General features: G+C 30.5%; 5 protein-coding genes across 5 annotated transcripts; 2 read left to right on the top strand and 3 right to left on the bottom strand.

Moving 5' to 3' along the window:
- Nucleotides 1-44,420: 44,420 nt before the first annotated feature.
- LOC129980906 (discoidin domain-containing receptor 2-like) lies at nucleotides 44,421-400,352 on the top strand. The gene is made up of 15 exons (XM_056091382.1): nucleotides 44,421-44,690; nucleotides 126,359-126,567; nucleotides 261,490-261,595; nucleotides 311,113-311,344; nucleotides 366,974-367,121; nucleotides 376,321-376,500; nucleotides 377,945-378,117; nucleotides 379,204-379,411; nucleotides 381,376-381,429; nucleotides 384,065-384,255; nucleotides 386,380-386,524; nucleotides 389,641-389,912; nucleotides 391,490-391,821; nucleotides 395,968-396,202; nucleotides 397,000-400,352. The coding sequence occupies exons 2-15, from the start codon at nucleotides 126,468-126,470 to the stop codon at nucleotides 397,297-397,299; spliced, it is 2,676 nt and encodes an 891-aa protein (XP_055947357.1). The 5' UTR covers nucleotides 44,421-44,690; nucleotides 126,359-126,467; the 3' UTR covers nucleotides 397,300-400,352.
- A 1,562-nt stretch (nucleotides 400,353-401,914) lies between these two features.
- Nucleotides 401,915-429,070, bottom strand: LOC129980907 (nicotinamide N-methyltransferase-like). Its single transcript, XM_056091383.1, has 3 exons — nucleotides 428,855-429,070; nucleotides 410,740-410,947; nucleotides 401,915-402,444 (listed from the first exon to the last, which is right to left on the bottom strand). Exons 1-3 carry the CDS (start codon nucleotides 429,003-429,005, stop codon nucleotides 402,012-402,014), a joined length of 792 nt encoding a protein of 263 aa, XP_055947358.1. The 5' UTR covers nucleotides 429,006-429,070; the 3' UTR covers nucleotides 401,915-402,011.
- A 3,651-nt stretch (nucleotides 429,071-432,721) lies between these two features.
- LOC129981819 (protein Flattop homolog) lies at nucleotides 432,722-439,628 on the bottom strand. The gene is made up of 4 exons (XM_056092844.1): nucleotides 439,505-439,628; nucleotides 437,363-437,425; nucleotides 436,823-436,958; nucleotides 432,722-432,874 (listed from the first exon to the last, which is right to left on the bottom strand). Exons 1-4 carry the CDS (start codon nucleotides 439,529-439,531, stop codon nucleotides 432,726-432,728), a joined length of 375 nt encoding a protein of 124 aa, XP_055948819.1. The 5' UTR covers nucleotides 439,532-439,628; the 3' UTR covers nucleotides 432,722-432,725.
- Nucleotides 439,629-439,873: 245 nt separating this feature from the next.
- LOC129981818 (BOS complex subunit TMEM147-like) lies at nucleotides 439,874-454,223 on the top strand. Its single transcript, XM_056092843.1, has 5 exons — nucleotides 439,874-440,112; nucleotides 440,382-440,520; nucleotides 449,058-449,279; nucleotides 452,040-452,161; nucleotides 453,677-454,223. Exons 1-5 carry the CDS (start codon nucleotides 440,036-440,038, stop codon nucleotides 453,807-453,809), a joined length of 693 nt encoding a protein of 230 aa, XP_055948818.1. The 5' UTR covers nucleotides 439,874-440,035; the 3' UTR covers nucleotides 453,810-454,223.
- Nucleotides 454,224-467,170: 12,947 nt separating this feature from the next.
- LOC129981563 (tetratricopeptide repeat protein 8-like) lies at nucleotides 467,171-491,548 on the bottom strand. Its single transcript, XM_056092457.1, has 12 exons — nucleotides 491,251-491,548; nucleotides 488,257-488,435; nucleotides 486,841-486,997; nucleotides 478,723-478,857; nucleotides 476,708-476,793; nucleotides 476,471-476,558; nucleotides 475,782-475,892; nucleotides 474,833-474,972; nucleotides 473,464-473,635; nucleotides 472,604-472,726; nucleotides 469,942-470,025; nucleotides 467,171-467,338 (listed from the first exon to the last, which is right to left on the bottom strand). The coding sequence occupies exons 1-12, from the start codon at nucleotides 491,350-491,352 to the stop codon at nucleotides 467,222-467,224; spliced, it is 1,494 nt and encodes a 497-aa protein (XP_055948432.1). The 5' UTR covers nucleotides 491,353-491,548; the 3' UTR covers nucleotides 467,171-467,221.
- Between the last annotated feature and the right edge of the window lie 22,284 nt (nucleotides 491,549-513,832).

Below are 513,832 nucleotides of genomic sequence, written 5' to 3'. Positions count from 1 at the left end.
TATTCGAGACGAGTGAAATATTTTTCTTCTGTGATTGTTAAATCAATGTTTATACAATTGCCGGTTTTTATGCAACAGCAGTATAAAAATTAATTGGAGCAAGCTTCATTTTCCTAAAAATTTGTACTTTCTTAAGGATTCCTTACCTGAAACGGACAGAAAACTTTTCAGCAGCTTTTGTTATGAAGCAATTGTTAGTCTTGATCACATGCACAGTATTTTTACTTAATTTGTATTTCAGCTGCTGTTAGATGAGGTCGAATGATGCAAGCTATCTGGTTGTCAAGTGTATGGAGAAAAATCAATTGGAGTGGTTCCAAAAATCTCTCCCATACTGTCTTATAAAGGTGTTATCACAGAGAACGCCTTGCATGGCATTGACATACGTTAGATACAAAATATTTACTTTTGGCATGAACGCGGCATTTTTATTGAATGTATAGAGTCATTCTTGGCGACTTATTTGGCGATCAATCCCTAGCATACAGTAAATAGTATCCGAAAAACGAAATTGTGTTTTAGGCGCGTTTTTCACAAATGATTGAAACAAAAATTTGACACAAAGCTATAATTGTAGCTACAAAATCACATACCAAAGTTCATATATTTAAGTTTTTGCATTTTTGAGTTATTGCGTCTTTATATTTCTTAAAGTACAGATAGACAGACGGTCAACCCTTTATTGGATTTGGCTGAAAGCTTTATAGATATCTACATCATAACTGTTAAATCTATGCACCAAATTTTATCTATTTAGCTCTTTTCTTTTTTTTCAGTTATCATGTTAACTTTTATTCGAATTTCTGGACAGACGGACTTCCGTTGAACGAATTTTCCTCACAATTTCATAGAAATCTACAAATTTGATCTGAAAATTTTATATCAAATTTTATCTATCTAGCTGAAATCTTTTTTGAGTTATCTTTATCACAGACAGGAAGACGGTCATTTTTCGAATTCAGGGTGTTCTAAAACGTGGAGATTCGTCAAAATCTCGAGCTCGAATTTTTTGACGATTACAATACATCCTTTATAGTTCATATATGAGAATGTAAAAAATGAATATCATTCCCAGGAGAAGGACTCGAAAATTTACCTTAAATCAGCAATTTCTATCCATGTGAGGAATATTTCTGGCTTCGTTGTCGTTGGAAAATTCAGTCTTTCAAGGTTCATTTATCAGCAAAAATAGTTTTGAATACTTTTCTTCCAAAATGGAAAAACTGTTCCAAATGAGAATTCAAACGTAATGTAATACAAACGTAAGATAGCACTTCGCGCATACAATTTTTTTGAACGAAATAGTAAAATGCATCCTCGAAACCAATACAGATCTTCACAGAGAATTATTTGGTACTGATGTGAGCGTTGATTCATTTATCAAACGACGAAGTTTTGTTAAAGCAGAAAGATGGAATAGAATACCAATTTAGCCACCGAGTGTCATCTCCATGAAACTTTCTCGCATACTTTTCGATAAATTTTTTATTCTGCACCCGTTGGATAAAATTGTGGACTTGGTTAAGGCCCGCGAATATCTTTCATGGCATTGGTGAACGATAGTTGCGAAATATAAATCTTTCTCGTGAATCTAACATTTTTACTGAATCCCTCGCGAGAATACGTATTTTGAATGCCGTTTTGTCTGCCAATTAACTCAAAATTTGGACTTAAAACGACAGTAGTAGCCACAAGAAGACATTCAGAATTACATCATTTTCATTCATTGTGCTAATAACTTAATGCATTTTTATGCATGCGAATGTACAGCCTGACAGACGCCCAACTATTTAATAATTTTGCCATAAAATGTAATAATTATCTATATTTTAAATGTTAAACCTATGCACGAAACCTTATTTACTTTGCTGTTGGTGTTTTGTAATAATCGAGTTCGCTTGTACTGGACTAACGGACAGACAGCTTTCATGTGAACAGACTTTGTTCATAATTTGACAAGTCTACAAGACGTACTGTCGTAGACGTACAGAAAGACATGATGACAAAAATAGATTTTTCTGAGTCAGGGATGTCTGAAACTTTGAGATTCATCGAATTCCCGAGTTAGAATATTTCGACGATTGTAATACTTTCTCTATACTTCTGTAGTGAATAGCATATAAGCTAGTTAACAACTACGCTACTCGGGCATTTGCTTTTGTATCATGGTCATGTTACTGAACTGCGAACCACAAGGTCCCAGGTTCTATCCTCGCACATCCCAATCCGCTACATTTGTGACCTCCGACGATAAACCTTCAACCTTCGTACATCTGTTGTGGCGCCATCTACCCGCAGCAAACCAAAGTCGTCAGATTCACTTGACGCAGCATCAGCAATCACTCACCCACACACGCTCGCCATAACGCTTGGCGCTACTCAAATGGGTACAGGCGCATTAGAATCAACAGCTAATACATCACCACTCAACAGCCATATCGTTCGTCTCACCTCCGACTCACTGGTGGGAGAGTTTGTAGTGAATAGCATATAAACCAGTTAACAACTTCTCTACCCGAGCAATTGCTTTTGTCCCATGGTTATGTTACTGGACTGCGAACCACAAGGTCCCAGGTTCTATCCTCGCTCAATTTCAATTCGCCACATTTCGTATTAGAGAAAGTACAAATAGTTATTGATACTTAAAATGGAAAGAAACATTTGTATCGGACCAGGGAAGATCAGTCACAGACTGTTCAATACAAGACTGGATTAAATGCGTATTCGGTGATAAACGACGGAACACAACAAGAGTTTACATCAACATCTATCAGACGAAGTGCTGAACAAGAGGTTATGGGTGCTTCAAGTTCCAGTCTAATAGGCCATCATAGACAAACAGTACCATGTTTATATCACTTTTTAAAGTCAAATTTGATGAGCGAGCGAAAAATAATCATATTATGACTATACAATTCAAAATGTTTCTGCAATACCATTGAATAAACTAATATTGCAAAATATAACTATCATTTAACATATATTGATGTAACTACGAAATATTCCTCTAAAGTATACTCTAAGGAATATTACTTAAAATGATATATCCTGTATTTACTATTACACAATTTACTATAGAACTTTAAACTACCATTGCATAATGGGAAAATTTTTATTTAGGACCTATAAATGTAAATGAATATATTGTAATTTTTCAAAAACTTCCATCTGGAAGATAGGATAGCTTATTTCAAATAGTATTACAGCTATTCCAAAAGTCGTAAGCTTGTTTATTCTAAAAACTTCTTAACTATTGACTTTTCTATCGAACTGTCAATTTAAATATGCCAGTTACAGTTAGGGAAGAATTCGTGAAATATTCCTGTCTGGATAGAATGCTTTATTTTTACTTATTCTTCTTCGAATAAACAATTTTTATGTTAGCTCCAGGTCATAATAAGGTAGGAGCTCTGGGGTTGGCAGACAGCCAGGAAGTTCTACACGCCCTTAAAATATACAATTTAAGATATTAAAATAACCCGAAAGAAGCGAAAAGCCATAAAAAAATTTCTCATTTCTTCATCTTGGATGGAATAAAAAAATTTTTTCGTAGATGTAGAAAGTATACTTTTATATTGCTACATCAAGAGAAAAGTTTTTTTTTAATTTAATTTTATAAGAACGTTGCATTTTAAGTTTTGTTAAATTTATTTACTTTTAACCTCGTTACCCTTTGGTGATGTATATATATATATATATAAAGCTTTAAGCTTATAATAAAATTCTGTAGCCAATTTATTATTTTATAATAATAAATTTTGATCTTCTATAATGTCTGCCATGCTCTGTCATAGTCGTTCCCAGCTTTTATTTCTTCCTGCACTCCTTGATTAGCTGTTTATACTTGAGTACTTTCATAACCTTCGTCCATCCCTTAGTGAAGGAAGTTTTTATTACTTATGCTAAAGACTTAAACTTAACAAGCATATCGAATAAATTCAGTAACGGAATAATGACAAAATTTATATTCTATTTGACATTTTAATCCATTTTTAATCCAATCTCATAAAAAAATATTATTGCATACTCTCTTATAAAATTGATATTCACCTTCTCCCGTATAGAATTATATGGCCGTATATGTCTTGCATTATATAGACAAACAATAATTACGAAATATTGATAATTGGCGTGAATTCAGTATTTTTACTGAATCTATCACGTGAATTCTGGGTGAATTTTTTTGAATGATTAACTCATGCCATGCGTTTTCTCAAGATTTAATTTCTTAACGATTAATTATTCTCGCTATACTTCGTGTACGAAAAAGAAAAACATTGAAGTTGAGTTTTACACAGCGAGTTCGCAAATTGTACAGACTAAGTCTATGGCAAAGGATATCGACGTGCTCTGATTGGTTTAAGCCTTGGCATCTTTTTGGCAATGTTTTGCCAAAAAGATGCCATACCGAAATATATTTTTATAAAAATAAATAAAATTTGTGAATTTATCCCCCCTTTCCCTATTTCTTACGGTTTACATGTAACATTACTCTGCAACACATATACAGCAGAAAACATCAAATCCTGAAACCTAAATTCAGGAAATATAAAAATTACAATTTATTAAAAATATTTTTTGTGTGTGTTTCTTCTTAATATTATTTTGAAATAACTAAAAAAATTAGCTACGAAATCACATATTCCGTTAAAGCTTACATATTTATACGTTTTGGGCATTCAGTAATCATCTCCCCATATGTCGTTGTTGGGAAAATAACAAACGTTCAGCAACAAGTTTCAATGACTGCATAAATTATCTAATAAAGGCACGAAAATCATAGAAAAATAAGAATTATTTAATTGCTGCATCATATGGTGAGTAATCACTTTCATTTAGTTTTTATACTTCTGTGCCTAAACAACATTAGTTACTTGTATTACTAGTATTATTCGTAATATTTATTATTATTAATAATAATTAGTATTAGTAGTATTACTAGTAATATTTAGAGAAAACAATTATATTAATAAAAATTAGATCGTGTGGATATTCACTCGTATCTTCCATAAAACTAATGAAAGGTACAAGATTTGAGCCAAATAAGCGCTATTATTATTAAATACACTATTATGAGTGCAAAACATTGCCAAAAAGATGCCAAGGCTTAAACCAATCAGAGCACGTCGGTATCCTTTGCCATAGACTTAGTCTGTACAATTTGCAAACTCGCTTTTACACATAGACTGAAACCAAATTATATCACCAAATTACACTTATAGACACAAAATCACATTTTCAAATATTAAAGCCATTGCGTATTTAATTTACCGCGTTTACGTGCGTGTGAAAATACAGATTGACAGATGATCAATCACTTGACGAATTTGATTTCAAAGTTGATAGGTATCTTGCATAATAGATGTTAAATATATGTATCAAATGTTGTCCTTCTAACTCTCTTTCTTTTTGTAGTAATTGTAGTAACTTATATTTGTACAGCCGGGCAGACAAACCTCTCCTACATATATTTTGCTTAAAATTTGTGGGAAATTTGCAAATTTGATGCGAAAACCATATTTTAAATTTCATTCGTCTAGCTGATATCATTTTTAAATGTCATTTCGCAGACAGATATAACATCAAAAATGTGTTTTCGTTTCAGTAGGTGGGTGGGTTCTAAGACGTTAAGATTCATAAAAATCTCGAAATTAAATCATTTGGCTACTAATTATTCTCTCTATATTTTGTGCACAAGAGAGAAAAAATGAGTACCTTCTTAAATACAGGGTGTTTATAAAGTCCCGGACTCATTTTGATGTTTAATAACTCATAAAATAATAAAGATATAAACAAACTTATGGCATTTATTGATGGAATAACTCATATATTTTCCTTTTCAGGTTTGAATATTTTTACTTTTGTAAATATCGTCTGCGCGTGTGGTTAATTTCAGATAATTTCATTTTCCAGTCTAAATATCTGTACTTTTCTAAATATCGTCTGCTTATTAATTGCATTTTTCTCTCTTTTGTTTTTGGCAACTATTGCAATGTTTTGTTTACTTTTGATGTGTTTGTTCTATGTAGTACTTTTGTATGTGATGTTTTATTCGAGCGGATATTAAGGAGAATGCATACACCACAAGAGAAAGCACAGATTTTATGGTGGTTCATAGAAACGAAATCGATAGTGCAAGCACAGAGAAATTTCAGAAGAATTTACCAAAAAGATCCTCCATCCAAAAACAGCATCTTGCGGTGGAAAAAGAATTTGCTAGAAATTGGAAGTATCGCAGATAAGGAACGTTCCGGACGTCCTTGCGAGGAGGATTGGGTGAGGAGGTCCAATTCCTTGGCCACCCAGATCACCTGACATAACGTCGCTGGACTTTTTCCTTTGGGGGTTTGTAAAAGACAACGTTTTCAGGAGGAGAGTGTCGAACATTGATGACCTAAAAGCCAGAATTACAACCGCAATAGGCTCTGTGGATGCCGACATGCTTGCCGCTACCTGGCGTGAAATTGACTATCGACTTGATATTCTCCGTGCGACGAAGGGGGCACACGTGGAAGTTCATTGACAAGGGTCATGAAACTTTTTGAGTCTATTTAACCATTTATGTTATTAATTTTAATCTATCTTTATTATTTTATGAGTTATTAAACATAAAAATGGGTCCGGGACTTAATAAACACCCTGTATAATATATAAAAATGAATTTTTGTTTGTTCGTGTTTTATACGCTTCCATACCATTCATATTCATCGGTAAACGTTGCAGTAAAACTTTAATAACTTACTGCTTGCACTTGCGCGAAAGTTATAGGCATAGTACAATTATTATATCGAAATTATTGAAAGGGATTTTTGTTTGTTCGTATTTTGCCGTGCCGTTCATCTGATGGCGATAAAACTTTGCCAACTTATTGCTTTGAACCTAGAAAATCCATGTTTTTAAAAGGTCCCTTATATGTTCGATGCTCAAGTATCGGACAGCCAAGAAATTTATTTGTTTTTTGCTGAAGACGGAAAAACAAAAAAAAAAATTTGTCTACTCTAAAGCACTTAAAGAATGAAGTCAAAAAATAGAATAAATATTATTTGGACTTCACCTTTATATATCATTCAATTTCAATGAATGTATTCATTGTCGACAAGAAATGTCGAAAACGACATTCTTCCTATCATTTCTAATTAAATAGGACAGCTATTTCAAATTTCAAACGATATTTCCAAAATTATTTCTTCTGCGGCAGCAACGCGCCGGGTACCAGCTAATTCTTAATAGAAACAGTTTATTCTTTAAAAGCAAAAGAATTCTCCTCTTCTGCATGGAATGCTTACTTACTTTTTGATATAAAATGGACTCGAATCGGAGCGAAGAACCATCTCTATTTTCCCAATAAACTGAATTGTGTCAGACAGAGTGCTACGACTTGATAAATGTTATCAATTCGGTAATGCACCAAATCCTTGACAGACCATCATTAGATTTCATCGATTAAGGTGACAAATGGCTCATTCCACTAAGTGAATTCCGCTGTATATTAGTGGGAAAATAACGAACCATTTTTTATTTACTAGAAATCTCTAAAAAAATTCAGAAACAGAATCGGATGTTGAGATTTGATTGTGATAATAGAGTACGATAATTTAAAATTTATGTTTTTAAAATTGTCACTGACCTTTTTTTGTTTTTGTTGTTGAAATTGCATTGATATCGGAACAAGAGATCACTATAATGAAAAGCAGAATGTACGAGACGTGATCCAAAAAAAAGTTTGCAAGCAACAGAATTTGGAAAGTAGAAATTGTGAATGGGAATATTGTTACCCAGAGTGGAGACAGATGGCCCTAGTTGTCTTAGCCCGGTCCTACGAGCAGATAGTGTTAGTACTGAGACCTGAAACAGCGGCAATAATGGAAGAGAGAGAGTGGTCTGGGGAAGTCTAGAGAAATGGTCTGCACAGAGGTACGAGCCGTGATACGATTTCTATGGGCCAAGAATGTGTCCAAGAGAACATTCACGGACAAATCGCTGAAGCGTACGGGAGTAGACAACAAGTGGTGTAATGATGTTATTCTTTTGAAGAGGGTAGAGAGATTGCTGGAAACGTCTAGGTGGGATGTCTGGAGCCACCCCCATAGAGCCCCGATTTGGCTCCCAGTGATTATTTCCTTTTCCCGGCATTGAAGAAACACTTATCCGAAACAAGGTTCATATCAGAAGGTGATGTTCAGAAAGGTGCCGAGAACTGGCTCAATAGTCAGGGATCTGATTATTACCAAAACGGGTTAAAAAAATGGGTCCAGCGGAGTGATAAATGCCTCAACAGGTTTGGTGATTATGTAGAGAAGTGACCTCCACATATGTCTCTTAATTACCATTTGTATCCTGTGCTTATTGTTGATAAAGCATTTTTCCTTTGTCTTGTAAACTTTTTTTTTATCACCTCTCGTAAGAAATAGCATATAATAGGACCTCTATTTTATGTTCCATTATTGATAAGGGCGACAGAGTTATAACTGCCTTTGTAATTACATTAATTTTATTTTTGTGACATTTGCAAAAATTTTCATATTAAGTTTTCTTTTAAAACTATTCGTTATAGACATTCCTTTTCTGGTATTTAGAACTATATAAATATTTTACCTTTTTAAAATCTCAATTTAAATTTAAAAAAATCAGAGTTTTTATCATTTCCTGTTAAACTCAAGGATAATGAGTGCCCATGAAAGAATGAAGACCAAATAGGAGAAGATGGGGATTCCTTGTTGCTTCCGTGATGGTAGAATTCACAGCTCATTATTAAATGCAGGAAGAATCAGAAATTGGCACTCTTCCAATCTTTCTTTCATTTTCTTTATACTAAACAGCTTTCTTTGACTTTAATTCCCAGTTCACAGTGTATTATTTTTTTGTCTTTTTCTATTACAAACCAATTATTTAGAAAAAGATTATTGTTTTCAAGACAGACATTGAATCATAACATAGAAAAAAATTATTAAACGTTTTTTGCTTTATTTTTACCTATAAAAATTATTTCTTTTACATGTAATATGCCAGTTAACAAAACATACAGTCCAATCTATAAAATATTGTTCGATATATATATATCGAACAACATATATATATATATATATATATATATATATAATGCAGTTTTGTACAATATTATGCAATAATGTAAATATTGTACGATAACATTCTATATTTTATATTATCCATATTCTACAAGGGACTGTTCGAATGCAGAAAGTTTTGATTTATAACATATAGGATTTCTGAAATGACGCGGTCATGATGTGTTCCTTCCTATACTGTTTACTTCGTACCCGTGGAACTAGAAACATTCAGATGTTTGATTAGTTGAATGAGTATAGAGTAGAAGAAACTTTTTCCTAAAATTGTTGCCTAATTAAAAATTGAAAAACATGTAAATTAAAAAGAAAAATATACAAAAACCATAATATTAATAATAAAAAAAATACAAAAAAAGTGTTAAGGGAAATTTTATTTCTTTTTTCGATTGATTTATTGAAGGATAGCATACAAATAGCATTATAAAGGATAGAAATAGCATAAATTCTATGTGAAATATAGGGAATCTGGGACATAGTCAGATAAAGGAATTTCATCTTGGAGTAATTTAATCTTCCATTCTTACGATTCTCGTAAAAAGGAGAAAATAGAATTCTGTCTCTTTTTATATCGTCTTGAGTATTCGGATTCTTAAACCTATTATAAATTGATATTTAAAATGATTAAATAACAAAGGAAAACTGAAAATTAAATACGGCATGAGAGATATGAATTCTAGAATTCTTCTTTCATGTCTTCAAATTGTTAATGATAATTCCTATTATTTCTTCCCTATAGAATTCTTCAATAAAATCAGTGCAAAAATGACTTTTACAAACTATTCATCAGTTGATATCACTATTAATGGTTGTGGTTAAACACATGATAAGCAATGCTTCAGAACTTTACCATGATTTTAATTGTGTTCAGGTGGAAAAGTAGATCAAAGGATCTTTAATACTAAGTTTAATTATGCAATATACTTACTTATGATTATTTAAACTATTCATTAGTTGGCACCTCTATCAGCAGTTATGGTTAACTATCTAATGAATAAAATTTTCACGATTTTGGAACTGTGCCATGGCTTTAGCTGTCTAAACAAACGACCACTCAAAGGATCTTTAGAAATAAATTTAGCCATGCAAGGGCTTTGCTGGTGAATTTTATCAACCACCCGTCAGTTGGCTTATCTATCAACAATTGTGGTTAACCACATGACAAATACACTTTCGGAATGTTGGAACTATGCCATGATTTTATCTATATCCAAACAAAACGTTCTCTCAAGAATATTTAGAATAAACTGTAGCCGTGCAAGGTTTTTGCTAGTGAATCTTATCGACCATTCGTTAATTGGCTTCACTGTCAATAGTTGTGGTTAAATACATGGTAAAGTTGTGGTTAAATACATGATAAGATGTTGGAAATATGGCATGATTTTATCTATATCCTAACAAAATGATCACTCAATTGATCCTTAGAATAAACTTTAGACGTGCAAGATTCTTACTGATGATTCCTAGCAACCATTCGTTAATTGGCCTCTCTATCAATAGTTGTGGTTAAACATATTGTAAATTCAATTTTAAGATGTTGGAAATATGGCATTATTTTATCTATGTCCTAACAAAATTATCACTTAATGGATCTTTACAATTAAATTTAGTCATGCAAGATTTTTGTTGGTGAATCTTATTAACCATTCGTTAGTTGGCATCTCTATCAATAGCTGTGGTTAACCACATGTTAATTACTGTTTTACGATTTTAGAACTATGCCATGATTTTATCTATATCCAAACAATTTGATCACTCAAAAGATCTTCAGAATAAAGTGTAGAGGTCCAAAATTGTTACTAATGATTATCGACCATTCGTTAATTGGCTTTACTATCAACAGTTGTGGTTAAACACATTGTAAATACGGTTTTACGATGTTGGAATTAAAGCTTTCACAAATTTGGAGCTGTGCCATAATTAAACTAAATTCAAACAAAACGGTCCTTAAAAGGATCATTAGAATAAAGTCTTGCCATTCGAGCTTTTGCTGGATTTTGTTGATTTTGACTCATAGCAAGTGTTCTTCAATTGGCATTTCTATCAGCTGTTTTGCTTGACATCTTGTTCATTAATAATTTAAAGACATTGGAACTATGCCATGGTTTTAAGTGTGTACAAAAAGAAAAAAAAGATCACTCAAATGATCTTTACTGTGAATTCTAACCATGCAAGATTCTTGTTGCTGATTCTTAGTATCTAAAAGTCCAATGCTTACTGACCAAACAGTAACTTCCATATCCCTTATGCTAGCAGAATTCGCATTGGAACTGCCAACATAAATTGGAATTGGAATTCTTTGTTTTCATAAAAGGAAATAAATTTCCTTAACGCTTAAGATATAATTAAGCCTTTAAGCTTTCGAAACGTTTTGTCTTATAACAGGCTCAGTAAAATTTTAGCCAATAAAAAGAAATTGTAAATGCAAAAAAATTCTTGAAACTACTGTTTTGAAGCTTTAAACAGACGAAAAGATAGTCAAGGCCTATTCAAGAAACACGGAACCCTTAATCAATGCGATTCCTTTAAGTTCCAATCTTTTTAGTTTTACGGCTTTTAATATCATATATATATATATTATTTTAACATAATTTTTGCATAAGAAGTTCTTAAGGGACAAAGATATATTATTAAGCCACTTAGATGAGAATCTAGAACATAAAATAATTTGAAAGTTCTAGGTAGTAAAAAAAATTATATAATTTTTTAAACTTAATTAAAAGTCTTTCGTACAAAGTTTGCTAGAGCTGTTATATGTGAATTAATCAGTCAGTTTCAAAAATAATCTGGCCACATTTATATGTAAGTAAATTTGATAAGAGTGATGCGGAGAATCCTGGTCTGAAATTTAAGCTATGCTTGAATTTAAATAAGTTCAACCACGTGATCTTTGTAATATAAAAAATAACAAATTTTATTGACATGAAAATCTGTCATGAAAAAAAAGTCTCAGTGTACTCATAATTTGATGATTTTTCTAGATAAGTTCTTTGTTTTCTCGCTATATTTCTCTCTGAAATTAGATAATTTCTTACTGCGTCCGCAGATAAAATTGTGAATTCTTGAAGGAAATATAGCTAACGAATTCTTCCTGATTGAAATTTAGTGCTGACATGTGAAATTTAGTGATTTCTTTGGCAAACAATATATTTACATCCGCAAAGAGTTGAAGGGATTTCATATTTTGGCTCAAGGTGATAATCAGATTTTTAAATTAATTGCCAAAATTCTGACGCTGGCACACGAACAAATATTTAATATTCTGCAACATAGAGCAAGAATCCAGAGCAAAAAGCTGGTATGTATTAGATTTTACTCGAAATCCAATCAGATTTTGAAATTAACAGCTGAAATTATTACTTTGACTTACTGTCAAGTATTTAATGAATTTCTTTGTCATAGAGTCTAGTATATTTCAAACAAAAGCTGAAGTTATGAATTTTCTTCGAATTAAATTTTCAGAATTTAACATTAACTGATGCAATTTATGGCCAATGAATTATTCACTCTTCTATAGATTTATTTTTCTCATTTGGAAAAATGAAAGCATCTTCAAATCGCTATCGTAAATAGTTTTACAAGAGTGTTGTCTAATCGCTCTTGTCTTGTTTTTAGTTAGTCTCGATTGCGGGTAGTCCCCCCCCCCTTATATATATGTATAAAACCCTAATCCCCACTCTGTGTGTGTTTGCGGGGACATTTCCGACGCGATCTTTAGAGCGTGGTCCCCTTCCTTTTTTTCTTCCTCAGGAGAAATGACCATCGGTCAAGCGAATCGACTCCATTACCGGGCCTGGCCGAAGAGACCACCTGTGACCCTAATCAATCGATTGGAGAGCGATCCATAGCACTCTTTATCTTGGCGCCCCAACCCTTGTTAGCGATCCCTGGTCGATGCATTTGGTTGGACTACCGAAAGAGAAATATTCTTTTTCATCTATTGCTGGGTGTATGTTTGGTTAGAAGACAAGTGTCTGGTGTCTTAAGCAAGTGTCGATCAATGAAAGGGGTCGACGAGGTTTAATTGCTCTTTAGTTATAAGTGCATTTGTATATGGCATTTGATTGTTTCTTGTAAAACTGTATTTTAGTTAGCATTAAATGCCAGGACATAAATCATCATTTATTTGATACAGTATAAGGTTCGAGTCGGTTTAGTTGCTGCTTCTGTTTTCGTGTTAAATTTCTCAGGAGTAGTTGGAATTAATATTGAATTGTTTAATGGTTGGTTTAACGTTAATATTAAAATGGTTTTGTTGGATATTAACTTTAACAAAACTTAATTTCACTTAATGGTTTGGTAAATTAAATTTGTTTTAATTTTCACTTAATATTAAAATGCTTTGTTTCGAAAGTGAGTTTGAGAAACGGTAAACTATCTTAACATAAATTTTTGTTTCTTTCTTACATTTATATTTTAAAGTTTTATCAAAGGACATTGATAAAATGTTAAGTAAATGCATTTTAATAAACATAAAGTATAAAAATTCTTTAATAGACAGGAAAGTCAACATTGCAAGAGAATATCACTGGACGCTAAAGGTGGCTAGCAATATGTGAAAGATGTCTTGGAATCATAGCATAACCTCGTCATAGACAGATTCCTGTCTCACAGAGAAAGAAAAATGTCCCAAGAAGAATATTTCTACTATCCCTGGTTTTCAAGCGTATAGATATCATTTGGATATTAGACCTGTATCAAATTTTAAACCCATTCATCAAAAGGTTAACCTTATGTCAATCTGTACATTTGTTTGTTAATCAATGCAATAATTCGAAGATGCAACTGCTTAGACAGATAAATTATATGAGGGTCTCTAGTCACCAAAATCGAACAATGATATCAAATTTAAAGTTTAAATAGGGGAACAAAAGATACCTAAAATCTATGCTCATCTCACTTCACTATACTATGAAGCACAAAGCGCATCATTTGTTAATTATACGAGAATGTTCTACAAAAAGTTTTACAATGCGAAACGCGATTTTAGTGTACGTGCAGTGTATAAAAGGCGTAGCGGATTGTTATGAGCGAGTATAGAACCTGGGACCTTGTGGTTCGCAGCCGAGTAACATGATAGAACAATACAAACGCAATTGTCCATGTAGAGTAGCTGTTAACTGGCTCATAAGCTTTCACTACAAAGGCAAAACCCCGCGTTATAAAAGGTTTACTATAATTATTATGGGAATAAATATATTAATCCTTGAGTCAAACTCAATGGGCAATATTTCTATTTAAAAACGACACAGAAATATTTCTTGCGTGGGTTTACACAGAGAAATATCGTTCATATTTTGAGATGGAACTTAAAGATAATTACAGTACATATTGAAATTGGATTAGCCAATGGGGATATAGATATTTTAACGCCCAAGGCAGTGTACATTATGAGGTTCATATTTCTATAAACTTATCTATTAAAGAGAGGCCTTCAATTCGTTTTTTAATTTCAACACATTTTTTAACTTGTTAATGATTAACTTGTTAATATATTCTTTTTGTCATATTAACTTCGTGAAAATGTCTTATTTATTAATCTATGGTATTTTCAATTTTACTTTATATGATTATTGCGCCAAATTTTACTTATGCTTTATAATTCATAGAATTAGTATTTTTAAATATTTCACAACTGGGAAAATATTGTTTTTTAATCGGTGTGCATGAAAGCCCTTTTCAGCCTGTCAACCCTAAAGATCTGCCTAGTTAGGAATCCAGCACTGGAATTGCTACTCGTTTTGCAAAAGGGAAATAAATGCAAGAGAGCGAAACACCGCCAATTGGCAGGGAAAAAAAATTGAAGAAACTTTTATCGACAATCAAAACTAGCATTTGGCATTGCAGTTAACAAAAAGTATTTATATTCGGAGGACAAATAGAATTTAAAAGCAGTTAATACCTTGTTAGTTCGTGGAATACAATATCTTTTTAATAATGATTCTTTGTAAAGAAGAATTTTTGGTCTATTTTTATTGAATTTCTTATCGATATTGGAGTGAAAATCTGGAAAGATTTAACGACTAAGAAAGAAAAAAAATCGTCTGAAAGATAAGAAGATTTAAAAGCTTCTGTATGAAATTCTTGCTTCGATACTTGTAGTAAAAGGAAGCACAAAATTAGACTTTTTATGGAAGTTAACATTAAGGGTAATATAATATGACTCCACGGACATCCCTAACTATATGAACGTCATAACCTACTTTACTATAAAATGATAATAATCATGTATACATTGAAACATATTCTTCTTGACTGAATAAATTTAATTTTTGATACAGGTTAGTAATTTTAATTTCAAGACCACACGTTAAAATTAATTTATCTAGTTTTATATTCTTTCATTTATCGTTCAAATGCACTCGAATAAATAGACCGTTAGGAGATAAACATTCAACGAATTTTTATTTAGATGCGTTAACTATTTCTGATACCATATGCAAAATTTCATTCATCTGATGGATATCTTCTGAATTAGATCGCTTCTGAATTGGATCGTTTCTGAATTAAAGTATTTTCATGTCCACGTATAATCGTGTAGAAGGGCCAGATTAAATCCTGAATGGATCCTTAGGCAATGTCAATTTTGAGGGTCCTTTATAATTTCCAAAACCAGGTAATTTTTGTTGATTTTAATTTAAAATCTAAATAGACAGTTTCTAAGAATAAAATAGTATAATTAATTGAAATAGCAAAAATTATACCTTCAAATGTCCCCATCAAGATAAATTTAAAAATAATTTAAAACAGAATCGTAAAAAAATAATTATGATTTTTAACATAATCTATATAATTTAATTTCAAATTTAAAAGAGCTGTTGACTTGGAGATCAGTCAACCAACTTCAAAAACGTTTTTATACCATTCTAGTCTTTATGCAAATTTGGCGGAGGGGGAATCTTAAGAATGGTTTTCTGTAACTGAAAGGGCTCTTGATTTTAATTTGAATGAATTTGACTGAATATGAACTTTTTAATCAAATGATAGCACAAAACTTTGAAAATACTGCAAAGAAAAAAATATTGGGGCATCTAGTACTCCTAAATTTACTAGCCCCTTAGGGAGCTGCTTATTTTGTCGATTTGATATTTCGGTCCTTCGGATAGGCAGATTTCTTGCTGAAGAATTTCATCCAAAATTAAAAGAAATGTACAATTTTGACATAAATATAACATATTGAATTTTATTCTTTCAGATCTAAATATTTTTTAGTTATTGTATTCAGAATATGTTACCTTATAGACAGCCCTACCTACAACAATCGGGATTGGTCTCTCCTAAAACTCTCTAATAAATAATGAATAAAACAAATAAATAATAAATCAATCTCTAATAAATGGTAAATAAAACTTCCTAATAAATAATGAATAAAACACTGAAATAAATAATAAATAAATCTCTAATAAATGGTAAATAAAACTCTCTAATAAATAATGAATAAAACACTTAAATAAATAATAAATAAATCTCTTATAAATGGTAAATAAAACTCTCTAATAAATAATGAATAAAACACTGAAATAAATAATAAATAAATCTCTAATAAATGGTAAATAAAACTCTCTAATAAATAATGAATAAAACACTTAAATAAATAATAAATAAATCTCTAATAAATGATAAATAAAACTCTCTAATAAATATTGAATAAAACACTGAAATAAATAATAAATAAATCTCTAATAAATGGTAAATACAACTCTCTAATAAATAATGAATAAAACACTTAAATAAATAATAAATAAATCTCTAATAAATGGTAAATAAAACTCTCTAATAAATAATGAATAAAACACTTAAATAAATAATAAATAAATCTCTAATAAATGGTAAATAAAACTCTCTAATAAATAATGAATAAAACACTTAAATAAATAATAAATAAATCTCTAATAAATACTTCCTAATAAATAATAATCAGTACGTTTACAAGCATATAAAAGTATTGACCGAGAGATGGTCAACTACAGATCGGATTTGATTCAAAAGTGCCTATTTTTCAGATACTAAATCTATGTATCAAATTTTATCTTCTTAGCTCTTTGCACTTAATAGCTGTCGTGTTCACTTGCACTTGAACATTCAATCAGACAGACTTTCTGTGAATAGAATTCATTCAAAATCTGATAAAAATCTACAAATTTGGTTATTATTCCATAAATAAAATTTCAGCATTCTCTCTCAAAGCGTTTTTGAATTATAGTGTTTACAGAACAGGTAGAGAGACAAACCGATAGACAGACTTAATGCCAAAGACAAATCTCGACTTCGAATATATTTGATGATTACATTTGATGATTTTTCTGTACATCGTATACAAGAAAGTAAAAACTCTTCTTTAGAAACTAAGGAGATGAAAAAAATTCCTCTCAGCAAACTGGAAGGCAAAGAGGGATTCTTTTACGTCTAAGTTACTATCTAACATTATAAATTGTTGATGGTAGAAACAACAAAATTAGGACTTGAAAATTCTTTTTCAGCCCCTAACTTCTAAGATATTGCAGCTATCGAAAAACTTTAAACACAAAAGTTGTCCGTTTTAATAAGGCGCTCATTTGGCTAATTGGATTTATTGTTATATCTTCAATATTAAGAAAGTTATAGCGAAATAAAAATTTCAGCTCCACTGCCTTTGAACTAGATGGACCATTTACGAACTCGTCCGAGATTTTTACATTTCTAGCAAAATAGCCAATTAAGCCAATTCAAAGCCAATTAAAATACAAACAAAATTTTTCTAGTTATTCTGTTCCCAAGATATATATATAAACTTTTGAACGAAAGGTAGTTTTGGGTTCTAGGAACCCTGATCGGTGAAGAACTGGAGAAATATTCCAGAAGTCTTGTCATGAGAACCATTGCAATAGGTAGTCTGCCTATAGGAATCTACCTAATAAAACGTAGAAATTACTCAAAATCTTCAGAGACCGAAATAAAAATTAATTATAAATTAATTTGAAATTCTTATAAAGGGCAAATTACTTCCATTTCTTTTAAAACTACGCCACTTTTCTAAGGAATACAATCACCTCATTCCATTATTATCTGTTTACTTCAAAATGTATTAAAATATATATATATATATATATATTCTCTTTTATAGAACTCAACTATCATTTGTTTCATCGAGTTGTTTGTGCTATGTGAGAAAACATTTTTTGAAATTCGTTACTCTAATCGCGGAAGTTTACTTTCCACAATTATCAAAGTGGAGACAGTCGAGACAGTTACGAGCAGTTTTTCTCACCGCTTTATTTTTTTCAATAAATTCATTATTTTTTACCCTGTAAGTACAAGATCGGACAGAGCTTAACTGTTTTTCGGCTGTCACATTTCATCTATCTTGCCCCTTTTGTTTATCTTTTTTATCTTTTCCTTGTACATCAGCGAAAGAAAATGGCGTTGAAACAGGAAAGCAAAAAAATGTAATGGTCGCCAACACTAGATTATGGGTATGTTGACAGATTCACTCAGATTTCCGAATATGTTTTTTTTTTTTTTTTTTTTTTGTTTTTTTATTAAAATAATGCCAGATTTAGAGAGCTTTTTTTTTTTCAATCTTAAGTCAAAGGTTTAATTAAAATTATCGTTTGCGTTTGGATGTTTTTCAGCTTTCAATGATAAAAAATGTAGTTTCGAACAAAAACTACATTCATGATTTTTTATGCTTTTATATATATTATTTATGTATTTACTTATTGCATTCTGAGGTTGAGAGAATTATTTTACCAATATTTAATTTCAGATGGCTGTTTTTTTTATTGCAACGGAAAAAGTATCACTTCATAGCGTTTGATATCGAACTGTTCCAGAAATTTCGAGTGTGATAGATCTTGTAATGTCTTGATCTAGATTGATCAAATAACGAAGCAGAATTTCCAGACAATTCTTTATTTTATTGCCCTATATATACAAAAGAACAACTGGTTCTAATCTTGGTTAAATAAATAGTTATTTACACCTGTAGTAGGAGATACAATAGTCAAAGTCGAAGGCTTTCTTGAAACTCAGTTGGTTCTCGGACTCCGAACTCGTGGGCGTAGTCCAACAGTCCGCCTGCAATTAGTTTCTTCTCTTCTCTTAAAATAAAAAAATCTCCGCACTTTATTTCGGCGAGAATCTCTTAATTTACATTGGTCATTTGAGTTATCTTTCGGCCAATCGGGGTTCAGCAATATGCTCTCTCAGCGGCGCCAGTGGGTCGTGGGAGGGTTCTTTCACAAAGAGAAACATCTGGCATCCAGATGTTTGGACACCTCTTTCTCTCTGAAGGTACTATCAATACCCCTTGGACGAGGAATTCCACTTGTGGTCTTTCACTGTAGTCGCTAATGAACAGATGCGAGACCATCCAGGTGAAAAGATCCACCATCTGGCTATCTCGAGGAGTTTAGTAATTAACAGCGACTACACAGCTGGCTGTAAATGTCTTATCAGTACTGGGAAACGGGGATGTTACAATCTCTTCCTTGGAATTATCAACAGAATCGAATACAATTTTTAAAATTAAATATGTATATGATACCTTAAAACCTGAAAGACGTTAATGTGCAGATTACTTATCTAATTTGCAGATTAGAAGATTTGTTCCGTTAAAGTGCAGACTTATGAGTTTTCCGCATTTTAAGTAGGTAATGTGCCCAATAATGGCTTTCGTATTGTTAAAGTTTAAAAGTTTGTTCTCTCATTTTCTTTTCCTATTCCTTCTCAAGCAGGGTTTCAAAAAATGTGACTCTAAATCTAAATGTACCACAAATAGTTGTTCTTATCGTAAACACCAATTGCTATGCGACAACTCAAAGTGTCACCAATCTTCAGACTGCACCAATAGGTAAGCATAACTATAACATGTTTCGCAAATTCATTTCCTTAATAGTAATAATACGTTAAACCATTTGAATTTTTGTATTATGGTTTTTCAATTGACTGATGATTGATTCTATCAACCAATTTGTTGTTTGCTTGATTCTATTAACGCGATTCCTTAGTTGTCAAAAAATAAATAAATAATATCAGATCAATTTTCTTAATTGCAATAATGTTTTAAACCGTTTGATTCTTTGTATTGAAGTTTTTCAATTGACTGATGATTGATTCTATCAAGTAATTTGTTGTTTGCTTGCTTCTATTAACGTGATTCCTTAGTTGTCAAAAAATAAATAAATAACATCATATCAATTTTCTTAATTGCAATAATGTTTTAAACCATTTGATTCTTTGTATTGAAGTTTTTCAATTGACTGATGATTGATTCTATCAACCAATTTGTTGTTTGCTTGATTCTATTAACGTGATTCCTTAGTTGTCAAAAAATAAATAAATAACATCAGATCAATTTTCTTAATTGCAATAATGTTTTAAACCGTTTGATTCTTTGTATTGAAGTTTTTCAATTGACTGATGATTGATTCTATCAACCAATTTGTTGTTTGCTTGATTCTATTAACGTGATTCCTTAGTTGTCAAAAAATAAATAAATAACATCATATCAATTTTCTTAATTGCAATAATGTTTTAAACCATTTGATTCTTTGTATTGAAGTTTTTCAATTGACTGATGATTGATTCTATCAACCAATTTGTTGTTTGCTTGATTCTATTAACGTGATTCCTTAGTTGTCAAAAAATAAATAAATAACATCAGATCAATTTTCTTAATTGCAATAATGTTTTAAACCGTTTGATTCTTTGTATTGAAGTTTTTCAATTGACTGATGATTGATTCTATCAACCAATTTGTTGTTTGCTTGATTCTATTAACGTGATTCCTTAGTTGTCAAAAAATAAATAAATAACATCATATCAATTTTCTTAATTGCAATAATGTTTTAAACCGTTTGATTCTTTGTATTGAAGTTTTTCAATTGACTGATGATTGATTCTATCAACCAATTTGTTGTTTGCTTGATTCTATTAACGTGATTCCTTAGTTGTCAAAAAATAAATAAATAACATCATATCAATTTTCTTAATTGCAATAATGTTTTAAACCGTTTGATTCTTTGTATTGAAGTTTTTCAATTGACTGATGATTAATTCTATCAACCAATTTGTTGTTTGCTTGATTCTATTAACGTGATTCCTTAGTTGTCAAAAAATAAATAAATAACATCATATCAATTTTCTTAATTGCAATAATGTTTTAAACCATTTGATTCTTTGTATTGAAGTTTTTCAATTGACTGATGATTGATTCTATCAACCAATTTGTTGTTTGCTTGATTCTATTAACGTGATTCCTTAGTTGTCAAAAAATAAATAAATAACATCAGATCATTTTTTAAAATTACAATAATATTTTAAACCGTTTGATTCTTTGTATTGAAGTTTTTCAATTGATTGATGATGTATTCTATCAATCAATGTGTTGATTATTCAACTGTCTTAATTTGATTCTTTATATATCAAAAAATAAATAAATAACATCATATCAATTTTCTTAATTGCAATAATGTTTTAAACCGTTTGATTCTTTGTATTGAAGTTTTTCAATTGACTGATGATTAATTCTATCAACCAATTTGTTGTTTGCTTGATTCTATTAACGTGATTCCTTAGTTGTCAAAAAATAAATAAATAACATCATATCAATTTTCTTAATTGCAATAATGTTTTAAACCATTTGATTCTTTGTATTGAAGTTTTTCAATTGACTGATGATTGATTCTATCAACCAATTTGTTGTTTGCTTGATTCTATTAACGTGATTCCTTAGTTGTCAAAAAATAAATAAATAACATCAGATCATTTTTTAAAATTACAATAATATTTTAAACCGTTTGATTCTTTGTATTGAAGTTTTTCAATTGATTGATGATGTATTCTATCAATCAATGTGTTGATTATTCAACTGTCTTAATTTGATTCTTTATATATCAAAAAATAAATAAATAACATTTAAATTAAGCGGCAGAAACGTTGCTGTTACTCCAGCAACGATCTAATTTTCACCTTAACGATTGTCTAATAGGTAATGTGCAGATTATCAAGGTAATTTGAGAAATGAAACAATTATCCGCACTTTAACTAATAACCCTAGTTAATGTGCAGATTAGCTAAGTAAACTGCAAATTAACTGATTTCTGCACTTAAACGGTAACATATATATAAAATTTGCTATTCATCGTTGGGGAACTTAGAGAATTCGCTGTTAAAACGATCTCTTCATGGTAAAGTTAATGGAAATTTTGATTTACACATTTTTTTTTTAATTTTTATTTACGGAAGAATGCACTAGGACTATCAGAAAATATTTCCAATTGTTCAATAGTCTCCTTGCTGTTATCAAGGATATTTCCAAGGAATTTAAGGATTTTCTTCACTATTTAATCATTTTGATCGCAATAAGGAAAAAGGTATTTACTAATTCGCAAGTACAATATCTAAACGCATTTTCTGAAGAATGAATATTTAACTGTGATTGATTCACGGAAAACATGATAGCTCAAAATGAATTCAATAAAATTTCGTGAAATTTGATATACATGTATCCAAACCTTTTTAGGGTGTGATAAACTGTGGATTTTAAAATAATTTCATTTAGACATGTTTTGCAGATACATCAAAACATAGACAAAATTTGACGAAAAAAAATCATTAACGGCAAATTTAAATGCTCATAAAATGTTTATTTATTAAAGTTAAATTTTTATCTTGTGATCTGTTAGATTTTATGTAGTTTGAGCTATGTATAGGTGAAATAAAAATTAAATATTTCTATTATTTTTTTTAACTTACTCTGTTTTGTTATTGAAATTTTTGTTAAATTTACATTAAATTAGCAGTTTTTCTTCCCCCAAACTAAAGGCAATGAGTGTATTTATTGTCTTCTAACAGGGATCTGTTTTAGCTGTTTGGTACAGTAAAAAATGTTTATGTATAATTCCTTTAAAAAATTTCATCTCTGAATCTAGTCTGATACCTTAATTGTTCAGCTCATCCCAATGTCAATTATATTTTGAATTTTCCTTTTAAAAAATTTAGAAGAAATAATGCATTTAATGTATGTAGAATTTGCTTATCAGGTGTTTATAAAATAATACTCTCCGCTTATTCCTTATTAATCGTTATATGTTTTGCATAAATTTTAAAAAATGCAACAGAAATAATATATGGAATTAATTTATTTATATATGCTTCTGAGATCTTCAAAATAAAAATCCCTGTGCGAAAAACATTGAGAAAGTTTGCCGCCGTTCTCTCCTTTCAGCGAAAATTTCAGTTTTTCCTCTGTTTTACGCCGCATTGAAACAAACAAAAATAAAATCTCAAACAAGTAAAAATTTACAAAGTATTTAAAACATTTAAAAGTTTTTAAATATAGAAAAACGCTTCAAGCGCTTTATGGCAGACTTGAAGAAGTTTCACTCGAACGCGCTAGATGCGTTACGGACAACGCAGAGGTTAACAAAAAAAAAAACACTTCTATTGTATGATATCGAACAATGAATTGATTTTTTTTTCCAGTGCAGAGAGGTAGATATTTTTTTTAAATAAAGTTAATCCTCTTTTTGTTGTACATTGGGATAGCCATACCCCCTCAGGGGAACGTCATGGACATCAAATGCTTTTTTAAAAATGTCAAAATCTGAATGAAAAAAAAAATCTTATACAAAAGTGAGCACGATTCTTTCGCAGTTCATATTCAATCTAGAGAAGTTGCGCTATTTTTAGAAATCGGTTCTCTCTCTATTTTTTGTTTCATTGTTCCTTTTCTCGCGTGGGAAAATCATAAATCAGTTCCCGATCTGACATCGTCCATCAAGAGTGAAGAAATTAGGTTTCAGCAGTCACAGTTACACACATAATCCCTTTTCTTCGTTGTTATCTCTTCATTCTTCCCCTATTAATGCCTTTCTTTGTGGAAGCCACCGGAGGACCTATTATCGCATTCCCATTCGTTCTTAAGCCAGTCACGTGACTACATTCGTCATCTCCGAAAAAGATGCCATTCTTAACACATCGCCCCACCTCCTCCCTCTCCGCCACTTCACACGAATTTCGGGCACGTGTCAAGCATTCATTTCCGGTTTTTCCTACACCCTCGATTCCGTTGCATCCCTCGTCGCGGCAACCAGCTTTTTTTCACTGTTCTCTCGCTTTTCAGATAAGAAATTCTTTGCTATTACCTCGCCCCCCCCCCTATCTACTCATTCCACTTTTGAAACTTTTAGCTGCTCGCTGCGATGCTTTTTATATATTTGTTTCTTTCCATTTCTTTTTATTATTTATTTCTTTTTTGTTTATTTCGTTCACTTCCGATTTCTTTCACTTTCGATATGAAAGTTTTTTTTTTTTTTTTTTTCCCAACTTGAAGTGTAATATTTTTATTTCTTTTTTGTTTTTTTTTCGGTGGCATCTGGATTGTGTACTTAAGGCTGAGGGAGAACTCGATGGTTTGGGAATCTAAATGAGAAATTTTCAACATTTTAGATGCGAGGGAGTTTCATGAATAACCTATATTGCGATAAGACGTAAGCCCCTCAGATGACTTTATATTATTACTTTAAGATGTTTAGCAATTCAGAAGTTGATGGTGGCTGAAGCTGTCGTAAAACTTAGATTGTTCGGCTGTCCTGATCTCTGCTTGTCTCGAGATTAGCAGCTATTGTAAGAGATATTCATTCATCCAGGCTTAAAACTTCAGACAGCTCAGCTATCTATATATCTACTTGTTGTCAGATTAGTAACTCTAATTAGTAAAAGGTATTCGTCATATTGTGACAACCTGCTAAAGATGATTATTAAAAAGTAACATTAACTGAATTTGCAATATTTGAATTATATTATGTCTTACATCCAAAAAATTTTAATGAAATGGATTGACAGATTTAGTTGTTGTAAACTTAGGCTGTTCAACTGTCTTCATCTCTGTCTTGATATTAGCTGCTATAGTAATACTTATTTATTCATTAACTAAATCGTGAAACTTCAGACAACTCTGTTATCTTCATATCTGTTTGTATTTAGATTAATAGCTACAACTAGTAGCAGGTATTCATCATTTTGTTAAAATCTGCTAACGGTGATTATTAAAAAGCAATTTTTAATTTTGCATCTGTTTTGAATATAGCATCTAAATATTGAATATAATATTTTAATTATAACATCTGTTACATCCAACATTTCTTAATTAAATAAATTTAATATGCTTAACAATTCTGACGTTGACCGTGCTTGAAGATGATCGTGGTGTTGACTTGCCTGAAACTGTCGTAAAACTTGGGCTGTTCGTTGCCCTGGTCACTGTCTTTAAATTAGTTTCTATAGTAACAAATATTCGTTTATTCAGTCTTAAAACATGAGACTGCTCAGCTATCTTCATTTCTACTTGTCTTCAGATTAGTAGCTATAATTAGAAACAGCTATTCATTAATTCCTGACAGTCTGCTAATGGTGATTATTAAAAAGTAACATTAACTGAATTTGCAATATTTGAAATAATACGTATTAGATCTAAAAATTTTAAATAAAATTCATTTAAGATATTTAGCAATTCTGATATTGAATTTGTCTGAAGCTGTTGTAAAACTTTTGCTGTTTGATTGTCCTCATCTGTGTATCGAGATCAGCTGATAAAGAAACAAATATTCATTTATTTATTATTATTTATTCATTATTATATTATATATTCATTTATTATTTATTCAGTCGCAAAAGATGAAACTGCTCTGCTATCTTCATATATATATATGTCTTGAGATTAGTAACTACAATTAGTAACAGGTATTCATTATTTTGTGACCTGCTAACGATGATTAGTTATTAAAAAGTGACAGTAACGGCATTTATAATATTTTAGTTATAATATTAATACATTAAAAATTTTTAAATGATATTAATTTAAAATGTTTATCAATTTTTATGTCGATTGTGCCTGAAGCTGTCACAAAACTTGGAGGAAAACTGTCATTTTAGCATTTCTTCAACGCTTTATGACAATTTACTAACGACGAGTAGATTTTAAAAGGTAACAGTAACTGAATTTGTGATATTTCACTTATAATATCGACTAGAACCTGACATTTAAAATGAAATAACTTTAAGATATTTAACAATTCTGACGTTGACTTTGCTTAAAGCTGTCGAAAAATTTGGCGCCCTTCTGTTGTCTATATATCTCAGGAAAATGCTAGAGTGATTATTCATTCATTAGTAACTATAATTATTAACACATATTCAATTATCTAGCATTTTATGACAACCTATTTCGTAAGATTGGACGTTGAATAGTAACAGTAATTGAATTTGTAATATTTAATTTATGATATTTACTACACCCAAATATTTTGGATAAATTAGCTTCAGAAATTTAGCAATTCCGTTGTTAACGGTGCATGAAGCTGTTTCAAATCTTGGGGCTGTTCTGTTATCTGTTTATCGGGAAATTCTAGAATAACAGGTATTTATTTATTCATTCATTAATAGCAATAATTAATAATATATATTCAATTATTTACCATTTTATGACAATTTACTTGCGTAAGATAAGATATTAAATAGAACAATAAATGAATTTGTGGTATCTCAATTATAATGTTACTACACCCAAACGGCATTTTTTTAAGGAAATTACTTGAAGATAATTTACAATTCTAATGTTAACTATACCAAAAGCTGTCTCAAAACTTGGACATCATTCGGCTATCTCCATCTTTACATGAGATTAGTTACTATAGCAACAGATATTCATTTATTCGGTATTGTATGGCAAACTAAAAGTGTTGGTTCAATATTAAAGGGCAACAGTAACTAAATATGTAATATTTTATTTATAATATTTATTACATTCAAAATTTATGAATGAAATTACTTTTAGAAGTTTCGCAATTCAAATGATGACGTGACTTAAGCTGACATAAAATGTAAAGTTGTTCTGCTTTTTTACATCTTTGCATATGTCGATATTAATTACTACGTAGCCGTAGCAGTTATTCTTTTTGGACTAATGACATTCTTTTTTTTTATTTTCTTGTATAAGAAGCATAAAAGAAGAAAATATTGTAATTATGAAAAAATTCAAATTCCAAATTTTGATGACCCCCCTCCCCCTTTTCACACTCGCTGAGTTTCAAAAACACATTTTTGAAATTATGTCTGTCTGTTTAAGAACACGATCATCCAAAAACGCTTTGAGCTATATGAAGGAAACTTAGTATATGAACTTAACACTTGATTTGTAGAATTTCTATGAAATTTTTAAACAAAATCCATTCTGAAGAAGTCTGTGCATCCAATTACCTGAGTGAAAGGAAACGTGATAACTATAAAATTTAAGGAATTAGAGAGCTAAAATATAGTTTACAGTTTTAGAATATAAAGAATAAATTATTATCGAGTTTTGAACCAAATCTATAAAAGGGTTAATTGGTCTGTATTTTGCAGCCATAATAACTCAAAAGCGCAATGAACGTTTAGTATATAATCTTGAAACTACAATTGTAGCTCGATGTAAAAGTTTGATTTCAACAAGTCTAGGGAATGCATGAAGAATGTTCTTGGTATTCGAGTTCCTGGTACTTTTGGATTAATTGCCAGAGTAAATCGACTCTCCCCTCCGCAAAAAAGCCAAAGATCCCATATTGGAATCAGTAAAAATGTGTAGATTCAGCCAAAACTATTGTCTGCTATTATACACAAGTGCAGGTTTTCTTTACCATTTAAGAAGCACACAACTCTCATGTGTGGGACTATGAAAATAAGAAATAAACACTCGTGGCGTTCAAGGAAATGCTGATGATTCAAAATTTTATGCTAGGGAAAAGGCATTTATTAATTAATGAAGAGAAAATTTAATAAAAACTAATCCCATTTTTTTTAAGTGAGTTTGTCCATTTTGCAAATTACGAAGACTTCCAATGGTTTAATTACTTTTTTTGCCAATCCTTTTTGTTGAATATTATAATGTAACTAGTTTTAACAATCCAATTTATAAATTTTTGCATTCGAATACGACCAACGTTTGGATAGAAATAACAAAAATAAATTCTCAACTGTAACTGTAATTGAACTCATTATTCCCAAATGTAACTGTAGTTGAAGTAATTAATCCTAACTGTAACAAATGTAACTGTAATTGAAACTGTTCAATGCTTTCTCTTAAAAATGATTTCATATTCCTCATCTACATCGTGATAAAATGATTTACCTTTTATATTTCTACTGTTTATAGAATTAATAGAATTGAAGTTATGATTCCGATCCAAATTTGGTAACAATTTCCGTTCAGATTTGGCGGCGTGATAATATCGAATTCCATTTTTATAAGACATCAAACTGAATTCGGATGGTTAAATAAATTATTTCAGCATTAAAAAAATGCAGTTTATTATTGCCTTTTCTTCTTTCTTTTTCGCATTTTACGGAAGATATTCAAATATTTTCCTTTGGTTTAACTAACTTTGACGACAAGCCTGCTAGCTCAGAATATCGGCGTTTCTTGCTGTTAAACTATTAATATAAAATGGATTTATTTAAAATGTCACCTAGATATTTGATAAGAATGAAAAACATTGATTTAATGGAATTAATTTCTATAAATTAAAAAAAATGTATTTACAATGAAATAAAAGTGGAGCCATAAATATAACTTCTAAATCCTAAGAAAACAAATATTTAATTTTATCACTGGCAGAATCACTCGATTAAAAAGTTTGATAGAACTTTAAAACTTATTTGAATTTACTCCTAACGATAAAAAAAAATCTTGTCACATAATTTGTATAAAATAAAGTTTTAAAAAAATTATGCAAATTATCTTGTTTAATTTTCAATCCGCTGTTGAACTTTGAAAACTTTATTGTGATGGTCTTGTCTTCAAAAGCACGTTTGCTAGTTCTCATCAAAATCGTAAAAACAAACATTTATGCTCACACAGCGAAATAATTCATTCAAAAGTTAATCCAAGAATTCTTATAAATTATTTACAGTAAGTCTTGGCGTAAAGCAAATTTTGTAGCCTGGCTTTGGATGGTGTGATGTAAAAATCATGTAGGTTTAGACGAATCTATTTTAATAAGTTAGGAGACGGAACTGAATGAAGGTTTACCAGGTTTGTTTTATTTCATTCTTTTATAATGCAAAATTCGCCAAATACGTGCTGAACAGAAATTAAATTCATCCTTAGCCAAATTCAAAGCAATTAAAATTATATATATATTTGATTGTTTCTTTGCAACCTGCTCAACGTTTCATACTTTCTTTCGCCCCCCTCACGACGAATGTACTTGTCTGTCTGGCGTCGATTATCCATCGCCAACTCGCCATATTTATACTATAGAAACAAATTAAATTTAAAGTAATCGATAATGACATCGGTGAGAAGAGGAATTTTATAATAACCATGTGGCAATATGAACTATAAATAAATAGTAACTTCATATTTGAAACAATAGCTGTTGAAATCCTAGAAAAATGGAAGTTTTAATTAAAATTTGTTTAAGAATCGACAGAAATAAAACTCAGAAAGTTTTTTTTCTATTATCTAAAACATCTTTTATCATTTCTTCATAGTTCTTTCGGAATTTTTTGAAATGCAGCAAGTCTCGTTAATTAATTCACTTCTGTATTTATGAATGACATAACGGCGCTATTTTATAACATTTGTTACAATGATGATAAGTCAACCATCTAACTCTCCGACCCGCCCTAAGGCACACGGATTTAAACCATAAAACTGAATGACCGGACCGCCGCAACAGCAATTGGCGGGAACTGTGGCTGAGTCCTAAGGGCCGCCACCGGCCACGGTACAACCCTCCCCGAAGGAAGTACGTCCCGTCATCGATGGGAGGAGCCAGATCCCCCACCTATTAGTGTACCCTCCAGGGTGGCGAGATCCAACCACCATGCCGGAAGCATCTCATCCTCATTTCGAGGTGCCCCCCCCCGAGGGTCTTACAATGATGATAAAAATTCAATTTTGAAATTGAAAAAAAAAAAATGTCAATAATCAGATCTTAAAATTTTTATTTTAAGAACCACATTTCCGCCAACACAATATTGTAATATTTTCAGAATTAGACGTCATCAGTCAAATATTGATTAATCAATAGATCAATATAATTGAATTGTGTTTCCAAATGTATAATCTCTGTTTCATATGATTTGAAGATATTAAAATACAATAAATATATTAAAGACTAAGAAGTAGAAATAAATGTTTTTAGAAAGCACTTTTATTAGTGCATCAAAAAAATAAAAAAATAATTTCTATCAAAAATATAGAAGTCAAAACAAAATCTTAAAACCATAAATTTCTAAAAAATTACTATAACGAAAAGTGGTCAGAAGGATTGTAATAACAAAGAAAACTCTTAAACATTCATCAAAAATTTAAATGCTGAAATTCGAATTTTGCTTACTGCATTTCAATCTGTGTCCGACACTTCTATGAATTTTTGTTTTCAAGGTTTTTGAGTTAAAAAACAAACAAACATATTTTCTACTTCTTTTTTACTTCATCAATAAGAAAGCGCCGTCCTTAGAATTTTTTATTGTTATTATCTATCTAAAAAGCGTTGACAAGATGCATAGCCTTAGTTTATCACTTGTTATTTTTCAAGCAACTAAGAAAAAATGTTATCGCTTTTGATTTTTGGATCAATCGTCATTACAAATAAAAATATTTAGTTCCTCATGCTTCATAAACATTTTAACTATACATTTTCAAGCAATTCAGTTTGCTTCATATAAGCGTTTTTTAAAAAGAAATATAAGTGTATTTTGCGAGTAGAGGAGACGTTGAATAACTTATGTGAAAGTTATCCATGTTCTGTGAAGAACAATTTACCTAAAACCATTATTATATTTAACCTTATTAAAATCTTTAGTAATGGCTAGTAGTAATCAACAATTACGAGCCATTTTTTTTTCTGCATATAAGATTATGTACTATAAAATTGAAATTTTATATCTTAGAGTTGAGCAAGATATTTAGAAGAGAAATGTCTAAAGCTCCATTTCCATAGCCCATGCATGCCGTGAGTCTGGTGCCTTTTTGCCTCTCTCCTCTCATTGGTATTTATCCGGGGTTCTTTGACGTCTGTTCATTTTTGCGACAGTTTGCGGGAAGCTTCCTACCGACGTCCACAGGTGAGAGTGGTCCTACAATGGTTCAGATGGCATATTTAAAAGGCAAAGGGCCATGGAAATGGGACTTAAGCAGGACTTTTTATTGACAGATGCACTCAACTGGTTAACAGTAGAAAACCAATAAATAGCTTGTAGCGGTATGGGCGTGAGTCATTTCCTCTCTATTGTTTACCCTCTCATTCCTCATAAGTATGAGCTCATACCTAAACGTTTAGGTACCTCAGGAAACAAATGTTTTTGTTTCTTTTCTAAAGATTAACAAAAATAAAAAAATCCTACCTCCTCTACAAAAACTGAATAACAACTGATGTTTTTGAGGAATTGATATACAAAGGTCTCCGTTTATAGATATTAAGCAAATTATGATGTTACATATTTTGAAAATTCATCGAAAATCTTCTTGTTCCCCAAACCCATTTTGACGATCATATCTAACGAACAAAGCACGCACCTCGGGTATTTAATCAATTATACTTAATAAAAGGGGGAATTTTGCACCGATCCTTTGTGATCCTCCTATGTAATAGCAATGGAGTGATAGTGTTTCGGATCATTCTAACTCTTGACCGATCTATTTTGTAGGATCATAAGTATTCGTATCAAGTCTATATCGTCCAAGGTTTCTCCACCACATTGAATGAATATTTAAAGAACATTACAAAAGATTTTCCTTCTACTTTTAAAATAAGAAAATATAATAACAGAGTATTGAAATCTTAAAAAAATTTTAATTCGAAAATTTGACAAATCTACAGGTTACAGATCTGCATAAACTTGGAAATTACATTTTTGGAATTGCATTTGTATGTCTATATGTAAAAACGACCAAAGCTTTAAACTAGACGAATGAAATTTAGTATTTGATACTTACACCATATTTTTAGATTTCTATCGAATTTTGTACAAATTCCATGTAAAGGAAATTTGTTTATTTGCCCAAATGCAAGTGAGAACGATAAATACTAAACTGCCAGGTCTAAACAAATAAAATTTGATACACAATTTCATCATTTAGAATGTAAATACATATTTAATTTTCAGTTTTCAATGGGATAATTATCTTTTAATCTATATTTTCACTTGCATACAAGGCCGCAGTGGTCTGGTGGTAAGGTCTCGGCTTGTCAACCGTAGGGTTTCAGGTTCGAGACCCGATTCCACCGAAGAACCGTCGTGTAAGGGGGTCTATTGCACGTTAAATCCGTCATGACCAAACGTCCTCCCGCTGGTGTAGTGTGGTGTGGAGAGGGGGGTGCCAGCTCAGGTGTTGTCCTCGTCATCTGACCGCGGTTCAAAATGACGAGGTCCGTCGCAAAATAGCCCTAGTGTTACTTTACAACGGGACGTTAATATAACTAAACTAAACTTTCACTTGCATGTAAACGCGATAATTCAAAAATAGATGAATGCAATTTTATATGTGATCTTGTGACTAGTTAAGTGTCTAATTTTGTTTTCAATCCTTTGACAAAAAGATGTCCAAAATGAAAAATAGTTTTTTTTCTTCTTATTATTATGTAATGCGCAAAATAATTGTCTGCGGGCCTGAAAGTGAAAATCTAACCGCTTATGGCCTTGCCCAAGATCCGCAGTTTTTATGAGACGGATGAGAAAACTTTAGCCGTTGCCATCTACTTATAGCCTAAATTTGGGTTGCGATAGCCTAGTGATAAAGTTTCAGGTTTGAAATTCGATTTTTCAGAAGAACCGTCGTGTAAGGTCTGGTGTAGGCTAAGTCCGTCGGGGCCAAACGTCCTCCCTCTGGTGTGGGGTGTAAGATAGGAAAGAGGGGTGCCAGCTCAGGTGCCGACTTCGTGATCTGACCGCGATTCAAAATGACGAGTTCTTTTCCAAAATAGCTCTAGTGTTGCTTTAAAACGGGATGATAATACAACTGAACTCAACATCATTTAAATTTGTTATAAACGTCTTCATTAAACATTAAGAAACTAAAAAAAAATGAAACGTTAAATCAGTGGCTTAAAATAACAGTTCGGATGGTGTCGGGATTGAGATAATCATTTTTTGAAGGCGATGAAAACCGTTACGTTATTTAAGAAGATTTAACGATGTCGCTCTTTGACTTTTCGAAACTTCTGGCAGTTTTACAATGTATGCATTACACGCGATCTAATATCGAAAACTGTGTATTAGTCAGAAATCTGATTTCACCCAGATCCACAGTTTATTTGGACATTTGATAAATATGTAAGATAAGCTGTGGTGGACGAACATTTCAGCTTGTGTGACTGTTTACATCATCATCTCTAAACATCCAGTTACAATGGTGGAATATGGGTACGCTTTCTACAATAAAGGATGTAAGTAGAAGGCTACAAAATTTCCTTGGTGATCATTCGTTTTCGCGTTGGATGAGGGATTGTTAATGACCATCTCAGGTATGTCAATTGTTAAAGCGACCATCTTTGAAGAAGTGATAAAGATTGTGCTTTGGAGGTTATACTCAGCCATTTATAAGATTCCAGTAAATTCACGCATGTGCTGAAAAAGCCTGTCGACAACAGCGTTCTTGTCTAGACGGCACAAGTACCTACTAGTTACTGTACAATTTCAGCACATGCGTGGTTTTAATACATGGATTGTAGCTGGTTGAATGTAAACCTTACTTAATGGTCTCTTACAAGATGAGAATTTGCGACGAGAGAGAAAGTCGGAACTTTCGGCAACTCTAGCAAAGACAGTTTTATTTCTTGCCAAACTGGATGTGTTTCAGTGATTCTTCCTTGTTATGAGCAGATATATTTTGCTTTTTTTAGTGATCTCAAAGTAAGTTAATTCATTAAATGAACTGTAATACATTCATAGATTCAGGTATTATGAGTACCTCTGTTGTTAAAACTTGCATCCAATACTTTACAGTATAATGTAGAAGACTTCAATACGAGGTTCGATTCGGTTCAGTCCAGTTATATTAACATCGTGCTTTAAAGAAGGGTTATTTCGGGACAGTCATCGTAATTTTTAACCTATTTAAGATGACAAGGATGACGCCTGAGCTGGTTCCTGCCGCTCACCATGCTTCTGGATCACACCAGCATGAAGGCGTTTGGCCTCGACGTATCTAACGTGCACCGGACCTGCTTACACGACGGTTTTTCACTGGAATCGCGTCTTGAACCTGAAATCCTCCAGTTCCGAAGCCCAGACCTTACCACCAGGCCACCACGGTACACAAGGTGCGGAGCAGATAGATTTGGAAACTGTTTGATATTTCAAAATCCGTTCCAAAAACTGTAATTCCAAAATGCTGTGTTATCCTAATAGTAAATCAAAACAGTTAAAAGCAAAGGTTTCAAACAAAAATGATTAGTCGATAAGATACATCGTTTTATAAATATAGGACAATCATTTCTTGTATTTACACAAAACCACACGCTGCACGACCGGACAATTCAATCGCGCAAATTTGCTGCCTTTCCTTCCGCCAAAGCCCCGTCGGTAAAAGAAGGCCATTCCCCATGAAATCGAGTTAATCCCATTCATAGCTGCTCGCTTTAATTCACCTTCTGGCATCGGGAGTGGGGCTTTTCCTTTTCCTGTTTAATGGATCGGGAGCGCTCGAAATAAGACGGTTTCTGACATCACACATCGCCCGGGATTACGGACGGATTACCCGACCCTTTGTCCCGCTCTAATTGCATTACTCGAGATGTAAGGCCTCCTCATTACAGGTTATTAGTGAACTTCAATCGGCGAAAGTTAAGTAGCGATTAAAGATGTAAGCGTCTATTTTTTCCCCCTTGAATTTGAAAAGAGACTTTCCGAGTGGGTGCATGGTTCAACTTAAGTATGTTAAAATTCTGAGGTTATTTCTAGATTTCTATCCAAAGTTTTTAATAGTTTATAAGTTAGTTTTGATTTAAATGATTTTTATTTCTAAGTTCGAGAGTTTTAGGGGTTCTTTTTTCGTGGGTTTGAAAAAAAATATTGAGTGGCTGTATGGTACAGTTTGAGTATGTTAAAATTCTGGCGTTGTTTCTAAATTTCTATCCAAAGTTTTTAAGAGTTTATAAGTTTGTTTTCGTTTATTATTTTTTTTATCAGATTTAAAGAGTTTATTGGATTTTTTTTTCTTGCATTTGAAAATGATTGTTCTAGTGGGTGTGTGGAACAATTGAAGTGCGTTATTTCTAGATTTCTATACAAAGTTTTTAAAAATTTCTGAGTTTATTTTCTTTTAAATGATTTTTATCTTAAAGTTAGAGAGTTTCGTGAGTTTGAAAATTGTTTTCTGAGTGGGTGTGTGGATCAGTTGAAATGCGTGGAAATTCTGGAGTTCTTCTTCGATTTCTATTAAAGAAAACTTGCAAGTTTCTCTTCAGGTTTCTCTATAGTTGAAGTTTTGTTATCTGTTGGACAGCTTTCTTAAAAATATTCATAGTTTGTTGTGATTCAAATGATTTTTTTTATAGATTGAAGCTGTAATTTGGGCTTTAATTTTGTGCATGTAAAAAATTGTGTAAGTTGGACCATTTATTTTTTTATTTTTGTAGATGTTAATAGAAGTTGATCGAATAAACGTGTAGCTTAGTTGGAGTGTATTAAAATTCATTAATTCTTTCCAAATTACGCTTGATATTCAAATGCATAGCGATGTAGATGTTGTTTTTAACAGATAGCGATGTAGATGTATGTTTAAAACCTCGAATCTCCTTACGTAGCAACCTTTGCATAGTGATTTTTTTTTAATTTTAATTTTATGGAAACTATTTTTTTTTTCCGATCGCAGCTAGAAACTTTGACATTTCTTTATTTCTTTTCTTTCTTTATCATTTTTATAATGTCTTTATTAGTAACAATTTTCACTGTTGAAGCGTATTTAAGTACAATTTCATTTCGCCGAGTGTTACGAATTACGATTATTTGTATAAAAAGCAATAAAAGCACACAGGAAAAATTGTTTTCGTATTGAAGCAAGGTAAGAGTAACGAATAATATTTATATTTTTGCATACACTGTTAATTTATGCAAGAAAAACGGGTTTTTTTTTTGTAATGTAAAATACATCAATATGCAAAACTCTGTTCTACGTTGTTTGTTTGTTTGTTTCTTATGGCACTTGCCACTGACAAGCCCGCTGTTACGAAGACAGCGATTTAAGCCTGAGGGGGAACGTCTCTTATTTTTTTTTTTATATAGCAGCGCCAACTAGGGCCAAGAGTACGACTTTGCCACTCACGCATTATTCATTCGCTTGCACAACCCCTTTTTACAGGAGGGCACATTCACACATCTCACAGATAGAACAACAGAAGAACAACCATGCCCAAACCGGGACTCGAACCCGGGACGCCCAGATCACGTGGAAGACGCGCTACCCCTATGCCAGGACGCCGGCCTGTTCTACGTAAATTCACTAAATCTAGAATGTGATCTCATACTTTCCCGTCTATGGGTGGATGAAAAGACGCCATTGTTCATTGGCCAACATTTTCAAACAGATTGAGATGTAAAATTCCACTATGTATATGTAATTCCATTGTAATGCCACACAGTGGTCATGTAGCAAATGCAATGTCCATTATATTTAAATGCTAAAAATAATTTCTTCATGAATTTTCATGTTTTGTAATGTAATGAGAGGTATTACTTATGTTCGAAATATTATATTATTGTACGCGGTACATTTGTAGAACTCAAGAAGTGAATGTTCATGATGATAAAGAGATGCATTGTTATGTTTTTTTTAATTAAAAAAGTCCTGTCTAAGGCTTTCTTTTTGTATTTTTCTATTAACTACACCCATTTCCCGATTGATTTTAAATTTTACTTCTTAAAAATCAAAATTCACGTATTTAAGAGTTAAAAGTTTATAAGACTTTCTTACTTTGTTTTAATTCAAATGATTTTTTTCCTTGATAGAAATTTTATTATTTAGTCTGTTTCTATAAAATTCTTTTTAGTTATATATTACCCTGAATTAACTATTTGGATTTTGAAATGAATGATTTTAATAATTTCGTAACGTGGAACATAAAAATAATTGTATAATATGATACCTAATCAATGGGATAATGAATCCGAGTTCATTTTATAGTAGTACAGGATCGTAGCGACGGAGTAAGCAGAGTGTACACAAATTAGTGAGAATGGTCTCCCCGAAACTTTCTCGCATATTCTCTAATAAACTTATCATTCCAGAGAAACGCCTTACATGGCATTGACGTACAATAGTTACGAAATGTTTTTTACTGAATCTATTGTGTCATCCTTGGCGAGAGTTTTGGCGATGAAACATGCGATTAATAGCATCCGAAAATCGAATTTGTGTTTCAGACACGTTTTCATCAGCTGATAGAAATCAAAATTTGATATAAAACTGGACTTGTTGTCACAAATTCACATACCAAATTTGATACATTTAAGTCATAACATTTTTGAATGATTGTGTTTACATGTTTCTGAAAGTACATACCGACAGACAGTTAACCCGCTCTTGATTTTGTCTCAAAATTTGATAAGTGTCTACATTATAGATGTTAAATATTTCCCGAATTTTATCTATCTAGCTTTCTTCGTTTTGTAATTATCGTGTTAACTTATGTTCGGACAGATGGACTTCCTTTGAACAGAATTTACTCAAAATTTGATAGAAATCAGAAAATTTACTGTAAAGACACAAAAACAAATTTCAACCGTGTTGTCAACCCATGTAACAAGTCAATCCCTTGTTTGATTTGGCTTAAAATTTGACAGGTATCTAATCTGTAGATGCTAACACTATGTACCAAATTTTATCAATTCATCTCTCTTCATTTTGTAATTATTATGTTAAATTATACACGAAATGTCTGACAGACAGACCACCTTTGAACAGATTTTACTCAAAATTTGACAGGAACCTGCAAAGTTGATATAAAATACTAAATTTGAACCATCTAGCTAAAAGTGTTTTTGTATTATGTATATCACAGAAAGACTGACTGACATTTTCTAAAAATGTGTTTTTCGAACTTGGGGACCTCAAACGTGGAAATTCATCAAAAAAACTGGAGTTCGAATTTTTTGACGATTACTATACTTTCTCTATACTAGTTTCTCTATACTAGATTCTAAGTTTTCCATCAATAATTGTTTTGTCATCCCAGCATTTATATGTATATTTCATTCATCCAGGAAACATTTTAGACATAATTTTATGTATAAATGTGATTTATTTTTAAGATTTTTACTCTTCATTACACATTCTACTCTGAATTTTGAATCATCCTGTAGATATTTAACCGAAATTCCTAAGGAGCCTCTGAAAGGTAAAATAATATCAGCATAATATAATATTTCAAATTGTAATGCCAAACAAAGAAATAGGGTATAAAAATAGAATGCTCCAGGCTCCACTTACCTTTGACATATTTATGCTTAAGCGCATATAAATGAGTAATGTAATATATAAAACTTATAAATCGTTCATTTAAACTAAGCGTATTAAATATAAATTCATTTCCCAGTTCAATACACACACATCTCTTAATACTTGTATTAATCAACAAAAAAATAGTCTTTTTGCATTAAAAAATCGAACTTTGTCATTATAATCATTTATTTATTTAATCATTATAATTGTTTCAGAAGTGTATTTATTTATTGATTGAGGCATAAAATGAAAAAAAAAAGTTTTTTCATTTAGTAGTAAATGCCTATCTCTAACAATATATATATATATATATATATATATATATATATATATATATATATATATATATATATATATATATATATATATTATTACTGAAAAAATCCGTAGGTTGTTGAATGCTAAAAAAGTCCACTGTACACTAACCAGAATCACCATCCAGTAAGGGATGACTGTGCTTTATTCGACGCGAATGAACGATATAAAATATAAGTGCAGCATACACAAGAGCAGCACTTGAGCAAACAGCAGCCTATAAGCAGCAAATCTTTATTAAGTAACCGTAATATTATTCTTACGTAGTTAGTTCTTAAGTATTAAGTTGACGTTATTTGTATCAGCACAAAATGCTGAGGAAGAATTTACTGAAGATCAACACCCCAAAGAGAGATTCTCTCAATTACTCTTTCTCTCTACTCGACGATTCAGCTACTGATTACAGCTCTGTTTCTCTTGTTTTTATAATCCCCGTGACAGGACAAAAAAAAGGAGTCGAAACTTTTTTCCTAATCGAGAAATCGTCGAAATTCGAACAGTGTTTAAAAATGTTCGTTATTAGACGCTAAAGGTTAGAAAAGGCTCATTGAATCTTTATCCATTCAGGAATGATCATAATATCTGTGAAATTCTTCCTTATCAAAATTTTTTTATCAAAGCAATATTACAAATTTATTTCTATTTTTCGAATATAAAAATTATTTTAAATATGTAGCATTAATCTTTTTGTGATCGCTTCTACACGAATATCTTCGATTATTTCAATTCCTTTATGACTATTGTGAAAGGTTACTTGTGAATTGAAATCAATTTAGGAGATACAGCTTTTTCAAAATTATCGATATCAATTCAAAAATTACGATTTGGGAGTCAAAGAAACATTGCGATTTATTGTGCGGGAAATGTGTAGAAAAATAAGTCTAAGATAATTGCTAACCCTTCCGGAATGTCTTGAAAAATATTGTGAGTGTTCAAAGAAACCATTCTACCATGACACTAAACCCAAAGGCTTTCATTTAATTAATAGTTCATGGAAAAAACTTTTAGCTAAAATTAGGATAATTATATGTTCCAAAAAGATATATATATTTTAGATTTTTAACTTTACCTAAGAAATGTAACTTGTAAGGATATTTTAACAGAAAAATTGTTCAGAAATTAAATTGAGTTGTCAAATATGTTGTATGTCATTTAGCGCTTCTTATTCTATTAGAAGTATATTTTATTTTTCTACAGTACAGGATTATGCACTCAAAGTAATGCCAAATATATAGCAAAACATCCTGGTATCACATATGTGTAAATCATTGTTGCATATTTAGATTTATTTTATATTGTAAATTAGCCAATAATATCAAAACTTCTATGATTGAAAGGAATGGAAATTTTCTTCAATTTAGCAATGATTGAATAGAATCGAAAATTTTTAACCTACAAATTGTTATAAACTTTCTTAACATTTCCAAAAAACATTTTAAAAGTTTTACAGGGGACGCTGTTAGATCAAGAATTACAAAACTTGGCACGTTTTTATGATAATACTGCTCAAAAAATTTTTTTTCAAAATAGAAATTACATATTTAAAAATTAATAAAAATTTTAAAGATTTTTTTCAACAATTTCGGAGTATATATATACATATAGTACCTTAAAATTCAAAACATAAGTTTTCAGGGAACCAATTTTATCTACATGCAATTTTTTCACCACTTTTTGTAATCCATTAATAATATTTTATAATACTTTTCTTTGTAGTAGTTACTAAACTTATAACACACACACATAAGCTACGAGGATATTATATTGCTTTACTTTACTATGGTTATGGCTGCTGTATAATTAAGAGCAAACTTTTAAAATGAAGTACACATCGATGAAATAAGACTAAAACATTGACATGCTGCATTATTTCGTACAAAAGATTTGAATCTCCTTTACGTGTTTTAGGTAACTATTATTTTTTTTTTGTCTTACATAAGTAAAAATTTAAAATAATATTAAATCTTTACTTATAATTAGGATGAATGTGTGTGTATTGGCGCTCAACAAGGTAGACCATTTGAGTTACAGCTTCCAAACTCGTTTGTGTGAATCTTTGGAGACCAGCTGTTTCACTAACAGTTTTATTTTAATTTAATTTCCATATAATCTCTTAGGTATCATTTGTTTTACATGATTCCTCAAAAAGATGTTTTTGAATATTAAATTATAAAAGACAGTAAAGCCATGCTATTTTAGTAGCTTTACAATTGTCCTATTTATTGCCTATATGAACCTTCTGAATAGTGTCGATTCCCATGACATCGAAATGCCATCAAAAGCTTTAGCATCTGCGTAATATGCCTTAAACTGCGCGTTATCATTTGCAGTAATGTAACTTCACTTTCTGATTCATCATGTAAATTATTTGTTGCTGTTGTTGTTTATAATGGCACTTGCCATGGACAAGTTCGCTGACAAAGGCAACGATTTTAAGCCAAGGGACCTTCTCTTGTTTTACTTGCGCCAACTGGGGCCAAGAGTACGTCTTAGTTACTCACGCATCACATTCGCTTGCACAACCCCTTTTTACAGGGGGGGCACATTCACACATCTCACAGATAGAACAGTTGAAGAACAACCATGCCCGAACCGGGACTAGAACCCAGGACGCCCAGGTCACGGGGAAGGCGCGCTACCCCTATGCCAGGACGCCGGCATGTAAATTATACAGATCATAAATGAAACATTTCTTCCTTAGCTTTCAACTACGGAGAAAAAAAAATAAGTCCATTTCATATATGATGAAACAATGAAAACGATTTGAATTTCATTGCAACGATGAAACATATTCTTGAATATATGCAAATAATTTTTATAATCAATTGCCAAAATTCAAGAAAGATCTTTATAACGCAGTGAGGCTGATATCATTAAAAAGACCGTTTGTTTAATAATTAAAATGAAGCAAAAATAAGTTTCGTACAATAACATTTTTTTAAGTTAACACACACAAAAAACATCCTTCGAAATCTGTTTGATTTTTATTTAATGAAAAAAATATTTGGGGGGGGGGGATTAAAGGGGAAAAACAATCTCTTCGACTTGCATATTCAGTCTACTTCAGCATAGGTATGATTCAAAATATATCTATGAAGAATTAATAGCTATAGATTAAATGGTCAATCCTGTTGACTGCCAACACACATACACTTTCTTCTTTATTATTAGTAGAAATTTCAATTTATCCCAGCACAAAATGTAAATTTATCAAGAATGGAAGATAGGAAATTTTAACTGCATCTTTTAAAAAGTCGTATCTGTTAAAATAAATTAAATGTTTTACTTTCTTTATATCCCCGAACAGTTAGAATTAGATTTAGAGAAATATGGGCTTAGTTATAAGATAAGGAATCTACTCCAAAACCACAGCTTAATTCTGATATTTTGACAAATCAATAGAAGTAAAAAAAAAAAATTCTAATTCTGCATTTTTCTAACTATTCTCAATATAATCTGTTCTGCATTGTTTTTTGGCTTATAGCAACAAATATAAACATGAAACTATACATTACGAATCCGTAATCATAACTGTCGGTTTCTAATAAAGCTGCATTTATATGAAATAAACAATTTCTGAAAAAAAATTATTCTTTCATGAATCATTCGAATTATTGCCCTATTATCATTTTGTCGAGTCAGATGTTTAAATTTGCTAATATTTTTATTTTGCTGGATATAATTTTCGAACTTATTTATTTATAAATGTTTTTTATTCCATTTCCTTTATATAGAACTTGTAATATTAGCAGTGCTTAGCAGAAACGATAAAACTTTAAGAATTTTAACTTCGATTGATTTTACCACGAAGCATAATTTTCGTACAAAGGAAAAACGATAAGAGATGCGTCAGTCTATCGATGCAAGAGCAAAATAGACGGAAATTTGTCCCTTCTTGGAGTCAGCAATTTTGTTAAGCGCATGTTAAAAATAATTAAATTTAAAAATGAGAAAAGGATCAGGAAATAAACGAACATTTTAGAATGAAGTTAACATGGGCTAAATTAAGATAAAAATTGCATAATTAATTAAGATTTTAATTGAATTTTAAAATATCAATATCTAGCTATCTATTTATGCGTATGTATGTATACAAATAAATAATAAGAAATATAAATAAAACAAAACTGAGGTTTACGTTATAAAACAGTAAAGATACAATATGTGCAAATCAAATAAGAAAAAACTCATTGATTACTACCGTTAAATAAATTCGTTATACGAGGAAAACCAAATCAAATAGTATACAAGCAATAAAAAAAGAATGTGAGCAAATTAAATAATATATGTGCGTAAATTAAATAATATAAGACGAAAATGATTGATTATTCTCGTTACATAAATTCGCTGTAAGCGGAAAATCAAAACAAACTGTATGCAAACAGTAAAGAAATAATATGCACAAATTAAATAATATAAGGAAAAAAACGCATTGATTACTACCGTTAAATAAATCCGCTATACGAGGGAAACCAAATCAAATAGAATACAAGCAATAAAAAAAGAACGTGAGCAAATTAAATAATATATGTGCGTAAATTAAATAATATAAGACGAAAATGATTGATTACTCTCGTTACATAAATTCGCTGTAAGTTGGAAATCAAATCAAACTATATGCAAACAGTAAAGAAATAATATGCGCAAATTAAATAATATAAGGAAAAAAACGCATTGATTACTACCGTTAAATAAATTCGTTATACGAGGGAAACAAAATCAAATAGAATACAAGCAATAAAAAAAGAATGTGAGCAAATTAAATAATATATGTGCGTAAATTAAATAATATAAGATGAAAATGATTGATTACTCTCGTTACATAAATTCGCTGTAAGCGGGAAATCAAATCAAACTGTATGCAAACAGTAAAGAAATAATATGCACAAATTAAATAATATAAGGAAAAAAACGCATTGATTACTACCGTTAAATAAATCCGCTATACGAGGGAAACCAAATCAAATAGAATACAAGCAATAAAAAAAGAACGTGAGCAAATTAAATAATATATGTGCGTAAATTAAATAATATAAGACGAAAATGATTGATTACTCTCGTTACATAAATTCGCTGTAAGTTGGAAATCAAATCAAACTGTATGCAATCAGTAAAGAAATAATATGCGCAAATTAAATAATATAAGGAAAAAAACGCATTGATTACTTCCGTTCAATAAGTTTGCTGTAAGAGGACAAACTAACCATACAAAGACGCACTAGGCGGACGGATTTCACTGAATGTTACTTAAATATTCAAACTGCTGAGCAAGGATGTTTACCGAATGAACATCTCATCAATTCACCCTCCCTTATTACCTACCTTTTAGCAAGTATAGCATTTCCTTTCTATTCTATTCTGAGAATGCATCCTTTCTGCATCCTATCGACGATATACATGCACGGGGGAGGGTGCAGGGGAGGGCCTAGTAGCTCTATTGATTGATTTCTATCAGGCCAAAGGCATGGCCTCCAGAGGGCGCGACGGAACAACCCCGAGACCATGCTTTCTCGCACGCCGGTCCTTTTCTCTATTCTATCACAGGCAGGGTCGGGATGCGGTTCGGATGCAAACGATTCTCCTTCTCCACAGGATATTTCTCTCGCTCTTCTGTGTCGTGCCGCCCACCCCCAACGGGCTCTTTGATGGATAGGATTTAAAACTTCTTCTCTACTGGTGTGGATATTATATACTTTAAAAAAAAATACCAAACGATTTTTTTTCGATGTATATGGATGAAGTGAAGTGTGTTTTGGAAAGAGGATATTTGTGAGTATATCTCTTCTCCTAACTTCTCGAGTGCACTTGTTGCTGAGGTTTCGGTGGTAAGTTTCGGATTTCTGCTACTTCTTTCTTTTATTTGCAGTTTGGTTTTAAATTTGTAATAACGAAAATTATTTTATTATGTTAAATGTACAAATCTTGAAGTATGCAAAATATTTAAAAATTTGTGTATTACGCAATGTAAAGTATTTTCTTGGAAAAATATCATGGGTGGCCTTTGTCAATTAAACCTTAAAAGAAGAAGAAAAAAAAAGAGATGGATTTTGCTTTATAGAGAGAAGGGATGATCAAATTATTTCCATATATTTAAAGAGAAAAAAAAAGGTGAAATAAAATGTAATATGCACGTTGTCTTCAAAATAATTTCTGCTATTAAAAACTTTAGTACTTAATTTTTCATAAAATCAATTTTCAATTAAATAAAATTTTTAGATAGAAGATTTTGAAATTCTGAAATATATTTCCGTTTTAAATCAATAATATCTTAAAAATACGAGTTTCGCTGGGCAGAATTTTCCCGCTTAAAATCGTGTGTTTTCGTAGAAAATTTTTAGGTACGAATCACATACTGATGATATATATGAATATGTTTCAATCTTATCTACATATGAACTGGCTATTTAAGTAAAAAAAAAAGCCATGATTGCACTTTGTTTAACATGTTATTCGAAACAATCTGCTATATTACAGTATTCATTTTACAGTTTATCTAACATTACTTATATTTTTGAATTTACACTCAGTTTTACCATGGTGAAATCGTGTTCGAAGTGGTGTTATATGACATTGTCAGCACGAGAGCAGACAGAAAAAAGCGGTAATATTTAGTCATAAGAAATTTTTTTTGTGTATAAAATTGCGTTTTTCATGAAGCACACAGAAGAATTGCTCGTTTATAATTATAAGATTATTGTTTGAACTATGAATATTTTTACATATTTAAACTTGAATATATTCTAGATTAAAACATACCCTAGCAAAACCACTCAAGATACATACGTCACACATAATTTTCTCTAATTCGAGACATCTGCAGCTAAAACTGATGAACTGAATAAAACAATTTGTTATACATATTGGTAAGGCCCACGTAAATTAATTCGCCTCCCCCCCCCAAAAAAAAATTGCCAAAAATCTTCCATTCAATATCTTGCGCCCGGGAAAGGTTTACACATTGAAATATTACTCCTTTACTAATCAATATTAGCGAATCTTAATGTTGATTAAACTGAAATTATTATCTGATTCCTTCATAATGACTGTCATTTATTTCTCTAAATGCATTTCTAATCATTCGAACATTGATGTAATTTTTTGTAATCCATTTTTCAATTCTCCGTTGTAATTATGGGCCAGTCCAATCCGATAGCCCCAAAATCTCTCTAATTTCTTTTTTAAATTTTGTTGCTAAAAATTTTTGAGGAATTCTTCTCTCTTTGTTTTTAAGCAGTTTGTAAATGAAATTTCATTTCACTGTTTTAAACATGGGAAGTTATTTTATAATCATCTTGGATATAAAACAAACAAACGCCAATCTGCTAGTGATAAATTTTGATACAATATTATATGTGTAATAAGAGCGATAAAATGTTGGTATTTTGTGACGAGTCTAAAATACTTATGTAGGAGTATTATGCGGTTTAAACTAATACGACTCAAAAAGAATAGAAAAAAATATCTCGCTTTCTTTTCGTGAAAAAAATTATTTAAGCGTATTTTATGTTTTTACTCATTATGAGTAGCACCTACTCATGGAAAATATTTTGCTGGTATGGATCATTTTTTGCTAAATTTTACAGTTTCAAAATATCGAAAATGTAAAGAGAACAGATATTTCTTTCTTTTGATTAATTTAGTTCAAAATTAAATACGAATCTGAACGTTGGATCTGTTGTTAAATTTCATTCTTCTTAGTCTATTGCATTTTTTGAATGATCTTATTCACATATGCACCGACAAACATATAAACATAGGCAACATTTTTTTTTAAAGAAAAGATCCTTGATATTGAAAGCGTGAAAATAGTTTAAAATCTCGAGATTAAAGATTTGGACAATAAAGTAATTTCTCAATATTTTTTCTATCTTTCTATTTCTATATTTTGCATTGATTTTCCATTTAAATTTAAATTTTACAGAACTTGGAATTATGCAGCAAACTTGTGAATTATACTGAAATTGGTTTCCAATTGAATGGTTGATTATTAAGAGCTTTAATCATTTCTTTAAACATAAATTAACGCGTAGTTATTTCAATGCCTTTTTCATTTCTAAAGACGTGAAATCAATACTTTTATAGAATTAGAATAAAATCTTAAATCAGGTCTTATAAATGTTATAAAGCTCATTTGAGTGATTTGATTATTTAGTTTATCTAAATCTTAATCATTATTTTTAAGTGCATTTTTGCTCAAAATTATGATTTGATGGAAGAGGGGAATGACATTAAACGATATGAAGAGAAAGAATAAAAAGGTTGATCGAAGAGTATGGGAGTAAAAAAAGTTGGGGATTGTTGATATTATAATATTAATGATAATTTTGGATGGTAAATATTATTATAAGATCCTAAAGAATGATTACCTCTAGAAATGAGAAATCGTGTTCGTGTTTTATGATCGTTTTTCGTGCTTATCGTATAATTTCAACTTAGAAGCAGAATTTAACAATTTAGTGAAAATAATGTAAAGATCAAAAATTTGACTTCCAAATTTCCTTTCAGAACTCTCTCTCCATCTCTCTCTCTCTCTCTCTCTTTCTCTCTCTCTCTCTCTCTCTCTCTCTCTCTCTATATATATATATATATATATATATATATATATATATATATATATATATATATAAAGAGAGAGAGAGAGAGTTTATTCGTGAACACTGTAATTCAAAAAACAATTTTTACTATACAGATGAAATTCAGTATATGTTCTTCATAGCAAATCTGCAGCGTTTTTTCAAATTTTGAAGGAAATCTTTCCAGAGGAAGTCTATCTGTTCGGCTAATTGAGTATAAGTGAACAAGAAAGCTGTCAAATATGAAAATTTATTATAGATATCTATCAAATTTTGAATGAAATCCATTTAGAGAACGTTTGTCTGTCCGGCTGCCAGAGTACAACTAAATATGATTACTACATAACATAAAAAGTTTGGTAAATAAATTTGGTATTGAATTTTAGCATCTAAAATGCATACATTCGTATTAAATTTTTTACCAAATCTGTCTAAGGATTAATCGCCTGTTGGTCAGTACTTCGCACACTATTGATCAAAAACATTTAAACACTTAAAAAATTAAATAAATAAAATTTCTATGTGATCTTGTGACCGCAATTGTAATTGTGTGTTAAAATTTGGTCGAAGAAAAAGTATGTAAAATACATATTCGATTTCCTGTTATTTGTGTATTAACCGCATGCCAGAGATTAATCAACAAAAGAATGCTAACGATCGGATTCCAAATTCAGTAGGTTCGCCCCTCAGATCGATGTTTCGTAATTATTTTTCGCCAATGTCATGCAATTAACATAACAGTTTTCTTTATTATGCCACAAAGCACATAAGTCTCTTACATGGGATACTGAAAATAAAAATCAGAGCACTGGCGACATTCACGGTCTTGCTCAAGGTCCACAATTTTATACGAGGAGAAGGGGATAACATATTTATCATAGAAAGTTTTAGAGAAGTCCTCTCCACTGGTTTAATAAGAAGTCGTCTTATCTTTCATGTAAGTCTTTGAATTAAATGAGACGCTGTACAAAAAAAAATCGATTTAACTTAACTTTTAGCATAAAATTATTTACGAATTATTTACAAAATTAATTGTTTGAATAAAATTGATTACGAATATTAACTTTTATCTTTGTTAGGCATTTGCTGATTCTTAATCACTTTTATTTTACTATGTTTTTTTCATGTTTATAAAATTGTAATTCGTGTTACTTTCTTGATCTAATATGCAGTTTGTAAATTTGTACGCCACTGTACTCTCCATGGTAATATGACATTTCAACATTTTCACTTAACTTCGAGACTCAGAGCATTTAATTATCTTAAAATCAGTAAATTTAATTTCATTTTGGAAAATAATAAGAGCTGTAAAAAATAAATAAATGATAAAATTATACCATTAGTAGTAAATTTACAAGAAAAAAATTGATTTTAAAATTCCCATGATATTTTTATTATTAAATAATAAATTGTATACTTAAAAGTAGATATTAATTAAAGTAAAAAAAAAATTACTTTATGTTACACTGTCGTTTATGAACAGATTTTATAAAATTTACTCTTGTTTAAATTTGCTGTTTCAATTTTTTATGCCGATTATTAATTGACACATACTTTCGTATTCATTATTTTAAAAAACACTAGTATGAAACCTTTTTAAAAGCATTAATTGGAATTAATTTGATTTAATCATTTTATTAATATGATAGTTTAGTAACTTTAATCACCATTAAGACTTGCATTACTTGAATGATATTATCTCACAGAAAGAAAAAGAAATCCTCGCATTTTTTTTTCTGGTGACCTTCTTCTCTTAATTTCAGCGAATTTTGTCATGATTCACTCATCTCTTCGTAAAACTTTGATTAGATATACTTCCATGTTGACAAGCAAACAAATTGTGATTGATATTTGATAGTAATTTAATAGCAATATTTTTCAAGTGATAATGCTTTAAGCTTGCATTTTTCTTAAACTGACTGATGGGCGGAACAAAGGTTCAAAACACTGTACACGTAAAAATGCTGCATTTTGTAAATTGTTCAAAATGCCCTAACATAAAAACGTTATGTAATATAAATTGTTCCAAACCCTGTACGCGTAAAAACGTTACATTATATAAACTGTACGAAATGATGTATATGTAAAAACGTTGTGTATTATAAATTGTTAAAAATCCTGTAAACGTAAAAAAAGTTGCATTTTATAAATTGTTCAAAATGCTGTAACATAAAAACGTTGTACATTATAAATTGTTCAAAATGCTGTAACATAAAAACGTTGTACATTATAAATTGTTCAAAACCCTGTACATGTAAAAACGTTGTATTTTATAAATTATTCAAAATGCTATTACATACAAACATTATATATTACAAATTGTTGAAAATCCTGTACACGTAGAAACGTTGCATTTTATAAATTGTACGAAATGCTGTGACATAAGAACGTTATATATTGTAAATTGTTAAAATCCTGTACATGTATAAACGCTGCATTTAATCAATTGTCCAAAATACCATATTCATGAAAAGGTTGCATGATAGTTGCAATGTTTTAATGAATAATAAATGCCTTAGTCAGTCGAATATTGGTTGATTAATAAATGCTCTAATCACACGAATTTTTCTTGTGTACTATAATAATATTTCTCATTTCAAATATAAACTATACAGAAAATAAAATAGAATCTTTCTTCCTTAACTATCAACAACAGAAAAATTCACACTATTAAATTTTCGTGAAGCAAGCAAATAATTTGAATTTCATTGCAATAATGAATATATTAAAAATTATGCAAAAATTTTTAAAAAGCTATAATTTAAGAATAAAATTGCATGACAATCGAATATATAACATTAAAAAAACTATTATAGCGATTTTTAAATTTAAAAATAGTGTAATTAGTTTTGTGCAATAATACTTTTTGGAGATATACACCAAATAAATTTTGAATTAAAAAGAAATTGAACATTAAATTAGACGCAATAAAATTTTTAATATATTATAAATACGCGAAATTCACGCTTACTATACAGTTTATTAAAATTTCAAAAAATCGTCCTGAGATTTACATTCTCACTCTTCAATGTATATATGTACCAAATTTGGTACTTCTAAGTGAGAAGAGTTTTCCTGTAAGTGCTGGCACACACACACACACACACACACACACACACACACATTCTTCTTTATAACTTACTGCAAATTTAGTTCAATTTAATTATGCTAAAATTCCATTTGGAATTTACACTAAAACTTAGGATGAATTTCGTGATTTTTAGTTCTTATTGAATGGTGAGGGTGGCACCCCTTCTTCCGTTTCCCACGTTGGACCGGTGAGTGTGTGGGAGGGGGGAGTAAACATTTGGCCATTGCAAATCTGACTCGCGATGAATCTTTATTATAATTGGACTTCGAACTTAGAATCCTGTGATTCCGAAGTCGAGACCTTTGCAGTAAATCACCGCGCCCGCCCCTTATTATTAGAAGAGATTTTTTTAAAAATTCAAATTGGATGTTTTAATGCTTATTCAAAGTTTTTATAAAGTGTCTCTATTTATAAGACAAAGTAATCAGATATACGTCTTTTTCATAAAATTTTTTTCTCAATTTATTACTAAGAATCAAATATCTAATTTTTAATGCTTCCGATTATGAGGTTTCATAATCTCCAACTTCTGTTTTATCAAATTTTAGACTAGTATCTATCGATTTCATTTAAGAAAATACTGCACTTTCCGCAGATTACCCGGGGTAATTTCATCTTTTGCCCGAATACAATATCCCAAAAACGCCCGGAATCAAAATAATCAGTGATGCGAAGGAAATTATTTCCAGATAAGGAGCTGCATATTATTAGTGCCCCTGAAAAAAAGTAAATTGAAATCATTTAAAATTTATTTTCCTTTCCAATAAACCACATATTTTTTCTGTCTAATTCTTTATTGATCTGTTTCCTCTGCTTCGGGCCCCTGAAGAATGATGTGCAAAAAATAACATTGATCCGTTACTCAATATTTCTTTCACATCCGCCAAGTGAAACTTCGATTTTCGCGTCATTTAGCGGTTTAATTAATGCGTTTTTCACTTCGCGAACTGATGTAGAAGATTCCTTTTTTTCTTTTTTCCTTTTATTTCTTCTTCCTTTTCTTGTCCTTTTTATTATTTTTTTCTTTCTGCCGGTGTTCTCCGATTGTTAATAAAGCCCGAGTAATGAGTTTAGTTGTCCGTCGGAAAAATCTTAATTGTTCTTTACAAGCTGTGTAAATAAAGTTGGAAATTATGAATCTCGTTCTGCGTCTGTGACGTGAAAGATAACAATTCGTTATAGGATAGTCATTTGTCATAATCATGGAAAGTTGGTGAAATATGGTTCTCTGCCATTGTTTGTCTTTTAATTCAGTTGACCATGATTCATGTTATCGGTTAAAGAGTGTCAGATTTCAGTAGTTTTTTTTTTAATTATTTACCAATAACATAATGATATAACCATTTATAATAAAAGAAAAGATGGCTATTGATTTTGTCTGAGCTTTCTAAATTTAGTCTTGCAAATTTAGCGCTTGATGAAAGGCATTATGAAATTTTCATATAGTTCAGTTTTGTTTATTAATTTATTCGATGATAATTCTTTTTTCAGGAATTTTTGCATCAGATTATTGCTTTCGGTTGATTTTTTTTTGTAAAATTTCTTCTTTTTTTTTTAGAAAATATTTTTATGCGAATCACAAACTGATTATAAATGAATATTTTTCAGTCTTCCCTACAAAATAACTGGTCATTTAAATAAAAAAAAATCATGAAAGAGTTTAGTTTAGCATGCTATTCGAATCAATTTGCTATATTACAGTATTCATTTTACAGTTTATCGATCCTTACTTATATTTTTGAGCTTACACTCAGTTTTACCCTGGTGAAATCGTGTTGGAGCTATATGATTAGTGAATCATGTTGGAGCTATATGATTAGTGAATCGTGTTGGACCTATATGATTAGTGAATCGTGTTGGACCTATATGATTAGTGAATCGTGTTGGAGCTATATGACATTGTCAGCATGACAACACATACAAAAAGGCTCTAATTGTTAGTTTAAAAAATGTTTTTCTTTTTTTGTGTGTGTGTGTATGAATTCGCGTTTTATATAGATAAAAAATATAGAAAGGCACTTATATAGATTTTATATAGAAAGGCACTTGTATAGATTTTATATAGAAAGGCACTTGTATAGATAAAACTTAAAAAGCAAAACCTTACTTAAATTTGATCCAAATCTTTAGAGCCGTTTCCGAGATACGCGAAGTAAATTTTTATATATATATATATATATATATATATATATATATATATATATATATATATATATATATATATATATATATATATATATGTATATATATATATATGTATATATATATATATATATATATATATATATATATATATATATATATATATATATATATATATATATATATATATATATATATATATATATATATATATATATATATACAAGCAAAGTTCGTTTTCCGGCGTCCTTGCATAGGGGTAGCCCATCTTCCCCGTGATCTGGGCGTCCCGGGTTCGAATCCCGGTTCGGACATGGTTGTTCTTCATCTGTGTTCTATCTGTCAGGTGTGTGAATGTGCCTCCCTGTAAAAAGGGGTTGTGCAAACTTCATTTTCATATAAGCTAGAAGTCAGAAGCCGTCGGGTGCTTAGGGGTCTTTACCCTCAGAAGCTATTGCATCACCTTTCCGTGGTAACGCGGACACGACATTATCATCAATAGCTAGTTAAAGTTATAAAATGACGAATCTGAACTGCAAAAATTAAATACTGTCTTAATTTGTGAGATAATATTGAAATTTTTTTATTCGAAAAAAATGATAAGTTTTAAAAATAATTAAAATTCTCTGTATTGTATATTATATCAGATTACAAAATTTTAACCTTATATTGTCACAATGTATGATAGTTTATTTTACATACATAAAAAAGAAATGTCTTTTTTTTTTTTTGAGTATTTGGTTGAATTTTAGTACTTGAATACTTCTACTCAGATTGAGTATTACAAAAAATCCTTTTATACCAGTACCAAAGGCGAAGCATTGAGACGAAAAAGAATTATGTAGTTAGCTACGATGACGATTTTGCATGCTTTCTAGAAAACTATCCGTTTTCTTAAGCTTCTGACTATATCTTGCAGAGCATCTTAAATTCTTACAACTAAAATAATACTCCAAGCAATTTAGAATTCCATCGTCTTGTTTATTCTTTCAACTTAACAGCATATATTACAAACATTGCCAGATTCCAGAAGGTTTACAGTTGATCATCAGCTATTATACAAGAAAATAAACGAAATAATATTAACAAAATATGTTTCTCAAAGAAAAAATCGTTTGCTTTTACTTTTTAATAATATTTTAACAAAATAAAAATGGTAGCAGTTATAAAATGTCTGAAAAGGAATCGTCTGCTAAATGTAAATTAACAGATTTAGATTATGATATTTACCGAACAGCTTAAGAGATGCAGGTAAAGTGAAGCATAAGTACTGATAAAGTTTTTAAGGTGGTTTCAGTGGGTGGTTCCATTTAATAGTAGCGTATGGATAGGAATATTTTACTGGGTGGTTTTGATCCTTGATGGCAGGGTTTTAACTGTCACTTAGTTTGCTAAAAAAATTCTTGGAAAGTACTTTAATGTGATGTAGTTGTATTCCTGAATCACGCAACAATAATAAAAATCAGTGCGAGTGTTCTTTTCAAAATCTTCTCACATACTCCCTAATAAAGGTGTTATTCAAGAGAACCTTTGCATGGTGTTGGGGCGCAATATATACGAAATATTAACCTTTGTATTTAATTTAACATTTTTACTGAATCCATCGCGTCATTCTTGGCGAGTTATTTGGCGATTAATCCAATCCATGCGGTTAATAGTATCCGAAAATCGAATTTGTGTTGAGACGCGTTTCACTCAACCGATTGAAACAAAAGTTTGACGCAGATTTACGATTGTAGTCACAAAATACCATACCAAATTCGATATATTTAAGTCATTGTGTCTTTGAGTAGTCATGTTTAGATGTTTCTTAAAGTACAGATCGTCAGTTGGTCAATCCCTTGATGGATTTGGCTCAGAATTTGAGATGTGTCTAGATTATAGATGTTAATTGTGTGTCTCGAATTTTGTCTCTCAAGCTCTTGTCGCTTTGCAGTTATCGTGTTAAATTATGTTCGAACAGTTCGGACAGACAGACTTTCTCTGATAGGATTTTACTCAAAATTTAATAGAAATCTACAAATTCGGTACAAAGACCATATACCAAATTTTTATCGTTTATCTCAAAGCATTAAGTTGTCTTTGTCACATACACACATTTTACAAAAATGTGTTTTTCGAACTCAGGGTGGTCTAAAACGTGGAGATTCGAAGTTCGAATTTTTTTGACGTTTACTACACTTTCTCTATACTACTTACACGAGAAAGTAAAAAGAAGTTAAATATGTACGAGCTCATATACTAGGCATTGGTTCAAACTAAAATATTTTAAAAAATTCTTATTTATAATGAAATATAATCGCATATTTGATATAAAATGTTATTAAATATCTTAAGAAAAATAACTAACTGTTGAAGCAAACGTAAACGTTTCTCTGGACCTAATGTAAAAATTTTTCACTTCTGCATCTTTCGTTGATTTTTATTCTCTCTCTATCGTATCGTATGCTTCCATCCTTAGACCACTATCTCTATTTTGTCTGTACTTTGAATCTTTTGGTATGAGTCTTGCAATCCCTGATATATCCCCCCCCCCTCCTTGTTTACCATTGCTACGGTAATAATAGCTGCCAATGAGGGTTAAGGGGTCAGGGGAAACACGTAGATTCTCTGGTATTCCATCTTCTGTCTGGACTGTAAGTTAAGCCATAACCTAAAGGTAGGTTTACGCTCAGCCAGTTATAAAATTCCATTAAGTCACGCATGCTCAGAAGAAAGATTGTGCATGCACTGAAAGAGTGGATAATTGCAAGTTCTTGTCACAATCGGATAAGTACTTGCTATTGTACAGTTTCTGAACAAGCTAGTCTTACTGGATGGATTGTAGCTGTCTGAACGCAAAACTTACTTTATGAATGAGCCTAAATTTGGAGCATTAACTTTGGCAACCATACTTTTATTATATGATGGTTTGTAATACCATAATCCAAAACCGTTCTTTCCTTTTTGTTGCTCATGTGTCTATAGGAGAATCACCCCCTACAGTTCCTTCTTTTTCTTTAAATTACAAATATTGTTTGGAAATTAAGAAGAAAGAAGAAAAGACAAGAAAGAAATTACAAAGGGAAAACTGTAACATTGAATGTCTGTACCTATAGTTATTCTAATGATGAAGCCCTGTAATTTCTGTGATTAGCTCTCGGTGACAGGGCTGGCCGTTACCCGATTGGACCAAGTGTTTCCAACTGTGTCCTTTGCTGAAATGACACCACACTAGAGCATTCTGTGCTCACAACTCAATTCAGTGATGTAACTAGGGCGAGACAAGCATATCAAGTATTAGAAGATGAAAAATTGTGATTTGGATTTTAAGAAATATACTTTCTCGCATATTCAGTAGATAATTGGTAAGTACCACAACAACTATAATCGTTAAAATTTAAAGCTCAGTAGAATTTAGAGCTTTTGATGTATCTCATTCCGACTCGGAGATTGGAATTTTAGAATTATATCTATCTATTTATGAACGCTGTAAATCATAAACGAAACAATTTAGAAGAATAGAATTTGATATGTGGTCACAAAACTAAAATGTTCAATTTCTATTAAACTTTGGATGAAATCCCTGAACGAATCATACATTTGAACACAATAGCTCAAGGGCCCAAAGATCTAGAGGGATTGAATTTACCATATGATTTTATTTAAGAAGTGTCGATGTTACTTATTTTTGATCAAATCCATCAAATAACACACTCTATGTTCTCGGAGTTGTATTTTTTTCATATGGTATGTGAGCACTTGAACACAAGATTGCAGGAAATTAGATAGTATACTATTCTTGTGGTCGAAATAAATCTGTATGAAATTTTGGACGTAAAAAGAAAAAAAGATATCTGATGTTTGCATATTTAGTTTGCTTTATCATACTGCGAAACATGACTTGTTCCGTGTTTTGTTAGTGTACTATTAGTGGAAGAAAAAATACTCGTGCTAATTTTTTTTTTTTGTTAATTTTGTATTATAAAATATTTGAAAACTAAAAAAAAAAAAAAAAAAGAGTTGAACAATTTTTTTTTTCTTCCTCGTACGTTTTAAGATCCGTATTTCTCAAAAAAAACATTACGATTCCCGATATTTGTTGCCATAACTGCCATATTTGTTTGTATTTTTGCTTAGAGAAAGTGATCTCGTGAGATATTAATTCGAAGTGATATATTGATATATATGCCTTGGGAATAAACTACAACAGACGCTCATTAATCTTTAACATTTTTGTCTTTTTTTGCTATCGAGTTGTTGTTTTACTGATTCAATTAAAAATCCGTTGAATACTAGATGTTTTTATGAATTCTGTGGGACTTTTGTTTCGGATTATAAGGTTTTGGAACGATTTTGTTTCAGTTATAATTTATTAACAAATATCCATAGAATATTTGATGCATTTGTGGATTGTGTGTAATTTTTGTTTCGGATTATACTATTTTTGAGTTATGTCTTTTAGTTTTAGATCAGTTTACAATTTAGAGAAGCGATAATTCGATGTCTATATTCGTACGTTTATAGTGATTAAGGAATTATATTATGAGACATTTTTTTAACTTGTCGTATTTTTCTCTTCTATCTAATTAGGTGACACCTTTTATTTCGGAAAGACTGTTTTTTTCTACTCAAATGCAATATTTGAAATATTTATTTGTGTCCAGCCAATATTTGAAATATTTATTTATTGTATCCAGGCAATATTTGAAATATTTATTTATCGTATCCAGGCAATATTTGAAATATTTATTTATCGTATCCAGGCAATATTACAAATATTTATTTATTGTATATAGGCAATATTACAAATATTTATTTATTGTATATAGGCAATATTACAAATATTTATTTATTGTATATAGGCAATATTACAAATATTTATTTATTGTATATAGGCAATATTACAAATATTTATTTATTGTATATAGGCAATATTACAAATATTTATTTATTGTATATAGGCAATATTACAAATATTTATTTATCGTATCCAGGCAATATTACAAATATTTATTTATCGTATCCAGGCAATATTACAAATATTTATTTATCGTATCCAGGCAATATTTGAAATATTTATTTATTGTATTTAGGTAACATTTGAAATATTTATATACTGAATCCATGCAGTATTTGAAATATTTATTCTTTTAAATATTTTTAAATTAATTTATAAAATTTGTGTATGACTTGATTACCTTAAAAAATAGATAAGCAAACAGATTAAGTGGTTAACACGTAATTCTCGAACTTATTTAACTTCTTAATTGGATGATATTTTATTTGGAATATACTTATTTCAGTATACTTAAGATGCTTAATCCCATGAAATGACAGTGGCAGCGGTGTCCTGGTGGTAAGGTCTCGGCTTGTGAGCCGTAGGGTTTCAGGCTTGAGACCCGATTCTACCAAAGAACTGTCGTGTAAAGGGGCCCGTTGCACGTTAAATCCGCTTTGCCAAACGTCCTCCCGCTGGTGTGGCGTGGTGTGGAGAGGGGGTTGCGAGCTCCGGTGTCGTTCTCGTCATCTGACCGCGGCTCAAAATGATGAGGTCCGTCTCAAAATAGCCCTAGTGTTGCTTTACAACGGGACATTAATATAACTAAACTAAACCCATGTATTTAAACTTTATCAAGTAAAAGTTAAGTATCACTTAACTTTTGATATTTAAACTTGAAATTTAAGTTAAAGTAACAATTATGTTAAAGGGACAAAAATTCCTTTAGAGTTTTCTGAGCATATCAAGTTTCTTTTCCTTTCTTATTTGCATGGAAATAATAAACATTCTGAAACAAGTATAGTGTCTAATAAGAAAATTTAAATAAATCCACATACTTCAAGACATTAGGCGTCTTTTTAATTAATACTAAACATGAATACTTAACATCAAGGTCATGGTGGGCTCTATTAGGCACTCTAGTGAATTATACACCAAGAGTTATGAAATTTTTTTTTATCCATACGTATTAAAATATAAATATGTCAAATATCTTTAAAAAAAATTTTTAACGAAATATATTACTTTTTAAAAAATAAGATATATAGTTTTTAAAAAATTTCAAAATATTTCCAGTGATTTAATTTTTTCTATTATTTTTATTATTTTATATAAACTTATTTGGAACAAAATTGTGTATGATTTTGCAATTCCAATTAAATGTTAATTTTGTAGAAATATTTTATGCAGACGCATTGAACTTTTCATAAGAATATAATGATTTTCTGATATTATGAACTAAAACTGACTTTTAATATCTAAAAAAATTTGAAACATAAAATACATACTGTTTTCTTTTAATGTTTAATAGAAATCTTTATTATCAATTAAATTTAATTTCTTCAAAAATTAAGACGCCTGGAGCATTTCAAATATATTTTAATCTTATTAAAATATTATTTTGAGAAAAGTCATTAATTATATTTCTTTTTTTTATATTCATTTTTTAAAAATATTTTTTCATTTTTTTAATATTTATTTCTTTTTTTAATGATCATTTTCTTGAGTAATACATTTCATAATACTATTTTAGTTGAATATAAACATATATTTTAGTGATGAAACAATAAAAAGAGAGTTTCACATTTTTTTTAGTCCATTTTTGCTTATTTCAAAGTCCATTGACCCTTTAAAGATGAATATCAAATTTTATTTAGTACTCAAGTGAATACGAGAAGATAATATCAAGATCATGAAAATAAACCGAAAAGTCTTATAAATTCCGAAATAATTTTAACAGCATTTCCTTCCCTTTCATTCGGATATAATTGCTAAATAAATAAACACAACTAGTTAATTCTAAGAGATCGCCAAAATCCATCTCCAGCTCGCCAACCATTCATATTTCACTCAGAGTCCATTCATCAACTTGCTGTATCATTTGGCGCGTTCGTGTCCATGCCGAGAGCAAAGAAAGTGTCGCGATAATGGAGCGGTGTCCTGTCTTTCGTCAGAGGCAGAACTCTTTCTTCCGCGATTAGCCACGGATCTAATTCATTCGGTGTCATTTTTTTCTTTCTTTTTGTTTAGTTGCTGGGTGATCCGTTGACGGATCACGTTACGGCACGACATCGGCGCTATTAACTGTCTCATCATCTGCTGTAGGCAGCAAGTGGCGACTTTTTTTTTCTCTAGCTAGGCCATTTATGCAATGAGGGCGATTGCTTGCTGTTCATACATTCATTTCCGACAGAGAAATGGATGAAATTTGGAGATGAGTCAGAATGTTACTTAGGTTTCGGGGTTAGAGCACCAATTAGTAATTATATATAGCTATTTAGATTCCAAACAACTGTTTTTGTGTGGTGGATCTCATGTAAAAAAAGGCTAAAAGATGGTTTTAAATAGCCTTGAGAAACAAAAAGGCTTTTCGAGCATGATATATACCAGGATATATTTTTATTGCATGTATTTAATTTTAGTTCATGTGATTTTAGACTAAGGCTCTATATATTATCATCATTATAAGTGGTAATTTCTGACTTGGTCATTGACCTGAAACAGGATAGGAAGGAGGGGGTTGCAAGGTCTATTTGGAAAATATTACCAGCCTAGAAATTAAATAAAAAATAAATGTAAAATATATAAACTCTATGTATTTAAAAATATTTCGTAATACAGGTATCACAATATTCAAATTAATAAACTAAAATTAAATGAAAGTCGCAGCAATTTGTTACAGAAATGAGGCCGAATCCACGAACATCTCAAACATTCTGTTGATTTTTAATTGAATTAATGAGATAGAATAATCCCAAAAAAGAAGATGGCATCTAATTAGATAATAAAAAAAACATTAAGGGGTTTATCACTTTGTCGAGTATAAGTTGCAAGACTTCTTCCTATTTCATTATATTGACTTAATTATGGTGGGTTTTTTTATAAATATCGAGCGTCTATTTAACTAATAATGTTTAGGAACTTGGATGTCACGCAGTCATACAGGTGTCGCCCTCGTTATCTGACCGGCGTCCAAAATGACGAAATCTGATGAAGAATAGCCTTAGTATTATTTTCAAATGGGACATACATATATTGTTACGAATCTGTAATGCTGCTTCCCAGCATATTTGGATCCACCTTCGGAAAGAATGTTTTACAGTCATCGGTATTGGACGGAGTCCGGTGTCGCGTCGGAGGGTCCCGGAGCTTGGCAACAAACTTGGCGACCATGTGGCGACTTGGCGACGAATTTGGCGACTTTGGCGCCAAAATAGATTATACCCGAAGCATCGAGAATTTTCCCGATCCATCCAGTAGTAACGGCGATACGCCTCGAACGTTCCTGATTGGTTGAGAGGCGTCTAGCCCCGCCTCCTGAGACCTATAAAAGGAAACGTCCGCAGCTGCTAGGGCAGAGTAGTCGGAATCGACAAAGAGAACTGGCCTTCCAGAGATTAGCGGAGCAGCGACGGAGTCAAGTGAGTGCTGAATTAAGTTGTGCGCTACGGTCTGCATTAGAGTCTGTTGTGTGCTGTTGTCTGCACGTCTCGGCTGAAGATAATTGTGTGCTGTATATAGTTGTCGTCTTTGTGTTGTCCTGTGTGTCTTCGTGTAAATAAACGTCGTTGTTTTATTTTCTACTGCCGACTGGTGATTGAGCGTTCTCCACACCATACAAATCGCACTATCCAAACGAACCCGGAAATTTCGCAACAATATATATAAATAAACTAGAATACTTTTGAAACTAAACTTTTAGAATATAGATGTGCTGAAATTATCAATCACGCGTGTACACGAACACATTATAATTTTATTTACATACAATTTTGTAATTCGTTTTTTATAATAAAACTCGTTCATTACTTATATGATATCTAGTATTGGTTTTCAATACTTTTCTAATTTCATATACTTTTCTTGTTTTTTCTGTTCATATATAGTCTTTCATATTTATATAGCATAGTTTCATATAAAATATTTACATATTCATATAAATTTATATATTCAAAAATTCAAGTATTTATATCCATGCAATTATTTTTTCGACTTTTACGTTTTTAGTAATAAAAGGAATAATGATAAAAAATCCTAAAATGTTTGTAGTGCTTTTTCAGATGTTTTTAATGCTTATAATTCATTGATAATGCTTATTATTCATAATTCGGTATTCAGTTAATAACAAGCATTATCAACACGCAATACCCCAGAGCTAACCAGTAAAAATTTCAGTTGTTTTCACAAATCAAATAAAAATCTGCAGATTTAATAATAGTGGAAAATTATTTTTCTGCCTGCCTTTTTTAGGTTGCATAAAAGTACAATTCCAGAGTTAATTTGTAAATTTTAAATTGAAAAAAAAATATGTAATTTCTAAATTTAATTATTGACAGATTTAATATGAAATTTTTTAGCATTGAAATCATTTGGATAAATCATGTTTAAAATTGGGAAGGCTTGTTTGTTGAATTTTATATATTATAGGCTTGTATTGTAAATCTGAGTAAAGAATTTCCGAATTATATCAGAGAAACCATAAAAAGTAATTTTATGCATTATTATTCACCTAAAACAAGGACTTGCTTATTGCACCGAAAGATAAATAATATGATTGTTTTAAGTTAAGTATCCCCGAAAAATTAATCTGCATCATCTTATCACTCTGTAGATACTTTTACGATTAAAATTAAAAACTAAATAAATAAAACAAAATGATGCGCAATCTTGAATGATGCCGGAGAGGAGTGATGATGATGTCGTATCCGCGTTAGAACGGAAAGGGGGTGCAGTAGCTTCTGAGGGTAAAGATCCCTGAGCACCCGAGGGCAGAAGTCTGACTTCTAGCTATCATGAAGATGAAACTCACACATTCGCTTGTACAACCCCTTTTTACAGGGGGGCACATTCACTCATCTGACAGATAGAACACAGATGAAGAACAGCCATGCCCGAACCGCGATTCGAACCCGGGACGCTCAGATCATGGGGAAGGTGCACTAACCCTATGCAAGGATGCCGGCGCCCGAGAGGAGTCATTCGGAAGTAAAGGATTAAACTTTAGAAATTCACATTTTTAAACATTTAATTTACACATTTTAATTTAATTCTTAAATTTTTAAACACTTATAAAAAAATATGTTTTCAGGGAAGATATAGTTTTGAATTAAATAACTAAAAAGTTTTCCAAAGTTTTTTTTTCTTTACTTATTGTGTTCTTAAGTTCTGATAGGAAGTCTATTTCTTGAAATAAAATTCTTAAAGTAAAATCGATTTATCATAGTCTTTGTAGCAAAAAATAAATAAATGAAAAAATAAAGAAAAATATTGTATAGATTTTAAAGTTATGCAATAGTGAAAATATATTCTGCTGTTGGTAAATCTTCTTATCTTCATTGATAAACTATATATAATGATTTCGTTCAAATCGCAATAATTAACTATAATTCTATTGGAGATTGCATATAAATAAAATTTTATTTGCTGCAAAAGATTCTAGACACTTTAAAACATTACATATAAATAATAACTATTAGAATTTACTCTCATTGGAGAATTAATTGTGCGCGAGATTTTAATTCATAATGATGCCAGTTTTTAATTAAAGATAAGATGACTTCAAATATATATTTATATACGCCTGTTATGCGATTAACACCATCTTTGACGCTCCATCTGCAAAATACTTTAAGTTGCTATTTGGATACAAAATTTGTCAATGGATCTATATACTTTTGTAACAAAGAGACTTGTTATTTATATGCAAGGCTATAAGAATTTTGCGCCAATGAATCCTGTCATTCTATCCTTTCAACTTGAGAAATATAAAGAATAGATCAGAAAATATACCAATTTCCGAAATCATGAATTTTCTATACTCACCTAATGGATTGAAAAAAAAAATGATGAACTTATCCAATTGCTTAACCAATAAATTTTTTATCAAGAATGTAGTAATCATTTTTATTTTCTCGTATACGCATTATAGAAAAAATATAGTAATTGTCGAAAAAAATTCGAGCTCCAGATTTTGACGAATCTCCAGGCCTTAGATCATCCTGAGTTCGAAAAACACATTTTTGGAAAATGTCTGTCTGTGACAAAGATAACTCAAACAAGATTTGAGCTAAATATTTGAAATTTCTTATACGACCGTTACACTAAATGTGCAGATTTCTACAAATTTTGAGTAAATTCCGTTTAGGGGAAGTCTGGCCGGCTATTTGAATGTAAGTTAACACGGGCCGGCGTCCTGGCATAGGGGTAACGCATCTTCCCAGTGATCTGGGCGTTCCGGGTTCGAGTCCCGGTTTGGACATGGTTGTTCTCCTACTTCTGTGTTCTATCTGTGAGGTGTGTGAATGTGCCTTCCTGTAAAAAGGGGTTGTGCAAGCGATGCGTGAGTAGTCAAGCCGTACTCTTGGCCCAAGTTGGCTCTACGATAAAAACAAGAGGCGCTCCTCCTCAGGCTTAAATCGGCTGTCTTCGAACAGCGGGCTTGTCCGTGGCAAGTGCCATAAGAAACAACAACAACAAGTTAACACGGTAACTGCAAAATGAAGTGAGCTAGATAGATGAAATTCGGTTCACAGATTTAAGATCTATAGAGCAGGCACCTGTCAAATTTTGAGTCAAATGTAACAAAGGGTTTGATTGTCTGTCGGTCTGTACGTTCAGAAATAAGTCAAAGAGATAATTATAAAAAGCAGTGACAAATGTATCAAATTTGATATGGGAATTTGTGATTATAAGTGCAGTTTTGTGTCAAATTTTTACTTCTATTTGTTGAGAAAAATATGTGTAAAACACAAATACGATTTTTGCATACTGTTAATGTATGCCAGGGATTAATTGCCTATTAATTGTCCAAGGATCACAAGATAGATTGAAAAATGCAAATTCACTCGAAACGTTAACACTTCATAGCTTTTGTATTCCAGTACAATATAAAGCGTTCTATAGCATGGCACGTTTATTAGTGAATATGCGAGAAAGTTTTGGAAAGACCAATTCCGCTGGTTTAAACAATTCCTTAATAATTAAGTGCTGGCCATATTTTTTTTTTTTTTCCGAAAGATGATAATGTTCTTGTCCAACTAATTTCAAGAGGTTTGCTTTCAGATGTGATTGAATTAATGCCTAAAGAACCACTCAAAGACTTGTCGAAGGTGACATTTTCCAGGGCCCCTTCAACTACCCGAAACCCTATCTTCACCATCTCTTTGCAATGCATTAAAAAGATATCAGCGTGGGAGAATATTGAAAAGGAAAAAAAAAAAAAAAAAACTATAAAAAAAATTTCACATTATGTCATAAACGTAAATTCATTCGTGCTCAAAAAGGCAATATCATTTATTTTACGCCTGATCTAAATTCCAGCCTAGCATACCACGTTATGAGAAACGGGAGGGGGGCGGAAAAGAAAGAAAGAAAGTCGGAAGATGTGACACAGATGACTGTACATGATGTTCTAACTCTCGAAAACAAATAGCCCGTGTAACGGGGGCTCTCGTTACAAGCCCCTTTTGAGCCTCCGTTACATTACGAGTATAACCCATGTGTCACGAGGCGGCACTGGAAAGAGCTCGACTTTTTCCCTTCTCTTCTCCCTCCCCCTTCCCCTTTTGGACTTTTCCATCCGTGCATCAATGATTTTGTTCTTCTGTATCTCCGGTTCAGATTTGAAATGAAACAGATCGGGTTTAGGTGATTCTTTTTTTCTTTTATTTGTTTCTTGTGCTCTCTCGTGAGCATTTTTTTTTTCGACCACACACGAGGATCCAGCCTCTCCTGACTAAACTGTTCTCTTTTTTGTTGCATGGTTAAGGGAATATTCCCTCTCTATTATTTCTCTTGTGTCATAAAAGATGTATAACTGAAAATAAATTGTTTAAGAAATTGAGGGAAGTGTCTAAACGTCGAGTTGGGTTAACCAACAAGACGTTGAGCTGTTAGACACGTGTTTACGCTGGGTAACGCTTACTTGAAGCAAGAGACGTTGCTGTTAATCTATGCTTATAAAAGGACGTGCGTATGTGCACGCGCATGTCGGGTTTTCACAGAGCAAACTATTAGATTTAAATCTACCAATACCTTATATATAATTCAGAAGGTCAAAATATACAGCTTGGAGTTAATTAATTAAAAAATTAAGTGGAATTATTATATTTTTCCTGCCATTTTTTTCGAAAAATGTTATAGCGCAAATTTAATTTTTGCATCATTTCAAAACTTAAGAATTTTTTTTTAATAATGTTTATTTGATTGCCAATTTAACCGTGCAAAATGACTACAGAACTAAACTACAAAGATAAAATTTGCTGTACATTTTAGTATCTAAAGTGTGTTCCATGTTAAAGTTTTGTTTCAAATCCGTTAGATGGCTGACCGCTCCATCTGTGTTCTCATGTATAAATAAAATCTGTAGCTAAAAATGATTTAAATAAATGTAGTTTAAATAATTTTGTATTTAATCTAGATATTGACATTGTAGAGCTTTTACGATATCTAGTTTTAATCGGTCGAAAAATAAAGCATCGAAAATGTGTGTTTTCTTCACTGTATTACGACACATAAAACGCTTATACTCGGAACTCTAAAAATAAAAATCTAAGCTCTCGTGATGTTCATGACTCTGCCTAAGGTTCGCAGTTTTATATTGTGGAAGAGAACGATAACATTTTTATTAAAGAATAAGCAAGAATGTTTGTGGGAGACCAATCTCGATAGTTTTATTAACATGCTAGTAATGATAAAGACGTATGAGGACGGACTTTGTTGTTTTTTTCGAAAAAAACGGCTGTCTCAACACGTTTAATCACTAGTCTTATATAACATTTGATTTCCGGCCACGTGTCGATTGAATACGTGTTGACCTTGGACAAGGGCAAAGGAGGTATCATTTTCACTTGATACGTAGAACTGATTGCGCAGTAATTTTTACACAGCTTTAGTTGTATTAAAAGTGGAATTGGATCAGGAAACAAGAGAATGAAATTACTATGGGCTAAATTAAGATAAAGCTTTGGAAATTAATTTGGTTTAAATTAGATATTAAAATATCATTGCATATATATACATATATATAATTTTACAGCTAACAGCTTATAAGTAGTGGCGGATTTCCGATTAGGCAGGGTTGCTTATCTGAGAGGGGCCCGCAATTGATCAATTAAAGAACTATAATTTCCTAGTTGCCGCATAATTAGGCTTGTAAAAATGCGAATTGCATTAATTGTAAAATATTTTTAAATTATTGCTTCATCAAATATGATAGGCCAAGTTCTTATAAGTTTTCTGTATTTTCCCTTTGCTTTCATTTAAAAAAATTTATAAACGTCACAAATTTTCTTCAATACTATGTACAAATTTGAATACCACGAAATTTGGAGTTATATTAGATAAATAAATAGAAATACATTTTCACGAAGTTAATAAAATAAATAGTTAACAAAAAAATAGAACATTTACTTATTAGAAATGTGTTGGAATATGACACTAAATTGACCAGATAATAAAAAGGAGGTCCACATAATGTATATTGTTTAGACTCTCAAATTATCTAAATCCAGACTATCCATACTAAAATCCTTTTTTTTTTATCTCTTCTTATTTCACTTTATTTTTTCCTATTTTAAAAAAGCAAGAAGAAAATAACATAAACAAGTTTATAATTGATTATAAACAACGTTTTCTTGCACAAGAATATAAAAATTTTAATTTAGTTTTATTAACATCCCGTTTTAAAGCAACACTAGGACTATTTTGCAACGGACCTCGTAGTTTTGAACCGCGGACAGATAACGAGGACAACACTTGAATTAGAAGACCCCCTTTCCAAACGGAAGAACATTTGGCCTTGATGTGGATTGAATTTAACGTTCACCAGACCCGTTTACTCGACGGCGCTTCGGTGGAATCAAGTCTCGAACCTGGAACCCCCGGTCCTGAAGACTAGACCTCATCACTAGAATATCACTGCCTACTTATGAATTTTAAATTAAATAAGAGATTATTAACAAGAACAGTATTTCCTAATGCTATTTACCTATCATATGCAATTTAAAGATGCCAGTTTTTTTTAAATATTGTTCTTTTTACCTGTCTCCTTTTCAAGGATAACTGTCAACCGGAAAGAAAGCATTACCTCCCAATCCTTGTCTCATAATTCACCTTAAAAAAGGGAATTACACGGTTAAATACCTTACCCTTAAATCTTCCACAATCAGATATTTGAATATGCTATCATTACTTACCGAATCATTATGTAACTTTCTCCCTTTCTTGTTTATATTTTAAATGCATAATTTTTATTTTACAAGACATGTCAATATGAAGAAATGTATGAATTATTTGTTCAAAACAGAGAAATAAACCGATTCTTATCTAAACACTTTGAAAGTTTGTGCAATTAAAGAATGTGGTGGTTAAAAAAATGTATGCAACTTTTTTTCTGTTGCTGAATTTTTTCTGAGTCAACCAGATAGTTATTTATATTATATGAATATGGAAAAAGAAAAAGGAAAGCTTTCGTTCTCTGTGAAAACATTTGCCTTCGCTAATTAAAAATAACAGCTAATAAATCTTCATGCTCTATATTATTTTTACGTAAAAATAATAGTTGTGTTGGCAGCGTGACATTTCATGGGATTCAGACTAAACTATTCGCTGAAAATAGGTTCCCTTTTATTTATGAAATGAATTATTAGCAAAATATCCCAATATAATATGTAAATTACTTTTTAGCAGATCTATGATTCTCCTTTCGAAATTCCAATATGCTGATTTAATATGGCTCATTTTGTATTTAATCTCCTCATATAGTGAAAAGAATTTACATTCATTTTGGAACTTCATCTCTTTGACCAAGTGGATTTATAATTTTTTTTATTTTTTTATATTAATTGCTTACAATGCAGTCTGAGAAACGCAACAGTGTAATTACAATGAAATGACCAAATTTCATTTAATCTGATTACACTGCTTATGTCGTGTTAACCTACTTACAATTTGGCAGTTTAACATACATTTTACCCATTAACAAATTTGGTCTAAATTATGATTTCGACCCACAATTCTAATAAAACCACATGCCAAATTTCCTTTATCAAGCTCGTTGGGTTTTTAAATTATTTTATTCACATACTTACAGATGTATAATCATATAAATATCGTGCGACAAATTTTGGTCAGAAATTAATATAAACCTACAATTCTGGAGTAATGTGAAATTTTATCTTTCTAGATTGTTATCATTTTCAATTATTATGCCTATGTCAGTACGACAGTCATAATGCAAAAATTCCTTTCTTGCATTTTTACCTTGTAGTTGTTTAATTACCATGTATGAATATGGTAATTAAAAAATCATAATGCATAAATATGGTAATTAAAAATTGCATGCATGAATAAGGTAATTAAAAAAATTGCATGCATAAATATGGTAATTTAAAAAATTGCATGCATAAATATGGTAATTAAAAAAATTACATGCATGCATGAATAAGGTAATTTAAAAAATTGAATGCATAAATATGGTAATGAAAAAAAATTGCATGCATGAGCATGGTAATTACCATGAACAAAAAATTAAAATTAATTAAATTAATAAATAAATTAAAAATTACCATGTTCATGGAAAGATATTTAAAAATATAGAGTGACATTGTAATAACCTTCCCACTTAAGAGACAATGCAACCAAATCTTATATACGTAATGATGCCTAATTTCATTCATAGATTTCTGAATGCACACAATAAATAAGATAAACAAATGAAAGATCAATAGTCGCCGAAGCAATATCTTATATTCAGGGAACCGCATTGAGAATGTTGAAAGATGGTTAGGGGAATACAATCCTGGTTAATAAAAGACTTTTTATTGTGAATTTCATTTCATATGCCATTTTTTTCTGTATATGCCTTTTTTTTTATCATGCAGACATTAATTAAATTCATTTCATTCAGACTTTTCAGCACAATTCATTTCTTGCGCAGACTTTGAAATTATCGGCTTATTTTTAGTTTCAAAAACGCCATGATATCTTCTACCTGCTATTATTATTATGGATTTCGTATCTTGTTTTCCACAGAGTAGATATGAGATTTGAATTCATCCGTTATCTTAGTTTTAGTTTTAGGTGCTCCAAAAGAAGGAAATATATTTTATTATCTTCCTTTAATATGTGTTTTTAGGGCTCATTAAAGGCTCAAAAAATGAAGATTCATCATTCAGTGAAGATTCAATGGAGATTTATCCGATCTTCAGACGATTAAAATGCTTTCTATACTTCCTATGATAGAGACTGAAAACGAATTCAAATATCGGTAAAAACGTCTGTGTTCCCTTACAACCTAAGATACCAAACAGTAATTTATCTTCTTTCACGATGTTCAGGAACACGGTTTAAGTAATAGTTTTACCATGACGCTTCGGAAAAGAATTGTTTAAGGGTGGTGCACGTCGTTCAAAGAACGGTCGATTAAATTTTAGAGTTATGGTTGCCCATTTTTCTAGAGCACTCAGTGCTTTCCGTGAATACATCGATCTAATATTGTTGCTTAGTGGAAAACATTACTGTCTTTTAAAACAAATGTATTTTCGGTTGTATATTTATGATATTCCCGGATGTTTTTGCATATGCTAATGTTTGCATAGCTTCAATAAAAAAAAAGAGAGAATTATAACTTTTTACATTTGGGCATGGGACTGAAGTACATAAAATACGTACGACGTGAAATATATCATTGCGTCCCATTACAACAATATTTTAATAAGTAGTATCGGTAGCTTTAAATTATTCAATTTGTTTAATCGCATACATAACTGGCCATTGCCTTTTAAGTTTTAAAAATGTGAACGTGGTATTCATATACTTAAAATAATGAAGGAAACCAAAGAAACAATCCCCCAGTCTTAAATATTGTACTAGTTTCGCTAATTTTTATTTAACATAAAAGATCATGAGTTCTAGACAAATCATCAAGGTGGCTTGTTTCTTACCAATCTTCCCCCATTTTCTAGAGAAATAACAAAGACACTACTTCACTATATATTCTCTTTGGGGAGGGGGGAGTTCTCCAACTGCAGTCACTGCTTCAATTTCGCCTATCTTTGTTTCATTGACTCTAAATCAGTCATCAATGGTTACCTTTCAATCACTATTCTATCAATTTTGTAAAAAAAAACTTGCAACTTCAACAACGAGAACGATTTCGCTAATTTTATTTGAAACTTTGCCCTCGTAATTAACTAGTCAGAATTCTCTATTTTTGCTTTGCAAATATAAATTGTTGCGATAAGATATTCATTAGAGCTGGTGGACACGACTAAATCAGTAATGCTAACCCTTTGTCCAGGAAAATAATTCGTTGCATAATTATTCATCTAAACAAGGAATTGTTTTCTGTTCCGAAATATATAATTTTAAAGTTGAATTTCTCAGAAAACTTAACCTACATTTTCTTACCACTTTGTAGGTACTTTTAACAATCAAAATTAAAACACAAATAAATAAAAGGACAAAATATGACGTACCGTCTTAAATGGTGCCTGAGATGAGGTATCTAAATTTGAAAGGTTAATATGATGGGTAAATAGCTGATCGCTTTGGACGGCTTGTTATTTTTTAAATAATAAGAATACAGATTTAATTTTAATTACTGATGCACTCATATTCCTTCAGCACCAATTCGTAAAGAGATCACGAATTTTATAACTTGAAAATGAGGAATACCATACTTATAAATTCAATAAATAAGAAATCGCTGGTTGAGGTTTTGGAAGAATATCAGGAGACTCGTTGGATTCACTAGCAGCAATCATTCGCTTATTTTTTCGGTAAATGTATCGATAAGATAAGTGAATGACTGTGACATTCACTTAACTTGTCGATAAGTGAATGTCGCAGTAATTTAACCTTTTGATCTCGGATGGTGACTCTCACTTTCCATTCAAGACGGTTCATTATTTTGACGTTTTATTTTATTTTTTAATTTTAATTGTTAAAAATACCTACAAATTGCAAAATAGCAAGAAGACGTGGAAAATAATTTGGAAATATATAATATATTACTATTTGGAGCAATGTACAAGTCCTTGTCTTAAGTGAATAAATATGCACCGAATTACTTTTCCAAGTGCAAAGGGCAATGACAGACGTCGATAAGAAAATATTTACTGCTAATTTAGCATAATATTGGATGCATAAAACTGACTCTTTAATAAAAAGTGGATTTAAAAGATAACATTAAGTGAAAATAGAAGATACAATTGTTTAAATGTTTGCTTTTTTGTTTCGACTACAGTGTAAAATTATCTGTATGTTTCTTGTGTGAAATTATCTGTATGCATCGAAGGATCTATTATTACGAGAAGTCACTTATGCTTATGAAATGAATATAAGCACATAATAGGTGATCCCCAGCAAAAATACAAATTTACAGTAAAAAGGACATAAACTTTAAAAGGAAACTAAAATGGCATGTATCTCTGTTAAATATGCTAGGATTCAAATTTTAAACTTTATTTTATTACAGCTCATAATCGAAAATATTTCAAAATTTATTGAGCCTTTCATGAAAAAGGGGGAAAAAATGGTATGGAAAATTTGAATAGTTCCCATGTTACCTTCTTGAAAAGGTAGTTTCCCTTTCTTTGGCTGAAAATTTCTCTCATTTATCCGGCCTATAATCTCGGGCACGAAAAACTTCCAACAAAAATCGGTTTCCGAGAGAAAAAAAAAGTATAAAACCCACCTTAGCCCCCATTACAAAAGAACGCGCCATTAAATACGAAACACACGAACTGAACATAAAAAAAAGTAAGAGAAAGCCACTGAAAGCAGAAAGAAGGCCTATCTCAAAATAAAAAAAAAGTGGAGAGAAAAAAAAAAGGGAAGAAATATGAAGGCGTAAAAGCAGATTATCCGTCATTATAACCAATAGCGCGGACACAATAGACGGTCTTAACCGAAGGTACTGGACGACAAAACGCCGCATGGGTTCTTCATTCATCGGACCACCCTTTTTGGAACATCTTTTGGAGCGTTCTCTTTGTTCCGATGCCCCCATGGGGAGGGTTAAAAAACTCAAGGCAGAAAAAAAAAGTTACTATTGGGCACTTTTCCAAAAGATTAATACATTGGCGATCTTTAGTTTTGTTTTACGTGAGATAGTTTACGGGAAATATTCTTTCCTGCAAAAGGAGTCTTGTTTTGTTATGGCCCATGAATGAACCATTTTAGAAGCCTTCCTTTTGTCCCCTTTTTTTTATTTATTGCTTTTATTTGTTTATTTACTGGAGTTCTTTTAGTTTTCTTTGAGATGGGAAAAGATCAAATGAAGTATCACTTCAGTTGCTGGAAGTAGATTATGGTGGCGCCCTTGGAGCGAGCAGGCAAATGGGCGATAGGGGCTTTCCCAGTTTGTTTAAGGAGCCCCGATGGGTATGATAAAGTGTAGTAGATTTCGCAAAGTTTCTCAACATAAAACAGAGCTATCTGGTATTGAAAAATTATTTTTTTAATCGTTGTTCTTTCATAATATTTTACATTTAAAACTCCTTCCGATAGAAAGTTGGTCTTAGAAGAAGCAGAGACAGACTAAAAACCAGTTTTAATAATAAATACATAAATAAAAATTGAAATCTGCCATCGGAAATTTCAACTTATGTGAGAACATTCATATATTTGCAATCGCCATTATTTAAAAACAGCGATGGTTTTTGACCATCTCAAAATCAATCGAGTTCTAAAATTTTTTCTTTTGTCCTGAAATTTGTTCAGTGAAAAACCAATTTAAGCCAGATAGGTTCAGAAAAACGATGGTTTTTTTTCATCTCAAAAGTATTCGAACTCCAAATTTTTTTTTCGAAACCAGACATTTTTGCGAAAATTCGGTTTAAACTGGTTTGGAAGGATCACGTATCTATTGTGTTGCGTAATCGTCAGTTTTTAGAAAAGCGATGTTTTTTCATCACAAATTCGTTCGAACTCCAAAAATTTTGCTAGCTAGAAAAATTAAAAATGAAAATTTAAAAAAAATTATATTATTTTTATTATATGTATATAATTTCCCGATGAAATTTGATAAAGAACCAGAATTTAGGTGATAACATGTAATAAATTTCATTTATCTTTTAGTTATTTCTACATTTTTTAAATGCTGTTTTCATAAATCTATGGTCAAACAACACAGATAGAAAGTTTTTTCAAACTTAGATTGGATTTGTTTTGAAATATGATACAATTATGATGCGAAATTTAATATTTCTAGCTACGCTTATTTTTGAATTTTCATATCCATACGTATTTTATGAGCTATCGCGTTAGGCCAAAAGATTTTTTTTCTGACTTAGGGAAGTCTAAATGTTAAGATACATCAAACTCTCGTGATCTGATTTATTGATGATAGTTGAATTTTTTTTTTTTTTTTCGCCTTAATAGTTTACAAAACAGAAAGTAACAGAAAAAAGTTCTCTTAAATTTTTAATTAATTTTTAATCTCTGAAAGCGACATCCGGAGAATTTGCTCAATATATCCCTAGTATATTAATAAATGAAATCCTGTATAAGATCTTGTGCTTAAATTTGTTTTCAGTATCAAATTTCCAATCATTTTTTTTCAATTGATGGAAAAAAAAATCATCAAAAATGCATATTCTGTTTTCTTTACTATATAACGAAGCCTAAAACTCTCATTTGGGGCACTCTGAAAATAAAAATGTGAGCTCTCATGACCTTCAAAGCTCTGCCTAAGGGCTCCAATTTTATGAGGAGAGGGGAAAGTCAGCCATCTGACTCTCCGACCCACCACGAAGGCACACGGATTTAAACCACAGAAACTGAATAACCGGACCGCCGCAACAGCAACATTGTCGGGAACTGTGGTTGAGTCCTAAGGGCCGTCACCGGCCACGGTACAACTCTCCCCGAAGGAAGTACGTCCCGTCATCGATGGGAGGAGTCAGATCCCCCACCTATTAGTGTACCCTCGAGGGTGGCGAGATCCAACCACCATGTCGGAAGTACTCCTCATCATTTCGAGGTGCCCCCCGGGGGTCTGCGGGGAGGGGAAAATATAACTTTTTTTTAATTAAAATATATGTAAGAATATTTTGAGAAGACCACTCCTGCTAGTTTTATTAACTTGCTACTCATGCCAAACGTGTCAGAACGGTCTTGGTTTTTTTTCTCGTAAAACACGGCCGCCTCAGCTCTTTTTTTTTCTTCTCCCCCCCCCCCTCCCATCTATTAGATACGATGGCATTTCTAGGTGTTTCCTTTTCTAAATATTATATGCAAAAAAACTGAAGTTAATCCAAATGAAAGATGATTTGAAAACTAACTGGTTATTCATAGCTAACAAGGTCATTATAACGTTTTCAAAGCCAGTGAAATAATTTTAATTTAACCCTTCAACCGGCTGGAACGTAGAAATTACCCCAATGAATTTCCTCTATATTGAAGCGAATGTAGAAAGCTGTTTTTCGATTATTATCTCAAAACTGGCTGAGACACAAAAAATCGTTTTTAAAAATTGTTCTAAGACCATTTCTGATGTAGAAAATCGCCTATGCTTTCCCTTTTTACGGAAAGGGCCATTTTACGAAAATTCAGATACTAGAGAATCGACAATCAATGAAATTAAATTAACTTATATAGCGTGCTTTGCCAACATTCCTTATTTCTTTATACATGCAAACATTTTTACAAAATCTGTTTTTAATTTTCTACGAGAAATTCAAATCTCGTTTTCATCCCTTCTTATTTAATTTTGTTCCTCCTTATTAAAAAAAAGTTGAAACAATTTAAAGAAAAATTCACAATTAATTAAATGTATGCATTTAATTTACAATTACAAATTTATTTAATTAAAACGCTAATTTTTTAAAATCATTCTTTAATACATATTTCTGCCCTTCATATTATTTCTGCCCATGAACTGGCCATGGAGAACGCCAGATATAGTCCACATATTTTTCTTTATTAGTATTAGATATTAGCACTTTAATACTAATAAAGACGGCACCTCAAAAATGACGATGAGAAGCTTCCAGCATGGTGGTTGGTTCTCGCTGCCCTTGTGGGTACACTAATAGGTCCGGGATCTGGCTCCTCCCATCGATGACGGGACGTACTTCCTTCGGGGAGGGTTGTACCGTGGCCGGTGACGGCCTTTAGGACTCAACCACAGTTCTCGCCAATGTTGCTGTTGCGGCGGTCCGGTCATTCAGTTTTATGGTTTAAATCCGTGTGCCTTCGGGCTGGTCAATGGTGGGGGTAGGCTACCTTATATCGATGATGGGACTTACTTTCCACTGGAAGGGTTGTGCAGTGCCAGTGATTGTCTTTAGGATTCAATCATAGTTCACACCAATGTTGCTGTTGCGGCTGTCCAGTGATTCAGATTTTTTCATGTGGGTCGGGGTAGCAGATTATGGTTATTAGTAATGGAGATAAATTTTTTTGTTTAATTAATAATTATAAGTACATAGTTGGGAAATTTTTATCAAAAAGAATGTTGCAGTTCACAGGACCGTAAAGATTGAATCAAGAATTCGGAGCCCTTATCTATATCCTAAAAAGCCCTCACAATGCAATAGAAAGAACAAGAAATTAAATACAAAGCAAGGAGGTGAATGAATCATAATCATATAATTCTCATTTGCTCACATCATATTATTAACTTTTTCAATAAAATTTGTATTACAATTATTTTAAAAAAATTATTCCCAATAATTACTGTATGCAATTATGAAGGTTATTTTTCACCGAGTCTCTCCATTCTCCTTTGCTCTCTTTCAATAAAATTTTATTACAAATATTTTAATAAAATTATCTCTAGTAATTACTGTATGCTGTTATGAAAGTTATTTTTCACCGAATCTCTCCACCCGTAACAGATTTCCTGACATATAATAACGAGAAGTTACCGTTTCAGAGAATAAATTCTTTCGTGCACGGAATTTTCAACCGTTTCTTCATCAGTCTCTCGGGTGTTCTCGTCTTCGCTGTAATTAACCCAAAAGGCTTAATTACCGATTTTTTTTTCCTTTACTTCTTTAAAACCCTTCATCTTAATGTAAACAAGGACGAAAATTTAATTAAACTTCACGTCGAAACAGAATAAACATTAATGCCTTTTTCCATCTAAAAACCTTCTCCGAATTCTCCTAGAAAGAATTTTTTGAAAAAAAAAAAGCACCCGGCTCTTTATCATTAAGATCAAATTACGCCATCGACTTTAATGCTTTATTTAGCGTTGGAATAAATATTTCTTTTTAAAAAAAATACATATTCCAACTATCTCAAACACTTCGAAAGAATGTTTGGAAACCACTTAAATTTTTTTTTCTTCTTCGCTCTAAAGAAAAAGAGGGTAAATTGATTTCTTCGTCGGTTTGAAAAAATGGTTGATTTAAGAGCTGAAGTTTAAGTATATGCTATAAATTATTTCGGGATATCTAAGCAGATGCTCTAGATTTTTGTTATTTCTTGAAGTCCTTGCAGTTTGATACTGTTCCTTCAATTTTAAACTTTGAAATAATATTAGGCTTGAAACTAAATTATTATTGAAAAATAAAGAAGGTAATATATATATATATTCATTTATTTTGAGAGTTTACATTAAAAAATAAATAGAAATAAATTATAAATTTTTCATTTTAGAAAAAGTTAACTTTTATATACAAGAAAATGCTTTCATAAGAGAATAAGGTCATTTCAATTTATGTTGTTGTTGTTGTTGTTGTTGTTGTTTATAATGGCACTTACCTCAATTTATGTTAAATGTATAGAAGTAAACTTAAAAACTTATCGATTTAAATTAACTCTAAAGTAGAGCCTATAAGAGAAGTAATTCGACTGAGCGCATTAAGTGGTTAATTGATTAATATTTGAAATTTCTGCTTTAAATACATAGTGTAACTTTTCTATATATTTGAAATATGAAAAATATCGAAATCTTTTTGCTATTTAACAATTATATTTGGAAAAAAAATGGCTAATTAAAAAAAAGAACACTTTATTTTAACCATTTAAAGGATTGATTGAAACGGACTCCATGGTTGAGTCCATTATATTAGAGATTTAGCAATATGTATATAATATATTCTGCCTATAATATTGAAATGTAAAAGAATTTCTCTTTTTTAATGCTTAAAAGTTATATAAGAAAAACTAAAGAACGTCAAGTTTTTTTTACCGACGTACCACATATTGAAGGTACACATAAATAAAATGCCTAAAAATATGTGTCAGATGCCTGAAATTCGGCATACATATTTATTATCAGAATTATGGATGTATTTTAAATTTTGATTCAAATCCATTTTCTGTCTACCTGACTTGTAGGTGTTTGTATCACAGATTCAGGTGTTACTTTCTGAAGCAAATGAATTTATATTTCGTTGATTAGAACGCAAGTGGTCGTATATCAAAAAATTAAAATTGGCTGTCATATGGGATGACTGTGATTCATATCTATTTTCTAATCAGGTGACTTCTTTTCTGCTACAAACGTTAAGAGACAGCAAGAAAAGCAGTCATCTTAGATGGACGGTTTGTATCATAGAGGTGAATAGTGGTAGAAAATGTATTATATTTGCTTGAAATGGAATAGATGATATATCTAAATATTTCTGAAGGATACCAAACCGCTAGTGGCATCTCTTTTTAGAGCATTGGCGGCTTGGCATACGTTGGCGATATAAAAGGGTACTTGCTAATAGATTTCAACTACATTTAAATTTAATATCGGATCTATCGCATTATGATTGGCGACGATATGCCCTATCAAGGCTAATGCGATGGAGAATATAATATCTTTAAAAAGCGAGAGTAATAATCTTTCCAATACTTTCTCGCATACCATCTAATAAAGGTTTGTTCCAGATAACGCTTTGCATGGTAATGGCGTACAATAGTTACGAAATATTGACCTTTGGAGTGAAATTATCATTTTTACAAAATCTATCGTCCGATTCTTGGCGAGATTTTTTGGCGATTAATCCGTGGCATGTAGTTAATAATATAAAATATCGAATTTGTGTTTCAATCGCGTTTTTCCCAACCGATTAAAATAAAAATTTGATACAAAAACTGCATTTGTATTCATAAAATCTCATACCAAATTTGACGTATTTAAGTAATTCATATACATATTCATGCACATAAGTAATTCATATACATATACACAAGTAATTTATATACATATTCATATACGCAAGTAATTCATGTACATATTCATATACGCAAGTAATTCATATACATATACACAAGTAATTTATATACATATTCATATACGCAAGTAATTCATGTACATATTCATATACGCAAGTAATTCATATACATATACACAAGTAATTTATATACATATTCATATACGCAAGTAATTCATGTACATATTCATATACGCAAGTAATTCATATACATATACACAAGTAATTTATATACATATTCATATACGCAAGTAATTCATATACATATACACAAGTAATTTATATACATATTCATATACACAAGTAATTCATGTACATATTCATATGCGCAAATAATTTATGTACATATTCATATACACAAGTAATTCATGTACATATACATATACACAGGTAATACATATACACAGGTAATTCATATACATATTCATATACACAAGTAATAATTCATGTACATATTCATATATACAAGTAATTCATATACATGTTCATATACACAAGTAACAATTCATATACACAAGTAATAATTCATATACATGTTCATATACACAAGTAACAATTCATATACGTATTCATATACACAAGTAATAATTCATATACGTATTCATATACACAAGTAATAATTCATATACATATTCATATATACAAGTAATTCATATACATGTTCATATACACAAGTACTAATTCATATACACAAGTAATAATTCATATAAGTATTCATATACATAAGTAATAATTCATATACATATTCATATATACAAATAATTCATATACATGTTCATATACACAAGTAATAATTCATATACGTATTCATATGCACAAGTAATAATACATATACGTATTCATATACACAAGTATTCATATACAAAAGTAATTCATATACATAAGTAATTCATATACACATACAATACATATTCCTGAAAGAACAGATCGACAGACGATCACCTTTTGTTCAATTTGGCTCAAATTTGATAGGTGTCTATAATACAGACATTAAATCTGTGTATTGAACTGTATACATCTAACCTCTTCGTTTAGTAGTTATCATGTTAACTTTTATTCGGACAGCCGGACTTCCTCAGAGAATCTGAAAATTTGATCTGAAGAACTGTATACCAATATTACCTGTCTAGCTCAAAGCTTTTTTGACAGGACAGGAGATCATTTTTCAAAAATGTGTTTTTTTTCAAATTCGGGGACGTGTAAAACTGGAGATTCGTCAAAATCTCGAGCTCATACTTTTTGACGATTACTGTACTTCCTCTCTGTAAAAAAATGATGAGTTATTGGAGAGTATTTAATTGGAGAAATTGCTCACAAGAAAGAGATTCTGTTAAAAAATGGATAATTAATTAAACTATAAAACAAGACTGAAACAAAATGAATACGCATCATATCTTAGAAATACACAAGAAAACTAAGAAAAGATTTTCTGAATATTTTTTTAAAGTAAGAACCTTTGTTAGTTTTTAACATTTTTTGCATTCTATAAAAAGCCCTCTTCTTAACGTAACTTCTCTTTTCTATGCGTTTACCAAAATCTTATTTTAGAAAGGATGATTCAATTCTGCATTTTCTTTGTCTGAGTATAACTTTGAAGCACTTCAAAGTGACCTTTGCAATCGTTATCAGCAGACAGGAATACGACTTCCTTTTCAAAACTTTTGTGTATAATTCAGAGTTCATTCTGGGGTGCCTTCCAGAATTCCTTTTCGCACCTTCTTGTTTCCGACGAGAGACGAGAGACATCCAGCCTTGAGGAAGATACTTTGTTATTAGAACAGTTTGGCTTTGAGACATTCCTTGGGGGAGGTTTAACGCGTAACAAGGTGAACGGACATTTATTAACGGTTGTTATTTTTAGAAGCATGGATCATAGGGATTGACTTAAGCGTGAGGTCTTAGCCACCTGTGGTCTCGTACCAAGAGAATTTAGGCCTGAAATAACCTTTGGTAATGGACTGTCGATAACATGAGTTTTCTTCACCTAATTAAATGTGGGAGGCACTTTGCTATTTTAAGGCAATTTTTTATAACAAGCCTTATTTTTCTTTCTAATTTTTGTTTACAGGACACTATTTTAATCCCCATTGCGTTTAACGAATTTTTGTTTTCAGCTTATTGAAAGATTGTTAATTCTTTCTCGTAGTTTACGAATTACACTTTTGCTAATTGATTTGGTTGTCCAGAAATTGATACCAAGAACTATGATAAATTTCATCTCAATATTGTTAATGAAGCCATGATGTCTTAAAATGCTGTCAATAATACTGTTCTATTGAGATACTATTTTAATCCTCGGTGCTCCTAACGAATTTTTGTTTTCAGCTGATTGATTTCATCCGCATGATTTACGAAGTGCACTTTTGCTGATTGATTTGGTTGTCCAGAAATTGATTCCAAGAAGTTTGGTAAATTTCTTTTGAATATTGTAAATGAATCCATGATGTCTTAAAATGCTGTCAATATTGCTATACTATTGAGATACTATTTTATTCTTCGGTGTTTTTATCGGATTTTTGTTTTCAGCTGATTGAAATATTGTTAATTCATTCGCATGGTTTACAAACTGGACTTTTGCTAATTGATTTGGTTGTCCAGAAATTGCTGCCAAGAAGTTTGGTAAATTTCATCTCAACGACTGAAAATGAATACTATGAGATATTAAAATGCTATCAAGGGGCAGTATTCGGAATTCGCCTTATTTTTTTTTCTCGGCATAAAACAATTTAGCAGTTGTATCGTGATATAGAAATTTCTTACTAAAACTTGAATTTTATTTATTTGCCTACAGTATTACATTTGATTTTTCGTCACGTAGCTACATGGAAATCGGATACATGGGATGTACATTTTTAAATGTCTAACTCTTTCACTACTGACCAGTTCAACCGGCCATGCAAATTCTCTCTTGGCAAGTCGGTTTCTGTTCAAACGAGGGGTGCAGATGTAAAGCAAGGGCATCTTTATTGATAATACGTTTATTGATAACCGGCCTGCCAAGGTAGAATCTGTATGGCCGGTTGGGCCGGGTCAGTAGTGAAAGGGTTAATCAAATGATAAGTGATTAAAGGGGTAATTGTAAATTAAATTCGAGATTAGTTGAATTTTTGGATTGATTTTGTTTTGCAATTTGTGTGATGAAATCTCTAACTTAACTTACTTATTTTTAACTTACAGTACTTTTTTCTTTAAAACATTTCATAGCTTGGAAGGTCAAAACTACATATTTCAACTAAACAATTTTTTTTGTAAATATTCAGATATAATATCTTTAAAAAGAAAACGAATATGACACACTTTCTATTTTCTCTGAATTTATGGAATCATTTTCCTTCTTAGCTTAGAATTTAAAGTATTCTGAACGCTGTCACACGTCTTCGAATTTCAAGGATTTAGATGATTATATCTTTTCTTTTCATTGAATTTACAGCACTTGAAACAAGTTTTATTTTTTCAAATTGACGTGAAGTTCGCATGCAAACAAAGGAAATCGCAAAATTATTTTCGAGTACATATTAAGATTGTCACGATGATAAAACTATAATAAATTCTATTGTATTTTTTTTTTCTTGGGCATTGTTCCTTCACAAGTATCTATTCTTTGCCAAAATAGCTAAATGAGTCTTCACGGGTTTTACATTTTGGTAAATAACATAAATTTGAAGGTTATGGTTTTAGAAAAAATATATGTATAAGAAATCTATTTAAGGTATATGAATACTTTTAGGGTGAATTTTTTGAAAAATATTGGAAAATAGTTATATTTTTTAATATTTGCATTAAAAAAATATTGAAAAAAAACATTCATGGTATCAAAATAAACCAGTTAACCCTTTAAAGGGCCAATTTTTTTTCTAGTCATATTATATTAAAATATATTTAGGCTTGAAATTAGAATAAGAAAAAGGATTCATTTAACTTATTAGATAAATTTAATTTGATTCATTACTTAATTTGGTTAATTAATAATTAAGTAACAAATCAAGACGCATCATTTTGTCTGAGATAAAGAACTGAAGCATCTAAGTGTCTGACTTACTAAAAATATTTGTCAGAACTTATGCCAATCTTCGTAATTTCATACAAAGATTGATAAATTTGGTGGGAAACATACTTCCCACGGCCCTAGAAAATGTTAAATGGCAAAAAGTTTTTTTTTCTTTTAATTTAAGAAAAAGGGGGGGGTTTTTTTTGGGGGGGGGAGGCTAAAAAAGTTCTAAAGCAAAAATCTTCCAATCTTTTGGATTATCAAATAATTGCTTAAAATTTTGTAGACAGCTCAAGAAATATATTTTCTAATTCATGAACTAAAAATTAAGCTATGCTTCTGTCTGTTCTTTAAATATAGGGGTTCGACTGATAAATAGCGATAAATTTTCACATTTATCGCGCTGTCTGTGACAAAGATAACTCAAAAACGCCTTGAGCTAAATGAATGAAATTTGTATATGGTCTTCATTCCAAATTTGTAGATTTCTTTCAAATTTTGAGTGCAATACAAAAAGGAATTGAACCTCTGTTGGTCTGTACCTTAAGAAACATGTAAACGATATCTCAAAAAGGCACTAACTTAAATATATGAAATTTGGTATGGAACTTTGCAAAAGTAGTTTTATGTCAAATTTTTGTTTCAATCGATTGGGAACACAAATTTCTATTTTTGGTTTGGTTATATTAACGTCCTGTTTGAAGCAACACTAGGGCTATTTTGGGACGGACCTCATAATTGTGAACCTCGGTCAGATGACGAGGACGACACCTGAGCTGGCACCCCGTCTCCACACCACACCACACCAGTGGGAGGACGTTTGGTCATGACGGATTTAACGTGCAACAGACCCCCTTACACGATGGTTCTTCGGTGGAATCGGGTCACGAATCTGAAACCCTCCGGTTCCGAAGCCGAGACCTTACCACCACAGGCCACCGCGGCCCTATTTTTGGCCTACATATTTTTGGTTACATTTGACTGCATAGCAGGTGTGAATCGCCAAACACTCCCAAGTATCACACGATAGATTCAGTAAAAATGCTAAATTCACCCTGTATTCGTAACTATTGCACGCCTATTACAATATTACTGAAATAATATCTTATATTATTGGCATTACTATATATTTATGGGATAATATCTTTGTTAGAGAGTAGGCGAGAATGTTTTGGGGAAATTATTTCCTCTGGTTTATTCACTGAGGTAAAATAGTTTTGAATCTGATGACATCATAGTAATTCCCAAGAAATAAATTTAATCGACATTTGCTTTGACAGAAATTTGAATGATTAAATTATTTTAATAATAAAGACTACATTGCAAAGACAATAGATGCAAATAATATCTTACGGCATACACTAATAATCTAACCCCCGGGGGGGCACCTCGAAATGAGGATGAGATGCTTCCGGCATGGTGGTTGGATCTCGCCATCCTGGAGGGCACACTAATAGGTAGGGGATCTGACTCCTCCCATCGATGACGGGACGTACTTCCTTCGGGGAGGATTGTACCGTGGCCGGTGATGGCCCTTAGGACTCGACCACAGTTCCCGCCAATGTTGTTGTTGCGGCGGTCCGGTCATTCAGTTTTTATGGTTTAAATCCGTGTGCCTTCGTGGCAGGTCGGAGAGTCAGATGGCTGACAACACAAATAATCTAGATCTTAACTACAAAATAGTTCAGAGAGTGGCGTATATTTTAAGCATTTTTCAATTACAAACACAAAATCTTTCCCATCATTATAAAAAATTTGCAATAATGAATAATAATGTAACAAACACATATCATATATACATTCTATTTTATTTTGTATTTTTTATTAGCTGAGATAAAATAGTTTTGAATCAGTTGACATCATCGTAGTTCCCACCAAATAAATTTTTTTCGACATTTCCTTTAAAAGACACTTTAACGATCAAATTATTTTGATATTAAAAATTACATTGCGAAGACCACAGATTCAAATAATAAATATCAAAATCAACCTAGAGTATTAAAGTTTGCCGTAATTTTTTATTACAAAATAACTCCCAGTGTGGCATACATCATAAGCATTTTTAAATTAGCAACACGAACTCTTTCCCATTATTATAAAGAAAATTACACAAAGAATATTAATGTAACAAACAGATATCATATATCTACTTCTTTTATTCGATCTTTTTTATTCACTGAGATAAAATAGTTTTGAATTTTATTTCATCATAGTAGTTCCCACCAAATAAACTTAGCTGACATTTCCTTTAAAAACAACTTTAAAGATTAAATTACTTTGATACAAAAAAACTATATTGCAAAAACAACAGACACAAACAGCAAATATCTAAATCAATCTAGATTTAGATATCAATCGCAATTTTTAACTACAAAATAACTCCCAGTGGGGCATACATCTTAAGGATTTTTCAGTTACCAACGGTAACTCTTTTCCATCATTATAGAAAAAATTATAATAAGGAATATTAACGTAACAAACAGATATATATCTAATAATTTTTTTCGACTTTTTTATTCACTGACATAAACTAGTTTTGAATCTGATATCATCATAGCAGTTCCCACCAAATAAACTTATTTGACATATCCTTTGAAAGAAACTTTAATGATTAAATTATTTTGATAAAAAAAAACTATATTGCAAATATAACAGACGCGAACAATAAATATCTAATTTAACCTACATTTAAATATCAACCGCAATTTTTAACTACAAAATAACTCCCACTACGGATTGCATCTTAAGCATTTTCCAATTTCAAACTCAAAATTTCCCGTCACTATAAAAAAAAATACAATAATGAATATTAATGTAACAAATAGAAATCGTATGTCTAATCCATTTTATTTTACCATTTTTATTCACTGAGATAAAATAGTTTTGAATCTGGTGACATCATAACAGTTCCCACCAAATAAACTTATTCAACATTTCTTCTGAAAGCAACTTCAATGATTAAATAGTTATGATGATAAACTGCATCGCAAAGACAACAGACCAAAGCGGCTATTGTCTAGATCGATCCATATCATTAGGATCTCCCACAATTTTTAACCACAAAATAACTCCTAGCGCAGGATGCATCTTAAGCACTTTTCAGTCTCCAACTCCAAACCTCTCCCACCCTCGGAAGGGGAAGAAAAAAAATGAAAGAATAACAATAAAAAAAAAGGAAGAAGAGTTCGTCCCAGCTGTTCTCGCCACGCTGCTGGTACAATAGCCTCAAACTTCAACTTTCTCCTCCAACGTATAACGACACTGTGTTATTGATCGTACTGAACCTGGAGAAAACAACCGGGAGAGCCGAGATATATACAGTGAGAAGAACCATGAAAAAAAAACTGGCAAAAACCAAGACAGAACGTATATATAAAAGAGGACTCCTCTTTTCAATGCTTGTCCTCACTTTTGCCCAAAATTCGATTTACAAAGGGCGAAAGGGGGAAAAACCGCAAAAGAAAGAATAACAATAAAAAAAAGATCTTTACGTAAACCTTTGTTCCGTTTGTTTGCTTATGAAATATCGGGATTAGTCTGGTACCGTATTACGATGCATGTGTTCCTTTTTTAGGGAATTTTTTGGCACGTTATTGTGTTCTTTGTGAGCGCTCCGGTGGACGCACGAGTTTTTGAAAGAGTCTGGCACAAAAGAATCATGGGAAGTGTTTTTCATCCGGCGCAAATTCAGAGCATTAGAAGGTGAGAGCCGTCATCCAATACAGATTTTGAAGAATAAAGCGCTTTCCGAGTTCGAAATGAAATACTTTATTTAATCTGAATGTGTGAAGAGATCTGATAATTTTCAGAATAAAGAAGCAAACCTTCTTAATAAGTAAACCTTGAATTTTGTTAGCAAGTTGTAATGTGGAATGAATTTAACATATTGAATGCCATGCTCATTTCACATGACTTTCTCATGTAGTCAGTAGGAATTTCTCATTATGCATTGAATTTTGTAGTGAACTATTAAATATAATAGACAAGTTAATGTTGTAATCATTCATAATGCATTTATTTTGCTGAGATTACCGATGATCCTCACTGCTCTGTAATGCCACATTATATTGCCGCAATGAAAAGAGTAAGCCGACTCTCCATGGCCAAATGGTCATAGCACTGGTCTCTTAATCAAGAGATGGTAAGTTCGAATCCCGCTAGAGACAATGCGATTCACAGTCTGTGTAAATATTTAATTCCTTGGTTTTATGTTTTCCTTCATTTCATGTTCCAGAAGATTCTGGACATTTCTTTAGGTTGGTTACCAGACAAGTGTTCTGGTTTTTTCTTACTGTTTCCAGAAAAGTATTCTGGATTTTTCTTACTGTCTCCAGAAAAGTATTCTGGAACTTTCCCTGCTAGTAGAAAAGCAGAAGATCTGTCAGTCACTGTGTTCTCAGTTCAGAGTTGAGTTAATAAATTGGCTAAGCTCTATTTCTTGTGTGTGTCATTGAGTTCCACACTAAAGAACCTACGTGACAATATAAATATGAATAAATGGTCTTTGTACCTTCTATATTGTATCAATTTCTTCACACTACTTTGGTAATGACTATGATATTGAAATAAATTAAAAACATTGAAAATTTAATCGAATTATTCGCCAGGTCCCGTGGTGTTAAGAATCAATTCAGTGCCGACCACCGGTGACCTTTATGGCAATCAACATGGTTAACGCATCATTTGCAATTTTCTGAAGTACTTAGTACTTCCTGACATATTTATGAAGTAGTGTATGCAGATTTCTGTACGTGAAGAGTTCTAATAATTTTCAGAATAAAAAGTTAACCTTCTTAATAACCAAGAGCAATCTTACTAATTATGTGCAATTGCAAACAGCATGGTTTAATTTTCATGTATTTAGCGTTTTCTGGATTAGAAATAAATAATGTATTTGGACTGTTGACCATGAAGAGTATTGGATGCGTTGAACAAAAGATAAATTTCATAAGTAAAGGCAATAGAAATTGAACCATCTGAATATATAAGAGGAATCTTAGTCTTATTGCAAGCAACATGGAAAGATTTTCATGTATTTTGCGTATTTTTGATTGGATATGATATAACGTATGCAGACCTTTTGAATATGAAGAGCGGTGGATATGTTGAACAAAATGATAAACTTCATTATATGTAAAGGCAATGAAAAGTTAACCTTCATAATACCAAATTTAGAGTCTTATTGCAAGCAAAATGAATGGATTTTCATGTATTAGTGTATTCTGGAATGGATATGATAAGACGTATGCAGAACTTTTGAATATGAAGAGAGTTTGAGGTTTTGAACAAAAAAAAAAAAAAAAAACCTTATGAGTAAAGGCAATAAAAACTTTGTTAATAAGTAAGCAATTTTTGAGTTATGGTAAGCAACATGGGCAGATTTTTCATATATTTAGCGATTTTTGGGGTTGGAAATGAAATAATGTATACAGAACTGTGAAATATGAAAATTTTTGGATGCTTTGAACATAAAGATAAACTTCATTATACGTAAAGGCAATGAAAAGTTAATGTTCTTAATAAGTAAGAGAAATCTTAGAGTATTAGTGCAAGCAAAATAAATGGATTTCCATATATTAAGAGTTTTCCTGTTTGGAAATGAAATAATGTAAGCGATATTGTTTGAATATGATGAGTGTTGGACACGTTGAACAAAAAGATAAATTTCTTAATACATAAAGACGATCATAAGTTTTATTAATATTGTGTATAAATTTAAATATAGTAGTTAGCATTTGTCGAGTTGGAAATGATACTGAGTGCATTCAGAATTGTTGATGAGTTCTAATCAGCACCAGGCTAAAAAGGTAATCTTCTTTTGAGTCTTGTTAACAAATAATGGTGAATTTTAATGCATTTGACATTTCCAACATTCAAAATATGCAGATTTACTGAATTTAAAGATTTCCATCAGTTTTCAAGATGAAAAAATAACTATTTTAATATGTTTCAACGATTTTGATGCTTTAAGAAATTAAAGTTTTATTAAATAAAGGCTATCCTGTACATTGCTGATGAATTTTACTGCTGTTGTTGTTTCTTATGGCACTTGCCATGGACAAACCCGTTGTTACAAAGACAGCTATTCAAGCCGGAGGGAGAGCGTCTCTTGTTTTTATAGTAGCGCCAACTAGGGCCAAGAGTACGACTTTGCCACTCACGCATCATTCATTCGCTTGCACAACCCCTTCTTACAGTAGAGCACATTAACACATCTCACAGATAGAACAACGGAAGAACAACCATGTCCAAACCGGGGTTCGAACTCGGGACGCCCAGATAACGGGCAAGACGCGCTACCCCTCTGCCAGAACGCCGGCTGAATTTTACTGACCTGGATGAATTTTATCGCATTTGGAGTTTACCCAGTTGAAGGTGAAATACTAAGCATATGCAAAATTTCTAAATACAAAAAGTACCGATTAGTTTTAAACTAAAAATAACTATCGTAATATGTTTTTTTAACGAAACTTTTCATTGTTTTAAATAATGCACTCCTATTCATGCATGCTATGAAAGTATAAAATACGTGTGTGTGTGTGTGTGTGTGTGTGTGTGTGTGTGTGTGTGTGTGTGTGTGTGTGTGTGTGTGTGTGTTTTAAAATGTAGAGAACGAAATCCATTTTTTTCCCATTCTATAATATTTTGGGCCAGAGGTTCAAATCTCCTTTTAACCCCCCACCTGGTAATATTTCCAAGTCCGGGATCACAAGTACCAAATCACAAACAATAGAACAGAAAGAACCTTAATTTATATCCTTACAGCTTGCTATATAAATCTCATTTGAAATCGCGGAAGCGGTTTACATACAATCTCATTTAACGAGCTGATTCAGGAATTGCCCCCCCCCACCGCTGCATTGGTGAATGCGTCTGTTTTCCCAACACCTTTCATCGATTCATTCTCTCCCCTTCCTCAGTAGGGGGTATCCAACACTTTTGTGTGATCGTTTGCTGAATTACCGCTCCAGATTTCACATCCAGGAAGAGAGGAATCAATATACAGGACAGGGAAAGAAAAAAAAAATCTTCTGGTAACATACGTAAAAATGTAACAGGCGGCTACTTTGTTTGATGACAATGGAAATGTGAGTTTTTTTTATACATTTTTTTTTGAAGTTCCACTGTTGAAAAAGATATTTTAATATACTAATAAAGAGCATTTGTGGTCTCAGATGTTTGAAATAAAACAGTTCGAAAGTTTCGATAGTTGAAAAAATTCTGTGAAATTTTCCTTCGAAAATCGTTTGGTTTTTTCTTGTTATGGTATATAAGCACAAGAATCAATGCTTATGTGATAATATTTATGTGAAATTCTAGTGTTTTATAGGCTGTATCTAGTACTGGCAGTGTTTTTTAAAGCGGAAAATAAGAATTTCAAAATGCCGCATACTTTAGTTTTAAAATAAAATATGTATTAATCAATTTTTTGCGTTATGATAATACTTAAATTAAGGATTTTAAAGGGAAATTTGTAACTAAAAAAATTATGGAAATTGAGGATTAAAAACACATTGATTGAAAAAGAAACAGAACTGTGCCTGGTGTGATTTATTTCTTGCAAAAATAAATAATAAAATTTGTCAATTTAAAATGCGATCAGTACTAAGGTATTATTATCCTGGTCATTATCAATCTCTAAAACTCAAAGGATTTTTTTTTCTTTAATATCTCTTTTTTTGTATTGCATTCCAATTTTTCAGGCCAGTATATATATTTTCTGCAAAGAGCACATAGATTATTGATGTTTTTTTACATATAAAATCAATTTTCTTGCTTTCATTGACTTTGTGTTTTTCCAGTTGATCGAGTGTTGTCATCTCGTTCAGAGGATTCCGTATTTGGGACCTAAGTTCACCAACAATTTTTCAAATAAGGGCGCCAAAAGATAGAAGAAATATTCTTTTAATAAATATGAAAAAAAAATTAATTTTAAAATCTTAATTCATGAAAAGACAGTAGATACTCACAAGAAACTAAAACAGAGAAACGTTTTGAATAAAAATTAGATATAATTATGAAAAGAAAAAAAAGACATATCTGTTGTAAAAAAAAGCATAAATTTCGTAATTTTCCATACAGTTAATGATAAAATAACCTATTACTTATCTAAGACCCAGAGAAAAAATTATTTGAATCTTTTTCCTAATTTATTCTCACCTCCTACTTTGTTATAGCTTGTCGATATGAAAAGCTATAACAAAGTATATTATCTACAAAGAGTACACAAATTATTGATAATAAAATACAATTTATTAGTTTTTATCGTCTATGCTGTATCATCTATGTTTTTTTTATCTTATATGTATGTCTTGATGGTCGAATTTTCCATGGAAGTCATAGGATAGAAAATTCGAAACCCTAATTCACAAATAATCCACCTTGCACAATACATTTTTTTCCACAACTGATACTAAATGATAAACAAATTTTTTTTATATATAAATTTTAAAATTTTTTACTTTTTTGTATACGTAGTATAAAGAAAGTATTGTAATCGTCAAAAAAAATTAGAACTCCAGATTTTAATGATGTTTAATGATGATGAGTAACAATGATTCCATGTTTTAGACCTTTCTGAGTTCGAAAAGCCTATTTCTGGAAAGTTGCTCGCCTGTCTGTGGCAAAGATAACTAAAAAACGCTTTGAGCTTGGAGGATACAATTTGTTATATGTCTTTACACTGAATTTTCATATTTCTATCAAATTTTGAGTAAAATCTGTTCAAAAGAAAGTCCGTCTGTCAGCTGGTTGGCATACAATAGATTATGAAACATTAACCTTTAACGCAAATTTAGAATTTTTATTATTGTGTCAGCCTTGGCGAGTTATTTGGCGATTAATCCCTGGCATGCGGTTAATAGCATCGGAAATTCGAATTTACATTTTAGCCATTTTTTTTTTTTTTTTGCAACCGATTAAAATATAAATTTGGCAGAGAACTATACTTATAATCACAAAATCACATTCCGAATTTAATGTGTTAAAATCATTGCGACTTTGAGATCGCTTTTACATGTTTCTACAGGTATAGATCGACAAACGATCGCTCCCTTCTTGGATTTAGCTCAAAATTTAACAGGAGTTTATATTATAGATTTTAAATTTGTGCATAGAATTTTGTCTATCTGGAATTTTATCTCAAAGTTTTAATGTTATCGGGTTAACTTATACTCGAATAGCAGGACATACAGTGGATAAATTTTGAACACATTTTGATAGAAACCTTTTAATTTAGTATGCATTTAATAATTTAGTTTGAAATTTGTTATACAGACTGTATAAAAAGTTGAGCTAAATGGATGAAATTTGTATTACAAATTTCATCCAACAGCTCAAAATATTTTTTTATTTATCTTTGTCACAGAGGGACATTTTCCAAAAATGTGATTTTCGAACCCCAGGGAGGTTTAAAACGTAGAGATTGGTGAGAATCTCGAGTCCGAACTTTTTGTTGATCACTGTGCTTTTTCTACACTACGTATACGAAAAGATAAAAAAAAAAAAAAAAAAAAAAAAAATGAAAATTCAGCCAACTCTAAGACACCATATTCTTAGTCGATATGAGCCTAGATAAAATCCTTTTTTTTTCTTCTTGTCACATTTTTGTTCTATCCCCCCCCCCTTTTTTTTGTCAATATGTAAAACAATAGCATTGACTATATTGTCTTCAAAGCGCATCCAAATGACTGATGATCACATATAAGAATCAATTTTCTCATTTTCATTGTCATCGAATGAGATTTAAAGATTGCGAGTTCTATACTCTGATTCATCAATAAAATATTTTGGTTAATGCTATCCTAAAATGCACACATAAAAAAAATTGTTAATCTAAATGCAGGCAGTGTTACTAAGAAGTTCTGAGAAATCAATAATTTGAAGACGTAGTTCGTAGAAAAAAACTGTTGCTTTGAACACGAAAATTTCAAGTCAAAAAGTAATTTTTAAACAATAGAATTATAACAATTTTTATTTCGCAATTGTTTTTGATTTTGTAGGATTGTTGAATTTGCTTTCTCAAATGTTTTAGCAAACTATAGCAAATTATGCATTTCATTAATACTCTTTTACGATTATGATTCTTATTTGAATTATGAATATATACCTTCCATATTGGAAAACTGCCCTAATGTTCATTTTATGAAGATGACTTGATGAATTCAAATGATTTTTCTCTGTGTAAATACAAAATACGGAGGGAAAAATATTTAACTACTTCATTGTGAATTAGGTCGGAATTGAGATATTTTCTCTAACGTTAAAACTTGTGCTTCTTTTAATTGCGTCGTTTTCTAAATAATTATCCTAAGTATATGATAATATTATTTATATTTACATCAATCCTTCTTTGTCGATATATCCCTGATTTCCTTTATTTCTTTCTGATTCCATGACTGTTCTTATTTCTAGTTGCTCGCTCTTATTTTTTTTTTTATTATTATTATTATTTCTCTCAATATTTTCAAGAAAACTGGACAAAATTTCAAATGTTATAGATTTGAATATTAGACTCTTTCCTACAAAGATACAAGCAGGATTTTGTTTAATTTGCATCGTAATACCAGAAAAATGGAAGTAGTAAATCTATATCTTAAAAATAATCCTTGTATATTTTTGAACATCACACTTTAGTAAAATGTTATGAAACAAATATAATTTATAACATAATTGGAAATTATAATTATATAATTTTATGAGTAATAATTTATATTTAAAATACGCTAACGTATGTAACATAGAAGTCAGTCTTATTATTTATTGTTGAATGGCAACAGCCAAATGTAAACAAACCATGGCACAAACATTTCGGCGAATTCATTGAAAGCTTTGACAGCTATATTTAATTCAAAGTTTTGCTTAGTTAATTAATTGAGACGCAAAATATCGTTAGAAATGCTCGGAAAAGGGATTCACCTTGTCACCAAAACCTTTATTCAGTCAGAGGAAAAAAAATCTGAGCGAATCAAGATTTTAGCGTGTAACAAATGTTTAAATCAAGATGAAATTAGGCTTAACCTTCGTCAGATAAGCAATCGCCATGGTTATCCTTAAAGCACGAAATCTGTTATTTAATACATTAAGATACGTTATTTCATGAAATAGCAAAAAAATTCTATAACGGATAAATACGGATCAGTTATTTCACAAAATAACTAAGAATTGTATGAAATAATTTAATTATGCAATTTAATGGTCACATATGGACATTTTAGTAAGACTTAAATTGATGTACATTTCTCGCCAAGCTCGACAAAATCTTGTTAATAGATTAAAAAATTCGTTAAAAGTCCATCTTGGAGGACTTCCAGGAATGATAATAAATATTTTAGGGTTGCAATAAAAAAACTATCATGATAAAATCTAACTAAAAATCGCTGAAATATTGTCTTATGACGACAGTATGTTAATCTTAAATTCAGTCCACCTTTTTATTTTTATGAAATAATTTTTTTCAGACTGATTCATGGTGAAATTTTAATAACTGTATGCTATATTAATAATTTAACAACATGAAAATTCAATAATTTATACGAGCAAGCTGGTCACCCAAGGCAGCTTTGTTAATATAATTATGTTAGGTTATGAATTATATTGTTAGAGATAAATTTTTTGGGAAAAAAATGGATTTATTAATTATAGCTCTCAAATACCTAACAAATATCTTTGACAGCCATATTTGAGTTCCCTCTGAAAATACAAATTACAGAAAGAAAAATATTCAACCACTTCATTGCGAAGTTGGTTAGAATTGAGCTATTTTCCCTTACGTCAAAACTTGTGCTTCCTTTAATTGCCTGGTTTTCTAAATAGTTAGGCTAGGCATACGAAATGTTTGCTAAGCTTGCTATGAAAATTAATCTTTCAGTTAATTTTCGTAGCTGTGTTCTGCCGACAGCCAACGAAGAATAAAACTAAAATTCTGGTAGAGAACTCGGAGGAAGGCTGTTATGGGAAGTGAAAGTTTTATAATTACTCAACTGGAATGAAATTTAATGAAGAACGTCATAAACGTGACTTTAGTCTCATTACTTAAGTATATATTCGTTAGTGAATTTTAGAATAAACTCTCAACTATTAAGGCATTTCATAGTTAAAATATAAAAAACTTTAATCGCAAATAAAAAAATGGTTTAATATAAAAAAATAACTTTTTAATAAGAAAGAAAGTTTATGAACGTGTAAGCACTGAAATCTACACTTTATTAATCATATGTATAGGTTCTTCACGGTAAAAAAAGTTCTAAAGTTTTTTTGGACTGAATTTTGGTCCTGTTATGACTGCTTTCTGGTTATCTACGGAATTCGCATATCGTTCAATTCTGTGGGTAGTTCGGGTCACGATGGCCTCGGCTTAGCAATCGGTGGGTTTCACGTTCGTGACTCGATTCCATCGAAGAACCGTCGTGTAATTGGGTTTTGTGTGCTCTACATCCGTCGGGGCAGAAAACATCCTCCCGCTGGTGTGGCGTGGAAATTTGGAGTGGGTGGTGCCAGCTCAAGTGTCGTCCTCGTCATCTGACAGGGGTTAAAAACTACGAGATCCGTCCCAAAATAGCCATAGTATTGCTTTAAAACAGGACGTTAATATAACTAAATTAAACTAATCTGTGAATGGTTCTAAGTTTTTGAAAGTATATATTTTCATCAATGTACAAGATGAACACTACAAAAACTGTCCCATATTTTATAATATTATAAAACTATTAATTAATTGAATATTTTTAGTGACAATCATAAGCTCAGTTAATTAAAAATGTTTTCAAGTCTATTTGAATCATAGTTTTCACATCTGCAGGGATGTACTCAGAGAGACATCCTGGCTATGTTCAAATTATTAAATACGAAATTTTGTTGTTCTATCTTTCCATCTTTGTGTTGTTTTTTTTAACTAAATGGTCTATATATTGTTAAAAAAAAATCCGTCTGGTCAAAAGTCCAGCAGGGTCAACAACGTATAAAGATATTTTATTCTGCATAGAAATACAAAATACATATAACAAACCGCAGATGAAATATGCATAGAATAGCACTTGCATAAATCAACAATACATAAACAGGAAATTGTTATCCAACAGCCTCATTACTAGAAAGAGCTGAAAAATATGGCTGGAGATAAACATTCCAAAAAGAAAATTCCCTCAATTACTTCTCTCGACTCGACCGATTACTTGTATGTGCGCCTCCGCTTTTATAGCTGCCGTGATAGAGCATTGAATGTTCTATGAATGCCGAAACTCAAATCATATTCAAGATATCACCTAAATTCTCAATTATTCAGGAACCTCCATTTTTGTAGCCAAATGGTCACCAAGGCTGGGCATCTCTGATTGTCATTCATTCAACTTCTGTTACAGTTATCGGTAAAATATTCTTACTTATCATGGAACTAACTGCGCAGGGAAGCAGTATTACAGATTCGTTACAATACAAACACATCTTCCTAAATGTTTCTTTCGGGTCCATATAAGGAGTGGTTTCAGCTGAATGTTTTTAATCCGAATGTTTTTCTCGATAGGTATGGTGCTCATAGAATATTTATATTTCCAGTTAATAAATTAGAACGGTTTATCTTCTATATAAAATATTTAAAAAATGTATTCATGTTTTGAAGTTATGTTTCAAACTTCATGAATACTCAATTTTTATGTTTTTGCAGTTTTATTGAGAATCAATTATTCCAAAATTGAATTTATTCTTAGAGAAGCAAATGATATGTATTTTAATGTATGCAGGATATTATAAAAATAATTAGTTCATTCATGATAAATGTTTTATTTAGTTCATGTATTGCAAATATAGTAATTGGTGCTATTAACTGAAATAAGCTATCTGTTATCTTATCAGATGATAGCTACTGATTTGGGAATAATGCAAAAGTATTGATTTAAGACTAACAGTTTAGAAAGCACTTGTGATGTTTGTTGATTAAACGGCATTTTTGTATTGAATTACAATGTCTACGAGTGATTTAGTTTTAGTTTATGAATTTAAAAAACGGTATTTCGATGCAGGAATTATCACACATCGAAATCCTCACCTCCGAAGAATGACCAAATGGTCAACAAGGCAACGAATTGGCGAAGAATCGAATCACCTCCATTAAAGATTTACAATTTTTTAATAAAAAATTGTATTTCTCATAATCAAATGTTGATTTAGTCAGCAACAGTCATTAAAACGAAGTCTCCAATGTTCATTACATATATATGTAATGATATTTTAATTCTAATTTCAATTTAATTAATTTCCAAGATTTTATCTTAATTTAGCCCATAGTAACTTCATTCTAAAAATATTATCTTATTTCGTGATCCAATTCCACTTTCGGTTTAATGAATCCCTTTGTAAAAATAATGCGACATCAATACTACGTATCAAATGAAAGTGATCCCTTCGATGCCCTTGAATAAGGTGCCAAAGGTCACCACGTGTATTGAATTGGCGCGTGGCCGGAAATCTCAAGTTATATAAGGCTAGTGATTCTTTGTTTCGGTCCTTCTTCCTCCTTTCCTTACTTCTGCTTTTCTGGAGGACGTGCCTTGTCCGCGTCTCTGCATATAAATAATTATGCTTTCATGAAATGGATATTAAAATTAATTTAAAAATATAACATGTCTCTTCGACGTCTTCGAACCTGCATTCTGCTTCAACTAAAATAATGTTATATATATATATATATATATATATATATATATATATATATATATATATATATATATATATATATATATATATATAAGGTGAGTTTCAATTTTTTAGGGACACCAGTAAAAATGAAAATAAAAGCGTAAATAATAAATATTTGACATTTATTTCTGAAATAAGTTAGATAAATAACAAAAATAAATATTCTAAGATAATTTAGATTAAACAAATAAAGATTAAACAAATAAATTTCAACTTTGAAATGACTAAAAAAAAGAGTAGCACAAATTTTGTGTTTCAAATTTTTAGGGACAGTGGAATTAAAAGCTTCAAAACTTCAAATTAAACTTTTTTACCGTTCAATATTAGCACCATTTTTTCTGATGACATCATATATTCTGTTTGGCATGGAATATATTAGGTTCTGAAGAAGTGTTGGATCCAGAAAATACCATTATTGCTTGTTGAAGCTGCATTTTCGAATGAAATTGACGCCCTCCTTCATAAACTGTTCTTGCCAAAAGACCCCATAGATTTTCAATGGGGTTTAGATCGGGGCTTCTGGCTGGCCAATCCATAACTTTCACATTGTTATCTCTAAACCACTTTTTTGTTGATTTTGAGCTGTGGATAGATGCATTATCCTGTTGAAAAGTCCAATTTGGACCACATATTTCAGGTCTTGCATTAAGTAAATGTGTTTGTAACATTTCTTGGTATCGATCAGAATCCATTCTTTTATTCACAAATGCCAGTTCGCATGTACCATTGAAGCTAAAAGCTCACCAAATCATAACAGATCCACCGCCCATTTGCCTTTTGGAGAAAATCTCTGGTTCTTTTCTTAGATCATGTCAGTAATATCTCCAACCGTCTGGCCCATCTAGATTAAGCTTCTTCTCGTCGCTGAACATGACTTCTATCCACTCATCTTTGAAATGCATGTGTTCCTTTGCCCAGGATAAACGTTGTAATTTGTGTTGTTTGGCAAGTGGTGGTTTGCAAGCCTTTTTCGCATATTTCATGTTTTTATTTCTCTTGATTGACCTCCAAACAGTAGTGTAAGAACATCCCAGTTTCAATTCTTTTGTTACTTTTCGTACTGATGATTTTCCATTTACACATTTCTGAATAATTCTCCTGCTGGTACGTGAATCGAGCTTTGGCTTAGGTCCTCGCTTTTGAATGGCAGTTGATTTCCAATTTAACTGCTTCACATAATTTTCCACAGCACGTTTTAAACGTTTTATGAGGACTGCAATATTTCTCAAAGACCTTTTTTCGTTGTAATGAGCTTTTATTTGGCCTTTTTCAAGATCTGATAACCATTTACCTGTAGCCATATTTCTTCGGCAAAAAATTAAGTACTAACGTGGACGTTTTCAATATAAGCTTTTTAAGTTATTAAAACAACTGGTAGTAAATGAAAATGAACAATAATAAAGATTTAACTTGAATTTGTATACCATCTCATCTAGCTGTCCCTAAAAATTTGAAACACAAATTTGGCATTTTTTTCTATTTTCTTCTTTTATTAGCATTGATATTTATTTAATTATTTTAGATTATTTTATTATATTTAATTTTTCATGTATTTCAAAGAAGTTTTTACAGATATTAGGTAAAAATTATTCCGATTTTATGTTTTTATATGGTGCCCCTAAAAATTTGAAACACACCTTATATATATATTTTTTTGAATAGAATTATGTTATCACATTTTCTATATTGATTGAATAAATATTTATTATTAATATACTCTTTTTAATGAAAGATCTTCATTAGTGCACTAATTTACATTTTACAGATTGGGAATTATTGGAAATTCCTTAACAGATATACCATTTCATATAAAACGAACGTTAAATATTTACACATTTTACTACTATCATTTATAGATAGAAATCTCTTGGCAACTTTATGGTAAATATTTCTTGAAATGGGTCTTGATAGATGTAATTTTATATTACCTTCATATTGAATTTTATGTATTTATGAATTTAATTCCTGAATACAAATGGCAGTGGAAATATCTTTAGCCAGTTCTTGACAAATCAATTTAAAACATCCCATTACTTGGTATTTACACTAGTAAATTCAACAAATTTCATTCTTGGATGAAAATTATAGCAAAATTTTTTCAGATGATTCTTGGCTGATGTCCTTTCGTTGCTAGATCTAAGTGCATTTTTCGAATCCATTCACTGAACGAATGATGGCAGCTTTATCTTCGCATGTTTCCTGCAGATGTCATTTCAAGTTACCTCATTGATAGACATTTATACATTAACGAATTTGATCCATGGATATGAATGACAGCAGATATATCTTTAGATGATTCTTGGCAGATGTCATTTCAGATTATCTCATTGCTAGATATTCATGCATTTTTGAATTTCCTCCATGGATATGAATGACGGCAGATATATCTTCAGATAATTCTTGGCAGATGTCATTTCAGATTATCTCATTGCTAGATATTTATACATCTTTGAATTTCATCAATGGACATGAATGACGGCAGATATATCTTCAGATAATTCTTGGCAGATGTCATTTCAGATTATCTCATTGCTAGATATTTATACATCTTTGAATTTCATCAATAGATATGAATGACTGCAGATATATCTTTAGATGATTCTTGGCAGATGTCATTTCAGATTATCTCATTGCTAGATATTTATACATCTTTGAATTTCATCAATAGATATGAATGACTGGAGATATATCTTTAGATGATTCTTGGTAGATGTCATTTCAGATTATCTCATTGCTAGATATTTATACATCTTTGAATTTCATCAATAGATATGAATGACTGCAGATATATCTTTAGATGATTCTTGGCAGATGTCATTTCAGATTATCTCATTGCTAGATATTTATACATCTTTGAATTTCATCAATAGATATGAATGACTGCAGATATATCTTTAGATGATTCTTGGCAGATGTCATTTCAGATTATCTCATTGCTAGATATTTATACATCTTTGAATTTCATCAATAGATATGAATGACTGCAGATATATCTTTAGATGATTCTTGGCAGATGTCATTTCAGATTATCTCATTGCTAGATATTTATACATCTTTAAATTTCATCCATGGATATGAATGACGGCAGATATATCTTTAGATGATTCTTGGCAGATGTCATTTCAGATTATCTCATTGCTAGATATTTATACATCTTTGAATTTCATCAATAGATATGAATGACTGCAGATATATCTTTAGATGATTCTTGGCAGATGTCATTTCAGATTATCTCATTGCTAGATATTTATACATCTTTGAATTTCATCAATAGATATGAATGACTGCAGATATATCTTTAGATGATTCTTGGCAGATGTCATTTCAGATTATCTCATTGCTAGATATTTATACATCTTTAAATTTCATCCATGGATATGAATGACGGCAGATATATCTTTAGATGATTCTTGGCAGATGTCATTTCAAATGTCATTGCTAAAAACTTATGGTTCACGAAATTCGTTTAGATTACCGGACACCTCATTATTCAGCACCTAAGAGAATCGCACAAGGGTGACATGAGAGAGAAAAAAAAAACTATACTGTTGAGAAGGGAAGGCCTACGGAAGGGAGTGGGGATTGACGGGGTGTCAAACGAGAGGGTGGCGGACGACAGACGATAACAAACACCGGATCCTAATGGTGTCGCAGGGTCAAAAAGGTTCCCCCTCTCTTCGTAATGAGGTTGGATCATGTTGCTCCTAACAGAGCGGAGTCAAGACGCGAGGGGGTCTGTCAGGCCGTCATCCGATTGAATCACCCGTAAGGAGAGAGAGGTAATAGAGAGACAAGACTTGTTGATGGCCATCAAAAGAGACCTCTTCAACGAGGGGGGATCGAATGTCTTCACCGTCAAGGAATGTAGTTAGGTGAAGCAGAGTTGGAAAAAAAATGAGGGCGTCATTACTGGAAGAATTCTTGGATTTGAGTTTCAAGGGTAGGATTGCCTGGTTCATAAAACAGAATTCAGTTTATGGTGAAATGAACTGTGGGAATGAGAATTCCGTGCGAGTATTTTTTGACTGTATTCGCAAAAGCGAGTTTACAATAAGCCATTATTGCCAATCCAGTAAAGTCAAGCATGCACAGGGAAAAAGCGCATGCAAATGCTTATTCGATAGAACAAACACGTGTTGCCGTGCAGGTTAAGAAAATTCGTGTTCTAACCTCTGTTTATACTGGCTTAACCCCTTAACCTTTGATTTACGTTCCAAAAGCTTGGGTCGAAAACGTAAACAAGGTCGAGCTGACTTCGAGCCATTCCAGGGTTCGGCAAATCGATTCTATGTTGTACACGCACGATTTACGGAATATAAATATTATGCATAAAAACACAACTGGTTTTATTTTGTGAGATTTTGATAAGTAATTACAGCCTGATGTAATAATTGTGGTCGATATTAAAAAGAATTATTTTCAATCTCTAAAATATTATATAAATGAATAACAATCCGATAACAGTCCGATCATCATACTACGGGCTATGTCCGGAATTATAGGTTAAGGGGTTAATGAAAACACTTCTTAATACAGAGAAAATATAGACGTGATATAATATAAACACTTCTATGTACAAATTACATGTAGTACAAATATCGATGTCATGAAACTTAAGATTTTGAGAACAATTTAACCCCTTAACTGTTTTGTCCGAATGCCATATGTGCATCGATTTATCGAATTTTGATTGTTGTAAGCAAAAAATAAAACATTCATAACGATTATAATCCAATATTAAAATTACTTCGGATACATAGATAAGCCAAGTATTCAATGGATTTCCATTTGAATCGAAATAAGAAAATATTCCCAAAATAGAAGATATCATCTTATTAGATAATAAAGAAAATAAAACAGTTAAGTGGTTAAATGTACTAAATACAAACAAATGCAAAGAAAAGATACTTTTATGTTTCTTTAAAATTAAAAAAAAATCTTTTAGCAATAATAATTATGTTTCCAAACTACTTTTAATCTCTAATATTAATGAATGTTAAAGAAATTTGTATTTTACAATATTTTTCATTGTTTTAGATACAGGACAGTAACAAATACAATTTCAATGGAAAACAAAACAGGGTGATTATAAATTCAATTCCTTTTCTACTGAAAAGAAACAGAAATTGCATTTTTACAAAGTGGTATTACTTAAAGGATTTTTTAAATAGCTTAAAAACTAAAACCAATTGGGAAGATTATGAATTTTGTTTTACTGCATACATGGAATTCATATTTAATATCCATATAAGGAAATTTTAAATAATATTTTATCGATGAAAATAAACATTTAATTCCAAGAAATTAAAAAAATAATAATCTTTCGAGGGCAAACCATTTCTCAAAATTTTATTTGTTATTATTAATTTAATCTAATATTATTTCTATTGTTTGACAACGGGTTCTAAAACCCTTCGAGCCTTTGCGCATCCTCTAGGATCGGTTTAAATCTTCAAAATAGGGGTGAGAGGAAAGATGAAAGGAGGGGATGTTTATTTTTAACAATAAAATAAACTCGGATTACTAGCAGTCTGAATTAACCCTTTAAATTGCCATTTTTTTCTAGTCGTATTATGTTAAAATATTTTTAGGCTTGAAATTAGAATAAGAAAAGGGATTCATTTAGCTTATTAGATAAATTTAATTTGATTCATTAATTAATTTGGTTAATTAATAATTAAGCGACAAACCAAGGCACATCATTTTGTGTGAGATAAAGAACTGAAGCATCTAAGTTTCTATCTTTCTAAAAAAAATTTGACAGAACTTATGTCAACCTATATAATTTCATACAAAGATTTATAAATTTGGTGGGAAACATACTTTCCACGGCCCTAGAAAAGGGTTAAATACGGTCAGAAATGATATGATATTCACGTACACGTGAAAAAAAATTGGACAAAAAATATCTAATAGGACGAAAATCAAGGTCAACGAATGAAGAATTTCGGAAATGCCCTCATCAATCAGCCTCTCTCCCCTTAGTGGCATAGAATCGGCGAAAAGTGGTCGTCTTAGAATACTGAAACGAACAGTAGTGCACTTTTGTTTTTTATACATAAAAAACTATTTTAAATATATGCACATTTAAAATTGACTTTCTAAAAGAAAGAAACAAACAGTAAAAAGATAGCGATTATATCATCTGTGTATGTAACAATATTTGTATTGTTTCATCGTAAATTCCGAGAAATTACCTTCTTTCTTCTAGCCTATATTTTTTTGTTTTAAAAGCTTAGGTAATCAATCCTCAATAACATTCATCAAGTTTCCATGTATCATAGCCTATACGAACGCGCCATTTATCATCATTAGCTCAAGATGATCATTATTCAAACCGCTCTCAATATATACGAGGATAAAGAAGAATGGCTACACGCTTCATTTTAAGGGTCTTGAACTTTGCCTTCTGAATAAAAGGAAGCACTTGTTAAAAATATATGAGCTGCAATTCGAAAATCATTAAACTTCGGTTAACTTTATGACGTTGGCGTTTTAATTTTAACATGAAATTTTGTAATATTCTAAGCCTTGACGTAATCTTTTAATTAAATTCACATATTTTTACGTAATTTGCAGTAATAATTAAATATTGTTGTTTATTTGTAAATAAAATTAAATGAGAAATAAATTTTTATAAAATTTTAAGAACATTATTAATTAAATTTGTGACAGATATATTTTACCGAACTCTGAACTGCAGGCAGGTGGTGCTGCCATCAGAAAGAATTAAAAAACTCTGAACAGTACTGAAAGTTTGGGTGTGAGAGAAAATGTTAGTTAACACGCGAAGGATATAATATGTTGTGACCAATACTTTGGTAAAGTTTATGTTTTCGTTTAATTTCTTTCTCCACATTACTATTTGTAAATGACTGTAAATATTAAAAATGTTTCTTTTTTTTACATAACTGCCTCGTCCTTGCGTCTTACAACGGAGCCCAGCATTTTGTGGCCCTTAACCATTGTTTCATAATTTAATTAGTTTAACTTGTGGCCCTGAACCACTGGTTCTATTTAAATGTCAGTTATAATTATCAACCTGATAGTCATTGGCTAAGTATCACCCCGATACATATGCCCAGTAAACAAAATTGATTTAGAATTATGATAATAATTTTAATCAGACTGACTTTAAAAAAAAACAAATTATCACCCTGATAATAGTTGATATTGCATATGTCCGATTTGAAACCAAACTGGTAACATAACTCACGTTTTTACTATTGTTTATGGAAACTTTCGTTTCAGAATTGCCTTCGTAGTGTTAACTTTGTTACGTAAGATTTCATGCATATTATATTTTGCTTGTATTAGAACTTTGCATGTCAGATAATTTATGTAAGATTTTTGTTCTTAAAAGCAGAAAACAAAAAGAAAGTTCTATTTGATTTTATGTTTAAAATTAAATATTTAAACTTTTACTAGAAGTATCTTTGATCTTTTAATCTTCTCAAAGAAAAATATTTCATGATTAAAAAATTGTTTACTGTTAATGTCAGACGTAACAAGTACACAAATAACTGCCTCGTCCTAGCGCCTTATAAATTTTATTTCTATATTTCTGATGAAGAACTCATTCTTTCATTCATTTACGTAGGAACTTTTCTCTTGTTGAAGTAATTGGAAAGTTGTTGGACTTAATAAAATTCATTAATTGATCCCGAAATAAAGAACCAGAGAGAGTTGTCTCCTTAAAACCATCCCGGATATTTCTTAATAAAGGTGTTATTTCCATTCTCTCTGGCATAAAAATTGTGCCGTGAACGCCAAGAGAACTCAGATATTTATTTTCAAAGTCCCTATCATGAATGCTTTGAAGACAAGAGAGTATGCATATTGCATGGCATTTTTTCAATTAATTGGAACCAAAATTTGAAGCGGAGCCACTGATTAACAAACAGATCATACACAAATTTCATTTATCTATGCCTTTGAGTTTTCAAGTCATCGAGTTTATATGTATGCAAATGTACATATCGACGGACAGACAATCTATTGGTTCAAAATATGATATAGGTCCTCACTTTAGAATCTAAAACTGTGTAACAAAATTTATCTACCTAGGTTTTTACATTTTGAAGTTTTTGTATTTACTTGCTCTCAGACGTACAAACATATGGTTTTCTTTCAAATTTTGGAATCTATAAATTTGGTATAAAGACTACATAATAAATTTTATATGTCCAGCTAAAAGCATTTTTTTTTGAGTTATTGTTTTCGCAGACAGATAAAGCTCCTAAAATATGTTACTCGGAATGAAAGAGGTTTGAAATGTGGGGATTTATCTAAATCTGGTGTTTGAATTCTTTGAGGATTATAATAATTTCTACTTTTATACTTCGTAAACGAGAAAGTGAAAAAATCTCAACAAAGCTTCAAAAGAGAATATTAATCTAATTCGAGCGAATACGCACGTATATGCCGTTTTGGCGCAAGTTCAATGACGATTAATTTTGACAAACACTTTCCATTCCTCAATTTATTTATTTCAAAGATATTTAATAATCAAAATTTACATATTACCAATACGAGCAAAGTATAGTAATCTCTACAAATAATAATAATGACTTTGAATGTGTACTGGTGAGTGTGTACTTTACAATGAGTGTATACTTTACAGTGAGTGTGTACTTTACAGACCAGGATTCAGAATCGACAATTTTGGCACTATTTGGAGGGTGGGAATGTGCGTCTCTCCGTGATTGGTTTGAAATTTTAACTCGAATTTTAATTAATTAAAAATTAAGCAAAATTGTGAAGATTCTCCGCGATGATTTGCCCAAATATTGCAGCACAAAAATGGTTTTTATATTGTCTTAAAACAAGCAGAAAAAAAATTTCCAATGATACCCCTTTTTAGGCACTTAGTTTTTTTTTCTACTTTCAATCAATATTTTTTTTTAAAAAATTAACCAAATTAGACAATAATATATTTTATTACTGAGATGAAATTCAAAACATTATCAATACTGTTATTAATATTTTATCCTGACTTTTTTTTCATTACTGCTGGCCAAGATATGAAGACTCGGCTTATATTTTTGAATTAAGTCGTCATGTTTTTGTTATAAGATATGTATGGGGCCGGGATAGTCTGGTTGGTAGGTTCGCGTCCCTTGGGTTACGAGTTCGAACCCCGCCAGCCGAAGACTCACCGTGTGTGTGGTGGCTGGCGCACTTATAAATCATCCATGTCGAGAGTAATACCACTAGGGGTACTGGATCAGGGGTGATCGCTCTCTGTTTCAGGTCTAAATGACGATCTGTGGATGAGTGAATGAAATGCATGAATGAAGTCCGCCTCGTAAAAAGGGTTGTACGTTTGTGTCGCTAAGTCGTACTCTTGGCCCTAGATGGCGTTACTGAAAAAACAAGAGACGCACCCTTGGCTTAAAATCACTGACTTCTAAAGTCAGTAGGCTTGTCTATGACAAGTCCTATTAGAAACAACAGAAACAACAATAAGATATGTATTAATTATGCTTTTATTAAAAGTTTTCGAATTGTGTTGTGTTTACAATTAAAGTTGAAGTTCAGAATCAACCAAAGGCGAATTTTTTTTTTAAGTGCAACGCCTTTGAAATACAGGTGCTCTTCTCTGTTCTATAATTGGATGTATAAAAATATAGTCTGAAAATCAGAGAAATACATAGTACCATGAACAGAACATATTATAATTTGAAATAATATAAATAATATGCCCATCAAAGTCTGAAATTTCAAAACATTTTATTGATTAATCAATGAAAACATAGTTTCACAAAATATTTAATTGAAATTTCTAGAAACCATTAATCGCAGAGCGGTTAGTAAATAATATTTTTTGCAATTTTCATTTTATTTCTATGATTTTGCATTATAAATTATTAATTATAAATTATATTTGCATTAAAGTAATATTAACAAAAGTTTCATTTAAAAAAAAGTGTCCTAGCTGGCAATTCGAATATTGTTTATCACTGAAATATGAAATAATCATTGTTTTATTATATGGTAAATGTGAACGGCATCTGGTAGTTATCTACAAAGTTCAAAAGATATGTAAAGAGATCGCTAGCGTAAACTTTTCTGGTACTAGAATGAGCTGTTTTTTCCGATCCTACTTTTTATCGCTCATTTGTTATCAATTAATTGTACATCAGTTAAATGTAAATTTATAGAATTATGTTGAAATAAATCTTTGACTTTTTATCTAGTCAATATAAGAAAACGCGATAATCTGAATATAAAGCCTCGATACCAAAGAGTTCCAAGTTCGAAATTCCTTTCCGAAGAACAGATATGTTAGTGAGTCTGGGGCTCGCTAAATCCGTAAGGGCAAAATGACCATCTACTAGTGTGACATTGAAGCTTGGAGAATAGGATGTCATCCTCGTCATTCGACTGTGGTTGAAAATAACATACATCTCCAAATGGCACTCATGTTGTTTGAGACGGGACGTAAATATAACTAAACTAAACTAGCTCGTATAAAACTACTTCAAAGTATATTAGATCATATAAGAAGCCATTATTGAAGTGGGAGATGTATTTTTAGGATAAATAGTTGGCGAAGTATAGCCAAGTATGGCTCTTGTGCCATAGAACTCCAAACAAAAAAATTTATCATAACTGTAGTATTTTTAACCGAATAGTTCTATATCTATAATCGAATTCAGTGGAATAAATGTAATTTATAATTAATCATCAAATATCAGTGATATATTTTTAAATAATTTACTTTTTCAGCCAATATCGTTGGTGGTTGACTTGGTTTGATATCTGTATAACCTTACGAGGTCATCGAATCACCTGTGGTTCTAATTTCATCTATTTACATTATTTCTCCTTTACATTATTTACAGAAAAAATGTTGCTTAAAAAGAGGATATTATCCTTTAAATGATTATTATTTTATATTTCTGCCATAAATAATTCTCGTAAAATTAATTCAATCACAGCTTTGTTATCTTGGCACTGTTCCTGGCAATTTTACTTAATTAAATTAATTTTGATGAAACAGTTTGAATCTTCCCCATCTGATTAAGGAAGTGAACCATAAAACTCTATCAATTAGGGCATCTCTCAAGCGATTAATTTTGTGAGATTAAGTTTTTATCCATGAAAAAAAAAACTAATCGAAGTTTTTTTTGACTAACATTTTATTACATCATGCTCGACAGCATATTAAGTTAACAACGTCTTAATTAAATTGGTAACCCTAATGTAACGTGAGATTTTTAACCTTTTATATTATAAATTAACTTCCGCATGAATAAAGCTTATTTTTCCCAAATTAGTTAACTATAGTAAAAAATCCTCCTAGTAACTAACTATTTCTTTATTATAATTTGTTAAACTGAATTATATCAAACAAGAATTACTGATTATACACATTGTACCTCTACATTTTTAACTAAAGTAATAAAATTAGTATTTGATTTGCTTAAACTAATGAAAATAATGCGCTTATTTGCTTGAAAGCGTGTAAAAGGTATTTGTTTATTTCTACGCCCCCCTCATGATAAATGCTAAAAAGGCGAATAGTCATAAACTATTTTGGAGAAATATCGGCATCTTATGTATTATTGAGTTTGGCGATCTAGGCGTAATCTGAAAATCGCCAAGTAAACCCATTTTCTTGGCACAATATGAAAATCGCCAAGTAAATCCATCTTCTTGGCACATTTTTAAAATAGTCAAGTAAACTCGGGAAAGTATCCACCTTGGCATCTTTATAATGGAGTTTAGCAAACCTGGCTCAGTTTGAAAATCGCCAAGTAAACCTAGGACTGGTGAAAATTAACATGCCCTTTTTAAAATATTATAGAATATAAGGCAAGTAAACCAAACGTCTTATACTCTGATCTTGTTCACCTTGGCGAAAATGTTCAAGTGGAGACATTCTATTGTAATTTCATGGAATTAATCGTGCATATTAGAACAGCGGGATTTTGCTTATGGTTTAAAAGAATGAAGATATTCGTTTGAGCTTGAATTTTATTCCAAATTTAAAAACCACAGAAGCAATATATAGACAATTATATAGAAGCTATATATAGACTAAAGAGGCAATATATAGACACATTAAAAGGCTATATATTTAAAATATAAGAAAAATCAAAGAACCAGCTCTGCAACACTAACCACTGTGTCAATTCTAACAACTTCCTTTTTACATTTTTTTATACTTGAGATAATCTATGCTTTAATGAAATCATAAATGAAAACAAAACCACCTGTTAAAGCATTTAAGGTTCCACCAGGAAATATGGAAAAAGATAGAGTGCTAATGATACAAATTCCAATCTGCTCTACATTCAAGTTTTCTGCTGAATTTCATTACTTAGTCAGAAATGGATATCATATGCAAGGTGTGATTTACCATTCAGGAATAACCCCCGGGAGGCACCTCGAAATGCGGATGAGATGCTTCCGGTATGGTGGTTGAAGCTCGTCATCCTGGAAGGTACACAAAAAGGTGGAGGATCTGGCTCCTCCCATCGATGACGGGACGAACATCCTTCGGGAAGAGTTGTACCGTGGCCGGTGATGGCCCTTATGAGACTCAACCACAGTTCCCGCCAGTGTTGTTGTTGAGGTGGTCCAGTCATTCAGTTTTCGTTATCCGTGTGCCTTCGCGTGGGTCGGAAAGTCAGTAAAATGATTTACCATTCAGAAATTCCATCAATTTTCCATGTAATTATATATATATATATTTGTTAATATTTTTTTCTTTCAAAGCTATATATATATAAGCTATATATTTAAAATATAGTTGAAACCAAAGACACGATTCTGCAACACTAACCACAGTGTCGATTTAAATAACTTTTTTTCTTCTATAAGTTCATGACTCCTAAGTATATTATCAATGATTTTCTGTCTTATTTTTGAGAATAATATCTAAATCATTGTCCCAGTATGGGAAAAAAACTATGACAAAATTGACGGCTCATTGCTAACTCTGTTTCAGTTTTGCCAATTTTTATTTTATTTGAAAGTTCATGATATCTAAATAAATCGTCAAAGATCAATTGATTAACCAATTTGGTTCTAAATCTGATATAAATATATATTTTTGAGGATTAAAAAATTTATCTTTCTAGATTTTTTCATGTTTACAAACACTCAGTCAGACAGAATTCGCAACGATAGATTTCGACGAAATTATCATAAAAGTCTACAAATTTGATGTTATCACGTAATATCAAATTCCATTTATCTATCTGGATAAGTTTTGAGTTTTTTTCAGAGCGAAAAAGAAACCCATACATAATTCCGAAAATATGTTGTTCGAATTCAGGTAAGTCTGTAACTTATAGATATATCAAAATTTGAAAGTTGAATTTCCAGACGATTACAATACTTTCTCTTTGTATAATTCATAAAAAAAAGAAAGCACAGGGGTATTCATATTTTTCGTTTTTAATGAATTGCCGTTATTTTATTAAATATCGCATTGTAACCAAGTTATGTATTGTTTAAATTAATTAAAAATGCACTATTCGCTTCTTCGTAGGTCTTAGAAAAGTTTTAATTAAGCTGAGAGTCCCATAAATGTCCGTCTTGCTATATTCTTAATACGTTTCAGCTGCCACGATAATATGAAGTTATTTAAAGAATTCATAAAAAAAAAAGTTCGTCGCCTTTGAATAATTAAATTGACAAATTTCATTCAAAACTTTTATCTCCATTTCGCAACTTTTCGTCGAATGCCACTTCCGTCTCTACAAATCTCAAATTTTCTTCAACCGGAATGAAGCCCCCACTTCCTCCCCCCTTTTAGAAGTTTTTCTGCGCACAATGCTGCTGCCACCTAATTAAAACATCTTGCTCCGTCTTAATCACTTTCTTTAATCTCAAAATTCGAATATGTTTCTGTATTCCTTTTCAATTTAATTAAAACTCAATCCCCCAGTGATACTACTTACTTACCGCCCTCCCCCCTTCCTTTTAAGAAAAGAAACAAACAAAAAATAAAATAAAATAAAGTGAAGGTTTACCCTTTTAGAACGAAAGCAGAGCTTCTGCTCAAAATTCGCCAGGGGTTGTATTTCACGCGAAGCTCTCCTCGCACAAATCTCTATAATGAATTCTTTAATGAGCCAGGAAGTTTGTTAATGAAATTTTTAATCCCTAACGGATGTAGAGGTGTCATTTTGTGGAAATGGGACTTTTAAAAGGGGGGGGGGTCGCTGGCGGGAAGGATTAATGTCCAGAAAAGTATGTAGTGGGTAACTGGGAAAAGGAATAGGGTTTTACATAAATTTACTGTTAGGTTAAATGAGAAAGATGTTGTTTTTTTTTCTTTTCTTCTCGTTCTTCGCCTTTTTACGACTGGAATTAGAGGTTTTCGACTTTTTGTATATTCGTTCATATATGGGCATAATTTGAGCGATAAAACTTCCATTTAAGTAGCAAAAAGTGGACTAATAGCTGGTTCTTAGAAGCTGGGGATATTAATCCCCCGTGCGGGTAGATTTGTGGGGTATTATAAGCTCTTAGAGAAAAGCGGGGGACAGATCTGTGTCTCTCCTATTGTTACTTTGATTAAAGTTTTATTATTTTTTTGTAGTTCATTGTTTCGTATCTTTTTTTTTAATTAGTGCATTTAGTATTCTTAGAATAAGTCGACATAAGAATAAGAAGATGAAATGGAAACAAAGTGCAAAGTAGTTTCTGGAAAAGAGAATTTTTATTGACCCCCGAGTTAAATTAAGATTAACTTGAAGAAGAGCAAGAAAATAATTTGGTAGAAGAGAAAATTGCGTTTGCTTGGAAACTGAATATCTAGTGATTGATTATCAGTCGACCTTCAGTCTAGTTTAACAAAAAATATTCCATACGGGACATCGTTTTCATCATATGCAATAACTAGCAGATAAATAGCAGTATTCATAATATTAAAAGCTCATTACTCTGATGAATGTTAGCAAAATAAACACACGCATACACACAACCACACACAACAACCTAAATTTAAAGAAAAGTTGTATAAAAAAATCAAAGATAATATTAATTTTGTATGCTTATTTTTCTCCACAGAAATTATATCTATAGAAATAGTTTCTGGCAATAGAGGGAATGGAAATTGAAACTTTTATCTAAAGATGAAGATATATATATACTCTTAAAAAAGACAGAAATACTAGAAAGTTAATGAAGAAGATTCTATAAAAATAAAATTATGTAAAAATAATTTTCATGATTCTTGAGACTTTAATTCTGATTTGGCTCCTTGCCAGTTCAAATGAAAAATCAAATTTCTGTAGTAAATCTGAGAGGAGAATATTTGGAATATATTGGTAAATAATTCAATAAAAAAGATAAAAGATAAATGTTCTTGTTTTAGTGAGAAAGATTTGAAATATTACCTCCAAAAATTTGAACAAGATAATATTGAAATGGATTCAGACGTTTCAGTTCTTAAAATTGTCCGGCGAAATTGTCTAAGATTAGAATTAATTTCTTGAGAAAAACTGTATTTCTGAGTATATAATTAATTAAATTATACATTCAAAATAATGTAATGTCAATTATAATTGTTTGTTTGAATACATAGTACATATATTTTGTCTTTCTGGGATTATTAAAACTATACTAAATCATCTAAAATAGAAAAAAATATTAAATACAAATTTTTTATCAAAAATTTTAAAAATCGAGCTATGAAAGGCATTGAATCTCTATTATGACTCCCAATATGACAAATTCTAAGTGTGTAGTTGCGATAGATTGTAAGTATAATTGAATCTTCGCACTCGAATTAACCTTTTCTGGGCCGTGGGAAGTATGCTTATCAACTTACCAAATTTATCAACCTTTTTATGAAATTATGTAGGTTGGCATAAGTTCTGACAAATTTTTTTAGAAAGACAGAAACTTAGATGCTTCAGTTCTTTATCTTACACAAAATGATGTGTCTTGATTTGTTACTTAATTATTAATTAACCAAATTAATTAATCAATCAAATTAAATTTATCTAATAAGCTAAATGAATCCCTTTTCTTATTCTAATTACAAGCCTCAAAATATTTTAACATAATATGACTAGAAAAAAATGACCCTTTAGAGGGTTAAGAGGTACTGAGGTAAAGGTTTTGTCAGCTGACCAAGAATCATTGTTTCATTAGCTAAGCGATTGAGTATTTGATTGATATTGAGTGGCTATTATAAACTTTCACTCCCTTACAAATAATAATAATAATTCTCTTAACAAAACAAAAAATATATAATAAAATATTGCTTTTGTTTATGCAAATGCAGTGGTATATTATTTTATACTTCGCTTTCTGGTTCCAAAATATTAGTGTCCTATTTTAGATAAGCAATTTGGGGAATATCATTGCCAATGCTGATCTTTTTTTGTTTCGTCTGATCATCATGAAATTGTAATTGTGAATGAAATTTCCTTTGCGCCAATGAATACGTTAATAAATCATTCAGATTTTACGAAAAATATTTCTTTTGGAAATATTGCCTCTAAATAAAGTTCATCTGCTGAAACTCAGGCTTTAAACATTTAAACAAAAAATGTTGAGAACAATTATATAAATTATTTAGTATAGAATAATTTATATAATTGATTTCATATTAGTCATACATGAAAGGAAAATTGGAATCTATGAAATTGGAATTATTTTGGAATCTATGACCAAGCTTTAGACCTGGTGGAAAGGGTTCAAAATGCTGATTTCTTCTGTTAAAAACCAGAGTTAGGCCTACAAAATTAACTTCTAGGGATCTGAAAATCCCGCATAGTTGAAGGCCTCGGAAAAATTAATAAATCTCTAAAAATTAATAAATACGTATTATAAAGAAATCAAATTATTAAATATATGTTACAGAAAATGTGGTTAATCCGTTGTTTACGTATAATTACCATTAAACTTAATAGTGATTAGGAATAATAACCGATAATTATGCATAATCACTATTTTATTATTATGTGAAAACCTGATGTTGTTTTGGTTTGGGATTTTTGAAACAAATGCACGGGCAGAAAACTGGCAATTTATGACTTTTGAAGCATCCATTTTTCGCTTTTAGAGTTGGTAGAAAGTGACAAAGAAAGTTGTCACATGTGGCGACTAATCGCCAACAAAAAGTTACATCTAGGCGCGAATATCCATCATGTACACGATTCTAATATCTGACCATTAAGGGGCAGGATCGTAAGAAGCTATTTCCCGAAGAAGCACAAAGAAGAAAATAGGAATGAATGCGAAATATTGAGATGGGGTATCGAAAGTTTGTGTGTGTGTGTGTGTGTGTGTAATATAATATAACATAATTTTTTAAAGTTTTAATTTATCTAGCCATTGCTTTTTATACCATCATCATCAAAAAACCATCGCTTTTCTAAATGTTGGTGATTGCGAAATATGAATCATGTGAGAACGTGTTGCTTTTCTGTTGGATTGATACCACTTGACGTAAGAAGATTATGTTCTCACATGATAACTTAAAATGTGCGATAGCAGATTTTGAGTTATTTATTTATTACAATTACTGTAATATATATGTTGTTGTTATTGATCCCTAGTTGGTATGACAATGTCAAACCAACTTCATAAGTCCAAAAACAATTATTTACTAACTTATTTATTTATTATAATTACTGTAATAAATGTTATTGTAATATCTATACATATAGTTATATGTTATTTATATAACGCTACTAGAATATGTCAGTCAATCTGTTGTTTATCTTGATTCGTTTATACTCGGAACGAATTCGTCTACAATTTTTTATATTTTTTATTTCATTTTTATTCAAAGAGATTTGAATAACTAGAATTCGGATAATCGGCGTTCTGACATGCGTAATTCCTACATTTATTCCGTTAAAACTCTTTTCGGAATTCTGTTTTCTTTTCCTAAAATGAAAAATCAAGAAACATGTGATAATTTTTAATCACATTTAAATTTTCTTTTAATCTAACTTTCCAGAGTTTTTTTTCTTCTTTCTATCCTGTTATATTTCTCGCATTAAATTACAAAAAGACTCCTCATCCCTTCATTATCTTTAGAAAACCATTTCGAACAACATAAAAGCTCGTGTAAAACAACATCCGAAGTGATGCTGCAATCATTTACCATTACCCCTTTCCCCCCTGAAAAACAAAAAGAGGCCCTGCCCTGTATCATTCGAAACTGACAACCGTGAAACTGCTTGCAGATACTAGCCAAATTAAAGTGATCATAAAAAAAGGGGCGAATTTAGCCTTTAAAAAAAGGACAGTAAAAAAAAGGACTGATCATATCATGGACGCAGCTTCAAGGAATAGATGAGGACGGAAGGGGGGGGAGGCATACCCAGCAGTATATGAAGATTGAAGGGGGGGGGGCTCGAAAAGAGCCTCCAGAGAGTTAATTAAGAGGAGATATAGCATTTCGAGACTCAACCAATGATAGAGCTCGATGGGTTCGACGATGGGGGGCGAGGTGGGGATGGAGAGGGTTCTTTAAATAACTCCCGCAATCGTGCATCGTCAGGAATTTGGAATTAATTAATTCAGCAGCGATAGAGGGTTTAAATCAGGAGTGTACTGAAAGGGGATTACCCTTCAGATCATTTATTGGAAAGGATTATTATTTACGTTCTCATTGCAAGAGGTGCTATGACTTTAGGGTGATTTAAAAAAAAAATCTTTATTAAATGAATGCAGAAAGAGGGAATGGGGGAGGGGGGATAGTGATTTTTTTTGTAAGGGATTTGGAAAGACTGTATGATGTTATTTTGTGCTCATGTTCGACTGGGAGAAAAAAAAATGTTGTCTTGGATGCTAATGATAAATGAATTCGTCGAAATGGAATGTGAAATCTAATAGAAATCCGTCGAAATATTTTTTTTTTCAACTTGTAATAATCAAATTATATAGAGTTTCATTAGGGGCAGAGACGGTTGTATAATAATACAAGCTTCGAGAGCGTGGAATGTTTGATTGTAGATTGGCGATAATTCGAAATTCGAACAGTATTTTGTCCTTGTCATATGCTCAATGTCATCGTGGCCATATGTTCAATCTTGTCATGCCGACCAAGTGAAGAAGTCTGGAGAGTATACTATTATTTTTTTTATTTTTGAGCTTACAATAATTGGATTATATTCAGTTTCATTTGGAACAGCAACGGTTATATAGCAATAGAAGCTTCGAGATCGTGGAATGTCTGGTTGTAGATTGATGATAGTTCGAAATCCGAAGAGTATGCTGTCCTTGTCATATGCTCAATGTCATCGTGGTCATATGTTCAATCTTGTCATGCTTACCAGGTGTAGGAATTTGGAACGTTCCCTACTATTTTTTAAGACTAAAACTATATTTTTTTCAACTTGTAATAATCAAATTATATTGAGTTTCATTTGGAACAGCAAAGGTTATATAGAACTAGGAGCTTCGAGATCGTGGAATATCTGGTTGTAGATTGGCGATAATTCAAAATCCGAAGAATATGGTGCCCTTCTCATATGTTCAATGTCATCATGGCTATATATTGAATCTCTTCATTCTGAACAGATGAAGGAATTTGGAGAGTATCTTGTCACTTTTGTATCGAATATTTCAACAATTTTCCAATTTTCATTCTCTAATGATAATGTGTGTATTGTCTGAGTTTTGGTCAGACCATTGATCAAGAGTTAGTAAATTTGGGGAAGATGCATTTAGGATATTAGGAATATACTTTTATTTTGTTTTGATTAATTAAAAATTAAACGTGATTTTGGCAATAGGAGCTTCGATATCGTGGAATGTGTTGGTTGTAGATTGGAGAAAATTTGACATTTGAGGAATATGTCCTTTTCATATGTTCAGTCTTGTCATGCTGACCAAATGAAGTCCAGAAAATATCCTGCCACTTTTGTAGTGGATATTTCAATAATTTTCCACTTTTCCTTCTCTAATAATAATTTCGGTCAGGCCATTGATCAATAGTTAGTAAATTTGAGAAAAGGGCATCTAGTAGGTTAGAATTTATTTAAATTTTTCAATAATTAAAAATTAAACTAGATATTTTGGGTTTTCCTATAATAACTGTTGAAAATATTATTTATGTTACTTACATTATATTAGACCGTTGATCAAGATTTAGTAAATTTGAAACAGAGGCAGTTAAGGGATTAGGAATATGCATTTATTTAAAATTTTGAATTAAGTAAAAATTAAACGAGACTTTGGGTTTTTCTATAACTGTCGAAAATATTATTTATATTAGATGAGTGATCATGGATTAATAAATTTGAGACAGAGACATTTATTAGGTTAGAAATAGGCATTTGTTTAAATCTTGGATTAACTAAAAATTAAACGGGATTTTGAGTTTTTCTATAATAATGGTCTAAAATATTATTGCCTAAATCTAATTTTTACATTATTTAAAAAGGTAAAGAATCTGTCCTTTTTATAATTCCAATTTCGGTAATATTTTTCTCAAAATATTTTTTGCCTAATTTTCAATGATATTTATTTCCTTCTTGTAAAGAAATTCAAACATTTTTTTTTTATTGTTTCATCAAATATTTAATCTCGTTATTTTCTTTTATTGTTCAAAGCCAAGAAATAAAGATTCTCTTTTATCTGTATGAAGAATAAGAGTATTAAATCACAATACCCCAAAGACAACATGAAATCCTTTTTTTTATTTTCCAGAAATTGACCATTACACAACAAAGTGGGATAGTGTATTTTCATATTGCGAACTAAAAATGTTTATGTGGCATTTTGTAATGAATCCAAAATCCATAAAAAGGCAATTGAATCTCAACTGAATATCTGTATTTCATTGAAAACTTTAAAAAGATATCGATTTCCTTTAGAAATAAATTCTAAAGAACATCGACCTTTGTCAAGCTATTTTGTATTTTGCTACACACTTTCTACTTCCTTTTCTCTTATATTGAGATGTTTTAAAATGCAAAGTACTGATAATGCCATTTAAGACGCTATGTGAGATAAGCCAAAGACAAACCGTCTAATGTCGTTTTGTTCCTAAATGAAGTGACTTCTAACACGAGATAAGAGAAAATAAACTTTTTTTGCCGATAAAAATATTTTTTAATTAAATGTAATAAAGTAACTTATAAAGTAATATCACAACTTAATATAATAATGTAATAAAGTAATATCACAACTTATTATTATGTTTGATTGATGTGCTTTCATTTGTATTTGATCACTTGCTGGCACAGGATAAAATTTTTGCGTTTGAAAATGGGTGATCCTTTGAATGAATTAAATGATGATAAATTTTTACTTTCTTTCATATTAAGTATAGAAAAAATTGCTGAAAATAGAAAGAATTGTAATTGTTGAGAAATTCGAAATCAAGATTTTGATGATGATTCACATTTACGACATTCTTGAGACCAGAGACCTAAAAACATATATTGGCATCATGTGTCTCTATCTTTGAACATGATAATTAGAAAACACTTTGAGCTAGATAGATAAAATTTGGTTTACAGTCTTAACAAAATATTTTAAATACATTCAGAAAAATAAAATTACAATCTTTAAAAAAAAAAAAACTTGTCGGTTCATTCAGAGGAATAAATCTACAATCTTAGAGGAATTTGTAAATTCATTCAGCGGAATGAATCTACAATCTTCAGGGGAATTTATAAATTCATACAGAGGAATAAGTCAACAACCTTCAGGGGAATAAATCTACAATCTTTGAGGACTTGGTAGATTTATTCCTCTGAATGAATATACAATCTTCAGAAGAATTTCTAAATTTCATTCAGAGGAATAAATCTATAATCTTCAGAAGAATTTCTAAATTTCATTCAGAGGAATAAATCTACAATCTTCAGAAGAATTTCTAAATTTCATTCAGAGGAATAAATCTACAATTTTCTGAAGAATTTATTGATTTTTTCCTCTGGATATATTTATAATCTTCTGAAAAATTTGTAAATTCTTTCAGAGGAATAAACATACAATCGTCAGAGGAATTTGTAAATTCATTCCGAGGAAATTTCTTTGCCTGCTTGTGTAAATGCAATTGAATTACACGATGAAATGAAAAGGGTTAAGCAAATAAAATTTAATACACGTTTAGCCTTTAAATGTACTTTTTTAATCAAATTTTGAACCAATCTGTTCGAAGTGTCAATTATTCTATGAATATGTACTTTCGCACTTGTTGAAATGTAATAACTAATGAATAGAATTACTTAAATAAAATTCGGTATGTTATGCTGTGACTTCTATTGCTCTTATTCAAAATTTGTTTTCAATCAGTCGGAAGATAAGGCGTTTTGGAATATAAATTTTATTTTCGGTTAATTGCTTACTAACCGCATGCCAAGAATTAATCGCCAAAAATGAATAAATAAATTTTTAAAAATTCAATCATCGCACGCGACATTCCCGCCAAAAATCAATATTTCGTAAATATTGTTCGCCAATACCATGCCAAGCATTTGCGGTCTTCGCCAAGTCTAGAATTCTCTGTTTAAGAAGAGGAATATGAGAAAGTTTGGAGGACACCATATTCATGCTGATTCCCAAACACAAAATAGCTACAAACTGGGAAAAAAAGTTGAAAAATGTTTACTTAGAATATATTGTGTGCATTTGGATATTTCAAAATAAGCTAAGCAGACATTTCAAAATAAGCTTTTAAATAAACTAGTATCGTTTGACTAATGAATTAATCATCCATTTAGAATTATTAATATAAACTTCAAGAGATAGCTGATCGGTTTGATTATAAGTGGTACACAACAACTATTCACACCCAGTGTTTTTACAGAAGTGAAAAGATTGGAAACTACTAGTGTTATTAAGAAAAACTTTTAAATATTTTTGTTCTGAATGAATTATTTTTTATGACAAAGAAAGTACATAACCAAAATCATCGAAATATACTGATTTTTTATTTCTTAAACCACGATCTTCATCACTTTTTTTTTTTTTTTTTTTTTCTAATTTCCAATTCTGATAAATAAATCGAGTAATCATGGATCACAAATAGATTTTTAAAAAATTCCAAGAAAATTTTATTACGAAAACTACTAACCTTCAAAAGCATTTAAACTATTTGTTCATTTAACAAATCAGAATTTATATTAATATATTATCAAATTTATAATTATGTTTTTGTATCTTTAGATAAATTCTATGGCAGAATAAATCCGATAAAGAGGAAATTACAACAAATAATCAATTAAAATAGTTAATTATTATTAAAAAAATTAGCTTCTGCCTTTATTTGTTATCTTCAACTAGTGTTGAATAGAAGGTAAATGGCATTTGGCGCATGAGAACATTATTCCACTAGTTATACCACTTTAAAAAAAAACAATATGATAAGAGAACCAATGTTTTGCAACTATGGCGTCCTTTCTTATTAATATTAACTCAAATGCATGACGCCCTTTAAGATTAATGATGTTACAGAGGCCTTTATATAACCTTCTGCCCCTTTGTTGATATGCTACTGTCTGCGACAGTTTTTGGCAGGAAAAACCACATTACGCGAAACAAACGTTTGATTAAAGCGGTACTTTGATGTAGTGCCAGGTTATAAGGGATTGAAAAGATTAGCGAACTAAATTTCATTAATATTACAATGTCTTATTAGTATCATGACGAACGGAAATCTATTTGTAAATCTTGTCCGCTGACAAATTTAAATGGGTGAACAATTCAAACAAGAACTATCTTCTCTCATAACAGATGAGAGGCCGCTGTGACCTAGAATGTGATTTCAATTTCGGAGCCCGAGGGTTCCAAGTTTAAAACCGGACTCCATTAAAGATACGTTGTGCAGGCGATTTTGGAGCACGTTAAATCTGATGTCGTTGAGTAAACGTCCTCTCGTTCTGTGGTGCGGATGTTCGAACATGGAGGTATTAACTCAAGTGCCGTGCTTATCGTCCGACAGCAACCCAAAATTACGAAGTCCATCCCCAAATAACCTTCGTGTTGCTTCCGAACGAGACGTTAGTATAACATAACTAATACTAACTCCCAATAGATGAATGGAGGAAAAAAAAAACATTTTGAATATTGACTTATAAGTTTATTGTTGAATACAAATCATGCATCTCATTAAAACTCAATAATCTAATTTAAGTTGGCTGTTTTTATTCTGTGTTCTAAGTTATTAAAATTATAGAACGATGTTTGTATTAATCCTAAGAAGTAAATAGCCTTATTTCGATGACGAAAAAAAAACATATTGATGACAGGAAATAATTATCTAGTATAAAATCATTATCAACTGCTGGTTTTCAAATTCTTAAATATGAAAACGATTCTGCATTTGAATAACATAAATACCGTATCTGGAAATTAATTTAAAAATATTTTTATCATACAAAGTAATTATTAAATGCCAAGAAATGCATTTATACACACAGAGAGAGAGAGAGAGAAAGAGAGAGAGATATTTCCTTTGATAAGCATAAATAAATCTAATATTTCTGAAAGTCGTTGAGCAAAAACATTTTCTTGAAATAGAACGATTGATGGCATGCAAGTTCGAAAACAAATCGTTCATTTATTAGCTACTTCATGTCGGAAATTTAAGAAGCTTTTAGACAACAAAATACCAGAAAGGGATAAAAAGTAAATAGCGGAAGAAAAGAAAAAAATTCCGAGTGACCCAGATTTCACGCCCATTTTCTTCGAAAGCAAGTAACAAAAGGCCCTTTCCACTTTAAAATCGCATCACCAAAACAAACACGATTAGCGAGTCAACGTTCTTCACTTTCTTTCTCGAACACACACTCCTGTCCATAAATCATGCTCTTTGAACGTTGTTGGTGGTTTGTCCAAGATCCTTGTTTTTAAACTCCTGGCAAATCGTCCGCCTCTCGCTCTTCCCTCCCTCCCAACCCCACCTGCACCTTTTTCCACCCCCTCCCTCGAAGATTTTAAGAACTTTTCTCTTCTGGAAGAATTTGCGCCGTTAGAGGAACATTATTTCTGTTCGATAACAGGAGTTCTTAATTTCCTGTATACGAGAGATACCTAGCCTGTTTAGGAAGGGAGGGAGAAAAAAAAGCGTAATGCTTCGAGAAAGACATGGGGTTGTAGAATGGAAGGGGGGGGCACGGGAAAAAATCGTCTGCGACATTAGCAATATCGATCGCCTGGTGTTTGGTTTAAAAGCATCCTCGCTCTACCCTACGATTTATGTTTGCGAGAAAAATGGCAGGTGTGGTTTCGACAAGAGAGGTGATGTTTAGTTATTAAAGATCGTGTTTTGTTTGAGAACAAAGGCCTGCCTCGATTGCTTGGAGTACCACACGATTAGAGATTTTATGTTGTAAATAACTGTTAAAAAGAGGGGGTAAGCTCTTTCTTGAGCAAACTTTTCAAGGCCAGTGTTCTTTTATCAGTTCATGATTAATAACTGCACTCACAACATTGTTCTTCATTTCTAACTTGTAACAATTTAATGAAACAGTATACATAGTGACAAGATTGAACAATAAAACTGTGAAGGCTGTTCTCTTTGCGATGGTAATAATCATGATTCAGTTTACTGGTAAATTTGTGTATAAAGTTTGATTATGAAATATCATTATGGCCACTTTTCATTGTAAGTGTTCGGTCGTAAAGGAACTTTTTCTTCCGTAAATTGAAGCACAGTAGTTGCATCGTCATCATTATCATCAATTAGCGACTAGCAAGCTTGAAACCACCGCAATGAAATAATGCATTAACAAAAGCGAAAATTTATGAATGTAACAACATTTTTTTTCTATTTTTAATCATTCATTATCTATAATAATAATTATTATTAATAATAATAAATAAATAAGAGCACCAGTCACTCAGCCTCAATTACACGACAGATAGCACCATTTTTTTGTTTTCTATGAACGCTTATGGCGCCTAGATATATCGCCAATGGTCGCCTGTTTATCTCAATCCAAAAGATTCTAGTGATCCACCGAAATAAAAATTTGGCAGAGTTTTCAGCCTGAGCAATTGGCTCAGTGTCGCCAATTTGCAAATATTGCTTACCGGTCAGAATATTATTTGTCATTAAAATTTAATTAAAAGTAATATTTTCATTTATTGTGGTAATATGCTAGTTATTAATGATGATTAACATAACTAGATAATTATGATTAATATGGTTGGCGAACAGCTGGCTGACGAAGATAGTTATTGATTTTCATGATGAATCCATCTCCTTTTGAAAAGAATATTTAGTTACTTTCCATAAATGGTTGGCGGGGAGTTGCTTTCCATTCTAACATATTTTGCCTCGCCAATAAGTGCAGAACTTCTTGTTTACAGCCGACTATCCCGCCACCACTGAGCGTAGTAGTATTGACAGAATTTGTTGTGGCCGAATATGCCAAAGACTCAAGGAATAGAGAAAATGTGCACTTATCTGTTGTCAAAGCGACTTTGTAGTTCTTAGGACAAAGTTGAAATTTCTGAAAACTTGTCCACACTTGTTTTTGAGTTGGAGAAAATACAGACAAAACTCCTCTACCATAACAATTAATACGATGCTACACTACAAAATTGGTCAATCTATTTTTTAAAAAGTGTTTCTTAATCAGAATGGAGTTCATATTTTCATAATATTACGATAATTATTGTTAAGAAAATAATCCCAATTCTATTTGTGGCTCATGCAGTGAAAACATCCTATAGGTCCAAAAACAAACAAACATGCTTTCTTTTATACGAGCATAATGGCAACATGATACACAAGTTCAGCTCTTGTAATAAACAGCAACAGACAATCAGCAAATCATCAACAAAAAGCATAAAGTTTATAGTAAGAATTCACAAGAGAGAAAGACTGTGCTCAAATAAGTATGTCTCGATTTATTTGCTATCTTCAAATAACTCACAACTGATTACTCTCAGCTTTATCTCTTGGATTTTGACTGGGAAAATAAACTTCTAGAAAGATATCGTAACTTCGCTTGTAATGGTATATTGTCAAAATTCCATATGTTTCAGGAACTTTTGACTTTGCGATAAATTTGGTAAAGTTGGTGACAAAGTCGACAAACAGCCGCCAAAGCCGGGGGGATCATTGACTTAGCATCCTGACAACGTTCGTCACAGCTATTTGTAAAACCGTTTTCTTTACTAAGAGATATACTGTACTGGGAAGTACAAATTCTTAACATTCTTTTCTTTGAGATAACAGCTTTGGTTATTTAAACGAAATTAATAGTTGTACTCCGTCTTTAGGATTTCGATTTTCGTCCCTTTATAAATACTTAAAAAGAGATTTTTTTGTTTTTTGTTTAAAGTCTGTTTTAATTAAAAAAATACCTTAATTTTACACCTAAAATACATCTTAATTTCAAGAATTTGTGGAATGATTTTAAATTCAGAAAATCTCGCTGACATTGAAAATGTTGGTAAAAGCAAAAATCTCAGCAATGAAATAGAAATTTAAAGGAAAATCAAACTTCTAGATCGGATATATCATCATACCATGATAAAATTTTACACTTGATTCATTTGTTTTTATGTTGATTTATTATATTATGCTGAACGTAAAAAATTTACATTATTAGTATTTTAAACAATATCTAATCTTCGACTAAAACTGATCAAGATACAAAGCTTAGCATTTCATTTTTAAACCTATTAGCGACCACCCCGAGTAAACAACGCCGGTAAAATAACAGATTTTCAATGATTTGAAATTGATATCGAAATTCTTTAAAATCGCTTAATGCAAAGGTATTTAATACTTTAAACGGCATGTCAGTTACCAGTGACTGACTTTATATTGTTTTTTTTTTAAGCTGCATCAGTTACTATTCACTGACAATATAATTTTCGTTTGTGCTGCTTTAGTCATTGTTGACGGACGATACGTATAGGAAAAAAAAAATTATCTTCTCTTAGTATATTTTAATTTGGAAATCAAAAACTAATGCAACTAAATTAATTCAGTATTACCGCAACTTAACCCCAGGGGGGCACCTCGAAATGAGGATGAAATGCTTCCGGCATGGTGGTTGGATTTCGACACCCTGGAAGATGCACAAAAAGGTGGGGGATCTGGCTCCTCTCATGGATGACGGGACGTACTTCCTTCGGGAAGGGTTGTACCGTGGCCGGTGACGGCCTTTAGGACTCAACCACAATTTCCGCCAGTTTTGTTGTTGCGGTGTTCCGGTTATTCAGTTTTCGTTATCCGTGTGCCTTCTGGAGTATCGGAGAGTCAGTGATATGACTTATTACCGCCACTTTACTTAGACCTCTAATTTTCAGGACATCAAAGAAACTGGATATCTCGGGTTAGTCGGCAAGAAAGTCAAAGCGGCTTTCCTACGACCGGAGAATCTTCAGGCGGGCCACGCGTTCTCCCTTCGACCCGTCTTGCGGTTTTCTGGGGCACTTTGATGTTTACCGACAAATTGTCGCTAAATTACACAGGCATCAAAGCACCCCAGAAAACCTCAAGAGAGGCTCAAGGGGGTGCGGACGCTTGGCATGCCTGAAGATTCTCCGGTCGTTGGAACGTCGCTCAAGATAGGCATCCATTTGGTACTTGTGATATATTCCATCCATAACTCGGTCCGTTTGGATCGTAAAGATAAAGAACATTTATTTATTTATTGTTTGATATATCAAGAATTGCTCCATGTGTTATTATTGCTTTGTATTGGTAACTGATTCGTGTGTCAGGAATACTTATCTAAATATTTATGAACTTATAAAAGAGCACAACAAAAAAATGTAAATTTCGCTATCTTTTTCATTATTTAACTATATGGAATGCAATTATTTCATGTTCTTCAAAGATTTTCCTCATTCAGTAATATATGCTTGCCTGCCATTATTTGATTTTGCCACAAAGTATCCACTATAATAAATGAATATTTTGTAAACGAATAACTCTCAATAACTTGTATTATTTGCTCCTTTCAGATAACTCATGAGACGATGGTAATTAATCAGTGAAAATCGAGTGATTAACTGGATTGCAATCGAGGATGGATTTCAGGTGAAATCGAATGTCGTGTGTTGCCGGCGAACCATGAATGCCTCACCGAAATTGGGATACAGAAACGCTTTCGGACTGTTCCTATGCCTGTCCTGCGTCCTAGCGTTCCGATGCTGCTCTGCACTGGACTTAAGTAAGTAACTGTCAATTAAGTCCACCCTGTTCATTAATCTGTGGTTTAATTCAAATGCAGTCTATAGTTTCGCAGGTAACGCTTGGTCATGAGAACGGATAGGTCTGCAGAGGTCTAATCTATCTGTCACAAACCTGCCTAGATTAATCTGAAAATTTTCTTCCAATAAATGAATGCGAGGTGTTCTGGATTGGTAATTGTAGGTTGTAAAGAGTATTATTCAAATTGTTATGGCATTCTTATTCTTAGAATAGAGTTCAGATACGGGATTATATTCATTGAATTGATTGGTTTCTAATGAAATTCTGGAGGGGTTCGATATAAATGTTGAATAGATGAAGGATAGATCTGATCATTTAGTTCATTAATGTGTCTATGTTCGGAATGAAATAAAAATATGTGTCTTTAACTCAATAAATAAAGTGGATTATAACAACGTTTTAAAAACATTTTTTTCTGAAATTCAACAAAGATATAGTATGATTTTATTAATACTAATTAAATTAGGAAAACATTATAAAACTGCAATATTAGATCACATCCTCACTTAATAGGAGGTAAATAAGAACAATAATAAATAAAAAGATTTCGTCTCCTGCTTAGTAGAGAAACATCTATCCCGTGGCCCAGCTAGCACGAAAAACCAGTCTGAATTGAGGAGTTTTCTCGTTCGCCATTCCAATAGGGCTGACGCTGCAAGTGAGTTTAAACAATATGCAAAAATTTATAAAATACAAATATATTTGAATTTATACATAAAATAAATACAATTTTTTTTTGGTTGTTAAAAGTCAAAATTGTTTTGAAAAAATGAAAGAAATGTTGTTTTATTCGTTTTGTTGATTCTTTCAGAATTTTGCATATAAATTAAGCAATATATTACTTCATTCTTGAATTAAAAAAATAAGCTACATTTCTATTGAAACTTTCAGTACTAAAGTTTGATAATTAACACAATATTGTCAAATTTTTCGTATTATAAATACTATAAAAATATGATATCATATGAGATTCATAAAAAATAGTCATTTATTAATCGATTTTAGAATACCCTTGTCTTCGTGTAATTTTTTCAGTGCGCTGACCATCTATCCGTGCAAGTATTACAATAGCGAATTTTGATAAATTTTTGTGCGTGTGTCTCTCTGTCTGTTTGTTTATGTGAGTGAGTTTATCGACCTATCTGTCTGTTTGTATGTGTGTATGTGTGTTTCTTTATATGTGAGTATGTGTTTTTTTTTGTGTGTGTATGTGTGTCTATTTGTGTGTGTGTATATTTGTGTGTGTGTGTATGTGTGTATATTTGTGTGTGTGTATGTGTGTATATTTGTGTGTGTGTGTGTGTGTGTCTGTTTGTGTGTGAGTGTGTGTTTGTGTGTGTGTGTGTCTGTTTGTGTGTGAGTGTGTGTGTTTGTGTGTGTGTGTATGTTTGTGTGTTTGTGTGTGTATGTGTGTGTGTGTGTGTGTCTGTGTGTATGCATGTGTGTGTGTGTCTGTGTGTGTGTGTGTCGGTTTGTGTGTGTGTGTGTCTGTCTGTTTGTGTGTGTGTGTATGTTTGTGTGTGTGTGTGTATGTTTGTGTGTGTGTGTATGTTTGTGTGTGTGTGTGTATGTTTGTGTGTGTGTATGTTTGTGTGTGTGTATGTTTGTGTGTGTGTATGTTTGTGTGTGTGTGTGTGTGTGTATGTTTGTGTGTGTGTGTGTGTATGTTTGTGTGTGTGTGTGTCTGTTTGTGTGTGTATGCATGTGTGTGTCTGTTTGTGTGTGTATGCATGTGTGTATCTGTTTGCGTGTATGCATGTGTGTATCTGTTTGCGTGTATGCATGTGTGTATCTGTTTGTCTGTCTGTATGCATGTACTTTCAATGTTCTGCATGTGAAATCTGACTTCGTTTCATACATTTGTTTTTTCTGCATATGTCTCCAAATAGGTAAAGTGTAAAAGTTAAGAGATATAAAAATACCTTATTTTATTAAAAGGAAAATAGCATTTTAATTGTAATTACAATTCTTTTTGCAGAATTACATTTTAATTAGTAAATAAAATGATTAAAATACTTCCATTGTAGATTTATTTGGATTTTCTGCATCCAAAGACCCATAATAAATCATAGATTTAAGATGTTTCCTAAAAACTGAAATTTTTTTCAGATAACTTTGCGCTGATACTTTCAGTTGTTGATTTATATTGATAGCTAAGAATTCCCCAAAGTTAGACATGATTTTTTAAAGGCTTTTTCTTTTAATCATCATAAAAGTCATTCACCCCCTAAAACTCTTTTATTGTCGAAAACACTTTATCGAAGCACAAGTTACCAACTACTCTAATCAAGTCTGTCAGCCAAACTCTTGATGATGTAAGAAGTTGACTCCCAAAGACATCCAATATGCCCCGACTTTCGTTCCGTTGTCCTCACGCAAATCTGATTTCAGCCAACTCTGCGAGTCTTAGAATAACACTTTTCGACTAATTTATGGAAAGCTTCGAAAATGGGAATTTTATTTCTTGTGCAAGGGGACATCTCACTTTTCTGAAAAGAATCCTCCATGATGTAGCGGATGCCAGGACTTATCACCATCAAACTGGTTGCCTCTAATACTTTTAGAGGAAAGGGGGGGGGGTTCTAACCCTCTCTTTGAGCGACTTTAGAATATATTTAAAAAATCTATTATTGACTTTGTGTTTCTTTTGGGGGATAAGTTTCTGAAGCCATTTATTTTCCTATGTCGCTTTGTGTTTACACCATGATTCCATAATCTTCTTATATTTAAAATCAATTTTTTTTATCTGCGATTATCTATAGGATTTTCAGTCAGTAATTTATTGGTGTGACAGGAGTAAATGATGAAAATAAGGAAAATGATAAAGACCATCTTTCAATTCATCTTCAAAACGTGACAAAAAATGACAGTATTACTCGATTCAAAATGCATTTGCATATCAAACGTTTTATAGAAGAATAAGTTAAATAAAAATTATTAAAATAGTGTTGAAAATTCGAATAACATTTATTTGGTTCGAAATAAATAATTTCATACATTTATATGCCGCTTATTTAAAATTCTTACTTAAACCAGTGGAAGAATTCTACTTATATGTTTCCAAATTTTAAGAGAAATATGGCTACATAAAGAAAAGATAGAATTTGAATTTTATACTAAAATTTGATTCAGACCACACACACAGAGTCTTCGGCCGGCGGGGTTCGAACTCACAACCCAAGGGATGCGAATCCAATGCCTTACCAACCAGGCTATCCTGGTCCTTATGTACATGTAAAAGTACAAATCGACAGATTGACAACCATTAGAACAGATTTGGTTCAAAATGTGATAAATTTCTATATTTTAGATGCTAAACCTATTTTATCTTCCTAGCTCTTTGCTTTTTCTAGTTATTTAATTCACTTGTACTAGAACAGCATGGCAGATAATTTCCGTATGAATGAATCCTGTTCGAAATTCGATAGAAATTATAAATTTGATTGTAATTCCATATACCAAATTTCAGCCGCCTGGATCAAAGCATTTCTGTCATGTTTACAGACAGACATAATTACAGAAATTTTGTTTTTCGAACTCAGATAAATCTAAAACTCGGAACTAATTAAAAGGGATTAGCTAAAATTTCGATTTTAATTATTTTATGATTACAATATTTTCTCAATACTTTGTATACAAGAAAATGAAATGGTAGGGGATGTTATCTGCTGGTTATTTTCTCAATTTATGATTTGCACAAAGAGAAATCATGTTAATTGTCAAAATAGCATTTCTGAGATTCTTTTAAATAGTTTTGATTCAAACCTTTCTCGATCAGAAAAAACGATTTGGGAAATTCCATCGGTCTTTTTGTCCCATAAAGACGACGCAAATGTAATGGAACTCTCTTGTTCTCCATTTAAGTTTATTAATTCATTTACGAATCGTTTATTAAATAAACTCTGAAAATTCCTTGAACTGTTAAATCGTCTGCATTGTTAATTCATTCACGGAATTAAAAGTATAAATATAAATTTATTTTGAAAAACTTTATCTTTTTATGAAGCGAATCAAATAAATGTTAACTAATAATGCAAAAGTTTAACTTGAAAATAATTCTCGAATTTTGTTTTACTTCTAAATCACTTAACTGTTTTATTTTCTTTGCTATCTAATAAGATGACACCTTCTATTATTTGAATATTTTCTTATTTTGATTCAAATGGAAATCCATTGAATACTTGACTTATCTATGTATCCGAAGTAATTTTAATATTGAATTGTAATCTTTATGAATGATTTATTTTTTGCTTACAACTATCAAAATTCGATAAATTGTTGCACGTATAGCATACGTGCAAAACAGTTAAGGGGTTAATAATTAATGCACTTTCTGAGAATCAAATAAAAGATTTTGTTAATCGCATAAAACTTATTCAGGTAATAGAATCAAACTTCATATCTTAAGCATGACCTAAATGAAAGGAAATAAGATTATCGGATGAAGACTTTTATAATAAGATTAATCAGACGTTCGTAATACAAACGTAAACTGTTGGAAGAATACAGTTTGCTAATGCGAGAGAAAATAGATTATCCGGATTTTCACCCAACGATATTTGAGTTCACCGAATCGGTATCAGAAAATGGAGTTGTTTTCCTCTTTTTCTATAAAGTCGCCAAATTTTTGAAAGAGGTGTCATAATTGGCATGGAAGCTGATTTTCAGTGTCATAGAATATGGTTGTATGGCTATGAATTTAAAAGAAATAAATCAGGGGGAAAAATTAATATACTGTTCTAAGAAATGGCATGTTAACACTTCAAGGTAGTTTCCATTGTTTATTTCGAGAAAAATATTATTTTGAGTTCAACCAATTCTTAAATAATCTTTGAAAAACTGCAAGTAGTCTGCATTTCATAATTTCTAACAATAAGAGAACGTTGATTTTTTTTTCTCAGAAAAGTATTTTTTAAATTTTAAATGGAATGTTAATTCAAAATTAATCAAAACTTTAAATAAAGGTTTACCTCAATAACCTCGAAGCATATTAATTCATAATAACCATTTATACTTCACTTTAAAGTTCTGACAACATATTTTCAATTATGGCAAATTTTTTCAGTATATTTTTTCACGAATTTTAGTAATATTTAAACTGTACTTTTTAAAGAATTTTATTATAATATTTTATTAATTAGACAAATAAAAAATAAAATTTAATTTAATTGTATGTATTTAATTAATTAATATTTATTTATGATAATATTAGATGCATTGTTTACCTATTATAGCCACCAAGTAATTCAGGAAATTTAAAAAATATGATAGAGATATTAGAATGAAGCTTGAAACATCATGCAACGATATTTCGGATGGGTGATTCGAATTTCCTTAAAAAATTTTAATAAACTTCTTTGCCAATATTTTTGCCACTTAATTCAATATCACATCAATTCTCGAAAATTTATTTTTATTTCGAAAAATTAAAATAATATGCTCTGCTTAACTGTGTACTTACGAATTTATATTCTTACAGAACAATCAAATTAATAATTTCAGCATTGAAAATTCTACAAGGATCAGACTTATCTCTTTACTTGAATAGGTTCAGAAAAATTTAATGATTTATTCTTTTATTGGAATATTAAAAAAAAATTTCTTGGATAATGTTATTTCATATTCTTACATTCTAAATCTTTCTTGGGTGGCCTGGTGGTAAGGTCTCGGCTTCGGAACCGGAGGGTTTCAGGTTCGTGACCCGATTCCACCGAAGAACCGTCATGTAAGGGGGGGTCTGTTGCACGTTAAATCCGTCATGACCACACGTCCTCCCACTGGTGTGGTGTGGTGTGGTGTGGTGTGGAGGGAGAGGTGTCAGCTCAGGTGTCGTCCTCGTCATCTGACCGTGGTTCAAAATTACGAGGTCCGTCCCAAAATAGCCCTAGTGTTGCTTCAAACGGGACGTTAATATAACCAAACCAATCTAAATATTTCTTGCATCTGAAAACATCTTTACAGAGATTTGTTGAGCTTTTTAAACTTGTTCTCTACGCCACTGCCATTTGGTGGTTTCTGTTACTCACTGATCATTCTTCAATAAATAAATGCCTGCAGTTCATAAATTAGTTCTTTTTCGTAAATCAGAAAATTGCTCAAATCTATTCCAAGAGTGAAAGCTTGAAAATAGTTAAACAAAAAAAAATCTAATATAAATATTGAAAAGGTTGTTCTATCTCTAAAAACTTTCCTAATTCTGAAACAGTCTACTTGTGTTTGGCGATTTCAATTACTATTTTCATAAATCTCCATTAATTTCACTCACCATTTCCAAAATAACGCCTTTTCGAAAACCCGATTTATTCAAGCCTTTTTAAGAAATAATTTTAAATATATATATATATATATATGAAATACCTAAATATAGGGTGTTTATTAATTATTGTCGGGGTTTCCGTACCACATAATTTTCGAATAAAAAATATTACGCAAAAACCGAGTACGTATTCGTAAATTACAACTCAAACAGTTTTATTAATGATATTAAAGTGTAAAGCTTGCACAATTTGCACTTTGTAGGCATTTAGCTGAAGGCGATTATGTATTCGTAAATTACAACTCAAAGAATTATGAATACGTAAATTACAACTCAAATAATTACGTATTCGTAGATTACAACTCAAAGAATTATGATACGTAAATTACAACTCAAAGAATTATGATACGTAAATTACAACTCAAAGAATTATTAATATGTAAATTACAACTCAAAGAATTATGATACGTAAATTACAACTCAAAGAATTATTAATATGTAAATTACAACTCAAAGAATTATGTATTCGTAAAGTACAACTCAAAGAATCGCCTTCAGCTGAATGCCTATAAAGTGCAAATTGCTCAAGGTTTACACTTTAATATCATTAATAAAATTCTTTGAGTTGTAATTTACGAATACGTAAATTACAACTTTTGCGTAATATTTTTTATTCGAAAGTTATGAGGTACAGAAACCCCGACAATAATTAATGAACACCCTGTACATTTATATTTTCGTAAACCTCCCTTCATCTGGAGTCATCCCACTTGCACTTGGCGATTCCAACCACTCTCTTCATCATTCCCCAATAAACCCCATCACTTCACAAATAACACCTTTCCGCGAATCACCGAATTGTTCAAGCCTATTCCAAATGCAGTGCAAAAGACCAATCGAAAGCCAAGTCCTTCTGGACAGTTTATCCCGCTGGACAGAGCGTGCGATCATTGATAGAGTTAAGTCCCTTCCAACTAGACGAGAGACGGCCAAATCGACACTGAAGCAGCAACTCTGCCGAACACGCATCTTCGGCAGTGAAGCCCCCCTTCCATACCCCTGAGCCTTAATGGAAACAGTATAATTAACCCCAGCGGCAAACGCGTGTTTCGGGAGGGAGGGCACTGAGGCAGGGGGTGTTTGGAACGTCGAGGGGTGTTCGCATTCCCGTGAAAGAGAGGTGCATTAACTTTCTCTAATGGATGCCAGGTTGCGCTGTTCCTTTTCGGGTTGGAAGGGGGTGGCCTCAGGGAGAGAAAGGATTGGTGATGCATGCAACTGGTTCTGGTTCGCTCCAGATTTCGATGAATGCGTTCGACCGGTTGGAGGAATCATATTGCAGAAGATTCGCCTATTGTGAGGGGATATTCGCTGTCTATTAGATTATGTTACTGGTAAAAGCAGCCTTCGCTGCAAAAGGCGTGCGGGGAGACGGCGTTCCCAAGAAGCGGAAAGGCAGATGGTTTTTGAAAGAACCCTATTGTGTTTTCTTCTTTAATATTGGCAGTCCAAAGAATATTATTTTTTATATCATATATAGAATTATGTTATTCTCACAATATCATATAATTTCGTTTATAAATATAAAAATATTTATATTAACCATTTGCATAGATTTGATAATGGCGGATGATTTTCTACAACACTAGAAGTCATATTAATCATTTTGCATAGATTTGATAACGAATTGCGCATGATTTTCTATACAGCATTAGAAATGGTGATCATTAAAAACATATTAAACATTTTCCATATATTTGATAATTGTGCATGATTTTCTACAACACTATAAATTGCAATCGTTCAAAACATGTTTATCATTTTACATAGATTTGGTAATTGTGCATGATTTTCTACATTAGAAATCGAAATTGTTAAAATCATATTAGTGATTTTGCACAGATTTGAAAATTAATTGCGGATGATTTTCTACAACATCAGAAATCGTAATCGTTAAAATCATATTAATCATTTTGCACAGATTTGATAATGAATTGCGCATGATTTTCTATACAGCATTAGAAATGGTAATCGTTAAAAACATATTAAACTTTTTCCATATATTTGATAATTGTGCATGATTTTCTACAACACTATAAATTGCAATCGTTCAAAACATGTTTACCATTTTGCATAGATTTGGTAATTGTGCATGATTTTCTACATTAGAAATCGAAATTGTTAAAGTCATATTAGTGATTTTGCACAGATTTGAAAATTAATTGCGCATGATTTTCTGCAACACTAGAAATCGTAATCGTTAAAATCATACTAGTCATTTTGCATAGATTTGATAATTGTGGATGATTTTCTATAACTCTAGAAATCGTAATCATTGCAAATGTAAGAACGTTTCAGATAAAACAATTTTCATAGGTATACATAATGCACTTCTTTCACTCTGAAGGATTCTAGTAAGGTATTAATACTGCCACAGTTCTAGTAATGTTTTTGGTTAAATGTAAAAATAGATTCCACATTTGTGGATATTTTGGTCCTCTCTATGTGTGTATGTTTCCCATTTAAAAAACGAAATTAATTTCAATTTACCTAAAACTGAAATTTTTTGAAATGGATTTTTTTATATATTTTTTGAAAATTCTAAATCATAAATTAAAATGTTCCTTTAATATTACAAATGCATACTCAAAATTAATTCATTGCTGTATGTCATTACTATTATTATTATTATCATTTTACTTTCATTTCCTGCGTACGAAAACATTTCTTTAAATAGAATAATCATTTCGTATAGAAAAAATATTTTTCATTGAAGGAAAAAAAAGAAACATTCTGACAACATACATAGTATCGCGATGAAATATTAACAACGCTTTTTTTTAATTTAATGTATAAATTATTGTTTGTGAATTTTATAAATATATAAAGCAAAGAAAATGTGCTAACTTATACATAAGCACTTAAAAGAGCAAATAAAATATCCTAGAGGAAGAAAGAAAAGTATTAAATATATTTTTATTTCTTACTTTGATTAACATGCTGATTTACACTTATTTCAGTAAGAAAAACCTTATTGAAATGCTCATAATTACCATGCTCATAAAGCAATAAGGTAAATTTTCTAATATGCATCCATCTAAATTAGAATAAGAACATAATCTTTTAATGTCATTTTGAAATTTTTTAAAAAAATTTCAATTGTCTGCTTTGAAAATTACTTTCTACACCACCTCCATATATTTCTATAAGAATTCTCAATAATATGTTTCCACTCCACCCCTCTTTTGCAACAATTTCCTGCGTAGATTATCTACGAAGCATCTACCCTGATAATCTACCGTCGTATTCCTGCTCATCATCATACACAACGTGTATTCCCTCAAGACAAAGCGATGGTGGGTGGTTCTATTCATAACTTCCGGATCGACCGTTCCTATCCTCTCTGGTGAATAAATTGTTCCTATTCGAATATCGGGCTGGCTCCTGTTTCATGATGACCCCCCAGCCCTTTCCTTTGAAACAGAAAATTTGATGTAGGAGCCCACCCTCTCCCTACATGTGGCTTTTATCAAGTTGATGATGGCTGCTAAACTTTGATGTAGGGTAAGCCGAACCATGTGGATTTTCCCCCCTTGTTCCGTTGAAGGAGAAAAATGTACTACATCCTCTTAGATATCTAGTATGAATTATATTTTTTGATTTTTTTTATAATCGCCTTAAATGACCAGTTGGTTAGCTCGGAGAATTGGCTATGTTTGATTTCATATAAATCGGTTTTTATGACTCCACATTCATGATTTCGCTAAATTGTTTGACCTTAAAACAGTATTATTTTAAATTCCTTAATTAAGTTTTGTTCATCGTTTACATGAATTTTTTTAACGAAGATAGTCCCAAAACATTGGTGCGCTATTAGAAACTTAAATATCTGGTTCATCTATTGAATTTCGCTATGTTGTAACTTCACTTTTTTATTTGTCTTGTAAATCACACAGATATTAATTAGAATATTTCTTCAACTTTCAGTAATGAAAGAAAATCATGTGATTAATTATTTGGTGAAACAATGAAAACGGCTCGCATTTCAGGGCAATAATGTAATCTATTTCTAGAAACTAAACAAAAAATATATTTTTTTAAAAAAAATTGCCAAGATACAGGGAAAATTTTGAAGATAATTAAATTGAAATTATTAAAAAGACAATTTTTTAAACTTGGGAAAGGTGTAAGATTTATTTTCGTGCAGTTATATTTTCAAAAACTATCGTATGAAAAAGCTAAAATTCAATTTAATTATTAATTATTTAAAATTCTAATTAGATTTTTTTAAAACAATGGCTCCGAAAGGCACATTCTTCCCCTCCAAAAAGAAACATGAGTCAAATTTGCTAACTGTGGGTCAAATGATTCGACATGTACACAACATGCACTTCTTCATTATTATTATAGATGACATAGAAATTAAATCTAATCACTTGAGCTAAAGTATAATGTTTTTTTGTTAATTTATCATAAAATCTAATTAGTTATTGTGAAAACAATTGACTGAGTACTTAGCTAGATGATTTAGGGTTCTGAATTTTTAAAAATGATCTGATGTAATAATTATTCTCTGAATACAAAAATCATTTATTGTTTCAAAAAATGGAAAATATAATTATATAAATTTATTTATTTATTTAGCAGAAATTCTCGTTTAGCTATCGAAATCAAAAGATATACGTATGATGCAGCTAAGAAGAACAACAGAGAGCAAACGATTAATATCTTTCTCGTTAGAACCATATAAGCTGAATACAAAGGATATTTCTGTTATTTTGTTTGAGTAGAACAAGAACTCGGATGAGATTACTGAATATTCTTTACGTTGATAAAATTTTTAACAACATTGTAATCTACTTTAACCAAATTAGTTGCATATCAACTGCAATTCGATTTTTTTGTTAATTTATCTAATGTTCATATGAGTCATCGGAGAAAACTACAGGTGGTTCACTAGGAGAGATTTAAAATAATTAAACCAAACTAATAATAAAAGTAAAGTTCCGTTTTTTAAAGCAACACTGGGCCTACTTTGGGACGGACCTCGTAATTTTGAACCGCGGTCAGATGAGGAGGACGACACCTGAGCTGGCAGCCCCTCTCCACACTACACCACACCAGTGAGAGGATGTTTGGCCCTGATGGATTTAAAATGCAATGGACCCCCTTACACGACGGTTCTCCGGTGGAATAGGGTTTCGAACCTGAAACCCTACGGCTCACGAACCGAGATCTTACCACCAGGCTACCACGGCCCTTTACTTCTATTATTAATGAAAAGATTGTGAAGAAGACCACATCTCTCAAAGCTCTTTCACCAGCATATAAATATAATAATTAAAACGCCCAAAGATCTAAGCATGTGAAATTTGGTATATAATCTTGTGACAATGGTCAAATTCTGGTTTCATTCCGTCATAACAAAAAGGGCATTCAAATTACATATTTGATTTTCTGATTACTTGCATATTAATGACATCCAAGGAATATATCGTCCGCCAAAAGTCGCCAAAGTTTGCACACTACTATGTTTTCTTGTAATCGTGATACCCGACAACATGCAATTATTAATACTGTAAGGTTATTCATGAGAGAATATGCGAAAAAATTTCGGTGAGCCCATTGCCAGTGGTTGTCATAAAAACCAAATAAAAATAATAGAAATTATGAATTAAAAAAAAAAGAATTCAATAAATATGTTGAAATTTCAACACATTTATTTTATTGCAGCTTTATTGTGGAAACAAATTCTCTATACTGCTAATTTCAAAACTGCCAATAAAACGCTAACTCTTCCATTCCGAAACAAAGTTGCGAATAAATAAGAATTAAATATTGATTCATTTTAGAAAACAATTTACCGCTAAACTTATCGAAAAGGCATTAGCCTTTTCCAATACACAATTCAACCCATCCAGCTAAGAATTGGATATTTCAATCAAATCGCAACTTAATTCCATGAAAAATAGCCCCTCTTCATAATCGTGACATTTTAATTCATCTCTCACTTTATCTGATACCCAACCGTGACTGGTAAATTAATGTGTTAGTTAACTACGCCACTGATAAATCTCCCCTTCAGCAAACTAGTCGAGGGGATATCTTTTTATTAGAATGCATTGGCTTTAGAGTCGAGTTTCTTTGGAACTTATTTGCGTACGCAGACGAGAGCTTGATGAATCTGTCTTAGCTCTTTTCGCTTAAAAGCTTTTCCCAATTAACGTCATTTCCGACGGCGAGTCAATGCATCATATCCCTTCTTTTCTGGTTGCATTCTCTTCAATGGACACTATTTTTACGTCCATTCACGACGATAGGGTAATGCTACCAGTCCTTTTTTTTTCTTTGGTCCTTTGTTCTCGAGCCTTTTCCTTTTTAATTGCGATTGCTGCTGCTGCTGACGCCGCCATTAGCATTCGGCGTGTCGGATATTGGAAAACTTTGCAACTTGATGGCTCTTACAAAGTTTTCCATGACATGTCAAAGAGCGGGGAAGATGGAAGCAGTTCTTGATTATTAAAAGGTGAATTATGTAAAAGTTTTTGAGTTCGATTATAGACGAACAAAGTTTGAATGGAATGAACGAATCTTGCTTGGGATAGAAAGTTGTGCTATGTTTATTTTTTTTTTTTTTTTAACATTTAAGGTGCACGTACACACTAGAAGATTTTTTTTAAAAATTTTAACTTTAAAAATCCAGTTTTTTTACAGTAGGTCATTAATTATATGTTTAAACTCATTTCAGTGAGAAAACCCATATTGCACTAATTATTCATTAATTAAATAATATTTAATGAGCTAATTAGCATATATTTTGAAACGTGATATCTTAAATTCTAATTTGTACAGACGCACAATTCTAGTTGCAAACTATGCCTAATATTACTCTTCATGTTGTCTGCCTCAATCAAGTTATAAAAACATATAGTTTTTTTAAATAATTTTTTCATCAACAATGAATAGAAAAAGCGTGATTTTTTCTGTCATTTTAACATTTAAATAGCTATTAAAAATTTATTTCTATGAATATAACTTTGATTGAGGCATAAAACATCCGCTATTTTATACAGATTATTTTGATATATAAATAACTGTATTTGGTTCATTTCTTGTTGAGTGATGATTGTTTGAATAAAGCAACATAGTGGGAAAATATCATTCTTCATAAAATGAGTTTAAAAAAAACCGTAACTGGAGTTTTTAATGAAAGCTCCTCAAGAAAAATAATTATAACTCGAGAAATATTTCGAATATTGACAACATCTTAGTATCGTTTGAAAGCAAAAGGATCAGAGAACATTATTAAGCAATAAAAAAAATATTCGATATTTTGAACGATTTTCGAAGTTTTAAGTGTGTACATACACCTTCAATTTTTAAATATTTATATATTTCTACAAATAATAAAGCTTAATGTGTGTGTGTGTGTGTGTGTGTGTGTGTGTGTGTGTGTGTGTGTGTGTGTGTGTGTGTGTGTGTGTGTGTGTGTGTGTGTGTGTGTGTGTGTGTGTATTGTTAATCTGCAGACCAGACTGTTTAACTTAGAGCCACCAGTAATGACAATATGCATTTTGAAAGATGCGAATGTGCATGATTTAAAATTTTTTTTATTAAATTCTTAATTAATTAAGAGTTGAACTCCATTTTGAGGATTGTAAATGATAACTTCCAAAAATATTATTTTACGAAAATGGTTTTTACACCGTTTAAATTTAAAAAATATTTAATGATATCACTTTAATAATTGTGCAAATTTTTCTTGACATATGTTATGTTGTTCATTTTTTATATAAATTTTTTCTAAGATTTAAATTTTTAGATATCTATATATTTTTACAAATAATAAAGCTTAATGTGTGTGTGTGTGTGTGTATTGGCATCTCAACTGACCAGACCGTTGACCTAGAGCTATCAATGTTGGCAGTATATATATTTTTTTAAGGTGTACGTACACACTTGAAGATTTTTTTTTAAATTTTAACTTTAAAAGTCCAGTTTTTTCACAGTAGCTCATTAATATATGTTTAAACTCATTTCAATGAGAAAAAACCATATTACACAAATTATTAATTAATTAATTAATATTTAATGGGCTAATTAGCCTATTTTTTGAAACATGATATCTTAAATTCTAATTTGCACAGACACATAATTCTGGTTTGAAATTATGCCTAGTATTAGTCTTCATGTTGTCTGCCTCAATAAAGTTATAAAAATATATAGTTTTTTTTTAAAACAATTTTTTCATCAACAATGAATAGAAAAAGTGAGATTTTTCTGTCATTTTAACTTTTAAATAGCTATAAAAAATTTGTGTCTATAAATATAACTTTGATTGAGGTAAAAAACATCCGCTATTTCATACAGATTATTTTGATATATAAATAACTGTATTTGGTTCATTTCTTGTTGAGTTATGATTGTTTGAATGAAGCAACAGAGTGGAAAAATATCATTCTTCATAAAATGAGTTTTAAAAACACCGTAACTAGAGTTTTTAATGAAAGCTCCTCAAGAAAAATAATTATAACTCGAGAAATATTTCGAATATTGACAACATCTTAGTATCGTTTGAAAGCTAAAGGATCAGACAACATTATTAAGCAATAAAAAAAAATCGATATTTTGAACGATTTTCGAAGTTTCAAGTGTGTACATACACCTTAAAGGTGGAAATATATGAACGATTTTTTAAACTTTTGATTAATTAAGAATTAAACTCATTTGTCAATGTTCTCTACGATAACTTCCGAAAATATAGTATGAAAATGGTTTTAACTTCGTTTAAATTTTTTAAAAATATTATTTTTATGATATCATTTTAATAATTATGTGCAGTTTTTCTGATTTTTGGCAATTTAAAATAAATATTTTTGTATATTTATTATTTATTTTGCATATTTATATTGTTGATTTGAATTCAAACCATTTTTAGTGTTTATTTAAATATTTAATAATAGAATTTTCTTACATTGTTGAAAGCCAAGGATAAAAAATTCTGACAAATATCTGCATAGTTTAAAAGACGGATAAAAAGTGAATTCGCAATACCACGAGAGATGAACCGGAGAATTGAGTTTTCGATAGTCCTAAGGTATCATGGGACTAATCGCCATTAAGAAAGTTCATGTACATAATGAATTGAAAAAAATGTAAAACTTTTTACACGACATATTTGACATGTTGACGGACATGAAATTACGTCCAAATAAAATAACAGAAATTAAGCATAACCAATATTCTAGGCAAACTATATTTCTACATTAGAGGGGCAATTTGCGTTTGTGTTTAGTTATGTACACATTTTGAAGACATGCATTTTATAGACAACATCAGGCATGCATTTTGGAGTTGGTCAGTTTAATTCCGCAGAACTTTGAATTTTACTTTTATTTAAAATAATAGTATTTCAAGAATATTCTAATTAATATACACTAATATAAAAATTTATATTCTTCATTTTTACACCAGTACATTTATTGATCCAAACAACATAAAATATAACTCTTCACATCAAGTGTTTTTCTTACTGAAAGTATTTACCTAAATTTAACAGTTTAGCTATAAGACATTGATTAAATCAGACACCCTGAGACATCAAAAGGAATAAAATTATTATATTTTTACTTTGTGAACTGCTTTATTAGAATATGAACAATATTATATAAAATAGCAATGATAAGTATTATTTTATAGGCGGAATATTGTTCAAATTCTAATAAAATAATTCATAAAGTATCAGAGTATCCGATTTTGTTTAGTCTTAGAACCTAATGGCAGATAGAAAAGGATATAGTGTTACAAAAATAATATTTTATCGACGGAATATTGTTCATATTCTAATAATATTGTAAAAATATCAATTGCTAAAAGTAGATTGTAAGTTTTTTTTTCTTTCTGAAAGAGTGTTTAGAGAATAAAGGCAAGAAATTTATATAATATTGGCAAAGTATCAGAGTATCCGACTTTGTTTGTTTTTTCTTATTTTAACTTTATAGCAGATAGAAAAGGATATAGAATTACAAAAATAAAATAGCAATGATAAGTATTATTTTATAGGCGGAATATTGTTCAAATTCTAATGAAGAAATTCACAAAGTAAAATTCAATAAATAATGCTGTGAAATTATCATTTGCTAAAAGTAGATTGTAAAGAATTTTTTTTCGTGTGAAACAGTGTTTAGAGAATTAAGGCAGGATTTTTATTTAATATTGGCAAAGTATCAGAGACTAAACAAAGACTAAAACAAAGTCGAATACTCTGATACTTTGCCAATATTATATAAATTTCTTGCCTTTATTCTCTAAAGACTCTTTCAGAAAGAAAAAAAAACTTACAATCTACTTTTAACAATTGATATTTTGACAATATTATTTATTATTGGCTTTTACTTTGTGAATAAGAATTTGAACTATATTTCGCCAATAAAATAATATGCATTATCACTATTTTATTTTTGTAATACTATATCCTTTTCGATCTGCCATAATGTTAAAATAAGAAAAAGACTAAACAAAGTAGGATACTCTAATACTTTGCCAATACTATATAAAATTCGTGCCTTTTTTTCTCTAAATACTGTTTCACATACACACACACACACACACACACACACAAAAGCAACAGCTTTGCAGTGTACTTTTAGCACTTGATATTTTCACAGCACTATTTATTATTGACTTTTATTTTGTGAATTTTTTTATTAGAATTTAACCAGCATTCCGCCTATAAAATAATATTCATTATTGTCACTTTCACAACACTATTTATTATTGACTTTTACTTTGTGAATAACTTTATAAGAATTTGAGCAATATTCCACCAACCAATAAAATAATATTCATTATCTCTATATTATTTTGTAACTCTATATCCTTTTCTATCTGCCATAAATTTCCAATAAGAAAAAGACTAAACAAATTCGAACACTCTGATGCTTTGCCAATATTATATAAAATTCATGCCTGTGCTCTCTAAACAGTGTTTCACAAAAAAAAAAAAAAAAAAAAAAGAAGGGAAAAAACTTTACAATCTTCTTTTAGCAATTGATATTTTCAATCATTCACCCCCAGTCGTTCGTTGCTCCAATCGCAGCAGACAGACTTCGGCAGTGAAACGCTTGGTTGGAAAAATCAAACCGCCGTGTGTTCCATCAGGTAAACGATTACGATACCGCACACACCATCATCGATCCTCGTAATAAGTGCGCGTGTTTGGCAGGAACCATCTTTCTGTACTTAGCCAAATGACTGCTACGGATGGAACGATAGATCACAAGAACTGCACACACATAGAAGAAAGAACAAAAAAATATAAGAACGAGGGCAAGAGAGAGAGAGAGAAAGAGGGGAAAAAAATAGTTGTCGCCGGACCGTAGAATGGAGGGCTTTTGAGATCGAGGGTGTGTCCTTTGGTGGACAAAACGCGCATTAGGGGGATTGACCGGGGTTCGGGTGCTATCATTTTGGAACGTCCACTTCGCGTTTTTTGACAAACACTCTGTCAGGCGGTCTGACTCCCCTAGATCTATGATTGTCCACTCTCTGGGATTTCTGATCCAGGGTGAGAGTCGTTTGTTGAACTGGGGACGGCGTTATGGATGTACGGGATTGCAAACACATTATCTGGCTAGATCCAGGCAATGGATAGTGGGTTCCAGGTTGTGATCTCGTTTGCAGAGTGCCTCTAGGATGGATTAGGCAAGTGGTATTCGAATTTAACGGTGGTTGGCTGATTTGGGGTTACTTACACTGATTTTAGACGCATGATGGTATTGCTGCCATCCGATTCTATAGTGCTTAATATCATTGTTAAGAATTGATTTAAATTTTCAGTGTACTTTTGTGTTAATTAACTATTATAGCGAGCATTTGTAATGAGGAGTATTTAATACTGTGTTCAGTTGTATCTTTTGATAAAATAAAAAAAAAAAAATGCACACTTCAATTCGTGTTTTGCTCAAATATATTGAAAAAAAAAAGTCTGAGTGGTTTTTCCAGAAGTTTCCCGCATGTGCTTTAATAAACTTTTTATGCCAGAGAACGTATTAAATGGCCTTGGCTTACAATAGTTATGAAATATTAACAATTGGGGTTAATTTAGCACTTTACTGAATGTTAGAAAATGAAAGGGTAATAATATAAAAAAATAATTTAAGTAAAATGAACTAAATATACTATAGGTTCTTGATACATTAAAATTATTTAAATTAGACGTATACTAGCAATGCTAATGAAAAATAATTCTAATATAATCTATCAAAAATGTTTACAAAATTTAAGGGTTAAAAGAAATTATTCAAAAAGCTTAATTAACTATCTAATATACGAAATTAAATCATGTTACTAAAAAATTATCCAAAAAGTGAATATTTACTTCGGTTTATAATGAAAATGTTTTTATAGTTAATTCAGATAAACTATACTTTCAAATTTTGTGTTAAAAAGCTCAGTTTGGAATTATAAGGTACATATGAATCAACCCCTTCATCAGATTTAATACCCTGTCTATAATTTGTCAATTATTTTTGGATATGAAATTCAATGTTAATTCCATCAAGATTAATCTCAAGCCACGTGAGATCAAAAGTCGAACTATACCAAAACGGATAGAATGGAGTGAAACAGCTGCAACATTCATCTTTTATTTTAAATGTTACTAAACCAAACTTTTTATATGTCCTATTTTCTTTTTCATTAAAAAAAATTGCTCCTTTATTTCAAACAAATTAGTTCCTAACTACAAACACTTGCTTTGGCACCACTAGGGATTGCAATACCGGTATACCGGGATACCGAATACCGGTATTTTGAGCCATTTGTACAGTTTTGTAATACCGGTATTCACAAGTTTAAATACCGGTTTTTCGGTATTTACTAGAATTTTTTAAAATTGTCTCTACTATATGTTCAGGGATCGCCAACATAGCAAAATGGTATACGTTTTTGTTTTTATGTCTCCCTAACGGGCGAAATTAATTAACTAATGAATGGCTTAATTAATTGCTTAAATCTAAATTAGAGAAACATGGATTATCCCAGAAAGAAGAAATTGTATCCATAATGACTGATGGAGCAACAGTTATGAAAAAAAGTTGGAAAGTTGATGGGTGCAAATCAGCAATTGTGCTATGCTCATGGAATTCAGTTAGGAATAATAGATGTATTATACCAAAAAAATAAAGAAAAGAAGAATCCAAATACTGTAGATATAGAAACTTCGGATTCCAACTTTGTAAAGAGTAAGAATGAGAGTGATATTGACAATGAAATTGTTGAAGAAGATATTGCTAATGAGGATGAAATATTAACCCATCAAGAATTGCTTCCTATAATTTATAAAGTTCGAAAAATTGTTAAGATATTTAAACGTTCCCCTATAAAAGATGACATATTACTAAAATACATACTAACTGAAAATAAAACAGAATATATGTTAATATTAGATTTAAAAACACGTTGGAATCGTTTACTCCAAACAGCACACATCACTATCTGAAGATTATATATTACATTGAAAAATCGCATAGAAGAAAGGCATACCGAAATAGAAAATGTCTTATGGTATTTACATAATTATAATATTTTAAAAATGAAAATGAAAAAGAAGAAAATAAAATAACCCATTCAAATATGATTAAGTTTATAGTAAATTTTCTTAAAATTTTTTACAGACAAACTTATCCACATTCAAAAGAATTTGGTTCAGTTATCGAAGATTATGATGACACTAATGTCGATAGTGAAAAGGAATTGTCTCTTGAACAAAAATTAGAATTAGTGATAAATAAGAACATTTCAACGAACCAAAATATAATACAGAAATCAGCTATATCCAAAACCATCCGATAAGAAATCGATTTATTTGCAGATGAGGGATTTAGAGGTAAATACTTGGAAAAAGTATATCGCGCATTGCTAAAAGTACTACTAACTATCGTAAATGCCGAAAGAGCGTTTTCGACAGCTAGTAATTTTTGCACAAAATTACTTTTCAGGCTTTATGACAGTACAATGGATGCATTATGTTTTTTAGGATCACATTTCAAATATTTGTATTAGTGCCACAGACTGAATAGTGATATTTACAATTTTTTGTGATTTAAATAAATAAGTTGTTCCTTTACTTTTTTGTGATTCTTTATATACTGTTATAATTTATTAAGTTACAAATTATTTTTTGTTGCATTTACCCTTTCTAATAAAACTGGCAAATACAACAAAGAAACACCTGTGTTTTCTTTCTTTTTCTAAAATTTCTAATACCGGTATTAAAACCGGTATCCCGGTATTAAGATCTAAAAAATACCGAATACCGGTATTGAAATTTTGGTCCGGTATTGCAATCCCTAGGCACCACTGTCTGTATTCATTTTCCTACCCTTTAATCCAGTAGTCTAGTCGCAAGTACTGTAAAATGGAAATTAAATCATATAAAAAATGGGCACCTGAATTCGAAAAAAAAAGCACCTTCTTTCATCTTTAAAAATATTGTTGGTCAAACTGAAACTTTTCTATCCGATTTTCTTTTTTTTTTCTTTTAAAAAAATCTCTTATTTTGTTGCAAGCAAGTTGGATCTTATATTGCAAATACTTGTTTTTTCTTAGTTACCATTCCTTACTCATTCTTTCACAATCCGTCCAGCTTGTCTTAAGGCATGTAAAATAAAATAAAATCATGTCAAAACGTACAACGTAATGAAAAAAAAAAGTTTTTAATCCTTAAATAAATTGTTGGTCAAACCAAAACTTTTTTCTGAACTATTTCCTTTTTTCGCATAAAAATCCGCTATTTCATTGCTAGGGCTGGTCAGTGACAGGCAAGCTGGATTCTATGCTGCAGATACTTATTTGTTTTAGTTGCCGTTGTCTAGACTCATTCTTCCACAAATTCTTCCACATGTATCACAAGGCATGTAAGATTAAAATTAAACTATTATAAAAAGGATGCAATTGAATGAAAAAAAATTAACAACATTCAACTTTAAAAAAATGTTGGTAAAACCAAACTTTTTCTGTCTGATTTCCTTTTTTTTATATTCGGTCAAAAATCTGCTACTTTATAGATATTTATTTGCCTAGATTCATTCTCTCACAAATCCATCTAATGCATAGGTTCCCAAAGTGGTCCAGGTGGACCCCCAGGGGTCCATAGGAGACCACACGAGGGTCCACGTAGAAGTGAAAAGAAAACAAGGGTTTACACGTTGTAAGTGGGGGTGCACGAAAAATTTTCTGGTTTTCATAATAAAGAACACAAATTTTGGCTTGGATTTACCTATCAACGTAGGCAGGTAGCATCATTCGCTAGGTAGGTACTCAAAAATATTCGAGACTCAGTTCAAATACAAAATTGAATAGAACAATAGATAATAGTACAAGTGGAGAATAGTGGGAAATTGCGAGAAAATTTTTGATAGCGTTTCCCTCGTCATAACTTGTCAAAAGAAGTTTTAGTGCCGTTACCAACCTGTTAACAAAAAAAAGGAGCAGACTGAACATCACAGAACGGGGAGATTTGAGATTACTTCTTACAAAACTGAAGCCAAATATTGATAATTTGCTGTCAATTCATCAAGTACATCTGTCTCATTAAAAGTATGACTATTTTTTATTGTTGATTTACATTTCAGAGTTCATTGTTGATTTTTTTTTGTCTATTGTTGATTGTTTGTAGTGATAAATGTTTATAATTTTGTATAACCACAAGTATTATTTTAATAAATAGGACACAAGAAAATGTGCTACTTTTTTTTCTTCTTAACAGCCCCAATTTAGGGTGATATTTTTTAGGAGTATTGGGAATACAGTAGAAATGTAGCAGCAAGGGGCTTACCGAAAATAGTAAAACTTTGAAAGTGGTCCACGAGAAAAAAAAAGTTTGGGAACCTCTGATCTAATGCATCCCATAAGGTATGTAATGAGGAAATCAAACCATACCAAAACGTGCGACGGAATGAGAAAAACAATAACATTCATCTTTAAAACAAACATTCATCTTTTCCTTTAATTTAAAAATACACTACTTTATATCAAGCAGGTTAGATCCTGTGCTGCAAACTCTTACTTTAGCAACAGCTGCCTAAATTCATTCCCCCACAAATTTATCCGGTTCATCACAAGTTACGCAATGTGAAAATCAAACCATATTAAAATGCTCAACACCACCTTGAAGAAAAGGCAACAACATTCACCTTTAAAAAAAATGTTGGTCAAACCAAAACTCTTACCAACCGAATTTTTTTTTTTTTTTTGTTTAAAATCCGCTATTTTAGTTATTTATTCCGCAAGTTGGATCTTATACTACAAACTCTTATTTTAGTAACCGCTGCCTAAATTCAATTCCCCACACATTCATCCAGTGCATCACAAGTCATATAACTTCAAAAATCAAACCATATCAGAATGAACAACGGAATAAAATAAAGAAACAACATTCATTTTTTTTTTAAAAAAATGTTGGTCAAACCAAAATTCTTCCTATCCGATTTTTTTTTTCTTTCGGTTAAAAATCCGCTACTTTATATCAACCAAACGATACAAACTCTTATTTTAGATACCGCTGCCAAAATCCATTTCGCCACACATACTTCTGGTGTATCAGAAGTCATGCAACATGGAAATCAAACCATATCAAAATGTGCAAGGGGACGAAAAAAAAATGACATTTATCTTTAAAAAAAATGTTGGTTGAACCAAAATTCTTTTTTATCCGATTTCTTTTTTCTTTCCCGTTTAAAATCCGCTTCTTTATATCAAGCCAGTTGGATCCTATGCTACAAACTCTTTCTTTAGTAACCGCTGCTTAAATTCATTTCCCCTCACTTTCATCCAGTGCATCACAAGTCATGTAACGTGGAAATCAAACCATAACAGAGCATGCAACGGGAAGATAAAACAACATTCATCTTTTAAAAAAACTGTTGGTCAAACCAAAACTCTTTCTATCCGATTTCCTTTTTCTTTTCCGTTTAAAATCCGCTACTTTATATCAAGCAAGTTGGATCCTAAGTTACAGACACTTGCTTTAGTTACCGCTGCCTAAACTCATTCTTTTCCCGCTGCCTAGAGAGAGTCGAAACTTATCTCCCAATTCATTTTTCACTCTTAAACCGAGATCAAAAATTGAATTTGGATAAAGGAAAGAGAAAAAGATGGTAGACAGATGCAAGGTGTGCGCACCGCAGACGGAAGGGCCTAATCTTGTTAGCTTCGTGTGCCGGAAGATTAGATCGCGAGGAAACGCTGGGAACTGAAGTGAAGGGAAGCCCCATCCCCCCAATCCAATCAATTGGATCACACTTTTCTTCTCTTAGCGGCTTTTGTTGTACTAGGGTCGCTCTATTTACACTAGGAGGCTTAGCGAGACTATCCCGCCATGATAGGAAAGCGAGAGTTATATCGTAATTCGCGATATTTCGCGAATTGTTCACCAGATGCGAGGTTATTCTAGCAGAAGGAAATTCTTACGGTGTCGGGTTTATTATTTTCCTTAAATTTATGGTAAAGAGTGGTTAAGAAATTGTCTGGGCTCAGAATTTTTACTTTGGCCTGTTAATGTATAATTTAAGAACGTTTATGTAAAGTGACATGTGATGAATTCGAAATCTTTTTAATTCGATTTCGTTGGTATATTGGATAATTTCACTGGATTCTTCGGATATTGAATATTTTCTCGTGATGTTCTATATTGTTTATATTGCAAATATTAAAATATTGTTTATTTATGTTACAGCATTGACTATAATTTGAATTTATTTAGATTAATTCAATGTAATAAATAAGAGAAACAGGAATGTACATCCTATTTTTCTTATTTAATGTAATAAATAAAAAAAAATAGGAAGTTATTTTTAAATTTTATTCTGAATAGGTTTTGAAATTAGTCTTCTTTTTTAAAATACTTCTTCAACTCTTTTGAGGACTGTACTTCAATACAGTTCCTTTAATCAAAAAAGTAAAAAAAAAAAAAAAAAAAAAAAAAAAAAAAAAAAAAAAAAACTCATATTAAAAATTTTTTGAATGGTTAAATCTGAATAGTACTGTTCTACTTTGAAGCTTTATTGCATAATTATAGTATTCAAATCATTTTATGTTGTTTTTTAATTAAATTACTTATTTATCAAAATTATGTGTTAAATGTTTAGTTATTATTGTGTCATTCATTCTAATCATTCATTATTCATCTAATCGCAAGGTATTATTAAATATAGGATATCAGACTTTATTGACAAATTTTAGTTTCAATATTGTAGTTTTGATTTAGTTTTTCATTTTAAATCATATTTATCTTTATTTGCTTGAACGCGCCTTTCAGTTTTTAATTACCTAAATTTTACATTATAAGAAAATGTAGAATAAATGGATGGTGATTTTTTTCGCAAAAGAACGTAATGAATGTAAGAAATTTTCCCTATTTCATATATTAAAAAAAAACTGTAGATAAAAGTAAAATAATCATGAGATGATTATTTTATGTTTAATATCGTGAAGGATTTGTAAATTGATTCCTTATCATGTTATTGTATCCACAACTTATCTGGATTTTATTCCTTTGATCTTGCTTCACATAATTTTAAATGGACTGAATAATTTGCTTGAAATGGCAACGATTCTCGAGTTCCGAAGAAGTGCAGCGACGGTATTCCTGGAGAATCAGACAAAAAGAGATTTATAATTCTTATTTTATATGCACGATTTTTAAACATGATTAATTTTAAAGGAAATTACTTCGAAATAAATTATTGTAATCACGAGTTGCGTGAGTTTGAATAAGATGAAAAACTTTTCTGATTAGTCAGTTTCATGGTACTGGTCAGTTATTTTAAGAGACATTTCTCTTATTATTCTGTTATATTTGAAATATATCTGAAATGCTGTGGCATTTTTTGAACATATGCTAGAATATTGTTGATATTAAGCTTAAAGTTATGAAATGTTTTCAGAGAGTGCCAATTTATGCTCACGTGATACACGTCAATTATAGAATAGAAAATACTATGACTTCACTTCCCATAGTAATGCAGTGTAAAGTTACATGATATGAACAGCTGCGATTATTACAAGATTGTGACGTCACGCAAACTGAGGCCGTAAGCTCAGCTTCGATTGAAATTATCACTCCTCTGACAAAAAGTGATTCGAAGGAATAAAAAGGAACGAGTGAAAATCCCTTTCCCGGTTATGATCTCATGAAATTTACATGAAAGTAATTCGGGTGCTGACCTTGTACGTGATCCTCGACAGATACCACTTATCTGAAAGAATCAATAGTCACTGCCACTGCTGTGAATGATTAATGGTCACCATTCATCTGATAAAAGGTGATCAGCAGAGGCCGAATGAATCACATCGGGAACGCTGAAAGGCCCGAAAGTTTTCACCTCTGGCATATGGAACGAAATCGAATATTGATCTCCGATCTTTTGAAATGAGATCTGCATGAAATATCACCTTTCAGTGCCGGAAGGGATTACCATTTCGATAACTGGTACATTGCTCTCATTATTGAAATCTTCCTATTTTAACGTGAAAAATGTTTTCCATTCAAGCGGAGTTGAAATATGGATATGAAGGATTTCTCATAAGTAATAAAACTATGTATTTGATTCATTTAGCAAGTATAATTTGTGTCTGACAGGTTTTTAGCTTCACTGAATATAGGAAAGGTGATTAGTGACATGATGAACTTTGAGTGCTGTTGGTAGTACACACATACTTCCCATTATGTTACGATTTTCCTACGATTTCAGAAGAAACTACCGAGTCAAAATGTTGCTATTGACTTGTTCTGGAACGCATAATTGCAGTATGCTATTCTATTACTATATATCTACTTCAAACATTTTGCTACTAATAGTTTATTGTACCTAAGTCCCATGTGTATTCTGGGCCTAATATTGCATTTATAGGGCATTAAAATCTTTATACGCGGTGGCAAGGAACAGGCCCAGAGGTTATTGATTTTTTTCTCATATCTTCTCCCAAACGACAAATTCTCCAAATCTATCGAAGACGATTGGATAGATCAATTCTTCAATGTGATGTGCGTACACGTTTCGCTAAATAACGCGCTTCCTCCTGATCTAGTAAGATCTATACCCATATTTATCAGAAATATAGAGGTGATATGTTTCACAGTAGCTGAGATGTAGAGTTCTAGAGTTTTTTTTTAAAGTAATAGAGTTTATTCCTCCCTCGCCCCTTCTTTTGAGTTTTCAACCGTGTCAGGTTTCAAGGATTAGTCTAGATTCAGTTAGTAGATTAGGATTCCTCATAGTACATTTTTACTTTAATCTAGTAAGAATAAAGATAACTGTTATAGTCAAGTCATGAGTCAAGATAATTTCATGCTTCAATTAATTTGCTTTTCAAATCAAATAATTCGATTGATCAGACATCATCCTTTCGATCAGTTACTTCAAAAATAATATTAAAGATTGAAAGAATGTTTTTTTTTTTAAAAAAAAAAGGTTACATTCTTCACATAAAATATTTTCTTTTTTAAAAACTTTTCTCAAAATATTTAGAAATGAACTCGAATCAAAATCTGAATCTAGACTTTCTAGAGAGGTACTAGAATCTAAGGAATAATTGTTAAACAAATATAAAATATTCTTTGATACACAATACAGGGTGTTCATTAATTATTGTCGGGATTTCCGTACCTCATAACTTTCGAATAAAAAATATTACGCAAAAACCGATTACGTATTCGTAAATTACAACTTAAAGTATTTTATTATTGATATTAAAGTGTAAAGCTTGCACAATTTGCACTTTGTAGGCATTCAGCTGAAGGCGATTATGTATTCGTAAATTACAACTCAAAGAATTATGAATACTTAAATTACAACTCAAAGAATTATGTATTTGTAAATTACAACTCAAAGAATCGCCTTCAGCTAAATGCCTACAAAGTGCAAATTGCGCAAGTTTTACACTTTAATATCATTAATAAAATTCTTTGAGTTGTAATTTACGAATACGTAATCGGTTTTTGCGTAATATTTTTTATTGGAAAGTTATGAGGTACAGAAACCCCGACAATAATTAATGAACACCCTGTATTACACCTTTTTATCACTTGATATTCTATAATACTGCAAATGATAATTCCTCTGTTTGCTTATAAAGATTGAAAATCCATTTTTGCCAGAAAACAACATCTGTTCGAGTGTTTTTCACGATTCTAAAAACTGAGCTTTATTTGAATAATATAATCATCAAAATATATGATAGATCAGAGTGAGGTGATATATATTGTAATGAGACTTCAGTTCTAAATATTGGCACAAAGAATAATTTGATTTCTTTAGTCAGTTGATTCATATTCATTTTAAAGAAATATTTGAAATCAGGTAATTCATAATTTAAGGAAAAAAAGACTATTCTTTTATTCTACAAAATTTCTCTTGATTACTAGCATTGAAGGAACAAGTAAGATGTGCTAACAAACGTTCTAACAAAGATCAAAGATAATTTCTAACTATTTTAGTAATTTTATTTGAGATAACAATAAGTTTAAAATACTAAATACATTTTTTTGAAATTTCATTTTGGAAAAAAAAAAATGCTTAAAATCATAAAGAATACTATTTATCTAACTGCATTTTGAGATAATAATAAGTTTAAAATGATAAACAAAATTTCTATTTCGTATTTTTATCTAACCCTTTAAAGGCCATTTCTTTCTAGTCATATTATGTTAAAATATGTTTAAGCTTGAAATTAGAATAAAAAAAGGGATTCATTTAGCTTATTAGATAAATTTAATTTGATCAATTAATTAATTTGGTTAATGAATAATTAAGTAACAAATCAAGACACATCATTTTGTTTGAGATAAAGAACTGAAGCATCTAAGTTTCTGTATTTCTAAAAAAAATTTGTCAGAACTTATGCCAACCTACATAATTTCATACAAAGATTGATAAATTTGGTGGGAAGCATACTTCCCACGGTCCTAGAAAGGGTTAATAAACTTAAAATAATAGCTATTTGTTACGGGACTACATTGGATAAGCATAAAATAATAAATTATATTAGAAAGGTAATCTGCGGGTTCATTTTGTATAATAACAAGCTTAAAATAGTAAAAATAATGAATATTTGTGTCTTTATTTAAAAAACTTAAATAATGAATAATACTAACTTGATTGCGTTTGATAAGCTTAAAACAATGAATATCTTCGTGACTTTATTTTTAATAATGTCCAAGTTAAAAAAATTAAACAATGCTGTTTTCTTGACTTTATTTTAGTTAATATTAAGCTTAAATTAAAATAAATAATAGTTTAAATAGTACATTATTATGATTTTCATGATAATCTTTAAATTGATGAACGCTCATTTTTCCATAATCGCGCTCATTAAGTGCTTGAGAAATCACCCTTACTGGAACCTTTTTCAACGAAAGCCCATTCATTTTAAATATGCATCTATTTTCCTTCACTAAGCTCTTTCCCATTTCCACCATTCTCTAGTTTTCTTTGATGTATGACCGCCGTGTCTCCGAACGCAAACGCTGCAACACTATTTCATCCTCCCTAATAATTAAATCCTTTAAAACTTTCAAAGTCTTTTAATCATTTCCGTAGTTCACACCTTTAACGATGTCGTAAAATCCCAATACGTCGATCAACCAGATTCTATAATCATTTTTCCTGCAATCCATCTTCTGTATTCAGTTATGAAGGAAGAACCCAAACCACATTAGGAGGGGAGTTGGAGCCTTGCATGTAACCTTAAGGCGAAATTTCGTTAAGAAGCAATTAATTTCCCATCAAATACTTTTCCGCGAGGAAAATGTTCGATCCTGCCCGGAAGCAGACGACACAGGCAACTCCCACCATCCCCTTGGAAGACACCTTCCGGGTGTCTTGTTTACGGAGACCAACAAGGATTGAGTTACCTCTTAATCGGATCACCTTCCACCTTCGCGTAACCGCCCACCCCCCTCTGCTGCCCGTAACCGCAATCGGAGACGCGGCCCCGGATAATTATGCAGCGCTACAGAGATGAAAATAATTCTGTTAGCGGTTAGAGATAATTGCGTCCTTAATTGACCTAATTATCGGGGGTCGATTAAGTGATTGGAGGAAGAGCGCGGAAATAGAATCTGGATCCAATTTCGCCTTTGAGGTTACAGAACACTTTTCAGAATAATTGGAAGGGCAGGATGAGTATAGAAGAGGGTTCGGTAATATCTGTCGCAGTTTTTGTCCTTAATTGTCCTTTTTGAATTTTCAGTTTAAGTAAAGAATATGCTTAAGGATAAAAGCTATGCATATTTAATTCTTCAGTATATGTAAAAAACATAGCCAATACTTCTGCAAGAGTTGATTTTATTTATTTAATGACAAAATATGCCTATTATTCTCTAGAAACTATAAGATGACACAAATTGTGGAAGAAATAAGCATTCGAAATACATGTGAATGATTGTCCTCACGACATTAATGTATGAACTGAAGATGACGTCTTGAGAGCTGCCACGAGCTATTGCCCCATGTCTTCTATTGCTACTATTCATTGAAATTTAGGTAACTAAAACCCACAGATTTCTCCCCTTCCTCTACTAAAGAGAAGCAAGAACCCACTTCAAAATCAAGCGACTTTTCATTCACGTACTCGTGGTAATCCGCTACTGTCGATCATTTAAATTTGATGTCGAAGTCGATAACTGTAAAATGAAATCGACACTTAGGAAAGAATGGCCCCAAACATCACGCAGAAAAGCCAATAAGTTAAAAAGACGAAGGAAAAGAAACATGAAAAGGAAATGATACTCCAGATATTATTATTTAAGTGTCTGTCAATGATAACTGGTTACTGGCGGCGTCCTGGCATAGGGGTAGCGCATCTTCCCCGTGATCTGGGCGTCCTAGGTTCAGGCATAGTTGTTCTTCATCTGTTCTATCTGTGAGATGTGTGAATGGTCTCCCCTGTAAAAAGGGGTTGGGCACACGAATGTGATGCGTGAGTAGCTAAGACGTACTCTTGGCCCTAGTAGGCGCTATTAAAAACAAGAGACGCTCCTTTGGCTTAAAATTGCTGACTTCGTCAGTTAGCTTTTCCATGGCAAGTGCCATTAGAAACAACAACAAAAGTGCGACTATTTCATGGAACACAGGATTGACAAAGTTATTTTATTGACTGATTTTTATTATGCATTATGCTTATATTATGCATGATATTCCGTTACGCATATTTCAAGGAACATAGGATTTATTGACTGACTTTCATTATGCATTTCGCTGATATTATACATGATATATCGTATGCATATTTCAAGGAACACAGGATTGACGAAGCGATTTTATTGACTGACATTCATTGTTGCATTACATTGATATTATCCACGGTATTTCGTTGTGTATAATATCAGTATAAACGGATATTCTTACAAGAAGTATCTTGCATAGAAAAGAAACTGGACCTTTGATACAAAGCAACATGATAATATTTTAGGACTGATTCGCCTGAATTTATTGTATCAGCGGTCGCATTATGTCAGCAGCGATTTTTCCATCACATAATTTACAAAAAGAATGCTAGAATAGAAAAAAATCATGCTAGTCAAAACTAAAGTTAAAATTTTACCTTGGAATTAATACATAAAGAAAGTAATGCTGTTCATCATAGCGTTAATTATAACAAAAGTCTACAATTGAAAGATTTGTCGTAAATTGATTTGAATTTCATTGCATTAATTGCACAGTAAACATTCTAACAAATAAGTTTAATCTCGAAAAATTTATTTAATTTGTGTAAAAATGTAATTAATATTATTGGAACGTTATCTAAATTTAAAGTGTTTCAAAAAATAGATTTTGTATAATAATATATTTCGAAATTATTTTTTAAAAAGTTTAAATTTTTATTAAAGAATATAATTAAATATTTAAAAAATCCTTCCTAAGTGTGCACCTATTAATTATAAAGTAATTATTAATTAAAGTGGTTAGGTCTAGTTCCAACTATCTGATCTACTATCCATTAATGACATATATGGTGCTATATTATACCACATAGGGAGGACTCGTTTTCTTTTACCCGGGAAAGGAGAAGTTTTCAATCATCTTTAAGACCTACATTCCATGCATTGTCATTTTACACCAAGCAATTTACAGTAGGCCTACTGCATACTGTCATTATTTCGAAAAATTAAAGTTACTGTTCGTTTCGATCACTTTTCGACGATTCTATCCCATCTAAGAGGACCGCGGTGGCCTGGTGGTAAGGTCTCAGTTTCGGAACCAGAGGGGCTTCAGATTCGAATCCCGATTCCACCGAAGAACCGTTGTGTAAGCAGATCTGGTGCACGTTAAATCCGTCGGGTCCAAACGTCTTCCCACTGGTGTGATGTTGAAGTTTGGAGAGGGGGTGTCAGCTCAGGTGTCGTCCTTGTCATCTGACTGTGTTTCAAAATTACGAGGTCCATCACAAAATAGAACTAATGTTGCTTTAAAATGGGACCTTAATACAACTAAACTAAACTAAGGGGTGAGACGCGGAAGGGTGTGCACATTTTCGGACTTTATATTATTGTTAAATCTAAATATCTCCTCCTTTTATCTTTCCTCTCACCCCTATTTTGTCGAATTAAACCCATCCTAATCCATGCGCAAAAGTGCAGAGTACTTTCGAATCCGTTGTCAAACAATGTATGTTAATAATTCATCAAATAAAAGTTAACATTTTTTGAGACTTTGAAATCCTTATGAAATAATAATGCTACAAAATGTATAAAGAAATCCTTAATCATTTATGAATACTTTCAGACAATAGAAGTCTATCGTTTGAAATTATGAATGAAATCGGTCTATCTTTTTGGCATCTGATTTCGGGCATATATTGCAGACCATTTATTCCATCAAAACTTGAATACCAGTAATGCATTATCAACTGTATATTTCCAGCAGTCCTGTATATCAGTAGATAAAAAAATTTCAGCCGCAACTTCCGAATATCCAGAACGAAACACAGCGGCGCATAAACATTCTTCACTGGGGGAATGAGTCGTAAAATATTCCGGAATGACACCTCGAAATGAAGTTCCGACAATTCATATGCGCTGTTTATCATACATCTTGCAATAAAAGCTCGCTGAAAGGGAAACGCGTGCCACGTATTTTTAGCATGGGGAAGATATTGCCTGGGACGGAATCTGTCTGGTACGTGGAACAACAGATAAAACTCCTAAATATAGCTTAGGTGTTATATCATATCACACAGTGGGTTCTTTTTTTTCCACTCGAGGAAATAAAGTTTTGCAACCATCTTAATGACATCGGCTGTTGACATTTTTTTTTCTGTTTTTTTTTCATTCGGTATCGTCTAGTGATATAACTCATTTTCTTTGTCATCTTTCTTACATTGTTGGGCATTTTTTTTTCTTGTTCGCCTATCACTGTTGTACTGTTCTAATATCTGTTTACGCTTCTTATTTTGACTCCGATTACAGTTTTTTCCCTGTGGTAGTAGTTCATTTTTGTATTGAACTGAAGAAAGAATCTAGAGAAAAAAAATGAATGTAGTTTTTGTAGATATTGGTACCAAAATCGTGGACGTATTGTGAAAAAAAGTCCAATAAACCGGGTAGTGAAAATAACGATGCTTTAGTTCACGAAAAGACATGAAACACAGAGCGTACAAACATTGCTACTATACAGATAGAACAGCACTTGTAGGAATTCATAACAAAACCAGTTGAAAAGTAGGATTAATGCTGAGAAGAAAATAATGAAAAAAAAAAAAAAGAAGAAGAAGAAGAACTCCATGATCAACACTTCATAGACAGAATTTATTCCTTATGAAACCACTTCGCTTTTCATAATCTTCCAATAATATATGGAATTTTCTAGAAGAACTTGTGAATCTCTGCTTTTAATATGGATATCGTCAAAATTCGCTTACTTTTCAGATGCTTCATTCTAGAAGTTAATATCTCCAAATTCTGTGCCAATATCTGGTGTCATTTTCCTAGCATTCATTAAGAATATTTGTAAATTTTCTTTTCACCGATGTTACGAACAATGCAGAAAAGCCATATTATAGATTTGTAACGATATTTTTCTACTCTTTGGATTTCCATTTGTAGATAAATTACGCACACATATACTTGTAGTTTATTACTAAACTGTACTACAAAAAAGTACTATTACTATAATTTTTCTGATTAAATTTTTGTAAAGAGAATAAACAGTCCAGGAATGAAGTTTCAATTCTATTATACCCTTATAAAAGAGGTATCCCACCAAAGTTAATACTTTATAATTTTCATGACGCGATTTAACTAAGCACAAAACTATAGAAATATACGAGAAAGTTAAGAAAAGAATAACTGATTTTAAGAAATATTAGCAAAACCCACTCGTTGACCTTGACATAATGAAAGTTAGTATACAAAATACGTCAAATACCGGGTGTCCCATAAATTTGTAAATACTTTAAAAATTCATAAAAATTGAAGGACTGGGTATATTTGAATGCAGTTTGCGAAACTGTTATTCTCATGAAGGGGGATTTTTTTTCATACAAAAAAAAAAAGAAATAGTTCAAAAATTTGTCGATAGAGGGCGCTAAACACAAGCAAAACATACAATTCTACGGGAAAAATACTTTTATTTGCATGCAAGCAATTGTTTACATGCGTATCACACCAGTATTACAATACTTGTTCTATGTGTCCGCCATTAACACAAATAACAGTTTGGAAGCGGGAGACAACACTGGTAACTGCATCATACATAATATCCGGATGAATGCATGAGATTTCGTGGCGAATGGCTTCCTTTAGCTGCACTAACGATGTTGGCCTATGGCGGTACACCCGAGACTTAAGGTAACCCCATAGCCAAAAATCAAGAGGTGTTAAATCTGGTGAGCGTTGGGTCCATTCATGTGTAAAGTGACGGCTGATTATCCTTTCTTCAGTAAAAGTTCTTCTCAAAAAGGACTTCACTTCGGTGTCGATGTGAGGAGGTGCCTCGTCTTGCATGAATGTCACTGCGTCAAGGACATCGTGTTCCAATAAGGACGGTATCACTTCCTTCTGTAACATTTCCAAGTAACTTGTTCCATTAACTGAACATGTCTTCCATCCTGCTTTTTTACAGGGCTTTTCAAAGAAAAAAGGGTCTACAATAATGGATGCAGTGAAACCACACCAAACAGTAACCCGTGGTGAATGCAGGGGCTTCTCAGTGTAAGCATGTGGATTCTCATGTGCCCATATTCTACAGTTATGGGTATTAACTGCTCCATGCAAAGCAAAATGAGCCTGATCTGTCCACAATATTTTCAGCAGCCATCGCGGATCATCAATTTTCGCCAAATCCCAATTTGAGAATTCCAATCTCTTAGCTGTATCATTTGGTAAGAGCTGATGTAGCGATTGCAATTTGTATGGATACAATTGCAATACACCATGAAAGATACGGTACACTGAAGTCTTTGGTATACCAGTTATTCGTGCCACTTCTCGTGCGCTACTGACTGCACTTGTAGACTGTTCCCTTAGCGTGTCCATTTGCGAAGAGACATCGGGGGTACGGACTGTTGTTAAACTAGGTGCACCACTGCGTGGCCGATGACACAAACTTCCAATTTCTTCGAAACGGCGTACTAGGGAAACAAGTCCAGCAGGAGTGATCGGACCTGAACCTTTCTTCAATCTTTTCTGGGTCCTAAACTTTCGTAAGGCTTCAGCCGCCGATTCGTTGCTGACATAAAACAACTTTACCAATAGTGCTTTATCCACCAGTGTCAACATCTTAATACAAACCTTATGCAAACCTTTAGAAATGATGTATCAATCGCTCACTCTGCCTTTCATAGGACTTTAATTTGCATATTTCCACTGATTTGCTTGTGTGCTATTAACAAATTTTTCAATTCTTTTTTCTGTATCAAAAAAAATCCCCCCTTTATGAGAATAATAGTTTCGCAAATTGCATTCAAATATACACAGTCCTTCAATTTTTATGAATTTTTAAAGTATTTACAAACTTATGGGACACCCGGTACATCAAAAACACATTATCACGATATCATATAATTACATATAACTTTGAAAACGAAGTAAATATCACCTGATGAATTTACTGGATGATAATAGTTATATTTTAGAACATTCGAAATTTATGTGGAAGGAAAAAAAGGATAAAGTCACGAAAAGTATCTCAGAATCTTCAGAATGAGTTGAATGGATTTCACAAGAAAGAAGATATTGTAAAACTGCTAAAGAAAAATCACCTTATAAAAACAACTAACAATTATCAAATGAGTAAATAAATTGATTTAATAGAATAAGTAATTAAAGAGTAAATAATTAACAGCTCATTTGGTAACTATCCAAATATTTTTTTTAATTTCAAAGTGGTCACGAAACAAAAAAGGAAGATAATCTCATCACTTGGGCTTTATGTAAAATGATCATTGCCTTTGGATTACCTTACAAATTTAATCTGGAAACTAATGCACTGTGTAATAGATGCAACGTTCAGAATGACGGGATCACATGAATCCCTATTCGAGTAGAATGATTATTTGGAACAAATTGAAGTAAGGTAAGTTTCCCTATATCCTTTACAAAGAACTTTTGTCTTCAGTTTTTAGCAATTAATCTCATTTTCGCATCTCTCTCTGACTGTAAGCTGTTATCTAGATCAGGGAGAACGAACTTTGTTGTTTTTCACCCCACGACATGTCTTTCTTTCTCTGTCTTACGTGATGATAATATTTCTGAATCAGTAATTAAAAATGATGACATGCTTAAAAAAAAGAATAAAAGAAGGAATTCTTTGTAAAAGGTGCTGTTAAAATTTAAATTAAATAACAATAATTTTCAATATTCTTGATTTTCTTTCTAACTTGGCTTCTTGCCAAATCAGTGAAGAAGTAAAATTACTCCACGTGGATCCGCGGATCAGCAAAAAAGAATCTTTGAATTCTTAAGCAAAAAATTATTTAAAAAACAAAAAAGTTATTATGGTCCTTCTTTTTAATTTAAAGAGAAATAATCAAAAAATTTGGAAAGTTCGAATGGAGGAATTTTAGTTGAAATTCTTACATTTTTTTCGAGAGGGCTGACTATTTTAAAACTTCTCAAACATTATTAAATTACGTCAGAGAGACAGAGATACAAGCCATAATTTTTATCGAAAATCGTTTTTTTCCTTTGTTGGTTAGTAACGAAATTACGAACAAATATGTGCGAAAATTCATCGTAAAACAACATAAAATATTAAATAATAATTTCCTACAAAAAGCTATAAATTTGGATTACGATTTATATTGATTAACTACTGTGACTCCTGTGTGCTGAATTTCGTGGCTGTAAGAGATACAGATTTATCTGGACAAGCCCACAAATTCTTTTTACTTCCTTATATACGTAGTATAGAGAAAGTATAGAAATCGTAAAAAAATTCGATCTCGAGATTTTGACGAAACTTCATAATTTAGATGTCCCTGAGTTCCAAAATACATTTTTGGAAAATTCGCGTTTGTCTGTGACAAAGATAACTCAAAAACGTTTTGAGCTATGCAGATGAAATTTAGTACACTGTCTTTATACCAAATTTGTAGAATTAAATTTTGAACAAAATCGATTCAGAAGAAGTCTGTCTGTCCGGCTGTTCGAATATAAATCAACACGATAATTACAAAATGAAGAGAGCTAGATTGATGAAATATATAACATCTAAATTGTAATTAATTTAACATATTTAACATAACATGTAACATATTTAACATCTAAATTGTAGACACCTATAAAATTTTGAGCCAAATCTTTCAAAGGATTGACCGTTTGTCTGTCTGTACTTTCAGAAAAATGTTAACACCCTAATTCAAAAACGCGATGACTTAAATATATCAAATTTGGTATGGGATTTTGTGACCACAAGTGCAGTTTTGCATCAAATTTTTGTTCATTGAGTTGGAAAAATCGCGTCTACATGCAAATTCTATTTCTGGATATTATTAACTGCCAAAAAACTCGCCAAGGATGACAGAATAAATTCAATAAAAATGCTAAATTCCCGCCAAAGGTTAATATTTGGAAAATATTTCACACCAATTCCATACTAGGCGTTTTCTTTGATAACACTTTTATTAGAGAGCGTGAGAAACAATTTTGAAGGGACCACTCCTACTGGTTATCATTGCAAATATTATAAAAAGTTATCGTTAACTTTGTACAAGCAATCACCTGATCTTCAAACTACTTCATCTTTAAAAATTCGAAAAGATATTTTACTGCACATTTTCTCACAATACATTCAACAATAGCCATGATCCAAAAGTGAAATTCTCGACTTTCTAAATTCCGACTGTCAAAACCAGAGATAAGGAAAGTTTGGTGTTTATTAACTGCTGAATGTGTTGCTGCTGTGTGAATGACGCCCTTCCATCTTTTGGGACACTCATCCACTCAGAGTCGCATGTAGCACTCCGAGTGGAATCTTTCCTTTCTTTCTCCTCACGAACACATCTTTTGTGGATTTATCTTTAGTTTTATTTTATCCTCGGCGAGATTGACAATGAGGACAGATGAGAAGGAAAGTAGGGTAAGTCAGGTTTTTGCGGTGGAGAACAGGTATTAGTTTAAGGGTATGGCTATTTTCGGAAATAGGGAGGTGAAAGTCATTTGGGGTTAATTGCCAAGTTAACTAGTGCAATTATATCAGGGACAAATATGTAAACATCAATTAACTCATGACCTTCATATATTTGTCAAATAGTATAATTGACTTGCATAGGATACAATTAAAGATTAAATTGTAAAGGATAGAAATAATTTCAAACGGTGACAGTCAATTGACTTAATTAATAATTAATAGTCAAGATTAAGTTAATCAGTGCAATTATATCGGGGATATGCAACTGTAGGTCATGGGTATAATTGACTTGTAAAGGATGGAAGTAAAAATTAAATTTTAAAGGTTGGAGATATTTACAAACGGTTACAGTGAAGTTTCTTATTAATAATTAGCAGTTCAAGGTTAAGTTAGCCAGTGCAAATTATATCGGGGACAAATATTTGAAGGTCAAGGGTATAATTGACTTGTGAAGTAAAGATTAAATTGAAAAGGCTGGGAATATTTACAAATGGTAACTGTCAAGTTACTTAATCAATAATTAACAGTCAACGTTAAGTTAATCAAGGCAATTATATCGGTGACATGCAACTGAAGGTCATGAATATAATTGACTTGTAAAGGATGGGAGTAAAGGTTGGAGATATTTACATATGGTGACAATCAATTTACTTAATAAATAATTAATAGTCATCTTAACCGGTGCAATTATATTGGGGACAAATATCTGAAGATCATTAATATAATTCACATGTAAAAGATAGAAATCGATATTAAATTGTAAAGGATCAATTTATTCAATAATTATTTTCTTTTCTGCACTTTAAAAAAATATTAAATTGTTGAAAAAACTATTTCTTTCTTTGTGTAGAAAATATCAATCTTATTTTGTGAATCATTTCTTGCTTCGTTTCACATAAAAATTATTAAAGTTTTGAGATTTTAAAATTTTCGACGATAATTCTTGTTTTCTTATAAATTAATCAATTGTTTTCGCATTAAAAAGCGGCTACGGAAGTCAAACCTCGACTTCAAGATTTAAGAGTTCGAAACCCAATTCTACAAATTAAATATCGCATGTATGTGGATCAGGTACACAATTAAATCTGATTTACGATTGGTGTCGTCATCGTCATCGAACATTGGTTACAAAATATACAAAATTTGTTCCAAGATAGCCTTCATTTTCAAAAATGGCATGTTAATATAATTAAACTGTACTTTCAGAGGTAAAAACTCTCTAAATAAGTACACATCATTTTATGAAAATAGTTATGAGCGTCATCTAAAATTGCCTTAATGTTGAATATAAATGAGGTGCTAATGTAATTAAACTATGCTGTTCATAAAATAATCCTAAAAGAAATCCACTTGCATACAATTTGTATAACTTCCAATACCCGCAATTAATTAATGTATGCGACTGTCTTCGGGATAAAGTTTTCGAAAATAGATATTTTTTAAATAATTGCATAAAAAGGATTGATAAAAACCATCTATGAAACCAAAATATACCTGTTAAGTGGCAAAAGTTTTTTTAATTGAAAAAAAAAATGCCTTTTTTGGCTTAAAAAAGAAGGTATAAAGCAAAAATCTTTTATTTTAAAGATTTATCAGATGATAAAAGATTTATCAAATGATTTTAAAGATTTATTTTACTTAAAATTTTTCAGAGAGTTTAAAAAATACATTATCTAGTTTCTGAACTAAAAACAAATAAGCTGTATTTCTAACCATTCTTTAAATATTGGGGTTCAACTGATAAATAACACGAAATTTCCTTTCTTTCTTTTTTTTTACATTGCAAAACCCTAAAACTATTATAATTTTTTAAATGAATATATTATTTATTCTCTAGTTCAATAACTGAAGAACATATTAAGAAATTATTATGCCAAATTTAAACAAAAAAGTATGAATTAATTTAAATAATGAGGTTTTCCGTAAGAAAATTCTATCAAAGATTAGAATCTTTAGAAAATAAATTTGAATAATGAGGTTTTTCATAAGAAAATTCCATCAAAGTTTAGAATTTTTAGAAAATGGCATCGATATGTATGTAAATGCTTAGGTTAAAGAGGTTAAGCGTAAGTTCTTAAAAAATAGACTTAGAAATGAAATTCTGAAAGTTTTATAAAGAAACATGTTCAAACAATAAGAATTTTTAACATCTACCTTATCTGACCTTCAAAGATAATCTGACCTTCATCTACCTTATCTGACCTTCAAAGATAATCTGACCTTCATCTACCTTAAATGATTCTGTTTGCAAAAAATTGTGCAAATTCATATAAATTATAAATCCCCAATTTCATATAAATAAAGCAATTTTGATTCATTAATCTATTAATTGTGCACTTAAAAAGAATGTTATGCAAAAGTTATTGAAGATGGCTTTTGTTTTGAGAGAGAGAATTCGAACGCACTGACTCACTCCACTTTCCAGCTGCATGTCCCTTCATGCAAGCCCAAGTCGTACTAGCTGCGATCCAAAGATATCGAAAACTTTTTTTCTGGTCACATATCCGGCTGTATGGCAAGAATAGTTATTGGGATTCTCCGAAAAATGAAAACCGTGACAAAAAAAGAATTTCGGGAAAGAATGAACGAAAGAAAGAAAGAAGAATCGTGTGCTTTCAACTTGGCAAATTGAATGCAGCGCCAGGATGCCCCATACACACTTTTGATAGGGTGACGGTGGAGTGTCATGGTGGAAATATTCTCGTTCCTCAACACCACGAAACGAAATTTTTCGGAAAAGTTAGCAGAATAGAACCAACTTCAATTTTTGAAGAAGAGTTTACTCAATTTTTGATTTGCTGTGAATCAATTTCACTTATTTATAGAAGAAACTTTCGTTATTATTATTATTTCAACAGAAGAAATGAAATGTTTTAATTAAGTTTACAATTAAAATACTGTTTTTAACGTTAATATAAATCGTAAAAAAAACTAAGATATCAAATTAATATAATGAAATCTCGATTATTTCATATAATTGGAATCGTAATTATCTTTAGATAATTAAAACATTAGTTTATGGAATTGGGAAACTCTTGACAACGAAAGACGTCGAAATTTCAATTGTGTTCTATGGGGATTTCTTTCGAATAAATGTTATATTTTTTGTAAAGTTTATTACTTATAGAAATAATTGGTTTATTCCGATTATAAAATGGCATAAGATTTTTATATTTTCTTGAAATTTTGTTTTAAAAATAACAAAGTGAAAATTTTTCCTCGAAGAGATAATATTCAACTTTATAACCACAAATCGGTGCACTCAGAAAAAAATGCTGAATAAATTTGGATAATGAATATGCTTGAATTAAAATAAATATTGGATGTCCCGAAATTCAGAAATCTGAAAAACATATTGTATGTTTCATTATAAATAGATTCTTAAAAATACATATTGTTACGGATTTTCTCCTTATTGACGGGTTTGCTTTGATAGTGGATTATGATGAAGAGAACACACAATCAGCAGGCCTCAGTAGGAAAACAACGACGTTTATACGCACAGCTTTGAGATTGTCTGTCTTTTATAGTTCCGGGAGGCGGGGCTAGAATCTTCTAGACCAATCAGGGCGTATCTGGATGTATCTCCTAGTGGATGGATCGTGAAAATTCTCGAACTTTCCAGTATTATCCATTTTGTCGCCAAAATCGTTAAATTCGTCGCCAAATGATCGCCAAGTTTGTCACCAAGCTCTGAGGTCCCGCTCAGCATGCACAGGACAGATCGCACAACGATCTTTCTTACGATGACAGTATTCGTGCTGGGAAGCCAAAACTACAGGTTTGCAACTATATACTGCCAAGAAATAAATAAAATAAGCTTAGGCAATGCTTAATGCCTGTAAATATTTCACTACAAAATTTCATACGAGTGCAATGAAAACGAATTTTTTTTATATATGAGTTTTATATGAGTGAAATTTGAATGTTTCTTAGAAGGCTTTTACATCTTGAAAATCGACTCTAATGTCCTTTTTGACAATCATTTAAAAAAATTCTTTGATTTTATTTTTAAAAAATGATAACAGTTTTTCCTTTTTGGAACCAGCTTCACTAACAACTGGTACCAAAAAATCGAACTTTTGGACTTCAGTTGATAGAAGGTCGGACAATTGAAAATCAACTGTACATAAAACAGTTTGATGCTTTTAGTACTAGCTTCTCGAATAGCTGTACTAAAATGTCGAACTTCTGGATTTCAATGGATAGAGGTTCGGATAGTTAAAAATCAACTGCATATAAAATCTAAGAACTGTCTGCATTGAAAGATATGTCAACCAATGGACATAATTTGTGTTGTCAACGATGATGTTATATTAATTTTTTAATAGGAAAAATTCAAAATTCTACATGCATCTACAATTCTAACCTCATTCGAAATTTCACTCATCTTGCTAACTATGTTTGTTATTTACCATGTTCACGTGAACACAGATAAGCAGACAGACTATCTACTCATTAATGGTGCTCAAAATGTGATATAGATCTATAATTTTTATCCAAAGGGCATTCAAAAGTCATCGATCAAAAAATTGAAGGTCATCGATTTCCATTTTTGTAGTTAATTTTTGAACAGCACGTCAGTGTTCGCAATTGGACAGGAAGCATTATCTACCCACTGTCTCCCAAAAAATGCATGCGCGTGTTTTTCAGGTTTTTGTGATTTCTTTTTTCGAATACTAAAAAATGCTTTCATTTCGTTTACTTCAAAGACGGGAGATTAAAAATAACTATTTATTTAAAAAATTAAAACAAAAAATGCCATAAATATTATATAAGAAAGTGTCAAAACTGACAGTTACACAGCCTTAGAACTACTTATTTCTTCTAAATAGGAATTTTCAATATTGAATTATCATAATACTCATCCTTCCCAATCTACGATAAAAGAAACATCTTACCGAACAGTTTGAATTCATATCGCTACCTTCATATATAATAATATATTCTCTCTTGGAATCTAAAGCATTTATACTCCACGAAAACTAAATAAATAATATTTTTATAAATATTCTGTAGAATGCTTTGTTTCCCAAAACCCATTTTTATCTTACTAGAAAAATCTTCTTCTACTTAGCGAAATTTCTCGGGAGACCTTAAGAAATCTTTTGAATCTCGAGAAATTCATGATCAGATTGTGTTTCGATGTATTTAAATGCGTTCCCCTCATTGAATATTTATGATGAGCGCTGGAACGGTATGGAAATTTCCGCAATAAATCAGGTGGTTTTGTTTTGGACCCAATCACCTGCTGCATTGCGCTCAGCCCCGCCGGGTGAGAAGAAAAGGCTTTAATATATTTATTTCCATTCATATCTTGAACGGAATTTTTGTGCTTCCCGCCAAAAAAAAATTGTTTAATATATTTGAAGTTCTGTCGTTATTTTTATGGTTATGTTTAGTTATATTCAATTTATTTTGTGGGATATTTTGTTCAAAATACTATCAAATATTGTGTGGTGTTATTTTCTTTTATTGATTGTTCTGTATAACATTGTTTCGATTGTCACGTTTATCATTTTTATTAAGTAATTCTAATAATATATTGCTTTATTCATATTTTGCTTTCTTTGAAATAGGCTTCATTTTATTTAAACCATTAAATTTATGATTATCATGTCATAAACAATGGTCTACCAAGAATGAAATACTCCATTTATGTTAAACTCCGTTCCCAAACCATGGGAATGGTGTTAAACAGAGTCTCATCTTCGAACTGAGGTCTCACGTATTTGAATTTCGAATATCAATTCTATGATTTATCTGTCAATACGAATATTGTTGCACATAACCTAAAGAAAAACGAATCTATTTTTATTCAGCTCACCAAAAGAAATATTGCCGACGTCCTGGCCTAGGGGTAGCGCGCCTTCTCCGTGATCTAGTCGTTCCGGGTTCAATTCCTGGTTCGAGCTGGTTGTTCTCTTCCTTGTGCTCTCTCTATGAAGTGAGTGAATGAGCCCCCCCCCCCTGTAAAAAGGGGTTATGCAAGCGAGTGTATGTGTGCTATCTTCATTTGAGCTAGAAGTCAGACTTCTGCCCTCGGGTGCTCAGGGGTCTTTACCCTCAGAAGCTACTGCACAAAATTTGGCTTAAAATAGTCACACGATAAAAAAAAAGGAAAAAAAGAAATATTATATAAAATACAAAAGAATAACTTAATTCGCCGTAAACATACCGGAAGCATCTTTTTTCCTTATAATAATTTTATCTACGACTTAATTTAACCAGAAAGTCTCATAGATATTTTTTTTATAGTCGCATAGTTTGGAATGTCAGTAAATTCAAATGTATCTTTTATTGGAATGAAAACGTTTGAAGAAACCGAGTGTTCCTTGGTTCTTTTGGGCATACCATATGCTGAGAAGTCTTTGGCTATGCTTTTACGTTCCATATATTTCAAATTTGGAAAGTGGGATGGAATTTATGTTCCCCATCACATAATGAAAGGGGAATATTTCCCGTGTTTTTCTTGCCGTGCGTCAACTTTATCCATTTCCTGAAGAAATATTCTGTTCCCATTTAGTATCCGTGATGATCCAATTTTTGTATTTCTCCGGAAAAGTCGGTCACATCTTGGGATTTTCTTATTTCGTTTCATCTCTTAAATGGACTGCTGGATTTTTTTTATTCTCATATGTCTCAGACTGAAAAGAATTGGGAAGATTTAAGACTTTTTATGTTTCTCTCTTTAATAGTAGTGGGATGGTTAAGACTTTATGAAGAATAGTTATCAGGATATCATTGGATATCTCTTAGTTCAAATATTTTTCAGTTATTTTTTTTTTACTTTTGATAAAACTGTTGTTTATAAAATAAAAAGTTCATATAGTTACTGATAGATTATAAATTATCAATTATAACTAGCATTTAATCCTTTCTGAGGCCATGGGAAGTCAACCATCTGACTCACCGACCCTCCACGAAGGCACACGGATTTAAACCATAAAACTGAATGACAGGACAACCGCAACAGCAACACTGGCGGGTTGGTTGTGAGTTTTAGTGGCGCAAGAGCCAACCTTGGCTAAACTACGCCACCAACACTGGCGGGAACAGTGGTTGAGTCCTAAGGGCCTATACATAATCCAGGCCCATGAATCATGATTGCCCAAAATTTCTAATTCTTTGGCTGTTAACTGTACCAAAACTTTTAAGTTAACATACTTTTCATCATCACACATTTTTAATGAATTCTAACTCATACTTAAAAGTTTCAGTGCATTAAATCTCCCTTGTTTCCACTGCAATAGAAGTACCTCTGCGGTAAAAATAGTTTTACAATGTAACTGCTTATAAACGGCGGACGCCAGCGGACCGTAACACAGCAGTTGAAAAATACGAAACATATTCAGGAGCTTCTCGTCGTTGCTATTTTCATCCGGCAAGGTCACCTCATTTGTAGGTTTTGTTTATTTGCGCACGGAGTTCTCCCGTTGCACAGCTGTTTGTTAAACAAGAAACCGACACTCTTCTCTCCGCCTATTTCGTGCGATGATTGACAGCTCCATCGTCCAATTCGTCCGCTGGAGTGACGGGGTCACGACCCCTGGCTCCTCCCACTCAACTAATGAATAGGACCGACGACACTTGTCAAGAGAAAAGCGACCGGTGAAATAATAAGGCCGTAGGATAGATGAAAACGAACTCGGCGAGAAAATTGGACGTGAGATATTGAATATCATTATGTCTCTATTAGATTGATTTAGTAATGGCTCAATTAGCTGTTTGCTGTCCGACTTCCATTAGATGATAATGACATGGAATTAGAAATGAATGGGTAATAGGAATTCCATTCAATTGGAAGCTGTAATTTGGAGACATTGTTATATTCTTTATTGTAAAAATCAGCGGATCAGATACAATAAGTTTTCAATCCATAATAGGGTTCAGGATGGGAAAACAGTTTCAATTAATTTCAGTGTATCCTATTAATTATTATTTTATAATGAAAACATTTTTAATTTTCAAAGATTTTCCTTGGAGTTGAAGGATAGATTTTTATGGAGCATTTATAAGAAAATATTGAGTTTTTCCTTAGTAATTGTTCATTGATTATGAATTACAATTTAGCTAAATTAATATCTCTTTTTGAAACAATAAGACATATTTTTGAAAAATAATTCTTGTTTCAAATTACCCTACCTGGGGGGATGACGGTGACGGCTTTTAGGTCCTCACAATACCACAGAAGGACTTTATATCTTAATGGATTCAAACTGCCAAACACCACCGACTTTATGGGCTAATTTATAATACAATGAATCTGATCTCCAATGGGGTCAGTTTCGAACGCATGATTATTCGATCCATATTCCGATAATCTATCTTCAGTCCACGGTCTGCCACAAGCATTATGAGATAAATTTATTTTTGTATTGCAGTTATGGATTTGTGCCAGAAAATGGAATTATATGTATTTTAATTAAAACTTAAGATGACTAATTAGATGACTTAAGATGACAATATTTATTCAAAATTTCCAATGATGAGTTCTGAAAACATGATTCTTCAATCCAAATTCTAAGATACTATCTCCAGTTCACCACGTTTCAAGATAATTAGGAAACTGTTTTTTGTTTTTTTTAACTGCTTCTCGTTTTTTGTTGATCTGTTTGACAAGGCACTGAGTTCAAATTTCTATTCAGCCGTGAGACCAGGGAATTGATGATCTACTTCATCAAATAATATGACATCATTTAATTTCTGGGAATGTTGCTATTTTTTTTTTTGTGTGTGTGTGTGTGTGTGTGTGTGTTCTTGTAACTACTCATATTTCTTTAAAAATATGTTATACATATGGGTTGAATAAAAAAAATTTCGAATGAAATCAGTTCTACATTATTTTACTCTTTACTGCGCTGTTAACAAAATGCAATTCCAAATAAATAACAATAGCTGACTCTTTCATATTTCGAATCACATTCGCTTGATCCGATCTGCTTAACTGCTTTGATCTAGGAGGCAACATGAGATAAATTTGACTCACGTTCAAAAATATTATTTGTGACAGCTTTATCAAAAGGTAACAAAAATTATTATGCACATATATTTATGACTTTGTATGTATGATGAATCAATTGATTTTCTTAGCCCTGAGAGCCAAAACAATTTTTTGTGCTGTGGCAATTAACGGGTTAAAATGAAAATTCTTGAAGAAAAAAACTACTTAATAGCTAGCCAGCATTTTATTTAAATACTAACGAGATTCAATCGAAAATGTTACATATGAATCCAAAATAATATACTTGATGATACTGAATATCTAAAGAAATTGAAATGACAATAACCTACATTTAATAATATCAAAAAGACTGAAATTCCCGATTCCATTTTTCTAAAAATATACCTTAGAATCTAAGAAGTCTCGACTCGGAGAAAATTTAAGAATATTGAAAGAAAATAGTTTTGAAAAGAAGGAGAAAGAAATGGGGGAAACGTCGTCTTCATCATCTGTCCATCTGGAATTTTTTCTCCTTTTTGCCTACCCCCGGAAGTTAACCTTTCTTCCCTCCACCCCACCCTTTCAACTCAACATAGTAAAAAGAAAATAGACTGTTGGAAGTTACCTTAGTTTTCCCATCTATCATTTAACGAGAGTTCTTTTACTGTAGACCCTCCCCCGCACAATTTTTTTCTGTCGTCCCCACCGCCTCCCCCAAACATTTCTTTCTTTCTCTTTTTTTCTTTTTCAATATAATTGCATCTATACTTGAAATAACTTCAATTTCTGGCTGTGTTTGTGCAGTGCCAAGTATGATGATTTATTACATCTGTCACCGTGAGGCGCGCCACTCACTCTGGTTGTTTCGTCATCCCCCTACCACCCCTTAGCAATTCAACCCGTTCAACATCCGCGGTTTAGTTTATAAATGCCCCAGTCGCGATTCGGTTATTTTATTTTATATTATTCTTTTTTATTCTGTAGCCCCAGAAAAATGATCAATTTTTTTTTTTTTTTTTTTTTTTTTTTTTTTTTTTTTGAAAGGGTGCTGTGAACGGAAGTGGTTTTTCCTTCACATGAGTATTAAGAAAAATATCTGATTCATGAAAATCATAACGGCATTTTTGTTCCGATTTCATTCGTTAGATTGACATCACATATGAAATACAATTTATGCGTATCTTTTATTGTTGCTGCTGTTGCGTTTAAATCTTGATATACAAATTTTTAAATGGTTTTTTTCAATAATATTAATAAATGTTTGGAATTAATAAGATTATTATAAACATAAACTTAATAAAAAGCTAGCTTTTTGATAAAATATTCGAAAAAATATAAAATAGGGATAACTTGTCAGAGCAGTCTCTCTGGAATAATCTTAAATACCTGTCTAATAAATATTTGTGTAATATTAAAAATATCATGGCATTGACGAAAAATTGTTAAGAAAGATCCAGTTAAAGAGCAGTGTTTATTGCTTAATTACTGTAGTGCGATTAATACACAATTATCAGAAAACAGAATATGTATTTCGGACGAATTATTTTCAAATGATTAAAACTGTTGGACTCGAAAATTCAAATATACTTGCCAAACCAATTTCATTGATTTAAGTCAGTGCATTTATGAATTATTGCATTTACATGAATGTAAAACAATATACTAATATAATTTAGTTCAAAATTTGGTAATGATCTACATTTAAAATGCTGAACATGCGTACCAAATTTTATCTATCTAGATCCTTACATTTTGTAATTATTGAGTTCACTTGTATTCACTCAACCAGACTTTCTCTGAATGGATTTCGTACAAAATTTGATGAAAATCTACATATTTGTGTACTTTGCGTGTATGTGGATGAAATAAATAAAAAACACGATGATTTCCATGAGTAAAATTTTTATTATAGCCTTGAGACCAAAACTATAAATCTGTATTAAATTTTGTACCTGAAGTATGAAAGGGAAGTCAGCCATCTGATTCACCGACCCGCTACGAAGGCACACGGATTTAAACCATAAAAACTGAATGACCTGACCGCCGCAACAGCAACATTGGCGGAAACTGTGGTTGAGTCCTAAGGGCCATCACCAGCCATGGTACAACCCTCCCTGAAGGAAGTACGTCCCGTCATCGATGGGAGGAATCAGATCCCCCAACTATTTGTGTACCCTCCAGGGTGGCGAGATCCAACCACCATGCCGGAAGCATCTCATCATCATTTCGAGGTGCCCCCCCGGGGGTTATGGATGGAAAGGAAACCGTACAAAACGAATGCTCATTATATTCCGAAGTACAAAACGAATACTTAATTTTCTTCAATATATTACGAAGTACAAAACGCGTCATTGAAAAAGCGAATGCTCAATTTTCTTCATTGTATTACGAAGTACACACAAAGCAAGGCACTCCTGCTTTTATTTAATATAAATATACGTTGATCATCATATTGTTTAATGTTCTTAACTTATATTGCTTAATATTATACAAAGGCTGAATTTTGAATAAAAGTTTTTTTTTTTTGTGTTAATAATAAATTTTAGAAATCCTACTATGTGTGACGAGCATAAGACAAAAGAGAGAACTAAATGTTTTTTCGAATTATTTATGTGTCAAATATTGTTACACAAAAGATATAAAACTATATTCAATTAATTTTAAAAACACACAAAATTAATTAATTTATTCTCCCTGAAAGAATACTTTAAAATAATTTCAAATATCAATTTGCATTTCACATGAGTACCTATGATTAAAATTCTTGCATATTCTTATTAATAAACGGTTTACCCCCACCTCAAATTCAATTACGTATCGAACGTAGTTACACAAGCGATATAAAACGACACATAATTAATTCCAAAAACATATAAGATTAATATTCCTTTACCTTTGCAAAAAAACTTACATACGAGTTATTTTAATTTTTTTAAAGTATTTCATTATTCATTTATGTATTCATACATTTAATTTCTGAAATGTAGAAACTAATCATCTTTCTAGAACTAAAATTAAAATGCATTTATTAATTTATTTCAACGATACTCTAAAGAGCTGTTTTATTATTCCATCGCTAATTATTCGATAATAATAGAGGAAGAAACGACTCGTTTGGCATAATAAGTGCTCAATGACTCATGGGATAGGAGAAGCAAATATACTTTGCTTTTCATCGTAAGCTCATTAAATTAGATGAATAAAATAGCAATAGCAATGATAATTAGCAATGAATGTAGAGTACTCTTGAAATTTCTAATTAAAATGTTATCAATGGAATAAATTGAGACAGGATGCTTTTCAAAAAAGCAAAATAGTAATTTGTCTCGGTAGAAAATGTAATAGTTTTATTATTATTTGAGGATGAAATGAATAAGAAAATTTCAATTAGAATCGTTCAAAGGTTTAATGGAGGATTTGTTAACTATCTGGGGTATCTATTCGAAGCAGGTTTCGATGAATTTGAATTAGCAGCTTTCATAAGCATCTTCAAACATTTCCATTTTTAAATTTGTTGCATTTTGAATTCAACAAGAAATGAATAAAAGCAATTTTAAATATCCTTTTATTAGTGTAATAAAACGTAAACATTTTTATATTTTAATAATTTTCCACTTTTCGGTCTATTATTTATAATTAATCATTATAAATAAATATAATGGGAACAATTTCTCTTAGATTCATTACCAGATGGCGCCAATTGTTCCAGATAAAAGAATTTAATTAAATTAATCGTTTACTAATTTAAATTCGGAAAATATTGAAATAACGTATTGTCATCAAGAACACCAATGTGTCCAAATGAGAATGTCATTATGTTTTACATTTATCCCATTTACACAATTTTGGTTTCACAGTTTTTTGAAATAAGACTTACATATGGTCAAATATTCGTTGACTTTGGGTCAAACTTTGAGAGCTATCTGCACTGTAAATGTTAAATATGTATCCAAATTTTATCAATGTAGCTTTTTTCATATTATAATTGTTACATTTTGTTCGAAAAGCCGGACAGACACACTTCCTCTGGACGGATTTTGCTCAAAATTTGATAGAAATCTACAATTTGGTGAAAAGACCATATACCAAATTTCATCCATCTATCTCAAAGCGTTTTTGAGTTCTTTGTCACGTCTTTGGGACGTCTTAAACATAAAGATCTCAAGTCCCCCCTTCTTTTTTTTTACAATCACAATATTTTCTCTATACTACATATATGAGAAAATAAAAACTGAGCCCAGTATTGAAGAAAATTCCAAGTTCTGAAAACAACTGAATTTCAGGTTGTATCTCTGAATTTTTCACATAAGTTTAACTAATAACAAATTTCTAATCGATACAAATTAAGCAAACATTCAATAAGGGCAAATGTAAGCAAGCAAAATAAATTATTTACTCACATAAAAAAATAACGTAATGTATAAACACTAATAAAATAAACAGTTCCATCCTGAAAACTCACATTAGATTTTTTGCTACCTGGAAAGGATAATATATTCAATAGATTGGTTGTAAACTGGAGTAACACCCTAATGAATATTACCTCTAAAGGGTCTCATTCCCACTAAATATCTCCCGGAACACAATGAGAAAAAGGAAATGCCAGGGGAGGCCCGACAAGAATTTATCTACTGTTCCAACTTTTTTTAAGTGAGCCTTCTGTTTGAAATGCCGTCGCTACCGTTAACAAACCCCTCGCCCCATTACACCCCTCCGCGTATGCAAGAAAAAGAATGAGAGTTGGAAACAATGGCTGGAATTCGGAAGACAATGGGACCGTTATTACTTGGCGCGTTTATTTTGTCTTCCCGAGGCATCTGTCTTGGCTTTGTTTTCATGGGTGAAAAATGTGGACCCGGTTTTGAAACGGGAGAAAAGAGTATCGGATTTTTGTGTTTGTTGTCTCGCCTCTTTTGTGGACCTCCCCTGTAGGGAGCTAATTGTTGGAAAAATATGAAATCCTCGACTAAAATGGGGAAAGAAAAACGGTACCTACGTTTTGATTTCCAGTCGCTATTAATAGCACTTGAAAGGGATGTTGGTAGTGCTTCTGTAAGTTTGAAGCAGCGCATTTATATTGTGTGAAATAATGATTAAAAGCGCAATTTATTGAAATTGTTTCGAAAAAGTAAAATATTTAGTCTTAATTTCATGTTGCTAATAGTATCTTACTATTTATCTTCTCGTTTGAGAAAAAAAAAAAAAAAAAAATAGAAATAATTGCAATCATCAAAAAATTCGAATAAATATTTATCACCTCATTTACGATACATAGAAATAATTTCAATCATCAAAAAATTCGAATAAATATTTTTGATTCGAATAAACATTTATCACTTCGCTTACGAAACATAGAAATAATTACAAACATCAAAAAATTCGAATAAATACTTTTGATGCGAATAAATACTTATATTCTTGTTTACGAAACATAAAAATAGAAATAATTGCAATCATCAAAAAATTCGAATAAATATTTATCACCTCATTTACGAAACATAGAAATAATTTCAATCAGAAAAAAAAATCGAATATTTTTGATTCGAATAAATATTTATCACTTCGCTTACGAAACACAGAAATAATTACAAACATCAAAAAATTCGAATAAATATTTTTGATTCGAATAAATATTTATCACCTCGTTTACAAAAGATAGAAATAATTACAAGCATCAAAAAATTCGAATAAATACTTTTGATGCGAATAAATATTTATCTTCTCGTTCACGAAACATAAAAATAGAAATAATTGTATTCATCAAAAAATTAGAATAAATAATTTAAACTCGAAGTTGAGACTAAAATTTAGATTCGAAAAAATATTTATCTCCTCATATAAGAAACATAAAAATAGAAATAATTGCAATCATAAAAAAATTCGAATAAATATTTTAGATTCGTATAAATGTTTAACAACTCGTTTAAGAAATATAAAAATAGAAATAATTGAAATCATTAAAAAATTCGAATAAATATTCATCATCTCGTTTACGAAACATAGAAATAATTGCAATCATCAAAAAATTCGAACAAATACTTTTGATTCGAATAAATATTTATCTCCTCGTTTACGAAACATAATAACAGAAATAATTGCAATTATCAAAAAATTCGAATAAATATTTTAGATTTGTATAAATGTTTGCCAACTCGTTTAAGAAATATAAATAATTGCAGTCATCAAAAAATTCGAATAAATATTTTAAACTTTACTACTCCCCCCCCCCAAATTATGATTTTTTTATATATTTTGGGTTATCTATGAACATAATAAATAAAAAAATCTGTAATGAGTTCGAATTATATAGCTATGCAAAACTTTAAAAGTTTTTTAAAGCGAAGACTTTTTGTAAATCCATGTAGAATAACACGAAACGAAAAACATGTGTAGCTCAAAAAACGAAATAAGCTTGATAGATATGTAGATATGCACTTGATTTTCATAATAGAGTTAACTAAGATTAGCAAAGAATTAATTATCTTACAGTGTATTGTAAATCCTTTTTAAATTGGTTAAAAATGTTAATGTTAACGAATCCATGTTAAAATGTTCTACAATGTCTCATTAGTTTTAAAATATTAGATAAATGAATCAACTCTAGGATTACCGGAAGCAAAATTCTCTGACATAGTAGTTCTAATTATAAATTTTAATTCATATTTTTCTGCCATCAATCATATCAAAAATCTCTATGGTTTAGCCAGTTAACCATTAACCCCTAAACTTTCTCGCATATTCTCTAATAAAGGTGAATTTAGTGAATTTAGCATTCTGACTGAATCTATCGTGTATACTTGGCGAGTTTTTTGGTGAATAGTTTATCGTGTCATACTTGGCGAGTTTTTTGGTGAATAATCTATGGGGGGCGAAAATCAAATTTAGACAAATTTTAAACAAAAACTTGTTTTAGGCAATTTTTTTTCCATCCGATTGAAATAACAGCAACAACAAAAAATGTTGCAAAAAAAATTGACTTGTAGTCACAAAATCCCATACCAAATTTCGTATGTTTTAAATCATTGTGTTTTAGAGTTATCGCATTTGCATGCTACAGAAAGTACAGACAGACAGACAGGCAATCAATCCGTTGTTGGATCTGGCTCAAAATTTGACAGGTGGCTGCAAAATTTGATTATAGATGTTAAATCTATGTATCGAAATTTATCTATCTAACTCTCTTAGATTTGTTATTATCGTGTTAACTTATTTTCGAATAGCCGGACAGACGGACTGCCTCTGAGCAGATATTATTCAAAATTTGATATAAAGAACCGTATATCAAATTTCAACCGTCTAGCTTATAGTTTTTTTTTAGTTATCTTTGTCACAGACAGACTGACAGAACATTTTCCAAAAATATATTAATAATAAGGTTACAAATATAATATTTTCACAGGTAAAAATACATCTTCATCAATATTTAAGAATATAGTCTGCTATTTTTTTTATTATTATTATCTAAGCAAAGCTGAGTATATTTTCTAGTTAATAAAAAGTTCTAACATAATATTAGTTTTATATAAAAAAGTGATTCGTCATCAGTATGTATAAAAAGGTTTTATATAATTTTTTAATCATTCAAACAGCGTTCTCTTTTAAAGTACCAACGCTCTTTAATAATAAATTTTCATAATATTTTCGTTGAAAAAAATGAATCTTCATCAATATTTAAGAATGTGATCTGCGACTTTATTTTAAGAACATTGAGTATATTAGCTAGTCAGTAATACATTTTTCTAACATAATATTAGTATACAAAAAAAGAATCTTCATCAATGTTTAAAAATATGTTTCCCACAATTTTTTTTTATTTATTTATGATTACCCTGGAATTCGGATCAAACCATTTTTTAACCCTTCAAAAAAAAATTTTGTCTTTTGATTCGCTCTGTGCTGCCATCGGAAAAATAACGACCAAAAAATGGTTCCATTTTTCTTCATCGGACTTTTTCAATATGTTGCTATAGTAACCAGTCTCGGATAGCTTACCGGTAAACGAGCCAATATTTCTTCTGCGGATTTCGGACACCATTTTTTTTTTTCCTTCGAAGAAAAGATATCTCGAAGTAGTGTATATTGTTCGAACCGTAACGTAAGAGCATTTTTTTCTTGGTTATAATTGGAAAGAATATGTAACTTGAATTTTAACGAAAAAATGTCGATGTCCTAAACCATTAGAAAAATTTTTCGTAATGTTATCAGAACTAATGATAGCTTTTCAATATGTCTGAATGGATATTTTTAAAATAGACAATATCCAAGATAATTTAGCTTATCTGAGATTTTGTATATTTTGTGGTGAATATTTCCTTGGTGAAGAGAAAATGAACTAAGGAAATTCTTTCTAGACCGAAAAATTATGTCATGGTTATAATTTATTGATTTGTTTAACTTTTCTTCTCTAGATTTACTTATATCTGCCTTTATTTTCGGTATGTAATTTCCAAAAATAATGTTAGCTTTAAAAACATTATCAAGTTAATAAAACTGGGAGAGAAATATCTGCTTTGTAATAAATGTTCAGATAAAACAATTTTTCATAAATTTAATATTAGCAAAAAAAAACGATTAAATAAATTGATTTATAAATAAAAAATTACTTTTTTCCAATATAAATGAATATATATTTTTAAAACTGACAGATTCGGAGATATTTTAGATTATTTTATTTTTACTAAGTTTCTCGAAATTTGGTGGTGAATATTTCGTTGTTAAGCTGAAAAAAAGCCAAGAAAATTTTAATTTCAAGTCCAAATCATTGTAATATGATAATCTTTAAGTCTTTATTCGTTTGTTTTGATTGAATTAGTCATCTTATTTAATAATTTTTGCATTACCCAATTTATAAAATAATAATAATAAATAAATAACGTTAACAACATTATCGTCTGGATTTAAAAATATTGCTTTGGAATTAATTTCTAAATAAATTAATTCTTTTATCAGAACTTTAACACTAGTAAAAGCAAATGAGTGAATACGAAAATGCTTTTAACAGATGATAATTAAAAAAAAAGAATTTGTGAATATCATAAATGAGTGATAAATGGTGTTTTTCAAAATAAATGTATATTCACAATGCATTATGTAATGTTCTTCAACTATGTAAATTTAGAAACGTTATGATTTTAAAGAATTAATTATAAATACATCGAAGAACAAAAGTTTATTTATCAAAGTAATATTACATCGTATAAATAAGATTATAATTATGCCACTTTAGAATAATAGAAATAATAAAATGGTCAGTTTCTTCACACTCTTATATTAAATATAAAAACACGTATCCACAATTGAAGCAAATCTGACCAATTAAAATATTCCGAAATTTTACTAGTTGATTTTAAAATACTATAACAAATCAACGTATCTGATATTCAAGCATTTTACCTAAAAAAAATCTAATATAAAAATACTCCGATTAAAGATATCGAGGCAGAAAATAACAACAAAAATGCTAAATGATTTCAATACAATTAAAAAAATTGTTAATCATAATATTTTTACTATTTATTATTATACAATATTGTAAATCAAATTATCTAAAATTCAGTCATAAATGTTTCTCTTTTTGGTAGAAAAAAAAATAATTTGACCTCATATTCCAAATTCTGATGCGAAAATCAAAAGAAATTATAATGGAATTTCATATCTCTATAAAACTTTTAATGAGTTTTTGCTTTATTCTTATTTTTTCTGTAATACATTGATAAAACAAGCTAATTTTAAGAAACATTTTTTCAATTCTGATACAAGTTACTTGTTAAATATTAGTTTCTGTTGTTTATTAATCAAAGTACTGAAAATTTGAATTTTAAACTGATTCTAAATCTGCTGTAAATCGTTAAAAAATTATCATTTGCAGATAATTATCAATTTTTTAAGCATTTGTAGCTTAGAACTGTAAAGGCTTATAAAAACAACTTATATTCTCGAAAGATAGGTTGGTCGCTAAATAAAAATGGTAGCATAAAAGTCGAATTTAAAACTCAGCAATGTTCTATTTATCTTTAAATTTCAAAAAAAGAGAGAGAGAGAGAGGAAAAAGAGTTATATAATCGCTTATAAATGTTCTAAATTTCCAACACTTGCTATAATTGCTGCTGTTGAAGATATTTATCTCACAATTTTATCCATTCATTCCCATTACACAATAGAAATGACTCACAAACGGATTATTTAGCTGTCTAGAAAGTAAATGCTGATTTGGCATGTTTGACGTTACACACAATAAACCGAATTTATCGATGCCTCTCCTCATTTTTATTCAAATTAAGGAACCTGCGATTTGCTCATTTCCATAATTTGGCACCGAAATTACTTTTTTTTATTATTTCCTGACTCGTTGTTGTAAAGCGAAGTCCCTTTCGTGTTCGCTGATTGTCGTTTATCGCCACGCACTCTTGACTTGGCGTTCATTAGGAGTTTCCCAGCGGGCCCCGTGCCATTCAACAAGCAGGGTTGCATTAAAATATCAAATAGAAGAATCAATTAGCGCCGAATTCAGCCAAATGGCGAACGCCAATGAGATAATTGGATTCTATCTTTAGTTCAATACTTTTTTAAAGTGCTTTGACATTCAGTAGGGACGAGGATTTAAAAAAAACGTTTGAAACCTCCTTGTGTTTGAAACAAACCAGTCAGTTTTGGAATTAAGTCAGCCAGTATGTGTGTGTAACATAGGAACAAAATACTAAAACTATTCTATTTACAACCTGTATTTCTAGGTCAGTTAAGATGAAATATTTAACAGCTAGAATGACTGTCCATCCGTTCAATTCAATCCGAGTATAGTATTATTTGTTAAATTTTTTATATCTATCAAATAAAGTCCAGCAATCCATTTAATCTTCATTTCTATGTTGAAATGTTCGGTATTTGTGTATTACTGCATACTGGCAAAAAATTGCTAAAGATGACATGCTTACAACAATCAGAACTTAATCGTAAAAACCAAATGTCAAAATTTTTATGGCACTCGAAGCTAAAATTTGACTGCTTTCACTAATATCATGCAATTGATCCAAAAGTTCGACAGTGGCATGCGATTAATACGCAAGTAATGGATGGTCATCATTTATTTCGAAAATACAGTAATTCGAGATCCTGGAGGATCTCAGGTTATTATTAATATTTAACTAAGTTGACTAATATGACCTAAGTAAACCAAATTACAACATAGGTAAGTGCGAGATACATCCAGCCAATTTTGTGCCTGTGTCCTCTTATTTTCAAAATCCATCACTGTTAAAATATTTCCAGTTATTGCAAACTAGCCGCCTTTGGTAAACGCTTTGTTCGGCAGAATAAATGGTTGCTAAAAATTATAATTAAACATTTTGTATAACTATGTCTTAATCGCTAACTCAGCAATATATTTTTAAATTTCACACTTTGATAGACGTATACTATTTTAGAAGCTTTTTACAATTCTGTATATTTATACCAGGCATTCCACTGTTTTTCTGTCTCTCTCTCTTTTTGTTTCCATTTATATTACAAGAAAGAGCAGTAGCATCTAAAGATAAGCGCAATATAAAAAAAAAAATCTCCCCTCCTTGTTTGATTCTAAAATTTAACTATATTGTAAATACAAAAAAAATTCTAAAATTTTATTAAAAGAGTACCTTATATTAAAACCTACTGAACGCGGAAAATAAGCTAAATCCTCATATTTTGTTCATTATATAAAATCAATGGAAAGAATTGCCAAAGTGAAGTATTAAAAACAATCATGAAAACGATTTGAGTTCTAATAATGAAATACGTTATCATATGATAACATATTCTATCAATGAAATATGTTATCATGATATATGTTATCATGATATATGTTATCATGATATACGTTATCATCATTAAATATGTTATCATGAAATATGTTATCATATGATAACATATTCTATCAATGAAATATGTTATCATGATAACACATTCTATCAATGAAATATGTTATCATGATAACATATTCTATCAATGAAATATGTTATCATGATAACATATTCTATCAATGAAATATGTTATCATATGATAACATATTCTATCAATGAAATATACTATCATATTTTATCACATATCGTTTCAAATATTTTTAAAGATTCTTTAAAAATGTAGTAAACACTGTAAAGCTAAACAAGTGGTATAATTAAAATGATAATTTCCTGAATTTTATGATGAAATTGAGGTTTCTTTGTTCTATGATACCTTCGGAAGTTATTCCATAAAAACGCTAGATTTTAATTAATTTTAAACGCTAAAATTTTAAATAAATCCCAATTTCAAAAAAAAATAGTCGTTTGATTGATCGAAAAAAAATCGTTTTAAATTGATTCAATCAATGAGAATATGGCGATATACACATTCTCACTATTTAAAGATTTCATGTATCAAATTTTGTAGCTTTAAGTTGAACGATGTGACATAGAAAGAGACATCACACACGTTCATTTTTATTACTAATATAGATTGAATATTTATGAATATTTTCAAATACATATCATGATTTTTGACAAAGCTTTCTAAAAAATAATTTCAATGAAATAGTTTTTTTGTAACTTTGTATGCATGTAGAAAGACATTACAATTTTTTTAGAGAAATATGATTTTTACTAAATAATATTTGAAGCACCATTTTTTTAAATAACAAAATCCTTTACCTTTAACAAACTAAAGGAAAATAACCGATTAAATTAATTGCTTTCTGAGAGTAGGTTTATATTTACGACGACGACTGATTAAGATATATTTCCAAAGTCACACAATATTTAAAAAGAAAACATTACACAAAACAAGTCATTGTGTGCGTGTGTTAATCCAACAAAATTTTATTTAATAAACTTCATTAAATTCTTGAATGTTTAGTTTTTAATAAACTGACCACAATAAAAATTTAGATTGATTTTGATGTTTTAGAAATATTTGAATAGCAATTAACTACTCAGCATATTTCTTTCAAGAAATTATTTTCTAAAAACTGTAAATCTGACATTTAACTACAATTTTGTTGCCTCTCCTCAAATACAGAATGAATTTTTATGATACTTATTTTACGTACAATATAATTTTAATTCTTATATTTTCAAACTTCATTTTATTTTATTAGACTCAAAACTTTGTTTTGTATTTTTGGTATTAGAACTTATATATTGTATTTAAATCCATACTTTAGAAATATCTTCGTATGTGTAGTAAAAGGGCAATATACACAAAATATACGTTTTAGATACATCAAATATATATAAATACCTCTTAATAAGCAAAAAAAATAAAGAAAAACTCATAAATCACTCCCATTTCTGAAGCAATATACTTTTTTTGAAATGTAAGAACGGCGAATTAGTTATAATACAAAAATTTATTTTTTTTTATTTCGAAAAGGAAAATAACTGACTATTGCCACAACTTAACAATCAATATAATGCAATTAAAAATAAATCAAAAAGGAATTTTGAGACTTATTATCTTTTTTCTCCCCTTTTTTCTGGTAAGTAATCGTTTTCAATTTATAAAAAAACGAATTGCAATCCTGATATATTTGTACACAGGAAAAATGATAAAATTTTTAATTATCACCCCCAAATTACGAAATCAGATTTTTTTATTATAATTCTTTCTTGGAACTTTTTGAATAAATTGAGAAAATATTCATGTTCTTATTGGATAATTAAAAACTTTTTATAAAAGTTTTCTCACAAACCAAAGAACATCAAACAAAAGAAATTCTGTAAATCTGTATACTAACAATTAAAATGAAAATATTAAGTAAATTATATTGAAACTAAATAAAGATACTGTTTTATCATCTCCAATGAGCTTACACTAATCTTTTTCCATCATTTAATATCTTTACCATTTAACTATAAAATTTAAAATGAGCAATTGAATTGCAAATTGAATAGTAAGTCCCAAAATTAAGGCAATATTTGAATTTGCAGCCATTGGTGCAATAAAGTGTTGGCAACTGTATTAAAAAACCATTTTACAGCTGATAGTTTAGGGTTAGTAAAAATGAATCATTACGCAATAGAGCAACGTGTTTTCACTGCTGAACAATATTTCAAAAGTAATGAAAATCTGGCTGCAATAGTTCGAAAATGTGAGAATTCGCCCCCTAGATCGTGTGATTTAATACCATTGTGTTTCTTTTTATATGATTATTTGAAGTCAAATATCTATGTCAATAAGCTCATAAATACGCGTGCATTCAAGAAGAAAATTCAACGCTGAATCAACGAAATTCCACACTAATGCAAAATGGTTAAATAAAATTTCGACAAAAGAATGCATATGTGAAAGTAAGGCCTTGGAGGCCATTTGTCCTATGTGTTATTCCGTAGATAACATTATTCCTCAAATATAACAATTTAAAGAAACAAACTGTGTTTTTTATTTAATTCTTATCTTGCTTTAACACATTGTTCCATCGTGTAACACTAAATTTTTACTAACCCTAAGCAATCAGCTGTCAAATTACTTTTTAATAGGGTTGCCAACACTTTACTGCACGAATGGTAGCAAATGATAATCTCACATTAGTTTTGATACACCCTTTATAAGTTTTCAATTAATTTCTAATTCTAAATCTATAAGATTTTAATTTACACTGATATAATACATTTGCAAATGAGTCATTTTTAAATCTACCCGATGAACCAATCCTTCGGAATATATCAGAAGCCGAATATAAAAATCAGACACCATTGTAAAATTACTAACTAATTAAGTGAGCAATTGGTAGATCTATACAATGCGCATTATCTTTACAAATCAGAATTAGTTCTGAAATCATTACAACTTATTCTTTAAATGAGCAGTTTGTAAATCTGTAGGATGAACCATTGTCTCAGAATCTATCAGAAACCAGATATAAAAATCAGAAGCCAATACAAAATCACTAATTCCTTTAATGAGCATTATCTTTACAAATCAGAAATCATTCTTAAATCATTAAGACTAATTCCTTAAGCGAGTAATTTGTAGATCTGCAAAAGGAGGGTTATTTTCATAAATCAGAAACCAATCTGAAATTACTGGAATAATCCATTAAATAAAGCCGAATAAATCGATCTGAGAAAGTCACGTAATCCACCAATCATAAAGAGAAGAACTTCAGCGAATGACGGGCTTTAATCTCTTCCCGTTCGTAAATTAATATTGATTGCCACCAGGATAATTCTTTGCGGATTTCCGGAAACAATGGGATGCCAAATGTGGCAACCGTTTCCTTAAGAACCGAATCGACTGTGTCGCATTCGTCCCATTTACCATGCAAACAAAATCTAGAAATTAAAGATGGTGACTTGTGAGGGAAGGAGGGGTGTTTCTTGTCAACTGAGAGGGAGTGCTCGCTGGAGGACAACGTTTAATGGCTTTTGGCTAACACAAGTTATCTCACAAATGAGATTTTAATGCCTCTTCGTTCGCTCACCCAAGTTTTCTTTGAAGACTTTTGAAATTTAATTTTTGCGGGTGGCGAAATTTTCCGTCTTCGTTCGCTCCATCGATCGGATTATTATGGTGGCAGCGGCATCCAATTTCATCTTGCTGTAACCGCGAGAATGGATTGGAAAAGGATGGTCCTGCTGACAAATTGTTTAATGATTTGTCTTTCTAATTAGAAGATGTAGCTATAAGTTAAAGCGGGTTCCCCTATCTAGGATTTAAACTTAGCTTTTGGATTTGTTAAAAGCTTTTGGAAATTGATGAGACCAAAGTTAAACTTTCGATGCTCTGTTTTTATGAATTAAAGAAAAAAAAATTGCGCTTATTTAATTTAAAAATAAAAACAAAATATAGGCAAATTTGCAATTAATGTGACATTTTGGCCTCCTGGCCTTCTCGCGTACAAAGTATAGATACATGATTGTAGTCTTCAAAGAATTCGAATTCGAAATTTTGACAATCTTCCACATTTTAAACCTCCGTGAGTTCGAAAAATGCATTTAAAAAATGTCTGCCTGTCTTTCTATCTGTGACAAAAATAATTCAAAGATTTTCTGAGAGATTTCTGACAGAGATCTTATCTGTGCGGCTGTTCGAGCATGAGTTAATCCTTTAAAAGTCCATTTTTTTTCTAGTCATATTATGATAAAATATTTTTAGACTTGAAATTAGAATAATAAAATGGATTCATTTAGCTTATTAGATAAATTGAATTTGATTAATAAATTAATTTGGTTAATTAATAATTAAGTGACAAACCAAGACACATCATTTTGTGTGAGATAAAGAACTGAAGCATCTAAGTTTCTGTGTTTCTAAAAAAGTTTGTCAGAACTTATGCCAACCTACATAATTTCATACAAAGATTGATAAATTTAGTGGGAAGCATACTTCTCACGGCCCTAGAAATGGTTAATATGGTAACTACAAAACGAAAAGAGCTAGATGTTGTTGTTGTTTCTTATGGCACTTGCCAAGGACAAGCCCGCTGTTCAAAGACAGCCGATTTACGCCTAAGGGGGAGCGTCTCTTGTTTTTATCGTAGAGCCAACTTGGGCCAAGAGTACGACTTGACTACTCACGCATCACTGATTCGCTTGCACAACCCATTTTTACAAGAGGGCACATTCACACATCTCACAGATAGAACAGGAAGAACAACCATTCTCGAATCCGGGACGCCGAGATCACGGAGAAGATGCCAGGACGCCGGCGAGCTAGATGGATAATATTCGGTACACAAATTTAACATTTATATTGTAGACATCCTTCGAATTTTGAGTCGAATCTAACAAGGGGTTAACTGTCTATCAATCTATATTCTCAGAAACATATCAATGAGATAATTCAGAAACACAATAACTTAAATATATCAAATTCGGTATGAGTTTTTTTTATTACAAGTATCAAATCTTTTTTGCAATGGGTTCAGAAAATTGTGTCTAAAACACGAACTCATTCTGGATATTGTTGACCCTATACAGGGATTAATCGACAAAAAAAAACTTGCCAAGGATGACAAATCACATGATAAATTAAATAAGAATGCTAAATTCATGACAGAAATGAATATTTCGTAATTATTTTATGCTATTACCATGCAGTACGATCATTAGGATAACACATTTATTAGAGAATATGCGAGAAAATTTTGGGTAGAACGTTTCCACTGGTTTTATACAGACGTTATTGCTTAGTCCATTAAACCAGCTATATCAAATCCTCGTATGTTTCTCACATAAATACTATACAACCAAAATGGTCTATAAAAATCATTCTGTCAAAACCGTCAAACGTCTCAAAATTTTACTGAAGCTATAATTCTTGGAAATAATTATATAACAAATGTATAAACAAATGCTGTCTTTCAGTGTGAATGATTAACAAAATTTTCTATGACAATGAAATATTGCGTTCAATCATCCTTTTAAATATACAGAGTATTTCTCTGCTAAAACAACATATATGATGTTTCTCGAAACTCGTTAAATAACTCATATCAGCTTTCTCGTTTTATAGGGCAAATATTTCTTTCTTTCCCAAACATTTGGATTCATTATATTGTCACGTATGTACTCGAGTGTGGAACTTTATGACACACAGAAGAAGTAGAGCTAAACCAATTTATTAACTCAACTCAGAACACAGTGACTGACAAATCTTCTGCTTTTATACTAACAGGGAAAGTTCCAGAATACTTTTCTGGAGACAGTAAAAAGAGTCCAGAACATTTGTCTGGTAAACTAAAGAAAAGTCCAGAATCTTCTGGAACATGAAATAAAGGAAAACATAAAATCAAGGAATTAAATATTTACACAAACTGTGAAACGCATTGTCTCTAGCGGAATTCGAACTTAAGATCTCTTGATAATGAGACCAGTGCTATGACCATTCGGTCATGGAGAGTCGACTGAATCTTTTCAATGCGGCAATATTATGTAATTTTTACATTTTTAATACAGCATTTTTTTACACAGCATATGATATCGAAACTGCATTGATTATTTGAAGATTGAACTGGACTATAATGGTTTTATTGTCTTTTATCTATACTGCTCGTTCTTTAAAAAGTTGACTCGGTGTTTTTTTTTTAAAGTTTGACATAATTCGTATAGCTTTACAATATACTGCTTACATTGTTTTCAATAGATAATAAAAACTTTCTGATATATACCTCTAAGTTCAAAACGATTTAGAGAAGCTTTTTTAATATTTTCCAACTGCTATTAAATAGGTTATTTCCTGCAGAATAAGCTAAGAATATCATGTGTCGGACTAGTTAAAACCATTTTCTTCTAACTGAAGTTCGTACAGCTCATGTACGCAGCTCGCGATTTCAAGTATTCAAAACTCTTTGTCTTTGTGTTCCATATCCTCAAAAATAGGTTCATGTGTCTCCAAAATTGACAAATTACCTTCCGAAATATCCCATTCTGGTGCAACGAGCTCCTGATCTCATATCATGTGTTGTTTTCTTTTACCTGGGATGAAGAATTTATTCAAGAGATAATGATTCATATGTTCGAATATATTCTAAAATAAAATTGATAAGTAAATCCTAAAGCGATATGATTAGAAATCAGTTTTGATATGAGAAATAAATGAAATTCACCATATTATATATTCTTATCCAATGCCAGATATTTTATTTTATTTTATAACATTAACACATCAAAAATGATCGGGCAAGTTGCTTTATTTTCATTTTGAAATATGAGGAAACATTCACGAAGTTGCGTGTCAAAAAATTAAAAATAAACGAAGTATTTTCGAAGAGTTCTCCGATTAAAACAATTTCAAACCATTAATTGATAAAAGCATCCAAGCCAGATAAAGCCACTGTTTAACATTTTGCGCATGCTCTTTGCATTCTTCTTAATGCATAAAGATAATCGGGCCGACCTGAATGCATAAGTTATCTAATTCTCTAGCTAAATCGTCTCTTTCCTTAATTTTATGATAAAATATTATATCATTACACATTTTCACTTTATGACCAAAAGAAAAAAAAATCAAAAACTCTTTCGCAACATTTATTTGCGCTGTCGGATGAAAGAAAATTTGTAAGCAATTCTTCCCCCTTTATGACTATCATAAAACTGACATATCTCAATTTTTATGAAAGTGATTTTATTCTAATAGCAACCCAAAAATCATTTTCTCATCAATGGAGTATTCTTTTCATGGGACACAAAAAAAAATGGCAAATATCGCTATTGAAAATATTCCATTCCATTTTTGATGTATGCCTAATGTCTTCTTTAGAATTCTCTGCAAGTGAATTTATTCATTTTCACTTTTAAATGCACCTATTTAGGGGGCGTCGATTCTTTCAAACAAACTTTCAGTGTTGAATAAATCTTTTAAAGATAGTTTTTATTCCTCTGCTTTTGGCAACGGCTTCTCCAATAGATTCCCCGGAAATAGAAAGAGAGCCGAAATATATTCCCCACTTTAATTTATGGCGGGAGAATTTTAACACAGGTTTCTCCATCTCCATACATATTTTCTTAGCGGAGATCATTCCGCAAAACTCTTCCTTTAACCAAGTTTCGTATGGTAATTTCCTCGCATTGGAAAAGGAAAGGAGAGAGAAATATGGAAAAGAAATTTCATCCGTTGGATTTCTTTTTATTCTTGGTCACCGAGCAATTCCATACTTTACAATTGAACCTGGAACTGTGTTCTCAAAAAAGATCCAGAGAGATTCTTTAGTTTCAGTGCATTAAAAAAAATCTGAAATTGTAATAGAGATAATAGTTAGTTCATTTTTTTCTGCACAAGGAAAGAAAACTTGTAAATATATCGAATCATTTTCATACAATTTGAACGACTATCTAAATGGAAAAGAACTGATATTACATGAATATACCTTAAATTATAATGATAAAGAATGTTGGAATGTGTGTGATTATCTTAAACAAAACAATTCGAAATAATAACATAACAACAATTCGAAAATTTAATGTCAAATAACTTATGATTGGCCTGGAAAAAAACTGGCTTGAAGCACGAAGCTGGAATCATTAGAAGCTTGCTTAAATAAAAAGCAATGTTTTTGAACTATTCTGTCTATTGGTGAATATTGAAACTGAATTTGTAATATTAAAGATTCATTAAATAAATTTATTTGTTGAACTGTTCTCTCCGCTGGTGGATATTGAAACTGAATTTGTAATATTAAAGCTTCTTTAAATAAACTCAATGTTTGGTGAACTGTTCTCTCCATTGGTGAATATTGCAACTGAATTTGTAATTAAAAAGCATCTTTAAATAAACACAATGTTTGTTGAACTGTGCTCTCCGCTGGTGGATATTGAAACTGAATTTGTAATATTAAAGCTTCTTTAAATAAACTCAATGTTTGTTGAACTGTGCTCTCCGCTGGTGGATATTGAAACTGAATTTGTAATATTAAAGCTTCTTTAAATAAATTCAATGTTTGGTGAACTGTTCTCTCCATTGGTGAATATTGCAACTGAATTTGTAATTAAAAAGCATCTTTAAATAAACACAATGTTTGTTGAACTGTTTTCTCTATTGGTGAATATTGAAACTGAATTTGTAATATTAAAGCTTCATTAAATTAACTCATTTGCGGAACTGTTCTCTCCACTGGTGGATATTGAAACTGAATTTGTAATATTAAAGCTTCATTAAATTAACTCATTTGCGGAACTGTTCTCTCCACTGGTGGATATTGAAACTGAATTTGTAATATCAAACATAGGACAAATATACATGATACAACATCTTCAAATACTAAAATAAGGCAGTAAATTGTGAACTATTTTTTGGCATTGCGTTATATGAAATGCGTTTGTTTAACGAAATTTTAATAGCATTATATTTTTAAATAAAAAGAACTTTGTATTTAAAGTATATAACTATTTATTAATGGGTAATATTAACTAATTATTAATAGTTAATTATAAACTACCATAATTTTACAATCTTATATCTGTATTTAACTATCACCGGAGCGGCCATTTCAGATTTGAGGATGAAATGATTCCTTATATTGGGGTTGGTTTTTACCATCCGGGTGGGTATAGAAATGGTGTTGGGTCTATTACTTCCTACAGATGATGGGACGTGCTTCCGACGGGAAGGGTTGTATCGTGGCCGGAGATGTCCTTTAGTTACCACCCTTAATTCCCGTCAATGCTGTCGAAAGAGTCCGGTCATTCATATTTATTCGTGTGCCTCAGAGAAGGTCGGGGCAGTCAATGTGCTATCTTTGTTAAACAGAATGCATATTTTCACATAATCTAGTTAAGCTGGAATGGCAAATGCTTAAACATATATGTATTCCTGTAATAAACATCATAGAATTGCACTTATTTTATAATTTAATTTATTTCAATGCCACGCTGTTTAATATAGACCAACTGTCATGAATTGTTGAACATGATGGCATTTAAGAAAAACATTGTACTTTGAAAATACGAATTTAGAAATATTCTGAAAAAAATGTTATTTCTTATCTTTCTATATTCTATTTCCTTCTTTCATTTTTATAAAAGATTTAATAACTCAAAAATATTCCCAAAAGATAACTTCTTATCCTTTCCCATTCTTTTTATTCCATTTCTGCAAAAGCAGAATAATTTAATATACCAAAAAAACAACATATTTTTATCATTTTGCCTCATTTTTTTTTATTTCAATAAAATATTACGAATTTAGAACTATTCTAAAAAATAGCTTCTTCTACATTATTATTCTCTCATTTCTATAAAGGATTTATACAGTCAAGAAATATTCCAAAGGAAAAACAACTTCTCTCATTTTCTATACATAATAGAATTGAATTCACATTGATAAAAATATATCCATTTGTTTCAGCTCTACTAATCAAAACTTACAAAGCGAAACAACTTTTAAATAAATTTCAAGATATCTTTAAACGAATTTTATGTCTCATGCAATCACTTTCTTACATTTTTCAAAAGACTTCTTTCCTTATGATATATGCTATGTTTTACTTCAAAATTCCGTATTGAATGTTATTTTTTTTCCCTACAACATTCTTATTCTTCCATTTTTATATAAAATTTATACAGTCAAAAATATTCCAAAAGAAAAAAAAAATCTCTGATTTTCTATACATAATAGAATTGAATTGACACTGATAAAAAAAAATATCTATTCGTTTTAGCTCTACTAATCAAAACTTACAAAGCGAAATAACTTTTAAATAAATTTCAAGATATCTTTGAACGAATTTTATGTTTCATGCAATCAGTTCCTTACATTTTTCAAAAGACTTCTTTCCTTTATGATTTATGTTGTGTTATATTTCAAAATTCCGTATTGAATATTTTCCATTTTACTCCGATATAATTCCGAATTTCAGTCCAGTCAGATTACATAAATAAAAACAACAACAACATTTTTCTGCATATACGAATAGGAGGCCGAGGCGAAAAACCTACTTTCTTTCCATTCCAAACAAGAAAGCGAGGCAACTTTATTCGGCGAACAAATGCTATTTTGATCAAAACTTGCTTCGCGGGATTTCGCCTGGGCCTAATCCGTTCTGATCCTTTTTGGCATAACAAATTCGAATCATAAGAAACGGAGATAAAACAACAACAGCAACAAAAAAATTCCATTCGCCTCTCGCTCTCCAATCCAAAATGAAGGAAGAGAAACAACAGCAACAATAAGTCGGAAAGGAATTGTGAAAGAAGAGGCGCGAGAAAAAAGGGGCACAAGAAAGGGCTTCTTTCGCCCCACCAAAGACTTGATCATCCATAGTCTTAGAGATTTCATTTTTCTTTAACCCGTTCTTGAACTTTGCATTTTTTTCTTTTCTTTTTTGTTATTTTTCCTATCCCTAGAACAAGGGAAATGCGTTATATGTAAAACTTGTTTCTAGATCTAGTGGAAAAGTGTATTGGGTGTTTATGTGCGGGATTTAAAAAAATCAGATCTAAATTGAACCATTTGGATATTCTGTAATAAAAATGAATACAATTTTTATGCATTGAGGATAATACATTTTGTAATCAAATAATGATTTAGAAAATTTTTCCTGTTATGTATATAAAATATACAATTAAAATTTTCTGATATTAAAAAAAAATGAACTTGAATATTTGATAAAACTCAACTTGTATAATATCGGCGTGCCTGTAAACATTATAACTGACACGTTATCATTGATGCTTTTCACAAATTTTATCTTTAATTCTTTTTTCTGAAAAATTTGTTTTAATATTGTTAAGAATATTGTTTTTCTGAATCTGTAATATTGCGGTCCCTGTAATATTGGTAATTTTCATGGTACGGAAGAGATTTTTATAGATATTTTAATGATTGCTGAATGGATGCTGGGTCAATAACCCTCAGCTTCAGCAACAAAAGCGAAATTACCGAAACTATTCGATTTTCGGCGATATTTTGATTAGGAGCGATGATACTATATCCTTCTAGAAGTTTCTTTTTCTTGTCATGGAAGTTATAAAAACTTGAAAGGCAGAGCTGAAATCAGTCCAGAAGAATGGCGAGATGCAACCGAGTGCATTCTTGAGCAGTTCTCACCAGTTCTCTACGAGCTTCGTGATATTGCGATTGTTTAATAACGATTTACGTTAAATGTGCTGTTGATTTCTGCACGTCCTGTTTTGAGTGTGGTTCGCCGGTGTTTTTTTTATTTGCATTTCCGATTTTCATGTAGAATAAAATGCTGGTATTCGTTACTAATTAAATTGGTCTTTTCAACGTATACCTACAGGCTGTAACAATATACTAAGATAACCAGTAACATAATAGTATATAACATTTACCATCACAGTATATTAACTGCAATAGTTTTAATGACTGATTGCTTAAAAATATCAAAATTTACGTCTAATGCAAGTTTATAGTTGCTACGCTTAATTTATTAAGATGTAAATTCTAAAATCTTAGATCGAATGATATTTTTAAAAATTTCCAATTTACGTTTTGGAAACAAAAATTACAGTTGGATTTATATTGATTTTAACATAATTTGCATAATTAAAATTCTGAATTGCAAGCTTTTAAGATATATATAAATAAATATGTAAAATTTCATTTCTTGAAGAAATTATCATGAATTTCCTTTTTCAAATCTTCGTAACCACATTATAAGTAACTCAATTGCAATTTTTTTTTCAAATTTTTGACTTTGTCATTAAATCTCTTGGAATTACGATCTATTAAATCGATGCTGATTCTATGAAAAAGATCTTAGTTTGAGGTGGAAACCATTTTTTTGGAGTAATTGGCATTTATTGTTGTTTTATTTACCATACACAAATAAAACTGATGCTTGAAAGTTGGAAACTTGAAGAATCTTTCAGGGAAGCATTTCTTGGTATTAAATATCACTCTTACCTGAAGAAATTTTCAAATGGAACTGTAACTCATTCGACAGAGAGAAAGAAATATCTTCATACTGCTAAAAAAAACTATCTCATGTTCCGACATCCGATCTTAATAAAAGCAACTGCGAAAAATTATTCCTACATTAGAAGTACAAACATGCTTTGAACCAGGCAAATTAAATAAACCGAGCAAGTAAATTTTCACTAAACTTTGCTGAAAATCTATATTAAATTGAGTATCAGTTGTTATATGTATTTTTTACATTTAATTTAATCTATATTTTGATATTGTCCTTAGTCCTTTAAGTAAAATATTCTTGATATGCTAGCATTTAAAAAAAAACTTCATTTCGAAACTGTTGACCGCGTTATGAAGCTTTGAATTTCTTTAATTTAAAAACAATAAATGCAGTTTTAAGGAAATAAAATCAAGTAGCTCGGTTTTAGCTTTTTTTTTCCATGGCAGCCACTGAAATGCTCTAAAATATTGTACATTTTAAATCTGTATGAAATTTTAGATTCAGAATCACAATATGCAAGTTTACGAAAATTTTATAAGAAATAATCTTAACGTAGCATCCTACAAACCACACAGGACATCTCAATAACTGGTCATAACGAATATTATAACAGATACTAAGATCAGCTATAAAATAACCATCACTGGTCGATTATGTTAAACTCTGCCTACGAAACTTTTCATCCTCGTAGTCATGGTGCTCATCCTCTTAAAAAAGAAAAGGGAGAATCATCCCCAACATTTTTTTTTAATCTGTAAGTCAAAATTTTACTCGATTGCAAAAAGATATATCAATATGAAAAACCGGAATTTAATATGAAAAGGTTTTAGAATTTGATTCTTTTAAGTTCATTATTCCAAGTAGTAGAAGTCACTAGCTATAACACGGGAGACACCAAAATGGTTAAGCTCATAGCTAACTTACAAGGGGTAGGGTGGGTGTATCAAGGTTGTCTTGGCCAATTTTCAGCCATAAACATGGAAGATAACAGAAGATCTAATGTTATCGTTAAGCTCACAGTTAACTAACAAGGAGTGGGAGCTACCAAGGCTGTTATGGCTGATTTTCAACCATAAACATGGAAGACAGCAGAAGATCTAATGCTATGGTTAAGCTCACAGTTAACTAGCAAGGGGTGGGAGCTACCAAGGCTGTTATGGCTGATTTTCAACCATAAACATGGAAGACAACAGAAGACCTCATGCTGTGGTTAAACTCACATTTGACTAACAGAAGGTGCGGACAATCACAGTTGTCATGGCTGATTTTCAAAAATAAACATTAAAGACAATAGAAGATCTAATGTTATGGTTAAACTCAGAGTAACAGGGAACTTATAACCAGAGAAGACAACAGAGGATCTAAAGCTACGGTTACCTAACAAGAGGTAGGGCTATCAAGGTTGTTATGGTTGATTTTCAACCATTAAAACTAAAATAAAGTTGGGATATTAACTTTTGAAGCAATATATATAGTTTGAATATGTCTTTGAAGCTGAAGAAAATTGAAACTTCATACTGTGGTACTCCTTATCCAAATGAATGACTGTACAATATTACTTTTTGAAGCAATATATATATAGTTTAAATATATCTTTAAAGCTGAAGAAAATTGAAATTTCATACTGTGGTACTCCTTATCCAAATGAATGACTGTATAATATTACTTTTTGAAGCAATATATATAGTTTAAATATGTCTTTGAAGCTGAAGAAAATTGAAATTTCATACTGTGGTACTCCTTATCCAAATGAATGACTGTATAATATTACTTTTTGAAGCAATATATATAGTTTAAATATGTCTTTGAAGCTGAAGAAAATTGAAACTTCATACTGTGGTACTACTCCTTATCCAAATGAATGACTGTACAAAGGCAATGTATTTCCATCCAATAGGCGCGAGACTTATTTTTTAGACCCTCAAAACTCCCAACCCTTTTCTTCTCACATTTGCAAACAGAAAATCATCTAGACGCTTTGTGGTCGTCCCCAACTCTACCCGTTCTCAAAGAATGAAGCGGTGATCAATAACAACAGGACGACCAGAACGCAAAATAAAGACACGCGAGAAAAGGCGGCGAACCGTTCCGAAGAATGGACGCACCAACTTTCGGGAATCATCATCCTTGGAGAGGATGCGGTGGTAAGAAAAAAAATCAGAAGGGGGAGGGGGGAAAAGGGAAGGAGTAAGAATAGAATAGAATGGAATGGAACACACGAGCATTGTGATCTACCCCCTCCTCAGTCCCTTAGGAACACCATGCTTTTCCATCCTCTTCCAGAAGGATCTTTGCTTTTTGCGGTGGTTTTTGAAATGGATGCGAGTGAGTTTCAAAGTTCTTCAATTATTCAACAGAGAAGAAATTGTGTCGAAATATTTCCCTGGAATGTATTGCTTAAATCGTATTGGTTAGTTGACTCGAATCCAACGGTTTGTTGAGCTGTTTTCTGTCCTATCTTTTTTTTTTTTTCAAATAGTTTCAACAATAAAATTTTGATGAAAAATAAAATGTAAATAAAAATTTATATTGAGAAAGTCTCAAGTATTGTTGATATTTTTGTGTAGATTTCAGAGTACAGACATTAAATATCCTTGGCTATTGCCAAAAAATAGTTCAAAGCAAATATTTATTTTGATTGTAAAATCTCTCTCTCAAGGATATGCATAACATTTCTTCATTTATTCTTTCTCGTATACGTATATAGAAAAGTATAGTTATCGTCAAAAAATTTGAACTCGAGATGACGCCCCTCTGCCGGATTTTCGAATATAAATTAACACGGTAATTACGAAGCGAAGAGAGATAAATACATAAAATTTGATACATAGATGCAGCATCTGTACTATAAACACTTCTCAAATTTTGAATCAAATTGACTGTCTGTCGATCTGTACTTTCAGAAAATGTAAACGCGATAATTCAAAAACTTAATAACTTAAATATATCAAATTCGGTAAGGGATTTTGAGAGTACAAATGGAGTTTTGTGTCTAATCTTTGTTCCAATAGGTTGAGAAAATGCGTCTAAAACACAAATTCGATATCTGGATACTATTAAGGTATTCCAAGGATTAATCGTCAAACAGCTGACAATGGCACGATAGATTCTGTAAAAATGTTAAATTCATACCAAAAATTAATATTTCGTTGATATTGTACACCAGTGCCATGTAAGACATTCTCTCGTATGGAAAATTTATTAGAGAATATGTGAGAAAGTTTTGCGTGGACCACTCCCGCTGATTGCTTAAATCATTTTTTGTTGTCTAGAATTCATTATTAAATAACAAGGACATATCTGGACGTTTTGATAACCACATGGAAACAGAAAGCATTATATTTGATTCTAAAGGCAACACAGAATTGATTTCAGATTGATGGAATTGAAATTCGCTTACGGTTTAGTTGCAAATATATTTAGAAAAGTGAAAAAACTGAGTCAATAGTTCGCTGATTAAAAACCAAACTTCTTGAAAATTGTTTCGAAGCGAGAAAGAATCAATCAATGTTTGGCAAAGAAAAATCATTTATGATTTATTTCGAGGATATGTGGAGTCTTTACAATACATGTTAAATCGAAAAAATGTTAAAAATTTTATTCAGCTGAAAATTTTAATCCGTATTTTACAATAGTAGAATTCTGAAGTGAAAAAATTGCGTCCAGCTAAAGTATTTAAACTGTATTTGGCAACAGTAGCAATTCAGTATCGAAATATTTAATTTAATAGTCTCTCCTATAAAATTAGTAAAATATCATTTTAGCAAAAAAAAAAAAAATAATAATAATAATTTAAAATTAAGCTGTGATACAATGCCATTTCTAAGGTTAAAATGAGGTAAAAACTGCAAAAGAGCGAACTACTTAACTTAAGGGAACTTAGAGGGCACAGATGACTAATTAAAGCTACATGTATTCTAAATCAAAGAGATTGTCTTTATAAAACACCGTTAAAATAAGTAGAAAGCATTTTCGAGTGATAGTTTTTTTTTTCCTTGATAACCGCATTTTTGAGAAACTTTCAAAAATTTTGTTCTTAAAAACTAAACTAAAAACTTCCGAGTCCTTCAGTCCGTTTTAAGAAAACAGTCTTCCGCAAGGGTAGTGGAAAAGTTAGGGGAGAGACTGCCGGCAAAGGAGTCGTTCTTGACATTCGAAGGTAATTTCAATATATTATTAATTTCGAATATATTATCCATATATTATTAGCGAATATTAATATTATATTATTATTATTACTAAGCTAAACTAATCTTAGAACAACGTGATTCAAAATATTTTTTTTTTATTTTCAGATTAAAAATTAAATATTTATCAAAAATTCTTGAACTTATGAAAGCTTTCCGGAAAACTTTTGAAAGTAGTCGAAATTTTCATTTGATAATGAGAAAAATATTGGTAGAAGATATGCAGTATTTTTATGAGAAAAAACGCCTGTTATAATATTTAAATGAGTATTAAACATGTAACTCTTAAAAAAAATCAGAAAATATTTTAATTACAAAATAATTTATATTTATTCTTTTCCCATATAATGATATTTTAACCGATATATATAATTACTTCCAGGCAGTTCTTGAAATTAAATGCAATTTATTCTTTTCATACATTCTTTTCTAACAAATTCTGAATTATTTGCTTTATAACAAACATATAGTTAAAAAAAATTAACTTTGTTTTAATATTATATGGAAAAGCAACATTTTTTTTAAAATAAATGTTTCATTTTAAATAAAAGCAATAAAAATTTATCCAAAAATCTTAGAATTAAAGTATAGTTAAGACTACTGGAATCATTTTTTACAAAGCAAATTCCTTAAGTGTTTAAAATTTAAAATTTCAACCTAAAATCTTCTTTATTATCTGTTATCTGTCATGATATAGAATATTTTCTTTCATATCATATTTTAAATTTTGGACATTCTACTCTAATGTAGAAGAAAATTATGAATCAAAAAGCACGTGAAAAATACATTTCATTTCGAAAATAGTAAACGAATAGCTTATTCCAAAATTCAGCATTCCGTTCGCTTCATCTGCGACCATTTTCGATTCTGAGCGCGAGTTTGCACATTTGAACGAACGTGTCATTTTCGAATCAAATCAAAATCCGAACTTTCAATTTTTCCGAAATAAAATAAACTTCTCGTGAGATCCGATAATTTACGCACGAATATATCCTCCAAAGTGATTGAACATTTCTCTTTCAGTAGATCGGATTGTAATCTTCCGTCAGATGTATTATCTGAAGAATTCTCTTCTTTTTTTTTTATTGTTTTGTTCCATTCCATCGTCCATTTTAAAACTCTTTTGTTCTTCCTTCCAGTAGATGGCGCTAAAGATCACCGTGACGTCACGCTCCCGCCATTAATCTTCCTTACTGCGATTTCCAGTTACAGGCGAATAAATTCGAGAATTTTTTTGCTCATAAAACTGAGAGGGGTGCGTATATTTCCGAGATAAAAGAAGTGGAAGAGTTTATTTATATATATTTCTGCTAGACAGTCTATCCTCCATCGTCTCTTTAAATAACAGAATCTTTTCTTTCAGCCAGTTCCGTGGAATACGAGGAAGAAGTTCTTATAAACTAAACCTAACAATGGATGAAGAACAAAACAAAGAAGGTTTTGAAATATTGTTGGGATTTAGTAAGGCCATAACAAATGATGGTACCCAAAGGGGGCCAGCCCGTTAGAAGGACAATTATTGTTTGTTTTTGCGCACGAAGTAACGTTTTATCATTTCCTGTGCCAGCAGCTAAGTTTTTATAACTCTTTGGGATTACGAATGTTTGCTTTCCTGATTTGAAGGAATCGGAAAAGACGTTAGTTGCTGTTGTTTTTGAAAAATTCGGACGTCAGTTCACTTCAGTTTAGCTTTGAAATCCCTAAACAAAGGAAAGGCTTAGAAACACAGACTATTATTAGATTTTTGTTTTTAGAATAAAAAATTTAAGGGTTTTTATTCTCTTTTTTTCTCTCCCTGCTTTGTTTTATGAAAAAAAAAACTTGTTTTACTATTTATTCTTTTTAAAAATATTTATTTGAAGCAAAATCAGCTATGTAGGATGTTTAAAAATATATGATAAATACTATTTTATTAAAGCTTAAAATGCGTTATATAATTAGGTTAGTTCTGCATTTAAAGGTTAGTTGGGTACAAAAGGTTTCTTTTAATAAATAATGCTTATAAATATAACAAAAAATGATGAAAATATAGGCATTTTAAAAGAGAAACAACCAGAGAATTTATTTTCATCTTTAAGCATATTTTTAAACAATAAAAAATAACTTTAAATCCATCAGAAATATTTAAAATTAATCCAAGCCATGATCGTTTCAGAGAAATTCTATACATAGATTCATCGATGAAGTTTCAAAGCAGATAGAAAATGCTAACAACGCGATCTAGGGTTTTCAGGGAAAAAAGAACCTTCCAAAGGATACCAGGCACAGATCTTTCTTGAGTTATTAAAAGATAATAAAATGCAAATGTTAGACACTTAAAGTAGCGATATGTGTAGGGAAGTGTAGGGAAATCCAAATACCGAGCTATTCAAACGTTTATATATGTTATATACCGATTCCAAGTGTTGATTCTCCATATTTTAATGAATGCCCATATTTCAATCTTTCGGCGCTCGCCGCTTTCAGTTTGCCTATTTCATTTTTGTAGACACACTTCAAAAATGATTGTAACTTCTTCTTTTATTTTCTTATATACGTTGTATAAAAGTATGATAATGGTCAAAAAAAAATCGAACACCAGATTTTGACAAATCTCTATGTTTTAGATCTTCTTGAGTTCGAAAAACACATTCTTAAAAAATGTCCGTCTGTCTGACTGTTACAAAGAAACTCAAAAACCCTGTGAACTAATCAGATGAAATTTAGTATAGGGCCTTTACACCGAATTTGTAGATTTCTATCAAATTTTGAGTAAAATCCGCTCTGAGGAAAATTTAATTAGTTGAGATAACGCATCTAAAACACAGATTCAATTTTTGGATACTATTAACTGCATGCCAGAGATTAATCGCCAAAAAACTCGCCAAGGATGTCACGATAGATTCAATAAAAATGGTAAATTTACGTCAAAGTTTAATATTTTATAATTATTGTATGCCAATGCTATGCAAGGCGTTTTCTATAATAATACCTTTGTTAGAGAGTGTACGGGAAAGTTTTGGAAAGACCACTCCAGCTGGTTACTTTCTTAAATTTTTTTAATCTTTTTATTTTTTTTAACTTAGATCTACTTAACCTACACAAAGATGGACATAGGACCTTGTACAGGCTAGTGGGTTGTATTTACAATCATCTAGTCACTGTTCCTTAACAAGGAAAGTAACTAAAAATAAATTAATTGAATTAAAAGAACATCTGCACAATTTAAAATATCAGTGAGAGAAAGTTGATAATACTTCCTAACTCCCCTATCACGGGGAGAGCTAACTAATATTGCACTAGATAGTAAAATTTATTATTTGGTTAAATGAGCACTCATTATGCTTGGTGAGTTTGAACAGTTTTGCAACCAAAATTTTGATTTTTTTCCTTTGATTTGATTTGAGTTTTGAGCAATTTTAGTCTTATTTTTTTACAGAGGAGAGAAATTTTTTCTGCAATATATATTGCTTGACAAGTCAGAGACATATGATAAAATTTCTGAATAAAATTTTAGATTATGCCGAGCATTGTCGCAACTGTTTTTGAATCATATCAAATCGACACTTCTTACAGAAGTTAATTGATTGTTATATATATAATGGTTAACATTCTAGTGTCAAATCTGATTTCTCTTATAACAAAATTCAGTTGTACCAAAAATTTAAAAGGAAAATCTGTTATGTCATTCACTTGTTGAAGTTGAATCGTGCTCTATTTAATGATATGCTTTATCGGCTCGATTAAAAATCAATCTTTTAACCTTTTCTTCTAAAAACCTGTATCATACGGTATTCTACAACTACAAACCTAACATCTAGAAAAACTACAAATCTACAACAAATCTCAAGCTGGACTGACGAATAGGCATGTATTATAAAAATAAGAATCAAAGAGATCGATTTGAGGGATTTTCATGACATTGCATTTCATAAAAGAGATACCATGATTGTATTTAAAATATAACTTTGCGAACCAAAATTCGATTAGATCTTAAAGTTATTCTGAAAACAAGTACCCCTAGCTGGAGATCTAGAAACAAAAACTTTTCAAATGCAATTTCCGCAATCCGATACCAATCTGGCAACCGGGAACAACTTAAAAGCTACCAGCACAAGTCTCTTTCGATCGCATAGCTCTTTTCCATTCTAATCGGGATTTCGGGCACACAACTTGTAGCTGCTGTTGCCACTTAGATATTCCGAAGTTGTCATTACGAGCGTTACAAAAGAGGCTCAAAGGGCACGATCCGGGCCCGTGTTTATTATGCGGAAGGGGCGGCCGCCAGCATCTTCAACCATTCTCATCACGTCTTCAGCCCTGCAGATTTCCAAGGGATCAAAACAATTTCATTTTGCATGGATTGCGTTGGATTACACAGTTCCTTTTCTTTCTTTCGTTCTTTTCGCCAGCCGAAGAAACATTAAAGATAACAAATAAACTCCTGAAGAGGTATGTGTGGGTCATATGCATGGATTGATACTCTCGTTCCTGGATGTGCTGAAGTAGATTAAAGAGTAACTCAGGAAGTGTGAAAGAAACAGTGTGCTGTTAGTAAGACACTGATTGCATCTATAATCTTGGAACAGTAGGAACTTATTTAGAGGGGTATCTTAATTTTATTCATTGATGAACTATGTTTCTTTTATTAAACCTAAAATACATGACTTTTTTTGTTTTTTACTAAAAAAAAATACATGTGTTTTGAATAGCTGCATATAATTTAGGAAAATTAATTTTTTAAAATTAGTTTGATTTTTCTGATGAAATTTTAGCAAAACAATTAAAATGTGCTAATTGGCTACATATGAATTAAACAATATCCCAGTGACACAAATCATATTATAAAAATTCTGCAATTAAAATAGGTCCCTTTTCACCAATATACTTTTTACAAATGGAAATAAAATGTTTTGATAGCATTTTTGATGGCAGAATTACTCATACATCATGGTACTTTTCTAAGTTCCCAGTTTAAATTGAATTGTAGTTCTGCTTTTGACTTATATCGATGTTTTCTACAAATGTTTATCAAAATGTGTTTAAAAAAAGAATTCCAAACACTTATTGTAGCATGCGAAGCTTAAAATGGAAATAAAAATATGCAGCAAATGATTACACGATGCATTGTAGGTTTAACGAATCTGACAATAAATGATACAATAGAATTTGGCGGATTCGAAGCTGATGGAACGATAATAACTATTCAATTAATTAAAAAATCCATATGAAGAAACACTAATAATCTAAAATTTATCACAGCAAGAGAAAATTGGCTATTTTTAAGCTAAACATTTTATGTATATATTCTAATGCAAACGATTCATAAATAAAAATATTTTAAATGATCTTTTTATTTTAGTTTTCGATGAATTAAAATAAATTTGGTATTACAGACGATATTTTAATATTACATTATCAAGAAATTAAGAAATTCAAAAGACCAAAGAAAAAAATTAGAAATGATTTGAATTCGAATTAAAAATATTTGAATTATTTAATTCCAATGTCCATAGTTTTTTATTAACTGGTTTCATTATGACATGACAGATGCGAAACCAAAAGATGTATTTCATGGTACATCATATTACAATATTTGGGACTTCAAATCTTTTAAAGTTCATTTTCTATCTGCATTTCATCAAAATTGTCCATATTACTTTACACGTGAATTCATTTATTGCTCTCTAACATTGAAGTCTCAATGATGGTAAATACGCCAAATCATCCTGCGCAAAACCATTTGCAAGAATGCAGTTTTGGAGACCAAATTGCCCTTTTCCAAAAAGAATTCTCTTTTCCATTTTTCTTTCATAACTCCTCCGTAACATTTTTAAAGGAACCTGAGGGTCACTGGAGCCGCTATCGGTGAAGTGAGCCAGTCAAATCTTTCAACTTTATTTTATTAATGGCAGCAATCACTCAAGTGACACTTCCGATTTCAATTTTTTATTCGAACCAAACTTTAAGACAGAATTCTTTTTTCTTTCTTTTCCTTTGCGCTTCATTCTCTTCCCTACCTTCCCCCCTTAGCCAATGGATTCAAAAATAGGATATTTCTATGAAACGGATAAGATTTCATGGCAGAAATTTTTCGCCCTTTTGCTTTTATCGATGTCACTGATCAAAGAAGAAAGAAAAAAAGAAGGAAAGAAAAAGAAGGAAATCGAAAAGATTCTTGGTCTCGCCGAAAGCTCTTTTCATCTAAGGAGAAATAGTGATAGAAATAATCTTGAAATGTCAAAAATTGGTTAAGTTACTTAAAAATGTGACTTTTTCTTTTGGCTTGATTACTTTTTATAAAATCTTTCTAATTGAAATCCATTAAACGAAGCTTAACTCGAAAAGTCAGGCTGTTAAATTTTTGAAAATCATTTTGAAGCTAGTTCCATTCTTCTTTTTTTCTTCATAAAATTATTTCTTAATTGTGTTTTCAGTATTACTGTAATTAGTTTTTGTCTTTCACTTTATGATGTCTTATGTTGCCAAATGTAAAAATCAAATAAATAGACCCAAAATAGATAATTAGCATTTGTGAAAAAATGATTAATGAAGGAAAATTTTACTTCTGTTATTTCTGAAATTATATATATAGCAATGACATATGATTAGAAAATCATTTGAATCTTTGAATTCCTCTATCGATAAAAATATAAATTTAGAATAAAGTACTATATTTAATATTTAGACAAAATTTTGGCAGGACCAAGGTAAATGCACCTTAATCACCATATTGCATACATATTCAATTCGATCTTGATTTCGATATTATGTTCAGAACGTCACGAAATTTTTTTTCCAAATTTCTGAAATATAATTTAATTATTCCATTTATTACCAAACAAATGTATATCATTTTAGCCATCAATTGGAACAAATTTATTTTATTTCGTATACATCTAGCGCATAGGCATTGCTTGTGATAGCAGCCATTCAGTACTTCCGGTAATGGAAAAAAGGTTTCAAATTTCGAATGATATTCAAATGGCAAATGTTTCGAGAGAATTTAATGGATAATAAAGTCAATACAAGGTAAAGCAGTAATGAACGGAATAGAATTTATTAATGGCATCTGCGACAGAGAAAGGACAAAATATCGAGGATTATGATGGGTCAGGATTGTCATCAATATCCGCAATAGATGAATAAATCATCAGTGTCAATAAATTTAAAAAAAACGTTAATTTTAAAACTGTTGCCAATATTATGAAGCTTATTGCCTTAAATGTCTACATGATTCGACTCTATAGGCACCGAAACTTAGGAAAGCTAAATTATGAGACTGTATTACTGTAATACGTCGACTCACAGATTACTCCTGATAATATATATATATATATATATATATATATATATATATATATATATATATATATATATATATATATATATATATTTCAAAACACCATAAACTTGTACTTTTGACCCATGTGACTTTTCATTTTCTTTTGGTTAAAGAATTTACATAAAAAGGAGCGCTTCTTAAGTTCCGAAGAAGTGCAGTGCGCTGCTTTGGAGGTATTAAAAAATGTGACAATAGTTGTTCACATTTGCAGTTTTGTATCATTAATGGGAAGAATGCAGGGTTGCATTAGAACAGTTTGTTTCGATGGAAACAACAAACAAACATTTTCTATTAGCAATCACTTCCTTCCAACATTAAATACGCTCCAGAACTTTATAAACAAAATAATATAGTGACAGACTTGATTCGGAAGTTAGAAAAACCACAATGCATGCAACTTTCTTTTTACTGTCGCAATTATCACAAAATGAATAAAAGAAACTTCTTTAGCATTTATTGTAACAAATATTAATTCCAATAAGTAAAAATTTAAAAACTAATGATTATTCACCGAAAATAATTGCTATATAAGTTTTTTTCTTCAATATAAAATACATCATTAGTGAATATAAATTATGAAACATTTTGCAATAATTAATATTTTTATATGTCTTATTTCAAAACCAAAATTTATAAGATAAAATTTACTAAGTACAGGTTGATAACCTAATTTTGAAGCCTAAAATTTACATATTTATTACATTTACCTGAACACGAATCAGCCTACTTATAGCGATATTTATAATTCATAAATTTGTATAGTATTATTTTATAATGAATAAATTATGGAAGCTTCTTTATAATTATGTATTCAATAAAGTAATATATAAGCATTATTTATTGAATATCAAAATAACTTCAGATTAGTTTAAATTGAATTGATTCAGAGAACGTTCTGGTCTTGAAATAACATTAAAATTATTTATTGGCGAAACCCTAATTTTTGCCATCACTGAGTGATGGGGGAATTAACTGATTCGGCACCCTTTCTTCAAATTCTCTAAAGGTCAAACATTATTTCAGTTTTTCGTTTGTCTCTAATGCAAAAATTCTTATATAATTTGTTGTCTTTTCACTTTCATGTACGATGCGTACAAAGAGAAAATAATATAATCAACAAAAAAATTCGAAACCAAAATTTTGACAAAACTCTAATTTTCAGACTTTCCTGAGACCAAAAAAATGCATTTTTCGGAATTATATATGTCTGCCTGCGAGCACGACAATTCAAAAACTCTTGGAGCTAGATGGATGAAATTTGGACTCCACAAATTTGGTAACTTCTATCAAATTTTTAATATGCATTCAAAGTAAGCTCTGTCCGGCTGTTTGAATATAAGTAAACACGATAAACGAAACATTAAGTATCAGATAAATGAAATTTAGTACAAAAGCTAAGCATCTAAAATGTAAACCACATCAAATTTGGAACCCAGTCTATTTATGGGTTGATCATCTGTCGGTCTGGGCTTAAAGCGATAATTAAAGTATGTTACAATTTAAATGAATGAAATTCGTTATGTGTAGTAACGACAACTGTAGTATGAGTTGAATTTTGGCTTTTATCAATCGGGTAAACGGTATCCAAAATACATATTTGAACTTTCTGGTAGTTGCGCCTTAACTGTAAAACCGCAATTTATGGCCAGAAATTGATTGCTATGTTCAATAAAATGCTAGATTAATGGCTAAGATTGATTGTTCGACAATGCCATACATTTAGTATACAAGCATTTATTTTCTTTTCAACACTATGGTAGACTCCCAGCGGAGCACCTCTAAATGAGGATGAGATGCTTCCAGTATGGTAGTTGGATCTCGCCACTGTAGCGGATTTGCGATGCGCAAGGATAGAACCTGGGACCTTGTGGTTCGCAGTCCAGTAACATAACCACGATACAAAAGCAATTGCTCGTGCAGTGTAGTTGTTAACTGGCTTATAAGCTATTCACTACACCACCCTGGAGGGTACACAAAAAGGTGGGGGATCTGGCACCTCCCATCGATGACGAGACGTACTTCCTTCGGTAAGGGTTGTACCGTGGCCGGTGATGGCCCTAAGGACTCAACCACAGTTCCCGCAAGTGTTGCTGCTGCGGCGATCCGATCATTCAGTTTTCATTATACATGTACCTTCGGGCGGGTTGGAGTGATATGACTTACAATACTATAAAGCACACAACTATCATGTATGGAAATCTGAAAATATAAATCTGAGCATTCACAACATTCACGGTTTTGCCCAAGTTCTAAAATCTTATGGATTAGGGAAGGAGTATAGCACCTTTATTAGAGATTATGCGGAAATGTTTGGAGGGGGGGGAGGATCATTCTCGCCGATAGAGTAATCGCATTATGTACACTAGAATAGATATATTGACAAAATGTTACTTGTAAACGGATTTGGTACAAAATTTCTCAGGGATCTATAAATGCAGTGATAGGATTTCAAATATTTTGTACGTTACCTTTTTTGCATGTCATATTTTGTTTACGCGCACACACAGACAAAATGCAATTCGTTCAAAATTTCATATTAATCTATGTCTAATGTAAGCATTCATATGGCATTTCATATATCGAGCTGTCTTGTTCACAAACAAACTAACATAGTCACATTTCCAGTTTTTTTTTGTTTTTTTTTTAAATATGAGGCAATTTGTCACAATTTTAAAGTAAAATTTTCTTAAAAAAGATAATACCTACTTTTAATATACTTCGTAAACGAAATATTAAAAAAAAAAAAGGTACTGGGCACATAAGAAAAGTAAGGGTCTGGTAGTGCTTAAAATTTAGGAAAATCTGAACGGACGTATATTTTTAAACGGAAACAAAGTAGAAAGCCATCTTGTTTAACTAAATATACTTTCCTGTTTCTAAAAGTACATAAAATTAGCATAGAAACATCACTTCCCTCTTAGTTTAAATATTAAATCTTTTCTTTTAGTTTTGACTCCAGTTTTTAAAAAGTCTTGAAGGTATTTAAAGCCCAAGAATGTAGCCCATAAATGAACATAGTTAAAGCAAAGAAACACCCAAAAGTTCACTAACTTTATACTTAATTTAAAGAATAACTCACAGCATACTACAAAGTTACATCCATTTTCTGTTCACCATCACGCATTAAAATATTTTTCCCATCCGTAAAGTCACTTTTAAATCCACTTGGGAAAAATTCAGTTTTTCCCATCATTAAAAAGTAACTCTGCATTCGTGTGAACCGTAAGTCACATTTAACGACATCGAAATACCTATTTTAAGAACAGTAATGACCTGTGAAAACCGAAAAAAAAATCAAGAAGAGAATTTTAAATTCCTTCGGCTAGAAAATGCATTTTCTCGTGCATATTAAAATTTTTCTTCCCAAGAAACTTCATTTTCCGTCGGCAGTTTTATAAAATTCTATTTAATTCCGATTTCATGCGTTCTGACATCATCCACAAAGGATTTCCCATAAACACTGAACTCCCCGTTCTTTTTTTGGAATTAAAAATTTGAGTGTTTCTGAACGTGTTCGTGGCAAAGTTCATCAGTTCTTTGAGCGATTAAATATTTAAAGTTTCCTTTGATGATCGCCGTCCTTTTACATAAAAGCTCGTCTTTTTACAAGAACCCGATCAAATTTTTAATTTCCACCGAAAGTCAAGGTTCGGAATGTTATCCGCTCCAAAAACATATTCAACTAAAAGTTTTCTTCTTTCTTCTTCTTTTTTTTTTTCTTCTTTTATTATTTATTTCTTCCCATATTTCGCTTTTCTTCCCCTAATGGTTGTTCCCTAAGCGATCATTACATTCCCCACTTCATAATCTTCGCTATGGCCAGCTGTTATTCCTGACCGTAATTTCTTTAAATTAATTAATTCTTCCGTCTTCTACACCAAACACTAATGTTTCGTGTTACCTTATTTTTAAAGCCCTCCTACCTCTCCCTGCTTATACCCCCTCTTTTCCATTATTTTCAAACCGCTTTGCTTAATGCATAGTCGTTTCACACACACATATACAAAGCACAAAAAGGAAGAAAAAAATTTAGGCGGGAAGATGCATGAAATTAAGAACCGGAAACAAAACACCGCGTCTCAACGAAACAGAATTCCCCCTCTTTTATTTCCCAAATGCGAGGGAAAAATCGTAATAAAGCTCTTTTCTTTTAAGCTTTCTTCTCTTCTGTTGGCCTCCCTCTATTCATTTTTTTTCCCTTTCTTTCTTCTGCAATTCTTTTATTCGCATCTCCAGCTCTGAAAGCCTCCAAAAAAAGATCTTTTGTTGAACGTTGGACACATATTATGCTTTTAAGTGAAGCGGTCGTCCATAGGTGGCGATGTTGCGCGTCTAATGAGTTCCTTCTTCTTCTTTTTCATCCTGGACATTTTTTTTATTCGTCTGCGAGGCTTGCCTCCTAGCACACTGGTTAAAAGAAGATCCAAAAACGTGATACTCAAGTAAAACATCACAAATCAGCTTTATTCGAGGATTTGGGGATGGTTTCTTTTGGATTTCCTGTGCTGTAGTTGATGTTTTGCTTCCTTAAGATTCGAATCTAGGTATTCCTTAACTACGATAATACTATTGTTATTTCTAAGAAATCATATGAAAAGAAGAAATTTATTGCTATTTCTAGTTAAGGAGAAACCACATGCATGGTATTATAGTTTTCTAAAAAATATTGAAGTTGTTAGGATATAAGTATACGCTCGATACTTGATTTATAGTTACTTTATTTATTATAGTATTACTATCCGGCTTTGGAGACCAACTAATTCGCTGTGAAAAAATTGTTGCTAAAACTTTCCGTCATAATTTTTCATATCTTTCGTACGTAAGTATATTTTAATGCCTTCTTCAATCAAGTATTTTCTAAATTCTAATTTTTGATAGATATGCAACTTGTACTATTTTTAAAAGTCTTGCACAGTTTTCATTGTCCTATGCTCTAATATTTCATCTTTAATTTGAACTTAAATTTAAAACACAAAGCATTAAACTTTAACTAATCCAATAACTTCCTTGCTGAATCTAAGCTTGTTCATAAAATATAAAGATAAGGGGTAGAAATATATAGCATTCAAGTTTTGCGAATAGTGTAGAATATTTTTCATAATTTGCGCAATATTTCAGATTTTGCATTTCAGATTTCATAATTCAGATTCAGATTTTCATAATTTGTGCAATTTTTCAATATTTGCGCAATATTCAAAATTCAATAAAATTTTTACGATTCAATTAAAAATTCCGTATACTACGATGAGAAAGCAATTTTCAAACTAAACGATCGTTAATATATTTTTATACATCCAAATATATTAAAGTATGTTTCAGAAGTATTAATGAACAACATAACAAATGAGCTAACTTAAAAATTTCTTTATAGTTCTTTACTTCTGAAGTTAAACCTCAGTTGTAAATACTATAAAATTTCATAAGTTTTATTGAAATAATGCTTTAAACAGAAATCCACTTAAAAAGTTAACTGTTTTTGACGAATTTATACTCGTCAGGGAAAAAGTACAACATTTTGCATTATGACGAGTTTAATCAATGATAATTATTATATTTATATAATAATTGTTTAATTAGAATATTTATAAGTATTTATTATATAATACATGTTTACGACAATTTAGATGTGTGTTTTCCAAAGAGGTCGAAACAGTTAAATGGTTAATATGGAAAAAAAAAAATATGCCGAATCTTCATTTTTGAATGCAACTAATAGAGGAAGAATACAGGATTAAAATTTGTAGTCACACTGTAAACGATTTGTTCCATTACAATGAAATATAAAATTATGATGATGAAATATACATAATGTATACAATGTATACTATGTATATAATGTATACAATATAATAATGTATATAATGATGAAATATTAAATATACCTGGAGATAATTTTAAAAATTAATTAAAATTAGATAAAAAAAAACTGTAGATAAATTGAGCAAATGTTAATAAGACAAGACATACTAGTATCATAGAAAATATTTTTTTTTTTTACAATTTAAGATAATGTGGAAATTATTTTTATGTTGTAATATTTAAAAAATAATTATGATGTGGAAACTTCAAAAATATCGCTTAATTTTTAATAATTTAAAATTTTAATTAATATTTCAGAAAAACTACTTTAAGCGCACATTTCTTGTATCTGTATCAAAGAAATATAGACCTATTGTATGAAGCGCAGCCACAGCCATTATCTTTATCAGTAGTAGAGATTATACAGATTAAATGCATGCGAATTGAGTAACAGTAAATAATGACTAGAGAATAATATATTTTTTCCATGACCGCATGATATTTGATTTTTAAATGGAACATAATTACTATACAGACATCCCTCCAAAGTCTCATGCATTAATTGTAATATCTAAATATACCCAATGACTAAGTTTAAATATGCAATAATATGGTGCACATATAACGTTGGGACAAAAACAATTGTGACCTTGATGAAGCATCACCATCGCTTTCTACCTATTCCAGAAAGCAACCTTCCCTCAACCCTCCTCCCCATTCTTAATCCTCTAGGCATCTTTGGTGGAATCAATAGCCACTTGCAGAGGTAGATACTTTTCGGGGGTCACTAAATGTGACTAAGGGATGGAAGCCTATCCTTTGTCGTCTGCAGAACACATCCCACACTCTTCTTTTCTCTTCTTTTAACCACTACTAGAAGGCTCGAGCACGGTAATTAAATTTTGATAAATCTCTCGGGAGAGTACAGCCTCGGGGAATTTTTTTTTCCTTCCACCCTGGCAGTGGGGTGAGGGGAAGGGATTGTACGTGGCAGATGGCTGAAGTGGCTCATTATCCGGATCGCTTGCAGTGGCGTTGGAAACCGAACACGTCTCGCGTCAGATGAAAGCTCTCGATAGCTGATTCAATCAGTAGTAATCAGCTTTTTAAGAAAAAGACGTGGAGAAACAAAAGTTTCACGCCCTCGAAGCTCGTGATTTAATTTAATGGTTAATCCTAAGTCCAGGTGGTAGAGATTATTATTCCAATTTCTTGACCGCTTTATCTTAGTTAAATTTCATCTGTGTACATGCTAGTTTTTCCAAATTAAAGTTGAAAACTATGGTATTATTCTTCATTTTGTTCATTGGTATAATTTATACCACAAGGTTTATCTTTTGGTGAAGTCCTTCCGGTGTGGGTTCAGAAATTAGAAGGAGTTACGTAGAAGAACTTATTAGTCTTAAGTCCATGTCTGATCCTGAGTCCGAGGGTTGGAGATGATTTACTCCAATTTCTTGACCACTTTATCTTAAGTAAATTTCATGTATATAGATGCTTGTTTTTAAAAATTAAAGTTCAAAACTATGCTATTGTTCTTTATTTTGTCCATTGATATAAATTATAACGCTAGGTTTATTTCTTGGGGAATCTCTCAAGTGTGGCTCCAGGAATTAAAAAGGGCTTGCGCAAAAGAATTTAGTAGTCCTAAATCCACGTGTAATCACAAGTTCAAGTGTTGGAGGTGATTTATTTTAATTCTTTGAATAATTTTTTTGTTGTTGAATGTTCATACGTATTGCTGCTTGTTGTTTGAAATGAAAGTTAAAAGTTATGCAGTTTCTTTTATTTATTGGTACAGATTACTTTAGAAGTATATTGGTACCAATACCATTTCTGAATGGAGTATCCTCAGGTATATGTTCAATATTTAAGGAAGATAACGTAGAAGAAATTGGTAGTCCTAAATCCATGTGTTTACTCTAATTTGGTTTTGAGATGGATTATTCTAATTTTTTTAGTATTCTGTAATAGTTGAATTTTCATTCATGTAGATGGTTGATATTTGAAAGCTTTGTAATTTTTGATCTCTTTAGTGGTACACATTTGTACACCAAATTCATTTCTAGCTGGGGGTTTCCTCAAGTGTGGATATCGGATCTAAGTAATGCGGCATAGAAACATTTGATGGTCCTCAATCCAGGTGTTTATTCTAATTGGGTTTGTTAATGGCTTATACTTTCTTTAGTGCTCTCATAGTTGAGTTTTCATGCATATAGATGCTTACTATTTGAAATTAGAGTTGAGAGCTATGCAATTTTTGATTTTTTTTTCATTGGTACACATTAAGTTATTTCCATTGGTACTATGAAGTTTATTTCCTATTGGGGTTTCCTTAGATATGAGTCCCATATTTAAGTAATGTGGCGTAGAAAAATGTGATGGCCCTAAGTCCAAGTGTTTATTCTAATTTGGTTTGGAGAAGATTTATTCTAATTTCTTCAGTATTCTGTCAGAGTTGAGATTTTATGCATGTAGGTGCTTACTGTTTGAAATTAAAATTAAAAGCTATGCAATTTTTTCTTTTTTTTATTGGTGCAAATTGTGCCACCAAGTTTATTTCTAAATAGGGTTTGGATGTAAGTATGGCGCCTTTGAAAAAACTTGCGATCCTAAGTGCAGATGTAATTTAATAGGATATGTTCATTCTAATTTCTTGAGTTCTATACAATAGCTAAATATTCGAATTGAATTGATAATTTCGAACTCATATTGTTCTTTTTTTTCATCATTCCTTTCATAAATTGGATTTTTTCCTTATTAAATTGTAATTAAAATATCTTTTAATGCACATAAAACATTTATCGGTAATAAATACTCTGATTCATTTCAACATCTTATGAATTTTATTTTTAAAAAATTTCACAATGCTTTATATATAAAGACAAATAAAACATTTACTGAGTTAAAAGAAAGGCTATTTAAAACAAAGCTGACAGACTAAATAAATTGAAGATGATCAAAATAATATCATCTCTCATCTCTGCAAACTGGCGGTTAGCCCTTTCATTCAACCCTTGAGTCAACTCCTAACCAAGTGACAGATAGTTAAAATTAGCTGCATAGCTAGAATATGATGCAATTATTCATAGCCAGCACCGTGAGAAACTCATTTTGTTAAAATGCTCCCAAGAGGGTACTTGGTTCAGGTTTAAGTGTCCATTGTCATCTAGAGAAGCATAAATAAATCGCCTGAATATGCTAAATAAAATTTGGCTGAATTCTATTTAGAGATAAGAGGTAGTTACAAAGTGTATAAGCCTTTTTACCGAATGATGAAGTTGAGATTAATCTATGCTAATAAGCTTTTCGTAACTATTGTTCGCGTTATAATATACAAATGCATTTATTAGAGAGATTATCCATTAAGCATTGATTATTAGTTTTCGAAGACCACTAACTCAAGTTTATCTTAGAAGCCTTTGAATTTTCGTATTATTCGTCCTCAATAGGTGAAATTAATACAGAATTCTATTTTGATTCGTGATATTTCATTAAAATTTAAGAAAATAATCGCATTCATCTATTCTGCTTAACTCTAGCGATTCTTTCTTTCTGTATTTAGATACTTAAAGATAGAGAAAACATTTTAGATAGCATTTAAGGTCGAATATTACTTTCAGACAAATAGTGTCCAAATGGTTGCAAATAAAAGGATGAATATTTACACATGTAGGATGAAAATATGGTTCTAACGAAATTAAGAATAGTAACATCCAAAGTGACAAATTAAAATCAGAGACGATTTGAATAGGGTTCGTATAAGTCATAGTATTTCCCCACTAATCGGAGAAAGTTTCCGCCATGCTTGATTAAATAAACACTATAAAGTGATCCTTGTTGCCTTATCTAATTATTAACTGCTAAGTCTACACAGAAGAGGCATTTTCATCAGGAAATACTCCGATACTGTCTACTGATACGTTTATACGTTTATCATTTAAATTTATTTTTTTAAACTTATTAGCCTCGGAAATAATAAGAAAAAGATCTTGATAAAGTTACTTTAGTGGTCGCAGTTTATTATTGTTGAGTAAGAAAGCATTAGATGAACTCATGACATTATAAGCATTGGATGAACTATCTTTATTGTTCTGATTGGCAACAACAAAGTTTGAAAAATCTTTTTCGGCGTCCTCTTTTTAAAAAAAATCATATATTGATATTATTGCCCAATTTTATCGATTGAAAGTGAATGACTTTATTGTATTATTTTGTTTTTGATTAACTTTTTGTGTACTGTATAACTTGATAGTATAACTATTACTGTTTTGTAACTTTTACTGTATAACTATGTATAGTTAGGGCATTGTTTCTAATGTCATTATGTTTAACTAACTATTTCTAAAAAAAATGCGTGGCTTTAATGTTAATATGGTTTGAAAGCTGTTGCTCTACTTTCGACATTTGGCTCGTTCTTCTAGAGGTCTTTGGAATTTATGTCGGTTTCCAATTTTCGGTGTCGACAAATTTCACTTGTGTCTTTCTTCTAGGTGGAGTTGCTTTGTGGTGACCCTTGATTTGACCTTTTTCTTGGTCGGGGTTTGTTTACCTTATCTTATCTATTACTAATGAATGTGTGGTGGTAACATTATAAGCCAGTTAACAACTTCCGGAGAAGAGTGTGCACTTTTGTCTAGTGGATTTGTTACTCGGCTATGAACCCTAACGTTGCGAGTTCGAACCTCAACCCGCACATTGGTGACCCTGGTTCTGAACAACCGCATCCTTCATTCAGCTGTCGTGGCTCCATCTACCGGCAGCAAACACTCACACACACTCGCCGTTGCCCGCCATAACACTTGGCGCGATTACAACGTTCGTCGCTCGCCATAACTGGGGCGATAAACTCAACCGACTCACTGGTGGGGGACTGTTGTGGTGGTAACATTATAAGCCAGTTAACAACTTCTGGAGAAGAGTGTACACTTTTGTCTAGTGGCTTTGTTACTCGGCTATGAACCCTAACGTTGCGAGTTCGAACCTCAAGCCGCACAAATGAATGTAGGGTATGTGCACTTAAGGGAGCAGAGTTAATTTCCTTATTTTCTCACGAAATGCTACAAAAAAAATTGAATAAGAAAAAAAAAGATTTTTCCTATGATTTTTAAAATATTTATCTGGAAGACAAAGTATGTAATTATATACCATTTCCACTTGAGTGGTGCTGTGTTAAAAATATTATGCCTTAACCTAGGAAAGGAACAAAAATGTGATTATTTGTCATCCTAAAACATACAAATGAGTGCCCGATTTCCCTATTTTTATTTCATGTGTATAGGTGTGCTTGACATCGCGAATATTTTTTATTCGCAGATGGAATTGCAGAATAGTTTCAAAATCGTTTGTTAAAAATAAAAAGATTTAATCTATAACACAAGAAACAATAAATATAATTAAAGCTTAAAATATGAATATGAGATTTTTCTATTTATTTTCATGCTTAGAGATGCCAAAATTCCTTAGAAGTCATTTAGAACAGTGAAATATTTTCATAATCAAAAAGGAACTGTAGTTGGATACAAAGGAAAGAGTATTTTATTTCCCTATTTTCTCTTCCCATTTATCTGCCTGTTCAGAAACGTGTAATTTATGTGTGTGTGGGGGGGGGTCCGCGAAATATTTTCTAAACCAAATATCGACTCAAGTAGGGTTTGACGGTTTTTCAAACCCGGTTTTAAAAAACCGGTTTTTTAAAGTAAATTTGTCACATTCGAAAACCGGTTTTTACAGTAAGGAAACTGGTTTTCCGGAACGCCTGGATATTCCAGATCTTCAAAAAAAAAAAAAAAAATCGGTTGGGACCGATTTGTCTATACTCCATTTCACCCTAACTTGGCAGTATTGTAAAAGGCAGAAAATGTGATGCTCCGCGTTGGGAAAGAGTTCTCCACCAATTTTGATTTTAAAATAGCTAAAATGCGCAGAAATTTATCAAATAATATCATAAATTACAGAAATCCTTTTTTTATCAATATGTATTTAAAATTATTCTCAAGTTAGAAGTGCTTATCTGTTAAGTATTTTGCAAATAAAGCGAACGAATAAAACCAAACGAGTGACATAACGAATTCCACTTTTACTAGAATCGGTCTTCAAGGTCAAATATTTGGCGCGTGTTTCTTGTACGTTTCAGCCAACTTTGCTTCATTCAGTTCGCAACCGTTATTATCATAATTCGTAATTTTTTATTCTCGCTTTTTTACCAGCTGATATTTTTGATACTGTTAATCACATTAGTAGTTATTAGTTTCGATTGTTGAATATTTATTCAATTCGTCATTTCTATTCACTGCTAAAATGTCTGAAAAAGTGTTATCACCGACTGCGCTGTACACACCTTCAAGACGATTGAAATCAACAAAAAGTGCATCACGCAGAAGCATATTAAATGTTTATTCTCGATTCCGAGAAGAAAACCCTCAAGATTCTATCAACCAAATTGCCGATAAGTATCACATCTTACAAGTGTTTCGCAAAGAACAATTTTCCCTTTGAAAAAAAGAAATAAAGGTATCCAGTCCTTTAAATAACCATGGAAAGAAACGACCAGGCTCAGTAGGTAAACATTCAAGTCTTGTAAAATATGATGATTTTACATTATCCTGTATTTGACGAAAAATCCATACATTTTTTTCGGAGAAATGAGATATCAACATTAGATAAAGCTTTAAAAGATGTGAACGATGATACAGATATCTTTTCGAAAAACATTAGCCGAACTATGCTTTACAGAATATTGGAAGATTTGGGGTTTTCTTTTGAAAAACGATGAAATGAAATGAAATAATTTTAATTGTTCATTAAAATAATGTATCAATAATATTGAACAAAATAAGGAAAAAAATTAATTTAAAATGATTATAAAGTTAATAAATATTTACTATTTGGCGAAAAATTTGAGAGATAAAGTTTCGCCAGCGATCTGCATTTCTAGTAACTTTGTAATTTAAAGTAACCCAGTTCCCCTGACAACGACTGCGATTCGGCATGCCTAGAATATACTCTACTGCCAAGTTAGGGTGGAACAGAGTACAGCAGCTGGGAGCTTAAGGCGACGAGATGCGAATTTATTAACGTGTAGATATAATTGAATTTCTGTTAAATGAACTAAAAAATTTGAACACTGAAATAAGTTTGAAATTATTAAATGCTTTAGAAGAACGAATTCAAGAAAGTAGAATTAGCGACTCTTTTGCTGTATTCGCACACTTCTAGTTCAGCGAAGAAATCTAATGTACTTTCTTAAGTTTCAAAAACCGAAATTATTAAGTTATCTGGAAAGATATTGTCTAGATTATTTCCAAATTCTTATGTGGAAACTGATTCTGGTGAAGAGCAAATCGAAGAAACTACTCGTCAGAGTAATGCTTTTTTAAAAGAAGACATGGAAAAATCATTTCATAAGTTTCTTGAAGACCCCGAAGAAAAACTTGCAAATCGAAAGACACTGAAAGCTGAATTTTCATTATTTCAGGCAACGAATAAAAGAACAAAAATCTTAGAATTGTTATTTGATGCCATGGAAACTATAAAACCAAGCTCAGTAGTTAGTGAACGAGTATTTTCAATTTCAGGCAATATTGTGTCCAAAATTAGACTTAGCTTTAAAACTTAGCTACCCTCAGTCGATATTTTATGATTTTAAAAATATTTTCTTAGGAGAAATTAAAATTAGTGAAAACAATATAAATATTATTCAAAATTTGTGTTTAAGTTTTCGTTATTTTGTATAAATAATATGTACATGTAATCTTTAATTTTATTGAATTTGATATTGATTTCGTTTTTTTTTTTTTTTTTTTTTTGTTATTTTATATAACTTAGAGAAAATATTTTTCCCTATTCTATTTTTTTGACAAAAAATCGAAAACCGGCTAAAACCGGTTTTTTTGGTAATATGGAATTCGAAAACCGGTTTTTGTATAAACCCTAGACTCAAGTGGAAAAAGTTTTGTGTCCTAGCCTAGAAAATAAATAAACTGCATTTTACCTAACCATCTAAACCACCTAACCTTTAACATTTTAAATTGCCATTTTATTTCTAGTCATATTATGTTAAAATATTTTTAGGCTTGAAATTAGAATAAGAAAAGGGATTCATTTAGCTTATTAGATAAATTAAATTTGATTAATTAATTAATTTGGTTAATTAGTAATTAAGTAACAAATCAAGACACATCATTGTGCCTGAGATAAAGAACTGAAGCATCTAAGTTTCTGACTTACTGAAAAAAATTGTCAGAACTTATGCCAACCTACATAAATTCATACAAAGATTGATAAATTTGGTGGGAAGCATACTTCCCATGGCCCTAGAAAGGGTTAACTACCTAAATCACCTAACCTTTAACCACTTAAAAGCACATACAAAAAAAGAACAGTTATATTTTGTTTTTATTTTTATTATTGCTTTGTTTATCTTATTTATTTGCTCCCGAAAAATTTTCTTTCATAGATGGGTTCATAGAACATTTTATTAACCGACAGGAAATCATGACTGCAAAATATCTAACCCTTGACCTAGAAATCGTACTTGCTGGTCTAAAACCACACAATAAAACTGTAAACACTCCAACCCCTTTTCTCCTGTTGCATTTAATTTTTCGCAACCACGGGTATTCCCTTTAATTTGCGACTAAGTCTAATACATCTGAGGTGACTCCAAGCCTTACCATTAATAAACTTCCTCCAGAGCGAATTATACCAGTTACAGTATTCTAGGGCACAGAACTTTCGTGACCAGTGGTCAGAGAGTAATGGAAAAACGGGGTATTATGCATCCCACGGGACTCCATTCATAACATAACAATGAGGGGTTCATTAGTTTTATATATATGCCGGAGTGCCCGGTCGTTGTGGTTTAGGCTGATTAAATTTTGGCCCGATGGTGTTATACAGAACTCTGGGGGATTCGTTTTATTTCCTCTCCGGACTCTCCAAGGACGAATATCTGCGGGGTTTTCACTTCTTATTCCAAGTCGTGTTTCAAGTTCTCGAGAATAGGTTTCGTGTTCAAGACTTTAAACGTGGGCTTTTTGTTTTGCGTGAGGTGTGTCAGGGGTTCGCACACGTCCCAGGTTGAAGGAAATAAATTAGATAAACCTAATAAATAAGATTTATGTTGTTAGTTGTTTCCACTCCCAATCATTTTGGGAAGTATATTTAAACAAGAATAAAGACCGAAAATGTAAATTAAATGCTGCGGGAATGGGAAATTCCGGTAGCGTGATTTATTACATGTTAAACAAAAATAAGATGAATGTTAAAAAAATAATTCATGTTTAAGGTCTGTTATTAAATATTAAAATATTTCGTGCCAGGAAACCATAAAAAAAATCTGCAAGGGTTGAATTTACAATGAGATACGATAATCTGATAAAATAATTTAACATAAATTAAATAATAGAACTGTATATACAAGTGAAATTAAAAATAAACTTGTGGCGTTTGGGAATTTTTGTACTCAGTATTAAAGTTTGACTGTCCGATTCATTTTATGAAGTGTTTCAATAATTGTTTAAGTTCAAATGTGAATTGAACGCGGCAAGCATGGGAAAAATTTTTAGTAGCCCAATTTATTTTCAATGGAATAAAAGCCGGGATGAGTGTGAAAAAATAAAGAACTTTTTAAATACCTTTATTGAATATTAAAATAAATACTTTATTATAGAACGCCATGAAGGCAAAAGATCATTTTACAGTTGAAATTACAAAATGAAATATGGTTTCCATATGAAAAAAGGCAGTGGAATCTAGTTAATTCAAATTTATACGAAGAAATCAGTAGAATTCCGATAAAAAAAATAAATCTTTTGAAGGTAGAGACTCTTTATAACTTCACTATCAGATAGATGAAAATAAAAGACGAATTTCAGGAATAGTTATTTAATTATTTTCTAAGTTCCACATTTCACAAAACAAAACAAACACGAACACGAAAATACACGACACTCACTTCTAATAATGATCCCCAAGAAGGATCATGCGAAATATACCTTGATGTTAAGATGGTAACGCCATCTGTTGTATCAAAAGAGAAAGTAGTAGAGTTATATAACCGCTATATCTTCAGGAATTCTTTAATTAAATAACATTTTCGTTCAATAATTGTTATTTTTGAAAAGAATTAAATAACATAAATGATGATGACAAATCTTGCTTTTATTTGCTATGATTTTTGGAATCAAAACGTCATGTTAATTCTGTTTGCAAAATACTATTAAAAATTGTTACAATCTAATTTGGAATTCAGAAAATAGTAGTTTAAGAATAGTAAATTATCCGTTTACGCGAATTATGATGATAAAGAATTTAAAGAGATTCAGGGCATTTGGAAGAAGCCTCGCAATACTTGAAAGTTTAAATCTCTAAGCAGATGGACCTTCTTTTATTCTTTTTTCATATTCAGTTCAAAAGAACTTATTTAATTCTTACATGCTATATTCTAAAATTTAGGTTTTGTCCTTAATCAGTGATTTGATTAAATATAAAATGCTGATATTGGAGCGCTCGGTTAATTAAGACTTGATTCATCTGATTTAATAAATTTTTAAAATAATTACGTTTAATTATAGTAAAGATAAAGTGAATATAAGAAAAGTTTTTAATATCATTGCAGCGCGTGTGCTAACATAGTAAATAAACAACAAAAAAAGAATTTTCGAGAAACATACACATATGTCTTAAAAGTTATTAAAATTGGAGAAAAATCATGCTACAAAAAATTTGTATCATTAAAAAGATTTTTTTTTTTTTTTTTTAATTTTAAAATGATGTAAAAATAGTTTTTGTGCAATAATAGGCTCAGTGGTTTCTAGGAAGAACATTAACATTTCGGTTTATTTTTAGTTGAAAATTCTTATTAAAATTATAAAAACACTTTTTAGTGAGTTTCCCATTACTATTTTTCTATTACCTAGACGTTAACAGGATTCCAGATTTGGCATATTTGGATTTCAGCACAAACATTTTAAATCATACAAATCGAATTATACAATTTACAAGTAGTATTCATCCTTTATTTCTCGCCCTGGAGAGCATTATGGATAATTTTTATATCAAATATGTCGCATACTGCAATTTACAAACAGTATTCATCCTCTAATTCTCTAATTCTTGTTCAGCATTATGAACAGTTTTACATCATACATGTCGCATAACGCAATTTACAAACAGTGTAAAGCCGCTTCTTCAATTCCGAAGAGCAAGGATTATAAAAAATTTCTATTTACAAATAGATTTATCCTCTAATTCTCTCCATGTTGAGCATTATGAGAAATATTTACACCATACACGCCACATGATGCAATTTACAAACCATGTCCATCCTCTAATTCTTTCGATGTTGAGAGTTATGAACAATTTTTACATCATACATGTCGCCTGGCGCAATTTACAAACAATGCAAAACCTCTAATTCAGTTCCGTAAAGCAAGGATTATGAAAATTTTTACACCATACGTATCACTTGATGCAATTTACAAATAGATTCATCCTTTAATTCCCCCCCCTGTAAATCATTATGAATAATTTTTATATCACGCATGTCGCATAACGCAACCTTCAAATAGTGTTCATCCTCTAACCCTTAACTGGGGAGGTGAAATTTTAGGACTTAACTGGGGAGGTGCGGTCTACGAGACCGCATTTCATTTACACTCAAATTAAATTTTCTAATGAATGTATTAGTATGAAAAGCTGCCAATATAATTTGAAGATATTTTTCTTGATATATAGATATGTTTTAGAAATTTTTCAAAATATATTACCATTGAAAAAAGTAAATGCGTTGGAACATACATTTTCTTCTCAAATGACGCGTTACAATAAATAATATTCTTGAAAAAACATATTACTTTTTACTTTTTAAATCATATTTCATTTTACAATATATGACGGTATATAGAAGACAATATAATGTAAACTTCAACAATTATATGAAAAAGAAAATGACAATAAGTAAAATCGGCCCTTTTTTTATTGGCTTGTGTGACTTTCATAACATGGTTTTCTAGGACATTTTAAACATACAGGTTAAGAACTAATACAAAAATCAACCCATAAATTCTGTATATATATCTCGTGGTATATTAATATATTATATAAATTTTTCAAAATACATTATCACTAGAAAAATTAATTATGTTTGAACATACATAGTAGAATCAGTTGATTGCAAACTTTCATTGAAAAATTCTTCTGTACAATTATCCTTATCACTAAAATCACTTTCTGCTTCATTTAAAAGTGTCTGGAGCACTGCTTCATAATAGGATCGGTAAAATGGATGATATTTCGGGGCCCAAGTTTTAGCGCCGTCTGCTAAGCCTTGTTTATCACTGGGACACTAAGAGGTCTGAGAGACCGCACTCAAGGAAATAACTGAATTATTTTTAAAAGCATCCTCTGAAATCGGTTGAAAAAGTGCACGTGTATTGAAGGTCACAAAACAGGAAGCTACAGGGTCAATCCATTTAATTAAGTTAATAATAGAATAGGGGTGGCCGAAAATCCATCGCTAGCGGTCTCACAGACCGCACTTCCCCAGTTAAGGGCTAATTTTCTTCCTGTTGAGCGTTATGAGCAAATTTTACATCATACATGTCGTATGATGCAATTTACAAACAATGTAAATCCTCTTATTCAATTCCGTAGAGCAAGGCTTATGAAATTTTTTACACTATGCATATCGAATGATGCAATTTACAAATAGTGTCCAATAGCATCCCTCTAAACATGGTCATATTTTTTAAAAATTAGAGTACCGCTTTTATTAAATTCGCAAAAATAATATAGATCGCACCGGAATCTATTTTATATCACCTTTTATTTATCAAAACGACTAACGCGGAAATAACTGTCCGACACGATTAGCTGTATCATAAAATGCGTCTATCCTGAAAATGATTAGTTATGAGGGCTTTGTCGCTGAAGGAGCCTAGATACGGGGTTTTTAAACGACGCGAACATTCCAGCGAGAGAGAGTAACTTCTTTTTAAAAATCAAAGTTCCTCTTCCTTGGGCGAATTTCATGACAAGTCATTAAAGTCTTTGATATTCTTGTTAGAGTCTGTAAAGCACGTCGTTTCTGGGGCATTCGCTATCACTAACCGAAGGCATAAAAATGGAAGTCATCAACGATTAATTCGAATTTAATCACCGCTAGCGAGTACATATTAGTGCCGGGAGAAATTTGAGCGGACATAAAATACCTGAGAGCACGCCTCGACGCCAAGCTGGGAGGGATTCGTGTCTTTTTATACCGGCATTAAATATGCGCGGAGGAATTTCAGTTAAAGCGGGTATAACATAACGCTCCATTTTGAATGGGCTGCAATGTCTTTGAATTGATTTGCCTGTATAGTACGGGGTTGTCCGGAAAGTAAAGATATTCCGTTCATTTTCATTCAAGATATCTTTATTAAGGTATCCGAAAAGGTCGAAAGAATTAATTTGGATAAAAAATTCACATTTTTCTTTCTTTATTTATTTATTGCAGTTTCAAAAAATAGATACAATACACTCTCCAGTATCCGGCTCGAGACTATCCTGCCTAGTTATCGTAATTAATTGAGGAAGGCAAGGCATTACACTGGCAACATTGACAAGGCATTGCTACGATGCTCCTTTGTATCATGTGCAAAATACAAATTGTGACAGGGAAAGAGCAGCGTTCTGCTCGTTGTTCATTGTTTCGTCAGTGTGTAACGGACCTCAATTGTTGCCGCTTTTCCTGACTATAACTGCATAGTAATTACAGTATTCATAAATTGCTCTTCGGGAATGCTTAATTTTTTTGTAAGTGTACCATAGTGAAGATTTCAAACAGCGACTAGACTTTGGTGTAATAGGAAAAAATATAGCTTCAAAGTTGGGAGTTGGGAGTTGGAAAAAGTATAGGGGAGGATAGGGAAAAAATCGGGCAAAAATCAAAAAATGGATTTTTTCATATAAAAGCTTTATCTTCCGATATTGGTGAGCAAAGAAATGTGCTTTTAGAAATCCGGCCTATCCAGCTTTTTTGTTACCGGATTGGCTTTCCTCAACATTAATCCGGATACTTTGGAGTGTACTGTACATTTTTCTTTCCAGTGTTATCTTTATTTTGTCTCTATGTCAATTAGAAGTCAAGTTATTGGGAACTATTGACGTGTAAATGATGCTTATTTATAAGCATTTAAAAATTTTAAATGCATTTTTTGAAGAACGAGGGTTTTTTTTTTTTTTTTTTTTTTTTTTTTTTTTCATGATTCTACAGTACGAGTGTCGTCATATCTCAAAAAATAATCAAGAATCTTAATGAAATTTATAATTAATGCTCATTTTGTTAAGCAGAATGTAATGAACTATGGATTTGTTATTGAATGTTACAGAAGTGGATTTATGATTGTTTAATGTAAATATTGCAGATAAAAATTCCAAAATTTCATAGTGTAGCCGTTATGTAACTTTACTACCTTCTGCTTTGATACCACAGATGGCGTCATACTTACACTGAAGTCGGAGGTGTAACAAGGGGTATATTAAAGTAATGAAAATGAACCTTAAATTAATATATTCTTTTCTTCTGATATTTGAACTTAATTTACAGAATTTTAATTGAAATCAATACACTTTTTTCGAAATAATTATGGAATAATCAATTGAACGTTAAGATCAAAACAGATTCGAGTTGAGCATCAGTACCAGAACTTTAATAATAGCTTTCAAGCATGTAGTTTATTGCTAAACTAAATGAGAAAATTCAGAATTCTGTTAAAATTTATTGTTATATAGTAGGTATAAATTATGTTTCATTTCAAACTTGATTCCGTATTCTTAATTATTTTTCGGTATTGTATTACATCCACTGGTTTCATATTATCGATATAGAGTAAATATCTCTAAATTTTACAAATAATTTTCAATATTTGATGCAGATGCTATATAGATTTCCCAGATATACATTATAATATAGTAATTTGTAAATACAGAAAATTTTAGAATTATTGTAAAGAAATTCTATGAATGAATTTAAAGAATGAATTAAGATAATTTGAATTCTTTTTAACGAAGTAAATTCACATTTTTATAGCAAACGAAATTGTGCATGCCATGTCGCACTTAACGGCGTATTATCCTACTTCGTACTATGATGTCCAATCTTTTTTCTTTGAACAAGAGACATAATGGATTAAATGGCGTAAAATAACGGATATATGTTGCGTGAACATTCATACATTTTGTTGAATTATAACTTTTGACGAATATATTTATTCATCAAAAGTTATGTGTAAATAATTACGTTGCATCCTTGGATTGTAGATTTCAAGAGTCCTTTTATTAATTACAAAAATTACTTTAAAATATCTTCTAGTAATCATAATGCATCATTTAGCATGTAAGTTTGTCGTACATTGATTGCTTTTTTCCTCCTTCAGAACGTTGCAACAATGAAACAACTTCATTCACTTAAATAATCTTCGGAAACATTATTTCTCTGTTACTTTGTTGATAATATTTGTTAATAATTATTTACAATTTGATCTAAAAATAAAATCCATATTCTCATTACTAGAAATATATTGTACATATTAAACAATATTCTCAATATTATATAATATTGATAAATACAATATCGCACAATATTGGACAACATTCTGATGTACATAATAAACAATATTTACAATATTAGATAGTTTTGTTAAATGTAATATATTATTGTACAAAATTGTACAGCATTCTGATTTACATAATAAATAATATTCGAAATATTTAAAATATATAATATAATATCGCACAATATTGTACAATATTGTGAAAAATTCTGTGTTAGCTGAGATAAGTTTAATGCTTAAGTAATTCTTAACAAAAAAAAAAAAAAAGAAAGAAAGAAAGAAAGAAAGTTAATTTCTAATTTACCAATAACGACGATGTTTCCAAAGCAAATCCTCTTCATATTAGTCGAAATTAGTCGAAACGGTTTCTATCTTCATTTTGGTATAAAGCAACTTTTATTCTCATGAAAACGAGTTTATGATTTAAGCTCTTATTATTTCTTAAAGATGCAAAGGAGGGAATAGCGTGTTAATAAAATGTTGCATAAAATGATTCAAGGGGAAACAATCAGGAATACAACAGACAAACTTTTGTCTCGCCTAAGCCAAAGTTAGCGAAGGACGAATCGTGTTAGTTCATAAATTGAGCTGAACAACTCGGAGTGTAATTTTAGTAATATGAATGAGGTGGGCATATTTTTCCACTTAGAAAGTGTAATGAGAGAACAGCGTGTTAATAAAATTTTGCATCAAATGATTCAAGGGAATCAGTCAGGAATAAAACAGACAAACTTTTGTCTCGCCTAAGCCAAAGTCAGCGAAGGACGAATCGTGTTAGTTCATAAATTGAGCTGAACAACTCGGAGTGTAATTGTAACAATATGAATGAGGTGGGCATATTTTTCCACTTAGAAAGTGTAATGAGAGAACAGCGTGCTAATAAAATTTTGCATCAAATGATTCAAAGGGAATCAATCAGGAATAAAACAGACAAACTTTTGTCTCTTCTAAGCCAAAGTTAGCGAGGACGACGAATCGTGTTAGTTCATAAATTGAGCTGAACAACTCGGAGTGTAATTGTAGTAATATGAATGAGGTGGGCATATTTTTCCACTTAGAAAGTGTAATGAGCTCAAAGTGAAAATATATAAAATATTTCCATGATGATAAAGTTAAATTTCAAATCATTTTAATAATGTGAATCTTGTATATTTTTCTAACAATATATTCCTTACGGTCATTTCATTAAATGATTATTTTTAATATTAACCATAATAAAAAATAAGCCCACCTCATTCATATTGTTACAATTACACTCCGAGTTGTTCAGCTCAATTTATGAACTAACACAATTCGTCCTTCGCTGACTTTGGCTTAGGCGAGGCAAAAGTTTGTCTGTTTTATTTCTTTATGTAATTTATGGAATTATTCAATGTGATTAATTAACTTAACCTATTCACCGGTTATTATTAATAGCAATTGGTGAATAATAATAATAATAATTTAATCATATTAATCGTAAACCGTAAAGCATACACTGCATATAATCGTATATATATAAGCATATTTTAGCAGTTTTTTTGGCCGGATAGAAGAAACTTTTAAAATTTTAAACTTCAATTTATTTAATCAGGGAGGCATATTAGCTTTGAAGAAACTGACATCCGTTTACATAGTGATATCAGAACAGAAAAGCAAAAGATGCCAAAATTTTCCCTTCACTGGTTTTACTATGAGATTTTGATAGGGATTTCATCGATACGTGCAGTCTTAGGAAAGAGAAATTTAAGTATTTTTTAAAAGATTGTTATAAACCTTAGGGATTTTTATCTCTTCATTCGGAGCGTGAAAAAATGTTGAAGGTAGCAGTTTTATAGAGCGCTTATATAATTAATTAAATAAGAAGTGGGAATTGGATCAGGGAATAAAATACCATTTTAGAATGAAATTAATATGATCTAAATTAAGATAGAAATTTGGAAATAATTTAATAAACAAAAGCAACCGCGCAGTTTCATGTAAATGGGCTTCCTCCATATAGATTTGCATGTCATTTATATTTTAAATGCCTCATATCCTTCATACACTCTATATCACTAAAAACAATTTAAATACCTAACCTTTTATATAAGTATATAGATTATACAACGATTTTATATATATATTTTTTTTATTATGGAAAAGAATTTAGAACAAACCTGGAAAAGATATCGAATACTGTGGTCATTTAAGTAAAGAAATTTATGGAAATTTTACATCAGATATAGTTTATGGAAAACTGAATATTAAGAATGAAATATATATTTTTTTATATTAGATTCCTTTTGCTAAAATCTAAATATTTATTCTTGAAAGCTTCTTCTAGAATTTATGCTCACTCTAATGCAAAATCTCTTTAGTGTAAAATCTTTTTCTCCTCATTTTTCGATATAGAAACGGTAAAATATGTTTTAAAAAAATAAGAAATGTCTATTAGCCATTTTTTTTAGCATTTTGCATTTTATGTTCAATTTTGTTACAAACTTTTTTTTAATACTTTTACAAATTTATCAATTTAATCAAAAATTCATGTTTAGAAAAACAGACATGTCTGGTCATCTATTTTTAATTCCAAGTGATATGCTTATAAAATATTATAAATGTATAAATCATTCAATTCTAGAAGCTGAAGGGGGAAAAATAGGTTGCATTTAATATGTTATTTCATGGATAAAATATACTTTAGTAATGTAACTTATTCAAATTAAATACTAATAGCTTTTATTTAGAAGCAACCAGTATGAGTGGCCTCGCATGCTCTCTAATACAAGTAGTACTCCTTCTTCCCGCCCTCATAAAATTTTGTTCTTCGCTGTTTGGACCTGAAAAATGTATACCTTAAGAATTCCGCACATGAGATTATGCGACTAATACTCAAGTACCAGAAAATCAAATATGCATTTTGGACACCTTTTTTCCGACTGATTAAAACCAAAATTACGTTTGTAGTCACAAGATCACACACCAAATTTCAATTCTTTAGGTCCTTATTGGAGTTCTAGCATTTGCATAAATGTGAACATACAGACAAACAGACTGTCAACCCTTTGATGCATGTGATTCAAAATTTTCTAAAGATATATACTTTAAATTTTAAAACTGGAAACCAAATTTCATTTACCTGAATAGTTACGTTAACGAATTATCTTACTCAGATCAATGCAAAAGTACAGACTGACTTATGGTCAAACCCTTGATGAATTTATTTCCATAATTGAAACAAATCCAAATCCTATGTACCAAATTTTATCCATAGACTTCATTTCGTTTTGTAATTATCGTATTAACTCATATTCGAGCAGGCGGACAGACAGACTTCCTCTGATTAGATTTCATTCAAACTTTCTTAGAAATCTAAGCATTTGATGTAAAGATCATATACCAAATTTCACTCATCTGACTTAAAGTGTTTTGGAATTATTGTTTACAGACAGACAGACAAAGTCGAAAAATGTGTTTTTCGGAGATCTGAAACGTAGAGATGCAACGAAATCTAAAGCTCTAATCTTTTTTTCGTTTACAATATTTTCACTTTATATAAAGGGTTAACGCAAGATTTGAATTTGCCACCATTCGTACAGTAAAATGTGGCAACCCTATTAAAAAACCATTTGATAGCTGATAGTTTAGGATTAGTAAAAAATGGAACGTTACACGATAGAATAACGTGTTTTCTTTGTTGAACAATATAATATAATAACAATATAATTTCAAAAATAATGAAAGTTTGGCGGCCAGAGTTCAAAAATTTGTGAATTGAACCCTTATATCGTGTAATTTAACATCATTGGATTTTTAAGGGGTTATTTGAAGGCGAAGGTCTATTCCAACATGCCTACAAGAAAGCGTGCATGGAAGAAGAGGAAGTTCAACGCTGCATGAACGAAATTCAACCACATTTATTCAAAATGGTCGTGGGAAATTTCGAACTAATAGTGTATATGTGCCAGCAAAGACGTGGTGGCAGTTTACCCTACATATTATTACATACAGAATCCTATCATGTGTACTTTACGATTCAATAAATATATAACAATTTAAAGAAAAAAATGTGTTTTTTTATTTAATCCAAATTTTTCGTTAACGCATTGTTCAATCATTAACACTCCATTTTTGTTTGCCCTAAATTAACATCGGTGAAATGGTATTTTTAGTAGGGTTACCAACACTTTAATGCACAAAAGGTGGCAAATTTAAATCTTGCATTAATTTTGGGACATCCTTTATATTATGGATGAAAAAGTAAAATGCTTAAGAGGTTATTTAGGTGAAATTTATCTTTGTGTAAAAAAGAATGAGCAATGCAGATGTATGGAAAACGTTTCGCAAAATCTACTACTAATTATAATCTTATTAACATTTCCTTTATTAGTTACATTAATTTGGAATTAAACAAAAAAAAACACCTGTTTTTATACTAAAGAGTAAATTGGCAATGAAAATTTCTTTTTCTTTCAAAATTGCATAAAAACTATTTTCGTTTAAGTTAAGCACCTTATTATTTCAAGTTTTAGCACGTAGTTTCTGACTTCACTTATATTTATTTTACTGTATTCTTTCAATTTCGAAGTCCTTCAAACGAATTTCAGTTTTCGGTTGTGGTTTTCACGATTCTCCGTAAAAGTGGAAGAGAGAGATAAAAAAATCAATAAAAGTTCCCGCGTTTCAGCTGTAACAGTAAAACACCCATTCTTTACCACCTCCCGAAACAATAAAACAACAAAATGGACATAAATGGCGATCATCATTTCAAGCGGCGGATTTGAGTTCAAAGCTGCGCCATTTTATCAACCACTTCGTTCGAATTTAATAGCAGCACAGGTGCCGAATTCCACCCTACCTCACCTCCGAACGGTCATTATTATTATTTCTTCAAACCGCGTCGTAAAAATTTTGACTGAAACAGAGTCATTAACATAAATAGGGGCTGAAATTTATTCTCATAGCTTTGAAATTAGAAGGATCACCATAAAAGCAAAATGAGTGTACATACATCAAAGCGCGCGAATTTCACTGTTGCCATATCGCACTTATATAATGTATCTTGGAGGGGATATTTTTTTTTATATTTCCATTGGCTGAAATATTCTTTTCTTTTATGTATTATTGTGTAGATAAGAAGAGAGTCGGTGATTATTTTTGGGAGTTGGATTTCGGTTGGGTTTTAGGATTTATGGAACTGGTTTTTGAAATTTTTCGAATCTCTTTAAAGAAGAATGTTACTGCTTTCATATTTCTTCTCTTTATCGTTTGCCTTTTCAAATAAAAAAAAATCATAAATAATAGAAGCTTTTATTACAAAGGTGTCGATAAATCGTTCTGATTTCTATGAATTTTTTAAATGATTACGCTAATTCTCCTGAATGTTAAATGAATGTTTGAATGTTAATAGCACGCATAGAAATAATAACTAGATTAGAAATTGGCAACAAGAAATACGAAAATTGTTCTTCGGTATTGAATTCTAAGGGATAATTGAAACCGATAATTTATCGTTTGAAACAAAGCTATCAAAATCGTTTTAGAAATTTATTTCATCTGCAGTTAAATGAAATTGTTTGTATAAAAAATATTTATCCGATACTAATGTGAAAACGATAATTTAATAAAAATAAATTTTTAAAAATATTTTCTGCGACGTATTTCTTATTTTTATATTTATTATTTGTTATCATAATTATCAAGTATGCTTCATATTTTCATGAACTTAAGTATTGTTTATTGTAAATCTCGCACTTCGTGAATAAATTCATACACTTCTGAAAAATTGTATTTTTCTTAGGAATTTACAGTACAACTTCCAGTATAGTATTTATATATAATTAAACTTTAATTCTATCGCTTGATTAGAGGTTTCAATGTGTGTATCTATGTCATCATGTATATCTATGATTCAAAATTTAGTAATACAATATTTTTATCATCCATAGAACTGAGTGATTCAAAAATTGAAAATATAACTCAAAATTGTTGGGAAAATATGTAAATGGAACTAAAAAGGGTTTGAATAATGTTTTCTTACAGTAGGGAAACCTAAATATACAGTTATGACTTAATAAATAACTTGTAAGTACAGATATCTGCACTTAAAGTTTGATCTGTACTTGTAAGTACAGATATCTGTACTTACAAGTTTGCCGGTTTATTTATTTTTGCAAAATATCGGAAATTTGCGGTTGTGTATGTATAATGCCTTCTTAATATTTGGTGATTAAAAACTGCAATTAATTCTTAAAATGAAAAATGGTAACTTTACTTTTACTTAATAAAAGTCATAAACTTTTACAAATTTTCTCTTTTTTAATTCTCTTGCCTCAGTTTCTAACCCAAATGTACAATAGTATATTCCAATTGCTTTACATAAACAAGAATCGTTGAAAATTCCTATTCACAATATTTTCTCTCTACAACTTAAAAGCAAGAATTTTCAGTTTCACACTGAAATAATTTCCATATTAAGTGTATTGAAGATACATATAAAAAATACACAAAGTGAGTACTCTAATCGTAATTCAACTTAAACCAATACAAACATGCATATACTTTCATCAGTTTTAGAAGAGTGGAGATATATTTTTAAATGTTGGAGAGTTGAGAATATTTTACTAAATATGACTACCATGACAGAGGCACTTTATAATAATTTTTTTATTTATACTTAATAACATTTTCAAATATATTTATTGACTCGAACAACATAAAATATAACTTTTTAATTCGGAAATATTTTTTTTAACTGGAAGTATATATTTGTCTCTAATGATTTAAAAATTCACTATTGGGCCATGATTACAATGGACAGTTTATATATATATATATGCTCTGATGTTATCAGTAGAAACTAGGAAATGTGAAGATTACTCAAACAGACAAACTAATTGGAACCCTTAATAATCGTAATATCTCACACGATAGATAATATTGGCGTGTAATGTAGAAGTTCTGTGTACCATATTCTAAACAATTACATACCAAATTTGATATATTTAAATCATTGCTTTTTCGAGTTGCCACGTTTGCATGTTTCTAAAACTGGTCATTCAACCCTTTGTTGAATTTGGTTCAAAATTTAATAGGGGTCTACTGTATAGATGCTTACTCCGTGTACCAAAATTTATCCACCTAGCTCACTTTGTTTAGTAGTTATAGGGTTAATCTATATTTGGGACAGCCGGACAGACAGACTTCCTCTGAATGGATTTTGTTCAAACTTTGACAGAAGTCTACAAATTTGGTGTAGATATAAAATTTCATCCGTCTAGCTCAAAGCGTTTATGAGTTATCTTTGTCACAGACAGACGGACGGAAAGACAGTTTTTCGAACTCAGCGAGGTCAAGAACGTGGAGATCAGTCAAAATCTAGATTTCCAATTTGTCGTAAATTATAAGACTTTCTCTATACTCCATATACAAGAAAATAATTAATAGATAAAAATTAAAACAAAGAATGTGAGAAAATAATATTAAATTTATAATGCGGATAATGCCAGATAATTCAAAATGGTGGATGAGAATTCGCAACTCTTTTCTCCATATTATACGAAAATTTCACTAATATTACGTTAGCTCAAAAAAATAATGATGTTATTTATCTATTTATGAATAGAATCTTCATTTATCTCGTTACCTGAAGGCTAATGTGGAAATATGGTATTTCCGATCTTGTAGAGTTATAATCTTTCAGTTCATATCTGAACAATTATTCTCTTAGAAATTTAGCCTTGCCGAATTGAAACATCTTACACCCAAAGCAATATGAATCTTTTCAGCTGCCTAATATAAAAAATAACCGTTTTTAATGCTTATTTATGCCCATCATAAACTGTCATGTCACTCGAATTGAACGAATTATCTCTAGGGAGAAAACAATAAAATGCTTCCACAATCTGCAGACAAGTAATTCCTATGATTAACTCGTTGATATAATGTTATTTTCTCCCACAAAAACATTTCCCCAAAATCAAAACTAGATTAACTGCTAAAAGAAGCGAGTGTAGTTAATCACCTAACCATCCGTGATCCCAATTATTCGGTTACAGCTAAAAGAGCTAATGACAAAGAGACGAAAAAGAGATAAGAGTAAGGGACAAAGAGATATAGTTAGTCTCTTTGTGAAATTCTCCTTTCGTTTATTGGCGTTGACAGATGATTGGATAATAGGCGTGCATTGGAACTCTCTAATGATGCCACGGAAATAAAAGGAGGCCTGAATGGCGGTGGAAATTGATTAGAGGTGGGTGTGGTTTTAGATTGTGTCACGCGAGTTTTTCGCCACCTGGATGTTCAAGAAAAGGGCTGGTCGCAGGATTAATCGGTCCAGGAATAAAAGAACGGTTTTATGTACCTTCATGGAGGATGATTGTTATTGAAGAGTCTTGGGCTCCAGTTTCAGATGGAGCGCCTATTCGAGTTTGAATCTTCCTTTTTCTTTGAAAGTTCGAAATTCAAAAGATTTTATCGGGCATTGTTTAAATTGTATTAGGTTTACTTTAATTTATTTATGCTAGAAGTTTTCAATATCCAGCTATTTGGTACGTCATATTTTATGGCTTAATTTAGTCATGCCAAATAAATTTAATAAAATAGATCTTGTCATAAAAAATGTACTATTTTTAATTATATTTTCAGAATAAAAATACAGCATTCTGATTGGTTAACTATACTTTCAAAGTGGGCCATCCTAATAATTGATAAATTGCTGACTAAGGAATTGGACGATGGTTAGTTCTCAACATTATGTATTTACATTTTAACTGTTTTACCGTTTTTACTTTTTCGTATATGAAGTATAGAGGAAATATTGTAATTGTCAAACCATTGTTGAATTTGAAATTTTAAGGGGCGAAAAAATTGATAAACTTGAGATTTTGGGGAGAAAAATTGATGATGTCAAAAATTGATGAAATTGAGATTTCGACTACCTGGAGACCGAAAAACGCTTTGTATTATGTCTATCTGTATGTGAACACGATAATTCAAGAATGATTTGAGCAAGACGAATGAAATTTTGTATATGGAATTACAGCCAAAAACTTTTAAATGAAATCCATTAACGGAAAGTTTATCTGTCTGGCTTTTTGAGTACAAATGAATTCGATAATTAAATAATGCAAAGAGCTAAGAAGGTAAAATTTAATGCCCAGGATTAGCATTCAAAATATAAATACCTATCAAATTTTCATCCAAATTCATCAAACGCTTGACTCTCTGTCAGTCTTTATTTCCCCATGCATGTAAACGCAATGACTTAAATCAGTGAAATTTGAAAGGTTATTCTGTGTCTACAACTTTATTTTGTGTCAAATTTTATTACGAGTGTTAAAAAAGTGTCCAAAATATATATTCTCGCGATAGATTCAGTAAAAATGCTAGATTTACATCAAAGATCTATATTTCGTAACTATTGTTACCAACGCCATGCATAGTAATGACGACCTTACCGAAAAAGTGCACAGTTTTGTACAGATGAAAAAGAATAAGACCCTTTTTTAAAATATTTGAGAAAGTTTCTAGAAGATACTCTCGCCGGTTTTTCTTATTTTCTATTTTCACCATTTTTTTTATTATTTTTATTATCATTCTTATTTTATTTATTATTTGATTCTATCGTCTTTCTGGAAGGGCCTATATGTAAATGAACAGGCTGTCAGACTTTGGTTTGGTTTTTGGATTCTTAGGATTTTCTTTGATATTCTTCTACCAGATGTATTGCCTGACGATAATCTATCTTGCTCCATTACGTATCAGTTTAGGTAAGGTTAGGGACTTGAATATTTACAAAGGAATGAAATTAATTGGCGAAATCGGTCAAATATTTTTTCGTTTGAACTCTGTCATTGGATTTTTTTTTCACATAGAAAATGTACAATGAAGCGGTGCTTGTGAGATTTCTATTGAAATGAAGGAGAGGGGGGCAGGCGATTATTTTATAGTGTTCGCTCTGATGAATTTGTCAAAAATGCGATAAACATCTATCATTCTAATGATTAAATTATAAATTAAATTATATTCATTTAGTTCTTTGCCATCTTGAGTTTTTGTAAATCAACAAATAAGCACACCATGATTCAGAATTACGAGGTCCCTTCAAAATATAATCCTTTTATTGCTTTCGAAATGCGACATTAATAAAGTTAAATTGGACTCAAACTGCATTATGAAATAAATAAATTTTTTTCCAAAATTAATATTTCTTTCTTCCAATATTTAGAACAAATTATTTTTGATAACAGACTAGATAATAATACAAAATAATTAATATTTGTTTTTAAAAATATCTGCGGTTTAGGACAGATTGAGTTCATATGAATAGTTCCCATTTAACTGTTTTCGTGGTAAAAAGGACTTCGATGATCTCATAATTGAAAACTAAATAAGAAAAATAAGTAATAGAATTTGACACTTAAACATTTTTTTTACTCCGATTGCAAGAATATCTTTTAAAAAACGATATGAAAAAAACATTTAATTTCATTAAATTTTTTAATTAATAATTAGAAAAATAATATGATTTTTTAAAAAAATAATTTCCTCTTAATAGTAATCAGAGACCCGACAGAATATTTAGAGCCAATATTTCAGAGATCCCATTTGGAATTCGATTCTCTTAGTAGAAAGGGAACTCTGCATTGATTTGTTTCCAAGCTTCTTTGAAACTTCAACCAGAATTTTAAACAAGAAACTACATTAACTCAAAGCTCTTCGCAAGACAACAACTTCAAAGCTAAGAGAGGCTCATCTGTTACATTTCTTAAACAGCACTCTTTTGCCTTTGATTACACCGAAATCTTCTCCCTCGCCTCCTCGCATTCCACCCACTGCCCATCCCTAATTTTCAAACGAATCCAAAAATAGCACAACTCCCGAGAAACGATAGGTTTGCAATTATTTAAAATCGTTCCCTCTTTCTGCAGACTCTGCTCAATTACCTCTCGTAACAAAGGCGCACGTATCGAATAAAATTCCACTCAACCCCCTCTTCGCCCACCCCTCCAGCAGACGATCCTACTCCATTCCGGTAGAGAAAAGAATTCGAAATGGCCGCTCCATTCTTCCCTGACACAGAGCCCATATTGTTCTGAATGCAATTTAGCGTCAAATGAGTCCGTGGTCGTGATTTATAGGGTTGCCCCTGGCAACCCCAAATCAGAGCCTAGGACTGTGTTCATTCGATAACTTTTGTCAGGAGACAGATTTTAATTGGCCTCCCAGTTAATAAATGAATTTGGCTGGAAGTTCATAAATTTCCAAAACTGTTTCTCTCGCTCTCTCTCTCTTGGTTTTGTTTCCAGGGCTGAAATGAGGAAAGATGTTCCACTAATTAAAGGCCCTTGAGGAGTATACCAGAGGTGGTTGATCTTGTTGGTAAAGGAGAGAGTAGTTTGTTATTAATATGTGTTTTCATATGCAAGTCGATCGTGGCAAATAATGAAGGTTTTCAAAGATATTTATCCATCTTTCTTATGGGCAGTGTTACTTTAAACGTTTGCTCTTGGCAATATCGAAAATCAAGATAAGAGTTGATAGAATAAGTAGTGATGAATTTTTTTCTACATTTTCATGATGGGCTGTTTTCATTCGTTCCCTTTTGTCAGGGAAAAGATTTTAATTGGCTTTCCAGTTAATAAATGAATTTGGCTAGTAGTTCATAAATGTCTAAGGTTCTGCATTTCTCTCTCTCTCTTAGTTTCATTTCCAGGACTGAAATGAGGAAATATGTTCCACTAATTAAAGGACTTTGAGAAATATACCAGAGGGGGTTGATCTTGTTGGTAAAGGAGCGAGTACTTTATTGTTAATATGTGTTTTCATATGCAAGTCGATAGTGGCAAATAATGAAGGTTTTCAAAGATATCTATCCCTCAAAATTATGGACAGTATTACTTAAACGGTTGCTCTTGAAGATATCGAAAATCAAGATAAGAGTGAATGGAATAAATAGTGATGATTTTTTTTGCATGAAACGTTTTCATGAAATTACTGTACAAATTGACTGTATACATACGATGCCTTTTGTCGGGGAACAAATTTTAATTGGCCTTCTCAGTTAATAAATGAATTTGGCTGGGAGTTCATAAATTTCCAAAACTCTTTCTCTCGCTCTTCCTTGGTTTTGTTTCCAGGGATGAAATGGGGAAAGATGTTCCACTAATTAAAGACCCTTGAGAAATATACCAAACATGGTTGATCTTGTTGGTAAAGGAGCAAGTATTTTATTGTTAATATGTATTTTTACATACAGGTTGATTGTGGCAATTAGTGAAACTTTTCAAAGACATTTATCCATCTTACTTATGAACAGTGTTACTTAAACGTTTGCTCTTGGAGATATCGAAAATCAAGATAAAGATTGTAGATTGAAATCAATGAATAAAGATAAAGATTGAAATCAAGATAAAGATTTCAAGAAATTGTAGTACGAATATACTGTGCACATATGATTCAAGAAGTTGATTTCATGTATGAAGTAATATTCTCAACATTTCATAACATTTGAACATTCCCAAAGCAAAAGTTGTCATCTAAATAGACAGTATAGAAAAAAATTTAAAGGTTAAAAAAGCTAATATCATTTATAAAGTAATTAAAGAATTTGCACATTCCCAAAACAAAAATGTCATCTAAATAGACAGTATAGAAAGTAATTAAAGATAAAAGAAGCTGATATATTTTACTGAAGAATTTTCGTTCCCAAAACAAAAGATGGCATTTCAATAAACAATACAGAAAACAGTAAAAGAAGTTGATTTCATGTATGAAGTAATATTCTCAACATTTCATAACATTTGAACATTCCCAAAGCAAAAGTTGTCATCTAAATAGACAGTATAGAAAAAAATTTAAAGGTTAAAAAAGCTAATATCATTTATAAAATAATTAAAGAATTTGCACATTCCCAAAACAAAAAATGTCATCTAAATAGACAGTATAGAAAGTAATTAAAGATAAAAGAAGCTGATATATTTTACTAAAAAATTTTCGTTCCCAAAACAAAAGATGGCATTTCAATAAACAATACAGAAAATAGTAAAAGAAGTTGATTTCATGTATGAAGTAATATTCTCAACATTTCATAATATTTGAACATTCCGAAAACAAAAGTCGTCATCTAAATAGACAGTATAGAAAAAATTTAAAGGTTAAAAAAGCTAATATCATTTATAAAGTAATTAAAGAATTTGCCCATCCCCAAAACAAAAATGTCATCTAAATAGACAGTATAGAAAGTAATTAAAGATAAAAGAAGCTGATATATTTTACTGAAGAATTTTCGTTCCCAAAACAAAAGATGGCATTTCAATAAACAATACAGAAAACAGTAAAAGAAGTTGATTTCATGTATGAAGTAATATTCTCAACATTTCATAACATTTGAACATTCCCAAAACAAAAGTCGTCATCTAAATAGACAGTATAGAAAAAATTTAAAGGTTAAAAAAGCTAATATCATTTATAAAATAATTAAAGAATTTGCACATTTCCAAAACAAGTAGAATCATCTAATTGAATAATAAAGAAAACAGCCAACGGGTTAATAGAAACAAGAATCCTTTTTTAAGCTCTTAAGAATTAGGTAGTTTCTCAAGAGTTTCTCCAAAAACGTAATCTTTAAAGGGACAAAAATAGTAATCAACTATGTTGCCAAATTCATTAAGAAATTTTTTAATACAACAAATATGGTTAAATATGCCATCAGAGCTATACAAGGTAATATATTTTTTTCTGCTACTCTTTCTGGAGTACTCACTATTTTAAAAAATTTAAATAATGAGCTCTTTTACACTTCTAAAAAAATTTCTTTTCTGAAAATTCTAATTATCTCCTTCTTTTCGTTATTAATTAGCTTTTTTCAGAAAACACCCTCGAGAATCTGTAAAAGCACTTTTCCTGTCTTTATTGTAAACTCTTCAAGGAAAACAATGATCTTGGTAAACAAAACTTGAACAATAGCATGTTGATCGAATAAAAGAAGTATGACAACGGATTTTGTTACTAAGTGTGGACTTCTTTGTATACTTTGCAAAAGTAGTAAAAGAATGAAAAAATCAAATAAATTGTTTTTATCCCTATTTTTAAATATATAGAAAATTTCTATAAAAGGAATATACTTTTAAAAGTGTTGCAATATTTTTTTAATGAATTCTAAAGAACTCTTCTTTTTGTTGTTGTTTTTTTGTTTAGTGAGAGGGAGGTAAAGAAGAGTGAAGTGAAAAATGAAAATATAAAAATATTTCATTTTCTGTTCTTTGTGATATTTTTGCCATTGTTTATTCAACTTATTCGATTTATATTACTTATGTTGTTAGCTTCATTTTTTCTCAACTAATATAAAAAATACAACGTTAGTCAAGGTGCTTAAATAAGTAGATTAGTTTTTGCAAGGTAATTTTTTTTCTAGAAATGTTCAAGGGAATACTTGGTTGCGCATTTTCTTTACCATCTAATTACATAGCATTCTATTTTTTTTAAAAAAAGTCTTGTTGTTTATTCAAATGAGACACCTGAGTTGTTTTCGATTCTACATCATTTTCTATAGAATTACGATATATGTGAAAATAGGCCCGATTAAGCCTTCTAAGTTCCTTAGATAATGAAAATCTCAAGGTCACTTTTTTTTCTAGAAATGTTCAAGGGAACACTTGGTTGTGCATTTTCTTTACCATCTAATTACATAGCATTCTATTTTTTTTTAAGTCTTCCTGTTTTCTCAAATGAGACACTTGAGTTGTTTTCGATTCTACATCATTTTTTATAGAATTACGATATATGTGAAAATAGGCCCGATTAAGCCTTCTAAGTTCCTTAGATAATGAAAATCTCAAGGTCACTTTTTTTTCTAGAAATGTTCAAGGGAAAACTTGGTTGTGCATTTTCTTTACCATCTAATTGTATAGCATTCTATTTTTTTTTTTTAAAGTCTTCCTGTTTTTTCAAATGAGACACTTGAGTTGTTTTCTATTCTACATCATTTCTTATAGAATTACGATATATGTGAAAATAGGCCCGATTAAGCCTTCTAAGTTCCTTAGATAATGAAAATCTCAAGGTCACTTTTCAAAGAAAATATTTTAATCAGTTTTTAATTTTTATGCAAGTGGTTTTAGGGGTGAAATTTGGCATACTGATACAATAAGAAGCTTAATTACATATCATTTACTATAATTTTGATTTCAATATATTGCATATAAAAAATGCACAATTATAATTCAAAGCAACAAATTTTAAATAAAATAGTGAAAAAATAATTAATTAAGGTAACATAAGGTACTTCCGTAATTTACAATGTACAATACTTAATATACACCATGGTTTTGTTGTTGATGATGAGCGAATTATATTTTAGGGACTTTTCACATATTTTTCTTCAGTTTAATTATATAAAAACCTTATCATTGGTGACCTTAACTTTTCTGAAGCATATCTCTGAAATTCAATGCTTTTAGAATATTTTTCTTGCTACAGTTCTTTTAGGGACATTTTAACAGCTTGATTTCTTTCAACCGTTTTATAATAATTATTTTCTTTAATTACATACAAGCAAAATTACATATTACAGAACCTGATCTTTCTTAACTATCGAAATTTATCTGTAATAAAAAGCAAAATGGGATTCAGTTAAAGAAAGAAATATCCTCTTTAACGTCCAAAATGGTAACCAGGCATTTCAGTCTCTCTCTTCTATCATGAATTTCTCGAAAAGATAAATTCGCAAAAGTTCTGAATCCCCCCCTTAATGGGCAAACTCCGCGAAAGGGGGAGGGGGAGGGAGTAGACCAAGAAGGGTCTAATAGAAGGCTAAATCCCTTTAAAAAGGAATAATTTCCTGTAAAGGGATTAAAAGGGCTGGAGGTTATGGGATTAGGTGGCTGATCCTAACGGAAGATTATTGGATCGCTATCCTGGACTATCCTGGAACAGATGGCGCGCTCTCGGCGCAAAGTGGTTGAGAGGATTTTATTTATTGCATTTTTTTTCTTTTTTTACTTTGCGTTTACATTACTGATAGCATCTGATAGAAGATGGTATTAAATGGCTCGCTTTTAATATATCTCAAACTCTTTGACGTACATTTAATAACATAACGGGCTGTACTGAACTTTAAGCTGATGGTTAACGTCATTTTTCATTTGTGTAGTTGGTGTTCGTTTAGATTTTATAAAATGTATCTTTCTCTCTCTCGAGTTGGCAGTTTTCAAGGGTTGTTGATCCATCTCTTTAATGAAAAATAAGTAAAAATGTAATAATAAATATTAGAATTAAAATTATATTGTCCTGGTAAAAATTAAAGATTTAATTTTAAATTATCACATGGAATGGAAAGTTAACCCTCCAGCTCCTTATCCTGCTATTTCCGTGGGTTGTTAATCAGTCCATTTTCTAATGCATCTCACGTTTTTCGCAGTTTAGAGTGTTTATTTCTACGATTACAAATTTCTATTACATCATATTTTTATCGTGTAACGTATAATATCAGTTCACTTTGTTTAAAAAACATTTGAACTTATTCGCAAACAAAGCATCTAAACAGTGTTTTTAAAAATTACGCAGTCAGAGGTTAATGGCATAATAGCCAGTTTCAAATATGCTGCACCATGCGTAAAGTTAAGAGGAAAAAGAACGTGGAAACATCCTAAGTAGAAAAGCAGGTGTAACGATTCATAAAATCGTTTTTGAAAAAAAAAATGTCTGTGAAATATAAAACTTAAACAAGTTAAAAATGTTTTAACTGAATCTGAAAAAGGACCATACATTTAAACAAAGCTCATGAAGCACAGGTTATAATTTAAATTCAGATAAATAAACCAATATTCTAAGAACAGAGAAACATAAGCATCTTCAAATGATTTTGCTTGTAGTTTCTTGTTAAAGGCATATTTGTTGAGTCTTTTGACCATTTCAGTTTTTTAGATGATTTTAGCTTGTAACATCTTGTTAAATTCGTAAAATAATGCATTTCGTCTAATGTACTCTAAGAATGTAATATTAAGCAAATACGTGTTAGAAGAATATGACTTTACGCAATATATGAAGTACGGAAATGTAAATGCAAAAACATTCCGTATTTGATTTTCCAGCTTTAAATGAGCGAAATGACGGGATCAATTCCTGCTCACATGAAACCCGCCATGTCAGTGTTATTTGAGGGGGCAGTGAAGGGGTATTATGGATTCAAAGTAGGAAATCAAATAATAACAATCATCTTATGAATATTTTTTTTTAAAAAATCAATTATCAATCAAACCAAATCTTCCTTAATATTACACCAATAATAATTACACCAAACAACATGTAGATAAATATCATGCTCAGTTATATTTGTCTTTCGATTGCTATCTCTTCTTGCGTGAAAATCCCACATAGATAAAAATAATAATATAATGATTTCTAATAGTACTTTTATAAATTGAATTATTGATAATATTTATGTGTTTTTAACCCGTTTTTGATATTTTACGTATGAATATTACTCACCAATTAAAGAATCAAATCTTCCTTAACTTCAGAAAATTATGTTAAACAACATGTATATAGATATTAGGTTCAGTTATATTTGTCCTTCGACTGTTCTCTTCGTGTGTGAAAATCGCACATAGAGAAAAAATAATTTGTAATGATAACTAATAGTATGTTCATAATTTGAATTATTGATAATATTTATGTGATTTTTAACACATCTTTGATATTAAATATATGAATATTAAAAAAAATCAATTACAGAATGGTATTTTCTTTAATATCAGAATATTTCATAAATCAACGTGTAGATAGATATCATGCTCAATTACATCTATTCTTCAATAGTTATTTCTTCGTGTGTAAAAATCACACATAGAAAAAGAAAGCAATTTGCCGTGATATCTAATAGTGCTTTTATAAATTTTATTTTTAATAATATTTTTATGTATTTTTAACACATCTTTGCTATTCTATATATGAATATTAAAAAAAAATCAATTACAGAATGGTATTTTCTTTAATATCAGAATATTTCATAAATCAACGTGTAGATAGATATCATGCTCAATTACATCTATTCTTCAATAGTTATTTCTTCGTGTGTAAAAATCACACATAGAAAAAGAAAGCAATTTGCCGTGATATCTAATAGTGCTTTTATAAATTTTATTTTTAATAATATTTTTATGTATTTTTAACACATCTTTGCTATTCTATATATGAATATTAAAAAAAAATCAATTACAGAATGGTATTTTCTTTAATATCAGAATATTTCATAAATCAACGTGTAGATAGATATCATGCTCAATTACATCTATTTTTCAATAGTTATTTCTTCGTGTGTAAAAATCACACATAGAAAAAGAAAGCAATTTGCCGTGATATCTAATAGTGCTTTTATAGATTTTATTTTTAATAATATTTATCTATTTTTCGATAGTTATTTCTTCGTGTGTGAAAATCAAACATTGAAAAAGAAAGCAATTTGCCGTGATATCTAATAGTGCTTTTATAAATTTTATTTTTAATAATATTTTTATGTATTTTTAACACATCTTTGCTATTCTATATATGAATATTTAAAAAAATAATCAATTACAGAATAGAATATTCTTTAATATAAGAATATTTCTTAAATCAACGTGTAGATGTTTGACGTGTAGATCATGCTCAATTACATCTATTTTTCGATAGTTATTTCTTCGTGTGTGAAAATCAAACATTGAAAAAGAAAGCAATTTGCCGTGATATCTAATAGTGCTTTTATAAATTTTATTTTTAATAATATTTTTATGTATTTTTAACACATCTTTGCTATTCTATATATGAATATTAAAAAAAAATCAATTACAGAATGGTATTTTCTTTAATATCAGAATATTTCATAAATCAACGTGTAGATAGATATCATGCTCAATTACATCTATTTTTCAATAGTTATTTCTTCGTGTGTAAAAATCACACATAGAAAAAGAAAGCAATTTGCCGTGATATCTAATAGTGCTTTTATAGATTTTATTTTTAATAATATTTATCTATTTTTCGATAGTTATTTCTTCGTGTGTGAAAATCAAACATTGAAAAAGAAAGCAATTTGCCGTGATATCTAATAGTGCTTTTATAAATTTTATTTTTAATAATATTTTTATGTATTTTTAACACATCTTTGCTATTCTATATATGAATATTTAAAAAAATAATCAATTACAGAATAGAATATTCTTTAATATAAGAATATTTCTTAAATCAACGTGTAGATGTTTGACGTGTAGATCATGCTCAATTACATCTATTTTTCGATAGTTATTTCTTCGTGTGTGAAAATCAAACATTGAAAAAGAAAGCAATTTGCCGTGATATCTAATAGTGCTTTTATAAATTTTATTTTTAATAATATTTTTATGTATTTTTAACACATCTTTGCTATTCTATATATGAATATTAAAAAAAAATCAATTACAGAATGGTATTTTCTTTAATATCAGAATATTTCATAAATCAACGTGTAGATAGATATCATGCTCAATTACATCTATTCTTCGATAGTTATTTCTTCGTGTGTGAAAATCAAACATTGAAAAAGAAAATAATTTGCCGTGATATCTAATAGTGCTTTTATAGATTTTATTTTTAATAATATTTTTATGCATTTTTAACACATTTTTGCTATTCTATATATGAATATTAAAAAAAATCAATTTCAGAATGGTATTTTCTTTAATATCAGAATATTTCATAAATCAACGTGTAGATAGATATCATGCTCAATTACATCTATTCTTCGATAGTTATTTCTTCGTGTGTGAAAATCACACATAGAAAAAGAAAATAATTTGCCGTGATATCTAATAGTGCTTTTATAGATTTTATTTTTAATAATATTTTTATGCATTTTTAACACATTTTTGCTATTCTATATATGAATATTAAAAAAAGTTCTCATCATTTACAGAATTAAATATTCCCTAACTTTAAAAAATTATGTAAATCAAAGTGTAGATAGATATCATGCTCAGTTACATTCCTCCTTCGACATTTATTTCTTCCTGTGCGAAAACATACATAGAGAAAAAAAATACTTTGCAATGCTTTCAGAAATTAAATTGTTAACAGTTTTTATGTGGTTTTTAAACATGTCATTGATATTCTATTGAATAAATAACAATTTTCTTTATGTTTATTCCAAGATGAAATCTTTGTGTCTTAAGTCGATGAGGTCTTAATCGTATCTCATTATCAGGAAACCACAAATCCTAATGATATATTTCGCTCACTTTATGCAAAACCTTAATTAATTGTAGCGATTCAAAAATTCATCTAATGGTATTGCATGAAAATTTGAAGTGTGAGCTGCAAGAGCATATGATATTTTAAATAACTGACAGTGGCACAAAATTGAATTAAAAGTTTCAAAAGTAACATTAATCAAGATATGGAAATCAAATGAAATAATATCATGTTATTTGATAATTTTGCCAGTTATTATTTCAAACACACATCAAATGTCATACAATACCTAGCTATTATTTAAAATAGAATCAAATGATATCTATTTAATAGTAATACCCAAATATTATTTCATATCAAATAAAATTAAATCATAGCCAAATGTTTGATGATATTTATTACCAATTATGATTCCAGTTCAAATCAAATAATATCATAATCAGCTATTTTATTGCTTTACCTGCCATGATGTCAAATCAAATGTTAACATATCGATCTATTTAACGGTCTTACCCATCTATTACTTCAAATCAAATCAAAGATAATCATACGCTGCTATTTAACAAAACAATCCAGTTATGATTTCAAATAATATCATAACCAGATATTTTTTTATTGAACATTTATGAATCCCCCTTGCACCACAAAGTATCACACGGGGATTACAGAAGTAAGTATGTAACACATTACAAAAAGAAGAAAATTTAACAGTCATGAAGGATTACAGATGTCAACATTAAATTTGCAGAAATTTTAAAAAGCACTTCTGGTGAAACCAGATATTTAATTGTTTTATACGGCTATTATTATAACTTATTTACTTTTAAATCGGATCTGATGAAACGAAAACCAAGGTAAGGCTAACAAGAAAATTTTGTTTATTATTATTATTAATAATATTACAAAACAACGCATGCTTATTCTTTGGATATTAAGTCAAATCTTTAATTTTCAAATTATTTTTTTGTTAATAAAGAGCCATACTCAAAGTGCCAAATTCTAAATTTTAGCTAAATATCTCCATATTAACTATTAAACATTTATTTCTATACATATCATTCTATTATAGAATTTGTGAGAATACTTCCACTAAGGCATACATATTTTGGTAATATACTCATCAAATTCCCTATGGGTAGCCTATATATCCCCATTTTATCGCATATAGAAAAAAAGGACACAAAATGAGTAATACTTTTCAACAGTTGACAAAAAAAAAGGGAAGGAAAAAACTGTAAAATCGGCAATTTAAGGATTTAGATGCTTCACAAGAGCTATAAAGAAAAACTAATAGCCCACTCCGAACTGTTACAGTGCGAATGGAATCATCGGAGAGGCAAAAAATATATCCATTCCCTTCCTTGGCCCCCTGCTCTCTTTGAATATATGCGTATCCCACCTATTGACAGGGTAGATTTATAGAAGAGAAATCCCCGTAGGGAGGGATATTGGATCTACGGAGGTAGAGCGAGATCTATCAGCTTGGCCCGGGGATGAATCAGCGATAGCAAGGTGGTGGGGGTGTGGATCCCACGTAATTAGGCTGTAGGACGTTGAAAGATCGCATTCGGAACCCACAGGGGTGGGCTTAGCTGTCCCCAGCTCAGTGAGGGCGGGAAAAAAATAAGTGAGCGGTGGGATAAAACGCAATCTGGACTGGAGATCTTTCCTAAATGCAGAAAAAGACCGTTCGTGTCGGACAAAAAAAAAAAGGATATTTGATGTTTTTCTTTGCCGATACCTTTTTGTTATTGTTGCCGTCACTTGCTTTTATTGCTGAAAATAAGGTATTGAATTCTACTGTCATCTTTTTGGCTAACATTGCGACAAATGAATGATATCTTTTAACGAATAATCAACATTTTTGAGTAACATTGGGGCAAATGAATGATATCTTATTGAGAATAGTCAATTTTTTTGGATAACATTGAAGCAAAGGAATGATATCTTTCTACGACTAGTCAACTTTTTGGGTAACATTGGAACAAATGAATGATATCTTATTGAGAATAGTCAACTTTTTGGATAACATAGAGGCAAATGAATGATATCTTATGTAAAATAAAATACATAAAACATCTATTGATTAATAAATCGATTAATCATCTTACCTCAGGCACCATAGGCTTTGGCATGATTCCATGTAGCTTCTTAAATTGTGTAAATTATTCAAACATTCTTTTAAAGATGACCGCTATACAGAAACTAGTCAGTTTTTGTAGCACAGTTCAGATGAGGGCAAGACACATCACAGACTCTAAGTTGGTAAATTAAGTGAAAGAAAAGAATACACTAGATATGAAACAGATTCTCAAACGTTTACGTAACAATTTAGTTAAATAATGATAAAATGTAAAATCACATTTACACCAAATTATCTTCAACAAATATTTTTATAGATTTTTTATTTATTTATTCATTATTCTTTCGATAAACTAAAGATAGCTTTAGCGCATTGAAACTACGCTCTCCATATTAAATATTTTCTCTACAAAGAATTTGTCAAGAAATATTTTTAAAAATTATTAAAAATTTTGCAGTCTAATATTCAAATGATATTAATAATTGGATTTCACAATTTTTTTTCAAAACTGAATATAAGTAAAAGAAAAGGATAAAATAGATTTAAAACGGTTTTTTAAATGTTATCCTAAGAATTTTGATTATATTTAATAAATATAACATAACGTAAATGCTAATCTTGCAGTGGCAAATAACCCTATCTAAAAAATTTTGTAGTAAACTTTTTTTTTTTTAGATTAGCAAAGGATGGTTCTTGTTGCCCCATCAAAACCCATCTCCATTTATTTTATAAATAAGTAATTATTTACAGATAAAATATATAATTATTAGAATAGTAGGAAATAATAAACCTCAAACAATTATGACAATATAATTATTAGTTCACAGGACATGTCAAATAGGAATACTATATAACTTATTAAATCAATAACCGTATCCTTTATATTATAAATAAGTAATTAATTATACTGTATTTAATAATAATTTTAATAAATCAATGGAAATTTGGTCCATATATTTTATAATTCATAGAATTTGTAATATTTACAAATTTATTTGTTTGTAAATTTGACAAATCAGCCTGTCTATGATTCCAAGTCTGTATAGTTGAGTATCCGTTGCTGAGTTTTAACTCCGTTTTTAACAAACCCATTAGATTTCATGAATGATTAATCGTTTCATAAAAATGATATAATACTAGAGAAAGAATACCATAAAAGAATAATTAAGTTTTTCTCAAGATCAATTGAGATAAATCAAAAATATCCTGGAATTCATTCAACATGAAATTTTAGTTCCATTGATATATCCTTTCTTGCAGAAAATGTTTTAAATGTATATGATTTAATGAATATTTAGCAATTTCGGTTGCTTTAAAGAAAAAAGTTGAAAATATTTTACAATCTTCTCTTTGAAATTTAATATGAAATAAACTTTCCAAAATACAGATTTATCGTTTTAGTTCCACAACCTTTATTTAATTTTTATTAAAGTAATTCTGAAAAAAAATATCGATAGAAACTATCTTAATGTAAGTGTTTTCAACAAAAGCATATGATTTCATGAATGGTTACTGGTTTCATCAAAACGATATAATATTATAGAAAAGATATCATCAAAGACATTCGTGTTAAAGCTTCACGAAATGTTAACGGTTTCAACTGCTCCTGATAATCCTGAAGGAACGAGTTGAAATTATGTTCCAATATTTAGTCTGAATATGAAATAAGGTTACCAAAATACGAATTTAACATTTTATTTCCACTACATTTTTTGAGAAAAAAATTCTGAAGAAAAAATAAAAATTACCAATGAAAACTATCTTAATGCAAGTGTTTTCAACAAAATCATATGATTTCATGAATGGTTACTGGCTTCATCAAAACGATATAACAGAAAGAATGTCATCAAAGACATTCATGTCAAGGCTTTACGATTTGTTAACGGCTTCAGCTGCATCTCATAATCCTGAAGAAACGAGTTGAAGATATATTCCCACATTTTGTCTGAACTTTACTATGAAACAAACTCGCAGAAATACGACTCCATCATTTTAGTTCCACGATTATTATTTTTTTTCATAATATTTTTTTAAAAAAAATCAATTTCTTAAAATTATTTTCGCTATCGCTAATGGAAACTTTATTTCCATTACTTTTTTCCCCTGCACCAGGACATTTTTATTACTTTTTTTATCTAGTGTTTCGGGTCGTTCGGGGACTAGGAACATGAGACTCTTATCAACCATAAATTTTTCTCTCCGATCGAAAAAAAAAGTTATTTCTCATATCTTTGCTTTTTATTATTTCAACTTTTTTTACTGCCCTCCCCAAACCCCATATGGGGAAGTTACCGGAAAACATATTCTCCGGTAAGTGAGAGTTGGGGGGAGTGGAATGTGACGTCACGATTCAGGTGACGACGGGAATCCTTTCGTACGGTGTTTTTTATGTACTTTATCATCATGCTCTGTATCGAGCAGGTATGAAGGTAATTACTTCATTTTATTTTTTTATTTGTTATGAAGCAAATGATGAAAATTGATTTCGATTTTTTATGGCAAAACGTAGGGCAATATTTTCTTATCAACCGTCAGCTGCAAGATAAGTTCTGAAAGTTTTTTAAATCAGTCAGATTAATTAACATTTAAAGGTAATTTTAAAAGATTTATTGATTAATAATCAATTTATATTAGTGATGTTTTTTTTGTTAAGGAATTTCATTTAATGAAACCAAATGATCTGATACAACTTAGGTAGGATTAATTTTGTCAGTTGGAAAGAATTGCTTGCATTAGAAGTACGAATGTTTCACGTAGCTTATTCAAAATACAACTTATTTATGTTTATTTTATTATATTAAAAGAATAATACAAATAATTCTTGTATAAATAGGCACTATTGTAAATTATCGAAGTAAGAAATTTTCGACACAATAAAATTGCAGTAAAGTTTTCTAACGATTTGGCATAACTTTTGTATAAAAATATATTCTGAAAAACTTGCATTACTGAGTCTGTGCAAATAAATTATCCAACTGAGTGAAACCAACTTAACTCATATGCTTAACATTGGGTTAATTTGGCGTGGTAGAAAAAATAGAACTTAATTATGTTTATTTCATTATTTGCCAAGAATAATGCAAATAATTCTTGTATAAATAGGCACTATTGTAAATTATCGAAGTAAGAAATTTTCGACACAGTAAAATTGCAGTAAAGTTTTCTAACGATTTGGCATAACTTTTGTATAAAAATATATTCTGAAACACTTGCATTACTGAGTCTGTGCAAATAAATTATCCAACTGAGCGAAACCAACTTAACTCATAGGCTTAACATTGAATTAATTTGGCGTGGTAGAAAAAAAAATTGTTTGCGTTAGAACATGCAACCGTTTAGGGAAAATTTCATATTCAAACATAAGAATGTTTCATTATTTACCAAATATAATACAAATAATTCTTGTATAAACAAGCATTGTTATAAATTATCGAAGTAAAAAATTTTCAACACAGTAAGATGGCGTTAAAATGTTTAGATGATTAGAGAGGACGATTTTGCACAAGATATTATGAAACACTTGCTTTACTGAGTTTCTGTGAAGAATAATTTCACTAAAGAAACTTATGCAACTTATCTAATATACATAACAGAAGATTACTGAAAAAAATTGCTTGCATTAGATAATTCGAATAATCTCACTAAAAAAACTTATGCAACTTATCTAATATACATAACAGAAGATTACTGAAAAAAATTGCTTGCATTAGATAATTCGAATAATCTCACTAAAGAAACTTATGCAACTTATCTAATATACATAACAGAAGATTACTGAAAAAAATTGCTTGCATTAGATAATTCGAATAATCTCACTAAAGAAACTTATGCAACTTATCTAATATACATAACAGAAGATTACTGAAAAAAATTGCTTGCATTAGATAATTCGACTATTTTGAGAAAGTTTCATGTTCATGTATACAAATGTTTTATTATTTGTCAAGAATAATACAAATATTCTGGCACTGATAGAATATAGCATCGCACTGAATGCTTTTGCCAGCTAAGAATAACCTTCATTCAACAAGACATCCTATAATAAAAGACAGTTTTTTACAGTTATTAGTCACAAAGATATTAAAAAAACTGGACGCTGAAATAAGATTATGTCTAAGGCTCTGAAATTTTGGAAAGCTCTCGTTTCGTAAGAGCTGTGGATATCAGAACGAAAGAGAGAAGAAGAGAAAGAGAATGGAACAAGTGCGAGCTTTCGAATAAAGTATAATACCTTATTCGCTTCCCTTGGGTTGCTAGTTCGAACCCCGCCGGCCGAAGACTCCTCGCGTGTGTGGTGGCTGGCGCACGTATAAATCTGTCGTGGTCATAAAATCCTCCATGTCGAGAGGGAGTACTGGATCAGGGGTGATCGTTCTCTGATTCAGTTCTAAATTAGGATCTGTGTATGAGTGAATGAAATGCATGAATGAAGTCCGCCCAGTAAGAAGGATTGTGACGAGTGTGTAGCTAAGTCATACGCTTGGCCCTAGATGGCGCTACTGAAAAACAAGAGACGCATCCTTAGCTTAAAAAATCACTGAATTCTAAACTCAGTGGGCTTGTCTATGACAAGCCGTTAGAAACAACAACAACATAATGATCTTAGATTGAAAAGTAATCGAAAATTTAAAATGATTATTCAAGCCTTAAGTTTTTAAGCTACTGCAGCTATTGAAAAACTATCAATTGTTCATTATGATGAGACGATAATTTGTTTAATTTCAATTATCTTTCTATTTTGAATTATACGGATATCATATATGAAATAAAAATTAACATTTCTCTCGAGCTGGATAGAAATTTGGATATTGATGGATCTGGGCAAGGTATAATATCCCCGATATTGTTCAATGTTATATGATATAGCAAATATTGTATTAGATTTTAATATATTATCTGATGTTGTACATATATATGTAATGTTGTATAATGATATTATATAATTTAATACTATATGATATTGAGCTTTAAATACTGTATAAAATTATTCCTTGCACAATAGTTAGAATAATATATAATATTATTCATTGCACTATATTTACAATATTATACGATATTGGACTATTTTAAGATATTATACAATATTATATGGAACAATATCATTATACGGTATCATTACATGGGAACATGATCGATGTGTTACTGTAGCCGTATAATGAAAAGAACCGGGCATGTATTTCCTACTATTTTGGTACAAAATTGGATACAGGCACTCATTTTGTTGCTGAAACGATATAACATATTTCATTCATTTAGTTCATTGTAGTTTTGAGTTACCACTTTCACATATACACAAATAGACAACCTACCGAGCGACGTATTCTATCCGATGGTGTTTCCATATACAAAGACATAATTTTTTAAAAAAGTTTTTTTTTTTTTTTTTTTTTTTTGAACTCAGAGAATAGGAGAATAGTGAAGAGAGAAAATTCATTTTAAGAATGTATTTTTCTGTTGAGTATATTCTCTTAGTATACTTCTTTTCCGGGAAAATAAAAAAAACAATTGTACACCTTTAAAATGCGTTTTTTATTATAAACAAAATGAAATAATATCTTTCATAATTTTCTAACTGCGAACCTTACTTATAAAAGTATCAGTTCAAAGAAGGCTTTCAGGCACAAGCATTGTTTTATATTTTTAAAGCTTGTCATGTGTGGATTCACATTAGTGTCACGCATATCACCATGAAATTAATTCATTTTTTAGCCTTAAAAATTTCACTTTTGTGATGATTATATCTTTAGTATGACAATTGTGACTAATAGATACTAAGATATAAAAAATAACATCATCTTTCATTTAGGTTTTCTTCAATTTTCTTATTATTCCTCAAAAAAAACCTATTAACAAGATTACGGTCCATATTTGCCACTTTTTGATATCAAAGGATCATTGGGAATATGTTGTGTCATAACACAATCGATACTACTGACTTGACTAAGTTATGCCGTGATATAGTCAAGCGCTATTCAGATTGTAGTTACAAGTTACCCGCATGAAATAGTCGTTAATCAACTGAAGCACCCCTCCTCTGTTGAAGCAGTGATAAATCTTTACAGTATATCATATGGTGGCATTTCTAGGAGCTCTGTAAAGTTAAGGCTGGTTGACTGTAAGCCTTTTGGATAAGAAATTTGCAATTAAGCCTCAAATGACTCTAAAATTTTACATTTAAAAACTTATTTTACTCGTAGAAAGAAGTGATTTTTAATATTATATAATTTATAACGTTGTAGTGGTCACTTTGTAATGTTTCCACTATGGACATTTTATATACCATTTTACATTTAGTACTTACGGAAATAACTCATGTTATTGCTTACAAAGTAATTTTAATGATAATTATAGAAATCTTAGTGTTCATAAAGTTTGGAATCACATGTAGGTTGTCCATTAAAGAATTTGTTACTTATTAAGGCTATTACTTAGTTACTTATTATCAGATCTATACTTATAATTGCAAAACTACTCTAAATACCTCAGGGGTTATAATGGTTACCTTAATCTTAATCGGCTATTCTAACTCGTCCGAAGGCACACAGATATATTTGATTGACCGGACTGCTACGACAACAACATAGGTGGGAACTATATTTGAGTCCTAAGGGCATCACCGGTCACTCATAACCCTTCCCATGGGAAGCACGTCCCGTCATCGATAGGAGGTAGCCTACCCCCACATGTTTGTACCTACCAGGGTGGCGAGAACCAATCACCATACCGAAAGCTTTTCATCCTCATTTCTGAAGTACCATCAGTTGGTAGGAGTTTATAATAGTTAGAATAATATATAATCTGTTTTCTCTAATCGGGCTCAATAGATAATAATTTGAAATTTACTCCAACAGTAAAAATACTCTCAATACTATAAATAATAATATTTTATGTAATTTTAGCCAATAATTGTGTTTCATAAAATAAGTATGTGAATTAATAATATAAATAATGAAAAATTATATATTCTAAATATTTAAACCATCCGACGGTCCTATCAATCATATCTTGTAAAATATTTTTGACACTTTAATATCATGAAAAAAAAAGGTTCCATTCTTATGTGATTAATTTAATCGAATAATGAAGCTTTAAATGCTACTATTTCAGACAATTTAAATGGCTGTCTCGATTGAAAACCATTTCAGTGGCACTTTAATATCATGAAAAAAAAATTCATTTCTTATGTGATTAATTTCAATCGAATAATGAAGCTTTAAATGCAACTATTTCAGACAATTTAAATGGCTGTCTGGATTGATAACAATTTCAGTGGCACGCCTACAACGATCCGAGTAAGATAAGCGAATCAGTACATAGCACTTTCTCAAAATGGCCAGTAATCGGTTTAAAATAACTCAAATTGATTGCCTCATAACTCAGTCAATTTTAGTAAAAAAAGAGTTTTTTTTATTATTACAAAGTTACTATGTCAAGAATATTGTGCTAAATATGATTGATAGGGCTGAGACCTGAATAAAAATGTAGACTTTGAAATATTTCACCAAGATATTTATTCATTCAACCTACATAAATTATTATTCTTTACGCCTTTTAAATCATGTTTTCGACTGAAAGTATATGCCTGTCTCTAACACTTTAAAATTTTGATAATAAGTCTTGATTAGAATAAGCACCTTGTATAGAAGAAAAATAAAATCATCTGAATGCTTTAAAAGTATTTTGTTTGTACTAAAAAAAATGCTAGGCAAACTTTTATTGTTTTTCTAAAAATAAAATTTTACTTTGTAATAATTTTTTTTTTTTGAAAAAATGAAAATAAAAACCGATAACCATAAATATATTTTATTGGCTTTATCTTATGGTCTTATTAGATATATCTTATCACTCTTTTAATGGAATGTGAGATGGTTCAGAACGTGATTAAAAACAGCAAAATTCCCTAATAGTAATATTTTCGATAATTTTATTCATTATCTGTAATATGTGTTTGTTAAATCCGCTTAAATACACCCCAACTCGCTAGGTCTTAAGACAAAAGCTTTATAGAGTAGTATTTTTTTTACATTATATTTTCTTTCATATAATTAATGCAGTTTTTCTTCTTTTTGCACATTAAAGGGTTTATTCATCTTATCATAAGTATTTTCGTCAAATTATTTGTTTGTTTTTAATTATTTTAATATGAGAAAAGGGCAATAATATAATATACATTTGGATTCGGAAATTAATCATTTTTTTTTTTGCAAAATTTTTATTTAACTTGATTAGTTTCATGCTTATAAAGATTAAATTTTGTAATCGAGTTTCCGCTGACTTTCCAATTTCCTCGAGTTTTGAAATTTTGTAAACATGTATTACCGATGAAAATACACTGTTTTATAATTTTCATAATTTAATATTTCAATTAATTATTTAATTTAATTAACTTTTATTTTATACGTGTAATGGCGCCACCTGGTGTTAAATTTGAGAAAAAATAATTTCAAGATTCCATAATATTTATAATAATGATTGTTAATTAAAATTTAAAAAATAGAAAGTAATTAAAATCTGAGTTTTAATGCTCTAATAACAGAATGTTTTAATTATTTTTTTTCTCCTTTTTCCAGCGGAATGCGTGTCAGCTTTGGGCATGGAGTCAGGTGATATCAAAGACCACGAAATCAACGCCAGCTCCTCCTACAACGAAGGAAGCGTTGGGCCACAAAATGCAAGGTAAGGCTCATTTGCAACATCATTACTTTGATTGCATCGACTTTCAGCATTACTTTGAAATTTGAACTGAAATATATTTTTTATTTTACATATAGACATATTTTGTCAAGTTTGATTCTTATTATTTTAATATTTATTTCCCTAAAATATAATTCACATCGATAATTGAATAATACACCAAAAATTGCAATTGAATAATGCACCAAAAATTGCGCTTCGTTTTTAAGTACTTGGTAAAATTTATAATTATTGATTTATTACACATCAAATTATTAATTATTCTACCAAATAATCCTAACTGGGCATTTAATGAGAGGTTCCACCTATAGATTAAAATTAAGCTTTCCATAATTTTAATGATTGATAATTGTACGATAAGACTAATTTATGTTGATTATCATACTGCTAAATTTTAATTACTGTTTTAATTATCGACTCTTCTTTCATTAATTCGGTTATCTCCCAAATTTTATTGATTGTATAAAGTAATTTCTTGAATACGCATATCTCATAGCTGATTATCAGCTCAGTTAAATACATTGTTAATTACTATAATATGAATTGTCAATAATTTTATACATAATTATCTGAAATCCATTAATATTTCAAAATATATTTAAGGCATTTAACTCAATTGATAAGTACTCAGATACTGAGGGGTAAGGTTTTTTTTTTATTTCATTACTATCCGCCTTTGGCGACCAGCTGGTTCGCAAATCTTAATGTTCGTTTAAATTTTAATAATTGAATATTTTACGAAATTCTTACTTTAATAAATTCTTCATCAAATTATTTTAAAACTTCACATTTTGATAGTCATATAATTCCATCATAATATTATAAAGGCCTTCAGTAATAACGCAATATGTATCTCTCATTTTCTGTTAGCTCCCGTAGAATTTATGCTTTAAATTAAAGTGGAAAGAATGAATCTGCAATTAATATAATAATATTTTTTATTGAAACAAAGCATTTTTTTATAATATGATTACTGATAACAGAGTCACTGAGCGTTTAAACTTTATGGGCACTAAAGAATATCTTTCTTAATTTGTGTAATATCTCAAGAATTTGTCAACAAAATTTTCTCAGATTCATCATGAACAGATCGATTCATTAACAATGTTTAATTTTAAATGCATCAAATAAAATGGATCGTTTAAAATAATCGGTCGAAAACAGGTTTTAAAAAAAACTACTTAAAAAACGATGTACTTAAAACTATAAGCATATACAAAAAATATATAACTAACATAAATACAATTTAATTACAAAAGCATGCAACTAACCTAAAAATAATTTAAATCAATTATCATCCGTTGATAATATTGTCTACAATCAGAACACAATGCGCATGCGTGAATTTTCAACGCCAGTTACGGTAACGCAAATGCGTGAATTTTTCTACGCCAGTTGGGGTAACGCTATGCAGATTAGACATTTTTAATTTCCTTTACTCTGTGTTATTTTAATTCAAAAGTACTTCAGAATGGATCTGAAAGATCGATTAATTAACAATGTTTAATTTTAAATGCATAAAACATTAAGAAAATAAACAGAATAGTTTGAAATAATGAGACAAAAATTTAAACCCTAGTCTTATTACTGTTTAAAAAAAAAACTGAAGCCTTACTCATTTGAAGGTGGGGAAATTGGAAGATTTTTTGGGGGGAAAGTTCGTTTTTAATTAATAATTAAAATTCTAATTAAAAATTCAAAAAAAGGGACCCCAGGTGCACATTCCCGACCTCTAAGGCATACATGTACCAAATTTGGTAGCTGTAGGGCAAATGATCTGGCCTGTAGAGCGCCAACACACACACATTGAGCTTTATTTATAAGTATAGAAGTATAGATGATAACAATGGCAATTCAAGAGTCCGTTTCAAGACCAAATCCTATTTTCTGAATTTATTTGTTCAAGAATTATGAGATTTTTTTATTTATTTATTTTATTTTTGCCAAAATAAAAGTAATATTTAAAGAAACTAAGCTAATTTTTGAAGAAAGAATTTTTCTTAACTTATATTACGATTATTAAAACATAATAATCATTAAACATAAATATTAAGAAGCAAACATAAAATGTCCATTATATTTCTAAACATCATTTCACAATAAAACGCAAAATGCTCATATATTAAAATAATATTTTTAAAAAATTAATAAAATTATATGACTGATATAATTATACACCCTGCTATCCGATGGCCTGTTTCCCTTCTCTCCTAAGTGAATTATTGAGAAGTAAAAACTGACAAACTCAATAAACAAAAAATTTTTGAATAGGCAAACATGGCTATATTTCATAAAATTATGAATTTATTCAACATTTCTTTGCTTATTATAGTCTCAGAATTCTTATTAAAACTCCAGAGAGTAGAAATCAATGCCCTCTGGTTATAGAAAGATAATTAAATTGTTATATTGGTAATGATTATTGATTAATAAATATTTTTTTAAAAAATAGGTAATTAACATATACAATAATAACGCTTTTAATCCATAACAAATACAATAATAACGCTTTTAATCCAGTCTTTCATAGTTTAAACAACGCTAATCTTTACCTAATTTAAATATATTTTGAAGTTAATTTAGCAGATTTTTTTATGTTGAAAAGAGAAAGCTCAGCATGCTAACAGATATATTAGAAATCAATCCGGATAGTTTTATCATCTTGTGGCTTAAATTTTATTACCCACTGAGATTTTTCATAATGTAGCATATTAGGATGCAATCAAATGTAGTAATTAGCGATTATAATGCAATATAATACTGCATCTATATCTAATTCCAATAAGAAGAACTGAATTGTATTCTTCGAAAAATGTATTAAAATCATTCTAATAACAAATATCGACGAGCATTTCAATACAACGAAATTACAGCAAGACTAAAAGTCAGTAATCAGGGAAAAAACTGGCAAGAAATATTCATTATAGTTATGAACTCGGATATAATTTCAATTGAATCTAATTTATTTTATATATAATGCACTTGTAAGCTTCAGCTTTTGAAAAAAACATGCATAGAAAGAAAATTGCTATTCAAAAATTTCAACGAATCGATGTTACATTTATGATTTTATGTTCTGCTTTGACTGAAACATCGTTTTAAGTTTTAACGATTATTTTAGATTATGTTTTTATAAATAATACCATGATAACCTTGTGAACAGCAAGTCTCAATTTTGTAAGAGAAAACTTTTGAAGAGAAAATTAATTAACCAAAATCTTGAATTTTTTTTTATTTTCTTACGATTATTCTATAAATATATTTTCAACAAAAAGATCTCATTCAGGAACAAGTCATTCCGACTTTTAAATTTGACAATTGTACATCAATTCAAAGTATAACCGCGAATTATGTCTAATTTTCCATTACATATGTAATTCAGAAACATTTTTAATTCATTCTATAACACGACCTTACTTTACAACAAAGAAAGTTAATTTTCTTTAGCAGAAGATTATTAGGAATCAATATGATGGTAGCCAACATTTACGTTTTCTTAATGTCATTATCTTTATAAACAGAAGTAAAAAATACTTTTAAATTTGATAACTCATTACCTCTAAAAGGTACATGAAAAAAAAACATTTTTCTTCTAAAGATCGGAAGAAAAATAATAAACTTAACGTCATGTTTACCTAAAAAGGTTTAAGTGGCATTTATGATATAGTAGAGAAAGGTGTAATGGTAATCAACAGAATAAAAAAACTGTACTAATGCAGACACGGTTTAAAGCTTTGAATCAAGTAATCAACGGCTTGCAGAGCCATTATCCGCATTTTTTTTTTACAGTGCATATAATCATTATCATTATCGCCTCAAAAGAAATCAAACTTTAAAGAGACTACGCAGTTAGATAATGAGTCAATAAGCAACTGCAGACGATATTTTTTTGAATATTCTTTTAGTTAAAGATCACAGGTTTCGCCGCCATTTTTTTCCCGTTCTTCTTTGCATTGTATTCTTCGTTGAAAAAAAGAGCAAGACAAAAGTTTTAAAGTAAACACACAGATAAAAAAGAGGGAAAAAATGAAAGTTGGAAAAACAGAAACTTAGCCAAAATGAATTGAGCGGGGAGGAAAAAAGACTTCAACGGTTACACTTTTTCTGAATTCTTTCAAGTAATGAGCTGGAACAGAAATTTTTTTTTATTTTGTTTCCCTTTTGTTCTTGATATTATTTTCCTTTTTCCGAAATGAAGAGAAAAAAACTCAGAACTTTATCATTAATAAGGCAGTCACGGTAGTCTGCATTGTTGAACAATGACAGGACAAATTTTTCCGCTTCAAAACATCCCGCCATTGCATCTTCATCTTATTTTTATTCTCTTTTTTTTTAAAGAAAAGAATTCCCTTCATTTTGAAATAAAACGATGCTTTGAAAAAAAAAGAGTCAATAAAATAACGGCGATTTTTTTTTGTCATAACTTTTTATTCAAAACATGAATCATCTTTTGGCAGTTAATTAAATTTTGTTCGATTGTAAAAAAAATTCTAATGATGTAATAATTTGAATTCATTTGCTTTTGGGGAAGAATAACTCTTCATGTTGCGTGAATTCTGCGATTCCGAGAATTTATTTCAAGAATGGCTTGATTTTCCAGCAACAAAATATTTCAGTGTTTGTGTCAGGAAAAGAAATTTGCCTTAAATCATATCGTCTGCAATTTGAATATCACAGTGAAATTTTTTTTGTAATCTTTGAAATCGTTTATGTATTTTTGTAAAGCAAATTCTTTTAATGAAATATATTTCAATGTATTTAAAATATATTCTTTTGTAATTATAACTACTGCAAGATAGGTAAAGTTATATCTAAAAAAAATCACATTTCAATGAAATAACCTGAGAAATCCATTAATAAATAATTCGGAATTCAGAAATTACCGGATGAAATTTTATTGTATTTATTATTCATTTATTTGAATAAAAAACATTTCACTTGCCATTACAAGATATTGTAAGTCAAAATCTTCTTTATTTATATTGCAGTGTATGTGTGTGTGTGTGTGTGTCCGTGCGTGCGCGTGTGTTCTCTACAGATTACATCGTTTAAACAAAAGCTACTAAATTCCACTGATATATACCTCGGAAATTTTGAAATATATAACCTCAGAGAGATTACTTTTTGAAATTTTAATTAATTAAAAGTTTGAAGGCATTCTGAACGAAACTTCTGAAAATTTTACAGCATAAAAATGATTTTTGCATTATCTTAAAATTTAAAAATTCTTCCCTTTTCAATGATACCAATTTTTTAACATGTAAATTAAATTTCTATTTCTAATCAATTTTTTTTAAAAATGTAAACATATTTTCCAATAAGTCATTCCACCCAAAATTCAAAATAATAATTAACCTGTACGAACACGATATGTGTGCACTGTAAAAATTAGCTTTTATCAACTTGTTGCCATCATGTTGACAAAATCTCAATTTATCGATTGGTTAACTCTTACTTTGAAATAAAATTAGAAAAAATGTAATTTTGAGCAGGAGCCTGTAAGAAATGAAATAATCATGCTGCAAGATATTTTTATGAATGATAAATACTGCAAAAAGTTTAGTGAAGTAAAAGTATATATATATATATTGGACATCCACTCTCATCAGTTCCCAATACCTAAAATCTAAGTTATTGGCGTTAGGCATATACATCTAATAGGAAAACTGGTAAACAATACTACTATTTTATGGAACGTGAATCAATGACATTTCTGATGAATTACGAATTTTATATTTTTATACAGGCCCTCGATCCTGTGAGTCATGTGAATTTTGCAAACATGTGGTTGACGCAACTTAACTAAATATTATTTTTGAGCCATTAAATCAAACCAAACCTGTGAATCATGTTTAGTAAAATATTTTTGAGACAATAACATTTTAAATAAAAATAAAAGGTCACTCAATGGAGACTAAAATTGAGTGAATTATAAAAATTTGAATCTGGTCGCCAAAAGTAGTTAATCTATAATAAAAAATATTTTAAAAAATAGCACCGAGGGAAAAATTTACAGAGATAAAATTGGAATCACTAAAAAGCTCATTTGTTTTAAAATGTAAGTAAAGTGGTTTTGAAACATTATATACTCTGAAATTACAATTCGAAAAACGCTAAAATTTTGATTAACTCTTAATATAAAAAAAATCTAATTTAATCTTTAAAAACCCTTTCTTAGTTAGTATTTAAATCACAAAAAGTAACCAGTTGCAAATTTAATGGGTTTATATTAAACTGTCTTTCCAGTAAAGCTTTTTCAACACTTTTTTCAAAATGCATGTCACAATGTCATTCTATGACGCAATTCATTATGTATTGCATGACACAACTTACGTGACAACATTAAGTACTTTCCTGTTAAAAACAATTAAAAATATCAGCCGAAGTAGTACAAATTTTCTCGCATATTCTTCAATACAAATTTTAGCTTCCTTCCTGGACCTTGGGAAAGGCCTTGAATGCTTTGCATAGCATTGATAAACGATAGACACCAAATATAGATCTTTGGCGTGAAGCTAGAGTTTTTATTGAATCCATCGTGAGAATATGTATTTTGGCCTTTTTTTTTGGCGGCCGATTGCCACAACAATATCACACGAAACTACAATGGTTGTCACAAGATAGCATACCGAACTTCATTGATTTCATTGCTTTTGTATGTGTGGTAAAGTGTAAACAGAACAGACGATGAGCCATTTGACGGATTTGATTCAAAATTTGTTATCTATATTTTAGATGCTAAACCTAGCTCATTGCGTTTTGTATATCGAGCTCATTATAAACGAATAATTAGATAGACTGACTTCCTATAAATAGATTCTTTCAAAATTTGATAAAAATTTACAGATTTAGTCGTTATACCTTATACTAAATTTCAGTGGTCTAGCTCAAAACATTTTTTTAATCATCGTGCTCACAGACATATAGACAGACAGACGACATAATACCAAAGATGATTTTTTTCGTGCTCGGAAGGTCTGACACGAGGAGAATTCGTCAAAATCTCGAGTTCGAATTTTTGACGATTACAATACTTCATATACGAGGATCAAGGGTGAAATTTTGGGAAATAAATATTTAAAGAAATAAATGAATACATTTTTTCCATTAATTTACTCAGAATTTTACCCCTTCTTTTCAGACTTGATTTATTGTCAAATCAAATTTGATTCATATAATTCAAGTTGTACATAATATTTTTTGTATGTATACATAGCCGAAAAAGCTTATGAAATGCAGATATAATTGAAATGAATCATTTATTGGTAAAATCCTAGATGGGCCCACTTCTTGGCGACTTATTTGAAATCTCGCCAAGTTGACAACTAATTGAATATTTGTTATTATTATTATTTTTCAATTAAAAAACGATACTTGAAGGCCAGAAATAATAATAAATAAAATAAATAAATAAATAAATAATAAAAAATAATAAATAAATAATAATAAAAATAAAATAAATAAATATAATAAAAAATAAAATAAATATAAATATAAATAAATAAATAAAATCCGTCTAGGTTGCCACATTGGCGACGTTATCGCCACTCGTTTGGCGAGAATTCAAAAAGACGCCAAGAGGTGGGCTGTGCTAGGATCCACCCCATTTATTTTCTGAATCAAAAAGTTAATACTTTTATTGAATTTGTCAGTACTATAGTCCATCTCATACAAGACTACAACACATAATTTTTTTCCTGTGTAGACGAAGCTTTATTTATTTCATGAAAAAATATTTTCTATTTCGATTATTTATTTCAAGTATTCATATTATAAGCAAATAACAAATCCTACTCAAGATCTACAAAAGTGAACATTGAAACTTCGATGTAAATAGCAAACTAAACTATTCCGAAACTTTTTTTAAAAAATTCACCTTAACCTTTTCTCAAGAAAGAACTCAAAGGAAAGAAAAGTTGCTTGACTCAACCTGTTTTTATATTTGGGAACTCATAGGGGAGTTGAGCCGGTAAGCTGTTTATAATTGGTCCCTTTGCACCAAAGCACCTAGGCGCTTTGCATAAGAAGGAGTGCGCAGGCTGTGCGTGACCTTTTCGATGCCTTAAGGCTCTTATATAATTCGAAAAAACTTTAAATTTACTTAGGATGCTTCGGGAAGTCTTATATTTCCTACAACGTATAATGAATTTAATGCTCAGGAAAAGTGGAAAACAGGGCTTGTTTTATGGTTTCTGACAAATTGTTTGAAGCGAGATCGCTTGTAAAGAAATTAAACACGATCTTTGAAATTATTAATAAGTCAAATAAATTAATACTGAGGAACTCATTTTATTTTCATTCATATGTAAAAAGAAATTATTTTTATCATCAAAAAGATTTGATTTTTTGTGTTTTTTTTTATTTTGTGAATTTTCACATTTATATTTTTTTGAATTCGAAAAATAAACATTTTTGAAGTTATTTACATCATATGTTAGTCAATGAACACAAGTACACAAAATCGAAATGACATAGAAAATTTAATCAGATACATTTTTTACCATAAAATTGTAGCTTTCTTCAAAATTTCGAAAGGAATCCTGCAGTGGGAGGTGTGTCTACTTGTCCGTCCGTATGCATGTTGACTTGATATTTACAAAATATGGATACCAAGATGCATTAATTTCACATACAGTTTTATCATCGAAAGGCGACGAGTATACAGACGACAAATATTTACAGCAGAGACGAACACAGGACAGCACAATACAGACGACAGTAACCCACTAGTAGTAATCGTCCACAGCACTCGAAGCGGCCAGAAAGAATCCAGCAGGAGAGGGGATCCTCGGAGCTTCTCTCTACGGACTCCAACGGCTGAACTTCTCGCTTTAGCTGCCGAATCACTACTTCTCACAACTGGCTACTACGCAAAAGATACGCACTGCTTCCACAGTAGACAACAGAATTAGGGACACAGCAGCTCAACACTCGCTCCACGCAACGTTGGCACTCCGGTTTGGTCTCGCTATCCTCTCGAAGACTTGTTACTTGTCGGCGACTCCGACTACAATTCACAACTGCGACCCACGACGACACTTGCAACTTGAGAGTGCCGGCCCTTTATCGTTCCCGGGAGGTGGGCCGAGAACCTTCTGGGCAAATCAGGGCGTGTCTCAGTTCCTATTGGGTGGATCGTGGAAATTCTCGAAGTTCCCAGCATTTTCCATTGTGTCGCCAAAGTCGCCAAACGGCCGCCAAGTTTGTCGCCAAGCTCTGAGATCACTGACGCGGCACCGCTCAGCACGCACAAGGCTGATCGTTAAAACGGTCTTTCTTACGATTACACTATTGGTGTTGGGAAGCAGAATTACAGGTTTGTGACAATATGATATTTATGGTAAGGTATATGGATTAACATTTAGCATTGGTCTTTCATCTGCTCCTTCAATTGAAATGTGGTTCTGCAGCGTGGTTAAACTATAGAGAACTTTCTTCCTTCGACTTTCAAGTACATTTTCGCAATATGGTGCTATACATTTTGTGCTTCATTGTCTCGTGAAGAAACTCATTTATCCATTTGAGGCATCTTTGCTTTGCTTGGTTGCGCCTAAAATTTAATGCGTCTACAATTTTGGTTTTAAAAAAGCATAGCAAATTTTACACATATATTGTGACATACTGAAATCAAATTTCAAATAAAAATATATGCACAGTAACAATATCAAAAACAAAAATTTGCAATATAACGTTTAGATTAATAATTCATACATGCCGGATTGTTAAGAAAACAATGTACAAAAAAAAGTTTACGGTTGTTTATAAGGTATTCATTTTTATTGAAGTAGCGTTCACATGAGGCTAATTATTGGAACGCAATTGAAGGCCACGCCTATCTCGAGAAGGTGACGTCACCCCAACGAGACAACGGCGAATAGTCTCAACGGGACAACTATTTGCCATTGCCTCAATTACGTTGTCTTGACTGTTCACATTAGGGCAATATCAGGATAACAGCAGAAAAACAACTATTGCGCGCAGTTGTTGGCCGTGTATGAACGCACCTTTAGGCATTGAGAGCTTCCCAAAACCGTCCGCATTTGACCGCAGGTTAAAATATTTCTCTCGGAAGACTTGTCCTGAGGATGATCTTCACATTTTTTCGGACTGCACGAGTTGTGCTTAATTAGCTCATGTCACATTAGGGGGCACATTCATCATCACTGCCTCAAAGAAGGCCACTTTAACAACTGGCACTCTAGAGAATGCCATTAACAATCCATCATCGCATGGGACAATGAATAGGTTTTCAGTAGAATATTATAGCCTTCTGCTTTTCTCTTATATTCCATGCCAAATGTACACATTACTGTGAGGTTACTTTATTATTCCACTTTGGATATAACGGTTCACCTCTAATATTGTTCTTTACGGAAATAGTGTGTCCCGTGCATCCAAAAATAATTACTTGTGTATCGATCACATACCACTGACCAATTTTAGGCTTAATCACATGCCATTTGCGAGCGTAAAGCTTAACCAAATATCATTGAGCTAGCATAATTAATAAACTAATATGATTTCTTTGGCGACTTTTTGACGGTTAGTCACAATAAAAATGAAATTTTTGGTGATTAATCATTGTTATGCGGCTAATATACAGGACGACCTAAGAATAGTGTCATAACGGTTATAATGCATATAACACAATCATCATACAAAAAAATCAAATAAGCATCATTGAATCTAGTATAATGGCTTATGTAAAAGTTCCGAAGTTCTATACATGTAGAAACAACCTGTTCCTGTTATTCACAGCATTAAATGAGTCATTTTCACATCATGAAACAAGTTTCTAAACGGCGCCTTGTTGCCAAGTTTAATCATGAATCTTATTTGTTTATTGAAAAATCACATATCTAAGAAACATAATCACACAACAATCTCAAGAGACTGAAATATCAGCACAAGATTTTGTAATCACGTAAATGCATCACCCCTTTTTATCCATCCCCTTCCTGTAATTCTAGAGCAGTTTTCCGACATGAATTTTTTTGCTTTTTGCATTCGAAAGTGCACGTATCTGTAAGGCTGGCAAGGCTCCCCAATTCTTACGAAAGCCTTTCTGGATCCCGATTCTTGTGTCTCCTCAATCCACTTAATCGTTTTCTGCACTAAGTGGGTGAGTCTTCCTTCCTATCGGGGGTCTGTCGAACGGAGGAGTCACGTACCGCCGGATACTCGACGGCGAAGACCCTCGAGTGCATCCCCTTTCCTCTTCATATACTGCCGACTGATAAAAGAATGGGTAATGGACTGGTGGCAGGGCTTTCTACGGTGTCGCTTTGTGAGAGTCCTGCCTATCTTAGGGGTGGTGCAGAAATGACGACGGTTTCAGAAAAAGGTCGCGAGAAGCTGTTTATCTTGAGATGGCCAAAATGAAAGTGTGAAGGCGCGCATACACTTGCCAGTTGAACGGTTCGCAAAGCGAGTGGATGGACCGAAAAAGTTGGCACAGGATGAACATTTGCTATTGCACTGAAGGAATGGACAGCTAATTATGCGCAACGGTTATTTCGGTCTTTTGATGAATACCAATGGAATGCGATTCACATTGGAAATGTTCATGTGTGGTTCGTCCTTTCTTGCGAACTTTTGAAGCACTTGCAACAATCGAATCCGCAAATTAAAGAGATTTTATTTTGTTCCTATTGATTTTTAAACTTTTTGCTTTTCCGTATATATAATCTAGAAAAAGTATTGCAATCGTCAAAGAATTTGAACTCGAGATTTCGAGGAATCTGCACTTTTAGTCCTACCTGAATTCGAAAAGCATATTTTTATTAAATGTTTGTCTGTTTGTGACCAAAATAACTCAAAAACACTTCGATCTAAATGGATGACATTTGGTATACGATCTTTATATCAAATTTGTAGATTTCTGTCAAATTTTAAGTAAACTCCGCTCAGAGGAAGTCTGTGTATCCAGCTTTTCGAATACAAGTTAAGAAGATAACTGCAAAACGGTGAGGACTAGATTAATATAATTCAAGGCACAGATTTAACATCTATATTGTAGACATCTATCAAATTTTGGGACAAATCCAGCAGTGTTTTGACCGTCGGTCTGTATTTTTAGAAATATGAAACCTCAAAATCGCAAGGACTTAAATATGTTAAATCTCATACGAGATTTTCTGACTACAAGTGTAGTTTTGTGTCAAATTTTTGCTTTAATCGGATTGCAAAGCCGAGTTCTGAAATGTAAATTCGATTTTCGGATGCTATTAACCGCAGTACAGGAATTAATCGCCAAAAACCCTGCCAAGGATGGCACGATAGATTTAATAAACATTACATTCCCGCCAAAAGTTAATATTTCGTAACTATTGCACGTCAATGCCATGCAAAATTTTCTGATATAACACCTTTATTGGAGAGTATGAAAGAAAGTTCCGAAGGGATCACTCCCACTGGTTTCTTTTAATTCTTAACATACTACTTTAATAAAAATCCAATACTTTTTTGTATCCAACTTTCCTTTTTATTATTATGAATAATATCACATTATACAATTGCTATTGTTACCAGTATCATTTTATGCATAAAACTAACCACATTTAATGACCTATTCGCTTGATAATCGGTTTTTACTTGTTATTTATTAAGTAATGATTATTCATGTTTATTAGTTGAATAATCAGATTAATGAATAATTATTTCAATCGATAAATTAGACTGTTAATTGTTCGCCTTGCAAATGTGTACGCATCTCAAAAATTTCAGATTTTCTTTCACAAATTGGATGGAAATATGAATGCAAAAACAACTTAGTGTCCCTAGGAATATAACAGACATTCACCATAAATTTCTATATCAAAAGATTTTTTAAAGTATTGATCATTATAATTGACGCAATAATGTTTAGGGATAGTGAATATTTTCAGATAATCAGGAATTCTCTCGATTTTAATTTCTCTGAATCATGTTAAATTATCTAGATATATCGAATGTTTATTTGTATATTTTTTGTACAAATCTACAAATTTTTTTCCTTCAATCTTGATGTCATTTGGCACGTGATCTTCAAAAAAAATGGAGGTCACTGTCAACTTTTCAAATCCAAAATTAATCAAAATATTAATTAATTAGAAGTTAGCAAACTTTTGAAGCTTTTCAACTATATTTTCCAAAAGTATTTTCTGACAAAAGTGACTTTTTGCACTACCTTAGAAGTTAAAAAAAAGTTACCTTATTAATGATACAAATTACCTTTCCGAACAATTTTTCTCCAATTTTAATATTTTTTTTTAAATTTAATTTGATGCACAGACTATATCAATGTTTTTATTATTATGACTGAATTCTAACTAATTTTATTTTTTCATCATAACAATCATTCGCGTGCTTTTCTAATGTTAAAATTATAATTTAAAAAAAGTCCTTTCAATGGTATTGATCCGCAATTGAATTTTTATTTTTGATTTTATTTCGAAATATACACTTTTTTAAATTTTCACGCGTAGTTATTTGAACTGACTGGTTTCTATAAAAACGAAGGCGAAAATTTAAATAAAGGCAGATAATTTTAAAAATAAAGAATTGTATACTATTAAGAAGAAAGAGAAAACCTTATTCGCATCGATAAAGATATATATATATATATATATATATATATATATATATATATATATATATATATATATATATATATATATATATATATATATATATATATATATATATAGTTAAAAAGAAATATCGTTCCCATTATTTTTCTCATACATTTGTATGTTATTGAACAACAATTTACCCTTAATAAAACATATGACGATAAAAGTATTCAAAATCTATATAAATTTTATTCGCTAGCAATTAAATTTCGTCGACATATTTCGTGAATTTGTAAAAGCTATGTAGAGTGACAAGATTTTAGATAATATTCACAATTTCATAACCTCTTTCAAGTCTTCCTCTTATTCATGAAATCGGCTGTCAGAAGTTCAATTGTTAATGCCTTGTACGCATCTGTCACGCTACTCAAGAACCACATAATTAAAATATTATGTCAGATAGATCAATAAGTACAATACTGTGAACTATTTGGCTTATTTTTTAACATTCTTAAGAACCACATAATTAAAATATTGTGTTAGATAGATCCATAAGTACAATACTGTGAACTATTTGGCTTATTTTTAACATTCTTAAGAACCACATAATTAAAATATTGTGTTAGATAGATCCATAAGTACAATACTGTGAAATATTTGGCTTATTTTTAACATTCTTAAGAACAACATAATTAAAATATTGTGTTAGATAGATCCATAAGTACAATACTGTGAAATATTTGCCTTATTTTTTAACATTCTTAAGAACCACATAATTAAAATATTGTGTTAGATAGATCCATAAGTACAATACTGTGAAATATTTGCCTTATTTTTTAACATTCTTAAGAACCACATAATTAAAATATTGTGTTAGATAGATCCATAAGTACAATACTGTGAAATATTTGGCTTATTTTTAACATTCTTAAGAACAACATAATTAAAATATTGTGTTAGATAGATCCATAAGTACAATACTGTGAAATATTTGGCTTATTTTTAACATTCGTAAGAACCACATAATTAAAATATTGTGTTAGATAGATCAATAAGTACAATTCTGTGAAATATTTGGCTTACTTTTAACATTCTTATAAGGTTATCCACTTAGGTTTTGTACTAATTAACAGTTGTCATTTAGTGAATAACTAATTAGTTGTGCTATTATCCACTAAACTGTACATTAAATATTTTTTATTTATCCAATATGAGCATTAAATTTACATTATATAACGTTAAAAAAAATTATGTCTCTTTGATATTTTTTAGAAAATCGATTAGTTCCTTTCTTAAACGGAATATTACTTTCACAATACCTTCCATCTGAGTTGTTAGATATCTTTAAAAAATGAAATATAAACAAAACATTCTATAAATATAAAATAAAATCTCGTGAGCATAAAGCTGGAATCATACTTGCTATATATAACACCAACAGGTCATTATGGAACGATTTGGTGCAACACTTGCAATATCCAACAAAACAGGAAATGCCTCCAGAAGAATACTGCCTACCCCACCCCCCTCTGAAAAGAAATATTAGCGATTATTATTTTTCTTCGCCCTATCGAAAAAATAACGCATTATCCTTTCAATCAGATACCAAATCTCTGAATGGCCAACCATTTGTAACGCATTTCCCCAATAAATCAATACCACTTCATCATGCCCATTCAAAACTATGGAGCGAGTGTGAGAGAGAGACCCACAAAAAAATTCATTCTCGATATCAATGGCAATGAATTCATCATGGCTTTTGGCCTCTTAGAAATTCTCTGTATATAGTCCCTCTGGGAGCCATTTTTGGCTAGCTATCGCTGTTGCTCTCCTGAACCTTAAATACATTGTGCCTGACTCCCCCCCCAACATTAATCCTGGCTATAGATACAGTCCCCCCCCCCTTCCATAGAAGAGGGACTCTCGATTGTCGATAGGGAGAGGAACATTACTGGAACTGAACTGCGCACACGTGGCACACTTCACGCGCCGCGAGTGCATCCCGTGGAGATATATGACCGCAGTTCCATCACGAAAACGGCAGCAGTTTCGCTTTATTTTGGCCGCTTATGAGAGAGCAGGTATAAAAACCTCCTCCTCCTCCTCTCTAAAACTGATGAGGTTGGATGTTTTTCTTTCGGGAGGCATTCATTGCTTCGAGAGAGGAGGGAGGGTTGAAGGGAAATAATTCTGGTTATCCATCAATGGTGTTATCTCCAAAGCTCCAATGTCCCATTTCGTGTAAAAGTGGGTAATAGAAATTCACTAACTCTTTCCCTCGGTGCTTTATGACAACTGTCGCTTCCAGTTACTTCCTCTTTCCTCATGTTCGCTTTCTACCCTTTTTTGCTGACTTATCTGTTATATTGAATGCTCGTTCTAGTGACTTGGGGTAAGTTGGGGTCTTGACTCTAGTAAGTGGGGGTTCTTCTTTCTATGTTCTTATTTAGTTTTGCCCTAGGAATCACTTATTATCTCATTCTAATAACGATACAGTTTTTCTTAAAATGATAATATTTTTATATTAGTATGTTTTTTTATAAATTACGGGTTGTATCAATAATTCAAAATATTCTACAAACACATTAAACACAGAATAACGTACGTCCCATTTCATTTAAATGTGGATAATAGAAATTCACTGACTCTTCTCTCGGTGTTTGATGACAACTGTCGCTTCCAGTTACTTCCTCTTTCCTCATGTTAACTTCTAAATTTTTGTTGCCTTATTGGTTATATTGAATTTTCGTTCTAGTTATTAATAGTAAGTGGGGGTTTGTATCAATAATTCAAAATAATCTACAGACACATTAATTCAAAATATTCTACAGACACATTAAATATTACAGACACATTAATTCAAAATATTCTACAGACACATTAATTCAAAATATTCTACAGACACTTCCTTTTTGTGTTCTTATCTTTTATTTAGTTTTGCCCTAGGTATCACTTATTATCTAATGCCATTAACGACAGTATATTTTTTAAATAATAATATTTTTATATTAATATGTGTTTTATTAATTATGAGATGTATAAATACATTCTACAGAATAGATTATTAAACACAGAATGACATATATTCCATTTCATATAAACGTGGGTAATATATATTCACAAACTCTTTTCTTTAAGCTTCATGTCAACTGCCGCCTCGGATTTTGAAACAAATCCAACAAGGGATTGACCGTCTGCCGGTTTACACTTTCAGAAACATATAAACGTGATGACTAAAAGACGCAAAGATTTAAATATATAAAATTTGGTATGCAATTTTGTAACTAAAAGTGTTTTTTTGTGTCAAATTTTTGTTTCAATCGGTTGCCAAAAACACGTCTAAAACACAGATTCGATTTTCGGATACTAATAACGGCATACCAGGAATGAATCGCCAAATAACTCGCCAAGGAGGACACGACAGAGTCAGTAAAAAATGCTAAATGAACGCCAAAGGATAATATTTTGTAACTATTATAGTTCAATACTAAGCAAGGCGTTCTCCGGAATAATATCTTTCGTCGAGTATATGCAAGAAAATTTTGGGGAGGTCACTCCCGCTGGTTTTAATTTACTTTTACATAGTGAGTACATTGAATACATTGAGTACATTGAGTTTACATATTTACTTTTACATATTGAGTACATTGAATTTATATATTTACTTTTACATACTGAGTACATTGAATTTACATATTTACTTTTACATATTGAGAACATTGAATTTACATATTTATTTTTACATACTGAGTACATTGAATTTACATATTTACTTTTACATATTGAGCACATTGAATTTACATATTTACTTTTACATACTGAGTACATTGAATTTACATATTTACTTTTACATACTGAATACATGGAATTTACTTTTACATATTGAGGACATTGAATTTACATATTGAGTACATTGAATGCATTGAGTACATTGAATTTACATATTGAGTACATTGAATGCATTGAGTACATTGAATTTACATATTTACTTTTACATATTGAGTACATTGAATTTACATATTTACTTTTACATATTGAGTACATTGAATTTACATATTTACTTTTACATACTGAGTACATTGAATTTACATATTTACTTTTACATATTGAGTACATTGAATTTACATATTTACTTTTACATATTGAGTACATTGAATTTACACATTTACTTTTACATACTGAGTACATTGAATTTACTTTTACATATTGAGTTTTAGTATTTCACTGATTGAGTAATGCTTTTAGCAATACAGTTTTTTAAATAATTTTTTAGAGTATGATACTTCCTATAAATGGCGATATGTCAAAATAATTCAAAATGCTCTGCGTGATAGAACAATTGAATGTAGAATTACATTCAACGAATAGAATTCTCGTAGAACGTAATTGGCACTATTTTCTTCTTAGATAATAAAGAAATCCCTTAGAAAAGATTTTTGAACATTTTTACTCAATTTTTTAAAAAAAAACTTTTTATCAAAATTTTTAACAATTTTCTTCTGTAGCATCATTTTACAATATATCCTTCCATTTAAAAAATGGTTACATTTATATTTAAATTCAAGATAGGTACTTGATTACTTTATTCTGACTTAATGGAAGTACGTTGTAATTTGTAACTGACAAAATCTAATTTTAAACAACTTTAAACTTTTCTGTTTATTGAATTTTTTCCCCTACATTGATCTTTACTTTTTTTTTAATTTCTAAAAATTTATAAACAACAACAAATACGATAGACTTTTACCATCATTCCCCATTAACCCTTTCTAGGGCCGTGGGAAGTATGCTTCCCACCCAATTTATCAATCTTTGTATGAAATTATGTAGGTTGGCATAAGTTCTGACAAATTTTTTTAGAAAGACAGAAACTTAGCTGATTCAGTTCTTTATCTCACATAAAATGATGTGTCTTGGTTTGTCACTTAATTATTAATTAACCAAATTAATTAATGAATCAAATTAAATTTATCTAATAAGCTAAATGAATCCCTTTTCTTATTCTAATTTCAAGCCCAAAAATATTTCAACGTAATATGACTAGAAAAAAATGGCCCTTTAAAGGGTTAAAACGTCCGGGGAGAGACTGTTTAATTTAGAAGTTAGTTCACATCATATCTTCCTATCTAATAAATGAGTAAATTTATTTTTAAGGAATGTTTAAATTTCAAGTTATGTTTGAGTGAGGGTTTATTTTTCAGATATAAAGCAAGTATATCACATTTTGTATTATTTTAATATCATTTTACGAATTTGCAAGTTTGAATTAAAAATCAAGGCAAAATAGTATTCTAAAAACCCAGGGGATAAAATAAATAAAGTGTTTTAACAAGATAGGAATTCAAGTAATTTCTACTATTGCTATATTCAAATATTGTTTTCAAAATACTATTATTTAATTTAATTGTGTCGGTTGTGATGGTCAAGTTTTAAGTTACCGATTTCAATTCCAGAGGGTTCTTAGTTCGAAGAAACAATTTTGTAATTTAAGTGATCTTGGAGCCCTTTAACCCTTTCTAGGGACGTGGGAAGTATGCTTTCCACCAAATTTATCAATCTTTGTATGAATTTATGTAGGTTGGCATCAGTTCTGACAAATTTTTTTAGAAAGACAGAAACTTAGATGCTTCAGTTCTTTATTTTACACAAAATGGTGTGTCTTGATTTGTTACTTAATTATTAATTAACTAAATTAATTAATGAATCAAATTAAATTCATCTAATAAGCTAAATGAATCTCTTTTCTTATTCTAATTTCAAGCCTAAAAATATTTTAACATAATATGGCTAGAAAAAAAATGGCCCTTTAAAGGGTTAAATCTGTCGAAGTCAAATGTCTTCCTGTTAATGCGGATCGAATATTGCTTCAGTATTGTTAAAGGTAACAAATATTATTAAAATGATTTGATTAATTCATTTGATCAATAAAGTTCATTTGATTAATTTAAAGCTTAAACCAATCATCGTTTTGGTGGCATATCTTAAATACTTCTCGGCGACTCAGGAAGAATTTCCATGAAAAATACAAGATGGATTATTCTCCCTTTCTTAACTGAAACGAAATGGAACCGAAAGGCAATTACTTGGCGAAAGAACCGACTGTCAGATAAAGAGTCGAATCGATACTTGTGTAATTAGTTTTGTCTAAACTAACAAACGCTTGCTTAAACACACTTTGCACAAAAAGAAGTCCTTTTGTCGTAGATGGGCGAGATCCATTTAGACTGGCTGTTATTAAGAAGAAGTAATTTTTTTTTTCCTTCCCTCTGTTCAAACCTAACTGTCATCCGCTGTCAGCCAGCTGTATTACTCGACATCACGAAACACCACTTAGTCACCACCCTCTTGACAGTCAAAACAGGTGGTTTCGCGTGATAGGGCGCTACCCTTCACTTCGCATCCCTACCCCCGCCCCAAAACATCACCGCAGCAGCGACATCGAACTCAAATATTTGTTCTGTCACTCAGTTAGCCCCCCTTTTTTCCTTCTTTCACCCTTATTGCTCGCCAGCCTGTGCTTTTTCTTTCCTGCGCAACCTCCCCTCCCTTTCTTTCTAGTTCCCGTTCCGCTCACGAATCGTCTGTCATATTGATCGGACGAGGGGAGGGTGCCTTTTCGTCCGCTGGACCCTCGCCTCGAGACTTTTTAAGAGGAAACGATCTCTGGAAAAGGTATTGGAGAGAGAATAATTGATGGATGTTTTTGGATCGAAAACGTGTCTTTATATATATATATTTATATCCAAGGGGTTCTGCAAGTGAACATGATTGGTCCAAAATTATGATCTATGAAGCCAACTTAATGATTGCAAATCCACGTTCAATGATGTCACTTATATTGTGTAATTGATATAATTACAAATATATATCTAGCATGAATCAAAATAACGTAGATAATCCAATACAGAGTAATTCGAAATACGAGCATTTTTTAGATATTTGCAGTGGCAAAAAAGACTTTTGCAGTTAGGAGAGCATGTCTATCATATCAATATTCATAAATTGCTCGTTTTCAATAGACATTCGGAACTTAATTCTAATGGCATAAGATATTGTTACGAAATTTTTAGGGGTTCGTTTGGATAGTGGGAGTTATATGGTGTGGAAAACGCTCAATCAGCAGGCGGCAGTAGAAAATGAAACAACGACGTTTATTTACACGAAGACACACAGGACAGCACAAAGACGACAACTATATACAGCACAGAAGACGATTATCTTCAGCCGAGACGTGCAGCATACAACAAGACTCTACTGCAGACAGTAGCGCACAGCTCAGTTCAGCACTAGCTTCACTCCGTCGCTGCTCCGCTTATCCCTGGAAAACCAGTTCTTCACCGTCGCTTCCGATTATTCTGGCAGCTGCGGCTGTCTCCTTTTATAGGTCTCAGGAGGCGGGGCTAGAAACCTTTCAACCAATCAGGAACGTTCGAGGCATATCTCGGTTCCTACTGGACGGATCGGGAAAATTCTCGATGTTTCGGGTATAATCTATTTTGGTGCCAAAGTCGCCAAATTCGTCGCCAAGTCACCAAATGGTCGCCAAGTTTGTCGCCAAGCTCTGGAACCTCCGACGCGACACCGGACTCCGTCCAATACAAGTGACTGTAAAACATTCTTTCCGATGGTGGAACCAACTATGCTGGGAAGCAGAATTACAGATTCGTAACAATATGTTACTTTTGAGCTCCTATCAAACGACTTCTCATGAAATTTTGAATTGCACTACAATATGGAGGTATGTTCCTTGCATATACTATCGCAGTTGTCCTGTAATAATATTTGCCCCTGCACAACTTTTATTCAGTACCGTAGTGACCGGAAGCAGATGAGCTCCTGGCAATTGGCTTAATAGGGCCACTATCAATTCATCATGGCTTTTTTTTTTCGGAAAATATCATAAGAGAGTGAAAAATAATACTAAACCCGGGCGCCACTTACCCTTGCTACACTACTATTATATTATGCAAATTTAACTTTTCAGAGAATTTCTCAAATTGTTGTTTACAATTTATCAATAAATTAAATTACAATATTAATTAGTTTATTCCCAAATGGATTTATAACTAAAAACATTTTTTAATTCGTTTGGTAATGGACCATTTTTTAGTCAAATAATATCGAAAATGAAATAGGAGAAGTTCATAGTCATCTGATGGCGGCCCAGAGTAATAAGATTCATCTCAAGATAGTTCCATAAAGTTTCAAAATGGAATGTTCTTTTAACAAAACAAGACTAAAAGCTCAATTTCACTATGCAGTAGAATTCGAGAGAAGCATTGATAATTAATTATAAGTTGGTAATTCACTTTAATCGTAAGCTGACAATTATAACAAAGAATTTTTTTAGTAAATCTGAAAATTATTTAATACGGAAAGTCTTATGTCGTTTTGTATTTTGTATTATTTGGTATTACCAAATAAATTCTATTGATTGGTATTCTATTGATTCTCATTGTTTCCTTTGCATTTTCGAAATGATTCATTAACATTTTAACATGTTTAAAAATCAATGATGGGTTAAAAAATCTGAGAATGTTATTGATTCTCAATGATTTCTTTGCATTTTCAAAATGATTCCATTAAATTCCTTTGCATTTTCAAGTGAATATCCTCTTTTACCCGTTCACTCAGCAATATGAAAATTTTCGTTATCTACAGAGTTATCTTCTCATGAAAATGTTCGAATTCGACCACATCCCTGTTAAAATCCTTAAGAATGAAACTGTGTCACTATAATATTTATCTAATGTACTTTTCAGTTATATTAATTACAAGATAAGGATTTTTTACAGAATCTCACATAATTCATATATCAAATTTGTTAATAAATTCATACGAATCATTTATATCACTTACAATTTTATTTATTTATATGTATATTTATTTATTCATTGGTATTTTTTTATTAGTTGCATTAACTAAATAGTTTTTATGCTCTTTTTATGTTTGTCATTATTTTCGTTTCTATCTATATATATTTACTTCTATCCTTAAGGTGTGTAGTTGGTATTTAAGGAATTATTTTATTTTCACGGATTCGTGGCAAGCTCTGCAGCTTTGGGCCAGCCAAATCAAAAGTGACTTTTCCGACCCACACGAAGGAGCGCGGATTAAATAACTCCACGACGGCATATTAAATAATTGAACCCTAACAGCCATCACCAATCAAGATACAACCTCTCCCGTAGGAGGCAAGTCTCGTCATCGGTAGGGGGTAAACGACCCCACACCATTTCTGTAACTAATAGAAACACAACAATCAAGAATGTAGCAGAATCTTCTCATCTACATATGAGGTCTGCATCTGAGATGCCCCTCCCCTAAAGAAATGCACCCTTTGGATAAGTATTGCCGGTAGGAGACATAAAATGGCAAAAAAGCTTTCGCATAGTAAAAAGTATTCCATTGTCAAATTTGGCAGTCTTTCTTCAAAATGCGTGACTTTATAAAAAAATGAAAAACACAGTTCGATTTTTTTTAACCGGTTAACTGAGACTTTGATTAACAGAAGCAAGGAATAATCAACGCTACATTATTTTATAGAAATTTACAATAATTTTTTTTTAATTCATTACTGGATGGTGCTTTTTATATAGAATCAAAAATCAATCGATTAAATGATAATTAAGTTTTTAAAAAGTCGAATTGAACTATAAATAACACACAAGGGATTATACACTATATACTATAACACACAAGGGATTGGGAATGCGCGAATATACAAAGTTTCAGATTTACGAGAATTGAATAGAAAAATAACTACCAAATTCCTGCTTTATAAGCATGAGGTTATTTCAAGATAAATAAAAATGTGTAAAAACGGCAGTCATCATTTTCACCCAGACGATCGCTATAACGAAGTCAAGTACCGCAGAAAAAAGCCAAAATATTTACAAGCATTTACAGATAAACAGCCCTAAACTTTGCCCAGGCACAGACAGGGACCTTCCATCATCTCCTTTCTCCCACTTTTACAACCCTCTTTATTTACTGCGGCTTAAAAATAAAATCATTCTCTAGAAAGTTTGCAACCTTCTCTGCGTCATCGTTGGGGGGAGATTTATTTCACGAGGAATAACCGTGTCGAACAAAACTGCTGGCAACGTCTCGAGTATCCGCGGGGGATAGTCAGAATGTTCACTTGAGGTTTCTTTTCTTTTTTGGAAAACACAAAAATATATCCCGAGGCCCTCCAGGGGCCGCCCTAAAATCCTCTGAGGGCCCATAAATATGTCCGGAAGGCTTCCGAACGTCTGAAGAAGCTGTAACTCAACTTCCGGAGGAGGGCTGCGACCGGCTAGCTCTTCAATATTCCATGCATGTTTGTTTCATGCCACAGGCCTTGGGTATTTGAATACAGTCAGGGTTTAAAATCGATAATGGTTTAGATCTTTTGCAAAGTAGAATTGTCCTATTAAAAATAATAGAAGTTATTTGCTATGGCCGATTATTGCTTTATCATAGTTAGAGTCAGCTTTCTAGAGGGATTGTTTAGTTCAAAATATATATTCTGCATAAACAATATATGCATATATATATATGCATACAATTATTATATATTATAACAATTATTTATTTTACTATTTATTTTCACTTCAAAAATAAATGGTTACTGTGTGAATTGTCCTTGGATATTTTGTATAATTTATGTGTTTATTATAACAAGATAATGTAATAATAAACATAAAAAGCTCGCTATAACATCTATAAATTACGACATGGGCGTGAAATGAATGCGTGATGGAAAATTGTTCAAATCATAGTAACTTGACTCACAGTTTCATTATCTGAATTGTAGATCTGAATCACAAATCTTATCGAATTCATCAATGGATTGATCGTCTGTTGGTCTGTAACCCACGTGTATGCGAACGCTATAATTCCAAGAGACAACGATTTGGTAGGACAACAACTGATGTGTGATATTATAATTAAAACTATGGATATGTATCGGATTTCGGACTCAGTTGAGGGAAAGAAAGGCTTCCAAAATGCAGTCACGCAGCGATGGTAAGTGGCGCCTGGGACGTGATAATTGTCTGCACTCCCATAATATTTCTTTTTAAAAACTGACATACACTTGCTATTGTTTGCCCCTCGGCCACTAAGTCACTGCCAAAATACATATTCAGTGTTCTTCATTGTATTGTGTAGCACGAAATGCATCTTGTTGTATTACTATGTGCGTAAATCAGTAAGAGTAAAAGCACTCAATCTTGTATTGTCATCTTCCCTTCTTGACACGTTCTTCGAGTCCGAAACACGAATAAGAATCCGAGAACCATAGTGATGTGGTCTGGTCCAAGACAGTGGCGTAGTGATTGGGAGGCCAAAAATTGCCATTGCTCTGATACTTGTCTATAAAATTGCCATTGCTCTGATACTTGTCTTGTCTATGGGCTAATTACAAAAAAATGGCGCATTTGCTTCTCTTAAAAGTGAATTGTCCTGAAAGGGCAAAAAAATTATGAAATGCCCTAAGCATCATTTACAATTGCTAAATCACAGAAGATGACAGGGGGAAAATCATTCTATATTTCAAACGTCACTTACTTTCACTACGCCGCTGACCCACAGTCTGAAATCTTCTTGCTGGAACATGGCGTTTAGGGATCTTTTATTAAGTGAATACAAACAAGTCTGGATCATTCCCGCTGATTTAAATAATAAAGCTGAACGTAAACACAGGCATGCATATAAATTTTAGCCCATATAATTTAAGAACTCATAACCACTGACCAGTGGTCGCCCATCGCAACTGGACATTAGCAAGAGCCGGTTCCAGCAAACCATTGAATCTCTATTATCTCTATTACCAACATTATCCCTCGGTAAACAATACGAACTACCTGCCACAACTTCCCCTTCCCGAACTCCGTCAACTCTAAAAGACCGAGTCCAGCTTAGCGCTATCAAATCTTAATAATAGCCGTATCGGGGAGGAGGCTGGGGGGTGCAAGTCAAAGGAAATACCTTTCCCCATTACTAGGAAAAGGAAAAGATGCTGCTATATCGAGCCTATTCCATTCCATTCCCTCCCCCTTGAATGCCCCCGTTAGATTTCTCTGGGGGAAGGAGGGAGGGCGCACCATCACAGTTCAAAAGGGAAGGGGGCATAGGAATTGAAGGAAGGGAAAATCAAATGGTATTATTTGGGAAAGAGAACTGTGTGTGACAGGGCTTCGGTATATGTTATATTATTGTGGTCGTTATATATTTCTGGAAGGTGCATGGGGTGGTCGTTATCGCGCGCGCGGAAAAGTGCAATTTTCATGGTCGTTTCGCAGGATCCGAGGCGGAAATGATTTAATCTTGGAAAGGGAGGAGGCCAGCGAAATTTATGCTCGAACTGAAGGAAGGTTTGTGTCGGGGTGTTAACTGGCGTTGATAATGAAGCAGAATGGTAGCATCCTCGCACTTTCAGCTTATCGGGAGTTGGTTGAACGGAGTTTGTGGAATTTTGGCTGCGTTTAAGAAGTGAAAACGTTTCCTTTAATGTTGTTGATGTGGAAAGCGGGTAATAATAATCACATATATACTTTTCAGGTAGAAGTTTTTCTCTTAGAAATGAACTTTTTTTGGCGGAGTAATGATATTTGATAAATGTAGACAGGTATTTTGATATAAATTGTTTTATTGCAAGGGAAAGTTTTAGTTTTTCGATATAATGTGACTCATGATTTGATAGTCAAGGAGTAGTGCCATGGTACAGATATTGTTGTTACTGTAAAATTATTATAAATGAAAATAGAATGGTTGACAGTAGAATGTTATTTTAAACAATGATCTGATAAATCCTCAAACAGATAGAGAATCTAAGCCATAAATTATGCTTCTGTTTAATTTTCTTTTGTATTGCAGGAATGTTAAAGTCTATTGAAAGTTTGTTAAATATAGGTGAAAGTTTAAATGGACATATGTTATCATCTCTTTACAAAACGGATTTAGTTATGATGAAGAGAATGGAAAACGACAAATAAAATATTAGCATATTAAACGAATTTGAAAGTATTTATTGAATTACTTATTCTTCCATGTATATAGAAACTAGATGGCAACTATATTGAAAATAGTGTCAAGAACCTACAAAATTAAGATGGAAGAAAACGTTTTTAATAATGTCAATACCATGAAGATTCGTGGACATTTTACGAATTCTCCCTGATCATGATGATTTTAAGACTCATCAAACCAGTTTTCTTGGCGAAGTTTTTCTGTGTTAAAGTAGTAGATTTGATGTTACACATGAAAAGTGAACTTTGGTATAATCAACGAACAATGGCCTTTTGGCTTGAATGGAAGTGAAATTGAAACCCTTATTGAATTCCCGGTTTATCAGGACTCTGAAAATTCTGATTGTTGAAAAACTATAGATTAAAGAACTTATGGATAATTAGTAATAACTGACTATAAATAACTCCACCTTTCATCTCATGTTCTACTCTGTTTTATGTTTATATTTTTTTGCTATTTTATCTTTTTTTTTATTTGTCTTTTCTATTCTTTTTTTCTATTTTATCCCACATTTTCAAATATTTCGTTTGCATTTTTCTTATTTTTTAAAATCATTTCAACCAATTCATTTTATTTTAAATCAATCATTTATCGCTTAAAATTAACGATACACAAAGTCAGTTACATCTGTAGAAGCAATAAGTGAATGAATAATAATTTTTATTCTGCATTCACACAGAAAGACAAGCTTTTTAAATGAATAATAATTCTGAATAATTCTTTTATTTTCATAAAAATTTCCTATTATAAAAATGTTTGAGGACATACATCCTTTTACGACATGTACCAGCAGAATTACTATGAAAGAGAATTAAAACGATCTTTTTACTAGAATTGTGCTGGAACGAAAAGATGCTGTTCCGAGTAAAATATTTTGTCATTGGCCCATCTGTAACTGATTAAAGTTTATTTCGTTTGACTAAACAACAACAAAAAAAAACATGTCTTTTTGTACATGTATGTCTGAAATCTTGAGAGTACTTTATATATAGTGTAAATTGTATAAATAAATTACACATCTTAAATAAATGATAATTGTTTGGATTTTCTCTCCGCTTTCCATTTCAAACACATTTGATGAAGTAAAATCTCGCAATAAGATGTAGCATTTATTTTAGAACAGCTTTCGATATAAAGTAATTGCTTTTAACAAAGAATAATTGGTAGGTGTAAAAATAATTCATATCTTTCAAAATTTGTGTTTTAATTTCTCAATTCCAACATTAAGCATTGATAAAGATTTTTATCTACGACTGCAGAAAATATAAAACTCTAACTTCGTAGTTCGCACAAGAACGTTGTAACTATATTGATTCTCAATTGTTATAATGTCTGCTTCGGCAACTAGAGAGATGTGGATTCCACGTTATTTCTCAATTGCTATTGTACTTTTTGCTTCGGCAACTAAAGAAAATCCTCTGAGTGTTGATAAACAAATGTGCGTAATGTAGGTTGTTATTCCTCTTGGTTTATATTCTGTTGGAGTTACTCAGATAAAATGTTTCAGAAATGTTATAAAAAGTTATTTGACTTCATTGATTTAATTTGATTGATTTTATTTTATTTCATCTGAATAAATTTATTTTTTGTTTGTTTATCAATTTCCAATAATGCCATGGAATCTATTATCATCTTTGAAAAGCTGTTTAGAATGATTGTTCACGTCATTCATCTTTTAACAGCTAAGAATCTTTATATCAAAAAATCAAACAAAATCAAAGGCTAAAGCAGCCGCTTCATTAAATTTACAGTGTCTTCTTGATTTATGAACATTGATAATGAATTGTACCATGTCCAAAATTACTTAAATGTTCAATACTTCAAATATTCGGCTATATTTGATTTTCAAACTTGTATGTATTGATAAACAATAACTTATTATCAAAGCTTTTCAAGAAAAAAAATGTTCTGAATTCCTTATAGCATTCATGTAAAGTCCCTAATTTACAGACAAAAGTAGGACATCCTTCCCTCTAATTAAAATTAAACCCCTTCAAGGCATGACTTCAAACATTTATTCAAAGATTCCACAGAGACTCATCTTTTAACGTGCGCTTCATTCTCTTCCCTTCATAAAGCTTTTTCAAAAACCCCGCCATCCGAATTAACAGCGGAAGACCCAAAAATTCCAATCCTCCGCCATCTCCAAACGAAATCACAATGCGAAAATATTGAATATTTAATTCGGCGCATATAATGAGAGATTCCTAATAGATCGATACCAATTTCAGTGGAAACGGTGCGCTAGCCGGAGATACTGATATTTGACTTTGTGTCCGTAAGTTCGCAAACTTCAACAACTGCCTTGCTTGAGCAATAGGCACGGCGATCAATAACGAATGACTGTTTGCACACGATTTGCTTCAGGCCAGAACCTACCCTTTTCCACTGGTACATACCCCCGCTCTCTCCTATATTTACTCGGATTTCATTTCCGCTTTTGCCTCGCCCACCCTTTCCACCCCCTTCAGCCCATCCCCCCCATCCCTTCTTCCCGTCTCCAGGAATTCTTCTACGTAATAAATACTTAATAACAACGTCAAAATTGTTCTTTGCTCGTGTAACATGGAAGAATTCTTCTCGGAGCGAAGGATCTGCTGGTATCTACGTAACTGGATACATTTTAGAGAGATTTGTCTGGCTAAGTAGTTGAAGAAAAGATGGGGGTGGGTGGGATGGGGTGGACGAAGGATTGCAGTAAATGCATTGTGTCTCAGTTTCGCAATTATCTTGGCTTGACAGAGATTTCCTGCTTAAATTCCATAATTGTTGTTTCTTGAAAGGTATGCGAAAGGAAGGAGACATTCTTTCGGATTTAAAAGGAGAAGAAATGCTTGGTATTCTGGCTGAATTGTTTATCCGGTTTATATCTGGGTTGGTACACTGAGAACAAGCCACACTAAATAGGATTGATTTTAAAAATGCCGATTCGTGCAGTCATAAAATTATAATAATGTTATTCCACAGTAGAAATAGGATGTTTTTAAGGAGTATTTCCAAAAAAAATTAAAAATTAATTTCCAGAATTTAAAAATAGTATTTGCATTGAAAAAAAAGAATTAAATTTAAATTTTAAAATAAAAAATGCAGTAAATCCTTTTTGATTTGTCGTTGGAAGATACTCTTCAAGACGGCATAGAGTTTAAAACTTCACAAACTGATGTCATCCAATATAGTGACATAGATTTGTTTCTACAATCGTTTTCCAAAGTAGATTTTATCCATATATGGTTCTATTTTAAGAAATTATTCCCAAAATTACTTTTTAAAAAATAATTTCCAGAATTTGAAAATAGTATTTGCATAGAAGAAAAATTAGATTTAAATTTTGAAATTAAAAAAAAATACAATAAAAATTTTTTAGTTAACCATTGAAAGATACTTCTCCAAGATTACATAGAGTTTAAAACTTCATAAACTGATTACTTCAGTCATGCAATATAATGATGTAGATTTATTTTTACAATCGTTTGTCAAAATGAGCTTTATGTGACTATTTTTTTTAATAATTCCCAAAATTACTTTTGAAAATTAATTTCCAGAAGTGGAAAAAAAATCTTTTTTTTTTGAGAATGCCTTAGATTTTAATATTAAATGAATAAATGAGATATTGATCTCTTCATTATCTAAAGGACTGCTTCAAAATAGCGTCTGTAGCGGATGACGTACTATCTAATCGTAGCACAAAATTCCATAAGCTGCTTACTTTAACCTTAAAACATAATGATTAGATTTATTTTTAGAACAGTTTGTCAAAAAACAGTGTCAACTTTTTTTTAGAAATCTCTTCCAAAAAACTATTTTTAAAAAATTATTTCCAAAATTTAAAAAAAAAAACGTAAAGGAAAATGTTAGCTTTTAATATAAAATAATCATTATGATAACATCTCTTTAGTTCTTCTTTCATGGAATCACTTTATGACGATGTATTATCGATACTTGGTTTAAAATTCTTTAAGCCATGTATTATAATGAAATAGATTATTTATTTATTGCATATACTTTCTGATAATATTAACAAAATTTAAAATGTTTTAAAACTTAAAAAATTTCTGTTTTTTATTTATTTATTTGAAAAATGTTTATTCATAATTATAGCAGCTACGTTGTGAAAACTCTTATTCAAGTATATAAGTATATAACTTATATATTTAATTCCGGTATATAAGATACCTGAGCTTTAAAATATAATTCTATTTATCTCCATTTAAATTAGAAGATAAAAATAATTTTACCGACAATATTAACCCTTTAAAGGGCCATTTTTTTCTAGTCATATTATGTTAAAATATTTTAGGCTTGAAATTAAAATAAGAAAAGGTATTCATTTAGCTAATTAGATAAATTTAATTTCATTAATTAATTTATTTGGTTAATTAATAATTAGGTGACAAACCAAGACACATCATTTTGTGTGAGATAAAGAACTGAAGCATCTAAGCTTCTGTCTTTCAAAAAAAATTTGTCAGAACTTATGCCAACCTACATAATTTCATACAAAGATTGATACATTTGGTGGGAAGCATACTTCCCACGGCCTTAGAAAGGGTTAATAAAATTTTGGAATGGCGAGCTTTTGGTGTTTCTTGTGCCTCTCAAAATCTAACTACTGCAATGTTAATTGTTTTACATTGATCCAGTTTAACGAATAGCATTGCGAACGTCTTTTATCAATAGCTTCGACATATTTTAGAGGAATCAAAAGAAACAGCAAAACAGATCATAGTTTGATATGTTTGAGTATCATAGCATTTTGAAGCTATACAGGAATTGTTTCAAATAGATGTCATAGTTTTGAACTTTTGACATGACTGATCCTAAATGAAATAGAATTTCCAATCCCGATTTGACCTAATTTTGTATATTTGCTGTGGGTTTGTACAAGAGTTATCTTGAGATGAACCTTATAGTTTTTTAATGCAATCAAATGCTGTGAAATAGAGCAAGGAAAGGAACAATACTTCCTCCTATAGGAAGTATTGTTCCTTGGGCGGTGATGGCCCTAAAAATCAATTCCCATCTTACTACTATCGCGACGTCCAGACCAGTTAATAAATTTTGTATGTCTTTAGTGGGGCACTTGTAATTAAGAAGTGGTTTCATTTGGTAAAACATTGATAACGACTTGAGAGCGAAAAATTCTCCTTATTTTCAGATTGTCATTTACTCTTGATGCACAACTGCTCAAGTAATGGTCAGAATATCTCAACAGATTCTTCAATTTTTTTAAATATATATTCTTAATATAGAGTAAGCTTATAAAGTCCCCCAGATAAGTATAGTTCCAAAAAATGTGTTTTGTGGATTTTTAAATGTCTAAAGAAAGGAAATTTATAAAAATTATAAATACAAATATTTTAAGAATTGCACTACTTTCTCTTTGTATATATCTATTAACATACAACAAAAAGTAAATATTCATAAATAAACCTTTAATTCTGATGGATTTTCAATCAAATGTAATCGATTCAGTAATTTATTGGTAGGTTTGAAGGGTTTTTTTCTCCTTATCATGAATAGAACATTACTATCTTTAGTCCTATCGACCTGAACATAAGTTATCAACTTTAAATTGCTTCTATTTATTTAATAATTGATGAACATGGACATAATATTAATAATTTTAATGGATTCTTTTAATTTAATTAAAGAAAAAACTTTTAATCAAATATCGCTACATTTCAACGAATAGGATTACTTATTAAAGTGGTAAGGCTTCATGATTAGTCCACAGTAAGAAGAAAATTATTCAGCGGAACTTCCCTGATTCCAAACTGTTAGGACTACAAAAAAAAAATCAAGAAGAATTGAATGAAAAAAAAAACATGTATTGTAAAAGAAAGCGATAATTATTTTCAAATTATCATGGCTTGAATAAATTATTTTTTAATATTTAGCAGTTTTAATAAATAAAAAGTAAATAATTTTAATAACTAAATAAGCGATAGTTATAATTGAAAGCGATAATAATTTTAAATTTACAATTTCTATTTATAAGTATTTTAATTAACAAGCAGTGTAAATCTTTATATTGCATTATTAAACTGTAAGCATTGTTAAACATCATTGCATTATTAAACTGCATTTGCATTATTCATTGCATTATTAAACTGTAAGAAGTATAACAATTGAGCAATAAAATTTAAAATAAATGGTACTATTGAGGTCTAATTTGTTCAAGACTTTTGGAAAAGTAATTTTTTGTGTACATAATTTTTTTAGAAGCAAACGTCTTGATTGAATAAAGGACTTTAAAAAAATATTTACTTATGATCGCTGAAGTACATATAAATAAACGTATATATCTAGAGAAACATTTCAGAAAAAGAAACAATATAATTAGTCTATACTTTCAGTTAATAAAAATAATTTGAAATTTTCTTCAACATTTAATGTTAACTGAGTAGGGATCACTTAACATTAAATGTAAATTAAAAAAATCCGAATTATCGATAAATTTGATTATAAAAACCATTCGACTTAGCGAAGTTCCATTCTGATTATATTGTTTGAGAAAGAATATATTCTTAATATTCAAATTTCGCAAAAGAATATTTGATATATAACTGTCAGTTAATGGAATATGAAAGCATTAATAAACAAGTGACGAAGACATAAAATACACTTTGTTTATAAAAAAAAAATTCCAGGAATTCAAATCTTCAAAAATAAAAAAATAAAGGTTTCGAAAACAATCTCAAGCCCTTTTTTCTGATAAATGTCTACGTTAAAAAAAATATGATTTTTTTTAAAACTTACAATTGCTGAAAACATATAAGTAAGCGTATATATCTAACGGAAAAAATTAAAAACAAAAACAATATAATTTTTAGTCTATACTTCACGTTAATAAAAATAATTTGAAATATTCTTACACATTTAACATTATGTGAATAGGAAATTTAACAATTCCTCATAAAAGGTTTGAATTATCGATGAATTTGAACATAAAAAAACTATTCAGTGGAAAGCTAGAGGAATTCCATTGTAGTTAAAATAGCAGATATATATATATATATAAATATATTCTTATATATAAAATATATTCTTAATATTCAATTTCTTCAAAAGAATATTTGATATATAACTGTCATTTAATGGAAGATGAAAGCATTAGTAAACAAGTGACGATACAAGTGATAACAAGTGAGAAGTGACGAATTTGAATATAAAAAAACTATTCAAAGTGAAATTCCATTGTAGTTAAAATATTTTAGGCAGAAAATATTCGGTATTCGTAAAATATATTCTTAATATTCAATTTCGTCGAAAGAATATTTGATATGTAACTGTCATTTGATGGAAGATAAAAGCATTAGTAAACAAGTGACGTTAACGAGTGACAAGTGACGAATTTGAACATGAAAATAAACTATTCAAGTTAGCGAAATTCCATTGTAGTTAAAATATTTCAGGTAGAAGATATTCGGAATTCGTGAAATATATTCTTAATATTCAATTTTTTCAAAAGAATATTTGATATGTAACTGTCATTTAATGGAAGATAAAAGCATTAGTAAACAAGTGACGTTAACGAGTGACAAGTGACGAATTTGAACATAAAAATAAACTATTCAAGTTAGCGAAATTCCATTGTGGTTAAAATATTTCAGGCAGAAAATATTGGGAATTCGTAAAAATATTCTTAATATTTAATTTGTTGAAAAGAATATTTGATATATAACTGTCATTTAATGGAAGATGAAAGCATTAGTAAACAACTGAAAGGCACATAAAATACACTTTATTTATAAAAAAAAAAAAAAGTTCCCAGGAAAAGTCTTCAAATCTTCAAAAAATAAAAATGTTTCGAAAACAATTTCAAGCACTTCTTTCCGATAAATATCTGAGCAGAGAAAAAAAAAAAAAAACTGAAACGAACAAATAAATAAATCTCACGGTTTCGCCTTGCAACTTCCCACGAAAAACATCCGAATCAATAACAGATTCTCCAAAAGAGTTTTGCCTTCCTCCATCGATTAAAAATCGCTGTTGCCATCCAGAAAAAAAGAAATAAAGTAAGAAATAAACATCGATCCTGCAACTCGCTTCTTCTAACTTTCTCGGTCCGAATAAATAGATAAATAAAATAAGTCAGCGACCGTCTGAACCTGTAGTCATGCCCCGGGCATATAAATTGCAATCATAACGGCCTGATCAAAACCCTATCACGTAGCCTATAAACTGAAATCTACCCCGGCCCAGAGCAGCATTATCTATAATGCCCCACCCTCGTGCGTCCCGTGACCTATTCCTTCATTTCTTTCTTAGTTTCGATCATCCCCGTCTCACCCCCCCCCCCACCTCCTTCAAAACATTTTGCTCGACCACACTTGTATAGTTTTCGATAAACGCTTAAGGGTTGAAAAAACTCAGAGAAAAAGGACATGGTCGCCATTTGTGGTCACATGACATACTATAAGTTCAGTTGCTATTGAACGTTTTGTTTTTAAAGGAATTTAATCCTGGATTTTTCAAGAAGAAACCAGGATTTATCAGAATCTAATACATTTTCCGTTCAGAATACCACGGACATTTTCCAATCCAGGGAGAGAGATATTAAATGAAAAAGAAACATTACTGGTTAATTTTTGGGACAAATATTTTAGTGAAATTTCTGAGGTTTTTAAGGGATAGTTCATTTGCCGCTTTAGTTGTTATATTAATATACAAATACATATTGTTCATTTTCGAGTTTCAAAACGCTCCGCGCTTTTGCTCATGCGACAGGATGGGTTTATTTAGTCAAAATTGGCATATGAAATTATTTCACTGTTTCGAAGAGCTTATTGAGGAGCGCAGCTATTTTCACTTAATAAAGGAAATGTATAATCCTGTCATATGTTGAATTAACTCTAATTCATCTTGAATCTGTTTTTAAATTAATCATTGCGTACATCTTGCGAAACAGGATACACGGAAGCAAAAAATTGAACTCAAGTGACAGGAAGAAAAGCATTAACTTTAGCTTTCATATTCTTTTTACTTTCTAGTAATTGAAGTATAGGGGAAGTACTGTAATCGTAAAAAAAAATTCGAACTAGAGATTTTGATGAATTTCTTTTTATTATATCTCTCTGAGTTTGAAAAACGTATTTTTGACATAGTCTTTTTGCCTATCTGTAGAAGTCTATACCTTGCCTATCTGTAGAAGTCTAGTCTCAAATATTCTTTGAGATAAAAGGATAAAATTTGGTATATGGACTTACGACCTAATTTGTAAATTTTTATAAATTTTTGAACGAAATCCATATAAGTCTGTTTATTTGCCTTTTCGATTATAAGCGAATTTAATAATTCCATAACACAAAGAGCGGGACAGATAAAATTTGGTACATAAGTTTAGGATTTAAAATATAAATTCTTATCACATTTAAATCAAAGAAGTAACCGTCTGTCTGTCTATACCTTGCATGCATGTAAACAGAATACCTCATGAATACAATGACTTAAATCAATGAAATTTGGTATGTTATATTGTGATTCGTGTCATCATCCTTGGCGAGATATTTGGTGACCCTGATTGTCAAGTTTCCGTGTCAAGTTTTGATCGAAATCGATCGTTCAAACCAGTGATAATGGTCTTTCCAAAACTTTCTCGCATCTCTGTAATGCACTTGCCATGCCAGAATACGTTTTATATGACACTGGCATACAATATTTACGAAGTATTCTTTTGGAATGAATTTGCTGTTTTTACTGAATCTATCGTAGCATCATCCTTGGCGAGTTTTTAGGCGATTAATCTCTGTCATGCCATTAATAGTATCCGAAAATCGAATTTGTACTTTAGACACGTTTTTTTTTTCAATCGATCGATATAAATGTTTGACACAAAACTGCACTGGCGCGAACTTTGAGAGGTGCCTTCGTTATAGATATTAAATCTGTGTATCGAATTTTATCAACACTTGTATAGTTTTCGATAAACGCTTAAGGGTTGAAAACTTTCTTTTAACGTTCTAACTTTCATTGTTTTGGAATTATTGTGATAACGTATATTAGAACAGTTTATCATATGACTTCCTCTGAACAGATTTTATTCAAAATCTGACAGAAATCTGCAAATTTGGTGTTAAGACCGTATACTAAATTTCATCCCTCTAGCTCGAAGCGTTTTTGTGTTATCTTTGTCGCAGATATACAGACGAGTGGACATTTTCAAAAAAAAAATGTGTTTGTCCAACTCAGATGATTTAAAACGTAAAGATTCGCCACAATCTCAAGTTCACATTTTCTGATAATTACTATACTTTCTCTATACTGTGTATACGATATAGTAAAAAGGTGTTCAAAATACATATTCGCTAGATATATTGAGTTAAAAAGTTAAATGCACGCCAAAGATCTATATATCGTAACTATGCAAGTTTGCAAGGTATTCGCGGCTTTATCTAAGATGCACAAAGCAGGAGGAAGGGGATGAGAAGTTTATTGGAGAACAAGTGAGAAAGTTTCGGAGAGACCATTCCAGCTGGTTTGTATTGTGTTTCCAAAATGAATCTACTTTTCTCTTTAAAACATGAAGCCTCTGATTGTTTTCTTAAACTAAGACCTAGTTTATTTTGGCCTGTTTAAGTTAACAATCTTGCCATCAAAGCTGTTAATCTCTTCTAGGCTAAGACATATAAGCTTAGCAAGGAAAGAAGTATTTAATTAAGACACATATCTAACAAGGAAGTGCATCAGACATTCTAGCGTTTTAATTACCGAAATATTAACATCAGGCCTTTCAAGCATAGTGGAAGTAATGTAACGTAAACCCGCGTTCACGAGTCGAATAACGAATGACCTACCTAGCCAGGACATTAGCCGAAATTTACTAGCATGTCTGTCAAGATACTCCTTGATAATTCTGTTACAGTGTTAATAGTAACAGAGAATTTTCCTAGAAACGCTAAGAAGGTTATAGCTGCTGTAAAAGATTGACTAAATTCAGATTATATTATATTGCTTGAATTTTTTGTTTTGTTAAAATTGCAACGAAAGGTGAGCTAAGGGAGTGTACTTCTAGAGATGTTAGTCTATGGGGGGCCATGAAAACAAAATATTAGTGCATACATGCCACTCTTTTAAACTTAAACTTGCTGAGGGGGAGCAAAAAATTATACCGTGACTCAATCAGATTTTTTTTTTTTGATGATTAAAAGCACTGATGGTTAAAAACAGAGCTAATCATATAATAATCTGTACATTTTTCCACTGGATATAATGAAGTTTATAGTATTACAGACAAATATAAAACATAGCACAACTAAAAACATTAACTATTTTATTTTCTTGTATATATATAGTATATAGAAAGTATCGTAAGCGTCAACAAATTCGAACTCCAAGTTTTGATGGATCTCCCTGTTTTAGATCTCCCTGAATTTGAAAAACGCATTTTTGGAAAATGTCGTCTGTATGTCAGCGACGAAGATAACTCGATAACGCTTTGAGCTAGACTGATGAAAGTTGGCAAACGATCTTTGTATCACATTTAGATTTCTATAAAATTTTGAGAAAAGTTCAGTTAGAGGAAATCTATCTGTTCGAATATAAGTTAGCACAGATTTAACATCTATAGTGTAAAACTTACCACATTTTGAGCTAAATCCAAAACAGGATTGACCGTCTGTCGGTCTGTATTTTCGGAAAAATGTAAATGCGAAAAGTTAAAAACAAAATGACTTAAACATATCAAATTTATTTTGGTAATTTATGACTACAAGTATAATTTTGTATTAACTGTTCGCTTCATTCGATTAGTAAAAACGTGTAAAACACAAATTCGATTTTTGGATAATATTAATCGCATGCTAAGGATTAATCACCAAATAACTCGCCAAAGATGACACGATAGATTCTGTAAAAACGCTATATCTACGCAAAAGGTTAATATTTCGTAACTGTTGCACGAGAATGCCATGCAAGGTTTTCTCTGGGCTAACATCTTTATTAAATAGTGCGCGAAAAATTATTAGGGACACCACTGCCGCTAGTTTTAATCCAGTAATGCATTTGGCGTTAAAGAATCAAATCACAATTATTTATTCACTTTTCTATAAGTTCAAATAAATATTTCGTTCCATCAAACTGAGTTAAATTCATCTAATGATTAAGGTTCGGTTTCGATTATTTATAGACATTTGATTATTCTGTTAAATACTGTTTGCTGTTATTATTACTGGGTTATTGCTGGATATTGTTATCTGATTAATTATTGATGGATTATTATTACTGGGTTATTGCTGGATATTGTTATCTGATTAACTATTGCTGGATTATTATTACTGGATATTGTTATCGGATTAATTATTGCTGGATTATTATTACTGGATATTGTTATCGGATTAATTATTGCTGGATTATTATTACTGGATATTGTTATCGGATTAATTATTGCTGAAAATATGCATGATCCTTACCGAAGTATTATCACAAATATTTTGGAAGAAATTGTTACCTACTGTGGCTCCAGTTCACTTCTATTGACATAATATTCAATGAAGACTGAAGGTTTGATTCATTTTGTTTCAATATAATGGATAGTTCCTAAGTCAATATATCATTGGAACCAAAACAGTATCAAATTTTGACACATTTAATGGTTTATCCATCTTAATAATAATTGCTATATCTAGCGAAGTCCGATCTGTCACCAAATGATATATATGATACGTCACTCTCTGGGATATGTTTATTCTACCAGTAGTAGTCTAGCCTCTGTTTTTCCAGATTCTAAAATTCATAAGTTTCTTTTTCGTTTTTCTTTATTCCACAAAGAATAAATGGCTTTCTGTGCTTAATACATTAGCTACCACGATCCTCTGCTGGAGATTTTGGAATTTTACATAACCAATCGACGCCTAAATTATATTTGGATGCCTGCAGTTTAGTTTCATTCACTATATATCAGTCAATATTGTGCGTAGTAGAAAGTATGTATTAAGTGCTTCGTTTGTTCACAACACGAACAAATTTGAAATTCTTATGTAGGTTGACATATTTGAAGCGTTGCATTCTTGGTTTTAGTTTTTATATTAAAATGGTATACGTACATAAATACGTAGTTTAAAGGTTAAAGTACACATTTATGTACAATGTTTCAATCTATTACTTACTTAGTTTTTATGTTTTTTTTTTTTTTTTTTTTTTTTTTTACTTTCTTGCAAAGTGCACAAAGTGTAGAAAGCATTACAATCATCAAAAAAAATTCGAACTCGAGGTTTTGACGAATCTTCACGTTTCATACGAGAATTAGTGGGAGAACCTCCCCATCTGTATATTTTTAACTTTTTAAAAGCTATTGGATTTTATCATTTTATATAGATTAAAACTTGTTTTGCTTAACTTGTCTCTCATGCTTTGATTGTTGCTGTTTTACTGACCTGATCTTTAATGTAATTTTAAATTTCTCACGTAATATCATCTCAAACCATACGATTGGCGCAGTATAGCCTACTTTTGGCTCTTGCGCCATTAAACCCAAATAAACCAACCAACCGAATCTCCACGTTTCAAACCTTCCTGAGTTCGAGAAACGCCTTTTTTGGAAATGTCCGTCTGTCTGTCTGTCTGTGATGAAGATAACTTAAAAATGCTTTAAGCTAGACGGATGAAATTTGGCATACGGTCTTAACACCTAATTTATAGATTTAGATCAAATTTTGAGAAAATTCCGGTCAGAGGAAGTCTGTCTGTCTGACTTTTCGAATGTAAAATGACATGATAACTACAAAATGATGCTAGTTAGATAGATAAAATTTGGCACTCAAACTTAACATCTATATTGAAGATACTTAACAAATTATGAACCAAATCCAGTGAGTGGTTGACTTCAGCATGTGCGTATTTTCAGAAACATGTAAACTCTGTAATTCAAAAATGCAATGATTTAAATACATCATATTTGGTTTGCATTAAATTATTGTTTTATTCGAATGGGAAAAATGTCTCTAAATTTAAATGTGTCTAAACTTAGTTTTTTAAAAAAAAATTCAAAACCTTGTTTTATAGGAAACTCTTTTATTGTACATATTGCTTTTTTTAGAGATTGAATATTTAGTTGGTTTTTCATATAAAGGAGTCATCTAATTCATTCCCATGTATCAGTACTGATAAAACAAGTAAGCAAACATTTATTTTGGTGTTTCCCGCGAAACTCATCATTTACATCAACAAGGGAGAAGTTTCATTCATTCACTAATGGCCGGGAGTTTTTTTTTTGTGCGCACAGACTCATATCATAAAGAAATGATTCATTACTGAATTATGGACGTCTTTATTTTCTCTTCCAGTTCAGACGTTGTTATAGTCAAATGCATTTCAATTGCTAAGTTTCCTTATTAATGGAAATATATTTTATATATTATATATATATATTTATTTATTATTATTATATTTTATTAAGTTTCTTTATTTATTTAGTATTCATCTAAATTTTAAGGTGTACGTACACACTAGAAGAATTTTTAAAAATTTTAACTTTAAAAATCCAGTTTTTTCATAGTAGGTCATTAATATATGTTTAAACTCATTTCAGTGAGAAAAAACCATATTACACTAATTATTCATTAACTAAATAATATTTAATGAGCTAATTAGCGTATTTTTTGAAACATGTCTTAAATTCTAATTTGTACAGACACACAATTCTAGTTGGAAATGATGCCTATCTAATTTGATAGAAACTTGCAAATTTGGTGTAAAAACCTCATACCAAATTTCAGATGTCTAGCACAAATCGTTTTTGAATTAACTTTATCACAGACAGATAGAAGAACAATTATTTTTAAATGTGTATTTCGAAATCAGAAAAGTCTAAAATGCGGAGTTTCGTCAAAATCTGGATTTCGAAAATTTTTGATGAATACTATATTTTATTTGTGCTACTTATGCGAAAAAGTAATTATTGACACTTACCTTGCACCAATTTTGAAAATAGTTCCTGCTTCTTATATGTATATATAAAATATGCATATAAGAAGTGTGACAGCAGGTTTGAGATGCCAAGTGTCAGAAACACAGCTCTAAATTTTATGTTTCCTTATTCTTTCTTATACGGTATTGCTGAAATTAGCCTGCTTTCCTATAAAAATGAACATTTTTGTTTTTACAACCCAATAAAATTAAATTCTGTTTATTTGATATAATTTTACTATCTGATACGCTAAACATTCTAGTTTAATCTGATTACCGTAACGAATTGCAAAAGGTACAGATTACGGTATATATAGATTGCAATACTGAATCTGAAACCCAACCAGTGGACGTGATCTTTCCAAAGCTTTCATGTATAATAAAGGTGTTATGATGAAAGCTTATAAGCCAGTTAACAGCTACGCTACGCGGGCAATTGCTTTTGTATCGTGGCCATGTTACTCGGCTGCGAACTGCAAGGTCCCAGGTTCTATCCTCGCTCATACCAATTCGCCACATTGGTGACCCCGATGATGAACCTTAAACCTTCGTACAGCTGTTGTGGCGCCATCTACCCGCAGCAAACCAAAGTCGTCAGTCTCACTTGACGCACAACAGCAACAGCGACCACTCACCTACACACGCTCGCCATAACGCTTGGCGCTACTCAAATGGGTATAGGCACATTAGACTCAACAGCTAATACATCACCACTCAACAGACCGCGTGTCGACGATGAGAGTAACGAGAGTATCGTACGAATTAGTTTACGATTAAGATTACGATGTAAGAAATTAGTTTCCGGTTACGTCACACTAGGGCAGGATAGGTCCATAGGTTACAATTATTTGTATTCACTACAAGCCAGTTAACAGCTACGTTACACGGGCAATTGCTTTTGTATTGTGGTCATGTTACTCGCCTGCGAACTACAAGATCCCAGGTTCTATCCTCGCTCATACCAATTCGCCACAGTGTTTTGCATGGCATTGGCGTTCAATAGTTACGAAATATCAATCTTTAGCATTTTTATTGAATATATTCTTGGCCAATGTTTTTCGATTAATCCGCAACATGCGGTTAGTAGCGCACGAAAATCGAATTTATATTTTAGACATGCTTTGGCCAATCGATGAAACCAAAAACTAGACTCAAAGCCACATTTGTGGTCGCCAAATCTCATACTAAATTTGATATATTTAAATCACTGTATTTCTCAGTTATTTACATTTTTCTGAAATTATAGATCGACAGACGTTCAACCCTTAGTTGGATTTGGCTCATTTGGTACGTGATGTTGGATCTGTGCACCGAATTTTAACTATATTTTTCTCTTCGTTGTGTAATTATCATATTAATTTACATTCGAAAAGCCAGGCAGATAGACTACCTCTGAATGGAATTTTCTCAAAATTTGATAAAAATCTATAAATTTGATGTTGAGTCCGTATACCAAATTTCATCTATCTAGCTCAAAACGTTTTTTTAGTTTTCTTTGTCACAAGCTCACATATATCAAAAATGTGTTTTTCGAACTCAGGAGGTCTGAAACGTAGAGATTCGTCAAAAATCTCTAAATTTTTGACGATTGCTATGCGTTCTCTTTATTACGCATATGAGAAAGTAAAAAATGGAAGTTGATTCTAAATTCCAATACTTCGTCCAGCAAATTCTGTAGCCTTATGTTTCTAAATTTCACTGCTCATAATATGCAATTGTAAAATAACTGAGATATGGTATTTCACAATTGACTTGAATGATTTCTAACATATCCCCTTGGGTAAAAGCTTAGCTCTTAATTTTAGTTTAAAATGAGATTATTTAGAAACCATGATGCAATTTCCGAGTTCAAACAAACTAGTTGAACAAGAATAGAAACTTAAATTAGCTTTTCTGAGAATTCGTTCCATAAACTGCATACTAATTAGATAAATCGTTATAGTACCCTGTAGACCAATTTCGTTGCTTTACTATTACATACTACAATGTTCCTTTACTTTAATTAACTATTTTACTTTAGTTTTACAGGCTGTCTTTTTCCTTCTGTATTGTTTGTTCTTTCGTTCTTTAATTTGTTTTATATTGTAGTTATACAGTATTATAATCATGCCATTTGAGAATTTTTTATTGCTTTGTGGGTTTGGAAAATTTCGTATTAATATTTCTTAATATTTGTTATTCTCTAGTAAATTTATTATCTTGACTTACTGAAATAGATTTATTTTCATAGCTTACTATGAATATCTTTTACTATTTATGTTCTTATATATTTTGCATTGTTTTCTGAATTTGTTTAGAAATCTTTCACCTCTTGATTTGTTGTTGTTATTCTTTATTAATTGCCCTTTTTTCGTTATGATTATTTTTAGATCCATAAAATTCAATTTTTATACTTAATAAGTATTGCCTTATGTCTTGGAGGGATTTGGAATTATATCTACATAATTATACCAATTATGCAGGGCTTTGCAATCTGCATATTCAAAATAATTATGAAAAAGTAAAGCACCATTCCCTATTATTCATCTGCAGACTCTTAATTCATATATTTTTATAGAAATATCCCAAAATGCATCCTTGAAGTGTATCTTGAAAAGTATAGAAGGCTCAGTAACAGACATCATTTTATTCTACACGAAAACATAACATACTGCCGAAACGTATACAAAAGCAATACTTGCAGTAAACAAGTAAAATATTGGTAAAAACAATCTTAACAAAACAAACTCTATTCTGTGAGCGTCGGGACATAACTCACAGAAGAGAGATTTCTCTCAATTATTTAATGTCTTTTAATTCGTTTGCTACTCTTAATTGACTCATTACTAAATTTTAGTTCTGCCACCTTCCTTTTTTATAGTTTCCTTTGTAGAGTAAAAGAGCTTTTAAAAAGATTGTCGAGACTCACGAAGCTATTACCAAGTTTCTTATAGTTTCTGGAATCTTCGATTTTGTTGCCAAATTCGTCGTTAAATAGTCAAAAAATTTGTCGCCAAGACCGTGGATCACTGATTCGGCATCCCTTCAGCATCCATCAGGGCTGTCTGTAAAACGATCTTTCTTACCAGGAGACATTGAGCACTGAGAAGCAATAATACAAATTCGTAACGTTACTTTAAAGAAATGAGAGCTATATAGTGATCATTATATCAGAGCTTACTAATAAAATATTCAGTTATTTATAATTATAATTTTTATTGCCATATGTTGATAATTAACTCTGATAATTTAAAACAACTCTGCTTAGCAATTAGAGGTTATTTAAAATTAGATTCCCAAAGACTGATGTATAATTTGATTTTGCATTTGAAAACGGCGTGAACTTAATCAACAAAGATATTTATAATTCAAATTTGTTTTTGATTTTTTTTATTACTTGATTTTCCAGTTAATGCAATGGTCATTTTTTATTCCGAATAGAGTTTTATATTTTGAAATTTTTTTAATGAATTTTAAAATGTTGTCTCGAATTTATTCTGATTAATTTCAGATCAAAATTGAGGAAAGTAAAAAAAAATTATTTCATCCATAATAAAGAATTACGAATAATTTTTGTTAATTAAATATACCTGAACTTTGTGCTTCATTCACCATTATTTCATAATTTTTAAGGCTTTTGAATTACCTGGGAATTATTTTTACTATATGTATGATGTTATAAACAAAGAAAGCAATAAAAAATCTTTCTTTTTAAAAATTATTGATCACATTATATATGAAGTTCACTATTTGTGTGGAAATTTCATTGTATTAATCACTGTATACATTGTTTTGTATATTTTTTGTTTAATAAAATTATTTATTTATTAAAATAACTATTTTTAAAATTTTTAAGAAAATTTTAATTACAATTGTCATTATTTTATTAATTAAATTACATATACTTATTTATAAATCATAAATTATTTATTCACACGTTGACTGCCGGACTGAATTTCTTATAATGTAATTTATATGGGCCTGCCGGTCACCAGCGACTCCCAAAGCAATCAAGGGGTTAAAAATGTTTAATAATAAAATAATATCTACTGCATTAATTTAAAAATCTATGTTTCTCCTTACTTTACCAAATTTGTGACACTTTTTTTATTTTATAAATTAAATTTTTAAAAAATCAGATTTTTAATCTGATTACGGAAACTTCAAATCAATCAAATCTCACGATACACTATGCCTCAAGTACTTCAAATCAGTCATATATATATTATTTGTTGGATGATTTAATTGATATTTTATAATTTTTTTCATGGGACCCTCCCCGAATTTTTGTGATCCCAAATGGCGGGTCATCTTGGTCCTGATCTCCCTGAATGGGTTATGGCACCCACGTCACTCGAATCCCAGCTTGAAATTCTAACCAACGCGCGTTTGCTTTGTTTTCCCTTGGAATTCGGCCAAATGCAGCTTATAATAAGATATGGGGCGAGAGTAGATTTTATTTCTTCTACAATTTTTATGAGTTTTTCAGCCCCCCCCCCCTCCTCCGAATGAAAGCAGAAAAAAAAGATTACATAATGCCGCTTTATCGCCCACCCGATCACACGGAATGCGAAAATAATCCGCTTCACGTTTTCAATTTCCACGGAATGCGACCCATCGATTGGATAATCTCTTTCTTCCGCGTTTCTTTTTATTTAAATTTTGTCACAGTTTTGCTCTGGACTTTTCAACAAAAGAATAGGATGATATTTGAACAACGTAGGTATTAAAAATGAAATATTTATGTAGATATGAATAACAGCTTTTTTACCTTTTGTACATGTAGAAAGTACTGTAATTTGTACATGTAGAAAGTACTGTAATTTGTACACATAGAAAGTACTGTAATTTGTACATGTAGAGAGTACTGTAATTTGTATATGTAGAAAGTACTGTAATTTGTATATGTAGAGAGTACTGTAATTTGTACATGCAGAGAGTACTGTAATTTGTACATGTAGAAAGTACTGTAATTTGTACATGTAGAAAGTACTGTAATTTGTACATATAGAAAGTACTGTAATTTGTACTTGTATAGAGTACTGTAATTTGTACATTTGGAAAGTACTAAAAAATATTTCAATCGTCAAAAAAAGTATAATAATCAATAAAAATGTTGTATTTGTAAAAATAATTGGAAAAATTTAAAAACAATTAAAAGCTTTTTAAAAAAAAACAATGTAAAAATGGCATTATATTTGTCAAAAAGTATTATAATCGCTAAATTATTGTAACTGTAGAAAGTATTGTATTGTAACTGTAAAAACATAGAAAATTATAAAAGTAATTAAAAATGTAAAACTATGTAAAAATTCACCTTATAATTGTCAAAAAAAAGTATTGTAATCGCTAAATTATTGTAACTGTAAAATATTGTATTTTAAATATAAAAGTTTCTATTGTGACTATAAAAACATCAAAACATAGAAAAAATAATTAATAGTTTTTTTTTTAAACAATGTAATAATCATATTATAATCGTCAAAAAAGTGTTACAATTACTAAATTATTGTAATTATGAAGCGTATTGTGTTGGAACTGTAAAAACATTGAAAAATTGTAAAAACAAATAAAATTTTGTAAGACAATGTAATAATCGCATTACAATCGACAAAAATGTATTGTAATCGATAAGTTATTGTTACAGTAAAAATTATTGTATTGTAACTGTAAAAGTATTGTATTATAAGGGTCAAAACATTGAGAAATTGTAAAAGCAATTGTTTCTTTAAAAACAATGTAAAAATCGCATTATAATTATCAAAAAAGTATTATAAATGTAAACAATTTTATAATATTGTAAAGGTCACTAACAATTTATTTAAAAAATTGTTTGAAGAAAGCAATAGCATTGTAATTATTAAATACAATTGTTGTAATTGTAATTGTTAAGAAAAAAAGCATAATCAATGAAAAACATAGTATTGTTATCGCCAAATGTATTAAAATTATAAATGCATTTAAAATTGTGTAAAATTAACTAACATTTTTCTCAAAACATTGTAAAAGAAAAATATTGTAATTGTCAAAAAAGATATTGCAAACATAAAAAAGTATTGCAAAAGCTCTTATATTCGATAAAACTATTGTATTTGTAAAATGCATTACAGCTTTATTAAGGTAACTAGTGTTTTATTAAAATGAATTAAAATAATAGCTATTGTAATCATCAAAAAAAAAAAAGAACTATATAACATTTAAAAATATAATGTTATTACAAACTTTGAGAAAACGGAATAAACAGCATAAATTTGATTAACATACCTAGTCACTAACCTCCTTCCCAATTTTTTTAAAGTCATAAAAGGGATTTTGATGACTCATATGTATACTTGACATCTTCGGCGACTAGCTTTTTCATCCAGAGTATTAACGTTACTGTTTCTTAAACTAATAAGGAATGCATGTATTTAAAATTTCGGCTTATTATTTTATAAAATTGAAATATATGAATTTAACGGAATTAGTCTTTTACAAGTTACTACGTATCAAGTTAAAAAGCGTATATTCTGCAAAAAAAGGGAAGTAAAAATCTTATTTCGAAATTATTGTCCGAAAAAAAAAACTTTTTAAAAAAAAATCTTAATTTTAGCATTGGAAATATCAAAACATAAAGTGATTTCGATGGAGTAATAAAATGTATTTGGATTTCTTCGTAGCATTAAAAAGATTATAGCAGATTGTATATCATATTAAATTAGAAAAAAAATATAAATATAATAAAAAACTGTAGAAAAAGAAAATAGTATCATTAAAAAAAGGTATTTTTCCCGTAAAGTTTTAAATTAATAAAACGCTCATTTCTATACAGCCAAAAATCGCTCAAAATATCTCAATTTTAACTGTTGTTGTGACTTATGGCACTTTACAAGCCCGCTGGCAGTTATCTGTCAGCGATTTAAGCCGTGTGAGCGTCTCTTGTTTTTTCAGTAGCGCCATCTAGGGTCAAGAATACTACTTAGCTACTTCATGGGCCGCATTCGCTTCCACAAATTCTTTTTACAACACGGGGGGGGACACATTCACACACCTCACAGATAGAACACAGAGGAAGAACAACCATGCCCAGACCGGGACGCCCAGATCACGGGGAAGACGCGCTACTCCTATGCAAGGACGCCGGCTCAATTTTAACTATATTTTAATTCATATTTGGGTTTTGAAAAGTTGACAGTGGCCTCTCTCTAGTGTTAAGCAATCCGTCTGCCAAATTTTATTAAGTTTGTACAGAAAAAGTAGTTTTCTAAAAGAAAACATAGAAGAAAATATTCACCTTTATACCTAGAGACACAACTTAAATGTAGTTGACATTTCAGGTTGGATCATGAGTTGATCATAAATCCATGTGCTATTTCAGGTCACATCATAAGTTGAACTCAAATTCATTTGCTATTTTAAGTTGGATCTTAGCGCTAAACTTGAATGCATTTGCTATTTCAGGTTGGATCATGAGTTGAACTTAAATCCATTTGCTATTTTATGTTGAATCATGAGTTGAACATAAATCCATGTGCTATTTCAGGTTGGATCATGAGTTGAACTTAAATCCATTTGCTATTTTATGTTGGATCATGAGTTGAACATAAATCCATGTGCTATTTCAAGTTACATCATGAGTTGAACTTAAATCCATTTGCTATTTTATGTTGGATCATGAATTGAACATAAATCCATGTGCTATTTCAAGTTACATCATGAGTTGAACTTAAATCCATTTGCTATTTTAAGTTGGATCTTAGCGCTCAACTTGAATGTATTTGCTATTTCAGGTTGGATCATGAGTTGAACTTAAATCCATTTGCTATTTTATGTTGGATCATGAGTTGAACTTGGAAGTATTTGCTATTTCAGGTTGGATCGTGAGCTAAAATCTATTTGCTGTTTCTGATTGGATCGTGAGCAAAAATCTATTTGCTGTTTCTGGTTGGATCGTGAGCTAAACTTAAATCCATTTGCTATTTCAGATAGGATCATGAATTAAACTTAAATGCATTTGCTATTTCAAGTTAAATCCTGCATTAAACTAGAATGTATTTGCCATTTCAGGTTGGATCGCGAGCTGAACGGGGGAGCATGGTGTCCTGAGCGTCAAATCAGCAAGGATGTATTAGAATACCTGGAAGTGTACTTGCCCAACTTGCACGTCATCACTGCCGTGGCCACTCAGGGGCGTTTCGGTAACGGACAAGGCAGGGAGTACACTGAAGAGTACATGCTCGAGTACTGGAGACCAGGCCTTAGTCAATGGAAGAGGTTCACAGACAGAAAAGGTGTACAGGTAAGATCATATAATTTCTGTCTCAATATTCTTAAATATAATATACTGAAATGAGCATAATATCACCATGAGTTCTCCATTTTCCTCTTAAGGTATATGGTTTGGATGGGATTTTCTTAAAAATACAAATATTTTAATGTTTATATGATGTTTATTTAATAATATAAGAATAAAATGATGAATAAAAGTGCAATTATTTAAATATGTATGTAGTTTTTGAAGAGAAAGCATATTTTGATGTAAATTTTAGCATTTATTTACATAAACTAGGATAGTTCTAGAAAAAAAATTGTACAGTTTTTCATTTTTCTTCGTAACATTATAAGTTTGACATATTTTAAAGTGTAACTAATTGTTATCTAAAAAATAGGTTAAAAATAAAATTACGTAAGTATACGAAATTATCCTTGAAATTTGTTTTTTTTAATAACATTTACTTTAAAGAATCATAAATCCACTTCCAGAGCATCAACATCAAACTCATTGTTTATTACATTCTACATAACGTAAAAAGCTCTAATTATAAATTAAGATATCTTGATTATTTCTTTTTGAGATAGGACAATATTCGTACAATTAAAATATAAAAAGATCGTTCTTCAGAAAATGCATTTAAAGTTTTTAAATGCTTACATATAAGCATCACTTACATGTTAACAGTTTGCTATAACTTGACTTCTAACTTGAGAGACAAAATAAAGATATCACTAAAAACAGAAATTTATTTTTTAAATCATATTTATTTTAAGTTGTTAGTATCAGTTATTTTATTGGTTAAGTTATTAGTTAATAAATTTAAAATTACGGATATCAACTAAAGGGACAAATAAATAGAATTATTTTAAATTTTTATAATATATTTATTCAGTAAGAATGGCAACAATAGAAATAAAATAATATGTAGTAAAAATCGCGAGTTCACAAATTGTACAGACTAAGTCTATGGCAAAGGATACCGATGTGCTCTGATTGGTTTAAGCCTTGGCATCCTTTTGGCAATGTTTTGCACTCATACTAGTCTAGTTTTCGCTTATTTGACTCAAACCTTGTACCTTTCATTAGTTTTATGGAAAATACGAGTGAATATCAACACAATCTAATTTTTATTAACGATCTAATTGTTTTCTCTAAATATTAGTAGTAATACTACTAATACTAATTAATAATAATAATAATAAATATTACTAATAATACTAGTAATACAAGTAACTAATGTTGTTTATGCACAGAAGTATAAAAACTGTATGAAAGTAATTACTAAACATATGATGCAGCAATGAAATAATTCTTATTTTTCTATGATTTTCGTGCCTTTATTAGATCATTTATGCAGTCATTGAAACTTGTTGCTGAACATTTGTTACTTTCCCATCAACTACATATGGGGAGATGATTACGTAATTCCCAAAACGTATAAATATGTAAGCTTTAACGGAATATGTGATTTCGTAGCTAATTTTTTTTAGTTTTATCAAAATAATATTAAGAAGAAACACATACAAAAATTATTTTTAATAAATTGTAATTTTTATATTTCCTGAATTTAGGTTTCAGGATTTGATCTTTTCCGCTGTATATGTGTTCCAGATTAATATTACATATAAACCGTAAAAAATAGGAAGGGGGGGGATAAATCCACAAATTTTATTTATTTTTGTAAAAATATATTTCGGTATGGCACCTTTTTGGCAAAACATTGCCAAAAGGATGCCAAGGCTTAAACCAATCAGAGCACGTCGGTATCCTTTGCCATAGACAGTCTGTACAATTTGCGAATTCGCGTAAAAATCTGATATTATTTATAGAGATCAAAATTATTTGTGGGAAAAAAGCAAACAGTTGCAAAAAAAAGATATTTTTGTAATGATATCTGATTTTCATATTTCTTTAACAGGTTTCATAGTGCACGTAGTTTTAATTTGAATCACCGAAAGTAGATACATAACTTCCGATTATTTAAGAAATTTTAATCCAAACTTTTCACAATTTATTTATCTCTTATTTCTAATTCACTTAAATTATGAATTTAAGCACTGATTTTTGCATAAAAAAACAAATAAAAGAAGCTGGCGCATTCTTTTAAAATGTGTAATGAAAATGCTCAAAGAAATATCCTGAAGATAAATGTTTATAAATATTTAAGAAGCATTAGTTCCTTATGAAAAAAAAAATCTACTAATTCGACTATAAAAGATCCATTAGATCATTAAAAAACTCCTAGCAGAGGAAAAAAAACTCTTTAACGCCAGAAAGAGCTATAAATTCGAAACAAAATGCTTAAGTGTTGTTCACTGTCAACTGAGATAACCATCTCTTATAAAATGTCCAGTTTCGTCTATATCTTTTGTTTGTGGGGCATAAATATTTATAACTTCCTAATTATTGTCTAGTATGTATATAAACGGTCTTCTAAAAAATAATTTATAAATTCAGGCCTTCGCATGCCTTCCTTTTTCACGCACGTGTTCTCTCTTGGCATATAAATGCTCTATATGCATAAAGTATGCAAATTTTATGCGCAAATTCCGCCAAGTTTTCAATTTATCATCATGGAGAGATCATAATATCTAAACGTCTCGCCTTACTTAAGGTCCATACATCATTTTAGAAGATCTAAAGTGTTTCTTATTTAATGAATAACAAATCCCTGAGTTTTCTTTCGTGCCATTTTTTTTTTTTTTTTTTTTTTTTGCTCTTCTTTCGGATTTTCGTTTTTGCGCATAAAGTTTTTTGACACGCTTCGAAAAACTTGCATCTTCCGAGTAACTGTCAGCTTGACTGGGACCGCGAAGTGAGTGTCGGTGTAATTGGACTTGACTTTTTTAGTTAGTTACGATATTTTAGTCTAAACTTTTTTTTTCTCTCTTTCTTTTTCTCTTCAGCCTTCTACTCAACGTTCTTTCTTTTTTTCTTCTTCTTATTTTTTGTTTTATTCTTACAAGTTAGCTGTCGTCTTATGAGTATGCTAATTTACAGCTTTTAGCTGAACTTTCAAAATTAGATGAGAAATTTTCTCCCCTTTTTTTCTACATTAGATGCAGTTTTTAAAAATATTTTTCTTATGCTCAAAAAATTGTGTCTAAAACAAACTACCTTATTTCTTATGCATTCTAGTTTTGTAGCACTTAAAAGATCAACATTTTGTTGAATAAATTTTTGCGAAGGAACTATACATTCAAAGGAATTTCGTTGAGATTTATGATTTACGTCCCCAGGATCATTGAAATATGATAGAAAAAAAATATAAATGTTAAAGAAGCAATCATAAAATCTAATTTTCTTGCTTTCCAACAGTAAGTGGAAATATTTTTTTGAGCTAAGGAAAGAAAAATTTACATAGCACCTTTTTGAAAATACGCTGTAAATAAAAAAGAAATAACGAATCACTTCACATCATCATTCTTCTAAAAAGGATTCGTCTTGATTAGAATCTTGTTTTTTTTTATGTGTTCCCGTAATTAACTGCATTGGCGAAGTTTGGCGATTTTTTCTCCGCTTGGCGCATAGTTGTAATAGTATATAATTACCATTATCTTGTTATATTATCATTTTCCTTTCCTTAGAATCTTTTTGAAAAGAGGGAAAGAATCACTTCACATTATCATTCTTCAAAAAAAGATTCGTCCAGATAAAAATCTTGTTTTCTTATACATTCTCATAATTAACTATATTGGCGAAGTTTGGCGATATTTTCGTTATTTGGCGCATGATTGTGATAGTATACAAGTACCATAATCTAATTCATATTTTCATTTCTTTCCTATTATTCTAATATTAGTTTCTTTTAGTGACCAACTGGCTCACCGGAAATATTGGTTGTGTTGAAATTCAGTTAAATCTCTTATGGATAATGTTAGTGAGTTCTTCAACTAAGCACTTTTAAGTGTCAACTTATGATAAACATTAAATCAGAGCAGGATTACTAAATAAGCAATGTAAGCAACTTCCTAGGGGTCCGGCAACATAAGTTGACCCTGAAATTTCAACAAAGTCTTTTGCAATATATTATGATTATATTAATTTTATGATTTCATTTAATTGACAAGTTCCATGCCCACGACCGATTCAAATTTAAATCAAGTACCGATTAAACCCTAAAAATATTCTATAATTTTTTTTTATATAAATTTTATGTTACGTTGTAAAAAAATGACAAAAAAAATTTGTTTTACATTTGGAAAAAAAAAGTCCTATAATATAAATAATATTTAGTTTGTGCTTGAATGCTTTTCTTATTATTTTGTTTAAAAGTGTTATAAATTTGGATCTTGATTTTTTTTATATGAGAAATATTGAAAATTCCCTCGAAGGCCGTTAATCTAATGTTTTGTCAGATTATCATAATCTGCTGTATAAAACTATTATTAAGATTAATAAAAATATTAGATGTAAGAGGGAAAAGGGGGGCACGAAAATGCGTTGTTTTGGATTCCTTAGAGGGATAAATCCAGTCCTGCATTAAATCCATGTTATATAGCTGTTATATAATATAGCTGTTCCTGCCTGCTTTACATCTATTCTGTTTTTTGCGCAAATAAATATCCCAAAAGGAATACTACACGATATCATAGTGTCATATAATTTAAAACTTAACATCATAGTGTCTAAAATTTAAAACTTAACATCATAGTGTCTGAAACTTAGCATCGTAATGTCTAAAATTTAGCATCATAGTGTCTAAAATTTAACATCATAGTGTCTAAAACTTTGCATCGTAGTGTCTAAAACTTTGCATCGTAGTGTCTAAAACTTTGCATCTTAGTGTCTAAAACTTAACATTATAGTGTCTAAAACTTAATATTATAGTGTCTAAAGCTTTACATCATAGTATCTAAAATTTAACATCATAGTGTCTAAAACTTTGCATCGTAGTGTCTAAAACTTAAAATCACAGTGTCTAAAACTTAGCATCGAAGTGTCTAAAACGTAACATCACAGTATCTAAAACTTAGCATCGTAGTGTCAAAAACTTAACATCATAATGTCTAAAATTTGCATCGTAGTGTCTAAAACTTAACATCATAGTGTCTAAAATTAGCATCGTAGTGTCTACAAGTTAAATATTCAAGTAATCTCTCTAATTTGCTCATTGACTTTGGTGATATTGTGTACTAGATCCAAGTCTTACATAAGGTGAAACCAAATGGGAATAGACGGACAGACACGAAGCCACCCAGCAGGTGGAAAAAGCAACAACAAAAAAAAATACCCAGAAATCACCAAAAGGCAAAATCGATGGCTTGCACCCGCCTCGTTCACTTTAAACTCCTCTAGAATGCTAAACACAAGAACCATAATCAACCGTAAGCTCTACTTCGATCCACCTAACTGCCAAAGGATCCTCAGCCCCTCCAGCAACCAATAGATTTATCAAATAGGCAAAATAGGCAGCAGTGTAAGGTCCTCGCAACTTTGAATAATTATTCTTGGGATATTTTTTTCCCATGATTTTAAATTCACTTCCAGATTATAGGTATCCATTTTTTTTTCTATTGGTTAGTTGACTAGTATTTCAAGAAACAACACTGGTAAACGTTGTATTTGAATATTTAGAAAATGCTTTTAAATAAAGTGTAACGATTTTTCTATTATTATTTTGTTTCGAAATAAGTTTTAAATTATTGTGAAATAATAAAATAATGTCTGATTTTAATTTTTATCTGTGAGATATTGAAACCAACTTTATTGAAGGTGACATACAGTTAAATACTTTTTTTTTTCATTTTGTCATAGTTTTTGCGCTTGAAACTGCTTAAATGGGAGTTAAATTAAATCACTAAAAAATATTTGGGTTTGAAATTTTGATTAAAGGATAGGGTCCTCGAAATTTGCACTTCCTAAAGGCTCCTTTAGACCTTAAACCGGTCAAACCTGCCATTCTTTATGAAAATTACCTGTGTGTAACGCAATTTTGTAAAACGCAAGAATTTTGTAAAATGAAAGGCATGAGAAAATTGTTGAAAAATTGAAAATAGTAAGTAAAGTAACTATGTAAAGTAAATATAAGTAAGCACTAAGTAAAATAAATATAAGTAAGCACTAAGTAAAATAAATATAAGTAAGCACTAAGTAAAATAAATATAAGTAAGCACTATTAAAATAAATATAAGTAAGCACTAAGTAAAATAAATATAAGTAAGCACTAAGTAAAATAAATATAAGAAAGCACTAAGTAAAATAAATATAAGTAAGCACTAAGTAAAATAAATATAAGTAAGCACTAAGTAAAATAAATATAAGTAAGCACTAAGTAAAATAAATATAAGTAAGCACTAAGTAAAATAAATATAAGTAAGCACTAAGTAAAATAAATATAAGTAAGCACTAAGTAAAATAAATATAAGAAAGCACTAAGTAAAATAAATATAAGTAAGCACTAAGTAAAATAAATATAAGTAAGCACTAAGTAAAATAAATATAAGTAAGCACTAAGTAAAATAAATATAAGTAAGCACTAAGTAAAATAAATATAAGTAAGCACTAAGTAAAATAAATATAAGTAAGCACTAAGTAAAATAAATATAAGTAAGCACTAAGTAAAATAAATATAAGTAAGCACTAAGTAAAATAAATATAAGTAAGCACTAAGTAAAATAAATATAAGTAAGCACTAAGTAAAATAAATATAAGTAAGCACTAAGTAAAATAAATATAAGTAAGCACTAAGTAAAATAAATATAAGTAAGCACTAAGTAAAATAAATATAAGTAAGCACTAAGTAAAATAAATATAAGTAAGCACTAAGTAAAATAAATATAAGTAAGCACTAAGTAAAATAAATATAAGAAAGCACTAAGTAAAATAAATATAAGTAAGCACTAAGTAAAATAAATATAAGTAAGCACTAAGTAAAATAAATATAAGTAAGCACTAAGTAAAATAAATATAAGTAAGCACTAAGTAAAATAAATATAAGTAAGCACTAAGTAAAATAAATATAAGTAAGCACTAAGTAAAATAAATATAAGTAAGCACTAAGTAAAATAAATATAAGTAAGCACTAAGTAAAATAAATATAAGTAAGCACTAAGTAAAATAAATATAAGAAAGATGAACATTTAATGTATAATATGTTCCGTTTCTTATTCTTAAGGTATCCCTCACAAATACTTAAAAGTACTTTACTTAGCTTTCGAGAATGAAAAAAAATATTTTTTTTTTCCTTGTTGTTACTGACAAAACCCAACAGGATTCTCAATTTTCAATTAATTAAAAATTCTTGTAACTCTCTCAAAAAATTCGCTCTGAAGTGCAAACTTTTAACCTCTAAATGCCGTTTGTGACAAATTTGATGAAACTGAGTTAAATAATGTAGACTGCGGAGCTCTAATACATATGTGTAGAGTCTCCTTTATTTTTAGTAAAAAATCATGAAAATAACTAATTATCTTCAAATTTAGATTTACTAATTCAACAGGTTAATTTTAAAGCCTCGGCAATAAACCTATTTCATTGCATCTAAATATAACATTTTCATGAGATACAAAATAATGCTTGAATACCTCAATTCTATCATTTTGTTGTATTCTAAAAGTTTGATATATTAATCATCTTATTAATATATAATGAAAAGTATCTTCATAAGATTAGCTATAATATACCACCATGACCATTAAAAAACATATAAAGAATTATCGTGAGAAACCTGCGTGATTGTCTCCCCAAAACTTTTTCGCATCCTTTTTAATCAACTTGTCATAGCAGGGGACGTCTTATATGGCTTTGGTTTGTTTGGTTTAGTTATATTAACATCCCGTTGTAAAGGAACACTAGGGCTATTTTGGGACGGATCTCGTAATTTTGAACCACAGTCAGATGACGAGGACGACACCTGAACTGGCACCCCCTCTCCACACCACACCAGCGGGAGGACGTTTGGCCCTGATGGATTTAACGTGCAACAGACCCCTTACACGACGGTTCTTCGGTGGAATCGGGTCTCGAACAAACGTCTTGCATGGCATTGACGTACGAAATATGAACTTTTTTTCCTAATAGTTACGAAATATGAACTTTTGGCACAAAATTAACATTTTTACTAAATCTATCGGATCGTCCTTGGAGAGTTATTTGGCAAGACGCGTTATTTAGACACGTTTTTATCAACCGACTGAAACAAAAAATTAGAAACAGAAATACACTTCTAGTTAAAAAAAATAATCCCATATTAAATTTGATCTGTTTAAGTCATTACATTTTTGAATTAGCGGTTTTATATGCTTCTCAAAGTGCAAACCGACTGTCAATCCTTTGTTGGTTTTGGCTTAAACTCTGATAGATATCTACTCCATAGATGTTAAATCTATGAACCGAATTTTATATCTCTAGTTCTTTTTGTTTTGTAGTTTTTGTGTGAACTTATATTCGAAGAGCCGGTCATACGCACTTCCTCTGAACAAATTTTACTCAAAATTTGATAGAAATTTGTAAATTTGGGGTGAATGCAGTATACCAAATTTCAACAGTCTATCTCTAAGTGTGTGTTTTTTGTTTAGTTTAGTTATATTAACGTCCCGTTTCAAAGTAACACTAGGGCTATTTTGGGACGTACCTCGTCATTTTGAATCGCGGTCAGATGACGAGGACGACACCTGAGCTGGCACCCCCTCTCCACACCACACCACACCAACGGGAGGACGTTTGGCCCTGGCGGATTTATCGTGCAACAGACCCCCTTACACGGCGGTTCTTCGGTGGAATGGGGTCTCGAACCTGAAACCCTACGGTTCTCAAGACCAGATCTTACCACCAGGCCACCATGGCCCTTCTAAAGTTTTTTTAATTATCCTTGTCGCAGACAGACAGATGGACATTTTCCAAAATTGTGTTTTTCAGACTGATGGAGGTCTAAAACTTGGAGATTCGCCAAAATCTCGAATTCGAACTTTCTGAAAGAGGAAATAAAATATACAGTGATTGTGACAACAGTTATATTTTCTGATATAACTATTGTCACAATCTTATTATACTACAGTTCGGAAAATGATAGAATTAAAATATTCTATCTATTTTGCAGTTAATCTTATAAATAACAAAAGTTACCAGATTATTTCATAGCATAAAGTGGCATTAATTGGTACAACTGTTTAACCATTAATCACCTTCTCGCGTCACAAAATGATTTGATCTTTTACTGACGTGATTGACGTGCAAATAATACTGTTCACATCCATTTTCACGGTCTCTCAGCTTTACTGTTTCATGAAAAGTTACAGACAGCTTCACTTGAAAACATTCTATCGACCCAGAACACCGGCCAACAAGCATAAGAAAGACGTGCTAATGAAAAAAAAAAAAAAAAAGTTGCCCAACAGTAATTTTAAAACCGAAAAGGCAATCACTTTACTGCACTTCAAGCAACCGAGCATTGCGTAGAGTCCTTGAAAAAACGACTTCATTTAAATGGTAATGAAGCGATCCGTGCCGTACGGGGCATGCAAAGTAGGAAGGTGTCAGGTGGCATGCACACTTTGTTCGAATTCTGCAGCTCTACCCTCCCAGTCTGGGTTTCGGGTTTCTATTGCAAGGGGGTGAATGCGAAATCAGTGTCTGAGAGGGGTGAGGGTGTTCGGTGAAGAAAGGAGTCGAGTTGGGTTTGTAAAGTTTCGGAACCGAACGATTAGTTGAATCGCGATTTGACAAGAGGAAAGAATTTATTTGACACCCTTTTATGATGAAATTTGAAACATATAAATCATGGCACCCCTCTCACCACATTAAAATCCCAAGCAGGTCACGGATTAGTCACGGTGCTGTTCCAGAGTTACAAAAACAAAGAGGTGATAAGGTCATTACATTTCATCGGAAATATAGCAATTCTTAAGATTTTTTGCTTGAATTATGCTGGATCCCTTTGGTATGTTAGAGATTTTACGATTCATCTAGGAATTCGAGTCAAGAAAATATTCGAATCTGAAATACGAAACACTTATAGCATAATAATAACTTAGGTTGGTTCCATTTGGCTTGATTGCATCAGCCTTTGCATTCTATGCAAAGTAATTTTCACATTATTGAATTTGCATAAAAAATGTCTCTCTGTTTATCTTATATAAAAGTTTTAGAGTATTCTTTTTTTTTCTTGTTTTGTTTTTCCCCCTATGAACTATTCTGACCTCACGCATTATGCGTGGAAATTCTCTGGTTAGTATCTGGTTAATATCACTCATTTTACAAAAAGGATGTCTATCTAAATTCTCTGGTTAGTATAACGTTAAAAATATAGCAACAGAAATTCTCTGGTTAGTATTTGGTTCACACTACTTAATTTACAGAACGAATGTCTATTTAAATTTTCTGGTTAAGATACGGTTTCTAATACTCAATTTACAGAAAGAATATCTGTCTATCTATCAAATAAAAAACTACAACACCAGTTTTACTGCACCAGATCTCAAAAATTAAGCAACAAATTGAAAACCGATGATAACTCAAAAAAAATATTGCAACAGAAATTCTCTGGTTAATATTTAGTTCACACTACTTAATTTACAGAAAGAATGTCTATTTAAATTTTTCTGGCAAATATACGGTTTCCAATACTCAATTTACAGAAAGAGTATCTGTCTATCTATCAAATATAAAAGCTACAACACCAGTTTTACTGAACCAGATCTCAAAAATTAAGCAACAAATTGAAAACTGATGATAACTCAAAAAAATATTGCAACAGAAATTCTCTGGTTAGTATCTGGTTCACTGTACTCCATTACAGAAAGAATCTCTGTCTGTCTGTCATATAAAATATTCTATTTTAATTGTCATTTCCCCCCCCCCCCAATAAACTATTCTGGCTTCACGCATCACGTAATTTATTGATAATGTACAATCAGTACTGCATTAGTTTTCAAAAGCTAAGCAACAGGTTGAAAATTGATGATAGTTCAAAAAAATATTGTTACGAAATGCTCTATTTAGTATTAGGTGAAAAATCTAAGCAGTCCAATTATGGATAAGAATATTTTGTTTCCCAAGAAAACACGAAATACCGATATCAAAACTCAGATTTCAAAGCACAGCTGAAATTTTCAAAGACAGCACAGAAAACTATTTTGTTGTTTGATTGATTGATAAAAAATTACTTACTTCTTGCTTGTATTGCTGCTGAAAACATCAACACACAAACAACAAAACTTTATTAAACCACTGTAAAAGCGCAAAGCATTCAGAGTGCATCAATACTCCGAAGACAGAATTCAATCCATCCAGGGATCTCCGCTAAAATACTCTCCAGAGATAGTATCGAATCTTCTAGAAGGATCGCTAGATTTCGAGTACCAATAGAGATATTGGGATGAATTCTTTGCATTTTCTAGAATGTTCATTTTTGTCAAGAAATCACCTCCAGGACTGGAAGAATAATTGACTTGACATCCATTCACCGTCAATCAAAAACTGTCTTTATTACTGCGGAACTAACCTTACAGGGAAATAATATAGCATATTCGTAATAGTATGCGTGATAATTGAATAGTCATTATGTCACATGTAGGTCACGTGGCATTTCATTAAGTCATGGAAATTATGTCACATGCAATGTAATAATATTTATTATACTGCGTGTGACATAAAAAACAAAATAAAATGGTATACATTTGTGATATTAGCAGGAACAAAAAAAAAAGGTTTTAAATTCGAATATAGAAACTAAATGCAAAGAAATTTCTCAACTATGAATAAGATTGCGATATAGTAATACAAGCGTAACAGTAACATCTCATATTCAAGATGTTGTTAATGAGTTATATAAGTATTTAGGCTCTTTGATCACACGAAACAATCTTAATCTCATGTGGAATTTAGGAAAGAGGTTGATGCTGAACAGCAAGTCATTCGAGAACGTCCATCCAAGTGTAATTTTTTACTCAGGTTAATATTTTTTTAGTTTAATTTGATATGAAAGCTCTAATAATATTTTTATCATTTTGATAAAATTCAAAATAATATTAATTTTTGTTTATCCAACCACTAAATAGCGCCCCGAAATAAAAGTTTTAGAGGCCAGAAAAGCAACATTCCAGACGGACAACCTAGTCATGAAAAGCGGCTTGTATAATGGCAAAAAAGGTTATATACATTTTGAACATCAACTATTGTTGCAAATTATAAAACATAAGCGCTTGAAAGATATATGAATAAGAAGGGAAAAATATTGACGAATAACTATTTATTTCACTTCTTAGTTTTGGACACTGCTAAGAACGAAGAATAAAGAAAGTAAGTAAAAAAAACTGAAATAGTTACTAATTACTCCAAAAACAATGCCGAAAAGAACGTTAGAAGATTCTTTTCTGAAAAGTGTTTTCAAGGAAAGGTAAAAACATTGCCAACCGAATCACGACTTTACGAAAGCTAACGTTTGAAATGGTATATACAAGGAGCAAAAACAAGCAGGAGGAGGAAAAAACAAACCAGTGAAAAAGAAAGAAAAAAAAAGACTGAACAAGTCTCTCTCTCTCTCTCTTGTTCTTTCTTTTCTTCTTCTTTTTTTATTTTTTTTCTCTCTCTTTCTCTCTAAGATAGAGTGAATAATGTCGGGTACAACTGAAGCGAGGGTCTAAAGTGGTTTGTGGTATGTTTTGATTTCAAGTTTGCGTTCCTGCAAAACATCTGCGTCCGCGCTTTCATCCCCCTTTTGATGTTTTCGCAAAGCTCTTTAAAAGTTTGCATTTCTTGCCCCAAAACTCCGTGTTTTCTTACACTTTGGAAGGATTTTTAAGCTTCCCAGTCCGAACACATTTAGTTCTCCTTTTTTTTTTTTTTTTTTTTTTTGTACCAATCTTTCAAGAGCAAAAACTGGGAGAAATTCTTTATACCTTAAGTCCTGCTTCGCTTTCTAACGTTACCTTTCTGCAGAAAAAAAGTATTTCTGACAAGTATTTCAATACTCCTATTTTTTTATTTCCCGAGATACAGTGGTTAAGTGTGTTGGATTTTTTTATGAATAAATTGAAGAAAAAAAATCAAAACGATAAAAACTGTGAAAAGTGAACAAAGTTTTAAAAAATCGAAAGAAATTGGATGGATATTTTTGATTTTTACTGAATTCGAAACGCCTAGGACCCTTCTTCTGCCATCTAAATTTAGTTATTTAAATAATTAGGAATGATACATACCTATACTATACCTAATGTATGTATCATACCTCAGGAATGATACATAACTATACTATACCTAATGTATCTATGTACCTATAATATACCTATGTACCTATACTATACCTAATGTATGTATCATACCTCAGGAATGATACATACCTATACTATACCTAATGTATGTATCATACCTCAGGAATGATACATACCTATACTATACCTAATGTATGTATCATACCTCAGGAATGATACATACCTATACTATACCTAATATCTCAAAATTCACAACAATATCGTTACGATATTATTAGGATATTGTGTATCATAAATAATATTAGATAAAATGGTGGAGATTTAATTAGGGTACAATTATCAACAAATTGTGTTAATTAGGGTACAATTATCAACAAAATATAAGGATTAATACAGAACGTCCAGTACGAGAAATAGGCAATCTATAACTAAGATAGGCTAATGCAATATCTGAGAGAAAGAAAAGCACAAACTGGAGAACCATTTGCGGAGAAATATTGAGGTTGAAACTAATGAATTCATTAAATTACTGTAAATGATGAATACGATAACTGTTTTTTTTTATGATTCTTACGTCACGTCCAGATTTTTTTTTTTTCTTTCCAGATGAATTATATTACTTAGTATGAACTACCTTCACCCTTTCACCCTCCCCTCTTTGGTTTCATGCTTCCATAAAACATCGAAAATAACCACTTGTTCAGATCTACTAGGGCACTCTGCCATAGAACAGAAACATTAAACCATTTTTTACACATTTCTGAGGTTATCACTAATTATTATGGACTGATAAATGTTTATTTATATAACTCATCAGCTAAGATATATTAAGTTAAAATAGACAATATATTTTACTCTTAGGAAGTTTTCATATTAAAACTAATTTCAACTAAATCAGAAGAGTTTCTAAACCACTGAAGCAATCCCAAAACAATGAAAATTTCAGAATTAATTAATTATATTCAGAATTAAAAATTTGTATTACGAGCAGGAAATCATAATATTTATCCACTTTTTTTAAAGTTAGAATTTCATTTGATACCATATTAATTGTCACCTTTTCTGGTCAAACAAAAGGAAAGGAGAAATATCTATTACTGCTTTTACTTACTCATATATGAAGTATATAAAATGAAAATATTATAACCGTCAAAAGATTCGAACTCGAGATTGTGCCGAATCTCTACATTTCAGACTTTTTAGAGTTCAAAATACACACTTTCGGAATTATTTCTGTTTGTGAGCCCGATTTCTTAAAAACTGCTTGAGCTAGAGAGGTGAAATTTGGTATATGAACTGAAAGTTTGAATGAAATCCATTTGAAGGAAATCTGTCTGTCCGGTTGTTCGAATAAAAGCTAATATGATAATTATAATTCGAAGAGCTGTATCGATAAAATTTAAAGCACAGTAATAAAACTTAATAATATTTAAAGTGTAGTTTCGTGTCTAATTTTGAACCTCATCTGACAAAAGACTGACCGTCTGTCGGTCTGTATTTTTACAAGAATGTAAATACAATAACTCAGAAGCGCTACATGAAATTTGGTATATGATTTTGTTATTACATTTTATGCCAAATTTTGGTTTTAATGGGTTGAAAAAAGGCATTTAAAATACATATTCAGTTTTCTGGTACTTGTGTATTAACCTCTTCCGAGGGAATAAATCCGAAAGACTACATGCTGATAGGCTCTTTCGTAGCCATTGTTAGTTAATTGCATGCAGTTCATTATGCACAAATACATTTATAAGAATGTATGCCAGAAAGTTTCAGAGACACTGCACCCGCTGTTTTTTTTATAACTATCAATCACCTTTACTACATCCTTACTACATTCACTATTGTGTTCTTAGTTTCGTCTCACGATGTAAAAATAAAATTTACATGCTAGTCAATTCGGCTCTTGTATGTTGATTAATTCGATAAAAACTACTCTTTCGAAAACCTCTACTATTTTCTAAGTACAACTTTCTAGGTAAATATTCTACAATTCAATTTTTATTTGCCCTGCAATTCTAAATGTTGTTCCGGTCTTTTTGCCAGGCAGAATTTTGTTGGAATATCTGTAATTCTATATATAATACTGAAAAGATTCAAGTTATACTTTTTTCTGTGTATAAAAACGGGATATTTAATAATATTTTTAGAACGTCCCTAAATCATTGGGATTATACATTATCACCGAGAAAGGGAAAAACTTTAGAGTGCCATGTAATTTTGAATAGCTTAAGTATAGTCCTTTTTGAATTCATTTTGAATCCTGTAATAATTATCAAGATAAATAGGACTTTTTTTTCATTAAATAGTAAGTGCCTTATTAAAATATTTCAATCAAACTATAATTAATTTCATTTATTGCATCTCAAAATAATGCATGTTCACAACTAATTTTTTTAAATTCTTTATTCTCATTTATAGATATATGCAATTGCGGCTGAAATTTAAAAAAAAAATCATAAATTGTAAGGTTAAAATAAGAACAAGAAGAGAATATATTTTTATGTATTTGTAAATTTTACACTGCAATATGTTTTATTAAATTTTCATCTATTAAATTTTGATAAATACCGAGAAAAATTTCTTAATTGAAAAAAATATTTAAAATATCTTTTCTAACAATTCTGGTACTGGAAATTTTAATAATCTTTCTTCCTTTGAAACCATCTGATAGAATAAAATTCACTTATTACTGAGCATGCGCAGCAGAAAGAAATCAGGACTGCGGGAAATTACAATCCTTTTTTTCACGAAACAAAGAAAGAAAAGAAAAAAAGATGCGTACCATTTCTTCCTGAATTTCTCTTGAAAGCAGATTGCGTTAAATTGTTAATAGAGTTAAATAATTGAGTTGTTAGAGTTAATAGAGTTATTAGAGTTTTAAACTTTAATAAACTGGTGATTAAATTTATACATTAAAGAAGATTAGAATACTATAGTTCAACAGTGCATGTATGCTGACCGCCTCTGCCTTGTGCATGCACGTGAACTTCCTTTATGCACAATAACACTGAAGCTCCCATGTTCCCAAGCTACCCACCAGACAATGAATCCTTTTTAAATCAACGTATCAAGAAGACAACCAACCCGCCTTTTACACGATTTAACAAAACTTTCCCCAAGCCCATCCGATGACAAAGGCGTCCAAGAAATCCAGCCGCAATCTCTGCACGAATATCTTGAGTATACGCCGCTTTTAAATTAGCCAAGCGGAAAAATTTAGAGGGATGGGTGGAGGGGGCCCCGAAATTATCCAACGCCTCGCTGCACACTTGATGAATACAAGGGGGATCTGATACATTTATATTTGTATGGAACGGTGAGGATAGAACACAGCCCCTCCGCCTGCCACCCTTGCTGAGTGGTTGCACCAAAGCAGCATCTGTACAGATATCTATTTATCTTTCAGTCGTCTTGTATAAACCCACCAAGACCAGGAGATGTTGGAAATCGCTTTCCACGGTTTCGAAGTCTGGATTGTTGCCAGTTCCGGGCAGGGAATACAAATGACAGAAAGCTGGAGATAAATGTTATTTACAATCGGCGTGTGGCAAGTCATTTGTATTTGATGTTGTGGAATTACGAATATTTGTGTTGGAAAATTCGTATTAATAAAGATAGGGTGAATCGCGATTACATTTCGCTTTGTTGGAATGCTATTGTGATTGAGTGGCTTTTGGAATATCCGAGGTGCTTGAAAGGATGGAACTACTTACCTTAAGTTTCATTTTTATCTCCGTATTAAAAGGGTCGTATTCACGAGATGAATTCAGTTTTTGAAAAGGAATGAAACGTGAATAATTTATGTGCTGGATTTTGTGACTGAGGCAGTTTCTCAGACGCTTTGTATTGCTTCCATAAAAATGTGCCCCAATCTATAAAAGTACAAGATTAGCATAAATGAATGACTTGATTTTAAAAATTTAAATTTTTAATATTATTACACATAATGTAAATAGTTATACATGAAACTAAAGAAACACGTCTTAAATTTTGTTTTTGACATCGCTGTACAGGAAATATCCAGAAATGCTAAAATTTTAGTTATTTCCACAACTACGTGAGGATAGTATGAATTTTATCTTCCAACAAGATGGGACCACATCTCATTGGAGTCTTGATGTCCCTAAATGAGAAACTTCTCTATACTGAATTCGACGCACAGATAACATTAATTTAAACACTGTCAAGTGGCCATCAAGATCCCAGGATCATACCTAATATTATTTCTTTTTATGGAATTACAGCAAAAACATTGTTTATAAGTCCCCGTTGTCGAAAACAGTCAATGAACTTTAAGAACACATCAATGCTGCATTAAGTGTCATTCACAATGTAAAACTTCAAAATGCGTGGAATGCGTGTACTACAAAATAGAAGTTTGTCATGTTACAAAAAAAATAACATATTGAAAATTTGTAACTGAAAAAAAAAATTGGAATGATTTTTTTCTTCTTTATTTTCATGTATGATTAATTATGCTGTCATGTTTTAGTTTTAGTTATTCATGTATGATTAATTTAATTTGTCATGTTGCAAAAAGTTAACACACCGAAAATTTGTAACTGAAAAATATTTGACTGTTTTTTTTTCTTTATTTCCATGTATGATTGATTATATTATTTATAATAGTTTTGAAAATTTGTCTGATCATTCATTTATGCTAACCTGATAATACGGATATATTTTGAGTAATATTTTTCGCCTTTTTATCTGTCATAACTATAAAAAATGATTATATCAATCTTTTCGCTTAGTGATATACGAATCGAAAGTATCGTAATCGACTTTTCCCTGAGTCTGAAAAAAGAGTTGTTGGAATTATGTTTATCTCCTGAACACTAAAACTTATGAACTCCTAATGATAAAAAATGTTGTATATGGTATATGGCCAGTGGTTATGTTGTTATATATGGTATATGGTCAGTGATTGTGTTGCTGTATATGGTATATGGTCAGTGGTTGCGTTGTCGTATATGGTCAGTACATCAGAATGATTTCTACAAAATGAATTTTTTAAATTAAAAATGCTTAAATTTTAAAATTGCATAAAAATAATTTTATTCAATAATATGTTCTGCTATAATTAAGGATAAACACTAAATTATTGATAAACTTTTAAATAAAAATATAATCAGGTATTTAAAAAAACTTTTCTCATTGAACATATACGTCTTAAGAAATAACAAAGCACCAAATTTCGCAACTCGAAATTTAATATATCCTGTAAAGCATTTTGAATAACTTTATCATCATGATCATTGAATTTGATAGATAATATGGCAATTTACATACAGAATACAAAATTTGTAATGCAATCAATAAATATATAATGATATCTTAATTTAATTGAAATCCTAATTCATTCCCTAATTTTTATCATAGTTTAACCTATGTTAACTTCATTCTAATATTTTCTCTTATTTCCCGATCCAATTACCACCACTTTTTAATTTAATTATTTCTAAAGCATGCTTAACAAAATTGCTGCTTCCATCTTTCAAAAGCCAGAAAAGAAGGGATAAACATCCTTAACACCTGCACATCTTTTTAAAAAGATGTTTTTAAAGACTTCCTTTACCTAAGTCACCCCGTGGCAAAGAAATCCTCATGAAAATCTCATAGTAAAATCACTGAAGTGAAAAATTTCGGGCACTTTGCCCTTGTATCGCGATGTAAATAGACGCCCTTTTATCATCGCTTCCCTCTTGTACAAATTATGACACCCGTGGTAAAATATATCGAAGTTAAAACTTCAAAAGTTTCTTGTTTTCGGCCACGCATCTGGAAAATTATGTTTATATATATATATATATATATATATATATATATATATATATATATATATATATATATATATATATATATATATGTATGTATGTATGACAAGCATGTGCATCATATTTGGTATAAGCTGGTAATTGGCAAACATGTGAGCAAATTTGGTTTTGGCAAAGAAATTGACAAACACATATCGCATATTTGGTATTGGCATGATAATTAGCAAACTACGGCATATTGGGATATTGTCTCAGTAATAAGCAATCATCGTATGGTATATTTATTATTGGTAAACACTATGGCATGTTTGGCATTGGCATGGTAATTGGCATACATGTATATATTTAATTTTGGCATGGTAATTGGCATACATGTATATATTTAATTTTGGCATGGTAATTAGCAAACACTATGGCATACTTGACACTGGAAGGTCAATGGGCATACATGTACAGTAAATTTAATATTAACATGATAATTAGCAATCACGTATGACATATTTGTTATTGACAAACACTATGGAATATTTGTTTTTTGCAAGCACTATAGCATATTTGGCTTTTGCATAGTAATTGTCATACCTACATGGTATATTTAGTTTTGACGTGGTAATTTGAGAACGTATATAGATACTAATATGCACATTAAATGGAAAATAAATTAATGCTGCTACAGTTGTAAAGATATATTTTAGAATATTGCATGTTTTAATACAATATACACGACGTTATGTCATTTTGTGCAATCATATATAATATCGTGTAAATTCCTAAGTTAGGTTTTTAATATGTACTTTAAAAGAATAATCAAGAAAAAGTAGTTTTATGCAAATTCGTGAGCTTTCGAAATAAAATTCGAAATAAAAAGATAGTGTTATATACTAAAGATAAAAAAGTGGAATGTCATTTCAACCTTCTTTTATTTTCTGAAAAAATAACAATGATAAGTCTGTTGGCAAGTTTCGAATCGCCCAGCAAGCGCCATGACACTCATCCAAAATGCATCTGTTTCTTGGTTCGAGGCTGTTTCGAGAGAAAATATTTGCTTATGTAGCAGAGAAGGCCGCCGTCACAGAGGAGACTTCTTCAGGAAAAATGGAATCTTTCAATCGGGTGTCATGCATTATTCGGATCGCAAATCGTCTCCAGAAGGAAGAGAAAAAAAAGTGTCAAAAATTTCGTACGATATCAAAATTTTCAAATGGAATAAATGTCACTTTCTGAAAGTCCCAGAGACATCTAAGTCACTTTTTGGAACGAGTTGGAACTGGAAATTTATTTCAGCGAAGAAGTGGATTCTGAAGTTTCAAATTTTGAGACAATATTTTCTTTCAATAGAGTGGTGACGCTTTCTGACGATATTTGATAAAAGGCTAGTTTAGTATTTTCTTTATTGATGAAGTTGGTTTTATCTATAACGTAAAATATAAAGCACATATATCTGTTACAATTGTTTATCGAATCAACAAGCAGTCGTGACACAAAATATGCACATCTCATTTAGAAGTTCATTTCTACATCACTTGGGATATTTTTAACTTTCAAAATAGTTTATTTCTGATGATATTTACAGTACTGTGCAATTTAATTGAGACAAACAAAAAAAGTTTCACCTTTGTTGTTTAATTAGTATTGGCTAACTTACATGCATGGTATAGCAATCTAGTAGCAAATATGTCCTCCTGTAGCTTTAATGAGATTTTGTACATGTTTTAACATGGATTCCACTAATTTATAACATACGTTTTTGATATCATCAAAATGAAGCCAAACTTTTATGATATTCTCAATCATATGTCTCTTAGTTTAACAGTCCGTTTTACTCTCACGTTTCTTCACAATGCTCCAGAAATTTTTGATGAGATTTACATCTGGGGAATTACCAGGCCAATCCAAAACTGTTAATACTTTTTCTTGAAAAAAATTCTTTGCCACCTTGGAATGAGGGTTTGGAGCAAGATCTTGTTGAAAGACACCAATACCACCAGCAAACATTTGCATCAGAGGCACAATGTTTTCTTCTAGTATTGAAATGTATTTTTTAGAGTTCATTATCCCTTCAACTGGTACTAAGCTACCAGATCCTACAGTTGTAAAATGACCCCAAAATGTCTGCTTCTGAGGGTGCTTAACTTTTTGATTAAGATGTGGTTCTCTGATGGATTTTCCAGCACTTCGTCTGACAAATGTTGATTGAATCCCTTGCACAAAAAAATGTTTTGTCGCTGAATACAACCTTATCCTAGTCTTGTACAGTCCAGGATTGATATTTCCTGACCCAATACAAACGTTTTCTCTTCATTGCAGGTGTTAACAACTGTTTTCGGATTGGTTTTCTTGCAAACCTCCCAGCTTCAATAAGCCTTCATCATATTGTTAATGAATCAGTGCTCACACCAGTAAAATAATTCTCAGTTAATAATTCTCTCAGATCTGTACTTGTTTTGCGAAGGTGCATTTTACTATTTTTTAAAAGAAATTTGTCCGTCTGAGGTGTTGTATTGCGTTTGCATCCACAATTACTCTTTCGTTGTGGAGAAACTGTCCAAAACTTAATTTGTTGATTAATAATCCTTGAAACACTCAATTTTCCAACTCCAGCCGCTGCAGCAATATCCTTCACTGTTATTGAAGTGTGCTGGATGAGGATACCAGTTCGAGTCCTTTTACTGGGAGTGATATATACATTTTTAATATCATTAGAACTATACACAATCAACCTCCTGCAGCAACTGAAACACAATTGATGGCAAAATACACTACATGTGATGATCACATGGTCAAACCAGTTTAGACTAGTCAAGAACAATCCTTTTTTGTAAGAAAATGCAGTTGAAACATTTTTGAGGTAGAAAATTTCAGAGAAATGAAGAAATTTATAAAAAATGGAGTTTGTCTCAATTAATTTGCACAGTACTGTACTTAAATAAAAAATGATGAGCCAACATACAGTATTTTAAATCAGTATTTTGTCAAAAGTTTCTGAAAAATTACTGTACGAAAATTATTTATGCACCATCATAAACATGGCAGTAGTCCCCCCAAAACTTTCTCGCACACTCTCTAATAAACTTGTCATGCCAGAGAATGCCTTATTGGCGTACAATAGTTACGAAATATTTTTTGGTATAAATTTAGTATTTTTACTGAATCTATCGTGTCATCCTTGGCAAGTTATTTGGCGATTAATCCTTGGCATGCGTTAATGGTATCCAAAAATCGAATTGTGTTTTAGGTACGTTTTTCTCAATCGATGGAAACTAAAGTTTGACACAAAACTGCGCTTGTAGTCACAAAATCCCATACTAAATTTGGTATATTTATGTAATTTTGTTTTGGGATTATCGCGTTTACATGTTTCTAAAGATGCAAACTGACAAACAATCAACCTTTTGTTGAATTTATCGCACTTTTCGACAGGTGTCTACACTATAGATGTTAAATCTGCATACTGAATCTTACCTATCTAGCTCCCTCCGATTTGTAATTATCGTTATAACTCAAAAACGCTTTGAATTGGTACACAGTCTTTACACTACTTTTGCAGATTTATATTCGACAACCTTTCGGAAGGAATTCCTCTGAACAGATTTTACTCAAAATTTGATAGAAATCAGCAAATGTAGTTAGTGTAAAGACTGTATGCCAAATCAAGGCGTTTTTGAGTTATCTTTCTCAGAGACAGACAGACAGACGGACGGACATTTTCTAAAAATGTGTTTTTCGAACTCAGGGAGGTCTAAAACATGGAGATTCTTCGAACTATCGAGTTCGAAGTTTTTGACGGTTGCTATACTTTCTCTATACTACGTATACGAGAAAGTAAAAATCAAAAAAATTAATTTCCTAATGGCGTTAATTTAATATTATTTCAAGGTTTCGTCTTGGATTTTTACATATCTCTGATAAATTTGTAAGGTCATCTAAGCATATATTTCTCTTTTCTGCCGAAGAGAAAGAAGAGACCTAAAAACAAAAAAGAAGAAACATTATGTTGTGCTCTTCCGGGCAAGCACAGATGTAGAAAATAATAAAGGGGCATAGCAATACGTATGGCACATTTCCATTTGGTTTTGGCATAGTTATCAACAAACACGTATGACATATTTGGTATTGCCATGATAATTAGACAACACATATGGCATATTTGGTATTAGCATGATAATTAGTAAACGTATGGCATATTTGGTATTAGCATGATAATTAGACAACACATATGGCATATTTGGTATTAGCATGATAATTAGTAAATGTATGGCATATTTGGTATTAGCATGATAATTAGTAAACGTATGGCATATTTGGTATTGCCATGAAAATTAGACAACACATACGGCATATTTGGTATTAGCATGATAATTAGACAACACATATGGCATATTTGGTATTAGCATGATAATTAGTAAATGTATGGCATATTTGGTATTAGCATGATAATTAGTAAACGTATGGCATATTTGGTATTGCCATGAAAATTAGACAACACATACGGCATATTTGGTATTAGCATGATAATTAGACAACACATATGGCATATTTGGTATTAGCATGATAATTAGTAAACGTATGGCATATTTGGTATTGCCATGAAAATTAGACAACACATACGGCATATTTGGTATTAGCATGATAATTAGACAACACATATGGCATATTTGGTATTAGCATGATAATTAGTAAACGTATGGCATATTTGGTATTAGCATGATAATTAGACAACACATATGGCATATTTGGTATTAGCATGATAATTAGTAAACGTATGGCATATTTGGTATTAGCATGATAATTAGACAACACATATGGCATATTTGGTATTAGCATGATAATTAGTAAATGTATGGCATATTTGGTATTAGCATGATAATTAGTAAACGTATGGCATATTTGGTATTGCCATGAAAATTAGACAACACATACGGCATATTTGGTATTAGCATGATAATTAGACAACACATATGGCATATTTGGTATTAGCATGATAATTAGTAAATGTATGGCATATTTGGTATTAGCATGATAATTAGTAAATGTATGGCATATTTGGTATTGCCATGAAAATTAGACAACACATACGGCATATTTGGTATTAGCATGATAATTAGACAACACATATGGCATATTTGGTATTAGCATGATAATTAGACAACACATATGGCATATTTGGTATTAGCATGATAATTAGTAAACGTATGGCATATTTGGTATTAGCATGATAATTAGTAAACGTATAGCATATTTGGTATTGCCATGAAAATTAGACAACACATATGGCATATTTGGTATTAGTATGATACCAATTAATAAACGTGTGGCATATTTGGCATTTATTGGTAAGAGTCATATACATATAGTATATTTAGTTTTGACATGATAATTAGCAATATATATATATATACATGATGTTGAAATTTTCGTCAATAAAATCCATGATATAAAGGAACTTCTATTTCCACCTGTCCAATGATGGCAAAGAAGTATGGGATCCTATAAGAATTAGCAACTACACTCGTGCCATGTACAAAACAAGTGTGAAAAATCAAGTAATTTAATGGTAAATGACATGCGCGATGAAGTTTATATAGTGTCATATGAATATACTGCGTTCTAATTTAATATGATGGATGCGTTTAATATTGTTGTTTTAAAAATATTTTCCTCTGTAAAATTATTTCTTTGTTTGCCATTTCTGTAGAAACTTATATTAAAATACATGAAGGATGCTTCGGGGGATTATAAATAGATGAGATACTCACAATTTTGACAATGTTTTTATTTATAATTCAAGAGATTCATGAATTTAATACAATGCAAACTTTAGCCAACTTCACGTTTTTCTTGACTTTTGGAATCAAATTGCATTTGGAACGTTCCATAACGCATTAAACGTTCCATTAAATTTAATTCAAAATCTTAAATATTAAAGCAGAAGCTCCCAAATTGTTTACTTTATTGTCCTATTAATAGTACATTACATTGTTGATACAATTTTTAACAAAGAATTTAAATCAATGTTCAACCCCAATGTAAAATGCTTCCCCCCCGCATTCAACATTTTGCTTTAATGTTCATTATTAGTTAGGCAATATCTAGTTACAACTTCGAATTGAATACTGGAACAGTTGCATAAATAATCCTAAACGCTGAAGACCATAGAATGACGTCATGCTAATATGACTGTCCAAAGAGTCACATCCATTTAATTTGGAAAATGTCACTCATATAGCAAGGAGAAAAGGAAGCAATGCATCTTGAAAAAATCATATCACATCTATCTCTTTAATAATAATATTAGGTATTATGTATCTGTACGAATAGGAATAAATAATATTAATTTAAAATATTTTATTCTTTAATAGTAAACGTTCCATTTGGATGCACTGATCTTTAATCCGAAATTGCTCATATTCATCATCATTAATAATAATATTAGGTATTATTTATCTGTACGAATAGGAACGAAAAATTTAATATAAATTATTTTTATTTTTTAATAGTAAACATTCCATTTGGGTGCACTGATCTTTAATATGAAAAAGCTCATATTTATAGTCATTAATAATAATATTAGGTACTATATACCTGTTCAATTATGAATGAATAATATTAATTTAAAATATTTTATTCTTTAATGGAAAACATTCCATTTGGACGCACTCATTTTTAATCATAAAATTCTCATATTCATCATTATTAATAATAATATTAGATATTATGTGTCTACGAATATAAATGATTAATGTTACAATATTTTATTCTTTAATAGTAAACGTTCCATTTAGGATGCATTGATCTTTATTTGGAAATTGTTATTATTTTGGTATATAAATTATTAATTTTTATTTTAGTGCTTAAAAAATCCGCTTGAGGATTCGTATTCTAAATAAAATGTTTTAATTACTAACTAATCAATTAACAAATTTGTTTAACTTAAAAGAAATCGTTACAGCTTCCATAAAAATGAACACCATTAACATACAAGAAAGTCAGACTTGATATACTTCCCTTAAAGAACTTTTGCTATAGTTGGACTAACCAAACCTGAAAAAAAAGACACCACACTAAACCATGATGCGAACTTAATATTTCCCTTTTTTAGCACACCTTGGGCGCTCCATATAAATAATGTCATTCACAAGACCTTGGAACTAATGTTCGTGCCAACACTATTTCGGATCAAATGAAAGAAATATTATTATCACAACTTCCCCGTTTATTTTTTGCCCGCTATCGCCTTCTTTCAAGATGCTGGGAGCTAGAAAAAAAGTGTAAACATCATTAATGTCTTTACGCCAATGCATCACACCACCCCCACGAGACTCGTTAAAGCAAGGTAAAAAAATCTATATACTTCCATAATGGTTTTCGCCTATGCAAGCTGCCGAGGCCGTCTTTTGTAGGCACGAACTCGTAAATACGACCCTATCAGTTGAAAATCAGGTGCATATTCAGAAGTTCCCCCGAGTATGATCTGAGTGTCCCCTCCCTTTTGTGTCACCCTGCTATGGGGGAAGGGGTTGTCACGCTCACCCCCTCCCTCCTTCTCTTATGTCAGATTTCCCCTTGAAGGGTATCAGGGAATTTTGTAGGGGAAATGGAAAAGCTGATTTTGGGAGACTTAGGGTATAGGAGGAGTACTCCATTTTTTGGGAGGAAATAGTGAATTAAATATATGGAGTGTCCCAGAAGTCCTTGGCGTATTTTTAAGGATTTATATTGGGGAAAATATATATTCAGTAAGTTTTGGATTTTTAGTTTTGTTTTTTAATCGTAAAAGTAAGAAGAAATAGAGCATAGGGAAACTTTGCTGGAAAATAAATGTATTTAATATTGAACTGTGGTCACGGACATAAAAAAATTCAGCGAATGAAGAATTTCGTTAATTTTTTTTATATATATAAGGAATATAAGGTATTAAGCGTCTGCTACAACATATTTCTTCAAGTGAATTTACATTTTCTTTTTATTAAATATGATACAACTAATGAGTTTTTTGTAAGCATCAAAACTTATTTAATAAACTTTATTTTCAAAAAATTTTACTTTAAAAATATATCAAATTTATTTAAAAAAATCATGGTGGATTATATTTATTTATTATCCATTTTTTTAAAAGAATATTTATCAGCATATAGTTTTCGTTCAAAAATTAACTATCCTAGATGATGGTTTACTACTTTTGCAACGCCCTTAAAAATTGCTTAATATTAAAAATTTGTGTGTGTGTGTGTGTGTGTGTGTGTGTGTGTGTGTGTTGATATTCTACATGACAATCCTTTTTGTCTTGTAGTATGTATGTTATCCTTTTTGTCCTGTAATATGTATGTCATCCTGTCGATACTGCCTCGTTCAGTGGTGGCGGGGTGGTCGCTGTGCACAAGAAGAATAAGTATATGTGTGGTCCCCAAGTATGATTTTGGTGGTTCAAGTATACACGTCAAAACGTTTTTCTTTTTAATTATTTTTTTTATTTGGAAAAAAAAAGTATATGAATGAGATTCTAACTTTTCACCCAAAAAAATTCCCACAAAAAATATTGTTTAAAAACAATTTTTACACAGATTTGAAATATAGAAAATTCTCACTTTAATGATGTCTATTTATTTATTATGTAGTGTTTCCCTAAATTTTGACAATTTTGTAACAATATATTTCTTTTATAATTTTGAACAATAGATTTCACTTTATCAGTAAAATTCTAGACATTATCCTTGTTTATTCAAATATGTAATCGCTGCGTTTTCTTCCACTGTTGAAAGCTAAAAGAAAGTATAATTTATTATCTATGCAGTTTGCATGAGGAATAAGAAACTGAAATCACACTGCGGCGAAATACGATGCAACTTTTCATTGATTAGAAAATAAACCGCACGGATAGTTAAGCCCCGTTACCATGGCCCGTTGCTTTTACAGATATGTTTATAAATCTGCCGTCTGACACATTGTAAGACCACTCTCACTTGTGGATGTTGGTCGGGAGCTTTCCACAAATTGTCGGTAAAATGAACAGACATCAAACAGCTCCGGATAACAACAAATGAGGGGAAAGAGCCCTAAATGCGCCGGATACAAAGCGTACACTGGCCATGGGAACGAGGCTTTACGTTTTAAGCAGCTCTAGGATGCAATGGAACTAGACTTTATTAGAAAGGTTCATTTACTAAATAAACAGAATAAAATATATAACTATTAAAATAGCACAGCATTAATATCTATCACAATCTGATGCCTAAAAATATTTTTTGGGAGAAATCAGGGGACCGCGGTGGCCTGGTAATAAGGTTTCGGCTTGTGATCCGTAGGGTTTCAGGTTCGAGACCCAATTCCACCGAAGAACCGTCGTGTAAGGGGGTCTGTTGCACGTTAAATCCATCAGGGTCAAACATTCTCCTGTTGATGTGGTGTGGAGAGGAAAGTGCCAACTCAGGTGTCTTCCTCATTATCTGACCGCGGTTCAAAATTACGAGGTTCGTCCCAAAATAGCTCTAGTGTTGCTTTACAACGTAAATATAACTAAACTAAACTTGAGGGAATCAGGAGTATGAAATTATGCATGTCCTCACAAATCAGCTAAGTCACCAAAGGCGACAAGTTCAAGAATAAATAACAAACAAATTTACCATTGTGGATTTTCTATTTGGTTTTAAGCTCTAGTAATAGTATCTTTGTTCCCATTGTTACACATTAAAATTGTATAGTTTCTAATATTAGTTTTAATTGAAATCCTGATCCCTCTTTTCAACTATTTATCTCAGATGCATATAAACTAAAATCTGGGCTGTAGAACTGGAAAATATAAGATTCGAGATCAGATTCTTCTAAATAATCTGCTGTGTACGCTAAACTATTGTCAGAAATCCGTTTGAATCGAACTTTTCCTATTTTAGAGAGCAGTTTTCCGGCTCGAGTGCTGTCCTCGTTATCTGACCGCTCTTCCACATTACAGTATTGATGTTAAAATAACCTTCTTATAACTTAAAAATGCAACTATAAGTTGCTCTTACATTTGAACTATCGCTAGTTACAAAAGGGTTCTAAAATCTAGTCACCAATCTACAATAAATCAAAAAAGGCACATGCATGCTCATATAAGGCAAAAAAAAAGTATGTGTGTGTGAGAGAGTGAGGAGAGAGAGTCAGAGAGCGTCATATTCCATTGTTTAACGTTCCGAAAGTTTCAGCAAATGAATATCTTTGATTCTTGAATAGCAGATTGATTAACAAGATTTTATTATTCTTTTGGCGTAAGCGATTATCTCAATATAAATTTGGCTTATACGCAATTAAGCTAAAACTTTACAAACAAGCAAGTCCCGAAAAGTGTTCTTGTCAGTTTATGCATTTTTCCAAGGCACGATTTATTTCTAGTTTCATTTCCTGTTTGATAAACGTTTGAAAACTTCTAATGATAGCAGTTTTTAGATCAACAATATGCACAAACACAAATTAAAACTACGAATTTCCGCAAGTCCAATAGTTCCTGTAACTCTTATCTCTTCCAGAACTTCAGAAGTTGTACGAAAGGAAATTTCTTGGGCAGGAAAACGGTTGCCAACCAGCTCTCTGTAACTTGTCATCATTTTAAAGCGGGAATCTTAGTAGTAACAGAACATATAAAAGCAAACTTCTGTGCAGTAGTTCGGCACCAAGATGCAATAAAGCATAAAGAAGGGAGAAAAAAATGGCTGAAAGCTTTCGGGGCGACCTGATTTCCCCTTTCCAAGGTAGGGAATAATTAATGCTTGCAAAATGCAGCTCCCGAGCTCTCTGTAATGAGCTCTACCTGCTCGAATCTATCTTCGTTTCACATCTGCGTTGTAATTAAAATTTCCGCGGCCGTTTTCCCGAGTTTCGTAAACTCCGAGGCAAATCATAAATGGCGCTCGCTGCACGGCCATTTATTTCGTTAATTTATCGGAGAGGTGGCAACGGCCTGTCATAAACTCACGCTTTCACTTCGAAAATGTGTTTTTCGCCGGCCGATTGGAAAGTGGTAGCGGGAGGCTTTCGATTTTATGTGAAGCGATAAAAGGTGGTTTGGGAAAGTGAAATATTCTTAAAAAGTGATCGGTGGCCGTTGTTTTTGTTTGTTGTTTTGTAGTTTGATATTTTCTTGCGAAGAATTTACTTACGTAAATCAGTTTGCAGTTTGGAAGTTTATAAATTTTCCTCTTGAAGTTATACTAACTAAATACCCTTCACGTCATGTATTTTCTGGTATTTTAATGATTTTCTGAGAGCTGCGCTGGAATTAAAAATTATTTTTCCATTATTTTATTTTTTCGCTGGTATTATGAATAAACTAGTCTCCTATGGCAACCATTTGTTTGTCTAGAATATTAACTTCTAATTCTATTATTAAATTTTTAAATGAAATGCATCGTTTTAAAAAATTTCAGCTTCGTTTGTTATTTGAGGCGACTGAAAATCTGAATTTCTAACTGATCCTCATTGAATGAAAATTAATTAGATTTAGTTGAAAATTAATTTCATAAGACTGACAAATCTAAGTGCATTAGTATATTGAAATTAAAATGTATACATATTATGAAATAAAAACGAAGTGAAAATTCTACTATGGGGTTAATAATTGTCAAGGACTTACAAATGAATACTTTGCTGGCTGAGTTTGAATTCCATCATAGCATTAACCCTCTGACTGCGTAATTTTTTAAAATCACTATTTAGATGCGATGTTTGCAAATAAGTTCAAAAATTTTTCAAAAAAAGTGAACTGATACTATATGTTACAAGATAATAATATGATATAATAAAAATATGTAATCGTAAAAATAAACACTCTAGCTGCAAAAAAACGGGATGCAATAGAAAATGGACTGATTGTCATCCCGCGGATATCGCGGGATAGCCATCTGCAGAATAAAAACATTGTTTTAAAAAATCGAATTAAAAAAAGTATTAATATTAAGGGGGAAGTTGTAGGAATAGAATTAATATCATTAGAAGGTGATTTTTGAGCCTTAAAATGATAAAAATACCATTTTTTATAAGATAATTGTTTTGAAAGGTATGAATACCAATTTCCTTAGGCAATTCATTGCGATCATCCATCTTACGATAGTTAAGCCTACTTTTTCTCTCGATTAAACTGGTTTCTTTCATATCTTATTTCCTCTGATTCAATAAATTTTTTGATGACATGACGAATTCTCTCCAACATATTTCTAATAATATTTCGCAACTCCATTCAAAGGTCACAAATGAAACAAAACTAAGAAATTAATCAAAAAAAATCTGGCGTTAAACGCTCTAATATCTATTCTGTACAATTAAGTGAATTTTAATCAAAACTATTGTATGAATATTTTCATTTTAATTCTATTATATATCTATAGTTACAAAACAAGATGTTCATTTTTATTCTCCAAATATTTTCGGTTTCATGGATAATTTTACATAAAAATGAAAAATCAGCCTTGTCAACGGCCTGTTATATTAAATATTTGCCCCAAGAGTAATCTTGTAGGACGCCAAGCTTTACACTTCTGTACTATTTATTATTGCACATAATGGATTTGTAAAATAATCGGTTACTCGAATTAAATGTCTGTATAACTGGTTACACGGAGCTGAGAGTCTTACTGCCAGGAAGCCCATTATACTTAAATGGAGTAAATGAATGAATGGTTGTTGAATGATGGTGTATATGAATGAATGAATGCCCCAAGAGTAATCTTGTAGGACGCCAAGCGTTACACTTCCGTACTATTTATTATTGCACATAATGGGTTTGTAAAATAATCGGTTACTCGAATTAAATGTCTGTATAACTGGTTACACGGAGCTGAGAGTCTTACTGCCAGGAAGCCCATTATACTTAAATGGAGTAAATGAATGAATGGTTGTTGAATGATGGTGTATATGAATGAATGAATGCCCCAAGAGTAATCTTGTAGGACGCCAAGCTTTACACTTCCGTACTATTTATTATTGCACATAATGGGTTTGTAAAATAATCGGTTACTCGAATTAAATGTCTGTATAACTGGTTAAACGGAGCTGAGAGTCTTACTGCAAGGAAGCCCATTATACTTAAATGGTGTATATGAATGAATGGTTGTTGAATGATGGTGTATATGAATGAATGAATGGTTGTTGAATGATGGTGTATATGAATGAATGGTTGTTGAATGATGATGTATATGAATGAATGGTTGTTGAATGATGGTGTATATGAATGAATGGTTGTTGAATGATGGTGTATATGAATGAATGAATGGTTGTTGAATGATGGTGTATATGAATGAATGGTTGTTGAATGATGGTGTATATGAATGAATGGTTGTTGAATGATGGTGTATATGAATGAATGAATGGTTGTTGAATGATGATGTATATGAATGAATGGTTGTTGAATGATGGTGTATATGAATGAATGGTTGTTGAATGATGGTGTATATGAATGAATGGTTGTTGAATGATGGTGTATATGAATGAATGGTTGTTGAATGATGGTGTATATGAATGAATGAATGGTTGTTGAATGATGGTGTATATGAATGAATGGTTGTTGAATGATGGTGTATATGAATGAATGGTTGTTGAATGATGGTGTATATGAATGAATGAATGGTTGTTGAATGATGGTGTATATGAATGAATGGTTGTTGAATGATGGTGTATATGAATGAATGGTTGTTGAATGATGGTGTATATGAATGAATGGTTGTTGAATGATGGTGTATATGAATGAATGGTTGTTGAATGATGATGTATATGAATGAATGGTTGTTGAATGATGGTGTATATGAATGAATGGTTGTTGAATGATGGTGTATATGAATGAATGAATGGTTGTTGAATGATGGTGTATATGAATGAATGAATGGTTCGTTGTTGCGGAAGTCAAAAATTTTGAGTTATCATTTGCTTTAAAAGTTTTAGCAGGTATTTATTAAAACTTTTTAATTGTATTATTTTTTCAATAGCAATTTAATGAAAAAATTGGAAAAAATTATCAATTTAACTTCCTTGCATTCCATCTACGCGTCTAGATAACATTAATAAACCTTTTTCAAGAATTTGAAAAATAGAATTTTTTTTAAATATTCTTTAAATTTCAAAAATTTTATTCCTTAAATTTGAAGACAGACCCAAGTTTCTGAACATATATTGAAATTTTAATAAGACGTAGATTTTAGTAGTTAAATTTTTACAAAACGTTTCCGCCATCAAGCTCTGAATGCATTCCTTAACTTCGTAAACAGAAGATAAGTATATTTATATTTTTTGTAGAAACAATATACTCTTATTTTAAAATGGGGATAATTACTTTTCTTCATAATTAATCCTTTAAGTTTATGTTCAAATTATGCAAAATGATCTTTTTATGATATTAATGAAAAGTTCTGCAATTTATGCAAGATAGATCAGGTCCTAACCTGTAATTCCCCCCTTTAAAGTACAGAAAATTATAAAAACTTCTATTTGATTAAATCGATGAAAAGACAATGCTGGTAAATGGGATATTTCCTGATCCAGAGAATAGCAAAATCTAGTAGTGTATTCGGCAAAGTTCACAATACATGTTGAATTTATGAATAATACATAGAAGTCTCCATTCTATGAACGTCCATTTAACGATGTATTATGATTGATGAAATTTTGTGCTAATTATTGGTTTTGAATGATATTTCCTTGTCATTTATTCTCGATTTAGACAGACTTTCATTTTTAATGTGCTGACTGGCACAAAAATGTCCAGTTGTTTTCAACTGAGATTATTATACAGACTTTTTCTCTCCATTTGCATTAACCTTATTGTACTGAAAATCGCCAAATTTGATAATAATTTGCTACGTAGATATCTGATGATTATCTCCAATATTCTGAGGCGCATGTGCTTAAGTTGCATTTTAGAAAACAGTTGAATTATTTTATTATCGCGAATGGCCAAATAAGAAATAAAAAATCGAAATAAGAAATCGAAATGCCATCACTATAGAAACGTTCAGATGGAATTCACTACAAAATTCATATGATAACCAGATTCTGTTTGATAGTTCCCGACAGTTTATTATCGTCTTTAATGAATGATAAAAATCTCTTTCTGGATCACGATGCTAAACATTCTAAATAATCTCATTTGTACATTATTAGCATCATCATAACCAAAAGATCCTTTTATCGGTTAATATGAAAAATTATTTGTTCCAAGAATAATAGTGAAGTATTTAGGGAAAATTCTTAAATGTCTTTCATTATTTCATTTTTTCTCTCAATGGCAATTTTATAATTCTTCAAATCATAGTGACTGAAAGCCTTTCTTGATTCAAATATTTAATGGGCAGATTTCTTTTGAACTTTAATTATTGCAATCGATGTAATATTTATCCATTCTCTTAGACAGCATTTTCTGTATTCTGTTAAGAAAATTATTCAGTTGCTTATGATTCATTATTTGTGATTTCAAAACTCAAAAATTAAAATTCTAAAACAAACACAGTAAAGTTTTCATTCAATGAACTCCCATTTAAAGAAGCCTATATTCAATGAAATCTTCTAGAAAAGCATGGCATGAATGCCTCTTTCATGTTATTTACTCTGAGTATTACGAAAGGTAATTTCTATATATTGAAATTTTTCTGTCAATTTTTTCTCACAGAACGTTGAGCGATTTCTTATTTGTCAAAGTTCCAACAAAATCAGTTGAAAAAAAATGAAAAATAGCAACATATGAAAGACGTAAGTGCCATTATAATAGATACTGATTTTCTAATTTTCTTCACGTTAATGGAGAAGCTGTGTGACTTATTGCAAAGAGGCAAGAAATGCAATGAGGCAATGTAGTAAGTAAAGGCGATGATAATACTGAAGTTTTTAAAAACATCTTGCCAATATGCCATCTTAACTACATTTGACACAATGTAAAGCGAACTGCGTCTCTACCAATAATAAAGATGAACATATTTGTGTTTTTATTTGTGTATATGTGTTTGCACTCCACGGACCAGATTGTTGGATCCTCAACTATGAAATTAGACACATAGTACCTTGATGGATAGATAGAAACACTTTGATGCGATTTTGTTTTCGGAATTTCTATTAAAAATGAAGCTGAATTTAGACATTTTTCACGATAACGTTCTAAAATATTATTGCATAAAAATAAATTTTACACCGTTTCAAAATTAAAAATATAAACAATTTCTATTTTTGATGATACCAGTTTAATAGTGGGTCAAATGCTTTCCAAATATTGACAATTTTTCAAAAATGCATATATATATATATATATAATGATATTTTAAACTCTAATTTCAATTTAATTAATTTCCAAGGTTTTATCTTAATTTAGCCCATAGTAACTTCATTCTAAAATATTCTCTAATTTCCTGATCTAATTCCACTTTCTGTACTTAATTAATTCAAGAGAGCTTTGTAAAAATTGCTGAATTGGCTAAAAGCCTAACTTTCCCACACTCCGAATGAAAGGCTAGAAAAATGTCCAATAAGCACATTCTTTTTTAAAAGATCCCTGTATTTCCTTGCCTCTTCAGCGCGTGTAGCGAAAATCCCTATCGAAATCTCATTGTATATTAGCACTGTAAAGAAATATTTTCCCTATCGATACCACATGTTATATAAGACCAGGGATAAAATGCTCAAGAGCTTTTTCCTCATTTCGTTTTGTGTTGTGTGTGTTGCTCGTCGCTCCTGCTTGTACATAGTGCCTTCTTCTCCAAGATGAAATAAAACGACGTCACGAAATCGAATGTTTCTTCACTGTCTTCGAAAATGCATTCTGTTTTACATATATATATATATATATATATATATATATATATATATATATATATATATATATATATATATATATATATATAAAAGTAATAAAAATCAAGTTAATAGGAAATTCAAATTAAACCAAATAAAAAAATAATCCGGTCTGAAGACTTTTTCAAGGGTCAGTTAAGGGGTCAATTATATATATATATATATATATATATATATATATATATATATATATATACTTAATTCCAACAATAGATTAAAGTGTTGCCTAGAAATTCAAACCGTTTTCATTGTTCTATCAGATATTTAATCACATTATTATAATTCTATAATTCGTCTGATAATAATTTTTCCATTTTTGAAAGCTAAAGAAGGAGAATTCTATTTATTATCTATATAGTTCATAAAACAAATAAAAAGGGTAAATAACATTAGTACAAAATTTAAAAAATAGATGGCGCGACGAACATTTGCGTTTTAATGTCATTGGACTATAATAACGTAATGAGGCGATAATAACCCTACAATGTCATGGGACTATTCTCCATTAGAAAAATTCATGTACACAAATAACAGAACATATGTACGAAAATTGAAATAACACGACTTTAATGCTTAACGTTTTGACGGACTTGAAGTTATATATAAATGATATAAATGAAATTAAATATAGCCAATATCCCCAATGAAAATCTCCAAAGGCGACTATTATTAAATAAATGGTGCAGATGATGTTTAGATTTTCATGAGCACTTGAAAATTCGTATAAAAATGTGAATCTTTTTCTTAACAAAACTGTACAAAGCAGGATTATGAATTTTCAGATTTAGTCGTACAGAGAAAGTTTATGACATTTTTTAAGGTAATAAGTGTGAATAAAATTTTTATTGTTTTTCACATTCTTTTAAATTTTCAAATTTCCATTTAATAATTTTTTATTTCGAAATTTTTAAATCGAACAGAGATATTTGGTTCAACAGGAATTCGACTGTATTCTGTTAAAATATCATTCGCTTCCATGTTTAGTACGTATAAGTTTGTTTTAAATTCAAAAATCTAAAATTGTGTACATTTTTCTCTAAATCTCACTTTCTGTTTACAAAGTACAGAAATCGTAAATAAATGATCACATCTCTTTTCGTTTTCCCTTGCTATTGATTGGAACGAAGAATCCGCAAATCAAACTAAGGCAGGGGGGAAAAAAGCAGGCGAAGGAAAATCTAATCGTAGTAGCACTATTTATCTACGCTCTCTCCTACGAACAAACACAGGCGATCGCGTGCGTGTTCCTCCGCCTTAGCAAGTAGTTCCCCCTTCCCACTTGCATGAGAACAAGACCACCTGAGTCCATCCTCCCCTTTCCATTCCCTTCCTCCTCATCCTCAGATAGGTCCTATCTCTCAGGGCGGCGTAGCACCGGGTCCATGTTGCGTGAGAAGGCAACGGCGGAGGAATACAAATCCGTTTGTTCGCCCAATGTCAAGAGGCCGGCGATTCTTTCTGGGAAAAGTGACACCTGGCGGTCGCTGTTTGTAAGTGATCGATGCATTTATGAATCACGGTTGACGGTTAGAAGTTGGTAATAACTCGCCCAAGACGTGGAAGGAATTGCGGGGAGAAGGGGGAGGGGAGGTAGGAATTCGGAGGAGGGCCCTCTGCCCAATCAGGAATGAGACGAACGAAACCCTGTTCTTTTCTGGACATCATTTGTTCGATGAGATGTTCCAAGTGCGGACTAATGGCTTAATTGTCTCAAATTTTGGACAGTAATGCAATCGTATAATCGCTCTTTTATAACATAAAGTTGGATATGGCAAATTCAAAGCTGCCGGGACATCGAAAAATAGTCGATTTATCTGAAAATTCGGATAAAAAAAGCTGTAACTAAAAATGAGTGCAGAAAGAGAAAATGACAATTTTTAAATTAAATATTATATGAAGATTTATTTTAATATTATATCTGCTCTATTTTGCTTATAATATTTAAATTTGCTTTTTAATGGATTTATAAACAATTCAAAATTAATTGCTAGAAGATAAGATGTACGAATATGAATCACTGTATTGTGTATAATTTAATATTTTTAACCGGCCACATAAAATAATAAGTTACGCTTTATTCTTTTTTTAAATTTTTTTGCACCATTTTATCTTAATTCTTAATTAAAATAAATAAATTAAACTTCTTTGTTTTTGATGAAACTAATTCATTACAAACATTAAATTTTAATTGCATTTACTTTCGTAACTTTTAGTCTTCCATACAAAATAATCATAATTTAAAAAAAATTATTTATAATTTATTAAACAAATTTAAATTAATTGGATGTCTCTGATATGTATAATTTAATGTTTTTTAATTTAAAAAAATCAGATTACTCCTTATTTTTTGGTACAATTTCTCCGTTCAAATGAATTTGAAAATTGTTGATCATGTGATCTCTAGGCTTGAATAAATCAAAATGAATATAGAGTAACATAAATATTTTATTTTAATTTCATTATAAAGAATTTAAATGTTGCCAAAGACTGTTCAAAATTTCTACTACATTGTCAAATTCACAACGAGATTTGGCTTCTTCGATTTTAACTAAACTGCAATAGAAATTCAAAGTTGAGAATACATATATATATATTCACAACTTTATATATATATATATATATATATATATATATATATATATATATATATATATATATATATAATGAGTAAATATTTTTAATAAATAAATTAATAATAACTGTACAAATTATTGAGTCAGTAAATAATTATGCTATTTTAATAGACAAACAATGTAGAATTGCAGATACTGCAGTAAAAATTCGAATTTGGGAATATTGTTTAAAAATAAGTGCGACAAAAACAATTTTTAAACTAAAAAAAAGCAAAAAATATTTTTAAAATTCCACAATTATAATAAAATACATATAATAAATTATGGATAACTATTTTTAATAACTAAAATAATAATAATATTGCAAATAATGAAGTCAGAAAAAATTATGTAATTTTAATAAATAAACAATGTACATAATTTTGAATAAATTAAATTCATAATAAAATTTAATAAATACATATAAATAATAAATTACATATAATAAATTATGGGTAACTATTTTTAATAAATAAAATAATAATAATATTGCAGATAAGGAAGTCAGAAAAAATTATGTAATTTTAATAAACAAACAATGTACATAATTTTGAATAAATTAAATTCATAATAATATTTAATAGTACAATTTAAATTTAACCTGTACAAATTTTTTTAAAAGGGGAATTTTATATTTCTACATGAGTAGAATTGCGCAACCTTTAATTCTATGAGCGAAATCAGAACTTTAAATATTATTTATTCGCTATCGTTTGGTGAGCATGTTATTTAACTAAACTAAGAAATTCAGAAGTAAGATTAACCTTTTTCGATTTTTAATTTTGTCTTCGAATGAAACAAAATAAATTCAAATTATTAACAATATTACATATTATTAACTATATAACATTATAAAATACCGACAAATTCAAAAAGAAAACATTTGGATTATCCAAATTCCGCAATGTTAGTTATGCACTTGTGAATCTCATAAAAAAAATACGTTCACTTTTTTATGTTTTTATCTTATAATAATCTATCAAATAATTTCTAAAATAAGTTTGCAGAATATTTGAAATCGTTTGCAAATTTTTCTGTTGCAGATTTTATTTTCTAGATCGATGAATTTTCCATTGTTTCCTTAGTTACTGAAAACATCAAATCTGTTCTGACCAAACTTTTGTTCCATGGAACTCTTTTTTTTTAAAAAAAAGGGTTATTAATTTCTCAATGACTCTTCTAAAGTGCCCTAGGATGACAGAAATTTCTACGCTCTGCAGCAAAGCCATCATTATGACAAGATTTCCAATTACGGAAATCCACATCTGGCAACTGAAATCGAACTGAGTGACGTCATTGAAGACAAAGAAAAAGAACAACTGAAATGAGAATGCGGACTGAAGTGAAGTGGGGCGTATAAAAGTCGGAAAAGAAGTAAAAATTATGGTACAAGAGGGCAGAATATTCTTGTCGTACAGAATATTAGGATCGAAAGCCACTTAAATAGAAATAAGAATATCAAATCCTATTTACCTGTACGTTCTAATTAAACCAGTAAGAAGGAAAGAATATCTTTCCAATGAGCTTAGTCAACGAACTGAAATAAAATAATGAGTGTCGTCCAGGATTTGAATAAATTATTTCTGTCTTTAATTAACATTTTGAATGAGCTTATGATAAAGAATGTAAAATTTAAAATAATCATTTTCAAGCTGGAGTGATAATTCTTTGCTTTAAATTTCAAAATATTTCAAAAAAGAGCGATGCGATTAAATTAGGAGTAGATTTAATAACTGTTTTATTAATATAATAAATAATCCACCGATGATTATGGCTAAGACATTTTTGCTTTATTTACAAGTATGTTTTCCTTTTAGTCGAGGTTTCAGTCATGTAGGACGAGGTTTCCTTTAGTCAAGTGTTTTGAATATTCTCTTATTAATAAATAAATGTAATAAAGTTTTAAGTTTTAAAGACACACTTTTATAAAATTTGAAATCCTTTTTATTTTATTCTTTTTTTAGTATTTAATTCTTTATTATAGATATTATTGAATCGTAAAGCAACTTTATTCATAAATTTTCTTTTGGCTGGTGTTATTTTATGTGGTATATAAAATGTTTACAAACAGACATGAATCCAAAAATATATGTTTCGCACTCAAAGAGCCCGAATCGTATAAATTCGAGTTAGATTCTTTTTATGATCAGTTTCTCTTTGTATATTTTGCATACAGAAAAGTAAAAAGTAAGTGATATTAAATCTAATCGATTTTGTGCGTGTGTCTCATTTTATATAATACCATACATATTTTGAACAGGCAGAGTAGTATGACTATTTTTTGCATTTAACTTCAATTAAATCTTTTAAACGTCACTTGATATGGATTATTCACTATAAAGTATTTTTGACATTCGAAAAGTGAGAGACATTTAAAAAATGTTATTTAAATAGCCTCCCACATATTCAATTTATAGTTTACATGGACTTCCAAAATGGATGATGTCTCTTTATGTAAAAGTGTCATTGAAAATGTAACTCTACGATGACTTTTCTTTTAACTGTACAATAAATATCTTTGATAGTTCTCTTGCGTCACAGCCTCATTTGCGCAAACAATAAAAGAATCTTCCTTAATTAATTTTTATAGGTTAACAGTTATTGTCAAGTGGAAGAAAATCGCATGGTTAAATACTTAAGAAATAAAGGATAAGTTTCACATTTAAGGGAAATAATTATATTTGTTATTACAAATATTGCATAAAAGTATTTTTCTCTCAAAATTATCGAAACTTAAGAAAATTTTCGTGGCATTTAAATTGGTACCAATAACATACAATTTTTTAAATTTTAAATGGCATGAAAGAATTTTATTTTTGAAAATTGTCAAAAGAAAATTTCAAAATCTCCCTTAATATTTAATTAATTAAAATTCTAATTAGAATTTCATTGAGTTCTAATTTAAAAAATCACTTCATCTACACATTTCTGCTCTCCAAAGTATATTTGTGACAACTAATGTGTTTGCTAAAAAATATACCATCGATATATTTCTACCTTTCAAAATATATTTGTGCCAAATTTCAGCAATATAGATCTAGAGGCCTGGTTTATAAAGAACCAACATACAAACACATATTCTCTTTTATTATTATAAGTAGACATATGCATACATGAAGTAAAATATATTACTGGCTTTTAAGAAAATAACGATTGCAATCGAAATTCTTATCCTTAAATAGCATCATAGACCCTTGAAAATTGCTTTTCCTCCTAAATTGTTTGCTGGCTGAAAAACAAGTTTTACATATCAAGCTTTTATAATTGTATTATAATTGTATTTTATATTGTGTTGTATTTTATAATTGTATTGTATTTTATATTGTGTTGTATTTTATAATTGTATTGTATTTTATATTGTATTGCTTCTTTGCGAACCTCATAAATTTAAACTTTGTTTGGTTCGTGCAAAACATTTTAAGTTTGATGTGAAAAGAATGTAGAATTTTAATCCTTTCCACTCCGAAATTCGGTGAATAATTATTCAACTGCTCTAATTACTTGTTTATTATTCCGAAAAATAAAAATAAATAATTAGGTTGATTTTCTTCGAAAAAGTAATCTGCTTACCATTCTGTAGGTATTTTTAACAATCAAAACTTTAAAAAATAATCAAAATGATACGCCATCTTTAATAGTGCTCAAGATGAAGCACCAGAATGCAAAGAGTTAACGGTCGAAGAGCTTGAAGCTCAAAAATGTGGTTGCATCAATTGAGTGCATGGTATATACATTCATAAAAATACAAAAAAAAAATTATTACTTAAATATATAATGAGTTTGCAATGTTCTTTCTGTGTGCAGTCAGTCTCCTGATTATTCAAATTTATATACGCAGCAATGTATGCCTCAAGTCAACGATCTTCGACGCTAAAGACAAAATTGGCGACAAATTGGTGATTTTGGCGATAAAAACTAAATTTTCAGGAACTGCTGGAAATTTTTTAGTATTTCGATTAGGAACGAAGATACAATATTCTTCTAGAAACTTCTTTACAAAAAACAAAGAAAATACAAAAATTCGAGAGACAGCGTTGAACGAACTCAGTAGTAAGTAGTAATGGAGACAAATGTGTAATTGAGCAAAGTCTCTCTTGGAGTATTTGGAGTATCTATCTCCAGCGAGTTCACCCTAAAAACTTTTTTATTGAAATTGTTTAATAAGTATTTACTAATTTGCGTTATTGATTTCTGCAAGCGTTTTTTATTTTGTATAAGTTTCGTTTGTGTTTTTTGCTACTTTGTATTCATGTTTTCGTGTATATTGAAGCATCACTATCATTTATTGAACTTGTGAAGCTTTTCACCATATACCTACTGAAGAGATGCACATTTATTAACCAACTGGTTTGTTGAGAATATTGGTTATTATTTTAATGTGAATCTTTTATACATAACTCTATGTTCGTGAGTTTTTGTAAGCAATCAATTGTTATAGACATTAAAATTATATTATTTTGCTAGACCTATACCTGTTTTATTTACTGGATAAATGGACTTTTAAATGGAGTCGAGTTTCATGACATCATAGTGTCATTAAGAGATTTTAATTTCTAATCTGAATTCCGAAAATATTTTGTAGATGAGAGAACGATTTATTTTCTCTTTTTCAGTTCAATAATAAAGCCTTAAAAAAACAATTTGCTTTTATTTTATCACCAAAAAATTTTCTTCTAAGTTAATTATTATTTTACTTTGAAATTATACCATAAACATTTTCCACGTTTTTATGAAATTTACTAAATTTACAGCAAATATTACTCTAGATAAGTAGCACAAATGTCAGTGCAGTTTGGTGAAATCTGACTTTGTTGGCATAAAACTCAAACATACGAGTACCGTTTTACTCGCCGTATAAGCCACATATTACGTATATACTGAAGAGATTTCTGAAAATAATGGAAACTCCATGGATGTATGTATAAATATATCACGTGATCTTTCCAAGTAATGATCACAATGGGGAACCCTGCCGATATGATGGGAAAAGATGAGCAGCTTGGATGATTACGCCTACCCTCGGGGTTGGCGCAGTGCGCACCTCGCTGAGACAAAGGGGGAACCCTGGTGTACTCCAGGACAAAAGATTTCCCGCCAAAGCATTGCCAGACCAACCAAGCGGAATTACGAGAGCACCGATGATGAAAGGAGGAACTACGTATTTGCTCGGATGAATATTGTGACAGACTGTATGCTGAAACGCCGCGGATGAATTATTCCATGGATGCGGATTCTTGCCCCGAGGTGGATTTCAGTGACGGTTACAGTTATTAGAAATGTGGAAAAGCTTGAATTGATCAAAAATTCTTTTTTTTTCTCTCTGTCTCTCAAAGTTCTTTATTTTAGATAAGAGATGAGTTTTTATGGGGTTCTTTATCAATGTCTTTTTTTTTTATCCTGCTTGTTATTATTTTTATCTTCCTTCTAAGTCATTCGCGTTCGAAGAATTTTTGAAGGAAACGATGGAGATTCTTTTTAATCTGTATGCATCGATAAAGATGAAGTACATATTGCCTGTGGAAAGAGTGGAAATTCTTTGAAGAATGCAGTCATTCTAGCGTGATATTCGTCGAAGAACTGTTCTCCCGAGATGGGAAGATTTTACATTTTATCAAATTAAAGAATAATTTAAAAAGATGTGCTGCAATTTCGATGTATCTTTTTTAATTTTATAAAAAGTTTTAAAAAATAAGAATCATATCGAGGTTCTTAAGAAAATGCTTTGTTTTTAGCTAATCGAACTCTTAAAAATCCTATATCTATTAAAGATTTTTTAGATATATTTAACTTGAATTATTGATTTTATTGATTAGGAATTCCATATATTTCTTAGAAAATGTTAATAGTATTATTAAATTAAATTATAATTAATTAGTTTTGAACTTAATCATACTAAATCAGTGATTTAGAATGAACTGAAATTTGAGTACACAAATTGCTAGGAAAGATGGAACGAATTCTCTGTTCTGAAGTATGTCGTAGCCTGATGGTTTTTCTTTACATTCAACATCATTCATCCAGTTATGGTATATTCAATAATATTATTTCATTTAACAAAAAATAGAACTTTCTTTATTTCCTACAATGCAAATTTAAATATTGACGAGTGAGTTCAAATCTATATATATAAAACATTTACGTGGACGCAAAATCAGGCCGAATTTGTCACTTCGACGTCGTGCCGTATCGATTTTAAAACGAAATAGTCGAAAAAGAGAAGACATGTCGAATGAAAATGCTCAAGAATCGTTCATAAGAAGATCCAGGCGTAATGAACGAAATTGGGTTAAACGTTATGTGAACGGAGCGAAGTTTCCGAACTACAGGAGCATAGTCGTGGGACTATGTCAGGACTCTGTTCTTTTTGCCAGGCATGTTACTGCGAAAAAAAGTAAATTTTAGAGGCAAATACACGGAATTATTGTCATGATAAAAAAAAATTGTTTTGGAACACCTGTTGAATCCACTAGAAATGTTAATATACTTGATGATCAGTGATTCAATCGAAGGAAGAAACTATAGGAAGCATATAAGAGAATATAATTCTGTTTTAGCTTCTGCTTCCATGGAAGCTCAAATTAAACCACCTTTTGGAACAGAGCCATATTGCTATAGGATTCATGGTCAGATATACCATACAGTTTCTTCTTTAAACAGTGGTCATAACAATCCAGGTTATGATCAGTTATGTGTTTGATACCAGTGAAGCCACTGAAAAATGCATGGGGAGAAATAAAGGATATTTGCTCTTGGGAAAAGCACAATTTTTTTTAAAATTTTTTTTTGTTGTGGATGTATATAGTTCCTAAATGAGGTTAAGCTATCCTAAGTTATTTGTGTTTGCGAAGAACTTTTCGAAGGTTCAATTTTAAATCGTACTTTTTGCCTTACATTTTTTTTTCTTTCATTGTTTTATCTTATCTTGAAATGGACGGAATTTGAATATAGCTGCCTTCAGACAATTTATTATTTTTTTCTAAATATCAAATTCTTAATCTGTGTCTGTCGAATAGCTTTCAAATTTGAACAGTTGTGAAAAAAGCACATTTTTTTTTAATTCTGTTTTTATGGTATAGTTCCCAAGTTTAAAAAATTGTGAGAAAAGCACAGTTTTTAAAAAAATTTGTTTCTTTAGTGGGTGTATATAGTTATTTAAATGAAAGATTATTTGTGTTTACAAAGAGCTTTGATGCAGATGATTTTTGCGAGTTACTTTTTTCTTTACATTTTTTATTTCTTTCTTTGTTTTATCATATTTTGGACTAAACTGAATCTAAATATATCTGTTGTTAGACTAAAGTGGTTTAGTAGATGGCGAGCGAGCGAAGCGATCCGAGAGGAACTGCATTAGCATTTCCTGGGAGTTGGCGAGCATAAGCGAGCAGGGGACTGAGTCCCCTAGTATTTAGTATTTTCTTAACTGATTTCACAACGATGTGCGTAGAAATTTTAGAAACATCATTTGGCAACCACTTTTCAATTCAATTATTGATAATTACTGAGGGTAATTAACTTGTTGGTAAATCGATTTCTTCTTTCTTAACATATAAATATTGAAACGTCGAGGGAGAAAACTCTTAATTAATGATAAATGGTTAAAGATTAATTTATTATGAATTAGTTTAATATTTTCTTTTTCGTACATTTATAAAAAGATCAGAAAACTCTTATAATTACTAACAGTCAATAATAGTTAATAATGGATTCATTTTTTGTTCCTTTTTCTTAAATAAAAAAAACTATTAAGAAATAATTCTTGATAATTCCAAGGTTGTAAATGATTCCTTCATTATCTTTTTTACAATATATTAAAAAAGAAACTACCAGAAACAAACTCTTGATTAATGAGAAATAGTTGGCCATTTAATAACAGTGCTACGTATTTCTTATTCCTTCTTTAATTATTCATTCTTGATGCCTGTAGCGTTTATTATATCGGTAAATAAATCATTTTATTTGAAATATCTGGTAAATAAAAATCTTTTGAAATGTATCTTGATCCCCTAAACTGACTTCACTTCGATTTTCTAGAGAAATTTTTAAAAACATCATATATGGCAGCCATATCTCAACTCAATTAACTCGAGAACTTCTGGAACAAAACTTCCACTCTACCAGTGCCATATATTTAAAAAAATAAACAGGAATGATATCTTGATACACCGTCAATTTACCATTTCCCAAAAGATCTCTCCCTCTGAAACCTATAATGAACAGCAATTCTTCCAACTCAGATTCCGGCGAGTATCTTCTCCATCAACCTTCCTCGATGCAGCAATTAAAAGAGATGAATTGTTCGCTCCTGGAATGACTAATTATTATTTTCCAATTATTGATGAACTCAACGGCTCTGCGGTAATTTGTGCCTAACCCATTGTTCCCGAATAAGAAATGATTCCACGTTTTCGTAAGAAAACTCATAATTGGCCCCCTGGGGTCCAAAAAGGAAGGGGGGAGGGAAAGAATGGGAACCGAAGGGGGGGGAGCTTGTTCACGTGGATGACCCCGATTCCTTTCCGTACGCTTGAACGATTTCAAATACTAATAGAAGTCGTTTGGAGGCTTAGGATCAGAGTCCTTTTCTGTTTTCGTCTTGAATAAGAGGAAAGTAATAGTTTTGAAAAGAATTCATTGGAACCGGAATGAAAAAGCTTGTAGTAAAATTGAATCTCTTTTTGGATATTACAATATTCAATGTCAGTATAAAAGATAGGCCTCTTGTAATGTTAATTTTTAATTTGGTAAGAATTCACTTATATCTAAGAACAATAAATCATGTAAACAATTTGTGCTGAGTAATTATAAAAATGTTTGGCATCAATAAATAGGTTAATTCATGCTCACGTGATAAATACAAAATGTCTCGCGCAGTTTTGAATTTTGAATCTAATGCTCAACGTGCAATTGCTATTCGAAACGGTAATTAAATTTCATTTGCTGGCTTTTAAAATGTATATTATTGCTTAAAATATATTTTTTATTCAATATAATTTTCTATATAAATTAAAATAACTTATTTTTGTTATCTTTAGGACAGTACGTATATTTCAAATTAAATAAATGTTATTTAAAAGTTTTAATTAAAGTTGTGGTGGTATGTAGAGCATTATGATCCATGCAGGGAGCAACAGGACGAATGTTTTTAGGAACATTTCTTTTAATAATCACATTCACACACTAAACAAGCACAAACACAAAGACAAGACATTCACGAGAGTGGCTTCACAGTTCAGCATCACATTTCATTCTAATTACAATCGCAATGCACTATGGGATGGCCTAATCAGTTATCGCCATCTAGTATCCAAAAGAGAAGATAAGAGTAATGCAACTGCTACATCCTCTCCCTCTGGCTCCGACGACGTCCCGGCAAGGAGATAGAATTTGAATTGTCTGGAAGTTTATTGGTTAAGAGTAATGCAACTGCTACAAAGTTAATTTGTTAAAGCTTTGTAGTTAAAGTCGATTTTGTAAATATGCCTACAATTATTATTAGAGCTCAGCTTAAGCGAAAACTAGTTAAAGTTTGTAATTAAAGTTAATTTTATAAATTTAATTGTTACTTATGCATGTGCCCTCCTGTTAATGGTGGGTGTCGGTAGCCTAGCGATATAGTCCTGGAATAGGTGCCGGTTTAGTTTGTTTGTTTTTTAGTTTAGTTATATAAACGTCCCGTTGTAAAGCAACATTAGGGCTATTTTGGGACGGACCTCGTAATTTTGAATCACGGTCAGATGACGAAGACAACACCTGAGCTGGCACCCCCCTCACCAAACCAGCGGGAGGACGTTTGACCCTGACAAATTTAACCAATAGACCCCCTTACACGACGGTTCTTCGGTGGAATCGGGTCTCGAACCTGAAACCCTACAGCTCACGAACCACCAGGCCAGCGCGACCCAATAGGTACCGGAGGACTACAGATTTGAAATTCAGATCCACTAAAGCTCCATGGCATAAATGCATGGTGCGTGGACATGGTAATTGTTAAATCTGACATCATAAGTCAAACTTCCTGAAGGATTTTACTGAAGGAAATTTCAAGGTCAGGAAATTTGGAGAAGGAGATGTCTATTTAGATGTCTTCTTTAAAACCAGGCCGCTGTTGAAAATTACGACTGGATTTACGAAATAACTCTCGTGTTACTTCTAAACTGAATATTAACATAAAGAAATTACATTAAAGGAACCTTCGTGTTCAAGAGTTCTCTTTTGGAGAAAAACGGTCCAACACATAACTAATTTAGATTATTCAAGAAACCAATCAATTAGTTGCATAATTTTTTTTCTGTATTTTAACGTCAAAATACGAACATACAAATATAATAATCCGTTAAAAATGCAAAAAATATGAATAAAATAATTTACGAGACTTGTTGAACCGAAACTTTCCGGAATATTTAATTTCTGTAATAGAATTTCAATTAAAAATTGTATCCTTTAATAAATCCATTTTAAAATTATAATTTTTGCCTGGCATTACATTAAATAATTTTTTAATGATTTTATTTTTCTCGATTAAAAAAAAGAATTAATATAAAAGTCTTTACAAGAGAAAGTAATGTGGGAAATTTAGAAAGTTTTACTTAAATTGCCATTTTTATTTTTTTATTTTTTTCTAAAAAAAGGAAAGTATTTTTCATGAAACGTATTTCTGGAACTCTGTATTGATCCAAATCTTCCGCCAAATGTCCTCTACCTGCATTAGTTAATGGCCAGCTCCTTACTTCTTCTCTACAATCCTTCCACTGGAAACACAATATTTCATAAAAGCCTTCCATCCTCCTACCACCCTATTCCCTACTGGTTTTTTCCCATCTTCCAGAACGAAGCATGGTTTATTAATGATCCAATTATCCATACTTCTCTGCGCACTCCAGATACTGTATCACTGGCCGGCTGCTATCCCGTTAGAACATGCGACCACACGCTCGCCCACCCCCCTGTTCCGAGCATTCGACATAATCGAATACATTCATCATCTTCTGTCCCCAACTGGGAAAGCGTCAACGCAGAACCTCGGAATCCATCACAGTAATTCTGGGCGAAATTAGGCTTGCAAATGAGTTCTTCCGTTACACCCGGGCAGGTTTCCATGATGACTGTCAGCAGAACAACCCGTTAACCACCTGCGACTCATCAAAGAGGTTATCGTTGGCACCCGAGGTGAGGATACGTCTCGCGGTGCAAAAAATGGATTGGAATTTATTTGCCTGCAATTGTTTTGTCTGTCAGAATGAATGGTTGGTGTAAGTTGTGGTTGAATGTAGATTCCGTTTCGATGATTGCTTCAAAATGTTGGCGCTTGCTGAGAAAAGATTAACCGATTATGGATTGAAAATGTGTTGAGAATGAAAATTAACGGTTGATTATATATTAATTTTCCCTGTTTGGTGATATCTGAAGTTAAAATACGTGAACGAAATAATATGAAATTTCGCATATATACTATATTAGGGGTGGGAAAATGTATCCCTTGAAAAAAAAATTAGAAATTAAAGTCATCAATAAGAAACATTTTGGCGCTATCCGAACGAAAAAGTTCACAATGAATGGTTAGAAAGAGAATTATGCAAAATTTTATATTTATTGAGTGATATAAAATGCCTGCACAAAAATAAGTGAAATACAATAGGAATTCTCAGAAAATATCTTTTGTTTATCAATATTAAGATCCCCTTCTCGAAGAGTGTTGATGGTGGAGCGAGCTCTCTAGCTTTTCTCTGAGCTCTATTGCTTTTGCCTGTCTGCTTATATTGAGAGTTTCGGTTCTGCTTCTGCAACCGATGCTTCATATTTCTTGCAGAATAAAGCACCATCCTGCATTAAGGAGCTTTCCATTATTTGACACATATTTATATACTCACCATACGATTTCCTTAACAATAAATAAAAATGTGATTAAAAAATTTTATTTGCATAGAGTATTTAAGTCAGAATCTCGCGTTTTTATAATTTTTAATTTGTCCTACAAAAATATTTCTTGTTTTAAAAATTATTTCGGGCATTTTAGTAAAAGTGTACTTTTAAAACTTTTATGTTCCTTTATGTAAAAAAATTATCAATAGTACAAGGTACCCTGTGCCAGTGCATTATGGCTCTACACAGACAAAGTGACTTACTCGCTCTATAAATAAATTTACTCATTATTGAACAAGTATCAGAAAGGAATACTCTTGCTTGCCAGGATTGCGCCATGTCGGTCGTGACCTTGCATCCAACAAACCCATCCAATCTTGAAGCACGAGTTTTTACCGCCGTTTCAAGTGTAATCCAACCATCTGCCTTAAAAGAAAACGGCCGGACCATTTACATCCAATTAGGGCGAAGAATCAATGCGGCCCCCATCGCTTCATTTGCATACGGAATTGAGTGGTCTTTATGTTAAGCCTAACTGGAGTTTTTCCTACGCCCTGTAATCAATTTCGGAAGAGGCCCATAGCGAAGGGCTTTCAAGAATAAAAAGGTTGCATCTTTTATTTTTGTTCTATTTCTCCCCCTGTGAGCAGTTTGGGATGAGTTTGTCTTGTGTTTGTTGTGGGAGGTGTTCGAAATTCGTCTCCGGTGGGGTTGGAAGCAGGTGGAAGTGTTCTGATTTGCATTCGATAGGGGCTCCAATTATGCATCGGTTGATTAAATTATTTCCTCTAGGCGCTTATCTAAGGCGAGGTAATCGCGTTAATTTTCGTAAACAGTTTCGAGATGTGTTTAACGAGTTGCTTCTGCATTGAGTAAAGAGTAATCCAACTCGATTTATAATGTCAGGTTATTTGAAAAATAAACATTTGAGTTTTTAAGTTAATAAATCAATTCTTGTTCGTGCAACAATCGTTTGTCAAAAAATTTCTGTAAAGTGATTGTGTATTTAGTCCCTATATAAAAAGATGATAATGGATGTTTACATATATTTAGACTATTTTGTTCCACCGCTGTAAAAAAATCGTCTGCTTAAAAAGATTTATTTTCGCAACAATAGCAATTTTGGAACCATAAATTATCGTTTGCTACGTAAAAGTTTTATTTAAACGCAAAATGCAGTTTTCAAAGAAGCGGTGAATAGAAGTTTTTCCACTTTCCAAAAGTTATTTAATTAGTTATTAGATGCTGCTAAATTCTATAGTAGTATGCAATCTTTGATTTATGATTTTTTTTTATACAAAATGCTATAAATCAACAGGTTCAGATACTATAAAAGGCATTTTGTTAAGGAATAATTTTTAGACTTAAGTTATCAAATCAAACATTTAAAGTAGAAAAAAAGGATGTAGAATAATTGCGTAAATACCATAAAAATCGGCCAAATATATTCGACTATCTTCTGTGTAATCAGAAAAAGTTAAAGCGATATAATTTTTAGTAAATATATGTGCATATGATAAACTGTTAACCCTTAACTGTGGAGGTGAAATTTTAGAACTTAACTGGGGAGGTACGGTCTACGAGACCGCATTTCATTTTCACTGAAATTAAATTTTCTAATGAATGTATTAGTATGAAAAAATGCCAAAATATTTTGCAGATATTTTTCTTGATATATAGATATGTTTTAGAAATTTTTCAAAATATATTATCATTCAAAAAAGTAAATGCGTTAGAACATACATTTTCTTCTCAAATTACATGTTACAATAAATAATATCCTTGAAAAAACATATTACTTTTTAAATCATATTTATTTTTACAGTATATTAAGGTATATAGAAGAAAATATAATGCAAAATTCAACAATTATATGAAAAAAAATGATAATAGGTAACATTTACCCTTTTTTTATCGGCTTGTGGGACTTTCATAGCATAGTTTTCTAGGACATTTTAAACATATAGGTTAAAAACTAGTATAAAAATCAACCTATAAGTTCTGTATATATATCTCTTGGTATATGAATATATTTTATAAATTTTTCAAAATACATCATCACTAGAAAAATTAATTATGTTTGAACATACATATCAAAATCAGTTGAATGCGCACTTTCATCAAAAAACTGTTCTGTACAATTATCCTTATCACTAAAACTCACTTTCTGCTTCATTTAAAAGTGTTTGGAGCACTGCTTCATAATAAGATCAGTAAACTGGATGATATTTCGGGGCCCATGTTTTAGCGCCATCTGCTAAGCCTTGTTTATCACTGGGACACTAACAATGAGATGCGGTCTTAGAGAACGCGCTCGAAGAAATAACTGAATTATTTTAAAAAGCATCCGATGAAATCGGTTGAAAAAGTGCACGTGTATTCAAGGTCATAAAACAGGAAGCTACCGGGTCAATCCATTCAACTGAGCTAAAAATAGAATAGGGGTGACAGAAAATCCATCTCTAGCGGTCTCACAGACCACACGTCCCCAGTTAAGGGTTAATCCTAATTGTACTGAATGAATTTTTGCTTAAATCTGTAATTGTGATTCGGACCATTTTCGACTGTCAAATGATTTAATGAGAAGAAAATTTGGTCTTGTATTTTTGGTTAGTTATTAAGAGAAATGGAATATAAAACTAAATGTATTGATTACTACAACTGAGAGGTTACTTATTCTATAAAGTTCTTTCTGTTCTACCAATAGAGTTGATTCCTTCAAAGATGTGACGTTTATGAGAGTTAGTGAGGGTTAAATTTGACATCGAGAATCAAATATATTCTATCTTCTTTGGCGTAAGAGTTTGAAGAGAAATGCGCCAACTCATATATTGTCCATTTCATAAGATCATGGTTCTAAATTACGAGATGCTTTTCAAAATCGATGTACTATAGAACTTCGATTATCAGAACCAACCGAAGTCTTTGCTAACCGACCCGATACCAGAAAATCAAACTGTGCTTTTCATTTGACATAATCGTCGAAATTTTTAAGAAAGGATGTCAAAATAAGCACCAAAGCGGATTGTCTTGATACTAAGGCGCATAAACTGCTGTTATTAAGAGATGATCCTTTGTAGCTGAAAGTTATATTTAAAGAAAAACCACTGGGAATGTTCCATTAGAAACTTTCACACATATTCTCCAATAAAGTTACCATTCCCCTTCATCCGCATAAAACTGGCAGCTTAGGGTAAGGCAGCGAATATATAGAAGGCCATTAGTGAACGATAGTTACGAAAAATGGCGCAAATCTAGCATTTTTACTGAATCTATCATGAGAATATTTATTTTGGACATCTTTCTACCAGCCGATTGACACTAAACCACAGTTTCAATCGCAAGACACCATACCTAATTTCATCGATTTAAGTAAATACGTTTATGAGTTGTGTTGTGACTGTGTTTACATGCATGCGGAAATATAGATCGATAGACAATCAATCGTTTGATGGATTCGGTTCAAAATTTGATAAGTAATGATATTTTAGATACTAAACCTGTGTTTCAAACTTTATTTACTTAACTCTTCACTTTTTATAATTATCGAGTTCGCGTGTACTCGAACAGCTAGACAGACTTCCTGTGAATGAATTTCATTCAAAATTTGTTAAAAATCTACAAAGTTGGTCGTATTATGTCCATGTATCAAATTTCATCTGTCTAGCTTAAAATGTTTTTGATGTATTGCGTTCACATACAAGGAGGCATAATGCGAGAAAAAAAAAATCGGAATCAGGTAGGTCTGAAATGTGAAGATTCGTCAAAGTCTAGGGCCGCGGTTGCCTGGTGGCAAGGTATCGGCTTGTGAGCCGTAGGGTTTCAGATTCGAGACCCGATTCCACCGAAGAACCGTCGTGTAAGGGGTCTGTTGCACGTTAAATCCATCATTGCCAAAGGTCCTCCCGTTGGTGTGGCGTGGCGTGGAGAGGGGGGTTCCAGCTCAGGTGTCGCCCTCGTCATCTGACCGCGGTTCAAAATGACGAGGTCCGTCCCAAAATAGCCCTAGTGTTACTTTACAACGGGACGTTAATATAACTAAACTAAACTAAACTCGTCAAAGTCTAGGGTTCGAATTTTTTGACGATTACGAATATACTTAGTATATGAGAAAATAAAAACCGATTCCAAAATCCATTTTAATAATTATGCGAGAAAAATTTATGCGACTTAAAGTCTAATTGTATGCGAAAAGATAACATCTTAAATAATTTTTATTTTAAATTTGGAATTTGTCGGTACAACAAAAGACAAATTTGGCTATAATTTCCATAGATAATTTAGTCACCAGCTATAATAATTCTGAAAAATGAGCTATCCTCTTCCCTAAAAAATAGAAATTTAATCCATTAGATGATTTTCTTTTTTGGTTTTAGTTATATTAACGTCCCGTTTTAAAGCAACACTAAAGCTATTTGGGGACCTATCTCTTAATTTTGAACCGCGGTCAGTTGACGAGGATAACACCTGAGCTGGCACAACCCTCTCCACTCCACGCCACACTAGCGGGAGGATGTTTGTCCAGGACGTTTAACGGGCACCAGACCCTCTTACACGACGGTTCTTCGGTAGAATCGGGTTTCGAAGCTGAAACCCTCCGATTCAGAAGCCGAGACCTTACCACCAGGCCTAATATGTTAGATAAATAGGAATAAAAATATAATAAAATTAATCTTTGAAATACAGTAGAGCCAAGATTATCAGAACTAATTGTGATTGCAATTTATTTAAATACCAAAAACTGTGTTAATGAGACAAAAAAAAAAATTATGATTCTTTTTTCGGTAAGGATTTGTATTATTGTTTGTTTGTTTTTTGAAATTATATGATAAGGATTACCTCTTATTAAAATCTTAAGAAATTCTTCCATTAGTAATCAAACTCCTCATGTTTACGAAAATAATATCAAATAAACAATTTTAGAAAACCTTAGCGAAAGAAAAGAAAAAGATTAAGATTAACAGACATGTCAATATTCCGAATCAATTGAGATCGTAATTTACTCAGATAGTCCAAATTTATTGTCCTCAAAAATCAGCTTTGTGATATTTTCATTCCTTCTTCTTTTAAGAGACCAAATTTCTGTTTTCCAGTGAAAAGAATATTCATTTCAGCACTCCGAATTATCATTAAGTCATCAAAATTATCCTTTGTTCTGTATAGCGAAATATGCCTGTTGCACAAAAAAAATCTAAAATTAAAATTTTCTAAAGTAAGCCTCATAAATTTCCCGTAAAAAGATTTTTCCGATTATTAAAATGATCAACGCATCCTAATTTATTTCATGTATATAGAGAACATTTAAAAATTATATTTAACTATGGATTCATAAATATACTATTAATACTTTTTACTATTTTAGATCTATAGTGCTCCAATTTGTAATTCTTAAGATAATTTTCACGTTTAAAACTTATTGTTTTTAAATACATTCATTTGTAATTTCTTTTTCAGATCTTCAAAGGCAACACGAACACTTATTCGAGCGTGAAACGAATTGTGGACCCTCCGATCATCGCGACAAAGATTCGATTCGTCCCCTACAGCATCCATCTGAGGACCATCTGCATGAGGGTGGAGCTCTACGGATGCATCTTTCACGGTAATGAAGTTTTTAGAGCTCTATCCTATTTTTATTCAGTGCTTAACTTCGCAGATTTCATCAATAATGTACGATCATTCCATCAGATTTTGTCATCGATTTTCCATTCATTTCCTTATCTAAATTTTATACAGTTATTGGTTCCCGATGTCAATAGATATTTTAATCATTTTAGAGCTCTTTATTATCCGTTAGATTTCATAGAGGTGGCAGGGTCGTTGTGGGTTTGTAGTAAGGTCTCGGTTACTGCACCGAGGGTTTCAGGTTCGAGACTCAGTTCCACCGAAGAACCGTCGTGTAAGCAGGTCTGTTGCACGTTAAATCCGTCGGGCGTAATGTCCTCCCACTTGTGTGAGTGAAAGTTTGGAGAGGAGGTGCAAACTCAGGTGGCGTCCTCATCATCTGACAGCTGTTCAAGATTACGAGGTCCGTCCCAAAATATCCCTAGTGAATCTTTAAAAAAGGGACGTTAATATAAGTAAACTAAACTTCATACAATTGGCGCCATCTAGAAATCATTTCAAAAATAATCATTTTTATATTCCATAATATCTGTAATCATTAATTATGAGATATATTAACCCCTTTTTAGGACCATAAAGAGTATAATTACTAAAAAACTTCAATTATTTTTTTTTATGCTTTTATATAAGCTGGCATAATTTTGCGTAAAAATTTTCGATGAAAAAATCTTAAATGCGTCTGTTTATGTTTCAAACCTTAATGAAGTCTCTTGATTTGTTAATTAATGAATAATAAATCAAATTAGCCAACAAATCTAATTAATTTTATCTAATAAGCTTAATAAATATTTTTTTTATAAATCAATTTTTATATGCAATTACATAAGTTGGTGTAAGTCCGCACTACATTTTCGAGGAAAAAATCCCAGTTGCTTTATTTTTTTTTATCTTACACCATAATGAAGTGCCTTGATATATTAATTAAATAGCAATTGATCAAAATAGTTAACAAAACATATTAATGTTATCTAATACACTGAGTGAGTAATTACTCAAATCCCAAAAATAATTTAATTAACCATTACTAAAAAAAAAAAATAGCCCTTTCAAGAATTAAATATTAAAAAGTAGAAAATAATAGAAATAAAAAAAAAGGTTTTAAACATTGTTTAATTAGTGCAGTAAAAAATAGAAAATAATATTTTTTTATCGGAAATCAGGCAATATTACAATGATATTAAGGGCACCATGCAATCGAAAGAAAAAATCTTGGATTTTCGTTTTTAAAAAAATTTAACGTGATTAAAATGACTATTTACTGAAAGTAACAAGCTTTTACGATTTTGTTTTGCTATTCACATTTCTGCTAATTAAAATAAGAAAGTAAAAATATTATAAAATACAATGATCTCCTTTACATAAATATGATTGCTGTTTAATTTAATAATGATAAAAAAATAATAATTTTCCTTTCTAATTTACTGATATTAAAGATCTTTTGAGCATGATTAATTGCCTGCTAATTGTTCAAAACATATGGGCAGACCATTTGACCTTGAGCCACAAATTTTATACGTGTTTGCTTCTTGAATTGTAGGTACAGGATAAAAAGAGGCCTTTTTTAAAATTATGTTTTTATTAATTATTAGGTAAATTATTAAAGTTTTTATTCAATAACTCCGACATATATATCAGGTTTCTTGGCATAAAATAAACCATGTGTGTGTGTAAAGATATTTTAAAATTTAATGCAATCCTAATTAATTTCCAAAATGTGATCTTAATTTAACCCATATTAACTTCATTCTGAAATATTCTCTTATTTCCTGATTTAATTCCACCTTTTTTATTTAATTAATGCGCCACGAGCTCTGTAAAAATGTTTAAATCTACACTTTCACACGCACCGAGTGAAGGGATAAAAAAATTGTCAAGGCAAGCGAATTCTTTTAAAAAGATCCCTATAATTCCCTTACCTATATCGATATGTGTAAAGAAATACCTATCAGAATCTCATTGTATTAATAAGTGGAGGAAAATATTTTTTGTCTTCTTTAGGCATTTTCTGCTCTTGTATCGCTGGTGAGCGGACGCCAGTTCGCCCACGCTGTTTGTACATAAATTATGCCTCCCGAGGTGGAATAAAGAACGAAGTAAAATTCGAAAGTGTCTTCTCTCTCTTCGGCCTCTGCTTAAAAATTATGTTTACACACACACACACACACGCATATATATATATAATGATATTTTAATTCTAATTTCAATTTGATTAATTTCCAAGATTTTTTCTTAATTTAGACCATAGTAAAATATTCTCTTATTTCGTGATCCAATTCCACTTTCGGTTTAATTAATTCCTCTGTAAAAAATAATGCGCCATCAGAACTACGTTTCAAATGAAAGTGATAACCTTCATTTGAAACGATTCAAATGAAAGTGATCGGTGCCCTTGAAAAAGTGTCAAAGGTCACCACGTTTGGCACCTGGCCAGAAATCTTATGTTATATAAGACTAGTGATCATTTGTTCGTCCCCTTTTTGCCTTCTGCTTTTGTGCCGTGCTGCGCCTTCTTGTAAATAATCATGTTTGCCTCCCGAGAAGAATAAAACGGAATTAAAAATACAACCTCTCGTTTATGTCTTTAACCTGCGCTCTTCTTCAACCAAAAATATGTTACATATTATTTAGCCTACAGGATTCGTATTACATATATATACTAAATGTCTCAAAAATGGAACAAGTGTTTATATCCTTAACTATTATAATTAGACATATAATTCAAATTACCAAGTTTCATCCCAAATAAAGTATTCAAAATTATGAAAACACTATGGTCTTGTAAAGGGATGATAACAAATTACAAAAATTAAATTTTTGTACTCCACCCCATACAGAAAATGTTTCAATGAGGGAAGGGTTTTTCCTTCAGATTCATTCATAAGTATTCACGCTGTATAATTTATAAGGTATATAATGTATAAGGTATCTGTATAATTTTCTGAGATATTAAGAGCAAATTGACTTGATAATTTTTTATAATATATTAAATATTTTTTTACTGCATTACTTTTCATTGTTTGAATTACACTTCTTATTGTTTGAGTGAATTCACACTCAAGCACGGTGCGACAATATTAAATACATCTTTTTACGTGTTTGCACATTATAGCTGTTCTATATTTAAAAGTAAAAGGAAGATAAATTAAAATGAAAACATTATCATGTAATGATAATGTTTGGAACTAGAGATTCAACTCTGCTATAATTTTTTTCTGCTTTTAATATCTTTGAATTTATTCACGCTGCTTTAACCCTTTAAAGGGCCATTTTTTTTTCTAGTCATATTATGTTAAAATATTTTTAAGCTTGTAATTAGGATAAGAAAAGGGATTCATTTAGCTTATTAGATAAATTTAATTTGATTAATTAATTAATTTGGTTAATTAGTAATTAAGTAACAAATCAAGACACATCATTTTGTGTGAGATAAAGAACTGAAGCATCTAAGTTTCTGTCTTTCTAAAAAAATGTGTCAGAACTTATGCCAACCTACATAATTTCATACAAAGATGGATAAATGTGGTGGGAAGCATACTTCCCACGGCCCTAGAAAGGGTAAATGCAATAATGGCCAAGCTTCCTGTTTGTAGAACTATTGCATTTAAGTGGCTAAATAAAACACAATTTATTTTTTCTTTTCTTTTTGGATGTAACGAGTTATTTTGTATTTCCAAACTTCTAAACAGGTGGACATAGTTTCGAAAATGCGTTTTATGACACAGTAAATTCAAAAATTTGAATAATCATTAAAATCTTGAGGTACTTTTTTTGCCGATTCTGTTTTTTTACTTCGTTTGCAAGAAATTGAAAAAAAAACATTTATTGTTTACACTACTGATCGAAAAGACCGACTCACTTGTTGGGAGGAAAAAAAATGTCTATCCGAATCGAGAGAAAATATTCCTGAAATTCGGAAAGAGTAGTTCTCCAAACTTGTCAAACATCGTTATTTTGCTCCTGCGGAGAAAGAAAGCAGGAAACTGTGACTGTTTGTCACTTGTTCCTTCCGAACCTCGCGAGTTCAACTTGCAACTGCATTTCAAACTTACTTTTCTGAAAGAAATTTTAGGATATAACAAGCCATTCTTTTCTCTTTTTTCTTCCAAAGAGTCAAAAATGTGTCACTGTTTCTGAGATGGATTATTGATCGCCAAATATAGAAAAATGTTGTTCCTGCAATTGAAACGCTCAAAATGTTAAATCTGAATGCTTCGGTCTTCTGGTTTCGGGATTTTTTCCTTAGTGAATATTTCGAATTGCAGTGCTTTAATACGTGTGTTTCAGACTTTTGTTTCAGGACTTTGTCCTTCTTGATTGTTTCAGTCTAGACAAAAGTCATTATTTCTAGACGTTGTCCTGTATGAATGTTGTTGCCCTTGGTTTTCGGGATGTTGATCTATATGAATTTTTCAATCCGTTTATTTCAGGAAGCTCAACTTTATCAGCACTTCGATCCTTTTGTTTCAAAATTTTGACCTTAAGATAATGTTTAGATATATTTATTATTAGATATTTATTATTTAGATTATTAGATATATTTTTGAAATATTGTTCTTTATGAATGTTTTCATTTCCGTTGCTTCTGGACTTTATCTTTAATTAAAGTTTCAACCCATTTGTTTCTGAATATTGTCCTTTCTTCCTTTCTAAATGCTTCAGACTTTTGTTTTCGCTACAATTTTCTATGCATCGTTTGATCGCAAGAAGTTTTTCTTTATCAGTCTGTTGGTCCTCTTGTTTCAAAATTTTGTCCTTAGTTGAATATTTGGATTCTTTTGTTTCGCGATGTTTGCTTTTACGAATATTTTCAGTCCATTTATTTCTATATGATGTCTTTAATTAAAGTTTCAGCCAATTTGCTCCTGTATGTTGTCCATTATTAATATCGTGGCACTTTGATTCCGGGGAGATATTTTATATGAATGTTGCAATCCTTTGATTTCAAGACGTTGTTTTTTTTAACAGCCATTCAGTCCTTTTATTTCTATATGATGTCTTTAATTGAAGTTTCAGCCAATTTGCTCCTGTATGTTGTCCATTATAAATATTGTAGCACTTTGATTCCGGGGAGATATTCTATATGAATGTTGCATTCCTTTGATTTCAAGATGTTGTTTTTTATAACAGCCATTCAGCCCATTTATTTCTATACGATGTTTTTAATTAAAATTTCTGCCAATTTGCTCCTGTATGTTATCCATTATAAATATAGTGGCACTTTGATTCCTGGGCGATATTCTATATGAATGTTACAGTCCTTTGATTTCAAGACGTTGTTTTTTTAACAGCCTTTCAGTCCTTTTATTTCTAAAAGTTCAACTTTTAGAGTATTTCGGTCTTTGTGTTTCAAAATTTTGACCTTAAGAGAATGTTTTGTTTCGGGACGTTGTACTTTATGAATATTTCCCATCCAATTGCTTTTGGATACTGTCTTTATTTAAAGCTTCAGTCCATTTGTTCCTGTATGTTGTCCTTCATAAATATTGCGATACTTTTATTTCGGGACGGTATTCTATATGAATATTGCAGTTCCTTGATTTCAAAACGTTGTTTTTTATCAGTCATTCGGTCCCCCTCCCCCCCCCTTTTTTTTCGACCTCAAATGAAAGTTTGATTCTTTTGTTTGGGGATGTTCTTTACGAATATTCTGTCCTTTTATTTCTAGATGTTGTCTTTAATTAAAGTTTATGGATTTGTCCCTTTGTTTATGGATTTGTCCTTCGTGATTCTTTTGGTCCTTTAGTTTCGGAATATTGTCCTTTAAAAATATTTCGAGACTTTGTATTTATAAACGTTTCGATTCTTTTATTTCAAAATGTAATCCTTCATTAGTCTTTCTGTCATTTTTTATGCTGTCCTTTTGTCTCAGAAAGCTCTATTTTATGAACATTTAGATATTTTCTTTTTCACGATTTTGATCCTTTATGAATGTTTGGTTTCTTGGCCTTGTCCTTTACAACTATTTTGAACCTTTTATTTCGGGATATCATCTTTTACTAATGATTCAGTACATTTGTTTTTAGATATTGTCCTTTATAAATATTTCTGTCCTTTGATTTCAAAACTTTATTTTTTTATGTATTTTTTTCTGATTTCTTTTAAATTTCAAATTGATGAATCAAGTAGTTGTGAACCATCTCCATAATTTCACATATGCACTACATTTTCAACCAAATATACTAACGAACTTATTATCTGTAAATCTACCAGTGCTTACAAATATGAATATAATTCAATCATTAGGTAAATGAAATATTTCACATCGTCTTCGAATAAAAATGAAGATCTACCACTGAATCTGGGGATGGATCCTAGCACAGCCCACCTCTTGGTGTCTTTTTGAATTCTCGCCAAACGAGTGGCAATAACGTCGCCAATGTGGCAACCTAGACGGGTTTTTTTAAATTTTTTTTATTTTATTTATTTTTTATTTTTATTTATTATTTTATTATTATTTATTTATTATTTTATTATTATTTATTTATTATTTTATTATTATTTATTTATTATTTTATTATTATTTATTTATTATTTTATTTTATTATTAAATAATCAACCTAGACGGGTTTTTTTATTTTTTTTATTTTATTATATTTATTTTATTATATTTATTTTATTATATTTATTTTATTTATTTATTATATTTATTTTTATTATATTTATTATTATTTCTGGCCCTCAAGTATCATTTTTTAATTGAAAAATAATAATAATAACAAATATTCAACTTGGCGAGATTTCAAATGAGTCGCCAAGAGGTGGGCCCATCTAGGATTTTACCGAATCTGGACCCATTCTTTCAATAGGGCAGTGATTTAAAATATGTATATAATTCTTTCTCCATGAAATGAAAGTGAACTCAAAACTCGCCATATTGTTCAAGTACACGATAATGCTAAGAGAAGAATACTCCTGCTCCTTATAATCTAACAATAAATTCTTTATAAACAATTTAATCGAGCTAAATTTTATAAATGTAAAGTATATTTTATGACACTTTATACAATGTTACAAAAATATGATCATACTTTTTTTCTGATATATTTTTACATTATAAACTGAAATACATATTTACGATATAATTGGACCATGTAAGCATTTGAAATGAATTGAATACCATCAAGAAAAATAATGGTTATTTCCAGATACTACTTATTAACTCCTTTACAGTAATGAGCAGTCTATATACAGCTCTACAATTTGCAAAATAACAGTTTAGATACGTAACCTCTAAACCACATTTTCACATATTCTCCGTTTTCAGTTTCAAAATCAATTCTATCCAAAGTGAGACAGCTATGATCTCCGATCTTTCAAGGTACTAGAGAATTGCTATTATCCCATATCATTACGTTTTAGCAACAGAATCTGCTACTGTGGAATCCTTAAAACTCTTCAATCTAATTGGTCCATTAGTAACTCTCATCCCTTACTCTAGAGTTCTCTCTTTAACCACTTAGTCACGTAATATCACGAAATGTCTTCTCGTAGTTGGAGGAAATGGGGGAAGGGTGAAAATAATTCCTGGGGGGGGAAGAAACTCGCCCCGGAGGGATGGTTTGCAATTATATCTGTGCCGCTAAAATTATGATGGTGATGTACATATCTTACTGTAGTAAGTGGACTTAATATGGTAAGGTTTGGAATTATGTGTCGGAGGAAGAGGCTGTCGACACATTTCGCAATTGAACTTCTGTTTAATGGAGGGCAAATACTTGATAATCACAAAACTTAACGCTAAACATTATTATTCATTTCTAAATTAAAAAAGAAAGTTAAGAAGGATTTAAAAAGTAATTCATTAATCTTATTATAAACAGAGACTAGTGTATTCATCCAGATTGTTGACTTAAGTTGTTAAAGAATTAATATGGAATGTATATTTTTATTTAGTTTTTTTTTTTTTTTTTTTTAGAAATTTCGCTTTATAAGAACAGAAAAAAAAATTTCAATAAATCAGTTTGCTATAAATTATTGCTAGAGAAAAATAAAAAAAAGTGTTCATACTACGAAATAAAAGTTTGAATCTTCATTTTAAATCTTCATTTTTTTTAATCTTCATTTTAAAGCATACGATTGAATATTACAATTATATAAGCATACGATTGAATGTTTTGGTCGATGAATTTGAATTTCACCATAAAATTAAAAACATTGTTACGAATTGTGCATCAAATTAAATTTTTAAAAAATTTAAAGAAAGAAAGAATTGAACAGAAATAAAATTGATAGCATTAAAAAAATAATTTTTTAGTTTTAAGATTTTGAAGAACTAATTTTGTAAAATAATTTTGGAAGATATGACTCAATTTTCCTAGGCAAATCGTTACCCAAATGCAGATGGGCATACTTGTTTCACGTCAAGCAAACTTCCTATTGACACCTCTTTCTATTATTTTAATTCCTTTTGCATTATCTTTCCTTTGACTGATTTGAATTTTTATTGACACGGCAAGTCCTCCCTCGAACAGTTCGCATAATAATTTGCATTTAATAATTCCAAATTAGCGCCTTGTTAAAACGAGCAACTTTTGTATTTAAAATTTTTCGATAACTGTATTATCTTAAAAGTAGGGTCAGAAAAGTGATTTTCAAGCCCTAATATTGACTACTTCTAACATAACAATTTATGTCGCCAGATAGTAACTTAGATGTAAAGGAATCTATCTTTGCCTTCCAGCTTGTTGAGAGGAATTTTTTTTTTAATTTTAATCCCAATTAGACAGTATGTCAAATCTTATTAATTAATCCTAAATTAAAAAACATAGATTTGCAAATAAACAAAATGATGAATTTCAAAATGCAAGATGGTCTCTGACATTACTAATATGGTAAATAAGGAAATAAAGGTTCAAAAAAAAGTTGGTGAAATGAATTTTTTGCTAAAAATGAAAACTTGTTTTAAATTATTAGTGATTTCTTTAAATATTATCGATTCGTTGACACCGCATCTTTAACAGCCATTTTATTTTTTTGACATAGGCGATGGATGTATCATCAGTTGGTGTCAATTTGTGGATTTCAGCTAAATAAAATTTTTCATATTTTACATTTGCTCTGTGTTACGATATCTTTTAACATTACTTTCATTATAAATTTGTTGCCAAAAATTTTGTGAATATTCAGTTTTTGTATGTTTATTCATAATTTAATGTTCTTTTTCTCTCTTTACATAGATGGACTTGTGTCGTACGCTATGCCCCAGGGCGAACGCCGTGGCGTGGACGTAAACCTTTCAGACAAGATCTACGACGGCATCAAAGACGATAGCTATCTGCATGGGGGATTGGGACAACTGACGGACGGACAAAAGGGAGACGATAACTTCAAGGTCGACACTCAAGGTTATGGAAAAGGTAGAAATGCGTCACAATATGAAGAAATTGCTATACAGATTATATAACCTGAATTGACTCAGACTGTGTTATTAAACTGTTCAGAGTTTCAAGAAAGGAAGCGAGGGAATTCCCTGATGTTCATTTCTGTGCTAAAAACAGTTAAAATGATTTTAACTGTTTTAAAAAACTGCTAAAATGAATATTAAAAAACACCACAAAAATGATAAAAAAAAAAAAAAAAAAAAGATTTATATAGGGAAGAGGGGTGTGATTGGTAACACCAACATGGTAATACATACTGTATAGAACTGCAAAATGTCTAAATCCGCCACTGTGTATCTAAGTGAGAGGGACATATAGAAAAAAAAAAGTTCCTTCTTTTTTTTTTTCTTTTTTTTTTAAGTTGCTGCTTAAACAAAAGTCAGTTTAGAAATTCTCTTTCTGAAGATAAAAACAAATAAATTCAAAATTTCTACAAACAAACAAATTTAAAATTTATCTTTTTAAAAATATATTGTTTTGCTTGGTTTATTTTTTGCTTTTTGGATTATTCACTAAATTAAATTTTCGTTTTGGAGAATCGTGATAAAAATTGATTTTTTCGATCAGTTTTATTTTCTTATGATTCGCGCTCTTTCCGCTGGCAAGAATTAAATACCATTCGATAGTTGTTAGAGCGACATCTGTTGACGTTTAATGAAACTATTATTGACTTCAGTCCAAAAAAAGTGGAATAATGAAATTTTGTAAAAAGAATTAATATTTTCATAATTAAGATAAAAACTGAACGATTCATTTGTTTTATAAAACATTTCAAATGATCAAAAATACAATACAATGAAATATTGAAATGAGTTATAACACGTTGTAATTGTATTTATTATGAAATGTAGTAGTGATTTATATTATTAAATAGGTTAAATGTATCGAAAAATATCTCCTTTGTATATAATCTTTAGGTCTTTTCTGCTAATAATAATTTTTTAATTTATTTATTCTGATTTAACCGTTGGTGTGGTGTGGTGTGGTGTGGTGTGGTGTGGTGTGGTGTGGTGTGGTGTGGAGAGGGGGGTGCCAGCTCTGGTGTCGTCCTCGTCATCTGACCGCGGTTCAAAATTACGAGGTCCGTCCCAAAATAGCCCTAGTGTTGCTTTACAACGGGACGTTAATGTAACCAAACCAAACCAAACCAAAACCAATTTGATTTAACCTATTAAGGCCACAACATCATATTTAAAGACTAGATATTTCACTTGCATGGCTTAACCAAATGCATGACATTGCTTTTTAATTTTTTTTTCTAATAAATTAATATATATACCTAAAGGTCTAAACAATTTTCAACTAGTTCATACCACCCATTAGCAAGATTTCATAATTATGTTTATTTAACCATTGGAGTTATGCATCTTACTCTAAATATATATTAATAACAATCTTTATAAACTTTTCTTTTTTGCAGGTTACGAGTGGGTAGGGTGGAAAAACGATAGTGGAGGTATTAGTACTCTCTCCAATGATATCCTCACCGGTACGGAGTCCCGCCCCATCGAAATCATCTTCACCTTCGACACGGTCCGCAACTTCACGGCCGTCTACTTCTACTGCAATAATATGCATTCCAGAGACGTGCAGGTGAACAAAATTTCCAAGAATATTTTTTACAGGCTTTTATTTAACTCGATTTCACACTCATTTGTTTCTTGATGTGTCGGAATTATGATGCCAATACACTGTTTTAAAATTTTTATTATTTCATTATAAATAAGTCGATGAATTTATAAATTTTGATTTCACTTAAATGGTGTCATATGGTACTGAATTCGAGAACAAATGATTTCAAGAATTCGTTATATTTATAATATTTAATTGTGTAATTTATTTAAGGCAAAAATGTAGAAATTAAATGTTTATGAATAAAATTGCAGTAATGTGAAGACCAAATATCAATGTTTAAATTAAATTTTGACTCCATATGAATGGTGACATCTGGTAGTAAATTTGGGAATAATCCATTTCAAGATTCTATCATGTTTATAATACTGAATTGTGGTTACATTTGTTTAAGATAAAAATGTAAAAACTAATTTTTTAACTGTATTAAAAACTGTATTTTATTAGTGTAACTGTTATTAGTTTAACTGTATTTTATTAGTGTACAATAAATTAGAGTAATTTTTTTCAAATTTAAAGATATCAAAACAAAATCGTAAAAGCGTGACACACTGAAAATACTCTTGAAAATTTAAGAGACCACAAGATTAAATTCATTACAGAGAAATAAAAATGCATTCCTTATCCATTCATAAGACTAAAATATATTATGATTGTGGTCAAAAATCTCTCATATTTAATGTATCTTTTTCAAAATCTCACATTTTCACAATTGCTTACATCTATTTTATTGTTTGATCATCTATAAATTTGATCAAATACTTAATTCTTAGTTTTTAACATAATTATAAAAGCTTTAAAAAATTTTTTGAGTTTTTATAACTTCTTTCACGTTTGTTGAAATTTTGCAATCAGTGTCACTCAGACTGCAATGCTGAAGTTTTAAAATTTTGTACAGGTGCTATGCTACAGTAGCTCAATGACAATTCAATGTTTTAATATATTGAGAACTTAATTAATTCACTAAAACTATTCTTTCTTGAAAGTTGCAGTGTATTTTAAACTGCTTCATTGAAAAGCATTCAAAACAATTGCTATTCCTACCAGGTATTCTCTTCTGCTAAAATATGGTTCAGTGTGGGAGGTCGCTATTTTCAAAGCCAGGCTGTCCAGTTCTCCTACATGCCTGACCTCTTCTTCGAGCACTCTCGAAATGTGACCATCTTCCTACATCACGGCGTTGGAAGGGTGGTCAAAGTGGAGCTGCACTTCGCCTCAAGATGGATGCTTCTATCAGAAGTCAGTTTTGACTCAGGTAATCCTTCTCCTTCCTTTTATTGTAGCAAGTGTCAACAAAATTGTAATACATAATAACATTATGTGTTACATATAATACATATGTATTGTTGTATTTATGTATACATTCACTGTATATTGTAATTTTATTATACATTTTTATGTATTGTTATATTTATGTGTTATTATATGTTACATGTAATATTTCTTAATTCATCATACAAATTACTTGTATTAAGGATTTTTTTTAACATTTGTTGATGAAGGAAGGACATTTGTTGCAAATTTCGACTCAGGTAATCTATCAAACTCTACAATAATACAGCTCTAGTTTCTCGGTATTGAAACACTCCTTCTTCGTCCTTTTAGAAGTTTGTCAATTTTATTGACAAAGTTGATATTTCCTTCCCACGACAACAAAACTTTAATACAAGAAAAGACGTTCATTAACACATTACATAAATTACGCACATAAAAAAGATAGAATAACAATCTATATGAGTATAAAAAATTACTTTTAAAATACAAAATCTCACAAATACTAATTTCCACTCAGATAATCTATGAAACTCTTCAGAAAACATCTCTGTTTATAAGGATTGAAACCTTCCTTTATCCATTTAGATCTAAAACCATTTTATTGAACTACAGTGATCTTTCCTCTCATCGACAATGATATCATAAACATACATAAAACACATAAAGATGACATTCATTAATCCTATATACATACTACCCATATACAAAGATGAGAAAATTACTCATATTCACGTGAAAAACTACTTTTAAACTAAGGAACCTCTCGGATTCAACATCAATTCAAATAATCAAATTCTACTAAAAGTTAATTTTAATTTCATGATACTGAAATTCTAATGAGATGCTAATGGATTTTGTTAAACTATCAGGTTTGGAGAGGGTGTTCTATTTGCTGTTCCACAAAACTGTAACTCATCAAGGGAATATACATTGATACAATATATAAATACCCATACAATATATAAATTACCCATAATATATATAAATTACCCAACAATAAAATCTTTTAAAACTGAATGCAATATTTGAACTCTCATTTCTGATGTATTCATAAATTAGTATTTTTAATTCCTTTGCCAAATATAAACCACTCTATACTTCTAATTGAAATCAAGAATGAATCTTTATTTAATTAACAAACTTTTATATCCGAATCTTTCTGAATAAGCTGTGTTCACTGTCATAAATTGTGTTATTATATCCTTATGGATTTTAAAAGAGTCTTATGCTTACCATCATATTCCACTTACATTTGTGATAAATTTTTTATTAAGTTAAACATCACATATGTATTAGTAATCTTATTTTTTATCTATAAAATATAAGATACACATTAAATGTAAATTAATTGCCTGATGTTGCTATCTTTTAAATAATATGGCAGTCATTTTGATTCAAAAAAAGTTTATTTACAGTTTTGATATACTTCGATAGATGAATAATTAACTTCATGCTTCTAGATGACAAAATAATTTATCGAATATATGCCCGTTTTTAATGAAACACAAGGCACAAAGTGCACCGGACAACTATTGTAATATCTTTTTAGAAATATAGATGGCGCCATGGCCGATTCTTTCATTCGAATAGCTATCTAAGATGCTTACACAATCTTTTAAAATTATCCTTTAACCCTGCACAAAAATTAAAATTTATCATTTTATACTTGTTTTTTTTTAGAGGAGGTGAATAAGTGTTTAGGTAGAAAAAAAAGTCAATAACATTGAAACTAAACTATCGTACTTATTTCACTTTCAACTTATTTTGCAGTGAAAACATTTGTCAATACGCTGCAATTGAGACTGAAATGTGGATATGAAAATTGAATGCGTTTTTCTAAACAATTACTGGACAGTTCTTTAGTAATTTATAATTGCCTAGTTCTTATTCATTTCTTCCATTTTTTTCGATAATAATTGATTTTTTATTAATATTTGTTTTCAGTTCCTGCTGTTGGTAATTTCACTGAGGAAGAACCACCAGCAGCTCCACCTATAGGTATGTTTTTAAAACAAAATTATATTGAAATTTTATTTTATAATTTAAACTTTAACTTTATTGAAATTTATCTCTTTTAATTACGATATTATTGAATAAAAATTATTTTCAATCGAATATTGTCATTGGTTAGAATGTATTTTAGTAGGTTACTCTTTTAAAAGGATTAGATTGAATAGTGTAGTAATATTCCTTATCCAATAAAAGTTATTGTGCAGTAAATACAAATTGTAAGAGATGCTACAGATGACAAAAATATTTATAAGAAAGACTTTTCATGATCTTATTGATATATCAAAAATTGATTTAAGATACAATGTTATGAATAACAAATAATAACTAAATGATAATTTTCATTTACTAAATCTCATTCATTTCTTTGCAGTCTTTTCTCTAATTTTTAATAAATATCATTATTTTTTTAATTATAGTAATTTTCTCTTCACTTTATTGCCGGCACGTTAATTTATTAAAAGCTCATTAAAAATAAATTACATTAGATATCGGCTCATTCAAATATTTTGTTGACTACAGTAAAAAAATTGATTTATCTAAAAGTGTGAATTAAAAGATTGTTCAAGAATAAGTACAGCAATTGAAAAATATAAGTTTCAAATTATATATAGTGATAAAGATTTACTTATATCACAGTCTTAATAAATAAGGCAAAATCGAAAAATGAGTAAATTTAATAAATATAAAAATTTCAATAAATAAATTATATATGCTTTAAAATAACAATTGTGCAATAAAGCTCAACATAATCTGTCCAATTAACATTTAACATGATCAACTATTTTTTCAAAGAAAAAAATATATTGTATTTTTAATTGAATACTATGTACAACTATAACGAAGTCGAACAAATAAAACCCATAAAACATTATTTATTTACAATCACTGAAGATACAAGATACGTGCATATTTAACTAAAGAAAAAAAATAAGAAATACAGAAAAGTTTCAGATTAAAATATGAATTAATCAAAATAAATTTAAATTACTGATGGTATTTTACTATAAGGTTAATAATAAGCTCAGAGAACTATTGAAAATTCGAATTAGACTTTATGATTATACTAGCCGCCTTTGGCGACCAGCCGGTTCGCCAATCTTAATGTTCGTTAAAATTTTAATAATTAAATATTTTATGCAATTCCAACTTTAATAGATTCTTCAGCAAAATATTTTAAAACTTCAAATTTTGATAGTCATATAATTCACTCATAATATTATAAAGGCCTTCAGTCATAACGTTATATGTATCTCTCTAATTTTCTGTTACCCCTCGTAGAATTTATGCTTTAAATTAAAGTGTAAATGATTAATCTGCAATTAATATAATAATATTTTTTACTGAAACAAAGCATTTTTTTTAATAATATGATTACTGGTAATAGAGTCACTGAGCGTTTAAACTTTATGGGCACAAAAGAATATCTTTCTTAATTTATGTAATATCTCAAGAATTTGTCAACAAAATTTTCTCAGATTCATCATGAACAGATCGATTAATGAACAGTGTTTCATTTTAAATGCATTAAACACTAAGAAAATAAAATGAATCGTTTAAAATAATCGGTCTAAAACAGGTTTAAAATAACTACTTAAAAAACGATGTACTTAAAACTATAAGCATATACAAAAAAATATATATAACTAACATAAATACAATTTAATTACAAAAGTACACAACTAACCTAAAAATAATTTAAATCATTGAAAACAGGTTAAAAAAAACTACTTAAAAAAAGATGTACTTAAAACTATAAGCACATACAAAAAATATATAACTAACATAAATACAATTTACTTACAAAAGCATGCAACTAACCTAAAAATAATTTAAATCATCCGTTGAAAGTGGTTGTCATGACAACAATCAGAACAATGCGCATGCGTGAATTTTCTTCGCCAGTTAGGTAACGAAAATGCGTGAATTTTTCTACGCCAGTTGGGGTAACGCTAGGCAGATTATACATTTTTAATTTCCTTTATTCTGTGTTATTTTAATTCAAAAGTACTTCAGAATGAATCTGAAACATGGATTAATTAACAATGTTTAATTTTAAATGCATAAAACATTAAAAAAATAAACAGAATCGTTTAAAATAATCCGCCGAAAAATATTAACCCTAGCCTCATTACTGTTGGGAGAAAAAAGAAACTGAAGCCTTATTCATTTGGCGGTGGGGGAAATGGAAGATTTTTTTTTGGCGGAAAAGTTGGCGGTGGGGAAAATGGAAGATTTTTTTGGCGGGAAAGTTAGTTTTTAATTAATAATTAAAATTCTAATTAAAAATTCAAAAAAGGGACCCCAGGTGCACATTCCCGACCTCTAAGGTATACATGTACCAAATTTGATAGCTGTATGTGAAATGACCTGGCCTGTAGAGCGCCAACACACACACACACACACACACACACATTGAGCTTTATTATAAGTATATATATATATATATATATATATATATATATATATATATATATATATATAACAAATTAATTTTTTATTCTAAAAAAATGGCATAGTTATGGTTACGGTTTGCGAAATGAGGATTTATCAATCACATAAAATCAAATGCTTGAATCATCATCAGTCACAACGTTGAAACAAAATGTGAAATATTTTTCAGTGAGCACAGCTTTGAATGAAGATGCATTGGGTAACCAGTACGTGGGTTTGGTCATCGGTGTCCTGGCTGCCGTCATTCTTCTTCTGGTGGTGGTCATCTTCGTTATAATTGCCAGAAATAAAAGACGGAAGAATACGTCTCCCCACAATGTCCTGAGGCCTGGAGAAAATAGGGTCACCATAAACATGAAGGTATGCATATTATCGCCATTCAAAAACGGGTTAACAAATAATGGTAAAACAGATGTGAAAATATAGGCAATTCTCTGTTTGTATATAGACATTAAAGAGGTAGAAGGCGTTTGGGGGATTTTTACTCACATCAAATGCTTTAGTTACATTATGTTTTCCTACTTTATCAAAGCAGATTCTTTGGAAAGAGAAATGAGTGCAAATGTAGTTTAGATTATAGTCGCACAATAACGCACTATGTTTATGGATGCCCACGAATTATCGTTCACCATGAAGAATATTTCCAAAACACTTTCACCAACATAGTTAACTGAAACTGGTGATTTATCACTATACCAAAAAAATAGCTTAAATTTATATTTCATTTACATTTACACTTATAATAAATTTACATGAATCAACTTGTATCGTCTGAGCCCTCTAGGATTAGAAATTTTATTCAATATTTAATGGTCTAGGCAATTCAATTAACTTATCATTTTTTTGGTAATCTTAGCAATCACTTTTTGGAATGAAGAAACGAACATGGGGTCGAAACTGGGTTTATTTTTTGTAGTGGACAAAGAATCTTTTTTTTTTTTTTTTTTTTTGAAGAGGTAGCTTCATTATGTCCATCCAGTGATCTTATCAGAGTTCTGTTGTTTTATAGAATCCGGAGGGCAAACCTGTGTGGCCTTACCTTTCTGAATATTATTACCATTCAACAACAAGTATTCTTGAAATAAATACTCCCAACATTAAATAAGAATTGAAGTCCATAATTTGCAAAAAAATTATGTCACACTAATCGATGATTATAATTAAATCTCCTTCTCCTGTAGGTACATACAATATATGCATGTACGTTAGTAGTTAAAAGAAAACAAAACAAAGCAAAGCGCTCAATGAAGTAGTTATCTGTTATTTTAACGAGTAACATAATTAAAAAACTAAATCCTTATAGAATTTAATGCATGATAATAGAACATATAGATCTGAATTGTTATACCAGCCATTTTATTTCATATCGTTAAGCCAATGGATGCTTCTTCTTCTTCTTCATGTAAACAGCCGACTACCTCACCAACACCGAATGAAGCATTATCGACAGGATTTGTTTTTGACTGATTGCTGTCTTTATCATAATCCATCCATATCCATGGCCAATTCGCCAAGCTGGCATTCTCTTTGAGCGGTTGGCCCCCAGCCTCAGAGTGGTCAAACTCTGCCCTTTCTCCTCATATTTCCCTACACCTATGATTCTGTTTAACAAAGAGCAGGCCACCATTTTCAGAAAATATCCTCCAAATTCTTTATAGCCCTGTAAATGTGCATTCCATGGCAAAAGAAAGGCAAACACTTATATAGGTGGCAAAAAAAAAGTGTCAATTTTCATCATGATAATTAATAGATGCTATAGGATTCACGGCTGGGAAAATGTTTATGTTCTTCGATTTAAGGTTAGTGATTACTGATTCCGGAATGAGAGCTGCAAGTGAAGATGATGTTTTAGAGAACAATGTAAATAAGAGTTTTAAAAAAAACTTTTAAATTTCTCTGTCAGAAATTGAGAACAAATGAAAAATACTTAATGTCACAAAGTAAGAAATATAGCATTATTATTCTCTTAGCCGGCGCCCTGGCAGACGGGGAGCGTTCCGTGATCTGGGAGTTCTGAGTTCGAGTCCCGGTTCGGACATGGTTGTTCTTCTTCTGTGTTCTATCTGTGAGATGTGTGAATGTGCCCCCCTGTAAAAAGAGATTGTGCAAGCGAATGTGATGCGTGAGTAGCTAAGACGTACTCTTGACCCTAGTTGGCGCTACTAATACAAGAGACACTCCCTCGACTTAAAATCGCTGACTTCGTCAGCGAGCTTGTCAATGGCAAGTGCCATTATAAACAACAACTGCATTATTCTCTTTTACGGCTTTTCGACAAGGCCATACTTCAATTTATTGTTTTTCTTATGACGAATTATTTAATTAGTATTTATTGTATAATATTTTTAATTCTGACTTTTCTCTTACGGACTTATCAGGCATTTTATCTATGGGTAAATATATGTGTTTATGAAATTTTCAAAATCAATGAACAATATGTATTATGTATTTTCTTTTGTTGATTCATTTGTCCTGTCATTTTAGGACCTTGGTTTGACCTTCAGCTCTTGCCCCAGCCATCTCTCCAACGGATCCGTGTACGGCCAAGTGGCAGCGGATGATCCAGACAAACTTCTGTATCAGGAACCTCAAGACATAAAAGCAAACTACTCAGGTGCTTATTGCAATGGTGAGTGGAAACATAAAGTAGTTATTACTTTCTCGTATAACCTGGTATAGAGAACATATAGTAATCGTCAAAAAATCCAAACTCGAGATTTTGACGAATCTCCCTTTTTTTAGACCTGCCTGAGTTCGAAAAACACATTTTTGGAAAATGTCTATATATAAAAAAAATAACTCAAGAACGCTTTAAGCTAGATGGTTGAAAGTTGGTATATTGTCTTTACCGACCAAATTTGCCGATTTCTATCAACTTTTGAATAAAATTTCTTCAGAGGAAGTCCGTCTGTTTGGATATGAATGAACAAGATAACTACAAAACAAAGAAAGATAGATAAAATTCGGTTCACAGATTTAACATCTATAGTTTAGACTCCTGTCAATTTTGAGACAAATCCAACTATGGTTTGATTGTCTGTCTGCTTGTATTTTCAGAAACATGTAAACGCAAGAATACAAAAACACAATGCTTAAATATGTAAAATTTAGAAGGGATTCTTGTGATTACAAGTGCAGTTTTGGGTCAAATTTTTGTTTCAATCAATTGAGAAAAATATATCTGTTGTTCCTTATGGCACTTGCCATGTTCAAGTCCGCTGTTACGAAGACCGCGATTTTAAGCTGGTGGGGGAGCGTCTCTTGTTTTTATAGTAGCGAATCTAGCGCCAAGAGAGCGACTTAGCTACACACATGTCACACCCTTTTTACGGGGCGGACTTCGTTCACGCATTTCATTCACTCATCCACAAATCGTAATTTAGACCTGAATCAGAGAATGATCACCCCTCATCCAGTACCTCCAGAGGTATTACTCTCGACATGGAGGACTTTGTGACCACGACAGATTTATACGCGCGTCAGCCACCAAGGACGCAGGGAATCTTCGGCCGATGGGGTTCGAACTCGCAACCTAAGGGACGCGAATCCAACGCTCTACCAACCAGACTATCCCGCCTTAAAACATATCTAAAACACATATTCGATTTTCGGATATTATTAAACGCATGTCAGTGATTAATCGCCAAATAACTCACCAAGGATGACACGATAGATTCAGTAAAAATACCAAATTCACGCCAAAGGTTATTATTTCTTAATTATCGTACGAATTCCATGTAATATGTTCTCTTTCATGACAAACTTATTACAGAGTATGGGATAAAGTTTTGGAGAAACTACTCCTGCTGTTTTTTTATTTATTTTTATAACCAAAGAAATAACATTGTACACGGATAGATTGGTATAGGCGTATTTTCATAGGCTAGAAATTTCTCTCATTTTTATTTTGTCCATTTCATACAGATTTAATTCATAAATCTTTGCCAAAATACTGATCTTGCTCCAGAAAGTTAATGAGCGCCAATCTCTTGTATAAAAGAAATATAAGGATTTGCATATGTCGACATTTTCTATTTTAAGAATTTCGCGCCATTGTTATTCATATATCTTAGTCAGAATACTTACATGCCTCCAGGCTCTCTATTTTTGAGAAATTCGATACCTTCAGAAAGCAGAAATCTATCTAATTTTCATCGTATTAGGAATGTGCTAAACTATCTAATTTTCATCCTATTTGGAATGTGCTAAATTTGTGCTTAATTTCATTTTATGCATCGTTTTTAACGTTTAATTATTCTTTGCATAAATAACTACCTATTTCGGTAGATCAAAATTATTTTATGTTTATTTTTATTATGATTATAAAGAAAGAGAAATTACAAAAACGACAATAAAGGGGGGGGGCGGATATTTTTAAATCTTATTCCAAAACTTCAATTTTTAATAGAAGCTCAGTACGTAATTGTGCAAATTTCAAATATATCCCTATTATTTAGAGACATTTTCTTAAGCATTTTAGAAGTTGTTCTTTTTTAAAGTGAATACTTCTTTGAGTTCATTTAAACTAGCGAACTTTTTTATGTATACCTTTTTAAAAGAAATATGGAATACAGACTCTCTCAACAAAGTTGTTAGTTCAATTTGAACAATTGTCGAATTTTTTCAATTTTGTTTGATTTATGAACATCCATTCTTATATCATATATAAGAACAAATACGAAAGCAGTTTTTTTTTTTTCAAACTTCTTCTCAAGTTTAGGGATTGTTTATATGTTGGTCTGATTTTATTAAATTTTCATCTAATTTTTTTACTGCAACTCGATCTTTTTCCATTTTACTCTTCTTGTATTGACTAGAAAAATAAATATCTATACTAGAGTATACCTGCTAACATAAAAATTGAATATAATTTGATGCGTTTTTAATAAAAAATTCTTTAATAGATTTGAGTGATTGAACTTGTTACGTTTTAACTCATTTTCATAAGACAAAACATCTCAGGAGATAAGAAATTTCTGGTTCTTATCTCCTGATTTTTCGATGGTTGGTTCTTGACTCTTATGTGACTAAATTAATGTTATAGTATCGAATCACACCCACTTCCATACTAGAGCATAACTCCTCATGGAAAGATTGTTTTGTGATCGTTGACGTTTATTTGGATTTAACCTTTAGAACCTTTGCATACGACTTTAACTTCCTAATTAGATAACATATTATCTGGAACATTTATTGTTATTTTAATGTCTATAATAATATAAGGAGCTTTGAGATATTGAAGCATTTCTAAGTAATTTTTTTTCATTTTAAATAATTTGATATTTTATTAATTTATTTGATTATTCATTTAATTTGCAGATTTAAAATTAAAAATTCAGTAATTCGATGCGCGTGTCAGACACATCATTGTATGCGAAGGGGTTACTTCCTGTCTCTGTACTATTTCAATGTCGATCAATTTGTTACTTGTTATCAATTAGGTACTTGTTTATTTTTAAAGTCTCCATACTTACTAGACTATTTTTAGATTACTCCAAGATCCCCAAACACCATTGAAATAAAAATGCCAAGATTTCGCCAAGATGTTTATATTCCCGGATTTACCTGGCGATTTACATATTACACTAAGATCAGATTACTATTATGTCAGTTACTTCTTTTAGTGATAATTCCATTTTTTGGCGATTTCTCGCAGATTAATCTGTTTACTTCAGATGACTAAACGAAACGTGTATAATTCGGACGTTTCATTCTAATTTATTGATGAATGTTATCTTCTTTCAGGTACAACCATCAGTCGCGAGTACGCGATACCAGAAATCAAGAAAGCTGTGCCACCACCCTCGAGCAAGGCTTCTTCTTTTAGCCGAGCTGCAGGTCCCGACCGTCACTACGCAGCCACCGCCGTGCTGGAATTACCCAACATCCAGGGCGTGAGCGGGAACACGGTCTACGCCGCCCCCAACGTCGACGAGGAGCTGTTGCCGCCCGTGCCGGAGATTCCACGACACAAGCTGCATTACCTCGAGAAGTTGGGAGAGGGACAGTTCGGAGAAGTAAGATTGCCGATGTATATACAACACTCTTTAAAAAATTTTCACTCCCCAATACTCTTTAGCAAGACATAAAAGGAAGATCAGGGCACTCTGTAAATCTCGAAAAGTTTGGACAAGAAAAGTTCGGAAACGCAAAGTTTCCATTGAAAATAGTTATCTTTAATTTGCTTCTTTTTCTAAATTTTGCAGCATTCTTTTATCAGGTGAAAAAAAAAGGAAGTGACAGAATTCTAAAGTCAGCATTCTTTTATCAGGTGAAAAAAAAAGGAAGTGACAGAATTCTAAAGTCAGCATTCTTTTATCAGGTGAAAAAAAAAAGGAAGTGACAGAATTCTAAAGTCAGCATTCTTTTATCAGGTGAAAAAAAAGGAAGTGACAGAATTCTAAAGTCAGCATTCTTTTATCAGGTGAAAAAAAAAAGGAAGTGACAGAATTCTAAAGTATTAGCTTTTCAATTAAGACAATGCCCTTTAATGTGTTCCATTGACTTTCTCGTATACGTAGTATGAAATAACATTTATGAAACAAAAATATACGAGTTAAGTGGAAAAAAAGGAATGGGGGGGGAGGGTCGAGGCTATAAAGTATAAAGCAAAAATCTTCTAGTTTAAAGGCTTATGAAATTATTTGCTTAAAATTTTGAAGATAATTTAAGAAATAAATTATCTAGTTTCTGTACTAAAAAATAAGTTTATTTCTATCCATTCTTAGAATATTGGGGTTCGACCTTGTAAATAATACTAAATTTTCATTTTTTTTATACTATGAAACACTAAAACAGATATAAAATATTTTTAAATAAATAGATTACTTATGCTCTAGTACAGTAACTGCAAAGCATATTGTGAAATTATTATACCAAATATGAACAAAAAAAATATGTATTAGATTTTAATTTATGAGTGTTTTCGTAAGAAAAATCTATCAAAGATTAAAATTTGAGGAAATATCATCTAAAGATGTAAAATAGCCTTAAAACGTAAGCAAATATAAAAAAATCAGTGTAATTTCCCAAAAATAGACTTAGAAACGAAATTTTAACGGTTTTATAAAGAAACCTGTTCAAACATTGAGACTATTTTTTTAAAAAATTCATAATTTTGAAAAAAATCGACTTTTTAACGTAGTTGCCTACCTTAATTTGAGAAATAAAATGACAAATCGTATATGTTCAATAGAGGGAATATGAGATTAAATACTGACCAACCTTTATCCTCACTAAACTCTTGTTCCATGGTTATGGGCTTATTTGTGCAGAGCAGAGGACATTCCAGAACTGGTGAATGTCCCCTACCACGGCAACAAGTTTATTCAAGAAGAGAGAAAACAACATCAAATATGGCATTCTGATTTGGTGTTTTCAAAGAAAAACATTGCTAATCACATAGGCATAGATAAAAGATGCAACAAGTGTTGCTATCTCAAACGGGTCCATCAAATTTGACTTCATTTTATTAATTTCAGAAAAAAAAAATTCAATTCCTATAACATAAGTTCAATAGAGAGAGTATAAAATTAAAATAATGATCAACTGTTATAATGATCAACTCACTGAAACTCCCATTCCCCTGTTATAGGTCCATCTGTGCAGAGCAGAGGGCATTCCTGAACTGGTGGACGTTCCCTGCCATGGCAACTCATCCACCCTGGTGGCGGTGAAAAGCGTGCGCCCTGGAGCCAGCGCCGGCACGAAAGCCGACTTCTTCAAAGAGGTGCGCATCCTCTCCCAGCTGCGGGACCCCAACATCGTGTACGTGCTCGGCGTGTGCACGCAGGGCGAAGGCCCCCTTTGCATGATCGTGGAATACATGGAGAACGGCGACCTCAACCAGTATCTACAGCAGCATGCTCCAGAAACGGCAGGCACTCTCACCTTCAGACCAAGCACGACTTCCAGCAAGACACTGAGGTAAGGCATAGGTCAAGAAAGTCTAGGCATAGATCGATTTTATTCTATATGTGACTCCAAAATCACTATACAAACTTTCAGGTAGATCGTTGAAACAAAAACATTTTGTGCGGAAATGTATGATTTACAGAATGATTGTAAATTTATGATTTCAAAATTTTGTACTGAAATTCATGATTTACGGAGTGATTGTCTCCCACGGAGGGGACACCTCAGAAATAAGAATGAAAAGTTTCCTGTGTGGTGGTTGGTTCTCACCATCCGGGCGGGTGCAGAAATGGTGGGAGTTGGCTATCTCCTATGAATGACGGGACATGCTTCTCACAGGAAGGGTTGTATCATGGTAGGTGATGGGCATTAGGACTCAACTTTAGTTCCCCTCAGTGTTCGGTCATTCAAATTTATATGGAATGCTTTTAATTAGGCGGGGTAGAGTAGCCTTGTATGATTAACTTTCAGACACAAACTCAGAAACAGACATAAAAGGAAGCATAAATTATTACAGAGTATTGTATATATGTTTTTCATTTGCAGTAATTACTCAAAATTTCGTCCTCCAGTAACTTGAGATACAAGTAATTGGTGGACGTAACAGAATACAAAAAAGGAAATATCAATTAAGTACCTCAATATCCATTAAAACTGCATATTTAGAAATAATACTGCATTATAAAAATAATACTTAGCATTTTTGTGCATTGCTTCTCTAATGTTTCCAACCGCATATTGCTGTAGTGGCAGTAGTTTTAAATAATTGCTGTACTTTTATAAAGAAACATTTCTAAGAAAAAATCTAAGATTCCTTTCATTTCTTGCATTTGGGCTTTAACGAGCCACTTTTTCGCATACATTTCTATGCAAAAATAGTATGATTTACCAAGCTATATTACCCTCAATGTTTGCAAAAGGATTTTAAAATCTGACTGTATAATATGTCGGAATTTTATTAATTTTTCAAGCAAAAATTCGTAAATCCTATCTATGTAGATGAAGCTCTTGATGACCTCTATGTCGTATGGGTATAAATTATTTTCTCCAGCAAATGAAGTCATCTGCCAAGTGCAGATAGAGAATGAGTTTAATTGTTTATATGTCGTGCTGGAATAAATTACTTGTCCCAACAAATACAGTTATAGTTAAGTCAATAAAGAGGATAATTTAATGATATATTTTGTTGGACTAAACTAATTGTTTAGGCCAATTCAAAGTGAACAGCAATCTTATCGATAAGTAGAATTTACTTCTTTTTATTTTCTGTTCTTACTTACTCACTATTCTTTACAAACTAATGTCGATTTGCGTCAAGTTATTATTTCTACTTACAAATTTACAACTAAAAAATGGTACTTGCTGTTATTTTTAGAAACTTTTTTCTATAAAAAAGCGTATATGTTTAAGCATAATCTCAAATATAGAGAAAAGATGTAATATAAGCTGTTTAATAATTTAGCATTTTTTTTTTTCTTTTTTAAGTTTGTTTGTATATTTTACGAATAAGGCTCAGGAAAGAATTATACTCATTAAGTAAGTTTCAACTGTATTATGAGTTCTAAAAACTCTTATTTGTTTTCCAACAAATAAAAACTAATTATTTCAAAAACTATATAAAGAAAATTTTAGTTATATTATTCCTTATTCCTTGTAATTTTTTTTTCTTATGCTGCGAAAACAATTTTTAACTAAAAATGCATTCCTTATCAGTCCCTTTAAAGAATAAAAGAATTCTTAAATAAAGCAAATAAAACCAGTTTCTTAAACCAATATTTAAGCTAACTATTATAAATTCTTACACATAAAATCAACACATATTGTTTGATAACTAGCGCCTTAAAGATTTTATATATTATATCATACTACAAATAAATTTAAAAAATTATCAAAAAAAACATTACGTGTTCAGAAAAATTGTTTACATAACAAATTAAAGGATCTAATAGAACTTTGAGCTATTTTTTCTGCAATTATCAATACAGTAGTATCGTTTCACTGAAAATATCTTATCTTTATCGAAGAAATCTCTTTCAGAAATTCTTATCTATTTTAGATATATACATGTACCCTCAAAACTTGATAAAGAACATGTGTTTATTTTCTGATAAAATACTTAAATAAGCCGTAGAGTTTTCTAGGCCACTCTTTTCAAGTAGTGTAAACTGAGTCGAGTGATCTCTTTAAAACAAACCAATGACTCTTATTGCGGGCTCACGAATAGAAATTTAAGGGAGACTGTGACTTCCAGCTCGAAATAGACTGGACCTCTATCATTATAACATTTGAGGCTTGATTGATTCTTCGATCTTTATCAAATTTTTAAAATTTGTTTTTTTAATTATACTGCAACGACATGGTGCTCATAAAAATAGCACTGACTATCGTCGCAATAACCAAGTGTATAAATCCAATTTTTTGCATGCTTTCTAGAAAATTACTCGTTTTCTTAAGCTTCAAACTATAGCTTGCAGAGCATCTTAAATTCTTAAAAAATAAAATAATACTCCAAGCATTTTAGAATTCCATTCCGGCTTGTTTATTCTTTCAACTTAACAGCATATATTACAAACCATTGCCAGATTCCAAAAGGTTTACAATTAATCATCAGCTATTATAGAAAAAAATAAGTGAAATAATATTAATAAAATATGTTTATCAAAGAAAAAAATCGTTTGCTTTTTCCTTTTAATAATATTTTAACTGAAATAAAAATAGTAGCAGTTATAAAATGTCTGAAAAGGTGTCGTCTGCTACATGTCTATTAACAGATTTAGATTCTGATATTTACCGAACACAATTATTAAAACAATGAGAAATTGTATTGTAAAATATATTTACATATTTATTAAAATTAGTTCAAAAAGTATACAAAAATAATTATCACTGAAAAATTTATTTTAGAAATTTAAAAAACGTAAAATAATTTTTGTTTGATATTACTCTACAAAGTAGCAAAAGAAAAATATTTAAGTTTTAAATTAATATTTAATTAAAAATCTCATTAAAATTTTGAAAAGCCCATTTTTTAAAACACATACTATCCAAAAAGTAACCAAATATCAAATTTTGGACAATAATTCCAACAATATATCATGTGGAGTGTTTCGCATGATTTTTCAACATGTATGTCACATAACGTATGTCGAAATTTCTAGTTAGTAGACCAACCTACAAATATTATCATGTTAATAGTTTCTTGTCTGAGAAATAAATGTCATGTGAAATATTCCAAAACATATAGTATTATAGTTAAAGAACGTATTAACTTTCATGTTCTGATATTCTTTTTTTTTAATTATGTAGTTAAAAATAATTCTATAATAATGCTGCTATAAATAAATTTCTAATAATTGCTGCTACAAATTAATCTCATATAAACATAAGTGAAAATTCATAAATATATTTTACTATTGAAACAGAAACTATTAATAGATCTTCAAATATTTCCCTTAATTGTATGAAATATTAAAAACTTTTTAATGAAGATTCCAGGGCAATTAAATTAATATTTTATAATAATTAATTACTGGAAAGGTATAAGATTAATGTACTGTTACTCAACATCAAAATCGTGCCAATAGTTAAAAAATTCGCGAAAAGTTCACCATCTTCTATGGATATTAGAAATGGAAACAAAAAGGTTTTACGGTTGCAGTAAAAACTGTCAGAACTGAATTTGGTGAGAAAGAAGTTGTAGAAATACAATGTCACGTATGTTTGCACAAAGAAATATCGCTAATATTTTTAGCTTATTCACAAAAGGTATTAACATTGTACAATTTCGTTTTAAATTGGAAATTTCATTTTGACATGTTTACACACAGAAATATCTCTTATACTCTTAGCCGATCTACAGCAATACTAACAGTATACAACTACATAACTCTATTGAAACTACCATTCACTCTGCAGAGGAAGAGGGTTTAATAAAAGCAAGACAGTGAAACAATAGCTCCAATCAACATTAGTTGAATTTATATAAATATGTATAAGTATCAACACTTGCATTTAACTGAATCGAATTGTTGATTCCCGTTGAATTTATAGTTCAAAGAAAAACTAGACTCCGCCATCACATAAGATCCACAGATAAGTACATTCATTTCAGTATATACATCCTAATGAATAAGTTAAGCTCATTTTTGGTTCTTTCAGCTACGGATGCCTGATTTACATGGCCACCCAGATCGCTTCTGGCATGAAGTACCTGGAATCCTTAAACTTCGTGCACCGGGACCTGGCGACTCGGAACTGCCTGGTGGGTCGCAACCACGTCATCAAGATCGCCGACTTCGGCATGAGCAGGAGCCTTTACAGCACCGACTACTACAGGATACAGGGGAGGGCCGTGCTGCCCATACGCTGGATGGCATGGGAAAGTATACTGCTGGTAAGAGCTCTCATCAACTATCTTAATAGAAATAAAAATCGTTATACCTATGTTCCATACTTAAACCTAATACACCAGAGCATCTCAACCTATTTTGGAGCAATTATTATTTACTTGCTAAAAAACTGTGGTACTGGACAGATCTACGATATTTACTACAAAAGAGCGAGGATTATACAATTTTATACAAAGGTTTAAATTCTGAAACTCTTTAAAATGTTCGTGAATTTTTCAAATACTGTAACTCTTTGATATTTTATTGAATTTCCAAATAAATTCTAAACTATTCTGGAGGATTCTAGATCATCCTAGGATATTTTTAAACATTGTTTCGATTCGGAAGCAATTTAGAACTTTATACAATGTTAAATAAATTTTTGAAAGTTACCGATCATTTTGCATATTCCAAAACTTCTACTATCAATCTCGGTTATTCTAGAAATTTTGTAAATACACTGGAACATTTTCAGAATATATTACAACAGTATTAGGTTTTGGAAATCCATAGAACTTCAAAGAACTTTTTTTACTTTCAACTTAAAGACTGGCAAGCTGACATAAATATAACTGGCGTCTTTTAAATGCTCTGTAAGTAAGTAAAAAGTTTACTATCGATAAATAGATTTCATGTCACAGATTTGCTCCCACAATTCCCAATTAATTTTGTTCTACACAATTGTAGCGCCATCATCATTTCCCTACGACAGAAATCGCATAAAATAAACTTTTTTCATTGATTATTTTAAATATTATGTTTAATGAAAATAAAAGAATACGTGCTTTTTTTCTCTTCCTAGGGTAAATTCACCACAAAAAGTGACGTCTGGGCCTTTGCTGTAACCATGTGGGAAATCCTCACTTTTGCGAGACACCAGCCTTATGGCGAGCTGACAGACGAACAAGTCATCGAAAACATCGGTTTCCTATACCACGGGGACAAGCACTACAGGCCGTTACCTCAACCACCGAACTGTCCAAGAGAAATCTACGATCTGATGCGCGAATGCTGGCAGAGAAATGAAACAGACAGACCGAACTTCCGCGAAATCCATTTGTTCCTTCAACGGAAGAATCTTGGATATGCCCCTCAGCTTTGAAGACTAATGAACTATGGGCGAATCCATCAACGAATAACATTTGCCAACGATCTCTGTTTTGTCTAGCAACAACGAGATTCCGAATGCAGTGCTGGACCGCAGACGGGCACCAAGTTTTAGTCCAGATGCTGGGCACCAATCAACTACTTACACGAGCAATGAAAACTAGCAAACAAACCGCTTGCATATTTGATTCACAACAATCGCTGCTGGAATCTGTTCATTTATTGACTTATTAACCAATCAGAGGTAGTTGATTTGCAGAGCCAAGAAAAGCGAAAAGTATATGTATTGCCGGAATAAACCCAAAGATTTCCTCAGATTTGCTGAAGGACACTACAAGGAGTATTGTCATTGGAGTTTTGTTCCAAATACCAGTTGTATGTGGACATTGCATTTAATCAGGAGCTTTTATTTGTGTATGGTTCAAGGTGCAAGAACAATTTTGATCATATATGACATTGTATATATAAATTAAGTTATAGATTCACCGCGGTTGCAAATTGTGTATTGATGTCGTCTCGACAATAAGTGGCTATTTCGAAGGCTTGTAGTCCGAATGTCATTGAAGGAACGGGTATTTATACTTATGAAAAAAAAGAAGATTAATTTCTGAGTGAACCACGATTCAGTTCAATTATTTTAATGAACTGTATTATATTAAAATAAGTTCAATATACCACTTGCCTACTAGCATGGTGACCATGATTTTCGTAATTAGAATTTATTTTATTTTTTCAACCATCATCTGTTCACAGACAAAATCAATAATCTATAAAAATATTTCATCAAATTAAATCTTCCAAATGTTTATTTATGAAAAGCATGCAATAATAAGACATCTGGAAGCAACAAGACTAGATGGAGTAAGATTGCAATAATTTATGTTTCCTGAATCTCATAACCCATCGAAGATATCTCTGGCTTGAACCTCATTTATACCACTGGTGTGTTCCGTTTTAAAAAAATAAATACTGTCTGAGCTTTAGTTTCTGTGATCAAGAATTGCACTGTATGTCACTACTTTAGAAAGCGTGTAAACACACGTTCCTTAGGCCAAAAGCTATGATGAATCTCAAATTGAAACTTGGAATGGACGATGAATTCCTAACTGTATATAGCTAAGTGATGAGATAATGGTATATAATTTGATGATAAAATATAAGCAAGTGTTCATGTTATAGAATAGCAAAAGGTGACGTGAAGGAAAAAGACTTGGAGGAAGACTATTTATGCTCTGTTGTATCTGTGATTTTCTTTTACTTTATTACTTTTTAATTTACAAAGTGCAACTTATTCTTAAGATCATGAGTGCCCGTATTTGTTTGGAAATACTCAACCCAACCTACTCGTTTTTTATATATCTTTTTATGTAACTGAAATACTATATTTGACAACTTAAAAAAATTTCTTATCTCATTTTCATAATCCTTAGTAATAATTATCAGAATTATTTAAAAAATATTTATTTTTAACAGCTGAATCTACAGAAAAAATATTAAAATTAAATTAATTAGCCAAATTAAAAAGAAACACATATATACCATCACTCCTTCCATCTAAGTTTAGTTATCAGATTTGCCATTTTTTTCTCACCTAAAATTAGAATTTTTATTTTTTAAAAAAGACAATGTATTGCGTTTTTTGTTTCGATCTGTATTCAAACATTCGAAATTAATTTCTTTGGTTCTCATATTGTATACTAAATTTGATAATTTTATACCAGTAATATATTGTGTCTTTGAACCTAGTCAATATGACAAGAAACTATAAATGGATTTTTCCCATTTAGAGAAAACGATAATTATTATTTACATTCGTTTTCACCGCTTCATTTCTTCCCACATTTTTCATCGTTGGAAGTAGCATTGCAAAATTATTAATCAAATTCGAAAACAAGGAAAAAAAACAAAACTGAATATGCAATCTAGTTTGTCATTTTTGGTTATGAAATGTGGTACGAAAGATGTGCTGCCTACTATCTAAACAGATTTTTTTCCAAATTTAATTGTGTTCTTTTTTTAAATTTAGAAGAAAAATACAAATTGGACAATTAATTGAAGGAAGAGAGCAATGAAAATGTATTTTAGAACAACTAAAATTACGTTTCTAGTAAAATTAAATTAGAAATGTGCATTATAAAAATATTCTAGCTATTATATCTAAATAGATGTCAAGGAACGTTTTCAGCAAACGATTCTTAATATCTGAAAATTTTCAAATGTATAGAAAATTTAATTATAATTGATTTTACAAATGGTGTTATATGCAAAGAATATTACATATTAATAAGATAGAAAAATGTTATATATTATTCTAAAAAGTCTTTTTTTTATCATTTTTATATATAATAATTCTGAAATACGAAAATATATTTTAAAAAATAAATTATAATAATGTTTCGAAAAACCCAAAAAGAAATTGACGTAATATCCTTAAAATTAATTAAGTGCTTAAATAACTTGAAAGATAATAAATTTTCGATTTTAATTCATTGGAATTATGAAATTATTTAAAAGGAGTGATGCATTTAAAACTATCATGGAAAAATGGTTTTTACGTGTTAAAATGTTAGAACTACTGTTAAAAAGATTATCTAAAGAACAAACTGTTTTTTTTCTTTCAAAACTTATGATCAACCACTTTTCAAATGTTTTAATGAAATTTCAATAATGAAATCTCATTCTGTTTCCATCTTATTTTAAAAATCTCATAAATGAAAGTTTTTCCATTTTTATTCAGTAAAAATTTTTTTTACACGTGTGACATAAATATGTTGTTGATCCATTCTAAATCATATTCATATGCTACACAAAATGCAATACCACTGAAATTAATAGGAGAAAACCCACCAACACGGAAAAATCTTTCTTGAAAATGGATAGTTGTAACATCTAGCTAAAACTCCCAATGTTCCAAATGTGGCATTTTTATTGTGACACGTAATTTATAAATGACGATCTGTAAATTCATAGACATCACAAACGAATGTAGAAATAAAAACTATGTAAAAAAAATGACTTGTGGCTTTTATCTTCCTCTTAGCAGAACACTGGTTTCACTTTTTTTTTTTTTTTTTTTTTAATGAACAGCGGGTTTTATTTATTTATTTATTTTCAATTCAAAGATTTTTGTAATAAAAATTACATTGCGTAAAAAATTTTAAATGCATATTCTTTGTCCATTTACATTCTCCATTTTGGAAAATCGACAAAATTATAAAAAATCTTATCTCACTAAAAATGAATGCAGTTTCTGACACTGACATGAAATCAAATAACACAGTTTTTTCTAAATATTTACATAAATTGCAAGAAATTTTCATAAATGTTTTCAAAGGATTTTTATTAAGCATGTGTTGTAAATAAAACATTTTTTTTTTTTATCATATTGCAATTTTGACTTGGCGACATTTTTGACAACTTAATGATCGAAATTGGCGCCAAATGCTTTTTCAGGAAATGCGTATTCTCGAAGCTGGGTGGAGCTCCGCTTTTCAGATGAGTAGAATTTTACAAAAATTTCAATCTCTCACCTTATTAGACTATAAAAGGCAGACAGCTGTTTATAAGTTTACTTTTAGAGTTGGTCGAGCTATTCAACTCTATATATGCAGGATGCTCCTGAATTCATGAGCAAATCTTTAAGTGTAGGCAAAATGCTTGTAAAAAAGCCTTTTTTGTATAGCAATATGGAGTCAGAAATGAAAAGTATAGCCGGAACAAGTGAGTGTAAGTAAGAACAAGCAATGCAGAAAAATTCAGTTGTACGAGACTTCAATTGACTCAGATAAGAAGCTCATTGTCAAACTTTCAGTTGCTGCTGCAACTGCTCATTAAACACCAAGCATCCTCGAAAGAGTACGCCATTCACTTGCTAGATGCTACCATGCTAGTATCGATGTTGGTGTCTTCACATTTGTACATTTACTGTAATAGCATGCAAGTAAAGAACTTTCCTCAAAAATAAGTAAGCAGTAAGTCAGGTATAAGTAACAATAAGTCAAGAATCAGTAAGAGTAAGTAAAGAACTTTCCATGGTATTTTTGCTTCTTCTGCAAACACTTTTCATTTCCGACCCAACATTAATATGCAAAAAAATGCTTCTTTATAAGTATTTTATCTAACCTTAAATTCTGGATCATAAATTCAGAGACACTCTATATATCTAAGTTAAAATTTATCAATAAATTAAATTATTTTAATCCAAGAAATTAAAGTCATCATTTGCTCTTCCTTTTTTTTCAAGTGAAAAACTGCACACGATGTAAAAAAATGAGAACTTATATCATCCCAGATGCTTTGTGAATTATTTTGAATTCATATTAAAATTCTGGTCAGTCCCATCAAGGATTATGAGTAGATATCGTATTTCATTGGTTAATTAATTCTTTTTGGAAGTTTTAAACTATTTAAATCATTTGATACATGAGATTTTTATGTGACGTAATTTCTATTTTATGGTGCGTGATTAGACTTCAAAAAATTAAAATTGGAATGTGAAATTACTATTAGTATGTGACAACACAATTTTCATTCACAGAAATCGCCTTTGAGAGGTATTCTTAAATTCAAAAGAGATTCCAAGGACAACAAAGTCTAATTAAATCATAAGGTAAAATAAATCTTATTTATTTGAACTAAAATGCAAAGACGATTTTTTCAAACAACTAAAAGACTTCCAATGCTGTATTTAAAAATAAAACTTAATGTTTAAAGCTTTGTGCAAGTCAAGAAATACACATTCTCGCAATTAAATGGCAAACCATCGTCAGGACGTTCTCGAATCTTCCAACTTATTTCTCCAAAACCATTCTTTTTCAGCGCATCTTCTATTTCGTGTTCCTCCAAGGATAAACAGTGGAATTTGTTCCCTCCCACCTGCCAATACGTGCACTTAGTGGCACTAATTAGAATCATTTTCCCTCCTTTTCGGAGCAGGCGATTAGCTCTTCCAAGAATTTTCGAATAGGATTCCAAATTGACAGCTGCCGTTTCAAATGTCAGAACCGACAAAATGAGATCATAAGGTTCTTGGGCGTATTCTTTTGGAATGACCTGATCATCCAAAATATCCGCATGAACTACTGCCTTGACTGCAGAACGGATTCGGGCTTCGATTTCTGGAACAGCGGCATCGACATCCCTGTAAAGAGGATAAGATATATTAATTTGAAAATACAGAAAAGTCATATATTGTCAGTAGATCAATGAGTTGAAGTATTATAATATGTAGTAAACTTTTATTGCATTTCTTGTATTTCATTTAAAGAAAAACTATAGCGTATGCAAGTTTTTAGAATTTCCAACGTCTAGGATTTCGAAGTTGAAAACCCGGGTTAGCAAGCCATTGAGGTAACCTCTGCAATCAAATAATTGATTGATTGAAATATATTACTCAATATTCTTGTAATTCTAAGAAATTAGATGACAAAAATATTTAGTGATTGAAGAAAAATTTGCTGATGCCGCTGACAAAAAAAGCTTTTAGAACAAATCTTAGTAAGACTAAACTAATTGGTAATGAAATAAACTTGTTCCAAATGTTTGCTTTATGAGTTGAATATCGCAAACAGTGCGAGAGAATACGTTCTATAACATTTGAGCTAAATATTTAACAAAGAATTTTTCATCTGAAAGCGTACGCAATTTCTAGCTCCTAAAATTGTTGAGCTGCATATTTATTATGCAAATTTTAAGGAGATCAGAAGTTTAAAATGCTTATTAAATAATTAACTAAAAACAAGAATTTATTTTTTAAAAAGGAAAAATACTAGATTTTTAAAGATAATTTCGATTTTTTTAAATTAATTTATTTTATTTTTCACTCTTGCATAAATGATTTATTTTAATAGCTTTCATCTTTTAATTAAAAAAAATCTTTTGCTAAAACTTTTTTTAATCGTTTGGTTTGATTTCACAATTCGCTTTTTCATTTTCATTCTGCATATATTTAGAGGAATTTTTGTTGTTACTCGGAATACTTGTAAATGTGAATGGTTAACTTGGTGTAGCGGAAATGCGAGAATGAATAAGAGATTAATGGAATGATCATATAATATGGATGAAAGGTGAGTGAAACATATGTTCATTTCTTAATTTCCTTAAAATTCTTGTTATCAGATATGCTAGTGAAGCTGTTAAGTAGTTTTTAAAGCTGAATTTTGGTCGCGGCTCGTTTTTTAATGCAGCAGATTCCGCCTTCTCTATTACAATAAGAATTCACTTTTTGTAGTAATATTTTAGAAACTGATACCAATTTCAGTGAAGAAAATTACTTAGCTGATGAAATCAATTTGATTTATTAATTTAATTATTAATCACATTAATTTAACTATTAATATCTAAATTAGCTTATATAATTAATCGCCTTAAAAACTCTTCACTATAGTTTGTGATAAGAATTTAAAATATTGTTTTTTGTTTCTTCAAAAAAAAAAGTGAATAAGAACTTGAGTGGTTGTGTAATAAAATGATTCAGTGGTAATTTTAAGAGCAAATGTTTTTCGTTTGCGATATATTATGTAAATCATTTGGAGCTATAACTGACACAATCTGTAACATCCAATTTCTTTACTTTTGTTTTCGCCACATGGATTTTTCTTAAATATGAAAATAATACTTAATATGATTTTTTGATAATATTGTAGCATTATAATTACTTCTCTTTTGATAATTATAGTATCATAATTATATCTATAGTACTGAAATCGGCTTTGTTTAGTGATCATTGAATTAACTTTAAGAATGAAACTTTAAAGAATGAAATAATTTGAACCAAAATTGTTCAAGATAAAATGGGAAAAAATTTTGCTTAATTGTACTAACAATCAAATAATGTAGCGAATATATTTAATACAAAATTCTAATAATAATCCACAGAAAAAACACATAAGAGAAGTTAACACATATTAGCTTTCTCGATTTAAGGACGAATTTGATTGGGGCATCCTTTTAAAAATTACTGATATTGATAACTGTAATAAAATATTAACAAGGAGTTCGGAAGACAAAAATTATATTAATATTCGAAAGTAAATTGGGTGTCTTTTAGGTTTTTATATTTATGAGAAAAAAATATAGAGAGAGAACATCATCTAATTAAGAGGTAAAAGAATTTACATCCAACAGATTAACCAAACGAGAGTGAAGAGGTCAGATAATAAAGTAATGATTTATTGGTTTCAAACCCTTTAGAAAGATATTTTAAGAATGTAATATATAGAAAGAAGAAAGACATATTGAAATAGGTCACCAAATGGAATCTAGAAATGGAGATAAACATCAACAATATGGATACTAAAGAATGTAGTAAATATTGAATCATTTTATTTGATACTTATGATAAACACAACAATCTGATAAACTTCTTATATGAAGATGTAATACTGCGAAAATATTGAATTTAAAAATAATTTTGCTTGAATGCACTAGCAGTGTTATCGATGACCAAAAATAATTTCTTACGCCTTTTCAAATTGCGGTATACATCAATTTTAGGAGAGTCTACCTGTTCCCATAATTTGGAAACTTTCTTGTATTAAAAAAAAATGGTTCTCTATTTCGAACAATTTTAGTCTCTAAAATATCCCAGATGCAAACAGTTAAAAAGATTTAGATCCAGTGAATAAAGTGGCCAATCTTTTCATTTGGTAAAGTTCGAACATATGACCTGCAGCTAGTCTGGGTTGATATGATTTATTACATTAGTACAGATTCTTGCTGAAATATGCTGTCCATTTTTAGAGTAGAATCCGTAAGAACGTGGCAATAAAGGAGTAGCCATATGTAATATTCTTCATTAATTTTCACTACTTTTTCAATGAATTTCTGAAGCAAATTTGTAATATTCAACACTGCAAACATAAATCTGATTTTGAAACCATTTAACAGTTAGAATGTCTTCAAGAGTGTATTTATATAACATCCTCTTTAACATTATAACATTCTTCTTCTCAAAGTACTTTCTCAGTAGATATTATTCTGCTACAAAACTTTTTCAGCAATAACATCTTTATTATTTAATCAGCTATTAAATCTGAAATTTTTCTTTTACAATATCCCTGAAAACAGTCTAAATTTAAGATGGCATACGCAATTCAACGATTGAAATTTTTTGTAGTCATTTTATTCAAAAATATTGCAGATTTCTTCTTATCTCTCACGAATCCTTTTAAAGTTCTCTTTTGGAAAAGCTGAAAGTGCATGATCAAACCTAAATCCATCCTTACAACTAATTATATCCAATGATCGATTTATATTTCGATTAAAAATGCTGTATTATAAGAAGGAGAATAAAATAAAAAATAAACCTTCAAAAAATCCGCGATTAGATAGCTCTTCATCAATTATCCTTTTGGTGTTTATTTAAAGCTCGTTCTAAATTTTTGTTCTACACACACACAAAATCGTCTGTAATAATAGAAAGTTACCAACCTCAAAAATAGAAATAAACTTTTATACTAAATGATTGAATTTTTTTATTTTCTGGAATGTTATAGTATTTAGAAGGCATTGAGTACACGTACAATGAATGAAAAGGGTTAATCAATCATTAAATACATGCAGTTTGATATGGGGGGCTTTATGCACTTTGATCTCTATGCTTTGTTTACTTAGATATTAAATGATATTTTAAAACTCGAGAAAATGAAGACAAAATGCTCAACTTTTTAAACAAAAAAAATAATTATTAATATCCTTAGAAATATTATGATGATAATTCCAACAGTACGTTCTCTGATATTTCTTGTCTAATTAATGAACCAAGTGCTCTCGTAAAAGAGAAGTGCGAAATTTTCTCTTGGTTAAAACGACCTTGAAGAATCCCCAATCTTTAGGGATATGTTGCTGTCTCGAAAAATTAGTATATAATTCATGAATTTTATATTAAAATATCATATGTCAAATTTATCAAATCATTTTTATTGATTGAAAACACTTGTTTTATTTATGTACATATGCTTTCAATTTTTTATAAGATTACTGTATTTTGCCACAACTTGTAAAGTGCGTCCCAAAATGAATACGATCTGAATGGGCAACTTTGATAGCCCAAACGCAATCTTTTGTCGAAATTTTCAATGAACCTTTTTCATAAATGTGGCTGAATTTCGTTGATACAGCATTGAATTTCCTCCTTCAACGCACGTGTGCTTGTAGGCAGAGACATTTGACTTCAAATAACCCTATGAAAAGAAATTCAATGGTGTTAAATTATACGATCTAGGTGGCCATATCTGAAATTTCCCAGCTGTGGCCGCCAGACTTTCATTATTTTTTAAATATTGTTCATCAAAGAAAACACTTCAAAGAAACCATCGTGTAACAGCTCTATTTTTACTAACTTAAAACTCTCAGCTCTCAAATGATTTTTAATAGGGTTGCCAACACTTTACTGCACGAATGGTGGCAAATTCAAATCTTGAGTTAATTTTGGAACACCCTTTATAATGTCGCAATAACTTCAGCTGTTATATCAGAATTTCGTATGTTGTGTATGATTTTTAACATACAACATTTTGATATAACAGTAACGATTTGTTTCCCGCTAAGAGGGAAAAAGCAGCCATCCGGACCTCAGTAATCAATTCCCTGCTAAAGCTCAAAAATGCACGAATTATTAATCAGTTTTGGTCTTTTAAATAGTAACCAGTCACCATTAAAACATTATTGTGGATTGAGATGCGCAAGGATAGAACTTGAGACCTTGTGGTTGAGACCTTGAGAATTTTTAATATTCCTTTATCATAAACCTTTTACAACAGAATCGGTTTTGCAAATAGAGTTAAGCCTAAAAAAATGTTACTCATGCTCAGAATGAGTGAGAGTCTAGAACAAGTGATTCTAGATCAACAATTCCAAAAACAAATAGCTCTAATGCATCTTAAAAGGTCTTTTAAATTTGGAAAAAACTTTTTATCATTAACTCTTTATTATTTAGCACACCATTTCATTTTATATAAAAGAGAAAAAAAATTAAAAAAACAAAACAAATGTTATTCAAGCTCAGAATGAGTGTGAGTCTCGAACAAGTGATTCTAGAACAACGAATCCAAAAATTTATTTTTTTTTACTCTCGTACCCCTTAAAGGGTCTCTTTAATTTTCTATAAGATTTTACTCTACCATTTCTCCATTACCATACTATTTTATTCTAAATTTCAAAACAAATCTTACATCTCCTCGGAATGAGTGCGAGTCTAGGACAAGTATCTTAAAAAAATGTTTGGAACAATTTATTTTAACTTTTGCATTCCTTGAAAGGTCTTTTTAACTTTGAATAACCCTTGATCGTCAATCCTTTACTTCACCATTTTATTGAGTAAACGAAGGAAAATTTCAAAACAAATCTTACTCATGCTCGGAATGAGCGCGAGACTAGAACAAGTGATTCTAGACCAACGATCTTAAATTCCGAAATGTGCATATTTGGAATTATTCTATCTTTTTGCGAGCATGAGAACATAAATCTCCATTGAACTAAATGGATGAAATTTGACATGTTGCCTTGATAGCAAATCTGCAATTATCTATCAAAATCCGTATGAAATCGGCCAGTGGGAAGTTCGTATGCTGAGAAATAACAACTGAAAAATGCAAAAAGCTGTAGGGATAAATCTTGGTATATAGATTTAACTTCAAAATTGTAAATGTGTATTAAATTTTAAACCAAATTTGTCAACAGTGGGATTGTTTGTCGTTTTTCATTAATGTATATCTGACTGCGAGTACTGAAAAATACTATAACATAGATTTTAAAAAAAATGTTATGCTTACTTGTAGTCAAAATTATAGATAAGTTTTACTTTTAACTGAACTTTTAACAACATTTAATAGCTTATGTAAGTTTATGAATTAAATTATTTGAATTAAGTGAATAATATTTTTTAGGTTCTATTTTTGATTTTGCATTTTATTACTAAGTCTTATAATAATATTAGTTCTATGCTAAATTAAAATTATATTGCAAGGATTTCGCATTAGTTTATGATGATAGCTAATAATTACTAATCGCAACCCACAGATCGAAATGTGAGCATATAGATTATTTTTTAAAACATATATGTTGATATTAAATTATATAGAGTTATGAAAATCGATTAGTGAATAAATTCCCACAGGCAGGATAACGGGAAGAGATACCTTATTCCACGAAACTTCCAAAAAATGCGAAATACAGGTAATAGTAATATAGCCAAATATAGGTTCTAAAAGAGCATCACTTGTGGAAACTTAACAATGGAAATAGATTGCTAGTTAGAAAGCTTTTATAGCGTTCAGTATAACAGCCAGAAAGCTCATTCTGCGAGCACAACTTTGCAAGGATATCGTTTCCTCGTGTGAGCACCTTGCTTTATATAGTCTCCAAATCGGGTATGATGTCCTATGGAAATTCTAGAGAACCCTCAAATTTCAGTTCTTAATAGAGATATAATCATAAATCTTTCATTTGCCAGAACCTTTATATCTTTCGCCAATGTCACTAAATTTGTTAAGGAGTCAGTAAATGGCCGCCAAGTTCAAAGGTCATTGAACCATCCAGGCAATATTCGTTAGGAATCGCTATAGGTTTCTCTTTATAAATTATTATTATTCGTTAAAATAATGAAACGTATACAAAAAGGAATTCATGCTGTTGTAACTTTTTTCTTCCGAATTTTTGCATGTGATGCCGCTATTTTCACTGCTGTGAGTGAAATTGATTTATTAAATGATTTTATATTTAATTGTATAATGATAATTGTATAATAATTGTTTTAATACTTTGCATAAATTTAATATTAAAAATAATTAAAGTGAGATTTACAATAAGAATTATCAAATAATACAGATTCGTAAACTTTCTTGCCAATCTTGTTAAGTTATTAAATTAGTTATATAAAATAAATATATCATTTTGATGAAATAATTTAATGCTATTTGAATATGATTGAAATATGATAAATCTCTGCTACATACAATAAAAACGTCTATGGGAAATGCTTAGAGACAAAGACAGAATTTGTACATAAAAAGGTTTTAAATAGTTTTTCAAAATAAAGTATTTAATTAAATTACAATAAAATTACATTTTACATAAAGCCTTATTTTAATATGTAAGTTAAACGGATTCATTTCTGTAAAAATTTCAAAAATAATAAGCTTCAAACAAAGCAAAAAAAAAAAAAAATCAAAAGCCATATATATAAGCTTTAATTATTTCCTGGCATAACATATATTTTATTTTATTTTCACTGAAGCCACCCATTATGATTTATTTCATAATCAAATTTATGTGCTTTTTTTAAAAGTATTCAAGGTTTTTCCTAGAGTAATCAAACAATTTCTGATGGCATCGCGATGTTCATTTAAGTGAGTACAATTGTACTCTGAAGTAAAACACGTTGGCAACACAGAACAATTCATGGTTTCCTGCAATTGACAGCTGTTTCAAACAGGGAATAAAAATGAACTTAAAAAGCGTTGGCCTTCGGCTTATTTGTCCAACTCGACCAATGACAGACTTCCTTTTTTCCTGTGACGTCAAGGAAACACCTAATTTTTTTCTATTCTCGATGTAATGCTTCTCGATTGTATTATATTTATTCTTATAAACGGATAAAAGCGAAATCTCCAAATATCATAACAAACGTTTAGAAGAAAATCGAGTTTATGCTTCCATTTCAAGGATTTCTGGCTTAAATCTAATTCATCGGAAAACCATTACATTTTATTATTCATTTAATTATTATAAGCTATTAGTTTATTTAAACGTTACAATGATAAAACATAAAAATTTCTAATTTATTCATAACAAAATAAACTTTCTATAATAATTTATAAAATTAATCTTTGGATAAAATCTTTATATATAAAACTTTAACTAATGTACGTGACACACAAATAGCTCTTTTTACTTATTATAGAATGGCAACAGGCAAAGGTAATCAAATTTCTATACGAACTTTTCAGACGTTTCAACATATTTTTGGAATTGTATTTGCATCTTTGTGAATATGATAGTTTAACACGGTTTTAGATAGAATAATGAAATTTGGTTTATGGTCTTTACAACAGACTTCTGTTAAATTTTGAACGAAATCCATCTATAGGAAATATGTATATTTGAGAGTTAGTGAATACGATGACTGCAAAACATTATAGTGGATACTTTGGTTTGCTGTGGATTGATGGCGCCACAACGCTGTACGAAGGTTGAAGGATCACGTCCGGGTCACCATTATAGCGGATTTAGATGCGCGGGAATAGAACCTTGGACCTTGTAGTTCGCAGCCCAGTAACATGACCACGATACAAAAGCAATTGCTCATGCAGTGTAGCTGTTAACTGGCTTATAAGTTTTCTCTACAACATAAAGACATGTCATTAAACATGAAACGAGCAATCTGAAAGAAAAAATTTGGTAAATATTCAAAAATATGATTAATGATTTAACTCACTCTTTCCCTTCGGCCCTGGCAACTCTCTGTAAGAATATGGTCCAATCCAAGGAATCGGGGTCGTTTCGCAGCCATTTGCGAAGTTGTTCGCAATTACTCTCCACGAACTCGCTCTGCACGATGTAAGGAAAATACGCACTAGCAGTGGCGATGTTGTGAACAGTTGGGCCGCTTCCGATCTCTAACATTCGGGTACCGGAGTAATTCCCTAAAAAATAACAAATCTCATTTAACCGTTTTGGAATAATTACTGTGCCAAAATATTACTAAATAAATAGATGAGTTCTCCCCACCACTTCCACGCACACTTCCACCATGCTTTGTTCTATGCTTACCTTTATTGTATAGTAAGGAAAATTGGGTATGCCTTTTGGAGTTCTTCTCCAAGACTGATTGTGTCCGAAAGAAGCAGATTCAAATTGAAAGTTTTTATGCAAAAATCAAATACCTTGAAGTTTATTCCTCTGAATTTGGAACGTCATTACATTACATTAACGTCCCGTTTTAAAGGGCTATTTTGGGATGGACCTCGTAATTTTGAACAGCGGTCAGGTGAGAGGATGACACCTGAACTGTCCCCTCCCACATACACACCAGTGGAAGGACATTTGGCCCCGATGGATTTAAAGTGCACCAGACCTGCTTACACGACGGTTCTTCAGTGGAATCGGGTCACGAATCTGGAACCCTCCGATCGTGAAGAATTCCCCTAACTGAGGAAGGACGAGAGGAAAGAAAGCATTCCTCTCTTTTCCTCTGTCAGAATAAAAGCGTTTGTATATCCGAAATCTTTAATAAAAATTGATTAATTACTATTCAATTTCGAATTAAGAGTTCTTAAACATTTCGAGAGGTTTATTAGAACTAAAATAATTATACTCAGAAACTTTTAGATCTAAAATAATGTGTAATTCATTTTTTCTTACGTATATATAGAACGGGAGGGGGACCAGTATTAATTATCGACAGAAATTGTATCTAATCATGGCATTGCCTAAGTGAAAACAGTCGATAGTACAATCGATTGTTGAGCTATCAGTATTTAAGGAACTCTACAGAACATAAACGTGGCTTTCTTGAAGTGTTATCTTTAACAGAATATTGCAGATTCTGCGTTTATGATATTTATAAGCTCAAAATGTTTTCAGTTAGACTTTAAACGAAAACTTAATTTTATTGCATTATCTATATTTATTTATATTTAAATTTGTTATGTCATTTTAATTTATATTAATATTTAAGTATCAGTCGTTCAAGACTGCACTAAAAAGGAGTAAGGCATTTGAACTTTTCCCAGATTTATAAAAAAAATCAATCAGGAATACACATTTTCCTATACTGCATATTTATTTAATTAATGTAATATGCTCGTGTGTGTGTGTGTGTGTGTGTGTGTGTGTGTGTGTGTGTGTGTGTGTGTGTGTGTGTGTGTGTGTGTGTGTGTGTGTGTGTGTGTGTTCATTATTTCGTCAAATATTTCATTGTCTTATTTTTTTCGATTGTTGAAAGCTAACAAAGTAAATTTTCTGCTTATTATCTCTGCAATTTACATGTTGAATCAGATGCTGAAACTACATTACCTCAAAAAATAACTTGCAATTGAAAATGCATTATGCAGACATTTCAATGGCACTCAGATCTTATAGAATTCAATTCCAATAAAACGATTCATGTACTAAATAAGTAAAGTTTATTAATTAAAATAACACATTATTGTCTGCAGCAATTCGAAACTTAAAAATATTTTGTTAACAGAAACACGAACCTTAAGTTAAGCATAAGAGATTTAATTAGAATTCAACATAGCAAATAATCCCAGAGAATCACAGATCATCACAAACAGCTTATCAAAATATAACTAAAACTTATGTGTAAAGGAAAGAAGAAATTGTAGCTAATAGAATTTTTTTTTTTTTTTTTTTTTTTTTTTTTTTTTGTAAAATGAAAAATTATAAGGGGATATGAAATACATTGAAGAAATCGATTTTGTTTTATAAGTATTCGAAAAGAGATGTTGCTTTTCACACACAATTTTTTATTCCTTCTATATTATTATAATACTTAATAAAAAGTTTTCCGTTAACATTTTCGCTGCCATGATTCAGGTCAGTGATTTCGATTACTATCTAATAAGATGTTTAGTTCCTTGTTATCTCTAAATTGTAGCAGAGAAGCGAATATCTAATTATATAGTAAGTGTGATTCATCCAGTGAACGTTCTAGTTGCATCAAATTCTACGCTGAGGGAGTTTTACTATCACCTGAATACGGATAACACGGCAGTCTCTATATATATATATATAGACTGCCGTGTTATCCGTATTCAGGTGATAGTAATATATATATATATATATATATATATATATATATATATATATATATATATATATATATATATATATATATATATATATATATAATATAGATGTAATGATATTTTAACTCTAATTTCAATTAATTTTCAAGATTTTATTTTAATTTAGCCCATAGTAACTTCATTCTAAAATATTCTCTTATTTCGTGATCCAATTCCACTTTCTCTACGTAATTAATTCAAGAGAAGCTATGTAAAATTGCTGAATCGGCTAAAGGCCTAACTTTCACACACTCCGCGTGAAGAGACAAAATACCGCTGATGATACAAATTCTTTTTTTAAAACCTTCCTTTACCTTGTCCGCGCGTGTACCGGAAATCTCTATCAAAATTTCATTATATATTAGAACTATGAAGAAATATTTTCCCTATCAATTTCTCGTTATATAAGACCAGGGATAAAATGCCCAAGAGCTTTTTCCTCATTCCTTTTCTGTGTGCTCATAGCTTGTGCATAATCCTGCTTGAAATAAATAAATGAAATAAATGTGACGAAACGTCACGACGACGTCACGAAATTAAAAGTATCTTCACTGTCTTCAAACTGCATTCTGCTTCAGATAAAATAATTCTTACATAGATATAATTATTTATTATCTTTGGGCAAATTTGGTGGCAATGAAGTATTTTAAAATGAAGCCAACAAAAATCCTGATATAACCATTTGTTCTAAAACTTGCCATTGCTGTTATTTGGCTTCGTATTTTTATTTTCCAAAATATTTCTCCATAAGTGTATGTTCTTGATTGCATAGCTTTAATAACACTATGATGTAATGAGATTGGACTTCATTAAAGAGGTTCATGTATACAACGAACAGAGCAAGTTTAAGATTGTTAAAATAATACAGTAAAGGTTTGTTGCAATTGGATACTTAAAAGCTCTATGCTGTGGAATCATGAACATAATAAGATTCACTAATTGAAAAATTGATTTCAATTGTTTATAAACATTTATATATAATTGTAATCACTATAATGTGCAAGATTAAATTTGCTTATCATTTTCATTGATGCAATAACAATATGCATGTAAATAAATGCAATTATTAAAAATATCTGAGACATTTTGACTCATCGTGACTGGCTAAGTAAATACTAAATAATATTTTATATTTTCATCATACAATGACGAAAATAAAGCGTGTATTTAAACGAAGTGCATTTTCCATTGATGGGCATCTATAATTTGCAAGAGATTTGTAATTTGGATGTATGCACCATGCTTTAAATTTCAACCTTCCGGTTCGATGCAATTTTAATATTTTGCGTTCATAAACAAATGTGCAAATATGCACACAGTCTTAAACTAAAAATGTCTTTTGCAAATTCAAAAATGTTTTAAAAGTCTAATGGGTCGACGTTCCTAAAGATCAGAGGATGGAATTACTGGCGATTACTGTGCTTCCTTCTGTGTACCTTATCTGTCTAATAAATACACAAATTAAACCCTTAAGAATAACCTAGAGATTATGTTTGCCTATATGCTCTGTCTGTTGTGTTGGCATATCTTTTTTTATGAACTCAGCCCTTAATTCTTATTGACGATGAAGATAAATGAATGCATATAAAATTAATTTAACATCAAATTCTTGGAAATTTTTTTGAAAAACTTCCCAGGGAATTCATGGAACGTTGAATAATGTGTATAGAACTAATCTGTTGAAGTGGCCTAATAATTCAGTGGTGGCCGTAAAAAAGCAAAGATATAAATCCAGGATGACCATCGATCTCATTTACTTGCGCTGCCTTTTGTTCTTTCAAATCTCCAATTCACCGTCCATATGATTATCTAATGAGCTCAGTTTGGGAAAATCATTTGTACACATGATTGTAATAAAGCATTTCGGTTTAGGAAAATCTCTCGTGCAAAAATAATCCCAAAATCTGCATACTCAGCAAGCATTGTCATCAAGTTTGAAGTCCTATTTCAATCTCTACCGTCTATACCCATCCTACTTAACACGCTTAACTTCTTGTGATATCTTTTTGTTGTTGTTGTTGTTGAATTGAAGGTTGTTCATCTGGGGATAGCCTTGATGCAATGTTAAGATAAATTTCAAAATGACGAGGTAACTGAACAGCATAACTACTGAAGATATTTCGAGCAATGGAAACGGAGAAAAGTCACGTATATTCTCCCAATTGAGGAGTATTTTCAAAGAAAGCTTTATTTTTCTTAAATCATATAAAATAATGTATTTATGTTATCAGATCATTCATTTACATAAAAGACTACGCATATTTCATACATAAAAGAAAAACAGAAGGCTGAAGCTGTTTAATACTTCTATATACAGTGGCTCCCAAAAATGAGTATACACTATACTCTTTCTTCTTTAAGTTTATTCTTTTTGATCTTAGCATTCCTATTTATGGCTAATATTTATAAGAACTACAAAATATACATCAACAAAAATACTAGGCTGAAAAACAAAACGGAGGAATCAATAATATTTTTATTACAGTAATTTTTATGTCAAAGTTGCAAATTCCAAAGTCGCAAAATTGAGTATACATCTAGCAAAATCTGTAAACAAAAAGAGAAAAAGATAAATTAATATTTTGTTGCATATCCTTTTGCATTTAGAACAGCTTATAAACGGTGTGGCATTGAGTTGACAAGAATTTGAGTTGTTTTGCCGGATATTTTCGACCATTCTTCTTGTAATAATCTTTTTAAGTGTTCCTTGCCCCTAATATTGGGTTTTTGAACTGATTTTCCTAATTGAGCCCACAAATTTTCAATCACATTGAGATCTGGAGATTGAGGGGTGTGCAATTGCAATTTACAATTATACAACAATCATAACTTAACTATTTTAGCTGTATGCTTCGGATCATTATCTTGTTGAAACAGAAAACTTGACCCTAAACCCAAATTCTGGATACTTTGTTTTAAATTGTTCTTCAATATATCCAAATATTTGATTTTGTCCATGATTCCATCAATGAAAACTAAATTTCCCAATCATTTTGCAGACACACAGCCCCATACAAGAAGTGAACCATCTCCATGCTTGACAGAAGCATTGGTGTTTTTAAGAAGTTCAGAATTGGGCTTTCTCCACACATAAAATCGACCATCACTACCAAAAACATTGAACTTACTTCGTCACTGAATATTACTTGATTCCAGAAGTTGAAATATGACTTTTAGCAAATGAAATTCTTTTCTCTCCATTTACTTTGGAAATGAATGGTTTTGTTCTGGCTACGCGACCATTATAATTTGCTTTTCAGATTACTCTTCGAATTGTTTCTGCAGAAACACACTTTCCAATTGTTCTTGGAGCAAATGTAGCAATTTTTGTAGCATTCACCTTAGGATTGTTTGCGACCTCTCGAATAACTCTTCTCTTGGTCGTGACAATGAGGATTTCTTTTCTTCCTCTTCCAGGTTTATTAACAATTTGGCTATACATTTTATACTTCTGGATAATTTTTGAACGCATCCGTGACTGCGTTGAATTTCCCTTGCAATTCCTCGTAGAGATTTACCATCTTCAGGCAATCGAATAACAAGTTTCCGAATTTCAACATTTGTTTCTTTTTTTAGAGCTCATTATGATAACCAAAACGTTTGTTTTCGCTTGGAAATCAATGATTGCCAATTAACGTAACAAAACTATTTTACTTATTCATTTAAAAATAAATAATAGTCAAATTGCATATTTTATAAAGTGTATACTGAATTTTGTGACTTTGGAATTTGCAACTTTGACATAAAAATGACTGTAATTAAAATATTATTGATTTCTCTTTTTTGTTTTTTAGCCTAATATTTTTGCTAATGTATATTTTGTCGTTCTTATAAATATTAGCCATAAACAGGAATGTTAAGATCAAAAAGAATAAAATTAAAGAAGAAAGAGTATAGTGTATACTCAATTTTTGGAGCCACTGTACATGAAAATAACTAGTATTGTTTTAAAAATGAATCTTCTTCTAATAGGTGCGATTTTACAAACAGAGAAATAGACGCTTTTTTCCAAATAAAACAGAAATCTGTGTAGGATGAGAAATGAAGAAAAGATTGATTGGCGCAGTTAAACTTCTAGCAACAACTGAAATGACCATCGATGTCTCACTTATCAAAAAGACTGAAACTGTGGTAATAAAGAAAAAAAAAGGAATGTATGTACGAAGATATACTGCATCAATATGCCGCCAAAAGCTTCTGAATTTTAATTCGGGGTACGTTATAAGAATAATATGTAAGATAGAATTGTAAGTATTGCTAAGATAAATCAAAGTAGCCATTAAAACTTTTGAATAATACAACAAACAGGTGGTTATCAAAATAATGAACACACCTGTGAATAAAATTGGCATTTAAAAAGACGCTTCATAACCATTAAAATATATTCCTATCTACCAGTTTTTTTAAACATAATATATATATATATATATATATCATGGTAGTTTGAGGTAGCTTTAGTGAAATTGTATACGCCTTATATTTTTGTCAAAAGTGTAGTAAATATGACTGAAATATCCCAGCTTTTAGGCGTTTCTAGAGTGTCTAAATTCATTACAGCATACACACAGTGTGGCAAGAAAAGCTTGGCAAAGCAAGATAGTGGATGGAAAGAGAAGCTGAGTGGAAGGGATCGACGGGTATTGAGGAAGATTATAATGTCTCGAAAAATAACGGCAGCCAAAGTGACAGCAGAGCTCACTAAGCATCTGAATTATCCAGTGTCAATAATTACAGTTACGAGGCACCAACAGAATACTGCAGAATAACAATCCCCAAGTCACCCACAAAATCTGACCGATTGATAAGTAAACAGTTATATGGTAGATAAAACGTCTTTCATACTTTTCCTTATAACAGTACGGATATACATTTTGGAGACACTTGCGCAAAAATGTGATGGCGATTGTCTCCTTCTAGCTTTCAAGCATGGATGTAGATTTGCCATGATATGGGCATCTGTTTCGTGGCTTCCTGTTGGCCCAATCGTAACGTTGAAAGGAAGGATCACAAGAGAGAAGTATAGAGCAGTCTTAACTGATTAAGTACATCCTATGATGCAAACTTTGTTTCTTGAAAGAGATGAAATTTTTCAGGATGATAATGCACCTATCCATGCAATAGAACTTATCCAATCGCTGTTTGATGAGCACGAGGATAAAGTGAAACATCTACCTTTGTCCGCACAGTTAACTGACCTTTATATAATGGAACCATTCTGGTCCAATTAGAGCGTTCAATCAGGAATCGATATCTTCCACCGGCATCTCTCCTGGAAATTCACAATATATCCTGGAAATTCTTAATATTGCTCTAAGCACTATTCAAAGCCTGTTCGATCCGATTCCAAGGAGAATTCAAACTATATTACATACCAAAGGTAATCTCTACGCCTCATTAATAAAGATTCTTGAATTCTCCTTAATAAAGATTCTTGAATTCTCCTTAATAAAGATTCTCTACGCCTCGTTAAAGATTCTTGAAGATTATTTTATTTCGTTCCATATTTTAGTTTGTATTTTCATTATTTTGATAACCACCTGTATATGATAATATCTTCCATCAAAAAAATCGTGATGAAATTTCTCCTAATGGTAGTTATCTTCCAATTAGTGAAACAAATGTATCCCTCAAAATAAAACGGAAATCTTTGCCAAAACGGAAATTAACGTTGGAGCAAACCAAAAACGTGTCAAAACTGAAAATAACTTTGGAGCAATTACGTTTCTAGCAGCTGCTGCAATGTCCATCAATATTTTACTCACAAAAGAGGCTGATACATTTGGGACAATAAAAGAAAAGAATGTGCCGATATACAACATCAATATGATCAATATGCTATCAAAAGTTCCCAAATGTAGATTGAAGATACGCTTGGAAAACAATGCATAAAGACAGAATTGTAGAAATTGATAAAAGAAATCTAGTTAGCCAGTAAAGATGTTGAATAGAGCAACATATGTGATAATAGCTCCTATCATTCCAGTGATGAGGATTCTTCTAATGGGGGTTATTTTCCAAACGGAGAAATGCATGCCTTTCTCCAAACAAAACAGAAAACTTTGCAATGTCAAAACTGAAAATAACGTTGGAGCATTTAATTTTCTCAAAATACTTGCAATATCCATCGATATCTTGCTTACCAAAAAAGGCTGATACATTTGTGATAATAAAAGAAAAGAATGCGCCGATATACAACATCAATATGCTGTTAAAAGTTTCCAAATGTAGATAAGGTACAATATAATAGCAATGCCTATAGATTCAGAATTGCAAGAATTGATAAGATAAATCACTTTAGACTTTGAAGCTGTTGAATAACGCAACATATGTGACAATAGCTCCAATCATTCCAGTGATGAAACTTCTTCTAATGGGGGTTATTTTCCAAACGGAGAAATACATGTCTCTCTCCAAACAAAACAGAAAACTTTGCAGCGTCAGGGCAGAAAATAACGTTGGAGCATTTAATTTTCTCAAAATACTTGCAATATCCATCGATATCTTGCTTACCAAAAAAGGCTGATACATTTGTGATAATAAAAGAAAAGAATGCACCGATATACAACATCAATATGCTGTTAAAAGTTTCCAAATGTAGATAAGATACAATATAAAAGGTATGCATATATACAGAATTGCAAGAATTGATAAGATAAATCACATTAGACTTTGAAGCTGTTGAATAACGCAACATATGTGATAATAGCTCCTATCATTCCAGTGATGAAGCTTCTTTTAATGGGAGTTATTTTCCAAACGGAGAAATGCATGCCTTTCTCCAAACAAAACAGAAAACTTTTCAATGTCAAAACTGAAAATAACGTTGGAGCTTTAATTTTCTCAAAATACTTGCAATATCCATCGATATCTTGCTTACCAAAAAAGGCTGATACATTTGGGACAATAAAACAAAAGAATGCACCGATATACAACATCAATATGCTGTTAAAAGTTTCCAAATGTAGATAAGATACAATATAAAAGGTATGCATATATACAGAATTGCAAGAATTGATAAGATAAATCACGTTAGACTTTGAAGCTGTTGAATAACGCAACATATGTGACAATAGCTCCAATCATTCCAGTGATGAAACTTCTTCTAATGGGGGTTATTTTCCAAACGGAGAAATGCATGCCTTTCTCCAAACAAAACAGAAAACTTTTCAATGTCAAAACTGAAAATAACGTTGGAGCATTTAATTTTCTCAAAATACTTGCAATATCCATCGATATCTTGCTTACCAAAAAAGGCTGATACATTTGTGATAATAAAAGAAAAGAATGCACCGATATACAACATCAATATGCTGTTAAAAGTTTCCAAATGTAGATAAGATACAATATAAAAGGTATGCATATATACAGAATTGCAAGAATTGATAAGATAAATCACGTTAGACTTTGAAGCTGTTGAATAACGCAACATATGTGACAATAGCTCCTATCATTCCAGTGATGAAGCTTCTTCTAATGGGAGTTATTTTCCTACCGGAGAAATACATGTCTTTCTCCAAACAAAACAGAAAACTTTTCAATGTCAAAACTGAAAATAACGTTGGAGCATTTAATTTTCTCAAAATACTTGCAATATCCATCGATATCTTGCTTACCAAAAAAGGCTGATACATTTGTGATAATAAAAGAAAAGAATGCACCGATATACAACATCAATATGCTGTTAAAAGTTTCCAAATGTAGATAAGATACAATATAAAAGGTATGCATATATACAGAATTGCAAGAATTGATAAGATAAATCACGTTAGACTTTGAAGCTGTTGAATAACGCAACATATGTGACAATAGCTCCTATCATTCCAGTGATGAAGCTTCTTTTAATGGGAGTTATTTTCCTACCGGAGAAATACATGTCTTTCTCCAAACAAAACAGAAAACTTTTCAATGTCAAAACTGAAAATAACGTTGGAGCATTTAATTTTCTCAAAATACTTGCAATATCCATCGATATCTTGCTTACCAAAAAAGGCTGATACATTTGTGATAATAAAAGAAAAGAATGCACCGATATACAACATCAATATGCTGTTAAAAGTTTCCAAATGTAGATAAGATACAATATAAAAGGTATGCATATATACAGAATTGCAAGAATTGATAAGATAAATCACGTTAGACTTTGAAGCTGTTGAATAACGCAACATATGTGACAATAGCTCCAATCATTCCAGTGATGAAACTTCTTCTAATGGGGGTTATTTTCCAAACGGAGAAATGCATGCCTTTCTCCAAACAAAACAGAAAACTTTTCAATGTCAAAACTGAAAATAACGTTGGAGAATTTAATTTTCTCAAAATACTTGCAATATCCATCGATATCTTGCTTACCAAAAAAGGCTGATACATTTGTGATAATAAAAGAAAAGAATGCACCGATATACAACATCAATATGCTGTTAAAAGTTTCCAAATGTAGATAAGATACAATATAAAAGGTATGCATATATACAGAATTGCAAGAATTGATAAGATAAATCACGTTAGACTTTGAAGCTGTTGAATAACGCAACATATGTGACAATAGCTCCTATCATTCCAGTGATGAAGCTTCTTCTAATGGGAGTTATTTTCCTACCGGAGAAATACATGTCTTTCTCCAAACAAAACAGAAAACTTTTCAATGTCAAAACTGAAAATAACGTTGGAGCATTTAATTTTCTCAAAATACTTGCAATATCCATCGATATCTTGCTTACCAAAAAAGGCTGATACATTTGTGATAATAAAAGAAAAGAATGCACCGATATACAACATCAATATGCTGTTAAAAGTTTCCAAATGTAGATAAGATACAATATAAAAGGTATGCATATATACAGAATTGCAAGAATTGATAAGATAAATCACGTTAGACTTTGAAGCTGTTGAATAACGCAACATATGTGACAATAGCTCCTATCATTCCAGTGATGAAGCTTCTTTTAATGGGAGTTATTTTCCTACCGGAGAAATACATGTCTTTCTCCAAACAAAACAGAAAACTTTTCAATGTCAAAACTGAAAATAACGTTGGAGCATTTAATTTTCTCAAAATACTTGCAATATCCATCGATATCTTGCTTACCAAAAAAGGCTGATACATTTGTGATAATAAAAGAAAAGAATGCACCGATATACAACATCAATATGCTGTTAAAAGTTTCCAAATGTAGATAAGATACAATATAAAAGGTATGCATATATACAGAATTGCAAGAATTGATAAGATAAATCACGTTAGACTTTGAAGCTGTTGAATAACGCAACATATGTGACAATAGCTCCTATCATTCCAGTGATGAAGCTTCTTTTAATGGGAGTTATTTTCCTACCGGAGAAATACATGTCTTTCTCCAAACAAAACAGAAAACTTTTCAATGTCAAAACTGAAAATAACGTTGGAGCATTTAATTTTCTCAAAATACTTGCAATATCCATCGATATCTTGCTTACCAAAACAGGCTGATACATTTGTGATAATAAAAGAAAAGAATGCGCCGATATACAACATCAATATGCTGTTAAAAGTTTCCAAATGTAGATAAGATACAATATAATAGCAATGCCTATAGATTCAGAATTGCAAGAATTGATAAGATAAATCACGTTAGACTTTGAAGCTGTTGAATAACGCAACATATGTGACAATAGCTCCAATCATTCCAGTGATGAAACTTCTTCTAATGGGGGTTATTTTCCAAACGGAGAAATACATGTCTTTCTCCAAACAAAACAGAAATCTTTGCAGCGTCAGGGCAGAAAATAACGTTGGGGCAGTTAAACTTTTAGCAGCTACTGCAATTTCCATCGATGTTTCACTCACCGATGTGGCTGATGCAGTTGTGATAACAAAAGAAAAAAATGTGCTCGAAAAGAGGCACAGCACCACATTATTGTCAAAAGTATCCAGATCGGAATTGAGGATATTATACAAAAGATAATATATTACCACAGAATTATAAAAGGTGCTTAGAAACATAAGAAACGAAAATTCACCGTCAATTGCTTCGACTTTCGACTTTATTTTACAGTATTTTTCTAATAATTCTTCATATTTCGCTCTATTGTTTGATGTTAGTTGTTTTTTAAAAAGTGACAATTCTGTTCTTATCTGAACACAAACAGTGACATAAAGTACTGAAAATGTACTCATAGGTAACAAATAAAGAATAACCGTCAGTACAACATGTATTGTTCTTAAGATTATGTACACATTGGTCAGATCTACTGCAAAAATGTCAAATCTGGGTCCACCTGAAGTTACGAAAGCACTATGAAAAAGTATGACAGCTTGCATCAGTGTGGTAAAAATTGCGAAACTGAGCAATAAAAAGTTTGTTCTTTTGTTTTCCATTTCTATGGAACTGAGTTGAGCTGTTATCTTCCTGAAGTTATCTAATCGCAAGCACAGCACTGTTCGGTAAGTAATTAGTATGATAGCCATCATTGCGTTCGCAAGAGTCATGATTTGGATATAATTTGAAGTCGTTGTTAAGAACAAAAATAATGATGCACTGACATTAAACACTATAAATGAATATTTCCATGTCACTTTTAAAGAATTGTTTTTATTTCGTACTTGACATGGAAAAATTAAACTGACTTTAAAGAGTAAAAACACGTATTGATATATTAGACGCATTTTTAAACCAATCTCAATATCTCAAAAATTCGCTAACAATGTCAAGTTATATATCACTGAATAAACTTTTAATTATTTAATTTGCCAGTATCTATCAGGATAAACAAAATAGAAATAATACACATGATTCAACAGTTATTTGGTATAGTAATTGTATGCTGTTTGACATCAAATTACTCGTTGTCTTACACTCTATAGTGACATAAAGCTTTCCTCTTTCTGAAAGATGAGCAATTCAGTTGACTTATATATTAAAAGAAATGATTGTTTCCATATAAAATTCGAATATTTTTAGAAACAAGAATTACATTTGCAAATATTTACATCATTAACATAAGATCAGCATCGTTTTTCGTAAAATTTTAGTCATCCTAAAGTTTTCAAAAATCATCTCGCATTACGAAATCATGTGATTCGAGATATGGCTGCTAGCATTTAAGCATGTGAGCAAGTATTGATTTAACTTTCCAAGGAAAAAAAGACTTCGATGATAATTCTTAATTCTAAATTTCTGATGAATGAAATACAATAAATTCCTAAAAAAAATTCTTATATCTTTTATATAATTAATGAGTTACACGGCACATAGTTTTGCGATGATTTGTTAATCCATATAAAGTTTTTTCCGAATAAGAGATGAACTGACTGGAAATGCAAAATTTTCTGTCAAATTGAAAATACCAGAATTTAAATCATAATTTACAAAGTTTTTCGTAAATGCATTTTTACATTACAGCACGATGAAAGATAAAGCTAAATATGCTTCAGCTAAAAATTAAGCCTATTTTATAAGCATTTCTGCATCAAAAACGACTCAAATGGAATCATTCATATTCAATAGGGGGTTTTTTTCCTACAAAATATATAAATTAATTCATCAATTTTAATACTTTAAATGATTGCAGTGATATGACTGAGATGATTAATATGGCTTTTTAATCGTATCAAGCATATAAGATTAATAATCAAATGGTTGAAAGGTATTGATATGATTTTTTATACATAAAAGAAAAACACACACTTTTACTAAAATTACTATTCCAGCTTTTATCAAAAAAACGAAATTATCCAAAAAAAATCAATTTTGTTGAATAAAAAAAAATTTAATATTAAAGTATAAGAGTCTGAAGTTTCAATGGTAATTGCTACCATTAATGAAAAGAAGTAAGAAATACATCATTTCTCCATTAATAATAAAAACTGAATATTATAAATCTAATCATCTTTCTTTTTCTTTTGTGAGTGAATAATAAGAATCGATACCAACACCAATTTGTTGCCGAACAGCTATTTTCTGCATTCCATTCAAAAATATAAGATCGAATATATTGATTCGTAAACAATTTTTTTAGTAACTTTTTTCTGATTAATAGAATTTTTAATTTATTTAGTTGAGCGATATTCTCCGGTCAAATCCACTCTTTTACAAGTCAACTGAACGCACAGAAAATAATTTATTGAATTAATACTGATTTTAGTAAATGTGAAATTGATCTCCATACTGACAAGAGGTCAAAAATGGTTTCCACATCTTTATTTTAATAAAATGTCAATTTTAAGCATATATTAATATTAATTTTAAATTGATTAATATTAATTTAATTTAATATTAATATAAATTTATCTAATTAAATTAATTTTAAACATTGGATTAAACAAGCAACAATTTTTTAGCCTCAACAAAAGGAATTCCCAAACCACAAACTGGCTACTACCATTTTACACATAATTATAAAAAGAAATCATGTTATTGCTTACAAAGTGATTTTTATGATGATTATAAAAATCACAGCACTCATAATTTTTAGAGTTATATGTAGGTAGTCCATTAAAGAATTTGTTACTTATTAAGGCTAGATCTATACTTCTGATTGTAAAACTACTCTAAATGCCTCAGGGGTTTATAAAGGTTACCTTAACCTTAACCGGTTACTCCGACCCGCTGGAAGGCACATTGAAAAACTTGAATGACCGAACCGACGCAACAGCAACACTGGCTGGAGCTGTTTGTGAGTCCTAAGTGTCATCACCGGCCACGGTATAACCCTTCCCTAAGGAAGCACTTCCTATCATCGACGGGATAAGATAGACTCCCACCTTTTCGTGTACCCACAAGGTGGCGAGAACCAACCACCATGCCGAAAGCTTCTCATCCTCAATTATTAGATACCCCCCCCCATGGAATCGCAGCAAATGGAAAAGTATTTTTTTTTCCAAATTACTAAAACAATATATAAAATACGAAAGAAAATTCATTAATTACTATTAAAAATAATAAATTTTATTCTCAATAAATAGTGAATAGAAATATAACTTTAAAATTAATCTAATTTTATGCAACTTTATTAGATTATAATTAAGATTGAATATTATTTATAGATATAGATATATAATATATGTTCCCATTATGTATTGTACTTCTAAGACTCGTTTTAAGGGCACAACAGCAAACAGAAAGTTTTTTTTTTTTCAATTTAACTTTATAAATAGTTTTATTTGTTGATTATTTTCTCCTACAAATTTTTCAATAATCACACGAAACACAGATTTTATAGATGTTCGTAGGTTTTTGTCTGCACTTTTTTAATTTAATGCAATTTATATCATGTTCATTCTGATAGAATTTTGAAATCGATTTCTCAATCTCTCCCTAATGTATTCTGATGTTTGAAATTCTATACAATTGCGTATTCTCGATTACAAAAGAACATTTTAATATTTTCAGAAATAATTATCAGTTATTCGATTAACTGGATTTTAGTTTCGATTCAATATAATTGATGGCATCAGTTAGTAGTGAATATGGGGTTAAATTTATTTTAATATCCCATTATAATGAAAAATGAAAAACATTAATCGAAAATCTTTTACCATAAATCAGTGGTTCTTAACCTTTTTAAGCCGCTACCCAAATTTGAGAAATATGTTCATGTCGTGACCCAAAAAAAGTCAAAATTTTTTCATTGCTTTATTTCAGATCGTATTTTTAAAAAATCTTCAATCCTACGATGAAGATTTTTTTTAACTTACAAATTTTTTATTTATTTTTTTAATAATAAAGATAAACAAAAGTACTTTTCGATCCAAGGAAAATTTAATTAATAATCAAGTGTTTTTAATAATTTTTATTGACCAAATTAAAATATATTTATAACTTTTTGAAAATAATTGACATTTTAACTTATTCCTAAAAAAAAAGAAATATCAATGCATATGTTAAGTCTTTTAAATTTTAAATGCAAGTCATACGGTTTTAATGAGAACCTTGTACTTGAATACATTTTCAAAGATCTTCAAACCTCGGTTGAATGCTTGTCAAGGAGCACCTTATATCTATTTCAGGATTTAACTTGTTCCAGTAATTGTTTTTGATTACACACAGAGCCGAAAAACCAGCCTCACACATATATGTTGTTGCAAAGGGCAATAATACTTTTAGGGCTTCTTTAACAATTATTGGCTTTTCGGTTTTTAATTTTAACCAGAAGCACTTTGTATTTCTATTAATTGTTCTTGAAATTGATTAATATTAACAAATTCCTCATGCAAATCACTTACATCAAAATTAAATGGCATTCAAATATTTGGAGCGCTTCTCTTGTACGCCCTCGGCAGCTTTGTTCCATTTAGTTCTCACCGTTATTATCATCACACGTACTTTTTTTGCTCTCGCTTTTTTAATCAGCTGATATTTTTTGATCTTGTTAATCACATTCATTTTCGATTGTTGATATTTATTCAAGTCGTCATTTCTAAAATGTCTGAAATTTGGTGTATTACTAACTTTTTTGGTTTGACTCAGCGCGACCCAAGAAATATGCTTCGCGACCCAATTTTGGGTCGCGACCCATAGGTTAAGAACCGCTGCCATAAATGACTTCATTAAGTATTATCTAATTAAAGCTGAGAAAATTGTTTGTCTGGAAATATATACACTTTTCAAGTCGTATCTTTATTGAAAATTACCACAACAAGAAGTGTACTGATTTAACATAATTTAAATTATTAAATCGAAGCAAAATCATCTGATTTCGAGAGATTTTGTCAATTGCCAAAGCGAGTACGAGCATTGAGATGTAGCTCAGTTAAATGTATTCCTTCGTGTTTTGTGACACGTTTCATGTTTCTACAACACTGAAAAACTGACACTGAGATTATTTCATCTTTGAAAGTACTTATCATTCCGAGATGCTTATCGATCCATTGATATTTCTCTAAATAACAAAAATAAGTCACTAATCAGATAAATGATTACTTCATTCATCTTGGAGTGGTTTTGAAAGTAATTATTATGAACAAACTATTTCTCCATGTCGAACGATAATATCAGAGAAAAAAGTTCACGTGTGAGAAAGAGAAGATTAACTTTATCGTTGTCCTCATTCCTTTCCATGCTGTGTTTCTGAGATAAACTTACGTTTTCTATTTTTTTAAAAATGAAGTTTGTTTTCTGCGACAAACATAGATTTTGTTTATTTGGTTGAATTAGACATCCTTAGAGCACAAGAAGTCATAAAAAAAATCTAAAATAATATTCTGTAATTTTAAATTCCACTGAGGAACACCTCAGATATGGAGGTGAAAAATTGCCGTATAAGTAAGCAGGCTCTCGCTTCCCTGTTGAATGTAATAAAGGTGTGTGGTAAAGTTACTGCCATACCCTTTGTGGGTAGATATGAATGTTCTGCACCATAATGGAAGCCACTTTGCATTCATCTCAATCTCTGATTACGTTGTCGTGGCGGTATAATCATTCATTTTACTTCGGATGTTTTGGTAGGGTGGGGGTAACTCCGTTTATGGTTTGTGGTTGGGTTCCATAACTTTAAAAAAATCTAAGAAACTGAATATGGGAAAAGATTTTCGTTGATTAAGGGTTTACTTTGATGCAAAATTGATCATTGTCCTTTTCATGCATATAGTTTTTTTAAGTTACAAAAATTGTTAACATTGAACAAATTATTTTTTGTTAAAAGTAATAAACTTCTTCATTAACTAAATAACGTTTCTTCATTAACTAAATTTGTATTTTTCTAATTAACTTATTATGAAATGCAGAATCGTTGTATTTTGTTTTTCAAAAAATTATTAATCCTGACTAAAAATATTCTACTTACCGGATGAAAAAAATTCGTAGAGACATTTAAACCAAAAATCATAATTGTTCTCCGCTTTTTCTGCTTTCAGACCTTGCAGCTTGAATTCTTGGAATGTTTTTGGATCCAAGTTTTTCAGGTAATCTTCTTTGATCTTTTTTTCTTCTTCCATTGCAAACGCTACTTCAAAAACTACGAACCGGTCGCTAACAGTCACTTCTTCAGAATACCCAGAGTTTCGGAATCAGAAAACAAGATTTTTATCATTTTCGCTATCTCTTCCTAGAATAAAAGCTTCTGCGCATGCGCCATCTGCGTAAGGCCGAAAGTTTCAGGTTACAAGCTTACCATTATTAAAAGCAAGACTCTTTTTTTTTTTTTTTTTTTTCTGATTGTCATACTTGTTTTTAGAAGAAAAAAAGTTATCAGATGTTTATTACTGTCATCATAAAGATGACCTTACGGCATAATGATGACATAATCAAGCATCTTTAAAAGAAAATATATTTATTAAAAACAAAAATTAACAGTATGATCTGTTTTCAAGCCTTTTTAGCAATTCCAAACAAATGTAGAGTAATATTAAAATTTAATTAATTAAAAGTATGAAAAAGCTATTTAAATTTGAATTTTCTAAAATGATGGAAATTTTAAAAGTATCAATTGGTCGTCAAAAAAATTGTAGCAACATTCAAGGAATACTTTTATTGTATTGACACAAACAAAACATTCTACAGAAACCAAGGAGGAGAAAGCTAAAAAAATATATATATAAATAAATTTAAAAATCAACTTTGTATGTTAAGGAGTTGAAAAAAAATATTAAATGGAGATTCGAAGTCCTAGTCCGAAACATCATTTTATATTCTTAATTTATATTCTTATCATTTAATTCATTCTTAATTCTAGTAACGATAATATTTACACAAAAAAAAATGCATTTAATATCATTCCAAAGTGAATGTATGTAGACATTATTGCTAAAATTATAAATGAAATGTGTTTAAAAACATTTTTTTAAACTTATTGAAATTAGAAAGAGAAAAAATCTTTGTAAAATTACTCCGAAAAAAATCTTTTCTAAATATTGGTATATAAAAATAAAAAATGTATTTCTGCTTTCAGCTAAAAATATTTTTTTAAATAAATAATTTTACTTGCTTTTAAAATAAATACATTCCCGTTATATTTGCGCATCATAGTTTGAAAAAAAAAATCTTTTTTTAAAAAACCTTTTTGCTATGCCTTTCCTATAGTTTTGCGCTTCCAATCTCTCCTCTCAAGAAGACCTTAAGAAATTAAGAATTACGACCTTACAAAATGAAAGAAAATAAGAAAGCTGACCAATATATTAATTTAAATATCGTCAGAAATTTCACAAAAGGAGATAATTTTTATCATGATAATGTTTATAGGTTTGCTATCGATTCAAAAACACCGTGACTTAAAAATATCAAATTTAGTATGGAATTTTGTAACTACAAGTGCCCCTTTGTGTCAAATCTTGGTTTCAATCGATTAAGAAAAATGTGTCTAAAACACAGATTCAATTTTCAGCTACTATTAACCACATGCCAAGGATTAATCGCCAAATAACTCGCCAAGGATGACACGAAAAATTCAGTGAAAATGCTAAATCCGTGCCAAAGGTAAATATTTCTTAACTATTTACGCCACTGCCGTATAAGAAGTTCTCTATCATGACAAGTTTATTAGAGATTATATAAGTTTCTTTTCTTATCAAATGCAAATTCTCACTTGATTTTTTTTGATTATGTAATGTTATGTAAAGTTTAAATATATGATCAAGAAAGAAGATAAATATTTCTCCACTATCTTTCCTCTCACTACTATTTTCAGGGGTGTTTGTGGGACCCCAAAAAATCCCCTGAAACTTTTACGGACTTACTACCGACATTTTGGAGTTTCGAGAAGGGGGGGGGAGAAATGAAAAATTACAATTATGAAGTATTGAATGACCTAATTATAAAAGTTCAATGAATTACTTTTTTTTGCAAAATTAAGACCTTTGAACCCAGGTCACGTGATCGCACATCTGGTCGAACGAAGTCTCTCCCTTTTTTTTCTGCCGCGCCTACTTGCCGAAAAGAATCCAGAAGAGAATGTCCGAGAACCGGGGGAATGAGTCATAACTCGCAATAAGGAAAGAACAAAAAAGAAGTTTTTTCCCCCTTTTCACGCATTATCACTGCCTTTGGAGAAAGAAAGGAAAAGTTTTCACCACACACACTGACCTTGCGTTTTCTGCTTTCAAAGCAAACAAAATTACCCAGATCAAAATAAATAATTCATTATTATTCCTACTTCCTTTTGAACGACGATCCCCGGAATTTCCGGGTATCGAAGTTCAAAATCCCCGGAATTCCGGGGTTTCCCCGGAGCACAAACACCCCTGTATTTTGATAAGATTAATTCGGACTGACGGAGAGAGTCCGTATCTGAAAACAAATAACAGAAATAAATGGTTGTACTTGCAAACGAGCGAACTTAATCATCGAGCAGGGTTTTAATACAACGAAATAGAAAATTACAAATACAAATTCTTTTATCTAATATAATGTAATATATTCGCTCGGCAGATTTTTGTTTTTGTGAAAGCGTGCTTTTTTTTAGAGGAAAATATTTATATACGAATTGCATACTGATTTCATATGAGAATTTTTCAATCTTCCTTGCATATGCCCTGATCATTTAAATAAAAAAAAATCATGAATGTACTTAGTTTAACACATATATTACAGTATTCATTTTAGAGTTTATCTATCATTAATTAATGAATTTGATGGTTCGGAAAATAAACTCCTTAACCCTAACTCTAAAACATGGTTAACCCTAATCCTAAAACAACTTCACAAGAGTATTTTTTTTTTTTTTTTGCCAACTTTTGTGGGACTATTAAAAAAAAAGACGTGTAGAAAACAATATTAATTTATTATCAAGAGTTCTATACAAACATGATTACTTTTTCGACATAATTGTATGTAAAGAGAGTCAGGCATTTGTCATATTGATGAACCAGATTTCCAATATCCCCTTTGAAGAAAATTTCTGCCAATGATGTAAGATAGGACTTAACGTATCTTTGAAGTCCCACTTTTAGTCTAGAAGTTCATTGAATTTAAAGAAGGAATATGGAGCAGGAATGTGCAAACCTTCCCACACCCATGCTCAGAGTCATGATTTTAGAATACTGGTCGACCAGCTAGTTATTTAAGATTCCAGCATCTTGCGAACAATTTCATCAATTCGTTAAGCAAGATCTACTGTCGCAAAAAAAAAGAAAGAAAGAAAAAAAGAAAAAAACCTATGCCTTGGTCCTCCTTCATGGAGAATTCATCTTAAAAGCGAGTAATTTTCATCTCATCCCTGAAATGAAGAATTGGCTAGGAACTCAATAGTAACCAAACTCATAAATAGCATTAAGGGTCATTACACATCATTGGCGGTAACGCTTTTCGAAGAGAAGATTTGAAATATGATCCCATGATATGAAAAAAGTTTGAATCCTCACAACGATTACGTCGATAAGTAACCGTGTTTATACAGAGCTTTTGGTAATAAATTTATTTTATTCTCTACTATTGCCTTTTCATGATCCATTGGAGCTTTTAAAAAGGCAAAAGCAAGCTTCAAAAATTTTAAAAATACATTTGATATAAATAACATTTCTACTTTGCATCTGGAGGTTAGCATGTTGCCACTTGCTTAGGTTTCGAATTCATCAGCTTTCTGCTATGTATATGGAATTTGTGAATGTCTGTTGCAGCTTAAAGATTATGTGTTAATGAAATGTTGAAATTTAATATGAAAGAAAAAAATTTCAATTAACAGTAGCAAAAGAAAAAGTTCAAAGAAAACACAACTAAATACATTATATATCTCCTTTATTATAATGACTGTAATCTGAATCATGGAAATCAAAATTTTGATCCGATTCTATCTTTATGGCATCCACCCACCTTGCTTTTCGACCTTTGATTCTCCACATTCCTGGTTTGATGGGAGAACCTGCTACAGCTTCTAGTGAGGGGGAAAAATTGCATCAATTAATTTATTTTCAAAATTTCCATTTCATTGTCGTTGCTTTTAAAATATTATAGCAGAAAAAATACTTAAATAAATTACAATGAAAAAACATTTTCTAGCAATGTTCTAATGAAATCATTTCAAAATTTGATTCTTAATATAATTGAATTTAATTTTTAGAATAAAATTCTCTCACAGTTCCGATTTTATTCGTAGCTATTTTCTAAACTGTTAAGAAATAGATATATCAATCCAAGTGGAAATGATTTGAAGAATTATTTTTATGTTGTTTAAATCAATAAATGTAATTTTAAAAACATTACCAAGCCTAAATTTTTACAATCCCCCCTCATTATTTCTAACCATATTTAGTAAATTATTCATAAAATTGTAAATAAAAATATTTTTTACTCATCTGAGATTAAAATAATTGTATTACTTATTTCAAAGCAATTAACCGTGATCTTGAAAACAACAAATTCTTGTTTGGTTGATCTTCCTAAAGGCAGTCATTCAAATGATTAAAAGTCATCTAAAATAGTGATATTAAAAACTTCATAACATAAATAAATTTTAATCATAGAAGTGTTAATCATTTTTGTTGTTGTTATTATTTAAAATGTAAGTATGGAAAAATATTTTCCATTCAATAATAGGCTCTGGAGATTATATAAAATATCCAGATATCATATTTTTTTTAAGTACATTTACTGATCGAAACAACATAGTTCTTTAATCATTTAAAGCATTTTTGCCCTTCGAAAAATAAGCTAAAATTTTAGAAATTAACTATTGGATCATAATTAGATTGAATGCTCTGTAATTGTGGAATATACTCTTTGGAAGAGAATCCCAGAATTTCTGTCAAAATTTTACAGACATTTCTTCTTGAATATCAGTAGTCAAAATTTAGTAAGAATATATAGTTTAATACCCAAAACAGTCATGCCATGCTTATTCAACCAAAGTAAAATCAGGAAATTGGTTTGTTATGTAGGATCCTCTTGGAAATTACTGTACTAAAACAGTTGTTATGAGATGAAAAATGAAGTGCTCTAAGTAAACAGTTAAATGGTGTCAAAAATGATATATTGTTGTGACAAAAAAAATACATTTCAAAAACAATTATACAATTGAACCATTCTTCTATAATGGCTCAGTCAATGAAGTTGACTGATATATATTGATCTAACAAATTTATCTTATTTGTATAGGAACATCTTGATTCATATTCTGGTCATTCAACTAGAATGTGTTTGACAAATTTAGAACATCCCATATTTGGCAAAAAAAAAAAAGAAAAAAGACAGTGACTGTGCACATAATGTATGTGACTTAAATTTAAACTTGTTAAAATCATATCTAGTTTTTTGTCAGGAAAGAATAGCCTGTATGTTAGAAATTTTAAAGATTATTTATTTGATATGGCAGCAACAGAATTTATATATTTGAAATGAAATGAGATTGATATAAAACTACAACACAACTCATTGAATCAGTAAACACAAATCCTCTAAAACATCATGTAAATTACGAATTATTTTCAGTATCACATACAAAGCCTTGAGTCTGAATAACTCTACTTACCATCTTTTTATTTTTTAGAAATATATTTCAATTCAACATACTAGTTATTAGACTAGTTGAAATTTAAGCCTTTCTCATTACAAATTCAAGTTCAAATATAATGTAAAATGATAAAAGAAATAAAAAATACAATAAACAGAAATATGCAAATGTCCTAAAATAATGTAAGTTAATTATTTAAAAACTGCAGACAGATCAATTAAAACCAAATTATCAGTAAAAGATTTAATTAAGATTTCTCACAAAAATTTGACAAATCAGTTGATTGCCAAAGGTAGCTAGTAATAAGTATGTAATTCCAATACTTTAAAGATATTGAATTTAACTTTCTAACCAGCAAGGATTTCATTTTCATTTAAATATTTTTATGAGCAACAATCATTCCTTTTCATTTATCAATTAAATCCATCATTTTCTATCTTTAATCATTCAAATTCATCCATCAGCTTATTTTCATTCAGTAACTTCAAGAAAGGAGAAATAAAAACTCTTCGAAATATATAATTTTAGTGCAGTTTTTTAGAATAGGTTATTTATAGTGGATCTTGCATTATGGCCATGGAGATGTTATAATCTATCGTACATTATGTACAATACTTTTCTGCTTAACTTAAATTTCATTTTTGTTCATTAATTTTTTAAAATCTTATCGTTATCTCCTTAACTGATACAGATAAATAATTAATTACTATTTTTATTAAAATCTCCGATTATTTTTCATAAATTTCTTATTTTCAATTCAAAATATTTACTCAACTGTAGCTAAGTAATAAAAATCATTCAACTATGTTATAAATCAGTGCACAAATAAATAGGGGTGTTATTTTAAGATTCATTTATGAAAAAAAAATTAATATCATGATATTTTAATGATTTTTTATTAATCACCTTCACCTTTTATTTAATTATTTTTTACTCAAATTCAAGGTCTGGGGAAAAAATTTCTACAGCAGTAAAACATTAAGACTCTGCTTTCATTATCTCTGAAATCGAAAAAGATATGTTATTCAAAACAGTAAATCCTTGCTTTCACTAACTGTGGAACAAAATGAATGTATTTGTTATTGCATACATAATGAAGCATAAATTTGCGTTCTGACCATAGCATACCCTTTAATATGAGCTCCGGAGTAAAACAAATGTGCTTTTTTATTCAGTGTTTACTGTGGCAAAAAATCTGTCTTGTTTGAAAATTTCTCTGCTACAGCATTTTCAAGAAATATTGAAAAGAAATTATAAATTCCTATAAAAAGAATTTTGGGTTACTTTTCCATTAGCCGGGCGCAAGCGAAAATTCGCCAAATAAGGTAGAATTCAGCCAAATTTCTTACGCCAAATTCGCGTTTGGTTCACAATCTGTTAGCCGGGCGGCATATTCCTATTCCCAACCCTATTTCATGTATGGAAAAAAATCGGGCAATATCATTGGTTCACTGCTGCAAAAAATTGCCAAATAAGGTAGAATTCTGCCAAATTTTTTACGAAAAATTCGCATTTGGTTCACAATTACCGACATTTGTGCCCGGCTAATGAAAAAGTACCGAATTTTGTTACTGATACTGCATTTAAATACTTTATGAAAGACTAAATAAATAATGATTATGCTAATCACTGAAGATGGTGAGAAAGTGGCAGTTTCAGAATGCAAATCCATGAACTGTCTTTGTTTATTGATGCACTGAGAAGATATTTTTTCTTCAGTACAAAACATAAGTATTTTAAGAGAGCTTAGCAAGCACATAATATTTACAAAAGCTGGTACAAGTAAAGTTTGTTTTTTTGTTATTTACCTTGAATAACAACATAATTATAGTTTTTGTTTTAATATTTCAACAAAATGTTTTCTTACAATGATTATATAAAGATATGACAAGTTTATTATAGCAGAGTTTTGAATTTAGAAATAAAATTACAGGCAATTCAGAATAAAATTTATTCCACATAAATAAAAAAAAATTCTTTTTTCAAGTATATGTCAATACTAAAAATTGCTATATTTAGATTATATTTCTAAATAAAATGATTTTCCATCACTTTTAAAGATTTTACACCAAATTAATCTAATGATGGCTAAAAGACAAATTTAAAAAGGACCAAAAAAAGCCATTAAACCAGAAAAGAATCACAACATGAGGAATTATTTGACAATATAGGCCAACTATTTATATAAAATATATGCTTTTTAACCAAAAATTCAGTAAAAATCATATTTTAATGAAGATATTAATATGAAAATCAACAATACAATATAGCAACTTAAAAGAAAAATCAAAGCTTAAACAATTCTTATCAAATAAAATAAATGATCAATATTTTTTCATTGTGATTAAAAAAATTCTAAATGAAATTGCATACTTGGACGAGAAAAGTCTTTTCCCCATGTTCCCTGAAAGGGACTCCATTCTTTAAATACAGGTTTGTCTTTCTCACAAAGAAAATGGCCATTTTCATCAGTTATGGGGGAAGTATAGCCTTCCTGTCTTCTTGGAAACTAGATTATATAGAGATTATTAGAAGAAATGTAGGGAGAAAAATACTAACAACACAAATACCAATCAATATAATGCTCTGCTTCATATCTTTAAAAAAAAAATCAGGCCTGTAATATCATGTTTGAAAAAAAATATTTATTCATTGTTCTTAACAAATTAATTTCTTAATATTTTATATATTCTTGTCTCTCCATGAGTGAAAGAAGCTTAAAATTTACTAAGTTTGCTACAAATAAAAAAATTGATACTATACAAAGAATTTACAAACTTTGTTACTTAAAGAATTATTTTTGCTAATAAACTAGAATCTAACATTTTTCATTCATACCACTGATGCATGATCATATATTAACAACTTTTTCCAAAAGAAAAAAAAATGTATAAATTAAAATAATCCACTCACTTCTCGGCACTTTTTGGGAACTTCCCACTGGCTGAGATGCTTAGGCTTGTATGCATCCTCATACTGTTAAAAAATAATATTATAAATTAATTTTATAGCACATTATATCTAATGGAAATCTAAACTGATGAAATTCATGTGATGTTCTTAATTCCTTTTTTGACATAATTTTAAAATGAACATTTTATATTCTTTAATTTAAGGAAGAGATTCTCTGGCATAATATTAATAAAATGGCATCTAAAACAAAGAAATATATGATTATGCCTTAAATAATTATTAAGCTTGTTTGTGATGAAATAAATGAGACTTTATAAAATATCGTAATAAAAGAAAAAATATGCACAAAGAAGTATTTTTATAAACAAATATTACAATTTCCTCAATATTTTCAAATTAAGACTAATAATGGAAATCTTTAACAAATTTAAGCAATAGAATAAAAAAGAAAATCTTGAAACTGAAATCTAGGATTAAAAAATAAATCTTGAAAAATGAAAATATTAATTTGTTGTAGGTATATTTATGCTGCTAATGTATAAAAATAAAGTTGTTTCAAGTATAAAACCAGCAAGTCACTCTGAACTTTTAGACTCCCCCCTTCTATCCTACTGCATATAAAATTATGGACCTAGAACAAGATAATGAACAACATAAATGGTCAGACTTTTATTTTTACAGCTTTGCATATGAGAAGTGTGCAATTTGTAGTCAAGGGAAGAAAATCGGGTACTTATTATTTAAAGGTGAAAGAGCGACAACCTGACAAAAGTAACACCAAAATACGCCAGCTTATGAACACACTTCTAACTTATGAGAAGAAAATAAGCATCTGTTTAGAGTGTTTATTCAAAAATTTACAAAAGAAAATCATATTATTAACAACAAATAGCCAATCCTTCTTTGTTAATTAATAAGTGCTGAATATCAGTACTTGTGCATTAATTGCATGGCATTAACAAACAATACTTATGAAATGTTGATCTTCAATTCAAGTCTAACATATGATATTTGGCAACAAAAAAAAGAAAGAAATCGCAATTAATCAATGGCATACAGTTAATACACAAGTACCATAAAATCAATAGCATTTTGGAACATTTTTTTTACACGAAATGATACCAAAACGTAATATTAAACTACATTTGTAGTCACAGGTTCATATAGCAAATTTCATTGATTTAAGTCATTGCATTTTTTAATTACCTAGATGGATTTGGTTCCAAATTTGGTACAAATTACCTTTTTTGATGCTAAACTTGTGCATTAAATATTATTTATTGAACTATTTACATTTCATAGTTGTTATGTTCATTTGTTTTCGGACAGCTGGGGGAAAAAAACTCTTTTTGAATGGATTTTGTTCAAAATCTGAAAGAAATCTATAAATTCAGAGTAAAGTGTATGTACAAAATTTCATTCATCTAGCTTGCAGCATTTTTGAACTATCATGTCAAAATAGAACACTGACAGATATAGCAACAAACAGAAAAATATAACTCCAGAAATGCATTTCTCAGAATTGGGGAGATATGAGGCATGAAAATTTATTAAAAATGTTCAGTTTGAATTTTTTTTTATGAGTATAATACTTTTTTTGTTTGTTTATTTTGCATTTGAAGTAGTAAAAATATTACAAATTAATTAACATTTACAAATAATCAAAAATGTGTATCTCGTTCATTTATTTAAGTATCTTATGAGCATGTTTATTACTAAAACACATTACTAAGCAGCATCATTCATAAAAGAGCAGGTCTGATATGTATAATTAATGCATACAAAGTGCACTTTTTACCTATATGAGAAAAACATCTTACTAAACAAGATTTGTAATGGATTTATGTTGCAGAATTTCAAATGTAAGCATTATGTATACAAAGAAGAAATTTATTTCATATAATTACAACATGGATACAGTTACGTTAAATGGATTATTTTTTCGTACATATATATATAATTAACTATTTAATTTTTTTAATAAAGTATCTAAAATCCAGATTCGATTTTATTTATTGACACTTTTCTAAACACTCTGTTTTATCCAGTCTACGTTGTTATGGCAACCGAAAATAAAATTAACTAAAATAAATAATTGACAAACTACAACTAGAAGCCATTAATCTATCTATATTTCGTTACCTGCTCCGCGCTAAAATTTTGCGACATCTTACAGACATTACTTTCTGATTTATGAACCGAAAAAAAAAAAATGTAAGTAAATCTCAATGCAAAACAAAACTCAAATTTTCCTTAACACCGAATTAAAAAACTAGAAATTGATGCCAAAATGAAAGTAAAATATACTATTGGCGACATTACTTTTCCTCTGAATTTTATATAATAGCTAAATTAGTTATGTCTCTATCTGATATTTTGTCTAAAATTACAAGCATTCCATAAACATACCTATTTTCGATCAACGTTAAATATGAAAAATTTATAGTTTGGTAAACTCTGTGAATCGGCAAAAGTATATTGATTGCGAAGTGAAGTGAATTTGTTAACATATGTGCACATTTTTATACACAAATTTTTTTTATACTGAGGAATTAAGTCAAATAATACCATAATTCAGCTGTCGGCCAGATTAAATATCAAGATATAGTCATATTAATTGTTTAATTTATTTATTCTAGATCACACTGTTAAGTTTTGCTAAATTATTCTATCATGACTCTGTTTCATTTCGCAAACTGCATAGCTCTAGCCTATGCACCTTACTTCATGACTTACAAATGTTCAGGATTGTAAGATTTATTTTTATGCTATACTTCAGTACTACTCCTGAAATGTCTGTTTAATTTAAACCAACTAATTTTAAAAACTTATATAATAAAGAATTAAAACTGCATGGTTGTTATATTTTTCTTAAAGAATATTATCGGTATATTGAATTACTTAAATTGTTTAATATTAATTTTGATAAGAAAAAAAAATATTAAAATCTTTGCTTTTACTCGAAATTTTTTTTTTTTACGTTCGATTAATATTTCATTTGTCTTTCTCATTTTTTTAGAGCTGAATATGGAGTATTTTGGAAATGTATTCAAGCAGGGGCCATGTATTTATTTACACAGCTCTGCAAAATGCTTCTTTTAGCTACTTTCTTTCCTGCAACTGACCTTACAGGTCTTGGAAGAATGGAAACAGTGACAGTAAGATAATTTTTTAATCCATATATCTAGATGTATTATATGAATAATTAAGCTTTTGCATCATATATTAAATGCTAATATTTCGTATTTCTTGTTTTGTAAATCTTGTTCCATATCTTTAAATCTTAAAGATTTCAAACTTTTAATGGTATATAATTGCAAAAAGGAATTATTAAATAACTCTATATTTATATATCATAAATTCATTTTCTCTGAAGATATTAGATATTACTTGCTGTCTTGTAATAAATCATAATTATTTCACTTGCTGTAATTTAAAATTTTGTTTTCAATTTTTTTATTACTTTTAAATTTCTTAGTTATTTCTGGTGAAAAAATTTACTATGCTTCAGTTCTTTTACATCTATAATTGCTTATTCTACTGTGTTTGATATAATTTTTTATATAATAGTGCTGTCATTGAAATCATTTTTTTTTTAAATCTCAAAAGTAGGAAGTACAGATTTAGTTATAATTTTAAACTCATATAAGGGAAAGATATATTGAAAAATTTTATTTACTACTGTATTGAATTATTTATGCATTAAAAATTCACTTAAAAATTTTTTTAGTACTTGTGCAATCTTTATGAAAATTTATTGTGATAGCAATTAATCCAAATTTCATATTCTTTTATGGACTATGTTTGCGATCAAAGAAAGCAGAATCCAGTCTCAACTTGTGCTGTTAAATATTTTTTTGACCAACTGTTTTATAATGAACTGAAATAATCAATCAGTTAAATGTCTATCCAGTATTCAGAATAAAACTCTAAAAATTTTGAAAGCCGTAATCTAGACTTGAAGATAATAGATCCCAATAAATAAATACAATTGCTGCACAAAATCATGGTTACACCAATCATCTTTAAAGATGTTTGAAAATTTTCAGTAACTTCAATTTTCTTTTCTAAAAATAGATATAATATCTCATTTTTATATATTTTAAGGTGTCGGAGATATTGTATAGATAGGCCGAGGAGTGATGAATTGGAAAGTGCTTATATTAATTCATCTTAACTTGAGAGAGCAAAAAAAATGGTGGAGATAATGAGAAAATGTTCAACATAGTTTAGCGTTACACAATGTAATATCAAGACAATACTGTATTTAGTTTGATACAATGTTTTATTGGTATCTGTATCATGATTTGTGAACTTATTTAGTATTTTAAATACCTTTTTGCTTACTGTATTTCTTCCAGGAGAACACCTTCAGACAAAATCTATGATTATGATGGGCATTATAGTGACTGGTTTCTATAGGGAAAATCCATTTTAAATAAGAGGAATTGGTCAGAAATCTGTTTCAGCACCTTTTTTCCTTGGTGCCAGTTTGAAGCAATAAAAAAAGCTATTGATCATTCATCTTTTTGCTTTGGCAGCAGTTGCACATATCTTTAGATTCACTTATGTTTATTAACCTTTTCTTTGGTTAATATTAACTGTATTTCATTATTTAATATTTTTTCATATCGCTTAAATTTTAATATTTTGTAAAATGCCTTTTAATTTAACAGAGAAAAGACTTTAAAATTGCAACCATATAAAATTGTGCATAATATTGCAGAATTTTACTCTGAACAACCTGCATCAAAATCTTTTAATGTTCCTCTTCTACAAGTTATGAAAAGAGCTTCTCAAGTGACTGGTATGTCGGAATTTACTATTATAAAATTTAAAAATGGAGTTTCAACCTGGTGAAACAGAAGTTCAAACAACACCTAGAAAGCACTGAAAAAGGCCTATTCACTGAATTTGTGAAATTGGCAACTTTGACAAATGTGTTGTTTGGCCAACAATTCAAGACTTTTACATCCAATAAAAGAAAGTCTTGTCTCTAAGAACATTACTTTCCATTTTGAGAGAGGAACTCAATTTTCTTTAGAAAAAGGAATCGCTTAGGAACGTTTTACATTCCATGAATTTTTGCTGGAAGAAATGAGCAAAAAAAAACTCTAAAAATCAATTGATTGCTACACATGCTGGCTTATCAATGGGATTTATTCCTGATATTCAATTAATCTACAAAACAGCAACTAAAAGCAGAGATTACCATAGTCAAATGAACTAAGAAAAATTTTGAAAAATGGATGTTGAAAAAACTCATTCCAAATTTGCAACCAAAAAGTGTCATGTGCATGGACAATGTTCCATATCACATGAAAGTTGCAAACCCGGCACCTACAAAATACATTACAAAGAAAAAAAAATAATAACTGGCAGATAAATAATAGAATAGCTTGCAGTATGAAAATTTGAAAAGCGAAACTGTATTTGCTAATTGATAGCAATCCGAAAAAGAATCATGTATAAAATTGACAATACAAAAAAAGAAAATTGTCATTATGTTTTCAGCCCCTCCTCTCTACCGTTGTGATCTAAATGCCATTGAATACGTTTGGTCTTCATTTAAAAGGCTTATCAAAGAAAGAAATGTTACTGGTGATTTAAGTTTCGTAAGTTTACAAAATCTGTTGTGCCAATCTATGGGCGGAGTGACTTCCGAAGAATGGGAAGTGCATTTCTCATGTAAAAGCTTGAAAATACTTATTGGGAAAAGAATGGAATTTTAGACGAGCTAGTGGATGAATTAGTAATTTAGATTGGGAGTAGTGATTCTAATTCAGAAGAAACGGAATTTTATGACAGTGATTTAAATTTTTTAAATTACACTACTGTTACTTGAGCTTTGTTAATAATTTTGACATTTTGAAATAAGATAATTTTGCACTCGTTTAATCGTAATTAATATATTTTATCAATAAAAAGCGAGTTTTATAATTGCTCCTTTGTTTCATTTCAATTAGTTTAATCATTATTTATAGAAAAATGGAATTTTATTTTATTTTTATTCTTAGACTACGAATTCTGTTTCTGATACATTTTTATAGCTTTCTATTTCTTCATAAATTTGTTCTTCCAGATTTCGACCATTCATATTTCTATCGATAGTCAAAAGCTTCAACTTAACATATTTTTAATTGTCCTTATTTTTTTAAGTTCCTTTTTAATTTTATTTTATTTTTTTTTTTTTTTTTTTTTTTTGCAGATTTAACTAAAATTAAAGTATGAAATTATTTAGTTAGTTATTTGCTAGTTAATTTTTATAATTGTTATGATTAATAATTTAAGTTGTAAAAAGTGAAACGAAGAAAGAAACATTACTTCCTAACATTTATAAATGCTTTTCCATACTTAAAACATTTCTCTTAAAAACTTGATATATTCACAATATAAATTTGCTTCTCATAAAGTAAATAAATTGTTTTTTTGTTGTTATTTTTGAAAGTATGGATTTATATTATTCCTATTTATAGCCAAAATTCAACATAAATAATATTTGAAGTGATAGATAATAGCAAGAAATTAAATCAAAATGTTATGAGATAAATCTGTTTCTAAAGTATCATTATTGCTTTTTCAGTAATAAAAGTATAAAATCAACTGCTTGTTTCATTTACATTCAGGGAATGCCGTTTTTCTGTTTTGTTGTGAATTTTAATGATTTACATTAAATGCCACAAAATATAATTATAAAAGTATTTTTCATGCGATTTTCAACAAAAATTAAACTATTCTAAGCAATCCTAAAACTAACTATTCTTTAAAAACCTTTTATATCTTAATATACTTATATAGCTTTATCTGAATCAAAAACTTTTATTTAATGCTATAAACTAAAATTTAATGAAATATTTGTCAAAAATCCAAATTAAGGAAAGCTTTAAGGAAAGCTTTTAATAAAATAAGATCACCCTTTGATTTGACTAATATAGGGAACTGGAAAATACGTCCATCTGTACATCGTATTTTTAAAACAATAAGCATTTGATTTGTTATTGTTTTTTATTCCATACTTTTTTTTATTCAAAGTGCCTTTATACTGAGAATTATATTTATTTTATGCTAGGACTGGTTAGAAAACATCTAAGCAATCCTAAGAAGTCAGGTTAATATATTTTAAAACTATAATTTTTAAAAAATAAATCTTATCTGACTGCAGTTTGCTGGGTCCCCACCCTTTTCTCCCTTTCTTTGTTTGTTTATTTCCATTAGTCATCTGAAGAAATGAAATTAACCTAATGCAAATCAGTAATTTAGTGACAGTCAAAATAGGAGACATTCGCATTTCTACATGCACACCAGACAGCACAATGTTTACATTTAAATTTTCAAGGGGAGGAAATTTCGACTTTTTAAGACCATCAGCACTTATTTGAATGCAGCTATCATCCATCTAATGTACAGTGGATTCTGCTTCAAATTGTGTTGTCTGTTTTTAATCAATTTACCAGTTTATAACTAGTCTTATTTTTATATTATATACATTTATATTATAACTGTTATATATGAATATTATACTTTATAATATCAATATATTATTTAAAATTATTCACTCCTTCACCCAATTTAATCATAATTTACAATATTGCAATGATAGTTCAACAATTCTAATATTTCTTAATTCCAAGTTTTTAGGTCGTGTCATAATTGAAGTTCTGTTTAGTGTTTATTTAATAATTTAGAAAAGAGAAATTAGTTATTTTAATTTTCAAAATCGCAGTGAAATGTAAAAATTTGTTACCATATATATAATATAATTATATATATGGTATTACAATGGCTTATATATATGGTATATAAGCCATTACAACTATATATAATATAATCCCCCTTAATTTTTTCCCCAGAACAATTAATAAATTACATTTTTTGGAATAGACGCTATTGGAATTAAAATCCAATTTTTACAACTCTTCTTTTATCTTTTTGACTTTAATGACCTGCTTTTATTCAAATATAAAATTATTTATTTTTGGAACATGAAGTCTATTATACCACATTTTACAAAAATGAAAGTATGGATTTTTTTGTTAATATATTAAATTCAATTAGATATTAATATAAAATATCGATAATTATATAGATAAATATTTTATTTTTATTTAGATTTAAAATATTTACCAAATATTATAATCCAAATTCTCATTTAATGTCAATAAATATTATACCAAAATTAATTTATTTTTCAACTTTTCGGATATATATATATATTAACTAGGAAATATCCAATGCTATTACTATTCACTTGTAATTTTTGCAAAAAAAAAAAAAAAAAAAAAAAAGAGAGAGAGAGAATACAGCATTTTTTATACATTTTGATGTAGAAGGAATCTATTGTTATAAAAATATTTAAATTTATTCAAGCCATCTTTTCCTCTCTCTCTCTCTCTCTCTCTCATTAAAATTTATACATTTAAAATATTTTTTTTTCTGTTTTTGTACTAAAGATTTTGATGTTGAGAATCAATTTTTCATTTATTTCTCTAGAATATAAAATAGGTTAAACATTATGCTGTTGAGTCCAAAAATGATTTCTTACAATGGTTGGTGGGCTAAAAATTAAAGAAGTTTTGCTGTCATTGAATAATTGCATTTATTTTGATACCATATTTCTTTTAGTTTAAAATGTGTGATATTACTGTTAATATTTTCTTTCAACCATTTTTCATTTTATGTTTGGATATGTTTTTTTCTTTTTCTATTAAGGGGAAAGTATTGTTCAGTTTTGATTTGGGTGTTAATAAGCAACATAAATAGGGAAGACCCCACTAGAAGGAAACATATTATTTCAATCTTATGATTATTCATTTCATTTTGTGTTACTTCTTTCATGAGTAAATCTTTGACAAACAGTTCCAAGATATAATTGGTAGGTGAAAAAGCCAATCTAACTAAGCACAAATCTTTTTGTGTATTTATTAATTAGAGTATTTGCAAAAAGGGGGGGGGGTATTTATAAAACTGAAGTTTATTTGAATTTGTAACTTAACAAATGAAAATTGCTTATTTTTAGTTTGTTTTGTTTGTGAGAATTAAATTTTGTTTATTTTAATCACAATATATTGTTTAAAAAAACTTTTTTTTATTATTATTATAAAATGGGATCGTTCAGAAGATTCTCAATATATCCAGAAAAAAGCCAGTGAATTTTTTATATATATATAACCTAGAAAAATCAGGGAAAAGTTGAAAAATCAAACAGCATAAATGATTATCATTATGTTATAATTTTTCACGGGATAGTTGGAAGATGCTTGTTCCATTCATGAAAGTATTAGCAAACTATTGATTATCATCTAAACTACTAGTATATTTTAAAGTATTATATTAAGAAAATAGTGTTTTTATAATCATAGTTATCTTTTATCTCCAATGTCTAAAGATTGCCTTTCTGATCATTATTGTTGATAATATTATGCTACATGTAATTGTTTTATATTACTTGATATTATTTTTACCTAAATAATATTTGTATTAATCTTAAACTTTCAAACAGAATTTTTTTATTATGATATAACTTATTTGAAGATTGAGCTGTACCGAGTTATAATTAAATATTATTTCTATTTTTATATAAATAGTTTTATTTGTGAGTTTTTGTACTTTTAATTATGCTTTATTTTAAAAAGAGGTTTAGTCAATATTTTATCAATATAAAAATTTTAACAATGAACTGATAAACTCCTAAATTTATTTAATGGCGTTTTCTAACTTTGTTAAATGATTAAAAATGTATTGAATAACTATAACTTTTTGTTGCATGAAAGTTATGTTTTTATGAGGGAAAAAATACTGAAACATTGATTATTTTAGTCCTTCTGAAAAACTAAGCTTATCCTGAAAAAGAAATTATTTCACTGTATTTATATTATTAAAATAATATATGGATAAAGAAAAACTTCTTTAAATTAAGTCTAGTTTGAAAGAAGATAAATGGAGGAAATCTAAATAATCTGAAGGAAATGTCATATTTCACTTCTAAAGTATTAAATTTTTCAAAGGCAAAAAAAAGGAAAGAAAATGTTTTTATAAAGAAAAATTTTTTAGCTTTATATGTAAAAAAAATTATGAGTTATCACAAATAGTGAAGTATTTGATTCCAGTCTTGAGACTTCGCTCAATCGCAACTTTTTTTTTTCCCTCGTTTTATTTCAGATGTTTACTTTTCCAGATTTTTAATGATTTGCATCAGATTTTAAAAACTGGGAAGACCAAACAAAAGGCTTAAGTACATTTAGAAAATAAATGTGCTACTGGTATTGTAACCCCCCCCCCAATTAAAAATGTTTTACTAGGATGCCAGAATTAATAATGTATACAAAAACATGCTTGAATTTGCTGATTTTATTTCCAATTTTTGTGTTTTATCCATTATATTTACTATTCTTATTATGCCTATAATAAAGCTGATTTTACATAAAACCTGAAAGATACAGATTCACTAAAATGTTTTTATGGTGAGAAACATAGCTTTGTGCTTTATCTTTTATATGATGATTAATTATCTTATATAATGATATATAATGATGATTTTTCAAAATCAATATTACTTTTTATATTTGAACAGAATTTTGTTTAAAATATCAGTGACTGATTTTCTGTGTAATAAAACTTTATTTGCAATTAAAATTATTTTATCTTATGAGGTTTTATTGTAATTGGCATTTTTAAAGGCTTTTGTTAGTGAGAAATCATTTCTGATAAGAACTGGATTCAGGAGAAATTCAGTATTTATACAGTGCATAGTCAAAATTAAATTTTAGTTAGCAGTGTATACAAATTTAGGGTTCAGTAGGAGAATTATTTGAATTATAGTTTATATATATATATATATATATATATATATATATATATATATATATATATATATATATATATATATATATATATATATATATATATATATATATAGATAGATAGATAGATAAGAGTAACAAGAAATGTTATTTTTACTTTAAGAAATATTCCAGTAATTAAAAAGTTTAGATTAAAATGAAAGTCCCCCCCCTTGAAATATAAAAAAAAGAGTAAAAAGTTTTAAAATTGTGAAAATTTTCAGTGTCATGGTGCATTTTTTAAGGGAAATTTAGATGTAACTGATGTTAATTAGTTTATATAAATGATCACAATATGCACTATACACCATATTTTTTGTTTGGATAAGATTTAGGATAATTAAAAAAAAAAAAAAATTTTTTTTTCAGATATTTTCCTCGATTTAAGGTTATTACATTTTCTCTTAATTGATGGGAAATTCTTAAATAAATGTTATATGTTGAAAGCTGGCAATGGTAGGATCATTAATAGAGGATTTTGTGATTCTAGAGAAGCTATATATTTTCTTTAAAATAAAGCAAAATTTGACTTTCAGAACTCCTTGAGAAAATTTAATATTCTTACTTGTTCAGTAAACCTTGTATGATTCTTTTCATTCTATATGTATATTTTTAAATATCTATTAAACATGAAAAGTGAATTCTCATGTTAAACTTTTATTGCATCATTTCTAACCATCTCGATTATTTTTACAGAATAATTAAACTATAGAGTATTAAATGCTGTGGAATTTTATGTAACAGTTTTGAAAATTTGCTTTTATTTTGTATTTTTGAAAAAAGAATTTTATTCATAATTTTATTCATTTGCTGTGACCTCTTTCATTTATTTAGAAATATTTTTTCTTACTTAATAGGAATTTCTAAAAGACACAGTAGATGTTGCTGATTTAATAGGCCTCCATATAGTGATGACTAAATTTGCTGGCAAAGGTGAAACCAAATTTCTGGTTGCTGGATTAGGATGGGCATCTGCAGAACTTCTGATGACAAGATTAGTTCCTCTTTGGGTAGGAGCTAGAAGTGTGGAATTCGACTGGAAATACTTACAGATGAGTTTTGACTCAAATATTAGTTTGGTGAGTTGTCTTGTGAGTTATTTATACTGACTGCATGTTTCAAAATTCATGGTATAAACTTTTTAAAGCTTATGGAACACTCCAAAATTTCCATAAAATTTGTATATTTAATAGTATATTTCTAAACAATATTCACATTAAACTCAATAAAATTATTAGTCATATCATCTATCATCATTCCAGTAGAGATTACTAAATAAGAGATTGATTTTTCATGAAAGAAGGCAAATATTCATTTTGTGTATTAAAATGCAAAAATAAATAAATCTAATAATGTACAATTCTCTAAAAATATGTTTGAATATTTCTTACTAGCTATAATCTGTAAACATTAAGATCAAACAAAATGTCATTTGATTAACTAATATTTTTTTTAAATACATATAAACAGTTATATGTCCTTTTTTTTTTTTTTTTCTATGTATGTATTATTCAACACACTGAGAATCCTTCAGATGTGAAATTTTAGATAATTCAACTCAAAATAATTTGAATATAAAAAGATTAAATTTTACTTCAATATATTCTGATTTAAAAAGTTGTTCTTCTAGAATTTTTTTTTATTTTTCTTGGAATTAGCTTTTATAGCATATTTGTACAAAAAATATCATATGAAATATGTTTGAAAGTAATAACCCAAAATTATATATTTTCAATTTTAAAATTAAAAATGAAACTGTAATTAAGCTTTTTTCATATACAAGGCTCAAGAATAATTTTTAATTCAATAAATTGTTTTATCTCAACTATCTCCCCCCCCCCCATCTAACCTTTTCAAGAGCTGTGCCATTGATTTTGTAAACTGCATAAGCATAACTAATCTTACTCAGTATTGCAGAAGTTATTCTAAATTGTGTTAAATAGAACTTCTCATCATTGCATTTTTTTTATTATTATTTTGTGTGTGTGTGTGCTGTTAAAAAAAAGGTTTCAATTCAATCATGACTGTCATATGATTAACTTTCTTTAACCTTTACTGGTGTAAAGCAACATTCCAAATTTTGTAATATTTTTAATTGAAGAAATTACTAATATTAAAACAATTCATCTGTAAATTAAATCCTGATTTATTTAATTTCTAGAATTAATTTATTTCCTGGATTTTATTAATTTCAAGATAAAATTGCATAAAACTCTTTTTAATGATTTATTCAAAAATTTCTGTATTTATACTAATTTGAAGTTGTTTTATTTGTTGAATAGGAAACAGATTTACAAGACAATTGATTAAATGTCTTAAAAAATTTGAGTAATTTTGAAACATTTTATCAAAATTTTGGTTTTGAAACAGTAGATAGCTAAGTTTGAATGGTTTAAAAAACTTTTATTATTTATTTTTCATAATAAAACTTCTAACAAAAAAGATTAGTATTTATATTTATTTTGCATGGCATTTACACTTAATTGCCTTTTTTTTCTTTTTTTACTAGAAAGTATCATACATCAGATTTTTTAAAAAATTAACAAACATTTCAGTTTTAAAAATTACTTACTAGTTTTTATTCTTTTGTTTCCATGGTTTTAACATTTATTTGTACTCGAATTTTGTTTCATTTAATTTCTTAATAATTTGAACATTTTACAAAACGTACTGCAAAGATATATATATATATCCTAGTATACTTTGTAAAGGAAATTTGCTTGAACTACTATTTAAATAGAATTACTTTTTGATTTGATTGTTGACTTCTCGGCGATATTTTGAAATAGAACTATTTGTGTTTGAAAAATGTCAAATAATTTATATTGTTTCATTACTGCAATAACCTTTCTTACAATTTATTCCATTATGTTGAGACAGCTCTTTGAACAGTGAAAAAATAGAAGCAATCTGAGTGCTTTTAAATATTGCTGTATAGTTTAAAAAAGCTGCAAGGAAATGGCTAAATTTTTGGACATTTATATTTCAGTTCTTTTTTAATCTATTAGTATGAAAGTTTGATATGTTTCTATACTATAATTTTAAAAAATTGGATTTTTATTAACATTAATAATTTACTGCTTTTAAATGGCTAGGAGCTAAAAATTTATAATTTGAGTCAATTTATGAAAAAATACTATTTTGGTTATATGAAGTAGTAATTTAATGTAAAATAAGGCATTGTTATTGATTACATCTGGAAATAAACTAAAAAAATTGAAACTTCAGAAGTCTTATTTTTATATTTGCTTATGTCATCAACTCTTTCTTTGAATGATGATTTTTGTGTATTTCAGTTATTATAATGCTGAGAGATTAAATATATAATCAAAGCTGCCAACAATTGAAAAAATGTATTGCAGTACTTAATATTAAGGCGAATACTTATATAAATAAAAGTTACGTATGCTTAAGTTGGATTTTTTTCCCCTTTCCTATGGCAGTTTTTGATTTGAATGTGTAGTTTGAGTATTGAAGAAACTTTGTACATTAGAACTTGGGGAACGTTATAGAATTTAATGTGCATTTTATTGCTATTGTACTTTGCCCTATAAGATCACGATAGTCGCATGGACTTTTATACTACTGCCATGCAAATATATATAATCCTGGTGCATTCACTAGTATCTGATGATCACTACTTTAGTTTTACAGTTTAGAAACTTCCTCTTTATTACATCAACATATTTAAATGTATACAATTTGACACTATTGAATTTTGAACTATTGAATTTTGACAATTCATTTTTCTTAAATCAAAGTTAGTATTTTATGTAAAGATTTAGCTAACTATAATTTTTATGTTATAATTTTCAATATTATTGCATTCAATTTTTTAGATTCATCATATTTCAACAGCCACATTAGTATGGTTGTGGAGTCGACATGATTTAAGGAAAACTCATCTACCTGTTGTGATGGTTTTGTTAGCTGTTGGATGTTACAGACCTGTCATAATTGAGTAAGTATAGTACATACTACATATTTTTTCAAATTTTTAACCTTTAGTACTCTACTGGAAATGTTAGTTGGACATTTTGCATGCAAATTTTAGCCGTAAAACACATATAACATTGTTCAAACAGTTTTTGAAATCAAATTTACCAATTGGTTACTAATCAAAGGAATTGATTTTGTCTTTCTTTTACACCACAGGTGCGACAAAATTCCATTCTATGCCATCCTATTATTTAGCCTTTAAAATAACCTAATTTATTGTTGTGTTAAATTACTATTTTCTTTGCCAGAAGTATTCATGAATTTTATCTAAAGGTTTTTAAGGAATAAACTGTAAATGCATTATAGAAATGGGGGGGGAAAAGTTTTAAAAATCTATTCAAACCTTCTCTTGGCTCTTTTCATCTTGAAAAGTGACTAGATAATCTGTATATCTACAGTACTGCTTTCTATTATTTTTACCCTTCTCCCATAGTTATTTCATATTTGATCATATATGTGTAGATGAAAATTTTATTATTAGCCTCAAATATAAGTGAATATTCCATATGAGAATTAGTTTTTATTATTTAACACTTGTCCAATAAAATCAAGCTCTCAATTTGATATTAGTTTTTTTAAGATTCATATATGTTATATTGTGGCCAAATTATTTCAACCAATTGATTAAATACAAATATTTGATTTTTGTCTACTTATGGGACAGTTGTAAAATAGCTTATTACCAAAAAATAAATAAATCTATAAATTGTAAGAATTTCATGTATATTCATTTATACATTCTTTCATGTGTTTTAAATGTGTTTAAAAAATTCGCTTTTTTTTCTTCTTTCTAATTATACAACAACTTTTAATTTTTGTCATACTTTTGTAACTAGGCAATGGCTTAATTACTATGAAATAATAAACTGAACAATTTTTTTCAACTTGAATGCTGTAAAAATAAAAATTATGTTCAGTGCATAGGATTTTTAATAATGATCAAACATGTATAAATTTTTTAGTAACAGTCCTACAATATTATACTTTTGTAACAATTAACTCTAATATCCTTAACCTTGATAGATTACATTGAGCTGAGAAGCAGCTCAAATATGAACAGAGATTGCAGCATGATTAATTTTTTATTCATTTGAAAAATGGAAAACCAACTGTACAGAGAGTGCATTTATCATTTGCCTCGTTTATTACTTTGCTACTCTTAAATTTTTTAAAATTTTAAATACTTGAAACATAAACAAGATTGAAATATGTATATAACCAGTCATTCATACTAGCTTTCTTTCCTATCTGCATTCAGCAAAGGCTGATAAGATACAAACAAGTTGGATATCCAACCTGCTGATCCATGTCTTTAATTGATGGCCAGTTATAGCATCATTACTACACTGGTGTAGATGATTATTTACTTTTAAAAATATATATAGAATGTCAGTTAGTTGAGGCAAAGCACAAATATGTAAATGCAACTTCAAAAGGTGATTTTTATATAACTAACTGAAATTTTTATTTCTTTCAGATTATTTCATTCTATTCTTGGATTGGGAGCCTGGTCTGTCTTGGCAGTTAAAGCTTCAGCATCCCTTTCAATTGCTTTATTATCGATGCATATCTATTATAGTTTAACACAAGGACTTAATTCATATTCATAAATATTTCATGTTTTTGTAGATATTCAAATATATTTTATATAAAAAGTATTTAAAATAAACAGTCATCTCAATCTGAATTTTTAATATCTTCAATGCAATTCTTGCTGAGAAAATCCAAGATTATTATAAAAATGATTCAACAAAATATTTTTTATAAGTAATTTATATTTGAAAATACCTGTAAAAGAAGACAGGGCATCATTTTGAAAGCAAAACGGTTTTAATACTTAATTTCTAATTTTACTTAAAAAAATAAAAGGAATACTATGCAACAAAAACTTTTTTCAATTAATCATATGCTTGTTGAAAATTCAAAAAATCCAAATTACTCTATTGTCATATACTTATTGTAACAGTACAATATATAAGTTTTCTAATAGTATTGGAATAAAAATATATGATCAGTTTTTTTTTGAAATACATGTTTTCTTTTCTTAGATTTATAAAGTGGCAGTAGTTGCTACCTGAAAGAAATTCCTCTATGAGCTAGCTGCATAAATAGTATGCAATCTTATTGACATTAAAAATTTAACTGTCCGTATCTTTCTGTTTTAAGTGTTTCTAAACAAATATGAACATTTTAAAAGGAAATCTATTTTTTACTGACTATAAAAGTTCTTAATTTTATAAATTGCTCTTTTAAGAAACAAAAATAGAAATAATGACATTTTCAAATATGTGCTACAGTTATCAAGACTGAAGCTGGAACTTAATAATTACTATGTATTTCATCCTTTCCTGATGAAAAGTAACTTAAAAATATTCCCTTCTAAGAAGTTTTAATTTTATAAAATAACTTTATGTAAATAGAAACACGGTAAGTGTGTGCATTGTCTATTTTTATTTCATTTGTGGAAACTTATATTTTTTGAAAAGTTTATCTGTCAGCTTCTGCTATATAAAAAAGTGCAATTAATTTTTAAGCCTTTGTTATTTGAAAAAAAGAAATGTTAAAAACACACTTGAATTAGAAATATTGTTGTAACTTCCAAGATTTAATGAATAGTTTCCAAAGAGGGTATATTCAATTGTATATTTAAAATTAACTAGAATAATTAATGTTTTCTAAAGACGTCCTCCAAATGAATAAGGGGAATATTTTTAGTAGGTTACTTTCACAATTCTCAAAGATTATTGATTTATATTTTAAATAAAAACCTTGTTTTGCTGGCCTAACGAAATCAATCGGGTAAAACAACCCTTGATGAACATATTTTTTTTCTGTTTGAAGCCAAGTAATGGATGTATCTTGCACATCAAAACATATGAATACTCATTACCTTTTATCTTCACTGTTGAAAAGTGAAAATCATCAGAAATAAGAATCCATGGAAACAGAACTCAAGAAAAAGCCTTACAAATAAAGGACTATTTCCCAAGATATATCACCATGTAAAAGACATGTCATGTTCCACAACAGAAGACTTGCAATCATATGACTATTCTAATACAAAAATGTTATTAATATTACAGAAACCGGAATAAACCAATACTTTAGTCATGAAAACAATTGAAATAAATACTTCACACTGTTAATATAAAAACTTAGTGTGCTTCAATAATACACCAAGATTATATTTTTTTCCCCACAATGGAACTGATGTCATCCAATCTATATTTAGGTTCTAATATTCACGTTAATAAGACTTGCTCCTTTCATAATCAATTTGTATTTCTACTGCAATTATAGAGAACTGCTAGTTAAATATAAAAATTCAAACTCTCATATTTGTTAGTTATTACTTTATGATTAGACTTTTACATTTCAAATAAGCTGACCTTAAATTATCAAAAAATTCTTATTTATTAAATAAATTACATATGAATAATTTTACATTCTATTCTTCAGTTTATAAAAAACTTATTACACCTAGCAACTTAAAACATATGATCTTATGCCCAGAGCAACCAAAATGCCAAACTACACAGATCTTTGACATAATCAAGTCCTGAACCTTTTTTTAGAGTCTTAGCTCAATAAATATTAACCACATAGTATAAAAGGCAAATATACATTAAACTATTCTTACTTCTATGATAAATTATTTTCCTAAAAATTAAGCATGGTCTGATCTTTAGATTTATATATATACTGACAGTCAATTTCAGTTACTAGAAGATATATAAGAGTGAATCCTAGCACAGCCCACCTCTTGGCATCTTTTTGAATTCTCACCAAACGAGTGGAGATAACATCGCCAATTTAGCAACCTAGATGGATTTATTTTTTTATTATTATTTCTGGCCTTCAATATCGTTTTTTAATTGTAAAATAATAACAAATATTCAATTAGTAGTGAACCTGGCAAGATTTCAAATAAGTCGCCAAGAGGTGAGCCCATCTAGGATTTTACCAATATATATATATATATTTCAGTTACTAGATAATATTAGACAAGAACAACAAAAAAACCTTTTAGAATGCAAGTATATAAAAATTTATAAACTGGAAAACTTAAAGAATCTATTTTACTTTTCTTCAAGTTACTGGAAAATCTGCATTTTTAGATAACTTGTAAGATTAGGTAATGTATTTTATTATCAATGGTATCGGTATAAAAAAAAGATACTATAGGCTAACAAGAAAAAGTAAAACCCAAACAGCATAAATTACTTCAGTAACAATATCTAATATATTAGATAAACGGTCAAAAGATACTGTAATCTTATTCTTGATGCACCTGCAATATTTATAAAAAAATTACATATAGTTTACTATTTTACATGGTACAGAGAACTTTAAATTAATCTAATCCATGAGAATTTAATAAAACTACATATTTATAAAGTATAGTAGGCATAAGGTTATTAAAGTAGCAAAGCTTTTTGCAAGAATTTATTACAAAATAATTCCTCCTACCACAAAGAATTTTTTTTAAAAAACTTTTATGATAGGAATAAATTTTATTCTGATAAAACTTCCAAAATTTTTAATTATCAGAAATATATGCATCTTTTACAATATATATCGTTAAGTACAACTTTAATCTAAATCTCTTAAGATTCAAAGTTAACACCATACAGAAATTAACACATTTATAAATCTATTCTATCTTCACCTTGTCTTTCATATTTATGTCTTCATCAAAAAATCAGACCGCCATGTCGCTACATTTGAATTTATAATCATCAAGACAAATATTAACACTTATATATTCACATCTAATAAGGATAAAATCTCTCATACATTATTTTTCCTCACAGCATTCAGGCCACTACTTTCATTATTAATCATTGAGATTTACCTTATATTAAATCACAAAGGCTTTCACATTGCCTATATTTTGTCTAAAATTTAAAATTACTCATGCTTAACAAAATTCTATTGCCAAAATTAAAGAATACAATATAAATTAAATAGTACTTAACATAATTAATCATGTCCACATTTAAAATGAATTTTTTTTCATCCACTTATTCTCATAATCTGCCTTACACTAATCATCATTTTAAAATCAGTGTATAATTATAATCACAGAACAAGTTCTTTATTAAATTTCTTTTCTAATAGTAAAATCATTAAAAGCTACAGTTCACAAATCTCATGATAGTTGCATATTAACTGCAGGCCAGTGGCAAACAAAATCAAAGTTGCCAAGAAAAATGTTAATCAGTATCTTAATGATTTTTTTTCTGGCATGCGGTTAATATGTAACTTACCACCCTTTCTCTCACAGATTTTACTAATTGATAACCAAGTAAATAAGGATGCCACTCATATAGCAAATATCATCAATAAAATTTCAGACCGCCACATCGCTACATTTAAATTCTAATCACAGAAGCAACCTTTTTTTGTATCTATTTTGTAATTTTTAACCAATTTTATTCAAGTATTGACAACTAAAATTTTAAATTGTCTCTCATGATTTAGATTTCCTCATATTGAATCAGGCCACTACTTTCAATATTAATCATCGAGACAGAGTTAGCTCAATTCAATGTAACCTAAAGTATATTTAATATTTTAACAAGATACAGTAATATTGGCTGAAAAATGAATGAAGAATGGTACTAGTATATTATCTGGATGCCAACAATCAATCATCAGAGACTGCACATTAATAGGTCTCTTTTCTGTTTACTAATGCAGTTAACATCCAAGTACCAAACTGGTTTAATTGCCTGTCAGATAGAAAAAAATCATCAAGTTTCAGACCGCCACATCGCTACATTTAAAATTTCATCATTAAGGCTGTACTTATTCATGTATTTACAAATACAATTTTAAACTATCTCTCATAATTTAGATTTCCTCACATTCAATCAGGCCACTACTTTCAATAATAATCATTGAGATAGTATTAGCTCAATTTAATGTAACCCAACATAAATATATATATGTAAATAACATTTTATAAGATACAGCAACATTAAGCAAAAAATGAACAGTATACTTAACAGTTATCTGCATGCCAGTAATTAATCAAAGTTCAGATTAATAGATTTCTTCAAACTTAAATTCACCAATGGCACACAGTTAATACCCAAGTAACAAAATGATTTAATTTCCTCAAAAACAAATTATCAAACTTCAGACCACCAAATTTAAAAATCTCATGATCAAGATCATTCCGTTCACCCATGTATTTGCAACAAAAATTTTAAATTGTCTCTCATGGTTTAGAATTCCTCATATTCAATCAGGCCACTACTTTCAGTATTAATCATCGAGACAGTATCAGCTCAAATCAATGCAATATATATTAAACATTTAAATAAGATACAATAAAATTAAGCAAAGACTGAACACAACTGATATTTTTGTATTAACTGGGTGCCAGGAATTCAAGGATTGTGCATTAATAAGTTTCTTCGTAAATTCACTGATTTACCCAAGTGACAAATTGGCTTAATTACCTTTCAGAAAAAAAATTATCATCAAGTTTCAGACCGCCACATCGCTACATTTAAAATTTCATCATCAAGGTAATAGACAGTTTTTCATATTCATTCTATTATACCACATTTCACTTTTGTGACTAAAATAGACAAAATAAAAACCACATTTGAATGTGTTCAAGTCTTAACACTTCTTTAATACTTTAATAGTTCCTTAACTTCTGAACAATGGCATATTAACTTAATTAGTCTAAGAATGATTTTTTACTTCAATTTATTTTTGAGGTAATAAAAACAATTCAAATAAAAATATTTAACATTTTTTTTAAATTTTATAATAAAAGTGTATAATTTTTTTAGTTACTGTCTAACAACTTTCTAAAAAATAACAAAAAAAAATGAGGGGGTTTAAGTATACATACATCCCCGTGATCTTTATAAGAAAATTGTGACCTATTCTTTAATTTCGATATTAATGGGTTATTATCCCTTAATTTTCCTTAAAGTTAGTTTACTAATTTCCTTAATCGTGCGAAAATTGCAATTTCCATAACTTAATACCCGTTACCTTGAATCTGTTCTCATAATCTGCCTTACAATTGTCTTCATTTTACAATAAGATCAAAGTTATAATCATCAAACAGTTCATTCGTAAAATCGCGCTCTTTTCGCGTTAGCAAAAATTTTAAATTTGAGAAAAGCAGTTTGAACAAAAATAAAAATAGTAACTGTTCAGAAATATATATCATATACCATATTAACACCAGCAAAATAATATTGCCTCTCATAGAAAATGTATCATCAGTAATATTTCAGACCGCCACATCGCTACATTTATAGTCTAATCATAAAGGCAATAGGTTCAAGTTTCAACTGTATTTCTCGTGATCTTAGAAAAATTTGCTCTTGTTCCACTGTTCATTGAGAACAATAGTTAAATTAGTATATTATTTTAAGACATAAGATTCACTATTTTAACAGTTCTCATAATCTGCCTTACACTTATCATCATGTAAAATCAAGCTTGAAGTTTTAATCATAGGAACAGTTTTTTTTTTAAAAGATGGCCGTTACTGCTTTTATACGATAAAAAAGCTCACAATCAAATTTCAACTGATAATCTGCACGTATTAAGTATTAAATTTAGATAAAAATTCAAAAAATATCCGTTACAGATTTAAAAAAAATCAAGAAATGGTAAAGAAGAATTTTAAATCACAATTATAAACAAAATTACAGTTTTAGATCAAAATCATAAATCCATTTCCATCATGATCAATTAAAATTCAAACACATATTAAAATGGCAATAATTCTTACCAAAATATATCAACAAAATACTAAATTATAATTTTTAACTTAATACAAAAATTTAACCTATATAAAAGTAAAAAATATACCAAACAGAATTGGAGCAAAACTGTCTACCACATTTCAACCCTCAACAGTCAAGTCAACGTAATTCTGCGAGAAACCGCAGGCGCAGCACGGATGACGTACATTTTCTTCATTCAAGTCATTTCACTTCCTTCATCCAGCAACACATTGCCAAGAAGAAAATAGTTTGAAAAAGTGTGGATGAATATTATAAAAGTGATGGATAATTGATATTTATAAAAAAATATTTCAAATCATTTCAGAAGTTAATGGAAATTTCCATTACTATAATAACACAAAAGATAGTGCAAATTATAAATGAATTATGAATCTTTCAGCAAAACATTCCGCAGCATTAGTAAGTAGCACGTTCTTTATAAAAGTTGGGAATTGAAGCTCTACACTATTTTTAATTTTTGTTTTATTTAAGAATAGTCACACTTTGAAGAACAGCTGGTTCATCGAGAATGTTAGTTTTAATTAATTCTAGTTAATTCGTTTGATATATTTTCATGTCTAGGATTCGCTCAACTCTTCTGAGTACGTGAACCTTTTTAATGGAGACCACTCCTAAGATGTCATAGTTTTACTAAACAAGTAAATATCCGGTTAATCTATCTAAATTTATAAAGAAATCTATCCAATATTAATCTAATCGCATCAGACGACCAGTTGACTCACAGGGAATATTGGTTACATTTGATTTCGTTTTAATCGTATATGCATAATTTCATGTTGACGATTCTACGAAACTATCAGTCATTAAAACCATGTTATTTTGATTGTCTTACACGCACTTTGCTTGTTGTGTACATGCACCTTACTAATGGAGATCAATCTCGTGCTATTACTGGGACGATAAAAACGTAAACATTGGGTTCATTCTAAGATTTGGGATATTGCGACCACTTTTTTGTAATCTGTTTCATAAACTACACAGATACAGATATTAAACAGAATCTTTCTATCTTAACTTTCAACAATTGAAGAAAATTACGTAATTAAATATTTGATGAAACAATGAAAATGTTTTGAATTTTAGATTGACAATGTAATCAATTGTTAAAAATTAAGCAAATAAATATTCTTAAAATATTGCCAAAATTTAGCTAAATCTTCCCTGATTATTCAATTGGTTTCCTTAAAAAGATAATTTTTTACCTTTTGAAACGATGTAAAATTTATTATATCTTGAAAAATTATACAAAAAAATCCCACCTAAATTCAGTTTAATTTTTAATTAATTACAATTTTTAAAAAATCGCTCCGAGGCGTACATTCTCACTCTTCAAGGCAAAAAACTGCAGATTAGATTATTCGACCTATAGAATTTGGCATATGCTTGGAGTAAAAAATTTCTACCTGGATCAATTTTATACAAATTTTATTTGGAATTTTAATTAATTAAGAAATCAACTAACTAAGAGCTAAATGTTAGCGTTTTTTACTCTAATCTCCAAAAATATTATTGCAAAAAATAAACTTTATATTGTTTTAAAATTTAAAAAAAAATCCTTTTATGATACACTTGTGCAAATTTCTGCTAATATTTTTAACTTCTTTTTTAACCTTAACATTGGAATAGATTGTAACCCTGAAATTAAAATAATTTTCATTTTTTTTCCTCAAGTACTTGATTGCGTAATTTTCTTCTGTTGTTGAAAGCTAAGAAATAAGGATTTCTTTTAGTATTTGTATAGTTTACAAGACAAATAAAAAAATAAATTGCCATTTCGCGAAATTTAGGAGACAGATTAATTGTATATTTACATTTTTAATAGAGTTATAATCTTAAAGAACTGTCTCCATTAGAAAAATTCATGCACACGATAAATAGAACCTAACAAAGACAACAAAACATTGATTTAAAGTCAAACAATATGGTTGGAATCATAAACATGGAGTTATAAGAAAAACAATTTATCTGAAATCGAATATAACCAATACTGCCGGCGAACAAACTGATCTTCCGAGACGACTAGATCAATCGGATGATTATTTTATAAATTTAGATATATTAAGATCAGATAGATTTAATTATAAATTTACAAAGATTAACTGGATTTTAGTTGTTTAATAAAACTATGACATCATAGGACTGGTTTCAGTTAAATAGATTCATGTACTCAATGAACAGAGCATATGTATCTATCGGAAGTGACGATGTAACAAGGTTTTAATATCTGTCAACTTGAGCGAATCATAGAGAGGAAAATATGTGTAAACAATTTAACTGGAATCAAGTAAAACCAATATCCCAAGAGAAATAGCTGGTCACTAAAGGCAACTAGAAATAATAAATAGATGATTCCGAAACTCCGGCTATTCGTCTATCCAAAATACGCATGCTGCCATATCAAAGTCATAACAATCAGCCTGTTTAACAAGCACTAAATAATCACAGTATAAATATGACTATTATTTCAAGCTTCAGTTTTTAATTAGTTCTGTTTCTTGCACTTAATGCATCAAATTTTCTGTTTTTTTGTTTTTAATGTTAATTCTGTATTTAAAAAAAAAGAAGAGAATTTTAAATAATTAATTCACTGGCTGCCTTTGATTACCAAATGTTTCACCGTGAGTAAAATGGTTGTGTTAATTTGTCTTAATGGTTAACTCAGTAAAATATTTTAAGCCAGAAATTTTGACAGACATATGACTCATTCTACTTTAGAAATTTCACATCATTTTGTTCAATGTCGTATGCATTTCCTTAATTTTCTGTCTATTTTTTTATGCGTTCGAATATATATCAAAAAAGAGAATTATTTAAAAAATGGGAGCAACTGAAAAAATTCCGTTGCTTGATTCTGTAGTTAAACATTAATTGTAGGCATAACAAATTTCAAAAATGTTCATTGGAAGCATGTCTTTACGCTGAAATTTACTCAACATGGGGAGAGAAAGCGAATCTTCATATCTTGATAATCAAAGATGAAAAAAAAAAAAAAATCAAAATGAAGTATAACAATGAATGTCGCACAGTTTCGTAAAGTTAGCGTAATAATTTTATTCTTATAAGATGTCGATATTCGTATACTGAATCCAAGGTTACTTTAAAACTACAGAAACTCACAAACAAAAGTTATAACTGGAGTTCGAATATCACGGAACAAAGTCTTGTCACCATAGCTTTATAAAACCGTAAAAGAAATTCAATATTATCTTATTGGCATTTAAATAAGAAGTCTATTTATTTCTTGACTATCCATCGTTCTGCTCTTTATTTTTATTATTATTGTACTAGACAACATCTTAATACCAAATCACTCCATTAAAAACATCAACAAAAAATGACAGCAATCTATATTTGTGGTCTCCTCCCAAGTACATTTTAAAAAAATTGAATAACAATATGCGGAACGTACAAAAATTTAACTATCTGCCAATAGTTTAACCAATAAAAATTTAGCTATCTTTTTTTTACTATTTACCCTCCAGAAGCAAAAATATTTGCATACAATTTCCTTTAACTTCCTTTTCCCCTTAACTGGGGAGGTGAAATTTTAGGACTTAACTGGGGAAGTGCGATCTGCGAGACCGCATTTCATTTACACTCAAATTAAATTTTCTAATGAATGTATTAGTATGAAAAAATGCCAATATATTTTGCAGATATTTTTCTTGATATATAGATATGTTTTAGAAATTTTTCAAAATATATTATCATTCAAAAAAGTAAATGCGTTAGAACATACATTTTCTTCTCAAATTACATGTTACAATAAATAATATCCTTGAAAAAGCATATTACTTTTTAAATCATATTTATTTTTACAGTATATGAAGGTATATAGAAGAAAATATAATGCAAAATTCAACATTTATATGAAAAAAAAAATGATAATAGGTAAAATTTACACTTTTTTATAGGCTTGTGGGACTTTCATGGCACAGTTTTCTAGGACATTTTAAACATATAGGTTAAAAACTAGTATAAAAATCAACCTATAAGTTCTGTATATATATCTCTTGGTATATGAATATATTTTATAAATTTTTCAAAATACATTATCATTAGAAAAATTAATTATGTTTGAACATACATATCAAAATCAGTTGAATGCGCACTTTCATCAAAAAACTATTCTGTACAATTATCCTTATCACTAAAACTCACTTTCTGCTTCATTTAAAAGTATTTGGAGCACTGCTTCATAATAAGATCAGTAAACTGGATGATATTTCTTGGCCCAAGTTTTAGCGCCATCTGCTAAGCCTTGTTTATCACTGGGACACTAACAATGAGATGCGGTCTTAGAGAACGCGCTCGAAGAAATAACTGAATTATTTTTAAAAGCATCTGCTGAAATCGGTTGAAAAAGTGCACGTGTATTGAAGGTCACAAAACAGGAAGCTGCAGAATCAATCCATTCAATTGAGCTAAAAATAGAATAGGGGTGACAGAAAATCCATCGCTAGCGGTCTCACAGATCGCACATCCCCAGTTAAGGGTTAAAACTAATAACTGGAATTAATTTAGTGATCACACTAAGCGACTATTTTTGTGCACATTAAATACATCGGTTCAGAGCCAAGTAATTTCGATAATATAAAACGAATAATATTAACGACGATTAAATGGTGTCCACTGTAATTAATTTTTAAAAATAATTCTCAAATTTTCACAAGCACTTATCCCATTGGTTCATCAAATAGTAGATACCTTGATTGTAATTTTTAGGAAACTGAAACCAGTTTCGAACAGTGTCCATGATTATTACCGTGTAAAAAAGGCGGGGTTTCAGTGTCCTTTTCAGCGGAACAAACATACCAAAATCACATGCTGAAAGATCAGGGTTTTCAATGGTGAGTGTTCAAACATGTTTACCAAAACTTCGTCACGTTGTATTATATTGTTCTATGATAATTCCATTTTCATCGAGCAAATTACAAACTTTGTCATTTCCGCATAATCTAAATTTATACAAGCACTCATCCCACTGGTTCATCAAGTAGCAAATACCTTGCTGCTTGTTTTGAAAATTGAAGCCAGTTTCAAACAGTGCCCATGACTTTATTGTCCGTGTAAAAAAAGGCGGAGTTTCAGTGTCCTTTTAAAAGGAACAAACATGTTAAAATCATATGGTGAAAGATCAGGGTTCAGTGGTGGGTGTTCTAATATATCCACCAAAACTTTATTATGTCGTTCAGTGTTGTTATATTGCTCCATGACAAGTGCATTGTCAATGAGCAAAACCTTTTCGAAGCATGCGGAAATATTGTGCCAGTAATTAATGGACATGAATCAATGGCAGTGAGTATTCTCCATACATTCTTGATTCCCAATTGCAATTCTCAAAATCCAACATTTTCTGTGACTGAAAAAGGAATAACATCATGGTGCTTTTCTTTATTCACAAACATGATGCAGACACAGGATGAAATGACAAACTGACAACTGACTGCCCGTTGGACGACACTGTTGTCTGCAATGGCGGACAAGGTTTGAAAATATTAATTACCAAAAGGCAACCACCCATTCATATTTCTCAGTCCTTTTACTTTTATAACGAAAAGACAGAATTTAAAAAAATACATGAATTGAATCCAAAAGATTTAAATATATTTTTTGCAACATTAAATTGGTATTAGTTTGCATATAAATTTTTTTCTCTTAAAAACATTATATATGCTTTAAGAAAATCATTTTGTGCGGGTTGAGGTTCGAACTCGCAACGTTAGGGTTCACAGCCGAGTAACATAACCACTAGACAAAAGAGTACTCTCTTCTCCGGAAGTTGTTATCTGGCTTATAATGTTACCACCACAACAGTCCCCCACCAGTGAGTCGGTAGAGTTTATCGCGCCAGTTATGGCGAGCGACGAACGTGATTATCGCGCCAGGTGTTATGGCGAGCGACGAACGTTGATATCGCGCCAAGTGTTATGGCGGGCGACGGCGAGCGTATGTGAGTGGTTGCTGCCGCTAGATGGAGCCACGACAGTTGAATGAAGGATGCGGTTGTTCAGAACCAGGGTCACCAATGTGCGGGTTGAAGTTCAAACTCGCAACGTTAAGGTTCATAGCCGAGTAACATAACCACTAGACAAAAGAGTACTCTCTTCTCCGGAAGTTGTTATCTGGCTTATAATGTTACCACCACAATTTTATTTGTTTATGTATTGGTGTTTTATTAAAAGACCATTATTTCACATATTTTTACTTTTTTTAAAAATGTTTACCTAGTAGGACAAGTATAGTTTTGTTATGCTATTTCTTAAAATTTTGCTAATGCAAAAGAATGAGAAAAATTTAAGTGAATCTTCCATGACAGCTACATAAATAATATTTTATTAAAAACAAACCTTAAAAATATTTTCATCCCGACTGATAATATATACTAGTTAGAAATAAAAAAAATAAGTATTAATGAAATGAAGTTAGTCTAATCTATTCCTAATTTAAAAATCATATATTACTAAATATAGAACAGTTATTTGGTGATGTTAATATTAAAAAGTAAAATGTGCTGAAAATATTACATATGTTACGAACAGTTTATTTAATCAAGATGAAAAAAAAGACAAATGATAACAATTGCTTTATTATTTTATGTAACAGCAATGTACATACATTTTTTTAAGAGTTTCAGGGTGATATTCACACCAAAATTCCTAAAAATGAGCATTTAATAATAATAATAATAATGAAACTCAATTTCATTAATAAAAATATATGGTATAAATATAAAATAGATTTGTTTTTAATTTAATTCAAAGAATAAATCTGTATAGATATGTGTCCATACAATCAGAAACTGACATATAATACCTAAAACCAAATGCATATTGTCCATAAAAATATAACAATTTAATAATAAAGATGATTATTTTTTTAATGATTATTTAAAGATTTTTGATTGGATGTGAGCACAATTGTGTGAATTGAATTCATCATTTAAGGAATTTTTAATACCTTGAAATACATTAAAAACTTCTTCCAAAAGAAAAAAAAAAAGTGTATTTTTGTTAGCTAGAAATTTTATAAACAATATTGAGCTATTGCACTTCCGTAACCAAAAAGAGTCACACACATTTCATTTGTTCAACAACAACAACAAAAAAAATGATTCACATTCACTATTTACGAAAAAAAGCCACATAAATTATATTTTCTACAAAAAAAAAAAAAAAAAAAAAAAAAAAAAAAAACTTTAAACATTTGTTTATCAATGTGCTTAGTAATTTTTTTTATAATGTGGTAAATAAATTTTTTATTCTTTGAAACAAATCTTTGGAATCTGTGTGCTCAGGGTATGCTTCCAATGACTTCTGCACCATAAAATATGCATTTTGAAGGTCACCCATCTGTTAAATACAAAATCAGATATCATTTTTAAAAAGTTATGAAACATACAGTAGACAAAGGGGAATGTTTTAAAATAGAGAAGTATAATATTCACTCAAAAAGAATTTTGATTTGAATCAAACTTGCTGAATATTATTTTAACAATAAAAACTAAATGCTTATATTTTTGGCTAATATCATTTGTTTTAGTTTAATTGGCTAAATGCTTAAATTAAGGATTCATGATAGAGGAAACAGATAATGCATTTGTTGGCTAAAGCAACGTTGGAGTACCTAGAAAGAAATATAGTTTAATTCCTATACATGGATTAACTTCTTGAAGGACTTTTAGGAGAAATTGGCCCTCATTTGTGTTTTATTTAAGAGAAAATTTCTAACATCCACCTCAAATATATTTCTGGCACACTGAATGAACTATACCATGTGTATTTTCTGTAGGCGGTTCAAGGTCACATTTTCTACCGCGTTACTGGTACTAGACAACCAATAACGAGGTAGAAAAAGTGACCTTGAACCACTACAGAAAATACACAGACTATACACTGAATAAATGTGCAACTCATTCAGTGTGCTAGTTAGAGAAAATGCTGGTCAAAGAAACAGCTGATATAAAGTCTATGACCTCCTACCACTGATTCATATTCTCAGTTATGGATAACGTAAATTCCTAGTAGATTATTGCAAAATATACTATATATTAAAAATAAACTATACAATAATGCTACAACTATCGATCTTAATGCATAAGAGAGAGAAAGAGAGTTTTGATTTACATGCTCATCAAGAATAATCAAAAAGATATAACCAGACAACTTTTTCAGCTTGCCACCTAGCGGCCGCTCGATAAAACTTCAGTCTGTGCTGTGGAGTCAAAGATGAAGCATGATGTTTACCTCCGATAATTGTACTTTTCCTTAAATGTTTCTATTAATTGTTTGTCCTATTATTGTTTTTCGTGTGTTATGTCCTTTAATGTTTCATTAAAAAGATTTAAATCAATTAAGCTTCTGTTTTTTCCCTAGCAGGAATAGTTTTTGACGCCCAACAGTAACTAGTTTTGTTTAAGGTTACAAAGATAATATATGTGTAGAAATTTATTTCTATGTAAATAAAATATTGTTACAGAAGGTTTTATTTTTTTCTTCTTTCTAAATACTAAGTTCACTACAGAGGTGAAAACAAATATTGACACTTTATTCTACATGGAAGTACGAATTCACGATAGTAAAACACAACCGAAGTGTACACAAGAAAAGCACTTAGAGTAAACAACAGTACACAAGCAGAAAATCCGTAGTAAATAACCATATTGGCACAATGCATCCAGTGAGAACTCTTAAGAGAGAAATTTCGCACGATTACTCACAAGTCTCGAATCGCCAGCTATTCTCAGCTGACTATTCACTTGGGCTGAATTCAAATGCTGACTTCTAGCTTTGTCTCATGTCTTTTTACAGTTCTGTGATAAGGCAAAGAATATTCTAGAAAACTATCTATTTTCACTCCTGATCGATATATCGCCGAAATTCCAACAGTTTCGGAAATCTTTTATTTTGTCGCCAAATTTATCAAAGCTAAGATTTTGAATCTACTCAAAAGCCATCAGAACTATCTATAAATCTATCTTCCTTATCAGGTTACTTACTGCGATAGGAAGCAATATAACAAATTCATGGCAATATAATAGATGATAAATATTAATTTGCAATTTAATCAGTGATATAATAAAGTTCTTTACTTCAAAACAATGAAGAACGCAAATGACAGAAAGAATTCTTTAAATCAAATGAAAAATGACAGTTGAAAATAACCTTAAAAGATAAGATTTCGACAGTCTTAGAAGTTTTCTGAATAGAGATCTCAAATTATAAGAAAATCAGTAAATAATATTTTAAATTTAAATTATAATAATTTTAGATAACTTTCAGATACAAAAAATGAAAGAAGAAAGGACACAGGCAGCAAATAACAATTTACATAATAAAGTTATTCATTGGTTTGACAGCATTATTAGATGCATTTAATATGATTTTTTTTTTTTTTTTTTTTTTTTTTTACAAATATGTCATGTGGCATAGCAAAAATATATGTGGAGGGTTAACAGAATTCTTAACTTCCGGGCATAGCTACTGATCTATAATACAACTAAGCAGAAAAAAAATTCAAGTGCCTTAATATATATCTATGGATATAATAAGAATGCCAAGTTAAGTATATAACATGAAGTGGAAAACTAGCAGGTATGGTCTCCTCGAAACTTTCTCTCATACTCTCTAATAAAGTTTTTATCCTCTCCCGCCCCATTAAATTATGGGCCGTGATTTAAGCCACGAAAGCTTTGTATGGCATTGGCGAAAATGAAATATAGATATTTGGCGAAAATGAAATATAGATATTTGGCGAAAATGAAATATAGATATTTGGCGAAAATGAAATATAGATATTTGGCGAAAATTTAGAATATAGACATTTGGCGAGAATCTTTTGGAATCTATCACATTGACGTTTCATAAATAGATACATAAATAAGCGAAAATTTAAAATGTGGTAAAAAATATACCATTTTAGGTGACAGTTTTCATACAAAAGAAGCAATACTTACTTTTTCAGCAAGAAGTGCTTGATTGAAATGAGGTTCAAATAAATGTTGCGCTAGATTTGAAGCAGCAACAAAGAAAGCTTTTGCCTAAGAAAACAAAAGTGAAAGAAAAAATTAACTTTATGAAATCCAGTACCAAAAGCTGTATAAAAGTGCTATTCCGTAGTTAAAATTTGTTGACACATAAACTTTTAAAATATTATTTGCCTATTATAGTTAAAGGCAAGCTAAATTATATTCTTCTAAAACAAAAGAATTTCTTATTGTATTTTTTTCCTGAATTAATATTAAATGAAGATGATGTACTCTTTTACACAACATTGAGCATGGATGCCTTTTGAAATATATTTTAGATTTTTAGTTAATTCAAAAAAAAAAAAAACATAATAAATAATTAATGAAATATTGTATTGATGCTGGCAGTTTTAAAAATAATTTGTAGCTAAGCAATTAACTTTTAGTTAAAAGTTGACTACTGAAATAAGATTTCTGCAATTCTTACACTCCTTTATAAAAATGGCACTATTGTTTAACAATGAAAAAAATTATAAAAGAGCAAGATTAAAATATATGCATACGTTTTACTGTTAGTGAAATCACTTGAATCAATTTCGACTCAAAATTTATAGAAATCTAAGAATTTGGTGCAAAAGCCAAAGTTTAAATTTTGTCTGTCTACTTAAAATATTTCTGAGTTATGGTTACAGGCAGGCAGACATAATTTTAAAAAAATGAGTATTTAAGACTCTGGGTGATCTAAAACGTAGTAATATATTATAATTTTCATTTAGCGATTCTTCGTCTTCTATTTTTTTTTTCTTTTTTTTTTTTTACAATTACAGTATTTTTCTCTTTTGTATACTTCAGTTAATAGGCAGTTAGTTTATTTGGCTTTAGATATGGTGATAATCCATGTAATATTCTATCGGAAGGTAGTATTATAAATTTTCACAAGACCATCATGATATGTTGAATGAACATATAATACCAAAATATAGAGAAAGTATTGTTTTTTTTTATTATAATTATTATACAAGGGGTGTTCAAATGAAAAGATACGAAACGATACTGTGGGTATAAATGAAGACTTTATTTAAAATATACGCAATAAGCCTGAGGACAACGATCCCATCAATTAACGAGCCGAAGGATTCCTCGTTCCCAGAATTCCTGTGGGCGTGACGAGACCCAGTCCTTCACAGCGTCCTTGCGTTCGCGGTCCGAGTTAAAGTGCTTACCTTTCAGATATTTTTTCATGGGACCAAACACATGAAAATCGCAGGGTGACATGTCCAGACTGTAGGGCGATAGTCGAGCTGCTTTTACTTGAACTTGGCCATTCCCGCGTGTGTGACCCTGGAGGCGTGCGTACACATGCGCGTTATCATGGGGAAGAACAACATCCTCCATGAGTAGCCCTGGTTTTTTTTTTTTTTTTTTTGATAGACCTGCGTAGTATTAGAAGTGTCTCACAGTACACATCGGAGTTAATGGTTCTTCTGTGCTCGAGGAATTGAACAAGCAGTGGAACTTGGATGTCGGAAAAGACGGTGAGCAACACCTTGCCTGCTGACGCCACGGCTTTGAACTTTTTAGGAGGAGGTGACAACTTATGCTTCCACTGCATTCTATCCCGCTTGTCTATGGCTTGTAGTGGTGGTAGCAGCTCTCATCATCTGTGACGATCCGCTCCAGGAAAGCGGGATCTTCATGATACCGAAACAGATGTTGAAGTGTTAGCCATTGTGCTGGTCGGTCAACTGCTTTGGAACCCATTGCACATACACTTTCCGATAACATAACCTGTCCTGAACAATTGTCCACACTCTTCCTCTGACATACACTTTCACCGCCAATATTCGCAATGTGACATGCCGATCACTTTTTACTAGGTCGTCCACCTTGTCGATGAGATCGGCTATGATGACTGTGTTTGCCTGGCCTGGTCACGGATCATCAACCAAACTCTCATGGCCTGAACGAAAACGTGCACTCCATTTTCTCACTGACTTGTCTGACACACAGTCTTCAACGTATACGGTGACCATCCGGCGATGAATAATGGCCGGTATAACACCTTCCGCTGTCAGAAATCGGATAACTCCGCTCCTCAATCGTCGAATTTTGCAATGTGAACGCCATCCTGTCTCCACATGGACTGCGAGGTCAATTGGACGGCGCTCTTTATAATAACCTCTGCTTCTCTCTCCTGCGCTTGCTCCGCTGTACGCCGGTACGACTCCAATCGCATCCCTAGATGTCTCGCTACGTACTCCCATAGCGGCATAGGCAAATATATTAACAATTAGGTTGTTGAAGTGGGTTCACACGAGGGCAACTATTACGCGCAATAGAAGATCACGCCTACTTCAGGAAAATCACGTGACTGCAACTGGACAATGGCAAATGGTTGTCCTGTCGGGATAACCATTTGTCATTGTCTCATCGACGTTGTCTCAACTGTTCACACGGGGACAATACAGGAACAACAGCAGAGAGACGACAATTGCGAGCAACTGTTGGTCTCGTGTGAATCCACCTTTACGATGTTTTGTACCTTTTCATTTAGTACCCCTTGTATTATAGCATTAATTTATACCATCATTATTCACATACATATTGTTACTTATTGTCACATAGAAACTGTTAAAAAAAATTCCCTTACTTGATCTAAGTTTCCTTTTGTACCTTCAATAACACCTAGGTTATTATATGATTCCGCATGATCATTATTAGCAACTAAAGCAAGCCTTAGGCATTGTGTAGCAAGACTTTTGTCACCAATGCCCTGAAATAAAATCACACATCAGTGCAAGATGTTTTTGATAAATAGATTTAGAAGATTTAAATAAAGGTAATCTAATGTTTTGAATTTTTTCTTTTATTTTTATTAATTCAGAAAAAAAAAAAGTATTAGAATTTACATTACTTTACTTTAGACATATATAAATATTATCTCCAGAAAACAACAACTTAATGGTGTTGAAATATTAAGTAATAATTATATAATATAGTATATAATTAAGTAAAAATTGCATAGTATAGTATAGAGTATAATATAGTCATATAGTTAATTAATAAATGGAAATCAAAATAACTGGTCTGGAATCTATATATGAAAAAACTAAATTCGAAATACATAATATTATATTATTATAAACAGAGTTTATACAATATCAATTAATATTATAACTACAAAATCCCCAAAACATACATTATGTTTTAATTTTATAGAGAAAAATACAAGATTTTTAAAATTTTTAATCCTAGAAATTAATAAAATATTACAAGGAAATAAGAAAGATTTGAAAAAAACACATGATTTTATTAAATTTTCATTTAAGAAAAAAATTAGATATTCATATAAATTAGTATTAGAATATTAAAGAAAATTTTAATAATCTACATATGTCCTTTACTTTTATAAGGAAAATCTATAAATTATTCAATTTTAGTAATAAACTTCTAAAATTATTTTAAAATTTTATTATATAAAAAAATTGCAACTTTATATAATTCTCTTACCAATGCTAAATGAGCAATATTGTACCATACATCAGGTAAGGTTTCGTCGGTAGCTAAGGATAAGGCTCTTTCAAAACACATAATGGCCATGTCATTTTGCTGAGAATAAAAGCAACATAAAGCCAAATTGTTATATAGTTCACTATTGCAAACCCCCATCTGCAACAACCTCCTGTAATAAATAACGGGGGGGGGGGGACATTAATGAAGAGTAACAACAGAAATGCATTAAAAAATCTCACAAAATCATTGTTTGTATTCATTTCTAGATAAGTCAGAGGGTACTAATATATTATGGAAATAGGAATATTATATTACAGAAAATAGGACTTTTAAAATTTTAAAAGAAAAATTTAATATATCATCAATGTATATCTAAAAATATAGAAAAATTTTATGAATATTTTGATTAATATAATTTATAGATTCTTTTTCTCAGGTGTAAAATTTAAATTAATCTATTTAGTATTTAAATTAACAAAACAATAAAAAAATAATATTGTATATCATACAAAATTTTTATAAAAGCACTTTTTACTTTACACTCTCAAAGTACAAATTAATTCATTTTTGTTTAGCTATTTTTCAACTCATGAAAAGTTTATGAAGAAAAGAAAACAGAGTTTAATACAGGATTAAATTAATAATAGAAAATATAAAGTCTCAAGCAAGACAAAATGCATTTAGATTTAATGGACGATTATCTTTAAAATCAGATTAAACAAACTCAAAATATAATTTCGTTTCAAATAACTATTTATCAATCTTAAATCTTATCTGAATTTTTTTGGAAGCTGAATTCATTGATATGAAATTCCTGTCCTGTGGAATTCACATTTAAACATTTGATTATTTCTGCCTGATATTTAACTTGAATCTAATCAATACATGTTTCTCTAAAAATTATTCCAGAAAATACTTGCATACCTGTGCTTTTTTATTGCTTTACTACAAACCATAATTATATTTATCTATAAAACATCTAACTACCCTATTTTTTTTAATGACTCATAGTTATTTCATCATTTTTTTTTCTCTTGAATAAAATTTTAAGAAATACAGAAAACACTTTCAATTGAACATAAAAAAATATTTGATTTTAAATATTTAATGCATAATATCAATCATGGGAATGGATAAGTGTGTTCAAAATAAAATTAAATAAACAAAACAGGACTTCTTTAAAATATCTGGTTTAAATTTATAATTATGTACAAATGTATAATTATTAATTTTTGCTTTAAAATTGCAAATATTATTATTACATGATTTATAAAAAATTTTAAAAATTATTTCAAAGCTTGAAACTAAATTACTATTAAAGAATTAGATACCTATTTTATGATTTTATAAACGGAAAAAAAATCACCTGTAATATCTTAATGCAACTTCAGGTTGGTCATTGTAAAAATGGTGAGCTGCTATACATGCAATGGCTTCCACATCAATAGCCTCATAATTCAAAACATCCTTGTAATATTTTACAGCAAGGTCTAAATCATTAAGTTCCTGAAATGAATAATATGTAAAAAGTAAATATAACCATAGTAGACTTATCAAAAACCAGATTTTAAAAATTGTGCAAATATCTTAAATACAATTAAACATAAAAGATTTCCTTCTCCTCATCATTCAAATGTTTTTATTAAAGAATGTCACAGATATAATTGATTTTCATCGATAAGTTCCCATTTTCTTGTAGATATAGACCACCAGTCATAAAGAAACAAAATTTTAGTCTCGCTATTCTTTAGTAAATGCCAACTGGAATTGCCTCAGAGCAAACATTTAAATGTTCTTTAAAATGAGACAATTTATATGCTCAATAACAAAATAGATTTCTCATATCTATTTACTATTTATAATACTGAATGATTTAAGAGCCACCAGTATTGTTTCCCTCTTTTACATACAAAATAAAGCAACACAAACAATTACTCCTAAGTTGATGAAAATTTCGAGCGTTTTCTACAATTATTCTACAAAAGGGAAAAGATTTTCAAAAAATTGGCAGAAATTTCACTATATATAGAGATGAAAAATTAAAGAAAATCTTTAATTTAAATCTTTAATTTAATCAAGATACAAGTTATTTAATGAAAAAAATACTAATATATTATATATAGAGATGAAAAATTAAAGAAAATCTTTAATTTAATTAAGATACAAGTGATTCAATGAAAAAAAAATACTAATATATTCAGAAATAAATGAATCATTATTATTATGAAACACTATTAAATTGAAAAGTAAAAAAATCATAAAGATTCCAATGAGATAAAGTGACATAAGTATGAAATACAAATATAAAAATTTACCTCATAAATACGTGCAGTATGAACCATAAGAAACACTTCTTGAGGAAACTTTTCTAAACCTTGTTTATAAACATCCAAAGCCGCTAAAGGCTGATCTAATCCTATGTATACCTATAGTTGTGATAACAAAAACTCAATTAATTTTTAGCTTAATAATTTTATCTTAAATACATTTAATGAAAATTCTTCTTTATCAGGGATTAAAAAAAATACTATAAAAATAATTGTAAAATCAGTGTTAATCCTCAGATATTAAATTAGAGTTGGTAAGCTAAGTCTGAAAATCAAATAAAAACTTTATTACGTAAAAAAGTAATATTATTTTAAACTAAAATTTCTCTATTTACAAAATAAAAATAAAATTTTATGTAACTGCAGGTAAATTATCATTAATATTGTAATGTATTTTTAAAAATACCTGATTTTGTAATAGATTCTATCTAGTTAATAGTCAATACAATTATTTCTTTTATTTTTTTAAGTTATAAAAATAGAAACATATATACGCATTTTCATATTTGCTTAATGACTGTGGATCTAAAATTTAGCCTTATTATAATTAAGTAATAAGAAAGTAAAGTGAGCTTTAAAAGTAATGAGAAACGAAAACAATGATGTACTTAGTTTTAAAAATAATGAAAAACAAAAACAATAGCGGCAAAAACAATTTCACATAAAATTAAAGTTACCTTTCCCAACCACAAATATGTGTCAATCATATCCTGCTGTTTGATTGCAGACTTAAACTGCTTCTCTGCATCACGAAACATTCCAAATCTAAGAAAAATCAAATAACAAAATTTTTACTATTAAATTTATATTTTCAAAATCGTAATTTAATTGGTAAGATGAAATTTCAGTAAGAAATACAAAATAATACTGAAACATTGTATTTCTTATTTTACTCCTTTTATAAAAAATATTACCTGTAATAACATTTTCCTAACTGGAATTTCCACCACCAATCTTCAAAGCGGCAAGCTTGTGTTGCTTGGGCAGCTATATCTAAGGCCTGAAACAAAATTATCAAAATAGGCATCAAATTTTTTATAAGCGGGCATATTATTTTTGCATCCTATGTGCAGTTACGGTTTACTTTAAAAAATAAATAAATACATTTTTTAAAAAGTGAATGCTGTAACAGAAAAACAGAAAATTTTTTACAAAATCTTAATTAAATTTTTAATTAATTTTAAATTAATTGAAATTTTAATGTTCTCACTCAGTAACTCCAATTAATATTATTGCATTTGAATATTTTAAAACCACTTTAAAGCTTAAAAATTATTTGCAGTGATTATTTTTTTTCTTTAATTTCAAAAAGTTCTTTCCTTAATTTCAAAAATAACAATACTTTATGTTGCCTAATATATATTTTCTAGTATATATATTTTGCCTAATATATATATCTAGTAATGAAATAACAAGATTGTGAATAATCAACATAATTACTTTAATAATTCTCATCCAACTAAGAAAAAATTGATTTTTCAGTATATTAGTTATTAATCTTTTAAAATGTTTCAGATCATTGGATACAATTTTTTTTAAACCAGATAATATTTTTAACTAATGTTCTGTAGGAGTTCTTAAGCACAGAGTACAATGGCTGATTCAAATATGCCAGGTAAATCAAGATAAATCAAGCCCAACAGATTATCCTGCTATGATGTTTCAAATAAGATGATTGAATTACTTTTAGTATTTTACGATTTTAATTCTAGTTCAATATTAATTGAAACATATAATATATATTTATGAAATTAGCTATGAATATTGAACCCTGAAACAAATATATAAGATGTATTGACATCTTACAAAGGAAATCGAATTATATCTAATTTATACCTCTTTCTGGCTGTAATTTCTGTATTTTTAGAGAGTGGAAGAGTAAGAGAAGAATGAGCAAAATAATTTTTTTTTTAAATCTGTAAAATATATTATTTAAATTTTTTAACTTTTGCAGAAAATACCTTAAAACATTAAAATAATATAAAATTTTTTAATAAGATTTATATTGAGCAAAAAGTCAAACACCACATTTAACAATAATGGTAATTTAAGTAAGCATATCAGGTATAGTTAGTTAAATACATTATTAATAAAGATTTTATATTCCACTTTTAAATAACATGTAACTCATGTTCACATTTCTTTTAATAGTCCTAAAAAGTTATTACAAAATTCAGCATATAAAGTGAATGAAATTGCAATGAAAGTCAATATGTTTATATACACTAAAATTTCTGATGAAAAGTAATTTTGTAAATAAAAAAATATATATACATTTGTTACTAAATTGGATATTTACATTCACTTCTATCTCATGCCATTGGAGTATGATACTCCCTATTCTATTGTCAATACAAGAAAACATTCAAAATTAGTATGAACTGGAAGGTTGGATACTCAACCCTTCCTAATTTCTTCTCATCCAAACCCTTCTTACAGCATCGTTTGGTTTGGGAAGTCACTGAATATTGGAGGAGAAGCATAGTTTTGAATATATTGAAGGAAAGGAAGATTTAGTATTGTATATTGTAGTGAGGTGTTCATTTAGTGACCACCTTACTAGTTGTAGAATTTTTCATACTTGAACAATCTGAATGTAGATGGGAGAATACAGTAAACCAAATGGAAAAGTAAGGAATACCATCATTCCATTAGCATGTGGTATAGTCATCATGAATAAGAACTGGCAAAAAAAAAAAAAAAAAAAAAAAAATTGAAATGATGTTAAGGGCCACCATTCTATTGGTATGCTATGACAAATTTTCATGACATTTACTAAAAAAATCTTTTCCATACAATGTAATTTAAACTTTGCAATATTTTCAAGTCAGATATGATATTTGTACAGACTATATCAACATATGGTTTGTAGAAATTCTAGTTGTGAAGAAAAGCAAACATAAAAGAAATAGGGATAAACTGCAATTACCTGTCTTATATCATTATCATGATAATAAGCATATTCAAACAGATGCTTTGCAATATGAGGTAAAGCAGCATATTTTGAAATGTTTAGCCTGGCAAAGTTAATGAAAGGTCCATCAGGTTGAGATAACATAGATGCCTGCAAAATAAAAATAAAATTGTATGTATTACTTACTTTTAGATTTAACCATCAATAAAAATTAATATTATATATACTCTATAATTTTAAAGAAATCTTTTAAATAGTTTAGATGTAAAACAGTCTTATTTACCAACAGTTTTGTAATTAAATTACAAAAAACTGGTTAGAGCCCAATAAATTATTATTTTCAATGGCAAAGTAGTGGGAGAGTGTTGGTACCCCATATACCACAAAGATACATTAGCAGTATATTTATTTCATTTTATTATACCATGTGTTCCGCCTTAGAGACGCCTTTCCCCTATTCCAGCTGTAGTCATCAGGAAACCGGCGCATGCGCAGTTTCTGTTGAACTTTGATACGCTTCTTTTTTATTACTTTATGATTCAGAATTTTGTAATACCTAATTAGAGATGTAACGGATGTGTTTCCTGTTGCTGTGTGTGCGCGTGCTTTTGTGATGTTATGTTAATGTGCTTTAGATGTCTTCGTCAGTAGCTGCTTTATGTATAATAAATGGAAAAAAGACAGATCAGGTCCCTTTTATTTGATTACCCACGAACATTTTGGCGCCCAACGTGGGGCCTGATCTAATGGAAAAGCAGCTATGAAGATCGAAAGGAATCAGTAACCAGAAAGGTGAGCGAATATTTTCCTTTATTTAAGAGAAACTCGGACATTTAAAATAATTTAATTTCATGGATTGGAATGTCCGAAGTTAAAAGGAATGAATGTAACAATATAGTGAAATTTGATTTTTATATTTGAAGTTGAATTTTTGTTACATATTGATACTATATTCGCTTTAAAGATATTGGTTACTGATAGAATACTATTGAAATATTGATTGATAATGCATGAATAAATCTAAAATTGATATTGAAATTTGATGTATTAGAAATACAATTTTAATTTGGAGTTTTTGAATATTAAATATAAGAACGATGGATGAACTTTCTAAATTGAGAAAAACCAGAGGTTTGCATAGATCTTCAGTTACAAAGTACATTAACAAAATTAATAGCGATTTGGAAGAGAAAATAGATTCTCTTACCACCAAAGATTTGCAAGAGGCCTTAAATTATTTGAATATATCGTCTACACAGTTAAAAGACTATGATAAACTTATACAAAATCTAATCAAAGATGATAAGGAATTCGAAACCGAAATTGAGTCGGCTTTCGAATACAATGAAAAAATCATAGTTTGTTTGTCCAAGTTATCAGCGCAATTAAAATGTTTACAAGACGAATCGGAGCGCCAATCAATAACACCAAATGTTTCTTTATTAGGCGCTACAGGAAATCCTAATTTAGATGCAATAAACAACACTCAGGAAAGTTCAGCCATTGTACCTGTAAACGAATATAATTTTAAGACCATAAAATTACCTAAACTTACAATTGAAAAATATTTTGGAGACCCCTGTTGCTGGTTAGAATTTTGGAATCAATTTCAAAATTCTATTGATAATAACAAATCTCTGTCAAAAATAGATAAATTCTCATATTTAAAGTCACTATTAGGGGGTGCGGCCGCGATTGCGGTTAATGGCTTTGCGCTCTCAGACGAGAATTATGATCAGGCTTTAAAATTGTTGAAACAAAGATTTGGCAGAGAAGAACTGGTTATTAACGCACACATGTCAAAATTACTAAATCTTGTACCAGTAACTGATTCAAATAATATTTATGGTCTTAGGAAGTTGTATGATACCGTAGAGATAAACTTAAGAAGTTTAGAATCATTAAAAGTTACTTCAGAGATGTATGGGCATTTACTCTATCCCATTTTAATTAAATTGATTCCCGAAGATCTTGTCCTTGAATTTAATAGAAAAAAAGTTGATAATTCGGTGAAGTTCGAATTTAATGTAACTGAATTATTAAATTTTTTAAGAATTGAAATTGAATGTAGAGAATCCTCTGCGTTTATGCATACCGCAAAAAGCGATAAACGCAAAGAAAATTCGCTCCCGAAAGCGAAACAGAATCCTTTCAACAACTTCAGTCGAAACACAGCTAGCTCGCATGATATATTGCGAAGTCCAAGGTCAAGCGCAAAACCGAAAGATCTTCAATGTTTTTCCGCGTCAGCATTAAACGAAAATTGTTTATATTGTAAAGGCGAGCATCGATCGGAGTTATGTTCTCAAACCGACTTAGAAACGAAACTCGGTGTTTTAAAACAAGATGGCAGATGTTTTTTATGCTTGAAGCCAAAACATCGAGTTAATGAATGCCGCCAGAGAAGATATTTGACATGTGAAATATGTGGAAAGAAGCATAATAAATCTATTTGCTCTCAAGCAGACTCTAATACACCCGATTTGAATAAAGATAATAAGAACGTAATTACCGCAATTTCACATTACGATAAAAACAAAACAAACTTTTCTCGCGGTAATATATTTCTTCAAACATGTGCAGCCCTAGTACGCAATGATGAAACAAACGAATTTGAAACAGTACGACTAATGTTAGATAATGGAAGTATGAGAACATTTATAACACGTGAAGTTTCAGAAAAATTAAAGTTAAAAGTAATAAGAAAAGAATCTTTATCGGTATACTCTTTTGGCGCTAAACAAGCAAAGGAACATTCTTACAATATAGTGAGAGTAGAATTAAAAAACCGTGAGGATCCCTCTTTACGTATTGAAGTAGAAGCTTTGGTTACAGAAAACATTTCAGCCACTACTCTTCCTGTACCTAACAACAATATTACTAAAACGTACTATAAATTAAAGCATTTACAGCTAGCTGATAATATTGATAATAGAGGCAAGAATATCTCAATATTAATTGGTGTAGATTATTATTATGAAATCGTTTCAGGCAGAATAAAAAGATTAAACAACAAACTGGTAGCGACTGAAACAATTTTTGGATGGTGCTTGCAAGGTCACGTAGGTTTATCAAATGATTTAATGACCATGAAGATTGTAGTAGATGAAAAGGATATTTCGGACCAACTTAAACAATTTTGGGATCTTGAGAATTTAGGGGTAGAAGGGGTTGAAGAGGATGATTTCGAAAAACATACTGTAGATAAAGAAATTATGAAACAATTTGAAGAAAATATTGTTTATCAAAATAAAAGATATACTGTAAAGTTTCCTTGGAAAACAAATATGAAAGAATATTTAGCTAATAACTTTGAAGTGGCTAAAAGGAGGTTTTCGCATTTAAAATCAAAATTTATTAAAGATAAATCGTTATATTTAGATTATAAAGCTGTTATTGAAGATCATTTAAAAGAAGGTATCATTAAGAAAGTTATAACATGTGAAGAAGAAAAACCTTCATTTTATTTGCCTCACAGGGCGGTAATAAGGGAAGATAAAACTACCACTCGTTTGAGAGTGGTATTTGACGCGAGTTCTCATGCGAAAGGACAGTTGTCGTTAAATGATTGTTTACATACTGGTATCAATCTCATTCCAGATCTTTTTGAGATTTTAATAGGTTTTAGAGAACAGGCTGTTGCCTGAATAACTGCCGACATAAAGAAGGCCTTTCTGCAAATACAGATTGCCGAAGAAGATCAGAATTATACTAGTTTTTTCTGGACGGAAGATCCGGAAAAGGAAGAAGAGGAAATTTTCAAGATGACTCGAGTTCTTTTCGGTGTCAAATCAAGCCCCTTCCTCCTTGCAGCTACAATCCAATACCATCTAAAGAGGTATGTAGAACAATTTTCTAATACCTGTCAAATGCTAGAAAAATCATTGTATGTCGACGATTTAATCTGTAGCCAAAGAGACTTTGATTCAGCTTTTAAAATAAGCCTAGAATGTTATAACATCTTTAAAGAAGCGAGCATGGAATTAAGGAAATGGAAAACTAATTCAGTTGAGCTTCGTGATAAATGGAGAGAGGTGGGTTTAGAAATAGATGAAGAAAAATATTCAATTAATGATAACTCTGCTTTAACTCCTTGTAAAGTGCTAGGATTGGCCTGGGATTCCGATTTAGATATATTCCAGTTTGACACTCGAAGCTTAGAGAAATTCCTGTCTAAAAAGGTAAATTCCAAACGATATGTTCTTCAAGTAGCTGGACGCATTTTTGATCCAGTAGGGTTTTTAGGACCTTTTACCATCAAGATAAAATGTCTAATACAGGACATTTGGTGCTTGGGATTAGACTGGGATGACCCTCTCCCGAAAACACTGATCACTAAAATAAATGAATGGTGCGAAGAAATAAAAAATTTGCATCTTATTAAAATACCTAGATATTTTTTCGCCGAAGCGAAAACCAATGAAATAGTTGAAGCTCAACTACATTGTTTCTCCGACGCCTCTAAGAGGGCATATGGAACTGTAGTGTACATTAGAGTCTTATTGAAAAACGGGGAAATCAAATCAAATTTAGTCGCTTCAAAAAGTAGAGTAGCCCCTCTAAAGACACTTTCGATCCCAAGATTAGAACTAATGGGTGCTCTTTTAGCAGCAAGACTAAGCTGTAAAATAGTTAAGTGCATTAACTTTCCTGTTACACGATTCTTCTGGACTGACTCTTCAATTGTTTACTATTGGATGAAGGGTGACCCTGAAAGATTTAAAGTGTTCGTAAAAAACAGAATTAAAGAAATCCAAAATCTAACCAATCCCACTGAATGGAATCACACTCCTGGAACTGATAATCCGGCTGATCTAATATCAAGAGGGTTAACGGTACATGAACTGAGAAACTCTAACTTCTGGTGGCATGGGCCAAATTGGTTGTTAAAAAATGAATGTAAATGGCCTAAATTAGCTAAAATAAATAATGAGACAAATATCAAAGAAGACGCAGACAATTTAGAATTGAAAAAGAATGTTCTAATAAGTTCTACAATAGCAAAAGTAAATCCATTAAATGATGATTTGATTAAAAGATATTCTTCTTTCAGCAAATTAATAAGAGTAACTGCATGGTGTTTAAGATTCTTACATAATTGTAAATCAGCTCTGCAAAACAGAAAGAAAGATCATTTAAATGTAACAGAATTACAAAATGCTACAAAATCTTTAATAAAAATTATACAAATGAGAGAGTTTGAATTTGAAATAAATTGTCTACAAAGGAATAAAGTTCTTCCAAAGAATAATCCCCTTCTGAACTTAAATGTATTCTTAGATAATGATGAACTTTTAAGAGTAGGCGGAAGATTAAAATTTTCTGATCTTCCAGATTCACAAAAATTTCCTCTACTCTTACCAAAGAAACACCATTTCACAGATATACTTATAGAATACTTTCATAAAAAAGCACTCCACTCCGGTGTTCAAACTACTCTGTATTTAATTAGACAGCAATACTGGATACCAGCTGGTCAAGCCAAAGTAAAAAGTGTAATCAAAAGATGCTTAACCTGTTTTAGAGTAAAAAATAAAACTATTCAACAGATGATGGGCGATTTACCAAGAGATCGAGTCATCCTATCTCGACCATTTGAAAAGGTGGGACTCGATTTCGCTGGTCCCATAATTACTAAACCTAATCTAAAAAGATCTAGGGTGACTTTAAAATCATACATTGCAATTTTCATATGTTTTAGTACAAGAGCTACCCATTTTGAAGTAGTGTCTGATTTGACTACTGAGAGTTTTTTAGCTTGTCTTAGGAGATTCATAGCTAGGCGGTCAAAACCCTCAATCATATGGAGTGATAATGCCACTAATTTTAAGGGCGCAAAAAATATTTTGGATTCTCTGCTAAAAGCATGCAAATCGGATTCCGTGCAAAGATTTTGTGCCAAGGAAGGTATAGTGTGGAACTTCATACCTCCAGCATCTCCTCACTTCGGTGGATTATGGGAGGCAAATATTGGAGCTATGAAACGGATCTTGTTGAAGGTGACTAAATCAACAGTGTTGACTTTTGAAGAGCTTACTACGCTGGGGACACAGATTGAAGCAGTTTTGAATTCAAGACCACTGTGTCCTCTTTCTGCCGATCCAGCTGATATTCAACCTTTGACACCTGGCCATTTTTTGGTGGGAGCACCACTGTTGTCAATACCAGAACCCAGTGATTCCTTGACTAACATTTCTTTATCTTCTAGATGGTCTCTCATCCAGTCTCTTAGATCCAAATTTTGGAAAAGATGGAGTCAAGAATATCTCAACTCCTTGCAGTCTCGAGCTAAATGGAAACTACCTGAACTGAACATCAAACCCGGACAGCTGGTACTCCTGAAGGATAATAGCAAGAGCCCCATGGAATGAAACTTGGCCCGAATTGAAAGGACATATCCTGGAACAGATGGACTAGTCCGTGTCGCAGACATCAGAACCCCTAAAGGAATTTTTCGGCGAAGTATCAACAGACTCTGCCCACTCCCTTTCGAAGAAGGTGTTGGACAACTGTCCAACGGGGGCCGGGATGTTCCGCCTTAGAGACGCCTTTCCCCTATTCCAGCTGTAGTCATCAGGAAACCGGCGCATGCGCAGTTTCTGTTGAACTTTGATACGCTTCTTTTTTATTACTTTATGATTCAGAATTTTGTAATACCTAATTAGAGATGTAACGGATGTGTTTCCTGTTGCTGTGTGTGCGCGTGCTTTTGTGATGTTATGTTAATGTGCTTTAGATGTCTTCGTCAGTAGCTGCTTTATGTATAATAAATGGAAAAAAGACAGATCAGGTCCCTTTTATTTGATTACCCACGAACACCATGTATAACTGCTGCTACATTATTGGGAATCACTATTCCAGCCACAAAAATGATGATGCTGTAAATGAAGTGATGGTTTATTAGAATTTTCAAAATTATTGAAGAATAATATTATTTATCCAGTAAGATCTTTTCAATCAATAAAGTAGCAATATTGCAAAAGTTATTAAATATTATTTTTAATTTTTATCAACAATAATTTTTAACATTCTTTTACAGATATTAATTTTTGTTGCATTTTAACAATATTAAATAAACAGGTTTTAATGTTGTCTAATATATTCATTAATATTTTTTGCTAGAACTCTGGTACAAAAAATGTATTCAAAAATTTAAATTTTTCTCCCAGATAATGATAATTTTTATCAAAATATTGAATTAATAATATTTAAAATAAAATACATACAGATAATACAAAAAAAAAAAAGTGTTTTACATAAAAACTGTCAATATCTGAATTTTCCTATGATTAAGGCTAGGCTGATTCATCTATGTAGCTTTAATATCATTGCCTCCCTTTTTCTCTTTATTTGTCAGATTAAAATATACACTAATCTATTTTTAAATATATATATATATATATATATATATATATATATACTAATTTATTAACTATCATTTAGAATTAACCTTTAATACCAGAAACGGTTCTAATTACTGTTTTGAAATGAAATGTAATGTCATGAAATTTCAAGAAATTTCTACAAGCAAAATGTGGGTTTAGGGTGTGATTTAAAGCTTATTTTTTATTTTTAATTCTATAAGAAAACAAAAATATTAGCAAATAAATATCAACAAATTCTACTAAAAAGTATAAACACGTTTTTGAAATAATTGCAGGAAAACCTGCAGTTATGCAGTCACTAGTAATAAGCTGCCTCTAGAATAAACCCATGAAATTAAACAATAAGGGCTCTAAAAACATTATTAAATTATAAAATGAATCCTTCCAAAATGTTAGAAAAATAAGCATAAAGATAAAACTCGCTGAAGTATTAAATAGGCTTTTCCAAGCTTGACTTCGGTATACCTATGAAATATAATTTATATTATTTTGAACAAATTTAGCTCAGTTCAAAACAGTTCAGACAGAAAAATAGGTCTTTGAATAGAAAATAGAAAAATTATGAAATAGGAATAGAAAAAATAAGTCAGGACCTTAAATATGAATGTTCCAAATCTGAGTTTGTAAAAAAAAGAATTATTAAAATTTTGGAAGTTGAACTACTAACAAAAGTGTTTTAATAAAAAACGCACACTTAATTTTATAATTCCTCTTGATAAAAATAAAACAGTAATAAAAAATTACTTACTGTACCCAGGCGTACAAATCTTCCAGAAGAACTTGTTATAGGCCTAGCAGTGAATGCAGTACGTGTTCGTATAGCTTGTTCCATCGTACCAGGTCTACCAGATTGTGTGCCAGGTCGCACAACTCCAGACAGAGGGCGGCCTGATTGTGTAACTGGTCTATCAAAAAAATAATAACACAAATGTTCAATTTACTTTGAAATATTTAAATCACTAAATGCACTTAAATAAGAAAATATTACTGTGCTTTTCCTAAAAAAATAATGCTTCTAGAAATTAAAGCAAATAAAAAAAAATTATGCTTATTTAAAATTTTACAGATAATAACTCTAAACTTTAAAATGTTTTAAAGATCCATATCAGGTTACAATAATAATAGTACAGTTTTAAGTAATGCAATGCTTTCCCTATGATCACAAAATACTCAGCAATATTATTATGATATCTTCACTAATTGTATAACATTCAGAATCTTAGCAGCCCCTGGATACATTGTACAATATATTAAATCTCTAGTCTCCATGCTTTGTATAAATATCCACCAAACTTCAATTAATGATTGATTCATATTTCTACAAAAAAATACAGACGGAAATTTGAATGTTGAAATTTAAATATTCTATATTCATCATAATGTACAGACAAAAAAACAATGCAAAATTCATTTTCAGAATCAAAGAGCAGAGCATGAAAGAAAGGATAAAAAAAATGATTTGATCTTTAAAACAATGATGCAAGGTGATGAAGAAAAACATTAAAAAATTTTCTATTCATATGTAGAGCTTTTTGTAAACTTAGAGTTTGGAAAACAGTTTTTTTAAACATTTTCCTCCTGCTCCTGCTTTTTTTTTAATATTGAAGCGAATAAAAGAGAAAAAGAACAAATTATTCTGCATACCTGCATTTTTAATCAGTAGTAGGAAAAAAAAAATATTTCTGTCGTAACATTTAAGGAAGTTTCTTGAAGAAAATCGAAATATTTTTAAAAAATCGTCAAGAAAGACATATTTAAATATTTAAAAATTGAACTTAAATAAGTAACTTGTTTTCCTCTTAAACAATGTTTTATACAAGCCAGTTTAACTAAATACACAAGATATCTTTTTTCAAAGATATATGTTCTATAAACTGAGATGAATATACTTAAAACTCTAACTGAAGAATGAAATTTTTTATATACATATTAACGTGTAGCCATAACATATTTTTTTGCTTAAAGAAATGAATGAAAGAAATGAACTTAATAACTTAAATAAAAATATATTTAATAGTGCATTATTATAAAATAAAATTATATCCTTTTTCTTACATAGTATATTATAAATTAAATTTAATCATGGAATGGCAGTTTTGCAACTGCAACTGAAGTTTATGATGAGCATTCATGTTATAAATATATTCTGAAAAAATAGCTACACCTATAAGCTTGACTAGTTCCTTTCGCAGAATTGGGGTTCTTTAAAGAAGTGCCTGGACGTGCCATCTGTGCAATGGAATTTTCATCCATAATGATATCAGCTATCCCTTCTTCATCTGTCTCTAAATCATCAACATACACCTCTTGGGTGAGGGCTTTCATTTTTAAAGTCCAAGCAGCCTAAAACATTTCAGAATATATTTAATCATACAGATCTTATACTTCAATAATAGAGATGTTTAATTACATTATAAAATAATTTTCCACTAATCACTAGTGCAATAAAAATATATGAAAATATAGGAATGATAATATTTTGTCCCATCTCCAGTCTGTTGAATAAAATATTTTCATTGCTCTGCATTAGCTCCCTCCCTCCATATTGGATCTAAGACATCAATATATTTCTTTATTCAGTCACTGTATAGTAGAGCTTCAGAATGGAATGTAAATTTTATCATCTGTCAAATAAATTAGGGTTAAATAAATATTTAGAGTTAAAATAAACAATTATTCAGGTTATGAAAAAAAAGAGGAGGTTTTTAAATATTGATTTAGAAATAATATTTTACTTAGCTTTGATATTTATAATCCACATAAGCAAGGATGATTTTAGCTAATTGGGTCAATTATTCCTTTATAATATATATATATATTGGGATTTGCTTCTAAGGAGCTCCATATCAAAGTGCTGTCTATTATTGGTTTTCAATGATGTAACTAGGGTGGGAAGACAAGACATATGTCTTGATTACTATTACAAGTAACTCAAAACAATTAAGAATTTAAGAAAGTTTTTTCCCCCCTTAAATTAAAGTCCTTAGAATATTTTAAAAAAATTCTTCATATCAAATCTGAAACTAAATAATGATTTATTTTTTTTTTTTACAAACTGGTTTTGAATTTATTTTTTTTACACCATATCCCTTCTATATAATTTGTTAAAAATTCAGATTGATATTTGCAGCATTAATAGGAAAAGTTATAATTTTGTATAGGCAGAGTAGACTAAAAATTAAAAAAAATATAATTCCAAATTTAAATTTTTATCATTTAAAAATTATAAAAAATAAATATGTCAAAGACATTTTCAGACCACATTATCTTCCTACTTCATGTTTGTTCATTTTTTTTTTTTTTTAAGTTTACTTTAAATTAGAAAATGTGTAAAGATGCGGGGGAGAGGGGAGAGGAGAAAAAAAAATTATGATGCAAGTTTGCTGGTTATAAAGTCAGCAAATTAATATTGTTTTCAAATGGATTCCACATTTACTAAGGTCAGCTATGCAATTAAATTTTTATTTATGGTGGGAGAGAGCACAGAAGTCATACCAGGATATAGACATATGGATATATTTTACTTTCATATATAGGGTAGTATATATTCTGTGTTAACAGACTATCATGATTTCTTTCTCTTACATTGCTAATATGTTGGATCCTTGGTCATATTGTAGATAGTTTCATCCTTGTATCCTTTTACATTATTAAGAATGAGAATTGGATGCTTGCCAATGAGAAAAGCTAAAAACAGATCCCTTCTAGTAATCTAATTTGGTCACAAACCCTAGTTTTAATGAAAAAAAGCACATACATACTTCTACTTTAAAAGCTAATCTTATGAGAAGATTTTAGAATTTTCTCAAATGTTATCTAAAGTTCAACAAATAATTTTCCTTTCATTCAAGTTAATTTATCTTCTAGCAATATTTTCTACTTTTTATAGTAAGTAAATAAAAATGCCATGTATTGATTAAACTTCCAGTTCTCAAAATAAACATTGAATAGCAATATGTATTTGATTATAAATGTAACTTTGTTATCAAAAAACACTGAAGGTTCCAGACGTTTGAAACATAATTTTATGAAAGTTGCTCAATTTTTGTTTCTATTTGAACAACTAATAATCTTTGTTAATTTAAAAAATCAATTTTTGATTTCAAATTTTTTTGAGTATGTCTATGAATATATAAGTATATATTGGCAAGGTGTAGATAATCCAAATTTGGCGAGTCAAAATATGTACAGATACATCAATGCTTGGTCCCTATTTGTAAAAATATCTAATCATAAAACAAACAAAACTAAAAAAATACACAAGTCCAATTTTTATGAATATCATAGAATCATCTTTATGAATATCATTAGAATATCATACAATATTAAAAGCTATTATATAATATCTTGAGTAAATAAGGATGCAATTAACAAAATTTTTGAGTTGGCACTCAATTCTTCCATTATCAAGAATTGCGTTAGTCATATCATATCAAAAATTGTGTTAGTCATATCTATATCTGAAACTCACATTATACAGTCTTTTTAACTTCAAACACAATCCAATGATTTTGTTAACTATATGAGTAAAAACCTAATAATTTTGACATTACAGCAAAAATAGTATTTTTAACCTTATTGACAATCATACTGAATGGTTGTGCAATTAAACTGTTTTGTGTGTTTATGTGGGTTCATTATATATGAAAAACAGAGTACTTATTACCATTTTTTTAATTACTAAGATAAGTTGAATTCCATCTAATTTAGAATATATAGTTATTGAAATAGGCATATAAAACTCGTTAGTCAATGAGATTTTAAAGAAAAATGTAACTAATAATGATATATGATAAAAATACATTTAAAATTAAAATAAGCATGTCTATTTTTACTATTATTTCCTCAAATATTTCTTTTATTAAAATTTTTCTATTCATAGTTTTAATCAAAGGAATAATGTTTCTGGTAAATATGTAACTACAACTTTTCAAAACTATTTCTTGTATGACAATTAATCTATGAAGAATTTGTTTTTATTTTGGCACAAAGAATGTTTAAGAAACCTAATAATTAGAGTTTCAGTTATCTATCATTATGAAAATAGAAACGATAACTGTAATATAAATTCATCCAAAAATAAATTAATTAACAGTATAAATAAACAGTAATGAGAACATAAAAATGAGAAAATTTTCAAATATCAAAACATACATACTTCATCATAAGGTTTTTCTTCTAATACTTTTGTACAGATATCAACACATTTCTCAAAATGATGCCTTCTATAATATGATATAGCTTGAAAAAGTGGATCCATTTTTTTTAAAAATATCTGGAAATAAAATAAGATAGCAAAAAAGGGACAGAAAGTTTGATAAATTTAATTAATTATAAATTATATTTTTATAATGTAAAACAATATATTTTGACAGCTTTTATTTTATCATAAGACACAAATATAACGCGTTTTGTTTTCATTTTGTACAGCATGACTTATCGTTGCTAGGCAACGAGAATTCATTATCAACAGAAGGAAACGTGTTCCCTTCATTTCAGTTTGCTAGCTGAATAAATTGGATTTCATTATAAAAACTGAAAAATAAAATCAAATAAAAATAAAGTGTAACAAGAACTATTTTCTGTCTAGAATGTACGACCAATAATTCGTGGGAAAAAGGATAAAACCATGATAAATTAAATTATGTTCATATATTATTTAAGTTTGAATGCAGTATCTTGTTATAATTAATGACAGGTAAAGAAACTTCTTTTTACTTTCTCGGATACAAAGCAAAAAAAAAAAAAAAAAAAAAAAAAAAAAAAGCAATCATTAACAAATGTGAACCCAAGATTTTAACGAATATCAATGTTTCATGCCTTTCTGAGTCCGAAAAATACATTTTTGAAGTTATGTCTGTTTGTCTGTGAACACGAGAACTTAAAAGCTAGACGGATGAAATTGATATAAGAATTTTACAACAAATTTGTAGATTTATATAAATTGAATTTTCTATTCAAAGAAAGTCCGTCTAATTGTTTGAGTGCAAGTGAATGCGATACCATATTGCATTAAGAACTAGATAGATAAAGTTTGTTCCACAGATTTATTATGTAAAATGCAGATCCAAATCAGATTAGGAAACTAAATTCATCAAGAGACTAGAGATGCATAATCCACGATTTTTTGAATAATTTTGCTAGGTTATTTTTAAATATTTGTTCCAAATATCTGTTATTTCAATCATATTATTAATTAAAATTTATTAATTAGTAAAATATAAAAATTATTAATTGTAATTAATACTTAATTTACTAATTTAAGTAACGTAGGATTGAATTAATTTATCTATTTCTGCTTACTTCATAAATTTGATTTTTTTTCAGAGCTATTTATTTAATTTCTTTATTGGAGTAAACCATTTTCTGAAAAATTTGAATTAAATATATATGTCATTTCTTTAAAATGTTTGCTTTAGTTCTATATTCTACCAATAGATGGCGCCAGCAGTAAACAGAATCTATGCAATCAAAGTCATATCACAAGCAATTAAAAATGATCGTCATGGAATAGCGCATCGTCAAATACAAATATTGGAAAGTCAAGATCACTTCCATGAAGTGGAGCAGTAAATGATACGATAATTCCAATAACCGGTCCGTTCACTTTTCAATCCATTCACAGATTTCTCCTTTTCTGTTTTGTTCGGGAGTTTCCATTGGACAGATGGTATCGATTTTTACTTTCCAGTGAAGTCACCGCTCCTTTAATTTTGAGTGATATCGTATCGATTGTTACTTTCTATCGTGATCCAAAACCTGTAATCGAAATATCACCAGTAAGATCATATCAAGAATTTGAATAACACCCCTCTTTGAAAAGTATTGATCACTGGTATTTGTGACTTTATGATATTGGTTACGTAATAACCGCTCGTAAAATATGCGTCATCCCTACAAGAGACTGAGCACCCATCGGTGTTAATTGTTTGCATACTGGCAAAAGTGAGAATTCAAAAACATAACAACTGTGTTGTCATCTAAACTTACTAACTTTTGGTTCACATCTCTAAAAAAGTTGATTGTCTGTCTGTCTGTCTGCACTTTCGCATGCATTTAGAAGCAATGATTAAAAAATGCAATTACTTCAGCCAAATGAATAATGTAATTTTATAATTACAGTCATAATTTTACGCCAAATTTTCTTTTGAATTCGTCATAAAAAAGCATTCAAAATACACGTTCGATTTTCTGATACTTGTGTATCATTCAAATGTCAGTGATTGGTCTTCAAAGATCGCACGCTAGATTCATACCAAAGATATATATTTAGAGCTTTTTTTAAAAAAAATATCTGTGTTATGCAATGAATACACAAGTACTAACTTTCTTTACTATATTACGATCTTATATATCTCATGTGTAAAAGTACGAATCTGAGCACTCATGGTATTCACAACCTTGCCCAAGATTCACAGGAAGAGGGAAGAGAGGGGTAACCTTTTTTTTGAATAGAGGATGCGAGAAAATTTCAGAGAGATATTTCAACTGCTTTAAAATTGTATTTGAAATGACAATTGATCATTTGCTTGATATGATTTATCATTATTTCACTCCTCTACTCAACATCGGACATTTGAATTTCTGTATATTTAATGTATGTAACAAGTAATGACTATGACTTAAAACATTTACAAGTAACATTTAACAAGTAATGACTATGACTTAAAACATTTACAAGTAACATTTAACAAGTAATGACTATGACTTAAAACATTTACAAGTAACATTTAACAAGTAATGACTATGACTTAAAACATTTACAAGTAACATTTAACAAGTAATGACTATGACTTAAAACATTTACAAGTAACATTTAACAAGTAATGACTATGGCCAGTCTTAAAATGGATCCAGTTATTAGATTAGCGTACTCCATTAAGCGGATTGTATTAGTTATCAGAATTTTTTGGAATCTTAATTCATTTAAAACTAAATAAGAATTGGAATTTTTCCTGCGATAACTCTCGAAAATGATACGGCAGGAGATGAATTTTTACCCCAGCGTATATTCAAATAAAGAAATTCTTTTTAATTATATTAATTAAATTGTAGAACAAATTTTTTTTAATGTTAGCAATTTTTAAGAAACATTCTGTGTGTGTGTGTGTGTGTGTGTGTGTGTGTGTGTGTGTGTGTGTGTGTGTGTGTGTGTGTGTGTGTGTGTGTGTGTGTGTACATTTCAGTAATAGATTTCATTGCTGCAATGAAGTTCAAACAGTTTTCATTGTTCAACCAAATATTTCATTTTGTAATTTTCTTCCACAGCTGAAACCTTGGTAAAAAGGTTCTATTTAATAACTGTATAGCATTTTTTGCATGAAGATTAAGGAAGTAAAGTTACAGACCACGAAAGTTAGAATATAGATTATTCGAACAATTATGTTTTTAACAGAACTGTGATATCATGGAACTTAACTCCATTAAGATGGTTCATATATATATAAAATGAATATGACGTGTAAGATTATTAACATAGTTTTGATGTCTATTACAATTTGACGCTTATAAATATTTTCATAGTGGGAATCATAACATTAAATTATTTATTGAAGATTAAAGTGAAAGTAAACGCAACTAATATAACCTGTGAAACAGCTGGTCGCGAAAGACGGCTTTTAATAAATCTATATCACAAAAAAATTCAAAATTCTATTGCTTCTATTGCATTTATTAAGATCATTGAAATCTCTGACTTACAAGTACACCAAGAACTTTCCTTTAACGTTTTCCACTTGCTGTTCCAAAAAGGTTGGAGATCTCAGATAGGAGGATGAGAAGCTTTCAGTATGGTGGTTGGTTCTCGCCAACCGACTGGGTACAAAAACTGTGGTGGGATCGACTAACCGTTGCCACTGATGGGAGGACTGTACCGTGACCGGTGAAGGCCCTTATGACTTAACCTCAGGTCCCGTCAGTGCTGTCGTGGCAGTCTAGTCATTCAGAGTTTTCCGTGTACATCATGTCAGCCCAGAGTAGTCGACTTGTGATTAAAAGGTGTGCTAGAAGACCTGAACGTATTGGCATATTTATTTTTACAGATACTCAGATAAACTGCCAAAAAAAAAATGCAAACCATCGCCAACTTGGCCCATTATTTTGGAGTTCGCGGCGTAATTTAAAAATCTCTAAGTAGAAATAAATAAGTATTCTTATTGGTAACATACTGGATTGCTTAGAATCTTCTGTGATGCGGCATGTTTTTTTTCTTATGATTACATTGCAAAAAGTGAATAATGAAAACTTTTATACAAATTTGTCTTAAAGCGGTTACCAGTTTTCAGATTTAGAACCTTTCAGACAGCTATTGTTTCTTTAATTATTATTTCGAAATTAGTGTAAGAACACTTTTAACTTTTTTTTTCGTTCAATTTCTTGCATTTAACTACTACCAATTTGTATTTTGCTCTTTAGTTACTTGACGAAACATATGGATAAGTAGGAATTATTAAGTGTTATTCTGAAACTGTACTAGCTAAAAAGAAGCTGGAGGGAGTAGTTTCTCCTAAACTATCCTACATATTCCTTAATAAAGGGGTTATCTCCTATACCCCCCCCCACACACACACTCAAATTTGGACCTAGGGTAGGCCACGCATATGAGTATTTTGTACTTTATAGCATCGTGAAGAAAACCGAGCACATATATTTAACCTTGTTTTGTTTACCGATTGAAACAAAAATCGTACTCCGAAGTGCAATTTATTGATTAAGATCATTTACCAAATTTCAATTAAAGTCATTGTATTTTTAAATTATCAAGTTTACATTCATGCGAATGCAGACAAACGGACGTTCTGTTGGTGACAGATTTGGTTGAAATTTTGAAAATCTACAATTCAGATGCTAAAACTGTGCACTTAATTTTACTAGCCAAGTTCTTTATGCTTCGTAGTTGTCATGCTCATTTACATTCGGATAGACAGGCAAATATACAATTCATGTCTATACTGATTTCGTACGATATTTAATAGAAATCTGCAGATGGACTTGTTCTTGTTGTGTTGTGACTTATGGCACTTCACAAGCCCGCTGACAGTTATCTGTCAGCATTCAAACCGAGTTAGTGTCTCTTGTTTTACAGTAGCCCAAGAGTACGACTTAGCTACTTCATGCGTCACATTCGCTTGCACAACCCCTTTTTACAAGAGGGCACATTCACACACCTCACAGATAGAGCACAGAAGAGGAACAACCATGCCCTAACCGGGACTAGAACCCGAAATGCCCAAATCACGGGGAAGATGCGCTACCCTTATGCCACGACGCCAGCTCTTGTTGTGTACAGCCAACCACCCCGCCACCACTGAAAGAAGCAGTATCGACAGACGTAGTTGTGACCTACTGCTGTCTTAATCATAACACGTCCAAAAAGTGGTCAATCTCTGACCTTCTGCAAATGGAGTGTAAACACCATACATCAAATGTTATCTTACTCAAAGCATTTTCAAGTAATTGTATTTAGCAGCTATAATCTGAAAAGTGATTTTGTTTGGACTCGTGGTTGTTTAAAAATGATGATTTGTAAATATTCCGACTTCAAATTTCTTTGACTGCATCAATACTTTTTCTTTGCGTACTCTGTGTATGCATAAGTAAAAATCACATATACTATAATGGTGAAATTACAGTAAAATAATATGTTTCAGGCATCGATATTAAAACTTGATTTTCTCGAATATAGCTCTTGAACCCAGAATATAATTTTATTATTCCTTCATTCAGTTGATAAGAGAGTCTAATTCTATCTTCAGATTCCATTTTACCTGAGAACATTAATCAATCGATACTTGGAGTATTCATTCAAGAATTACCCCGAACTACAGAAGCGTATGGTGTAATATGAATAACCGAAATTCTATAGGTAATTATTAGCCAAAGTACAACCCTTTCCTTAAGAGGTATGTCCTGCCATGAAAGTGGAAGTAATACTCACTCACATTAATCACACCAGGGAAGAGACAGCGAACCACTTTATCGTATCTCATATCTCATCCCATATCTAAGTGCTTCCGACAGAACTCAAAAAATCCTTTGGGATACAGAGTACTTACTAATTCATTATCCAAGAAAAGATTTTCAAAGCAATTCTAAAGCACCGTAGGCCCACGAAGAACAAAGCCTCATTCAGAAGTGATAAAGAGATAACGGTCGCTATTTTGATCACTACCAGGTAAACAAGAGGTTTTTCTTTGAAGTATTAAACAGTCAACAACGGGAAGAAAGAAAACGCGCTTATTATACTACTTTCGCGAATGAAAATGGTGCATGAAGTGAAATTGTTCATTTTCACCTTCGAATTATAGTGACGCTGATTTATCATTTGATAACGCATTTCATTGTTAGTTAGTCACAAATAGTTAACATGATTCTTACTGAAACAAGGGGGGGGGGGATGCAATTCTTTGCATTATTTAGGGTATTTGAGTATATGCGTTTTCAAACAATTTAATCATTAGCTATTAGGTCATGATAAGAGTGGAACTCTGTGAAACTAAATAATGCTTAATATTGTAATTTAAATCATAATTATATATGATCATATATCACATTATATATATGAGTTAATCATCATTAACTTCACACTTCATAGTCTTTTTTATCCTGAATTGTAGTAAAGATAGTGAGCAGAGATCAATACTTTTTATTATTTTATACTTATGCTGATTCATTATATTCTCACTTCGTGGGACAAGTTGGAGGTTATTGCTAATACTTTCTTTCTTGCCTTTTTTTAAACTTCGTGTTTAAGCATTTCTTTTTATTCTGTTTGTGGATCACTATTTATTTGAATTTGATTAATGTAATTTTGATTGATTTGAGCATTCTTGAGCATTACGCATATGCGGGAGATTCCACTCATGGAAACAAAGGCTAGCAAGAGAGAAAATTATAAGGTCGTGTCACAAAATTAGATTTCAGACATTGTTAATTCTTTACTGGGGACGTGCAGTCTATGAGACCCCTAGTGATGGATTTTCGATCACCCCTATTCTATTTTTAGCTCAATTGAATGGATTGACCTTGTAGCTTCCTGTTTTGTGACCTTCAATACACGTGCATTTTTCAACAGATTTCAGCGGATGCTTTTGAAAATAAATCAAGTTATTTCATTAAGCGTGGTCTCTAAGATCGCACCTCCCTGTTAGTGTCCCAATGATAAACAAGGCTTAGCAGATGGCGCTAAGAATATTAATAATAAGAATAAGAAGCCCTGAAATATTATCCAATTTTCTGATCCTATAATGAAGCAGTGCTCCAGACACTTTTAAATGAAGCAGAAAGTGGTTTTAGTGATAATTGTACAGAAGAGTTTTTCGATGAAAGTTCGCATTCAGCTGATTCTGATATGCATATTGAAACATAATTAATTTTTCTGGTGATAATGTATTTTGAAAAATTTATAAAATATATTAATATACCAAGATATATATATATATATATATATATATATATTCAACTGATTCTGATATGTATATTCAAACATAATTAATTTTTCAATAATAATATATTTCGAAAAATTTCTAAAACATATCTATATATCTCGAAAAATATCTTCAAAATACATTGGCAGTTTTTCATAGTAATACATTCATTAGAAAATTTAATTTGAGTGTAAATGAAATGCGGTCTCGTAGACTCAACGAGACCGCATTTTTTAGGACTCTACGCCGTAGAGTCCTAAAATTTCACCTCCCCAGTTAAGGGTTAATATGATAATAATACCTTTAAACAGGCACATGTTCTAATTTTATTAGAAAAATGATTCTCCCTACAGCTGCAACTTTATTAATAATTAAGATGGTGCAATAAATAATATTTTGATATATCATTTGCTGAAGTCAAATTTATGTTGTCACTCACTAAGAATATTCTTATTCTTATTCATTAATTACTCTTATAAATATATTCATTATTCTCTTATAAATATTCATTAATTACTTAAAGAACAGAATGACAAATGTTATATCATTCAATTCCTTGCGAAATGAATGCAAGATTTAATATGTTGCTGATTATTGATGGTTTCTGTGCTTTCAACACGATGGCGAATAGGCCGAGATCGTCATGCTGACGATTTATCATGTTTCGTGACCAGATGCATTTCATATATTTGAGTCATAACATAATTTTGACTCTTTCTGTATATCGAAATCCATAATTTAAGTTGACATATAATACAAATGATGAAAGAAACTTTAACAATAAATATAACCTCACTCAGTGCGGCCGGGAATAAAACCTGTAATTTGATATCTTCAGTTTCCTTTCATGTTCAAAGTATTAAAGAAACTGGACATTTTAATAATTTGAGTAAACTAAAACCCAGTGATAATGTCAACCATGCATAAAAAAAAGTAATAAGAAATGAATCATGGACATGAAATCATATCTAGATGATTCATCTAAATCAAATCTGGCCAGTATTTCAGGAGTTTCAGCTGTCGTCTGAGACGATTAGCAAATAATAAAGTTCATATTGTAGTATCGATAGTTCTCCTTCTTTTGGAATTAGAAAATCACAGCTTAAACTGACCGCCTGACAACATTTTCAAATAAAAGCCGTCGTTAGTCACTCAAGGTGCATTTTCAGTCTTTCCTAGTTTATTGCGATCCCAAATTTACAGGTAAAGTCAGAAGAATATCAGTAAATAGAAAGTTCCATTTTCATCAAAACTTGCAGTCAACTATAACAGTATTCTAGCTAAAATTATCGATTTGGGGTGTAAACGAAATAGGATGTTAATATTAAAATATAACATTGCGAAAAGCAGTTTCATCCGGAAGCGTTTGATGTCTTGTTAGGAGCAAAAATTCAGAAAAATGTCCCTTTTTACTTTCTCTTATACATGGTATAGAGAAAGTACAGCAATCGACACAAAAATTCGAATGGGAGATTTTGACGAATCTCCACGTTTTAGAACTTCCTGAGTTCGGAAAACATATTTTTAGAAAATGTCCGTCTGTCTGTGACAAATATTACTAAAAATTGCTCTGAGCTAACCGGTTGAAATTTGGTATACAGTCTTTATACAAAGTTTTCAATCAAATTTTGAGTGAAATCTGTTCAGAGGAAATCCATCTGTTCGAATATTCGGCTGTTTGAATATGAGTGTTCGAATTAACACGATAATTACAAAACGAAAAGAACTAGATAGATAAGATTAACTACAGAGATTTAACATCTATATTGTAAACACCTAACGAATTTTGAGCCAATTACAACAAGGGTTTGAATGTCTGTCGGTAGTGTAGCGTCTGTACTTTTAGAAACATATAAATGCAATAACTCAAAAGATAGATTATTTAAATATATCAAATTTGGTACGGGATTTTGCGACAGCAGTTTTGTGTCAAATTTTTATTTTAATTCGGACTTTGGAAAAACGTGTCTAAAACACAAATTTGATTTTCGGAAACCACATGCTTGGGATTAATCGCCAAGTAACTCGCGAAGGAAGATTCAGTAAAGATGCCAAATTCACGCCAAAGTTTAATATTTCGTAGCTGTTGTAAGCTAATGCCATACACATTATTCTCTGGAGTAGCACTTTTATTAGAGAATATGCGAAAAATTTTTGATAAGATTACTCCCACTGGGTTATGACAGAAGATCTTTTCGCATTGCAATCACAAATTTATAAATCACAATGATGTCATCGTGTAAATTGGCGCATTATGGCCACATGTGGCTCTTGCGCCAGTAAAACTCACTCAACCAACCATCGTGTAAAAAGTTCCATTACCCTTTTTCAGGACTTACAATCACTTGTAGCAGTATTCTCACCGATACCATTCCCAATTGCTTTTTATTTTGAGGCATGAACAATATAAGATGTGGTAAATCCTTGCGAACAGCAGTTTCAGCCAATATCCGCAAGCATTTGATTATAGAGAGACGAAATATCAAACTGAAATTCCGAGAAATCCTGATATGTTGGCATAAAAACTTTGCGCTTCGTTGATATTTATTTAAATAGCTTTAAAAACTACATTTTTAAAAAAAAATTAATTCCTATATATTTCTTCATTTCTACACATTTGCTCAGAGTTCCGAGTTGGAGAGGTGCTGCGAAAGGCATCGTTTACTCAGCGACAATTGCTGACCACAAAAGACACGTGACATCAACAAAATTATGTCACTATTCGACAACATCTACGTCAAGGACGCACTTTGCTGAAAGAGGGCTAAGAAAGAAGCAGCGTCTAGTCGTTCATTTTGCATTCAGACTTTGCATTACTCAAAGATATGCGCATATACAAATTTTTCACTAAAAATGAGTAAAATTTTTTAAAATTCTATTTTCACCTTTTTTTTCCAAATTAATCAAGGATTATACAAATTACCAAAACAAATAAAACTTACTTCTACCTGCGTATTCCAAACAACAGTTTTATTAACAATATTAAAAAGAGAACAAAGTAATATTAAACATATAGATGTAAATTTAATATAAATTAAGAGCTGTTGTACACAAATAAATTCATATAATTGAAGGCAAAAATTCCAAATGCCAGAAAACAGTTTTGTCCTAGTTAGTATACAAGTAGTAATTTTGGCGAAAAAGTTCCATCGTAACCTAATGAGAATCAGCGCCACTTCTTTTAGCAAGGCATTTCTTCGTTTCTTTGTAATAACTCTGTATGATAAACGTTATCAACCACCTGAAAATAGAATTCATTCATAACATAACTAAATAGATATTGTTCTTAAATGATATTTTTAGATTCTTATTTAACTTGATTGGTTTTCATGTGTAGCGGATGTTATGAGCAAGGATAGAACCTGGGACCTTGTGGTTTGCAGTCCAGTAACTAAACCATTATATCAAAACAACTGTTCGGGTAGAAGAGCTGTTAACTGACTTATATGCTATTCACCACAGACTCTCCCTCCAGTGAGCCGAACGATATGGCTGTTGAGTGGTGATGTATTTAACTGTTGTCTTAATGGGCCTGTACCCAGTTGAGTAGCGCCAAGCGTTATGGCGAGCGTGTGTGGGTGAGTGAGTGGTTGCTGTGTCAAGTGAGTCTGACGACTTTGGTTGCGGGTAGATGGCGCTACAACAGCTATACGAAGGTTGAAGATTCATCTTCCGAGATCACCAATTTAGCGGTTTGTGATGTGCGCTAGGATAGAAGCTGGGACCTTGTGGTTCACAGTCCAGTAACTAAACCATTATACCAAAACAATTGTTCAGGGAGAAGAGCTGTTAACTGACTTATATGCTATTCACCACACATGTTTACATAACTGATATGGTAATGCATTTTTCATTCGCTTCTTAATATATTAAAGTTTTGAAATTTTGTGTAGTGGTGCATTTTCGATGACAATACAATACTTTAATGATCTCAGAGTTTAATTGGCGATTCGATTAATTTTGATTTCATATGAGTAGCGTCATCTAAATCTAATAGCGAATTTGAGAAACACTGATTTTAAAGTTCCATCACACACACACACACACTTGAAATCAGGCTTCCCTTTTAACTTCTGACATGGGTGGGCTTTTATTTTTCTACGATAACTTTTATATGTACCAAATTAAAAACGCTGCATCAGCAAATTCATTCCCAAAACAATATAAATTCAAGGTACTTTCAGACGGAGCTTTTATCCTGCTTTCTGACTTTTTCGGACTGAAACTCCTACAGGTCATGGCTCATGCAAAGAAATTTTAGTAATGAATAAAAATTATACTAAATAGTTCTTTTCAAATTGTTACCATTAATAAGTTATTAGTTTTATTAGGAAGTTACGAGCATTTGCAATGGCTATAACTTCCCGATAAAAACAATAACAATAAGAAAAATTTGAACAATAGGAAGAGGTAATTTTAAAGTTTTATTATCATTAATTATCTGCTGCTTCCCCTCAAATACTTCTAAAGTTTAGAAAAATAAAACTTTGTCCAAGCTCTTGAACCTCGATGACTGATCGTTGCTAGCGTAATTAACTGATTACATGCTCTATATTTATTGAGTAAATATTAATTTAAAAACGGAGCTTTCTTGTTTTATGAAAAGAAATCATTCATTAGTATTTCTCAACACGATTAGATTAATTTTATTAATTAGGAGAGCAAATAGATAGTTGTCGGAAGCGGTTTTTCTCTTAATTTGGCAATTCAAGATAACACCAAAGAAAAAAAAATGAAATCACTATCACAAATTTCAAGTTATCATATGAGAACATTATTATTTTTTATTATTTGTTTTAATTAATTTAAGTCATTAACTAGTTTAAAACAATCACTCGACTTCTCTATCTGTCTCTTCACGAGTTCACGATGAAAGCTTATCGGGGTACCCGTCCTTGGAATAGGACTATCCCCTTAAATGACATAACTGGTAGAAACTTGACTTATAGTAATTTGCCATGATAACTGTGATAGGTCTTGACTCAATGGTGGAAGGAGAGCAAGTGGCATGGATCTTCAAGCGAGTTTTGGTCCTTGAAGGTGAGGGAGAGTGGGAGAGTTGTCTCGGCCAATAGGAAAGCAGGTTGTCCGGGGTGTGGGAGAGGGTGGTGCAGAAGGTTTTCGGAGCTCGGTGAGGGATAAACTATTGTACGTAGGTGGCCAATCAGAAAGCTGGTATATTGCAGAGGGTTGACTTAACTTTTGGTGGGACTTAGCCGATCAGTGCGTTCAGGATTATCATCTTTTTTTCTTCTTTATTTTCAGTTTTCTTTGCGAGCTTGGCTGCTTCGATTAGTTTTGGGAACTCTTTAAGTATTTCTCTGAGATCTTTAAGTATTTGGAAGGTTTCTAGGAGAGAGGGGAGTTCTTCAGCTGCTGTCAAAGTTGGCTCCGTGTTCTGTTTTCGTGGTGGGGGGATGGGTTCAGAGTCTTGTTTTCTAAGATTTTTCTTCATCATTTCTGCATAAGAGGGTCTTCCATTAATAGTTGTCAGTTTGGGGAATTTGGGACATCCTTTCCAGGCAGCTGTGTGACCAGTTTCATTACAGTTAACGCATACTGGATCCATGATCTTTTCGGTGATATTACAGTCTCTTGTTGCGTGTTTGCCGCCGCATTTGATGCACTTTGGTGCTAACCTACAATTTCTAGCGGAGTGGTATCTCTATCTGTCTCTATCCCCTCTCTCTCTATATATATGTGGTAAATTAACTTCACGAGAGGGCGCTCTGCGTTCTTCCGTGATAGCCAGCAGTCGGAGGGCAGAGTTCAGAGTTCACTAGACGAGGGGAGAGAACGGACGTCCGCCGAGAAGGGTGCGACCGGAAACCGAGAAGCCGTGATACTCTGAGAAAGGGCCGGAACTGGAATTCTTGCGTTGAAGGATTCCTCTGAAAATGCCAGTGCACCACGCGTAGGTGGGAAAGATCCTTTGAACGACATCAACTGTCCATCTTCATGTAATATAAATTCCTTCATCATTGAATTCTCATTTGTAAAGCTCATCAGAATCATCAATTGTTAATCAAGAATAAAAAGATTAAGCTAATCCAAGTGGACTGATGCATTAAAACCCATCACACCCACAACCATGGGGGCTCGGAGCCGGTGAACAACAAATTTTAAAAGGTACAGTGCTACTTCTGTTTTATATTTATTCTGCCATATTTCTGAAAATGAGTATCTTAAATAATTTAAAGAAGTGTGATTTAAAAATACTTGCCGAAGAACTCGGTGAAACTGTGTCAGAAAATGCTAAAATTTTGGAACTTAAGAAATTAATTGAGAATTCTGATGTTTTTAAAACGGATCAAGAATTTGTCCGTGGCGTCATCAAATCGATCGTTGAGGATCGTACGGCTAAGGCAGTTACTGAACAATCCAAGTTAGAGATGGAAAGAATGAAATTGGCCCGACTCGAGAAGGAGATTGAGCTAGAAAAATTGAAAAAACAATCATTGCCTAGTGAGCGATCAAACGTGCCTTTTAGTGTTGAAAATTTAATAAGAAGTATTAAAACACTAACAATTTCTGTTCCTGATAAACCCGAGGTATTGTATTTGTTTTTTACTTCCTTAGAAAAGGCATTTATTACTAAAGAAGTTCCTAAAGACTTCCAAGCTGAGATATTAATTAATTTGCTAGGGGTTAAAGCTAATAATGTTTTAACGTATGCAACTGAGCAGGATTTGTCGGATTATGAAAAATTAAAAGAGTTATTTTTAGCTGAATTTCAGCCGACACCTCGAGAATGTCTTAGTAATTTTAAAAATGCTCAACGTTTACCAAGCGAATGGCACGTACAATTCGCATCGCGATTAACTGCAACACTTGATTACTATTGTCAGGTAAGAGAAGTAAAAAGAGATTTTTAAAAATTATGTGATTTAATTGTTGCAGATAAGTTGTACGAAACTTTAGATTTCCGAACTAAAGAATACATGGGTATTCGCGAAGGAAAAACATGGTTTCGGCCAACTCAGTTAGGTCGCGAATGTGATTTATTTTTTTCATCTCGTTATCTGAAGTCAGTAATTCTAATGTACATAGTAGTGAAACGAAAGCATCAAGGTTTCAGAAACAGGCAATGAAAAGTGAATCGTTTCGTCGAAACAAATATCAAAATATTAAACCGGAAAGGATTTGTTATGTATGCGGGGAAAAGGGGGAAAGCTTTCATTTCGCTCGTAACTGTCCAAAACGATTTGAAAAATCTACAAATGAAAGTGAGACAGAAAACAAATTTGTTATATCGGGAATTGGAACTAAGCCAAAAAATATGCTAGAATATATTGATATTTTTGTGGATGGAAAAAAAGTAAAATTTCTAAAAGATTCAGGAAGTGAACTTATAATTGTGAACAAATCATTTTTTCCTATCAAAAAAATAACGGGAAATATAAAAATTAAAACTTGTTTCGGAAATGAAATTTCTGCTCAAACTGCAACCTTTTCATTTGCTTTTAATGAGGAATGTAAACCCGTTGAGATTGAGGCAGTTATAAGTGATCAATTAGTAATGGAGGGAATTTTCCCGCCAAAATGTCTCAGTCTTATTCAGAATAATGAATTGGTAAGCACCGAAAATGAACAGGTAGATGCATTGAGCAGGAATGCAGTGTGCATGGTCACTCGTTCCCAAAGCAAAATTACATCTAAGATCGCGACTGCACAAGAAACTGACGAACGTATGCAATTGCTGAAAACTCTGGTCGAGAAAGAACTCAAAGATGATTACCATATAAAAGAAAATGTCTTGTACGTACAGGTGGATGGACTTGAACTCATCGTTGTACCGGAAACGATGGAACTAGAGGTCATTCGCGGGACAGGTGTGAAGATGCGAAACAAAACGGGCCTAAGAATCAAAGAAATCCTAGATCAAGAATTCTTGCACTCCATGATTCAAGAAAAAGAAACAATTCGTAAGGAGGCCAAAGCAAATATCTTCAAAATTAAAGAAGAGAACCGACGGCAATATAAAAAACATCGTAGAATTGCCCCACTCTATAAAATAAACGACTTGGTAGCAATTAAAAGAACCCAGCTAGGAGAAGGTCTAAAGCTAAAACCTAAGTTTCTTGGACCTTACAAAGTGGTCAAGATAAAGCCACATGATCGTTACGACGTAGCAAAAGTAGGATCTCATGAAGGGCCTGAGGCAACTTCCACTTCAGCTGATCACATGAAGCCCTGGACTGATGCAGTTGCAACTTGAGATCAATGCATTTCTTTTTTCATCATCACCCTTTTTTGTTTTTTTTTATTTCTATCCTTTGTCTTCAATGTCCCCTCTTTTTTTTTCTCCTTCATTTGTGTGTTTCAGAGTTCGGAGGACCTCACATGTCGATGGCCGAGCGATGTGGTAAATTAACTTCACGAGAGGAAGCTCTGCGTTCTTCCGTGATAGCCAGCAGTCGGAGGGCAGAGTTCAGAGTTCACTAGACGAGGGGAGAGAACGGACGTCCGCCGAGAAGGGTGCGACCGGAAACCGAGAAGCCGTGATACTCTGAGAAAGGGCCGGAACTGGAATTCTTGCGTTGAAGGATTCCTCTGAAAATGCCAGTGCACCACGCGTAGGTGGGAAAGATCCTTTGAACGACATCAACTGTCCATCTTCATGTAATATAAATTCCTTCATCATTGAATTCTCATTTGTAAAGCTCATCAGAATCATCAATTGTTAATCAAGAATAAAAAGATTAAGCTAATCCAAGTGGACTGATGCATTAAAACCCATCACACCCACATATATATATTATATATGATAATTTTTTAAAACTTTCATTTTCAATTTTTCTAGCTGGCTAACAAAGTTTTGGAGCTCGACCGATTTTGAGATGGAAAAACCCCATCGTTTTTCTAAATATCGACGCATGCGTAATCTGATAGTCTCGTGAGTGTTTCAAGCCAGTTTAAACTGGTTAATGACTTAAATTAATTAAGACAATTCTTAAGAATTCAGTGAATGTATAATTTGGAAATCAAGTTGTAACTTTAATTGGCGGTAAATCGCCAAATGTGACAGCCGTCTACATTATTTTCTAACAACCTTATTTTAATTAGCTGAAATTATCCCTGAACCAACAATCTTTATCGATTAAACAAACAATGCTTTAACTTATTTGGTTTATTTTTGAAAAACGTTGAACGAGTTAGGCAATAACACTGTGATTTCCAAAGGAAATACTCCAACAGCAGACGATAGATAATTCAAAAGCTATACAGTGAAAGCCGACTCTAAAATAAAACTACATTAGCAGACGATAGATATTTCAAAAGCTATACTGTGAAAGGCGACTCAAGAAAAAAAAAAGGGATAAATCGCCAATTTGTTACCTATGCATTTTGAGGCTGCAACAATTTGTTGCCTTCAAATCGCTTCAAAAACCTCAAGCCAAAACAGCATCATGTTCTCACCTGATAATAAATTCTTTTTAAATAAACAGGAGTGATATTTCGGAAACTTTCTCGCATACTCTTCAAAAAGTATCTTGTTCCTTTCCCACCTCATAAAATTATGATACTTAGGTTAAATTATGAAGGCCATGATGACATTGGCGAGCAATAGCTATGAAATATTGATCTTTGGTAGGAACATAGCTTTTTTATTTAATCTATCTAGCGAAAATATATGACCAATTGTAATTAAAATTTCATGCAAAACTACAGTTGCAATCTCTTGATGACATGCCAAATTTAATTGATTTATGTCACTGCGATTATGAAATATTCGTTTACATGTTTCCAAAAGTACATATCGACAGACGGTCAGTCCTTTGTTAAATTGAGTTCGAAATATAATAAGAATCTTTATTTTATATGGTAAATCTGTGTACCAAATTTTAGGCATCTAGCTCTTTGTATTTTGTAATTAACGAATTCATTTGTACTCGAATAGACAGCAGACATATTTCCTCAAAATGGATTTTGTACAAAATTTGACAGAATACAAAAATAGAAATAGAATAGGAAAAGCGGGTGTGGTCCCCTAAAAGCTTATCTCATACTCTCTATTAAAGTTGTTATCATCCAACCCCTAGCACAAAATCGCAGACTTTGGGTAAGGCAGAAAATGCTTTTGCCCTCTTTGAACGTCTAAGGCAGAGAAAGTTTTCGGGAGATCACGCCTGTTGGTTTAAATTTTACCCTGATAATGTTGCTGCTTAAAGAAAAATAGTCTTAAACATTAGTTCTACAATCATTTACGTATTTTATAAAGAAATCTAAATTATAACATCGTAAATGAAAACATTTTAAACCATATTTCATACTTTAAAGATTAGCAGAAATATAGATAAAGGAATTTGTCATTTTGTCCTTCTTATAAATATAATATAAATATAAAAAGGCTAGCATGACAAAGTCCTTTATCTATAAGTAGAAACAAAAAAATAATACGACATCATCATGTAAAATTGCACAGAATCTCCAACTGAAGTAAAAGCAACATTTTATCAAATATCATTTCTCTAATCTACAATGACATTGACAGGAATATTGGGAATTTCCTGGAACTGTATTACTTTGTACTTATTTTACAAAGTTCTCAATTATTTTTGCTCTCATCCATACGAATAAAAAATAGTATAATCATCAAACATTTCAAATATCTATTTTGATGAATTCGGATGTTTTGGAACTGCCTGAATCTTTGGAATTATGTTACGTCTGTTTATTCATATTTGAAAGCAACAGTACCAAAACTCAAAAAGTTAATCAAGAGAAATTTAGTATGTGGTGTTAACGCAACACTGTTGGTATGTATAAAATGGTGCAACAAATCCATCAATAGAGAGAAATACGTTTCCAAAGTAGATACTTGATTTTTTCGTGCCATAAAATGAAACTGAATTAATATTTATAGAAAAATATTTAATATTTAATAAGAAGTTCTATTTCCTTCGCTGTACAAATTTCAGCGGATATATTATATTTAGTTTTATATTTATGAAAATAAATTTATTGAATAAAAATAAAATAGTCAAGTGTTTTAGTTAAATATCCTTTCTTTATTGAAATTATACAATCACACACACACAAAAAAAGCAATAGGAGTTGTTTTTAAAAATTTTTTTTTTCTAGTGTTCAAAGTGTATTGCAGTCGTTAAAATTCTATTGCAAGATTTTGAGATATCTCATTTCAGACTTCTCTGAGTCCAAAAAATATATTTAAAAAAATTATGTCTTACTTTGAAGACGATAACGTGCAAATGCTTTGAACTAGCTAGATAAAATTTGGTATACACTGTTTACACTTAATTTGTAAATTTGTATCATATTTTGAACAAAATCCATTCAGAGTGAGTCAATTCATTTGGCTGTCCAAATATAAATAAATAAAACAACTACAAAACGAAGAGAGCTAGATGGATAAAATTTTGCATACAGATTAAACATCTAAAAGATAAGATAATATATTTCAAATTTGGTAATTGAATCCCTCAAGTTGTAGAGACTGCGGTGGCCTGGTGGTAAGGTCACGGTTTCAGAACCGGAGGGTTTGAGGTTCGAGACCCTATTCCACCGAATAATCGTAGTGTAAACGGGTCTGGTTTCACGCTAAATCCGTCGGGGTCAAACGTCCTTTCTCTGGTGTGGAGAGGCAGGGGATGCCAGCTGAGGTGTCGTCCTCGTCATCTGACCGCGGTTCAAAATTACGAGGTCCGTCCCAAAATAGCCCTAGTATTGCTTTAACCCTTTAAAGGGCCATTTTTTTTCTAGTCATATTACGTTAAAATATTTTAGGCTTGAAATTAGAATAAGAAAAGGGATTCATTTAGCTTATTAGATAAATTTAATTTGATCAATTAATTAATTTGGTTAATGAATAATTAAGTAACAAATCAAGACACATCATTTTGTTTGAGATAAAGAACTGAAGCATCTAAGTTTCTTTCTTTCTAAAAAAATGTGTCAGAACTTATGCCAACCTACATAATTTCATACAAATATTGATAAATTTGGTGGGAAGCATACTTCCCATGGCCTTAGGAAGGGTTAAAATGGGACGTTAATATAACTAAACTAAACCCCCAAGAGGTTGAATGTTTACATATTTGCACAAGCTTGTAAACGCGATAATTCAAAAGCACAATGGTAAACATATGAAATTTTGTAACTATATATTGCAGTTCTGTGTCAAGGTTTGATTTTAATCAATGGAAAAAAAAATCCCCCAAAATACACATTCGATGTACTGATGCTTGAGTATAAACCGCATTCGGAAGATTAATAGCCGAGGATTGCATGCTAATAGGCTTCATAACTATTGTTCACCAGAGGCATGAGACTTATAATATGCAAGTACAGAGAATGTAGGAGTAAGTTTCTATGAGACTTGCTGATTAAATATTTTATTTTGCAGTTAACTTGCAATAAAATTGAGCATTAAAATCAATTAAATGCTGCTATAGAATACAATTTAAGAAATGTGATACAAAATATTTTCATATGTGGCATATAACTGATTGACTACCTATGAAAAAGCATGCCATATTACAGCAGTATAGCTGTTCTATCTACTGTATAAGTCTGTGATCATCAATAGCGGTTACCAGAAGTTTGTTGACTGTCCTGTATTCAATTGCTAAATATTCCTCTTTCAGAAATAAAAGCAAAACAGATTAAGCATTCAGCAAAATTAAGCAAAAAGCATTCAGAATAATTTCACAATTTTATTCGCAGCTGCCATTTTTTACACAGCGCAAGCGCATTGGCATAAAAAACTATCTTATACTTTTACCTCGCGCTCAATTGCTTGTGCATTCTCAAAGGTATGCACGCACATAGAGAGATCAAGTTTACCACGATGCAATACTCCGCTTGAGTTGAAAGATGACATTATTCTCGGTTGGGTTTGTGTGGTTTATTGGCGCAAAAGCCACATTTGGCCATACTGCGCCAATCAAATGGTAAAATTATAAAAGATATACTAATTTAACAAATGAGTGTTTTAAATAAGTGTGCAAAGATAGAATTGTATAATGCAAAAATGATCTTAGCATCTGAACATTTAAAAACATGGTTCATGAAAATTTGAAACTCTGAAGAACGAACAAGAACACAAAAAATGTTCAACACAAATAGAATAATAGAAAAATTATATGCAAGTAAAAAAGCCAATAGCTCTTAAGAATTTAAAAATATTTGGGTGGTATTTTTCACCCACCAAGTCTTGTAATGTTGAAGACGAGTTAAAAAAAACGAGCACGATAAGAATTAAAAACAGGACATTCAATTAAGATATGGTGAACAGTAAAATCAACTTGGCAGCTGTTGCACATAGGCGCATTTTCCCCGAATATGAGATGTTTATGGGTGAAGTCTTTTTTGATATTTTGTCTTTTTTGATATTATTGGTGTTATCCCCAATCCTTTGTTTAAATAATACGAAGCATTCAATAATGATTAAGTTATCAGTTTTTTTTTAACTCACTTCTAACCCACCATATCCAGTTTTTCTTGAAACACATTATTTACTTTAAAAATTAGTAAAACATAAAAATTAGAGCATCGTAAGCATGATAAAGTATAATGCAAATCTAATGATAACCAGCCTAAGGATATCAGCAAGTAACACCAAAGCATATTTTCTTGAAACAATTTAGTTTCACATCTGTAGACCAATAATATCTATCTTCTACGTGAGTTAAACGCGGTAGTAATACAGATCGCGCATTCTTCTAGTAGTATTTTGAAAACGAATTTTAATAACAAAATTTCTTCTCTTCCATGAAATAATTTCACGTTATTATTTTCAAATACACAAAAGTCATCATGGATATGCAGATGCTTCAAAACTTCTTTCCCTTAATCTGCAAAGCTAGTCTGAATAATCAAAACAACTAGAGTATTTTTTCCATATGTCGCCAAATATTACATCACCTTTGTATCTATTACCGAAAATGACGAAACAAAAATATTCAAGATGATTCATTACGACGTCAAATGTTGCGTGTTAAGATTAATAAACTGTAATTTTGTATACACTTGAAAGATTTTGATTAGAAACTGTCAACATTCTCATGTGAATAACGATATTATCAATCGGTAATATCGAATAGTACCTTTGTAAATACGACATTTGCCATAAAATGTCGCCATTCACCAAATTTCGATCTTTTACGATAATATATACGAATTTCACTAAATTGATTGATATTGATATCACTGATTTTGGTGTGACTTTAAAAATTTCTAGAAGACTATATTATTTGATGGGGAGAGAGGGTATTTGAATGTGGAAAAGCCTTCTCATTGTTTAATAGAATTTATAGTATTGTTATACGAGCCACATATGTCCACACTCCACCTAAAAGAAGTTTCATCATAGACGATATTCCAAACAATCGCATCATTTCTTTACCCGTCCGCCCCCTTTCCATGTAAGGAGATAATTTGGAATCTATTTCGAGTCAGTTCTCATTCACATTCTCGTGATGACCCCCCCCCCCCCGCCTTCTCTGGATCATCAAAAAGAAATGAAGTAAACATGAAAGCACTCATACTTACGTTCTTACTTTGGTCGGAATATACTGTCCGATATAAAAAATCAAAAGAAAGGGTTGTAAAGATATCCAGCATTCATCCAATTTATAAGCAATCGCTGTAGCCATTAAATCGCAGCACCGTTCAGTTGTCATTTTGATGTCTGTTGCCTTCTGTTTGAGATCAGATTTCTGGAAGAAGGAGCAACATAGTAATTTAATACATGTAAGTATGGATAAATTAAAATTTTAATGCTTAAATTATAATAAAAAACTAGTTCTTAACATAATTTAATTAATTTTTATTAATTTCATCGAAATTTTAATTATTTTTTAATTAATTTTTATTAAGAAATTTAATTATTTTAAACAAAATTTTAATTAATTTTTATTAAATTATGGTATTGCTTTTAATAAAATTAATAATTCGGCTAAAGCAGTTAAACATATATAAAAAAGTTAGCAAATTTAATTTTAACTAATTATTTTCGGGTATATAAAGTATACAAATAATTATTAGTCGTATAATAATATTATAATATTAATTATTAATTATGATATTATTAATTAGTAATAAATATTATAGTCTTAAAAATGCTCGAATGCGACATTTTATAACTCTCCACTCCGAAATCTCCACATTTTATAATTCTATAAGTTCGGAAAATGGATTTTTGGAATTTATCTACCATATGTATGATAACGCAAAACATATTGAGCTAAGCGGATGATATTTAGCACGTTACACAAAATTTATATATTTTAATCAAGTTTTGAACGAAGTTTATTTAAAGTAAACCTTTTGTCTGATTGTCCAAGAAAAAAT

The sequence above is a fragment of the Argiope bruennichi genome, chromosome 8 (genome assembly GCF_947563725.1).
Source record: "Argiope bruennichi chromosome 8, qqArgBrue1.1, whole genome shotgun sequence".
Taxonomy (NCBI): domain Eukaryota; kingdom Metazoa; phylum Arthropoda; class Arachnida; order Araneae; family Araneidae; genus Argiope; species Argiope bruennichi.
The sequence above is the reverse complement of the archived record's forward strand: the minus strand, read 5'-3'. Positions and strand labels throughout refer to the sequence as shown.

Coding starts and splice junctions, on each gene's coding strand:
- LOC129980906 (XM_056091382.1), top strand. CDS start 126,468: ATGAATGCCTCACCGAAATTGGGATACAGAAACGCTTTCGGACTGTTC. Junction 378,118..379,203: donor TGCATTCCAGAGACGTGCAG/GTGAACAAAATT, acceptor TATTCCTACCAG/GTATTCTCTTCTGCTAAAAT. Junction 384,256..386,379: donor GGGTCACCATAAACATGAAG/GTATGCATATTA, acceptor CTGTCATTTTAG/GACCTTGGTTTGACCTTCAG.
- LOC129980907 (XM_056091383.1), bottom strand. CDS start 429,005: ATGGAAGAAGAAAAAAAGATCAAAGAAGATTACCTGAAAAACTTGGAT. Junction 410,948..428,854: donor CTACGAATTTTTTTCATCCG/GTAAGTAGAATA, acceptor GTTATTTTTTAG/GGAATTACTCCGGTACCCGA. Junction 402,445..410,739: donor GCCAGGGCCGAAGGGAAAGA/GTGAGTTAAATC, acceptor TCCTCTTTACAG/GGATGTCGATGCCGCTGTTC.
- LOC129981819 (XM_056092844.1), bottom strand. CDS start 439,531: ATGTCGCAAAATTTTAGCGCGGAGCAG. Junction 437,426..439,504: donor AAAATTTTAGCGCGGAGCAG/GTAACGAAATAT, acceptor ATTTTTTAACAG/TATGAGGATGCATACAAGCC. Junction 436,959..437,362: donor TTCCCAAAAAGTGCCGAGAA/GTGAGTGGATTA, acceptor TATATAATCTAG/TTTCCAAGAAGACAGGAAGG.
- LOC129981818 (XM_056092843.1), top strand. CDS start 440,036: ATGACTCTGTTTCATTTCGCAAACTGCATAGCTCTAGCCTATGCACCT. Junction 440,113..440,381: donor ACTTACAAATGTTCAGGATT/GTAAGATTTATT, acceptor TCATTTTTTTAG/AGCTGAATATGGAGTATTTT. Junction 440,521..449,057: donor GAAGAATGGAAACAGTGACA/GTAAGATAATTT, acceptor CTTACTTAATAG/GAATTTCTAAAAGACACAGT.
- LOC129981563 (XM_056092457.1), bottom strand. CDS start 491,352: ATGGATCCACTTTTTCAAGCTATATCATATTATAGAAGGCATCATTTT. Junction 474,973..475,781: donor ATACTGCACGTATTTATGAG/GTAAATTTTTAT, acceptor TATTCATTTCAG/GAACTTAATGATTTAGACCT. Junction 473,636..474,832: donor GTTGCATTAAGATATTACAG/GTGATTTTTTTT, acceptor TATTTATTACAG/GAGGTTGTTGCAGATGGGGG.